The following is a 576716-nucleotide window of genomic DNA, read 5'->3' on the forward strand; positions in this document are numbered from 1 at the left end:
TTTGCTGACTGTATAGAGCTTCTCCATCTTTGACTGCAAAGAATATAAACAATCTGATTTCGGGATTGACTGTCTGGTGATGTTCATGTGTAGAGTCGTTTCTTGTGTTGTTGGAAGAGGGTGTTTGCTATGACCAGTTTGTTCTCTTGGTAAAACCCTGTTAGCCTTTGACCTGCTTCATTTTGTACTCCAAGGCCAAACTCCTGTTAATCCAGGTATCTCTTGACTTCCTACTTTTGCATTCCAGTCCCCTATAATGAAAAGGACATCATTTTGGGGCATTAGTTCTAGAAGGTCTTGTAGGTCTTCATAGAACCATTCAATTTCAGCTTCTTTGGCATTAGTTGTTGGGTCATCGACTTGGATTACTGTGATATTGAATGGTTTGCCTTGGAAATGAACAGAGATCATTCTGTCATTTCTGAGATTGCACCCAAGTACTACATATCCAACTCTTATTGACTATGAGGGTGACTCCATTTCCTCTAAGGGATTCTTGCCCACAGTAGTAGATACAATGATCATCTGAATTAAATTCGCCCATTCCAGTCCACTTTAGTTCACTGATTTCTAAAATGTCGATGTTCACTCTTGCCATCTCCTGTTGTCCACTTCCAGTTTACCTTGATTCATGGGCCTATCATTCCAGGTTCCTATGTAATATTGTTGCTTACAGCATCAGACTTTACTTCCATCACCAGTCACATCCACAACTGGGCATTGTTTTCACTTTGGCTCCATCTCTTCATTCTTTCTGGAGCTATTTCTCCACTCTTCTCCAGTAGCATATTGGGGACCTACTGACCTGGGGAGTTCATCTTTCTGTTCATATCTTTTTGCCTTTCCATAATTTTTATGGTTCTCAAGGCAAGAATACTGAAGTGGTTTGCCACTCCCTTCTCCACTGGACCACGTTTTGTCAGAACTCTCCACCATGACCCATCTGTCTTGGGTGGCCCCACACAGCATGGCTCATAGTTTCATTGAGTTAGACAAGGCTGTGGTCTATCTGATCAGTTTGGCTACTTCTCCGTGAGCGTGGTTTTCATTCTGTCTTCCCTCTGATAGATAAGGACGAGTGGCTTGTGGAAGCTCCCTGATGGGAGAGACTAGCTGTGGGGGAATCTGGGTTTGTTCTGATGTGCGTGGCCATGCTCAGTAAACCTTTAGTCTAATTTTCTCTTGATGGGTGGGGCTATGTTCCCTTCTGTTGCTTGGCCTAAGGCCAAACTGTGGTGGGGTAATGGGGACCTCCTTCAAAAGGGCTTATGCCAGCACTGTTGTATTCAGTGCCCCTGACCCAGCAGCAGGCCTCTGTCAACCCATGCCTCTGCTGGAGACTCCTGGACACTCCCGGGTAAGTGTGGGTCAGTCTCTTGTGGGGTCACTGCTCCTTTCTCCTGCGTCCTGGTGCACACAAGGTTTTGTCTGTGCCCTCCAAGAGACTGTTTCCCCAATCCTGTGTAAGTTCTGTAATCAAATCCCACTGGCCTCCAAGGTGATACTGGGGTTCTCAGTCCCTTTGCCAGGTTGGGAGATATGTTGTGGGTCCTAGAACTTTCATAACAGTGCGAGAATTTCTTTGGTGTAATTGTTCTGTGGTTTGTGGGCTGACTGCTCTGTGGCCCTATGGCGGGACTAATGTCAACCTCCTCCAAGAGGACTTAAGTCACACGCCAGGCCTCCCAGATCTGCTGCAGCCAGAGCCCCTGTCCCTGTGCAGGCCGCTGCTGACTGTGCCACTGTAGACGATACTCAAACACCCAAAGGCAGGTCTGGCTCAGTCTCTGTGGGGTCCCTGGGTCCTGGTGTGCACGAGATTTCATTTGAGCCCCCCGAGCGTCTCTGGTGGGTTTGGGGTTTTGACTCGAAATGTGATTTCACCCCTCCTGCTGTCTTGTTGTGTTTCTCTTTTGCCCTTGGATGTGGGTTGTTTTTTGTATGTGTGTGGGATCCAACGTTCTCCTATCAATGGTTGTTGAACATAGAGTTGCAGTTCTGGAGTTCTCGCAGGAGATGAGCGCACCTTCTTCTACTCCGCCGTCTTTTCTCTTTGACCTCCCTTCCATCCCCCTCAGAAGACTTTAATGAATAGAGTTATGGTAAAATCAAATATAAGGGCTTGTTTTAAGGTAAACTGCCTCTCTCTGACCTGCACCTTTAATAAATTCCACCATACACAGAGATTTCTGAGTGCTTTTGCCATGTAAATCAAAGACAATGAAATGAGTTCCATGGTTGAGCTGGCATGGAGGGGAGACAGGAGAAAATCAGGACTGATAACACATGAGACTTATCCCAGCAGCACTAATGGCAGAGGTAGCCATGAAAATAAATCCCACAAGAATCCAGGAAAACCGAAAATTGTGGGAAGAGCATCAGACTAGAAAAGATCAGGGACAAGTAGCTTGAGCCAATAAATTTCAAAGAGAGGGTCAGTTTAACTGATAATCTGGTTGTATGTAACTGTGCTAATCCATTACATGCAACACAACCATCATAAAATAAGACAGTATCTTGACAATCTTAAGATATTCCATATGTGTTTCACTTACTATGAAGCAGGCCCTGGGCTAAGGGTTTTATCTGCATTATCTTATTTAATTCTCATTGTATGGATAAGAAAACTCAAAGAACTTGCCCAGGGTTAGACAGTTAATAGCTGGCAGACAGAGAGTTGAAGGCTGGCTTAACCTGATCCCTAAATTCACATTTCTATTTTTTCTATTATCAGGTTGCAGCCAGAAGATACTGGACTTTTTTTTCTTTTTAATATAAACACTGAAAGCTATTACAAATATAAAATTATCTTTGTTTGTTATCCTATGTGATGAACTGTTTTAGTCAGAGCATGTCAAAACACGGTTATATAACAAAACAACCCCACATCTCAATGGTTTTGAGTAGCAGGCAATTATCTTCATGCTCACAACCAGCATGGTTGACTACAGCTCAGTGTATCCAGCCTGGGCTCAGATGCAATGCTCTTCTAAAGGTTCCAGGATAGTGAGATTGGCTCCAGGTTGGGACCGAGTCCAGTTCTGCTCTGTGTCTCATCAATGGCCTGGGCAGGAGAGGCAGCAGCTACCTGGAACATGTCAGTCTCATGGCAGAGATCAGAAGCTCCCAAAGGGAAAAACAGGAAATGTAAGGGCTCTTAACTCCTAGGCTCAAAACATGTAGATGACTATTTCATCTACATTTTATCAGCCAAAGCAAGTCAACTGAGTGATGGTGGTGAACAGCAAAACATTTGTTGACAATCTTTCATAGTGATCTAATGACTCCTCTGTAAATTTAGTTCCTCAGAGACAGATAGTATATCTCTTAAGGGAGAGGAACAAGATTGTTTCCAATATTATTTAAAAGGGCTCTGGAAAAATTCACATGAGTGAATTCCCTAAATGTTTGCAAAGCATAAGGACAAAATGAGCGTTTTCAAGCCTACTTCTCCCATCGTCATTCCCACCATTTTGTCCTAATAGGGATTCTATTATAGAAGTCTCATGAGGTTTTCAATCAGATTGGTTTTTTTTTAAATAATTTATTTATTTCTACTTCTGTCTGCCCTAAGTCTCCCTTGTTGCGTGCGGGTTTTCTCCAGTTGCAGTGAGCAGTGGTTATTCTTCCTTGACAGGCTTTTCATCAAGGTGGCTTCTCTAATTGCAGGATGGACTCTAGGCGTGTGGGCTTCAGCAGCTGTGGCACGAGGGCTTAGTTGCCCCGCAGCATGTGGAATCTTCCTGGGTCAGGGATCGAACTCATGTCTCCTGCATTGGCAGGTGAGTTCTTAATCACTGGACCACCAGGGAAGTCCCAATCAGATCAATTACGAGACAGAGACAGAGAGAGAGAGAGAGAAGCCCTAGTCATTGCATAGAAATGCTGTAATGTAAAAGTAGTCTCTTGACCATTTGAGAAAAACCAAGATAAAAATTATGTTGCTTTGTATTCTTCAAAGGATAAATATATATATTATTCTACCAAAGGTGGCACCTTTGTGACATCTCACATTTAAAATTCATTTATAAATAAAATTTTTAGTACTGACCCATGTTGACAAAGATCAGACGTTTTATACTAAAAGTCATCAACGATTTGAAGACTCATCTAGTGTAGCTGGGCTTCCTGGATGGCTCAGTGGTAAAAAATCCACCTCCCACTACAGGAGACACAGGTTTGATCCCTGGGTCAGGAAGATCCCATGGAGAAGGGAATGGTTACCCACTCCAGTATTGTTGCCTGGGAAATCCCATGGACAGAGGAGCCGGGAGGGCTACAGTCCATGGGGTCACAAAGAGCCGGACAGGACTGAGTAACTAACACTTTCACTTATGTTTCCTTTCAATGGTATTTTAATGAATTTTGAAATTTATATTATAAAATGTTATACAAAGTTTAATTATGAAAGTGGTTTTACCTTCTTGTTATATTTATAAATGTGTTTATATCATTCTAGATTAAAGCTCTCTTGAAACGTTCTTTTAATAGTAAGGTTAATTAATGGCAATTTGTTAATTGACGATAATGAGAATTAATCGAAATCTTCTCTGGAGAATGTATTTGATTTCCCTATTAGTTGGGTATTTTCTTGTTTGTTTCAAGAAACCATCTCACTAATAAAAGTTTCAAAAAAGGGAGCAGTGGCTTTTCAGGAAACCCATGTACTGGAACTGGCTCTGAAATACATCAGGACCTTAAGCTACTGTAGACACCAGCCACTCTCCCCATCAGGCTTGAAGGTCACACAGCACCTGTTGCTATATGTGTTCACGCAGGGGCATGTGTAGCATGTGGGCAATGAGAAACAGAAACTCAAGGATAAATTCTTTTTGCCCCTGGATGCACAGTTCTGAGATACTTATTTATTTATTTATTTATTTATTTATTTATTTTTGAGATACTTTTTAGAAGATGCCTCAGATCTTGGCTCCTGGTGGCTCAGACAGTAAAGAATCTCCTTGTAATGCAGGAGATCTGGGGTCAGTCCCAGAGTCAGGAAGATCATCTGGAGAAGGGCATGGCAATCCACTCCAGTATTTTTGCTTGGAGAATCCCATGGACAGAGGAACCTGGAAGTCCCCAGTCCATGGGGTCCCAAAGAGAGGGATACAACTGAGAGACTACCACTTCCACTTTTCAGAAGATCTTGGTCAGGTTGGGGATGTGTCATCCAAAGGACTATCTGCCTTGATAAGGCTTTTGCACTGGCATTTCCTCCTTTTCTTTTTAATGCATCTGGTCTCACTCTTTTGCTCCCTGAGATGATATTCCCCCAATAAATTGCCTGTGTGCAAGCCCTGGTTTGGTTTTCAGAGGAGTATAGAGTAAGATAGATTTCTATAAGAGTCTTATATGAGCAGGTTCTATAAAAATCATCTCATCCATCTACATTTATTTGACTGGTTGCTGCAGCTGCTGCTAAGTCACTTCAGTCGTATCCGACTCTGTGCGACCCCATAGACGGCAGCCCACCAGGCTCCCCCGTCCATGGGATTTTCCAGGCAAGAGTACTGGAGTGGGATGCCATTGCCTTCTCCGATACATAGAGTGTATATATATATATACATAAATATATATATGTATGTTGGAGAAGGAAATGGCACCCCAGTATTCTTGGCCTGAAGAATCCATGGACAGAGGAGCCTGCTAGGCTACATTCCATGGGGTTGCAAGAGTTGGACACGACTTAGTGACTAAACCATCCCTACCATCATACATGTTATATGTGTATATGTATAACTGAACCACTTTACTATACAACAGAAACTAATAAAACATTGTAAATCAACTATACTTTAATAAAAAATAAATTTTAAAAAAGTAAGCAGTTCAGGACTAACCTACATTTCATTTACTGTAACAGTAGCCACCAAAATTGCTCCTGCCCTTAACAGGAATATCTACTGATACTATCAAGATGGAAATAGGCTCCAATCTCCCTCTCTCTTTTTCCATAGATCCCAAAGCTTTAAGAGACCCTCACTCAGAACATATAGTTCTCAGTGAGATTGTGAGATGACAGTTTAGGACGAAGGACCTCCAAAAGAGAGAAGAAAAAACAACATATGAACAATAAAATTCATATTGAGTTTTATTCAAGTAGAGGAAAGGAAGGGCTTCCTTGGTTGCTCAGTGGGTAAAGAATCCGTCTGCAATGCAGGAGACCCCAGCTTGATCCCTGGGTTGGGAAGATCCACTGGAGGAGGTCATGGCAACACACTCCAGTATTCTTGCCTGGAGAATCCCCACGGAGAAGAGGAGCCTGGCGGGCTACAGTCCATGGGATCACAAAGAGTCGGACACGACTGAGTGACTAAACACACATACACACAAACACAGAGGACAGGAACATTAGAAGGTGAGGATAATAGTTGGTAAACGAGACGACGTGTGGATATTTGAAATGGAGAGAATCAGAAGGGAGGCTGAAGAGCATTTTAGGTTGAGTAGGTAAGAAAGAGGACTGGGAGACAGGACAAGAGATGATTGGATGGTCAGTTAACCACAAAATGCAGGCTGTCATGTATTTTCCAAGGTATCCTTTTCCAGTTATTAAAATGGAGACAATCATTTCATGTTTGCGCACTGATGGAGAAGGCAATGGCAACCCACTCCAGTACCCTTGCCTGGAAAATCCCATGGACGGAGCCTGGAAGGTTGCAGTCCGTGGGATCGCTGAGGGTTGGACCCAACTGAGCGACCTCACTTGCAAGTGAAATCTGCCCTCCTGAGAAGCAGTTACCTAGAAACTGTCAGATTAGCAGGGGAAAGTTTTAATTCAGACAACAGCTACACAAGGATACATGAATAGTTCTTTTGTTACTATATACTCCCTTACAAAATGTGTTAACAACCTATTTTTTTTTAATTTCCTGATTTATAGATAAATTCATGAGGCGTTTCATGGACTTGGATGTCAGCTATTTAATCTCACTTTATTTAAAATGGATTCTGTATAAATAATATTAAGAGAATGGGAGAGACACAAAAGGATACAGGTTGGCTGCTCCTTTAAAGTATCTGCTGAGAGGCCTCCAGACCTGCCTTCCTTTCCCATCCTCAGATGACCAGCAAGGTCTCTGTGACCTGAAGTTTTCTGGCAGCCCATACCTTCCCAAGGAAGCGCCAGTTAGACCTGCGGGGCTCAATGCTCGCCATACCTTTATTACATAACTGAGATTCTTGCTCCTAAACACCATGGGCCAACAGTCCCCCTGGAATATCTTCTAACCTGTCTTCTTCATTCTGAGGATTCACAATTGTAAACTTGGAAATTAACCTCATAGCTGATGCCCCAGCACCTTCTATACTCTCCTCTGATCTGGAAGATAGCTATATCCTTAGCTCACGCTCCCCAGCTCCTACCAATTTCTCTTAATCTCCCAATTGTATCTTTTATCTTCTATGGATTCTCATCTAAAACTTTAATTTTTTAATTTTTCTCTTTAAGTCACTTATTCTAATACTCCTTGATGTTATGGATAGTAGTTTTAAGCCCCAATATCATACACTCCACTTTTTGAGACCAGACCCCAAATTTCACTTGCTAGGATATAAAATCACAGCAACAGAGCACTAGTATTATTCATTGTCTCATCTAGTGCCCAGAGTGGAGGTTAACACTAATGCTTAACAAATACCTGGTAAATGATGGATTTATCCTTCAATTCCACACATGGCCCGGTTCTGAATTTTGTGCATAACTAATCCTTTATAAACATTGCTGAATCAAACTTACCCAATAAAGAGCTGCTTGGCTCTAAAACATGGGAACCTAGAATTTCATAAATTTGAATTATGTGCCACTAAGAACAAGTTTTAAGTAGTTTCCTGACCTTTTAAAAACCACATAATAAAGACATCTCTTCCTGAGATGGGATTTTTTTCTCCCATGAACTTCCCTAATGAGGTCTGACCCATACCATCTGATGCCAGGGCCAATAATTATAAACCTTAAGCCAAAAAACACCCTTCAGAAATGTAATCACCTTGTTTTTAGAAGTGAGGGCACCAAGATCAAAAAAAGCCAGGCTGCATTATAACTCAATTCTTTTGTCTTCCATTGCAGTGTCTTCTACAAAAATCTATTTTAGAGTACAGACAAGGAAAAATGTGGGAAAAAAATCATAGCATGGAATTACAGAATCTGGACCTGTTAACCAAACCTATAGATGTCTGTTTACAGAGAACAAGAACTATAAAATAGCAATAAACAGAAAAGAGGAAACCATGATTATGGGCTTATTATGCTCTATTCTAACCAGCTGAATCAATCTGACACACAGCAATGGTTAAAAAGATCCACAACCCTGAAAAAGTGAAATACAACTGAACCTTGAACAATGTGGGGAGAGGGGTGCTAACCCTCTAGACAGTCGAGAATCTGAGTATAATTTATAGTCAGCCCTTCGTATCTGTCGTTCCTCAGTATCTTCAGATCCTCCAAATCTGCCATTCTGCATCTGAAGACTCAACCAAATGCAGATTGTGTCAGTTCAGTTCAGTCGCTCAGTCGTGTCCGACTCTTTGCGACCCCATGAATCGCAGCACACCAGGCCTCCCTGTTCATCATCATCTCCCGGAGTTCACTCAGACTCACGTCCATCGAGTCCGTGATGCCATCCAGCCATCTCATCCTCTGTCATCCCCTTCTCCTCCTGTCCCCAATCTCTCCCAGCATCAGAGTCTTTTCCAATGAGTCAATTCTTTGCAGGAGGTGTCCAAAGTACTGGAGCTTCAGCTTTAGCATCATTCCTTCCAAAGAAATCCCAGGGCTGGTCTCCTTCAGAATGGACTGGTTGGATCTCCTTGCAGTCCAAAGAACTCTCAAGAATCTTCTCCAACACCACACTTCAAAAGCATCAATTCTTCAGTGCTCAGCCTTCTTCACAATCCAACTCTCACATCCATACATGACCACTGGAAAAACCATAGCCTTGACTAGACAGACTTTAGTCGGCAAAGTAATGTCTCTGCTTTTGAATATGCTATCTAGGTGGGTCATAACTTTTCTTCCAAGGAGTAAACGTCTTTTAATTTCATGGCTGCAGTCACCATCTGCAGTGATTTTGGAGCCCCAAAAAATAAAGTCTGACACTGTTTCCACTGTTTCCCCATCTATTTCCCATGAAGTGATGGGACCGGATGCCATGATCTTTGTTTTCTGAATGTTGAACTTTAAGCTAACCTTTTCACTCTCCTCTTTCACTTTCATCAAGAGGCTTTTTAGCTCCTCTTCACTTTCTGCCATAAGGGTGGTGTCATCTGCATATTTGAGGTTATTGATATTTCTCCCAGCAATCTTGATTCCAGCTTGTGCTTCTTCCAGTCCAGCGTTTCTCATGATGTACTCTGCACAGAAGTTAAATAAGCAGTGTGACAATATACAGCCTTGACGTACTCCTTTTCCTATTTGGAACCAGTCTATTGTTCCAAGTCCAGTTCTAACTGTTGCTTCCTGACCTGCATACAGATTCCTCAAGAGGCAGGTTAGGTGGTCTGGTATTCCTATTGAAAAAAATCCCCTTATAAGTGCACCTGCATAGTTCAACCCCATGTTGTTCGAGAGTCTATTATACCATGAACTATAGATTGTATTGTTACCATAACTTAGGAAATATGTTCCCTTCTCACTGCTAGTTAACAGCCAAAATTGTTTTCTCTTAAAAAATATACATATACATATATATAAAACATACACATATGTATATACATATATACACATACACTGATGTATACTAATTTTGGTCAGTTATTTGTAGTCTATTCAGATGTGATAGTATTATTTTGAGATTCTGGCACTTTATGTACCAAATCCCCTTGGAAAGATCCAATGTAAATCCTGGATTACACAAATTCATTATTGAATTTTTTATGTGACCGAGTAGAATTTTATATTTCACACATTTATATGTACACTTAAGTAAAAATCTCCCTCTTAAATGGAAACCAGTATAGAAATGAAAATGCAGGAAATTTTCTATTTAAAATATTTTGTGGTTCCATGGACAATAAAATCTTATTTCTTTTAAAAAAATATTTCTATTTATTGGTTGATATATTTGGCTGTGCTGGGTCTTAGTTGTGGCATGCAGGATCTTTAGTTGTGGCATACGAACCCTTAGTCGTGACATGTGAGATCTAGTTTCCTGACTGGGGATTGGACCTCAGCTCCTGCATTGGGAGCACAGAGACTAAGCCATTGGGTCATCACGGAACTCTCAAGACAATCCCATTTCTGATATAAACAGTTATCTATAATTTCTTTCTCATTATCTTTCTGTAGTCAAGCTTGTGTGTATATATATGTATATTTTTAATTAATCAGAGAAGGTAGTTATGTTTTCTGAAAAAATTTTTCTTTGTATCAAATCATCCAGCTAGATTTCAGTCTTTTAATGAGTTGGTGTTTACAGTGATCTAGTAACTTAAGGTAACTAGATCATCTGAGTGTCAACACTGTGATGGACACGCTTTTATTTCTTCAGTAAACACTTATTAAGCCACTAGGAATCCAGCCCTGTCCTAGGTACTGGCAAGTGGAGAGAGAAAACAGATGGTCATGCCTCTGCTATGATGGGGCTTACTTTCCATAGGCAGACAGACTGGGGACTGTGGGGTAGGGACAGTGGTAGGTTAGTGAGAGAAAGACAGATAAATAGAAGGAAGGAGGAGAGAGATAAGAGGCAAGAAAAAAAAATAGTAATTCCAGACAGTTATACATAAAAAGAAAATGAAAGTTGCTCAGTCGTGTCCAACTCTTTGCAAACCATGGACTATAGTCCATGGAATAGTCTATAGTCTATAGTCTATATTCTGGAATTCTCCAGGCCAGAATGCTGGGGTGGGTAGCCATTCCCTTCTCCAGGGAATCTTCCCAACCCAGGGATTGAACCCAAGTCTCCCGCATTGCAGGTGGATTCTCTACCCTCTGAGCCACCAGGGAAGCGAAGTGATACAGAGAGTGAAAAAAACATTCCAATGGGATAGAGTGACTGGGAATATGCACATCTTTTTTAAAGTATATTTCAGAGCAAGCACCTTGGAGTAGGAGACATCTGATTCTAGATCTGAAAGGTGAAAATAACCAAATGTACAAAGATCAACATTCTAGGCAGAGGGACCAACAGTACAATCGTTCTGAGATCTTGAGATCTCTGAAAAACATGCTTTGATACAAAACGATGTTACATTTACATTAATATGCACTCTATAAAGACCTGATACTATAAAGGAAAAAGTTACGCAAGATAACATTTTATTGAGAATACAAAATCTTCAATCAAAGTTTTATCACCAAGTTTTCAGATTGTGCAAAAACTAAACTAGATTTTGCACATCATTTCACAAATTAAAATACTCAAACATCAGTGTTTAGAATATGATTATTTGAAAAAGAATTTGTAGACATTCTATTTGTCCTATTTTCAAAATCTTCCTAGACAGGATAGACAGCTATTACATATAACATGTATGAAATGAATAAGGTACATGTGACCTTTGCAATAAAAAGGTCTGAGATTTTATATAATTACAGGCATGCTGAATAAACATATTAGAATAATGTACCACTGTCATCAAATCATATTTTCATATACATGTGTAATCCATTTTGCACGATGGTTTCAGCTCACTGTGTATGTAATTAACTCGTAAGGTGCCCTAAGGGCCGCTGCTGAGTTGAAATTTTGTTTTTGCAGTTTAAAGAATGGGATAGAAAACATAGTCTTGTGAATATCAAAGTACTTTTTGAGACAATTAAATCTCATCAAAGAGGTCTCCTGGACTACTATTTCTTAGAGTTTCTAAGGACATGTTTTCAGCTGAGCCATGATCCTTTTTCGGCATCTCAGGTAGTGGAGGATCAAGCCTAGAGTAAAAAGAAAAAAAATCAAAATAATTTTATTTTGAAAACCTACATATAGAATAAAAGAAAATTTTAAGAGACACATAAGTGAAATAAAAGTTAAACCCTGTTCCAAACTGTTGCATTAACATAAAGATAAATGAGAGGAATTTAATTTCTTTAACTGCTTTGGAATTAATCTGCCTCTTTTCTGAGCTAATGAAAATTCAAAGGCCTTACTACAATATTCATAATTAAGGTCAAGAAATAAGATATTCTCTATGCTGTATTTTTATGTCAAGATACAGAAGGTTTCTCAATCTATTTCTTTAATAATTTCAAAACAATTTATACTTTCCTTCACCTCCTTTAAATTCTAACTATGAACATGCATTTGAAGCTCAACAGCAGGAAGTTCTGATCACATAAATTTCTTTTAGGGGTCATTCAATTGTACATGTGTATATAATGCCTTGTTGTATTAGCAGCTGTTGATGAAATGCTGTGGGTCCACATTCATTTACTGAATCTACATATCTTCCTTTAGTGAGTGAATTTCTTCAGTTTCAGTACTGCAGTTACTATATCAATGGACTAACCTCTATATTTACGTAAATAGTCTCTGAGTCCTAGGGTAAAAGGCATGATCACTAACTCATAATTAGTCTTAAAAGTGGTGAACTGGAAGGTAACAGCTTAATCAAAAGAAGAGCTTAGGAATGTATATTTATGCCCTTGTATGAACCTTATCAGAATCAACCCAGTAATATGCAAAGAAATACCCATATTTCCAACCACAACGTTTGGTATAGCTAAAAAAGAACAGGATTTGAAGTCAGGACTCTTAGGTTGGAATTCAGGTCTATTTCTTATTAGCTAGGTGACTTCAGGCAAGTCAATCTAACTGGACCTCTGTTCTCTCACCTGTAAAACTGAGATAATACTACCTGCCTCAGAGGTGGTCTAAAGATTAAATGAGATATTATCAATGAAAATGGTTATAAATTCCTACAAAACATTTGGAAACCATTATTTTTAGTCCTTGATACAAAATAAACTATAACAGTGCTCCTGCTAATAGCTTCTTTAATTTAAAAGAATAATCAACTAAAAATCCCCAAATGTTGAGTATGTTTAGATGAGTATTTCCAAAAGCCTGTACTCATACTTAGTTGTACAGATTGCTAAAGCTGAATCCTCTACAGGGTCCTCCTTGGCCTCATGACTGCATACAATTTATCATGGCTGGCTGCCATTAGACCTGGGACAGCTCTGTCTTATCCTGAGCAAGCCAAGTTTGGACAACCTAACCCTCACAGGAATGCTGAAGTGCTAGGCATTAGTGCATTCTCAAGATGACAAGTACTACCCTCTGGGAGAATCAGTATTAAAATTAACAACAAATACTGACATAATTACTTTAACATGTAATTAAATTTCTGAAAATATATTCTATAGAAGGAGAAAATTATACAGTACAGAACAAAAGCATAATTATTACATGTATAAGTTCTCAATGTCAACTCAAAACACATTACACATTTTTGTCTAGCTCTAAACGTCTTAGAATTACTTTTTCTTCTAGCAAAAGAGAGAGTTGAATTATTTTAATTAAAAAGTCATACATGGAAAAACTTCTGTAATTTTATTCATAGTCTAGACACTGTACAAGCACAACACAGACAGCCATCAATTTAGTTTAAAAAAAAAAAAGCAATATAGGACAAAGGGACCACTCTGAAGTGACAAGTTTGAAGGGAATTGATCCCTGTTTCTCCATTTCAGATGTCCATCTCTTTCTAGCCATGAGGAGCCCAGGAAATAGATTTTGACACTTCTGTTCTTAGTGTCTAGTACATAGTAGGTGCTTAGTGAAAGCTGTTCCATGAATGGAGATCACTGTTCTACAGATTTCATATTTGTGGTAAGTGAAGACAATAAATTTAGAACTCTCCCACACCCAGATAAAAAGTTTAAACATTTTTATAAGTAACACATGTTTATTGAAAGACTTTATAAAAATTCTGAAAAGCATGAAAAAGAAAATGAAAATGTTCACCATCCTGCTTTGCATTATTTGTGTTTTCATGTTTTTCTTTACAAATATGAGATCATATATAATTTTGCAGCTTAATGTTTTTACTCTAAAATATATTATCAGTATTTCTGCCATGTTGAAAAATATAGATCTATTGCTGCTGTTGTTGCTGTTGAGTTGCTCGGTCATGTCTGGCTCTTTGCAGCTTCTGGACTGCAGCACATATTTCCCTGTCTTTCACCATCTCCTGGACCCTCATGTCCATTGAGTCAGTGCTGCCATCCAGCCATCTTGTCCTCTGTCATCTGCTTCTCCACCTGCCTTCAATCTTTCCCAGCATCAGGGTCTTTTCTAATGAGTTAGCTTTCTCAACAGATGGCCAAGAGACTGGAGCTTCAGCATCAGTCCTTCCAATGAATATTTAGGACTGATTTCCTTTAGGATTGACTTGTTGGATCTCCTTGCAGTCCAAGGGACTCTCAAGAGTCTTCTCCAACACCACAGCTCAAAAACATCAGTTGTTTGGCATTCAGACTTCTTCACGGTCTAACTTTCACATCTATACATGAATACTGGAAAAACCATAGCTTTGACTATATGGACCTTTGTTGACAAAGTAATGTCTCTGCTTTTTAATATGCTGTCTGGGCTTGTCATATCTTTTCTTCCAAGGAGCAAGCACCTTTTAATTTTGTGCCTGCAATCACCATCTGCAGTGATTTTAGAGCCCAAGAAAATAAAGTCTCTCACTGTTTCCATTGTTTCCCCATCTATTTGCCATGAAGTGATGGGACAGGATGCCATGATCTTAGTTTTCTGAATGCTGAGTTTTAAGTCAACATTTTCACTCTCCTCTTTCACATTCATCAAGAGGCTCTTTAGTTCTTCTTCACTTTCTGCCATAAGGGTGGTATCATCTGCATATCTGAGGTTATTGGTATTTCTCCCGGCAATCTTGATTCCAGCTTCTGCTTCATTCAGCCAGGCATTCTGCATGATGTACTCTGTATATAAGTTAAATAAGCACGGTGACAATATACAGCCTTGACGTACTCCTTTCCCAATTTGGAACCAGTCCATTGTTCCATGCCCGGTTCTAACTATTACTTCTTGACCTGCATACAGGTTTCTCAGGAGGCAGGTGAGGTGGTCTGGTATTCCCATCTCTTTAAGAATGTTCCACAGTTTGTTGTGATCCACACAGTCAAAGGCTTTGGTGTACTCAATGAAGCAGAAGTAGATGTTTTTCTGGAACCCTCTTGCTTTTTCGATGACCCAATGGATCCAATTTGATCTCTGGTTCCTCTGCCTTTTCTAAAACCAGCTTGAACATCTGGAAGTTCTTGGTTCACATACTGTTGGAGCCTCATTTGGAGAATTTTGAGCTTTACTTTGCTAGGGTGTGAGATGAGCGCAATTGTGTGGTAGTTTGAGCATTCTTTGGCAATGCCTTTCCTTGGGACTGACCTTTTCCAGTTGTGTGGCCACTGCTGAGTTTTCCATATTTGCTGGCATATTAAGTGCAGCACATCAACAGCATCATCTTTTAAGATTTGAATAGCTCAGCTGGAATTCCATCACCTCCACTATACTCACCATTAATCTTAAATTGTTTGTACTAACAATTAATCCACTGATGACTGTTTGGGTTGGTTCTATTTCTTAATGCTCTTATAAATAATACAACAATTAAAATCCTTATACCCATATCTTAGCATATTTATCATGTTATTTTTTCATGAACATGCTTATTCCAAGCACTCATGCTAAGAGGTGAAGTCTGAAAGCAAATAACTCAGAGAACCTGTATCTAAAGTCTTAATAGAAAGTGAGCTAAACAAGTATTTTTAAAATGTGAGTTCCTCTATTTCTAATTAAATTGCAACCATTAGTTATGGCCCACTTTAAGTTCTAAATCTTCCATGAAGACTTCTTTTTTTTGCTTTTACTTTCCAAATTGAGGTTAGTTTAAAGTACCTAATATCTGCATCCAATATTTCAATACATAGTTTTTCATTTAATCAATACTTAAATATGTACTATGATCAGCTCACTGTGTTAGGGAAATATATCAAATTTGATTGGAGATGCTTATTCCTTGCAAGAAAAGTTATGACCAACCTAGACAGCATATTCAAAAGCAGAGACATTACTTTGCTGACTAAGGTCCATCTAGTCAAGGCTATGGTTTTTCCAGTAGTCATGTATGGGTGAGAGAGTTGGACTGTGAAGAAAGCTGAGCGCCAAAGAATTGATGCTTTTGAACTGTGGTGTTGGAGAAGACTCTTGAGAGTCCCTTGGACTGCAAGGAGATCCAACCAGTCCATTTTGAAGGAGATCAGCCCTGGGATTTCTTTGGAAGGAATGATGCTGAAGCTGAAGCTCCAGTACTTTGGCCACCTCATGCAAAGAGTTGACTCATTGGAAAATACTTTGATGTTGGGAAGGATTGGGGGCAGGAAGAGAAGGGGACGACAGAGGATGAGATGGCTGGATGGCATCACTGACTCGATGGACGTGAACCTGAGTGAACTCCGGGAGTTGGTGATGGACAGGGAGGCCTGGCGTGCTGCTATTCATGGGGTCGCAAAGAGTCGGACACGACTGAGTGACTGAACTGAACTAAACTGAACTGACACATAATCTGCCCCTCAGGAAGCTTTCAGTTAAACTTTTTACCTTCTCCATTTATTTTCAAATATGTTTTTCATCCTCAACATTTTATAAGTAGCTTTAAGGCAAGGATTGTAATATATTTTGTTCACAAAATTCCTTTAGGAGTGTTATAAACATTATATTAAGACTTAGGATTCAAGTATATTTTTAGTTTTTATGGGCAACATGGTTCAACAGGAAGAATTCTGAATCCAGGTTGGGAGATCTTTATTTACGCTTTATCACATTAAGGTTTTGGCAAGTGATGGCACACTTCTGGATGTCAGTGTCTTAATTTAAATTGTAGAAGTTAGGGTTAATATAAAAGATCCTGGAGTTCCTTTAGTCCCTAAATTCAGAGATAGTTATGCTCAAATAGACTACTTTGCAAAATACAAGCTCTCAATAAATACCTGTGGAATAAATGAAAACTATGAATTAAAAAGGAAAGGTTAATGACAGAATGAGAAATCATCATTGCACAAAGGCTAAAGTATAAGGACTTTTCAAATAAAGTGAATAAATGAAGCTTCTCCAGAACATGACAGCCTTATTAAAAAATGGCTATAGCCTCAATATGGAGAAGGCAATGTCAACCTACTCCAGTACTTTTGCCTGGAAAATCCCATGGATGGAGGAGCCTGGTAGGCTGCAGTCCATGGGGTCACTAAGAGTCGGACACAACTGAGTGACTTCATTTTCACTTTTCACTTTGATGCATTGGAGAAGGAAATGGCAACCCACTCCAGTGTTCTTGCCTGGAGAATCCCAGGGATGGGGGAGCCTGGTGGGCTACCATCTATGGTGTTGCACAGAGTTGGACATGACTAAAGTGACTTAGCTGCAGCAGCAGCATAGCCTCAATAATATAGTTGCAGAGAGTTCTATGTTTTATGACTTGATTTCACACTGCATTAAAATACACACAAACACACACACACTAGAGCTTGAATCAAACTGCATTACCACCATCTAATTAATAGTGTAGATCAAAAGTTAGACTGGCACAAGAATTATTCATCCTGGGAAAGCTTCCCTAAAATGTTAGAATGAATAATTGACTTTCTCTTTTAAATTTCTCGGAGTTGGATTACCAACAACTTTTAAAATGATATTTCTAGTTATTGGCTCATTTTGTAAAGAAATTTTCTCAGTCAGGTTTAACACTGATATCAGCATGGCTGTAATATCAGTCTTTTCTTATCAAATGAGAACCATCAGTATTGTTTAGAGTGAACTACTTGCATTTTATAACATACTCTGAAAACAATATTTCTGAAAAAATGTCAACGAGCCAATCTGAGCAGACTGTGAGGTTCAGGAAGATGTATAATGATTAACGGCATTATGACACTTGACAAATTATTCTCCTTTGACTATGACGTGAACAACGGTTCTAAAGTCAAAAACCAAAAGTCAATTTGTATGTGGGTTAACTGGAGAAGGAAATGGCGACCCACTTCAGTATTCTTGCCTGAGAAATCCCATGGACAGAAGAGCTTGGTGGCCTATAGTCATGGTGTTGCAAAACAGTCAGACATGACTTACTGACTAAACAAGAAGAACAAACTATACACGATACACATACAATTCAATTCCAGGTGAATTAAACAATTAAATGAGAAAAGGCAAAACTTTAAAGCATTTAGAAGAAAATAAAGCAAAATATGTTTAGGATCTTAGAATAGAGATGTTCTTTTTTTTAAGGCAGAAAGTGAAACCATGAAGATAAAGATAGATAAATTCAGTTACATTAGAGGCATAAGAAATAAGTACAAACATCTTAAAGAGATGGAAGAAATCACAAATTGAGAGGAAATACTGCAACATACGCTATTAACAAAGGATTATTATCCAAAGGTACAAACAATTAAAAAAAACCCAACATAATTTAAAAGTATATGCCAAAGACTACAGAAACTTCCAAGAAGAGGGAACAGTGGGGCCAAATAAGCATATGATAATTATCTCAGCTTCATTAGAAACCAAGGAAGTTTCAACCAAGCAAATAAAAAACAGGATAAAGTATTTTACACCAGATTAGCAAAAACAAAAATGTCCAACAATAGCAAAGATCACAGAGAACATGAAATGGCAAGATGAATTACTACTGGCTGGAGTGTAAATATTTGAAACCACTTTAGATAACAATTTGGCAATAACTGTCCAGGTATATGAAGATTTATGTACTTATAACCAGGAATTCTGCTTCTAGTTACATACTCTGGCAAATATTTGCATATGTGTGTCAGGAGATAGTAAACAAATGTGCATTGTTTATAATAGTGAAAAACTGAAAACTACCCAAATGTCTCTCTACAGAAAAAATGGGCAAGTAAATTATAGATTTTTCACACAACGGCATACACACACGCATGAATCTCAAACATGAGATGTTGAGCAAAAAAGCAAGGCACAATATAATACACAATATGGTTCTATCTACTTAATGTCAAAAACATGCAAATCTATATAATGCTACTCTTTGAACAGGGGTATGTATGTATCTGTGTATACATGTAATAGTTTGGGATCTTATTTGTTCTCTCATTACAATGCTCTCAGATTCTGGAGTCTTGTGATTTTGGCTGTTGTGAAGACAGTGACACAGAAGGGGCAAGTTGAGTACTATGCATAAAGGATTCTGTTTCAGTTATAATGAGTCAGCCTGAAGTGACCACACGATACCCAAATAGAGACAGATGCTGAGTAGGTAAATGCTTATAATATATAAGCTTATAAATATAGAGCTCAGGGGAGATTGATTACTGGACTACATGTACAGAGATAGCAGTCACTGTCATATCACTGGCCGCTAAAGACAAATGAGCTGAAGAGACACCCAGAGAGAGTCTACCTGAGACAAAAAGTTTGGTATAGAATCCTGTGCACGTGTGCGTGCTCAGTCATGTCTGGCTCTTTGAGACCCCGTGGACTGTAGCGTGTCAGGCTCCTCTGTCCCTGGGATTTCCCAGGCAAGAATACTGGAGTGGGTTGCTAGTTCCTTCTTCCAGGGGATCTCCCAACCCAGGGATCAAATTCATGTCTCCTGCACTGACATGTGGGTTCTTTAGCACTGAGTCAATGTGGAAAGCCTTATAGAATCTCAGGAAATGTGAAAACTGCAGAGGCAGATGGCAAGAGAGAGAGATGAATAAAAGATTGAAATAGAATGATTCAAAAGTTATGGGGAGAATTAGGCAAGAGAGCTGTTGCAGAAGCAAGAACCTAGTGTATTTTGTATGCCCACGGCTTGTGCTACTTCCATTTCCCACCCAAAATGCTGGGTTTCTATACAACTTTGACTGCTGAATCTGTAAACACACGTTAGGTAAATTATTTCACCCACTAAGAATTATCTGGAGTTGAGAAGAATAACCTGGAAGGATGTTGTTATGCTTGTGATTCATTATAGACAAGAAGAACAGACAATGTTTTCTTTGGGGAGGAAAGATAGTCTTAAGTTCTCAGACTGCAGCCATCACAGCAAAAATCTAGCAAAATGGCCAATGGTCAATGCCTGCCTGGCCACCAGTGTAGAGCATCTGAAGTAGCTCTTTCTCTCACATTATGATGAAAGTTATATCCATATCTATCTATGTATAAACAGAGAGAGAGAGAGAGAGAGAGAGCTTTCCTTTACTACCAACTTGCCTGACACCCACTCATCTCATCTCTGACTCTCCTCTGGGACTGGGGTAAAGGTCAGATGTGCAGCAGCGATGAAGATGAGAGATGAGGTAAGGGCAATGCAATGGAGACAAACAGAACTGAGCACTGGCTGGGACATACATTACCTGGCAATAATAAAAGTCAAGTACTTAATGGCTTGTTTTTCAGAATGCAACAAATCGAACCATCATCAAAATGATGACAAAAAATAGGCAAGTTCAAGTATTAGGTACTTGCTACTATTAAATAACTAGGCAGCTATCATACTGGCCTTAACAGAGTTGCCATTATGGAACAAACTCAGAGAAACACCTTTTAAATGCAAAAGTTATAAATACTGGGCTTAAAGATTTGACATCACCAAAGTTACCACTGTATTTTCAAGTTAAATATTAGTATTTAAAAAAAATATTTGAACCTCAAATAAATGGGAAAATAGCTACACATTTCTAGCTGACCTTATAAAAACCAAAAGTGTCTCCCAAATAAATTAACAGACTGAAGTCATCAGAATTCAGTAAAACAAGTGTTGAACATTGTCTGGAATTCAACAGACCAAGACAGCATTTCAACAGTCTGAGAAAATGAAAAGAGGCTGAAGCTTTTTTTTCTGGCAACCAAAATGGCAAATAAAAGAAATTGCATTAGCTATTTTCAATTACATTCCTAAACATTTTTTTCTAATGAATATTCCTTTGCTGTTTATCAAGAACAATAAGAAAATAGAAATATGCTTTGAAATGAGTAACTTTGAATAAAACACAGAAAAGAGAATTATGAAGAGTAAACAACCAATGCTAAAATGCACTTGTATACCTTATAGATATTGGGAAAGAATAATCATACAACTTCTCTGTAAAATATTCATATTATGAGTCTGAAAATAAGATTATCTAGTTCTATCTAACTCAACATCTAAAGTCACAAGACATTAAGATAAATACATCCATAATCCACAACCATGCCAGAATTTATGCAAGAATTTCACGATAAATGGAAGGATTTCGTCCTTCTTACTTAATTTAGATAAATAACATTACTCTGATAATTCATTAGATGAGCAATATCAAAGTCCATACATACTTAAAAAAAATTAATACTTGAAAAATCCTATGTTAAACTTCCTGTATTCCTTACAAGTTTTGAAGTGGTATAGGTGACATTTGTTTCTAGTGATCTGTGCCTATAAAAGTAGAAAATTGTCATATTAATAGAAAATGATTTTCCACAACTTTAGTTTGTTTTTTGCCACTTGGTGTGCTACAAATGAAGCTTCCCTCACTAGACTAGAAGCTTCTCAAGTAGAATGACTCTGCTTTACACACCCAGGCTCATCCATGTTCCAATGAGTTCATGTTTTAATTAACAAACAAACGACCGGATGAGGTAAACAGTATTATTAAGAAGGCTCAGTAAGTTAAGCAACCTGCCCAAAGCCACACAGCCAGTAAACATGCATGTGAGCAGGCAGGCAGGTCAACAGTGGAATGAGGACATTAGTCTAGGTTTCCCTTACTCCGAAATCCATACCCTTCTTGTTACATCTGTATATGGGAGTCATTCATTCTTATTTCTATTTCAGAGGAAGGCAGCTTGGTGTTGTTCAGTGTGTCTGAAAAAGTACTCTAAATGAAAAAGATTTCACTCTAAAAAATTAAATCTGTGGTCCAAATGTTTGGAAAATATTTATTTTTCTCCATTAAGTCCTGTAAGTGTTTCATGTGCATATTATACATTTAAAGCTATTGAAGTTCTTCCATAAACTTGTTTAATTATTAAGTAAAATGAAAGCAAGGTACAGGAAAGTGTGTGTAGAAAATTAGAGTGTGTGTGTACACACACACATTTATATATGTTGTGTATGTGCATTTATACATATATATACATATATATGTATATATATATGTATATATAATATCAGAATATCTCTGGAAGGATTCACAAGAAACTAGCAATGGCTGACTCTGGAGAGAGGAGCTTGAGCTGAAGGATGGATAATTCTTGCTGGATATTCTCTTAAACTATCACGATTTAAAAAAACTATTTATACACAGATTACATTTTTAATGTTTTATGAAAAAGAAACGTAGCTTGGTTATCCTCAGTTTTACAAATGAATTTGGCAGCTGAAACCTCTTTTTCACTCTCTCTCAACTACTAATATCCCAAGAAACTAGTGTTCATGGAACAGCCTGCATTGATTTCTTTCTCTAGAATGAAACATCTACTAGCCTGAACCCAAAAATGTATTATAGTGGCCCAATGAAGGAAATTAAAAACACAGAAAACACACACACACACAGAGAACTCTACTTCAGGCTACCAAGAGAAGTGGAAAACACATGGGCAGAAAATAATGCCCTTCCATGGAGGTTAGTGACTCCTAATGAACCAGGGACCAGGAGTGATCGTTTTGCCACCATGTGGAACCAGCTGTTGGTTTCCTGCGGCTGCTGTAACTAATCACCATAACACAGTGGCTTAAAACAACACAAATTCATTATCTTACAGTTCTGGAGGTCAGCAATCTGACCCACGTCTCACTGGGCTAAAATGAAGGTGCTGGCAGAGCTGTGTTCCTCTGGAAGCCCCAGCGGAGAGTTTTCCAGAGGCTACTCCCTTTCTCCATTCTCAAAGCTAGCAATGCAGGTGGGTACCTTCTCTTAGCATCTCACTCTGGCCCTGCTTCCTTGGTCTCATTTCTTCCTCTGACTCTCCTGCCTCTCTCTTCTTAAACAGCCTTTGTGATACACTGGACCTATCTGGTTAATCCAGGATAATTTAGCCACTTTTAGGGTCAGCTAGTTAGCGACTTTAATCTATCTGCAACCTTAATTTTCTTGTCATGTGCTCTAACACAGTGTCGGTTTCCAGGAGTTAAGAGGTAGACATCCTTTTACTGGGGGTATGGAGGAGGAAGCATTAGTCTAGCCTTAACTTGGTTATGGCTCAAATATTATTCTAATCTATGAGTTTAAACGTTTCAGGATCACTTAAGAGAGAAACAGACCTGAGTAAGTGCAGGACTCCCAAGGCCCAGAGCTAAAAGAAACCTCCAAGCTGACGGGCGGAGGCATCTGCAAGGTCTGGGCAATATGAACTGAAATGAAAAAGAATCCACACTGGGGCTTCTTATCTAGAGATGAACTGAACCAGAATCAGAGTCATTGAGAGAGGCTGGCAGTCACATCATCCATCATCTACCCTATCCACTATTTACTGCTTGCTTACCATGGGTCAGAGACTGTGCGAGATGCTTGGGATACAAAGGGAACAAACAAATGCTCCAAGGCGGAGGTAACCCTGAGTGCTGAGCTCCCCTGAATCTACACTAACAACAGCCCTTGTAGGGGATAACAGCTGCTTCACTGACAGCTCTAATGAGTAAGGCTGTTAAAGAACCACAGACAATGCCACCTTCGTGGGTGTATGACGTTGCTGTCAGTCACACAAGGCCACAAGCTTAGAGGGGCTTCATCTCTGCTTTCATGTTCTGTTGTCACTATCTTGAAATTCTTAATAATTCTGAACAAAGGGGCTCTGCGTTTTCATTTTGCACTGGGCCTGCAAATTATTATAATCTGTCCAAATGTGGCACTTTCAGCGACCTTGTACACCAGACTCAAATCGAACCTAACAATTGCTCATATTTATTTTGGACCAATAAACAATGGGACTTAAAAAAAACTGGTTATGTACTGCTGTATGGACTCATTCTGTCCTCTTCAGAACCTAGTTTTGATCCTTAATTACCCTAATCACTAGTAAACCTCTTTTCTAACACTTAAAAAGCACCTGCTTTTTTTCTTCAGGGAGATACTTGAATTTTTACACTGGTAGCCTTTTTCTTTTTTCTTTACCTATAAATAAATAAGAATGAATGAGTTTCCTGGCAAATAAATACTCTGCTTCGAGAGGTTTCTCCTTCTCCTCCCTTGCCTTGCCTTCTCTTTCTCTCTTGAAGTTCTGTGATCTTTTGTTTTACAGTAAGAAAATTTGGTTTCTATTTTAATTAGATTTTCCCATTATTTTAGCACTTGCTAGTGGACTTGATTCTTAGTATTCTCAAAATTACCCACTCTAATTAATTCCTTGGCTCACCAAGCAGCAAACCTGTCCTGAGTGGCATCCTGTGCTGTGACCTACCTATCTCCTTCTCTTCTGATCTACTGAGTAGCAGTCTGCCCCAAATCATTCCTGAATATTTTCTGGGCTTTTCATGGAATGGGTGGCCAAGGATCATGTGGCAGCCAGAAGTTTTAAAGAAGACAAACTATCCTGGACAATCATCAACCTCATATACCTTTTAGATAAAATGAGTATCATATAAGTGATACAGAAAAAAGAACAAACAAAAAACATTTCTTCGCAAAGTATACACATAATGTGGTATTACTGGCAAATGTAGAGGGTCTCTGCTCAAATTCTGGGAGATGTTCTGTCTGTCTTAAGGAAATGTGCCAGAAACTGCGAGAAGGCAGATGGAAGCAATCTACAAAATTCTGAGGATTCTGATTTTGAATTAAAAAGATTAAACTTTACAGTTGACTTTAAAAATACAACCAAAGTGTAAAGTAAAACTATTGTATGGACTGTTTTTAAAACAAATCACTCTACCTCACAGCTGGTGACAAGTCACTGTGAGATAAGGCAGAACAAGCCACGGAGGGTTCAGTCCATGTGCTCAGAATGACTGCAGAATGACCCGTCTAAACTTTTTGCCCTTAAAAAGTTTATTACATGCATAGTGTCACAATTTCAAGAAAAGCTCAAAAGTCACAACTGAACTGCAATTCAGTCCTCACAGAGAGCTGTTGACTACAGTTGTGTGTTATGTTTATGTATCTTTACTAAGTACTATACACTTTCTTACTGTGAGTGATATTTTTATGATTACATAAATTACCAATTTTTTTTAAGAATTTTTTTAGTCAACTAATGTTTATTTTTAGGAAGTAGCATAAATGCAACATATGGTTCCAGTAGTGTTTTAACTGGTACAATTTGGTCTTATTTCTTTAAATGTCCCACTGCAATCAGAGTCTGTAAAAATGTAAAAATAATCGTAATTATCCAAAATTCATAGTGGAGGAAGCTTTTACATGGCATTCAGAAGTATCATTAACAAATGTAATGAGATCAATGTTTTGTAAAAGCATTGGTTGATGTGCATTTATTATTAGCTTGAACAGACACATTCAGTAAATAACTGATTAGCAATTTAAATAACCATTGTTACCTAACTGATCTTATTTTGCTCTTATAAGAAAACTATGTATGTATGTATCTTGGCTTTGATCATCTACAATCTGAACTATCTAATTACTGACTTTTCTCCTTGCCTTCTAGTGCTCTCTCCTTCAGCTCTTCCAACTGCTATGAATGAACTATCTTTCTACAACACAAGTCTGATTATTACTTTGTACTCCAGCAACGCTTTAGTTGAAACTCCCTTGGCATAGCAAAAAAAAAAATTACAAAATGTCTAGCTTCACGTCTGCCTTTTTGGCTCTAACTAGCCAGTGCACTTCCACAACAAACTTCTTGTCATCCACCAAATGCCTCATTCAGTCTTCATTGCCATACTTTTCCATACTGTTCTCTCAGTTTGAGAACTCTCTCTCCTACCTTCTTTACTTAGTAGGCTCCTATTCTTCACCAAAAGCCAAGTTCAGATGTCCTTGCTTCTGGGAAACCTTCCTAGGCAGAGGAATTAATTATCTCCTGTTCTACTGCAGCACATCTTAAATCAAGTAGGTCTTTGTTCCTGTAAACACTGCGGTGTAACAAACCACCCTAAACTTAGTGGCACAAAACAATGCCAATTTTATTATGCTCATACTTTCTGTGAATCAGAAATATGGAAAGAGCACAGTGAGGATAGTATGTTGTTGTGCCACGGTGTCTGGGCCTTAACTGGGGGGTACTGGAAAACGGGCTGACATGATGGCTGGGAGTTGGAGTCCTCTTAAAGCTCATTCACCCATATCTGGTGCTGGCTGGGAGCCGTGAAAGACTAGGACTGGTTCCTGGAGACTCTTCAGTGGCCTGGCTCCTTGTAGCCTGGCAGCCTAGGACAGTCAGACTTCTGCCATGAAAGCTTAGGGCTATAAGCATGAGGTGCCTCTGCTGACTTCTTGTTCAGTTGCTCAGTGGTGTCCAACTCTTTGAGACCTCACGGGCTGCAGCACACCAGGCTTCCTGTTCTTCACTATTTCTCCGAGTTGGCTTAACTTATGTCCACTGAGTCGATGACACCATCCAACCATCTAATCCTCTGTTGCCCCCTTTCCCTCCTACCCTCAATCTTTCCCAGCATCAGTATCTTTTCCAGTGAGTTGGCTCTTTGCATTAGGTGGCCAAAGTATCAGAGTTTCAGCTTCTGCATCAGTCCTTCCAATGAGTATTCAGGGTTGGTTTACTTTAGGATTGAGTAGTTTGATCTCCTTGCTGTCCAGGGGATTCTCAAGAGTCTTCTCCAGCACCACAGTTTGAAAGCACATTCTTTGGTGCTCAACCTTCTTTATGGTCCAGCTCTCACATCCATACATGACTACGAGAAAAACCATAGCTTTGACCTATGTGGACTTTTGTCAGCAAAGTGATGTCTCTGGTTTTTATCTTCTGATAAAGCAAAAGCATCACTTCTGCATTCTACTGTTTACAAACGCATCAAAAGCCATCTAGATTTAAAGGGAAGAGACATAGAAACCACTTTTCAAAGGAAGGAATATCAACCACAGACTTTAATTCCGCACATCTTTGGTCACTTATGTTGTAAGCAATTGGAGAACAAGGACTATGATTTAGAATTACTGTTTCTTTCAAAATTTGGCACAGTTCCTAAAAGAACAAACTGTGTGTGTTGAAATAGACTAAGAAATGTCTTGTTGAGGATGTTTGCCTTTTTTCTCTCAGAGTTGAGCATGAAAAAAGCTTTAGCTAGTTTCATACACAATTTGCACAGAATAAAAACCATTCCAGATCAGAAGGGCAACTCTAGATTTTTAGAAATTCAATCATATAAAACTTATACTTAAGGAAGGAAATTTTAATTTCTTACAGCTTTTGCTGACCACTAGTTAGCTCACTTTCCATTATGAAGTAACTTAAATTATTTTTTTCTCAAGTAGTTTTGGATGTTTACAAATTTATATGCTTACAAGTTCACACAAATACCCACTAAGTTTAGTTATACTCCACTTCACTGGAATGGTTGGGAAGGGAGATCTATGGTTAAATGAATGGTGTTTCAATCCTCATGGCTAAAACACTCACGAGCAAATGTTGGTCAACTTCTAAGTCAACACACACTCAAAAGACTCTAGTTAGTTGGATTTTCTATTAACTTAAGTTTCATTAAACTGTTGTTCTTGTTATTATTATTACTTAAGCATTACGACTGTTGATTAATCTAAATTTCTGCTATCTGCTTAAGGAAAAATAAGAAGCAATTACACTTTCATTCCTACTGCAAGTAAAAGTCAGAAGTGAAATATCTTCAGCTCCATGCATCCTTTATTCTGAGAAGAAATGTGACTCCTGTTAGCAACAGGGAATTATCACCCACAATCTCACCATCAAGACCAATGAAGAAGAGGGGTCAGATTTCAAAAATCAGAAACCATAAACAGAAATTAAAATGTTACACCAAGAAATTCTAACACTTGTTTGGAATTAGGGAAAGCTGTCATCCATAAATTCACATGTGGCCTCAAAAGACAACCATGAAAATTGAACAGGCTATAGACATGCAAGGAAAATAGTCAGTGAGATTCTACAGCCTGATCATAATGTCCCTTAAAATATATATATATATATATAACCCCCAAAGTCCTCTCAAAATGTTAGTGGGCCTCTATGGATGGAGAAACAGAGACACTTTCAAAATCTTCTTTTAAATTGCTGTCATTCTTTTTTTTTTTTTTTTGCTTTCTGTAAAAATAGGCCCCTTTATCAAACTGCAAAAGAAGAAAGATGTTTGGCATTTCCTAATCTATCACTGAACACTTTTCTATTAATGTAACTAAGAAATTTGGAAGTAACTAGAAGGAGCACTAAAAATTCCATTTGTAAGAATCTTAAATTTACAGAAGGCAGGAACCATGGTTGTCTTTGTGTAGTTTAACCACACACAGGAGATTAATGATTTAGGAAAGAGTTGTTCTTAACAAAGTGTGTTTGAACAAACTAAGGACATTTTTTAGAAATGTTATAAATAATAGATTTTTCTCAGATCACAAAGACTACTTAGCCTACAATATAAACAAACTATTAGAAAATATTAAGGAGAACTAGCGGTCAACATGGAGAAGGCAATGGCACCCCACTCCAGTACTCTTGCCTGGAAAATCCCAAGGACGGAGGAGCCTGGTAGGCTGCAGTCCATGGGGTTGCTAAGAGTTGGGCATGACTGAAGCGACTTAGCAGCAGCAGCCGCAGCAGTGGTCAACATAATTACAATAACCTGTTTTTCATACATTCCTTACTTCGATTAATATTTTATCAGTGTAAGGCACTATGCTAGCCTATGAGATGAACAAATCTCAACATAATCTCAGAATTTGAAAATATCACAGTCCAGCTGAGCAAAAATGTTTTTCAATCATTAAATATAACATGCTGTGATCAAGTATCTACAAAGTATTGATTTATAAGGTTAAAAAACATTTTAAGTTCAAAATCTAGACGTCAGGAACACATCTGTGTTTATATAAGGCTTACTTGTACTTGCAGTTGTACACATAAAAATTAACACGTTACACATAAAATGCTATTTGATGTTTACTACATGGTGATTTCCCGTAACTCCTGAAGAGATAGTTGACTGTTAAGATTAAAAATAAGCTTTACTCATAACAGTAATAACTGCTTTCTTTCTTCAAGCAACTTTTCCCATAAAGAAAATGGAATTGACTGCTATATCAGAGCACTGAATATTTAAGAGAAACATTTGTTTATATTCATGAGAGTTTCATTAAAATAATAGTAGACAATATCCAGACAAATCTAATCCAAATACCCAACATTTAGGTGGGATGAGGTTAAAAGGTTATTTCCACATCTGAATTTCCCTTCTAGGTCCAAAATTATAGTATTGCATTTTCAGGATAGAAGGGGATAGAGTAACATTTAGGTTTCATTCAAATTTATGAGTCTAGGGACTTCCCTGGTGGTCCAGTGGCTAAGACTTCATATTCCCAATGCAGGGGGTCCAGGTCTGATTCCTGGTCAGGGAACTAGATCCCACATACTACAACTAAAAATCCCACAGGCTGTGACCAAGACCTGGTACAGTCAAATAAATAAATACCTAAATAAATAAACATTAAAACAAAGCAATGAATATAAATTTTATATATTATTTTCTCTCCTTATTTTGGGTGTTGAATCATAATTTAAAAAAATATTCCTTAGGGTGAAATAGTTACTTCTTAAAATAAACATTTGGTAAAAAGAAATAATGAATTATCCTAAGTCTTCTTATGAAAACTTGAGCTTCAAATACAGAAATTTTAAAATTCTATAACATCCTAGTGGATGCAAGCAACAAAAAACTATTTGAGGTTTTTATAAAGTAATATATATGCATATTACAAATAATTTTTAAAATTCATTAAAATAGAGTAAAATAAAGATTATCCCAGGTGGTGTTAGTGGTAAAGAACCAATCTGCTAATGCAGGAGATTTAAGAGAGGAGGCTTCAGTCCCTGGATGGAGAAGATCCGCTGGAGGAGGGCATGGCAACCTATTCCAGCATGCTTGCCTGGAGAATCCCAGGGACAGAGGAGTCTGGTGGGCTACATGTAGTTCATGGCGATCACAAAGAGTCGGGTATGACTGAGCAACTAAGCACAAGTACAAATCTAACCTATTACAGAAGCTAATTGCTTTGTGTTTGCTAGCTGATGTATGCGCCAAATCCTTTTTTCTTAAACATGAAATAAATGGTTATTATTAACTTGGAGATAAGGTAAAGGTTCTTTTTTCCACAGAATTCAGGAAGAGTCAGAGTGGACAAGGCATCTGAGCCAAAAACAAAACAAAGGTGATTTACTCATTGAGAAGCTTCTTATTCACTGAAATATTGATATTTTAATTCAAGGATACATAATTATGCTCTGATGTCACTCTGCCACTCATGAAATTGAAGAGAATAATTTAAGAGGTAAAAAGATGACTTGATAAGAAGAGAATCTTGACCTTATTCGGTACAAATAAGAATCCCAACTAGAAATTTTAGATGTTCCAAGAACAACAGTTAACAGTTGTTAAATGTTCTCCTTATGCCAAGTACTGTGTTAAAATCCTTATTCATGTAATTGTCACAACAACCCTATGTCCTATATGATTTCTATTTTCCAGACAAGAAACCAAACCTTAGATATTTGAGCAACTCGCCCAAGTTCTCACTATTCATAAATGGCCAATGCAGGACTCGGACCCAGGCCTGCTGGCCTTCTCCATGCTTTTAACCAGTGCCTCTTTCCCTTTTTCTCTTTGCCTCAAAGGTTTTTTTCCTTCATTATTACATGCTTACACTCTACTAACCCTTGAATCCTCAGCTAAAATCCTATACCTTCATGAAACTTGCCTTCAACTTTGTCTCTCTGAAAATCTCATATCACACATCTTTATAAAATTATCCTAATATAAAGTAAAGTAGTTCTGTTCAAAACAAGATAGCTTTATGTGTTACCTGGCTAATTATAATGTGTGAAATTGAAAGCTGGGCCATTTACAGCAAATATTTCTTAAAGTGCAAAAAGGTGTTTACAGTCAGATTATAAACTCTAATTTTCCCTAAAGTCATTAACATCACCATCTTAATGGACATATACTTAACAAACATTTGAAGGTGAATTATGCTTTACTGGATATTGTCTGCATAATATTAAATTGACATGGTCACTGCCCTCTTTGAGCTTACAATCTAAAACAGATGTCATGGTATAAACAAGCATAGAAAGAGATAAAGGTGCCTACATACATCTGTTCAACAACTGAAATACAATGCATGAAATATTTATATCATGTTCCAGTCACAGTGCAAGTTGGGTGTGTGTGTGTCTGTCTGTGCGTGTCTGTATGTGTGTGCAGAAGATTGAAATGCTCACATTCAGGATCGAGGTAAGGATTTTTCAAATGCAGGTTTTGTCTGTATAAGAAAGAAGGCAATGGCTCACATCTGGGCAACTGGGACTTTACTAGAAGAATACAGATGTCAATCACCACAGAATAACCACTGTACACATGTGAACCAGATGCTTCCATGTAAAATAACCCAGGGTGTTTCACAGATGAATCACTGAAAACGTAATTACACATCAGTCCTAGTTTATTGGTAACAGGTCCACTTATGTGGAAGCCATATGGTACTATCCATCCTGAAGTAGTGGAAAATACAAAAATGGGTACTTTTAGATGTTAAAATATAAACTCTTCTTCTGCTGCTTTGCTGTATTATCCTTGTGGCGAGGTAAGTGATGATTACATGTGTTCAATCAAATGTTTTTGGGACAGATGTCTGTTGCTGCATTTTACCAGTAAAGATTGTGCCAATAAAGTTTACATTATATCCTCTCCATTTCAAAGGAATTAACTTCAACAGCAAATAAAATGTTTAGTGACCACACAACTCTTCTATATCTAATTAATGACCGTTAGGGTAAATATTCATTTACAGTACCTCAGAATGTGAGCTCAGTATTAAACTACTACAAAGGTTTTCTTTTGCATGTAGTTCAAATATTGACTCCATATATATGCATTCATTGCAGTTAAACAAAACCCACGGAAAAGCTGTCAGGAATCATCCATGTTCTGCAGCACTGATTCTCTGAGCTCCAAGGGTCACTAGTCTGCGTTTCAGAAAGCTGTCTACCCATTTACATAATCGACCGCTTGTGTTTCGCATGTGTCAGGGCACCGTCTGACAACTAGAGATGGTCCTCTTTAGTTAAAGCAAAGCCTTTTAATTTTATTCTTCAAAGAGGCTTTTTAAAACAAATAAAATCAGCATGCCAAAGTCTACTCCTATGGAAAACTTTGGTTAGGAAACGATATACCAGGAGGGCACACACCATCAAAGGCGTCTAGAGTATTGTTTCCACCCATCCCTGCTGTATTCGAACGCTGAGGTAGACACAGTTAGAAGTATTCTCAAATAACCTGGGCCCTTGGGACAAAATTCTGAGCACTATTTTAATGCTCTAGCCCAGGTTTTTCTTTTTCTGTTTTTTGTTTGACTACATAGTCAAAAATGCCTTGGCATATTGATTTGCTATGTCTTCCCCTTTCCATAAAAGGGAAAACTCAAATCTGTTACCTCAAATTACCCGGTGTTTTCAATAATGTAAAAAAAGTTTTATGCAATGTTTGATACATACTATATACATACATATAAGATAAAATCACCATAATAAGTCAAACTAATACATTGCTACCACTTAATTTAAAAATATAAAGTCACCAATACGGGTATATCCAACATGCTTCTTCGCAACCTTCTCCCCTTGCCTTCCTGCACAGGAATAACCTTATCCTATCATTGTGTGTTAATCATTACTTTGCCTTCAAAGGAGAGTTTTATAACATATGTCATCGTTGTCACTTAGTTGTGTCCGATTCTTTGTGACCCCATGGACTGCAGCAGTCCAGGCCTCCCTGTCTATCACCAACTCCCGGAGTTCACTCAGACTCACGTCCATCAAGTCAGCGATGCCATTCAGCCATCTCATCTTCTGTCGTCCCCTTCTCCTCCCGCCCCCAATCCCTCCCAGCATCAGAGTCTTTTCCGAGTATCCTTTCTCACCTCCTCAGTCATCTCTTGAGGTACTTTTGACAATTAAGGGCCAATTATATTGTAGAATGACTTTTTCTCGCGGTTTGATTAAAGTTACGTACCTTTGGCAGGACCATGGCAGAAGCGCTGCTATGCTCTTTTTATTGCAACTGCTCACGTGGTGTATGATTCTAATTTGTACCACACTGATGCCGTTCACTTTGATCACAAGGTGGTGTCTGCCATGCTTCTCTACTATAAAGTTTCTTGTTCTCTCTTTGTTACTAATGTGTTTTATGAAGAAATAATGAAGGTGACCATCTTTTCATGTTTGAAAGTTATTTGTATATATCTTCTCTGAAATGTCTGCTTAAGTCTTTGGCCCATTCTTCCATTGCTCCCTGCCTTTTACTTTACTGATTTAGTAAGAGAACACAAATTTTATTTCAATTATATAGGTTGCAAATATTTCATCTTTGTACCTAGTTTGTTATTTTCAAATAATACAATATTGAATTGAAGTAGTGATCATAGGATGATTAATCTGAAAAAAAATGCTTCTATTTCTCATGAGGTTTTGTTATGTACATAAGGAAATTCCTATAAAACCTCATTTTCAAGGAAATGTAGTTTGAGTGGTGAGTTTCATTAAATTTCTATGTGCCAGTTGAGTTGATCATGTATTTTTTCTTTTTATGTGTTAATATGGTATATTCTGATTATTCCTTCCTGAAATAAAACCAACTTTTTTATCATACATTTTTCATGCTTAAATTATGCATGGTTAGGTTTAGTTTTCTGATACTTTTCAGGATTTTTCTTTTCCACCTATGTTCAGGAATCAGATTGGTCTGTAATTTTGTCAAGCTGTTACTTTTTTTTTTTAGTAACTGAGGTTATGCTAGCTTTACAGAATTAGTTGGGAGTATTCTCCTATTTACTTTGCCAGAAAAGTTTGATAATATTAAAATGATTTATTCCTTGGGAAAGCTGAGGACTTTCCTCCAGAGAGGATTTGTGTTTATTTCTACTGAGGGCAGGGGGCACTATCCCAGGGTGCTCAGGGCCTAGTGTAGTCTTGCAGTGGCTGTATTCAATCAGCACTTTTATCTTAGGGCAGCTCTATTTTTCAGTTTGTTTACTGTTCATAGCAAGGTGCCTGCGTTGCTTTCAGCTTGTTGTTTCAGTCTTGAAGATCCTTACAACTTCAATCTCATTTTTTGTGTGTGTGCACTAGAAAAAATATGTGTATTTGTTATTCATGAATTTTACATTTTAGTGGAAGGGTCTCTCAGAATGTCTACTTTGCCATAATGTCAGAGGAAGACTCAGTGGTTTTAATTTAAAAATAAGTAATGTCTTGTCAGGGAAGAGGCACCTAGTTTAGAGTCAGATAAAGCTGGCTTAAAACCTTGGATCTGTCACTTCCATTATCATGTGGAAGTCTGAACTTTTCTGAGTCTGTCTCTCTTCAAATTGGGGACACTAACTCCTATGTTATGTGACTGTTCAAAAGTACATAATAAAATACAATTAATACTTACTGAACACTAAGAGCCATACACACTTGTAAGTACTTATAGGTATTAATTCATTTAAACTTTACAGCAGCCCTATGAAGTGGTATTATTATCATCTCCTTTGCATAGCTGTGTAAAATTAAACAGTGTTAGGAAATTTGTCCAAGGCCATAATACCAGTAAGTGGAGGAGATAGGATTCAAACCTACAGTCTGACTCCATTATTATAAAAACACTCTTATAATTTGCAGCATTAAATCAATTGAAATAATGTAAAAAGTTTGCAATAGTACCTAGCACATAATAAGTACTTTAAAATAATAGCCAAATATTTATAATAACAGTAACTAACAATAGAAGAAATTATAAAGTGAATAGATAAACACAAAAACCCACACATGGAGTACTACTCATTAGAAGCAACGAAATACTGACACAGAGCCACGGGGAAGATCTCAACGGCATTATGCTACCTGAAAGAAGACACAGACTCAAAAACAGCTACATGCATGATTTTATATGGCATTCCAAAAAAACAGCAAAATTACTGGGAATTAGTGTTTCCAGGGCTGGGTGTGGGAAGATAGTATTGACTACAAACAGGCGTGAAGAAACTTTGCGGGCTGATGGAAATATTTCCGAGGTTGATTGCATGTTTGTCAAAATTCATAGCATTATACAACTAAGAATCATGAATTTTACTTTATGGTAATTTTACCTCAACAAGCAAAACAAATGAAAAACAGGTAGCAATTTTTCCTCTAAAAGAGCATTTTCAAGCTATATTCACGATAAGCATTTCATTTCTGGTTAACATACAGAGCTGTTATTATTTTTAAAATCTACTGATTAAAAAATACAGTGTATTGTTAACTGTGAACTATGTATTCATGGAACAGGAATAACTGTTCTTTCCAACCCTCTGGAAATGGAGGAAAGCAATTAAGGAAAGGGCTTGTTAGTTTCAAACTGTCAAGGGATGCTTAATACGCTTCTTCTTAAGATTTTCTATTTCTTTCTGTACTTTAAGAAATAGATTATGAAATGCTTTCTGGCAAGAATTACTTGTTATAAGACCAAACAAAATGTACAGTAACTAGTAAAAACTCATGTTATGCAATGACAAAATTACACTTGTCAAAGCAAAACTTCAGGAAATAAACCATATTGTAGTTCACAATGGAAGAGCGGAAAACATGATATTAGTAGAAAACAGATTCAAAGTGGATTTTCCCATAAAAAATATTAAAGTGAAATGGCTTAAGCCTGGTTAGAAAGATTACTTATTTCAACTATACTTAAAAAATTAGAGACAGGTTCTATCATGAATAAATAAAATGAAATCTGGAGGAAAACTGCCTATTAGTAATAAGTGAATCTGGCTGAAAGTAAGTAAAGTCACAGTTTCTAAAAGTACAATAAGCTGAACTATGTGTTAGTTTTGATTATGAGGCAGAAACATTTCCAGCCTCATTGCAAAAATGGAATATTGACTTCGGAATTAGGTCATAGTAGGGAGTAAAATAGGAAACATCTACATGCCAAGAAAGACCATTCTGTTCCACATTGTTCTAGGAAGCAATTTCATAAAAAATCACTTGAAGGATCCTCATTTTATCTGTGAAATCAGCAAAAAGCAGGGAAGATCTCATTGTAGTTGATTACTCAGGACCCAGGTCAATCTTGTGAGCTCCCCCAAATTCTATTTTCAAATGATTTTTAGCCTGTTTTACAAAGTGAGCTTGGTTTTAAATTTAAATGGTGACCAAGAGGTATATTACCTTGAGTCAATCAAAATCTTTTTCCATCTAAGGTGACCATCTACTGTCAAACAGGTCCTAACTTTATATAGTTTTATGACTTATTACTAGAGCATACTCCAGTTGCACAAAAAAGCTGTAGGGATAGCAAAAGCCAACCCCATCCTGTGTGTTTTTTAAAAAAGTATTAATGCAAGCATTTTACTGTTTCTCTTTTATATCTGCTAGGTTGGGGCAAGGATAAGGCCTGTTAACTGTTCTAAATAAATTACACAGTATCCAAGAATAATTGCAACTTTTGTAAAATTCATATTAGTATCTTGGCTCATTTCAGTCTGTTGCTGTTGCTGCTGCTAAGTTGCTTCAGTCACGTCCGACTCTGTGTGACCCCATAGACAGCAATCCACAAGGCTCCCCTGTCCCTGGGATTCTCCAGGCAAGAACACTGGAGTGGGTTGCCATTTCCTTCTCCAATGCATGAAAGTGAAAAGTGAAAGTGAAGTCGCTCAGTCATGTCCAACTCCCAGCAACCCCATGGGCTGCAGCCCACCAGGCTCCTCCATCCACAGGATTTTCCAGGCAAGAGTACTGGAGTGGGGTGTCACTGCCTTCTCCACATCTCAGTCTAGTTTCCCTATTATTGTCAAATGGAGAAAAGCTGAAATAATTCATTGTCTAGAAACCAGCAGACCAAATAATTTTGGAATGAGCGGCTTCAAGACTTAGGCAGATGTAGATAGAAATCAGAGAGATAGAGACAGCATACAACTATATTTTTTAACACAGTAGTTAATGGACACAACTTATGAAAAAATCCTTGAAATTAAATGGAAAGGTATATATCTCTGTAAACAGATGCTACTACCAATATACATCAAACACTTGGGTATCACACTTCAAAACTAAGGGATAAGTATATTTTTTGGATAATCATAGAAATCTTTATTTTGCAGTAAGATGAGAAGTAAATATTGCAAAATATTTAAAATAAATTTAATATCAGTATACATATTGTTTCTATAGGTTATCATACCATTATACTATTATCTTAGTATCTAATGATAGCTAATCCAGTTTATTGGCTCTGGGAAAAGAACTAAAATCAACAGCTGCCTTTCTACTTTCACTTTTCTTGTCATCCCTGGATAATCTAATCATCCTTTGTATTATAAGAATTTATTTATCTTTCCCTTTTTCTCAGTCAAACCACTGATACCTAATGCATGTTGTAGAAAATAAGCACTTGGTCTGTAACTTCTCTTTGTTACCATTGTCTCTAAGACTTAATTCAACTTTGAAAATAGCTTTCAAAGTTCATCTAGATTCTATCTAGTTTGCAAAATTTCTGAGAGTCCCTGACACAGTATCAGGTGTTTCGTTTTAGTCATCCTCACTACTTCTATTGTTTAATTTTTGACAAAAGAATACAGAGAAATGACCTGTCTCTACTTTTTATTTGGCTGAAAATTTTCAGGCAAAATTCTTACTAATCCAAATAAAATGAAAGAATACAAGAGAAATATTTTCTAAAATTATTGTCTTATTTTTACTATGATTTGAGTAGCTGGTGACTATTTGTATAACTAGAATAAATGATCTCTCTTCCTCCAAGTGATGAAACTACAACACTGTTGAGATGACTTTAATCAAAATTTCTATGTAATAATCACTCTAAAACATAGTAATGACAGGAAATAATCATTATTCTTTACTTTTGTAACACTGGATTATTCCTTTATTTCTAGTGTATATGATATTACACTTTCTAAGAATGCTTCATATAGCTTTAAACTCTTCTTTGATAAATATGATGACTAGTTAAAATACTAAAAATAAATGAAATTTATTTTAGGGCTTAGTATTTCCTGAAATAAAATATGCATTTTAAAATATAGTTTTGTATTATAAAACTTACCGCACTTTTTTTTGTTTCGACATTTTTGCACTCCCTTCCTTGCCTGGAAAACCCTTCCAGCTTCAGCTCAGATCGTCTAAGTAGCTTATAGAATTTGATCTGCTAGATTTAGCGCTCCATGCCTGTCTCCCACTTCCTTTCCCACATAACTCCCAGAGAGCTCTCACTTCACAATGATTACTGGTTGTGTTTGTCTGTTTTACTAAATGTTGAGCATCTCAGTATATTCATTTCCGGTGACTGCTGCAATAAATTAGCACAAACTTGGTAATTAAAAACAACACATATTTACTCTTTCACAGTTCTGGAGTCCAGAAGTCCAAAATTAGCATCACTGGGCCAAAATTAAGAGGTCAGCAGGGCTCCCTCCATATACACTGGGAAAGAATCTGTTCCTTGCTTCTTTCAGTTTCTAGGGAGGCAGTATTCCCTCGCTTGGAGTCACGTCGCCTCAGTCTCTGCCTCCATCGTCACACTGCCTTCTTTTTTGTGTGTGTCAAATCATCCTGGACCTCTATCTTAAAAGAATATGTGTAACTGCATTTAGGTCCACCTCAGTATTCTAGGATAATTGTAAGATAATCCCATGATCCTTAACTTGATCACATCTACACATGCCATGCCATGCCGTATATGGTAACATTCACATGTTCTTAGGGTCAGGATATGAACATCCTAAGGGGCAATTACCCAGCCTATCACCTTCAGTAAGGGAGCGGTATCTTATTCATGTTGATATCTTCGGTCCTTAGTATTAAATATATCAGCTGGTATAAAGTAAAGGCTATATAACTGTTGAAGAAACAAACACATACATAATTTCACGGAGGTTTTACCTGTATATAAAACCATACAAAACTGAGTTTATAGCATTTAGTAGAATTCAGTATCAAAAAAAACTGACTAGAGGCCTTAACAGGCTACTAGTGCTACTAGTGTTATGCAAATTGAATAGCTGAATGTTTCATAACATAGCATAAGGTTTTAGTCAATGCCTCTGCTTAGATGCTCAGTCATGTCCAGCTCTTTCTGATCCTGGTGGGCTGCAGTCTGCCAGGCTTCTCTGTCCATGGCAAGAATACTGGAGTGAGTTGCCATTTCCTTCTCCAGAGGATCTTCCTGACCCAGGGGTCAAACTCACATATCTTGGCAGGCGAATTCTTTACAGCTAGTGCCTTAGGAAGCCCATTCAACATGTAACAATACTCAAAAATTACGCTGACATCAAATAAGGAAAAAATTCTTCACCCAGAAAGTTTATAAATAATTAAATAACTGTTAAGTGTGAAAGCACAGAACATATAATAAGAAATAGCTTATCAGTAGGAGGAGAAAACGGTAACCCACTCCAGTATTCTTTCTGGGAAAATCCCATGGACAGAGGAGCCTGGTGGGCTACAGTCCATGGTGTCACAAAAGAGTCAGACATGACTGAGCAACTAAGCACACACACGCAAGCTCATTATTTTCCTAATTAAAAAGACAATTCACATATTTGCAATTAATACCTTTAAAAGGACTGGTTTATTTATAAATCGAACATACTAGGTAATGAATTACTAACTAACTCACAGAAGTCAATTGGATCTCTTAGAGATTGAATATGAACTGCTCTGGTGAATATCTAGCTACTTTCCTAGTCTTGTGCCATTTTGGTATGACCTAGTCATGAGTAATAAGGAACAGTATCACAACACATTAAAATTTCTTTATATCTTGATCAAGGATGGTAAATTTCATGCTAGAGGAGGCAGTTTTACAGGGATCACTTCATCTCTGCAATTACATTATGTTATATTCCTACTTGTATTCCACAATTCTAGTTAATGCCATGGAATAAGCTTTCCATACCTGGGCCTGTAAGGTAGATAGATCTAACTCATCCAAATACTTTTTCTTTTTCAGATTGTTTGTATGTTTGTTCTCCAAAATGTACTAGAGATTAATAGCAAATTGAAGAATAAAAAGGTGAATATTGTTAACCTATTAACAAATACTTAGTTACTGTTAACCTTAGTAACAAATATTTGCTGTGGCTTAACAGAACATGCCATGCTGCTGTTTGTCACTAACTTGTGTACAACTCTTTCAGACCCCATGGACTGCAGCGTGCCAGGCTCCTTTGTCCTCCACTATCTCCCCAGTTTGCTCAAATTCATGTCTGTTGTGTCAATGATGCCATCCAACCATCTAATCCTTTGTCATTCCTTTTTCCTCAATCTTTCCCAGCACTGGGTTCTTTTCCAATGAATCAGCTCTTCATATCAGGTGACCAAAATAATGGAGTTTCAGCTTCAGCATGAGTCCTTGCAATGAATATTCAGGACTGATTTCCTTTAGGATTGACTGAATTGATCTTCTTGCAGTCCAAGAGACTGTCAAGCATCTTCTCCAACTCCACAGTTCAAAAGCACCAATTCTTTGGCGCTCAGCCTTTATGGTCCAACTCTCACATCAGTACATGACTACTGGAAAAAACATAGCCTTGACTATACGATCTTTGTCGGCAAAGTTTTTTCTCTTCTTTTTTATATGTTAGATCACCTGGAGGGGGAGTAGCTTACACACTCCAGTATTCTTGCCTGGAGAATTCCATGGACAGAGGAGTCTGGTGGGCTACATTCCATTGGGTAGCAAAGAGTCAGAAACAATTCTGCAACCAACACTTTCACACTTTCACACACACTAGGTTTATCTCCTTTCAAGGACCAATCGTCTTTTAATTTCATGGCTGCAGTCATCATCTACAGTGATTTTGGAGCCCAAGAAAATAAAATCTGTCACTGTTTTCACTTTTCCCCCTCTATTTGCCATGAAGTGATGGGATCGGATGCTACAATCTTAGTTTTCTGAATGTTGAGTTTCAAGCCATCTTTTTCACTCTCCTCTTTCATCCTCATCAAGAGGCTCTTACATGCCAAGCTACCAAGAATATAATTTAAGGTTTTCTATGTTAATAATACAAATGTTTCCATGGAGGAGAAGGACCTAAAATCTCTAACAGCACTTACTGTCAACAGATTTGGATATTTTCTTGATGTACCCTGCTATGTCATTTCAAAATATCTGATGAAATTTGTGGCATATTTTGCAACTCAAAAAAAAGAAGTGAAACTAATATAAATTTATAATAGTCAAAGTGCTCAAAACTATTGTTTACTGAATACTGGAACAACAGTGCCTATTGAAAGCTGTTATCATCTACATTATGTGAATTACTATCTCCTTCCATTTTGGGTACTGAGAATCCAGACTATTATATATAATAATTTTACTTACAATTAGAATACTTTTGTGCAATCAAATGATATTCTTTCACTAGACCAGGTATTACTTAAAGTGGTATTAAAGGATAATTATCAGAGTATAGGACTGTGTTGCTTTTACCCCTTTTCTGAGCAAAGAGTATGATTTATTTATCCAACAAATAGCTTTTTAAAAACTGATATCTACCATGTGCTAAGATTATGCTCTTTAAAGGAATATATATTAAAGCAACATTTACTAAAAGGAAAAGTCTAAAGTGTTAGGAGATATTTGAAAATCAAAAGAGATATCTAGAGCAAAGATGTAACTAAAGATAATTAATCTGATTGAGAATAAGATTTTATTTGGGGCCTTCCCCAGTGACTCAGTGGTAAAGAATTCACTGCAATGCAGGAGATGCAGAAGATCTGGGTTTGATCCTTGGGTCAGGAAGATCCCCTGGAAGAGAAAATGGCAACCCACTCCGGTATTCTTGCTGGGAAAATCCCATGGACAGAGAAGCCTGGCAGGCTACAGTTCATAGCGTTGCAAAGAGTCAGACAAAACTGAGCGACTGAACACAAGATTTTATTTATGACATATTCTTGTCTAGACACAATATGTCAAGCAGTTCTTAACTCTTTAAGGTATTAGTAACAATTAAATAATATACAAAAATTAGTCCACTTATGAAACTTAAATTTTAGTGAAAAAAGAGACAGGTAAATTAGCATATGGTATTATAAAGAGTGAAATGTTATATGGAGAAAATTTTAAAAAAGAAAGTAGATTGGGAGTGGGATGGAATTATAATATATAATTCATCAAAGATGAAGTTGAAATGTGAGCTACAGTGTGAAGGAGGAACAAGAGGATATGTAAAGGAAGAGCATTCAGGCTGAGGAACACTTGTGCAAAAGCAGGGCTCTAACTAATGTGTTCAAAGAATGCGAAGGAAGCTGGAGTGGCAGGAGCAAAGTGAGACTGAGGGAGAAGAATTGATGAGATCAGAGAGGTAAATGGGACAGATGGGTAAAAGCTGGGGAGGAAAAAAGCCAACATAAATATTCTGCAGCAGTAGACTGATTACATATATCATGAGAATTATGTAAAATGAGATACTTGAGGAGTCACAGAAGAATAGGTTAGATCTAAATATGCTGGTATTAAAAGACAGCAGTATGTAACACCATGATCCTATTTGTGTATATTAATATGTGGTCTTTAAGTCAGAAAAATGCTTTCTAAAAGGATACATAGGAAATGGTTGACAGTCTTCCTTTGTGGTTCAGATGGTAAAGAGTCTGCTTGCACAATGTGGGAGACACAGGGATCGACCCCTGGATTGGGAAGATCCTCTGGAGAAGGGAATGGAAACTCACTCCAGCATTCTTGTCTGGAAAATCCCATAGACAGAGGAGCCTGCAGAACCCCAATCCATGGGGTCACAAAGAGCTGGACATGACTGAGCGACTAACACACACACAGGAAATGGCTTAATAGCAGAAGCCTTTAGATAGAAGATCCAGTGGTGGAGTGAAGAATGAGAGGGGTTTTTACTTTTATTTTATACTTTTCTGTACTTAAAAATAATCTCTCTATATTACTTTTATTCTAAAAAATAAGAAAAAGAGCTATCTGTACAAATGAGGCAGGGTCATTTGTTGAGAATTGATGAATCAACTCTCATCAGCTGTTGATGTAAGAGTTTTTGCCTTTTGCCCCTTGGATGCCATCTCAGCAACCTTAGATGAATTCTGCAAGTGTTCCATTTCCTAACTTCCTTTCTCAGAGCTTATTCCAATGATTTTACCAGGTCATAATAATTTTACTAAGAAAACAATCAGTTCCTCAATTTCTTCTTGGCTACTTAGCAACTATATCAACCTTTAGCACTTTCATTTCCATAATTTCTCCATACTGACTCATGTACCAACCAACTAGAATGACATGTACGACTACATTCCCTCCTGCTTCCATCCTCCAGATAAGCTGTCCTCCATCATCCAGTGATGGATTTCTTACTCTTCTCAGGGCAAGTCTCTTCTTTCAAAACTCTCTTCCCACATGATGATTCTCTGAATTCATTCAGAACTTGCAAACATAATTTATCCTGTATTAACTATAGGTACACATCAGTTCTGTTTCATGTCAAGCATATACTCTATGAAAGATCAGGGACCAAGTCTTTGTTTAGTATCTTCCTATTTTGACCTCATTTGATACTCCTCACACTGTAGACATTCTACTCATGTTGCTGCATTAACTGGAAAGTTTATTAATTCATGTTGTTTAGAAAGTACAGTTGGCCCTGAGACCAATGTGAAGGGGCACATACCCTCTGCAGAGTCAAAATCCAGCCTCAAAAGCAGTTCGTCTGTATCTGCCAATTCAACCAACTGCAGATTGTGTAGTATTTACTATTGAACAAAAAATCCACGATGAAATGGACCCACATAGTTTAAAATCATGTTGTTCAAAAGTCAATTGAAATTTATTAAAAACATAGGGTATAATGGAGCCTTGAGAGGTTATATATATATATATATATATATATAACCTCAAAGCTTTTGTATGAATTCTGTGGATTTTTCTGCTAATCTTTTGTCCATTCTCTTTTTAGGATCACTTTTTACTACTGCAGGAGCTGGAAAGCTAAAAACAGTATCTGTCTCCTCTGTAAAACTACTGAGATCTGGAGGGTGAAAAGGCAGGAAAGGATACCTTCTTGACTTATTTGACTGTCCCTCTCCCAAAGCAAAATCTTGATAGAAAATTAAGTTTTTTTTTCTTTTTTTCCTGTAGCAGATTCCTGTGCTCATTTTTCAGCTTTCTGTGTTTCAAGAGGCACTTGCGGCTGAGGTGAGGGTCAGAATACAAGTTCCAGTGGAAATAAATTCACCAATGTTGAGGCTGTCAAGTGGAGGAGCTTCCTGCCAACTGGACCAGAGTTATGGTAGTGACTTCTTGTGTTCTGATGGCAGACTGAGGCAGACCATTACAAGAAGCCCACTAGAGCCCAGCCCAGGTTTTCCAATGACTTTATGAGCACCTAATGCCTTATGTGCATTAATTTTCTGCAGGTAAATTATGACAAACTTGGTGGCCCTCACAACAGAAATTTATTCTCCTACAGTTTTGGAGCCCACAGGTCTGAAATGAGTGTTATGGGGCTCAAATTAAGGTGTTGGCAGGACTAAGCTCCCTCAGAAGCTGTTGAATAGTCCACGTTCTTGCCTTTTCCAGCGTCTAGAAATACATTTCTTGTATTCTCTGGCTCATGTCCTCTTTCCATATGTTCAAATGCAGCACCTTAACATCTTTGACTCTGCTTCCATCACATAGCCTCTTTCTCTTCTGTCTGAAACCTCCCTCTTCCTCCTCCTAAATAAGGACATTTGTAATGGCATTAGGGCACATCTGAACAATCTGGAATAATCTCTGCACCTACTTATCCTTCATTTAATTACAGCTGCAAAATTCACTTGCCCTATAAGATGACATCCCTGGGCTCCAGGGATTAGGACTCAGATGTCTTTTGGGACTATTATTAAGCCTACCACACCATGCCTTCCTCTTTCACATGTTACCCCATGGGGTAACACAGTCACAGGCTCCAGACATAGGAAGCTGACATCTTGGGTCAGGGATGGGAGGAAGTATTATCCTACCTGCCCCAGAAAGGTATAGAATACATGTGAAAACATGATATAAAAATAATGAAACTTTAAGTGCTGCCAGGAGGATTCTTTTCTTCTATCAACTTCCCAAATCTGGCCCATCCTTTCTATTTAGCTCTGCTTCCTGCTACTCTCCTAGATAAACCTCCTGTTAGGGTCAGTAAAACTTTCTCAAGGGACCAAACGTCCTCCCCACCTCTGCTCCTCTCACTTGTCTAGGTGGAAAGGCTTCCTCTTTCCTCTCCCTGCAGCCCAGTTCTCCCCCCTCACGGCAGGAACCAACAGAAAGCCTTCCCACTCCCTCAAATCTTCCCCCATCAATTCAGCTTAGAGGGGAGTTTTGAGATCTGCAACGTTCCCTTTACCACCATAAGATTTATGTCTGTGTGTGGTTATCTTCACTTATGACCACATCTTTATCCCCAGAAGGAATGTAAGTTCCTGGACATCAGATCAGGAAGTGATCAGAAGTGGTACGTCAGTTTGCATTCACAGGTAGTTAATTATTTCTCAATTCTGGATACAGCAAAAGAAAATTCATGCTACTAATCTTAAAGATCATGTTTATGTTTTTTAAAGAGTAACTTAAAAAAAAAACAGACATAACACATATAACATTGTGAGGTGTAGCGGTTTGATACATCCATTCATTAGCATAGGTCTATTTTTATATATGTATATAGAATATGTGTATTTTTCTCTAAACTTCCTATTATACAAACAATAGTTTTAAAATTCTTATTAATTTTCTGTGCTTTCTCTTTGTACTTAGACCAATCACCAACTGCAAAGAGATGACAGTAAGTGGACTGTAAAAATTCCTTTTTTCCTAAATTCTTAATCAATCTGTAAGAAGACCTAAAACAATTTTTTCTGTTCAAAAAGCATAGATTATAGTCCTCTAAATATTAACAAAAGTACCTTAACAGAGCCCAGAGAAAATTTCGGTTTTGATATTTCAATGTTGTTTAATTTAACACCAAGAATAGCCACCTCAAAATGTTTTGGCAGAGAGTTGATTTTTACTATTCAAGAAACAGAAAGGATGTGAAGGAGAAAGACTCTCTCACTTACCACCAGTTCCCTTGGTCCACCAAGATATATTTAAAAATTTTTAGAGCTTCATGAAACACAGTCAGAAAAGGGTGGAATATATAATACGCTTCAGTGGACACAGGATATCCTACATGCTTCATAAGGACTTTCTTCACGAAAGTTAAAACATAAGGTTCAATCATTTATAATTATTTGAAAAAGAATTTTCCATCTAGAATTCTCCCTGGCTCTAACAGTCAATTCTCTATAACACTTGCCTGTAGTAAAGAGTTGAATACATAATCACAAAATGCCTCCTAGTTTTCACCCTACTTATGCAGCTCTCTCTCAATCTTCCTGCTATGCCCTATGTTTCTACTAAGAAAGAACTGCTTTCTGCCTCTCACACACATTTTTTGTTTCCCTGTTTCTGTCCTTTTGAATCGGTCATCCTCTATTGGGACTCTGCCTTGCTTCCACCATTCACAAATCCTGCTCTTTATCACTTCAGTAATAAAGCTTCTTAATAGTCATGACTTCCCAAGAGTATTCCTATGACACCCTGCTTATAATCCTCTTAATAAATAAAAATATTCTCCTATAGTTTTTCTAAGATATATAGCATATTTTGCCTTAAAATATAGATTCTGTGTATTTGTTCATCCCTCAGCTAAATTATAGGTATGTGCAGGGACTACATTAAGGAAAGCTGGCAGTTCTCAGTGCTGAATATACTGTGAAATCTTTCAGGACTGCTTTTGGAAGGACCATTGATAGAAAAATTATCTATCCTCTACAACTCCTCCTCTGTCCCTAGATCCCAAACAACTGGCAGAAACAATGTATAACCACTTTTTAGAAACACTACTAGTTTGAATTAATAAAACTTAAAACCCTATCAGAATTCCCTGAGAACTTTTCAAATTCTTCCATTAGCAAGAAAAATGTGCTGGACTGAAATACTTTGGGGAAAAGTCTATGTTCAGTATTCAACCAGGGTGAGGCTAGCATACCTAACGGGGGGACAGGGGATGAAGGAAATGGGTCTCCCTCTGGTGTGGTAAAAAACCTTGAATTCCCCAACATGAGCAATTCTGACTACTCACTCCCACAGAAATAAGGTCTGACCAAACGTTTCAACGATGAAATATTTTAGAGTTACAAAATTTCCCTTCCTCCTTTCCCCTGTTGTGTAAGTGTGTGTGTGTGTGTGTGTGTGTGTGTGTGTGTGTGTGTGTGTTCTGTTCTCTATTCTGTATTTTGTGCCTCACATGGGAAGAAAAGAAGCCACGAAGATGAGTCAGGATTTCCAGCCTCTGATAGAGAAACTGGCCAAGCTGAAGCAGTTCAGAGACGCAGATTCCTGTTGCCTAATCAGCCTTTTCACTGGAGCTGGGAAGGGATACTGTTGTGGCTTTGCTCACACCATCCACTCTCCAGGAGTGTCATGTATTGCTGGCTTAATTTGGAAATCCTAAACCATCCAAAGTCTAAAATAATGGCTGGAAACTATATGACTCCATTTTTTATGACAACTCCCTCCACTGATTATAAAATCATTTTTATTAATATAAAATCTTAAATATTCGGCACTTAAAGTCAATCTTAAGAGAAGAATCCACAATCTTAAGAGACTTACCTGATTACTTGAACATTTTTATTAAGTTTGGCTCTGCTTTAAATTGCGACTATAAAGCCTAAGATGGGAATTCAATAATCTGTGATTTCATCTACTGAAATATTTTTCATGTTTAAAATGAGATGAACATAGAATGACAGATCAATCTTAAATAAATTTTAAAGTGATGCCAAATTTCATGGTTTTTAATAACTACTCAGTTTCCTACTGCTTGGTCCTCATGAATATTTATTGATACATACAGATAAGCACTGATTATGCATCAGGGCATACAGGTATCGTAACAACTCTTGATGAGGACCACATGCTTTCCACTCACTAAGATTTTGCAATCTTCAGTAGAAAATTCATTGAACTGTACAGGGATAAAATTGGTAGGGTTAACAGTTTTGAGTTTTTCCTGGATAACTGATCACTAATGAAAAATATGTTAGCTGAAAACCAGTGAAATAACATCCTGCTTTTCTGATTTAATTAATAGAGTCTGCAGATCAAAATTTAACAGCTTCATGTGATCATCCTGAGAATCAGTTCTCACTGTTGCAATCCTGAGAGACTATTTTGAAATTCTTTGGACACATTTAAAAAATATTAATACTTAAATCCTCTTTCTCTCTTTTAAATTAATTCTGCTAGAATTTCTAATTATTATGGCTTTGTATAATTAAGCTGCAGTTATAGTCAGGAAGGATAGTAAAAAGATGTGGTACCTTGACCTCGGTCAAGAAAGTGCAATCGATGATGCTCTGAAATGTCTGAGTAATCTAGAAAAAGACCTTTTATTGCTGTGTCCATCCCGTGCTTTGTAAAGTGGCAACAACTTTATAAAGGGTGAAATAATAAAAAGGATAATAATGATACAAATATATGGGAAATAAGTAAAAGTAGGTTATAACTTATAAATCAGAATGGTATGCTAATAGTACAGAAGCCCCTCCAGGTGAATACTTTACAATTTTATTTGGATACACATTTCCCAATGAAATGGATGAGAAAGTTGCTGTTTATAGGGAGGCTAAATTATGATGAATCCCTTCTTGCAGAACATATTGCTTAAGAACTTTGATGTTCTTTGGCAAATTTGGGTTATTTTTTCCAGAATACTGAAACAAAACAAAGTGAAAGTCACTCAGTCATGTTTGACTCTTTGTGACCCCATGGACTATAGAGTCCATGCAATTCTCCAGGCCAGAATACTGAAGTGAGTAGCCTTTCCCTTCTCCAAGGGTTCTTCCCAACCCAGGGATCGAACCCACATCTCCCACATTTCAGGTGGATTCTTTGCCAGCTGAACCACAAGGGAAACCAAGAATAACCAACTTTTAAAAACATATTATATTAAACTTATAAAAAATCTTATATTAATATTAAAAACTATAATCTATAAGGTATACTTCAGTTCAGTTCAGTCCTCAGTCATGTCCGATTCTTTGCGACCCCATGGACTGCAGCACACCAGGCTTCCCTGTTCATCACCAACTTCCAAAGCATACTCAAATCCATGTCCATTGATTTGGTGATGCCATCCAACCATCTCATTCTCTGTCGTCCCCTTCTCCTCTGGCCTTTAATCTTTCCCAGCATCAGGGTCTTTTCAAATGAATCAGTTCTTTGCATCGGGTGGCCAAACTATTGGAGTTTCAGCTTCAGCAAACAGTCCTTCCAAAGAATATTCAGGACTGATGTCCTTTAGGATGGACTGGTTGGATCTCCTTGCAGTCCAAGGGACTCTCAAGAGTCTTCTCCAACACCACAGTTCAAAAGCATCAATTGTTTGGCACTCAGTTTTCTTTATAGTCCAACTCTCACATCAATACATGACCACTGGAAAAACCATACCTTTGACTAGATGGATCTTTGTTGGCAAAGTAATGTCTCTTCTTTTTAATATGCTGTCTAGGTTGGTCAAGACTTTTCTTCCAAGGAGTAAGCGTCTTTTAATTTCATGGCTGCAGTCACCATCTGCAGTGATTTTGGAGCCTCTAAAAATAAAGCCTGTCACTATTTCCATTGTTTCCTTATCTATTTGCCATGAAGTGACAGGACCAGATGCCATGATTTTAGTTTTCTGAATGTTGAATTTTAAGCCAACTTTTTCACTCTCCTGTTTCACTTTCATCAAAAGGCTCTTTAGTTCTTCACTTTCTGCCATAAGGGGGGCATCATCTGCATATCTGAGGTTACTGATATTTCTCCTGGAAATCTTGATTCCGAGCATTTCTAATGCATATAAATTATATAAGCAAGGTGACAATATACAGCCTTGATGTACTCCTTTCCCGATTTGGAACCAGTCTGTTGTTCCATGTCCAGTTCTGTTGCTTCCTGACCTGCATACAGATTTCTCAAGAGGTAGGTCAGATGGCCTGGTATTCCCATCTCTTTAACAATTTTCCACAGTTTGTTGTGATACACAAAGTCAAAGGCTTTGGCATAGTCAATAAAGCAGATGTTTTTCTGGAACTCTCTTGCTTTTTCCATGATCCAACGGATGTTGGCAATTTGATCTATGGTTTCTCTACCTTTTCTAAATCCAGCTTGAACATTTGGAAGTTCACAGTTCATGTACTGTTGAAGTCTGGTTTGAAGAATTTTGAGCACTACTTTGCTACTGTGTGAGATGAGTGCAACTATGAGGTAGATTGAACATTCTTTGGCATTGCCTTTCTTAGGGATTGTAGTTAATCTTTTCCACAAACCTTTTCCAGTTTGTGGCCACTGCTAAGTTTTCCAAATTTGCTGGCATATTAAGTGCAACACTTTCACAGCATCATCTTTTAGAATTTAAAATAGCTCAACTGGAATTCCATCACCTCCACTAGCTTTGTTCGTAGTGATCCTTTCTAAGGCCCACTTGACTTCACATTCCAGGATGTCTGGCTCTAGGTGAGTGATCACACCATCGTGATTATCTAGGTCATGAAGATCTTTTTTTGTATATTTCTTCTGTGTATTCTTGCCACCTCTTCTTAATAGCTTCTGCTTCTCTTAGGTCCATACCATTTCTGTCCTTTATTTCTGCCCTTCTTTGCATGAAATGTTTCCTTGGCATCTCTAATTTTCTTGAAGAGATCTCTAGTCTTTCCCATTCTGTTGTTTTCCTCTATTTCTTTGCATTGATCACTGAGGAGGGCTTTCTTATGTCTCCTTGCTATTCTTTGGAACTCTGCATTCAAATGGGTGTATGTTTCCTTTTCTCCTTTGTCTGTTGCTTCTCTTCTTTTTTCAGCTATTTGTAAGACCTCCTCAGACAACCATTTTGCATTTTTGCATATCTTTTTCTTCGGGATGGTCTTGATCACTGCCTCTTGTAGCAAGTCATGAACATGTGTCCATAGTTCTTCAGGCACTCTGTCTATCAGATCTAATTCCTTGAATTTATTTGTCACCTCCACTGTATAATTGTAAGGGATTTGGTTTAGGTCATACCTGAATGGTCTAGTGGTTTCCCCTACTTTCTTCAATTTAAGTCTGAATTTGGCAATAAGGGAGTTCATGATCTGAGCCACAGTCCACTCCTGGTCTTGTTTTTGCTGACTGTATAGAGCTTCTCCATCTTTGGCTGCAAAGGATATAAACAATCTGATTTCGGTATTGACCATCTGGTGATGTCCAGGTGTTGAGTCTTCTCTTGTGTTGTTGGAAGAGGGTGTTCGCTATGACCAGTGCATCCTCTTGGCAGAACTCTATTAGCCTTTGCCCTGCTTCATTCTGTACTCGAAGGCCAGATTTGCCTATTACTCCAAGTGTTCCTTGACTTCCTACTTTTGCATTCCAGTCCCCTATAATGAAAAGGTTATCTTTTTTGGGCGTTAGTTCTAGAAGGTCTTATAGGTCTTCATAGAACCATTCAGCTTCAATTTGTTCAGCATTACTTTTCAGAGCATAGACTTGGATTACTATGATATTGAATAGTTTGCCTTGGAAATGGACAGAGATCATTCTGCCATTTTTGAGACTGCATCCAAGTACTGCATTTCAAACTCATTTGTTGACTATGATAGTTACTCCATTTCTTCTAAGGGATTCTTGCCCACAATAGTAGATATAATGGTCATCTGAGTTAAATTCCCCCATTCCAGTCCTTTTGAATTCACTGGTTCCTAAAATGTCAATGTTCACTCTTGCCACCTCCTATTTGACCACTTTCAATTTGCCTTGATTCATGGACCTAACATTCCAGGTTCCTATTGGCCACCTCAGGTGAAGAGTTGACTCATTAGAAAAAAACTCTGATGCTGGGAGGGACTGGGGACAGGAGGAGAAGGGGACGACCGAGGATGAGATGGCTGGATGGCATCGCTGACTCAATGGACGTGAGTCTGAGTGAACTCCGGGAGTTGGTGATGGACAGGGAGGCCTGGCGTGCTGCAATTCATGGGGCTGCAAAGAGTCGGACACAACTGAGCAACTGAACTGAACTGAACTGATGCATTATTGCTCTTTACAGCATCGAACTTTAGTTTCATCACCAGTCACATCCACAACTGGGTATTGGTTTTGCTTTGGCTCCGTCTCTTCATTCTTCTGGAGTTATTTCTCCGCTGATCTCCAGTAGCATATTGGGCACCTACCAACCTACCAAGATGGCTAGTTCATCTTTCAGTATCTTATCTTTTTACCTTTTTATACTTTTCATGGTGTTCTCAAGGCAAGAATACTGAAATGGCTTGCCATTTCCTTCTCCAGTGGACCACGTTCTGTCACAAGCCTCCACAGTGACCCGTCTCTCTTGGGTGGCCCTACACGGCATGGCTCATAGTTTCATTGAGTTAGACAAGGCTGTGGTCCATGTGATCAGTTTGCTTAGTTTTTGATGATTTTTTTCATCTGTTTGGAGAAATATAAGAGACTTATGGAACCTTCCTTACAGGATAGACTGACTGGTGGTCATGAGTGGGGGAAGGGGGGACTGGATCTTGTTTTGATGGGCGGGGCCATGCTCAGTAAATCTTTAATCCAATTTTCCTTTGATGAGCCGGGCTGTGTTCCTCCCTCTTGTTTGACCTGAGGCCAACTCATGGTGGAGGCAATGAAGATAATGGGACCTCCTTAAAGGTCCCATGCACACATCCTGCACTCAGTGCCCTCAACTGTGCAGCAGGCCACCACCAACCCATGCCTCTGCCGGAGGCTGCTGGATGACCATGGACTAGTCTGTGTCAGTCTCCTGTGGGGTCACTACTCCTTTCCCCTGGGTCCTCGTTCACACAAGGTTTTGTTTGTGCCCTCCAAGAATCTGTTTCCCAGTCCTGTGTAAGTTCTGGTGGTTCTATGGTGAGGTAAATGGCAACCTCTTCCAAGAGGGCTTATGCTGTACCCAGGTCTGCTGCACCCAGAGCCCCTGCCCCTCCAGCAGTCCACTGCTGACCTGCACCTCTGAAGGAGACACTCAAATGCAGTTCTGTCTCGGTCTCTGTGGGGTCTCTGGCTCCTGGTGCGCACAGGTATGTTTGAGCCCTCTGAGCGTCTCTGGCGGGTATGGTGTTTGATTCTTAATGTGAAAGACAGTAGGGGAACCCTCCTACTGTCTTTCTAGGGCTTCTCCTTTGCCCTTGGATGTGGGGTATCTCCTCGAAGTCATTCTAGCACTGTGCAGCCACCACTCTAGTGCACTTACTCATTTAATTAAACTATAGATATGCATGTCTTGTGAGTGCAATTTTCTGATTTCTTTTATGACCTTATCTAAGAACATTTTGTAATGGTTATTTTCTAAAATATTCTTACACTGATTGCTTTATCTTAATTCACTATCTTATATTTGAGAGCAGGCTATATGTGTATAATTTTAGTTAGCAACAATTTTTTTTTGCTGTGGACATGTATCATGACAGTTATGGTAACAAAAGCCATATTTACACAGTAAACATTTTTTTTCCAGGATAGAATGAATTACAGAGTAATTCACTATATAGTATTTTGTTAATTTTTGAATAGGTAATATATATTTGGTACAAAATTTAAAGGTACACAATGATACACAAGAAATAGATCTTACCCCTTCAGCCAATAATTACCTCTAGGAACTAACTATTATTATCGATTTCTTAGCTCCATTTCCACAGATAATTCTAACAAAACTGAGTTTTAAATGTTTTCAGATTTGTATATTAACCTAGTCTAAGTTGATGTGGCATGCCATGATATGCTATAGGACAATTTTCCAGAGAGTGATTTTCAGACTGAGTCCTTCAAAATGTCCTATCTAAAAGAGTTCTGTTACCTAATCATTTTGGGCGACACAACATACTCTTAATTCCATTTTGAAATTTATATTATGTATCTTAAGGAGACTGAGGTTTTTAGGCAAGGAAATGGCAACCCACTCCAGTGTTCTTGCCTGGAGAATCCCAGGGATGGGGGAGCATGGTGGGCTGCAGTCTATGGGGTTGCATAGAGTCAGACACGACTGAAGCGACTTAGCAGCAGCATGTTTTCTTACTTTGTTTAACTTAGCACTTCACAAACTGACTTTACAACAGGACACTTTTTACCTCCCTTCCCCTCAAGAACACTAATAAGCAGTGTTTTAAATTAATTTATATTAGGTAGAACTGAAGAAACACAAGCTGGAATCAAGATTGCCGGGAGAAATATCAATAACCTTAGATATGCAGATGACACCACCCTTATGGCAGAAAGTGAAGAGGAGCTAAAAAGCCTCTTGATGAAAGTGAAAGAGGAGAGTGAAAAAGTTGGCTTAAAGTTCAACATTCAGAAAACGAAGATCATGGCATCTGGTCCCATCACTTCATGGGAAATAGATGGGGAAACAGTGGAAACAGTGTCAGACTGTATTTTTTTGGGGCTCCAAAATCACTGCCGATGGTGATTGCAGCCATGAAATTAAAAAACACTTACTCCTTGGAAGAAAAGTTATGACCAAACTAGACAGTATATTCAAAAGCAGAGACATTACTTTGCTGACTAAGGTCCGTCTAGTCAAGGCTATGGTTTTTCCTGTGGTCATGTATGGATGTGAGAGTTGGACTGTGAACAAGGCTGAGCACTGAAGAATTGCTGCTTTTGAACTGTGGTATTGGAGAAGACTCTTGAGAGTCCCTTGGACTGCAAGGAGATCCAACCAGTCCATTCTGAAGGAGATCAACCCTGGGATTTCTTTGGAAGGAATGATGCTAAAGCTGAAACTCCAGTACTTAGGAGTTGACTCTCATGCGAAGAGTTGACTCATTGGAAAAGACTCTGATGCTGGGAGGGATTGAGGGCAGGAGGAGAAGGGAACGACCAAGGATGAGATGGCTGGATGGCATCACAGACTCGATGGACGTGAGTCTGCGTGAACTCCGGGAGATCGTGATGGACAGGGAGGCCTTGCAAAGAGTCGGACACGACTGAGTGACTGAACTGAATTGAAACTGAAGTATGCTGAGTAAACAGTAGACAGTTGATAATAATGTATCAATATTGGTGCATTCCCTGAAACAAATGTATTACACTGAAGTATGATGTGAATCATAGGGGAAGCTGAGTGTGTTGCACATGGGAATACTTTGTACATTTGTCTCAATTTTTCTGTAAATCTAAATTAAAAGTCTTGTAAAAAATAAAGACCATCATTAAAAAAGTTAATTTGGGAACTGCATATGGGACATGAAATAACACTAAAATGAGAGTTAAGAAATCCAATTTCTAGATATCAATTCATGTGAAAACAGTTTATGTGAAATTTTTATAGCAATGAAGCAAAGGTTAATTTTCTCTAGAGATTATCTAAATGACTATATATTTGGGAGTGTACCCAACTCTTGATTATATGATAGAAGATAATCTAAAGTAATAATTAATCATAAAGAATGTATTTGTGAAGAAATGAAAATTACTATGAATAAAATATCTATATACTAAAAGATAACCTGTTTAGTAATGAACAGATGATATGGAGCTGTGGAAGATAGCCTGATAGACCAGGCCTTGTCCCTCAGCTCATACTTGTGGGGTACAGGCAGATCTCAAAGACATTGTGGACTAAGGTCAAGACTACTACAATAAAGCAAATATCCAATATGGTGAGTCAAGCAAATTCTTTTGGTTTCCCAGTGCATATAAACGTGTCTTTATTCTATATCATAGTCTATTAAGTGTGTAACAACATTATGTCTAGAAAATGCATATACCTAGGTTAAAAAAATGCTTTATTTCTAAAAAAAAAAAAGCTAAATATCATCTGAGACTTCAAGTGAGTTTTAATCTTTTTGCTGGTAGATGATCTTGCTTCAGCATTGATGGCTGCTGACTGATCAGGGTGCTGGCTGCTGAAGTCTGGGATGGATGTGGCTATTTCTTAAAATAAGACATCAATGAGGTTTGCCACATCAACTGACTCTTCCTTTTATGAATAATTTTTCTATTGTATACAATGCTGTTTGGTAGCATTTTATCCAGAGTAGAACTGCTTTCAAAATTGGAATCAACCCTCTCAAACCCTGACATAGCTTTTTAAAATAAGTTTATATAATTATTTTAAATTCTTTGTTGTCATTTCAACAATCTTCACAGCATCATAATAGGCTGAGATTTTTCTCAAGAAAACACTTTCTTTGTTCATCCATAATAAGCAACTCCTCATACATTCACGTCTTATCATAAGAATGCAACAATTCAGTCACATTTTCCACTTCTAATTCTAGCTCTCTTGCTGTTTCCATCACATCTGCAGTTGCCTCCTCCACTGTTTTTTAACTCCACAAAGTCATCAATGAGAGTTGGAATCAACCAGTTCCAACTCCTATGAATGTTGGTATTCTGACATCTTTCCATGAAATCATAAACGTGCTTAAAGACATCTAGAACGGTGAATCCCTTCTAGGTTTGCAACTTTCTTTGCCTAGATACATCAGAGGAATCACTCTTTATGGCAGCTATAGCGTTATGAAATGTGCTTCTTAAATAAGAGTCTTGAAAGTAAAAATGTCTCCTTGATCCACTGGCTGCAGAATTGGTGTTTTGTTAGCAGGCATGAAAACAACATTAATCCCATTGTACATTCCCATCAGATTTCTTGAATGACCAGAAGCACTGCCAATGAACAGTAGTATTTTAAAAGCAATCTTTTTCTGAGCAGTAGGTCTTAAGAGTGGGCTTAAAATATTCAGTAAACCATGCAGTCAATAAATATGCCATTATCCAGGCTTTGTTGTCCCATTTACAGAGCACAGAGTAGATTTAGCATAATTCTGAAGGTCCCAGGATTTTCAGAATGGTAAATGAGCATTTGTTGCAAGTTAAAGTTACCAGCTACATCAACCTCTGCCTAACAGGAGTACCTTTGAAGAATACCTTTCAAGCTTTGAAGCCAGGTATTGACTTCTCCTCTCTCGCTATGAAAGTCAAAGGAGCATATTCCTCCAGTATATGGCTGTTTTATATACAATTGAAAATCTGTTGTTTAGTGCATCTGCCTTCATTAATGATCTTAGCAAGATCTACTGTATAATTTGCTGCAACTTCTACATCAGCACCTGTGTTTCATCTTGCATGTTTATGTTATATAGATGGCTTTTCCCCTTCAACCTCATAAAGCAACCTCTGTTAGCTTCCAACTTTTCTTCCACATTTTCCTCACTCTCTCAACCTTCAAAGAATTGAAGAGAGTTAGGTCCTTGCACTGGATTAGGCTTTGGCTTAAGGGAATGTTGTGGCTTGTTTGATCTATCCAGACCATGAAAACCTTCTCTGTATCAGCAATAATGTTGTTTTGCTTTCTTATCTTTCATGTGTTTACTGGAGTAGTGATTTTAATTTCCTTCAGGAACTTAGCCTCTTTGCATTCACAACCTGGCTATTTGTTTGTTATAGGGAGCTCACCTATCAGCCTATCTCTGTTTTTCACATGCCTTCCTCACATGTCCTTCTGACATGCCTTTCCTTGAAGGGAAAAAGCTTAATCATTTCTAGCTTCTGATTTCAAGTGAGATATGTGAGACTTTCTTTCACTTGAACACTTAGAGGCCATTGTAGGGTTATTAACTGGCCTAAAATCAACATTGTATTGTGTCTCAGGAAACAAGGAGGCATAAGGAGAAGGAGAAAGATGGGAGAATGACTGGTTGGTGGAGCAGTGGGAACGCACACAATATTTATTGATTAGGTTTGCTGTCTTACATAGGAATGTTTCATGGCATAACGAAACAACTACTACAATAACATCAAAGATCACTGATCATAGATTACTGTAACAAATAGAATAAAAATGAAAAAACTTTGAAATATTCGCAGAATTACCAAAATGTGAAATGGAGTCATGACGGGAGAAAATGCTATTGAAAAATGATTTGTTTGACACATTGTTGCCATAAAATTTCAATTTATTAAAAAACAAAAATGAAATACCTGAGACGTGCAATAAATGAATCTCAATAAAACAAGGTATGCCTGTATTCTAACATTGCAGAGCAAAAATCCAAATTTTGGGTGAACCTCTAATTAAGGGTATTAATGAAAGAGAAATGAGGCATGTGTCTGCTTAATCCAAGACTCATAAATACAAGGATCTTTACTATGAAGTTGTTTAACACCCCAGTAATTTTTGGCAGATGGTCTTAAATCAAAGTACTTGTAATATTTTTACACTTTTGGGTAATATCGGTGGACTGTCAAACTACTGCATTATTAAATAAATTTTTTGTGTCATATTGTTATTGGTTTTATAGTTTTAATGGTGATTCTGAGTATTTGTGGTCTCCTTTCTATCTGTTCATCATGCCATTTATGCCAGTTAATCAAGGGTTGACTATAGTTGAGTTTAAGGTAATTAGTTTTACTATATTCTCAAGTTGTTTCTTGATTTGCCTGAGTCATCTGCAAATATTATCAAATTTTTTCCTAATTATATTTGTAACCATTTTTTAAATTGAAATTGTACTCATATGAATCATTACCTCAAATCCTTCATTCTTAAGTAGTTTATTCCACATAATATTAACTAAATATAAGTAGGCAATGTGGTATTCTTTGTCTCTCTAACTGAATTTTCTACTGTGTTATTTTTTTTTTTTTTGCTAGGTTTTTTGCTAGATTTTGCTTGACTTTTCCAAGTTATGGCAGTATACAATTAAAGTTATTTTAACCGACCCATTTTTTTAAGATTTGCCATTAAAGAAAACTCTTTTTACAATTTACAAATATAGTAAATTATTCCTGTTATTCAACATATTTTCCTTATACTTTATTATAATTCTGCTATAATTAAAATCAAAGCTTTCTTAAAAGAATATTTAGTCACTAACCAACAAACCAACATGTATGTGATATCTCCTACACTATGTAGTTGAAACCATTCCCCACACTCAAATTTTAAAAATAGCTTTAATTTTCCCTTACTGCTAGGAAATGGCAACCCACTCCAGTATTCTTGCCTGGAGAATCCCGTGGACAGAGCAGCCTGGCAGTTACAGTCCACAGGGTGGCAAAGAGTCACCTGAGATTGAGTACACACACCAGCGACATAGATAGAGCATGGACTTTAGATTGTTACTATCTAGGTTTGAGTCCCTGTTAGCCCACTTATATCTGTGATTCTCCATGTCTCAGTCTTCTCATATACAGTTAGCATTTTTATCCCCATTTTATATATGAGAGGGGTTCCCCTGGTAACTCAGACAGTGAAGAGTCCGCCTGCAATTCTGGAGATCCACGTTCGATCCCTGAATCGGCAAGGTTCCTTGAAGAATGAAATGTTGTCATTATTTCCTTCCATTATTTTTTGTTGGTAGTATTATTTTTCACCCTCCCAAGAGCTCTTATGAGCTATTTCTCCTTGAATTAGGTCTTCCATAATTTGTTTTCTATTAGAGATGAAATTTGCATGTCACAGTGAGCTGCCTTATAGCCATCTGGTTAACTTTACCCATTAAGTTATTCTACTTATACCTTTAGTAGAAATCTTGCTAAATTTTAGCTTCTGAATTTGAAAGCTTAGATCTCTTGCTTAAAAGAACTAAACATGCTTGAGAGTGTGTGTACATTATTACACGGTGGTTTGGTCACTAAGTTGTGTCCGACTCTTGTGACCCCATGGACTGTAGCCTGCCAGGCTCCTCTGTCCATGGGACTTCCCAGGCAAGAATACTGGAGTGGGTTGCCATTTCCTTCTGCAGAGACTCTTCCCAACCCAGGGATTGAACCCGGGTCTCCAGCATTGCAGGCAGATTCTTTACCAACTGAGCTACGAGGGAAGCCCCATATTTTTACATACATTTGTTTTTTACTTAATAGCATCAAAGAACTGATACAGTACTAAGGAAATTATTAGAATAAAAGCTAAAGGAAGGCAGGATCTTAGAGAGATAAAATGACTAATTTTTTTTTTTTTTTGGCCTAAGGACATTTACTGGAACTTAGTGAACTTAAACTGAAGTTTTCACACAATTGTGGGATACAGCGGGGTAGAGACAAATCTTAGGGCTTGCCCAAAGAGGAGACCTTCCCTCATAAAGGTCACGCAAGATTCATTTAGTAACCACAAACCTACTCTTGGGTATTTGCAACTCAAATTAATGTGATTTAGGTGGTTTAAAAAAAAATTCTCAATGGTGAATGCATTATATACTGCGGTAACCCTTTCACAATATCATCATGCCATACACTCTAAATACATTACGCTTTCACTTGTCAATTATATCTCAATAAAACTGAAAAATAAACAAACAAGAAAATCTCAAACCAGGTAATTTAAAATAGTTGAAGACCATTAGTGCCCCTAAGTGGCAGAAGCAATGACAAATATTTTGCAGAGAAAACACCTTTACATTAGGTCTCAAAGAACTCCTACAAGTAATTTTCTTAAAAAAAAAAAAAAAGAGTAACACACGGTAAAAAATTACTTCACTCAAAAGAAAACAAGGCTTATGAATGAGAACAGAAGAAACAACAAAAGAAATCGGTTGTGGAGATTTCAAATATTACGACAAATAGAAAACAATAAAATAACAATGCTTACTACATTTCAAAAATAAAAGATACTCAAGAATAGTAACAGGAAACTATAAACAATGATAAAGAATATCTGGAGAGAAACACACACCATTTCTAGAAATAAAAATATAATATCTGAAATTAAAAATTCAGTAACCAAGCTTAAGAGATTAGCCTTTCATATATGAAGAGAAAACTAGTAACCTAAAACATGACTAGAAGGAACTATGTGGAGTTCAGCATGGAAAGTCAAATAAAGGTAACGAGACATAGAGAATAGAGTGTGACGGCCTAACCTAAGCATGATTTGAGCATCAAAAGAAAGGGATAGAGAGAATAAAATAGAAGAGATATCTGAAGAAATAAAGATTGAGTAATTTTCAGAACCAATGAAAGTGACCAATTAGTCCCCTTAGAAATCACAAATCACAAGCAAAATGACCAAAAAGAAATTTACATCTGGATGCATAAGAGTGAAACTTTAGAATTCCAAAGACAAAGAGGTAATCTTACAAGTAGCCTGTGAGAAAAGGCAGATTCCTACCAAGGAGTGATTGTGAGAATGTCAAGAAATGTTCAGTTTCCTATGAAATCAAATCTTTAGTGTGTTGAAAGAAAATAACTACTAACCCAAAGTCTAGCTTCAGTAGAATTTTTTCAAGAGCACAAGTTAAATAAGGACATTTTTCCAACCAACTAAACTGAGAAGTTTGCCTCTAGTAGAGTATCATTGCTTGGAGAAAGAAGTGACAACCCACTCCAGTATTCTTGCCTGGAAAATCCCATGGACAGAGGAGCCTGACAGGCTACAGTCCATGGAGTCGCAAGAGTCAGACATGACTTAATGACTAAACCAACCACCAGAGTACCATTAAAGGAAATTCTGAAAAATGTATTTCAGATAAATGGAAAATAATCCCAGACAGCTGTTTTAAATGCAAGTTCTAAATCCAAGTAGGAAAAAAAAAAAAAAAAAAACCGTGAAAGTTATACATTTATAGATAAATTTAAATGATTTAAATGAGCACTGGCTATGTATACAAACTAATAATGAGAATGTCCTTTAAAAAAAAGACTTCAAGTGTCCCCAAATATGCAAAAATAACATTAACTTTGTGGGATTTCGGGATTAAAGGAATTTAAGGGAATTAAAGTTTAAAAGAATTAAAGTGTTCCAAATACTGAGTTCTCTAAAGGGAGCAAAAGTATACTTGATTGGCTTTTACAGTTTCATAAGTTAAGAAAACATGTTGGAATTGTAGCTGCTAAAAGAAGAGAAACGGTATATTTCCCACAAACAGTAAAAAGACAAAAGCTATCAGATGAGATAAAAAACAAAAGCAAAAAAGGCAGTTAAATGCAGTTCATCAGAGAGATTTCCAAAAGGTAAGGATGCAAAAAGGTAGAAAGTAGAAAAGACGGAAAAATATATATACCAGGTAAATCCTAAAAAAAATAAACCTCCTGTGGCTATATCTCTTATTGAGATGAACATTACTAGAAATAATGAGACTGATTTGATAATAAAAAATTTTCATTTTTCAGGAAGATTAAACTATTTTATCTAATAATATAGCCACAGATTATCAACTACAATGAAATATAGACAAGCTTATTATAGTTCAGTTCAGTTCAGTTCAGTTGCTCAGTTGTGTCTGACTCTTCACGATCCCATGGACTGTAGAATGCCAGGCCTCCCTGTCCATCACCAACTCCTAGTTTACTCAAACTCATGTCCAATTGGGTCGGTGATGCCATCCAACTCTCTCATCCTCTGTCATCCTCTTCTCCTCCTGCGTTCAATCTTTCCCAGCATCAGGGTCTTTTCTAAGGAGTTAGATCTTCACATCAGATGGCCAAAGTATTGTAGCTTCAGCTTCAGTATCAGTCTTTCCAATGAACGTTTAGGACTGATTTTCTTCAGGATTGACTGGTTTGATCTCCTTGCAGTCCAAGGACTCTCAAGAGTCTTCTCCAACATCACAGTTCAAAAGCATCAATTCTCCCTACTTAGCTTTCTTTATAGTCCAACTCTCACATCCATACATGACGACTGGAAAAACTGTAGCCTTGACTAGATGGATCTTTGTTGACAAAGTAATGTCTCTGTTTTTTAATATTCTAGCATATAAAAAATCCCATGGAGCCTGACAGGCTACAGTCCATGGAGTTGCAAGAGCCTAGGTTAGTCATAAGTTTTCTTCCAAGGAGAAAGCATCTTTTAATTTCAAGGCTGCAGTCACCATGAAGTCACCATGCAATCATCTGCAGTGATTTTGGAGCCCCCCCCATAATAAAGTCTGTCACTGTTTCCCCATCTACTTGCCATGAAGTGATGGGACCAGATGCCATGCTCTTAGTTTTCTGAATGTTGAGCTTTAAGCCAACTTCTTCACTCTCCTCTTTCACTTTCATCAAGAGGCTCTTTAGTTCTTCTTTGCTTTCTGCCATAAGGGTGGTGTCATCTGTGTATCTGAGGTTATAGATATTTCTCCTGGCAATCATGATTCCAGCTTGTGTTTCATCCAGCCCAGCGTTTCTCATGATGTAATCTGCATATAAGTTAAATAAGCAGAGTGACAAAATACAGCCTTGATATACTCCTTTTCCTATTTGGAACCAGTCTGTTTTTCCATGTCCAGTTATTGGAGTAGTGAAGGATTTTAATGCAGCTCTTTTTAGGAAAATGGGTGTGGCTATAGATTTTAATATGAAAATTAACAAATCTGATCTACCAGACATATAAAGAACACATTACCAAACAAATGCAAATGCAGACATATTGTTTTCTAGCACATATAGGACATTTGCGGGACCATAAGCAAATTTTCAACAAACTTCAAAGGACTGAATTCATATGGTATGTAACCTAAACTTTGCCACTTTCTAGTTCTATGACATTGTTGAAGTTCTTTAGCCTTTCTGAGCTTCAATCTCTTAACTTCAAAATGGGGCAACAATGGTATACACACAATGAGAATCTTACAAACAAACCTTACAAACCTCTTACAAATGAGAGGTTGTTTGGGTTTTAAAATAATGAATTTAAACCAGGAAAGGCATGATTAGATATGTTTTATAAAGATCATTTTGACAGCAAGACCAAGAATGGCTTTAGAGAAAGGGGCAACTAGAAGCAGACATGTTAGGAAGAAATTATAATACATCATGTAAAATGCAGGGCTGGATAAAGCACAAACTGGAATCAAGATTGATGGGAGAAATATCAATAACCTCAGATACACAGATGACACTATCCTTATGGCAGAAAGTGAGAAACAACTGAAGAGACTCTTGATGAAAGTGAAATAAAAGAGTGAAAAAGTTTGCTTAAAACTCAACATTCAAAAAATGAAGATCATGGCATCCGGTCCCATCACTTCATGGCAAATAGATGGGGAAACAGTGAGAGACGTTATTTTGGGGGGCTCCAAAATCACCTCAGATGGTGACTGCAGCCATGAAATTAAAAGATGCTTGTTCCTTGGAAGAAAAGCTATGACCAATCTAGACAGCATATTAAAAAACAGAGACGTTACTTTACCAACAAAGGTCCATCTAATCAAAGCTATGGTTCTTCCAGTAGTCATGTGAAAGCTGGACTATAAAGAAAGCTGAGTGCTGAAGAATTGATGCTTTTGAACTGTGGTGTTGGAGAAGACTCTTGAGAGTCCCTTGGACAACAAGGAGATCCAACCAGTCAATTCTGAAGGAAATCAGTCCTGAACGTTCATTGGAAGGACTGATGCTAAAGCTGAAACTCCAATACTCTGGCTACCTGATGGAAAGAACCAAATTACTGGAAAAGACCCTGATATTTGGATAGATTGAAGGCAGGAAGATAAGGGGATGACAGAGGATGAGATGGTTGGATGGCATCACCAACTTAATGGACATGAGTTTCATAGGCGCCAGGAGTTGGGATGAACAGGCAAGCCTGGCATGCTGCAGTCCATAGGGGCGCAAAGAGACACAACTGAGCAACTCAACTGAACTGAACTGATAATACATCAGATGAGAAATAATGTGGACTTGAAGAGCATATCAAAGGACATATCTTTATAAATATCTATCTTCCTATTTATAATTTCAGTTGCAAAGAGAACTAACAGAAACTAAGTCTACTAAATGTATAACTATTACTTTAAAATTCTTTGGTGAATAACAGAATGTTAAAGCACATAATTTTTCATTCACTAAAAAGAGAGAATATAAGGGGCAATCTTCAAGGCAAATGTCTTTGTGACATAAAAAAATGCAACTGAGTTATAGTATCCTCAGTTGCACACACACATATATATACTACATAGATACAGGTACAGATTTACTTTTTAATTAAGTCTACTTTCAAAGTATTCTCTTTTTTTGTTCTTTAATATTGTCTAAAGTTTAATAATTCTCACTGTTAGGTACTTCTTCACAGTCAATCCCCTAAAGCAAAGACACTGCATGTTTCTGTTACCTGCTATTAACAGATACTTAAACTACTTGCATATTAGTGTATTCATTAAACAGTCTTACAAAATTCAAAGTAAAATATTTTTACACATAGATTTTTGAGGGAGTTTGTAAATACAAATGAAGCAAGTACTAAACTCTATTTTCTTTATAATTTTTATTTACATGAAATTTGGCTAACATGAAAATAAATGTAATTTAAATTTAAACAATGAAACTAAAACTAATAAAATGAAACTAATCTGAATAATATACCCGTGTAGCATAAACATTATATATGAACAAGGTCCCTCCCTAATTTAGCTTTGCTTTTGTTTTCTATCATGGATTCAAAGGCCGTAAGTGGTAGAAAGCGTGATTTAAATTTGGGAGGAATAACACTTGGCTGGTGTAAATCATGCTTCCCAAGTGGTGCAGTGGTAAAGAATCTACCTGCCAATGTAAGAGACACAGAGACGAGGGTGCTATCCCTGTGTCGCAAAGATCCCCCAGAGCAGGAAATAGCAACCCACTCCAGTATTCTTGCCTGGAAAATTCCATGGACAGAGGAGCCTGGTAGGCTACATTCCAGAAGATCACAAAGAGTCAGACAGAACTGAGCACACACACACACACACACACACACACATATACACAGTGTAAATGATAGTGTTAATAAGGATGGTTATTGCAGAGAATGCCACAGTGGCATATCTTTGCCGAAAGAGTTCTCATTTCTCATAGAACCAAATCAATTTTCATTTTCATGTCCTATAAAATAGTATCATAATTAAAGTGAAAGGAAATGAAGTTCATTCATAGTGAAAGGATGTGCTGAAATAAAATGTCAGAATTGATCAATGGAACAGGCAAAGAGATAGATGTGACTCCAAGGGGTCTTACACATTGTGTCTACCCATCATTTTGGAACTCTTCCAAACAATACATCAAATTAAAGTCAATCCAAGGGAGAAATTTGTAATTTCGATAATTTATACTTTGGCATAGACAATGCTACATATCTCTGATGCTGCTATCTGGAAAGAAGAGCAGAGAAGAAGAGAAGAGGAGATCAAGGTCACGCTCATTTGCAACTTCTCTCTTATCCCCTGCTGCTGCTGCTGCTGCTGCTGCTGCTGCTGCTGCTGCTGCTGTGTCGCTTCTGTCGTGTCCGACTCTGTGCGACCCCATAGACGGCAGCCCACCAGGCTCCCCCATCCCTGGGATTCTCCAGGCAAGAACCCTGGAGTGGGTTGCCATTTCCTTCTCCTGCTAGAAAGCATCAAACTGTGTCCCAAGTCTGACAACACATCATCCCTTTCATCTCTCATCTGGATTAGTGCAGCTTCTCAACTGGTCTTCCAGAGTTCCACTCTGGTCCATTTTCAATCTACCATAGAGTGCAAAAAGTGATCTTACAAAGCAAATCAAATAAAATTCACTGTTTAAAACTCTGTAAGTTTCCCAAAGCACACAGAATAAAATCCACACTCCCTTACTTTGAGCTCTAAGGTCTGCATGATCTGGCCTGTCTGTGTGTGTTACTTCCTGCATATGTTGCTACCCACCCACACTGAGTTTCTTCCCACCTTAGAACTGTGGCATATACCATTCTGTCTTCAGGGAATACCTCATTCTTAAAAGCCTACTCCTTATGCTTACATGAAGCTTAAATATTACCTGCCTCGAGTCCTTCCTAACCACCCATCTCAACTCCCTGTTTTGTTTCCTTCTTAGTATACATCATAGCATACAATCACTTTTTTTTATATTTATTGATTTTTTTATAAAATTTTTCACCTAACATGTAAGCTCTGTAGTGACAGTGGTGAACGTCTTTTCTAATGGCACCTTTTTATATATAATTTCTTATTACAGGAATATAAGGTAGATTATTTTATATGCACATTATTGTTTTTTTACTCTGAAATAATAAGACTGTTTTAAAAAGTGTGTTCCATACTAATGCCTGGTGTTTGGTGAAAACATGATCCTAGGTCAAAGAATTCTTTGCAAGTCCTACAAACTACATGTTCTTCCTGAGGGTCCCTGATGCATATTAACATACTGAAAGCTTCCATAAGTAAAGAAATTGTTTTACTTTTACCCAATCCATTGATTACTGTATTTGTAGATTCTGGAAACTCCTTAATTTCCTTACTAAGTAGCATTTATTAACCTTTTGAGATATTAAGTGTTCAACATAAGAAACTTCGAGAAATGATAGTATAGAGTTCCAGGAAAGAGCAGCTTGTCCACTGTCTTTTTTTATTTACTTACCTAAATGAATTCAAGGATTTCATCACAGCACCAAACAGTTCTCCCCCAAACCCTTCTGTTCTAAAAATGTTTTTAAAAATGTTCCCCCAAATGTCTTAGGATGTCCAAAAAATTACTTTTAAAGTTCTAAAAAATGTCAAGAAGTGGAAGAAACATATTATGATTAAAGCTGTGCTTAGTTGCTCAGTTGTGTCCAGCTCTTGGCAACCCCATGGACTGTAGCCTGCCAGGTTCTTCTTCTGTCCATGGAATTCTCCAAGTAAGAATACTGGAGTGGGCTGCCATTCCTTCTCCATCACTAATGCCATGAACTAGTAATAAATCATTAAAAATTTACACATACCTAAAAAAAAAAAAAATTTACACATACCTAAAATTCAGGCCTAAATCCAGATTTTCTATTTTGTGTGTTTTATTTTTGAAACATGGTTCTTTAACCATATCTATGCTAATTTTATAGTTATTGTTATCATTATTACTTTGCAGGTTTTTTTTTTTTTTTTTGCTTATGATCTAATAAGGCAACCAGAAGTTTTCTCAGTTAATTCCTACAAGGCTGCTTAGAATTTGCTGCTAATGTTAATATCTGCGCATGGTTTTTATAGGGCACACATATTCTTTGGAGTAATGTACATATTACTTGAATGTTCACTGACAATAAAACATTTTTGTTTAGCCAGTTTACCAGAAGTTTCACTGATAGTCATAAATACTTGGAATACATGGCTTTTTATAGCAGAATATGTTGTTGTTTAGTCACTAAGTTGCGTCTAACTCTTTTGCGACCCCATGGACTTGTAGCCCACCAGGGTCGTCTGGCCATGGCATTTCCCAGGCAAGAATACTAGAGTTGCCATTTTCTTCTCCAGGGGATCTACCCAACCCAGGGACTGAAACCCACATGTCCTATACTGGCAGGTAGATTCTTTACCCCTGAACCACCAGGGAAGTTCACAGCATACTATGGTGAAGATAAATTTTAAAGATAAAGTAGTAGCTTTACTCTTTTTTTTTTCTTTATTTTTACTCTATCTTTGAACTATTTTGTTTCAAAAACCAAAAAATTTAAACCTTGACATCCAACAATATGGAGTTTCTATGGCTCCCGTTGTTTTTTGATTATTTCTTTGGCACAAAATACTTACTTGAGCAGAAAAATATTTCTAAATTTCTTTTTTGTACTTAGGAACTTTCGTAGCTATACATGCCTCTGGTTAAGGAAAAGCGTGTCTGTTCATCTGCTAGCAGATGGTGTAAACAGTTAGTCATGGTTATTTCCTTTTTGTCATATTTTATTCTTTATTCAATAGAGTATTTAAAGTACTATTTATATCTACCTGGTAGCTCAGACAGTAAAGCGTCTGCCTACAATGCGGGAGACCCGGGTTCAATCCTTGGGTCAGGAAGATCCCCTGGAGAAAGAAATGCAGCCCACTCCAGTACTCTTGCCTGGAAAATCCCATGGACAGAGGAGCCTGGTAGGCTACATTCCATGGAGTCACAAAGAGTCGGACATGACTGAGCGACTTCACTTTCACTTTTCATGATAAAAAGAGAAAAAGACAAAGTTAAACATCTTTTCCATTTTAGAAAAGAGATTTTATAAGAGGTAAAGTTAGATATTAATCACATTATTAAAATGAATAAATGACATTATTTTATAAAATTAAGCCAACTTTAAAATATCTATACATTGGTTTCTTTCAGAGTTAATTTAAAAGAAACTTTTGTAATCCACTCTGTCAAAAACTGCTTTTGTAGCTATGTATAAGATCATGGCATCCGGTCCCATCACTTCATGGCAAATCGATGGGGAAAGAGCAGAAACAGTGGCTGACTTTATTTTTCTGGGCTCCAAAATCACTGCAGATGGTGACTGCAGCCATGAACTTAAAAGATGCTTACTCCTTGGAAGGAAAGTTATGACCAACCTAGACAGTATATTCAAAAGCAGAGACATTACTTTGCTAACAAAGGTCCGTCTAGTCAAGGCTATGGTTCTTCCAGTGGTCATGTTTGGATGTGAGAGTTGGACTGTAAAGAAAGAAGAGCACAGAAGAATTGCTGCTTTTGAACTGTGGTGTTGGAAAAGACTCTTGAGAGTCCCTTGGACTGCAAGGAGATCCAACTAGTCCATCCTAAAGAGATCAGTCCTGGGTATTCATTGGAAAGACTGATGTTGAAGCTGAAACTCCAATACTTTGGCCACCTGACGTGAAGAACTGACTCATTTGAAAAGACCCTGATGCTGGGAAAGATTGAGGGTTGGAGGAGAAGGGGACAACAGAGGATGAGATGGTTGCATAGCATCACTGACTCGATGGATGTGGGTTTGGGTGGACTCTGAGAGTTGGTGATGGACAGGGAGGCCTGGTGTGCTGTGGTTCTTTGGGTCAAAAAGAGTCAGATATGACTGAGCGACTGAACTGAACTGAACTGAACTGAACTAATTCTTGTATATTCTAATCTTTTTCTGGGGTAATCTAATGTAAAATCACATTCATTCTCTCATTTATTAATTCAACAAATATTTCATGTATGTCTAACACTCAAAGTACAAGTATCTTACTAAATGGCATGTATCTTACTAAATGGAATACAGAAGTCACTGGGGTCCTATATCAGTGTTCAAGCAGTTTAAAAATTGAGTATACAGATAATTCCCATAGATAAATAATAGACAATTATCCCATAGATAATTCCCATAGATAAATACCAGGTAAGTAGTTTAAAAATTAAAGGATAATTATCACTTAATAGCCTACAAGTTCAAAGAGGAAAGGTTATACTCATAATTTCCAGGGTAAAAGAGGTGATTTTTGAAGGCTAAGATTATAAAAGAGGTAGGAAATAATAATTTCCAAGCAGAGAGAACAATTTAGGAAAAAAGTATATATATAAGTGGAGCAATGAGAAATATTTGTGGAGTTTCAGTAAATCTAACATGAGAACAGTAACTGTAAGTAAAGTATAGCATTGTATTCAGCTCAGTTCAGTTCAGTCTCTCAGTCGTGTCTGACTCTTTGCGACCCCATGAATCACAACACACCAGGCTTCCCTGTTCATCAACATCTCCCGGAGTTCACTCAGACTCACACCATCGAGTCCGTGATGCCATCCAGCCATCTCATCCTTGGTCGTCCCCTTCTCCTCCTGCCCCCAATCCCTCCCAGCATCAGAGTCTTTTGCAAGGACTCAACCCTTCGCATGAGGTGGCCAAAGTACTGGAGTTTCAGCTTTAGCATCATTCCTTCCAAAGAAATCCCAGGGTTGATCTCCTTCAGAATGGACTGGTTGGATCTCCTTGCAGTCCAAGGGACTCTCAAGAGTTTTCTCCAACACCACAGTTCAAAAGCAGCAATTCTTCAGCACTCAGCCTTCTTCACAGTCCAACTCTCACATCCATACATGACCACAGGAAAAACCATAGCCTTGACTAGACGGACCTTAGTCAGCAAAGTAATGCCTCTGCTTTTGAATACACTACCTAGGTTGGTCATAACTTTTCTTCCTAGGAGTAAGTGTTTTTTAATTTCATGGCTGCAATCACCACCTGCAGTGATTCTGGAGCCCCCAAAAATACAGTCTGACACTGTTTCCACTGTTTCCGCATCTATTTCCCATGAAGTGATGGGACCGGATGCCATGATCTTCGTTTTCTGAATGTTGAGCTTTAAGCCAACTTTTTCACTCTCCTCTTTCACTTTCATCAAGAGGCTTTTTAGTTCCTCTTCACTTTCTGCCATAAGGGTGGTGTCATCTGCATATCTGAGGTTATTGATATTTCTCCCGGCAATCTTGATTCCAGCTTGTGTTTCTTCCAGTCCAGCGTTTCTCATGATGTACACTGCATAGAAGTTAAATAAGCAGGGTGACAATATACAGCCTTGACGCACTCCTTTTCCTATTTGGAACCACTCTGTTGTTCCATGTATAGTTCTAACTGTTGCTTCCTGACCTGCATACAGATTTCTCAAGAGGCAGGTTAGGTGGTCTGGTATTCCCATCTCTCTCAGTATTTTCCACAGTTTATTGTGATCCACACAGTCAAAGGCTTTGGCATAGTCAATAAAGCAGAAATAGATGTTTTTCTGGAACTCTCTTGCTGTTTCCATGATCCAGCAGAATGGGAAAGACTAGAGATCTTTACAAGAAAATTAGAGATACCAAGGGAACATTTCATGCAAAGATGGGCTTGATAAAGGACAGCAATGGTATGGATCTAACAGAAGAAGAAGATATTAAGAAGAGGTGCCAAGAATACACAGAAGAACTGTACAAAAAAGATCATCACGACCCAGATAATCATGCTGATGTGATCACTAATCTAGAGCCAGACATCTTGGAATGTGAAGTCAAGTGGGCCTTAGAAAGCATCACTACGAACAAAGCTAGTGGAGGTGACGGAATTCCAGTTGAGCTGTTTCAAATCCTGAAATATGATGCTGTGAAAGTGCTGCACTCAATATGCCAGCACATTTGGAAAACTCAGCAGTGGCCACAGGACTGGAAAAGGTCAGTTTTCATTCCAATCCCAAAGAAAGGCAATGCCAAAGAATGCTCAAACTACCACACAATTGCACTCATCTCACATGCTAGTAAAGTAATGCTCAAAATTCTCCAAGCCAGGCTTCAGCAATACGTGAACCATGAACTCCCTGACATTCAAGCTGGTTTTAGAAAAGGTAGAGGAATCAGAGATCAAATTGCCAACATCTGCTGGATCATGGGAAAAAAGCATTGTATTAGGAGGTAAGCTTGTGAAGGTCTGGTCACAGAAAAAGGACATCATTCTCTCTGGGAGGGGAGGAAAGAAGCTACAGTGACGCATTAGGATGAATATGACTGGTGACAAAGAACAAGGAGTGGAGAACATCTACTGCGTCAATAATCAGAGACAAGTCTCCCAAGTGGTGGCCTGGGAATGTAACCACTGAAAGAATGGCCAATCAGCTGACAAAAATGGAGATCCATATCCTCATTTACATTTAAATTATAATTGTTAAATAAAATTACATTGAGCAGAAATGGGTCAATAATAAGGCTCAATACTATTTCTGTTGCTTATGACAATTGGAAATAATTCTACTCGAGTTAATATACTGAATTTTAAAAGATCACTTTATCCTGTCACGAAATCTACAATAAAGACTTAAGTTCCTCTATTTTCCTGTGAACTAAGAAAAATCCAAAATATATTTTTGTCAGTTAGTCTACAAAATAAATAAAAGACACACATTTGATGAGATTTTGATTTATGAAAAAATAACTTCATTAATATGCAATTGATCAAACAACTAAACCAAAAAAAAGAGGTGGGTGGTGAGGGGAAGTAAAGAAAGAATCACCTGTGCATTCAGTTCAGTGGGATGCTAACTGGCCTGTAAAAATGAGAATAAAGAAAGAGTCCTGCTGCATTTAACTTGCAGAACTAGAAATTACTATTATCTACAAAAAGAAATTAAATCATTTAATTAATTATAGAAATATGGTATAATTCAAAATGTCATTTATATGAAATAAAATAATGCCAGTTCATTACCATAAGGCAAACAGTGGGGAACTGAAATGTGTATTTAAAGATTTATTTCAAATTAGCTTAAGTATGTGGGTAATGAATATCATGAAACACTGAATTCTTCAGCAGAAAAACATCTAGTCAATCTCAATTATTCTGGGGGATACTTATTAGAATTAGTAATAACTGTAAACAGAAAGTGCTGTCTGCAAGTGTTTTCCAAAATTCCATGAGACACTCCAGTAAAAAGTGTTTTAAATTCAAACGCACTTGCAAAATGTTGATTTAATAAGGCTAACATGCAAAGAAAGGTTCACTTTCTTGAGGTGAACCTCAAGGAAGGGCTATAGCCTGTGGTTTTCTCAAAGCAGATGGCTAGGGAACATGTTATTTGCCAAACATTTTTTATTATTTCAAGTAGTAAACTCTGAGATGCTCCTCTTTGAGAAATGATGTGATTCATTTTCCCTACAAACTTTGGTAGTTTTACTTCACTTTTCTTTATATCTTATTCACAGAATGTCCTCTAGTCCCATATCTTGCCTCACACCTCAAATATATAACACAGACACAGACACACTCAGACACACACACACACAGACACACAGACACACACACATACACTATGAAAGTTGCTCAGTCGTGTTTGACTCTTTGCGACCCCATGGACTATACAGTCCATGGAATTCTCCAGGCCAGAATACTGGAGTGGGTAGCCTAAACCTTCTCCAGGGATCTTCTTGACCCAGGAATCGAACTGGTATCTCCTGCATTGCAGGCAGATTCTTTTCCAGCTGAGCTACACAGGGAAGTCATATATATATATACACACACACATATATATAGTCACATTTATGCAAATACAAAACTTTAAATATGTATATATCTTTCATATCCATCTACCTATAAAAATTTATACTCCCTGAGCAAAACCCAAGGATAGAGTTGTCTTCTCCTTCCCTTTAACCCAAATCAAAAATCTTAACACAAAATGCCTCCAAATCAGCTGTCATACAAAAGAACCTAATAAATTAAAATGTTTTGGCATATAAAGCTGATAATAATCAGGTATACAAAAATTTTAAAAGAACAGGGCTATTTAATCTTAATCTAGAGAAATAAATCATAAATAGTATTGTGGCAAAAGGGGAGATGAAGTTTGAAGGTGGATAAAATCAAAGGGAAGATGTTTCTATTCTGCTCATCCAATAAGTATTTTATATCAGCATCTATTTACCTTGCTTACATGTAGGTCCAGTAATGAATTTTCATCCAAGAGAAGCACTGCAATTATATTTTGAGAAAAGTATTTAAATTTTTCATTGTTTTTCTCCCACCCCTCCCAACAAAAAAGCAAAAAAAAAAAAAAGAAACAGAAAATAGAGAAAGAAAGAGAGAAAGCAAACTCAGGCAATTTTATAGGAAAATGACAAATCTTTTTAAAATACATATTTTATCAATTTTATAATTGCATAATCTAAGTGTGAACTGTGATACAGAGTTATATAATTTATGAGCTGAAACTCTTACTAATGACCTGGTCCAATATTCTCATTTTTGTGTGAAATTTTAAAGAGGGAGAAGTGATAAATGAAATCAAAGTCACACAAACCTGTGGTCTAACCGAAGCTTAAAACCCACGTCTTCCAATTCTTGTACCTTAGGCTTTGCAATTCACTAGAGCGCCTCCTACATTTTATTTTGTTTTTGAAAATCTTCACATGTTGCAGAAGAATAAGACACACTAATACATTTTGTGTTTGTGTTCCACGAACCTAATGTTTAAATATTAAAAGTTACCAGTAATGTTTAGTTTATTTTCTATCTGAATTTATTCATATTTATCTGCTGATTTTGAAATCTTGACAACACTTACAAAATCTGCCAAAGCTGAATGATTACACAACACAAAAAAGTAATGCCTGTGTACTTTCCCCCTTTAAAAGTGACTCTGTTATTATGCGTAAGGAAAAGCACATCTTTACCTTCCAGTATTCTTGTGGGGAGGCAATTTTGTAGCATTTTATAAATTTCTGAATAGTGGATACTGACAAAAGGATAAAAATTCAATTTTTTAGAGAACAGAAAATTGTGAAGAATTTAAGACTTCTTTGTGCTAATTTAGAAAATCCTGGAGCCCTCTAAATTATTATATGAGCTCTTAAATAAGAAGTCATGAATAACAAAAGATTTCCTTTTCACGTTGTGTAGATAACAACGTGAAAGATTCTTTCCAACTAGTTTTCGGTCATGAAATGACCAGCTTGAGCCTGAATAATGTGCTTTCTAAGTTTTCAAGTAATGAGGATTTGTTTTTAGCAGAGAATCCTTATAAGATACATAGTACAGAATATACAGAGTACTTGGAATGTAGCAAAATCATCATAAATATTTATAATATGAATGAAATAGACATTTAAATTTTGATTTTGTTAAACAAAATCAATAAAAGTATAGACTTTACATACCATTCTACATAACGTATACATAATCCCATTTTTATAATTTCTTCGTTGTTAAAACCAAACATAGTCAAGACTATTTCAATTCTCTGTTTTGGATTAAGTAAATTTAACGTATTATGTGAGGGAGATCTCTGGTTGCATTTTCAATTTGTAAAGAGGTTGGAAGTCATCATTCCTATCCTTACAAATAAAGTCGAAGAAACTGAAAATCAGTCACTTTTCTTGGACCAACCAGATAATCGAGTTTGCAGAGTAAACCATCGCCCTCAAATCTGGAGAGAGAGATTAATCCAGAATATCACAGCTGAGATGTGCTTCTCTGGAGTTGAGGACTCTGGAACCATGAATTGTTAAAAGGGAATTTTAGTGAATTGCTGGAAGCTGAATGTAGACTCCCTTGAGAGTAAGACACTGGGGGTGGGGCCGGGGGCTGAGTTTTGGGGAATCCCCACCCTTTCCTGGATTTTGCCTCCAGGAATCCCACCAGCTTCCCCTGGTAAAGATCCAAGAAGAATCCTCTCCTGATTCTAGCACTGGTTAGGCAATAAGCCATCTTTGTGGATATGCTGATAGAGATTCTCCATAACAAAGGCCTGCCCTCCAGGGAAATATACTTCATCTGCACTTCTCACATGCTTGCTCAGTGGCAAAATCAAGTCTTGTCTGACTGTTTCCTGAATCCATGGGCTGTAGCCTGCCAGGCTCCTCTGTCCCTGGAATTTCCCAGGCAAGAATACTGGAGTGGGTTGCCATTTCATTCTCCAGGGGATCTTCCCCACCCTGAGATCGAACATATCAGCAGGCAGATTCTTCACCACTGAGCCACCTAAGAAGCCCTCTTCCCACATGGGGTAACGATTTTCTCATGTTCCAGACCTCTCTCTCTTTATTATGTCACTTAAGGGGTGGGGGTGGGAGGGAGCTATAACACCGCAGAAACACTTGGGAAATTCACAGCCCCAAGACACAAGTCTGCTAAAAGACTGATATTAAATTATATAAAGATAAGATGCTTTTCTCCTACACCATTTCATCACATCAACAGGGTTTCAGTAAAATACCAGTAGATTAGAGTTGAAGGAGCTGGAAGACATACACTCTCTTTGAGAAGTATTCAGTTCAGTTCAGTTCAGTTCAGTAACTCAGTCGTGTCCAACTCTTTGAGACCCCATGAATTGCAGCACGCGAGGCCTCAATGTAAAGAAATAGAGGAAAACAACAGAATGGGAAGACTAGAGATCTCGTCAAGAAAATTAGAGATACCAAGGGAACATTTCAGGCAAAGACGGGCTTGATCAAAGGACAGAAATGGTATGGATCTAACAGAAGCAGAAGATATTAAGAAGAGGTGCCAAGAATACACAGAAGAACTGTACAAAAAACATCTTCACAACCAAGATAATCACGATGGTGTGATCACTCACCTAGAGCCAGACATTCTGGAATGTGAAGTCAAGCGGGCCTTAGAAAGCATCACTATGAACAAAGCTAGTGGAGGTGATGGCATTCCAGTTGAGCTGTTTCAAACCCTGAAAGATGATGCTGTGAAAGTGCTGCACTCAATATGCCAGCACATTTGGAAAACTCAGCAGTGGCCACAGGACTGGAAAAGGTCAGTTTTCATTCCAACCCCAAAGTAAGGCAATGCCAAAGAATGCTCAAACTACCGCACAATTGCACTCATCTCACATGCTAGTACAGTAATGCTCAAAATTCTCCAAGCCAGGCTTCAGCAATACATGAACCGTGAACTTCCAGATGTTCAAGCTGGTTTTAGAAAATTCAGAGGAACCAGAGATCAAATTGCCAACATCCGCTGGATCATGGAAAAAGCAAGAGAGTTCCAGAAAAACATCTATTTCTGCTTTATTGACAATGCCAAAGCCTTTGACTGTGTGGATCACAATAAACTGTGGAAAATACTGAGAGAGATGGGAATACCAGACCACCTGACCTGCCTCTTGAGAAATCTGTATGCAGGTCAGGAAGCAACAGTTAGAACTGGACATGGAACAACAGACTGGTTCCAAATAGGAAAAGGAGTACGTCAGAGCTGTATATTGTCACCCTGCTTATTTAACTTCTATGCAGAGTACATCATGAAAAACGCTGGACTGGAAGAAACACAAGCTGGAATCAAGATTGCCGGGAGAAATATCAATAACCTCAGATATACACATGACACCACCCTTATGGCAGAAAGTGAAGAGGAACTAAAAAGCCTCTTGATGAAAGTGAAAGAGGAGAGTGAAAAAGTTGGCTTAAAGCTCAACATTCAGAAAACGAAGATCATGGCATCCGGTCCCATCACTTCATGGGAAATAGATGCGGAAACAGTGGAAACAGTGGCAGACTTCATTTTGGGGGGCTCCAAAATCACTGCAGGTGGTGACTGCAGCCATGAAATTAAAAGACGCTTACTCCTTGGAAGGAAAGTTATGACCAACCTAGAAAGCATATTAAAAAGCAGAGACATTACTTTGCCAACAAAGGTCCATCTAGTCAAGGCTATGGTTTTTCCAGTAGTCATGTATGGATGTGAGAGTTGGACTGTGAAGAAAGCTGAGTGCCAAAGAATTGCTGCTTTTGAAGTGTGGTGTTGGAGAAGACTCTTGAGAGTCCCTTGGACTGCAAGGAGATCCAACCAGTCCATTCTGAAAGAGATCAGCCCTGGATGTTCTTTGGAAGGAATGATGCTAAAGCTGAAATTCCAGTACTTTGGCCATCTCATGCGAAGAGTTGACTCACTGGAAAAGACTCTGATGTCGGGAGGGATTGGGGGTAGGAGGAGAAGGGGACAACAGAGGATGGGATGGCTGGATAGCATCACTGACTCGGTGGACGTGAGTTTGAGTGAACTCTGGGAGATGGTGATTGACTGGGAGGCCTGGCGTGCTGTGATTCATGGGGTTGCAAAGTCTGTCACGACTGAGCGACAGAACTGAGGCCTGTCTGTCCAACACTGGATTCAGCACAACTTCTAGCACAGTAATATTAATCCTCACATTAGAGTCCTCTTCAGCCTCTCTCGATCAATAATTTTCAACAAAAAATTACATGACATGATAGACAGCAAGAAAAAAACAGTATTAAGAGTAAAAGCAAGCATCAGAACACGACTGAAAGATGAAACAGACGTTGGAATCATCACATAGAGAATTTAAAATAATTACAATGAATATGCTAAGGGTTCTAATGGAAAAAGTAGACAATTGCAAGAAAAGCAGTACCTAAAGGGAAAGTTATAGCCTTGAATTCATATATTTAAAAATAAACTTATAGCAAGCAGAAGAAAAGACATAGTAAATATCCAGACAGAAAACAATGAAATTGAAAACAAAATAACAACAGAGAAAATCAATTAAACCAAAGGTTGTTTCATGAAAACATGATAAAAATTATTGCATTAGACAATGTATATTGGAATACAATGTACTTTGTAAACTGTAAATATTTAATATAATACATTAAATATAATTCATTCATTCATTTAAAATATGTTCAAATAAGAAAATTTGAAGGAAAGACTGAACATAGTACTGAAGGTAAAAACACTGATAGTAGCCCACAGTTTTTTGAATATTTTATGGGTAAGTATATATCATAAGGATTTTATGATTAGACATTTGTTACTTGCCTATACTTCCATTCTGATTCATCTATACAGTTAGCAAAGAAAACTACAATTTGCACTATAAAATGGTATCATAAACTGTCAGGCTGAAATAATCAAATATCAACATTAGTAAAACTTAATTCAGCTTTATTTGTCAACCCTTTGGATAAATATCTGCAAATAAGGTCTTAGAGAGCTATGCTATCCTCTTCCTCCTGCCCCAAGGTCTTGAGATGTACACTGTTTGAAAACAAATTTCCTTGTCAGATGGATAGGCTTCTGCCAATAATTTTGCCCCAAAGATTTTTCTTTCTTTCTCATTTTGTCCCTGAACCCATATGAATGGGCAGAAAAACAAGTCCACTGACAGATATAATATGTATATCTTTCATTTCCAATCTCCTATCTAAGAATATATTGACTAGAACTGTTAATGCATGTATACATATATATTGATACACACAATGCATATATATACATACATACATATGTTCATATGTATATTATATGTGGGCTTCCCTGGTGACTCAGACAGTAAGGAACCGCCCTGCAATGCAGGACATGAATGAATGTGTATGTATGTACATGCGTACGAACACACACACACCCTTCTCTCGTTGCCTCTGTCACTCTGAAGAATGCTGACTGACACAAAATTCTCTATTGGTTCACTTCTGCCTTAAGTGTTCCAGTGATACTGACGCAAGGCTTAGGTAGGTCTTTGGCATGTAGGACCAAGAATATGGTTCATTTTACTGTTCAATAATTTTCTAAAATTTTCATCTGAATTAAGCAGCAATGGGAAAATATATTTTCACATGATAAAAGTCCCAAACAATGGATTCTGTTCTTAATTCCATTTTTACAACCAAGTAAGAAATTTTTAAAGGAACCTTTTTATAAGGTTTCAAGATATACACTATACATTAGTGTGTATTTGCACTCTAGCTAAGAACAAAAAAAAGTTCATTAAAATCTTATTCTGTTTCATGATCTACATCAATAAATTTTTACAGTATGTCGAGTGTTAAGTCACTACACTATATGACAACAGATTTTAAAGTTATTTCAAAGCAAAAATTACATTATAATGATGAGAAACAGTCATTAGCATGAGATATGCACTATGCTATGTGTTTTACATGGATTATCTCATTCAATGTCAAAACAAGAGGAAACAAACAAACAAAAAACTATCAGCTATGACCTCTTAACATGTCCTATAACAGCAGAAAAATGATGTTTAGTGATATGAAGTAACTTGCCTAAGGTCAAAAAAGCTGGTAGGTAGCAGAGATCATGATTTAAAGCTTGTGTTCTTAACTGCTATTTTTAACTAAGAAACGATTTTGAATGAACAAAACTCATCCCATTTTCTAAACCAGCGACTATGTGTTGACACTATAGTCAGTGAGAAGAGAGGCTAGTGGCACAATATTTTTCTGAACCATTTCTAAGATAGAAATGCAACCAGCAGATAATAATAAGACGAGTATAAAATACCTGAAAATAGCATTTAAAATAATCTTTGAAGTAGAAACATGCCAGGAAAAATAATAGCAACTTTCTTTCAATAATTTAGCTAATATCAGTTTAATTTATAGCAAACATCGAAATTAGCATTTCTCGATGCTTTTTTTCAAAAGCAGCAGACAGCATGCTGCTTGTCAAAACTGATTTTGATAGCAATATGTGTTCACTGGAACCTTACTGTTACCACTATAGCGTGAGACCTGCTATTCAGTTCAGTTCAGTTGCTCAGTGTGTCCAACTCTTTGCGACCCCATGAACTGCAGCATGCCTGGCTTCCCTATTCATCACCAAATCCTGAAGTTTACTCAAACTCATGTCCATTGAGTCAGTGATGCCATCCAACCATCTCATCCTCTGTCGTCCCCTTCTTCTCCTGCCCTCAATCTTTCCCAGCATCAGAGTCTTTTCAAATGAGTCACCTCTTCGCATCAGGTGGCCAAAATATTGCAGTTTCAGCTTTAAGATCAGTCCTTCCAATGAAACACCCAGGACTGGTTTCCTTTAGAATGGACTGGTTGAATCTCCTTGCCACCCAAGGGACTCTCAAGAGTCTTCTCCAACACCATAACTCAAAAGCATCAATTCTTTGGTGCTCACTTTCTTTATAGTCCAGTTCTCACATCCATACCTGACCACTGGAAAAAACATAGCCTTGACTAGACGGGTCTTTGTTGACAAAGTAATGTCTCTGCTTTTTAGTATGCTGTCTAGGTTGGTCATAACTTTCCTTCCAAGGAGTAAGTGTCTTGTAATTTCATGCCTGCAATCACCATCTGCAGTGATTTTGGAGCCCCCCAAAATAAAGTCAGCCACTGCTTCCACTCTTTATCCGTCTATTTGCCATGAAGTGATGGGACCAGATGCCATGATCTTAGTTTTCTGAATGCTGAGATTTAAGCCAACTTTTTCACTCTCCTCTTTCACTTTCATCAAGAGGCTCTTTAGTACTTCTTCACTTTCTGCCATAAGGGTGGTGTCGTCTGCATATCTGAGGTTATTGATATTTCTCCCAGCAATCTTGATTCCAGCTTGTGCTTCTTCCAGCCCAGTGTTTCTCATGATGAACTCTGCATAGAAGTTAAAAAAGCAGGGTGACAATATACAGCCTTGATGTACTCCTTTCCAATTTGGAACCAGTCTGTTGTTCCATGTCCAGTTCTAACTGTTGCTTCCTGACCTGCATATAGGTTTCTCAAGAGGCAAGTCAGGTGGTCTGGTATTCCCATCTCTCTCAGCATTTTCCACAGTTTATTGTGATCCACACAGTCAAAGGCTTTGGCATAGTCAATAAAGCAGGAATAGATGTTTTTCTGGAACTCTCTTGCTTTCTCGGTGATCCAGCGGATGTTGGCAATTTGATCCCTGGTTCCATTGCCTTTTCTAAAACCAGCTTTAACATCTGGAAGTTCATGGTTCAATGAAACTAAACCATGCTGTGTGGGGCCACCCAATGTGGTGAGAGAGACCCATGTCAGACCATGGTGGAGAGGTCTGACAGAATGTGGTCCACTGGAGAAGAGAACGGCAAACCACTTCAGTATTCTTGCCTTGAGAACCCCGTGAACAGTATGAAAAGGCAAAAAGATAAGACACTGAAAGATGAACACTCCAGGTTGGTAGGTGCTCGATATGCCACTGGAGATCAGTAGGGTAATAACTCCAGAAAGAATGAAGGGATGGTGCTAAAGCAAAAACAACACCCAGTTGTGGATGGGACTGGTGATAGAAGCAAGGTCCGATGCGGTAAAGAGCAATATTGCATAGGAATCTAGAATGTTAGGTCCATGAATCAAGCAAATTTGAAAGTGGTCAAACAGGAGGTAGCAAGAATGAACATCAATATTTTAGGAATCAGTGAACTCAAATGGACTGGAATGGGTGAATTTAACTCAGATGACCATCATATCTACTACTGTGGGCAGGAATCCCATAGAAGAAATGGAGACCTGCTATTACGCAGGCTTAATTTGGTGTATACTATTTAGATATGGGTTATGACCAACCTAGATAGCATACTGAAAAGCAGAGACATACTTTGCCAACTAAGGTCCGTCTAGTTAAGGCTATGGTTTTTCCAGTGGTCATGTATGGATGTGAGAGTTGGACTGGGAAGAAGGCTGAGCACCGAAGAATTGATGCTTTTGAACTGTGGTGTTGGAGAAGACTCTTGAGAGTCCGTTGGACTGCAAGGAGATCCAACCAGTCCATTCTGAAGGAGATCAGCCCTGGGTGTTCTTTGGAAGGAATGATGCTAAAGCTGAAACTCTAGTACTTTGGCCACCTCATGCGAAGAGTTGACTCATTGGGAAAGACTCTGATGCTGGGAGGGATTGGGGGTGGGAGCAAAAGGGGATGACCGAGGATGAGATGGCTGGATGGCATCACCGATTTGATGGACGTGAGTTTGAGTGAACTCCAGGAGATGGTGATGGACAAAGAGGCCTGGTGGGCTGCGATTCATGGGGTCGAAAGAGTCAGACACGACTGAGTGACTGAACTGAACTGAACTGAACTATATCCTTGGAGAAAGAAATGGCAACTCACTCCAGTATTTCTGCCTAGAGAATCTGTGGATAGAGGAGCCTGGTGGGCTGCCGTCCATGGGGAGGCACAGAATCAGACATGACTGAAGCGACTTAGCACGCATGCATGCATTGGAGACAGAAATGGCAACCCACTCCAGTATTCTTGCCTAGAGAATTCCAGGGACAGAGAAGCCTGGTGGGCTGCTGTCTATGGGGTCATACAGAGTGGGACACAACTGAAGCGATTTAGCAGCAGCAGCAGCTATATCCTTACCTTGTCGTGTCTCCGTTCCGTCATGAGCTGATTGAGGGTAACAGGACCTAACTTGCAGATACCTAGACCTACCTTGAAAGACTGTTATAAAATCTATGCAGTGAATGCTGAAAACATAGTAGGTGCTAAATAAATTATGGCTGTTGTTATTATTGCTATCACTATTACTGTTATCACAAATGTAGAAGGTTGCCTGTATTACAAAGTATATCTTGGAGAATTGTTTCAGAGGGCCACTAAGGGAGGGTGAGGATCACCGAGGCTGCTCTGGGCATGGAATAAAGGTGGCATGCTGTCAGACAGGAAACTACGTTTGTGAGTCAAAAAGGTTAGAGAAGAGCTGTAACAGGAAGCTCTTTTAGAGATTTTAGACATGAAGTTGATTAGTGGAGAAACACTGAAATTTACACAGGCAGACCAATTCATAATCCTTTGATCCCAAGGGTCACATTTAGATTTCAGTCAGAGATGTGCTATGCCAAATTATTCCAGAACCTCGCCCAGCTATGGATATTATCTTACTAACCAAGAATTAAGGGCTGGATATTCTGACTTTTCTAAAGGAACACAAGCCAAGGGCAGGGGATATTTTACACTAATCCTACTCTGATTCAAACAAACTTTGAGAAAAGTAATAGCAAGCTCCTGTGAAAAGTCATGGTTTTCGTTTTTGTAAATCAGACGCCACATTCCAGGAGGGTGGAGTGACAGCGGAGGTAATCATAGTCCATGCCTCCGCCCCTCTGGACAAAGCCCAAAGGAATTACCAACAGGACCAAGAAAAATGACACGATGCAGAATTACAAGGACATACTCATGGTTTTCAACTGAATTTATTACTTTTAATTTACCAAAGCTATTGTGATGAAACAAACATCCCCCCCACTTTGATTGATATTAATTTGTTGCACAATATAGCACCACAGCCAATTTCTCTTTGATGGCAGACTACTTCCCAAAACTATGAACAAACTGGAATGATTCTGAAAAGACACTTACTTTCAATATTATGTTTCTGTCAACCAGTAGGTCAAAATAAGCTACAAAAAATATTACATAGAGATTCAAAAGACAATGTAATGATATGTTTTTATTTACAAAAACCATAGCAACTCCCATTTCCAGTTCAGTTCAGCCACTCAGCGGTGTCTGACTCTTTGCGATCCCATGAACTGCAGCACGCCAGGCCTCCCTGTCCATCACCAACTCCCGGAGTTCACTCAAACTCACATCCATCGAGTCTGTGATGCCATCCTGCCATCTCATCCTCGGTCGTCTCCTTCTCCTCTTGCCCCCAATCCCTCCCAGCATCAGAGTTTTTTCCAATGAGTCAACTCTTCACATGAGGTAGCCAAAGTACTGGAGTTTCAGCTTTAGCATCATTCCTTCTAAAGAAAACCCAGAACCAATCTCCCTTAGAATGGACTGGTTGGATCTCCTTGCAGTCCAAGAGACTCTCAAGAATCTTCTCCAACACCACAGTTCAAAAGCAGCAATTCTTTGGATGCTCAGCTTTCTTCCCAGTCCAACTCTCACATCCATACATGACCACTGGAAAAACCATAGCCTTGACTAGATGGACCTTTGTTGGCAAAGTAATGTCTCTGCTTTTTAGTATGCTGTCTAGGTTGTAGATACCATATTCCTTCCAAGGAGTAAGCGTCTTTCAATTTCATGGCTGCAATCACCATCTGCAGTGATTTTGGAGGCCCCAAAAATAAAGTCTGACACTATTTCCACTGTTTCCCCATCTATTTCCCATTTACTCTCTATCTAATATCTTCTCCTTCCTAGTATAGGCCAATAACTCCCAGAATCCAACTCTATGTTCCTTATAGTTTTAAAAAACTATTTTACTTTTAATTCAGAATATATTGACACTGTACTTTACCTAAAGTTAAATTCTTCTTTGAGATACTCACCCCTGTCCCCAATTGCAATCCATACCCACATCAGAGGTAGCCATTATGAACAGTGTATATGTAACATTTCAAAACCATTTTGTACCAATAGAAAATATTTGGTATTTTATGTTTTTTTAAATTAATTGTCCTTATAATGTATGTACAAGCTGCAATTTGCTTTCATAAAGTTGTAAGAAATTCTAGGATATTCACATTTATTTATTTATTATTTTTTCCCCATTTTATGTTGTTGTCTTTATTTATTTATTTATTTACTTTATTTACAGAGGCTAAAAGATTAGTGGAAATAATGGTGGATACACAGCAGGTTCTATAAACCTCTGCACAGCCATGAAATTTTGGGTATCACACTAAACTCACTATCCTCACTTTTGAATAATCTTTCATCTCCCTCTCTCACAGGTTTTGTGTAAAAACTAAATGAAGTAATACATGTGTGTGCTCCAAAAGCTGATCTCTATCTCTATCTATATCTATATCTATATATATACATATGAATAAAATATGGCTTCTTAGATGGAAAATGAACTCAAATAGTGGCTACTACTCTAAAACTATATATAATAGGTATTTCAATAGAAATTTTAACCAAGAAGTGTCACAGTATTGCAATTTTCAGCTAGTGGCACAATGTTCTTAGCTTTGAATGCTTCATTGGTAGCACTGCACTAAAGATTTAATCATGAGATAGTAACACTGCATGTAAGTTCAAGTTATTAAGTTGTTTACAAATCTGATTTAATTTTTCAATCTGTGAGCTTCTGCGCTTGATTCTTGGAGTAAATGACTAGCAACCCTAATGTGTTAAAACAATCAGAATAACTAAATCAGAAAAGAGACTGCAAAACTATGACATTTAGAAATATTTTAAAATTTGTCCCAAATCTACTTCATATGGTATTTTATATGAGCAAACTATTTTATAACAGCAAAAACAACTGTGTGAATTATTTCATTCTAAGTTACAACTCTGTTTAACAAAATGTTTTTTATAGGATAGAAGCCTGACAGGTCTGTATTTTAAGGAAATTCAGATATTAAGATTCTTGGGGAAAATAGTTTAAAAAAAGAATGCTCTACAAAGTCCTCCTCATTTCTAGTTTGTTTTAATAACAGACAATATCATCTTCACCTAAATTGAAAACTGCCATGTATTTCTTCTGACTGTTTTTCATTATGAATTACCCACTTTTTGATGCTGAGGGCGAGGGGGGGTCGGGGCTGGGGGTTGGGACAGGGTTTTGGGGGAGTGACTGATATTTCTCAACCCAATTTCCTTTCTTTGAAACACATTACCTCACACTATTTCTTGAGCATTTCTACGTTCAAATGTCTACCTAATTTTCACCTCTCAACATTAAAGTGAAAAAGAACCATGGGAAAGTACTGACATATATACATATACATAAAAAAATATTACACAAAGCCATAACATTTTAGGGGGTGTCAATGTGATCATAGCAAGATAACTCAGCGATGAGTAAAGATCCTGAAACACAAGTAAGTCAGAGAGTTTCCCAAATACACTCATGTCTGAGAAGGAAGGTGTGGTAGATGGAACATGTCTCTAATGTCTACCTTCCAGATGCCAAGAGGGAAGGCGAACTGTAAGAATTATTTGAAGTCCATTTAATCCCACTCCAAATTATAAATCTGAGTGAACATACATATTTATTGAATTAGTGGAATAGAGTAGATTATAAAACTCTAATTGTATAAATCAGAACAATGAGTCATATGACAGTTTTAGGACCTGTTTTAATATTTTATAGTTTCTGCCAATTTTTCTAAATAGAGAAATGCTGACCACTGGTACTTCAAAAAAGCTTTTCACTCATTGGAAAAAGCAAGCAATAACACAATGGCAGATGCTCAGACTAGGTAGACAAAAATTAGACATGAAAATTTTAACTATCCACTCTATAAATTAGGTGAATGGCAGAAAAAACATGGAATCAGAAAACCACAGGCTCCTAGCTCTAGCTTCAGTATATAGAAACATTTTAGATTATAGTATCTTTAAATATAAATTGAGGGGGTTGGACCGCATCTTCAAGGTTCTCTACAAGTTATATATTTCACGGGAAAATTTTCATAATGGTATGGTTTATAAAATCTATGATTTGAAGGTCAAAAATGGGAACCTGGGAAATTTTAACAGCTCTGGACTATTTATTGCTGTTAACAAATTCTGTTTTCCCAAAACCAAAATTTTTTCTTTTTGTTTGGCTACAGAAATAATTACATGTTCAGTTCAGTTCAGTTCAGTTGCTCAGTCATGTCTGACTCTTTGCGACCCCATGAATCGCAGCACGCCAGGCCTCCCTGTCCATCACCAACTCCCGGAGTTCACTCAGACTCACGTCCATCGAGTCAGTGATGCCATCCAGCCATCTCATCCTCTGTCGTCCCCTTCTCCTCCTGCCCCCAATCCCTCCCAGCATCAGAGTCTTTTCCAATGAGTCAACTCTTCGCATGAGGTAGCCAAAGTACTGGAATTTCAGCTTTAGCATCATTCCTTCCAAAGAAATCCCAGGGCTGATCTCCTTCAGAATGGACTGGTTGGATCTCCTTGTAGTCCAACGGACTCTAAAGAGTCTTCTCCAACACCACAGTTCAAAAGCATCAATTCTTTGGCACTCAGCCTTCTTCACAGTCCAACTGTCACATCCATACATGACTACTGGAAAAACTATAGCCTTGACTAGACGGACTTTAGTCAGCAAAGTAATGTCTCTGCTTTTGAATATGCTATCTAGGTTGGTCATAGCTTTTCTTCCAAGGAGTAAGCGTCTTTTAATTTCATGGCTGCAATCACCATCTGCAGTGATTTTGGAGCCCCCAAAATAAAGCCTGCCACTGTTTCCACTGTTTCCCCATCTATTTCCCATGAAGTGATGGGACCGGATGCCATGATCTTCGTTTTCTGAATGTTGAGCTTTAAGCCAACTTTTTCACTCTCCTCTTTCACGTTCATCAAGGGGCTTTTTAGTTCCTCTTCACTTTCTGCCATAAGAGTGTTGTCATCTGCATATCTGAGGTTTTTGATATTTCTCCTGACAATCTTGATTCCAGTGTGTGTTTCTTCCAGTCCACTGTTTCTCATGATGTACTCTGCATAGAAGTTAAATAAGCAGGGTGACAATATACAGCCTTGACACACTCCTTTTCCTATTTGGAACCAGTCTGTTGTTCCATGTCCAGTTCTAAATGTTGCTTCCTGACCTGCATACAGATTTCTCAAGAGGTAGGTCAAGTGGTCTGGTATTCCCATCTCTTTCAGAATTTTCCACAGTTTATTGTGATCCACAGAGTCAAAGGCTTTGGCATTGTCAATAAAGCAGAAATAGATGTTTTTCTGGAACTCTCTTGCTTTTTCCATGATCCAGCGGATGTTGGCAATTTGATCTCTGGTTCCTTTGCCTTTTCTAAAACCAGCTTGAACATCTGGAAGTTCACGGTTCACGTATTACTGAAGCTTGGCTTGGAGAATTTTGAGCATTACTTTACTAGCATGTGAGATGAGTGCAATTGTGCGGTAGTTTGAGCATTCTTTGGCATTGCCTTTCTTTGGAACTGGAATGAAAACTGACCTTTTCCAGTCCTGTGGCCACTGCTGAGTTTTCCAAATTTGCTGGCATATTGAGTGCAGCACTTTCACAGCATCATCTTTCAGGATTTGAAATAGCTCAACTGGAATGCCATCACCTCCACTAGCTTTGTTCATAGTGATGCTTTCTAAGGCCCACTTGACTTCACATTCAGGTGGAAAATAAGAGACAAACCGAAGTAAGAAAAAGAAGGACCTAAAATCACTACCCAAAGATAACGTGACCTATTAATACAGATAGTGTGGCTCAGCCGTGTCCAACTCTTTGTGACTCCATGGAATGCAGTCTGCCAGGCTCCTCTGTCCATGGGATTCTCCAGGCAAGAATACTGGAGTGGGTAGCCATTCTCTTCTCCAGAGGATCTTTTCTGACTCAGGAATCAAACTTGGGTCTCCTGCACTGCAGGCAGATTCTTTATCATCTAAGCTACCAGGGAAGCCTTGGTTAACATATATGTTGCCTTACCTATTGTTATATCAATTACTTTAATTTATTGAATCCAGTGGTTTTCAAATTTTTTATGAGAAAAATCTTTTACTTTTGTAAAGAAAATCTCACATGTAACCTAAATATGTACAAGAAATAAAAGTTAAAATACTCTGAAATGCTAATGATGGGTCAGGGTTTTTCTGAGGTGATTATCAACATACTCCTATGGAGTCTTGTACTTTAAAAAGTACTATTTTAAAAATGTTGACTTAATTTCTTAATGTTGGGCATTTATGCTGTTTGCTAGGTGTGTGTTTGTTTCTGCTGTTGTAAATAACATTCAGATCTTTGTACACAGTAACGGTTGTTTCCTTAGGATAATTTCTGAAGGGTCAATTTCTAGATCAGATGATCTTCATTCAGTGTCATATCAACCAATTCTAAAGATCACCTTGTTCGAAACCAGTTAACACCAGCAGGGGTTACCTATTTCCTATTCTGTTTTTAACAGTAACTAACCCATCTGTTACTGGGCTTCCCTGCTGGCTCAGACAGTAAAGAATCAGCCTGCAATGCACGAGACCTGGGTTTGATCCCTGGGTTGGGAAGATCCCCTGGAGAAGGGCATAGCAACACACTCCAGTATTCTTGTTTGGAGAATCCCCACGGACAGAGGAGCCTGGTGGTCTGTAATCCACGGGGTCACAAAGAGTTGGACACAACTGAGTGACTAAGCACAGCACAATCCATCTGTAAAATTGGAATCAGATTCTATTTCTGACATATTTCATCATCTTCCCTTTCTCTTTTTCATGACTCCAAACAAGCTGCTATTAAGGTTAAATTGAAGCACCAATAATTCGTTTCTGATAAATGATACTAGACACCTACTGGATTGGTCTTTTGCTTTCTTCGGACAATGATCTGTCAAGCAGTCAGCTTCTACATAGGAATGACCAGCCAAAGCATACACCCCCCCTTTGGAGGGGAATATCTTTGTTACTTGCGGCTCATGGACACAACATGCCATACTTTAAGGCTTATTTAATGTATCTGAGCTTTGGTTAAAATCTATTCAAAGCAACCTCTGACCTCAGTTTCGAGCAGATTTTCAAATAGGAAGGGAACCTGGAGATTATCTAATCTATAGTCTTCATTTTATAGATGATGAAACCAAGGCCCACAGGGGCTTCTTCGTGCGTGAATGACACAGTGACAAATGTGTCACAAATGATACAATGCGGCTGTCCCCAGTAAGTTGATAGCCTGGCCAGAATACCAACAAACAAAGCAACAACACTACACTGTGTGATGAATGCTACGGGGGAACAAGGCAGCACAGGCACCTCAGAAGTATAGGTTGGTTGACTTTTCTGAAGAAGGCAACAGTTTTACTGCACGCTGAAGGAAATTAATGGGCTGGTGAGATAAAGAAATGGCAAGGGAGTAAGACCTCCCAAGACAGGGAAGCATAAAACTTAGGAAGAACTGGGCATCATTCAGCATTCTAAAGAATAAAACTTGAAAAGTAGCTGGAGAGGAGGCCACCAGGGAGTTAAAATTTGAATGCACACAAGTTATATAAATGGGTGAAATTTCATGGGTGAGGTCTGTGATAAATTAGTGAACTTCCTCTCTAACAAGAAAATGTCAGTACAGCCCATTGTCATCATGTGAGGGGATAATCTTATAATTTGAAGAGAAGCCAAAGATCTCTTAATTTTTAAACCAGTGTTGGTACAAAATTTTAAAGAAAACATGGTACAAACAAGACCAAACACATATGTGAGTTGAATTTTGCTAACAGCCTACCAGTTTACTACCTCAGGGCTCAAGAGCTAGGCCAGGGGCAGCTCATGAAAGGCTCTGCGTGCTAAGCTAAGGGGTTTGGACTTTATCCTGAAAACTGTAGGGACTCATTAAAAGACTTGAAGTGATTAACATCTTAGAAGGGTCACTCTGGCAGCTGTGTGAAGTCTGGAAGGTTGCTATGTAACAAGGGTTTAAACCAAGGCAGTGACAGGGACATGGAAAGGAGGAGACAGATTTGAAAGATGTTAAACAAAGCAAATGGTTTAGTAAATTACAGCTGAAATCTGAACCTGGGTCTTCTACCCCTTGCTTGATATAATCATACCAGCATTTTAGGATACCTTTTTGAGTGGAATCTTACTTAGTTTGCAGTTAATAAGGTACGGGGGAGATTCTCTGCAAACATTACCTTGAAACGCCAGAACTTTTTCCTGTAGATACTATTAGTATAGCGTAGGCAAACACGGCAACACTAAGATAAACTGCAGGATACACAGAGAAATTGTGAGGAGATAGACAGTGGGCAAGACACATGAATAAAGCCCGTCTAAGACATTTCACCGGCTAACATTCCATGCCAGTTTACAACTAAACAATGCATTATTATTAACTATTTGGTAAAGGAAAAGAAAGGACTATCTTATTCTATTTCTGCAAGCAAAACTCTATGTCTAAAAATCACTCAATTTATGAGTTTCTGGATCATCGGCATAGTGGTTAATCCTTGCATACGAAGTGCAAGTGAAGACTGAAGCTTTAATTTGGTTGGTATATTTTTTAGTTCAATGAATAACTCAGCCAGACAACACAAGCTAGTCAAATGGAAAGTGAAGTCATTAGGTGGGGTGAAGTGATGTCAAATCTCTGAGTGTTTTCTTTCTTAACCTCCTGGATGGGAACTGGACTCTGTTTGTGTGACTGACACAAGATGAACTTGTAAAAGAACATTTGTTAAATAGCTCTGTATATAATAAAATCTATCCCTACTACCTGCTTGAGAAAACGCTGAAAATGCTATAATTTTCTTTATTAAACAAGATATTAATTTGTTTGCAAAACTGCTAACTCATTTGATATTTGCTAAAGTTTCTATATTATACAATTACATTGGTAGTGAGAGAAATAAACTTCCAAATTGTAATGTCTGAAGTGAGGTTACATCTTTGTGAGTTTGTAATAATGTAGCTGAACAGTGGTTTCTCCTGATCCTCTACTCTGCTGGCCAGGGTGTAATGTTCACTTCATGGAAATGGGATTGAACTTTCAACTGATGCTGTCTTATGACTATTTTTTAAACAGTAGCGTGACAGCACAAAGAATATGCTATGTGTTGACTAGTCTCTGTATTCTATTGGTTGGTACAGGTTAAGTTGTACCATAGGAGCAAATATCTCAATAGATCAGTGGCTTGAAAAAACAAAGCTTCGATTTCTCATTAGTGCCATATATTCATCGGGAGTAGCCAGGGGGCTTCACTCTGTACTGTCTTCACTATAGGACATTGGATGGCAGGGCAGCTACCAACAGTGCCAGCCACCAAGGCAGAAGGAAAGAAAGTTCTCTGGCTCGGAAATTACACATGACACTTTTAAGCAAATCTTGCTAGTGAGAACTAGAATCACAGCCTCACTCAGTTATAGCCATGAAGTTCAATTTTACCATGTGCCCCAGATGACAGAGAGCTGGAAATATTTAGTGAACATAGCTAATGACTATCACAGTTGCCCAAATAATTGACCTATTATGGTTTCATGTATCTTTGTTTTCCCTACCTGGCTGGACTGCAAAGTTAGAACCTACAACTTTAAAGGCTCCCAACAAATTCTTTTGATCCAGTACATGAAGAGGACAGCTTGATTAAAGTGTGATTTCAATAAGGAAATTATGTCCTTTTGGAACTTTTCTCCTAATACAATATTTTAAAGTTTAGTTCTGATACAATACTAAAGTTACCAGAAATAGATAACAAAATTGTTCAGATAAACTGACAGCCCAGAAAGTAATCATCTGGCTACTAAATCCAGATATAATCATAAATGAGATAATCAAAACTGGACTCAATTCATTTTTCCACAGATGTTCTATTAAAGAATTAAGCCTGGAGCTCTGACACTACAGTATCATCTCTCTTTACCTTCACTGTATTTGGTATTTAAAGCTTCACATTAGGAACCATTCAGGCATTGTTGAAGAGAAACACTCACCCACACTGAGTGTTCTCACTTTAAGATGACAGCCATAAATCCCAAATGTTTAGGACTCTCAAATTTTATCTCCAGACCTCACTTCTTCCAGGAACTCTAGAATCATATATCTTGATATCTCTGCTTTGATGTCTTCTAAGTATTTTAAACATAAACCAGCCAAAACAGAACTTCATTTTTCTGCTCCACAAATCTGCTGTTTTCTTAGTCTTTCTTGTGTCTGAAAACAGCACCACTCACCTAGTTTCTCAAGCTAAACACATAGGGATCTTCCTGATTAACCTCTGCCCCTTATTCTTCGAAGTCAAAGCTAGAAGCAAGTCCTGGCAACTTTACTGCTAAAACACACCCATTGTCTAAGAACACCTTGCTCTTGCTCCCAGACAGCCTGAGCCATGATTGACTTTTGCCTGGACTACTGTAAAACCTCCTAATGAATCTGTTTTCACTAACCCCCACCTCTATATCCAGTTTCCACATAGTGGTCATAACAATCTTTAAAACAAACATCAAACCATGACCTTTCCCTCCTTAAAATCTACCATTTTACTCTGAATAAAAGAGAAAGAATATCCACCCTCAAAGCCCTGAGTGATCTGACTGAATCCATTTCACTGACCACATGGTTAGATTATACCTCACTCCGCCACTTTTCCACTGCCCGGACCCGCGTTCTATTCCTTCAACATGCCAGGTTTGGCTCACCTTCGGGCCTTTGCATTACTTATTTTCTCCCAGTCTCTGCAGGGATGTCTGATTATCTCTTGATTATTTTCTGATGTATCCTGGTTTATTTTTTGCTTATTTCACACCACGAGAACGGAATGTTAGCTGTTTCGTGCTGTGCCTTGTATCCTTTTTAACTAGATCGGCACCTGGCTCATGCTAGGTAGCGAGCAAACAGGTATTGAAAGGTATTTATGATTTGAGTATGTACAAAGTACATGGCATCAGCCAGCAAGATAAAAACATCACATAACATAACATTTCTAAGTTAATCTTTGGCCACTTTACAATAACTCTGGAATTCCAATGAAAAAAATTATTAGATTATAAATTATCAAGCATAATAATACATAAACTAAATGTTTTCATAGTATCATTTTATCACAAGTAATTAACTTGGAAAACCATTTGCATTCAAACCTAGACAGACACTGGAAGGAGAAAATAAAATGAACAAGAACAGAGTAGCAGTAGTAATTTATATTGAGCATTTACCACATGCCTAGCACATTATATCCGTCACTTTATTTATTTTAATGAGGTGTGTATTACTATCCCCATTCTAGAAATTAGAATATTGAGGCTCAGAGTGGTAAAGTATCTTGCCCCAAATCACATAGCAACTATCAGAGTTAGGGTATCAATCTATCTGGAACTCTTCACTCTATGGCATGACCTTAGAAGGCAGTTATGTGGTGAGTCCTGACTGAGAAGCAGCAGCAGCTGCTACCATGATAAAATTAGTGCTCGCTCTCTCTCTCTTAAAGAGCTGATGGCTGGTAGGCCTTTTAATAGAGAATCATAGTCAGGCGTGGTGTCTTCAGGTAACCATCATATTTTATTGCACTCATTAACTTTATATTGCATTACATTTTATATTTATGTTCAAGTGAAACTGGTTCTTCATCTAAGAATGTGCAACTTCTTTTTTAATAAGCTTATTTAATAAGTAAAGTGATTTAAAAGATAATTAACTCATAGTGAAAGAGCTACCAAGAAGTGGCAAAAGTCAACGAGGTAGGTGGTGAAACTCAGATACAATGTAAATCCAAACGGTGGCCCATGCACAACTGAACTTCAGAAAATTCAGGATCATAGTACTTATCTTTTCAAGTGGCTTTTCCAAAAAAAAAAAAAAAAATAGTCGCTTTGCAGAAGTGAACAGCAAGGGAACATCCCACATTAATAAGCGTGGTGTCCCATTATTCTCTGTATGAATTGCACCACATTAGAAATATAAGGGGACTCTGGGAACATGACCTAATGGAACAGTGGCAAATTATACACATTCAGTGAAAGGCAATCCCAACCAAGAGACTGCCCATGTAAAACCATGTTATTTTTGAGGAATGAAGATAACCTTTGGCTCTTCTAGTGTGCAGAGGAGAAAACTCAGAGGATGTAATGGTCTCCAAATTAAATGGAGTGATATCTTAGTTAGGGGTTGGGTTTTAATGGTAGGTCTTAATGTGAAAATCAAATTATCCTGAAAAATCCTTTGGAAAATATTATACTCCAGCATGGGATACTAATTTTAATTAACCCAGCACATAGGGTATTCCTCCTATTTTGATAAATGGTTTTTTTGTGAAGTAGTTACCTTCTGTCTAGTTGTCAGTTTTATGAAAAAGATTTCTCTTTAGGTGTGCTGTTCATATTATGGAAGGATAATGAGAAATCAGGGGATAAGAAGATATGTTTCCCACTTGACATCCACTTCTGGGCCTGATTTCGTAGAATGCCCAGAATTATTTAAGTTGTCCTTTTTCCTGTCTCTTTCTTCCTCCACTTTTTATGGTGGGAGACGGGGATTGAGAGTATACGTTGAATGTGCATAAGTTGTCTGCGCTTAGAAGACAATTCCCCTCTCTAAGAGTGACTTTAATGTAGACTATTTATCTGATATGAAACAGCAGGCAGAAAGTGAAAAGTGAAAGTGGCTCATTCATGTCCAACTCTTTGTGACCCCATGGCCTATATAGTCCATGGAATTTTCCAGGCTGCAATGCAGGAGACCTAGCTTCGATCCCTGGGTTGGGAAGATCCCCTGGAGAAGGAAAAGGCTACCCACTCCAGTATTCTGGCCTGGAGAATTCCATGGAATGTATAGTCCATAGGGTTGCAAAGAATCAGATACAACTGAGCAACAGGAGGCAGAACTAGGGCTAATAGATGGACATTAGCATGTGAAATAAACTTTCATTTAAAGCAGTAGGACTCTGACACCCAAAATATTGATATTTATGTAAAGAGTACATGGCCATATGTTTTGGGTTAGATAACTAACAAATTCAATTCTAATACTGACACAATAATTATCTGAAACAAGCGGGCAAAATAAACAGAACATAGTAGGATGAAAAGAATTATCATCTGCTACTTTATCCGCATTAGTGTTCCCTTCATTGCTTGAAATCCAATAGGAGTGTGATAAATAAATAAACTTAAGAATCTTAGCCTAAATCAGTGATCTATGATATCTCTAAAATTCAGACTGAATGAGTCATTGGATTGGGTGTCTTATCATTATAAATTATTTGAAATAACAGAATACTTATAACATTTAAAGAAAAGTTCAAAGGACAGTAGAAGATTAAGTAAAAGAATATAAATGCCAGAAGGAACAAGATTTTTAAAAAAGTGAAAAACTAGGAAAAAAAGGAACAAGATTTTTTTCTACATTTCAGGTGACTTTAATAAAAAGAAAATTAGGTTCACTGAAAAGACAAGGTACAATAGTATGACTGAAACATAATCCTGGAACATGTCAGTCAGCAGTTGATTACAAAAGGCTAAATAGAATTCCTTCAGTTTTCCTATATGTAGAGTGTGTACATTGTATTTTAAAAGCTGTTATGTAGACATTATCTTTTTAACTATATGGCTTAGGTGCCAGCTCCTTGAGAAAAAGGAATGATATGGTGCCTGGTTCTCAGTAAGTGTGGGCCTGAATTCTGAGAATATATATATATAATCTATTAGTGAAGCGCACTGACCTGATAACCTTAAGATTAAAATTAGAAGATGATTTTTTTTTAATGACAGCAAATTTAAATCATGAAAAAAATAATAATAACAAATCTCCCAAGGAGGATTTGGCAGATACTCACAAGACTCTAGACAACCAGAAAAATAGACTTTAAACTTTACATATCATCATACTGAGACTCTTTCCCCTCCCATTTTTTTCTTCCCTTTTTATTCCCTCTCCTTCTTCCTCTTATGTTTGTCTCCTTCCAAAAATCTTTCCTTTTGTTTTTTAAAACTTCCTTTTCTAAACTTTCAAAAATATAAGCTACAGGACTCTGAAAGGAATTGAACTTTGTGATGAGTTCAAGATTTCTCTTTACTGACTAAGACTTCAGCTCCACAAAAGCAGGGACTTTGTTCTGTTCACTATTAAATCACTTAAGACAGTGCCTGGCAAATATTAGGCCTCCAAATATTTGCTGAATAATTCTTTTAGTTAGAAAAACTGTCTCCTCCAAAGAGTCCTGTTTTGAATATGGGACTTCCTACTGGTTCATTACCTGAAATTATCATTGTTTATAAAAGTCTTATAGAAAATGGTAGAAGATATTTCTGTACTGTATATACTAGAGAATTGAAAGAAAAGTGATACAAATATGGAATTCACAGAGAACAACATATTAGAGAGAGGTGATAAAAATGATTATAAATGGTGCAAAACAGTTAACATGTACTGAGTGCTAATATTTGTGACAGGCACAGTGCTAAGAATTCTACATCCAATATCTCAATACCTCAAAATCTAGGTCGGTACTATTATTACCCTTTTTTTTACTGATAAGGAAACCAAGGGTATAAAGGTTGAGTGGGATATTCATAATTTGACAGGTAGAGGTTGTGAAGCTATAACACAGACTCAGGCAGTTGGATTTCAGAATCCATACTCTAAATCACTATAATATGGTGTATCACTACATATAAAGTAAATTAAGATAATTTTGTCTGGTTAAGTTCTGTCCTTTTTAGAGAGAAAAACTAAGGCAAAGAAATGTTGAATAATTCCATCAAGATCATATTTTCTACTTGACTCGGTCATTAACAAAAGCAGAACAATATATTCTCTTACTTCCTATATTAAATAAGCAATCAACAGCCCTCTCTGGCTACTTCTCTACTTGTCTGTTTACTTTCAGAGGAAACCTTCAAAGTTTTTCCCATATTCTGCATATCTAATTCTTACCTCATTCTACTCCAGTTAGTCATCTGTCTCAAAACTCCCCTGAGGGCCTAGCAGTGTCTCTGTCATTACTGATTTATCAGCAGCATTTGAGAGTTGATCTTTCTTTTTGAAACATATTTTTAGCTTTTATTAAATCATAATCACCTCATTTTCCTCCTATGTAATAGTCTTTCTTCCTCAGACCTTGTTGTCTCATAAGTGATGTGTATAGAACCTAATCTCCAAATCTTGAAACAAACAGTCTAGTGTTCAATCCTGGGTATCCTTTATTCACAATTTTCTCTGTTCCAATGGCTTTAAATACTAGTAACAGTCAGTCTTCATTATTCATGAGTTCTGTATTTCTAAATTCACCTACTTGCTAAAACTTATTTCCAACCTTCAAATCAATATATAAGTGTTTTCTCAGTCATTAGCAGATGTGCATATGAACAGAGCAGAGAAAAATTTGAGTCCCTGAAGTGCATGTACCCAGCTGAGATGCAATAAGGTTAACATCTTCCAGCTTTACTTCTCATACTTGTAAACAATTGTCCTTTTTGCAGTGTATTTAGTGCCTTTTTTTTTTTGCATTTTTTTTGTGCTTTTTATTGATGATTTTGGTTTTCGAAGTGGCTCTCAAATATACAACTGGCTTGCTACCTAATATTTCCAATCACAAGAAGGCTATGATGGTCCTTGTAGGAAAAAATGTGTTTGCTAACTTTCATTCAAGCATGAGTTACAATCCTGTTGGCCCTGAGTTCAAAGTTAATGAATCAACAATATGTATCAAATACGGAGAAGGAGAAGGCAATGGCACCCCACTCCAGTATTCTTGCCTGGAAAATCCCATGGATGGAGGAGCCTGGTAGGCTGCAGTCCATGGGGTTGCTGAAGGTTGGACACGACTGAGAGACTTCACTTTCACTTTTCACTTTCATGCATTGGAGAAGGAAATGGCAACCCGCTCCAGTGTTCTTGCCTGCAGAATCCCAGGGACGGGGGAGCCTGGTGGGCTGCTGTCTATGGGGTCACACAGAGTCGGACACAACTGAAGTGACTTAGCAGCAGTAGCAGCATGGTGTCTTTAAAGAGAAACATACTTAAAACCTGATTAAGTATCGACTGGTTGATAAAAAATGTTATGACCAGAGGCTCCAGGAATCTAACCCCATGTTTCTCCTTGGGCCAATGATACAGTCTTTGTTAATTCCACGTTCCCAGAAACTTGACAGAACATAACTACTATGAATGAGAACTGACTGTATATGCCTGTGCTCCCCAAATCTTTGTTAAACAAATGACTGAATCACACAATTAGTTTAAGAGGTAGGGCAAGGTCATTCAGAGCATGGCAATGAGTTTCAATTTTCCAAAGGGAAGCCATTGGAATAGTTTAGGGAAAGTATAGGAAGCAGGGAGAGATGGGGAAAAGTATAAAGATAAAATTTCTGTTTTCTGAAGTTCACTATGTGGAGAATGAATTAGAGGATGGAGAAGTGAAATGGGGAGGCCAAGAATGAGCCCATTGCAGTATTTAGATGAACTATGATTGGGGTTTACCCTAGCTTAGTAGTAGTAGAAGCAAGCAACAAGAGACATTTTAAATACAGAATGTATGAGATGAGTGGCTAGACTGGATGTGGGTATGAGGAAGAGGGAGGAGTTCAGGATGATACTTAATTTCAGGCTGTCATTACTGTGTACATGGTAGAAACATTTAAAAGAAGTGGAAGACTCAACCATGTGAAATCTACTTTAATATCTCTTTTATCTCATTAGAGATCTGTTTATTACTTAATTTACTTGATGATTATAGTGTACCTACTACGCACCAGGTATCATGCTAGTTGTAGAGTTTTTTGGTAATGGCTGATTTGCATTAAATCCCCAACTTTGGAGATTAATTTTTTGAACTCTACATGTAATATATTTTCTCATTTGCAGTCATCTATCTGTATGTCTATCCTGGGTTAACTGGAAAAAAGGTAATAATTTTTACTTTGTGTTATTTGTATTCAATTTAGTTAAGCATTCCAAATGTACCTGAACCTCTTATATCACATGGCTTCATTATCACAATGGATTGTAATTACTTACTGATCCATTTCTTCAACTATATCCTATCCTCTCACAGGGGGAGTACCTGGTCTGTCTTATTTGGTGCTATAGCCTCAGCACCAGGCATAGTGCTCGGCACATAGTAGATTCTCCATTACTATACTAAGGGTGAGATAAGATACAGAGGATTGTAGCCATAACTAACGATAATCTATAATGGCAAATTTTCTTTCCTAGGCTGGGTTTTTTTCCTCCTTTAGAAATTACTCATGCATGTTCCCAAGAGTCTATACGAAGACTCCAAAAGCATGCTTTAGACTGAAAGACAATGTTATTATTCAGTAAGAGTATGGAGGATTTCATTTGTCTTACTCGCACATACAGCAGTTAAGAACAAATGAAATATTTTCTTTAATAGTTTCTGTGCTTTATATGTGCCATTTATTGCTTAACCAAAAAGAAACCACAATAAATAAAGAAGTATTATTTTCATGGTTTCTGGATATATAAGTCTGTTTGCCTTTATATCATTATTTCATAACCTCATTAGTTTGCCAAATTCATTTGTGAATACAATTCCCATTTTATCCCCTATAGTCTGGAAATTCCTACAAAACTTATGTATTTTGGCCCTAGGCAAAACACTTTATAAAATCAAGACATCCATAACAGATTGTGGCAGTGAAAAAGTTGATTTTTCTCTGTAGTCCATAAGGAGAATATATCTCCAAGCGAGAAAAATCCCATAATTTCAAACTGCAATGAAAGTATATGTCCGAAAGGAATATCTCCCTGGGACTGAGGTTAACAAGAACACCAGCTACATCAAGGAAGGCTTTCAGAGGCTATATAGTACATACTCCAGAATGACAGCATTTTTCAAAATGTGATTTAGACATAGTTTACTGATTAAAATACTTTCCTATATGCTAAAAATTAAGTTAAAAACTGAATTAAAAAAGAAGCGAAATAATATAAAATTAATGTAGTGTATGTCTATATAGTTGAGTGTATAAATATGCCAGCCTGACAAAAGAAACTTTTCCAGTCTTTTGGGAAGTCAATGCCCACGGCCACCAAGTTTTGTTTATCCAGTCTTTGTGGTAGGCTGATTCCTAAAGTAAGACAGATGACTTACTTTTATAAAGACAGTGTTTAACAAATAGCTTTCAATAGCTGATGAGGCTTCCCAGTTCTTCCCTAGTGAAAGGACAGCAACCTCCAGTGTTTCTCAATCCATCCCTTTCTTTTTTTTTTAATCATGCTCATACCTACAATCATTTTTTCTTCAGATAATTTTTCTTGGCCCACTGTGGTATCCTAGCTTCATTGCCAATTTGTAAACATTCCCTCCTTCAAATGTATGGTTTCCAGAAAAAATTGCCTAAAGTGCAGTTCATTTTGCTATCCTTTAGCTCAAAATGTTTAGCAAGTCATTGTTGCATTCATAAAAGAAATTCAAGTAAATGAGCTTAGCATTGGAGTCCCAAATTCTGTCGACTTTGCTAGTTTAATCTACATTTCTATGCATCTTCCAGACTGTTTCTCCACACATTTACTTTAACATTCTGTTCCTGATAGGGAGGAACCTGCTTACCAAAACTGAACAAAATTATGAAATAATGCTTATGAATAGTTATATACTTTTAATTTATTTAGATTTTGTGTTTATTCATTTCTTATTTCTTTGTTCTCATATTTGATGTTTTTACTGTTTGCCAAGATCTCAATTACTTGTGAGTTTCTCTTTTCTTATTTTGACATGGGTAGTTTATACTTTCACACAAGCTTAGAACATGAAACAGTCTTCAATTCTATTTTGATAAAACATTTTATTTAGTTTCTTTATGTTTTAATACAAAAGAAATATCTATTTAACATCTAGTTATAGATCACGGTAGATGATTTAAGTTATACAATTTCAGTTAAAACAAATTTTGAATATAGTATGCCAAATAAAAAATAAATATATCTCTATTTCTTTCAATATTAAAGTATAAATTATGAACAAGGAGTCATTTCCTTTGATTAATAACCCCTTTGACCAGGTATAATGAATATTTACACATTATTCTGTGTTGACAGAGTACTTAAAATGTCTGAAACAATAACTACTGTCAAGTTAAATTGAGAAAAATTTTATGGGAGAAAGTCTTTCAAGTGATAGAAACGCAATATATATGAAATATGTGATAAAGTCCCTCTACCTAAAACACAGAAGGATTATAACAGCTCCCTATTAAAATTTTTTTAAAAACAGAAATCCAAGTCTGTCACTAATTTGAAATCTAAATGCTTATAATAGCCTGAGGGAATTGTAGTAAGGGTTGTTTCCAGAATGAGTTATAAACATGGAAATACTGTATTTAAACATCTATGTAATCTCCATTTAAACATATTATTTTGAAATTATGTTAAAAAAGAACTTAAAATACATGTTCTTATAAGACTAAGCTTCTCACATATTTAATAATCATGATGTAAAAGGCCACAACACTGTGGTTGATACTGTACATATTTTTAAAATATTAATATTTTGTCCTTTCTGTATAGTTAAAAAATGGCCATTTGGGCAACCTTTATCATAAAGTGTAATTGCTGATTTTATTGGCAAACCTATAATAATGCATATGATCAATCTTTACTTAATTATTTTGAGTTGCAAACACAATTAATAAATCATCTTTGAAATGTACTGACCATAATCAGTATATTCTGGAACAAGTCCAGGGGGCCATTAATCAAATCGCGCAGCAAGGAAAGTGAAAACCGCGGCCTGAACAGTTAGGTAAACACTCAGTGAAGCTAATAAAAACCTATCTCGTTTTAAAACCACCACTGTATTTACTTTTGCAACTAAGATAAACATTATGATAAAATTAAAGTTGTGTAAAAAATGAGGTTTGCTAATGATGACCAAAGTAAACATATAGCAATTGCACAAACATTTAACGTCCTTAACTTGACACTGAAGAAGTTTAAAGTTCAGTTACCGAAAATCTTCAAGAATTAGATATTTGAATCTGATGAATTATATTATCCATAAAAATTAAATATACACATGCACACACACATCAAATATACTGAGGTTTAAACTAGAAAAAAAAAGCACACAATAAATTGTTAGGTATTTTCTTAAGAATCAAGGCAGAAACATGAAAACAGATTTTTTTAAAATTAATTTATTTAATTGGAGCATAACTATTTTACATATTCTTTTTGAAAGAACAGGCTGGGCAACTACCATATTCTATATTGGCAGATGTAAATAAATAAATTGTTAAAATGAGTAAATTTTTGAATGAGTTAGAAATTAAATATATATAAAACATAAATCTTTCTTTCTACCCTTACTCCCTCTCTCCCTTCCCCCACATTTCTTTTTTTCTTCTTTCCTCCCTTCCTCTCTTCCTTTCTTCCCATTTGCTTTTAAAACCTGGTCTTCTAATTTGGTTATTGTCCTTTAATATTATCTTATTGACTGCTAAATGGGCAGAAAGGAGATTTGTTGAGTTAACACATAGAAGGTTACTGGAAATCCTCATTTCCATGAGAATTATGAGGAAAGGAAACACTAAAGGTTTAAAAACTCCATAAATACAGTTTACTTTCCAGGAACAGATTTCCAAGATTTAGACTAAAGCCCAGGGAAAACAGTGCTTTAAAAATAACAATGCATCATATTCTTAGAGCTTACTACTTAGATAGTGCTACATACATGGGATCTCATCGAACCCTCACATCCATGTTGAAAGGCAGGCAGGAGGTATTACCAAACCACTCTCTATACTCACAGACGCAGTCCTATCTCTACTGTGTACTGCAGAAACAAGCAGTCAAAAGTCACTGCATCTCACATTTACTGACCTTTTAAAATACAGAGCCCTAACTCATTGAGTTGTTGTAAGAATTAAATAAATTAAAGGAATTTAATTGCTTAACACAACTTTTGGCACACAGTATTCAAACTAAATATCAGTTATTATCATCCAGTATAACAAAGTAGCTAAAAAGTATGGTATTTGTAATAAGATGATTCTACATTCAAAATCACAGATGTAGCTTTGTCTTCAGGCAAGTTATCTAATATCTCTAGGTTTAATCTTCCTAATCTATAAAATGAGCATAGTTTAGTGAAACATATAAAAGGAATATAAAGAGTTTACCACAAGGTCTTTATCATAAGTATTCAATGAATGTTAAATATTATCATTATTATTGAGAGATGGATTTGCCTAATAACTCATATAAATACAAAATGTCATTAATAATAATTAAAAGGCAAATGATACTCTGGGTAACATAAAATTAACATTTTTAAATGAAGCAGTAGGGCACAAAGACCTCCACTGAAAATTAGCTGAGATTATAGGTAGATAATAAACAAAAGATGAAATGCCAATAATCAATAAATATCAGAGAAAAAAAGACATCTCTAAAGGTTAAGCAATGGTAAACCACTCCAGTATTCTTGCCTCAAGAACCCCATGAACAGTATGAAAAGGCAAAAGGATACAACACTGGATGATGAGCCCCGCCCTCCCCTGATGTCGGTGGATGTCCAATATGCTACTGGCGAATAGCAGAGAAATAACTCCAGAAAGAATGAAGAGGCTGGGCCAAAGCAGAAACAGCACTATGCTGTGGATGTGTCTGGTGGAGAAAGTAAAGTCCAATGTGTAAGGAACAATATAGCACAGAATGTTAGGTCCATGAATCAAGGTAAACTGGATGTGGTCAAATTTAATTAATGAACAAGAATTTAATTAATGGGCAAATTTATTTCAGATCACCATTATATCTACTTCTGTGGGCAAGAATTCCTTAGAAGAAAAGGAGTAGCCCTCATAGTCAACAAAAAGTCCAAAATGTAGTACTTGCATACAGTCTCAAAAATTACAGAATGATCTTGGTTTGATTCCAATGCAAATCATTGAACATTATAGTAATCCAAGTCTATGACCCAACTACTAATGCTGAATAAGCTGAAGTTGAACGGTTCTGTGAAGACCTATAAGAACTTCTAGAACGAACACCCAAAAAGATGTCCCTTTCATTATAGGGGATTGGAATGCAAAAGCAGGAAGTCAAGAGATACGTGGAGTAACAGAGAAGTTTGCCCTCAGAGTATAAAATGAGAACTTTGGGTCAGAGCCAGGAAAGCCTGATGTGTATAGTTATTTCTCTAAACAGAAGTACATGGATTGTACAATCTCATCCAAGATGACGCTGTTAGCTTCTAGTATAAAAAGGCAAGAACTGAGCTTCTTTGAGTAGTAGACTGTATCTTATATAAAATGTATCAGTGGTGGTGATACATTACCACATTCCACTCCAAAGAAGTGAAGAAATACCTGCTAAGATGTGCTGCATCGTTTCCTGCTCTGTGTAGCCACACGGACTATGATAATATCATGCAACCATGCATAATTAAATCATGAACTTAACCTAGGGGTGTGCATGTGTTTGCATGAATGTACACACACACATGTGATTTACAACCCACCAATCACCTAAAATATTGCAGCTACACAGCTACTAAATGGGACTACTGAAAGGTTGATTCAGAACACACAGTTAAAACTTCTTCCTTTTAGTTCAAGAAGCAACATCTGTGAAAAGTTACAAATTCACAATATGTTAAGGTTGTTTGGAAGAATGTTGTAGAACGCTTGTGTTTTCAGAAGACACCCATCACAAAGAAGACAAAATCACACCTGAGATATGTGAACATATATATTTTTACTTGCTATCATACAGGAATAAAGAGTATATAAAATTATCTAAAGACTATACAAGTATTCTATTGTACTTTTGGCCCAAACTATTTTAATGGTTTCATCTTGCAGTTGAGAATGTTGAACTCCTTCCTTTAGAGGTGTACAAATTTATTCCAATCACTAAAATTCTTTTAGAAAATAACCCTGCTGCTCCTAGATGATCGAACAGTTGGACAAGTAGTAGATTTATGGGAAGATTGGGAGGTGGGGAAGAAGGTCTCCAATATACAAACTAAAATTTCGTTCTTGAGATAAATGTAATGCCCAAAACTCTAATTAAGGTTGGAAGTTTCTTATATATTTAAAATCACTAATGTTTGAGAATTTTGAGAGTTCATATCCCAAACTATGGCCCCAAATAATGCTATCCCTTGGACTGTCACTAAGCCCTTTTTGGGAGAGAGGGAGGTGGACTGCATGAGGGCACTATGCGTCAAGTACTTTTGAACAGTGATTAAACAAGTCAAATGAATAATTTACTATGGACTTTTTAGATCCTTTAATATATAAATCTTCATTAATATATAAAGTTTTAGGGGTTGGAGCATAAGGGAGCATGGGAGCTATATCAGTTCAGTTCAGTCACTTAGTTGTGTCCGACTCTCTGCAATCCCATGGAATGCAGCATGCCAGGCTGCATCACCAACTTCTGGAGCTTGCTCAGACTCATGTCTATTGAGTCAGTGATGCCATCCAACCATTTCATCCTCCGTCATCCCCTTCTTCTCTCACCTTCAATCTTTCCCAGCATCAGGGCCTTTTCCAGTGAGTCAGTTCTTCACATCAGGTGGCCACAGTATTGGAGTTTCAGCTTCAGCATCAGTCTTTCCAATGAATATTCAGGACTGATTTCCTTCAGGATTGACTGGTTGGATCTCCTTGCAGTCCAAGAGAATCACAAACATCTTTTCCAATACCACAGTTCAAAAGCATCAATTCTTCGGCACTTAGCTTTCTTTATAGTCCAACTCTCACATCCACATATGACTACTGGAAAAACCACAGCTTTGACTAGACAGATCTTTGTTGGCAAAGTAATGCCTCTGCTTTTTAATATGCTGTCTAGGTTGGTCATAGCTTTTCTTCCAAGGAGCAAGCGTCTTTAAATTTCATGGCTGCAGTCACCATTTGCAGTGATTTTGGAGCCCCCCAAAATAAAGTCTCTCACTGTTTCCATTGTTTCCTCATCTATTTGCCATGAAGTGATGGGACCAGATGTCATGACCTTAGTTTTCTGAATGTTGAGCTTTAAGCCAACTTTTTCACTGTCCTCTTTTACTTTCATCAAGAGTCTCTTTAGTTCTTCTTTGGTTTCTGCTATAAGGGTGGCGTCATCTGAGTATCTGAGGTTATTGATATATCCCCTGGCAATCTTGATTCCAGCTTGTGCTTCATCCAGCCCGGCATTTTGTATGATGGGCTCTGCATATAAGTTAAATAAGCAGGGTGACAATATACAGCCTTGACATACTCCTTTCACAATCTGGAACCAGTCTGTTGTTCCACGTCTGGTTCTAACTGTTGCTTCTTGACCTGCATACAGATTTCTCAGGAGGCAAGTAAGGTGGTCTGGTATTCCCATCTCTTGAAGAATTTTCCTAGTTTGTTGTGATATGGTATGCAGCAATTTTAAAACTTATTTGAATATGAAATCCTTTGTGCCTGCTGGGCTACAGTCCACGGGGTCACAAAGAGTCAGACACGACTGAATGACTTCACTTTCACTTTTATTTATATAACTGTATAGAATGAAGCCTGTAAATGATACCATAAAGAATAACTTCTGTACTCAATATCAATTTAACTTCAATAAACATCTGACTTTCTTTCCTCACTTATTCAAATCTCAGAGCTAGAGGCATTCTGTTCTTACCTATATATTTAGCAGCTCTTTTGACCACAGAAGCTAATGCTTTTTCTAGTCAAGGGTCATTTAAGGAAGAGCTCAAAATTAAGTTAAAGTTGCTTGAGATTTGCAATAATCCTTGTTCCTGCTCTATTAAGAACTTTATACCCAGGTTCTGGTAACTAGGTCTGTATGGTGTAGCCTGGTGTTTGGCTCCTTGTCTTGGTCTCTAGCACAAACTTATTTGGCTGTAACTTGGGTTTGGCTCTCTTCTTAGCCACCTCTCCCAGGATCTGGAGCCCTGACTCTGAGACAAAGTTTTCATTTATAGGTCTCTTGTTCAGATACTAATTTCAGTATCTCTTAAAAGTAATTTGCTTTTGATAAACAGAATCTATAGGGAAAAGAAACAGAACAGCTATTAGAAGGTAAAGCATAATTTCTAGGTGGGAAGAAGTGGGCTGAAATAGTTGAAGAAGTTACAGACATTAAAGTGTTGATTAAATCATTTGGGCTGAGCATTTTGTTAGTTGGCTCATTTTGTTAACTGACTGCTTATTTCAATAAGATTGGGACACTGACTCAATTTAGACAAATAAGTGAATAACGACTGGGTCATTCATTTTGTTAAAATAACACAACTAGTCCACCTAGTCACAGTGATTTCATGTCATACCTACACAATGGCATTAGGAGACTTTTATTATATTAGATTTTTCGGGATGTTGAAAAAGTAAGAGACCCTAAATTTAGAAAACCTGAAATGAAAATTCTTTCTTAGTTATTACATGAAAAAGCATTAATAATTTAAACTAAGTGAATATGGTGTTAATTTAGATACATACTGTGCCATTGTATATTTATAGAAAATAATTTTGCAATGTTTTTATTTACACTCAGAATTTTATATAATGATATTAATAAAGTATGTATAAGGATGAAAATAATTTCACAGTCTCTATAGTCTTTGCCACCTGGTTTTGTTAAATATGTGAAATTAAAAGGACATATCAAACAACTCTACAAATCATAATTTCAAGTGATGTAAGATAGTAAATAGCAAGGAGTGTACAGCACATGGTTATACTGAATAATAACTCTTAGTGCTGATGCTATTCAACAGAACAGGATGAGGGCTCCCCAAGTAAAATCATATTGAATGGATTAGTCACACTCAAATTTTTAATGAATATTTATCAATATATACCAGACTCAAGGATTTCAGTCTTATTAAAAACAAGAAATCATCAAAAGATCTAAAAATATTCCTAAAAGAAAAAAAAAAAACTGTATATTTACCAAAGGAAAAAGAAAAAGGCAAAATGTCAGTACAATTCTGCACCTCAGGACTGCTAACACATGCCAAATTAAACTATTATCCCTGTGAGTACTCTACATAAGTTTCAGTATGTTTTCAATTTTCTAGTTTCCTGTGTTTCAAAAGAATGAGTTTTATTATTGGGAATCTAAAACTGTACAACATTTAGCAGTTTGAAAGCAGAGCTAAAAAATGAAAATGAAATGAAGTATAATAGCTTTATATAAGTTTAAATGACTATATGTAAGAAGACACTATAATGACTGAAATATCAGAGATATCTAGTGAATCTAATATTTCAATAACTCAAAAAGCAAAAAGCAAGGGAACCCAAGAAGAAAAGTCCTGTGTGATACGCAAAACAGAAATGCTGTCATATACATGAGAAAAAGCTTAATTCTTATCAAGGTCCCACACAGCCCAGCTTGGACTGGCCTCTGAACAGCCTCAGCCTCACTGTACTCCCCCCGTTCTGTGCCACCTCCATTCCCAAAGCCCTCACACAGTCCCCCTTATGTACGTGCTCACACGCTGCTTCCTCTGCCTAAATCTCTGCTCTCTACTCCACTACTGTACTCCTCATATCTAGGAATAATGTTTGTTTTCTCTCACATAGACTAAGCTTTACGACATCAGGGGCTGTATCTAGTTTGCTCAGCATGTAAACATAAAAGAAAGATACACAAACAGATGAATCAATGAATGTGGGCAAGTCATGTCAAAATTATTTATTCTCAACAAAAAACTGTATCTACTATGCATTTCCTTAGACGATGTGAAATCATGTGTTAGTCATACAATGAATGCAAAATCTACTGAGAGGCTACTGCAGGAGACAGAGGAAATATCATTGCGACGGTCTGACAAAAAATGTTTGAAATCCAGCAGATGCTTAAAATTGAAAACAAGTAATGAAGTCAGGCTTCCCAGCTAAGTTTAGTCAGATATAAGGGTTAATTATGCCATGGTAATGCGACCATAAACACAAAACCCAATGATAAACAGACAAACAAAACAATACTACTATTAACTGTACAACGGATACTTTTATGCAAGAAATTTGAAACGTCTCTCCTGTCAGGCTCAGTTTCTTCAAGGTATAGACTGTGCCTGCCTTGTCATCCTCTTTGTCTATATCAGAATCCTAAACTTCATGCTCTCAGGATACCTTTACACTTTCAAAAGTTCTTGAGGACTTCAACAATTTTTATTCACATGGACTATATTTGCCATATTCAAAATAAAAACTGAGAAAAAATCTGTTTGATGCAGACTTTTTGCCTCAATGAAATGTTCGTTATCCTAATATCTCAACTTATGACAACCAATTTGGGATGTTTACTGAAGGAGGACAGCCTGAACCAAAAAGTGAAAAGCAGCACAAATTCAGTGTATAATTCCAAAATCTAAGAGAAATAAGTAGATGACTAGCAAGAGACATTTTACTTGAAACAGTATCAAGCAGAATCAAATCAAGTGGCTAAGTTGAATGTTCTATGAGTCTCTTCAAAGCAGTAAATTAGATCAAAACACTTTAGTGAACACAAGCTGGATTCTAATATTTTTTAGTATCCTACATGCCATTTCTCCTAGAGAAAGGCATGGCAACCCACTCCAGTATTTTTGCCTGGAGAATCCCCTTGGACAGAGGAGCCTGGCATGCTGCAGTCCATGGGGTTGCCAAGAGTCTGACACTACTGAATGACTAAGCATGCCAGTTCTAATTAATCCATAAAAACCACAAGAAAAAAATTTGCTATATTTTTAGCACATCTGCTCTAAATTTTAATAGGAATTAACTAAACACCAGAGAAAATGTATTGATCCAAATACTTTACAATCTCCAAAATCATTTTTGTTCTAAAAATAGCCTTAAGTAAGTTCAGAAATAAAAAGATAATTTGAAGACTATGTAGATTGTTTAAATGTCACCTCACTACTTAGCAAAGAATAAGATGACTTACTTATCCTTTTCTTGAAGCTGTTGCTCCTGAGAGGCCATTTTAGGTTCTGTCCCCAGATTTTTTTGCATTCGCTGCCTCCTCTTTCTACTTGGTGCAATATCAGGGATATCAGGACTTGAAATAATGGAATCATCTCTTCTTACAGTAACTAAAATAAAATCACATAAAAATTATGCATTTTTAAGTACAGTATCAATTTGCTGCTTTAACACCTATATAAAGTGGCACAATTAAAATAGAGCAAAACTATTTTTATAAATTTATTCAGATTTCTTATCTTTGACAAAGAACATACAAATAGGGAAAAGACAGTCTCTTCAATAAGTGGTACTGGGAGAACTGGACAGCTACATGTAAAAGAATGAAATTAGAACACTTCCGAATACCATACACAAAGATAAACTCAAAAGAGATTAAAGACCTAAATGTAAGACCAGAAACTATAAAACTCTTACAGGAATACACAGGCAGACTACTCTCTGAAATAAATCATGGTGAGATCCTCTATGACACACCTCTTAGAGTAATGGAAATAAAAACAAAAATAAACAAGTGGGACCTAATTAAATTTAAAAGCTTTTGCACAACAAAGGAAACTATAAACAAGGTGAAAAGACAACTCTTAGGATGGAAGAAAATAACAGCAAATGAAACAACTGTCAAAGGATTAACTTTCAAAATATACAAGCAGCTCAAACAAGTCAATACCAGGAAAACAAACAACCCAATCAAAGAGTGGGCAAAAGACCTAAACAGAAATTTCTCCAAAGACAACAAACAGATGGCTAACAAACACATGAAAAGATGCTGAAAAGATGTTCAACATTGCTCAGTATTACAGAAATGAAAATGAAAACTACAATGAGATCACCTCACACAGGTCAGCATGGACATCATCAAAAAAACCTATGAACAATAAATGCTGAGGAGGGTGTGGGGAAAAAGGAAACCACTTGTATTACTGGTGGGAATGTAAATTGATACAACCACTATGGAAGACAATATGGGGATTCCTTAAAAAACTGGGAATAAAACTACTATATGACCCAGCAATCCCACTCCTGGGCATACACCCTGAGGAAACCAAAACTGAAAAAGACACATGTACCCCAATGTTCACTGCAGCACTGTTTACAATAGCTAGGACATGGAAGCAACCTAGATGCCTATCAAAAGATGAATGGTTAAAGAAGCTTTGGTACATGTATACAATGGAATATTACTTGGTCATAAAAAGGAACACATTTGAGTCAGTTGTAACAGGGTGAATGAACCTAGAACCTATTAGACACAGTGAAGTAAAAGTCAGATAAAAATAAGCATCATATATTAACACATATATATGGAATCTAGAAAGATGGTACTGATGAACCTATTTGCAGGGTAGCAATGGAGATGCAGACATAGAGAACAGACTGATGTACACAGAGGTGGGGAGAGGAAGGACAGGGTGGGATGAATGGAGAGAGTAACATGGAAACAGATATACTATCATATGTAAAACAGAGAGCCAATGGGAATTTTCTGTATGACTCAGGTAACTCAAATCGGAGCTCTGTAAAAACCTAGAGGGGTGGGATGCGGTGGGAGGCGGAAGGGAGGTTAAGGAGGGAGGGAACACAGGTATACCTATGGCTGATTCATGTTGAGGTATAGCGGAAACCAACACAATATTGTAAAGCAATCATTCTTCAATTAAAAATAAATAAAAAAAGATTATTCAATTTGATGAAATAAGTAGTTGGTATGTAATATTTCAATACCAATATAAAACCTAAAATATATTGTATATATGGAACAACTTGATCAAAATGGTCTTTGCCTATCTTGAGCAACAACTTCTGAAATGCATAAATAAAAGTGAATTAGAGGCACATCTAAAGAGGTTGGGGGGAGATACTGCTACAGGGATAATGAATCAAACTGATAGGAAAACAACAATTATCAGCAGGAATGGGGACTTCCATTAGTGATCTAGAGATAATTTTCATAAACTTCTCAGCCAACTATAGGGAATAAATACAAGAAAAATGGAAGAAAGTACTAACATATTGCTAATATGGCTAACCCACTAAATTACCCTAAAAAATATTTGATATACACGAAATATAAGCAACAAAAGAAATATGCTTGATTTATATTGCCTTTTTTTTTCTATGAACAACTTAATTGCAAAGAGCTTAAGGGGAATTCAGAATATTCTTTCACTCAATACATAGTATATTCTGCTATCACACATTTTTCTGTAAAATAAAAGAGCTCCTCTGTTATTGGTAAATAATGAACAATATCAACATAGTTTGGACTTTGGATTGTCCTGTTGGTTCATGTGATTTTTCTCCCAGCTTGTTAATGTTTTAAAGTGATCAGGAGCAAGCTTCCATCACAATGAAAAAGAAAATCTTAGCAATGTATAAAAGCCTTAAAAAGTAGAAATGAGGGCTAAAAATCCTATGTAAGTCCATCACTTTAGCACTAAAAAAGGCGCTGGTTTAGTGAAATCAAGAACCCTACACTTTTCAAAAGTTAAGCTCTCCGCAAAGATGCAATCAGAACTGAAGAATCTGTGAAGACATTTCTCCCTGTATCTCCACTCAGACATTTAACTTGATGAAACTAGCGTAATCAAATGTGTTCAGTAATTCCCACCTCTTTCACTTAAGAGGAACTGTGATGACCCAAAGGTTTAACTGACTGTGATGTTTGGTGAAAAGGTCAGAGATCTCCTAATAGTGTTAATATTTTTGTTAGGATTATAACTAGAGAACTAACAACAATAATGTAAAACTACATAGATTTTAAGTGCTCTGCCCAAACCTTAACTTTTTCTCCCAAAGCTCCATTAATTTTAGTGTGTTAGTTTGCAGGGTAAATAGTTGTTCAGGCATGCTTGTGTCACATTCTAGAAAACATTGCATTTTGGGTCCTCATTCTATGTAGTCCAGGCTTCTCTGAGTGGCCTGACATCACTTGGACACTACTGGTCCCTCTCTAGAAATGTTTTTTTTTTGTTCCTGGATATAACTACCATTTCTGAGAATGCAGTGCTTGACACATTACTACGGGTTTTTAAAATATTATCTTATTAATCTTTAAATCTGTGAACTTCATTTTACTTATGAGGAAACTAAGAATTTAGAGAAGTTAAGAAACTTGCCCAAATCACACAGCTTTTGCTTTTATATTTTATCATTATGACAATCAAAAAATATTTCTGCCTGGTGGGTAAATTATTTCTTGATAAAATATGCCCATCAAAGCATATTTTACTTTCCAAACATGCTTAAAGACACATAAGTTCTAGTTGATTTCTTATACATTATTTTACTTAAATGTATGGGGAGTAAAGAAAGATAAATTTAAAAAAAATGTTTCTCTGAACATATTCCAGCTGAATGATTCCTTTATTCTTATAAAGCTATGAGATGACTAAGTAAGATAATTCTGGTTTCCTGATTTCTTACCCAGTCAGCTCTCATACAGGGTTTAATCAACTGCATAAGCAATCAACAAAGTACAATCTTGTCCATGAATAAAACTAGCAAAAGTGTCAGAGATAGAGGATGTTTCAATTGTAGATAGACTTGTAAAACGGAGAAAGATTTCATTTAATTACATGTTGGACATTTATGAGGAAAGAATGTTAAGTTTAAATTAAAACGTAAGGTGATTTTTTTTTAAATAAAGTTACATAAAAGTTCTGCCATTAATTCCAAAACTCCAGATAACAACTTACACTTTGGCACTCAACAGGGTATTTTATATGTTGAATGGTTATATTATTTTTCTAATGCCAAGAATTTACTTTAAAATGCAATGTGATTAAAGGTGTGTATTAGTAAGAGTGTTGCATCTACATAAGAAGCACAGACCAGGAACAATTTTGTGGGATTCTAATAATAAAGTCCATATACTTGAGGAGGCTACTAGAGGCACCTTTGTTATTTGCATGTCAACAACTGATGACAAAAATGTGTATCTATTGGTGAAAACAAGTCATGAAAACAAGTGGATGAATACTGCATATGAGCTCTCATGAGTAAAAGCAGAGGCATTTTAGATACACAGATTGGCTAAAGATACTCCCTCCATTTTATGGACAGGTTATAAGAATTTAATGAGGTCTGTTTATTCTTAGAGATGATGTACTCTCCTAAATCATCAAGTAGTTTTCTGTCTAGTTGTGACTTCTGGATGATTACAGTTGTCTGATGCCATGAAAACCTGCCATTCCTACCTCAGGAATCTTTATATTTGTCGAAAGTGAAGGTTTGATATGAGTGGGTGACTGGGACACCTTCAAGGACATACAGCTGGGACTTCTTCAAGCTTATAGAACAGGTTAATGAATTATTTTATACTTGCCAGTAAATATTTAGTTGACCACTGTGTATGTGGGAAAACATAATCCAATAATTTACTATCATTATTTCTACAGTTTAAACTTCTTGGTGATGACCATGATGTATCACAAAGAACTTGAGTTCTGTATAACCAAGAGTTTTAGTTCAGTTCACTGCTCCATTTTTCTACATTTCTCTTCACAATTACAATGTAGACCACTGTAACTGCCATAAGGAAAAGGGGCTACATATAAACTTATTTACTGGTTAAACCAAATGTATTAAAAGACGCTTACTCCTTGGAAGAAAAGTTATGACCAACCTAGATAGCATATTCAAAAGCAGAGACATTACTTTGCCAACAAAGGTCCGTCTAGTCAAGGCTATGGTTTTTCCAGTGGTCATGTATGGATGTGAGAGTTGGACTGTGAAGAAGGCTGAGTGCCGAAGAATTGATGCTTTTGAACTGTGGTGTTGGAGAAGACTCCTGAGAGTCCCTTGGACTGCAAGGAGATCTAACCAGTCCATTCTGAAGGAGATCAGCCCTGGGATTTCTTTGGAAGGAATGATGCTAAAGCTGAAACCCCAGGACTCTGGCCACCTCTTGCGAAGAGTTGACTCACTGGAAAAGACTCTGACTCTGGGAGGGATTGGCGGCAGTAGGAGAAGGGGACCACAGAGGATGAGATGGCTGGATGGCATCACCGACTCGATGGACGTGAGTCTGAGGTGAACTCCGGGAGATGGTGATGGACAGGGAGGCCTGACGTGCTGCGAATCATGGGGTCACAAAGAGTCGGACACGACTGAGCGACTGAACTGAACTGCACTGATCCTTCTTTTGGTTTGTTTTTGTACCATGAGAAACAGCTTTCCCTTCAGTTTACTACATACACGAGTGAGTGCTCAGTCATGTCCAACTCTTTGTGAACCTTTGGACTGTGGCCCACCAGGCTGGTCTGTCCATGGAATTTTCCAGGCAAGAATACCGAAGTGAGTTGCCATTTCCTCCTCCAGGGGATCTTCCTGACCCAGGAATGCAGGAACCCGTGTCTTCTGCATTGCAGGTAAATTCTTTACAACTGAGCCATCAGGGAAGCCCTTACTACATAAATGTAATAGCAAATCATACTGAATTAGATTCACTTAATTTATATATGGCTTTAAATGAAGTTTTGATAATAATTATATAGACTTTTAAAAGGAAAAATTTCCATCCTATTCTTTCCTCTTCACCCTGCAATTTCAGAAACCAGAAAAAAAAAGAGGTGCTACTCCAATCTCTGGTACTTACATATTATTAATTGATCATTTCAAGCATTCCTCAAATTTGAAGCCATCCCACCTCTATCCACTACTTGTGCTTATGTTTGGTCCTCACATTTCATTTGGTCTCAAGGCTGGATACATTATTCTGATCCCAGATGCCTTGAACATTGATTCTGGGTCTCAAAATAAGCAAAGCTGTTTTACATACAACAGAAGGTGTCTGAACCACATCCACACAAAGTCAAACTTTATGGAGCCTCCAAAATGTCTGTATTATTCATGCTCATTGTGCTCAGTCGTGTCAGACTCTTTGGGACCTCATGGGCTGTAGCCTGCTAAGTTCCTCTGTCCATGGAATTTTCCAGGCAAGAATACTGGAGTGAGTTGCCATTTCGTTATCCAGCAGATCTTCCTGACCCAGGGATTGAACCCAAGTCTCTTGAGTCTCCTGCATTGGCAGGTGGATTCTTTACCAGTGCACCACCTGGGAAGCCCATATTATTTATAACTTCACATATTTTAAGGGTGACAAAGTCTTCACTTACAAGTTTTACATCCCATTTTTATGGGAAAAAATCAATTTACATGAAGTTTACTTAATACATACTCATTTTAGCTGCGAGGAAGAATCTGAATAGAGTTGGAAAGCATGACAAATGTTAAAAGGGAAATGAGAAGAAATGTGGGCTATATAGAGGAATGTTCACGAGAGAAAAAGATGCAGGAAACGAGATTGGTTAAGTATGGGATGCAGGGAAGGATTGGATGAAAAAAAAAGATACAGAGATACACTCAATAAATTTGCAAGCTTTCAAATCCAGGCAGAAGAATATTGAATTTGATATTGACTGAAGAGTTGTTATTGTTTTTTCCTGAGATTCCACACCCAGAATTCTCAGTTTTTAATATTATCACCAGTTTCTTTGTCACAACAATATGTCTTTCACTATTTCAAGGAAATAAAAAAAAAACTATTGCCAATTAATTTATTATGGCTGAAATAGTGAGTAGGAGAGCTGTGGGATGAATTTCAAGTTCTAATTGGGTTCACTGCATCTAGAAAATGAGGAATCTTTATACAAGCTTGGTTATTGTGAATGGTGGCTCCACAGAAAGCCACACTTCTTCTTGTCTGACAGAAGAACTGCAGGAGCTTGGCAGCAGGAGTTCAGACATGAGAATGCCTCAGAGTTGGCCATCCTGGGTACTCTCAAAGGCGAAATAAAATGGCATTGTTGGTTAAACTGCCTAAGCCCCACAAGTTCATCTACCTGGTAAACATCTATTACTGACCAGAGATTTATTAATATGTCTTTGTCACCCGAACACTATTGACTGGAGATGTTTCAATATTCACTTATATAACATATAGCTGGTCACAGGTGTTAGTTTCTGCAAAAATCCCTGGGTCAATAATGTGTTAAGTCTTTGATGGTTAAACATCTAAATCTCAATGGTTTTAAAAATAATGTTTTAGGTTTATAATTCATTTTATTAGGAATTTATTATTATCTCATAGTTATGGACATTCCCCCCTTCTTCCTAATATGCATTACTTCACATATCTATGGAACTCTAATGGAGACTGCCACCAGAGATTCCTATCCGCCTCCAAACATATACATCTCTCTAGAGCCCCTGAACCCACCTCCTCCCCTCAAAATTAATGTTAATCATGACAATGACTACTTAGCTCTTAAATTATTGAATGAAGGAGGCTCTGATCTTTAGGCCCTTCGACCATGAAAAAAAAAATGTGCTATTTTCAATATGCCATGTTCAAACAAAAAACTTTGAGTGGTTTCACATCACCTATAAAATAAAGTCCTAACATCCTAGTCCTGCATTCAAATCTCTCTACAATGAAACCCTCACCTTCCTCTCTGACCATACCTCCCACGATCTTCCGCTACAGTGTATAAAGAATCCCAAGGTCTCTAGTGTTCCCCCACCTTCCTTTTCCATTCCTTACTTTCCTTGTCTTCAATGTCCTCCTATCTTCTATTGGCTCAACGATGTGTTCCCTTCCAGCACAGCTCATTTCAGCCATTTCAGTCACTCCTAGTTTTAACAGTTTCAATCCACAGCAATCTCCCCTACTCTATAGTTTATAAACTCTATGGTTTATAGTTTGAACCACTCATTTTACACATACAATCTTGTACTGTTATTCTTTTTATGTATATTTCCACTTTCTCAAATAGATTATGAACACCCAACAACTAGAGGCCATGTCTTACAGTTAGCTATATCCCTAATGTATTATCCAATAGTGTTATACATGAGGAATATGATGACTTGAACTCTTATTCTGAAATGTGTATCTTATTTTTTAATCAAAATTCATTTACTTATGGTCCTCAGAAGTATAGAGAAAAATCCAACCAGAAGACCTGGGTCTGGATCTCTATTTCTGCCATTTACCTTGGGCATATTAAAGATCTTTAAGTTCCTCTGTGAGAAAATGGATATTAACTATGATTAATTGGGATAATATAAACTTTTTTAAATCATAGTGTCAGAAATATTTGATATCAGCAATAAGTATTACTGACAAAATGTGTGTGTCCTTACAAAAGATCTGAGATTCATTTACTTATTCAATTGAAAAGTTTACTACTATTATTTTCTATTATATAAGTTTCAGGTATACAGCATTATAGTTCAACATCTGGACTTTTATTTAGGTGAATCTGACGAACTTTCAGGCTATCTTCTTAGAGACATAAAAATTAAATTAAAAAATAAAAGGTAAGATAAATTAATGGTTTTCCAAATTCAAAATAACTCAATTGTCCTAGTATTATTATTTGTTATGAACACAGAGTAGTCAGACTCCTATGGCTGTTTCCTGCTATTTTATTCAGTTGGTCATTTCATAAATGTTTATAATCAATAAGTCATCGTGTTTTATTTCAAAAGATATAAAGTATTGAGGGGAAAAACCAAAATCCAGACCTAAAAATACTACCTTAAGTAAATCTGAAACTTCAAAAAACATACTCTTCCTCTCACCAAAGAAAATAACCAACCAGTGTGCCTCTGTAGTTTGTCTTACTGACAGGTATGAAGATAAGCAAAAAAAACTTAGATAAGGTCAATCACACCATATCTCAATAAGCGGTATCTTAAAGTGACCTATCTTGAGGTAGTAAATTTCTAATGTGACCAAGAACACATTATTTTCCCTCACCATTCATCAAATAGCCCTTTTCATATCTGTTATCATTTTCTACCCAGTTTTCATAACCTAACTTGAATAACTGATTAACATCTTACATGGAAGGTTGATGATCTAACCTATTATCAGCAATCACTTAATAAATGGATAATTAACATTGCACTAAACTCTTAGAAGTGTGTGTGTGTGCACATGCATGTGTGTATCCATGTGCAAAAGAGACTTTTCCAAAAGTCAGGCTCCTCTTTTAGCCAGCACAGCTGGGAGTCAGGTGTAATGACAAACCCTTTACTATACTGGGGTAACGCAAAAGGTCATCTTTGGAAATCTAACACTTTCAATGTCAGAGACAGGGTGGGCCACTGAAGATAAAATACAGACTCCAGAAGTATTCATAATACAGAAAAAAAAGTAAGTTGAAAATACTAAGTATTATTTCATATCTATAATACAATCTACTTAAAAATGTATTTATTCTTTCACTTATTCAGAAATATTCACTGAGTATTTTCTATGAGTCAGGCACCATCCCAAAAGTACCATCACCATGCATTCAAAAAGTTTACAACTGAGTAGGGCAGAAAGACACAACTATTTTTGCAACAAAGCCGTAAGTAATACAAACAATTATAGAGGAACAAATTTGAAAGTTCTAAGATAGGCGTGAAGAGTTGACTCATTGGAAAAGACTCTGATGCTGGGAGGGATTGGGGGCAGGAGGAGAAGGGGACGACAGAGGATGAGATGGCTGGATGGCATCGCTGACTCGATGGACAAGAGTTTGGGTGAACTCCGGGAGTTGGTGATGGACAGGGAGGCCTGGCGTGCTGCGATTCATGGGGTCACAAAGATTTCGACACGACTGAGTGACTGAACTGAACTGAAGATAGGCACAGGTTTCCAAACTTTTACTGATATTTTCAAATTAATCTGTGAATTTTTAATTTCTCTTTTTCATGATGAAACACTAAGATTTGATTTCTTATTCTGTTTTCTTTTTTTTTCTTAGATAGGTATTACTTTCAAAACCTTAACTGTTAGTATCAGGTGGCTCTAAAGTAAATTTGCCAAAAGAGAAAACTAAAAGACTAGCTTGCTCTGAGCAAACTGATAAGAAATGACTGGGTTTGAAAATTAAGTTTTAATTTCAGAGTGAACTCAAACAACATATCTGAATTAAAACTCTAAAATTACCTTCAAAGATAGTCCTTCATAAGGCCCCACAATGGGCTGGTGCATGGGGATGACCCAGAGAGATGTTGTGGGGAGGGAGGTGGGAGGGGGGTTCATGTTTGGGAATGCATGTAAGAATTAAAGATTTTAAAATTTAAAAAAAATAAAAAATTAAAAAAAAAAAAGGCCCCACAATATCTTTAACAGGCTTCATCATACTTTTAATAATTTATCTAATATTTATAAAGCTCAATGAAGGTAGAGACTGAGTTTGTTATGCATTACTGATAGTATGAGTATAGGCCGACTAGCATGGTCTCTAATACATAATGGTTCCTCAATAAATATTAGTTCATTGGTATAAATTCTAAAATACTAATAGAGTTAATGACTTCTTAAAAATATTTTAAATCTATGTAAAATACTATATTGTTGATAAGCTATGGCTGCCAGGCTAGTTAACATTAAGAAAATAAAATATTAGTGGGGAAAAGCAGTTTATGAAAAAGCAACATTCGTTTCAATTTATATTCTTTTATGATTAAAAATAATAAACATTGGAAAGCAGTTTTAATGGTTAATAAGTTTTCAGAAAACAAAACTACAATTTTTCAGCTTTCACCAGCATTATGAAAGGGTCTCTGCCTATGACCTTCGTCATGAAATGTTTGGAGACAATATAAAGCTTTCATTGTTGTACAAGAGTCAGGTATGGACTTCTGTAAACTTATGACATTTCTTTTTCAGCATTTTCTTAATATATTTAAAGCTTTTTAAATTTTTCATTGTTTTTTTTGATGTTGGTCAACTTTTAATAAAACCTGGACATTTTTTGCTCAAGGGGGTTTTCTTGAATTAGTTTAACTGAAAAATGGACCAAAATAAGTGAAATATAAAAACTTTTTAGTGAAATGGTACAGGAAATCTTTCAGTTCACTGTTATTTTAACAATGTATTACCAATACATTGTCTGCAGTGACTTTAGGTGAACTGGTTAGAAGAAAAGTTATGACCAACCTAGACAGCATATTCAAAAGCAGAAACATTACTTTGCCGACTAAGGTCCATCTAGTCAAGGCTATGGTTTTTCCTGTGGTCACGTATGGATGTGAGAGTTGGACTGTGAAGAAGGCTGAGCGCCAAAGAATTGATGCGTTTGAACTGTGGTGTTGGCGAAGACTCTTGAGAGTCCCCTGGACTACAAGGAGATCCAACCAGTCCATTCTGAAGGAGATCAACCCTGAGATTTCTTTCGAAGGAATGATGCTAAAGCTGAAACTCCAGTACTTTGGCCACCACATGAGAAGAGTTGACTCATTGGAAAAAACTCTGATGCTGGGAGGGAATGGGGGCAGGAGGAGAAGGGGACGACCGAGGATGAGATGGCTGGATGGCATCATGGACTCGATGGACGTGAGTCTGAGTGAACTCCGGGAGATGGTGATGAACAGGGAGGCCTGGTGTGCTGCTATTCATGGGGTCGCAAAGAGTTGGACACGACTGAGTGACTGAACTGAACTGAGAACAAGGTCACTAGTGCAACTAGGTCAAAATGAGAATAGGATGAAACTGAAAGTAAAGTGCTGCTTAATTACCTGGTGAACTGAGTAGGTAAAGGTCATTAATCTACAGCATAAACCCTTTCTTTGAATATACACAGGGGTGAGAAGGAGAACTTGACTAACAAGTTCTGTGACATGACACACTTTCCCATTTCATTTTGCTAGAATTTGCTTAATCTTAGAAAGAATTAGATAGACTTTGATACATTAACAAAAAGTATTTTATCTGCACTTCTTTAAACTCCTTTCAGTTCAGTTCAGTCGCTTAGTCATGTATGACTCTTTGTGACATGATGGACTGCAGCATGCCAGGCCTTCCGGAATTTACTCAAACTCATGTCCATTGAGTTGGTGACGCCATCCAACCATCTCATCCTCTGTTGTCCCCTTCTCCTCCTGTCTTCAATCTTTCCCAGTATCAGGGTCTTTTCCAATGAGTCAATTCTTCACATCAGGTGGCCAAAGTATTGGAGTTTCAGCTTCAGCATCAGTCCTTCCAATGAACGTTCAGGACTGATTTCCTTCAGGATTGACTAGTTGGATCTCCTTGCAGGACAAGAGATTTTCAAGAGTCTTCAACACCACAGTTCAAAAGTATCAATTCTTCGGTGCTCAGCTTTCTTTATAGTCCAACTCACATCCATACATGACCACTGGAAAAACCACAGCCTTGACTAGACAGATCTTTGTTGGCAAAGTAAAATCTCTGCTTTTTAATATGCTGTCTAGGTTGGTCATAACTTTTCTTCCAAGGAGTAAGTGTCTTTATTTCATGGCTGCAGTTACCATCTGCAGTGATTTTGGAGCCCAGAAAAATAAAGTTTGCCATTGTTTCCACTGTTTCTCTATTTATTTGCCATGAAGTGATGGGACTGGATACCATGATCTTTGTTTTCTGAATGTTGAGTTTTAAGCCAACTTTTTTCACTCTCCTCTTTCACTTTCATCAAGAGGCTCTTTACTACTTCTTTGCTTTCTGCCATATGGGTGGTGTCATATGCATATCTGAGGTTATTGATATTTCTCCTGGCAATCTTGATTCCAGCTTGTGCTGCATCCAGCCCAGCGTTTCTCATGATGTACTCTGCATATAAGTTAAATAAGCACAGTAACAATACACAGCCTTGATATACTCCTTTTCCATTTGGAATCAGTCCATTGTTCCATGTCCAGTTCTAACTGGCATGCTTCCTGACCTGCATACAGGTTTCTCAAGAGGCAGGTCAGGTGGTCTGGTATTCCCATCTTGAAGAATTTTCCACAGTTTTGTTGTGATCCACACAGTCAAAGGCTTTGGCATAGTCAATAAAGCAGAAATAGATGTTTTTCTGCAACTCTCCTGGTTTTTCGATGACCTAGTGGATGTTGCCAATTTGATCTCTGGCTCCTCTGCCCTTTCTAAAACCAGCTTGAACATCTGGAAGTTCACAGTTCACATATTATTGAAGCCTTGGAGAATTTTGAGCATTACTTTGCTAGCATGTGAGATGAGTGTAATTGTGTGGTAGTTTGAGCATTCTTTGGCAAACCCCTTTAAACCCCTTTATGATAAGGTCTAACTCTTTGGTGCCTCTTTGGTGTAACTTAGCCCATATGGAGTAGTTCGATGAAGAGACAAATATGAAGCTGAATTTCCAAGGTGTCCTTGAAAACTGTGGGATATTTTTTCAAAAGGGAGATTCCTAGATCTATGGTGCTAAACATGTTGTGCCAACTAGCTTTCAAATCAAATGTGATTAAAGCAATACTTTCACTAAAAAGGATTAAGCAAAAACATGTGCCAAATAGTCAAATAACTAAGATAACATTTATACTGAATTAATAAAATACTTCACAAGGATCCTAAACCTGACTCTGTTAATCACTGTCTTAATGACTTAGTGCAAATCATGTAGCAATTCTGTGAAGGATTTTATTTTTATTCCATAAACTCAGGTGGAGAAACTAGACCAAATAGTTATTCCTGGCATTAAAAAATGTCCTGACTCTAAAATTTAAGTTACTATGCTTTTAGAAAATGATTATCTTAGTAATTGATATTATCTAAATTTTTTTAAAAACAGATGTTATTTCAGACCTTTTTGAAGCACTTAGTTTTAGGTTAAATGTTCTGCCCAAATGAGAAAATTTTTCTTTAGAAATTTCATTTCCAAACATCCATACATACCTAAACATTTTACACTGTTTCATAATGCTTCTAGATTCTTAATTTTCTGATAAAAATAAAACAGTCCAAAATGCAGCACTAGGTCATTCAGGTATGAATTAAATTAACCCCCTTAAGATTATACAGTGAGGTGATGAATAGATTCAAGGAATTAGATCTGAAAGACATAGTACCTGAAGAACTATGGATAGAGGTTCATAACACTGTACAAGAGGTGGTGAACAAAACCATCCCCAAGAAAAAGAAATGCAAGAAGGCAAAGTGGTTATTTGAGGAGGCCTTACAAATAGCTGAGAAGAGAATAAAAAGGCAAAGGAGAAAGGAGAAAGATACACCCAACTGAATACAGAGTTCCAGAGAACAGCAAGGAGAGATAAGAAAGCCTTCTTAAATGAACAATGCAAAGAAATAGAGGAAAACAATAGAATAGGAAAGGCTAAAGATCTCTTTGAGAAAATTAGAGATATCAAGGGAACATTTCATGTAAGGATGAGCTCAATAAAGGACAGAAACAGTATGAACCTAACAGAAGCAGAAGAGATTAACAAGAGGTGCAAAAGTACACAAAAGAACTATACACAAAAGGTCTAATGACCCAGATAACCATGATGGTGTGGTCACCCACCTAGAGCCAGATGTCCTGGAGTATGCAGTCAAGAAACATTACTATGAACAAAGCTAGTGGAGGTGACAGAATCCCAGCTGAGCTATTTCAAATCCTAAAAGATGATGCTGTTAAAGTACTGCACTTAATATGCCAGCAAATGTGGAAAACTCAGCAGTAGCCACAGGAATGGAAGAGGTCAGTGTTCATTCAAATCCCAAAGAAGGGCAATGCCAAGCAATGTTCAAACTACCGTACAATTTCACTCATTTCACGTTAGCAAGCTGATGCTCAAAGTCCTTCAAGCTAGGCTTCAGATGTACATGAAACGAGAAGTTCTAGATGTACAAGGTGGATTTAGAAAAAGCAGAGGAATCAGAGATCAAGTTGTCAATATCCACTACATCATAGAGAAAGCAAGAGAATTCCAGAAAAACATCTACTTCTGCTTCATAACATGCTAAAGTCTTTGATTGTGGGGCTCACAGAAAATTGTGGAAAATCTGAAAGAGATGGGAATACTAGATCACCTTACTGGTCTCCTTACAAATCTGTATGCAGGTCAAGAAGAAACAGTTAGAACTGGACATAGAACAACAGACTGGTTTAAAATTAGGGAAGGAGTATATCAAGGCTGGTTATTTTCACTCTGGTTATTTAACTTAAATGCAGAGTACATCATGTGAATTTCCAGGGAGGATGAATCACGAGGAGGAATCAAGATTGCTAGGAGAAATATCAACAACTTCAGATATGCAAATGATATCACTCTAATGGCAGTAAGTGAAAAGGAACTAAAGAACCTCTTGAGGAGGTTGAAAGAGGAGAGTGAAAAAGCTGGAGTAACATTCAACATTCAAAACACTAAGTTCATGGCATCTGGTCCCATCATTTCATGGCAAGCAGATGGGGAAACAATGGAAATAATGATAGACTTTATTTTCTTGGGCTCCAAAATCACTGCAGACAGAGACTGTAGCAGTGAAACTAACAGACACTTGCTCCTTGGTAGAAAGGCTATGACAAACCTAGACAGTGTATTAAAAAGCAGAAACATTACTTTCCTGACAAAGGTCCATCTTGCCAAAGCTGTTTTCCAGTAGTCATGTACAGATGTGAGAGCCAGACCATAAAAGAGCCTGAGTGCTGAAGGACTGATACTTCCAAACTGCAGTGCTAGAGAAGACTTGAGAGTCCCCTGGACTGCAAGGAGATAGATCAGTCAGTCCTAAGGGAAATCAATCCTGAATATTCAGTGGAAGGACTGATACTTCCAAATTGCAGTGCTAGAGAAGACTTGAGAGTCCCCTTGACTGCAAGGAGATAGATCAGTCAGTCCTAAGGGAAATCAATCCTGAATATTCAGTGGAAGGACTGATACTTCCGAACTGCAGTGCTAGAGAAGACTTGAGAGTCCCCTGGACTGAAAGGAGATAGATCAGTCAGTCCTAAAGGAAATCAACCCTGAATATTCATTGGAAGGACTGATGCTAAAGCTGAACCTCCAATACTTTGGCCACCTGATGCAAAGAACCAACTCATTGGAAAATACCCTAATGGTGGGATGATTGAAGGCAAAAGGAGAAGTGGGTGACAGAGGACGAGATTGTTGGATGGCATCATCAACACAAAAGACATGAGTTTGAACAAATTCTGGGATATAGTGAAGGACAGGGAAGCCTGGCATGGTGCAGTCCATAGCGTAACAAGGAGTTAGACAGGACTTAGCAACTGAACAACAAAAACAACAATCACCAAAGTACAGAGGAGTAATTAAGGTCACAGACAGAGAAAAATAAAGTAGGGAAAAACTGTTTGGGGTTTTCCTAAAGAGTGTAGATAAACTGGTATTGAATTTTATTTTAAAGACAGTGCATAAAGCAAAAAATCACAGTTAAGCAAAACTACCCTTGAACATTCCTTAAAATGTCCACTAAGTTCAATAATACATAGTATATATATCTGTGTATAGCTGACTCATTGGAAAAGTCCCTGATGCTAAGAAAGCCTGAGGGCAGGAGAAGAGGTCATCAGAAGATGGGATGGTTAGACAGCATCACCAATGCAATGGACATGAACTTGGGCAAACTTCAGGATATGGTGAGGGACAGAGGGGCATGGCATGCTGCAGTCCATGGGGTCACAAAGAATCAGACATGACTGGGTTGCTGAAGAGCAACATGATAATATTCGTGCATAGATATTTAAGAATACCATAGTATACAGTTTCATAGAGAAATTAAATTCAGAAAGAAAATTACCCAAGATTTTCAGTAATGGAAACAAATTATCAATTTTATGAATAGAATTATGAATTCCATTGAATACATATAATTATGAATGGAATTATGAATGGAAAGATTCAACTTTTTTGTTCTTCTAGTTTAATCTTCTATAAAATATATATCAGTTCCTCTGATCTTTCCTTAGTCAGAATTCTTTACGATTCCAAATTAATTTTTCACTGTTTTCTTTCCTGGGTAACATCATCACTTTATTTGCTTGCCTACCTAAATAATGATGACTGTTTGTTTCTTTGTCAATAGTTCAAAACTTCAAAGTTAGTCTTACTTATTCCTAGATTTTTCACAATGGTATTTATTCTTACCAGGCTTAACTACATCCACACCTGTAGACATACACAGTTGGCAGAACTATTTAAAAATGTTAACTTTTTTTGTTTTTAAACCTAAATTTACCTAGAAAATTTAATTAAATAAGGTTAAATTAAGTATTTATATGATGCCACTTCACTTTAATTAAAAAATTACTAGTCTAAATTCCAATCTCTCAAGGTATTTTAACCATGCAGGGGAAGTAGTGACATGATAGCATAGCAGGCCTCACAGTTATGTATCTTCCTGTTCCTGAAATTCATAAAACAAGCTTTATGCACAGATGCATTTGATAGCTTACAGTGAATGATGTGGGATCTGTGATCTCTGAAGAAGATTTAACTTTGGGACCAGGGACCAAGCTTGAGCACTCAGAGCTTCTGCGTGGCAGAAGAGTTATTACAGTGAAAAAGGACAAGAGAAAGCTTCTAACATAGACATCAGAAGGGGGATAGAGAGTGCCCCACTCACTAGTCTTACCAAGGCCTTATATACTTTCACCAGGCCAACTCCCACAACATAGATCTTAACTTAACAAGATTAGCATTAACAATAGGAAGGTCTCACCAGACCCACTCCCACAAAATACATTTTAAAATAAAAACTATTAGTCAGAAGGTTCTTGTTAAGAAGAAACATGTCCTCGAGCAAAATACATTGTTATATATCATTAGTACAGTTCAGTTCAGTCGCTCAGTCATGTCTGACTCTTTGCAACCCCATGGACTGCACCACAACAGTCTTCCCTGTCCATCAACAACTCACAGAGCTTACTCAAACTCATGTCCATTGAGTTGCTGATGTTATCCAACCATCTCATCCACTGTCGGCCCCTTCTCCTCCTGTCTTCAATCTTTCCCAGCATCACGGTATTTTCAAATGAGCCAGTTCTTCACATCAGGTGGCCAAAGTATTGGATTTTCAGCTTCAGCATCAGTCCTTCCAATGAACAGTCAGGACTGATATCCTTTAGGATGGACTTGTTGGATCTCCTTGCTGTCCAAGGGACTTTCAAGAGTCTTCTCCAACACCACAATTTAAAAGAATCAATTCTTTGGTGCCTAGCTTTCTTTATAGTCCAACGCTCACATCCATACATGACGACGGGAAAAGCCATAGCCTTGACTAGACGCCCTTTGTCACCAAAGTAATGTCTCTGCTTTTTAATATGCTGTCTAGGTTGGTCCTAACTTTCCTTCCAAGGAGTAAGTGTCTTTTAATTTCATGGCTGCAGCCACCATCTGCAGTAATTTTGGAGCCCCCCAAAATAAAGTTTCTTACTGTTTCCAGTGTTTCCCCATCTATTTGCCATGAAATGATGGGACCAGAAGCCATGATCTTAGTTTTCTGATGTAGAGTTAAGCCAACCTTTACATTTTCCTCTTTCACTTTCATCAAGTGGCTCTTTAGTTCTCTTTCTGCCATGTGTGGTGTCACAAAATAAGCAAACTATTACTATGAAGAGCTAGAAATGTTTAGGTACTATAATTTTAATAAAATGAAAAAAGATAAGACTACCAATAAAGAAATGTCTTTCAAATGATGTAAATGCAGTGTATTCTCACATTTTTTATATTTATAATTAATCCATAATAAACTGACATTTAAGAAAATAGTTTATCATGCTCCCTGTTATGCTGTAGGTTACTGAATGAAATTATTTAAATTACTGATGTTTTCATTGCTGAATCAAAATATCACTGAGGAAAATATCAAAGATTTTCTAAATAGAATCTTAAACAGAGCAAAACAATTGTTGTTAAACATAACAAAAACAACAAAATAAGCATTAGAAGTACTGAGTAGAGTTCTCTGTTCTACATGGGAAAATAATCTAATAAGCAGTGGATATATGTATAACTGATTCACTTTGCAGTACACCCGAAACTAACACAACATTGTAAATCAACTATACTCCAATAAAAATTATTTAAAAAAATAATAAAATAAGTCTGATGAATTTGTTTACCCATAAACATAAGTTCTTTCAAAAAGCTTCTGAAAACAATTTCAGAAAAATTATTTCTAAAAAACTATTCATTATAAGAAAACAGAAAGAGAAATTAAGGAAACAATTCCATTAATCACTGCAAGGAAAAGAATAAAATACTTAGGAATAAATCTACATAAAGAAACAAAAGACCTATATATAGAAAACTATAAAACACTGATGAAAGAAATCAAAGATGATACAAATAGATGGAGAAATATACCATGCTCATGGATCAGAAGAATCAATATAGCAAAAATTAGTGTACAACCCAAAGCAATCTATAGATTCAATACAATCCCTATCAAGCTACCAACAGTATTTTTCACAGAACTAGAACAAATAATTTCACAATTTGTATGGAAAGACAAAAAACCTCGAATAGCCAAAGCAATCTTGAGAAAGAAGAATGGAACTGGAGGAATCAACCTGCCTGACTTCAGGCTCTACTACAAAGTCACAGTCATCAAGATAGTATGGTACTGGCACAAAGACAGAAATATAGATCAATGGAACAAAATAGAAAGCCCAGAGATAAATTCACACTCCTATGGACAACTTATCTTTGACAAAGAAGGCAAGAATATACAGTAGAGAAAAGACAATCTCTTTAACAAGTGTGCTGGGAAAACTGGTCAACCACTTGTAAAAGAATGAAACTAGAACACTTTCTAACACCATACACAAAAATAAACTCAAAATGGATTAAAGATCTAAATGTAAGACCAAAAACTATAAAACTCTTAGAGGAAAACATAGGCAAAACACTCTCTGACATAAATCACAGCAGAATCCTCTATGATCCACCTCCCAGGGTAATGGAAATAAAAGCAAAAAGAAACAAATGGGACCTAATTAAACTTAAAAGCTTTTGCACAATGAAGGAAACTATAAGCAAGATGAAAAGACGGCCTTTAGAATGGGAGAAAATAACAGCAAATGAAGCAACTGACACAGAATTAATCTCAAAAATATACAAGCAGCTCCTGCAGCTCAATTCCAGAAAAATAAACAATCTAATCAAAAAATGGGCCAAAGAACTAAACAGATATTTCTCCAAAGAAGACATACAGATGGCTAACAAACACATTAAAAAATGCTCAACATCAGTCATTATCAGAGAAATGCAAATCAAAACCATAATGAGGTAACATCTCACGCCAGTCAGAATGGCTGCTATCAAAAAATCTACAAACAATAAATGCTGGAGAAGGTGTGGAGAAAAGGGAACCCTCTTACACTGTTGGTGGGAATGCAAACTAGTACAGCCACTATGGAGAGCAGTGCGGAGATTCCTTAAAAAACTGGAAATAGAACTGCCATATGACCCAGTAATTCCACTGCTGGGCATACACACTGAGGAAACCAGAACTGAAAGAGACACATGTACCCCAATGTTCATCGCAGCACCGTTTACAATATCCAGGACATGGAAGCACTAGATACCCAGTGGCAGACGAATAGATACGAAAGCTGTGGTACATATACAGAATGGAATATAATTCAGCTATTAAAAAGAATGCATTTGAATCAGTTCTAATGAGGTGGATGAAACTGGATCGTTATCATACAGAGTGAAGTAAGTCAGAAAGAAAAACACCAATACAGTACATTAATACAGTACTGTACGTTAATACAGTACATTAACGCATATACGGAATTTAGGAAGATAGTAATGATGACCCTATATACGAGACAGCAGAAGAAACATAGAGATAAAGAACAGACTTTTGGACTCCGTGGGAGAAGGCGAGGGTGGGATGATTTGCGAGAACAGCATTGAAACATGTATATTATCATGTGTGAAATTTGCCAGTCCAGGTTCGATACATGAGACAGGGTGCTCGGGCCTGGTGCACTGGGATGACCCTGAGGGATGGGATGGGGAGGGAGGTGGGAGGGGGGTTCAGGATGGGGAACACATTTACACCCATGGCTGATTCATGTCAATGTATGGCAAAAACTACTACAATATTATAAAGTAATTAGTTTCCAATTGAAATAATTAATAAAAAACTATTATAAATCAAATGAATAAATTCAAAACCTAATCTATTAAATTACAGTTGGAATTTTAAATGCCCTTGTGGATAATATTCTAACCTTCTAGAAAATAGTATATTATTTGTAAATATTGGTTACCAGATATCTTAGCCAAGAAACACAGTTAAACACAGAAGATACCATAACACAGCTGGGAAAGTACAGAAGCAGAAAAAAAAAGTCTGTATTTCTGTCAGTGTATATGTATATGTCAGTGTATAAATGTATCTGTATTTATATAAATACATATAGACTATATACAAATTGGAAAATAAAAAATTATACAGGCTATAAATAAAAGTGAGAAGTATTATGTCTAACCAAGGTCAAAGACAGAAAAGAAAATAATGGGGCAGAAGCTTAGATAAATAATTCAAGAAAATAAGGAAACATGTGATAAGAGAAATGGAGACTTTTAAGAACTGAGTATTCAACAGACAATGACACGTCTTGTAAGTCACATGATTACTGTGGATGACTATACAAAGAGGTTTAAAGTTACTGTCTAAATAATTGCCATTGGATTTACCAGTGTAAACTGCAGAGGAAAAACGGGTAAATTTAATGAGCTCATATATTATTTGAGTAAAAGCTGATGCTTTTGTCTTAGAGTGGACACAGCACAAAATGTTTGTTTAAACTTCTGGTTCCGCTACTGGTTCGACAGAAGCATTAAAATGAATACCTACATTTTTAGGATATCATTTTTATGCTAATTCTAATAGTTTAATAAATGTCATCTAGAGTATTGTATAATAAAGATTTTTTAAGGATGAATACAGACTTAGTAGAAATAAGCATGGGAAAGGGAAAGGTTTTGAGTTCCATCCTGACTCATAATGACAGAGAAGAGTAAAACAATTACTTAAAAGTAGGAAATTAAGCTTGTATTAATAGAGACGAAGCAGCAACATTTTTTATTCAGTAACCTTAATGGTTCCCCTGACCGCAATATTCCCTATGGTAAGATTTCTCAGAATTAACATAGTTTTAAGCATGAAAATTCCCAAGTGTTTTGTTTCATAAATATGCTTTCTTTCAGTTCAGTTGCTCAGTCCTGTCTGACTCTTTGCGACCCCATGAATTGCAGCACACCAGGCTTCCCTGTCCATCACCATCTCCCAGAGTTCACTCAAACTCACGTCCATCGAGTCGGTGATGCCATCCAGCCATCTCATCCTCTGTCATCCCCATCTCCTCCTGCCCCCAATCCCTCCCAGCATCAGAGTCTTTTCCAATGAGTCAATTCTTCGCATGAAATGGACAAATTCAGTATCATTCCTTCCAAAAAACACCCAGGGCTGATCTCCTTTAGAATGGACTGGTTGGATCTCCTTGCAGTCCAAGGGACTCTCAAGAGTCTTCTCCAATACCACAGTTCAAAAGCATCAATTCTTCGGTGCTCAGCTTTCTTCACAGTCCAACTCTCGCATCCATACATGACCACTGGAAAAACCATAGCCTTGACTAAACAGACCTTTGTTGGCAAAGTAATGTTTCTGCTTTTCAATATGCTATCTAGGTTGGTCATAACTTTTCTTCCAAAGAGTAAGCGTCTTTTAATTTCATGGCTACAGTCACAATCTGCAGTGATTTTGGAGCCCCAAAAAATAAAGTCTGCCACTGTTTCCCCATCTATTTCCCATGAGGTGATGGGACCAGATGCCATGATCTTCGTTTTCTGAATGTTGAGCTTTAAGCCAACTTTTTCACTCTCCTCCTTCACTTTCATCAAGAGGCTCCTCTTCACTTTCTGCCATAAGGGTGGTGTCATCTGCATATCTGAGGTTATTGATATTTCTCCCGGCAATCTTGAGTCCAGCTTGTGCTTCTTCCAGCCCAGCGTTTCTCATGATGTACTCTGCATAGAAGTTAAATAAGCAGGGTGACAATATACAGCCTTGACATACTCCTTTTCCTATTTGGACCCAGTCTGTTGTTCCATGTCCAGTTCTAACTGTTGCTTCCTGACCTGCATACAGATTTCTCAAGAGGCAGGTCAGGTGGTCTGGTATTCCCATCTCTTTCAGAATTTTCCATAGTTTATTGTGATCCACAGAGTCAAAAGCTTTGGCATAGTCAATAAAGCAGAAATAGATGTTTTTCTGGAACTCTCTTGCTTTTTCGATGAGGACATACCAAAGAGTCCACCATAAAGAATCCATAAATGAACTGGGAAACAACTCTGTTTTAACATTTTGAAGATCTTATGCAGAAAAAGTTTGTGTTTTCTGAACTTGTTTACAGACTACTTCTCCAACTCCCTTATTGAAATGTATTAGCCATGAAATTATAAGACGTTTGCTCCTTGGAAGAAAAGCTATGAGAAACCTGGACAGTGTATTAAAAAGCAGAGACATCACTTTGTCAACAAAGGTTTGTATAGTCAAAGATATGTTTTTTTCCAGTAGTCATGTACAGATGTGAGAGTTGGACCATAAAGAAGGCTGAGCATCAAAGAATTGATGCTTTCAAACTGTGGCGCTGGAGAAGACTCTTGAGAGTCCCTTCGAATGCAAGGAGATTAAACCAGTCAATCCTAAAGGAAATCAATCCTGAATATTCATTGGAGGGACTGATTCTGAAGCTGAGGCTGCAGTATTTTGGCCATCTGATGCAAAGAGCCAACCTATTGGAAAATACCCTGACGTTGGGAAAGACTGAGGGCAGGAGGAAAAGCAGGTGACAGAGGATGAGACGACTGGATAGCATCATTGACTCAGTGGACATGAGTTGGAGCAAACTCCGGGAGACAGTGAAGGACAGGGAAGCCTGGCATGCTCAAGTGCACGGGGTCGAAAAGGGTTGCACGCAACTGAGTGACTGAACAACAACAGCATATTGAGGACCCGTTGTTGTTTACAACATATTTATAAATGATATTATTGGAGAGATTTCTATACATTATTGGAGAGAATTATTTATTTATTTAGTAGCAACAATACAGATGATTTTACCCAGGTACTATGCTTTTTTCAGATGGTAGGTTTTTTAAACCATTTACCATCACCACCAAAACCATCTTTTAATGTAACATATTTTAACAGGAGGTGCATTTTATAATAATCCTAAGCACTCATAAAATATAAAACCTAAGCCCCTATCTGTTAAAAATTCTGACTCAATATGTCATAGGTTGTTATTTACATTTTTGAAAAGTTTCAACAGATGTTAATCCATTTCATACACAACAGTGTAACAATAGGTAACTCAAGTACCAGTTACCAACAATAACTTCAGAGGACAAAGAAACAAAGTTCCACTTGTTTTAAATCTTCTAGCAGATTTGTTATTGTCAATTCATAAATACTTTACATCTTAAAAAGGATATATTTTCACACAGCAGAAGCAATGAAGCCTGTGTTTCTTTTCTTATAATACATAATTCTTTCTCAGATATTTGTGTTAATCTGTGAACCATCAGAAGAGCAGTGACACAGAGAATAGCTATCAGGCAGGAGAAAGACACATATCCACAAACTTTATCATCCAAATCAGATATCTTAGACAAACTGAAATACATTACTCTCTAATTACTTGGACAACCAAGACCTTCTACCCCTTTTTCTAGAGCCCTATAATATCACCACACTAGTTAAAACTACAGTAGATATGAATTAGGAGACCAGCTAGTCAGCATTGTGAAGTGTAGTTCAAAACATAACTTAACTCCACTAGTCTTAAATTTCCTAAGCTCAAAATTATTGGGTTAGACTAAATCTTTGTCTTCTAAGTGATCTAAGTTCTAAGTGTAGGTTACTTTGTGTTCTACTGAAATAGAAAATCAACTTTGAAAGGTATTTCTAAATTCTAGTAAGACTATTAAATGAAAATGCCTTAATGTTATTTAAGAAAATGGGAATGGGAATGTACGTTAGTCTTTTAGGGATGCTATAGCGAAGTGCCACAAACTGGGTAGCTTTTAATATACATATTTATCTCATACATTTCTAGAGGCTAGTCAGATTGGTAAAGACTGAATCTTGTCAGTATTTCTGAATAATTGCCTCTAAATTCTGATTTGGAAGATTGGTCAGATTCTGGTGAAGGCCCTCTTCTGGGTTGCATATTGTTGACTTTTTGCTCCTTCTTCACGTGGTGGAAGGGACAATGTACTCTTCTTGGACCTCTTTCATAAGGGCATTAATCTCATTCATGAGGATTCCACCCTCATGATCTAATCACTTCCCAAAGGCCCCACTTCCAAATACCATCACAGTGGGGCACTGGAATTTCAACATATGAATTTCAGGATGGGGTAGACAAGCATTCTGATCACAGCAGAATGCACAGCATTTGCTTCTACTGTTCACATAAGGAAGCACACAGAATATACAGTAGCTTACACAGAACACCGAAAACAGATTTTAAAAATTAGCATATGAACAAATTAGTTAATAATAATGGCAAATATCTTGCTACATTAACTTAAGAGTTTCATTTAGATTAACTTATTGAATCTCAACAACTCTGTGAGAGAGGCACTGTTATCATCTTTATATTCCATATGAGAAAACTGTCACTCAAGAGACATTAAGTACCCAAGATCACAAAGGTAATATATAGCAGAGTCAAGATACAGACTCACATGTTTGTTCTTTATAGGTAAACTATTATAGATTATTACTTAAATATCACTGTCAGGAAAACCATGCATTAAACAGCTACACGTCCTTTATAAAACTGCCCTTCAAAAAATTAACACATCCTATCTCTACCTGGGCTTCCCAGGTGGTATTATTGGCGAGGTTGTCTGTAAATGTAGGAGACTTAAGAGATGTGGGTTCGATCCCTGGGTCAGGAAAATCCCCTTGAGGAAGGCATGGCAACTCATTCCCAGTATTTTTACCTAGATCTAGAATCCCACGGAAAGAAGAGCCTGGTGGGTTACAGTCCACCAAAATACAAATAGTTGGATATGACTGAAGCAACTTAGCAGATAACTACCCATAAGTGATAATAATCCAGGGACAATAATGGAATAGAAAATACATAAGAGTTTTTTAAAAAATTACTTTTCCTTTCTTAACACTTAGAAAATTTTCAAGATGGATTAAGTTGCAACCAGAAATTTTATAAAACTTAAATTTTTCTGTTTTATTTAAAGTGGTTTCTTATTGTTTTCAAATGTTTATAATGATAACATTAAATATAATCATGCAAGATTTAGCACCTTGCCAAGAGCTGGACCTTGCCTGGCAGTGTAATGAGATATATGTCAGGCCCATCACGACATTCAAACAATCGCTTCGAATTCTGAATCTAGGGAAGTAGAAAGAACACAAATAAGGCAAAGTAGGCAATTCGACCATAAAGTATTAAGGTTGGGAAAGAGGATGGCATGAACATACCCTAATGCCCATGCCTCTACAATTAAAAGAAAATCAGAATTTAGAGGCAATTATCCAGATACACTGGCAAATACAAATACTATCTCTCAGGGAAGTAACTGGAACCTCTGCCTGAGTTACCCAGATCACTATCTCATCACTTTGGGAGATCTAGCTTCAAGGGTTTTTTTTTTTTTCCCCAGTAGATCACAATAATATACAATGATTTTAGATCCAAATTTATGTATCTATTTTTAAAATCGAGTCAGATAGTAGGGATGAAGAGAGAGAAATAGAAAGGGTGAAGGGGGGATGGAGGAGAATGAGGTGGAGGGAGAGAAGATAGACCAAGAAGCAAATATTTACTGAACCCTTACCTGAAATTAATTCGTATTTTTTCTTCACTGATCATATGAAATATTTTTTAATATCTCTCAAATAATTACTATTCTATCAGTGTATTTTTAGGTAAATAATTATTCTTTTTAAACACAGATACACAAATATTTTTGAAATTGGAGATTTAAATAAACTGGCACATTTTAACATTCACAAAAAAAAAGTTACACAATTATTCAAAAATAATTTCTAACTTCTCTTCATTTATTTTATAGTTACTAATATGTTACTTCTATGATGATAATAAAAATGCTATTCTTCAGCTTCTAGTACTTACATGTTTCTGTTCTGTGTACCTCTTTGGATAACAAATTATTTTAAAATCCACTAAGTTGTTACACCAAACATGAAAGGTGCAAAGATCAAGAAGGTGATTTCCTAGACTCCCTTCTTCAAATCTATACAGCAACAGATTAATTTCAAGATCTCTTGTTTCAGTAATTATAATAAAGAAAACAGGGAACCCTAATGATTTAAGCCATGAATCGTTTTTTATTACCAAAATACCTGCTACTATTTCCAAACCTGTTTTCATTAAATACAGAAGAATGTTGACTTTGTTACCCGAGGACATCACAAAGTAAGAAAACAAACTTCTTTTAAGGGAACCATTCTCAAAACACTTTCTCAACACAAGTGATTTTAACATGCTGCTCCTTCTCAGGATGGGGTTTTTATAAAGTGGTTTATATTAATGTTTCAAGCTGGTGTGATTTATCTTTGATAAATTGCTAACATATAGCCATGTTTTACTTCTTCAAAACAACAGTAATATGAGTATGAGTATATAAAACTGTGCTCAGCAAAAGACAACCTCTACAAAGCTGAATTTATTTTTTATTATAACCCAGAATAAAGATATTTTCACCTTCTCAAGAAGAAATGATGGGTTTCCAACATTGGACAATAGTTAGTGCAGGACTATACTTCCAGAAAAAACAGAAACACAAGAGGTGAGCCCAGGAGCACTTTGTCTTTTTGACTGGTGGCACTTCCTGGACCTCAGCACAGGGAGGTAGATAGAACTCAAGTGGAATGATTTCATTCAACTGAAGAGGCAGGAATTAAGAGTTTGGTGCCATTGAGACAGTTGGAACCAGAAGGGCTAGGTACTGAAAAAGAGATAACTGCACAAAAAATGAGCCCCCCAAAGAGTGACCTTAAGTTATTGGATAAATAATCTTGCAAGTGCAGACAGCAAGACTCTAGGACCCAGCAGAAAATGGTTGATGAGCCAGAGCTGGGAGCTAAATAGATATTCCAGATGTTATAAATACTGAGCGGTGCAGAACTTCTGACTGGTGGAGTAAAAGATCACACTGAAATCGCTGAGCATTCAATGGCACCCTAAAAGGTCTAAACCCACCCTAAGAAAGCTTGAAAAGAAAGGCAAAAGGAGCAAGCTTGCTTGCCAGTAAATTAGCTGCCCACCAGAGCAAAATTCAACACTACTTAAAGGGAGAAAACAGATTCTAGACTCCCAACAACATAAAGATCACAATGTCTAGATATAATTAAAAAAAATTATTAAACATGTAAAATAGGAAAATTTGATCCACAGTAAGGAAGAAGTTACTTATACTTCAAATACTGTACATGATAAAGAAAGTTACATTCAGTTTTCTATTATATTCACCATTGTAAAATAGCACAATCTGGAATTTTAGAAAAATAGTATTTTTAAATTACACCTCAATTCCCAAAACATTTTAATTTCACGCATTATCTCAAAAAGATATGCTTTGAGAGCCTGCCTTCATCTGCCATGTTTCTGCTATCACTTACTCCACGCTCTATTAATTTAGACCTTCTCAGTGATTGGCATGAAGCAATATGCAACCTTTGCAGAGCTGAATATCAATTTTCTGCTTTCAACTAGGGAGGCTGGTTAGGTTTAACAAATCTAGCACATTTTCCTGTCCTGTCCCTCCTTCCTCCATGTCATTAAAATGTGTTTCTAGTTTCCTAACCTATTGTCTCCTTTATCCTGCTGACATCAGTATTCAGGATCAATATGATATCTGTTAATATCTCTTGTTAATATCTCATTTTCATTAAATTGATCCACAACCCAGGTAACTATGTGCAGGAGATTACTTTTTTTTCCTGATAAGAAAATTCCTTCTTATGGACTTATATCCCCCCGCCCCAAATCATATTTTAAAAGCCCTAACCCCTAGTATATCTCAGAATGCAACTGTTTTAAAGATGAGGATTTAAAGAGATAATTAAAGTTAAATGCAGTTATATGAGTGACCCAATATGTGGAGAAGGCAATGGCACCCCACTCCAGTACTCTTGCCTGGAAAATCCCATGGACGGAGGAGCCTGGTAGGCTGCAGTCCATGGGGTCGCTAAGAGTCGGACACGACTGAGCGACTTCACTTTCACTTTTCACTTTCATGCATTGGAGAAGGAAATGGTAACCCACTCCAGCGTTCTTGCCTGGAGAATCCCGGGGACGGGGGAGCCTGGTAGGAGGCCGTCTATGGGGTCACACAGAGTCAGACACGACTGAAGCGACTTAGCAGCAGCAGCAGTAGCAATCCAATATGACTGGTGTCCTTATGAGAAGAGACACACCAGGGATAGGCACACACAGAAAAAAGCCCACATGACGTGACCCAGCAAGAAGGCAATCATCTGCAAACAAGAAAGACTAGAAATTAAACCTACTGACACCTTGATCTGGGACTTCCAGCTTTCAGAAATGTAAGAAAATAAATTTCTGTTGTTTAAGCCACCAGGATGTGGAATGTTAACACGGCAGCCCTAGCAAACCTGCAACATTCACTCGACTTCCTCATCATTGCAAAACTAACTTGATGAGACCACGTCCATTAAAACACCATTCTTATCCCTTGAAGTAAGACAAGCATATAACCCAAACATTTACCAACAACTGCTATTTCTAGGCCAGTATTCAAATATAACATCTCAGTCTTTAAACATAGCAAGTTTGATTTTGAATGGAAACAATATATAAAGGTCGGGGGCAGGGGGAGAGAGAGAAAGAGAAGACGTGTCTTGTTTGAAATTATGAACAGCAATGTTGTGCTACAGAAGTTAAGACACCTGGATTTGAATCCCAGTTTCCTTGCTGACTATCTGTGTAACCTTGGCAAACTATGTACTTTCACTGTAGGTAATAACAGTACCTATTTCATATTGCTGTTGTAAGTTAAATATGTTAACATTTGCACAGCACCTAGCCTAGAACATTAACTATTATAAAAGTCTTTAATATTATCAAGAGAACTGATTTCAGATGGTATTGCTAAGGGAGTATATGTGGGAAATTTGGAGATAAATGAAGGTTAGATTCAATAAGAATTTAAAAAATAAGCAGAGCAAAAGAGGAGTCTTAAAATTTATTTTAAGATAAGTGAGAATCAAACATCTTTACAATGTCAGAAGAAACAGTACAGGGAAAAGGTGCATCATTGAAACAAAACACTGAAAGAGACTGAGGAGATCAAATGTGTCAGGAGCAGAGTTTCCCAAAACATAGGTTCTGACCCATTAGTAAGTCATAAAATAAGTGGATGGTAATCAGATTTTCTAAAATAAAATATCTTAGAGAATATCAGAGTTCATGAGATATAACAAAGGTAAGTAATGTTTCATGAAATGTGTGTTGCCTTTACACACACATACAGACAACTGTGTTTATTCGGTTGAAATGTGAAATATATTCTTATTGTATAAGTAAAAGTTGGAAAGCTTACTTTAGAGCGTAAGGCATTTTTGACAGAGATGGACTTTTCTTCTGGAGTGAGAAGAAAAAAGGATCAGTGAACTGGCACTAGGAAAATATTATTCTATTCAACAGAATCAATTCATCTGGACATTATATTCGTTACAAAAGAAACTGATTTGTTGTGCTTTTTGGACCTTAAAATAAATAATATGAATGCAATGATTAAACAAATACATTAACTTAAGAATATTACAACTCAAATTTTTACTTTCTTATTTACTTTGTATTGCTGAATATTTAACACAGTAAATGAATCACTCTTTCAAAGTCCTGTGGGACATTAACCATATGTCAAATACAAAGATTGGTTTTCACAAGTCGGTATTAAATACTTACACTGGGTTACCTTAGAAACCCAAAATAATCTTTGTTTTTCTGATAGTGCCCTTGGAGGGTAAGTTTCACAGGTCTCAGTATCTCATGACTGGCTCTCCCTGGTGACCCTGCCCACTTTCACAGCTTTAGCAACCATCTACACACAAGGGCAAAACCATCTACTGTTGTGTGCTTTCCTAGCTCTGGATGCTAGGCTATGCTATGCTGTCAGTTCAATCATGGCCTACGCTTTGCGACCCTATGGACCACAGCCTGCCAGGCTTCTCTGTCCATGGAATTCTCCAGGCAAGAATACTGGAATGGGTTGCCATGCCCTTCCTCAAGGGATCTGCTCAACTCAGGGATCAAACTCATGTCCCAAACATCTCCTCCTTAACACTAGCGCCACCTGATAGAGGATTCGGATGGTTTCTAATACATTAAAACAAAAAAATCTGAGGTCTCCCAGACATAAATTTTGTATATGAAAATTTAAATCAACAGTTTTGATTTTCAGTCTTACCATCAGCCCACTAAATTAAAACACAAGCCTAAAAGCCATGATCCTCCCATTAGTGCGGAAGAAATCATCAAGTTCTGTCAATTTTATTTCCAATAGCTTGCTGTCTCTCCCTCCTCTAATTTGGAGGACACTGCTTTCTCTCGTTTTAATTCAATACCTTTTTACTTCATCTCTGCCTTCTGGGTTTCCTCTTTCTGCTCCATCCTCCACACTCTAACCAGAATTTTCTAAAACATTAGTCTAACTGTATTAATCTCAGACTTCCTATCCAGCAACCCACTCCAGTACTCTTGCCTGGAAAATCCCATGGACAGAGGAGTGTGGTAGGTTACAGTCCATAGGGTCGCAAAAAGTTGGACATGACTGAATGACTTCACTTTCTTGTCCAGCCGCTTCTCACCTTCTGTGAGAAGCCAGTGTGTTCTGAGCCAGTCACATACAACTAGTCTTCCTTGACTGAATTTGTCCTACTCTTTTTTTCTTCTTAAACCAAACAAACAAGGCACCTTCATGCCTTTGCGTATGCTTTTTTCTCTACCTGGAATGCCTGGTACTACCTTTTCAACTTGCTTACTCTTTAGTTCTATTTCTCAGTCTTCAAAATATACAGCTCGAACCTCACCAGCTCTGTAAAGAATCCTCTTTCTTTTCACAGCACTTTCTGCATAGCATTTTAAATGTACATTCATTAATCATTCATTCCCTTGCCATATTCTAAGTACCTTCTATGACCATACATGTATTACTTTACATTGTAATTAATTGCTTAGATATTTCTTTCCTCAAACAGAAGGTAAACTCCTAAAAAGCAGAGACAACGTCTTATTTTATGTGGCACCTCTGGAGCCAGATATCAGGCCTAACACCTAAGAGGCACTTAACAAATGTTGAAGTAAATTAATCTGATGCTTTCTAACACAATATTGTCTTCTATCTGACAAAATTTGAAATTCTGAGAACTGAATCATTAGGCAATTAATTATTAATGACATAGTCTAGTGTGAACAGGAATTAAACAACTTTTATTATACAAGCTTACTTAAGAGCTGCCTGCAACTTGGAATCATTACATCTATAGGTGGTCTCTTAGTAACTATTTCTGAAAGAAATGAATCCTATTTTGCCTAGTTTCTTAAGCTTCAAAAATTCTGTATCTTAAAAAATTTTACATTTCCTAAGAAAATTCTTTAATTTTGTTATTACTAAAGAACTGGGAACCATATAGCTAAAAGGTATGATGTAAGCTTATTTCTTTTTTGAAAAATAAACTGACTCATGGAAAAGTCAAACTTACTTCAACATCAGCAAAATCACTTAAGTAACTATAATTCATTCTTATTTGTTCATATTGACACAGATTAATGTTTTATTTCTATTAGCATTTATTAGTGTTTATTATTTCATCTCCTAGCTCATTCTTTAATATTTATCTTTATGTTATTTAAAATCAAGCTGCAAATTACAGAATTTGCTTAAAAAGGAGCTTTGTAAGTGTTTAATAACATCTACTGATCCAAATAAGCACTATAAGATTATTAGCACACAGCAGCTTTGCCCAAATTTTGAAAGGCCCACAGGGATGATGGTTCATTGTTTATTCTAACAAGTTACATTTCCCTGAAACCTGGCAGATCCTTTCCCAAAATCAAAAGTATTTGTTCACGAGGCAAATTTTCATTATCTGAATACCATCAGTACATCACTTTAAAAATCTCTTATTAACTTCCAAGAATATTTTTTATAAATATTTGAATTTCTAAAATGAATGCTACTTAGCAACATTTTCTTTAAATATTTTTTGAAGATTTAATTAAAGTAGTAGTAGTATTTTATTGCATTTAACAGTGGCACATCTTACCATGACTACCAATAGTAATAGCAATATTAATAATAATGCTAATTTCAGCTAATTTTTACTGGAACTGATGGATATTATATTAAATGCATAATTAATACTATATTAATATATAAATCATAAATATATAGAGGCTTAAAATTAAACCTTTTTAAAGTTAGGCTCCATTAATATATCCCCAACTTAACAATATAAAGCATACATTTTCCTGGTGACATTGGAGAAATGTTCTAGCTCAGAGTTATTGATTTTATAACTATATTAAGTTTTCCCTTGATTATGTTTCTAGATTATAATCTGATGGGTTGAATTATCCAATAATTTAGGACTTCGCAAAAATCAGATGAAGGAAAATAAGGCTGTGATTTCAGCAGTGAGTCACTTATATAATTCCTTTCAGAATTTTAGGGATGGCAACAGGTAAGAAGAAAACTTGAGAACAGTCTTCCAAGGCCACCATAGACTTTTCCTGATCTCATTATAGAAGAAACAGTAAACTTTAAATGCATTGGAGAATTGTACATTTAGAGTTGGTTCAATTTCAGAGATTATCTAATTTTCTCCTTAAATTTTATAGATGACAAAAATGAGAAGCAAGAGGTTAGCAACAAATGCTTCAATCGGAGAACTAAGGTACTGGTAGAACGACAGTGGAATCTTAGGCTTCCACAGTGCTGTAAATAATTGTGATATAAATCACTTGATAATTATTGTTGGTAACTAAAACTTTTTGAAACGGAAGTTACAGGAAATAAACATTTCTGGACAATATATAAATTCAAGAGAGTTCTGTCCCTTTCTGGGAATAAATTAGTTGCCCCTAATGCGTCAAAGTAAGCAAAAAAATCAACTATTAATAATATTATACTAAATTAATGCTTCAAAAGTAACATACAGTTAGTCCCATAGATTCAACCAACTTCAGATTAAAATATTTGGAAAAACAATTTCACAGAGTTCCAAAAAGCAAAACTTATTTTCTACCCCCTGGAAACTATATAGCATTTACACTGTATTGTATAACATAAGTAATCCAGAGACGATTTATAATATTTGGAAGGGTATGCATTGGTCATATGTAAATACTATGTCATTTTATAGACGGGACTTGAGCATCCTTGGATTTTGGCATCCACAAGGTTCCTAGAACCTATCCCCCACGGATACCAAGGAAGGCCTCTAGTCAATTATTAACAATAGCAATAGTGCTGAAGGATAAGGAAAAGTAAAAGAGGCATTTATTCTTTCTCTGGACTCACATCCAGAGAAAATCAGAACTAGTTGGGTACTTCCATTTGCCTGTTGCACAGACAGACACAGGAACACATGGGTATCCAAGTCAAAGTTAAAGATTTAACAAGATTTATATTGACCCTGGACTTATATAAAGGGTTCTTTACAGATTGATTTTTCATATGCATCCAAGTAAACAATAAATAATGTTTCAATAACTATTTATTTTCTAGTATAATAAACGTCAAAAGTTTTTAAATATTCTTTATATTAAATCTTATCAGCTCATGCATAGAAGTTAAGATTTAACAACCAAATCTAGGTATTAATTGACAATAAAAGAGCCTGAATAACGGAATAAGTAATTAAATAGCATGGACTATGTTGTCAGTCACAAGTGAGTTCAAATTTTGGCTGTTTATCATACTAAGTGAGTGACCTTGGACAAATTACTTAACCTCTCTTGAATTCAGAGCTCTAAGGCCTGATATTGATTGAGGGCAAGATAAAATGAGATAAATTATGTAAAGCACCTAGCATGGCATCCCAACAGAGTGGCATAAAATCAATGTTAGTTCACTTTCCCATTACTCTTTTGGCCAGAAACTTACCAGCCTCATTGACCTTGCTCTTCAGTAGGGTCTGACTACAGTAATCACAGGCATCCTAATTTAAGTATTAGGATGAAAGGGGCATAAGAGGTTATCTATGAATTTGGATAAAACTCCACATATTCAGCTTCAAACTGTATTAGCACTTTCAGATGAAAGTCCTAATGCTCTAATGCCTAGTCTCTCACCCAGCCACTTAAGAAACATGACAGCTCAGCTACTCTTTGGTTCTTCTGCTTGAGGCAATAGTTGTACTAAAAACCTCTGTGCGGCTCTTCCTAGCAAGATTTTCAATAGACTTTTTATAGAAATATTACGACAATTCAGTGTGACAAAAAATGTTGGCTACTCCTTAGGTAAAAAGCACTGTACTGATGTTGGGAAGCAAGAGTAAACTATGGTATCATCCCTTTTCTTTAGAAGCTCAAGATCAGGCAAGTAGACAACTAATTAAATTGGTCGCATTTGTCAAACATTTTAAAATTGATCAGATATACAGAAAATGTAAAAGGTGATTTTGATGCAAAGGCTAATGAAGAATATTGCAACTTTTCTGTGAACATATTTTACAGAAGCATAATCAGTTTGTACTCTGGCTTTTAAAATATTTTAAGAGAGAAAATATTTCATGGAAAGAAATGAATAATCAAGAATAAAAATCTTCTTTGGGATGATGGTCTCAAGAAAAGAGATTTAAACCAAGCTGAACCTGCAGATGAAAGAAGTGTATTTTGTAAGGAAAGCCCTTAAAAACACCTTATTACACGTTGTAAAGTCCAACAGCAGAGGGAATTGTGACTCATTTAAACTCTAACAAATGACGAATCCATATAAGTGGGTCTCACAGGCAGTTTATAATCAATCATAGTCAATGAATCTGTGAGTAAGTGGCACACCAGCCAAAGAACAGAGAATGAATGGAGTCTTTTAGGCTAATTTGGATATAACACAATGTTTAAATAAGTGTTATGAAGCTTAGAGAAAAACAACTGAATAAACCATACTTTATCCTTCTGAAATAGGTAGGAAATTGCGCCAAATAAAAGTCATAACTGCTGGGCTTTGTTTAACAATATTACGATGCTAAAATAAACTCTGAGGCAGTCCTGATGTTATGCCAGGTAATGACAATAAAAGACCAAATCTGTCCAATTTTAAACTAATGTTTAAAAACATGACAGGTAAAATGAATTAAAAATATAATCCAATGTAAACTGCATTTACTGTGTTCATGTCAACTACATTCAATTATACGGTAAAGGATCCATTCACTTCATAAACAAATTTTAAAATCCTATTGTGAGCAATGCCCTGTGCTAGGTGATGTAGAAATAACACTGAATTTACTACCTCTTAGAACACAGAACAAAAAGTATGGGAAACAAAGAAAGACGTATCTAAAAAAGTTCTTTGGCATACATACATTCCTAAATCAAAGAGTAACACTGATAAGAATACTACTAGTCTATGCTCTCTACAAAGTGCATTTTCATATATATTATTGATACATGGCTTTCAGAATCCTTGCCAGGCACAGAGGTAAGGGACATGTACCCTTATTCACAATAATAAAGGGAAGATTAGATATGAGCTCTCAGCTCACCATCTAAATCTTTTCCATTAAAATAGGCTAAGCTTCTTATGAACATGTGTTTTATTTTCATGATGCTGACATTCAAATAAAGAAGTAGCACTAGGATGAGGTACCATTAAAACATGTGGATTGTTACAATTTATATGATATTTAAACAAGCAAATAGAACAGTACACAAGCAACCTAGACAAAAAGGAATTCTTATGAGAGACTGACTTTTCCTCTTCACAATTACAAAGAACTGTTGATTCAAGAAATGTCAAAATTGTCTTCTAAGTGAGCCACACAGAATAGTTCTTAAAGCGTTTATTTTTTGGTTTTCAGTTCTCTAGTACTAAACAACCACGAAGTGAATGTTCAACAAATGCAAAGATGCTAATAAAGTGGCAGCACCTTCATCTTCTGTTTTTAAAGCAACACTCCTTATTCTGAGTTACCAAGTGATTGAGCTGCCAATCACACCCTTTGTAACATGAGCTATAAGAAACTGGCTTTGAAAATAAAGGCTTTCTGGCTGACAGCATGCCTATGGGAGGTTCTCCATTTAACTATCAGACACTATTTTTTTGTTTGTTTAGTTTATCTTTCAGTTTAAAATAAAATGTAAATAAAAGAGTGTCACTTAGAAGCAATTAATTTTTTTAAAGAAATGATTCATTATTGCTGATGTCCTTTGTAATGGAAATCACAGCAAGTATAAAATACTTTGCACACACCATGTTTTAAAGATATTATTCATGAGAATTCTGACTCTAATGGTCATGAAGTCTAATTTTATTTCATTTTGAAAAGGTATACCATAATATAGCAGAAAAAGAGCTCCTGTGAAGGCTTGATCTCCAATTGAAAAATCATGAAAAGAAGCCTTCAGAGTTTTCAAAAAGAAAGTCATATTAATTAGCTTTTGAAATTAGTCTTTTTTATTAAGGAATGTGGCAAGTGCTTTTGTCAGGCACACTAAACCTATTTAACATTTTTTAAACTCTCAAAAACTAATACCATTAAACTTTTTTATTTTAAAATGTTGTATTACCTAACTTCATAATTTTGTACTTCCAAATCAAGTATGCTACAAATGTATCTATGAAAAAATAATCAATAAAAGTAAATAAAGATAAATGTACAGAGCCTCTATTTCAGTAAACAGTTTATTAAAAACTTACTCTAATATCAATGAAATTAATTTCAATATAGGAATGCAAATTAAAACATATATCAAATATTCTTGCACACTTTACCTTTGAATAACCTCACATTCTGTTGGAAATAAATTAACTTTCTAATAATGCAAATGTTGATCTGTGGAAAATAGTGCATGCTGTATTCAAAAATGCATAGTAATTACCATATTAAAGATTGAACAATTTAAAAGTAAAGAAACATGTTTAATTTTTATTAACTTGATGTTTTCCCAACTCATTTGGTCACAAAACTCATTTTCAGCAAAAAAATTATGTTAATATTTCCTGCTAGAATAGTTTTGATAGAATGAAGATCATTTGTCAGAAGATACTTCTCTAACTCAAATTAATCTTGTTAGTACTCAATTTTAACCATTTTTTCCCAAAGAAAAATCATCAGAAATGCATTCAAAGCAAGGCATTCTGAAGAATCCATCACTGATCTTTTCAGTCAACAATAACAGAATTATCCTTGAAACCCTATCACCAACTGTTAACACTCCTGGTCTCAGCAGTTTTAACAACCTTGGAGTCACCAAGGTGATATATTGAAGAAAGAGTTCAACCTGACATGTATAATCTTAGTTAATGCATCTTGTAGTCATCACAATATTTGCCACCATAATGCCTAAGAGTATCACAGTACATGTCAAAGCATCATATCTCAAGTCCAGCTCACAATACCATAAAACCCACCTCCAACAATAAACAGTGGAGTATTATACCAAGAGACATGGAAAGGATGAAGTATAGTGTTTAAATTCTGGAGTTGTTTTTGTTGATTTTAATTATCTTTTAGTGGGATTCAGTTAAGGTGTTAATTTATATTTTACAAATTCTCTGCAAACCAAGCTGGTCTCTGTTTTTATGCACCAAGGAAGCTGTAATATTTTGTTGAAATACATAGAAAATAAAGAGCTGTTCTAGTATCAGACAGACATAACTTTAAGGAAAAAAACATTACTAGACATAGGAGAGATATTTCATAATGATAAGAAAAAGTCAATTCACCAGAAAGATAAAATAATTCTTAATTTATATCCATAAAATAACATATGAGTAGCATGCAGAGTAAGTCTATATTTAAAACTATAATTAAATCTACAAATCTATATTTTTAATGTCTATATGGACATTTCATAGTATTATTAAATATTTATTAAGCCTTTCCTTACCTGAGCCTTTTAATCAAGCATTGAGTATAAATCACCATCTCCTGCCTTATTTGCTTTGCCGTTAAATTATGGGCTTCCAACAGACACATGAACATTCCCATTCATCTTAATGGTGCATTAATGTCACCAGGCTATAGCTTTCCTAGTAGAATGTGTGCCCGTTCTCTTAAGTAAGAACAAGGCCAAATATTCCACGCTTCCTTTTTTAGGAGCCTTATTTTATAAAAATGAAGGCATTAAATATACTTGAATTGAAAAATATAAAATCATACTCAACTCTAAGATTTTAATAAGTTAGAGTGTTCTATTTATTGAATACAAATAACTTTACAGCAGGAAGGGTTCTCAGAGATGTCAGAACCTCAGCTCCATAATTTATGAGCCTTGTTACATTGGGAAAGTTCTCTAACCTTTCTGTGCTTCAATTCTCCCAGCTTACGGTGATAAGATGGGAGAACTAAGATTAAATTGGTGATAGTCATAGTACAAACTTTGTAGGATTGTTATTAGGTATAAATGAAAAAAGAAACCTAGAATAGACTCTGGTAGCCACTTGTAAGTGCTGTGAGTATGGGTCTGTAATAGTTGTGGTTGTCGTGATGATTCTACTAGTAGTAATGGTAGCGGAACCATACAGAACAATAACAGTGATAGAAAAAGTAGAAGTAGTAACGGTAGTGATCATAGTAGCGGTGGTAACAGTAGTAACAGTAACAGTATTAACGATATCATAGGAGTGGAGCTAGAAGAACTACTGTGGTCATCTTCATTGTCAGTACGATCATCAGCTTCCAGGGGGTCACACATTCAAATATTTCCAGACACCACACAAGTGACATCGATGAATGAAGTAAGCCAGATCTAAGAGAAGTATTGCAGAGTGTAGAAAAGAAGAATACTTATGCCCTGTTTAAATACCTTCAAAATTGCTTTGGCTATTCGAGGTTTTTTGTATTTCCATACAAATCTTGAAATTATTTGTTCTAGTTCTGTGAAAAATGTGGCTGGTAGCTTGACAGGGATTGCATTAAATTTGTAAATTGCTTTGGGCCTGACTTCAGGCTCTACTACAAAGCCACAGTCATCAAGACAGTATGGTACTGGCACAAAGACAGACATATAGATCAATGGAACAAAATAGAAAGCCCAGAGATAAATCCACACACATATGGACACCTTATCTTTGACAAAGGAGGCAAGAATATACAATGGAGTAAAGACAATCTCTTTAACAAGTGGTGCTGGGAAAACTGGTCAACCACTTGTAAAAGAATGAAACTAGATCACTTTCTAACACCGTACACAAAAATAAACTCAAAATGGATTAAAGATCTAAATGTAAGACCAGAAACTATAAAACTCCTAGAGGAGAACATAGGCAAAACACTCTCAGACATAAATCACAGCAGGATCCTCTATGATCCACCTCCCAGAATTCTGGAAATAAAAGCAAAAATAAACAAATGGGATCTAATTAAAATTAAAAGCTTCTGTACAACAAAGGAAAATATAAGCAAGGTGAAAAGACAGCCTTCTGAATGGGAGAAAATAATAGCAAATGAAACAACTGACAAACAACTAATCTCAAAAATATACAAGCAACTTCTGCAGCTCAATTCCAGAAAAATAAACGACCCAATCAAAAAATGGGCCAAAGAACTAAATAGACATTTCTCCAAAGAAGACATACGGATGGCTAACAAACACATGAAAAGATGCTCAACATCACTCATTATTAGAGAAATGCAAATCAAAACCACAATGAGGTACCACTTCACACCAGTCAGAATGGCTGCGATCCAAAAATCTGCAAGCAATAAATGCTGGAGAGGGTGTGGAGAAAAGGGAACCCTCCTACACTGTTGGTGGGAATGCAAACTAGTACAGCCACTATGGAGAACAGTGTGGAGATTCCTTAAAAAATTGCAAATAGAACTACCTTATGACCCAGCAATCCCACTTCTGGGCATACACACCGAGGAAACCAGAATTGAAAGAGACACATGTACCCCAATGTTCATCGCAGCACTGTTTATAATAGCCAGGACATGGAAACAACCTAGATGTCCATCAGCAGATGAATGGATAAGAAAGCTGTGGTACATATACACAATGGAGTATTACTCAGCCGTTAAAAAGAATTCATTTGAATCAGTTCTGATGAGATGGATGAAACTGGAGCCAATTATACAGAGTGAAGTAAGCCAGAAAGAAAAACACCAATACAGTATACTAACACATATATATGGAATTTAGGAAGATGGCAATGACGACCCTGTATGCAAGACAGGAAAAAAGACACAGATGTGTATAACGGACTTTTGGACTCAGAGGGAGAGGGAGAGGGTGGGATGATTTGGGAGAATGGGAATTCTAACATGTATACTGTCATGTAAGAATTGAATCGCCAGTCCATGTCTGACGTAGGGTGCAGCTTGCTTGGGGCAGGTGCATGGGGATGACCCAGAGAGATGTTGTGGGGAGGGAGGTGGGAGGGGGGTTCATGTTTGGGAACGCATGTAAGAATTAAAGATTTTAAAATTTAAAAAAAATAAAAAATTTAAAAAATAAATAAATAAATAAATACCTTCAAATTTATTACTTGAAACACTGATGTCACTAAGGAAAAACAAAGTATGTGACATAGATCTTAGCAAGAATCAGTAGTTCACAACCTCTGATTTAGTCCAAGTTATGCATTTAAATTGAAAGAAAGAAGGTTGTTAGCATACCTAGTCACTGTGCTTGAATGTACCCTAAGTTTTCTTTTTATTCTTTCATTTCTCCAAATTATAACCCCTCCACCCTCTCCACAAAATCCTGAGTGTTGATACAGATATGTTTGCAGCTACTATTTCTCAGCATTCCCAACTTAGGGTCTCACTTCAAGTCTTTTGCCCACCCTCCTTGTAACTGTTCTCTTTCACTATGTCATGCATTCAGACTACTTAGCAAGCCTGCTGATATCCATCTTTCACACATACCCAGGCCCTCATAGTTAAGTTGCAGCAAGCAACATTGTCAATGCTGGTGGGCTGGCCACGTACCAGAACCTCATCACTGGTAACCTTCTCTATCTTTTTGATCTTAAATATAGCTTATAGGTGATATTGATGAAATGACTAAAGGAACCAGATGTGCTGTTTGTGGTGGTGATCCCTGTCACAGTCAAGGAGAGATGAGAATCCTACACATTATAGTATAGACATTCAGCTGATTTACAGATTGTTGATGCATTACACCCTTTGTCTCAACAGAGTCATGGTTTGCAGTTTTAAAGTGCCAGTGAAAATGTTTAGCTTCATTTTTCTCAGTCAAATTTATAAATATAGTAAAACAGATTTCAGAAATCTGATTTTTTTTCACAATAATGTAAACATATTCTAGAACCACAGAATTAGTCTCAGATGGAACTTTTCTAAACTTTAAGATCAAATAGATCTTAAGTGTGTAAAATAGAAATATAATGTAGAAAAAGCAGAGTAAAAAAAGCTGGCTTAAAATTCAACATTTGAAAAACTATGATCATGGCATCTAGTCTCATCACTTCATGGCAAATAGAATGGGAAAAAGTAGAAGCAGTGGCAGATTTTATTTTCTTGGCTCCGAAATCACTGTGGATGATGACTGGAGCCATGAAGTTAAAAGACCCTTGCTCTTTTGGAAGGAAAGCTATGACAAACCTAGATAGCATACTAAAATGCAGATATCACTTTGCCTATGGTCAAAGGTCCATATAGTCAAAGTTATGGTTTTTCCAGTAGTCATGTACAGATGTGAGAGTTGTACCATAAAGAAGGCTGAGCACTAAAGAATTGATGCCTTTGCACTGTGGTGCTGGAGAAGACTCTTGAAAGTCCCTGGACTGCAAGGAGATCCAACCAGTCAATCCTAAAGAAAATCAGTCCTGAATATTCATTGGAAGGACTGATGCTAAAGCTGAAACTCCAATACTTTGGCCACCTGATGTGAAGAACTGACTTGTTTGAAAAGACCCTGATGCTGGGAAAGATTGAAGGCAGGAGGAGAAGGGGATGTCAGAGGTTAAGGCGGTTGGATGACATCACTGACTTGATGGACATGAAAAAATTGGATAATTATTATCCAATTATAATTCCAAAGGGCTCAAAGATCCCCCCACTAAACATTCTTTAGGAATCAGAGGTTAAAGGCTTCCCTGTTGGCTCAGTAGTAAAGAATCTGACTGCCAATGCAGCAGATATGGGTTGGATCTTTGATCCGGGAAGATTCCACATGCCGTGTGACAGCTAAGTCCATGTACCACAACTGCTGAGTCTGTGCTCTAGAGCCTGGGAGCTGTAACTACTGAGACCACATGCTGCAACTACTAAAGCCTTCTAGACCTTCTGCTCTGCAACAAGAGAAGCCATCATGAGAAGCCTGCGCATAACTAGAGAGTAGCCCTTGCTTTCCATAACTAGAGAAAAGCTCCTGCAGCAGTGAAAACCCAATACAGCCGAAAGTAAATAAATTAATGAAATTACTAAAAATGAAAAAAGAACCAGAGGTTAAGAACTCACAGGATTGAACAGACCAAGTTGAAAAGAATTTATATAGAGTTTCTGTCACAAATTAACATTAACTGTATCAACCAACACTTGTCTTAGAGTCCATTCTCAGATTTCTTACTACAACAACAGTAAGATATCATTTTTAAACCATTCTCAGAACTAGTACAAGTCACTGCATGTTCTGAAGTTTAATATATTCTCATGGGTTATGCTACATTTTGAGATTATAACCTTATTTACATGCTCCTCTGTCCACATTCAGTACACGTCCTCTTAAAACTGAGACATACAGAAATATGGCAAATATTTATTTTCTTTAGATACTTCCCCTTTTCTCACCTAATTCATATATGAATCAAATCATACAAAGCAGGGTTTCTTACTTGGGTGTCATAGAATAATAAAACCCATTTAAAGAGTTCTCAAGGTCTTATAAATTTGAGATGTGTTTTTCAATACTTTCTTGGATTCATTGTTATGAATATTAACATATTCAAGACTTTGAGAAGTTACACAGGAAAGAAAAAACTGGTTTAAGTTAAATAAGTTACCACAAATCTTTTTCTCACATATATATTACCCACTGAAGCATGATGTAGATGACCACTTATTTTAAGCTGCCATACTCAGTAAAATCCTATTTCTAGATGCTTGGAGAAAAATGGTATAAATGTAGCCACATAGCAATCTAACCTCAGTTTATTTACAACATTGGCCCAACCCACTTAGCCACTGTTGCCAAGAGAATTACTGTCACCAACAACACAACTGGATATGAGGATCACCCGTCACTGATAATTAATAATCCTATTTGGTCCAGGATTTCATGCCTGAGTTGGGAAGGTCCCCTGGAAGAGATCATAGCAACCCATTCCAGTATTCTTGCCTGGAGAATCCCATCGACAGAAGAGCCTGGTAGGCTATACTCCATTGGGTCGCACAGGGTTGGACACAACTGAAGCAACTTAGCACACACTCAGGCACTTCTCATATTGCTGTTTGCTTTTTGCTGATTTCTAGAGCAATGAAGAATGTATTTATCTCCTTTTTGGCAATTTTAGATCTGCAGTTACTTTTGGAGGAGAGAATCTGACAACCTCATTAACCTGTAGTCAGAGACAAATATTTGTAACAGAGTTTATTTTTATCTCTTCAAGAACATATAAAGATGTAGAAATAGTTACCAAATGAGAGAGTTAATTCTTAGGTAGGTTGATAAAGAGTGTGGGTCCCTCCAGGAGGAGAAAGGAACAACTTTTATTTTTTATATTTCTTTGTCTTACTCACAAAAGATGTTTTTTCTTAAGCTCTGAATTGTTATGGCAACAATCTACTTGGAACTGAGCGCAAGCGGCTGCGACGGCCGGCGCACTGAGCTCACGGCCGAGAGAGCTACCCCACTTCCGAGGTCAGGGGCAGCGGCCGAGAGTGCCAAGCTGCAACAGCGCAGGAACGGCTGGGAGGAGCCACCCCGCATCTGAGGTCAGGGGCAGCGGCTGGGAGGAGCCACCCCGCGTCCAAGGTCAGGGGCGGCGGCAGGGAGGAGCCACCCTGCGTCCGAGGTCAGGGGCGGTGGCCAGGAGGAGCCACCCCGTGTCTAAGGTCAGGGGTGACGGTCTGGAGGAGCCACCCCGTGCCGAGGCCAGGGGCAGCGGAGGGGAAGAGCAACCCACGTCCAAAGAGCAGTGGCTGCGCTGGCACAGGAGGGCCTAGAGGAGCCATCCCACACTGAAGGTCAGGAAGGGCGGCGGTGAGGAGATACCCTTCGTCCAAGGTAAGGAGCAGCGGCTGCGCTTTGCTGGAGCAGCCGTGAAGAGATACCCCATGCCCAAGGTAAGGGAAATCCGAGTAAGAGGGTAGGTGTTGCAAGACGGCATCAGAGGGCAGATACACTGAAACCATACTCACAGAAAACTAGTCAATCTAATCACACTAGGACCACAGCCTTGTCTAACTCAAAGAAACTAAGCCATGCCCGCAGGGCAACCCAAGACGGGAGGGTCATGGTGGAGAGGTCAGACAGAATGTGGTCCACTGGAGAAGGGAATGGCAAACCACTTCAGTATTCTTGCCTTGAGAATCCCATGAACAGTATGAAAAGGCAAAATGATAGGATACTGAATGAGGAACTCCCCAGGTCAGTAGGTGCCCAATATGCTACTGGAGATCAGTGGAGAAATAACTCCAGAAAGAATGAAGGGATGAAGCCAAAGCAAAAACAATACCCAGCTGTGGATGTGACTGGTGATAGAAACAAGGTCCGATGCTGTAAAGAGCAATATTGCATAGGAACCTGGAATGTCAGGTCCATGAATCAAGGCAAATAGGAAGTGGTCAAACGAGATGGCAAGAGTGAACGTTGACATTCTAGGAATCAGCGAACTAAAATGGACTGGAATGGGTGAATTTAACTCAGATGACCATTATATCTACTACTGCGGGCAGGAATCCCTCAGAAGAAATGGAGTAGCCATCATGGTCAACAAAAGAGTCTGAAATGCAGTACTTGGATGCAATCTCAAAAATGACAGAATGACCTCTGTTTGTTTCCAAAGCAAACCATTCAATATCACAGTAATATAAATCTATGCCCCAACCAGTAATGCTGAAGAAGCTGAAGTTGAATGGTTCTGTGAAGACCTACAAGACCTTTTAAAACTAACACCGAAAAAAGATGTCCTTTTCATTATAGGGGACTGGAATGCAAAAGTAGGAAGTCAAGAAACAACTGGAGTGACAGGCAAATTTGGCCTTGGAATGCAGAATGAAGCAGGGCAAAGACTAATAGAGTTTTGCCAAGAAAATGCACTGGTCATAGCAAACACCCTCTTCCAACAACACAAGAGAAGACTCTACACATGGACATCACCAGATGGTCAACACCGAAATCAGACTGATTATATTCTATGTAGCCAAAGATGGAGAAGCTCTATACAGTCAACAAAAACAAGACCGGGAACTGACTGTGGCTCAGATCATGAAACCTTATTGCCAAATTCAGACTTAAATTGAAGAAAGTATGGAAAACCGCTACACCATTCAGGTATGACCTAAATCAAATCCCTTATGATTATACAGTAGAAGTGAGAAATAGATTTAAGGGCCTAGATCTGCTAGATAGAGTGCCTGATGAACTATGGAATGAGGTTCGTAACATTGTACAGGAGACAGGGATCAAGATCATCCCCATGGAAAAGAAATGCAAAAAAGCAAAATAGCTGTCTGCGGAGGCCTTACAAATAGCTGTGAAAAGAAGAGAAGCGAAAAGCAAAGGAGAAAAGGAAGGATATAAGCATTTGAATGCAGAGTTCCAAAGAATAGCAAGAAAAGATAAAAAAGCCTTCTTCAGTGATCAATGTAAAGAATTAGAGGAAAACAACAGAATGGTAAAGACTAGAGATCTCTTCAAGAAAATTAGAGATACCAAGGGAAACATTTCATGCAAAGATGGTCTCGATAAAGGACAGAAATGGTATGGACCTAACAGAAGCAGAAGATGTTAAGAAGAGGTGGCAAGAATACACAGAAGAACTATACAAAAAAGATCTTCATGACCCGGATAATCACGATGGTGTGATCACTCATCTAGAGCCAGACATCCTGGAATGTGAAGTCAAGTGGGCCTTAGGAAGCATCACTACGAACAAAGCTAGTGGGGGTGATGGGATTCCAGTCGAGCTATTTCAAATCCTGAAAAATGATGCTGTGAAAGTGCTGCACTCAATAGGCCAGCAAATTTGGAAAACTCAGCAGTGGCCACAGGACTGGAAAAGGTCAGTTTTCATTCCAATCCCAAAGTAAGGCAATGCCAAAGAATGCTCAAACTACCACACAATTGCACTCATCTCACACACTAGTAAAGTACTGCTCAAAATTCTCCAAGCCAGCCTTCAACAATACGTGAACCATGAACTTCCTGATGTTAAAGCTTGTTTTAGAAAAGGCAGTGAAACCAGAGATCAAATTGCCAACATCTGCTGGATCATGGAAAAAGCAAGAGAGTTCCAGAAAAACATCTATTTCTGCTTGATTGACTATGCCAAAGCCTTTGACTGTGTGGATCACAATAAACTGGCAAATTCTGAGAGAGATGGGAATACCAGACCACCAGACCTGCCTCTTGAGAAATCTGTATGCAGGTCAGGAAGCAATAGTTAGAACTGGACATGGAACAACAGACTGGTTTCAAATAGGAAAAGGAGTGCATCAAGGCTGTATATTGTCACCCTGCTTATTTAACTTCTATGCAGAGTACATCATGAGAAACGCTGGACTGGAAGAAACACAAGCTGGAATCAAGATTGCCAGGAGAAATATCAATAACCTCAGATATGCAGATGACACCACCCTTATGGCAGAAAGTGAAGAGGAACTAAAAAGCCTCTTGATGAACGTGAAAGAGGAGAGTGAAAAGGTTGGCTTAAAGCTCAACATTCAGAAAACGAAGATCATGGCATCTGGTCCCATCACTTTATGGCAAATAGACAGATAAACAGTGGAAACAGTGGCTGACTTTATTTTTCTGGGCTCCAAAATCACTACAGATGGTGACTGCAGCGATGAAATTAAAAGACGCTTACTCCTTGGACGGAAAGTTATGACCATCCTAGACAGCATATTAAAAAAGCAGAGACTTTACTTTGCCAACAAAGGTCCATCTATCAAGGCTATGGTTTTTCCAGTAGTCATGTATGGTTGTGACAGTTGGACTGTGAAGAAGGCGAGTGCCGAAGAATTGATGCTTTTGAACTGTGGTGTTGGAGAAGACTCTTGAGAGTCCTTTGGACTGCAAGGAAATCCAACCAGTCATCCTAAAGGAGATCAGTCTTGAATGTTCATTGGAAAGACTGATGTTGAAGCTGAAACTCCAATAATTTGGCCACCTAATGTGAAGAACTGACTCATCTGAAAAGACCCTGATGCTGGGAAAGATTGAGGGCAGAAGGAAAAGGGGTCGATAGAGGATGAGATGGTTGGATGACATCACTGACTCAATGGACGTGGGTTTCGGTGGACTCTGGGAGTTGGTCATGGACAGGGAGGCTTGGCGTGCTGCAGTCTATGGCGTCGCAAAGAGTCGGACATGACTGGGCAATTGATCTGAACTGAACTGAGCTTTCTTTAAGCCGAGAGCTAATGATTACACACACAAAAAAACAACTCACCTTGCTCAAGGATATGTATGTTGTGGGAGTGGGTCTGGTAAGACCTTTCTATCGTCAGTAACTAATCGAAAAAGTACATAAGGACCTGATTAGCCTAGCAGATGGGGCTCTCTATACCCCTCCGATGTCCATATCAGAAGCTTTCTCCATCCCTTTCCATTAATAAAAATGCCACACAAAACTCCGAGTGACTGAAGCTGTGTCTTTGGTCCCAAAGTGAAATTCTCTGCTCCAGAGATCACAAATCTGATGCTGTTCACCATAAGCTATCACTAGGAAGTTATATCAAAGGTACATTTTAATAGTGGGATACAGAGAAGTTATCATAGATTTACTAAAAACCTTTGGTACATTTGAGACTTCTCAAATAAATAATATACCAAGTCAAAGTCTAAAGCAATTAAAATACACAGAGTGAGGTAAGTCAGACAGAAAAAGACAAACACTGTATGATTGTACCTATATATGGAATCTAAAACACCCAAACTCATAAAACAGAATAGAATGACAGCTACTAGGCGATGGGGGTTGGAAATTGGGGAAATATTGCTTGAGGGTACAAACTTAGAACTAGGAGATCAGTAGTCTTGGAGATCTAATGCACAGCATAATAATAGGGTCAATAATACCGAATTAAAAACTTCAAAGTTTCGATGGAACTAGATTTTAATTGTTCTTACCAGAAAAAAAAAAAGATATTTAGATATGTCATATGATAGAGGTGTTATCTAATGCTTCAGTGCTAGTCCCATTGTAATTATAAATGTACCAAATCTACACATTGTGTACTTTACACAAGGTCACATGTCAACTGTATCTGAATTTAAAAATATATATACAAAGGATGACCTCAATAGAAATATGTACATTCTGGAATTTTCTCCAAAAGGTTTATGTCATAAAGTCTTCCTTATTTAATAATACTGATTATCTCTATGGAAAATTTATGCTTAAATAGGATTTCTCTTCTCTTTAGAAGAAAAACATGTTATCATTATTGTATTGTATCAATGACAGTTTCCTTAGTGCTAGCACATACCTCAGGGTTTTTATAATATCTCAAAAAGAAATGTGCAAAGGTAGGCAATCAATCATTACAGAGGGCAAACACTTTCTCATTATTTACTCCTGTGTGACCAACAGTAATGTACTCAACCTTTCTAGGCTTCTGTCTCTTCTGACAAATGATGGGCTTGTATTAATAATAGAAATCTATAACTATATTAGATCTAGATTCCTGAAATTATGTCATCATTCTTCCACAAGGTTGTTTATGAATAAGAGCCCATGATTGCTAGGAAATACACTCAAATTGATTTTCCAGTTTTGTGATAGGTTCTTCTAAATCAAGCTTTTTATTTAGAGTTTAGAAACAAATGTGTCTATGATAAACAAGCTGGAGAATATTAAGGGCATAATCTACGATTCTAAAGCTGAATTCTGAGTAATCTCTTTGGCAGGACATGTTGTTATCCCTTCTGTGAGTGGACATTCAGTGTTCAAAGCAACGAGCTCTTTGATAGTTGGAAATTTTGGATTCTGTTCTATTTTTAAAAGCTACTATATCAGTATTCATCAACTGTTTGACATAGCCATTCATTTATTTTCAAAAAGGCCATTCTATAATCACACTTCCTTTCAGGAAGCCCACCAACTAAGCAAAAGCCTGAATTACTGATAGCAGTTATACAGGGACCTTCCTGTTGGATACGAATGAAGACTAATTAAACTAATGTGCTAAATCTCAGGCTAATAATTATAGAGAAAGTGGTAAGAAAGCTTATTTTCATGGTTGTGGACCTTTAGTACAAAGTGTAGCAAGCAAAAACATTTTAGAATAAGTATATTTCTTATTTTTATTTTTAGTAAGGTTGATTTAACTAATCTCTAAATGTAAGAAATTTGTTAATTTTATTAGAAATAATTATAATTTTAAAATATTGACTATCCAATAAAGTAAGTTTTAAGTTATATTAAACATAATTAATGAGACATTAAAATAATTCATCTTGTGGTGGTTAAGTAGGAGCCAGTTAACAATATTTTCAAAATACTTAACATAAAGATCCTATTTCTATAAAATAAATCCAGTTTTTTCCACTAAATATTCACACATAATTTGAATTATGTTAAGACTGATAAATGCTTTATGATAATTTTTAAATTGTTAGAACATTCATATACATTTAAAAACTGTTTTCACATTATTCTACTTTTAATATAGTATAAAATGATTAGGAAACAATATAAAAATCTGCATAATTCTAAATTATTTCTTAGGTTAGATCAGATATTGGTGGGGTAATTGAAAGGCCACTTGGATAAACTGTTGCTTAGTAATGTTTTGTCACTAAGATGCTATATCAATTATGCTTATATCATTGGATATTTTGGTGAGAATCTGTTATTCACTGGACCTAATTCAACTTGAAGTTTCTCCACAGCAATGGACATCAGGTGTTACCTTGAGTAGTAACTAAAGAAAGAGGGTTTCCTGTAGAGAAGATTGTTTAATAATACCTATAATAACCCAGTATGTTTCCACTGAATTAAAAAACAGAAACAATCCTGGAGGTAGGAAAAATCCAGACTAACCAGGAGTCTTAATGCCACACCCTGACTTATCCTCCTTTGTAATCCAAGAACTGAGTTATAAATAGGGAACATAGCACCTAGCTTATCTATCATAATCTTAACCTGAAATAAAGTGAAATACCTACAAACCCTAGGACTTAGTATGCAGTCACAGTGTAGGAAATAATAAAGTCTATAAAAACACTGCTCTCTAGAAATTTTGGAAATTAGAACATAGAGAAAGCAAATTTTACTACAGAAAAATATAAAATGTAGTCATGGGGTGGTATCAACTGTGATGTTCAAATTTCAGAATACTTCAGAGATTTCCTGTTAAGTTAATAAATTGTTGATGAACACTTTAAAGGCTTTTCTTAAACCTTTAAATGTGGCATAGTACATATAAACATGATGTCATTTATTAGATTGGACTACTTGTCACTAGTTATTTCCTCAACAATCCTAACAATGAGGAAAATTTAAGAATGTTGGAGGAAAAAAGTAATAAAACTGCTTATTGATAAAAATGTTACCTATCAGTTTCCTACAAACTATGACACTCCTACCTTACTTCTGAGTATACACATAAAGAAATATTTTACTTGAATCAATGTTGTGGAATCACTAAATGATTCTGGTCTCACTAAACCTCTGTAGGAATGAGGTAATAATGTAAACAACTCATGAGGAAATCTGGTGATTTTAATAATTAATGATGAAAATATATTACATAATAAAAACTATTATCAAGTTACACATTTAGCCATTGAAAGAAATGGTTTTCTGAAAGATAAATGTATTAAATTCCATTGATTTGTTTTCCTCTTGTTTTTATAGTATAGAAAGCATACATGAACCTGCAATATCTAAAATAAATTCATGTAGATCAGTCCTGGGTGTTCTTTGGAGGGAACGATGCTGAAGCTGAAACTCCAGTACTTTGGCCACCTCATGCAAAGAGTTGACTCATTGGAAAATACTCTGATGCTGGGAAAGATTGGGGGCAGGAGAAAAAGGGGACGACAGAGGATGAGATGGCTGGATGACATCACTGACTTGATGGACGTGAGTTTGAGTAAACTCCAGGAGTTGGTGATGGACAGGGAGGCCTGGCGTGTTGCAATTCATGGGGTCACAAAGAGTCGGGCACGACTGAGTGACTGAACTGAACTGAACTGATTTACTTATACTCTAAGAAGTTATTGTCAAGATGGCAGAATTAGTTAAGGAAGAAATTCTCACTGCTCTCCCCCAATACTCAATAATAATATATAAAAAGCCAAAGGACTAAGCTAGATAAAAGAAAATCCCATAGACTAAGAATATATTTTGTCACCAAAGAAGAATAGTTTATGGAAATCTGATATATGAGATTGATTTTATTGTTTAACATATAAAATGTTTCTCCTCTTATCTGTTTAGTCTAGTACTTAATGACATATCAAGCACTTTCTATCTAAGATTCACTTTTCTTTAAAGTAAACTTTAGTTTCATGAATACTTCTTAAAGAAGCAGAGAGAAAAGAACAGTTAAAATTTCTAATAAAAATGCTCTTAATTAAAACTTGTCAAAAGCAAGTTAAATGCAAAAAAAAAGAGAGAATCAGAGACCTACGGTCAAATATGTAGTGAACTAGATCTGAGTTAAAGAAAAAATAATGTAAAATATATAAAAAATAAGCAATGATCTAAACATTTTTGAAGAGGAGAAATTTTGCCAAATTTAAAATAGTACAATTATAGCTTAAAGGTTTGCTTAAAAGAGACTGAACACATAAAGGACCCTATATTTAACTGTATATTTTCTCTTCAAAAATAATTTTCATCTGCATCAAAGGTTTGTGAAATACTTTGAATAGAGAACAAAATCAAAGGCCATTGTGTTTAATAGAAGTTCAGAATGTTCAAATGGAAAGAGGATTGATTCTCTTTCCTTGCGAACTTTCAATTACATTTGATTATTTTTAAAACAGAGATTTCATTTTAAATGGGCCACTAATGTAAACCAAGCACAGCCTCCAAATTAAGAGAAATTTTACTCTCATGTGAAAATGAGAATTTGTGTGTGATTGTGTGATCTAATTTAAATTAATCAATCAACTAAATTAATCAACACCAGTATACTTCCATGAATACAAGTAGACACTTTTTCTTTGTCTTTATCCATTTATCTACCTTCTTCCCTGTCATTGGGAGAAGCAACCAAGCTCCCAGCTAAATAAATCCTGCCATTTGTGTATCTGATCTCATCTCATCTACTTAGAGACAATATTCCAGCATTTCTTACTTCTGTCTACTGCCTGGATACTTTTCCCCCCTCTATCCTTTCTTACCCCATCAGTATTCAAACATGACATTATTTCTCTCATCTAAGAAAAAAAAATACCCTCTTGATCTCACGCCCCTCTTCAGCTACTGACCTGGGTCTTTCCTCTTTTTTAATGGTAAAACTTGTTAAAAGTATTGCTGATACTTGCTATCTCTTCTCCCATTCTCTCTTCTCATTCCTTTTGAATCTCCTGTTCTCTTCTATTTCCCACCAGTCCACTGAAAATGTTTTTATTAAGATCCCTAATAACATCTGTGTTGCTAAATATGGCAGTCAGTACTCAATCCTCATCATCCTTGCTCAGTTTGAAGCATTTAACTCAGCTAATCACTGTCAAACGAAGATCATGGCATCTGGTCCTATCACTTCATGGGAAATAGATGGGGAAACAGTGGAAACAGTGGCAGACTATTTTTTTGGGCTCCAAAATCACTGCAGATGGTGACTGCAGCCATGAAATTAAAAGACGCTTACTCCTTGGAAGGAAAGTTATGACCAACCTAGACAGCATAGTCAAAAGCAGAGACATTGCTCTGCCAACTAAGGTCCGTCTAGTCAAGGCTATGGTTTTTCCAGTGGTCATGTATGGATATGAGAGTTGGACTGTGAAGAAGGCTGAGCGCCAAAGAATTGATGCTTTTGAACTGTGGTGTTAGAGAGTTCCTTGGACTGCAAAGATATCCAACCAGTCCATTCTGAAGGAGATCAACCCTGGGACTCCTTTGGAAGGAATGATGCTAAAGCTGAAACTCCAGTACTTTGGCCACCTCATGCAAAGAGTTGACTCATTGGAAAAGACTGATGCTGGGAGGGACTGGGGGCAGGAGGAGAAGGGGACGACAGAGGATGAGATGGCTGGATGGTATCACTGACTCGATGGACGTGAGTCTGAGTGAACTCCAGGAGTTGGTGATGGACAGGGAGGCCTGGCGTGCTGCGATTCATGGGGTCGCAAAGAGTCGGACATGACTGAGCAACTGAACTGAACTGAACTGAACTGAATTACTGTCTCCTCCTTGAAATACTTTCTTGACTTGGCTTCCAAGATACCACACCTATAATATTTGTGGCCCCCTCATTCTACTTTGTTGGTCTCCTCATCTTTCCCACCTCTGTACACTCAAGTGTGTTAGTATGGCATTCTTGAACCACTGATCTTTTGTCTTCTCTAACTCCCTTGACATCTCAGCAAGCTCTAAATACCATTTTCACTTATATGTCAGCAGGGAGCCCTCCCTCAAAGTACAAATTTTTATGTCCAGCTCCCTGCTGAATATCTCAGAATTAATGTTTCTGAAATTGAGGTGCAGACCTTCCTCTTACAATCTCTCCCAAATTGGTAGTTCCCTCAATTGCTTGCCTTCAGTATTTCATTCCAAAAAGCTTACCATCATTGCTGTCTTTCCCTTCTAATTCACTTTTTCAGCAAATCTTGCTGCCTCTAAACATTTCTAGAATCTTCCCTTTGTTTATCACCTTCACTGCTTTCACTCAGGTCTAATCCCCTCTAATCCTTCACTCATTGTTAAACTAGCTTTCTGTCTGTTATATCTTCTTCCATATTGATCCTCCTATAGTGAGGACCCTATTCTCAACACAACAGATTAATCCTATTAAAACAAGTCAGATCATGTCACTTGACTGTTTAAAACTCTGCAACAGTTTCCAGTATCACTGAGTGCAAACTGAAATCCTTACAATGACCTATGAGACCCTATACACAATCTGGCCTCCCTCATCTCCTAATCCTTCCTATCTTTATCTTTTCACTTTATGCATACTGCTTTCCATGCTATTGCTTGAACACATCAGGCAAACTCACAGATCAAGGCCTCTGGGCTTAACTGCTTTTTCTGCCTGGCATGTTCTTCCCAAAGGTAGACTTATTACCTTTTTACCATGGTCTTTTCTGGTACCTTAGCTAAAATCACAACCCTCACTGTTATTTCCTCCCTGACATCTTTTGTTATCCTTCCCTGGTTTATTTTTCTCTTCAGCATTTATCACTACCCAACAAACTTAAATTTATTTACCTTGTTATTATCTGTTTCCCTGTCTAGAATTTGAACTCCATGAAAGAGGAACTTTCTGTGTTTTGCACCCTTACTGCATAGAAAAGTTCTCAGTATATAATAAACACTCAAAAATATATTTGTTAAATAAATGAATCAGAACATTTATACCAGAACCTTGTATGTATAAGGTGAGTTCAAGGGATCCTACCTCTAGGAAATTTGTAAAACTCTAGAAAAATAATCCATGAGTTTAAAAAGCTTCTGGTCTGTTGGATTAAGTAAGGCTTAAGTACTTTGCCATTTCTCATCTTTTTTCTTAACCCGCCTCCCTCTATTCTAGCACTTTTCTGAATAGTAAGATAAATCAACAGCCATACCACCCTGAAAGTGCCCGATCTCGTCTGAATAGTGAGAGGACTTAATCTCAGGATAATCTAAACCATTCTAGATCACCCTGCTCCTTCACATAGCTCTAGCCGGATAAGACCTCAAATGTTAAAGGCAGCCAGCTTTCAGCTGGAGATATTTAGCATGCAGTCATATCTTGCTTACCACTTACCCATCTATGCTTAATAAGAAACATTATACCTTGGCATACACGTGTATGTATATGTGTGTACATGCTTGCTTGTTTTGTTGTTGCCAGTGAGTTGCTGCATTTTATAATAATATTAATTTTTAACATTAAGTAGCTGTGGTTTTAGAGTAAAAACCCTGAAAAATGTTTGTAGAAAAAATTATTTTCGAAACATTTTTCTTTATGGTTTGTTACCATAATAAGATATAAGCCCAAGTGAGGTATTCATCAAAAGAAATAGATGTATTTACTTTACCTGGAGTTAACACAGGATTAGATGGAATTTCACTGTCCTCATCAGTACTTTCATCATAGACTGCATCTCTGTCAGTAGTCATTTCAGAACATGTTGGAGTTTCCCTAGAAAGAGAGAAAGGTGGAATTATAAAGTATTGGTTCATTCTTGGCCAGGTCTCAAATTCACCAGTAAGTATTTATAGAAAATATCCTTAGAAAAACATTATAATTAACAAATATATATTCAAATTATGTAATTAAGAAAGCACTTTAAAGACCATTTGTTAACTCTCTTAAGAACAAGTGTGTTTTACCTAATGTAAATGTTGTTTAGTGCTCACTGTAATTAATTCTTGAATCAGTTTATTATCATTTATTATTCATCTGTCAAATCACAATACTACTCTCCTAAATTATCTTCTGTGTGTCACAGAGTGGTCAGCACTTTACTGATTTCAAAGCAGTTCTGCCTTTGAGCAGAACTCATTTGGTCTTCCCCAAATTCTGAGATGGCTACCTTTACTCTTATTATGAAGATAGTCAAGTGAGGCACAGAAAGTTTAAAGGACAAAGCCAAGTATCATTAGATATCGGTACCAGATCAACACTTGAACTAGGATCATCTGATACTAAATGTTACATTCTTTATATTATGCCATTAGTAAATTTGTGCTTTCTCTCAGATTCAGGAATAATAGACCCAAACCTACATCAGTTAATGCCTAAAGTAATTATAATTGTACAAGTCATATCAGCCATAAGTCACCTATGATTCTTCCTTAAAAATCAAGTACATGTTCATGCTCAGAGCCATTTGATCCTAAAATTAACAACTACTTTGATCAGGATTACAAATGTGTGCCCAACCTCTGTGGATCTGCAGAAGATGAAAGTTTTTAATTAATATATTCCTTAGTGATGCCAAAGAATTAAACTACTATTATTTAGCAGTCTCATGGCAGTTTTATGATTTAAGTGTAGGTGTGACTGTTGGGCAGATAATGGAGAGATTATGTTGTGTATTCTCCAGTCCACTGTAACTGACAACCACAGCATCCAACCCCAGCCTATGATATGTCACTAAAAAGTTTGCATCTAACTTTCATTAAGTTTGGGAAGAAATTCCACTAAAATGTATGCTTCTGCCATCCCAAAACAGAAAGGTCAAAAATACATCTTATGTTCGATGTTCTTTTCCAGTTCTTGAACTTCATTTAACAATTTATGTAAGCTTCTGATCTTTGCTTTCTTCTCATTCAGCACCAGAATGAACCGTTTATAAAGATCAGTCTCTACAGCTTCCTTAGCACTCACACATTTTTCAAACCTAAAATGTAAATAAAAAAAAACAATTAATATATGGTGTGGGGTTTTCTTAGCATTATTCAATCTAATACTGAAGATGATTTAAAATTTTTTTTCAAGAAAAATACAATTAAAATCATTTTAAGTAAAAATTAATTAAAAATGAACAATTCCAACTTAAAAAATCACTTTAAAATGTTTTCATTGATTTAAAGTTTTATATTGGTAAACAAATAATTAGAACTTACTGTTTATTAGCATTTGTACTTTACACATTGAGAAAAGGATCAAAATTGAAAATTCATAGCAAAAAAGCTTTTAAAACACCTAAATGCCTAAATGTAATAACTTATGGAGGAGCCTGGTAGGTTACAGTCCATGGGGTCGCAAAGAGTCGGACACGACTGAACGACTTCACTTCACTCCCTTCACTCACTTCATACTTTATCGCTGGAGAAGGGAATGGCAACCCACTCCAGTGTTCTTGCCTGGAGAATCCCATGGACAGAGAAGCCTGGCGGGCCATGGTCCATGGGGTGGCAGAGAGTCGGACACGACTGAAGTGACTGAGCACACATTCACATCTTTGGCTTATTTCCAAAAGAACATATTTGTGAGAAATTTGAAACAAGGGTAACTGTAGCCTGTTTCTGTACTTTGTTAATATTACTATAATAGCAACCATGATCTTATTTTGGGATTAAGTGATTTACCTAATCTGTTCTCCCAAAACTGCTCCATAGCAAGAACATCATATACCAAGTTGTATTTTATAATCCAGCATACACACACACACTTAAATGTATGTACTTATAAAATAAATAAAAGCATCCAACTTGAAATTTCCAAGGAGATATGTAAAACACTATATACTTTAAATTTAGGTATATAGGACAAAACATAAAATTCTTTATCATTTATAATTTTTTCTACAATATTCAGATGAGCTAATAAGAAACAGTACTAACTTTAATACTTCATATATATATAAAGAACGCAGACTAGCAGAAATTGAATATACTTGATATGTGCCTACACACAGACAATGAATAAACCTCTATTTTAAAGACTAAAACATAAATTATTTCATGCAATATATTCATTTAAAAGTAGTTGAGGACTTCTTGAAGGAAAGTAACTCAGCTCTGTGCTCTGTGATAACCAGAGGGGTTGGACTGGAGGGTGGGGTGGGAGGGAGGCTAACTAGGGAGGGGATATATGTATATATTATGTATACATATAGCTGCTTGTTGTCAACAGAAACCAATACAACATAGTAAAATAATTATCCTCCAGTTAAAAAAAAACTAAAAGGGTAAAAGCTAAATACAAAAAACACTGAATATTCAAAATAAAATATTTCTGGATGGGAAAACAAGGAATTTAAGAATAAATGTCAAAAACACAACAAAAATGAGAGCAAAAACAAGGCGATTTCCTAGAAAATAACACCTCAAATAATACAGATTAAATGATAACCCAAAATAAAACGATACACAAATGTTAACATGTGGTACTTAGTGCAGTAATCCTTGTATTTTCAGCTCTGACCAAGTTTATACCCAGGTCAGGGTTGTTCAGCAAAAGAATATCTGCACAGAGTTCAGAAGACAAAGAATGCTAAAAAGAAATGGAAAAGAAAGCAGTGGTAAAGAGATTTAATAAGCCTTTAAGTACTGAAGAAGATGGTAAACAGCTGTTCCTCATCCTTTCTGATGACAGATCAAGAGGAAATGGCCTTCAAGTATACCATAAAGGACCCAGATTACCAATAGATGGAAGGAGGAATTTTCTGCCTGTGACTGTTCTTAAACAATGCAATGGGGGACCAACAGGAGTTGAAGATATCTCTTGAGTCTTTAAATATCAGACTGAATTCATCTGGCTATAACGTGATCCTAGCTTGAAGGCAGAGAAGAGCTTTCAAGGTCTCTTCTATTCTAATGATTCCATGAGTGTCAACCCAATTCAATCTGCTGAAAACTGCCTCCAATTATAGGTTTAATAACTATAACTCAGAGTAAAGCTAGAGAGTTTCTAACTTGATGTTTGAGTACAAACAAAAGACCTGTTCACTAACACGGAACTTGAGAATTGTTATTTGAAACTAAGAAAGAAAAACCAGTGAAATAAATATAGCTAATGACCTAAGGATTTACATACAATAATTCTAATGCTTTCTCTTTCATATAAATTATACAAAAGTAAGTGAATCCAGTAATATCACTTGTTTAAAATGGAGCTAAGATTGTAATTATTAAATAGCAAATAAAAAATAACAGCAAATATATGTTAAAAGTATACATGTTAAAGCTCATCCTTTCCACTCTTATTGAAATTCTTCATTCCTTACTCAAACTGTATTCATTCTCCCCTATCATCCCAAATGGAAATAGCTTTAGATTTGGCTCTGATTATAATGATACATGTTTAAATACAAAAATATATGCAAAAAATACTCTCAAGAAGTAAGAAAATTTAATGCACAGTTCCAGACACACACTTCAGTTCAGTCAGTTCAGTTGCTCCATCATGTCTGACTCTTTGCGACCCCATGAACCGCAGCACACCAGGCCTCCCGGTCCATCACCAACTCCCGGAGTCCACCTAAACCCATGTCCATTGTGTCCATGATACCATCCAACCATCTCATCCTCTGTCGTCCCCTTCTCCTCCTGCCCTCAGTCTTTCCCAGCATCAGGGTCTTTTCAAATGAGTTAGCTCTTTGCATCAGGTGGCCAAAGTATTGGAGTTTCAGCTTCAACATCAGTCCTTCCAATGAACACTCAGGACTGATCTCCTTTAGGATGGACTGGCTGGATCTCCTTGCAGTCCAAAGGACTCTCAAGAGTCTTCTCCAACACCACAGTTCAAAAGCATGAATTCTTCGGCACTCAGCTTTCTTTATAGTCCAACTCTCACAACCATACATGATCACTGGAAAAACCATAGCCTTGACTAAACAGACATTTGTTGACAAAGTGATGTCTCTGCTTTTTAATATGCTGTCTAGGTTGGTCATAACTTTCCTTCCATGGAGTAAGCGTCTTTTAATTTCATGGCTGCAATCACCATCTGCAGTGATTTTGGAGCCCAGAAAAATAAAAGTCAGCCACTGTTTCCACTGTTTCCCCATCTATTTCCCATGAAGTTATGGGACCAGATGCCATGATTTTAGTTTTCTGAATGTTGAGCTTTAAGCCAACCTTTTCACTATCCTCTTTCACTTTCATCAAGAGGCTCTTTAGTTCTTCTTCACTTTCTGCCATAAGGGTGGTGTCATGTGCATATCTGAGGTTATTGATATTTCTCCTAGCAATCTTGATTCCAGCTTGTGCTTCATACAGCCCAGATTTTCTCATGATGTACTCTGCATATAAGTTAAATAAGCACAGTGACAATATACAGCCTTGACGTACTCCTTTTCCTTTTTGGAACCAGTTTGTTTTTCCATGTCCAGTTCTAACTGTTGCTTCTTGACCTGCTTGAGAACCATACAGGTTTCTCAAGAGGCAAGTCAGGTGGTCTGGTATTCCCATCTCTTTCAGAATTTTCCACAGTTTATTGTGATCCACACAGACACACACTAGTATCATTTAATTTTCTCCTTCTAGGTATCCTTTATCTAAAGATGTATTTTACAAAAAATGAGATACCATCCATATTTTTGGTAATTCACACTTCTCTTAACATAAACATTTCCCATGATATGCTTTTTGCTCATATAATATCCTATTTTCTATTAAATATATTTCAGACCTATCTACCATAGCTTCTAAGTGAATTCTCAGCAACTATTTTGTACCCCTCCTCACTCTCCAGGCACATGTAGCCTGGAAAAAAAATCTGATAAAGAAATGTTGAATCATGAATGGACACTGATATAAGACTAATCAGGAGCAGCCCAGGAAAATGAACTGTGACTAGGCCTAAAGAGAGGGCCTCAACTCTATTTTCTATGTGGATAGATACCTAACTCAGAATGTCCATGTCCTATTTCTAATCTCTCTGAAGACTCTTGACCAGTACTACTGCCTTATGGAAGCAGTAGTTGTAAGTCCTTCACTCATTTTCCAGTGAACTAAGGCTCTGGACGGGGAACAGTTCAGGAAATACAGTTTGGCTGTGACCAAGGTATATTTACAACTCTTTAAAACAGCCACTTTCTGTGTGATAGGAAAGAAAACCAAATTTGGAAAATAGGTAAAGCTACTAATCTAACATCTGGAATTCATCCAGAGCCTAGAATTCTCTGGAGTAGATTTTGTTTCCTCTGTTTGGAGGGCTATTCTAAGAACACACATCTTCAATTTCTGAAAAAGATATGTGATCCAGTATTCAGAAAAAAAAAAAAAAGAATAGATGGAGCATAAGACTGGTGACAAGCTACATGGCTGTGCATTTGATCAAATAGGTAACTTTTTGTCACAATAACACAAGAGAATTTTCTGGATAATTCAGAAATAGCAAATTGAGCATCGGTGCGACACATATTATATGTACCCTCACTCACTGTCTTACAGCACAGGGTGTGTTTGTCTCTACTGTCTCATCTTTGTTCCCTGCTGATTTCCCTCCTATGGCAGTGGTGTTGAATACTGATGAGACAATACCTCTTTCAACCTCTGGCAGACATTTTAAAGCAATTTGCTCAAGTACCAAGTACCCAGTCTGCATTTTTGTGGGCAATTTGTGGATCAAATTTCCTATCATCCTGAGGGTATTTTGAGTTTTTAAAATAATGGCTTATCACAACCAGAGTACATCTCCTTTCATTTGATTTATTTTGAATATAAAATAGAAAAATACATCCAGAGTACTGGTATAAGTCCCAAAACATGCTTTCTAGAACATTTTATATTAGTTCACAGCAACATGAATTTCAAAGAGAAAGTTAAAAAGAAATAATAACGTATTTTTCTGTATGGTTTCTTAACATTTACATAATTTTCATTTGGTCTAACTATAGAATTGGAGATAAAAATTAATTCAGAACTAAAAGAAAATAAGATACTTTATTAATATAAAAATGAGAGTCAAACATAACCAAGTTTTAGGTGATAGATGTTAGGTTCATGCCTTACATTAATTAATAAATATAAATGAATGTATAGAAATTATTTCTTCCAGTAGACCTCATTTACACATAGATATATTAATAAAAACCCTTCATATTTTTCATACACTTCCCCATATACTTACTGATGTACATATAGAACAATATTAGTGAGCACTCTAAAAAGACCCTAATTTGATAAATGTTCAAATGTTCTTATGTTTATGGATTGAATAAAAGATAAAAAATATTTATATACTGGATGTAATAATGAGCATTATTACTATTTTATATATTTTGCACAATTCTTTCATGTTACAATGTATATGCTAACAAATACATGCATATTATATTAATATGTCTTTGCAGAGATTTAAATATTCACAACATACATTTCTTTCAAATATCTTTTATATAATAGAGTAATACAGCTATTCCCTGGACCAGCCTAGATCATGATATAATTGAGAAAACTGCATAATTGAGAAGATAGGTCACTTTCTTCTTCATTGTTTAAAGAGGCAAAACCAGGAAAATAAAGGCTTCCAAATGTCTTATCCAGCAGTAACAACTACTTCTTTTTAAAATGCTGAGAATATGAACTTTCAATCAATCTGCAAAAACTAAGTTTCTCTCAGGAGCCAAAACATACTTCACCTGAAATAGATGTCATTCATAAAAATATTTCAAATAAGGAATCAACTATGCTTATTTATATTTCATTTCTCTTCATTCATTATTAATCTCAGAGGTTAAAGCATCTGCCTGCAATGCAGGAGACCCGCTTTCGATCCCTGGTTGGGGAAGATCCCCTGGAGAAGGAAATGGCAACCCACTCCAGTATTCTTGCCTGGAGAATCCCATGGACGGAAGAGCCTGGTGGGCTACAGTCCACAGGGTCGCAAAGAGTCGGACACGACTGAGTGACTTCACTTTCACTTTAATCCTTATAAATATCAAACTTCCTAAACTTTGCTTGCTATTAATGGGTTCTGATCCCCACTGTCCAATTACTTCTTACTGTTATTAGTTTTCTGGTACCACCAAATACTAATGACCTAAAAGTGTTGCTGTTCTCCTATATTGTACAATAATGACCAATAATTTAGTTTAATCACATTAAGTAGAGCTATAATCAATGACATATTTTGTTTTAAATATATGATAGTCTACATATAGCATAAGAGTATAAATCATTAACTTAGAGCTACAATAATATAAAGAGCTTAGTGTTCTTAAGATACAAGCACATTATGTACACACCGTCCTTGAACATCATTCCAATCTCTCAGAAGCCTTTCATTTTCTTTCTGCAGGTGCTCATTTTTGGCTTGGCTTTCTGCAATGGTGTCCAGGCAGTGACAAATAAGTTCTCTAATGACCTCAGCTGGGCTTGCAATTTTCTCTAGGTTGAAGGAACCAAGCCTGAACTAGGATCAAAAGAAAACATGATTAGTTTTGGGAGAAAATCAAGATTGAGTGGCCCAGTTTTAAATATATATATTTCCTTCTGAGAGGGAAAAAAAAGGTGTAAGATTTAAATATAGTGCATTTACCAGATATAAATACAGTGAACAAAACTACTGGGCAACCTCCTACTTTCTTACTAAAGTTTATCATATAAATCAACATAAAACCTAAGAAAAAAAATTAAGTGTAAGTCACTCTCTCACATTTTAACAGAAATGAAAACAACATAAATACCATAAAAACATGCTACCATCTGTTTCTACTGTCTAGTACATATTTTAAATCACTATACATCTTCCCTGGTGGCTCAGATGGTAAAGCATCTGCCTACAATGCAGGAGACCCAGGTTCTATCCCTGGGTTGGGAAGATCTCCTGGAGAAGGAAATGGCAACCCACTCTGGTACTCTTGCCTGGAAAATCCCACGGACAGAGGAACATTGTAGGCTACAGTCCATGGGGTCGCAGAGTCAGACACGACTGAGCGACTCTACTTTCACTTTCATACTCAGAATAATAAAATAAATTTCACATGAAAACTCTTTTTTCGGGGGGCCACACTGCACGGCATGCCTACAGGATCTTAGTTCCCTGACAAGGAATGGAAACCATGCCTCCTGCTGTACAAGCACAGAGTCTTAGCCACTAGACCACAAGGGAAGTCCGACACATGAAGATTCTAAACTTGAGTTTCTGTTAATACTGATCGGAAAAGCTATCTCTGAAGAAAGAGCAAAAATTTTGTAATATCTGAGGGAAATATAGGGTTTTAAATTTATAAACCTGGGAACAGTAATTACTTCTCTGTCAAAAACCAATAATTTATTACTATAAATTATAAATGATAATGTCATATGTCAAACAAGTACTTTTGTGTGGAGATAAGATATAAAAATATCTTAAATCTTCTACTAGAGGTCACTACAAAATAAAATAGTTTAATACATCTTTCTTATAGTTAAGGAATTCTAAAAGAGACAGAGGCTCTCCTCATTTTGGTAGATACAGATACTAAAACACAATGATTTAATAATAATGACTATAATTATCCTTGGGCTTCCCTGGTGGCTCAGATGGTAAAGAATCTGCCTGCAGTGCGGGAGACCTGGGTTCAATCCCTGGGGGCACGATCACCACAGGAGGGCATGGCAACCCACTCAAGTATTCTGGCTTGGAGTATATTCATGGACAGAGGAGCCTGGTGGGCTATAGTCCATGGGGTTGCAGTGAGTTGGATATGACTGAGCAACTAAGCACACAGCACATAATTATCCTTACTTATTAGAATTATAACTAAAATAAGATTTTAAATGACAATTAAAATTATATAGCTATCATATCTTATAGTTGAAATATAACTCAAGCATAGCACAAATATAAACTCATTTAATCATCACCAAAATGGAACTATTATTATATCCATTTTAACTGAAGTTCAGAGTGGTTATCTAACATATCAAAGGAATAAAATCAAGATCCCACTATGCTATCCTGTTAAACTATTTGCTGACATAAGTGAGTACGCTAAACAAACAACAAGTAAGAGGAAGAACTAGCTTCAGAATCTACACATGATTCTAAACAGAGATTCTAAAGGCACTGAGAAGGTGGCAATATTGAGAATACAGAATTTTTTTTTTTTTTTGGTTTGTGTTGTTATTTAGCCTCCTGGATAAATAGTTTCTATTATGGCATTCACTGATAGGAATATTTCTAAAGTATCTTGTTTGTGAAGGAGCATTCCTATAAATATGTTATATATAGATTAAGAAATACTTAACAATGACTGATAATTCTGAGACTAATCATATCCGTCAATCTACAAATAAAACTAAAAGTCCTAAAGTAAAACTCCAGTGTTTGCAATCTGAGTGGTATTTTATAAAATAGTTGTTTAACCCCACAGAGTAAACTTTTCTGGATGAATTACATTTACCAATTTACTTTTAAATTTTCAGATCAAAACCACGGATAGATGTTTTACTTAATATCATAGAAACTTGGTAAAAAGATTTAAATGCTGAGAATTCCTAGATGTTGAAAAATATTTACATATACTTGCTTAAAATATAAAGGAAATCAAAGGATTTTTATATTCTTGTATTAGTTCAGTTCAGTTACTCAGTCATGTCCAACTCTTTGTAAACTCATGGACTGTAGCACACCAGGCTTCCCTGTCCATCAACAACTCCTGGAGCTTACTAAAACTCATGTCTATCGAGTCGGTGATGCCATCCAACTATCTCATCCTCTCTCATCCCCTTCTCCTCCAGCCTTCAGTCTTTCCCAGCATCAGGGTCTTTTCCAGTGAGTCAGTTCTTCGCATCAGGTGGCCAAAGTATTGGAGTTTCAGCTTCAACATCAGTCCTACCAATGAACAGTCAGGACTGATTTCCCTTAGGATGGACTGGTTGGATCTCCTTGCAGGCCAAGGGACTCCCAAGAGTCTTCTCCAACAGCACAGCTCAAAAGCATCAATTCTTTGGCACGCAGCTTTCTTTATAGTCCAACTCTCACATCCATACATGACTACTGGAAAAACCATAGCTTTGACTAGACAGACTTTTGTTGGCAAAATAATGTCTCTGCTTTTTAATACGCTGCCTAGTTTGGTCACAGCTTTTCTTCCAAGGAGCAATCATCTTTTAATTTCATGGCTCCAGTAAGCATCTGCAGTGATTTTTGGAGGCCCCCCAAATAAAGTATCTCACTGTTTCCAGTGTTTCCCCATCTATTTGCCATGGAGTGATAGGATCAGATGCCATGATCTTAGTTTTCTGAATGTTGAGTTTTAAGTCAACTTTTTCACTCTCCTCTTTCATTTTCATGGGCACATAATAATAATGTATTATGGGCACAAATGTTATACAAGGACTGAAGAGTACTGGTTTAGCCACAAAGAAATTTTGTATGTATTTATGCATTTTGTTTTTGAATTCTAAGCAGGTCATAATGTCTGCTCATTTGTTTTAAAATGCTTTAATTTGTTTTATCTCACCTCTTTCTGTTTCTTAAAAGAATGGAGACAGACTAAGAAAAATTGTGCTTTATTTCAATGAGTACATACAGTTGTGTATATACATATATATAAAACCTAAATTCAGCAATTTGAGCTTAACTCTAATTAGAATAGTAAAATTATAATTTTTAAATTATAAATTTAAGCTGAATTCTAATTTTAACAGTAAAATTATTATTAAATTATCATTTTTAAATAGCATAATTATTATTATTAAACCTTTACCCAAAAAAGACTTGGAAAACTTACAAGAAGTTTGAAATTATCTCAGAGTATTTGTCACATCTGATTTATTTCTCGTAAACTTAAAATCAAATGGCCAAAAACTTGCTTTGAAGTACGTATAATGAGTCCATTTAACAAGTATTTAAGTTTAAATAGGAAAGTTTTATCTATGCAAATTATATAATAATTGAAAGTAAATTGGAGTATTTAACCTTTAAAGCTTCTCTTATGCAAACAAACACACATAAGATAAAGATCATATATAGAATATTACTTGTTTGAGTCAATACAGAAGAAAAATGAAGCTTATTTTATTTTTAGACAATAGATTATCAGTAAAACATAAACCCAAATCATGATTTTATATTCTTACATTTCACAATTATTCGGCAGCTTTGACTAAGATGGACATTTGGAAAGGAAAGAATTCTTTATCACTTGGAAGTTGCAACAGTGTCAATGGATAATGCATCATTATCCATTGAGTGTTAAATTCAGGCTCACATTTTGATCCTGAATGAAGTAAAATACAAATGGACAGGTAAACACAACCCCCTAACCTATTTTAGATGGCAGAAGATAAAGGTAACAGTTTTAAACCACTAATAACAAACAACTTCTTTCAAAATATCATTCAAATGCTTATATTAAAAATTCCAAAAGAGAATTCTTCAGTTTTTTTCTTGGCTACTCAGTGTAGAACAAGCTTAAAATGTCATTTCTTCTTAAGAGCAGGCAAGCATTTTTCAGTTTCTATTTTTCTAATTATATTGAATAGTTTTGGGTCCTTTAACAGGTGTGAACATCTGTTATTCGAAACTGAAAATAATCAAGAAGTATTTAAAACTCAATCCAAGAAAAATATTTTACTTGAAATATTCCACTTATTTTGTAGAAAAATTCTGGAATGTATGAGAAAATGAGTCATCTGGACCATCCTACCTGTATTCACATAGTTCAGAACCAAGGCAGGAAACGCCCTTTCACTCTCACTACCTCTGTTCCTGCCTGTCCACCTTATTACACATTTTAACGGATCACATGCCAATTGCACTGGACTTATCAGAGGTCCTCAAATCAGGCCTAATGAATTGAGAAGCATAAAATATTTCTGTGCTCTAACTCTACATCCAACCCATCTTTATACCATCCTTCAAATAAAAAGTAGAAACTTTAAAAAAGCGTTAGCAAATTCCCACAAAAGTAACATTGGATGGTTGTGTCGATTTAAAAGTCCTTTACTTTCGTTTTTTGTTGAATATGTAAGGCTATTAACACAGCTGTTCTTTATTAGTTCTGTAATTTCAAAATAATCTGCAATATAAAATTAGGACTTCAAATAGTAAAACCAGAGTCAGAAACCACAATTAAAGACATTTCGAAAACATGTCTCTTCTTTAGAGGCATGGGCAAAAATAAATTTTTTTTGTAGTTAGTTCTTGAGACCTTATGGTGAATTTTGTGTGCACAGATCTATACTAAGCACCTCACTCAGTCTATAATCTATGATTTTAAGGTATGTTTTTATTTTTCTTTGTCAAAAAAGTTCAAAACAATTAATTTTTTGAATACTGGTAATCATATTAGGTTGCACTAGTTGACTGTCACTTATTTTAACAAGCAACACAAACAAAGCATTTTCTATCTGAAGCATTAAAAATTCACAATTTCAGAAAACATATCCATTTTCTTTAGCTGATGTTTTATTCTGGACATCTTTAAATGCAAGATTAAATGCCATACCCTTTTACCCATCACTTCAAAGCCCAGATCAAATTCTCTTTATCTACTTTAGCCTGTATTAGCTTCTCTACTCTTAATAATTCAGATTTGTCTCACACAATTTTTCACTCAGTTTCATCCTCTGTGTATCTCTCTTGTTGCTTCAGAAATGCAGTGTTTTCCTTTAAATTTTTAGTTCTTTGAGATCAGAGACCATATCTTATATGTCTTCCTTAACTTACACAGTGTCTTATAGAGCTCTGGACATATACTGCTCAATAAAAGACTTAAATTTTTTAAAACTACTATGATATTTATTAATAAGTGAATAAAATTATAATATTTCAGGTAAAATAAATAACTGGGACAGTGATACTCTAAATACAAATTAAGAAATCTTGAAGATATTTGAGATAACAGTTTTAATGTTATTGAATAGTATAATTTCAGCAAAAGGGCATGGTTAAAAGACTGTGTAATAGCTCTTGATACTGTGATAATACATAGGTTTAATAAAACCTAAAAAGATTTGCTTTTTGAAAAATGTAAGAATTGTATATGTACTGTTTTCAGGTTCTCTGGAATGGCCACACAGATAAAAGAGAATATATAGTATCAGTAAAATACACAAAATAAACAGTAATTTCAGGGAAATTATTTATTGTCACTCCAAATATTTCTGGGGACAGGAGGATTCTCAAGGTGTAAGCTGAACTCTGCTTAGAATATATCAACTAAAGAGACTGATACATTATCAAAGTAGTCTAAATAACCTTGCAGAATTAATCTCTGTTACTGTCTTGGGAACCAAGATGTAAACCTAAAGGAAAAGGAGGAATAAAGATATCTTGAGATGATTCCTAGGCAAACAGATGGAATTCCTTTTTTTCAGTTTGTGCTTTTTAATTTATTAACATGTTTAAAAAGTTTAGCTGTGGCTAGATATATGCACACTAAAAAGCAAACCCAATTCATATAGTTTGTAATACAGGATATTTTTATATTATAGAAAAACATATAGCTGTAAATACACAGTTGTTATAATACACAGTTGCAAAATTCTAGTAATAAAGGAAACAAGTCAAGTTACATAGTAAAAAGGAAACTAAACTGTCTTATTTTGGACTAGTTACATTAATCATCAACAGTATTTTTACTCAAGAATAATATTTTTTACTAAGTATTTTTTACTAAGATGTTTGTACCATTAACTCTTTGGTTTTGTGACCTGCTTGAAACATTATTATAGATTTAAATTTAAAATATTACAAATGAATATTCTAAACCAGTGACGTACCTAGGTTGACAACTGGGTATATTTATCTTCCACAGTAGCTGGAACTGAGAAAAGAATGCTGATAGGACTTTCTAAACAGATTAAGAGAACTTTATTGTGAGACTATTAATCTCAACTTTCCAATTATTTTCTTGCTCACATTTCTTAAAGTGTATTTAAAATGTTTAAATATCTTAAGATGATTATATGATCAAGTAAGACTCGCATATGCAGGGCTTCAGATGTGTAGACCCTGTACGTCCTTACAATCAGAATGCAATAAGCCAAAAATGAAAAAAAAAATACACTGAGTTCTAGTACAGATCTACAAATTATTAGCATTTTAAGGGTATGCTGTATGCTGTAATATATTAAGCATCATCTAAGAATTATTTGGTATTCATAATTACAAAATCCATTAGTAGGTATCAGAGAAATGAAATGAAAAGCCCAAATGTCTTGGCAATAAGAGAATTTCAGAAGTTACTGTTACTTTAAATGACTACAAATGTTTATTCCATTATGTCCTTGAAATAGAGATGGCGAACCTTTTGGTTCACGAAAAATATAGTAAAGAGCAGATTTATCTTAGTCTAATTAGGAGTTATAATAAACAATGAAAAATACACTATACATGGATTTAGAATCAACAGGTGACACTAGTGGTAAAGAATCTGCTTGCCAATACAGGGCACGTAAGACGCACAGGATCGAACTCTGGGTTGGGAAGATCCCCTGGAGAAGGGCATGGCAACCCACTCCAGTGTTCTTGCCTAGAGAATCCCCATGGGCAGAGGAGCCCAGTGGGCTACAGTCCATAGGGCCACAAAGAGTCAGACATGACTGAAGCTACTTAGCATGAAAGGCTTTAGCAACAGTAAATTGGATTGGGGGTAGCAGGGGAGGTAGACGTCAGGGGTTGCCTATTATTTACCTGTTACTTTAAGTTTGATATTAGGTGCTGAAAAAGAAACAGTACCTTGGATCTCCTGGCACTCTACTAAATCTCATAACACTTATCTAATCATATCTTCATAGTATGCTTCTCTGTCTTTCATTTACAGCGTAACTGGTAATATTTCTTAGATAGGACCCTTGATCTAATTCTCTTTTTTCTCTGTAGAGTTATATGGTTATCCACAATATCAGCTCCCATTATTACAGATAAGTTGAAAAATTGCCAAATGTGTATCGATAGGTGGTATGTTTTCTCAAGTCAGGACTTCTATAAACAATTAACATAGCATTACAATATCTACTTGCTTTTTTCTTCAGTTCAATTCATTTCAGTCACTCAGTCATGTCCAACTCTTTGCACCCCATGGACTGCAGCATGCCAGGCTTCCATGTTCATCACTAACTCCCAGAGCTTGCTCAAACTCATGTCCATCGAGTTGGTGATGCCATCCAACCATCTCATCCTCTCTCATTCCTTTCTCCTCCTGCTTTCAATCTTTCCCAGCATCAGGGTCTTTCCCAAGGAGTCGGTTCTTTGCGTAAGGTGGCCAAAGTATTGGAGTTTCAGCTTCAGCATCAGTCCTTCCAATGAATATTTAGGAATGATTTCCTTTAGGATTGACTCGTTTGGTCTCCTTGCAATCCAAAGGACTTTCAAGAATCTTCTCCAACACCACAGTTCAAAAGCATCAATTCTTCAGTGCTCAGCTTTATTTATGGTCCAACTCTCACATCCATACATGTCTACTGGAAAAATCATAGCTTTGACTAGACAGATCTTTGTGGGTTAAATAATGTCTCTGCTTTTTAATAAGCTGTGTAGGTTGGTCATAGCTTTTCTTCCAAGGAGTAAGGGCCTCTTAAATTCATGGCTGCAGTCACCATCTGCAGTGATGAAGTGATGGGACTGGATGCCGTGATCTTCATTTTTTGATGTTGAGCTTTAAGCTTTTACACTCTCTTCTTTCACTTTCATCAAGAGGCTCTTTAGTTCCTCTTTGTTTTCTGCCATAAGTGTGTTGTCATCTGCATATCTGAGGTTATTGATATTTCTTGCAACAATCTTGATTCCAGCTTGTCCTTCATCCAGTCTGGTATTTCAAATGGCATACTCCGCATATAAGTTAAATAAGCAGGGTGACAATATACAGCTCTGACGTACTCCTTTCCCAATTTGGAACCAGTTCATTTTTCCATGTTCAGGTCTAACTGTTGCTTCTTAACCTGCATAGAGGTTTCTCAGGAGGCAGGTAAGGTGGTCTGGTATTCCCATCTCTTTAAGAATTTTCCACAGTTTGTTGTGATCCTCACAGTCAAAGGCTTTGGGGTAGTCAATAAAACAGAAGTAGATGTTATTCTGGAAATCTCTTGCTTTTTCGATGATCCAACGGATGTTGGCAATTTGATCTCTGGTTCCTCTGCCTTTTCTAAAACCAGCTTGAACATCTGGAAGTTCACGGTTCACGTATTGCTGAAGCCTGGCTTGAAGAATTTTGAGCATTACTTTATTAGTGTGTGAGATGAGTGCAAGTGTGCGGTAGTTTGAGCATTCTTTGCTATTGCCTTTCTTTGGGGTTGGAATGAAAACTGACCTTTTCCAGTCCTGTGGCCACTGCTGAGTTTTCCAAATTGCTGGCATATTGAGTGCAGCACTTCAACAGCAACATTCTTAGCATTTGAAACAGCTCAAGGAATTCCATCACCTCCACTAGCTTTGTTCATAGTGATGCTTCCTAAGGCCCACATGACTTTGCTTCCAGCAAATCTGGCTCTAGGTGAATGGCCACACTATTGTGGTTATCTGGATCATTAAGATCTTTTGTGTATAGTTCTTCTGTGTATTCTTGCCACCTCTTCTTAATATCTTCTGTTGGTACATACTGTGTCTGTCCTTTATTGTGCACATCTTTGTATGAAATATTTCCTTGGTATCTCTAATTTTCTAGAAGAGATCTCTAGTCTTTCCCATTTTATTGTTTTCCTCTATTTTTGCATTGATCACTGAGGAAGGCTTTCTTATCTCTCCTTGCTATTTGGGAACTCTGCATTCAGTTGGGTATGTCTTTCCCTTTCTCCTTTGCCTTTAGTTTCTCTTCTTTTATCAGTTATGTGTAAGGCCTCCTCAGACAACCATTTTGCCTTTTTGCACTTCTTCTTCTTAAGAAGGGATGATTTTGATCCCTGCCTCCTGTACAGTGTTACGAACCTCCATCCTTAGTTCTTTAGGAACTCTATCAGATATAATCTCTTCAATCTATTTGTCACCTCCACTGTATAATAATAAGGGATTTAATTTAGGTCATATTTGGATGGTCCAGTCATTTTCCCTACTTTCTTCAATTTAAATCTGAATTTTACAATAAGGAATTCATGATCTAGACCACAGTCATCTCCTGGTCTTGTTTTTGCTGACTATATAGAGCTTCTCCATCTTCAGCTGCAAAGAATACAATCAGTCTGATTTCAGTACTGACCATCTGGTGATGTCCATGTGTAGAGACATTTCTTGTGTTGTGGGAAGAGAGTGTTTGCTATGACCCTCAGTGTGTTCTTTTGGCAAAACTCAGTTAGCCTTTGCCTTGCTCCATTGTGTATTCCAAGGCCAAACTTGCCTGTTATTCCAGTTATCTCTTGACTTCCTACTTTTGCATTCCAGTCCCCTATGATGGAAAGGCCATCTTTTTTTGGTGTTAGTTCTAGAAAGTCTTGTAGATCTTCATAGAACTGTTCAACTTCAACTTCTTTGGTATTAGTGATGGGGGCATTAACTTGGATTACTATATTAAATGGTTTTCTTTGGAGACAAACAGAGATCATTCTGTCACTTTTGAGACTGCACACAAGTACTGCATTTTGGACTCTTTTGTTGACTATGTGCGCTACTCCATTTCTTCTTAGTGATTCTTGCCTACAGTAGTAGATACTGTTTTTTTTTTTTTTCTTGTACTAGTCCAAATGCCACAAAAAGATAGGAGCTATATATGACTCAAATTAGCATTCCCTTTTTTACATGGTTAAATATAAAATGTATTCATTCATTCATTTTTCAGACTTTTTGAGTATGTACTATGTGCTAGGCATTGGAGACACTCTTTTGAACAAGAAAAACAATTTGTCTACTCACTTGGTCTTTATATTTCAGTAGAGGACTGACAACATCAATGAGCAAATAATAATTTCACCCAGTTGTAGATTTAAGGAAGAAAATAAAATGGTAGTAAGATCGTGACTAGAGAGCAGAGTATGCTTAGATACAGTGGTCACAGAACAAGTCCTTCTGAAAACTGAGATGGAGAACAGAGATGAGATTGGAAAGGCAGACAGGGAACTAGACCACGTAGGATTTTGTGGACTACAGTAACACGCTCAGAACTCACTCTAACAAAAAGCCCTCAGAAGATTGCAGACAGAAAAATGAGTGCTTACAAAGTACTCAGCATTTCCTCTAAGACTGTCCCCAGTCTGCCCACCCTCCAATTATTCAGGCCATGTGTAATCCCCTCCCCTGAAGTGCAGGTAGATCTGTGACTTGCTTCTAATTCTAACCAAGAGAACATGGGAAAGATGACACATATCAGAACTTCAGATAAACCAAAAGCAAAAAGCAAAATATATAAATATATACATATATATATGTATATATATAATATATGAGGAATTTGGTTTGGAATCATGCTCATTTTAAAGTTATTTTAGAAGAAATTCATATTTCTAATATAAAAGTAGTGAAAGTGAAGTTGCTCAGTCGTGTCCGACTCTTTGTGACCCCATGGACTGTAGCCTACCAGGCTCCTCCATTCATGGGATTTTCCAGGCAACAGTACTGGAGTGGGTTGCCATTTCCTTCTCCGAGAGCTCTTCCCAACCCAGGGATTGAACCCAGGTCTCCTGCATTGTAGGCAGACACTTTACCATCTAAGCCACCAGGGAAGTCCCAGGCAAGTTCTAATATGAATTACAGAGCAATCTCTCCATTCAGGATCACTACACTTCTTTAATCAAGAGTTATTTTTATGTCCTTTGGTTGTTTCTCATTGTTAATTTTTTGTTTCCATTTTCTTTTTTTAAACTTTTTTTTTAATTGAAGTATAGTTGATTAACAATGTTATACTAATTTCCAGTGTACATCATAGTGATATGATATTTTTATAGATTATACTCCAATTACCACTATAATAAAATATGGATTATATACCCTGTGCTGTCCATTATATCCTTGCATCTTATTCATTTTATACCTAGTAGTCTATGTCTCTTAATCCCCTTTCTCTATTTTGCTCTTTCTCTCAACCCTTCTCCTCACTGGTAAGCACTAATTTGTTATCTGTATTTATGAGTCTGTTTCTGTTTTGTTACATTCATTCATTAGCTTTATTTTTCAGATTCCATATTTAAGTGAACACATACAGTATTTGTTTTTCTCTGTCTGATTTATTTCACTAAGCATAACACCCTTCAAGGCCATCCATGTTGTTGCAAGTGGCAAAAAATTCATTTTTTTAATGGCTGAGTAATATTTCATTGCGTGTGTGCCAGATATCCTTTATCTACTCATCTCTAGATGGAAACTTAAATTCATATCCTAGCTATTGCAAACAATGCTGCTGGGGTGCATATGACACTGGAGTGAATATACCTTTTCAAATTAGTGTTTTCATTTTCTTTGGATATACTGTCAGGAGTACCACTCTTAGATGGTAGTTCTATTTTTAGTTTATTGAGGAACTTCCATACTCTTATCCATAGTGTCTGCTTATTTTTTAATCAGACTCCCTACATTGTAGCTAATAAGACTACCAAATGATCTGTAGGTTGAAATATGAATGCAACCACCTACTTAGTCTTGTTTTTTGTTATCTTGAATTCCTTGGTCATATAAAAAGCATTATATGGTATATGGGAACCTAAGCAATCTCTGTTTTAGAATCCTAATTCTGACATTTATTTTTTAAGTGGTGTCCTGCACAGGCAATTGTAACCACTGCATTCTAAATGATAACTTATCCTATAAAAAATTCATGAACAAAATATAAGGGCTGGCCATGAAGAATTTTACAAATAAACCACAATGGACATAACACCAAACGGCACAAAAAATTCTACTCTCTAGAGACAGTTTGAATTGGATATGTCTTCTAAAAGTGGTTGATTACTTTAACACACAGTAGCATTCCAGTGTGGCTATGACAGAGAAAAATCTCACTGGGGAGATCACTGTTGCTGTTGCTTAGTTCCTAAGGCCTCATGGAAACAACAGGAAGCAAACACTGAGGGCGGCGGGGAAACTTACAAAATGATAAACTATCTTACTACAAGATACTTACGAAATATATCTTAATAGGACATAGTATGAAATATAATGGAATGATTTATTTCTGTATTTAAACCAGGTTACCCTGTTTAGTAAGAACTGCTCAGGCTCCTCATAACATTCTCTTAAGAAAATTTAACTGAAACAATAGAATCTTGTATTTTTTTCTGATTATAAATCCTGGACTTTGGCCATTTTAAAAATTGCGTAAACTTAAAGCCAACCTCCGTTCTTCCACTCCTGAAGCACCGAACTATATATATTTGTTTTTTTTTTTTTTAATTTTTTATTTTTTTTTTAAATTTTAAAATCTTTAATTCTTACATGCGTTCCCAAACATGAACCCCCCTCCCACCTCCCTCCCCACAGCATCTCTCTGGGTCATCCCCATGCACCAGCCCCAAGCAAGCTGCACCCTACGTCAGACATGGACTGGCGATTCAATTCTTACATGACAGTATACATGTTAGAATTCCCATTCTCCCAAATCATCCCACCCTCTCCCTCTCCCTCTGAGTCCAAAAGTCTGGTATACACATCTGTGTCTTTTTTCCTGTCTTGCATACAGGGTCGTCATTGCCATCTTCCTAAATTCCATATATATGTGTTAGTATACTGTATTGGTGTTTTTCTTTCTGGCTTACTTCACTCTGTATAATTGGCTCCAGTTTCACCCATCTCATCAGAACTGATTCAAATGAATTCTTTTTAATGGCTGAGTAATACTCCATTGTGTATATGTACCACAGCTTTCTTATCCATTCATCTGCTGATGGACATCTAGGTTGTTTCCATGTCCTGGCTATTATAAACAGTGCTGCGATGAACATTGGGGTACATGTGTCTCTTTCAATTCTGGTTTCCTCGGTGTGTATGCCCAGAAGTGGGATTGCTGGGTCATAAGGTAGTTCTATTTGCAATTTTTTAAGGAATCTCCACACTGTTCTCCATAGTGGCTGTACTAGTTTGCATTCCCACCAACAGTGTAGGAGGGTTCCCTTTTCTCCACACCCTCTCCAGCATTTATTGCTTGCAGATTTTTGGATCGCAGCCATTCTGACTGGTGTGAAGTGGTACCTCATTGTGGTTTTGATTTGCATTTCTCTAATAATGAGTGATGTTGAGCATCTTTTCATGTGTTTGTTAGCCATCCATATGTCTTCTTTGGAGAAATGTCTATTTAGTTCTTTGGCCCATTTTTTGATTGGGTCGTTTATTTTTCTGGAATTGAGCTGCAGTAAGTTGCTTGTATATTTTTGAGATTAGTTGTTTGTCAGTTGCTTCATTTGCTATTATTTTCTCCCATTCAGAAGGCTGTCTTTTCACCTTGCTTATATTTTCCTTTGTTGTACAGAAGCTTTTAATTTTAATTAGATCCCATTTGTTTATTTTTGCTTTTATTTCCAGAATTCTGGGAGGTGGATCATAGAGGATACCTCAACATAATAAAAGCTATATATGACAAACCCACAGCAAACATTATCCTCAATGGTGAAAAATTGAAAGCATTTCCCCTAAAGTCAGGAACAAGACAAGGGTGTCCACTTTCACCGCTACTATTCAACATAGTTCTGGAAGTTTTGGCCACAGCAATCAGAGCAGAAAAAGAAATAAAAGGAATCCAAATTGGAAAAGAAGAAGTAAAACTCTCACTGTTTGCAGATGACATGATCCTCTACATGGAAAACCCTAAAGACTCCACCAGAAAATTACTAGAGCTCATCAATGAATATAGTAAAGTTGCAGGATATAAAATCAACACACAGAAATCCCTTGCATTCCTATACACGAATAATGAGAAAGTAGAAAAAGAAATTAAGGAAACAATTCCATTCACCATTGCAACGAAAAGAATAAAATACTTAGGAATATATCTACCTAAAGAAACTAAAGACCTATATATAGAAAACTATAAAACACTGATGAAAGAAATCAAAGAGGACACTAATAGATGGAGAAATATACCATGTTCATGGATCGGAAGAATCAATATAGTGAAAATGAGTATACTACCCAAAGCAATTTACAAATTCAATGCAATCCCTATCAAGCTACCAGCCACATTTTTCACAGAACTAGAACAAATAATTTCATTTGTATGGAAATACAAAAAACCTCGAATAGCCAAAGCAATCTTGAGAAAGAAGAATGGAACTGGAGGAATCAACTTGCCTGACTTCAGGCTCTACTACAAAGCCACAGTCATCAAGACAGTATGGTACTGGCACAAAGACAGACATATAGATCAATGGAACAAAATAGAAAGCCCAGAGATAAATCCACACACATATGGACACCTTATCTTTGACAAAGGAGGCAAGAATATACAATGGAGTAAAGACAATCTCTTTAACAAGTGGTGCTGGGAAAACTGGTCAACCACTTGTAAAAGAATGAAACTAGATCACTTTCTATCACCGTACACAAAAATAAACTCAAAATGGATTAAAGATCTAAATGTAAGATCAGAAACTATAAAACTCCTAGAGGAGAACATAGGCAAAACACTCTCCGAACTATATATATTTGATGAAATAGCCTGACTAGTTAAAGGCGTTGTATTGACATTAGAACTTTCTGGAAACAGCAACAACAAAAAATCATAAACACTTGTGTTAACTATAACTTCATTTCCTTAAAATCAATTATTATAAACCAGTAAACTCAAAACATGTGATCTTTAACAAGCCACAGAGGTATCAAGTATTTTTAAATCCAAGTTTAAATGAAGTGATAAAGTATAGGAATCCAGAAAAAGATATGTTCATTTTTTGTTTGGCTTATGAGTTTCTATCAAAAATTCTTCACAAAGCTTAATAACTGTCTTTTTAAACTATGAATTAAAAATGCTTCTGTCAGATTTTCCATCCCAAAATATTCACTACGAATCCTAAAAAAAGCGCCTCTAATAATGTAGTGGCAGATCTCTAACAACCAAATCCCAATCAAAAATATTTATATAGAAGACTAGTAATACTTTGATTTATTTTGTTATTGACCTAGAGACAAGATAAAAAGAAATTACTTGTCTAAAAAACATTTCAAATTTTTCAAGGAGTTTTATTTTAGGTGATAATTACCTAATAGAAAATCTACTTATAAAGTATAAAAATTAGCAACTATTTTTAATGAGATTGAGAAGAACTGGAGAGCACAATGGATGGTAACCATTCATTTAATTGAATTTTCTTGCAAAGAAAAATGTAATTAAAAGTTAACACTGAGATAGTTCCAGTTTAGATAATAGCAGGGTAAGCTGTATTAGATTAACGCTCCTAAAGATAACAATAATAAACTCTGATGGTTCTCTCCTATTTGGAAAAAAAACAAAAACAAAAAACAAAACCCTATTTCAAGGACTGGAGAAAGACAGAAAGCAGGCAGCAAGGTGAGAGTACTCAAACCAGGTAAGAGCCATGTTTATGTGACTTGTGCCTCACATGAAATCTCCAGTCCTAGAGCTCATGCAGAACAAGTCTCACCAGTAGTCATGCATCCAATTCATTGCGACCCCATGACTGTAGCCTGCAAGGCTCCTCTATCCATGGCGATTCTCCAAGCAAGAATACTGGAGTGGGTTGCCATGCCCTCCTCCAGGAGATCTTCCAACCCAGGGATTGAACCTAAGTCTCTTAAGTCTCCTGCATTGGCAGGCGGGTTCTTTACCACAGCATGTGAAGTGAAGTCATTCAGTCATGTCCGACTCTTTGAGACCCCATGGACTGTAGCCTACCAGGTTCCACCATCCATGGGATTTTCCAGGCAAGAGTACTGGAGTGGGTTGCCATTTCCACATGATACAATTAGCCAAAAGAGACAAAAAAGAGAAGGAATTTAAAAAGCAGAAGAAATGCATGAACTGAAAGATTTAAATTTCCAAATGGAAAGGTCCCAGCACACTTGATTTAACAGGGATCTCATAGCAAGGTACAGCATCATCAAACTTCATAGCATTTGGAACAAAATGAGAATCCTAAAAGATTCCAGAGCAATAAAATATATTATATGTAAATTAATTACAAGGATTAGAATAGCACTGGATTTCTATAACAAAATTGGATACCATAAGTCAATGAATTACTATCCACAAAATAAGACATATTCAGAGAATATGATTCACTATCCAATGTGATGAAATAAATCAAATTATACCACAATATTTTTCTAATAATAATAACACTTATTGAGTACTTACTATGTTTCAAGTGTTATGTCAATTAATGACTGAATACATTCAGATTTTGAGCTCTGCATCTACAGCTAAAGTCATATAAGGAATACATGGTATATAGTCAATAAGTTTTTGTAGAATCCTACATAAAAATTTAAACTTTGATTAAATATTCTTTAGTTCCTACCAGGTATACTACAAGGCAATCTACATCACAGAAAGATGCATCAGGTAGAATATTTGCTTTACATAAATGTAAAGAGAGCAGTAGTATTTTATGAGGTCTACAATGTTAATAGATTAATTTTAGAAAAAATTGATACAAACTATAACCTGAATCTTTAGCCTTTAAAAGTTCAAACTGGGATGACCCAGAGAGATGTTATGGGGAGGGAGGTGGGAGGGGGGTTCATGTTTGGGAACGCATGTAAGAATTAAAGATTTTAAAATTTAAAAAATAAAAAAATAAATAGAATTTAAAAAATAAATAAATAAATAAATAAATGTCAAAATAGTAGAGCATTAAAATTGCTGTTTTCAATGAAATAATGTCATTACTAGATGAAATACCAAGTGTTTTGTGGTAACTATGTAAATAAGTCATGTTACATGGAATAACACCTTGCTATTAGCAAATATTAAAACCAGAAATCTAGTCAGTTAAAGTCCAAAAGAAATCAACTCTTTTGGCATACAGCAGTTCCACTTCTGTGAACTGTTTCTTATGAAGCAATCTCAAATGAGAACACTTACTCATTGCCAAAAAATGTCCAAATGGTATAGCAGTTATTGTGTTTTGACAATGTAGTAATCTCCATTCATTCAATGGGGTGCTAAAGGATGAATCTGTAACTCATGTAAGGGAGTAGTAGAAAGGAGGGTGGCATTCTGAAAATACAGTATATACTGAGAAATAAGATTACATGAAAATTCACAGCCATTAGGGAAATAAAGTCAGACATAGAATGAACATTTCATAAAATTTTTTTAAAAATACTTTTTCTTTGTATGACTCAAAAGGTTGGATCAAAAATGTATGTTTAACCACTGGAAACACTTTAGTACCTATTGTCATGGTTACAACATGCTGGGTGGGGGAAGCATTCCCTTTAATAAGTCAGTTCAAAAAACTACAGAATGTAGACTCTCTAAAAATCATCATGATTTAAGTTTATAAATCAGTGCTTGGCTATAAATTGAAGCAGGCCATGCTGTCTGGTGTGCACATACAGAGTTCCTTTTAGAAAGGTAGCATCAACAGGTTTATTTAACTTTTAAACTAGGCAAGTAAATTTCTCAAGATCATGACAAGTTTTGACAAGTTCATGCTTCAGATAAACTCAAATTTGCCACCAAAATATTGCTACCTGGGCCAGTGCATAAACCAAAGAAAGTTATATGGAGATAGCCAACTGCTTTTGAAATGACTGGACCTAAAGTCTTCCCAAAGGGAGTCCATATATTAAGTGAGAGAAACGGTCACAGTCCATGTGCCATTAGAATAACTATGGAAGTAGTAATTTTAAGTGAATAAACAGAAGATAGTGCCCATAAGGTTAGGTTGTTTTCCTAAAATGGACAGAGCTAATATTCCAGTTTACTGAACATTAGTCTCACAGGAAACAGAAGCCAGGCATTTAGTTCAGTTCAGTTCAGTTGCTCACTCGTGTCCAATTCTTTGCGACCCCATGAATTGCAACACACTAGGCCTCCCTGTCCATCACCAACTCCCAGAGTTCACTCAGACTCACGTCCATCGAGTCGGTGATGCCATCCAGCCATCTCATCCTCTGTCGTCCCCTTCTTCTCTTGCCCCCAATCCCTCCCAGCATCAGAGTCTTTTCCAATGAGTCAACACTTCACATGAGGTGGCCAAACACTGGAGCTTCAGCTTTAGCATCATTCCTTCCAGAGAAATCCCAGGGCTGATTTCCTTCAGAATGGACTGGTTAGATCTCCTTGCAGTCCAAGGGACTCTAAAGAGTCTTCTCCAACACCACAGTTCAAAAGCATCAATTCTTTGGTGCTCAGCCTTCTTCACAGTCCAACTCGCACATTCATACATGACTACTGGAAAAACCATAGCCTTGACTAGACGGACCTTAGTCGGCAAAGTAATGTCTCTGCCAGGCATTCAGTTCAGTTCAGCTCAGTTCAATCGCTCAGTCATGTCCAACTCTTTGTGACCCCATGAATCACAACACATCAGGCCTCCCTGTCCACCACCAACTCCCGGAGTTCACTCAGACTCGCGTCCATCAAGTCAGTGATGCCATCCAGCCATCTCATCCTCAGTCGTCCCCTTCTCCTCCTGCCCCCAATCCCTCCCAGCATCAAAGTCTTTTTGAATGAGTCAACCCTTCGCATGAGGTAGCCAAAGTACTGGAGCTTCCGCTTTAGCATCATTCCTTTCAAAGAAATCCCAGGGTTGAACACCTTCAGAATGGACTGGTTGGATCTCCTTGCAGTCCAAGGGACTCTCAAGAGTCTTCAACACCACAGTTCAAACGCATCAATTCTTCGGCGCTCAGCATTCTTCACAGTCCAACTCTTACATCCATACATGACTACTGGAAAAACCATAGCCTTGACTAGATGGACCTTAGTCAGCAAAGTAATGTCTCTGCTTTTGAATATGCTACCTAGGTTGGTCATAACTTTTCTTCCAAGGAGTAAGCGTCTGTTAATTTCATGGCTGCAGTCACCATCTGCAGTGATTTTGGAGCCCCAAAAAATAAAGTCTGACACTGTTTCCACTGTTTCCCCATCTATTTCCCATGAAGTGATGGGACCGGATGCCATGATCTTCGTTTTCTGATGTTGAGCTTTAAGCCAACTTTTTCACTCTCCTCTTTCACTTTCATCAAGAGGCTTTTTAGCTCCTCTTCACTTTCTGCCATAAGGGTGGTGTCATCTGCATATCTGAGGTGATCGATATTTCTCCCGGCAATCTTGATTCCAGCTTGTGTTTCTTCCAGTCCAGCGTTTCTCATGATGTACTCTGAATAGAAGTTAAATAAGCAGGGTGACAATATACAGCCTTGACGTACTCCTTTTCCTATTTGGAACCAGTCTGTTGTTCCATGTCCAGTTCTAACTGTTGCTTCCTGGCCTGCATACAGATTTCTCACGAGGCAGGTCAGGTGGTCTGGTATTCCCATCTCTCTCAGAATTTTCCACAGTTTATTGTGATCCATACAGTCAAAGGCTTTGGCATAGTCAATAAAGCAGAAATAGATGTTTTTCTGGAACTCTCTTGCTTTTTCCATGATCCAGCGGATGTTGGCAATTTGATCCCTGGTTCCTCTGCCTTTTCTAAAACCAGCTTGAACATCAGGAAGTGGGGCCAAAAGTGGCTTTTCTCATTCTGTCTGTATCTTCCCCTTAACCAAATTATTCTCATCCATAGGGATATTCTTAATATACTTTTGCCCTCAAAGGTCATCTCTATAGATCTCCTCTGAATGATTTTAAGAAATCTGACCACCTTGACTCTACAATCTAGAAAAATGTTCTGGACTTGAATAGCTACTGGTATATATCTATCTCAAATGCAAATTCTTTGTTTAACTGAGTTTTTTACTTTTAACAATCCTATATATTAGCAACAACTCTAATAAACATATATTCAAAGTCTACTTTAAATTTTGAGGTTATCAACTGTAACAATTAAATTGTTGTTAATAGCTGTTTCCTAAGACCTAAATGTGATATCAAAGACTGACACTTAAATTTGAATTCTGGTTATTCTTAACACACTTCTTTCTTCCAACATGTTTTCCTTTTGGCTGAAACTAAAAACATGAAGAAAACAGGATATGTACAAAATACTCTAAAATTTGAAACTTCCTTATGTTATCCACATTCTTGGTACTTAAATTCCAGAACAAAATATATCAAATATAAATATTACAGTCTAGATGAGGTTGCTTTGCCAATAAGCTGTGTTTTTGATCTCTGAACTTCAAAAACTTAGAGTAATACTACTGTCCAACCTGTTTACCCTACGCGAATGACATTCAAAAACAAACAAACAAAAAACTACCATATAACGTCAAAGAATTGTTCACTCTTACACCTTCCAGTAAACAGTTTAAGGGAATTTTTTTAACCAAATACTAGCGGTCATGTATGGATGTGAGACTTGGATTGTGAAGAAAGCTGAGCGCCAAAGAATTGATACTTTTGAACTGTGGTTTTGGAGAAGACTCTTGAGAGTCCCTTGGACTGTAAGGAGATCCAACCAGTCTATCCTAAAGGAGAGATCAGTCCTGGGTGTTCATTGGAAGGACTGATGCTGAAGCTGAAACCCCAATATTTTGGCCACCTCATGCGAGGAGTTGACTCATTGGAAAAGACTCTGATGCTGGGAGGGATTGAGGGCAGGAGGAGAAAGAGACGACAGAGGATGAGATGGCTGGATGGCATCACCAACTCGATGGACATGAGTTTGGGTAAACTTCGGGAGTTGTTGATGGACAGGGAGGCCTGGCGTGCTGCAATTCATGGGGTCACAAAGAGTCGGACACGACTGAGTGACTGAACTGAACTGAACCAAATATATATATCAAAAGTACAAAGAAATAAAACACTGTCTCTGCCCACAAAGAGACTCTTATAACAAAAAAAATACCCATTATATAGTATGAAAAGTATTATTAAAAATGCTCATTAACATGTAAACTATTATATATAAAATGGGTAAACAACAACAAAGTCCTACTATAAAGAACTGGAAACTATATAGTGATAAGCCATAATGGAAAAGAGTATTAAAAAAGTGTGTGCGTGTATATATATATAGATGAATCACTTTGCTGTAAAGCAGAAACTAACATAACACTGTAAATCAACTATACTTCCATTTTTTTTTAATGCTTATTAAATTTTTCACAAGTACATCAATTTCAGAATAGAGAAGCACATTTGGGGGATTATAGTAGCCACATGAAATTTTAAGCATGATATCAATATACAGGACCATAATCAGACCCTCACTATCAACACCATCAATACCTAGTGTGAGGCTTTATTTTATATGTCAGTTTTATCTGGATGCCCAGAGAGCTGGTTAAACATTATTTCTGGGTCTGCCTGTAAAGATGTTTATGGAAGAGATTAGCATTTGAATTAGTGGACTGAATAGAACAGATTGCCCTCCCTGTTGTGGCCAGGCACTAACCATACACCTGAGGGCCAGACTAGAACAAAAAGGCAGAGCAAAGTTAAATTCTCTCTCTGTCTGACAACTTCACTGCCACATGGATCTTTTCCTGCCCCTAATTCTCCTTGGTTCTTAGGGCTTCAGACCTGAATTGGAAATTCAATATCAGCTCTTCAGCTCTCAAGCCTTTGAATTATACCACCAGCTTTCTTGGGTCTCCAGATTGTGAGAGTTCTCAGCATCTACACTTGTGTGACCAAATATCTTATAATTTATCTATACAGATAGATATTTTATATAGGAGATACTTTTTTTTTTTCCTTCTGAAAACTCTAATACAGGTAGTAGTTCTGTCTTAAACAGCTTACGGTTATGTCCTAAAGAAAACTCGTTTCCCAAAATTTCCTCACTGTACTCTGCCATCCTATAGTCAACTCAATAAAAAAATGTGAAGAGGGTAAGAACTACATTTATTGAAGTTTTTTTTTCTATGAGTGTGGATTGAACATTATAAATAACAAAATAAAAAAACACTGGAACAATATCTAAAAATAAAATCAGAGAATATCAGAAATAATGACTGTTGTTGGAACATATGCAGAAATAATTTCCTGTAGACAATTCATATCATCACTATGACCTATCATTGAAAAAGGGAATAGTCCAGAATTATTTGAACCTATGAGATCAACACAAAAAGAGAATCACAAAAAGAATTTGTTCATAATTTTACCAACAGAGAGAAAAGGAGCAATGATGTAAATTTTTCCATTGTATCTGTCTCATCAGTGAGTAACTGAGAGGAACCACCCTGTCCTGGATTAAATATGACTTCCCTCTCATTGCCAACAACAATCTATGACTCCTTTTAACATGAGTATCTACCTCTCATTCCATGAAAAAATGATTCTGTGGGATACTGGAAACAGATATTTTTTTAATAGTTCAACATGGTATTTCTGAAGAACAATTAAAATCTATAGAGATAAACCCTAACAAAACAATTTAAGGACACAAAGTACTATCAACTCAATCTTCTGGATATCTCCATGTTCAATAACTCACTTACATTTTCATGTTTTTATGCAACAATAAAGATGTATAGCAGAAATTCCACTAATCACCTGTATTTAATTCTCCAATAACCCAAATCTTCATTCTCAAAAATACTTTAGAGAGCTATAGTTCAAAATGCTCTGTAGTGAACAGCAATGGTTAGGAAACCAATTTAGAAAAGTTGCATTAAGAAATATTTTTGATTGATGGATGTCAACAAACAGAAAGTCTTTAAGTATCTCACAGAGAAAGGGATTAACATCAACTGAAAGCCCTATTTTCTCTATGTTCTGAACATATAACATCATAAGAGGAGACCAAATTTCTAAACTCCAATGAAAAAATAAAAGGAATGGATGGGGAACACGTGTATACCTATGGCGGATTCATGTTGATGTATGGCAAAACCAATACAATATTGTAAAGTAATTAACCTCCGATTAAAATAAATAAATTTATTTTTAAAAAAACAAAAAAAATAAATAAATAAAAGGAATAAGACATTGATAGTGCTGAAGGGTTTCAACCACCACTGTCACTAAAACAGTATTACAGTGATTATCCTCTGCCACTCACAATGACTCTATTGATTCACTTTTGGTAATCATAAAGTTATGCTTTAAGATTTTTTCCAATAATGCTAGAGAACTGATGCCTACTTTTGCCTGCACTGCCTTTTCAGCAAACATATGAACACATAAAATCAGCATGTAAGTGTGAAAGTACAATCAGCACCAATGAAATCAATTTCACTGAGTTCCTGGTATGTGTTAGAAATTGTTAGGGGCTGAGAATGAAAGCATAAACAAAGCATACTTTCTGTCCTTATGGAAATGATAATCTTGCAGGAGACACTGAAATGCAATCTGTCAACTAAGATGCAAAATAATTTGAAAATTATGAATGGGACTGACTTCCCTGGTGGCAAAGCATCTGCCTACTATGCTGAAGACCCAGGTTCGATCCCTGGGTTGGGAAGATCCTCTGGAGAAGGAAATGGCAACCCACTCCAGTACTCTTGCCTGTAAAATCCCATGGATGGAGGAGCGTGGTAGGCTACAGTTCACGGGGTCGCAAAGAGTCAGACACGAAGGAGTGACTTCACTTTCTGTCTTTCTATGAATGAGATGAAGGTAGGAAAATGATAAATGCCATGCTAAGACATTTATTCCTTATTCTCTAGGTTAGGGTTTGTAAAGTTACTGTCTTCAGGGGCTATGCAGGTAAAATAAATGAATAAAGTTAATGGGCTGGCAAAGTACACAGAGCAATTCCCATCCACAGGGACAGCTACTAGTAGTAACAGTAGAAGTAGTTGCCTTGTGAAGATGTGGACCAGACTACTAAGATTTTTAATTTCTCAAGAAAGATCAGAAATCTAGATTTCTAGGTATAAGCTTCTGATTTAAGCTATCGGAAACTTGTCTAAAGTGTCTTCTGCATGTAAGGGTCAAACATAACATGTCTATAGTCCATATTTGGTCTTCTGGCAAAGGCAACAAGGTGGAACTTCAGATGATTTGTAAGCAGAATAGTGTGATTAGATTTGCATTTTAGAAATGTCCCTCTGGTAGTAGATGAGAGTAGGGAGGACCAGAGACAGGAAGATCAGTTTTTTGGAACAGTTCCTGCAAAGAAGATGGTGGACTTAAACCCGAGCTACAGAAAAGTGCAGACAAATCTAGAGTGGAAAGAACTTGAATGAAAAGCACCGAAAACCAGGCAACATATAAGCTGAAGGGAAGGAGCAAGTAATAAATAGGGGGGAAATGAAAATATAAGAGTAAGGCTGAATGTGAGAGGGGAAACACATTGGAGACCTAATAGAGTGAATTCAAGGAGCGGTGGGAAAGACCAGGACAGAAGAATTTAGACTTAGAATAAAAATTCTTTCTTTTCTGAAACTAAAGGAAGAAAAGAATATACACACATATGAAGACGGACAAAAGAAACTGAAGAAATACATGCCTAATAGCATCTATTATCTTAATGATAGGCAGAATGCTAAGATGGCTGTCAAGATTCTAGTCCTCTGAAGTATGTGCCCTGTACAATCCTCTCCTTTTGTGGAATAAGAATTTGTGAATTTAATGAGATATTCACATCCATGATTAGGTTAGATTATACAGTACAGCTGACTTTTAACAAGAGAGATTTATTCTGGTGGGCCTGATCAAATCAAATCTTCAAAACGGAGTGGGATCTTTGTACAGAGAAAGGAGTTAACTTGAAGGAAATTCTCTGTTGCTGGATTCGAAGATGGATAGAGCCATAAAAGTGGCTTCTAGGAGCTGAGAATGACGCTTGGCTAACAGCCAGCAAGGAAATATACACTGCTATTTTATTTTTTTTTCCAACCATTTGAACTTGGAAGAGGAACCTGAGCTCCAGGTGAGAATGCAGTCTGGCTAACACTTTGATTTCACACTTGTGAGATCCTGAGCAGAGAATCTAGTGGTGCCAAGGCTAGACTTCTGACCTATAGAAACTGTGAGATAATGAATGGTCCTTAACTGCTAAATTTGTGACAATCTGTTATATAACAATAGAAAACTAATAGATTTAGCTTAGAAAACACAATTTCTTGAATGAAACAAGAACTCATTCAAGATAAGGTTGGTTGAACCACCACAAATCAGAGTCAAGCTGGATTCATTTTCCAGAAACTTTGGTCTCATTAAGCTTTACCCAAATGTCCTACCGGGCACTAAATGAGAAATTTGTTGCTGGTGTTTAGCCACTAAGTTGAATGAAAAATAACTTGTGTTATATCAAATCTTAAGTCTATATCAAAGAGTTAGACAGTCACAACAAGGTTCTCAGAATATACTTCCATGCCAGGACAGGAGAAGAAAGCAGATGGATGCAGCAAACTTACAAAGTCACTATTTCATTGGTGGTTAACAAATATGAAAAATATTATGAAGCAATTTCTGAGAATTTAACAATTTCAGAAGGTTCTAGCATCATGATAGAGGAAAACAAGTACAACTACAAGTTTCTCCAGTCAGCAAAATAAATGACTGTATTTCTACTAAAATTCTTTAAATGTAAGTATGGCAAAAGATTAACCTAAGAATTATAAAATTATTTCAGAAAGCATTTCAATAATTATGGTAGATATAAAAGTTATGAAAGAATGATAGTATTATTACAGTTCTCTTGGCATTTAATTACTTAAGTCTTTTGAAATCATTCTGTTTACAGTCATACTTACTGTCTGGTTTCCACAGTAATAAACACACAGCCTGTTTATTTTAAATATTTCATCCCGAAATGAGGATTTTTTTTTCCCCTCAAACTTATCCTGCACACTAACCAAGATTGCAAGCCAAAAAGAACACAGGAGACCAAAAGTGTAAAAGACAAGTAAGATCCAACATGAACATTTTCCAGTCTTTAGATTGAGAGAAGAAAAATGTTAAACTCCAGCTGTTCTAACTTAATATAGAAGGATAGTACAGATTGGTCTAGTCTTTGTCTCTTGAGGGAGACAAGCAGCCTGTGACACAATTTGTCCATTTTATGTTAGTAAGTATAGCACTTGCTGTGTATTTCATCATTCTTTTGTAAACAATCAGTTCTCCTTAAAGAGAATAGTTCTCTTTAGATAAACCAATACAATATTGTAAAGTAATTAACCTCCAATTAAATACATTTATATTTTTAAAAAATAAGGTAAAAAAAAATGAAAGTCTACTCCAAATCAACAAATATATTAAAATCTCTGAGAAAAGTGTGTTTAAAATTAAGAGCTGTCCTCAGATGAACACTTTCAAGGGGGTAGTCTTTGTTATCCAATCAGCATTCATTCTAAATCAAACAAAAGTACTTCCCTTTAAACTTAGCCAAACAATAAAAATAATCATCCATAATTTTTAAAAGGAAATGAACTATAAAAATGGCTACTTTCCAAAAAATTAGAAAATAAATCTGACACATATTCTTTTTAAAATGAAAGCATAAAATAGATGTTAAATAATAATGGGGAAATAGTAAAAACAATTCACATTTGGCAACTTTCACCTCTAACTCAAGACAATCCAAAACATCAAATAATCACACCTACCACCATCCCCCTCAAATTTATCCCTTGTAGCTCTCTGACCAACTCCTGCTCCAAAATGGACCAATGCTCTCTAAGTCAACTGTAGTGCCATCATTCTGGATCTCCCTTCAGCATCACCTTAAGGATTCTTTTTGCTGTATTCCTTGTTTCTTAATCTTAGATTGCATGACATGAGTTGAAAGCTTGGCTCATTAATCTTCAATCATTGCTAAAATATACATTAAAAACTATGCCAACTCTTTAGCTTCAAGTTTCAATACACAGTTTTTTCTAGATGCTGTTCAATTCTAAATAGTTCATAACCTTTCTTTAAATTTCTTCTCTAGCCCATGAATTTTCTTATGTCTATGTTTTATATTTGCGGAAAAGACAATAATTAAGTATTTTTGTAATTAAGTATTTACAGAAAATTAGAACTCTATGTTGATCCTCTAGAGCCTTTTGTGGCACAGTATATAGTTAAATGGGCTTCCCTGGTGACGCTAGTGGTAAAGAACCCACCTGCCAATGCAGGAGACATAAGTGACATGGATTCAATCCCTGGGTCAGGAAGATCCCCTGGGGGAAGGCATGGCAATCCACTCCAATATTCTTGACTGGAGAATCCCATGGACAGAGGAGCTGGTGGCTAGGGTCCATAGTATCGCAAAGAGTAGGACATGACTGAAGCAACTTAGTACAGCACAGCACAGCACATATAGTTAAATATTGTCATCCTTTAGTAAGTTTGAGGAAAAAGTACATTCTCTAATTGTTAGATAAAGGGGTCTACTTATCCATCTACCTACTAATCTATCTACCTATCTATTTATCCATCCGAGTAACCTTGTTAAAATACATGGTTCACATCTTCTAATTTCTGTTTTCTCATATGCTTAATAGATCTAGTTTTGAGAGAAATGTTTTACAAACTTTCAACATGATATCTGATCTTTAAATTTCAACTGAAATTGAATTTTCAACTCAGTTAGTTGAATCAGTTAATTGTTGCTTTAGGTGAACACAGGTTCTCAGAATTGTAATATTTTCCTAGTCATTTGGTTTTCCCCATTCCTATCAACACTTATTGGCTTAAAGTATAGATGCTGGGAAAGATTGAGGGCAGGAGGAGAAGGGGATGACAGAGGATGAGATGGTTGGATGGCATCACCGACTCAACGGACATGGGTTGGGTGGATTTCAGGAGATGGTGATAGACAGGGAGACCTGGAGTGCTGCAACTCATGGGGTTGCAAAGAGTTGGACACGACTGAGCGACTGAACTGAACTGAACTGAACTGATAGTGAAGTAAAAGTCACTCAGTCATGTCTGACTCTTTGTGACTCCATAGACTATACAGTTCATAGAATTCTCTAGGCCAGAATACTGGAGTGGGTAGCCTTTCCCTTCTCGGGGGATCTTCCCAACCCAGCGATTGAACCCAGGTCTCCTGCATTGCAGGCAGGTTCTTTACCAGCTAAGCCACAAGGGAAGCCACAAGGGAAACATATACACCAAATAAAATTGGGCTGACTCCCAACCTCTTGTTAGTTTTAACCAAACTATAGCTCTTTTAACCTCGTTTCTTGGTGAACTTTGTTAGATTACTCCCCACCTCCATTTTGACTCTCCTCTGTGCTGACTGTCTATTTTAGTTTATCTTTATGTGGGCCAATGGCAGCTCATGTGCACCCTCATGGATATGTGCATGAGACGCTTACCATGTATAAGGCTTGCAACTTGAATCTGATTGGCTGGCCCTCTACAGACCACAGCTGGTGTCCAGGGTAATGAAGTGGCGGTCCCCTTTAATGTCTTCCCCCCCCCCTTGCCTTAATTGGGCAGTAAAACTCAGAGTCTTAAGGAGAGTTGCTAGAATTTATAATCAGAAATAGATAATGAAACGAATAGCTATTTAAATGTTCATTTCATGAGTGGCTAGAAAAAGCTATTCTTGCACAGTCTTACTGAATGTATTGGTAGGTGGCAGCTGCAGTTCTCAAATAAACTATAGGGTTAATCCATACTCCTTCAGAATGAGATAACAGGCAAATGAAGTATCAACTGTTTTATGATCCAGTAAAACTACAGTTGACCCTTGAACAACATGGGTTTGAACTGCTCACTGCCACTTAGATGCAGGTATGTTTCAGTAGTAAAATACTACAATACTGGCTGCTTCTGTGTTGGTTGAATTGTTAGATGCAGATGAAAACTGCAGATACAAGGACCAACTATAAAGTATAGGTGGATTAACTCCTGTGTTGGTCAAAGGTCCACTGTATATCTCTACCATATTTTATAATGTGGAAAATTAGAGACTGTGTTGGAGAAGGTAATGGCAACCCACTCCAGTATTCTTGCCTGGAGAATTCCATGGACAGAGGAGCCTGGCGGGCTACAGTCCATGAGTTGCAAAGAGTCAGATACGACTGAGCAACTAACACACACACATACACACCCCCCAAGCAGTGATAGACACAAAACATGCTTAAAGTAATAGCTTTGTATAATAATAAAATTCCATTATAAATTATATTTTGATTAATATTTATCTGATACATTACTTTTATCTTTGTTTTCAACTATTTTGATCCTTATGTTTTAGATATGTTTCTTATAAACATGTTTCTTATAAACATATCTAAAGTTGGATTTTGCATTTCATAGAATCTGTCTTATAATAGGAGAATTTATATTCACATAATTGATCTACCAATTTATTTCTACATATTACTTTGTTTCTCTATTTTCCAAGTATTTACTTTTCCTTTGCTCCATTTTGTAATGTTTCATATTCCTTTAAACTATGCATAATCACTTAAAGTATGCTGGTTTTATGTTACTGTATTTTTTATATTATTTCATATTTGTGGTAATAACTATCTTTTTAACATGATTGCTACTATGTCAAGTTAGATAATTCATGTGAGCTGGAGCTTTTAATTTTAAATTTACCCTTATAAAGAATATTCTCTCCAAAAGATTCCCATTTGCATGGGCTTTGTACTAGCTTCTAAATAGCTCACCATTGCTTTTCCAAGAGTTCGAGAAATTATTTATGACAACCTTTTGGCTTGAGATCCCTGTGCTGTGGGGACAGTGTAAAGTCTAACTCTATTCAAACATGTGCATGGGACGCTCCCTCCCTCTTCACCCTTGCCCTGCCTCCCACAACGAATCCCTAATATCCCATCACTGTGTAGACATTAAATTCAATCCCCTAGAATTATACTGGCCAAATGACCTCTCAGGCCAATGCAGCATAACTCCAGCTTCAAGTTATCTTTTAATTTTCATCCCCTGAGATTTACCCCACTTTTCATGCCTCAGCATTTTTATGTACATGGAATGAGATGGAAGCTTATAGAACTCGTCAGTCCTAGAAATCCATACAACACTTTTCTAATCACTCACATTACTTCCATGAATATCATTAAATATCTACTGAGTGCTCAGCTCAGTAAAAATGTGAATGACAAGAAGGTCATGTTTTCTGTCCACCTGGATTTACAAAAGGCCTGAGGATTATTCATCAGTGTTCTCAGCAATTTCAACATGCAGTATTTCCACTAGTACAGATTTCTACCTAGGACATAAAATACTCCAATTCTACAGTGTCTTCTTTATAATATTTTAAGTTAAATTTAATAAAATCAATTATGTCCAGTGATTATCCTAATCATAGACATGTTTATCACCTCAAGACATGCTAAGAGATTTTTCAGAAAGAATATCTCCTTACACAAACTAATTTTATTAATACTTTCATAGGTTATACTTATTTAGAAAAGAGGGTTTTTTTCACTATGCTCTGGATCAGGAAACTTTCACATTTGTTTTCATTTTGAATTGAAAAGTTGTAACTAACTCTGCATGTTTGTTCAGTTTTAAAACTCAAGGATGTTATTTTATAATGGGATTATTTTAAACATTATCGTATCAAATTATAGGTTCTTTAACATTTCACATTATTTAGAGCACTGAGAGAAAAAATAATTTTAGTTATTTAAAATTAAAATAAACACATCAAATGGAATACAATCATAACTTATATGTCCTCCATAAAGAAAGTTTATATTCTTAACAACTTTTACATTGTAATTATCAATTTACTCTGAATAATTTCTTACAGTCTTTAATACAATAAAATCATGTGATGTGCAGTTGCAGTCTTATTTAGCTTAGGAGAAGATATGAGAGATTGAAAGTTTTTTTTAACCAGAAAAACATCAAAACAATATATCAGATGTCCAAAATATATATCAAACTGTTAAATTTTTAAATTTCCTGTCCTTGATCTTAGTACTAAAAAAGTAATAATTTTTTACTTTTAAAAAGAATAATTTATTAAAAATATTACTGTAAAATATTAACAAAAGCTTATCTGAAAGGCAACTTAAATATCTGAAATTCACTCCTAGGCTCTGCTGATAAAATAAAGTTGCTGCTGCTGCTGCTAAGTCGCTTCAGTCATGTCCGACTCTGTGCGACCCCATAGACAGCAGCCCACCAGGCTCTGCCGTCCCTGGGATTCTCCAGGCAAGAACACTGGAGTGAGTTGCCATTTCCTTCTCCAATGCATGAAGGTGAAAAGAGAAAGTGAAGTCGCTCAGTTGTGTCTGACTCTTAGAGACCCCATGGACTGTAGCCTACCAGGCTCCTCCGTCCATGGGATTTTCCAGGCAAGAGTACTGGAGCGGGGTGCCATTGCCCTTTTCGAAAATAAAGTTAAGTATTATATATTCTACAGTTTCAAATTTCATGATAATTTAAATCGTATAAAACTGAGATTTCTTTTCTGTTTAGTAAAATATTATATAGTTAGCAAAGGTCATTAAGAATGGATAAGACTTCCTAATAGTTCAAATTTCTTTCTAAGACTCAGGTAATTTTTAAAAATTATCATTTAAGTTAACAACTAATAATTTTTGGTTTTGTCTATTTGCTTCATTTTGGTTTAAGAACCTTAATGCCCTGTATTGTAATATTTATAGACAAACTTCATACAGGAAGACCTTTGACATACTAGATAGATTTTATAATATCTTAGGGCTTCCCTGGTAGCTCAGCTGGTAAAGAATCTGCCTGCAGTGCAGGAGACCCTGTTTTGAATCCTGGGTCAGGAAGACCCCCTGGAGAACAGATAGGCTACCACTCCAGTATTCTGGGGCTTCCCTGGTGGTTCAGGCAGTAAAGAATCCTCCTGCAATGCTGGAAACCTGGATTCTATCCCTGGGTTGGGAAGATTCCCTGGAGAAGGGAACAGCTACCCACTCCAGTATTTTGGCCTGAGAGAATTACATGGACAGAGGAGCCTGGCAGGCCCCAGTCCATGGGGTCACAAAGAGTCGGACACAATTGTATGACTTTTACTTTCACTTTCTAGGAATTCACATTTACAAAACATAAACCTTTCTACTAGCTCCTAACATTATCAAAGTCACATTGCTCTCAGAAGACATGTTTCAGATATCCTTTGTACAAATTAAGAGTATTTTCCATATTCATTAAAATTTTCCTTCTGACCTGATAACCATTTTCTCTTAAAGATGCGTTTTGAGTACTTCAAAGGTTACTGTAACAAAACATCATATTATATGTGGATAAGTAGGCAACTCTCCCACCTAAGAATCTGTGACTCAGAAATTAAAACTCATGATTACAGAGAATGAATGATCATTTTGGTCACAGACCTTAGAGTTTGATCGTGACTTGGATACCAAAGTCATAAATATTGGAAGCTTACTGATATAACTCATGATTTAACTTTTTACTTTTGGTCTTCTCCCTGAATTAAATTGCAGTGTTTTGCTTTACAGTGCTCTGTCCACAGGCATACAAGTACAGAAACACCTCCATTAAGATCATTTCACTAATGAAATTCAATTCCCAAATTTGGCAGTGCTGATGAGTAATGAGATTTCAATCAACATTAATGAATCAGTTCATACAACTTCAGACAATCCAGAAGAAGAACAGCTTTATTTAGGACACTTTATAAATCTTATTTATTCAGAATTATCTTTTTCTTTTTTTCCAGACTAATAAATAACTGAGAACTCCAGTTGGTTAAAAATAAGCTACTGGGAAAAGGACTGACACCAGACCTGAGAGACTCCACAACAGTAGCAAGGACTATTTCAAAAAGCCACAGATGTCTGCCACATGACAGTTAGCATGCTGACCATGATATGATGAAAGTCCTCTCTCCCCACTGTATTCGTCACAAGGAGTGGTAGCCATCTGTTCTTTATTTATGTTTCTAGAAACCAAGTAACTTTTGCATGGGAAAATAATGTGTATTAAAAACAAAAAGGAGACACAGCTATAAATACCTCAGTGGCAAAATGTGTGATACATTTTAGTAGGTATATAACTTAAGATTTAATCAAAAGCCTTCCAGGTACAGGTTAAGAGATAGTTGGGAGTTAACAGAAATTGGCGAACTCCATAAATTCCACTATTACAAAATGACTGTCATTAAAATAGGAATCCAAAGATAAGAAAGGAAATAAAATGCAGTTAATTTTAATCCCCACTCCCAGATCAACTAGTGAATAGCCAAGTGAAGTTCAGATAGTTCACAGTTAATTTAGTTGAAAATGACAAGATCAAGCAGGTTAACCTTACATAAGAGAATTAGCATCCTCACTGCAGAAAATAAATGAACGTAAATTTTACATCAGTCTTGGGTTTCAATACCTACTCAAAGAGACTAAATAAGGTATATGGCTAACCAGACTTTAGGGTAACAGTACTGAACAGTTGCTGGTATAAGTAAGCCCCAAGTAGCAAGTTCACAGGAAATTATGAGTCCAGGCTCAAGGACAAGATGGAAAATGTAGTCTACTTGTTAAAGTTCTTTATATTTCTAATAGAAAAGACAAATGAACAAATACGGTGAGTCAAGGAAAGAATAGTACTTCATGAGTAAACCTGGAGCAAATCAGTGCTCTTTTAGCACCTAATTCTATTGAGATTTTAAAAACTGCAACTGATTTGAATTGAAATAAAATATATAAGTGGAGTTGAATATAATAATAAGTATTACAAAGATTCCCTAGACCTCTTTCACCAGATATTATTTCTATTCTTATCTATTAAAAGGTATTATTTGTAATCATGGAGTGAAAAGTTTCTTATTATTCATCCAATAAAAGTAAAAAGAACTGAGAACAAAATTGTCACTTAAAGGCCATGTGTCTCTCTTTTTATTGGCTTCCTCATCTGTAAAATGCGGATGATAGTATCAACTGCTCACAGTTGCTTTATTATTAAACTGGCTTATATTTGCAAAGCACTTATAACAATCTTGGCTCATATAAATGCTATATTAAGTGCCTGAAAAATGACAAATTTAGAATACCATATGACAAATTTAAATACAAATGTTTCAAAGTGGTCAAGTTTAAATCTAGTCTTCTTTAATTGTGGTGGGTGGGGAGAGGGAAGGAAGGCATAGAGGTCTGCATTTTCTCTTCTGGCCCTAGGTGATAGCAGTCTATAAACAACAAAAAAATAAGTCCTAAAGAGATACTGAATTAAATGGTTATTAAATGGTTCTCTGAGGAGGCCTTATAAATAGCTGAGAAAAGAAGAGAAGCAAAAGGCAAAGGAGAAAAGGAAAGATATACCCATTTGAATGTAGAATTCCAAAGAATAGCAAGGAGAGATAAGAAAGCCTTACTCAGTGATTAATGCAAAGAAATAGAGGAAAACAATAGAATGGAACAGACTAGAGATCTCTTCAAGAAAATTAGAGATACCAAGGGAACATGTCATGCAAAGATGGCCACAATAAAGGATAGAAATGGTTTGGACCTAACAGAAGCAGAAGATATTAAGAGGTGGCAAGAATACACAGAAGAACTATACACAAAAGAACTTCATGACCCAGATAGCCACGATGGTGTGATCACTCACCTAGAGCCAGACATCCTAGACAGTCAAGTGTTCCTTAAGAAGCATCACTATGAACAAAGCTAGTGGAGGTGATGGAATTCCAGTTGAGCTATTTCAAATCCTAAAAAATGATGCTGTGAAAGTGCTCAATATGCCAACAAATTTGGAAAACTCAGCAGTGGCCACAGAACTGGAAAAAGTCAGTTTTCATTCCAATCCCTAAGAAAGGCGATGCCAAAGAATGTTCAAACTACCACACAATTGCACTCATCTCACATGCTAGCAAAGTAATGCTCAAAATTCAACAAGCAAGGCTTCATCAGAACTGAACCATGAACTTCCAGAAGTTCAGGCTGGATTTAGAAAAGGCAGATGAACCAAAGATCAAATTGCCAACAACTGTTGGATCATAGAAAAAGAGATTTCCAGAAAAAAATCTACTTCTGTTTTATTGACTGTGCCAAAGCATCAGACTGCGTGAAAGTGAAGTCACTCAGTCATGTCCGACTCTTTGCGACCCCATGGACTGTAGCTCGCCAGGCTCCTCCGTCCATGGGATTTTCCAGGCAAGAGTACTGAAGCAGGTTGCCATTTCCTTCTCCAGAGGATATTCCTGACCCACGGATCAAACCTTTGTCTCCCACATTATAGGCAGATACTTTACCATCTGAGCCATGAGGGAAGTCTTAATCACAACAGACTGTGGAAAATTCTTCAAGAGATGGGAATATCAGATCACCTGAGCTACCTCCTGAGAAATCTGAATGCAGGTCAAAAAGCAACAGTTGGAACTGGACATGGAACAACAGACTGTTTTAAATCAGGAAAGGTGTACGTCAAGGCTGTATACTGTCACCCTGCTTATTTAATTTATATGCAGAGTACATCATGCGAAATGCCAGGCTGGATGAAGTACAAGCTGGAATCAACATTGCTGGGAGAAATATCAATAACCTCAGATATGCAGATTACACCACCCTTATGGCAGAAAGCGAAGAGGAACTAAAGAGCCTCTTGATGAAAGTAAGACAGTGAAAAAGTTGGCTTACAACTCAACATTTAGAAAACTAAGATCACAACATCTGGTACCATCACTTCAAGGCAAATAGATGGGGTAACAATGGAAACAGTGAGAGACTTTATTTTTGGGGGGCTCCAAAATCACTGCAGATGGTGACTGCAGCCATGAAATTAAAAGATGCTTGCTCCTTGGAAGAAAAGCTGTGACCAACCTTGGCAGCATATTAAAAAGCAGAGACATTCCTTTGCCAACAAAGGTCTGTCTAGTCAAAGCTATGGTTTTTCCAGTGGTCATGTATGGATGTGAGAGTTGGACTATAAAGAAACCTGAGTGCTGAAGAATTGATGCTTTTGAACTGTGGTGTTGGAGAAGACTCTTGAGAGTCTTCAGGACAGCAAGGGGATCCAACCAGTCCATCCTAAAGGAAATCAGTCCTAAATATTTATTGGAAGGACTGATGCTGAAGCTGAAACTCCAATACTTTGGCCGCCCGATGCAAAGAAGTGACCTGGATACTGGGAAAGATTGGAAGCAGGAGGAGAAGGGGACAACAGAGAATGAGATGGCTGGATGGCATCACCGACACAACGGACATGAGTATGAGTAAGCTCTGTGAATTGGTGATGGACAGGGAAGCCTGGCATGCTACCGTCCTTCAGGTCGCAAGGAGTTGGACACAACTGAGTGACTGAACTGAAAGAGATATTGAGAAGAAAAGCAGGAAAACTCTAATCATAGGCAATATGACTTCCTACATAAACATGCCATCTGATTAGAATTTTGAAAGAATACTATCTGAAGAATAAATATAAGAACTTCACAAAATAATACTAATATAAACAAAAGATTATCAATCATCCTATATGGTATACTGGTAACATCTGAATGCACATACATAATATCTCACTTTGTTTATAAAAATTTGCTACCTTGAATAAAAGGACCTATTATTAGAACATTTCAAGAAAAATACAAGTAAATGAAATAGAACTGATTAGACTACTTTCCAAGCACATATTGAACATACATAATTATAATTAATAATAAAGTGTCAAAGATGTATAGAATATAATTTATGTATTCAATGATGAACTTGAAAGCTGATAATTGTATAATCACAAACATAGGCTACTTGAGGTTTCATCCTTTGTGTTCTCTGAAATAATTTAATATTCTCTGATTGATACAATTCAAAAGGTATACCCTGTCAATCAAAATTAGCTTTTACAGAGCTCTGTAATTACAGAAATATAATTATTTAATAGATTTAATTTTTCCTTAATTTTAGAAATAGGATATAATTTGGAAAATAAGATTCAGAGCCACTTACACGTCTTTCCTATTTTTAAAATTTTAGCTCATGACATATTGAAAACGAGACAAGAAACTAAAGTCACTCAGTCGTGTCCAACTCTTTACGACCCCATGGACTGTAGTCTACTAGGCTTCTGTGTCCATGGGATTTTCTGGGCAAGGGTACTGGAGCGGGTTGCCATTTCCTTCTCCAGGGGAACTTCCCAACCCAGGTATCAAACCCAGGTGTCCCACATTGCAGGCAGACGCATTACTATGTGAGCCACTAGGGAAGCCCCATGAGAAATATCAGAGTCTTATTTCTGAGGAACTCTCCTAAATGTTTACTGTTAACAAATTATGTATTTAACATAAAAATATGTACCTCTACAACTGATTAATGTATTTTATGTATTTCTATATAAAATTATCCATAATTTAATATAATATTAAATTATATTAATTTATATATTATATAAATTATATAATATACTATATTATATATTATATATTGTAATATAGAAATTATATATATTATAATTTATATTACATATTAATTTATATTATATAAATATAATAAAATTATCCAAAATAACAGAAGCTCTGACAATATTCATAGTGTAGTACAGCTGATAAAATCTAATAATGAAACTCAAATTTCGAGAGGTAAGATAAAAGAATATATTTCTTCATCTTGTCATAGTGTCTCTGGAACTGTAGGTAAATGTTTACTTGAAAATAACATCAAAAAGTCTAACTTTCTGATAAATACACACTATTATACAGAAAATAAAGCTCAACATTCAGAAAACAAAGATCATGGCATCTGGTCCTATCACTTCATGGGAAACAGATGGGGAAACAGTGGAAACAGCCAAAATCACTGCAGATGGTGACTGCAGCCATGAAATTAAAAGACGCTTACTCCTTGGAAGGAAACTTATGACCAACCTAGACAGCATATTCAAAAGCAGAGACATTACTTCGCCATCAAAGGTCCATCTAGTCAAGGCTATGGTTTTTCCAGTGGTCATGTATGGATGTGAGAGTTGGACTGTGAAGAAGGCTGAGTGCCGAAGAATTGATGCTTTTGAACTGTGGTCTTGGAGAAGACTCTTGAGAGTCCCTTGGACTGCAAGGAGATCCAACCAGTCCATTCTAAAGGAGATCAGTCCTGGGTATTCTTTGGAAGGACTGATGCTAAAGCTGAAACTCCAATATTTTGGCCACCTCATGTGAAGAGTTGACATTGGAAAAGACTCTGATGCTGGGAGGGATTGGAGGCAGGAGGAGAAAGGGACAACAGAGGATGAGATGGCTGGATGGCATCACCGACTCGATGGACATGAGTTCGGGTGAACTCTGGGAGTTAGAGATGGACAGGGAGGCCTGGCGTGCTGTGATTCATGGGGTCACAAAGAGTCGTACACGACTGAGCGACTGAACTGAACTGAACTGATACATAAAATAGATAAGTAATATGGACCTACTGTATAGCACAGAAAACTCTACTTAACCCTCTGTAAGGACCTATAATGGGAAAGTGAACGTGAAGTCGCTCAGTCATGTCCGACTCTTTGTGACCCCATGAACTGTAGCCTATCAGGCTCCTCCATCCATGGGTTTTTCCAGGCAAGAGTGCTGGAGTGGATTGCCATTTCCTTCTCCAGGGGATCTTCCCGACCCAGGAATCGAACCCGGGTCTCCCACATTGCAGGCAGACGCTTTACCGCTGAGCCATCAGGGATATAGAACTGATTCACTATGGTATACACCTAAAAGTACACAACACTGCTACATACCTGAAACTAATACAACATTGTAAACACTGTAAATCGACTATACTTCAATAATTTTTTCTCTTAAAGCCTAAGTTTGAAGCCCTTCACAAAGTGAATATTGCTACCAAGAATGTTTCAATGAATTGTTCCGGGAGATTTTATTCTATTATCATACATTTTTTTCACTCTTCTGGGATTTTTTTCACTCTTTCCGGGATTTTCTACTTTTTCTCCTCAAGTTTTCATTACTAGAGACTAATTCCCAGGAAGACATGAGTGAAACAGAGTAGTGATTAAACTTTGTGAAACAAGGTCACAAAGGTCCCTTGGTCCTTTACTTTCATGAAACCAAAAAGTCCTGCCTTACACATAACTTGGTCATGCTGGAACTATATTACAGTTTTGTCTTCACTAAATTTCCTAAATATATCTTCTTCACCGTGCCTGTCTTTCTCAGCCACATAGCAGTGTTCTGGAACATTCATGAATGCCTCTCAAACTGAAAGCACCATCACTCTGTGTCAAACATTTCCATGCTATTCTCAAACTTCACTATATTCTCCAACTACCCTATCTAAATGACTGACAGTCCCATTAGGTTATAAATTCTTTAAAGAAAGAGAATTACCCTCCTTGAAAATAGATCAAAATATGATTTGGAAATAAAAGCAACACTGAAATGACCAACCACTATTTTTTCAAATAATGAAAGTATAGAAAGTTTTCAATAATTTTGAGGAGTTTCAAGATATTTTATAATATTATATTTAAATTTATTATTTTCATATTTCTATGTAATCCTCAAACATATTGACTATTGTATCCTCCTTCTGTTTACTAATCTCAAAATTTTGCATTAACAAAAATTCTGTAAAACTTAACAAGTTATAGAAATTTAATTCCCAATATATCCCTTCTCTTAATTTGGATGTCTGTGTTATAGTGACATATATTACTTGGAGAAGTAAAGTATTTTGGTGAGCAGTGTTAGAAACTGTAAAAGGGATGAATAACTATGCCAATTAAAAATTACTTTATACTTTTGCTCAATTTTGTACATACAAGATTAGATCATTTTTATTACAATATTTGCTATTTTATAACTAAAAAGAAAAGCAGTTTCTTATGAAAAACTAAGTAACATTCCCTTTTGTCTCATACAATTAAAACTGATTACAGTTCTCCAGTATAACATGCAACTGTCTTATACAAATTTTGATATTCATTATGAGTCATAATAGACAAACATTAAATTATCTTCGTCCGTTCATAAATTATTTCCCCCTACTTTACTCTTTTGTTTCTCAAAATTCATGATAACTTTACAGTATTGACATTACTATCATCTTTGCATGAAATAACTTATTTTGTATATATTAGAAGAATTTTTGCTTTCTTTAAATATATTTCAAATAAAATCTCTTTCATAGGTTGACAATAATTTTACATTAATCATCAATATGATATCCTTTCACATTATTTCTGGAATATGGACAATAATTCTTTCACAATCTAGAACTCCAATCTAATCCTTGTGTAAAATGGCATATGTGGGATGGCTGTTTTTCTTCATGTATTTAAAAGAAAATGAGAATTCTTTTAAAATGGAAAAATAATCTATTAGATCACCTAGTTCATCTTATGTCATGGATTTATTCCTAGCCCAGAAGGATAAGACATCATGACAGAAGATGATGTCTTAGACCTTTATTTGATAGAAATCCCATGGTTTCACAAACTTAAAGTAATTAAATATGGTCAGCTTTTCTCAATTTGTTTTCAACAGATAAAAATCCCACAGAAGCATTTAGATTTAGGGTGTGCTTCCTCAATATGAGGTTATTAGAGAGCAGTAATATGTTTATATGCAAAAACTTCCAAATTGCATTTGAATAAGCAACTTCAGCTCAGTCGCTCAGTCGTGTCCGACTCTTTGCACCCCATGAATTGCAGCATGGGGCCTCCATGTTGCAGGCCTCCCTGTCCATCAACAACTTCCAGAGTTCACTCACACTCACGTTCATTGAGTCGGTGATACCATCCAGCCATCTCATCCTCTGCCATCCCCTTCTTCTCCTGCCCCCAATCCCTCCCAGCATCAGAGTCTTTTCCAATGAGTCAACTCTTCACATGAGGTAGCCAAAGTACTGGAGTTTCAGCTTTAGCATCATTCCGTCCAAAGAACACCCAGGACTGATCTCCTTTAGAATGGACTGGTTGGATCTCCTTCCAGTCCAAGGGACTCTCAAGAGTCTTCTCCAACACCACAGTTCAAAAGCATCAATTCTTCGGTGCTCAGCCTTCTTCACAAACTCTCACATCCATACATGACCACTGGAAAAACCATAGCCTTGACTAGACGGACCTTTGTTGGCAAAGTAATGTCTCTGCTTTTGAATATGCTGTCTAGGTTGCGTAACTTTCCTTCCAAGGAGTAAGCGTCTTTTAATTTCATGGCTGCAGTCACCATCTGTAGTGATTTTGGAGCCAAAAATAATAAAGTCTGACAGTTTCCACTGTTTCCCCATCTATTTCCCATGAAGTGATAGGACCAGATGCCATGATCTTTGTTTTCTGAATGTTGAGCTTTAAGCCAACTTTTTCACTCTCCTCTTTCACTTTCATCAAGAGGCTTTTTAGTTCCTCTTCACTTTCTGCCATGAGGGTGGTGTCATCTGCATATCTGACGTTACTGATATTTCTCCCAGCAATCTTGAGTCCAGCTTGTGTTTCTTCCAGTCCAGTGTTTCTCGTGAGGTACTCTGCATAGAAGTTAAATAAGCAGGGTGACAATATACAGCCTTGACGTACTCCTTTTCCTATTTGGAACCAGTCTGTTGTTCCATATCCAGTTCTAACTGTTGCTTCCTGACGTGTTTATAGGTTTCTCAAGAGGCCGGTCAAGTGGTCTGGTATTCCCATCTCTTTCAGAATTTTCCACAGATTATTGTGATCCACAAATTCAAAGGCTTTGGCATAGTCAATAAAGCAGAAATAGATGTTTTTCTGGAACTCTCTTGCTTTTTCCATGATCCAGAAGATGTTGGCTCTGGTTTTGATCTCTGGTTCCTCTGCCTTTTCTAAAACCAGCTTGAACATCAGGAATTTTATGGTTCACATGTTGCTGAAGCAAACTCTTCACCATATAATGTACTATTCACCTAAATATAGGTTCTTGATAAATAGCCAACTGGATGGACAATAAATTTCAAAATTTATATTTTCAATTTCAAGATTTGTGTTTTCAATTCCAGATCACCAAAGCTTGGGTATGTTGTGTTTTTCTTAACAGTTTTCATTAATGCACTATATCATAACTTTCTCTTTTAAAGAGAAAGTTGTATAAGACTGTTGCATGTTATACTGGAGAACTGTAATCAATTTTAATTGTATGAGACAGAAAGGAATGTTACTCAGTTTTTTTTTCTCTATTAAAAATGCATTCATGCTCTTAAATGCTCACAGCACTATTTTATGTAACAAAAAAAAAATTTTAATCCATACTTCTCAAAGTAGGTTTTATGTCATATTAGAAGTATGTGGCTATGAACCAAGGAAGTAGACACAGCAATCCACATTATCAACTGGCACACTTAACTCAGGCATGTTTAGAGGTAGACATTTTTCTTAACATTTAAACTATCACAAGTATATTATGGAAAAGAATATTGAAGTCATGGGTATATTCTAATTCCATTTTTAACAAAAATAACACACATGTTATTTAAAAAGTCAAGGAGTTCTACAAGATTTAACTTGAAAAAGCCCCATTCCATTCCTCCACATAGATTCCATCTTACCTAAAGCAACCCTTTTCATGCTTTTAGATACTTTTCATGACTTGTCAATTTTAGCCATTCACTAATTATTTCCTTTATAGACTTTCTTCAATCTCCTCACTACTATAAGATGTGGATTTAACTCTTACTACTCCTCACCCCTAGTTCATTTTCCCTGCTTCCACTCATTCACCAAAATTACGTTTTAATAAATCATTTCAGTGTTTACATAATGACATTATGTGTAAAACTGTTCACAGCTGAACTATGTAATATACTACATTTTATTATTTTTTTCCTTGTACAACTACAGTTGACATGAGGAACACAGGTTTGAACTGCATGGGTCCACTTATATAAAATGATACAATTCAAGACTGGTTAAATCAGGGGGTGTATACAGAGATGCAGATACAGAGGCACTGCCAATACAGAGGAACTGCAGGTATAAAAGGCCAACTTTAAAATTACAGGCAGATTTTTGGCTGGACAGAAGGTCAGTGCCCCTAACTCCCGTATGGTTCAAGAATCACTTTTATTTGTTTTTTTCCTGAATGAATTATTGCCTCATTTTTTTCATTTGTTTTGTATTTTATATACTTATCACTAATTCACCCCTAAAGTCCCCAGTAGAGTTATGAATGTCTCTCAAAATGTATGTGTGCGTAGTTGCTCAGTTATGTCCAAGTCTTCGTGACTTTTTGGACCAGAGCCCACCAGGCTCCTCTGTCCATGAAATTTTTCAGGCAAAACAACATTTTATATTACAGGATTTCCCCCAGTGTCTGGCAATCTTTGCTGGCCATCTGTATTTGAGTGAAAAACTAAAACTTGATTCTCCATATGGGGAGGCCTCAATATGTTGTCATCATGCAGAGACGTTGTATTCAAAGACCTCCCACCTTCACCTGCCAATATCTGAGAGTCTTTACTCTTGATCAGCTCATTTTTACATGCTGGAGTTCAAGACTGGCTGCTTGTATTCTTAAAATTAAGCAACGGAAGGGAGCTTGTTTCTAGTTTCATTATGGAAACTTTCATTTAATCCTCATGTTTTTACTAAAGTCACTCAATCTTTCTTCAGCTTTGTTTGGTATCTGTGAACCCAGATTTTTTTTCCTGCCCTGTGAATGAGAAGTGGGAAAATTAGGTGCATGGCTATCTGGGTGGTCTAAGTGCCCCTTATTATCCTTAAGCAAATTGTCATGGTTTTCACACTGTACTACACCCTCAGCTTTGGAGGTAACTGGTACCTCCAGTTCCTGAGGCTTTCTGTTTAGGAATCAGTTTGCCTCTGTAGCAACCTCTCCTGAAAGAACTAGACTCTTTTACCATTCCATTTACTAAGTTACAAATCATTTGTCTCCCATCTTCAAAACTTGTATAGATACTTCTTAGATATTCTCTACTATTCTTCTTGACTTTAGGAATTTATACTGCATTTCTGCCATGTTAACAGAAAGTCTCATATGTAATAGTTAAAGCAATATATGAAGACACTTCAAAGAAATTTTACATTTATGCTAGCTAATATGCCAAACAATCAGTTCACTCCACTTAGCCAAAACGAATGGAGTGGTAATGTTTGAAGAACAGTGTTTAAATAAACATAGTCTCTGACATATAAAAACTAATGAAAAACATCTCTGAAAAAATAACAAAGGTAAAACAATGAAGCAAAGACAGTTTGTTTCAACAAATGATGCTAGAACAATAGAACATCCATATGCAAAAAAAAAGTCTAGACACAAACCTTATACACTTCACAAAAATTAACTCAAAATGGGGAGCATAGAACTATATATATAGTACAAACTATAAAACTCCTAAAATATAACAGAGGAAAAAATTTAATTACCTTGATTAAGGCAGGGTGTTTTTAGATACAACACCAAAGACACAATCCACCAAAGAAATAACTGATAAACTGAAATTAATTTAAAAAATTCTGTTCTGCAAAAGATAATTTCAAGAGAATGAGAAACAAGCCACCAACTGGGAGACAATATTTGCAAAAACAAACATGATGAAAGACTTATCCAAAATATACCATGAATCCTTAAAACTCAACAATAAGAAAACAAACAAACTCATTTAAAAATGTAAAGACCGGCTTGAATTCTTGGGCTCCTTAGAGGAAGAATTCAACCCGGGGCCAGTGATGAGGCTTGATCAGTCAGAGCTTTTGTGTCCCAACGTTTTATTAAAGTATAAAAGAGAGAAAGCTTCTGACATAGACATCAGAAGGGGGCAGAAAGAGTGCCCCCCTACTCATCTTTGGCTGGATGTTATCTAGCTACTAGCAGTCTACTCATTAGAGAAAGGAATGGCAGCAGACCCCTCACCCACAAGATATATGGAGATGACCGTGGCACCAGGTGAGTCATCCTGGGCCATAAAACGATTGATATGAGCAAATGGATAGCTTCATTCACATAGATCAGGAGAACCATGTATGAGTAAAGCATATTGGTTTGTCAAGTCAGTTCTGAGCCTTTAGGCAGAACCTACTTGAAGATAGAGTCTAGGGTAAATACATAGTACATTCACATAGCTTAGGGCAAACCTTTACATGAGAAAAATGCCTTGGTCAGCTCAAAGTATGAGAAAAGTGAAGTTCAGGTGGAACCAGGTGTCATTATAGCAACACAGAATTGTAAGAGAAAACCTCTTTTTAAATTTGTATCAAGAAGGGGAAAAAAGATAACAGCTTGTTTCCTCCTGCCTCGGAAGTGACAGATAACAACTGTCTGACACTTGTACCCCATTTCCTCCCTTTGGAGACCCCTGGCCTTCCTGGCTGTTACCCTCTCAGTTTCATTCATTGAGTGTTTTCTGCCTTGGGAAACATTGGGCATAGAAGTATGTGTTTATTTAGGGGTATTTCATCCAATTTCATTTAAATGCATATGTGAATTAGAAAGTTTGACATGCTGTTGCTTTGTATACCGATTGGGAAATGTGAGCCTCCAAGCTTAATTTAGTTTTTCATGTTCATTTTTCTTTTTAGGGGTACAAAGAAAAATAATATGACTGTTAAGATCAGCTTTCGTATTTTTTGCCAAATATGAATTGGGATCACATCCATCAGAGATGAGTCTGTGCATGAAAGCCCTAATAACTAATGCTAATTGACTTCACTACCATGGGATGTTTTCATATCTATTGAGGATTTACTTCATGTATTTCGATTTTAACTTTCTGTCTTACAGCCTTGTTTGCAGATCAAAGCTATTTGAAATTGTCATCTGGTTTTAAATGGCTTGTGAGGTTATTCATGAGTGGTTTATAAAACCGAATGGATTGTACGCAGCCATACTTTGTTGTCATTCTATGAATTTGAAGAATGTCTGAAGAGTGTCTGCAGTTATGCCTTAAAGATTCATATAATTGATGTCCAATATTTATCTCAATAGACTTGCTTTCAATTTGTAGTTTCCTATGCGTATGTCTTTCTTTATGGATTTGGGTAGAACTTGTATTGGAACACTGAAAAATCTGTGATATCAACCGTGCTGACCTTCTTTCTGGTGGTCATCATTAAGATTTTCACGCTCACTGTCACCTTGTGCAATGCTATGGATCCTAGTGGAAACAGGTGCTGTTCATCCTACTTTTGTGAAGATTGAACTCATCGTAGAAAGTGGAATTTGTTGAAATATTTATGGTATAAATAAATCTTGTCTATATAATTAAAAAATAAATAAATAAATAAATAAATAATAAAAATGTAAAGACCTTAACAGATGCCTCACCAAAGAAGATATACAGATGGCAAATAAGCATATTAAAAAATGCTCCACACCATATGTCATTGGGGAAATGAAAAGTAAAACAATGAGGTCTCACCACACACCTACCAGAATGGCTAAAATCTGGAACACTGACAACACCAAAATCTGACAAAGTTATAGAACAACAGAAACTTTTTTATTGCGGGTAGGATTGCAGAATGGTACACTCACAATATAGCATGCTTGGGGCTGGTGCACGGGGATGACCCAGAGGGATGTTATGGGGAGGGAGGTGGGAGGGGGGTTCATGTTTGGGAACACATGTACACCCGTGGTGGATTCAAGTCAATGTATGGCAAAACCAATACAGTATTGTAAAGTAAAATAAGGTAAAAATAAAAATTTAAAAAAAAAAATGGTACACTCACTTTGGGAGAGTGTTTGGCAGGTTCTTATAAAACTTAATATACTCTTACCATACAATCTTGCAATTATACTTTTTAGTATTTATTCAAAGGAATCAAAAACATATCTATACAAAAAAATCTATACATGGATATGTACAGCAGCTTTATTCATAATTGCCAAAACTTTGAAACAACTGAGATGTCCTTCAGTAGGTGAACAAAAAACTGTAGTACATCCAGACAATGGAGTATTATTTGGCACTAAAAAGGAAATGGGCTATCAAGCTATTCAAGACACTAAGAAATCTTAAATGTATATTATTTATTTGAATACCAAGGGTACACTCAGGGCTATAAGCCTTAGTCATATAATCTTCATCGAGAATTTTAATTTATCATTTAGTTTTAATGTCTTTAATAAGTTTTTTCCAATTACACTAAAAACACTAAAAAATAGAATATACTCTTTGTTTTTAAAAATATTATCTATGAAAGGAACAATGTTTAGAAAGATGAGACAAAAAGAAATCAAAGAACATAAAACCCAAAAATCTAAATTCAGTCCCTAAGACTCATTCGTACTATGTGACTCATTCCATAAAAAACTTTTTGCTTTCTATACAATGAATATATAACCTTGAAACAAACGTAAATACAGCAGGAGGGGCAAGAAAGAGGATGAGCCATGCCAAAAAAGGGCATGACTGCAATAACAAAATAAATCTAAACAAAGTAAAATATTTTCATAAAGTGAAGTCTATCAAATGACTCAATAATCTCCCTAGGTATGTGATAAATGTCCTTTCACTTAAGCCCCATCACATCTGAGAACCAGCCCAGACAAAGCACCTGAGAAAACCCCATCTGGCCAGACCACTACTGACCAGGGAATATGCTTTGATGAATGTCTTAAATTTTAAACTGTGTTTGTCATTCAAAAGGCAAAGAAGATAGGTTACATTCCCTGAAGAATATACTTGTAAATAAATGATGCTTAAAGACCTCATTTCAAAATGAAAGGTTATATCCTTTTCAGTTTGTCCTTCTAAAAGTTTTGAAATAAAATAGCTAACAGTTTTCTGGCACTGAACATATTTCAATCAAAACTGACATCAGTTATAATAGCTTGGTTAATTTACTCTTTCATTTTAAAGCTACCAATTTCCAGAAAGCATGTAACTAACGAGAGTAAAATTAACATGTAAAAAAGACATGAATATTACAGATATTGTCTGTATAAAGCTAGAGAAAAAAAGCTAAAATAACAAAAGCTTTAAATAAAATATACTAGTAGTTCTTAGTTTTAAAATGATTTTTGAAAGAAATCATTGTTTTAAGACTTTTCAAGTTTTTCTTGGTACCAAATGAATATTGATATTCAAACTGTGTAAATGATTTTAAAGTATTCTACATGCTAAACTACTATCATTACTCATATTTCTAGGTAATTTTTTTGAGATATTGAAAAATGCCTAAACTATTATCATCTAAGAGCTTCTTCCTGATTTTAACTCTAATTCTAGAATAGGCCCATTTCAAATGAATCTTCACATGTTGGAATGAAATCTACTGAGGACAGAGTTAGAGACTCAGTAAACATTTATTTTGTACTTTTCATTTCATATCATGTAAGAACACATGAAATTAATGCTTGAAAGCCCTTCTAGGCTAGTGAACACAACTGGCAGGTGACTGGTATGTATGGAGCAATTAATAGTTTTCTATACTCTTGCTTGGATATAGGAGCTGAGGGAATTGCTCTCTAAAGGTGACAAAAGTTATATTTTGTTAGAGTACTTTAATCCTTTCGCTCTTTAGAAATATATTCAAGTTCTCTTCAGCGTTTGATGAGGACTCTCCCATGGAAGTCTGATCAAGAACTTAATCTTCAGCATACTTTTAGCAAGCAAGATCTGACAAGCTTTGATTGTAGTAAATACATTTTTACGATGTTCTTTTTTAGGGAAGTTTTAGGTTCACAGCAAAATTGAGAGAAAGATGGAGAAATTCCCCATATACCCGCCTCACTCATATGCATCAGCTTTCCCCATTATCAACATATTCTATTATCTGATGTACCACAGCTTATTTATCAGTTCATCTACTGAGGGACAACTTGGTTACTTCTAGTTTTGGGCCATTATGGATCAAGCTGCTATAAACATCCTTATGCATATCTCTGTGTGTACATAAGTTTACAGCAGCTTTATTTATAGTTGCCAAAACTTGGAAGCAACCAAGATGTCCTTCAGTAGGTGACTGAATAAATAAACTGTGATAATTTAAATTTAAATTACATGAAACAAATTGTTACTTTTCTAAATGTATGATTATTATCATACCAGATATGCCTGCTTAAATTATATCCATTTTCTTCCTCATTTCTCAGCCCTAAAGCTAAAAATTATTTGTTTTAAAGGATGCATGAAGGGTGAAAAGAGAGAATTCTGGATAAAAACTGATAACAGCAAGAGTACAGAAAAAAAAAAAAAGTGGTTTCTGAGTAGATCACATGCCTCTGTATGGATATATAAGAATCCATGACTGGGAATGATTAGAGATGAAAAGGGATGAAGACAGAAGTCAATTAATAGGCACCTTAAAAGCTGTGTGAAGAAGTCTGAGCCATATTCTGAAGGGGACCAAGAGGCACTGTATATTTACCTCTTGACTTGTCCAGTTGATTTATAAACTTGATAGTTAAATCACTTACATAAAATAATCCTACAAATAACTCCATATTTTGTCTATGATTAAATATTTAATGAATGGCTACTGTCACAGGCTTAAATAATTCAAATTATTCACTTCCCAATCCCTGGAACCTGTAAATATTACGTTACATGGCAAAAGATGGGATTAAGTTAAATGTCTTGAGAGACAGAGCTTGTCCTCTTTATAAGAGAGAATCAGAAGGAGTTTACACACATAAACACACATACACACATACACGCAAAGAAGGTGATGTGAAGATGAGGCAAAAATTGTAGTGACATGGCCATAAACCAAGGAACAGTAGCAATAAAAGTGAAAAAAGGCAAATAAAGTAATGTGAATGTCATTTTTATGTCACACTTTAAAATGGGTAAGATAGTAAGTTCTTTGTTACATGTATTTCACCACCTTTTGGCTGTTTTTATTAACTCTTGCAATGTGATAATTCAGAACAGACATATTTAGCATCCAGTGGTTTTTTCTGTGTAATTCCTTGTAAAGAACATTGGTTATCACATAGGGAACTAAGACAGGGGATTATGCCAATGCTGAGAAACTTTCCCTGGGAAGCCACAGTGGGAAAAGCTAGTGGGATTAAGACTTCCTGTGGTCAAGCAGGATACTTGAGAAGGGAAATACTGGCTAGAGAGAGAGTCATCTGATTTAAACTGAGTTATTCTCAACTGCAGCAATTTTGACCCTCAGGAACATTTGGCAATGTCTGGAGACATTTTTGGTTGACACAACTGGGAAGTTGCTACTGGAATCTAATGAGTAGAGGTCAAAGATACTGCTAAATATCCTACACAACAGCTACACTGAACCTCACAGCAAGGAACTGTCTAGCCCAAAATCTCAATGGTGCTTAGGATGAGAAACTCTGACACAGATGGAGATTGTAAATGCATTTAGATGTTTATATGTAGATATAATAAAAAGCTAAATATCAAAAATATTAATGCTGGTTTTTAAATAAAGGGTTATCTGACAAAAGACAAGATAAAAAGGCATACTTATTAAGGGTCTAAAGTGTGTCACGTTTTGTTCTAGCTTCTGAAGTCCCAGCATCCAATGTAACAGATTTCCCGTCCTCATGGAATTTATGTTCTATCACTTCATGGGAAATAGATGGGGAAACAGTGGAAACAGTGTCAGACTCTATTTTTGGGGGCTCCAAAATCACTGCAGATGGTGACTGCAGCCATGAAATTAAAAGATGCTTACTCCTTGGAAGAAAAGTTATGACCAACCTAGATAGCATATTCAAAAGCAGAGACATTACTTTGCCGACTAAGGTCCATCTAGTCAAGGCTATGGTTTTTCCAGTAGTCATGTATGGATGTGAGAGTTGGACTGTGAAGAAGGCTGGGCACCGAAGAATTGATGCTTTTGAACTGTGGTGATGGAGAAGACTCTTGAGAGTCCCTTGGACTGCAAGGAGATCCAACCAGTCCATTCTGAAGGAGATCAGCCCTGGGATTTCTTTGGAAGGAATGATGCTAAAGCTGAAGCTCCAGTACTTTGGCCACCTCATGTGAAGAGTTGACTCACTGGAAAAGACTGATGCTGGGAGGGATTGGGGGCAGGAGGAGAAGGGGACGACAGAGGATGAGATGGCTGGATGGCATCACTGACTTGATGGACGTGAGTCTGAGTGAACTCCGGGAGTTGGTGATGGACAGGGAGGCCTGGCGTGCTGCAATTCATGGGGTTGCAAAGAGTCGGACACAACTGAGTGACTGAACTGAACTGAACTGAACTGGGAGTGTAGACCTCTAAGAAGCATGTTCATTTCAAATAATAATTATAACTCTTATGAATTGACTCATTTAATTCTCTCTACTAGCCTAAAATATATGTGTTACTATAAATCCCCACTTTGTAAGACACTGAGGCATATAGATAGAGGTAAGTAGTTTATCCAAGGCCCTAGAGGTAACAGACCCGATCTGACTTCTTCGTAGCATTTAAAATTTCTCTTACAGTCAAACAGACTTTAGAGTGTAACTAGTACATGATTTTTTCACCACAACTTTTTTTAAACTGGAAAATACAAAACAAAACCCCTGGAAGAGAAAAGGAACATATCTTTCCCCAGAGTACCTAGAAGGATCATGGCCCTGTCTAACTGGAAACCTTGATTTAGGGTCCTTGGCCTCCAGAACTGTAAAAGAATAAATTTTTATTTTAAGCCATCCAGCTTGTGGTAGTTTGTTACAGCAGCCATAAGAAACTAATACTTACTATATGCAAAAACTTTATTGTAAAATAGCAAGGAGATATCAATATATATCAATATATATATAGACCTATCTATAAATTTTATACTCAGGAAGAATGGAAAAGATAACAAACACCTTCATAAAATTAAAACACAATCATTATATATATTTTACTTTTAAGAATTAAGGTAATATCTTGAAATTAGATTCAGAACTCTATGGAAAACATAAATATGCAGGACTGATTTCCTTTAGGATGGACTGGGTTGATCTCCTTGCTGTCCAAGGGATTCTGAAGAGTCATCACCAACACCACAGTTCAAAAGTATCAATTCTTTGGCGTTCAGCTTTCTTTATAGTCTAACTCTCACATCCATTAATAACTACTGGAAAAACCATAGCTTTGACGAGACAGACTTTTGTGGGCAAAGTAATGTCTCTGCGTTTTAGTAACCTGTCTAAGTTGGTCATAACACTGCTTTCAAGGAGCAAGTCTTTTAATTTCATGGCTGCAGTCACCATCTGCAGTGATTTTGGAGCCCCCAAAATAAAGTTTGTCACTCTTTCCACTGTTTCCCCATCTATTTGCCATGAGGTAATGGAACCAGATGCCATGATCTTCGTTTTCTGAATGTTGAACTTTAAGCCAACTTTTCACTCTCCTCTTTCACTTTCATCAAGAGGCTCTTTAGTTTTTCTACGCTTTCTGCCAAAAGGGTGGTGTCATCTGCATATCTGAAGTAACTGATATTTCTCTCAGAAATCTTGATTCCAGCCTGTGCTTCATCCAGTCCAGCCTTTCGATTGATGTACTCTGCATATAAGTTAAATAAGCAGGGTGACAATACACACACTTGACATATTCCATTCCTGATTAGGAACAAGTGTGTTGTTCAAAACTAGTTCTAACTGTTGCTTCTTGACCAGAATACAGATTTCTCAGGAGGCAGGTCAGGTGGTCTGGTATTCCCATCTCTTGAAGAATTTCCCACAGTTTGCTGTGATCCACACAGTCAAAGGCTTTGGCATAGCCAATGAAGCAGAAACAGATGTTTTTATGGAACTCTCTTGCTTTTTTACTGATCCAATGGAACTCCGCAATTTGATCTCTGGTTCCTCTACCTTTTCTAAACACAGCTTGTGCATCTGCAAGTTCACAGTTCACATGTTTTTGAAGCCTGGCTTGGAGAATTTTGAGCATTACTTTGCTAGCATGTGAGATGAGTGCAATTGAGCAGTAGTTTGAGAATTCTTTGGCATCGCCTTTCCTAGGGATTGGAATGAAAACTGATCTTTTCCAGTCCTGTGGCCACTGCTGAGTTTTCCAAATTTGTTGGCATACTGAGTGTAACACTTTCACAGCAACATCTTTTAGGATTTGAAATAGCTCAACTGGAATCCCATCACCTCCTCTAGCTTTGTTTGTAGTGATGCTTCCTAAGGCCCACTTGACTTCACATCTAGGATGTCTGGCTCTACGTGAGTGATCACACCATCGTGATCATCTGTGTCATGAAGGTCTTTTTTATATAGTTCTTCTGTGAATTCTTGTCACCTCTTCTTAATATCTTCTGCTTCTGTTAGATCTATACCATTTCTGTCCTGTATTGTGCACATTTTGCACAAAATGTTCCCTTGGTATCTCTAATTTTCTTGAAGAGATCTCTAGTCTTTCCCATTCTATTGTTTTCCTCTATTTCTTTGCATTGATCACTGAGGAAGCCTTTCTTATCTCTCCTTTCTATTTTTAGGAATTCTGCATTCAAATGGGTATATCTTTCCTTTTCTCCCTTGCCTTTAGCTACTCTTCTTTTCATAACTGTTTGTAAAACTATGGTTATCCTCAGACAACCATTTGGCCTTTTTACATTTCTTTTTCTTGAGGATGGTCTTGATCACTGCCTCCTATACAATATGACAAACCTCCATCCATAGTTCTTCAGGCATTCTATCAGATCTAATCCCTTGAATCTATTTGTTGCTTCCACTGTATAGTTGTAATGGATTTGATTTAGGTCATATCTGAATCATCACTTCATGGGAAATAGATGGGGAAACAGTGGAAACAGTTTCAGACTTGGGCTCCAAAATCACTGCAGATGGTGACTGCAGCCATGAAATTAAAAGACGCTTACTCCTTGGAAGAAAAGTTATGACCAACCTAGATAGCATATTCAAAAGCAGAGACATTACTTTGCCAACAAAGGTCCGTCTAGTCAAGGCTATGGTTTTTCCTGTGGTCGTGTATGGATGTGAGACTTGGACTGTGAAGAAGGCTGAGTGCCGAAGAATTGATGCTTTTGAACTGTGGTCTTGGAGAAGACTCTTGAGAGTCCCTTGGACTGCAAGGAGATCCAACCAGTCCATTCTGAAGGAGATCAGCCCTGGGATTTCTTTGGAAGGAATGATGCTAAAGCTGAAACTCCAGTACTCTGGCCGCCTCATGCGAAGAGTTGACTCATTGGAAAAGACTTTGATACTGGGAGGGATTGGGGGCAGGAGGAGAAGGGGACGACAGAGGATGAGATGGCTGGATGGCATCACTGATTTGATGGACACGAATCTGAGTAAACTCAGGGAGTTGGTGATGGACAGGGAGGCCTGGCGTGCTGCGATTCATGGGGTCGCAAAGAGTCGGACATGACTGAGCGACTGAACTGAACTGAACTGAATGGTCTATTGGTTTTCCCTATTTTCTTCAATTAAGTCTGAATTTGGCAATAAGACTTCATGATCTGAGCCACAGTAACCTCCTGCTCTTGTTTTTGCTGACTGTACAGAGCTTTTCCATCTTTGGCTGCAAGGAATATAGTCAATCTGATTTTGGTATTAACGGTCTGGTGATGTTCATGTGTAGAGTCTTCTCTTGTGTTGTTGGAAGAGTGTGTTTGATATGACCTGTGCATTCCCTTGGCAAAATTCTGTTAGCCTTTGCCCTGCTTCATTCTGTACTCCAAGGTCAAATTTGGCCATTACTCCAGGTATCTTGACTTCCTACTTTTGCATTCCAGTCCCCTATAATGAAAAGGACATCTTTTTTGGGGCATTAGTTCTAGAAGGTCTCATAGGTCTTCATAGAACCATTCAACTTCAGCTTCTTCAGCATTATTAGTCAGGGCATAGACTTGGATTACTGTGATACTGAATGGCTTGCCTTGGAAACAAACAGAGGTCATTCTGTCATTTCTGAGACTGCATCCAACTACTGCATTTCAGACTCTTTTATTGACTATGATGGCTACTCCATTTCTTCTAAGGGATTCTTGCCCACAGTAGTAGATATTATGGTCATCTGAGTTAAATTCATCCATTCCAGTCCATTTTAGTTCACTGATTCCTAAAATGTCGAATTCACTCTTGCCATCTCCTCTTTGACCATTTCCAATTTGCCTTGATTCATGGACCTAACTTTCCAAGTTCCTATTCAATATTGCTCTTTATAGCATTGGACTTTACTTCCATCAACAGTCACATCAACAACTGGATACAACTAATCTATTCTCAATTTCTATACTTTCTCACTTCAATAATTTTTTAATATTAGTGGATTTATTTTGCAGTTGACTTTTTCAATCTGTATAACTTCCTTTAGATTTATCCAAGTCACTTTCTATAGGAATAGTTAATATGCTTTTATTGTTCAGTAGTATTTCGTGTTAAATGTACCACAACTTATACAATCATTCACCAGCTGAAAGACACATGGATTGTTTCCAACCTCTGGCTAAGAACAAAGCTACTGCAATCATTATGAAGTATTTGTGTAAAGATATATTTTCATCTCTCTAGGATAAATGTCCAGGAGTATGACTACTAAATCATGTGATAAGTATATGGTTTTTTTTAATATAATAACCAGCCAAACAGTTTTCCCAGAGTAACTATGACAATTTATATTCCCACCAGCAATGCACCTAACAGTTCCATATCCTCTCCAGAACCTGCTATTGTCACTATTTTTGAGTCATTCTGATAAATGTGCAGTGTTATCTCACTGTGGTTTTAATTTGCATTTCCCTAATAGCTAATGACTACTTTATTAACTATGCCAAAGCCTTTGACTGTGTGGATCACAATAAATAGGTTTCTCAAGACCTGCCTCTTGAGAAATCCATATGCAGGTCAGGAAGCAACACTTAGACCTGGACATGGAGACCTGGACATGGAACAATAAATAGACTGGTTCCAAATAGGAAAAGGAGTATGTCAAGGCTGTATATTGTCACACTGCTTATTTAACTTACATGCAGAGTACATCATGAGAAACGCTGGGCTGGAAGAAGCACAAGCTGGAATCAAGATTGCCAGGAGAAATATCAGTAACCTCAGATATGCAGATGACACGACCCTTATGGCAGAAAGTGAAGAGCAACTAAAAAGCCTCTTGATGAAAGTGAAAGAGGAGAGTGAAAAAGTTGGCTTAAAGCTCAACATTCAGAAAACGAAGATCATGGCATCCGGTCCCATCACTTCATGGGAAGTAGATGGGGAAACAGTGGAAACAATGTCAGACTTTATTTTTGGGGGTTCCAAAATCACTGCAGATGGTGATTGTAGCCATGAAATTAAAAGATGCTTACTCCTTGGAAGAAAAGTTATGACGAACCTAGACAGCATATTCAAAAGCAGAGACATTACTTTGCCGACTAAGGTCCGTCTAGTCAAGGCTATGGTTTTTCCAGTAGTCATGTATGGACGTGAGAGTTGGACTGTGAAGAAGGCTGAGCACCGAAGAATTGTGCTTTTGAACTGTGGTGTTGGAGAAGACTCTTGAGAGTCCCTTGGACTGCAAGGCAATCTAACCATTCCATTTTGAAGGAGATCAGCCCTGGGATTTCTTTGGAGGGAATAATGCTAAAGCTGAAACTCCAGTACTTTGGCCACCTCATGTGAAGAGTTGACTCATTGGAAAAGACTCTGATGCTGGGAGGGGTTGGGGGCAGGAGTAGAAGGGGACGACAGATGATGAGATGGCTGGATGGCATCACTCTCTCGATGGACGTGAGTCTCAGTGAACTCCAGGAGTTGGTGATGGACAGGGAGGCCTGGCGTGCTGCGATTCATGAGGTCGCAAGGAGTCGGACACGACTGAGTGACTGAACTGAACTGAATGGCTAATGATGCTGAATATCTATCAGTTCAGTTCAGCTGCTCAGTCATGTCTGACTCTTTGCGACCCCATGGACTGCAGCATGCTACGCTTCCCTGTCCATCACCAACTCATGGAGATTGCTCAAACTCATACCCATTCAGTCGCTGATGCCATCCAACCATCTCATCCTATCTTGTCCCTTTCTCCTCCCTTCAGTGTTTCTCAGCCTCGGGGTCTTTTTCAATGAGTCAACTATTAGCATTAGGTAGCCAATGTATTCAGATTCAGCTTCAGCCTCAGCATCAGTCCTTCCAATATATCCAGGACAGATTTCCTTTAGGATTGATTGTTTTGATCTCCTTGAAGGTTGATCTCCTTCACTCTTAACAGAAAACTTTGGAGAATTGTGGAAATAGTTTAATCAGGAAGGGGATACAGAATGTGTTATGACTAATGACAAATTATTTGACTTTAATAACTCTTTATCTATAAGTTAGATGCAATTTTTAATTAACCAATGTAATTCTAGTTACATTTCAAAAATGTTTATAATTATATTCAATGAGGCAGAAAAGGAAAACAGAAATACAGTTGCTGTCAACTTATTGCTAGACCACTTTGACATACTATCAGAGAAATATTACTGTTCCCATTGTAAGCAGTCTGAGGCACAGAAACGCCCGGGACCATGCACTGAGTGAAAGGAATGGATTTGAACCAGGAGTTATTTATCACCAAAGTCCATGCTATTCTCATCACATATTGGTAACATTTTATAGTTCTAGGCTCTCATTTCTGTTTCATTTATCTATGTGTATTTTTTTTTGTATCAGTACCACACTGTTTTGATTACTGTACTTTTGTAGTATAGTTTGAAATCTTCAGAATTATTTGTTCTAGCTCTATGAAAAAGGTTATGTGTATTTTAATAGGAGCTGTATTAAATGTGCTGACTGCTTTGGGTAGTACTAACATTTTAACAATACTGATTCATCCAATCCATGATCACATGTATCTTTCCTTTATCTCTGTCATCCCCTGTTCTTTTCATCAGTGTCTTGTATTGATGAAAGACCAAAAACATCTTTCATCTTTCAGTTTAAGTTTTTTCCTACATATTTTGTTCATTTGCATACATTGATATATGGGATTTCTTTTAGCATTGCTCATTCTAATAATTATTTGTATATAGAAATGCAAGTTTTCTGAATCTTAAGTTTGTATCTTAAAATTTTACTAAACAATTTATTAGTTTGAATTGTATCTTGGTAGAATCTTGAGTCTTTAGCATATACATTATCATGCTACCTGTTTATAGTTATAGCTTCCTTTTCAGTTTCGATGACTTTTACTTGTTCAACTACTAGGGCTAGGACTTTCAATACTTGGTTGAATAAATGTGGCAAGAGTGAACATTTTTTGTCTTGTTACTGATGTTAGAGGAAAATCATAAAGCATTTCACCACTGAGTATATTAACTATGGGCTTGTAATGTATGCCCTTTACATTGAGAGTTTTTACCATGAAAAATAAAGATCTTTCCATTCTTTATTTTATATTTTTAGTTTCTATTTCATTTATTCCATTCTGATTGTTATTATTTCTTTGCTTCTCCTAAATCTGGGCTTTGTCTGTTCTTCTTTTTCTAGTTTCTACAAACATATAGCTAGATTATTTCAGATTTTTCTTGATCCTTGGGGTAGGTATAAGCTTCCTTCTTAGCACTGGTTTTACTGTGTCTCATAGATTTAGCACTTCCATTTTCATTTGTCTCAAGGTAACTCTGATTGCTTTTATTTCTTTGTTTACCCACTGACTGTTTAGTAGCATGTTGTTTAGTCTCCATATGTTGTTTTTTTCCAGTTTTCTTCTTGTAATTAATCTCTAGTTTCAAACTGTTACAGCTGGGAAAAATTTAATATGATTTCAATCTTTTTAAATGTATTGAGCCTTTTTTTGTGGCCTAATGTTTGATCTATCTTGGAGATTGCTCCATGTGCATTTGAAAAAATATGTGTATTCTGTTGCTTTAGAATAGAATGTCCTGCAAACATCTATTAAATTAATTTGCTATAATGTGTTATTGATGATTAGGGTTTTCATACTGATTTTCTGTCTGGATGATCTATCCACTGATGTAAGATGGGCATATAAAGTTTTATATTACTATCATTAATACATTATCTATTTCTTTATTTCGGTTCATACTTGCTGTATATATTTCACTGCTCCTATGTTGGGTGTATAAATGCTTACAAATGTTATATTCTCCTGTTGGATTGACCTCTTCATCATTATGCTGCTCTTCTATGTCTCACAGTTTTTGTTTCAAAGTCTATTTTGTCTGACATAATTATCAGTAATGCAACTCTCTTTTTATTTCCATTTTTATGGAACATCTCTTTCTATCCCTTCACTTTCAGTCTATTAGTGTCTTTAGGTTTGAAGTAAGTTCCTTATAGATAGCAAATAGAAGAGTCGCTTTTTATGTATACCATTCAACCACCCTATGTCCTTTGATTGGAAAGTTTGGTATTTAGGATAATTAGCGACAGGTTTGTACTTATTCCCAGTTGTTAAACTGTTTTCTGGCTGTTTGTAGTAGTTCCACTATGTTCCTTTTTTCTAGGAAACTTTTTATAAACACCTGCTTTAGACTGTGACCACAAGCAATACAGTGAAGTTACATTATACACATACTTAAGATAAGCAAAATCAACTTTTGTACTTACAAAAAAAAAAAAAAAAAGGCAAATATTTTTGGTATATAGCACCTAAATTAAAGTAGCTTTTATTTTTTTACCTGGTGGCCAGTGAAAGAAGTTTACCAATAGAGGAAAAAATTGCCTATGCTGGACTTACAGTGTCATGGATATTAAAAACATGGATACTTAAGAAAAATTTAAAGGATTTCAAGGGTAATTTTCACTACATTCAACTATTACCTTAGGTCCTGACTTTAAAACTTAGCCCTCCTTCAAGATTCCACTAAAACTGTAACATAAATCACCATAATTTACACTAACTCATTTTCACTTAACCTACCACTCTCTATGTTCAAGGCCATAGGCAAACAAACCACTTAAAAGTTCTATATGTTTATGTTTACACAAGAATGTGTATGTTAGGAATTTTGTTTTTATTTTAAACAAATCTTATTTTAAAAGTTTCTATATTAAAAAAACACACAAACTTTATTTATATAATGACATATATTCCAACATAAAAAAATTCTTGATTAAGCAGACTATGAATTATACATACAGTTCTCTGAATAATTAGGTTTATGTTTATCATGAAAGTGACAATTTCAGCCACACTAAATCCTAGAAATCCTTCACACTAGTTTATAGCTGTGTGACAGAACACAGAATAATATTTGGAATAAATCCATAGCCCACAAGTCCAATAATCTTCTCACTGTTCATATACCATCAGTGCAAGGACTTTGTGTGTCTGTGTATGTATTTATGTTAAACCCTTGGTGAGCAGTTAATACAGAAATATTCATTGCATTTATATTTTCTGTGACCAATGAAAATATAACTTCATCTTAGAGCATGCCTTTTTCCCTTAATTGAGCAGTTAGTTAAATTACCTGAGAAACACTCTGAACTTCAAGTGACCTCTGCTATTCCAAACATTATATTCTCAAACCAAACAGTTATACTACCACTAAAGCCCTGATCTACCATATCATACTTAGGAAGATTTAACACCAAGAGACTTCCCCTGAAAAGTAAAACACTTACTTCATTATGATAGATTGCTATGAATGTGTATGATTCAAGCATCAAATAAAATTGGTATCAGAGTGATAACTGCTTTTTCAATATTCTTAAAAATCTCACAGAGGCAAAATTCTCTCTGTGGCAAAGCACAGAGAAAGACAATACAAATATAATATTTAATAAAGAATGACAGCATTTCATAGCTCACTATTATGTAGACATTATTTAAAATAATGTTTGTCATGCTAACATTTTAGAGAATAATTGAGCTATTATTTGAAGATTCAATTTAATTATATGATTTTAGAGTTACCAAAGAAAATTCCTCCCATATTTTTTAATATGGAATGTCAGTAGATCAAGCATTTGGAAGGATACACTTCTAAGTAATCACTATCTTTGATCAAGCACTAAATCACAGAACTGGCAATACCATTAGTGTAAGTAGCAGCAGTTTAAGCAGCCAATCCTCAATAAACACTCTCTGGACTCTCTGTGGGTGGCCCATTTTGACACTGAAGCCAGTTTAGCCACAATATATCAAACAAATTGTTATTTTTAATAGAAATAAACATCTTCTGCTCTCTCTACTTGAAACTGGAGGAGAAAAAAGTGCTCAGATACAGAACATTTACAAACTGTCAGATAACAGAGGATTAGTGTATCAGCGCCTTTTATAAATCAGTTCTAATGACACCATCTCTTTTAATGAAATATTACTTTGGTTGGAACTTAATGTTTCAAAATACTGAATCACAAAGAAATGACACTTCTTCGGTCATTCTTCAAAATACAAATAAGAGAATAATTATAATTAAGAATACTAAAATATTTGGAGTTTCCTGTTTTGTTGAATAAATTATTCATTTTTCTTTAAAATTGCTTTTAAGCATTATGCTACTATTTAAGTATAACATGTAACACAATATAACATGTAATGAAACATTCATTATATGTATTTCTTATATCTCAAAAAAAATAAAAATATTGTAGACCAAGAGCAAGATAATATAATACATTTCAATATAGTTCAGTCAATAATAATAAATGTTGTGTTTCATATAGGGCTATTCAGTGTATAATGCTGCAAAAATAAACTATCACAAACTCTTGTTTTTGCTGGTAGGAACTAAAGTTCTTATACCTTGTTAAATATTCAGCTAAAAACATATTTGTTTAGAATACACTTAATACAATTTCTTTGACATTTTCTTATGTCTTTACTATAATTTCTTTATTATTATCAGAGCTATCTATTCTAGGAAAAGGCATTTATTCACTTATATCTTCACCCCTCACAGACCTAAAGGAAGCACCTAACACAATGCATTATATAAAGCAGGCACTCAATAGGTATTTGTTTCAAAAAATGTAAAGTTACATAAACATGACTTTAAGGGGATTCTTTTTTACGTTCCCTCTACAGGAAGTTGAAGATTGACACTGAATAGGTGCTGGCATGCCTGCTAAGTTGCTTCATTCATGTCCAACTCACTGTAACCCTATGGACCACAGCCCACCAGGCTCCTCTGTCTGTGGGATTCTGCAGGCAAGAATACTAGTTTGTCGTGCCCTCTTCCACGTGATCTTCCCAACCCAGGGATCAAACCCACATCTCTTACATCTCCTGCATTGGCAGGTGGATTCTTTACCACTAGCGCCACCTGGGAAATCCTATGAATGGATAAGAGAAATCAAATTTGGTTCCCAGACTCATTATCAGCGTAGGATGTCTTCTAGTGAACCATGAGAGTAGCTGCAGAGTATTCTGAACAATAGAGCTCCAAGAAGCTCTCATCAGTCAGAGATGGTACAAGGGAGAAACTCTGAGTTAGTCCAAGTCCTCATTTCATAAACATTTTAACTGAAGATCAAAAATTAAGCCAAAAAGGTTCAAGGTCACAGACATAGTAAGTAGTCTGATGTTAAATATAAAATCATCTACAAAGCAAGAAAGAAGAAATTACAAAGATTAAGATGAATAGAACAATCACCATAAAGTAGCAGCTATATTTTATTAAGTACCTATTGTGTATCTGGTATGATACTAAGTAATTTTATATACCAATCTCATTTTAAACTCACATGTGCCACATGAAATAGGTACTAATTATGCACACTTTTCAAAAATGATGAAACTGAGATTCAGAGAAGTTAAGGAAGTTTTCAAAGGTCACAAGTGAGTATAGCATGTAGCCAGAATTTAAACTGAAACCTATTTGAGTTCAGATCTGGTATCATTAACCACTTTGTTTAATATTCTTTTCCAGCACATAAATTTGATTTTCTGTTCTTCTGCAGTGCATTTCAGTTGCAACAAAATTTACTTTTTGCTTTTTCCTGTGACAAAAACTATAAAGAACACCTAAACATCTGAAATTCAGGCTCCTGAACTTAAGGGGAAACAGAAACAAAGAAGAGTAAGAGAAATAATAGGAAACTCAATGTTAATTTTCACTTTCAATAACTGACATTCATTTAAGACTGTGTCATTTTTTATCAAACATAATAAAAGGACAAAGGATACTAATACTTATTGAATTCCTTCTATCAGTAGGGCACTATCCTGGGTGTTGAGAATATAATAATAAACAAGAGAAAGTCCTTGCAATCAAGAATTTTTTAAAGAATTTATAAAATGAATATCATACTATTGCTTCCCTTCTATAAGTTTTACTATCAATTTTAAACTTTTTAGAGGAATTCATTTTCTTACTTCAATGCACAGATGCATAATAATAAAATGAAACCTAACAGGCTTTCTTGCTAATAACCACACAGTCAAATAGCCACTAGGAAAGGTAACTATGAGATCATATAAACTGTCCATCAGCCAATACAAGACCTGGGCTTATTACTTGTTTTTTTCTCTGACTTTTCCAATTCAGTTTGAAACAGCTCAGAGAAGGTCCCCTTGCCAGACTGTTTAGTCTCACAAATCTCACCATTAGATATTTTTTCCTGAGGTTCAGTTGAACTGGCCCTTTGCTTACTTTCATTTCATAAAACTCTTTTGAGTGTCAATACCAGCTGCTCACTTTCCTTGGAAATTGTCCACTTTTCAAATACAAGCATGACTTTAATTAGACAAGGCATAAACTAGGACGGCAGAGAGACTGATTTTAAGGAATTAGGCCTAAGCACCAATTTCTGAACAAGCAGAAAGTTCAACAATATAAACATACGTTTTTGAAAAATGGAGAAAAGCCACAAGACCATAAGGGACTGGAGAACTCAAAAGCTAAGTACAGATTTCTGCTTCTAGTCATAGTCAAATAGTTGCCATTAAAACAAACCCTACCCTAGATAATAATTATAAACTCTGAATAAAATAGGTTTTAAAAAAGATCTGAAGGCACAGTAAAAAAAAAACAAAAGCAGGCCAAATTTGGCGGGGAGGGGGAGAGATTTGCACTGAAAAAGATTCTCATCTTTATGTCCTGAGTGAGGACCCCAATCCTTGCCATGAAAAGCAGTTAAAATTTAGTCAAAACCAGTAGTCTTCCTCTCCTATAGGACTGGAAGAGAGGCTCCAGGGAAACCATAGCAAGAAAGTAAGAGGGAGAATTCCATAAAGAACCAGAGAAAGGAGCTCTAAATTCTATGGCTAAACTATTCAAGTCTCTTGCTAATCCTCAAAACAATTATGTAAGAGACAGACTCCAAGTAGCCCTCCTAAGGTTAAAAGAACTGATCTGAAATTTCAGCTAATACTCACCACATGGGAAACAATCTGAAGTTGGAGTACAGCCAAGCTAACTGACTTGAAAAACAGACAGAAAAAAATTAATATTCTTCAAATGAGTCCAACAGAATCTACTTTCTATAATATCATTCGCAATGTCCAGGACAAAATCTGAAAGTTCTCAACAAATGAAGAAACAAAAACATTAAAAAGACAATGCATACAATCAATGGAGATTGACATGAATTTATCCAGATGTTGCAGTTAGCAAAGATTTCAAATCAGCCAATATAACTACAATCAAAGATTTAAAGCAAAATATTATGACAATAAATGAAAAAGTAGAGAATCTTAGTGGAGAAATAAATGTTAAAAAGAAGAACCAAAAGGAAATATTACAAACAAAAAATATTAACCTCAGAAACTATTGGATTGAGATGAAAAAAGAGATAATGAACTTGGAGATCAATATCAATAATCAAATCTGAAGGACAGAGAGCAAAAGGATTTTTAAAATAAATAGAGCCTCAGAGCCCTTTAACTGAAGTCTCAGAAGTAAAGAAAAAATAAATGTCACTTAAAAAAAATCTTTTTGAGAAATAACATCCAAGAATTTCTCAGTTTTAGTGAAAGACATAAATTTACAGATTCAAGGAACTCCTATAAAATATTTTTAAAGTCCACTCCTTGGCATATCATGGTCAGATTGCTTAAAACCAAATATTAATATAAAGAGAAACTATTAAAAGCAACCAGGAAATAAACACACTATATACAGGAGAACAATGATGCAGATGAGTACTAATGCCTCATAAGAAATAAGACTGAAAAACAGCTGCCACCCACCAAAATTAAGTAACAGTTGTTTTACATTACATTTCTATATTTTCATTCAATTTAAATGTTCAACAGACTTTACCTAAGTATTTTTGGCATAATGGTAAGTTAAAATAACAACACTAATAAAAGTGATTCTCCAAATATCAAAAGAGCACTGGAATAGGTAAATCATTTAATCCCTGAATCACCTTAAGAAATAATAATACCTATTCCAGAGTGATAAGGAAGCTGTAAAATAACATGGAAAAATGTTGTCTCTTTTCATCTAAAAGTACTCTGTCGTTGGTAACTATTTGAAGCTTTATGTTAAAGTGGTAGGAAGTATAAAAGATCACACGATAAAAATGAAGCTGTATCACATGTAATATATCCCAAATTGACAAGCAAAAAAAACAATTGGGGAAAAAAAAAGAAAAAACTGCTAAACAGGATTGGTAAAAATTATGAGAACAAGTAATATATCTGAAGGAAATTTTTAATCATGTCTAACATTCAACACTTAGAAATAAAAATAAAATCATAGCTTGGGATCTCTGAATAACAATTGTAAAAACATATACAAAGGAAACAGACATCTCAGTAACATCATCTACCCAGTAGCTATGTACAGAATGACATACTTTTACAAGTACAATCAAAATTAATGCTAATTTATTTAAAAATAAGGAAGCTTACCCTGATAAAATTTCAAAGATCCTCACAAACTTAGCCACATTAGCTCAGTATATACTGGCTGCAAGTAGATGTGCAATTTGTCTTCCATGAGTCTTTCCATTTACTGCTGCTGCTTTGCTGAGGCCCTCCCAAATTTACACCTGGAGTATTATGAATGCCTTAGGACTTTAACAAATTAACTCAATAAAAATCTGAGCACAAAAACTACATCCAAAATTAAAAGACATTTTATATAGCATGGTAATTAACCCACATGCTTCTGAAGTCACTAGCTCTGCCACTCACTAACTGCTGCTGCTGCTGCTAAGTTGCTTCAGTCGTGTCCGACTCTGTGAGACTTCATAGACTGCAGCCCACCAGGCTCCTCTGTCCCTGGGATTCTCCAGGCAAGAACACTGGAGTGGGATGCCATTCCCTTTTCCAATGCATGCATATGTGCTAAGTCGCTTCAGTCGTGTCCGACTCTGTGCGACCCCACGGACAGCAGCCCACCAGGCTCCTCCATCCACAGGATTCTCCAGGCAAGAATACTGGAGTGAGTTGTCATTTCCTTCTCCAACTCACTATTTGCTTCTAATAAGTTATATACCACCAAATGTTAGTTTCCTCATCCATAATACTGTGAGGATAACAGGACTTATTCCATAAAATCATCATGGTTACATGTAGCACAACATATGGTATACAGTTGGTATACAGTGGTCACTCTCATTATTAAGCACAGTAAAAGGACTGAAATATGACAATTACAAAGCCCCAGACCTTAAGCAGCTATCATAGCTGAACACAACTCAGTGTAAATCAAATTATGGCATACTGTAGAATATCTATAGGAATAACAAGAAAGATGACACTAGTTTTAAATAAAAGGAGTAGGTAACTGAAAACTTCTTGATGAATAAGGCATTTCTACACACCCACAAAAATATGTGCTTTTCATAAGACTGAATACGGAAAAGCTATTTAGGAAATAACATGGACCTTACAGAGATGCTCAAATGTATGTGCCTCATTTCTGTCACAAAGAGATTTAAATAGTATTATTTTTTCAGTATAAGGCTATTTATATATTAATAGAATATCTGAAGTTGGCCTATTTCAGTTTACTATTTTGGGAAGTTTAACAACAAAGAAGCATGCTGACTGAATAAATTTCACTGTTGTAGTTCAGTTGCAAAGTCCTGTCCAACTCTTTGAGACCCCATGAACTATAGCACATCAGGCTTTCTTGTTCTTCAATATCTCCTGGAGCTTGCTCAAACTCATGTCCCTTGAGTCGGTGATGCCATCCAACCATCTTATCCTCTGTGGCATCCTTCTCCTCATGCCTTCAATCCTTCCCACCATCAGGGTCTTTTCCAGTGAGTCAGTTCTTTGCATCAGGCAGCCAAAAGAACAGAGCCTCAGTATCAGTTCTTGTAATGAATGTTCAGGGTTGAATTCCTTTAGGATTAACTGGTTTGTTCTCCTTGCTGTCCAAGGGACTCTCAAGGAGTTTTCTCCAGCACAATTCAATTCTTTCATGCTCAACCTTCATGGTTCAACTCTTACATTCCTATACGACACTGGAAAAACCATAGCTTTAACTATATGAATCTTCATTGGCACAGTGATGTCTTTGCTTTTTGTTATGCTGTCTGGGTTTGTCATAGTTTTTCTTCCAAGGAGCAAGCATCTTGTAATTTTGTAGCTATAGTCACCGTCCAGTAATTTTGTAGCTTTAGGCACAGTCCAGTAATTTTGGAGCCCAAGAAAATAAAACCTATCATTGTTTCCACTTTTTCCCATCCATTTGCCATGGTCTATTTGCCCCATCTATTTGCCACCTATTTGGGCTTCTCTTGTGGCTCAGCTGGTAAAGAATCTGTCTGCAATGTGGGAGACCTGGATTTGATCCCCAGGTTGGGAAGATCCCCTGGAAAAGGGAAACACTACCTACTCCAGTATTCCGGCCTGGAGAATTGCATAGACAGTATAGTCCACAGGGTCTCAAAGAGTTGGACACAACTAAGTGGCTTTCACTTTCATTTGCCATGGAGTGATGGGATCAGATACCATGATCTTAGTTTTTTGAATATCACTGCAACATTTTAAAAGAAATAATACCCAGACAAAGGGCTAGTGTTTCTAATATACAAAGGAAATGGGCAACACAAGGATGTCATCAACTTAATTTTTAATGTATAAATAGTAAAATTTTAAGTACAAAGGACCAAAATCCAGGAAAAAATGAAAAGTATATGAACAGACCATATAAGAAAGAAAAAATGATTCATAAACATAAAAAAGGTGTTCAAATTGATTCAAAATTAGACAAATGAAAACTAACACTGAGATACTCTGTCAGACTAAAATAAATTCAAAAGTGTAACAACGCATTCTGTTAGTGAATTAGACAATTTTCTATGTTGCTGATGGTAATGCAAACTGGACCAGTTCTTATAGAGGGGAATGTGGCAATATCGAAGAAAACAATATCTGCATTTTCTAGCAATTAAACGTCTAGGAATTTACCCTGAAGACAAATGTCCAACAATACAAAAATACACACATAATTCACTGCAGCACTGTCTGAACTGCAAAATACTAGAAATAACTTAAATGTTCATACACAGGATGGAAGTTGAAAAATTTATATTTCTATACAATGGAATGTGAAATATTTCTAAAAATGAAAGAGGGAAACTATGAATTGACATGGAGTGATTTCCAGGAAACACTGCTATGTGAAAAAAATAAAAATGTAAAGAAATAGTATTGATGGTGTACTATGCTTCATATAAGAAAAAACAGAATATAAGAAAATACACAGGTTCATTTGTAAAAAAGCAGTATGGGACATATAAACCAGAAACAAATGAGTTTAGTTACCTAGAGGTGCTGCTAGGAATGTAATGAAAAAAGTATAGGAATGGGAAGAGGTTAGCAGGAATGAAAGAGAAGTGGCTCTTTTTTGAATATACCTTCTATATAGCTCTGATTCTTGGCAATCATTCAGATCCCAAAAACTAAATAATTAACAGAAACCAGAAAGTGATTTGAACCCAAAAATAGAACAGGAACACTGAAAGGATGGGAAGAAATATAATTAATCTAAGACATTTTAGGAAGCCATATTTTAATTGCATATTGGAAGGATAAAGACAAAAGGCAAATCATTCAATATCATAGTAATCCAAGTCTATGATCAATCGCTAATGCTGAAGAAGCTGAAGTTGAATGGTTCTATGAAGACCTACAAGACCTTCTAGAACTAACACCAAAAAAAGATGTCCATTTCATCATAGGAGACTAGAATGCAAAAACAGGAGATCAAGAGAAACGTGGAGTAACAGGCAACTTTGGCCTTGGTGTACAAAATGAAGCAGGCCAAAGATTAACATAGTTTTACCAAGAGAATGCACTGGACATAGCAAACACCCTCTCCAACAACACAAGAGATGACTCTACACATGGACATCACCAGATGGTCAATACCAAAATCAGATCGATTATATTCTTTGCAGCCAAAGACAGAGAAGCTCTACACAGTCAGCAAAAACAAGACCAGGAGCTGACTGTGGCTCAGATCATGAACTCCTTACTGTCAAATACAGACTTAAAAGAAAGTAAAGAAAGTGAAGAAAACCACTAGACTATTCAGGTATAATCTAAATGAAATCCCATACGATTATACAGTACTACTATCATAGTGTACTAAGTTGCTCAGTTGTGTCCAACTCTTTGTGACCCCATGGACTGTAGATAACTAGGCTCCTCTGTCTGTGGGGATTCTCCATGCAAGAATACTGGAGTGAGCTGCCATGCCCTTCTCCAGGGGATCTTTCAAACCCAGGTTTCCCACACTGCAGATGGATTCTTTACCATCTGAGCCACCAGGGAAGCCAGAAGTGACAAACAGATCCACGGGATTAGATCTGATAGAGAGAGTACCTGAAGAACTAGGGACAGAAGTTTGTGACATTGTACAGGAGGTGGTGATCAAAACCATCCCCAAGAAAAAGAAATTTAAAACATCAAAATGGTTGGCTGTGGAGGTCTTACAAAAAGCTGAGAAGAGAAGCTAAAGGAAAAGGAGAAAAGGAAAGATACCTATCAGAATGCAGAGTTCCAAAGAATAGCAAGGAAAGATAAGAAAACTTTCCTCAGTGATCAATGCAAAGAAATAGAAGAAAATAACAGAAGGGGAAAGACTAGAGCTCTCTTTAAGAATATTAGCAATACCAAGGGAACACTGCATGCAAAGATGGGCTCAATAAAGGACAGAAATGGTATGGATCTAACAGAAGCAGAAGATATTAAGAAGAGGTGGTAAAAATACACAAAGAACTATACAAAAAAGATCTTAAGGACCCAGACAACCTCAGTGGTGTGATCACTCACCTAGCCAAACATCCTGGAATATAACTTCAGACATGCAGATGACATCATCCTTATGGCAGAAAGCAAAGAAGAACTAAAGAGCCTCTTGATGAAATTGAAAGAGGAGAGTTAATAAGCCTGCCTAAAACTCAACATTCAAAAAACTAAGATCATGGCATCTAGTCCCATCACTTCATAGCAAATAGATGGGGAAACAGTGGAAACAGTGACAGATTTTATTTTGAGGGGCTCCAAAATCACTGCAGATATGAAATTAAAAGATGCTTGCTCCTTGGAAGAAAAGCTATGACCAACCTAGACAGCATATTGAAAATCAGAGACATTACTTTACCAGCAAAGGTTCATCTAGTCAAAGTTATGGTTTTTCCAATAATAGTGTATAGATGTGAGAGTTGGACCATAAAGAAGGCTGTGTATCGAAGAATTGATGCTTTTGAACTGTGGTGTTGGAGAAGACTCTTGAGAGTCCCTTGGGCTGCAACAAGATCAAATCAGTCAATCCTGAAGGAAATCAACCCTGAGTATTCACTGGAAGGACTGATGCTGAAGCTGAAACTCCAATACTTTGGCCACCTGATACAGAAAGCTGACTCAATAGAAAAGGCCCTGATGTAGGGAAAGATTGAACACAGTAGAAGAAAGGGACAACAGAGGACGAGATAGTTGGGATGGCATCACTGACTCAATGGACATGAGTTTGAGTAGGCTCCAGGAGGTGGTAAAGGATAGGGAGGCCTGGCGTGCCTCACGCTACGGAGTCACAAAGAATCGGACATGAATGAGTGACTGAACAACAGCAAAAGACAAACAGAACTACATACAAATAATGTACTATATTTAGAAAATTTATTTTTCACTGGGATATGAGTAAACAATTCCAAAAACATGTGTATACTAGGACTGAGTAAATAACTAACATATTGTGGATAATGAAAGCCAGAATTTTCACTGTCAGAGGAAGCTGAAAATTAAGAAGAAGGGAAAGGCTAGAATAAACTCTGTGACACTGGGCTGAACTAATGGCTTTTAACATATATACAAATGGAGAAATACAGATGTGTGTACATATATTTATAAGTACGCACATGTATTTGCTAGCTCTGTGAGTTAGCAGAAAGGACCTAAAAGAAATAGCACCTCAGTAGCTAGAAGCACATCTAGTACCCAGATGTTGATTACAATATTTAATTTTAAATTTAAAAAACTACTGATCTTTGGATAAATGGTTGATTGCACAGCCAGGTCAAGAAAGACAAGATGGGTCTTGTGGTGCTGGAAAGTCAGGAAGGGCTAGAAGTAATGGAGACATATCTAAAAGACACAAAAGTTGAGTAAGCTCCCAATGGCAAAATCAAGGACAATTTAAGCAACAAAATAAATGAGAACAATTTAACCCATAGAATAAAATAAATATACACATGACAGTACATATGCATATAAATAAATAACTGAAAAAATAAATGGAAGAGCATAAACAGCTTTCAGTTCAGTTCAGTTGCTCAATCATGTCCGACTCTTTGTGACCCCATGAACTGCAGCACGCCAGGCCTCCCTGTCCATCACCAACTCCCAGAGGCCACCCAAACCCATGTCCATCAAGTTGGTGATACCATTCAACCATCTCATCCTCTGTTGCCCCCTTCTCCTCCTGCCCTCAATCTTTCCCAGCTTCAGGGTCTTTCCAAATGAGTCAGCTCTTTGCATCAGGTGGCCAAAGTATTGGAGTTTATCAGGTGGACAAAGTATTGGAGTTTCACCTTCAACATCAGTCCTTCCAAAGAACACCAGGACTGATCTCCTTTAGAATGGATTGGTTGGATCTCCTTGCAGTCTAAGGGACTCTCAAGAGTCTTCTCCAACATCACAGTTCAAAAGTATCAATTCTTCAGTGCTCAGCTTTCTTTCTAGTCCAATTCTCACATCCATACATGACCACTAGAAAAACCATAGCCTTGACTAGATGGACCTTTGCTGACAAAGTAATGTCTCTGCTTTTGAATATGCTATCTAGGTTGCTCATAATTTTCCTTCCAAGGAGTAAGCGTCTTTTAATTTCATGGCTGAAATCACCATCTGCAGTGATTTTGGAGCCCCCCAAAATAAAGTCAGCCACTGTTTCCACTGTTTCCCCATCTATTTTCCATGAAGTAACAGGACTGGATGCCATGATCTTAGTTTTCTGGATGTTGAGCTTCAAGCCAACTTTTTCACTCTCCTCTTTCAATTTCATCAAGAGGCTCTTTAGTTCTTCACTTTCTGCCATAAGGGTGGTGTCATCTGCATACACCTTATAGTAGAATTCCAATTAATAAAGTAAAGGAATGAAGAAACAAGAAATTCACAGCTAGATATATCAGAGTAATAGGTACTGGAGTCAAAACTCATCAAAGCAATGAGAGCCTCCTGTATAGCTTGAGGAGTTCTATTCCTCTATTCAGTGCTCTGTGGTGACCTGATGGGAAAGATATCGATAAAAGTAGATATATGTGTGTATACATACACAACATATACATACAGCTGATTTACTTTGCTGTACAGTATAAACTAAAACAACATTGTAAAGCATCTATACTCTAGTAAAAATTAAATTTAAAATGTCATCAATGTGTGCTAAAATTAGTGGGTAAAAGTATGATTAAAATAGGGCATTTGTGTACTCTCAAAATTATCTACCCACAAGATACTTAACCACAAAAGGAAAAAATAGCAGTTAACAGTTGAAAGAAACCTGGCAGACACTCCTTTAATCAAGTATTCAAAGTTAAGATCACTAGTAATAATGCAGATGGGCTCCCAGGTGGTGCAGTGGTAAAGAATCTGTCTTTTGATGCAGGAGATTCAGGAGATACAAGTCAATCTCTGGGTTGGGAAGATCCCCTAGAAAGGAAATGGCAACCCTCTCCAGTATTCTTTCCTGGAAAGTTCCATGGACAGAGGAGCCTAGCAGGCTACAGTCCACAGGGTTGCAGAAGGACGGAAACGACTGAACACACACACACACACAATAATCCAGACAGATAACATGCACCTCCTAACATGTTGCACTGAGTAGGATAAATCATCATTTCTTTGAAAAATTCCATAAATTCAATCTGACCATAAGAAACAGATTAAATAACCAGTGTTCTTCAAAGTCAGGAAAAACAAAGACTGAAGAACTTTCACAGACTAAAAGATAATAGAGAACATTAAAAGCAATGTGAGACACTTATATTCCGGACCAGGAAAAAACCTGTATGAGCTTTATGAACTGAACATTGTTTCTCCCTAAAATTCATATGTTGAAGCCCTAAACCATTCTGCTATGGCAGTATCAGAGGTGGGGCTTTGGGGAAGTGATCTGTTTAGATGAATTCACAAAGGCAGGACCTCTATGACATGATTAGTAACTTTATATGAAGAAGAAGAAATTACACCTCGCTTCTGTCCACCACAAGAGAATACACAAGAAGGCAGTCAACTGAAAGCCAGGTAGCAGGTGCTCACCAAGAAGTGAACAGGATGGTTCCATGACCTTGGACTTCATAGTCACAGAACTGTAAGAAATAAATTCCTCTCATATAAACCATCCAGTCTTTGGTATTTTGTTACAGAAGCCTGGGAAGACTAAGATAGTAGTAAAACTGGAAAACATCAAATAAGATCCGTAGACTATCAAGTCAGTGTTAACATTCTAATCGTTAATAATTGTACCATGATTATGTGTTGGGTCTTAGTTGATTAGGTGGCTCAGAGGATAAAGAGTCTGGTGGCAATGTGGGAGACCAGGGTTCTAACACTGGGTTGGGAAGATCTCCTGGAGAAGGCAATAGCAACCCACTCCAGTATTCTTGCCTGGAAAATCCCATGGACAGAGGAGCATGGCAGGCTACAGTCCATGGGGTCACAAAGAGTCAGACACAACTGAGCGACTTCACTTTCTTTTCTAAGCTTCCTGAATATTAGAGAATACAGAGTAAAGGATATGCAGGAATTCTTCTTAATATTTTTGCCACTTTCTCTGTAAGTCTAAAATTAAAGAGTTAAAAAAAAATAGCTCTCAAAAGATATAACATGACCAAGAAGCATAACAAATTAGTGAAAATACCACTATAATCCACTGTTATGGTTCTAGTCACAATGGGCATATGTCCACTATTGCACTGGTTTGGATCATTTGTACCCACAAATATCACATTCTCTCCAGAAGTTGCACAAAAAAAGCAATTAACCTTTAATTGTTGTAACAGTATATCTTTTTCAAAAATTATTTTTTGCATACTTTCAGTTTTGAATAAAGATTATACTATGTGGCCAGTTTTCATCAACATATGTTAGTATACTAGAAAATTCAACAAAGAAGACAAAGCTGGGATCCTCCAATAAACTTTATCTGAAAGAGTAAACAGTATAACAAAGACATCTGTTTAACAAGGCTCTCTGAGGTCAAGGAAATTCTAAGTCACTCCTACTTTTTAATTTCTACATACACTGAGAGAAATCAAGATTACAAAAATTGCACTGACAATTGATGTTATTTACAGTATGTTTTAAATGGTATAACTTGAGATGGGATACAATTTGATACTAGCATAAAAAAATGTCTGCTAAAACAATGTGTATAAACTCATTTACCGATAATATCAGAAGTATATGCTGGAGGCCCTTCTGAATACAAGGCATCAACTCAGTGATCTCTCAGGACAGGCCTCACACTATACCAATTCACAATTTACAAGGAATTTGTACACACACATCAATCATAATTTCTGGGAGTTCTCATTATAAGTCTATTTGAACTATTTTTCATCATTAAAGACAAATGACTTGCTGAATCCAAAATAAATAGAAATAGATACAAAACTAAAGACAAGATTTAAAGTTCTTTCCATTATGCCACACTTCCTCTCAACAGAAGGCCACCCCTAAATATTCAGATTTGCTGGAATTTCAAACTCAGCTAAGACACGGTCACTGCCTTCAAGGAGTTTAATGTATAATAGAAGAGACAGCCAAGTAAATAATTACTAACAATGAATATTTATAAACTACCTATTAAGAGAAGTGTCCTAGAAAAGGTATACACACATACCTATATGCTAATTCATTAAATCAGGTATTAGCACATCTAAGATTCAAATCAGGTAGTCAGGCATTGTGACAGTAACATGTCCGGAATGGGTTGTATAGGTGCAGCAGGCTATAAACTGTTTTAGTAGTGAAATTTTAAAGTATAAAAGTATAGTCATTAGCTTAGCAGCATCAAAACAAACAGGTCACTCAAAAATTGGGCTAAAGACCTGAATAGACATTTCTCCAAAGAGGACATACAAATGGCCAACAGGCACATGAAAAGATCTGTGTCCTAAACACTCTAAAATACTGATGAAAGATATCAAGGAAAACCTAAAAAAAAAAAAACAAAAATACAAAAAACTGTTAATGGACTAGAAGACTCAATTGTAGCTTTTTGTAAATAGAATGCCTTTAAAATTAATTTTCAAAGGCACAATAACTAAATCATCTAAACCAATATTGAAAAAAAGAATAAAGTTGGAGGAATCACAAAACCCAGTCTTAAGGTTTATAATGTAGCTACTGTATTTAAGATAGTGTGATACTGGTGGAAGAATATACACATAGGTTCATGAAACAGAATACAGAGTCAAAAATCAGACCCACACAAGTACAGTCAATTATTTTTAATAAAGGTGCAAAAGCAATTCAATAGAGAAAGCAGAGTCTCTTCAACTAATGGTATTAGTTCAACTGGACATTCATATCCAAGAAAATGAAGCTCAAACTGAATGAAAATGAACTCAAAATAGATCACAGATCTAAATGTAGAACATGAAACTATAAAACTGTTTTTAAAGAAAATCTTCATGACCTAGGGTTACATGAAGTGTCCTTAGACATAGCACCAAAAGAATAATTCATAAAAGGAAAAAAAAATCCATAAACTGGACTTTATCAGAAATAAAAACTTTAGCTCTACAAAAGTGAAACTTGCTCAGTCATGTCCAACTTTTTGCAATCCCATGGACTAGACAGCCCATGGAATTCTCCAGGCCAGAATACTGGAGTGGGCAGCCCTTCCCTTCTCCAGGGGATCAAACTCATGTCTCCTGCATTTCAGGCGGATTCTTTACCAGCTGAGCCACAAGGGAAACCCAAGAATACTAGAGTGGGTAGCCTATCCCTTCTCCAGGGGATCTTCCCAACCCAGGAATAGAACTCAAGTCTCCTGCATTGCAGGTGGATTCTTTACCAACTGAGCTCTCAGGGAAGCCCTGATAAGACCCCATTAATAAAATGAACAGACCAGTGATAGACTAGAAGAAGATATTTTCAAATCACATATCTGATACATAAAAACAATCCAACTAAAAACATGGGTAAAATCTGAAAAGACATTTCACCAAGAACAATTTATAGATGTTAAATAAACACATGAAGTCAACATCCTTAGCCATTAAGGACACAGAAACTAAAGCCACAATAAGATACAATAATATGCCTATTAAATGGCTAAAATAAAAAATACTGACAACACCAAGTGTAGAAAGAATATGGATCTTTCATACATTTCAGGTATGAAGGTAAAATGGTTCACCCACTTTGGAAAACAGGTTAGCAGTTTCTTTGTAAAGGTAAACACATATTTATCATACAATCCTGTATTCACAATCTTATAGATCTACCTTAGAGCAGAGATCAGCAAACTCTTTCTAACAAGACAAAAGTAAACTTCTTAGTCATTACATACCATAATAACTCTGTTGCAGCCATTCAGCATTACAGCACAAAAGCAGTCACAGACAATGCACAAACAAATGGGCGTTTTTATGTCCCAGTAAAAGTTCATTTACCAAAATGGGCAGCTTATTTACAGGATATAGTTGCCAGTCTCTGTTCTAGAGAAACGAAGGCTGATATCCACACAGAAACCTATGCATGCATGTTTAAAGCAGCTTTGTAATTGCCAAAAAGTGGAAATGACACAAATGTTCTTCAGTCATTAAATGGATAAACAAACCAGTACAGTCATACAATGGACTACTCAGTAGTAAATAAAAATAAATCAGTGATATTTACAATAACTTGAATGTATCGCAAGGGCATTATACTCACTGGGGTGAAACAAGCTAATCTCAAAAGGCTACCTACTGTATGATTTTATTAATTAATATTCTCAAAATGTCAAAAGCTCAGTGATGAAGAATAGAAAATAAGATGCCGAGGGTTACACTGGAGAGCGGAGTATGACTATAAAGGGGTAGTATAAAGGAATGAAGAGGTTTCTTTGTGATAATAGAACAGTTTTGTATCCTGACTATGGTAGTGGTTATATGAATCCATACATGTAATAAAATTCATTTAACTATAAACACACAAAAACAAAAAACAAAAACACAGAAACATAAAACAAACAAAAACAAAACAAATTACTTGTAAAAACTAACAAAATCTGTGTAAGGTCTGTAGTTTGGTTAATAATATTGTGCCAATGTCAATTTCCTGCTTTAAATAATATACTATGGCTATATGGTTATCACTGGGGAACCCGGAAGCAAGGCATACTGAATCCTATGTATTATTTTTGAAACTTTTCGTGAGTCTAAAATTATTCCAAAATAAATTTTAAAAGTTAATTGACTGGTAAAAACAAAAATAATTACAATATATTGCAAAGTTTATCACATATACGGAAGTGAAATCACATGATCAAAATAACATAAAGCCCAGGAGAGGAAAAATGGATGTATGGTGTGTGTGTATGTGTGTGGGTATAAAATATATGTTGCTATTAGGAGTCTTAAACTATCTGTAAAGCAGTATATCACTTCAAGGTAGACAGTGATAAGGTAAAGATATATGCTATAAACTCTAAGTGAAAGTTGCTCAGTTGTGTCCGACACTTTGTGACCCCACCGACTATATGGTCCATGGAATTCTCTAGGCCAGAATACTGGAGTGAGTAGCCTTACCCTTCTCCAGGGGATCTTCCCAACCCAGGGATCGAACCCAGGTCTCCTGCCTAGCAGGCAGATTCTTTACCAGCTGAGCCACAAGGGAAGCCCTATAAAGTCTAAAGCAAGCACTAAAATAGCATGAAAATGAGTTATAATCCAACCAAAAAGAAGAAACTGTATTATAAAAATATATGTAAGTAGTCTAAAAAAAGACCCATAAGTGAAATAAGGAAATAAAGGTGGAACAAAAAGAGACAGCATATTTTAAAACCATCATTAATAAACATATGAAATATAAATACCTTAAACACCCCAATTAAAATCACAGATTTCCAGACTGGATTAAAAAAGCAAAATCCAACCATAAATTTCTTAAAAGAAATACAATTTAAATAAAGACAAAACAGGCAAAAGAAGAAGGATGGAAAAAGATATGTCATGCTGCTGCTAAGTCGCTTCAGTCGTGTCTGACTCTGTGTGACCCCATAGATGGCAGCCCACCAGGCTCCCCCATCCCTGGGATTCTCCAGGCAAGAACACTGGAGTGGGTTGCCATTTCCTTCTCCAATGCATGAAAGTGAAGTCGCTCAGTCGTGTCTAACTCCTAGCGAACCCATGGACTGCAGCCCACCAGGCTCCTCCGTCCATGGGATTTGCCAGGCAAGAGTACTGGAATGGGTTGCCATATGTCATGCTAACTCCTATCAAAAGAAAGCTGGAAGTAGATTTTAGATCAAATAATTTTAACAGCTACAGGGTCATTTCAAAATGATTAAAGGGTCAAATCATCACAGGGACATGACAAACCTTAATGTTTTGCACTTTATAATGAAGATTCAAAATACATGAAGCAAGACCTGATTATGCTTCAAGGTACCTACTATAGGGCTGCTGCTGCTGTTGCTGCTGCTAAGTCGCTTCAGTAGTGTCCGACTCTGTGTGACCCCATAGACGGTAGCCCACCAGGCTCCCCTGTCCCTGGGATTCTCCAGGCAAGAACACTGGAGTGGGTTGCCATTTCCTTCTCCAATGCATGAAAGTGAAAAGTGAAAGTGAAGTCGCTCAGTTGTGTCCGACTCTTTGCGTTACATTTACACAAAACTCTAGAAAATGTAAAAATAGCCTATAGTGATAGAAAACTATAAGTGGTTGTCTGAGAACTAAATCAGGAGATGTGGAGGGGGAAAAAACTATAGAAACTTATAGAAAACTCTAAGTGTTGTCTGAGGACTAAATCAGGAGATAGGGAGGGGAAGATAACAAAGGTATACAAAAAAACTGTGGGACAAATGAGGATGTGTTCACTATCTTGATTGTGATGACTGTTTCTGGGTACATACATATTTCAAAATTTCTCAAAATGTCCACTTTCAATATGTACATTATATCTTAATACAGCCATTTAAAAAATATAACCACAAAAAGAATTATATACGAATGTATATATGTGCTTTATTCACAATAATCCACAACTGGAAACCACCCACAAACTATTCATCAAAGGGTGGATATGGTATATCCATTCAATGGAATATTATCAAGTAATCAAAAGAAATGAATTGATGAAACACAACACATAATGATGAATCTCAAAAACATTATACTATGTAAATAAAGTTATATGAAAGAGTACATACTGTCCAGTTCCATCTACATGAAATTCTAAAACAAGTAAAGCTAATCTAAAGTGACAAAGAATAGTTTAGTGGCTGTTTGGAGCCTAGAGAATAAGCAGGATTGAGGAGGAAAGATGGTAGGTTGGGGGTTTGACTTTAAAGAGGCAAAAAGGAACTGCCTAGAGTGGTGAAAACTTTGCATCCTACACAGGTACACTATATTATATGTACATTACAACTAAATAAAAAAAAATTTTAATTGACTTTGATAGAGTCCTGGATTCCACCCTACCTAACTTACTACCTCCATTTTCCTTAGGAACTTGCTATGCTTTTAGCAACTGTTTCCTCACATACAAACAGTGACAATGCCAAGGTCACATGATGAAGTGAGAGTCCATGTTAACTGAAAAGTAATAAGCAAATATTAACATTATTAATACTCAAAAGTTCTCTTTGAGCACAGTTTTCACATGCTACTTTAGACTCTTGTTTTTACTAAGCTGTTGTTTTTTTTCTGAAAAATCCTGGAATAATTGAAAAAATTAAAATATAATGACTTTGAGATGTTTCTTATAAAAGAAGAAAACATTTTAAATGGAAGCAGAGCAATATGAAACAAAAAGAGAATGAGTTCTCAAAGACATAACTGTATAACTAAAAATTAATAACTTTTAAAGTAATAATTTGAAGTCTTTTGTATGGTTTAACTACAAAACATATACTTTGAACAGGCTTCTGTACCACTTACATAACTCATTTAGTTCCCACATTCCAAAAGGTCAAGAATTATAAAGTGTTTAATTTAAAAAATGGCAGATGTATACAAATATTTTATCATGGAAATAAATACTACAATTTATTTTTGAGGCATTCAAGCAACACATTTGCAACCCATACTCCCACAAACCTGAAAATCATTACTATTTTTGACAAAGTCCTTGGCAGAGTACCATAACAAATGCTCCAATTCTGATATTTCATCTGGAAATATCCATTTGATTTCAAAGTTCCCCAAACCACAGGGACACATGGCAATAATACATGATTTGGGGCTGCTGTCTTTAAAAAAAAACTTTGACTACTTTGGGATAACTTATTTTACTTCATTTTTATATACCTGAGAAATGTAAGTTAAATAAATGTAGGGAGGTCCTTTGAACTTAGAATGTATTTTCCACTTAAAAAAGAAAAGTTATGACATATAGGAAGATACAAACTAACCTTATTGTACACACATACCTTACTGTATGTTGCAACATTTTTTAAACAACTGAAACATTATTTGCAATGAAAATACTAGAGAAAGACTCCTGTAACAATAAAAGTGAATCCTTCTAAATGACAGTTCAATCTCTCCTAAACATTAACATGCGGAGATTAACATCCACCTTCCCTTTTTTTACACAGTAATGAAAACTTCTGGGCATGGGACACAGCTGAAGAACACACTTCACAGATTCCTTTGCAGCTAGGTGAAGCCACGTGATTTAGTTTTGGACAATGGGATGCTAGCTAAAGCAGTGCATGCAACGCTAGTGTGACGGTCATAAAGAAAATGCACATGTGCTTCACTTTCTCTTTTGAGGCACCTTTCCTGCTGCCTGAAAGGTGAGCATAACCATGACCATGAGATTGAAAATTTCTTTGTAAAAAGGGAAAAGCAACATGATTACAGAAGCTTGAGCTTCCACATCCTAAAACTAATATATTAATCCAGATCTGCCTATTTGGATCATAACATCAGAGAAAAGAATCTGCCATGCTATTTAAGTCATCAAATTTTCAGTCTAACTGTATCCAAGGCCAGTATCTGATAATGGAGGCAAGGGAGAGAAAAGGAAAGAAAATGCAATTTGACTTTATTAAGTTCTTTTTTTAAATTTCAAAGTTTTAGTCTATATACAAAATTTAAGCTTTTTCTTCTTTTCTAAAAGAGACCTAAAGCCAATTTTCATGTTTATGTTTGTAATGTGTGTATGTTGATCACGTTTACTGTTCCTTCAAATTTCATGGCTTTCCTTTATTAGGACTATTTTTAGAAATATAAAACTATGGTATGATAGATGACCTGCCATGAATCAAAGAAATCACTTCAAAATTTTATAGTTGAGAACAAAAGATATATGAACAATCTAAATTATGAGACAAGGTTATTCTTATCAAAAATAATTAGGTCTTTTTCTAAATAGCTCATGAATGAAAACGGTTTCTGAGGAACAAATTATGAAATAGAAAAAAGAAGATATTTTTAATTAAGACGCAGTATTTTCAAGATAAAGTATATATTGCAAAATCAATATGAACTGGGAAAAGCAGAGGGAAAACAATGACACGAAGTACATGAATAATCTCCTGAGTGGGCAACAGTACTTATAGTAAGAGATAATGAATTCTGAATGCTTGTACTAGATTATATTTCATCCAGAACAATCTACAGCCAACTGAAGTGTCCTGGTAATGGGGTAGGGAGAGTCCCAAAAGTTTGCACTGTATAGAAAAAAAGCATTCAACTGTCCGTACAACATTTATCCCAATGAGAATTAAGCTAAAATTAAAAATCTATGTCATCTGTAAGGAAAAGTCAATGAGAGCAAAGCAACCTTGTAAAAATAATGGACCCATTCCTTCCCACAAAACTGTATATAAACATCAACTTACACATTATACATATTAAATATTTCATTGGTTTGGAAACTGACAATTCTTTCACTGATAAAACACAAGGCAATATTTCAAAAAGAACCAGTTCTTCTTTAATATAAAAACTAGTAGTTACTTCCTTTTTAAAAATAGAAAAACAAAGAAAATTTGATACAAAGGTAAATTCAAATAAGTCTTATGTGACTTGAATACCCAAAATGTTCAAATTATGCAGTGATCTTCAACACAGAATTACACACATAAAACTTCCTGAATTTATGGCAACAAATGCCCCCAGATCCTGACTCTACTAGGTATGAAACTGGTAGCAAATGTACTAAGAACTCATGGAATATTCTTTGGGAGAGTAACCTTATGTCAACAACAGAATTCATTATAAGGTTTTGAGTTGAATCTATGTTCATTCTTATCTTGTAAGTATAGGAGGTTATTTTTGGCAACAATCAGATGTCTGTGTCATCAAGGAAAGGATTACGAATACCTTTTACATATTTAGGTCATCTAAAGCAAAATTAGCTTTAAAAAGTATTCTTCCATGTTTCCAACTGTCTGCATATTTTTGCCACCAAATGAATTTACAAGATACTGTCACTCTGAAATTCAATCTGCAGAAGCACATCGTAAAGCACTACAAGATTCCCACGGAAGTTTGGCCAAATAAACTTGTGATTTTCATCTGCATCCATGAAGCTGACTGTAGAACCTCATACTGAAAGTTCTACCTCATTCAGATATATCCAAATATATCTCTCAAGTAAGTCAAGTCAAAAACTCCTCCTTGTCAAACTGTTCTGAAGAGAGTAGCCTTTTTTTTTTTCCTCATAGGCAAATTAATAAATAACAAGGTAGCTATCTAAGCTGCACCACAGTGCTTCAGAGCATGAGCCTTCGGCAACCTACACTCTTCAGCATTACTAAGAATTTCTTACTCTGTTTCTACTTTTTTAAGAAAACCTGTTGAAAAGTTAAGTGTTTCAAGGCTTTGGCTCTGATGAAGTTGATTAATTTTGGGGTAGTAAGCAAACTATCTTTCAGGATTATTGTCACAATTTTTGAGTCTGACACAGGCTAAGCCAGTTGTACAGGACTTAAGTCATGATGACTTTCCTCACATAGGCACCAAGATCAGATGTATCGCCAAGCACGGCAAATACTCCATCCACGCCCAATGGACCAAATCCTCCTTTTCATCATGTCAAAGATACTAAAATCCTTTCAATTTCCCAAAAGGTACCTCTCACACTCTTAGTTTGTTATGCATCAGTGAACACAAAACAGTTGAAAACCAGAAACTGCATGATATAATGTTAATCATTACATACAATGTTTGTTGAGTGGGAAAAGGCATTACTCCCAATTTGACAATGATCTGCTTCAAAATATTAGAAGAAACAGTCAGCAGTCCTATAGTATATAACATCACTTGATACACACAGGAAAGAATATTTTGTGACAAATAATGAAACTTTACTAGCCATTTCAAACATTACTTACCTATTTTAAATTACCATTTTTTAAGGACCTCAACATATTGAAATTTACATAAATTGGCAGTTGAGTACAATAAGTATATATTTTCTAAATAGAAATAATTACTAAAGCCAGCCTCTCTGCATTATTCTATATAGGATAATATATATTTCAAAGTAATGATTCCATCTGTTGCTTCAAATGTTTCTCTAATTGGTGAAATCCCTTTAATCATTCTGAATTAAAGAGTTTTTTAAAAAGAATTTTTTAAACTCAACTTAGTTCCAGTACAAACTGTCAATAACTGTCTTTAAACTTAATGTAGTAAAGATGTCCCTCTTTTTCTTCTACTATAGATCTAATATCTGATTGAGAAATGACTGACAAAAAACAAATAATTCAACCTCTACTTATACTAACATGAATTAAGATATACAAACGATTAAGTAGTACACTTCTCATAAATAAACCTTGATTTGAACTGATGTATAAATCAAAGAGAACAAATAGCAGATTCCTTGTCTGTACAGCTTGCAAGCTTTGAAAAGGTTGGGTTGAAAGTTATTTCCTTCTATTTTAATACTTCTAATTTTGAAAATGTAAATAAAATACCTTAATTTATAAACATATATCTTACTCTACCTAACTATATCATTTTGTAATTGCAAGTACATTTTAATAAAGAAGAAAACAGGTCATAATTGTTAAATATTCAAAGAAAAATATATTATTTTCTTTCTCTAAAATTAGTATTTCCCCAAATTCAATAAGCCTGTCTCATGATCTAAAACTTCTGATGTCATTTTTCAGAACTGCTCATTCATGTAATTATCTTAATACAACTTAGTTTTAAAACACTAAAAATGAAATATACCTTACAAGAATTATTTTTCACAATTCATTAATGTAAAGTATTTAATGACTAACTTTGAAGCATTTTTCCAAGTACTTTTCAAACTTTTGTTTCTGAGGTGTTTTGGGAATAATAAGACTTCCCTGGTGGCTCAGACAGTAAAGCGTCTGTCTACAGTGCAGGAGACCCGGGTTCAATCCCTGGGTCGAGAAGATCCCCTGGAGAAGGAAATGGCAATCCACGCCAGGACTACTGCCTGGAAAATCTCATGGACAGAGGATCCTGGTAGGCTACAGTCCATGGGGTAGCAAAGAGTCGGACACGACTGAGCGACTTCATTTGGGAATAATATGCTAGTTACTTAAATAATTTCTCCATAAGTACTCTTTGACATTTTAGCACTTACAACATTATGGAAAGATTTACTTACTGAAACATCTTTCAAGTTTTTCTCAAAGGAGAAGTGATGAGATTCTTTAGAAAAATTAAACTTGTATGTGTCAGTTGGTCCTGCTCCTGACACCAATGCTTTTCTCAGTTCATCAACATATTTCTCTTTTTCCATTGCCATGTCATCAGCTTCTTGGGAAATGTCTGATTCACAAACTGTGAGAAAGAGTAGTAAAAAGTCTTATTTGAAAATAAATTTCTAAACATAAGAAAAGAAATATTTACCTGTTGCTACTAATTCATTATTAAGCAACAGAAATTTAAACAAAAATAAAATCAATGCCCACACCACACATCTTTAAGTCAAATTATACCTCTTAACTGAACTAGCAATTTTTGATAAATATATTTAGTCTCAAATCTCATTAGACTCTTTGCATTCTTTCTCTGTCCTCAGATGAAGTCACAGATTATAAATTACCACAGAAACAACCATCTTGTGTACCTGCTCCAAGGTCATAGCAGAAGAAAGCATTTGCTATAATGATAAATAAACTCAGTATTTTAAAACATCCTTCTTCCTTGACTCAATTATTAAAGAGATTAAATAGTCTATAGTCTATTTCTCACTCACATAGGTAGAGTCAAATGAAAGCAAAAACGGAGTTCATTCTCATCTCATTATGTGCCAACAATAAAAACAGTAGATAAAGAGAGTCTTACTACTTAGAGGAAGGAAAGGAAAGGGAATTAATATTTATTGTCTCCTCTATGGTATACATTATATTACATATCTGGCTATCAATTATCTCATCTAGGTATATTTAAAGCTGATGGTTTACTCATCCATAGTGATTTTTACTTCAATGATTATATGTCCAAATTTCAGATCATTTTTTCTTTTTCATAATATCTTGTTCTGGCCTTCTTTTCAATATTTGAAGGATATATATATATATATATATATATATGACATCTTATAGATCTCATTCAGATCAGTCTCTCTGCATGGTTCCTAAAGTGTTAATTTCATTTCTTCTAGCTGCTGACACATTCTCATTCTGCTTTTTTTTCCCTTCTGTGCTTTGTGAAGTCTGAACATGGCTTTCCTCTAGCCAAAGTATCAAGTGATCGGGCAAACAGAGGGAGCCATAAACAAAGGTTGCTGGTTGGTCTTTCCTGGAGTCCTTACAGGTTTCACCAGTTCTGCATCAGTTTTGGAAGTTAATTTCTTCACTTGGTTTTTACACTTGTGGAAAATTTAAGAGAGTTCAAATTCTAGCCCCTACCCCTCACACATACATAACACAGACAGGATTCTGATTTCTGCTGGGACTTTTAATTTACTCATTGCAATTAAATGAGCTAATGAGCCCTTACTGACTACTGTGAGTCTATGCTACATCTCTAAGCCAGGGTAGTTTTTTGTTTGTTATTTATTGCTTAAAGATTTTATTAATAGGATCAATTCCAGGTTACTTTATCTTTCAGCTCCAATTCCTAAAAGGCCTAAAGTCTCAAAAAGCCATTCCTCTCAGGTATTACAACCACAGTCATTAGATGCGTATCTATTCAGAAGTCCATGAGCTTAGTTCTTTAGCTCCCATCAACTCTTTTGGTTTTCAGATAAGTCTTCACACTCGACACCTGGGAATTCTCTTTCTTATATTCAAAGACTGCGATGTGTCTGTTTATTGCCTTTTAAAATTACAAGATATAATCTAATATTTATTCGGAATGTATGTGTGGTTGGGTTCCCATGTCAACTCGAGATCACAATGATTAAAGTCCCATATAGTTCTATAGGTTTTTTTTTTTTTTTAAGGTTACATTTATCTATTTTGGGGCTTCCCTGGTGGCTCAGCTGGTAAAGAATCCACCTGCAATGCAGGAGACCTGGGTTTGATCCCTGGGTTGGGAAGATCCCCTGGAGAATGGAAAGGCTATCCACTCCAGTATTTTGGCTTGGAGAATTCCATGGACTGAAGAGTCCACAGGGTCGAAAGAGTCAGCCATGACTGAGCAACTTTCACTTTATCTATTTTATTCCTTACAACAATGAAAGACAGATATTCTCATTTTACAAATGATAAAAGTAAGACTCAGAGAGATCAGGTAATGGTCAAGGACCATGAAGAAGGTGAGTGATAAAACTGGGATTTATACTTTTATCTCTCTGGTTGTTCTGGTTTGAGGTGAAACATATGGGACATTAAACTATTTACTTCCATAATATTAAAAATTAACACATTAGTATGAAATAGTATATAAACAATAAAATCTTGATTAAAGAATCCTTTAAAATATAACAGCTTTCCATAACTTTGGTCCATGTGCCAGCAACTGTCTGGAAGCCCCATGGTGGGCAATGAGGAAGAGAGTCTGGGAATGCATCCATGCATCTTTTATAATGAGTTTTTAATAAGTTCTGATATTGAAATATAAGTCTCAACACATTCTCTGAAAAAAGGTAAAAATAAAAATATTCTTGTGCAATTTTACAGCTTCTAAAATACTTCCACATATTTTTTTCTCCCTCTGAAGCATTGCACATTTAAGAAGATCACCAATATCAAATCTATTGATTTTTCAAATACTCTACTAGCTCTTCTGAAAAAACATGTAAGAAGACAAATGCTTTTTATCTGAGGAATAATTTAATATTTTCTGTTTGGGTTGTTTTGAAGAGTATAAGTACCTACAGAAAGATATTATTGATATTTCACAGAGAAATAGGAAATAATCTATAGAAACTATCTTGAATGTAACTATAGAAAACCTTAAGAACACACACACACACACACACACACATACACACACACACAAAGATAAAATGAACATATTTAGAAAACAGAAAGAGACTCAACAGACTTCAAAAACAAATTTATAGTTACCAAACAGGAAAGGTGCAGAATTGGGGAGGGATAAAATAGGAGTTTGAGATTAACATATACACACTGCTGCTGCTGCTGCTAAGTCACTTCAGTCGTTTTTGACTCTGTGCTACCCCAAAGATGGAAGCCCACCAGGCTCCCATCCCTGGGATTCTCCAGGCAAGAACACTGGAGTGGGATGCCATTTCCTTCTCCAATGCATGAAAGTGAAAAGTGAAAGTGAAATCACTCAGTTGTGTCCGACTCTTAGCAACCCCATGGACTGCAGCCTACCAGGCTCCTCCGTCCATGGGATTTTCCAGGCAAGAGTACTGGAGTGGGGTGCCATTGCCTTCTCCGACATATACACACTACTACATATAAAATAGCTAACCAACAAGGCTCTACTGTATAATACTTGGAACTCTACTCAATATCCTGTAATAACCTACATGGGAAAAGAATCTTAAAAAAAAAATGGATATATGTATACACATAACAATCACTTTTCTGTATAACTGAAACTAATACAACATTGTAAATCAACTATATTCCAATATAAAACAAAAATTAAATTAAAAATAATAAAGTATGTCTACTGATACACCATCTAATAAAAAGTATTTTAAATTTCATTACAATGAAAAGATAGTTTCCTGAAAATATTTAATGGAATATATTGATTCAATCCATTTATTGAACCCGCCTGCATTGTAGGAGACGCAGGAGACAAAGGTTCAATCCCTGGGTTGGGAAGATTCCCTGGAGAAAGAAATGGCAACCCATTCCAGTGTTCTTGCCTGGAAAATCCAATGGTTAGAGGCGCCTGGCAGGCTACAGTTCATAGGGTCGCAAAGAGTGGGATACAACTTAGCGACTAAACAACAAGCAAATTCTGAAACTGCTTAATGAGCATCTATTATGTGCCAGGCACTATTCTAGGCACCAGGGATAACAACCATTAGACAGAGAAAAATGCCAGCCTTATGGAGCCTTGATTCAAGTGCTGACATCTTACATATCTTTTCAGATATCCTTTTAGATACTATCTTAGATATGCCCATATGTTACTCCATCTGTGAATCCTGCATTGGTTAGTGTTATGAAATATTTCCTGAGAAGAAGAAAACAAATGAAAGAAAATTATTTATATCTGCACCTCTCCTTTAAAAGATATGTTTTTAAAACAAGGTACCAGTTTAAGAAAAAAATTTACTTGAACATTTCCTGTAATAGTCCATGTGAAATTCTGACTGCCTATTTAGAACTTCAATCCTAGAAAAACAATTTGGTCACCAGTTTTGAATTTTGTGCTGGAGGAAGCACAGCTGTAAGCACTCAATGCTCCTTTTAAAAACTTCAGCGACTGGGGATAAAAGCCATGGAAATAATAAAATTCAGTAAGGATACAGATGAATGACGTAATATGGCAAAAAAAGTCAGCAAACCAACAAAAACTAAGGAATTGTTTTCAGGCAGGTAGGATAAAAGAAAGAATCATTTCGAAAATATTTGCAGGTAGGTGAAGATGAACGTAAGGAAAGAGGGTTCTTTATTTTGGATTTTGATGTAGAATGAACCGAAAGATTATATATTCTAAGTTTGTGTCAGAGCTGAGAAGATACACAGACTTAATAAGTCATCACATCATGGACCCACTTCACTACTCTTCATTCATTAAAAATCCTTTTTCTACTGACTCTGTAACATAATTTCCACTGAGGTCACCAAAAATACCAGTGTTTAGAACAAATATAAGCAGATATAATTATTTGATAATAAAGGTATTGACAAAGTTCAGTTTATTCTTCAGTAAATTTTTCTCCAAGATGAGTGATATAAGCTTCTTACTGCTGACTAATTCTTATGAAAGTCAAACAACAATCATCGATCATTAACCCACTTTGTGATTTAACCCTGTGATATAACCTTCTATAATGTTGAAGTGATGATAGACCACATGATAATTAGACCCCAAAACATTCATTAGATAAAACATTGCTAATGGAAAAGAAATCACGGAGTTTAGTGTGTGGGAGATTAAAAGAAACCCCACTTCCTTTTAATTTCACTCAAATGAAAAGAGAAAAAAAAATTACCCAAATTGAAGGTTACAGAAATCAAAAAGTTGTACAAAAACAGGATGAGGTATAGGAAGGAAATTCATTTTCATGTTTCAATTATTTAATTGTTTCAATGTTCTTATTCATCTTATTGTCTATCTATAAAGTGCCAAACCAAATTACATTTATGTATAAGCTTTAACTAAACATGGAAACAATGTTATGCTACATAGTTACATATTTTATAATTAAAATTTACTCAAGAAAATAAAAGTGAATAATAAAGGGTATTAAACATTTGTGAAACGGAAAACTTAAACATCTTTGAAAACAAAAGGCCATCTTCCAGTGCACTGTAAAATTTTCTGTTTGAAAGTTTGTTCAGTACAGGAAGCCAAAATCTTAACAATCTATTTGTCATGAAGTGATGGGACCAGATGCCTTGACCTTACTTTTCTGAATGTTGAGTTTTAAGCTTACTTTTTCACTCTCCTCTTTTACTTTCATCAAGAGGATCTTTAGTTCTTCTTCACTTTCTGCCATAAGGGTGGTGTCACCTGCATATCTGAGGTTATTGATATTTCCCCCAGCAGTCTTGATTCCAGCTTGTGCTTCATCCAGCCCAGCAGTTAGCATGATGTACTCTGCATATAAGTTAAATAAGCAGGGTGACAATATACAGCCCTGATGTAACCTTTCCCAATTTGGAACCAGTCTGTCGTTCCATGTCCAGTTCTAACTGTTGCTTCTTGACCTGCACACAGATTTCTCAGGAAGCAGATAGGGTGGTCTGCTATTCCCATCTCTTTCAGAATTCTCCACAGTTTGTTGTGATCCACATAGTCAAAGGCTTTGGTATGGAAAATAAAGCAGAAGCACATGTTTTTCTGAAAATTGCTTGCTTTTCTGATGATCTAACTGATGTTGGCAATTTGATCTGTGGCTCCTCTGACTTCTCAAAATCCAGCTTGAACATCTGGAAGTTCACGGTTCATGTATTGTTGAAGCCTGGCGTGAAGAATTTTGAGCATTACTTTGCAAGCATGTGAGACAAGTGCAATTGAGAAGTAGTTTGAACATTCTTTGGCATTGTCTTTCTTTGGAATTGGAATGAAAACTGACCTTTTCCAGTCCTGTGGCCACTGCTGAGTTTTCCAAATTTGCCGGCATATTGCGTGCAGCACTTTCACAGCATCATCTTTTAGGATTTGAAATAGCTCAACTGGAATTCCATCACCTTCACTAGCTTTGTTCGTAGTAATGCTTCTAAGGCCCACTTGACTTCACATTCTAGGATGTCTGGCTCTAGGTGAGTTATCACACCATCATGGCTATCTGGGTCATGAAGATCTCTTTTGGACAGTTCTGTGTATTCTTGCCACCTCTTCTTAATATCTTCTTCTTCTGTTAGGTTCATACCATTTCTGTCCTTTATTGTGTCCATCTTTGCACAAAATGTTCCCTTGGTATATCTAATTTTCTTGAAGAGATCTCTAGTCTTTTCGATTCTGTTGCCTTTCTCTATTTCTTTGAACTGATTACTGAGGATGAGGAAAGCTTTCTTATCTCTCCTTGCTATTCTCTGGAACTCTGCATTCAAATGGGTATATCTTTCCCTTTCTCCTTGGCTTTCACTTCTCTTCTTTTCACAGCTGTTTGTAAGGCCTGCTCAGACAACCATTTTGCCTTTTTGCATTTCTTCTTCTTGGGGATGGTCTTGTTCACTGCCTCCTGTACAATGTCATGAACCTCCATTCATATTTCTTCAGGTTCTCTATCAGATCTAATCCCTTGAATCTATTTGTCATTTCCACTGTACAGTCGTAAAGGATTTGATTTAGGTCATACCTGAATGGTCTAATGGTTTTCCCCACTTTCTTCAATTTAAGTCTAAATTTGGCAATAAGGAGTTCATGATCTGAGGCACAGTCAGCTCCCAGTCTTGTTTTTGCTGACTGTATAGAGCTTCTCCATCTTTGGCTCCAAAGAATATAAACAATCTGATTTGGGTATTGACCATCTGGTGATGTCCATGTGTAGAGTCTTCTCTTGTGTTGTTGGAACAGGATGTTTGCTACGACCAGTGTGTTCTCTTGGCAAAACTCTGTTAGCCTTTGTCCTGCTTCATTTTGTACTCCAAGGCCAACTTTGCCTGTTACTCCAGGTATCTCTTGACTTCCTACTTTTGCATTCCAGTCCCCTATAAAGAAAAGGATATCTTTTTCGGTTGTTAGTTCTAGAAGGTCTTGTAGGTCTTCATAGAACTGTTCAACTTACAGCTTCTTCAGCTTTAGTGGTTGAGAATAGACTTGGATTACTGTGTTACTGAATGGTTTGCCTTGGAAACAGAGATCATTCTTTCATTTTTGCGATTGCATCCAAGTACTGCATTTCACACTCTTTTATTTACTATGAGGGCTACTCCATTTCTTCTAAGGGATTCTTGACCACAGTAGTAGGTATAATGTCATCTGAGTTAAATTCACCCATTCAGTTTTATTTCACTGATTCCTAAAACGTCGACATTCACTCTTGACATTTCCTGTTTGACCACTTCTAATTTACTTTCTTGGACCTAACATTCCAGGTTCCTATGCAATATTGTTTTTTACAGCATCGTACTTTACTTCCATCACCAGTTGCATCCACGACTGGGTGTTCTTTTTGCTTTGGCTCCATTTCTTTATTCTTTCTGGAGTTATTTCTCCATTCTTCTCCAGTAGCATATTGGGCATCTACCAACCTGGGGAGTTAGTTCATCTTTTGGTGTCATATCTTTTTGCCTTTTCATACTGTTCGTGGGATTCTCAAAGCAAGAATGCCGAAGTGGTTTGCTATTCCCTTTTCCTGAGGACCACGTTTTGTCAGAACTCTCCACCATGACCTGTCCATCCTGGATGGCCCTAAATGGCATGGCTCATAGTTTCAATGAGTTAGACAAGGCTGTGGTCCATGTGATCAGTTTGATTAGTTTTCTGTGATTGTGGCTTCCATTCTGTCTGCCTCTCCTCTGAGAGATAAGGATAGAGGCTTATGGAATCTTCCTGATAGGAGAGACTGACTGTGGAGAAAACTGAGTCTTGCTTTAATGGGCAGGGCCAAGATCAGTAAATCTTTAATCCAGTTATTACCAAAGACAAAAAAATCAAAAGTTGATTTCATAAAATAATAGCCAAAAACCCACATATGGGTTTGAAACATGGTTTACAAAATTTTAAGCTATTATTAACAGTTCTCTTTCATTTTGTTACAAATGTAGTTTACGTTCACTGGAAAATAATTCAAACAATAATATGAAATAAAAAGAAAACAAATACCACTTCACTTTCCTAAGCTTTGGCCTAGCCAATTCACCCTCCTGTTCCTTTCAGTATTTCCCTGGGGTGCTAAGAAATGATACATATAAAAAATACTATTTTATATGTTTTATATATAAGAGATAATTTTTAAAACTCTGATCAAGTACTATGACTCAAAAGGGTATTTTTCCTCATTTCTATTAATGTCACTTATAGAAAACAGCATTAATATTACAAACCTATGTGTAAATTTGACAGCAGTAACAAGTAAATGTTAATTTTAACCAATATCAATTAAATATTTAATTTGAAGTAGCACTGAGGACTGAAATATAGCACATTACATTAATTTTTATTAAAAAATTCACTTTTAATATTACCTGTCCCAGTCCATGCTGACTGCCCATCAGTAAGTGTAATAACAAAACCAGATCCTAGTGTTTTCTCCCAAGCAACTTGTAGAAAATGAATTATATCAGGTTCAGAAGCAAGATAGATTCTGCTTACTTTTCTTTCCATTTCTGATCACCTGTCATAAAAGAAAAAATAAATATTTTTGCAAGAAACTGTGACTATCAAATAGTGACTTTTCTGTATTGGTCTCTTGAGTTATACAAAGCACTAAGGAAATAAGTAAAACAAAAAGCTGTTTAATAGCCAACCATAAACTCAGTAAATCACAGTTCTATTCAATATTGATTTACAATTTTAACCAATAAGAAGAGCAGAGACTCATAAATGGGAAATGATTTGCCCAAGTTGTATAGCTGAATAAAAATTACTATCTTCAACATTTTAAAAACTTAACATTGAACTATTTATATCCAGGCAGAAGCACATATCTAAAATCCAACTTGGAAGCTTTTCAACTGAACAAATCCATATAAGCAGTACCTAGATCAAGAAGCAGCACATGATGGCCCCAGAACTCATTCTTACAACACCCCTCTTCCAGTCACTATGTTCCCCAAAACTACTTTCTTTGACTGAGATTTGCATTTTATTTTTGCACTTTCACATAAATGTAATACAGCACTTTATTTGTGTCTGGCTTCCTTTGTTCAGCATTATGTCTAAGAAATGTTTCTTAGAGTTGTAGATCATGCTCGCAATTGTACAATATTCAATAATATGGGACAATTATTTATCCACTTATCCACTACTGACAGGCATTTGAGTACATTCCAGGTTTTGACTATCACAAATAGTGCTGCCACAGACATGCTAGCAAATACCTAAGTTTTTCTGTTGGGTATGTACCTATGAGTATATGCGTGTAATCTGTGGATCAAAGGATAAGCATATGCTCAGGTTTAGTACCACACAGCCAAAAATTGTCAAAAAGGTTTGTACCAATTTACACACTTGGTATATGAGAGTTCTGATCACTCCATGTTCTTAGACACATTTCCCATCTTTATAATTTTAGCCATTTTGGTGGGTATGTGATACCACATTGTGGTTTATTCACATTTCCCTAATTACTAAAGATATGAATTCTTTTCATATCTTGATTGCACTTTGAACATCCTACTTTAAGGAATATCTGTTAAATCTTGCCAATGCTTAAGTTGTATTTTTCATATTGATGTTCTTACTGAAATCCTCTGCCATCCTCTTCTTTTGCCTTCAATCTTTCCAGCATCAGTGTCTTTTCCAATGATTCAGTTCTTTACATCAGGTGGCCAAAGTACTGGAGCTTCAGCTTCAGCATCAGTCCTTACAATGAATATTCAGGTTTGATTTCCTTTACAATTGACAGGTTTGATCTCCTTGCAGTCCAAGGAACTCTCAAGAGTCTTCTCTAGCACCACAGTTTGAAAGCATTGATTCTTTGGCACTCAGCCTTCTGTATGGTCCAACTCTTATATCATATATGACTACTAGAAAGGCCATAGCTTTGACTATATGGACCATACGGATGTTCTTCTATGTTTATCTAAAAGTTTTATAACTCTATGTATCATATTTAGATCCACAATTCATCTGGAACTGAATTTTGTACTTCAATTGTCAAGAAGAGATCAAACTAGATTTTTTCCATGTGGATATCTAATTGACCCAGCACTATGTATTAAAGACTATCCTTTCTTATTGCAATGCTAGGTTACCTTAGTCATAAATCATGTGACTGAATATGTGTACAAGGTTCAATTTTTGTTTTGTTTGTTCTTTGCAGGTGTGCAATTTCATATTATATACTTGGCTTGTCAAGGTTCATTGAATAGTGATTCTGTTACTGTGATCCAACACATTTATAATCTCTCTATGGTTTTGCCATTTGAAAGTTTGATAACCTCTTAGTATTAAAATCACTTATGTAAAATGTTGAGTAGAACAAGCTGAAGCATTGGACTTCTGTGGCTTGCCATTAGAAACAAGATTCTCAGACATCAATTGCTATTATTAGGTGGCTGTATTGCTCGTACCTCCATTTAAGTCATAAGGGTACCAAGAGAGTCCTTGTAAAACCTTAAGCTATAGAAGGGCTTTTCTGGTAGCTCAGCTGGTAAAGAATCCACTTGCAATGCAGGAGATCCTGGTTCAATCCGTATGTTGGAAAGATCCCCTGGAGAAGAGATAGGCTACTCACTCCAGTCTTTTTGGGCTTCCCTAGTGGCTCAGGCAGTAAAGAATTCGCCCGCAATGTGGGAGACCTGGGTTCAGTCCCTAGGTTGGGAAGAGCCCCTGGAGAAGGACATGGCAATCCACTCCAGTTTTCCTGCCTGGAGAATCCCCATGAACAGAGGCACTGAACAGGCTCCCCATGTGTCCATGGGGTGACAAAGAGTTGGACATGACTGCGCAACGAAGCATGGCACAGCACAACAAGCTATAGAAGCTAACAAACAAAACTAAAGAAATACCATAAAAATTACAAATATGCCAAAAAAAACATAAAAAGTCAAAACCAGGAACAATGCACACACTTCAAAGATGAAAAACTAGAGAGAGTTATTCTTTAATCACATAGCATGAATCTCTTACCAGATGATCCTAAGAAAGGTAAAAGAGTACTCCAATCTTTTATTTGGGGGAACAGCATAAAATTGCCTCAAATTATTATGACCAATTTAAATAATATGATACTCCAAAGGTAAATTATTAATTGCTATTTCATTAATAACTGATAAGTTTTCATCAAAGCCAAACTGTTAAGCTATTTTAATCTGCTTTCTCAATTTAAAACTATTATGTTCTCATAAATAAAGCATCATATTTTTCTCAACAAGTGAATATGAAAATAAAAACAACTCATTCTGTCAGCTCTTCACAAAACTAAGCTGATTTCTCTGTCTGCTGGTAGGCTGAGAGGCATGCTTAATTATAGAATACTAGAGCTGTACATAAAAAGTACAAGGAAGCAGAGAAATGGCCAGAATGAAAGAAAAAAATATCTAAAATTAAGAGTGTAATATACCTCTAAATAGATGAATTAGCAATAATATCTAACCTAAAGTTTACTCAGAAAATTATTCTTCTTCCCAGTGAAAAAAACAGTTATAAGATAACCATACTTGCAGTCACATCAATTAAGTATGCTAACATATTTTAAATATGCAAATTTGTAGGTTTGACTACAACATAATCACTGAAAAAAATATAATTATGTTTAAATATTTCATTTAGTCAATAATTTTTCCTACATTGAGGTCTTCTTTGCCTAGAGGTACTTAATTCTGAAATGCTTCATCCACTTGTAAATATTCTCTTTTAAATCAATAAGTCAATACACTAAACATGCAGTAAATTACCCCACTTGCTCTGTAATTCCCAAATTTGAAAATGACTGGAAAACCTGTTACTGCTTTTCTATGCCAATCATTGAAAAAGACATACTTAGAGGCTTACATAATTCTAATGGACCCAAATCCCACAATTCTGGGAGGGCAGAAGGTAATACAAACTACTGATATAGGCCTTTTTTTTTTTTTGCCTCTACAGAATGTACATACACACACACTTATATAGACCATTTCTTCTTAAAATGTGCCTGAAGAACCCTGGCTATTGTTACCATTAGTGTAACTCAGAAATACCCTAAAACAGCAATTGGTATCACTGCTATTTCTTAGCTTGTTTGAAACAAGTAACACATATCTAATTATAGAAAAAATAATTTAAAATTCAATATTTCAGATGCTTATCAGTAAATCCTGCTTTCCACAATAATATAAAAGGCTTTAATCTCAATAATGTTAAAAAGACATTCAGGGGTCATATATTAGTTTTGAGATCTTTGAATTATTTATGTTTGAGATATTTTCCAATTTTCTGATTAACTCTAGATACTTACCACAGAAAATAAATCGAATGATCAAACTAAATAAACTAAATGAAAGCAAAATAAATGATTTTATTTTAAAGATTCTGTTATTCTAGTGAACTCATATTTGAAATTTTGGATGTTACCACACTTAAGGACTTGATATATTAAATGTCCAAATTTGACAACTCAGTATCCTATAAGTATTTTATGGCTCAATAGCCTTATAAATGTTTTCCTTATATCAACTGAGTCTTAATTTCCTTATAATATACTATTTGAACCAATTTTGAAAGCACTTCATTCATTTACTTACTGAGGTCACCACCTCATTAACTATCAAATACAAAATTTCTAAGACTCAACCACAGAAACAGAAAAAAAGATGACTTGGAATGTCTTTTAAGATTCAGTAAGAGCGAATCAAGGATCTCTTTGCTTTCACCAGCACTTAACAGAAATATAGCCGTGGGGTTTTTTGCCTCAAGACTAGTACTTGAAGAAAGGGGGTGGAATCCTCCTTGGAAGGACTGATTGATCAGGGCCATAAGAAAGCCTGTGTTTTGTTTTCTAAGGGCACTAAAGGTCAGACTAGTATCAGCACCTCTCCCAGCCAGAGCCAAGGATCTGAGACAAGCTTGCAGGTGGGAACAGCTGGGTCCCGCCCCAATTTGTACATCAGTAGCTTTATTGAGAGCTCAGAACAGTTGAGAATTGAGAAGCTTATCTTTAGTACTTTGTATCTTTGATACTTGGCTTCTCTCTTAGAAGAGAAATAAGTTGTTGGCTGGTATGCAATTGATGTGATCTAGACTCTGAACAAATATCATTCACAGTTGCTTCTGAATAAACAAGACGCTTTTTAAATTAGTTCACAAAGAATTTTGTATGCCCTTTTGGATGCTGATAAGAAGCCATGCAGAAGCCAAGTCTCTTAGGTCAGCTCAAGTTAGTGACTACACTGTATCATTGATAACACCATTTTGAACTTGAGCTTCTTTCATTTTCCTTTATAGTAAGTTATGGCTTCCTTTCAGGCTGCTTGGGCTGCAGGTGTTCAAACTTCTGCAGCTATGCCAAGGAGTTGTACTTACAGATCAGAAAAGGCTAAATGCATGTTTCTAATGAAGCAATTAACTTAAGTGCCCCCTTGTTGAGAAAAGTAGGCTGATACCTAAAGTGAGTTCAGAATAAAGATTAGCACACAGCACATGCTGTTAATAGTCTGTAATTAGATGCCTGATCACACTATTTTGTTTGACCTTCCTTTTAAAAAAAAAGAGGAAAAGAAAAATATATACCAAAAGTGTGGTGATAAATTTTTTAAAGTTCTATCATACTACAAGCATTCAAGGACAGGACTATATATTATTGCTAGATAAAAAGGAAAGAAAGGTTTATGCAACAGTCATTGGGCTAATTACTTCAAAAACAAACATCACACAATAATTTCAGAAAAGAAGAGGACTGTTTTCTTATTTGTTTAGTACTTTTCTAAAAGCACTGATTATCCATGTTTATCTTTTCGGAATTCCCACACTGAGTATTTTTAATTAGTTTATTTCTACCATTTTCATTATTAATAGCATATCACCTTGCTGGTTGTTGTTATCTTCTTAACCAAAGGATAAATTAAGGTCTTTTTGAAAAATGACCAAGAAATCAATTTACATTTAAAATGCCAAAGCAATTAAAACAAAACTAACCTTCCATAGAAGAAATGCTTTCCTGAAATAACATTTTCAAGTTAAAATTTTATAAACTTTAAATGTAAAGAATTTACAGGGTGATTAAATAACTTTATCATATCGAGATTTTCTCCACTCAGTTAATTTTGAAAGAAAGGAAGGTGACCATCTGTCCAAGATTCCCTGAAATTTTCCCAGTTTTAACACTGAAAGTCCAACGTCCTAGAAAATCAACAACCCCAGGCAATCTAAAATGGCTGGTTACCCTAAGTAAGAGTAGAATTTAATTAAGACTGTTGGTATAATCGATCAAAAATCTGTAATATACAGCTGACTTTAAAGGAAGACATTAAATAAACAATCTGATGCTTTAGGAATAAAGCACTAGAACTACAAAATAAGTCTAAAATCTAAGGCATCTTTGCCATGAATATAGACTATTCTCAATTATCCCTTATGAGTCTGGAATGCCAGCTGCTAGCATTCCAGATTATCATATTACTGCTCATTTCCTCTGCTTATCTTTTGCAAACACCATTAATAATCATTAGTTTCAGTGATTTGTTCAAATTCTACTTCCTCTACTTTCCTTTCTCTTACCCAATGGAGTATTAAAAAACAGTAAAATGGCCTAAATAAATTCCCCACATATAATCTAAGGCCTAGATCCAAAACACCCATAAAATTGGACTCAAAGTTCCAAGACTATGACTTTTTTTAATTTATTACATGGATACTCTTGATTACCAGTAACCTTGGTGGAAAGAACAAGAGCATACTTAACATTGTGGAAACTTTCTAAATGTTCACAAGAATACTTCAGTTCTAATGGCAGAGTTCATATGAGAATGACACACAGAAATGAAGAGATAAGACAGTTTGTGAAATACAATATTATCTTAAGCAACAGTACTTTCTCACTAAAAATTTAGCAATTACGATCTCTTAGGGCTCAAAGTTTTGACACCTTGATCATATTTAAATTCCAGAAAGAGTGAAGAGACTCCTATATGCAATACCATCTGTTAAGGAGGAAACTGAAAAAGTTGTCTTAAAGCTCAACATTCAGAAAACTAAGATCATGGCATCTGGTCCCATCACTTCATGGGAAATAGATGGGGAAACAGTGGAAACTGTGAGAGACTTTGTTTTTGGGGGCTCAACAATCACTGCAGATGGTGACTGCAGCCATCAAATTAAAAGACAGTTAATCCTTGGAAGGAAAGTTATGATCAACCTAGACATCATATTAAAAAGCAGAGACATTAGTTTGTCTACAAAGGTCCGTCTAGTCAAGGCTATGGTTTTTCCAGTGGTCATGTATGGATGTGAGAGCTGGACTATAAAGAAAGCTGAGTGCCGAAGAATTGATGCTTTTGAACTGTAGTGTTGGAGAAGACTCTTGAGAGTCCCTTGGACTGCAAGGAGATGCAACCAGTCCATCCTAAAGGAGATCAGTCCTGGGTGTTCATTGGAAGGACTGATGCTGAGGCTGAAACTCCAATACTTTGGCCACCTGATGTGAAGAGCTTACTCACTGGAAAAGACCCTGATGCTGGGAAAGATTGAGGGCAGGAGGAGAAGGGGCCAACAGAGGATGAGATCGTTGGATGGTATCATCGACTCGATGGACATGGGTTTGGGTGGACTCTGGCAGTTGGTGATGGACAGGGAGGCCTGGCGTGTTGTGGTTCACGAGGTCACAAAGAGTCAGACATGACTGAGAGACTGAACTGAACTGAACTGAACCCTGCATAGAAGTTAAATAAGCAAGGTGACAATATACAGCCTTGACGTGCTCCTTTCCCAATTTGAAATCAGTCTGTTGTTCCATGTCAGGTTCTCACTGTTGCTTCTTGACCTGCATACAGATTTCTCAGGAGACAGGTAAGGTGGTCTGCTATTCCTATCTCTTTAAGAATTTTCCACAAATTGTTGTGATCCACACAGTCAAAGGTTTTGGCGTAGTCAATAAAGCAGAAGTAGATGTTTTTCTGGAAATCTCCTTGCTTTTTCGAGGATCCAACAGATGTTGGCAATTTGATGTCTGGTTCCTCTGCCTTTTCTAAATCCAGCTTGAACATCTGGAAGTTCATCATTCATGTGAATTTGCTGAAGCTTGGCTTGGAGAATTTGAGCATTACTTTGCTAGCATGTAAGATGAGTGCAATTGTGGAGTAATTTAAACATTTTTTAGCACTGCCTTTCTTTGGAATTGAAATGAAAATTGACCTTTTCCAGTCCTGTGGCCACTGCTGAGTTTTCCAAATTTGCTGGCATATTGAGTGCAGCACTTGCACAGCATCATTTTTTAGGATTTGAAATCGCTCAGCTGGAATTCCATCACCTCCACTAGCTTTGTTTGTAGTAATGCTTCCTAAGGCCAACTTGACTTCACATTCCAGGATGTCTGGCTCTTGGTGAGTGATCACACCATTGTGGCTATCTGGGTCATGAAGATCTTTTGTGTGTAGTTCTTCTGTGTATTCTTGCCACCTCTTCTTAATATCTTCTGCTTCTGTTAGGTCCATACCATTTCTGTCCTTTATTGTGCGCACCTTTGTATGAAATGTTTCCTTGCTTGGTATCTCTAATTCTCTTAAAGAGATCTCTAGTCTTTCCCATTCTATTGTTTTCTTCTATTTGCACTGGTCACAGAGGAAAGCTTTCTTATCTCTCCTTGCTATTCTTTGGAACTCTGCATTCAGTGGGTATATCTTTGGGGAAACTGACATCAGATGGGTTCCTCAGGAAAAGTAGCAGAAAAGCGTGCCCCCTTACCATCACTTTGATAAGAACAGTCACTACCTGGGGCTTGGGGCAAGTATGTTAGAAGGTCAGTCAAGTGAAGCAGGCCCTGGTTTAGCAGGAGACGTACAAAGCAAGAGAACAGCCATTTTGGGTGGTCTGATCACACAACAGTTCTTTCTACTTGAAAAATGTGCTGCTCAAAACTGAAATGTAACTAAAAGCACTTGTATGAAAACAAGACAAGACTTGTACTGTACTTTTCCCCAATTACAAATCCACCATTTACTTACAACTATACTCATTTATTGGCCTATTTTCTAATGGCAAACAACAGGATGAATGATAAGACTGGGGTACAAATGAGAATTAACTCCCCTCAAAAGAATCCCTATGACATATCCTCAACTGGTGATACTACTTAATTCAGCCACACAAAAATATTTAGGAACCACATGAAATTGCCAATATGTAACAATTTTTAAGCTACAAAGATGAGAATGTCATGTGCTTCAAATAATACTGTTATTAATATAAACAGGACATCATGACTTAGTTGGATAATTACATACATATCTGCCTTGCCATAACTGCTGAGTCTAAGACATTTTCAATCACATCTCTGAACATAGTTTGGATAATTCTAGTAGAAAGAGGTTTCAAGGTAAAAGAAAAGATTCAGTTCTGAGTCCCCCTAGGTGAAGCATTTTCAAATTGAATGGATATTTGTATTCCTAAATTTTAAACCAAGACTCGTACATTTTACTTAGAGTGTGAGTCTTAATGTCTGCAAGGGCTCTGCAGGTCAGGTGTAAGCCCATGCACGTTCATTGCATGAAGAGTGGGGACGATGGCAAATGGGAAACTTACAAGTGACCCCATAAAGATGCAGCCCTGAAATTAAAAAACGCTTGCTTCTTGGAAGAAAGTTATGACGAATCTAGACATCACTTTGTCAACGAAGGTCCAAATAGTCAAAGCTATGGTTTTCCCAGTAGTCATGGACTCGGTGTTTATGGTAATAAGCTGACTTAGGGTGGGTCACTAGCCTCAGGATATGGCTGGTCACCAGGAAGGCCAAAAGATTAAAGGGTTGGCACTTTTAACCTCAATCCCAACCCTCCTCCAGAGAGGAGTGTGGAGCTGGAGATTGAGCTCTACAAAACCTTTGGAACAAAGAAATGGGGAGGGGGGAATGCCACTGGGCTAATAAACAACTCAAAATACTGGGGAGCAGCTCACTCAGTCAATGCACAGAAGATCTGCACTCTAACCTTCCAAATCTTGCCCTATGCATTTCTTCCATTTGGTCATTCCTCAGCTGTATCCTTTTTACTGAACCAGTAAATGAAAACAAAGTATTTTCCTGAGTTCTGTAAGCCATTCTAACAAATTATCAATCCTGAAAAGATAATCAATGGGAACCACCAATTTATTGCACATCAGAAGTATGGGTGACTCAGAACTTGCAACTCGCATCTAAAGTGAGGGCAGTCTTTTAACCTATATAACTGACACTAACTCCAGGTAGACAGTGTCAGAACTGAACTGAATTGCTGGATACTCAGTTGGTGCAAGAGAATTGAGGAACTGATAAATGGTGGTGGAAAACACACCAATGCTCCAAACAAAACAGCCTTAGACCAGCTTTATGTAAGGCTATTGGTGTATAACCTCTACTAATTCAGAAATTAATTATTTTATCCCCACATTCTTGGAATAGGGAATCTTTACCTAAGAAATATGATCTTTCCTAATGTCACTGGATAAAAAGGTCCAAGTTGGCCTCTCACAAATAGTGACTTTTGAAACATGGCAAGTCAAACATGAGCATTTATTTAGATCCTGTCTGACAACAGGTAGTATGATAGGTGTTGGGAATAGATCTGTGAATAAAATAGACATATCCTCTGAACTCAGAACATTTATAATCTCATGAAGAGAGAATCAAACAAACACATGTTACAAACATTGTGGTAAGAGCCATAAAGAAGTAGAAGAGTTAACTAGGGAACCCTGATTAGACACACTCAGACTGACAGAGTCATAGGAAGCTTTCTGGAAGAAATGAGGTCTAAGAGCTAAAGTTAAGTAGGAATTCTGTATCCACCCTTGCAACTGCACTTTTGCTTAAGCTATTTACTCTCCTAAAATAAACACCTCGAGTCTATACCTATGAATATCTATCAATTGTTTGAAGGTCCAGGGGCACTGAAAGCAGTTATGATCAACCTCCAAGGATCTTACTGTCAATCATCTCATTCCCCAACTGGAGGAAAAAGAAAGAAGACATAATATGGGGAGGATATCAGGATCATCGTATTCAGAGAGATTCTGCCAGCTCTTCCTCCTGAGTAAAGAGGCTCAGAGCTGAATTATGCCCAATGAATTGCTCAACAGTGAGTTTAGAGTATATATCTATTGACTTTTTGAAATGGAACTTTGGCAGCTTCAGAATTCTAGTACCACTGTGTTGACTTCCTATGTTTGGACCTCTACATTTGAATAAAGTAAGCAATGAAGTTAACCTAGATTAGAGTCATTTGTTATTAAGGTATAAGGATTTTGGAGTCTGTGCTTCTACACTGTGTAATGGCAGTGTCTGGGAGCCAATACCTGTAGCAGGCAGCAAAAAAATAAGGTTGCACAGCTAAGAAATTAGGCCTTCCTGGTGGCTCAGATGGTAAAGAATCTACCTGCAAGGCAGGAGACCTGGGTTCTATCCCTGGGTTGGGAAGATCCCCTGAAGGAGGGCATGGCAACCCACTCCACTATTCTTGCTTGGAGAACTCCCATGGATAGAGGAGCCTTGCAGGCTACAGTCATGGGGTCGCAAAGAGTTGGATGCAACTGAATGAGTAAGAACAGTACAGCTAAAAAATTAACCATATTAATCAGAAAAATATTCAATCCATTGTTATCTCCTGACTACAACAGAACATCAATTTTGAAGCTAAATCCTTAAAAAGATTCTGACATAGAAATGAATCAGAAATGTTCATGCCTATAAAATACAATGAAAGTCATCAATAATATTCAAACTACATAGAATTATCAGTGATGATTTTTCTCACTAGGAAGAAGTCAGAAATATCACATTGCTTAGAAAAAAAAAAGACTTCTTTTTTTTACACACTTTCTCAAAAGAATCAATAGAATGCTGCTGCTGCCAAGTCGCTTCAGTCGTGTCCGACTCTGTGCAACCCCATAGACAGCAGCCCACCAGGCTCCCCCATCCCTGGGATTCAGCAGGCGAGAACGCTGGAGTGGGGTGCCATGCCCTCCTCCGGGTGGTGGTCCAGGCCCAGGGATCGCCCCTCTATCTCCTGCATCTCCTGCACTGGAAGGCAGGGCTTTTTACCACTAGGGTCACCTGGGAAGCTTTCAGAGTCACTACATAGAAGAAAACCAAGCTTTCCATTAGGTTGAAATAATGAACTGACATCTATTTGAAGGAACCTAATTACAAAAAGTCCACTCTGTTACCAGGCAAACATTCACTGAGGAAGCACTATGTGCAAACTAGGCTCAACAAGAAACACAGTAGGTCTAAAAAAAAAAAAAGGAGCAATGTTGTCTTCCCTCAGAAGCTTTTAATCCAGTTACAAACACATGACAAAATAGAGTTCTACAAAATTATAACTAAAATACAAGATGGGATATAATTTTGCTAGATAGGAGCTAAAGTACTAATTAAAAACTAAGGAAGAGATATGTTAATACATGGTAGATAATATATGAAGTTTCTACATTTTCTTATGTTTAAAAAATATTACAGGCCCAAAATAAAAACAAGAGATACTAAGAATATGTTCACATGAAGAATCCTGTGTTCATAAAATGAAATACCTAAAATAAACTGGTAGATTCACTAAAAACAATGATAATGTTCCAATGCCTTGAAAATTACCTTTAATTAACAAGTGAAATGCATATTAGTAAATTCAATTCTGCCTGCATGAATACTTCTCTTTGGCCAAGGTACAAGAATGTCCAACAAATTAAAGAAACACAGATATCCAAAAAGATACCCACTGATGTAAATGTTTTTCATTATTAAAAGGGATTTAACTCCAAACTAAAGCCAGACACTAAAATAATCAATCTTTCAAAAATAATGTTGTATAAAATATTTTGTATCTTTTAGTAGGATACATTGTTTGCTCAGAAAACATGGACAAATGATGGCCATAATCAACTTTGGAGAACTGCTGTTATTTGAAAATGCCGCTCTATAGAGTCAGCAAAAACAAGACCAGGAGCCGACTGTGGTTCAGATCATGAACTCCTTCTTGCCAAATTCAGAATTAAATAGAACAAACTAGGGAAAACCACCAGACCATTCAGGTATGACCTAAATCAAATCCCTTATGATTATACAGTGGAAGTGACAAATAGATTTAAGGGACTAGATCTGATAGAGTACCTGATGAACTATGGACGGAGGTTCGTGACATTGTACAGGAGACAGGGATGAAGATCATCCCCATGGAAAAGAAAGGTAAAAAAGCAAAATGGCCATCTGAGGAGGCCTCACAAATAGCTGTGAAAAGAAGAGAAGAAAGCAAAGGAGAAAAGGAAAGATACAGCATCTGAATGCAGAGTTCCAAAGAATAGCAAGGAGAGATAAGAAAGCCTTCTTCAGGGAACAATGCAAAGAAATAGACGAAAACAACAGAATCAGAAAGACTAGAGATCTCTTCAAGAAAATCAGAGATATCAAGGGAATATTTCATGCAAAGATGGGCTTGATAAAGGACAGAAATGGTATGGACCTAACAGAAGCAGAGGATATTAAGAAGAGGTGCCAAGAATACAAAGGAGTACTGTACAAAAAGGAGCTTCACAACCCAGATAATCACGATGGTGTGGTCACTCACCTAGAGCCAGACATCCTGGAATGTGAAGTCAAGTGGGCCTTAGGAAGCATCACTACGAACAAAGCTCGTGGAGGTGATGGAATTCCAGGTGAGCTATTTCAACTCCTTAAAGATGATGCTGTGAAAGTGCTGCACTCAATATGCCAGCAAATTTGGAAAACTCAGCAGTGGCCACAGGACTGGAAAAGGTCAGTTTTCATTCCAATCCCAAAGAAAGGCAATGGCAAAGAATGCTTAAAAGTGAAGTCTCTCAGTCGTATCCGACTCTTTGCGACCCCATGGACTGTAGCCTACCAGGCTTCTCCATCCATGGGATATTCCAGGCAAGAATACTGGAGTGGGTTACCACTTCCTTCTCCAGGAGATCTTCCCAACCCAGGGATTGAACCCAGGTCTCCCACATCATACCACACTTTACCCTCTGAGCCACCAGGGAAGTTCAAGAATGCTCAAACTACCGCACAATTGCACTCATCTCACATGCTGGTAAAGTAATGCTCAAAATTCTTCCAAGCCAGGCTTCAGCAATATGTGAACCGTGAACTTCCACATGTTCAAGCTGGTTTTAGAAAAGGCAGAGGAACCAGAGATCAAATTGCCAACATCCGCTGGATCATCGAAAAAGCAAGAGAGTTCCAGAAAAACATATATTTATGCTTTATTGACCATGCCAAAGCCTTTGACTGCGTGGATCACAATAAACTGTGGAAGATTCTGAAAGAGGTGGGAATACCAGACCCCTTGAACTGCCCCTTGAGAAACCTATATGCAGGTCAGGAAGCAACAGTTGGAACTGGACATGGAACAACAGACTGGTTCCAAATAGGAAAAGGAGCACATCAAGTCTGTATATTGTCACCCTGCTTATTTAACTTCTATGCCGAGTACATCATGAGAAACACTGGGCTGGAAGAAGCACAAGCTGGACTCAAGATTGCTGGGAGAAATATCAATAACCTCAGATATGCAGATGACACCACCCTTATGACAGAAAGTGAAGAGGAACTAAAAAGCCTCTTGATGAAAGTCAAAGAGGAGAGTGAAAGAGTTGGCTTAAAACCCAACATTCAGAAAACTAAGATCATGGCATCCAGTCCCATCATTTCATGGGAAATAGATGGAGAAACAGTGGAAACAGTGTCAGACTTTATTTTTGGGGGCTCCAAAATCACTGCAGATGGTGACTGCAACCATGATATTAAAAGACAGTTAATCCTTGGAAGGAAAGTTATGACCACCTAGATAGCATATTAAAAAGCACAGATATTACTTTGCCAACAAAAGTCCGTCTAGTCAAGGCTATGGTTTTCCCAGTGGTCATGTATGGATGTGAGAGTTGGACTATAAAGAAAGCTAAGTGCCAAAGAATTGATGCTTTTGAACTGTGGTGTTGGAGACGACTCTTGAGAGTCCCTTGGACCACAAGGAGGTCCAACCAGTTCATCCTAAAGGAGATCAGTCTTGGGTGTTTATTGGTAGGACTAATGCTAAAGCTGAAACTCCAATACTTTGGCCACCTCATGTGAAGAGTTTACTCATTGGAAAAGACCCTGATGCTGGGAAAGATTGAGGGCAGGAGGAGAAGGGGATGGCAGAGGATGAGATGGCTGGATGGCATCACGGACTCGATGGACATGAGTCTGAGTGAACTCTGGGAGATGGTGATGGACAGGGAGGCCTGGCATGCTGAGATTCATGGGGTCGCAAAGAGTCGGACACAACTGAGCGACTGAACTGAACTGAACTGAATTTTTGGTTAAAGCTTGATTGGAAATTTTCTGTAATAGAGGTATCTATTTAACTGATGGCAATAAGATTCAATCAAATTAGGATATTTTAGGACATGAAGATCATAGAGAGTTAAGTGAAAACATTCAGTTCAGGTATATCTGGTTTAATATCTAATAATTTCTTCAACTCAGGAAAAAATAAAAGAGACTAGTAATAATCTGGGAACAAAAATTATTAGATAAACACAGAAAAATAAAGGTACATGTATAACTAATTATAATGTATGATACAGATAGAGCTTTACTAAATCATTCATTTCTCCTAAAAGCTAAAGCTATGGCACTGTCAGTGAGGGAACAAAATGAATTATGCTATATTGCTGAAATCTTCAGAACCATTCTAAAATAAGAAAACGGAAATTCAGCAAGGAGTAGTAAAGATAGAAGTGCATTCAAAAACAAATCTATCCAACATACTGCCTAAAGGTTGTCTCCACCCTAGACAGCCTTTTTATAAGTCTCATACTTAACTTACTTCGTGGCTCTCAGCCTCTCTGAATTTTCTCCCTTTATAACTATCAAGGTACTGAATTGTTTTTTCTTAACCTATGAACAAGTTATCACAATATATTAACACAACTCTAAATCGTCAGCTGATATGTAACCCAAAATATCCCACGTACAGACTTCAAAAGTAGAGGCAAAGTTTTTTATACAACCTTATTATAACTTCTCCACAAATAACTGCTTTATTTCAGATTATTCTAACAACAAAGCATTTTCACAGACAGCCAATCCTTCTACTAATGAGAACTCATGAAATTCTAAAGGAAAACATTCCTTGGGAAAACATGCATGACTCAAAACAAGAACTCCTAACATAATTTCTTTTAAAATTAAAGAAATGACGAGTTACTAAGTAATGACAAATGTATGGCCAGTAAACAGGTCTGTGTATGTGTGTGTATTCCCCACATTCTGACTTCTTTTACTTCCTAATACAAGTTCTGTCCTAAAGCCAAACTTACTGTATACTGAGACATAAACAAAAAGAACTCATAACCCACTGGCTTAACCAAAACAAAAAATAATTCATAACCCATTGATTTCCTTGGTAAAAGCTTTTAATATCTACACAGCATTACCAATGATATACCCATGCTAAAATTAAAAAAAAAAAACACTTACAACATAAATAAAATCAAACCTCCAATTTACACGAAACACAAAGGTTGAACAAACATGTAAAATGTCACTCAAGCAATGCAATCAGCAAAATCTACATTGTGGGGCATTTCATGGGGAAACCAACCCACATTTTTTCAACAAACTTCAATGCAAGGGCAGGGTAGTGTTGGACGATTTAAAAAAGACTTAAAAGCCATAAGTAAGTACAATTTAAAGACCTTATTTAAATCATGACTCAACCAACAAACTATCAAAATTTATGAAGCAGTAATCTGAGGAATTTAAGGACACATTAGGCACCTGATAACAATAGGGAACAATTGTTAATTTTCTACGGTATATTAAAAGAATTGTGGTTATGTTTTCTCTAGTTTCTTTACTTTTTAAAGATACATGTTAGAATATTTACAGATGAAATGATATGATGTGTGGGGTTTGTTTAAAAATAATTTAGAAGAGTAAAATTTGAGTAAGTTATAAATGAAATAAGATGGGCTTTGAGCTGATAACTGTTATCAGTTCAGTTCCATTGCTCAGTCGCGTCTGACTCTTTGCAACCCCATGAACTGTAGAACGCCTGGTCACCCTGCCGAACACCAACTCCCGGAGTCCACTCAAACTCATGTTCATTGAGTCAGTGATGTAATCCACCATCTCATCTTGTCAGCCCCTTCTCCTCCTGCCTTCAATCTTTCCCAGCATCAGGGTCTTTTCCAATGAGTCAGCTCTTCCCATCAGGTGGCCAAAGTATTGGAATTTCAGCTTCAACATCAGTCCTTCCAATGAACACCCAGGACTGACCTCCCTTAGGATGGACTGATTGGATCTCCTTGCAATTCAAGAGACCCTCAAGAGTCTTCTCCAACACCACAGTTCAAAAGCATCAATTCTACAGCACTCAGCTTTCTTTATAGTCCAGCTCTCACATCCATACATGACTACTGGAAAAACCACAGCCATGACTAGATGGAGCTTTGCTGGTGAAGTAATGTCTCTGCTTTTCAATATGATGTCTAGGTTGGTCATAACTCCATCCAAGGAGTAAATATCTTTTAATTTCATGGCTGCAATCACCATCTGCAGTGATTTTGGAGTCCAAAAAAATAAAGTCTCTCACAATTTCCACTGTTTCCCCACCTACTTGCCATGAAGTGATGGGACCAGATGCCATGATTTTAGTTTTCTGAATGTTGAGCTTTAAATCAACTTTTTCACTCTCTTCTTTCACTTTCATCAAGAGGCTCTTTATTTCTTCTTCACTTTCTGCCATAAGGATGGTGTCATGTGCATATCTGAGGTTATTGGTATTTCTCCCAGGAAACCTGACTCCAGCTTGTGCTTCTTCCAGCCCAGCGTTTCTCATGATGTAGTCTACATAGAAGTTAAATAAGCAGGGTGACAATATACAGCCTTGACGTACTCCATTTCCTATTTGGAACCAGTCTGTTGTTCCATGTCCTATTCTTAACTGTAGCTTCCTGACCTGCATACGGGTTTCTCAAGAGGCCGGTCAGGTGGTCTGGTATTCCCATCTCTTTAAGAATGTTCCACAGTTTATTGTGATCCACACAGTCAAAGGCTTTGGCATAGTCAATAAAGCAGAAATAGATGTTTTTTGGAACTCTCTTGCTTTTTCAATGGTCCAGCGGATGTTGGCAATTTGATCTCTGGTTCCTCTGCCTTTTCTAAAACCAGCTTGAACATCTGGAAGTTCACAGTTCACATATTCCTGAAGCCTGCCTTGGAGAATTTTGAGCATTACTTTACTAGCGTGTGAGATGAGTGCAATTGTGCGGTAGTTTGAGCATTCCTTGGCATTGCCTTTCATTGGGATTGGAATGAAAACTGACCTTTTTCAATTCTGTGGCCACTGCTGAGTTTTCCAAATTCGCTTGCATATTGAGTGCAGCACTTTCCCAGCATCACCTTTTAGGATTTGAAATAGCTCAACTGGAATTCCATCATCTCCAATAGCGTTGTTTGTAGTGATGCTTCCTAACTCCCACTTGACTTCACATTAAAGGATGTCTGGCTCTAGGTGAGTGACCACACTATTGTCACTAAAAGGGTCATGAAGACCTTTTTTGTACAGTTCTTCTGTGTATTCTTGGCACCTCTTCTTAATATCATCTGCTTCTGTCAGGTCCATACAATTTCTGTCCTTTATTAAGCCCATCTTTGCATGAAATGTTCCCTTGGTATCTCTAATTTTCTTGAAGAGATCTCAAGTCTTTCCCATTCTATTGTTTTCCTCTATATTTTTGCATTGATCCTTGCTATTCTTTGGAACTCTGCATTCAAATGGGTATATCTTTCCTTTAGTCCTTTGCTTTTCACTTCTCTTCTTTTCACAGCTATTTGTAAGCCCTCCTCAGACAGCCATTTTGCCTTTTTGCATTGCTTTTTCCTGGGGATGGCTTGCTCCCTGTCTCCTGTACAATGTCATGAACCTCTGTCCATAGTTCATCAGGCACTCTGTCTATCAGATCTAGCCCCTTAAATCTATCACTTCCACTGTATAATCATAAGGGATTTGATTTAGGTCACAACTGAATGGTTTAGTAGGTTTCCCCACTTTCTTCAGTTTAAGTCTGAATTTGGCAATAAGGAGTTAATCATCTGAGCCACAGTTGGCTCCCGGTTTTGTTTTTGCTGACTGTATAGAGCTTGTCCATCTTTGGCTGCAAAGAATATAATCAATCTGATTTCAGTGTTGACCATCTGGTGACGTCCATGGATATAGAGTCTTCTCTTGTTTTGTTGGAAAAGGGTGTTTGCCATGACCAGTGTGCTCTCTTGGCAAAACTCTATTAGCCTTTGTCCTGCTTCATTTTGTACTCCAAGGCCAAATTTGCCTGTTACTCCAGGTTTTTCCTGACTTCCTAGCTTAGCATTCCAGTCCCCTACAATGAAAAGGACATCTTTATTGGCTGTTAGTTCTAAAAGGTCTGGTATGATATAATACTGGAGATCAGTGGAGAATAACTTTAATATGGAGAAATAACTCCCAATATGATACTGGAGATCAGTGGAGAAATAACTTCAGAAAGAATGAAGGGATGGTGCCAAAGCAAAAACAACACATGGTTGTGGATGTGACTGATGATGGAAGCAAGGTCTGATGCTGTAAAGAGCAATATTGCATAGGAACCTGGAATGTAAGGACCATGAATCAAGGCAAACTGGAAGTGGTTAAACAGGAGATGGCAAGAGTGAACGTTGACATTCTAGGAATCAGCGAACTAAAATGGACTGGAATCGGTGAATTTAACTCAGATGGCCATTTTATGTACTACTGTGGGCAGGAATCCCTTAGAAGAAATGGAATAGCCATCATAGTCAACAAAAGAGTCCGAAGTGCAGTACTTGAATGCAATCTCAAAAACGACAGAATGATCTCTGTGCGTTTCCAAGGCAAACCATTCAACATCACGGTAACCCAAGTCTATGCCCCATGCAGCTGAAAAAGCTGAAGTTGAATGATTCTATGAAGACCTACAACAACTTTTAGAACTAACACCCAAAAAAGATGTCCTTTTCATTATAGGGGACTGGAATGCAAAAAAACTCTTGTGCTAATGTGAAATCATTATTCTCTCTTCTTTTACATATGTTTGATATTTCCCATAATAAAATGTGTAAAAAGAAAAAATGGTTTCAATAAGTGTTCTTTGACCATCAGGATAATTATTTGTTACAGGATACTTTCGTAAAAGGAAATATCATCTATTAGAAATACATTCTTATATATATAATTAATACTTCAAAATTTAGGAATCTAACTAAATAAGTATTAATTCACTACTAGTCACAGCATATACTTCTATCTGATAAATATTATGCCAGGGACACTGGTGCATAATGCATTGGTAAATTTATTTTACAACAATGAATCAAATATATTAATACTAAGGATAAAATTTGTTTTGAATAATTGATTGAGAAGCTGGTAATCAAAATAGCTAAAATTATTTCAATATTTATTAGCTATACACTAAGAATTTGGTCTTAAGGCCAAAATGTGAAAAAATTAATTGAAAAAATATTCAATATATGAGCCAATTTATATGTATATTCAAAGACTGCACAGAATATCCACAATAAAGAAACCAGAAGTAATAATCATACTGAAACTTTCCAAAATTTTTCATCCTATGACACATCATTAGACTTATGACATCAGAATTTTTTTATCTAACCAATATGAGTCAAATACCTATTATACAAATCAATAAGCAATTCTAGCTCAAATGGCTGAATTCACTTAATCTGTACCAATTTGAATGATGTTAGTTTACACTGATAGTTTTCCTTCTCCGTTTCCAACTGAAGAGTTCTGTATTGTTAGGTATAACTAAACATTTGTCAGAAAATGCCATCAGTGCCTGGTCCATGCCCTACCCAATTCAGGTTAAAAGTGTTCAGTTATCCAACATTTAGAGAGAATTTGGTGGTTTGCATTACTCAATACAGACGCCCTACTCATAGCAACAAAACCTTGAGTGCCACACACCCCCTCCTCCACTGTTCTCATCCACAGGGTATGAGCAAGTTGACTTTAATCCCAAATTGCAGTAGAATACATATCTGGACTAAACCAACATTACATTTTAATCTCCAGGAAATGATTCAAAGATGAGTACATGATTCAAGTTAGGAAAACTAAAACTTGTAAGGCTCAATATCAAGACTTTTATTTGCATCTAAGGCATAGAGATTTGATGTTATGAGGCTGTACAACTGGAGCTGTTTAGAACAAAACAAAGAAAGCAGAAAGCAGAACTGAGGGGTGGCCAGCAGCTCAGATCTGATTACGGCAGCTACAGAATCTAGATCTAATTGTGAATGTTTTAGGTATGAGGCCAAGAAATTCCTTTTTGCTTAAGCTATCTTGTGTCAGGCTTTGGAATCAGAGATTTCAAGATGAATCCTCACTGTTGCTCATTGCTTATGTGGATCTCAATTATCTTAAAGTATCTGCAACATAAGCTGTAAGTAAGCAAACGTATATATTCCATCAATAGTGTGTGTACCATACTTCAGGAAGCACTCTATTGAACTCACAATACTCAACATCAAACAGGAAGTTTTACATTTTCAACTTAATATGCTTCCATTCTTATCAAATCCAAAACACATGTCATTTCGAAAACACTGGGACTTCGTTGTCACCACATAATAAATAACCAGTAACAGGTGGTTCAAAACGACAATTGGTAAATATTTTGTATAAGGCACTAAGATTCTAAAAAAAAAACAATCAAAATGTGTCTATTCAAACCAAAAGTACAAGTCTTGGTTACAGGGCAAAAAATGTTTCCCAAGTTTTAAAAATACTAATTAACAATTCTAATGTTTTCTCCAAAAAACTCAACATCTTACTCAAAATAATGGCAATGCCTCGCTGAAAGAGATATTCAGTCAATTTAAATTTTAAAATGTGTTTTTCACTTCTATCTTTAATATACTGAACACATTAAGTTTTTTATGTGAACCTCTAAGCTAATTTGTTTTTCCATGTTTATCAAGTTGTTTACAGAAACAAATATATGATTTCAATCATACTCATCATTCCCTGTTCACAATATAAACATTCAGTTCAGTTCAGTCACTCCATCGTGTCCAACTCTTTGCAACCCCATGGACCACAGCACACCAGGGCTCCCTGTCCATCACCAACATCCGGAGTTTAACCAAACCCATGTCCATTGAGTCAGTGATGCTATCCAACCATCTCATCCTCTGTCGTCCCCTTCTCCTCCTCCCTTCAATCTTTCCCAACATCAAGGTCTTTTCAAATGAGTCAGGTCTTTGCATCAGGTGGCCAAAGTATTGGAGTTTAGGCTTCAACATCAGTCCTTCCAAAGAACAACCAGGACTGATCTCCTTTAGGATGGACTGGTTGCATCTCCTTGCAGGCCAAGGGGCTCTCAAGAGTCTTCTCCAACACCACAGTTCAAAAGCATCAATTCTTCAGCACTCAGCTTTCGTTATAGTCCAACTCTCACATCCATACATGACTACTGGAAAAACCATATCCTTGACTAGACAGACCTTTCTTGGTAAAGTAATATCCCTGCTTTTTAATATGCTGTCTAGTTTGGTCATAACTTTTCTTTCAAAGAGTAAGCATCTTTTAATTTGATGGCTGCAGTCACCATCTACAGTGATTTTAGAGCCCCCAAAAATAAAGTCAGCCATGGTTTCCACTGTTTCTCCATCTGTTTGCCATGAAGTGATGGGACTGGATGCCATGATCTTCGTTTTCTGAATGTTGAGCTTTAAGCCAAGTTTTTCACTCTCCTCTTTGACTTTCATCAAGAGGCTCTTTAGTTCTTCACTTTCTGCCATAAGGATGGTGTCATCTGCATACCTGAGGTTACTGATATTTCTCCCAGCATTCTTGATTCCAGCTTGTGCTTCAACCAGCTCAGCGTTTCTCCTGATGTACTCTGCATAGAAGTTAAATAAGCCGGGTGACAATATACAGCCTTGACGTACTCCTTTTCCTATTTGGAACCAGTCTGTTGTTCCATGTCCAGTTCTAACTGTTGCTTCCTGACCTGCATACAGGTTTCTCAAGAGGCAGGTCAGGTGGTCTGGTATTCCCATCTCTCTCAGAATTTTCCACAGTTCATTGTGATCCACACAGTCAAAGGCTTTGGCATAGTCAATAAAGCAGAAATAGATGTTTTTTGCAATTCTCTTTTTTTTCAATGATCCAGCAGATGTTGGCAATTTGATCTCTGGTTTCTCTGCCTTTCTAAATCCAGCTTGAACATCTGAAAGTTCACAGTTCATGTATTGTTGAAGCCTGGCTTGGAGAATTTTGAGCGTTACTTTACTAGTGTGTGAGATGAGTGCAATTGCGGGGTAGTTGGAGCATTCTTTGGCATTGCCTTTTGTTGGGATTGGAATGAAAACTCCTTTTCCAATCCTGTGGCCACTGCTGAGTTTTCCAAATTTGCTGGCATATTGAGTGCAGCACTTTCATAGCATCTTTTAAGATTTGAAATAGCTCAACTGGAATCCCATCACCTCCACTAGCTTTGTTCGTAGTGATGCTTCCTAAGGCCCACTTGACTTCACATTCTAGGATGTCTGGCTCTAGGTGAGTGACCACACCATTGTGATTATCTGGCTCGTGAAGATCTTTTTGTACAGTTCTGTTTATTCTTGCCACCTCTTCTTAATATCTTCTGCTTCTGTTAGGTCCATACCATTTCTGTCCTTTATTGAGCCCATCTTTGCATGAAATGTTCCCTTGGTATTTCTAATTTTCTTGAAGAGATCTCTAGTCTTTCTCATTCTATTGCTTTCCTCTATTTCTTTGCACTGATCATTGAGGAAGGTTTTCTTATCTCTCCTTGCTATTCATTGGAACTCTGCATTCAAATGGGTTTATCTGTCTTTTTCTCCTTTGCTTTTCACTTTTCTTATTTTCACAGCTATTTGTAAGGCCTCCTCAGACAGCCATTTTGCTTTTTTGCATTGCTTTTTCTTGGGGATGGTCTTGCTCCCTGTCTCCTGCACAATGTCACAAACCTCCATGACATTATATTGTAATGTAACATAAACATTACAATATGGTAACATAATTAGATTACTGTATAAAAGCTATCAATCTTCACTATCAGAAATGAGAAATGATGAGAGGACCTGTCCCAATAGCCATGGTTCATGCTTTTCCAGGACTGTTTGGACTATTATTACTCTAAGAATGCTAAATTTAACCTTCTAGAAATCTGTAAAACAGATGCAAGGTTGTTTGTGTGGTTCTAGCGACCTGATATAAAGGTTTCAAACAACTATTTTTCATTAAATATTCTTGTTAAGTTACAGTGATTCTCACATGGGAATTAACAGTGGTGATCTGTGATACTTAAGCAAACATATTTACCTTAGTCACTCATTACCCTATACATTTTCTTCTGAGACATAGTTGCCATATAATAATCAGGATAAATTTCCTCATTACAGTTAAACTTCAAAAACGTATATTTTCTCTACTGCTAAATTCTCAAAGCACAAACTTTTGGTTCCCAAAAGTAATGTTATGATTTGAGCCAACTTCTGTAAGAAAAATGCTCTAAATGAAGAAGTCAGTTCCTAAGCACAATATTAAGGCAAGATTTTTTAAATTCAAGTTAGAGATGAGTATCATAGCACAACTAATTTACAAAATTATAAATTTCAACCAAGCATGCTGTAATTTAGAAAAAAATACTTAAGTCAAACCCATATACGGAACTATATTAATACACTATATTATATAAGCATCCACCTACAAATTACCAAAAAAGAATCAATAAATTTTTTAAATTTAACTTTTAAAGTGCCCTAAAGTTTAGACAGATGTTATCACATGTTCTCTGAGATTTTCTCTGAGCAGCTGTTCATTTGGGCACGATCCTTATTTATTGATATACTGTGTCCAATGCTAGGGTCATATTTCTTAAACAGGAACTTGGCAACTTCCAGATTCTATGGTAAATATTGACATGTCTCAGCACGTCAATATTTATACTATCAGGACACTTTGATCAGACTCTCTTCAACAATGGCTGCATCTTATGTCTTGGCAGCCACTTGTTTCTGCCAATTGAGAAAGATTTTTCTGTATTCAATAAAATTCTCATTAACTCTTCTTACAAAATTACAATTAAGCTAATAGCATCCTCTCACACAAAGACCAGATTGAGGTCCCTGCTTATTTCAACATTTTGGTCACTGTTGCAGGGTTAGCAAAGCTCAGAGAAACAAGGCACAAATTCAGAAGTGTACTCCAAGTAATGCTTGTTTTGACTCTTAATTCTAAGCCTAATCATTATTTTCAATCCCATTGCTAAGGGTGAAAGCTGCTGAAGTGTTTTAAGAATTTACAGAATTAAATTATTTCCCTTTTCGTTAGTCCTAAAAGCTAGACAAATTTACAAAAGACTGGTTTACAGACTGTAAAAATGATGACAATATTCAGAGAGCAGTTAAAATCCAGAATGCCTGCCATAAAAGGTAGTTGGAAAGTCTGGCTCATTATCTAGAATTAAACAGTGTTTTATATGCAAAATTAGTGCACCTAATTTTTGTGCCAAGTATCAGAAATCATGTTAACAAACCAACCATTATTAACTCAACCTTAAGAGCAAACTCCCATATCTCTGGGAGAAAATCTTTGTAAAATGTTGTAAATACCCTGGGATTTCCCAGTGGCACAAAGGCTAAAGTTTAATTTAAAGCTATTGGCAATACTGGTATCTAGCAAAAGCATGAATGCCTCATCAACCATTTGGAATTCTAACATGGTTTTTTCTTTTGGGCAACAAAAGTCTCAATGGTGTTTTTCTTCTATAAAGAGCCCAATTTCATCAATATTAAAAGTTTGCTGACTATAACAACCCTCTGTTCACTAATTTCAGCCCATGTTTTAGAAAAAGTCACAACTAACTTTCTCATCAGTACTGGCAGCTTCACAAAGGACAAGGAGCACACTGCCCAGAGGTATACAATGCATTAACTAAAACCCTCCTACTAATATAAGAAGAACTGTCTTGAAGACAGTCACCTTTTTCCTTGAAAATGAGGTATTGCAAATAAAGCATTGACTTATATTGAAATCAGATTGAAATCAAAACTCCTAGCTGAGTAACTTTGGTCACGCCATTAATGCATTAAAATATTCACTGACTACATCCTTTGTACCAGGCTTTAAACATCTCAAAGATGAGTAAGACATATTCCCAGCTATCTGGTGAAACAGAAACACCCAAAGAGGATTATTATGCAAGCTTGTAAAGTACAGAGGCAAGATGGGAGCTCCTCTGAAATGTAGCACATTAACCAGTCTGAAATTTCAGAAGCAGCTTCCTTGAGTTATATCTGATATACAATTTAGAAGGTGGAAAAGGTTTAGGAGTGGAAGGAAAAAAGATAAGTAAACACATTCCAGGAAGAAGAAACTGCATGAGCAAAGGCTTGGAGGCAAGACATTGCATGATAAACAGAAGTGAAAATTCAGTTTCAGACTGACTGACACTAACAAGAGCATTTGGGGGAATCACAGGCACTGTGTTGAAGGGATCTCAAGAAAGAAGAGTAAAAGAGAAATTGGAACATGGAGGACAGAAAACTCTTGAAGGGATTCTTGCTCAGAAGAACAAATAAATGGCATTGGAATCAGAGAAAGATTAAGAGAAGCAGTTCTTAAGGTGAAAAAAATAACATGCAGGTCAACCAAAAGTTTTGTGGGTCTTAATCTAAGAACCATGGGGAAAGAGAATTTTTTAAAAAGGAGAAAAAACAGGACAATGATGAACACTAAATAACAAAGAACTTCAATCTCTGACTACGAAGACTAGTTGAGGATCAAAGAAAACAACAAATTAAGTAAAACTATTATTTTTTTACTATATGTGAATAGTATTGAATGAGAAAAAAGTCAGATAAAAGGAAATTACCAACACCATCAATACTAGAGACAAGTAAAAGGAGATGGGAGAAAGCGGTCTGGTACTAAAAGCAGTATCAATTCAATTTTTTAAACTTTTAATTTAAAAAACCATTCACTGAATGCCTAACATTCAGGTCAACTGGCCCTCCTTCATTATCCCTCCCTTTAAAAGGTTTTTATTTTACTGAACAAAAAAAGCCAGGTACAAAACACGCAAGCCTTTTAGAGTGCTTGACAGTGAAAGTTGCTCAGTCCTGTCCAGCTCATTGCCACCCCATGGACTAAACAGTCCATGGAATTCTCCAGGCCAGAATACTGGAGTAGTGGGAGCTGTCCCCCTCTCCACGGTATCTTACCAACCCAGGGATCAAACCCAGGTCTCCCACATTGCAGGCAGATTCTTTACCAGATGAGCTACCAGGGAAGCCCACTGAGTGCTTGCTGCTGCTGCTGCTGCTGCTAAGTCGCTTCAGTCGTGTCTGACTCTATGCGATCCCATAGATGGGAGCCTACCAGGCTCCTCTGTCCCTGGGGTTCTCCAGGCAAGAACACTGGAGTGGGTTGCCATTTTCTCTCCAACGCATGAAAGTGAAAAGTGAAAGTGAAGTCGCTCAGTCCTGTCCAACTCTTTGGGACCCCATGGACTGCAGCCTACCAGGCTCCTCTGTCCATGGGATTTTCCAGGCAAGAGTACTGGAGTGGGGTGCCATTGCCTTCTCCATTGAGTGCTTGAAATGAAGTGAAGAAGTGAAGTGAAGTTGCTCAGTTGTGTCCGACTCTGCGACCCCATGGACTGTAGCCTACCAGGCTTCTCCAGGCAAAAATACTGGAGTGGGTTACCATTTCCTTCTCCAGGGGATCTTCCCGACCCAGGGATCGAACCCAGGTCTCCCGCATTGGAGGCAGACGCTTTAACCTCTGAGCCACCAGGGAAGCCCCATTGAGCGCTTTGTGCAGGTCAAATACCTGACAATACTAGGGAGGTCCATGCCTTCTTTGCACAGAAAAACATAAATATGTACTATTTTTACATATAACAGTATGTAAAGTATATAAAGTATAATAGTATTTCTTACTGAACCTAAGAAATCAAAGTTGAAAATACTCTTCTAGATGCAGGAGAGGCAATAATTTTTGAAGAAGGAAATTATAAGAATCAGATTTCACTTTTAGTGTGTATGAAAGTGATCCAAGATAGTCTGAAATAAGATTCCATACCAGAGCTGCTAGAAAAGAGATTTTTGATATAGCAATGTAAGACAGTGCTTAAATTAGTTCACTGGCAGTGAAGCCAAGAGTAGGGAGTTCATGTGCTTAATGACCATATATCTCAATTACCACCTCCTTAGAGATCTTGCCAAGAGATCGTGTCAGATTAACTTTGTTGTGTTACATGAAAAACTTTATATATAAATGTATGTTCAGTCTTATCTATTGCTATTTGGCTTCCTCTATGGGTAACTTTAAAATAACTGGCATTGTTCTTCCCTATTTTGAAGCTGAAGTACATAAGAGCCCATGGTCTAAAATTAATTAAAATTCATAAATACAGTAAATCAACTGTGATTTTTAACAACTTCAATTTCCTGGTGCACTTCAGCTATCACATATAACCCTCAAGTGTCCATGTAAATGAAGACAATCTACATGACAGCAAGATGTTTGCAGGCACATTTACTACTTTGGAAACCAAGCTTGATGAGTTGCACAACATAATTTCCATAACCAAGCCAAGATTATTTAATTTGAATGGTTAAGACTTAAAAAATATATTGTAAAGCAATCACAAGACAAAGCATTACAGCTTGTTTTTTTGATAGGACAAGGTTACAGTATATTTTTATATATTTCTTATTCCCCTCTTCCCCATGCCCATAAAATTTCTGGAAGGAACAGGCCATCTTTATCCCTCTGCAGCAGTCTCATGATGGTATGAATAAAAGCTCAGTTAAGTACTTGCTAAATTTGTGTACTTAACCAATTCTTGACAATTCAGTAGATTCAAACAAAAAGTTAGTAACGGTTTAAAAAAAAAGAAAAAAGAAAAGAAAAAAACTTGGTGGGCAGTAGCCAACAATACAATCACAGATAGTAGAAACCCAAATATTGTAATCACTGTGTTGCCCTAAATATAGAAAGGTCTCATAGTTTGGCCAAGAACAGCACATAAATCAATGCATTATATGAACTTCCTTTCCTGTTTCTCTCAATCCACTTTGAGTCAAAGTATTAAAAAACTGATAATATTCTAAAAAGAATCTGGGGAGAAGGAATAGAACCTATCTAATGGGATTGTTAAAATTAGAGAAAGCTAAATAATAATACTGATTAAGAGAAAAAGTTGGTATATGTCTTGCAGGTGGACCATTTCTCTAAAGCACCTAATCAATTACTGAACTCAGGAAAGGCAGCTCCTTTCCATTTGTTCCGACAGAAAGTTCTTTCCTGACTGCAACGGGCACCTTTCAGCCTCAGATCGAACCCACTGACAATCTACAAAACGCTGAGAATTAAAAGCGAGAATGCCAATGTTAGAAAAATGATCAAACACCTTCTCAACACAACCCCCTGAATTCAAGTGTCCTAATCCCACAGCTTTACAGGGCATTTCAAAGGCGCTTTACACAAAGAATCCCGCAGGTGCAAAGGGAGAAACTGAAAAGGGAGCCCAGGCGATGCACGACAGGAGGGTAACGCCAGAGAACTCAGGTGCTCCCGAGTGTTTACAAACAGAAGGGCCAGAAGCTTACACATCGAGGGGAGTCTAAGCCGGAAAAAAACTGAGCGCGGAGGAGTTCTAGAGAAGTAAAGAAAAATAAAAATAATAATAACTGGATCACCGACTACTATTAAAACAGTCGCCACTTCCGGACCCTACCTGTTAGTAATTCCACTTCCGGCCTCCTCCAAAAGGCCCGCTCCCACAGGCGGACATCCAGCACCCAATGAGAGTGTTACCTACTTCCGCGGGGACTGAATGACGTCATTTAAGTCCCGTCCTTTCCGGTAGAGAGGAGCCTATCGTAGAGCCCGAGACCCGCGCCTCAGGAGGAGGTACCCTGACAGGCCCAACCAAACCGCGGGAAGGGGAGAGAAAGGCAAGCCGGCCGTGCACGCCTCTTCCGCCCTGGGCCCGGAAGGGTGATGTGGCTGGGGCTTCGCCGGCCTCACTATGGTAAGAACCGGGGCTTTGGGGTCGCAACTGAGCTTTGTGCAGGGGCTGCGAACCAGTACTAGGGGTGGAGGGTTGAGTGGCAGTCCCCGGCCGGGGAGCCCTGTCGCTAACTTGACTCTCCTGGGGCTCAGAGGGAGAGATGGGCCCGGGAGCCATGTGGCCCCTGCACGTCCAAACTGGGACAACCGGAGCCGACAGCCCAAGAAAGATCCTCAGGGCCGCAGAGCCCCTCCTCACACGCAGAGGCTACTTTAATGACTTGTTTCAAAGAAATGCGCTGGTTTGGCTTAACCCGTCGTTACTTATTCTTTGTGGTTATTTTCAGGCTTTAGAGCTGCCGGGTTTGCGCGCTTGTTGTTTTGCGGTTTGTTATCTCATTGCCGACCTAAGCCAGGTGTTTAATTGTTTTCAAACAAACTCGAGACATCCCACCTTAATTTTGACTTGTTGAATTAATTGGCCTTTTAGGTCTCTCCAGCTCCATTCTCTCAACTGTAAAGATGCTACTTTATAAGCTGTGATATAATGACTGGAGTTGTCTGTAGAGGTGGCTTTTCTAGAAGCTTACTGTGCTTGGAGTGGTGTCTGGCCTCGGGTCTTCCCTTCCATACATTATTAAGGTTTCCTGTGTTATTTTGTCTTATTGCAGATTCCTTTAATAGTTTGGGCCTCTTAGAGAAGCTTGAAATAAGCTTGAATAAGTTCACAAGAGAAATGTTTACTTCTCCAAGCTGCGAAAAATACATAAAACCAACGTGGACAAAGGACAGATGAAATAATCAGTAGTAATAGCAAAGATCTCCCAAGCTATGTCTGCAGGCATTTCACCTTTGTCACGGTAAATGCTAACAACCTCTACACCGGGCCCTCGCCATGAATTTAAGAGGTCTATATGCCAGATGTTGTGTTTATGAGGAAAAGATTCGTGCCTTTTATTATAGTATCAAAAGCAGCCATGACAAAAGCTTTTCTGCAGTGAAAAGTTGTTGAGCTTGTGTTCCCAGAAGTTCCTGCAGAATCCCATACAGCATAAAACCCTTAGACTTTGAATCGAAAACTCATTAATTGTTGTTTACTTTGTGCCAGCTACTTTGGTTATAGCTGGAGCATAACTCACAGTCTTTTCCCTGGAGAAGTTAACAATGTATAGAGGGGATGACATTTTATTGGTAAATTATTCCTTCCTTGGCGGAAGATACTCTCCAGTTCCAAAATCGAACTATCACATGAAAGGACACAAGTGGATAGACTTGTGTCCTGAATGAGCCATTATTTAACTTAGAAAATGTGGTTCATTTTGCAATCCAAAAAGAGTAACGAGACTGTTACTCTTAATTCTTGCATATATCCTCCTTGAGGCTGAAATGGATTATTTTACTCATAGTACAGGCAGAGATAGATTCTTCTTTTTGTCTTATGTTCTATTTAGAAGCAAGACATATACCACTTAAGATTAGCAGTATTTGAGCCATCTGGCCATACTGGTTTATTCAGAGAAACAATAATAACTCATTTATTAGCTATTGCTGTGTGCCAGGGTGCATTTGAAAAATCAACTTGAAAGTATTGTCTCATTCGAAACTTCTGAATAGATGTTTACAGGCGAAGGAAGTCAGGCATGTCAGAAGACTTCATGCTGTTGTTAATGAAAAGAACATAACTGAAAATCAAATATGTCATAGTGGTTTGTTGCTCTCAAATATAATATGCCAATCAGATGGGGGTGGAAAATAGAAATAACTGCCAAGTAATTAATGTTTTCATTCCTGCTCTGTTCCTGTGAGCTTGAGATGTCAGCATTTCAGGAGAAGTACATTGTAGTTGGAGGAGTTACACAGTGAGGTTTCTTTTTGAGTTTGTACCTAAACTTGGTTTATTTGCAAGGTAGCCAAGTGATAATGAGATGGTTAAGTAGCACCACTGATTCAATGGACATGAATTTGAGCCAACTGGGAGATAGCGAAGGACGAGGAAGCCTGGCCTGCTGCAGCTCAGAGACATGGCTTAGAGACTGAACAACAACCAGTGATTATGACTTATAGCTGAATTACTGTATTTTAATGAATCCGTTTTTCTTTTTAGAAAGAACCATTCAGTTTTTAATATCCTCCTTTTAGTGCATTCTCCCCACCCGCCCCCCAATAATTCTATTTATTTATTTTTGCCAGTACTGGGTTTTTGTTGCTGCAAGTGAGGGCTACCGTCTAGTTAAGATGTGCGAGCTTCTCATTGCAGTAACTTCTGTCATGGCAGGGCATGAGCTCTAGGTACACAGACTTCAGTAGTTGCGGCTCCTGGGCTCTAAAGCACAGGTTCAGTGGTTGCGGCACAGACTTTTACAGTTGTTTGGTGGCAGGTGGGATATTCTCAGATCACGGATTGAGAACCTGTGTCTCCTGCATTAGCAGGCAGATTCTTTACCATTGAGCCACCAGGGAAGCCCCCAGTGAATCCATGTTTTAAAATGCATTTCAAGGACATTAAATGTTTATCAGCAATAATAATTTACAACTATCAGAGCATAAGCAGTATAATAACTATATCATTTATGAATTAATACTTTTAAAAACTCCAGAAAACCTAGTTCTCCCTAACTTAAAGTTCTTCAAGATTCATCTCCAGTTTCATCTCTTCCAAAGAAGGTTTCCCTGTACCTTAAGTTTTCTTCTACTCCTTTTAGGTGTTTATTTGGACGTCTGTAGTCCAGTCCATGTATATTCTACCAGTGTCCCTCTTGCGTAGAAAACAGCACTAAGATATTTCTTATATTTCTCCCTTCTCTAGGCAAAGTTGTTAAAAGTAGAGACTAGGTCTTTTAATCTCTGCATCACAGTGTCAGAGTTAGTACTTAAATGAATGAGTGTCTGGATTTACAGAGTCATGTAAAACATGCTCATTGTATTCAAGGACTTTACAGTCCATTGGGGAAGAGTATTAAATAAGTAAATTTTACATGTCATCTGCTAGGACATAGACAATGTGTGTGTTAGAAAGAACATAAGCTTTAGACTAAACCAAACAGGGTCAGAATCATTGCCAGCTACCATCCTTTACTTGATTAACCTGAGGAAGTTTATCTTCGTTTCTTCCTATGTTGGTGTGTTAAGTGACTTACGGATATTCTCATTTAATGTTCATAAACCCTGCAAAGTAGAACCAATTTATTGCCCATATTTTATAATTAAATTGAGTACCAGGGAAAGAGTGTAATATAGTTTATTAAATAGTTTTTTTCCTCCTGTAGCTGAAAATTGTTTCAGTTCAGTCGCTCAGTCGTGTCCGACTCTTTGCGGCCCCATGAATTGCAGCATGCCAGGATTCCCTGTCCATCACCAACTCCCGGAGTTCACCCAAACTCATGTCCAGCGAGTCGGTGATGCCATCCAGCCATCTCATCCTCGGTCGTCCCCTCCTCCTCCTGCCCCCAATCCCTCCCAGCATGAGAGTCTTTTCCAATGAGTCAACTCTTCGCATGAGGTGGCTAAAATACTGGAGTTTCAGCGTTAGCACCATTCCGTCCAAAGAACACCCAGGACTGATCTCCTTTAGACGGGACTGGTTGGGTCTCCTCGCAGTCCAAGGGACTCTCAAGAGTCTTCTCCAACACCACAGTTCAAAAGCATCAATTCTTCAGCGCTCAGCTTTCTTTATAGTCCAACTCTCACATCAATACATGACCACTAGAAAAACCATAGGCTTGACTAGACCGACCTTAGTTGGCACAGTAATGTCTCTGCTTTTGGATATGCTATCTAGGTTGGTCATAACTTTCCTTCTGTTGTCACTGGGAACTGCTGGAGGGCATCGTCAAGGAGATAACACTCTGACCTGTGTATTAAGGAGTGACTAAGGATTAGAGGAGTCATTAGCTCAGTTCAATCGCTCAGTCATGTCCCACTCTCTGCGACCCCATGAATCGCAGCATGCCAGGCCTCCCTGTCCATCACCAACTCCTAGAGTTCACCCAGACTCGCGTCCATCGAGTCAGTGATGCCACCCAGCCATCTCATCCTCTGTCATCCCCTTCTCCTCCTGCCCCCAAATGCCCCCGGGAACAGAGTGTTGTTCACCCAGCCCAGCATTTCACATTGTACTCTGCATATAAGTTAAATAGGCAGGATGACAATATACATACTTGTCATACTCCTTTCCCAATTTTGAACAAGCCCTTTGTTCCATTTCTAGTTCTAACTGTTGCTTCTTGATGTGCATACAGATTTCTCAGGAGGCAGGTAAGGTGGTCTGGTATTCCCATTTTTTAAAGATTTTTCCAGTTTGTCGTGATCCACACAAAGGCTTTAGCATAGGCAATGAAACAGAATTAGATTTTTTTTTTAATTCCCTTGCTTTCTCTTTGAGCCATAGATGTTGGCAGTTTAATCTCTGGTTCCTCTGCCTTTTCTAAATCCAGCTTGTACATCTGGAAATTCTTGGTTCATGTACCGCTGAAGCCTGTCTTGAAGGATTTTGAACATTACCTTGCTAGCATGTGAAGTGAATGCAATTATCTGGTAGTTTGAACATTCTTTGCCATTGTCTTTCTTTGAGATTGGAATGAAAACTTTTTTCCTGTCCTCTGGCCACCTCTGAGTTTTCCAAATTTGCTGACATATCAAGTGCAGCATTTAACAGCATCATCTTTCAGGATTTTGAAATAGCTCACCTGGAATTCCATCACCTCCACTAGCTTTGTTCACATTAATGTTTCCTAAGGCCCACTTGACTTCACACTCCAGGATGTCTGGCTCTAGGTGAGTGACCACACCATCATGGTTATCTGAGTCATTAAGATCTTTTTTGTATAGTTTTTCTGTGTGTTCTTGCCTCCTCTTCTTAATCTCTTCTGCTTCTGTTAGGTCCTTGTCGTTTCTGTCCTTTATTATGCCCATCTTTGCATGAAATGTTTCCTTAATATCTCCTATTTTCTTGAAGAGATCTGTAGTCTTTCCCATTCTACTGTTTTCTTCTATTTCTTTCCACTGTTCACTTAAGACGGCTTTCTTCTCTCTCCTTGTTATTCTCTGAAACTTTGTGTTCATTTGTGTATATCTTTCCCTATATTTTTCTCAGCTATTTTTAAGGCCTTCTCAGACAACCACTTTGCCCTTTTGAATTTCTTTTTCCTGGGGATGGTTTTGGCCACCACCTCCTGTGCAGTGTTACAAACCTCCATCCATGGTGCTTTGGCACTCTGTCTACCAGATCTAACCCCTTGAATCTATTCATCACCTCCATTGTATAATCATAAGGGATTTTATTTAAGTCATACCTGAATGGTCTGATGGTTTTCCCTACTTTTTAAAATTTAATCCTGAATTTTGCCGTAAGGAGCTCATGATCTGAGCCACAGTCAGCTCCGGGTTTTAATTTTACTATCTGTAAAGAAAGTTAAAATCTGAGAAACTTGAAACAAATACAGTGATCATACATGATTGAATGACTGCCCTCTTGACAAGTGTAAGTAGGTTGAAGGACTAAAAATAAGAAAATCATTATAAGGTGCTTAGTAAGGAAGTCCAGTTTAGATGATTGGAAGAAAACATTGTTTAAGTGCCAACTCTGCCATGTGCTTTACATATGATGTTTTTTTAAAATCTTACATTATTGGCCACAGTGTACATGAGAAGAAAAAGGTGCAGAATTGTTAAGTGTCTTCCCCAAGACCACACTGCTTATAAGTAGTGAAGCTCAGATTTAAACTTAACAGCTCCACTTGTCATCAAATCTTGGGCCCTTTTTATTATGCAACAATGCCATTAATCCCACAGGGAATTCAAGAGGAAAGCAACATTTGTATGCCTCAGTGTGGGTTGTTTGTCAGAATCTTAATTCTGAGGCTACTATTACTTGTGCACCTTCAATACAAATGACATCACAGTAGAAAGGTTATTTTCTTAGTATTATAATAATAGTTTTGACTGCATAAATATATGAGGAATTTCCATGAGCTACACTTTGAAAACCTCTGCATTAGGTTAATAGGTAGGTATCTGAAGTGGATGCTGGTTTTCTGTGGCATAGTGGTTTGTAACTCTAACTGCAAGTAAAAATCCCAGGGAGTTTTGACAAATTCTGAGCCCACAGTAAGGGAGTGAGTGAAAGTCGCTCAGCTGTGTGTTACTCTTTGTGACCCCATGGACTGGAGCCCACCAGGCTCTCCTCTGTTCATGGGATTCTCCAGGCAAGAATACTGGAGTGGGTTGCCATTCCCTTCTCCAGGGGATCTTCCCATACCAGGGATTGAACCTAGCTCTCTTGTTTTATCTTCTTTTAGTTTTGCTTCCTTTAGGTCTTTACCCTACTGAAGTCTTTGGGAGCTGTGCATATGTGTTAACAGCATCTACCATACCTCTTCATTTTAACTTAGGCTGGAATTGAAGAGCCAAAACAGGAAAACACTGAAGGAGACCTGAGACTCTCACAGAAAAATAAATTAGAGCTGCTGTTTCTTTTAGCTTTGCTTTCCTGTTCTTAATTATTTATTTATTTTTTAAATGTTATCTCTCCTTTTATCAACCTTCATCATTTCATACTGTAAGAAAGTGAAGTCACTAAAGGCAAATAACCTTATGAATCTGCTGAGTGTGAAGAGAAAAGGCCATGGTACAGATGAATGGATTAGGAGGGAGACACCTAACACTAGGTTTACAGTTGGCAAAAGCTCAGGCTTTGTTGTACAACAAGTATCATTATGTGTCACACAGTGACTGGGTACTGATTGCTTGCAGTGACATAAGCATAAGCAATCCTTCAAAATCAAGTGTAAATATAACAGAAAAGCAATATGGAAAAATTCAGAAATGTCCAACTGTTGCTATTTCTTGGGTGAAACTATTGATCAATAGTTGGGTCCCCCAACAAAATGTGAGAACAAGAGAATTTCAGAAAGCAGCAATTTTAAAGAAATGAAAGCTATGCAAAATGCATTGCAGTCCTTCATTATGTAGTTCATAAGTATAAAAAAAGACTTCTAGGCTGTTAATTATTTTATAATTCTGGAAAATATTTTTCCATGCAGTGAATCTATAACAATAGCTGTTACACAGTCTCTCTCCCTCACTCTTTATGAGAGACCCTTATCACCAAGTCTTCCCTGGATACTCTATGTGCCACCATTTGCTTCCGGCTGCCTCACAAGCCACTCTTAACCCATCTCTGGAAACTATATATAAAATCATGTAATTTGTGCTAATATGAGCATTTGCCCATCAAACCAATATATATTTAACCAAGATAATCCTTTAAACCATGATCATGATTAGAAAGTGACATTACATCAATATTACAGACAACTGTTTTTCCCGTAAACTATGGAATATTTTTTCCTTGGACAAATTCACCTCTTCCCAGAAATAGGCAAAGTTCAGTGGCAAAAGAGTAACAGTAAAGTGTGCATTAAGCCATCAGGACAAATCACCTTGTTTTCAAGATAATAACTCCGCCTTAGTTTCAAATGCATCAATGTGCTAACCTAAAGGATTGTTACCTGTAAACAGTTTACACAGCAAAAGTGCTGGGAGGAAGTCTTACAAGCAAAACCAGATGCCAGCTATTTAAAAGATCCATTAAAAATGACTTAGTGATTTTAAATGATAACTGATCAAAAATCACATTAGCTCTTTAGAATGGGAATTTAAGTTTAGAGTAAATACAGTGTCTTCTGAATATAGTCAACAAGCAACAAAGCCAGAGCCCATAGTTAAAGGTTTCCAGACCCTGCAGAAGGAATCTACTGTACTGCATGGATATCTGCCCATGCCACCGAGTTTAGTCCAAATTTCTGGGCGTTGATTATTTTTTTAAAGCTCCAGGTAAAGTGAGTAGCCAGGGTTCATACCCTGCTTGCCTTCACTTATTTGCAAGTTTTTCCATTTTGTCAGTCTTATTTATTTGCATGATCAGAATATTTTTTTCATAACAGAATTTGCACTTTTCCTTCAGACTACTTTCTGTTATCATTTATCAAGGACATGAAGCATTAACATCAATTTTCTTAAGTCTACTACTTGTCATAGTTACATGCATGCTTCCTCTTTCTAATAGCTGTGACACTTTCGTTGCTTCATATTTAGATGTGAGATGTCTATAAAATAGCTCAAAATAAGCAGCACAAATAGAACAAATGCACTCTAGGTCCTGTTGACAATGATATGAAAATAGGCGCAGATGACCACCAGTGTTGCCAGTGGCGAACAGAGTTGAAGTGAAAATGTTAATATCCCTGTATGTTATTAGAAACATTTTCTATCATAGAATACTTAATCTTGAGGAAATGGGGTGTTGTATGTGTTTGCACATTCACATCCTGTCTTACATTTATCCCTATATTTTAAGAGATAATAGTGGTGCATATGAATTTACAGTAGAAACTAGTTAGGAAATGCTGACCTGACCTAGATTTGTAAATGATAAAATGCTGACCTACTTTTCCAGTGCTGTATAATTTCTATCACAATTAGGTCAGAAATATCATTTCTGGGTTTCATTTCACTTCCAGAGAGGGATCAAGAACTTTAGTTTTGCATGAAAACAATAGATATTGAAATTAGTAAAATAGTGTTTAGAGTTTTAAAAATTTAAGTTTGATTCTCAGTTAAACTGTAAGAATTAATATGTCAATAAAAATGTATTCCCCATGTAGGAGGCAGTCAACATTTGAAGCTCCCAGACAGTGTTATGCATAAAGAAGGCCCTTAATCAATAGACTAGCTAAATAATTTGTGTTGATAATCCTAAAAATAAATAAGCTGCATGGAACTCAAGAAATCCAGGGCTAATGAATATACTGGAGGCTTAGCCAAAGTCTTTTCTGCAAAATAAGTAGTTAGCAAGCAACCAGTCATTTAGCAGTCTTGGACAGAGCACTGTTTAGCATATTAATACGTGTATTTTTTTTAGCGCTTTTCATTGTTTCTTTCTTTGTACTATTCTAACGCCTGAATCTTTCCCCCCTTTTTACTTCTGTTCCCAATGTTTTGGGGTATTTTTTAACTTAGAAGTATTTTTAATTATGTATCTAAAAACAAAACTCTTATGTTGAAGTCTTGCCCTTATATCCTCCGTCCATGGGATTCTCTAGGCAAGAATACTGGAGTGGGTTGCCATTTCCTTCTCCAGGGGATCTTCCCTACCCAGGGATCGAACCCAGGTCTCCCACATTGGAGGCAGACGCTTTAACCTCTGAGCCACCAGGGAAGCCCCATATCCATACTTAGTATAACATTCAGGAATGACTCTGAAAATAACAAATTATATCTTTATGGATACAATGATAGAAATTGAACATGAAATAAATACTCCTAACTTTTCAAATCAACTTGAGAATAGAGAGTTTTAAAGCGACATGTCAACATTAGAGCTAATTTCATTTTGGACGTTAACCTTTGCATTGACTAGTCTCTATCCTTTATTGATAAACAGTTCAATCTAATGTGACCAAATGAAAGTCTGGGTTATTTTTATTATTTCAGTGGCCTAATAAATTACCATCTACTTCAGAGTAATTATGCAGAGTGACTGATTCATCAAGTTGATTTCCTTCTAGTTTGATAAATTAATTTAGTGCAGTGATTTGAAGCACATCAGAAGCTCTGATTAGCTGTTAAGTAGTATGATGGGTCTGGAATATGAAGGGATAGTAAAAAGGGGCCTTTGAGGGAAAAAAAAAAAGGTTGAGATATTCATTGCCAGTTTTAGAAGAACAAGCACAACTCTGATAATAATGGACAGGGTGGGACTCCTATATTCCAGGACCCCAAAGGTTACCATTCAGATTGTATCTGAGGTTGTGCTCCAGAAGTTGCTTCAGGCAGCCCTGAGTCTAGGGAATGTTACTGGATACCTCTTTATAAAAAGGAGTTGTTTGCAATTCTCCCCAACCCCCTTTAAAAAAAAACACAAAACTGAATATGTTATCTTATTTGACACAAGGGACTTTGCATGTGTGATTAAGAGTTTTGGAATGGGAAGATTATTTCTTGAATTACGGGGAGACAGGGCAGTTTAATCACAAGAATCCTTGTGAGAGGGAGGCAAAAGGGTCATGATCACAAAAGAAGTTGTCAAGGTCAGAGTGATGAGTGGCTCACTAAACCAAGGAATCAGGTAGCCTTGAAAAGGCAAGAAAACAGATTATTTCCTCAAGCCTCCGTAACTCCTTAGTTCCACTGTGTGTTGTTTAATAGTGAGCTAAATTTATTAGACTGAATAGTGTGCCATTGTATAACTCCCTGGCATCGTCACAAGGTGTCTTTGATGAAAATTAGATACACATTAGATCTGAGGGTCTAGAACTTCCTGCCAGCCAATTTGCCTGCTGCCTCAGGCATCCAGAACTCATGAGGATATATCTCTTACAAATTAAGTGGACTCAGAAGAACACACACTGTGCAAGCACCTCAAGGATGACTGCTCAATAGAACTTCTCTGAATTCTGGTTAGTGATACAAGATTTGGATGCTGAGAAGAAATTACCTCAGACCTTTATTTTACCCTATAGCCCTGGCCCTTAGCACAAACGTATGTTTCTTCATTCTGAATTTTGCAAAATATCATTGATCAGTTCAGTTCAGTCGCTCAGTCGTGTCCAGCTCTTTGCGACCCCATGAATCGCAGCACGCCAGGCCTCCCTGTCCATCACCATCTCCCAGAGTTCACTCAGACTCACGTCCATCGAGCCCGTGATGCCATCCAGCCATCTAATCCTCTGTCAGCTCCTTCTCCTGCCCCCAATCCCTCCCAGCATCAGGGTCTTTCCCAATGAGTTAACTCTTCGCATGAGGTGGCCAAAGTACTGGAGTTTCAGCTTCAGCATCATTCCTTCCAAAGAAATCCCAGGGCTGATCTCCTTCAGAATGGACTGGTTGGCTCTCCTTGTAGTCCAAGGGACTCTCAAAAGTCTTCTCCAACACCGCAGTTCAAACGCATCAATTCTTCGGCGCTCAGCCTTGTTCACAGTCCAACTCTCACATCCATATATGACCACAGGAAAAACCATAACCTTGACTAGACGGACCTTAGTCGGCAAAGTAATATCCCTGCCTTTGAATATGCTATCTAGGTTGGTTATAACTTTTCTTCCAAGGAGTAAGTGTCTTTAAATTTCATGGCTATAGTCACCATCTGCAGTGATTTTGGAGCCCAAAAAAATAAAGTCTGACACTGTTTCCACTGTTTCCCCATCTATTTCCCATGAAGTGATGGGACCGGATGCCATGATCTTCGTTTTCTGAATGTTGAGCTTTAAGCCAGCTTTTTCACTCTCCTCTTTCACTTTCATCAAGAGGCTTCTTAGTTCCTCTTCACTTTCTTCCATAAGGGTGATGTCATCTGCATATCTGAGGTTATTGATATTTCTCCCAGCAATCTTGATAAGTAAATATAAATGCAAAGCTGTGTGTGGAGGTTTCTCTTAAACAGTTAAGAAAACATTCAGCAGACTAACCTACATTTTTTTAATAACATGCATTGTTAATTTGGAATCTAAGTGTGCTCTTGAATTTGTTAAAATGTCTATTTGCAGTTGTGTTCGCGTTCCTGTTCATTCAGTATTTTCTCAGTGACTGCTGTGTACTGTTTTATTTAATAAGCACAGGAGATTGATAAGAACCTCCATAAAATAGAGGAAACAGTTATAGAGCAATCTGGCAGGTGACAGGTATGTGTGTAGCATGTAAATGTACAAAGATCCAGCCTCTGCTTGGTGTGGAGAGTGGGGTAGGGACAGGGAGGACTTCACAGAGGAGATGACTCACGAGACCAGAAGGTTGAACAAAACTGGATAGCATGTACAAAAACATAGGGTACCTTGAAAAATGCATGATTTAAAGGATCTGAAAAAAAAACACAGTAAGTGAATTATATTTCCCTTTTCACCTTTTTTTTAATCATCTTTCCCTCTATTTTGTGATTAAATATGCTTGCTTGCTTCTTAGCATCCTCCCTTCCCTTCAATAACACTTTCCTATTGAAAACCTCAATTACTTATCTACAGAACAGTAACATCTGTTTCCTTTAACTCTGAGACTAAAATTTTGTATCAGCTGACAACAGATGCTAAGCATTAAGAGGAGTGCTTAGGTAGGCTAGGCAGTGGTATACTAACGTCTGTGATTTTGAAACACTCTTGACCAGAGTCTAAGTACATCTAAAAGACTTTACCACCTAAGATTATTTGTTTAAATTTTAGGGCCTATAAATCCCAAGAACAAAGTTGTATGTATCATATAGTACATACGACTAAATGGTTTTCATTTGTAAATGATTTCACACACTAAAATATGTTTACACACCCCACTTCTTTAATAATGGTATGTTTTTAAGTGCCTCTTTAAAATCTTTTATGATAAAAAATTTAAACATGTAAGGTAGAAAGAAGAGTATAGTGAAGCCACCAGCATTTCATCAACTCCACACCTCCCCCTACACACACACTGGGTTATTTAGAAATCAATCCCAGACATATCATTTAAGTACATTTCTTTAACAAGACATTCAGGGAATAAAGTATAGATTGCAAAATCATGAATTTAGACACTCTATTAGGAAGATAATAAACAAATTTGCAGATTTCTTTTCCATCCACTCTACTAAGTAAATCCTTTGCTTGGTCCAGTAAGTCTGCTCATTATTCCCTGAATATGCAAATTCCTGATTCTTTGGGGATGTTTCCCATGCTTTTGTCTCTTGTGGAGCCGGCTCTGTATTCTTTGCCATTTGATTGTGCCCTTTCAGGCTTGAGTCAGTTCCTTGAAGCCTCTCCTGAATTTTTTTTGTGAAAATGGCTTTTTTTTTTTTGGTCAGTATTGCTCAGTTGTTATTTACATATATTAGAAGTTGCTATTTCATTTTTTAAATGTATGTCCTATTCTCCTTCATTTATAACCACTGTATGCCTTACTTATCTAATGTATAAGATTAGGATATTAATAACATCCGCATCAAATATGAGGATGAATAAGATCATCCAAAACAAGAATTTAGTAAATATCAGCGAATTCTTGTTGTTAGCTATTAACAGGAAAGGAACCATGCTATGTACTTTCTTTTTAATTTTTATTTTATATTGGGGTGTAGTTGGTTTACAGTGTTGTGTTAATTTCAGGTGTACAGCAAAGTGATTCAGTTATACATGTACATTTTCCATTCTTTTGCAGATACTTTTTTATGTAGGTTATTATAGGATAACCTACGTACTTTTTTATGTAGGTTATTATAGGATACTGGGTAGAGTTCCTTGTACTAAACAGTAGGTCCTTGTTGATTATTTTATGTTTATATTAATCCTAAGCTCCTAAATTATCCCTTGCCCCAATCTTTCCCCTTTGGTAGCCATGTTTGTTCTCAAAGTCTGTGAATCTTCCTCTGGTTTGTAAGTTCCTTTGTATCATTTTTTTAGATTCCACATACAAGTGATATCATACAGTGTTTGACTTTCTCTGGTTTCATTTACTATGACAATCTGTAAGTCCATCCAAGTTGCTACAAATGGCATTATTTCATTCTTTTTATGGCTGAGTAATATTCCATTGTGCATATGTACTCACCATCTTTATTCATTTCTTTGTCAGTGGACATTTAGGTTGTTTCCCTGTCTTGGCTATTATGAATAGTGTGGTGATGAACATTGGGATGTATAGGTTTTCTCCAGATATGTGCTCAGGAATGGGATTACTGCATTGTATGATGGTTCTATTTTAAGTTTTTTAAGGAAACTCCTCACTATTCTCCTAGTGCCTGTTCAAGTTTACACTCCCACCAATAGTGTAGGAAGGTTCCATTTTCTCCACATCCTCTCCAGTATTTATTGTTTGTAGACTTTTTTATAATGGCCATTTTGACCATGTGAGGAGACCTCACTAGCTTTGATTTACATTTTTCAAATAATTAGTAATGTTGGGTATCCTTCGTGTGCTTTTTGGCCATCTATATGTCTTCATTGGAGAAACGTCTGTTTAGATCTTCTGCCCATTTTTTGATTGCATTGTTTGTTTTTTTCTAATACTGAACTGTGTGAGCTGTTTGTATATTTTGGAGATTAAGCTCTTGTTGGTCACTTTGTTTGCAAATATTTTCTCCCACTCTGCATTGTTTTTTTGGTTGTTGTTGTTGTTTTTCCTTTGCTATGAAAAGCTTTTAGTTTAATTAGGTCCCATTTGTTTGTTTTTCATTACATTACTATAGGAGAGGGATCCAAAAAGACACTGGTGCAATTTATGTCAGAGTGTTCTGCTTGTGTTTTCCTCTAGGAGTTTGATTGTATCCAGTCTTAAATTTAGATCTTTAAACCATTTGAGTTTATTTTTGTTTATGGTACTCTAATATCATTCTTTTACTTGTAGCTCTCCATCTTTTCCAGCACCACTTATTGAAAGACTGTCTTTTCTGCATTGTGTATTCTTGGTTCCTTTGTCATAGATTTAATTGACCATAGGTGCACTGGTATATTTCTTGGCTTTCTACCCTCTTCCTTTGATCTATATTTCTGTTTTTGTGCCAGTAACAAGTTTTGATTTCTACAGATTTGTAGTATAATCTGAAGTCACAGAATGTGATTCGTCCACTTCTATTTCTCTTTCCATGATTGCTTTTGGCTATTCAGGATCCTTTGAGTTTCCGTGAAAGTGAAGTCGCTCATTCCTGTCAGACTCTTGGACTGTAGTCTACCAGACTTTTCCCTCCATGGAATTTTCCAGGCAAGAGTACTGGAGTGGGTTGCCATTTCCTTCTCCAGGGGATCTTCCCGACCCAGGGATCGAACCCAGGTCTCCCACATTCCAGGCAGACGCTTTAACCTCTGAGCCACTGCGGGGGGGTGGGTGGTGGGGGTGGAGTTTCCATACAAATTATAAAATTTTGTGTTCTAGTTCTTTGAAAAATGCCATTCATAAGTTGATAGGGATTGTGTTGAATATGTAGATTGACTTGCGTAGGATAGTCAGAGTGCATATCTTTTGTATCCTTAAGTTGGTTTATTGCTAAGTATTTTATTCTTTTTGATGCAATGGTAAAGGGAACTGTTTGTTTATTTCCCTTTCTGATATTTCACTGTTGGTGTATCGAAATGAAAGAAATTGTTGTGTATTAATTCTTTATCCTGCAACCTTATTGAATTCATTGATGATCTCTAGTACTTATAGCCTCTTTGTGATTTTCTTTGTATAATACTATGCCATCTGCAAACAGTGACACATCACATATTTTCCAGTTTGGATTCCTTTTATTTCTTTTTTCTCTCTGATTGTCATGGATAGGACTTCCAAAACTATGTTTATAAAAGTGGTGAGACTGGACTTCTTGTCTTGTTCCTGATCTTGGAGGAAATGCTTTCAGCATTTCACCATTGAATATATTGTTACCTGTAGGTTTGACATATATGTCCTTTATTATGTTGAGGTATTTTCCCTCTATGTCCACTTTCTGGAGAGTTTTTATCAGAAATAGATGTATAATTTGTTGAAAGCTTTTTGTGCACCTAATACATGACCATATGGTTCTTATTCTTCAGCTTGTTAGTGTCACACTAATTTGGGAATATTTAAAATTCCTTGCATCCTTGAAATCCATCTGATCACAGTGTATGATCCTTTTAATGTGTTGTTGAATTTGGTTTACCAGTATTTTGTTGAGGATTTTTGAACCTCTGCATGAATGATAATGGCCTATAATTGTATGCGTGTGTGTGTTTTGGTATCAGAGTGAGTGAAGTGAAGGTCGCTGTCCGACTCTTTGAGACCCCATGGACTATACAGTTCATGGAATTCTCCAGGCCAGAATACTGGAGTGGGTAGCCTTTCCCTTCTCCAGGGGATCTTCCCAACCCAGGCATCAAACCCAGGTCTCCCACATTGCAGGTGGATTCTTTAGCAGCTGAGCCACAAGGGAACCCCAAAAATACTGGAGTGGGTAGCCTTATCTCTTCTCCAGTGGATCTTCCCAGCCCAGGAGCTGAACTGGGGTCTCCTGCATTGCAGATGGATTCTTTACCAACTAAGCTATCAGGGAAGCCCATCGGAGTGATGGTGACCTCATAGAATGAGTTTGGGAGGATACTTTCCTCTGCAATATTTCACAATAGTTTCAGAAGGATAGGTGTTAATGCTTCTGTAAATATTTGATAGAATTTGCCTATGAAGCCATCTGGTCCTGGACTTTTGTTTATTGGGAGTTTTTTAATCACAGTTTCAATTTCATTACTTGTGTTTGGTGTGTTCATATTTTCTATTACGTTTCTTCCTAGTTCAGTCTTGGAAAAGTGAAAGTGAGGTCGCTCAGTCGTGTCCGACTCTTTGCAACCCCATGGACTGTAGCCTATCAGGCTCCTCCATCCATGGGATTTTCCAGGCAAGAGTGCTGGAGTGGATTGCCATTTCCTTCTCCAGGGGATCTTCCCGACCCAGGAATCCCTGGTCTCCCGCATTGCAGGCAGACGCTTTACGTCTGAGCCACCAGGGAAGCCTTAAAGTCTTAGAAGGTTGTATCTTTTTTAAGTTTTTGTCCTTTTCTTCCAGGCTGTCCATTTTATTGGTATATAGATGCTCATAGTAGTCTCTTATGATCCCTTGTATTCAGCCTTCTTTATGGTCCATCTCTCACATCTGTACGTGACTACTGGAAAAACAAAGTGATGTCTCTGCTTTTTAATAAGCCTTCTAGGTTTGTCAGACCTAGGTAGAAGCAGTGACAGATTTCCTCTTCTTGGGCTCTAAAGTCACTGTGGATGGTGACTGCAGCCATGAAATCAGAAGATGATTGCTTCTTGGCAGGAAAGTTACGACAAACCTAGACGGTGTGTTGAAAAGCATCAGAGGATGAGATGGCTGGATGGCATCATCGATGCAGTAGACGTGAACTTGGACAAACTCTGGGAGATGGTGAAGGACACGGAGGCCTGGGGTGCTGCAGCCCATGAGGTCGCGAAGAGTTGGACACGACTGGGCAACTGAATAAAAACAACTAGGTTTGTCATAGCTTTTCTTCCAAGGAGCAAGTGTCTTTTTAATTTTGTGGCTGCAGTCACCGTACACAGTGGTTTTGGAGCCCAAGAAAATGAAATCTGCCACTGTTCCCACTTTTTCCCCTTCTATTTGCCATTAAATGATGGGACTGTATGCCATGATCTTAGTTTTTTGGATGTTGAGTTTTAAGCCAGCTTTTTCCGTCTCTTTCACCTTCATCAAGAGGCTCTAGTTCTTCTTCACTTTCTACCATTAGTGTGACATCATTTGCAAATCTGATGTTGTGTTCTCACGGCAGTTTTGATTCCAGCTTGTGCTTCATCTGCCCTGAATTTCACATGATGTGAACATTTCACATTTCCCTGTCTTTCACTGTCTTCCAGAGTTTGCTTTAATTCTTGTCCATTGAGTCAGTGAGGCTATCTTACCATCTCATTCTCTGATGCCCTCTTCCCTTTTTGCCTTCAGTCTTTCCCAGCATCAGGGTCTTTTCCAATGAGTCAGCTCAAGAAAAAGAAAAAACAAAAGCATAAATTCTTTGGCATTCAGCTTTCTTTATGGCCCAACTCTCACATCCTTACATGACTACTGGAAAAATCATAGCTTTGACTATACAAGCCTTTGTTTGCAAAATGATGTCTCTGCTTTTTAATACAATATCTAGGTTTGTAATAGCTTTCCTTCCAAGGAGCAAGTGTCTTTTAATTTCTCGGCTGCAATCACCATCAGCAGTGATTTTGGAACCCAAGAAGATAAAATCTGTTGCTGCTTCCACTTTTTCCCCTTCTATTTGCCGTTAAGTGATAGGACTGGATGCCATAACCATACTTTTTTTGAATACTGAGTTTTAAGCTAGCTTTTTTACTCTCCTCAAGAGGCTTTTTAGTTCCTCTTCACTTTTTGCCATTAGAGGGATATCATCTGAATATCTGAGGTTGTTGATATTTCTCCTGGCAGTCTTGATTCCAGCTTGTCATTCATCCAGCCTGGTATGTCACATGATGTACTCTGCATATAAGTTAAAGGAACAGAGTGATATTGTATAGCTTTTTCGTACTCCTTTCTCAGTTTTGAACCAGTCAGTTGTTCCGTGTAGGATTCTACCTGTTGCTTCTTGTGCTACATATAGGTGTTTCAGGAGACAGCTAAGGTGGTCTGGTATTCTCACCTCCTTAAGAATTTTCCAGTTTGTTGTGATCCACACAGTCAAAGACTTTAACATAGTCAATGAAATAGAAGTAGATGATTTTCTGGAATTCCCTTACTTTTTTTATGATTCAACAAATTTTGGCAGTTTGATTTCTGGTTCCTCTGCCTTTTCTAAACCCAGCTTGTGCATCTGGAAATTCTTGGTTCACATACTGCTGAACCCTAGCTTGAAGAATTTTGAGCATTACCTTGCTAGCATGTGAAATGAGTGCAATTATATAAAATTTGGACATTCTTTGGCATTATCTTTCTTTGGAATTGGAATGAAAACTGACCTTTTCCAGTCCTGTGGCCAGTGCTGACTTTCCAAATGTGCTGACACATTGAATGCAGCACTTTAACAGCATCATCTTTTAGGATTTGAAATGGCTCAGCTGGAATTCCATCACCTCCACTAGCTTTGTTTGTAGTTAGGTTTTCTGAGGCCCACTTGACTTTACTCTCTAGAATGTCTGGCTCTAGGTCAGTGACCATACCATTGTGGTTATCTGGGTTATTAAGACCTTCTTAATATAGTTCTTCTGTACATTCTTGCCACCTCTTAATCTCTTCTGCTTCTTTTTTTATCCTTACCATTTCTTTCCTTTGTTGTGCCCATCCTTGCATGAAATGTTCCCTTGGTATTTCTAATATTCTTGAAGAGGTCTCCAGTCTTTCCTATTCTATTGCTTGCCTCTATTTCTTTGCATTGTTCACTTAAGACTTTCATATCTCTCCTTGCTGTTTTAGAACTCTGCATTCAGTTGGGTATATCTTTCCCTTTCTCCTTTGCCTTTTGCTTCTCTTCTTTTCTCAGCTACTTGTAAGGCCTCCTCAGACAATCACTTTGTCTTGCGCTTCTCTTTATTGGGGATACTTTTAATCATCACCTTCTGTACAATGTTATGAACCTCCATCCATAGCTCTTCAGGCACTGTGTCTGCCATATCTAATGCCTTGGATGTATTTGTCAACTCCACTGTATAATCGTAAGGGATTTGATTTAGGTCATACCTGAATGGTCTGCGATTCATGGGGTCGTAAAGAGTCGGACACAACTGAGCGACTGAACTGAACTAAACTGAATGGTCTAGTGGTCTTCCCTACTTACTTCAATTTGAGCTTGAATTTTGCAATAAGGAGCTGATGATCTGAGCCACGGTCAGCTTCAGGTCTTAATTTTGCTGACTATGTAGAGCTTCTCCATCTTCAGCCACAAAGAATATAATCAGTCTAATTTTGGTATTGACCATCTGGTGATGTCCATGTGTAGAATTGTCTCTTATGTTGTTGGGAGACAGTGTTTGCTATCAACAGTGTGTTTTCTTGGCAAAACTCTGTTAACCTTTGCACTGCTTCATTTTGTATTCCAAGGCCAAACTTGCATCTTACTGCAGGTATCTCTTGACTTCCTACTTTTGCATTCCAGTCCTCTATCATGAAAAGGACATCTTTCATTGGTGTTAGTTCTAGGAGGTCTTCTAGATCATCATAGAATCGTTCAAGTGGGGTGAATATGTGCCCATAGTTTCCTGTATGAAAATAACTATTAAAACAGTAATTACAAATCAATTTTACTTTATTCAGCCCATAATAGTAACACTTCGAAAGTTTGAGAAATTCAGGAAAGTTGAGAATTAGGTTAAAAACGTTTGAGAGAGAGCACTGCATTATCTCCTCTTCCTTGCATAAAGTCTTAACCTAGTACAGATATACTTATTGCGAGTCTTGTTTCCTTTTTTTCCCATCCCTTAGCATTGTACAGGAGGATTTTTTGTCCTTAAAATATTGGCAAATAACATGTATAGTTTTCTTAATGTTTTGAATAGTTTGTAAATTAAATCATTAAAAATGTGTAAAAATTTTCACAAATATTATGACAGCTTCTGAAAGATGTAATTCTTTTTTTAGGATTCTCCTGGTTATTCTTCCTATTCTTCTGTATGTACTTCAAAATCCGTTGTCAACTTCAAAAATAACTTGTTGCTGTTGGGTTCACTTTAAATTTACAGATTAGTGCTGCTATAAAAACCTGGTATCCCACCCATTCGACTTTTGTGTGCTTTAATGCTTTACGGCTTTGTCAATTTTGGTCTTTAATGCCAATATTACAGATATCTTAAGATTGTTCCTATATGTTGAATATTTTAGCTTTTTGTTCTAGTTGCTATTATAAGTGGAGTCCTTTTTCTACTGGTTGATATTATAATTATACAGTCTATCAATTTAAATATTATGTTCCTATCCACCTTACTCAGTTTTAATTCCCTTATGATCTATAATCATTTTTCTCTACATTCTTTTGGGCTTTTTAGGGTAGCACTTATTTTCAAGCAACTTTTTAATAGGAGAAGGCGATGGCACCCCACTCCAGGACTCCTGCCTGGAAAATCCCATGGACAGAGGAGCCTGGTAGGCTGCAGTCCATGGGGTCACACAGAGTCGGACACGACTGAAGTGACTTAGCAGCAGCAAATAGTATATCATGTCATCTGCAAACAGAGATAGTTTTACTTCTTCCCTTCCATTTTGGATGCTCTTTCTTCCTTTTCTTTGTCTGATTGCTGTAAGTAGGGTTTTCAGCACTGTTGAATAGAATTGGTAATGGATTAAAGACAATCTGTTTAACAAGTGGTGCTGGGAAAACTGGCCAACCTCTTGTAAAAGAATGAAACTAGAACACTTTCTAATGCCATACACAAAAATAAACTCAAAATGGATTAAAGATCTAACCGTAAGACCAGAAACTATAAAACTCCTAGAGAAAAACATAGGCAAAACACTCTCTGACATAAATCACAGCAGGATCCTCTATGACCCACCTCCCAGAATATTGGAAATAAAAGCAAAAGTAAACAAATGGGACCTATTAACTTAAGAACTTTTGCACAACAGAGGAAACTATAAGCAAGGTGAAAAGACAGCCTTCAAAATGGGAGAAAATAATAGCAAACGAAGCAACTGACAAAGAATCTCAAAAATATACAAGCAACTCCTACAGCTCAATTCCAGAAAAATAAATAACCCAATCAAAAAAGGGGCCAAAGAACTAAACAGACATTTCTCCAAAGAAGACATACAGATGGGTAATAAATAAATGAAAAGATGCTCAACATCACTCATTATCAAAGAAATGCAAATCAAAACCACAATGAGGTACCATTTCACGCCAGTCAGAATGGCTGCGATCCAAAAGTCTACAAGCAATAAATGCTGGAGAGCGTGTGGAGAAAAGGGAACCCTCTTACACTGTTGGTCAGAATGGAAACTAGTACAGCCGCTATGGAGAACAAAGTGGAGATTCCTTAAAAAACTGGAAATAGAACTGCCATATGACCTAGCAATTCCACTACTGGGCATACACACCGAGGAAACCAGAATTTAAAGAGACACGTATTCCCCAGTGTTCATTGCAGCACTGTTTATATTAGCCGGGACATGGAATCAACCTAGGTGTCCGTCAGCAGATGAATGGATAAGAAAGCTGTGGTACATATACACAATGGAGTATTACTCAGCCATTAAAAAGAATGCATTTGAATCAGTTCTAATGAGGTGGATGATAGTGGAACCTATTGTAAAGAGGGAAGTAAGCCAGAAAGAAAAACACCAATACAGTATACTAATACATATATATGGAATTTAGAAAAATGGTAACGATAACCCTGTATGTGAGACAGCAAAAGAGACACGGATGTATAGAACCGTCTTTTAAACTCTGTAGGAGAGGGTGAGGGTGGGATGATTTGGGAGAATGGCATTGAAACATGTATATTATCATATGTGAAATGAATCGCCAGTCCAGGTTCAATGCATGAGACAGGGTGCTCCGAGCTGGTGCACAGAGATGATCCAGAGGGATGGGATGGGGAAGGAGGTGGGAGGGGGGTTTAGGATGAGGAACACATGTACACCCAGGGCAGAATCATGTCAATGTATGGCAATATTGTAAGGTAATTAGCCTCCAATTAAAATAAATTTATAGTAAAAAAAAAAAAAAAGAATTGGTAAGAGTGAGCATTCTTCCCTTGTTCCTGAATTTAGTAGGAAGGCTTTCAGCTTCTCAGCCTTGAGAATTGTTGCCTGTGAGTTTGTCCTAAATATCTTTTATTATGTTGAGATGTTTCCTCTATATCTAGTTTTATAGTTTTTAGTATGGAAGGATGTTGCATTTTGTTTGAATTCATTTTCTGTGTTTATTGAGATGGTCATGTGATTTTTATTCTTCAGTTTGCTCACATTGAGTGATTGTGGATATTGAGAAACCTTTGCATCCTTGGGATAAATCCCACTTGATCATGGTGTTCAGTCCTTTTAATGTATTATTTGATTCAGTTTGCTAATATTTTGTGTATTTTCTTATCTATATTCATCAAAGATATTGGCTTGTTGTTTTCTTTTTTGGTAGTGTCTTTGTTTGGCTTTGGTATCAAGGTGATAGTGGTGTTGTGGAATGAATTTGGTAGCATTCTGTCCTTTTCAACTTTTGGACTAATTTGAGAAATGTAGATTTAAGTGCTTCCTTGTATGTTTGGTAGAATTCCGCAGTGAAGCTGCCCAGTCCTGGACTTTTGTTTGCAAAGAGTATTTTTATTACAGGTTTTCTTTCACTTGATCAATCTGTTCAAGTTATGTTCACTTAATTTTGGCCGGCTTTGTGTTTCTATAAACTAGTCCATTTCTTCTGGGTTGTCCAATTTGTGGGCATATGATTGTTTATATTTTTATGATTTTCTTATATTTCTGTGGTATCATTTGTTATTTCTTCTTTTTCACTTCTTATTTTATTTAGGCCCTCTCTCTTGTCTTGATGAACCTGGCTAGATTTTGTAGATTCTGTTTCACTTTTCAAAGTCCTTGCTCTTTATTTTACTGATCTTTTCTATTGTATTGTTTTTAATCTCTATTTTATTGCCTTCTGATCTTTATTATTTCCTTCCTTTAGGTGACATAGGGGTTGGTTTGTTCTGTTTCTGATTGTTTTAGGGAGTAATTAGGATGTTTGTTAGAGATTTTTCCTGTTTCTTGAGGAAGACCTGTGCTTCTGTGCACTTTCTTCCCAGAACTGTTTTTGCTACATCCCATTGGTTTTGTAAGGGTGTGTTTTCATTTCGGGGCTCCCCTGGTGGCTCAGTGGTAAAGAATCCACATGCCAGGGCAGAAGACACTAGTTTGATCGTGAATTGGGACGATCCTCTGGAGAAGAAAGTGGCAACCCACTCCAGTATTCTTGCCTGGAAAATCCCATGGACAGAGGTACCTGTCAGACTAAAGTCCATGGGGTTGCAAAGAGTCAGACCCAGCTTAGTGACTGAGCATGCACGTTTTCGTTGTCATTTGTTTCACGGTATTTTTTTTCTTTTATTTCATCATTGTCCCATTTATATTTTTATAGCATGCTGTTTAGTCTCCATATGTTTGTTCTTTTCCTGTTTTTTTCACCCCCTGTGGTTGATGTCTACTTTCATACCATTGTGGTCAGAAAAGATGCTTAAGATAATTTTTGTGCTCTTAAATTTGTTAAGGCTTGTTTTGTGATCTTGTATGTGGTCCATCCTAGAGAATGTTCCATGTGTGCTTATTTAAAAGAGAAAAAACATGTATTCTGATTTTTGGAGATGTAGTGTCTTATTGATATCAAGTCCAACTGGTCTGATGTATCATTTAGGATATCTGTTTCTTTACTGATTTTCTGTCTAAAAGATCTGGCCATTGATGCATATATGTAATTAGTATAAGACCCTCTGGCTGTTTTTAACCGTTTATTATATAAGGTGCTTCCTGCCCTTCTTTATGGACTTTAAGTCTCCTTTGTCTAATATGAATATTGCTACCACCAATTTCTTATCATTTCCAATTCCATGAAATATCTTTTCCCATCTGCTAACTTTCAATCTGTGTGTTCTTAACCCTGAAGTGAGTCTTTTGTAGGTGGCATATTGTAGTGTCTTATTTTTCGTCCAATCTGCCTCCCTGTGTCTTTTGACCAGGTAATTTAGTCCATTGACATTTAAAGTAGTTATTGATGAATATGTACTTATTGCCATTTTCAACCTTGTTTTCCAGTTACTTTTGTACTTCTTTGTTGATTTCTTCTTTTTGTTTTTTTCTTTTGTGGTTTGTTGGTTTTCTTTTATATTATGCTTGAGTTCCCTTCTGTTTGATTTTTGTCAGTCTGTTGTATATTTTTGATTTGTGGTGAACCAGAAACTCCAATACTTTGGCCACCTGATGCAAAGAGCTGACTCATTTGAAAAGACCCTGATGCTGGGAAGGATTGAGGGCAGGAGGAGAAGGGGCCAACAGGATGAGATGGTTGGATGGCATCACCAACTCGATGGATGTGGGTTTGTGTGGACTCTGGGAGTTGGTGATGGACAGGGCGGCCTGGCATCCTGCGGTTCATGGGGTCGCAAAGAGTCGGACACGACTAAGCGACTGAACTGAACCAGGTTCTTAAGTATATTGACATATAACTATGTCTACTTGCATTTTGTCATTTTTTTCTTGTTTTTCAATCACTGTACTGGCTTATTTAAATGATAAAACTTCCCTGGTGGCTCAGATGCTAAAGCATCTGCCTACAACGTGGGAGACCCGGGTTCGATCCCTAGGTCGGAAAGATCCCCTGGAGAAGGAAGTGGCAACCCACTCCAGTACTCTTGCCTGGAAAATCCCATGGACAGAGGAGCCTGGTAGGCTACAGTCCATGGGGCCACAGATAGTTGGACATAGAGTAAAGTTGAGTGACTTTACTTACTTAATCCTTTTATATGCTTGCCTTTCCTATTGTAATTTCCCCTTTTCCTATTAAGTCTTGCTTCTTTTCTCTTTAGAGAAAACCTTTCAATATTTCTTCTAGGGTAGGTTTAGAATTGCTGTATTCTTTTAATTTTTGCTTGTCTTAGAAATTCTCTATCTTTCTAGTCTAAATGATAATCTTGCAGGGTTTAGTATGTTGTAGGTTTTTCTCTTTCAGAACTTTTTGAGTATATCATGCCATTCCCTTCTGAGTTTCTGCCTACAGAGTTTCTGCAGAGAATTCATCTGATAGCTTTATGGTGATTCTCTTGAATATGACTCTTTGGTTTTCTCTTGCTGCTTTTAGACTTCCGTCTTTGTCTTTAATTTTTGCCATTTTAACTGTGATATGTGTTGATGTGGGTCTGCTTGCTTTCATCTTTAAGGGGACCCTCTGTGCTTCCTGTACCTGAATATCTGTTTCTTTTGGTTTGGGAAGTTTTTAGCCTTGACTTCCTCAGATACATTTTCAGTCCCCTTTTATTTCTCTTCTTCTTGGACCCCTGAATTGTGAATTTTATTACAGTTAATGATACACCAGATGGACTTCTCTGAAGGCTCAGTGGTAAAGAATCCACCTACTGGTGCAGGAGATGCAGGTTTGATCCCTGGATCAGGAACATTCACTGGAGAAAGAATTGGCAGCCCGGTATTGTTACATGGGGAATCCCACGGACAGAGGAGCCTAGTGGGCTACAGTCCATGGGGATCAAAAGAGTTGGACATCACTTAGTGACTAAATGACAACAAAATGATACATCAGAGATCTCTTGTTTATATTTTTAGAGTTTTTTCTTTAGCTGTTCTGACTGATTGCCATCATTCTGTTCTCCAGATCACTTATTTGTTCTCTGTAATTTAGTCTGCTGTTGATTGCATCTGTATTGGCTCTTATCTTAGCAACTGTATTGTCTGCCTTTGATTGGTTCGTGTTTATAGTTGCTAGTTCCTTGTTACAAGGATCTGAATTTCTATCAGTTACCTTTTTTAGTTCCTATAACATTTTTCTTCCTTTTTGAACCCAGGGTCTGGAAGACTGGTGAGGGCTGTTTCATTTCTTTCAGGGGAATTTCTCTTGTTCTTTTAAATCTGAGTAGTTCCTCTGCTTTTTCATCTTTCTTAACTTCATTCTGTCTCTATGAATTTAAGAGAAACAGTTCTCTACTATGGATTTGAAGGTGTGTTTTTAATATGGGAGCATCCCTGTATAGTCTGTGTGAGTGCAATATTTTTGACAGCCACAGTTCTGCCCATAAGCAGCCCAAAATTGCTTCTGTTTTTCCATTGTGTTTGTCCCAGATACAGTGCTAAGCTGTAGGCTGTGGTGCAGAGTAGACTGGTTCTGGGGGCCAGGGCACTGTGGCTGCATGAATCAAGATGGTTGTGCTGTTTCCTGGGACCTTAACTGCCTCTGTGGCAGGCCTCTCCCAGGACCTGTCCACCTCAGATCCAGCTCCAAGCAGAAGTAGGAAGAGGGTGGACCTGGAGCACTGAGTACTCCTCCACAGGGGCTCTCTACTGGAGACATGCCTTTCTGTGCATCTCAAAGTCCACCCAGTACCACTGCCAAAACCCGGACCCACCTTGCAACTCCTTCCCCCTTTACCCCCACCTCCACTTTAGGGGTGCTTCAGCCTGTAGCAGCTTAAAGCAGGGCTTGAGTCCCCACCCAGAGACTGAGGCCAGGTTGTGGCAGTGAGAACACCAATCCTAGCCATTAGACCAGTGGTCAGTGACAAGGCCCTGGCCCTTCAACTTTGCAGAAAAGAATACCCACACAGTTGGAAAATAGTGAAACAAGTAAAGTATGTGTTAAAAGGGGGGAAAAAAGAATACAGTATGTGTGGATAGACACATGGGCAGACTCAGAGAGTTGCTGAGTCACACCCTCATGGCAGTTTGAATTACTTTTATGGGGTAAGTTCTTCCAGGTTTCTTTTGGCCAGTCATTTTGATTTGCCTGGTTCACAGTCCATATTTGGTATATCTCAGGATTCTCCCATGTGTGAGCACACATCTCTTAGCCAAGATGACTTCTACCAAAAAGGCATATGGGTAGAATATCTCTTGACATCACTCCTGCTTTGACCTCCAGGGAGCCTTTCTGCAGGAATGTGGTCGAGGAGGTTTCATGACTCCCTAAATGAGAAATGAATGAGAAGCTGAATGAGAAATGTGTGGTCTGGGCAGGGCCCAGCCTCCTCCCTTATTTGTGTTGCTATTTTCGTCTTGGAGTTTCAGTCCATAGGGAATGAATCTCTAGTTGCTTTACTCTGGTGGGTGCCCATCTTCCTCCTGCCTCAAGACTGTGGGCTCTGTGGCTAGACCTGGAACACCAGACCCCGAGAGCTGGCTTCTTGCAGCCATTAATAGATGGCGTCCTCCTGCAGAGCGTATCTGCGAAGATGCACTGCTTAGCTGCTGTACATATTTGTATCCCAACCTGATTCACACTTTGACTGGGAAGTGTGGTGAGGTGCAGCCGTCCGCAGCAGTCTCTCTCCACCCTGATTGTTAGCAAGCCAGCGTGCATACATTCCTATCAAGTCTAAGCCCCTGAAACTGCTCTGTCTGTTCCAGCAGGCAAGGATGCTTCCCAAGCCTAACTGTGTAGACCCTTTCTCTTTTACACATGCCTACCAGAGGCATCTTGATGTCCCATCTTGATGCCTTTTTTCTTCCCTATCCTACCTGGTTACGTGGAGATCTTTCTTGCAGCTTTGGTTATATAGGAGATCTTCTGCCCATTTCCAGTTGGTTTTCTGTGAGAATTATTCCACATGTAGATGTATTTTTGATGTGTTTTGTTGGTGGAGGTGAGTTTCACATCCTACTCCACCATCTTGATCCCCCCTCAGGAAGTACTTCTGAGTCTACTATAAATATAGTGTTAGCTACTGTGTGAGATTGATATATTTTAGCTACCTGTATATAATAGAAAAGTTGTTCTTTTGTATGTACAGTAGTATTCCTGTACTTTTTAAAAATTGTTTTATTTACTCCATCATCTCTCATTGGGCTCCCACTGTGTGGCTGACGGGTAGTTAGGTTCTGGAGATTCCGTTTGTCCCCTCTTTAGGGATGAGTATTATGATAAATGTGTAATAGTTTTATTTAAGAACAGATTCTTGTGTTAAATTTTTTATCTTAATAACTTTTAAAGTATCAGCAGTGAATGAGCAAGTACTTTTTTTCACCAAAATCTAATTGACAACTATTAGTCAATGCATGGAACATAACTACTTAAAGCATTCTTATTCTAAGAGAATTTCAGAATTGAAAAATCTTGAGCCAGCTCTCTGTCTTCTCTGCACTGGGAGCAGCTCTCCTGCCGCAGCCCTTCATCCCCTGAAAATGTACACTTGCGCCAAGTTCATCTCCACCCCCTCCTTGATCAGGAGAACCTCTACACTGTTGAGCCGATCACTGTCTGCAGTGGTGGTAAGACGACCGGAGACACTGACAGATGAGAGCCACAGCAGCTTGGCAGTAGTCCCCCGTCCCCTGACCACCTCACTGACTCCTAGCCGCAGTTTCCAAACCAGTGCCATTTCAAGGGACATTGACACAGCAGCCAAGTTCATTGGAGCTGGGGCTGCCACAGTAGGGGTGGCTGGCTCTGGAGCTGGAATTGGGACCGTGTTTGGGAGTCTCATCGTTGGTTATGCCAGGAACCCTTCTCTGAAGCAGCAGCTCTTCTCCTACGCCATTCTGGGCTTTGCCCTCTCAGAGGCCATGGGGCTCTTTTGCCTGATGGTGGCCTTTCTCATCCTCTTCGCCATGTGAAGGAGCCGTTTCCACCTCCCATAGTTCTTCTCCCGTGTCTCGTCTGCCCTGTATGTTTCTTTTTCCATACCTCCCCAGGCAACCTGGGGAAGGTGGTTGGCTCAGGGCCTGACAGAAGGAAGACAAATAAATACTGTATTAATAAGAAAAACAAAAAAAAAATCTTGAGGCAGCATTGAATCTGTCTCCCCATTCTCCACCTGGTTTTGCTGATGTGAAACAGAGATTTAGAGAGGGCAGTATTCAACTGAGGTTACATAGCCAGCTTACTTGCAGAGCTTGAAGACCATATGTTCTGCCTAGTAGTCTGGAATCCTAGGACATCTGTATTAATTATTGGTTTGGCTTTGGTGAGCTGGTTTGGATTTGTAACATTTTTGGTGGTATTTTTAAGTTCTTGAATTTAGAATTTTTGTTGCATCTTCTGAATTCCTTAGCCCAAAGAATGGAGAAGAAGGTATGGTCTCAAAATACCTTGTGATTTTGCTTTTAAGGCTTCCCTGGTGGCTCAGATGGTAAAGCGTCTGCCTGCAGTGCAGGAGACCTGGGTTCGATCCCTGAGTTGGAAAGATCCCCTGGAGAAGGAAATGGCAACCCACTCCAGTATTCTTGCCTGGAAGATTCCACGGACAGAGGAGCCTCGTAGGCTACAGTCCAAGGGGTTGGAAAGAGTTGGACATGACTGAGCAACTTCACTTTCTGCTTTTAAAACGTGTTCTCAGACATGTCATTCTGTTTGCCTTTTTGAAGAAAAAAAATGTGATTCTTAATATGGAATTGTCTGACTGTTTTTGTTACCTATGCAGTTTATCTTGTGACATTAATTTTTCTTTTTCTCTTTTTAGTCTGCCATTTTCAATTTTCAGAGTCTGTTGACTGTAATCTTGCTGCTTATATGTACCTGTGCTTATATCCGATCCTTGGCACCCAGCCTCCTGGACAGAAATAAAACTGGGTATGTTACTAATAATGTTTAATCACCCAAGTTAGTTCTTAGAGATATTAAATGCCAACTATTGAAAGTCATTAAGTAATTTAATTTCTATATATAATTTAGTTTGTATAACTAAATTATGTAAAAATAACTTTTTACATTGTTTTTTCTTGTTTTTAAAAAAATCCAGATCTTTATATTCATAGATTCTTACCAAAAAGATAAATAGCAGAAGTTACCTGAAGTGTGCTGGACTGAAAAAAAAAAAGTGTGTTTTAAAAGATGAGATAGTTTTTCTTTCTGAAAATATAGCTACAGTTTAGTAGTTTCAGAGACAGGGTTTGGCCTTCATTTTTAATAGTAAAATCCATTATCTTATCTTGAAAGCATTAAACAGTTTATAAGCACTGTGTCCACTACAGTACTAATATAGACATCCCACCTCCACTCCAGGACCACTCTAATCATATAGGCTTCCCAGCTGTATCATAAAGCAAACATCTTTGGAGAGATTTAGCTTTCTTAAAGCAATAGTAAAAGTTAAGCTTTGGGCATGTCACATCCCTTTTAATTGTATGTTAACACTCCTGCCAAAATTGAGCTTAATGGAATACAACATAGACTTAAAATTTTTAAGTGCCATGTTCCTCACACAGAAATACATGTTGAGTTCAACCAGAAGGACAACTATATTAAAAAAAAAAAAAAACAGAGACCATATGGTGAATACTGTCTAAACTTTTTTTGCCTTACAGATTAATTCTGTGAATAATTGTCTTAATCCTTTCATGGTAAGGTCCTTAATCATCTTAAGAAATAGTAGGATGAAATAGAACACTTCACATAGGAATAATTAATTATCTCCACCTTTTTTGTTTTTGATGGAAAGGAAAAGTTCTAATTAGGATACTGCAAAGTCAGGCTCTGTTTTTCCACTAAGAAAATCTCCTACAAGAAGCAAGGTAGTAGATATTCAACTATGAGAGAAATAATTATCTTTCCTTCAACTGCATTATATCTTTGGGGTCATAATTAACATTTATTCAAACATTCCATTATCTAAATCACTTGGCTTTTGTTACCATTTCTTTTTATTATGTAGGTTTGTTTGAACATCTATAAAGGCATAGAGAACCGCTACCCGGTTTTGAATAATGAAAATCTATAATCTTGTTCCAATAAACTGATGATCTGTCTCTATTGTCCTAAGGCATTTTATTTAACCTACTGAAGGTGAAAACAGATGTTATTTGTCCATGGGTTTTTCTGACAACATCTCACTTCCTTTGTAGAGATTATGTTCTTATCATTCCACCTTTTCTCTGAACTCTTATTGCACTGAGTCTTCAGTCCCTTTGTTGAAATTATATAATTTTATTTGTTGCTTAGTTGTACGAGAAGCCTTTCTACTCAGCTAAATAATTTTATTTCCTCCTTCCCTTTCTCTGCAATCCCCTGTGGGTTTCTCTGGTGGCTCAGCAGTGAAGAATCCACCTGGCAATGCAGAAGGCACAGATTCAATTGCTGGGTTGGGAAGATCCCCTGGAAAAGGAAATGGCAACCCACTCCAATATTCTGCCTGGGAAATCCCATGAACAGAGGAGCCTGGCAGGCTACAGTCCATGGGGTCACAAAGAGTCAGACCCAACTTAGCAACTAAACAACAACAACAAAGCCTATGGTAGAATCCAGTAAACAATCTCATCGATTGTTATTTTAGATTTCTAATACATAATGTTTAATAAAGAATTTATTTCATTCATGAATAATCCCATAGTGGTAGAACAGAGTATTTGTACATTTCTGGTGCTGCGACAAAGTAGGCTGCATGTGGAAATGTCTGCTTCTCATTCCTTTGGAAGCAGGAATACATCCACAACATGCTACATTAAAAAAGGAGTTCTCAGGGCTGCCAACCTTACAGTAGAGGTTGAGTAGTAGTATATTTCTCCTACATAAAACCAAAGGAATAGCATGCCTATTTTTACATTTTTAAGTATATATGATACAGTTAGCTGTTTGAAAGCTTTTTTGAAAAACTTTTTGTTTTGTTTGCTTCTGGCTGTGCTGGGTCTTCGCTGCTTGCTACATGGGCTTTTCTCTGTTTGCAGCGCGTGGGAGCTACTCTCTAGTTGCGGTGTGCAGGCGTCTCATTGCGGTGGCTTCTCTTATTGAGGAGCATGGGCTCTCAGGCCAGGCAAGCTTCAGTAGTTGCAGCACGTGGGCTCAATTCCTGTGGCTCATGGGCTTAGTTGCTCCTCAGCATGTGGGATCTTCCCAGATCAGGGGTCAAACCTGCGTCTCCTGCATTGGCAGGCAGATTGTTTACCACTGAGCCACAATGGAAGCCCTAAAAACATTGTCTCTATACAAATGTTAAGCTCCTTTTATTTTGACTTGGACAAATGAAATAATTTCTGTGGAAGACATTTTTACTGGTCCTTGTTCTTTTCTGTTAAAAATATATATTTATGAAAGTCATAGTAAACTTTCCTTTGATTGTACTGAGTGTTCCACTCTTAAGTGAGCCAATTAGATAAAATGGACCAATTAGATAAAATGAGTTCTTAATAACTTCACTGTTGAAAATAGCAACTTCATTCTTTGCTGCTTCAAATAGTATAGAACTTAAAAGCAGCAGCGAAGAGTTGCTATTTTGTCTAGTTTCCTATTTTCATAGACTTTATAATTTTATCAGCATATATGCTTACTGGTTTATGTCTTTAAAAACTAAGCAGCATATTTGTATTGGTGCTTACCAGCCTAAGTTCCTTTTAACATTTAGGATATCGTGTAAATGTCTAGGTAGGGAAATATGTGAAAAAGACCAAAGCAGTACCAATTAATCTCTTATGTTGCCAAATTAGGAATTTTTTTCACTTAAGTAGCTTTTAATATGCTCTGTTGTACCAATTTCCTACTGATGCTTTGATGCTAATTTCTAGACTATAAGACCTGCAAAGACCTTGACTGTGATGATATGGTTTCAGACTGTTCTGAAGGGCCCTAAGCTTCCCATAGAGGAACTTCAAGTGTCCTACTTCTGAATACCTCAACCAGAGCAGCTTTGAGTCAGTAATTCATTTTATAATCAGTAGATTTTTAGAATCAAGTTTGCAGGGCATTGCAGATCACCAACAAGTTGTCTTCCATTTTTTTGATGAAGTGTAAGCCAATGTTAGTGATACCTGGAGTTATTGTCCATACCTTTAGCCTATGTAATATTGAACATAGCACATGTTAGTCACTATTCTAAAGACTTTCTGTGTAATAACTCATTTAACCCTTATAGCAACCCTATTAAAATGAGGTAAAACAGCCTGCTCACAGTTATGCAGCCAATTGAGTAGAATTGAACTTAGGCACAGTTTAGCCCTGATCCTTTGCTTTCAAGAGTATACATTTGTCCTTTTTATTCTTATAGTGAAGTTGTTTCACCTGTCAGAATTTCTGTCCTTCACAATATTTATATTTTTGCCCATTTCATTTAATCTGAACTAATGGACTTTTTGCTTTGATGTCAGGAAATTACTGTATACTTCAGAGGAGGAACATGTTTGGAACTTAATTAACTCAGCATTTTTTTTTAGTCTTAACCATTCCAGTATAATGATTTATTGCAGGCCATCTCTTTGGGCAAAGAAAATATAATTTATCTCAAATATAAACATGATTTTCTTCCTGTAACAATTCTAATTCACTGCAGTAATTTTAATGTCAATTTATCTTGATTTGTAACCCTGTGTAATACTATTTATATTTCTGTTCTTTTGTCACATCAAAATAATTGTCTATATTTTTTTTCAAATATCTCTGTTCATTGAATGTCATTTTTTTTAAGCTGTTAGTACTTTTTTAGTACTGTTAGTACATTTTTTAGTACTTGCAAAATAAGTGATATATCCATATAATATGTATTTATATCTTTATTCATGGAACTGAAATAGAAATATTAGTCTAATTTTTATTATTTCCAGAATATATGTATTTTAAATATATATTTTAAATTTTATATGAAATTATAGTTTCATATACAATATCCCTAAACTAGGGTTTTCTTATGTTGAGATATGTTATATTGAATATATTACATTGAAATATAGGCTCGTATTTTTGTATTCCTCCTCATTTAATGTTATGGTCATGTAAATACTGTCATTGGAATTCATGATTATAGATCATTTAAATATAGAACTATATTCAGTAAAAAGTTTTTTCAGTTAATGTCAAAGTTTATCCAAAACCAACTGTGTCCATGTACTGTTTTTGCAAAATTAATGTTTATTTAAATCAGCATTATGTGTTTTTTGCTTTTGAAGATAAAGCACTTGAAGTTGACTGAATTAATCTTTTAATAGTAAGCTCTTGTACAAATTTTTGCCATTCTTACATTAATTTACTTTGGGCCCAACCTGTGACACCATGTATGTTCCAATTTCTAATAGTTTCTGTACATTGATGGTTGGCAAGCTATTGTGTCCTACTTTTCTATGTAAGTAGTGGCTCAATATCAAATGAATTTCAGTTTAAAGCAATGCATCAGCAGTTAAAATGCTAATATGTAATAAATTACCTATATGATACTGAATAATTTGTCTTTCCCAGTAATCGGTAGCTGCTTTTTTATTTTCTGCAGGTTGTTGGGTATATTTTGGAAGTGTGCTAGAATTGGTGAGTATCTCTCTACTTTCTTATGCTGTAAACTGTTGGCCAGTTATAGTCAAACAACTCAAAATGTCAGTTTTTAAAGTGCAGACTTCCCAGTTGTGTACCTTTTTGCAGTACTTTATAGAGGTCCATGTAACTCTTTTCTTGACACTATTTAAAATGATTTCACAGATACCTCCTAATATTCACTAATAGGGAGATGGAAAGCAGGTCAAAGGTCTCTGTAATTTAGATAGTAAACAGTATGCATTCCTTATTTTGAGATTACAGGCAAGTATGTATATGCATACATTGTATAGAGCATGCTGTTCCATATAATATGTACCATTTCGATAACTGAGGTGGATTTTTGCATTTAATGAAAGGCTTGCTGAGCAACTATCTAATTGCCCCCTGGTAAGTCATAGAATCTTACTAGTTGCTTTTAGAAAACATGAACTATTTCATCTTTTGAATCCATGTTATCTTCTAACTTTTCATAATAAAGTTAGTAGCATCTTAAGTGTGTAAATGGTTAGATAACAATATATATTAATATTCATTGTCCCATAACATTATGTATAGTATTTAATACAATGCCCAGCACATACTAGATTCTCAAATAATTGGTAAGTAAATGAATTAAAATGTGCTTTATTCACCAATAATTTTTTTATTAAAGTGTAATTGATGCAAAATATTATGTAACAGGGCTTCTCAACCTCTGGGCCACAGACCAGTTCTGTGGTCTTACTGCTGGGTCATATTGTAGTTCTGTTTTTACTGAGAAACCTCTATCCTGTTCTCCATAGAGGCTGCATTAATTTACATTTCCACCAATAACCACATCCTCAGCAACATTTGTTGTGTCTCTTCTAATGATAGCCATTCTCATAGGTGTGAGATGACATCTCATTTTGGTTTTAATTTGCATTTCTGTGATGATTAATAGTATTGATCATCTTTTCATCTGCCTGTTGGTCATCTGTATGTCTTCTTTGAAAAACTTTCTCTTCAGGCCTTCTGCCCAGGTTTAATTGGGTTGTTTTTTTGATGTTGAGTTGTATGAGCTGTTCATAGGTTTTGGATATTAATCCCTTATCAATCATGACATTAGCAAATATTCTGTCTCATTCCATAGGTTGTCTTTTCATTTTGTTGATGGTTTCTTCTGCTATGGAAAAGCTTTTAATATTTATTAGATCCAGTTAGTTTACTTTTGCTTTTGTTTCCTTTAGATAGATATCCAAAAATATGATTTATGTCAAAGTATTCCACTCTATTTTCTTCTAGGAGTTTATGGTTTCCAGTCCTACATTTAGGTCCTTAATCCATTTTGAGATTATTTTTATATATAGTGTGAGGAACTAGCTGTTCTGATTTCATTTTTTTAGTGTAGCTGTCTAGTTTTCCCAACACCACTGGTGGGGGTGGGGAGAGGTTCCTGACACAGTTTGGTACGGTGTCTAGGGTGTTCTGAAACTTGGCCTGCTAGTGGGCCAGACCATGTCCGAACTGGACCCAGGGCAGGGCCTGGCCTGCTGGGATGGGAGCTTAGGGGGCAGTCTGAGTCTGTAGGTTGCAGGATTGTGGTTTTCTAGCGTTTATTGTCTGCCGCCTGTTGGAGTGAGGCTGATCCAGAGGCTAGAGCAGGCTTCTCTGAGGGCAGGGCTGGGCTCCATGGGTTTCTGGGGCTGGTGCTTGCCTGCTGGTAAGTAGAATGGAGCACTGAACCCTCTGGTGGATAGGGCCATGTTCAGAGGCAGCTGTGGGCTCTTAAGGCAGCATGTCTGCTGATGGATGTGGCTCTGTCCTCACCAGATGGGCTGCTTATCTTGGGGTGTCTCAGCACTCACCTATAGGCTGTTGGGCAAGGACGCAGTTGGGTCCTAGCACTCATAAGCTAGAGGAGAGATTCTACAGTGGTTCCTGCTAGTGTCCATATGACATAAGTAATTCAGAATGGCTCCCGTTAGTGTCTGTGTCCCCAAGGTAAGATGCAGTCACCTTCTGCTTCTCCAGGAGATTCTCCAAGACCAGAAGGTAGGTCTGACCGAGGCTCCTATCAAGTCACTGCTTTGGCCCTGGGTCCTGAAACTTGTGAAATTTTGTGGGTGTCCTTTAAGAGAAAGGACAAGAATAAACCTCATGCATTAAACAAATAACCCAGTCAAAAATTGGGTAGATCTAAATAGACATTTCTTCATAGAAGACATACATGAATAGGCACATGAAATGATGCTTAACATTACTAATTATTAGAGAAATGCAAATCAAAACTACAGTGAGGTATCACCTCACCCCTGGTCAGAATGGCCATCATCAATGGCCATTGAATAATGAATGGTGGAGAGGGCGTGGAGAAAAAGGAACCATCCTGCACTGTTGCTGTAAATTGGCACAGCCACTGTGGAGAACAGTTTGGAGGTCCCTTAAACAAAAAATGAGTTACCATATGATTCAGTAATCACATTCCTTGGCATATATCCAGAGAAAACCATCATTTGAAAAGGAAAAGATATATGCACCCCAATGTTCATTGCAGCTGTAGAATATCACTCAGCCATAAAAAAAAAAAAAAAAAAGAATGAAATAATGCCATTTGCAGCAGCCTGGATAGACCTAGAGATATCATACTAAGTGAAGTAAGTCAGACAGAGAAGACAAGTATACTGTACCACTTGCAAGTAGAATCTTGAATTTATTTACAGAAGAGAAATAGACTTGCAGACATTGAAAACAAAGGGGGGCGATAAATTAGGAAATTAGGATCAACAAATACTATTACATACAAAATAGATAAATAACAAGTATCTACTATGGTGGCGCAGAAGACAAAGAATCTGCTTGCAATGCAGGAGACCTGGGGCGATCCCTGGGTTGGAAAGATCCCCTGGAGGAGGACATGGCAACCCACTCCAGTATTGTTGACAGGAGAATCCCCATGGACAGAGGAGCCTGGCAGGCTACATTTCATGGGGTCGCAAAGAGTCGGACACGACTGAGTATCTAAGCACAGCACAGCACAATATAGCACAAGGAACTATATTCACTATATTGTAATGTCGTTAATGGAAATCTGAAAAAGAATGTATAAATATATATATGGATGTGGATGTATAACTGAACACTTTGCTGTATACCTAAAACATTGTAAATCAGCTATTTATTTAAAAAAAAAGAACATTATGGACAGTTTGAGGGAATAGAGAATATCACTGGATTCATTCATCAGTTCACTCACTCAGTCCTGTCAGACTCTCCAACCCCATGGACTGCTGCAGCACGCCAGGCTTCACTATCCATCACCAACTCCCAGAGCTTACTCAAACTCATGTCCATTGAGTCAGTGATGCCATCCAACCATCTCATCCTTCTCCTGCCTTCAATCTTTCTCAGCATCAGGATCTTTTCCAATGAATCGGTTGTTCGCATCAGGTGGCCAAAGTATTGGAGTTTCAGCTTCAGCTTCAGTCCTTCCAATAAATATTCAGGATTAGAGTCATGAACATTAAAGTTATTGGCTTATGGTGAATAAAATGTTAAGGCATTTTAAATCCATTTTTATGTAATAAATTAGAAAACATTGTACAACTCCATTAGTAACTAATCCAGGTGATTTTGTTCACAATTGTTGCTTGGAAGTGTAGGTAAAGGTTTCAGGCATCTAGTTTATAGCTTTCTTAAAGATAGCCTGTTAGTATTATCTGTTTTTACGTCTAATTATAAACTATGCCTTTTCCTTTTTTGCTTGCCCATGTATTTTCATTTTCCTCTCTTGACTGCATGAATATCATAGGTTAAATAATTCGGTTATTCACTTTTGCCAATTATGTGAAAACCGTTAGCTTTTCATTTTGGCAAAGTGTTTTAGAAAATGTTGGTACTGATATGCAGCTTTCTCAACCACATGTTCCTCTCTTATCTTGACACAGAATATATCCCCAAAGAAAGGATGCAATTTTAATGGGAAAAGGCCCAGCCAGACCATCTTATCATGTTACACATCACATTACAGCAACTGTTTCACATTCACTTACAGAGACCTAAGACCAGACAAGAAGTAACGTTCTTACCCTAGTTCAACTAAAGATGTTTAGCTCTACCACATGGCAATCTCTTTTAAGAAAATTAAAAACAGGAAAATGAAACCCATATGTAAATCATAGTATTCTAAGTTGGAGGATGAGGAAGAGAAGAACTTCCTCAAAAAATAATTTTTAGCAGATGGCAAATTTAGGACAGTATTAATCTCTTCTTTTAGTATTTAAGAAGGCTATATTTGACAATAAGAGTATCTAGCCCTATGGAAAGAGGGACAGGCTTCCTTATAAGATCTACCTGATTGATTTTTGTTCTTGTTTTGTTGGATAACTTTAGTTTTTTACTCTGAAAGAATCAGCATTGCTAAAAAAAAAAAAGGAACAACACTATTTCCTAGTTTCTTTTTTCTTTTTTCAATTGAGATAATATTGTGAAAACTGTATTTTCTCACTTTCTGAATTTTCGTTTATTTGGAACACAGTTCATTAAATGTCTGTGGATAGAACACTCTGGAAAACACCAAATGTTTATTTTGTTTGCATGTGTGTAAAATGTGTCATGAATATTGCCATTGAATGGATAAAAAGGTAAAAAACTTACCAGTTGTATCCCTATGATCTCAGTGAGGGAGCTCTGAAAATAATGACCTTCAAGGTTTTAGTTGATAAGAGTGATCAAGATTGACATTTTCCAGAAGTAATTAACTAACCTAGCTAAGTGAATTAAGGAGCTTAGTTACTAAAAGACAATGGCAACCCACTCCAGTACTCTTGCCTGGAAATTCCCATGGATGGAGAAGCCTGGTAGGCTGCAGTTCATGGGGTCGCTAAGGGTCGGGCACGACTGAGTGACTTCACTTTCACTTTTCACTTTCATGCATTGGAGAAGGAAATGGCAACCCACTCCAGTGTTCTTGCCTGGAGAATCCCAGGGACAGAGGAACCTAACGGGCTGCCGTCTCTGGGGTCCCACAGTCGGACATGACTGAAGCGACTTAGCAGCAGCAGCAGGAGCAGTTACTAGAAAAGAAATTATTTTAAACACCATAAAAAAACACAGGTGAGGGGAGTATAAACCATCTCTATAAAGGAAGGTGAAAGTGAAGTCGCTCAGTTGTGTCCGACTCTTTGCGACCCCATGGACTGTAGCCTACCAGGCTCCTCCATCCATGGGATTTTCTAGGCAAGAGTCCTGGAATGGGTTGCCATTTCCTTCTCCAGGGGATCTTCCCAACTCAGGGATCGAACCCTGGTGCCCCACATTGCAGGCAGACACTTTAACCTCTGAGCTACCAGGGAAGCCCTTCTATAAAGGAACAGGTACATACTCAGGATTTTTCCTAGAAGTAGCATGTCCTCACTCTGTCCTTACTCTTTCTCCTTCCTTCCTTCTTCCTTTCGTGTGTGCCCTCAAGGCAGCACAAAAATGCCCACTGCCTTGTACAGTCTTGGAATTATTGAAGAAACAGGAATGAACAAGATAAGTTTGATTTAGCTCACAATCACAAGATATCTGTTTGCAAGACAATTGCACAAGCCAACTCCAGATCTACTTCATGCAAAGGAAATTCTCCAGCTATAAACAGACACTCCTTAAACAAACGGGAAAACTAATTCAGAAGTGATTGTTCTAAGTTCCGTGTCTCTAACCCAGAGTAATTATACTATAAAAGATTTGATACAAAATCCATCTCAGAAATAGTTTAGTCTTCTCTAATGTGTGTGTGTGTGTTTTTTAACATTCTATGTGATGTTGATTTTTTAAATGCAGTTTTATTGAATACTTGTTTATTTTCATTCAGGAATGCTATTTTTTCCCCCTTACAAGTTTTTTGAGATAATTTCTCTTGGGTCTCTATCCTGCATTCTTTGCTATATTTTTTAATATGTAGGTGTATGCAGTGACACTAAAACGGCTAATCCAGTGTTTTCTAAAGACATGACAGAGGTGGTCTTAGATCGGTATCATTTAGTCGATTCTGGTGTGTACTTCCTTTTATGTTGCATGTAGTTCATTTTGCCCCTGCCCTTAAGTGTATGGACTTCATAGGCAAGAATCTTGTCTTGGTTTAACTACCTTTTTTCCACCAGGTGAACGGAAGAGTCCTTATGTTGCAGTGTGCTGTATCGTGATGGCCTTCAGCATCCTTTTCATACAGTAGCTTGGAAAAATGCCAGAATTCTTCAGTCGCCATCAGATTTAAATATGACAAAAAGGGACTGATCTGCCGAAAATAATGGAAAGAATGGTTGACCCCTGAACATTGAATGAGCTACACTTTCAGCTGCTGTTCTCTATTTTTGTTATTGGACCAATGTTCTATATAAATAATTAGGATGTAACATTTACTACATAGAGTTGAAATATGTCTGTAACAATCAACCTCAGTACTGTCGCTACAATATTACAGTCTGCATCTGTCATTCTGTTGTGCCAGATACCAGTTTTTAGTGAGGTATCTTTAAGGCACATAGTAGAAAACAAAACTGGTGAATTATTCAAGTTCCTTTCACTGTGATTTGGAAATGATAAATGTTTATAGAGTGAGACCTTTTTTTTTGGACTAGCTTTTTGATTGGGGGGGGTGGGTTTCAGTTTGTGCTGGTAAGGATTGCATTCATATTTAATAATGCTGGCTTTCCCTCTGGCCATTTTGAGCATTAACCAGAGTACCTCTGCTCCTAGCAATATGGGGTTTACTACAGGTGTTTGAACTATTTAAAACAAGCCTCTGTAGTTCTTGAGGAGGAGGACAGATGTGACTTTAGAGGAAATGTTAAGACTATTGAGAAAATGTTCCTATTTAACATAAAATAATTCAGAATACCTGACTGGTGTTATTATCTCTGAAACCTCTGGTTAAGTATGGATAAATGTCTTAGCAAAAATTTGACCAGCTGTCATTCTGCAAATAAGACTACATGCTTAGAGTAAAAAGAGCTAAACAGAACAATTACAGAATGATAATCTTGGATGTGTTTTTCATTCTTTTTAGTGTTAGGTCTGTACATTTTAATTACCCCAAAATACAAACTGTGTTTTTGTTTTTTTAATACATTGCTCTCAATCTAGTTTATGTTTTCTATATCAACTTGAACTGGAATCTTGTATAACTTAGTAAGTGATGATAAACAGCTTTCAAATCTACTTACCATATGCCATGGCAAAAATGTCTTTGAGTTTTATTGATAAAGGAAAACCTTCAGTAATTTTTATCCAGGCAACAGGATTTTTGGAAATGTGACCTACAGATTTTGTAGTAGAGCAGTTATTACACATTTATGGTTAACATTTAAGGTTCAACCAAAATTCAGTTAAAATTTCAAAACTAAGGAGAGCTTCTTAGCTAAAAATTGCCTGTTACAGTTTTAATTAGATACTGTTGTCAGCTATTACTTGCCATAAAGATAAGACTAAACCTTTTTTTTTTTTTTTTTTTTTTTTAAGAAAAAACTGTTTGGAATTATTATAAAATGAGCCTGCCAGTAGCTCTTTCTGCAGAAACAGAGTACGGACCTAAAAGTCACTTATTTTTATGACTACTTTAAGGTGCTTAGTAAGAATTCTAGGAAACATCTAAGAAAGTCTTGTTACATGTTGCTGGTTTGTTTTTTGTTTGTTTGTTTGTTTGTTTGCAAAAGATGAAAGCTTCTGTAGGCTATCAGTATCTTTGTTTATTGTACATTTCTGGCTTATATAGCTGATTTTAAATGGTATATTTTGCCTTAGACAGGTAATCAGGTTATGATAATTGTTCCTACCTGCACTGTCTCTTGGGCTGTTGCATTAGGTCAAGGATTTTCAGGGTATTCCCCAAAATAGAACTCTTATCAGCATACAGAGAATAAGTAACCTTCCTGAGTCTAGTTTCTGAGTGACCATCTGTTGTCCAACTCTGCTGCCAGCTAGATTTTCCTAAAGCTATGTCACCTAACTTTTTTAGTTGTTTACTAACACAAATCTAATATGAAGAGGGCAAGAATATTCTAGGTAATCAGTTCTAGTATATCTTTTTAAAATATAAATTTATTTTAATTGGCAGTTAATTACTTTACAATATTGTATTGGTTTTGCCATACATATCTCTTTAAGTTGGCATTTCAGAGGAGGTAGGTGGAAGTAGAGGTAGAAATAATTTCTTTGGAAAATTTATGGCAGCATATAAGCATTTTTTTTTTACTGTGTATAGGTGCTGAACAAAGTGGGAAGCAGCTTATTTCTGACTCCATTCTGACTTTTTGAAACATAAAATCTGTGGGAGGTGGGGAAAAAATCACAGGATTCTGTGGGGGGGGCGGGAAAGGCAGTCAGCATATTCTTTTTTTTTTTTTTTTTTTCAAAGAGTTACCACTGAATCCTGTTTTCTAACCTAAAGGGCAGAGTAGATAGTTAAGTAGTCCACAGAATATTCAGATACTCCTTTTGTGGTCTTAGCAGGTTGCAGAAGAGGATTAAGGATCAATTTAAACATCAGAGGTTCTGCCTGTATCACACAGTCTTGGTGCAAGACCGGATGGGATGATGGGCAGTAAAGTCCACAGTTTACTAGGTTTGAATACTCTCCCTAATCTCCTTCCTGGCTCCAGAATCTTGATTCCAGCCTGCCTGGAATGTTTGTGTTGATGTTTAATTCCTGATTGGCCTCAGCTGTATCAATGGCAGGAGCATGTCTTCTTTCCAGGCAATCATAAAAAGATGATCAGTCAAAAGAACACATAGTCTGTTGAAGTCCATCTGTGGCTTAAAAAAGTTTAGATACAAGTCCAGTATCCTGTTAATGCTTACGCTGCTGTGCCAGGCACTACTATCCTGAATGTTCTTTGCATCATCAAATTCAAAATAGCCCTTTTATAAAGCTGGGGAAAGTAGAATGTAATTTGTAATAGACACCATAATCTTAGTAAAATGCAGATCGATCTAGTTCTAACCTAGGACAAAATAGAGGTTTGAATGAATTAACTTCTCTAAGTTCACAAAGTCAAAAATGAACAGATGTCTGGCTAGTTTTGTGAAAAAACCTAGCACTTGTAAATAGAATATTTATATTTCAACATTTTTAAGAGGCATTAGTAGAATGCCTTCAGTCTATTATCGGTGAAGACAGAAAGACAAGTACAGTTTCTTCACTCTAGTGGTTCATAATGTAGCGGGTGAGAGAGAAATGAGGTTATTTATATGAAGTACAATATGATAGCATTTATTACCAAGATAGTACTAGGATTCTAGAAGAAAACAAAAAGGTGATAGTTCAATCAGAGATATGAACTTCCTTCCAGAGAAGCATGCTTAAACTGAATTTAAGAGCAATATGCAGATGCACCAGGGATATATATATTATGGACTATCAGTACCTTGATTGTTGTGAAAGCCACTTGGGAAGTGGAGTTGAGCCGTGAACAACACAGGTTGTAACTGTGTAGCTCCACTTACATATTGGGTTTTTTTCAGTAGTAAATGCTTTAGTAATAAACGATCCCAAGTTGGTTGAATCTGCAGATATGGAACCGGAGTTACGGAGGGCAGACTGTAGGATATGCATAGATTTTGGACTGCATAGAGGGTCAGCACCCCTTACCCCCTCACTGTTCAAGGATCAACTACATTAAGACATAAGCCTAGAAAGGTGGAGAGGTTAGATCCTAGAGGGTCTTGTATTTTTCTCATTACCACCTATTACCTACCTCAAAATTGAAGTGGAATGTGTTTCCTCCTGCCTGACAAAAAAGAAAAAATTCAGGAAAAAAATAAAATTGCTCGCTTGATGTATGTGTAAAAAAGATTGAATATATCCATGCCGACCTTATTTTGGACCAAGAATACAATAGTATCCTCTTCGGAGACACATGCATAGCATATAAAGGCAAGGTGACTTACAAGTGAGGTCAGATAGTCTTAGGAACTTTGTAGCTCATACTGTATCAATGCCAAGAGTAGTCAGGATTATTAAAGCACAGGTGCACAAGTGAAGGTAGTTGTAATTTCTGCGTTTCCTGGGTGCACAGAAGAGATTTCCAATCTTTTCGGTCTAAACAAGGAGATGTGCTCCTTTCAAAGCCTTTGAGAAGATACTGTATCACAGGAAATTGAAAACAAGAATGAAAGATTCTTACGGACCCCCTTTTTTTACTTTCCCTGTTATCTAATGAGAGTAGATGAACAAAAGAAGTGGCGTCCCTAGTGGCTCAGTGGTAAAGAATCTGCCTGCAGTGCATTAGACGCAGGTTCGATCCCTCAGTTGGGAAGATCCCTTAGGGAAGGAAATGGCAACCCACTCCAGTATTCTTGCCTGGGAAGTCCCATGGACAGAGAAGCCTAACAGGGTTCAGTCCATGGGGTCTCAAAAGAGTCGGAAACGACTTAGCAACTAAACAACAAAATTAATACCCGAGTAATAGCATTTTTAATACTGCACCCTGTTATTCTCAGTCTGCTACTATAGAAGTAATAGATAGTACTAGCTTCCAAAAATAGCTCATGATTATGCTATATATATTGCCTTTCATGGTTTCCTTTACTTTGCCCTAAACCAGTTCCAAGATGGTAATCTGAAATGCCACTCCAGTATTGCAAAAAAGAGGGTAGGTAGAAATACATCTCCTGTGGTTTTTGAGAGTACAAAGAAGCATCCTACTCTCTGGTTAGTGTACATGTCTGTGGTGTGTAATAAAAATCAACATGAACTCGCAAGAGCCTCCTACTTTTGTCTTTTGTCAGATGAATAAAGATTGTTTTAGAAGTTAAAAGTATTGAAATTGCCAGCTTTTGAGTAGGATACAAATAGATATGTTTCTGTTTTGCCTGCATTTTAATTTGTGGCTGGTCAGGTTTGGCTTCGGGGAGTTTTTATATTGTTTTGCATCTTAAAGCCATTCAGTCTATAGTATTATATTGCTGTTTCTTTGAGTGAGCCTTCAAGAGTCTAAATGACTAAACACGAAGTCATGAATTCCCTCCAGAGATTGGACATCTGATTCTTAGTGAAAGTGACAGTTAATTGTTGAAAGTTACTTTCAACCTGTCCTCAACTAAGAGCCTTCAGATGCCCAAATATTCTGGCAAGCAGCTATCAAAATCTGAGCAGTATCCATCAGAGCGAGACTATTTAGCCAATTTATACCATTTGTTGAAAAATATGAAAAAACATACATGTACTATGTGCCTTGCTTTGGATAGCATGGTCTTTCTACTGTTATCTTCCCAGCCCTCGATTTACACAAACAAATCTTTGTTAGACCTGTTGCTGGAAAGAATTGACTTAACCAAGTGAAATTGCAACAACTATATTTTTAGTTGAGTTTAGAACTCTAAAAGTACTTCAGATACAAATAGAAAAACAATATCCTAGTTGTATCTTCAATGTATACTTTAAATCACCCTCACTGCTTCATTGTAACTACCAGTTGATATAAGACTAAAGAAAAATCACTAAATTTCTGATTTTCAACTTACGTCACAAGAATTCAAAATGGCTTTGCTTGAGACTATTGAGTTTAACATAGTAGGAAAGCAAAATCTGTTTTCTGTTCAAAGGGTTTGCATTAATATCCTCAACCATAACAGAATTGCTGGGAGGGAAAAAAAGAGAAACATAATATTGGAAATAAGGGTAAGTCACTTCACACATACTTTGTAGAGAATGAGAACACACAGAAACTGCAAAATAGCCAGACACCACTATTGTTAAAGCTTTATTTGGCAAAGGAAGTAGCCTAGGAGCAAATGTGTCGTGATTGAGGTTTTGTACCCAAATTGCCAAAATGTACAATTTATAAGCCACTTCAGTATTTTTGATCAAGTAGTATGCTGGAAAAATAATTTACAAAGATACTAAGCTGCTTTAAAAGGAATAAAGATACATTTAAGGCATAAGGTGTTTCAAGAAGGAATCAAAAAAGGAATGTTTGCAGTAGTGAAGTTTTAAAGAGATCTGCAAACTTAAGGTTTAACACCAAAGATTTGACATTGGAGACAAAGTTCAAAAGACAGAACACTGTAACATTTCATTAGGGCCTTTGCAAAAGAGGATAGGATTTTCCTTTTGATTTTATTTAATAAAAGTATTGTTTATTCTTTGGTCGCTTTGTAGCTAACGTTATTCCCAAATGGAGGAAACTCTTATTAAATCTTGGAAAGTGATGAGAATACTTTGACTCACAAAATATGTTTAAGAAGTTTACAGTATGAAATTAAGAGAGCTGTAGAATGCAAAATATAGGATAATAAAGTTGGATGAGTTTTTAGAAAGTTTAGTTTTACGAGTATGTAATCTAAACCTCATTCAGATCTCTAATGGGTCACTCTTCTGAGCTTTGACTGAATCAAAGCCAAAATAACATAGTAACAGTAGTTCTAAACCCATAACTTAAAACTGCAGTCATACTCAACTGGCAACTCCAATACTAGTTTTTATATTTAAGAATTGCCCTGCACAAGCATCCCTTGAAAGAGGTGTAATTGAATCTGTTAACATTTGGAAACGACAGAAAACTATTGAGATGGCTCCTGAATCGCTGGGCAATTAATTTGACTTGCAATGAAGAACAGAAATAAGGGTAGAATTGAGGATAATCTTTATAAGCCCAAGAAATAGAAAAGTAATCCCTCTTACATGTCTGCCACACAAGGTAGATTCCTTCATAACTCCTTTTCTGTTTCTAGAAGAATCCTTTGAGAATTGGCTGTGTGCCAGGGTCAGTGTATCCAATGTGGAACAAGACAAAGCTGCTATCACAGAACCTAGAATCTAGTGAAGACCAGCTAACCAAAATAATTAGGTAAGCATACACAACCTCTAGTAAGGACCTTGAAGACACCAATGAGTGATTTAGATGGAGTAGTCAGAGAAAGCCAGTCCATAAAGTTGATGACTGGGCTAAAACTTGCAGATGAAAAGAGCATCAGCCAGGAGTCAGAAGGAACAGCATACTTGACTGAGAGATGGGAAAGAACTTGGGACTTGAGGTGAAGAAATTGATAAGAAACTAGCATGAACTGAGACAAAGGCTGGTGTAAGTTAAACAGAAAAACAGAGCAAATTATGCAGTTGCTTTAAGCCATAGAAAAGGCTGGGAGACTCATATAAAGGATGAATCAATACCTGATTATGAAATTAGAGGTATAGGGTCTATAAGGCTGTCCTTGGATCTCATATTGCAACCAAAATGCACAGGGTAGGTAATATGGAAGGACAGGCAAGAAGCTTCAGGATGGGCTGCAACCCATGTAAGTTATTACTGCTCTAATCTTGGTGCTGTGGATGTTGCAGAAGGAAACCAGTGCCCATCACTTCGGAGCTAAACACAATTTTCAGTTTCAGAAAAACTGGAGGAGAAAGTGGAATAGTTATAGGTCAAGCCGTTGCCTCATGCTAACAAGGTTAGTGCATCTGTGACAACCTGTGTGAACTAACAAAATGGTGGTAGCTTCACCTTTGCCCCCAAATTTCACATGAGACTGTCACTTAGCCCACTCAAACCAAACTGTATAAGAAACTGAGAAACAGAATTCTAGAAAATGTAGGATGGCCAAGCTTGCAATGTATCAACCAGGCTGACACATTACAAGGGCATCACACCCTCTTAAGACCCACTTGGATTGCCTCCCAGCAATTCAAAACATTTTTGAAACAAAGCTGTTTATCCCTTCTAAATCTGCTTCTCTGAGTTTATTTTTGTAAATAGTACAACATGCCTTCTATTATTGAAACTTTCTAACCCCCTAAACTCCTCTTTGACTCACATGCTTCCCTTGCTCCTACCAATCCATAGTAGTAGTTGTTTTTTACCTCTGCAGTGCCTACCCCAGGCATATGAGTTCAGACTCAACAGGTGACTATACAATCCCCCACATTGGTTTCAGATTCAGTTTTATATAAGCCTCCTTCTGGAACCCCTGAAGTGCAACACAGGCATTCTCCCCCTCCAAAGACATGTACAGGAGAGTGAGTTATGGCAGAGAAGCTAGCATACTGTTTTTATATTTAAACCAAGAAAAACACACTGTAGACAAGATGAAAGATCTAATAAAAATATGTTCTTATTCCTGATTCTAAAACTTTAACAGCTGGGCTTTCCCATGTGGAATAATGTTACATAAATAGCTCAGCCATGAAGCAGAGGGACTGAAGAAGTCCAACAAAATGATAGATGATCTTGGACACTCTGAATCACACCCAATGGAGTTACAAGGAAATAAGTGGTCTTTGGAAGGTACTGGTGAGCTAGCGCTGGTACACCAGCAGACTTTACAGAACCTTAGTCATGTATCACTAATTCTACAGATGGTTTCTTTCTACTTAAGCATATTAACACTGTCTATTTCATAGGGACTTTTTCTATCCATCCAAAAATGTTGTCTTTTAGTTCTAGACATCTAGAGAAACTGGCTCTCAGAAAATAAACTTGTTGATATTTAAAACTGAAATGAACTGGATTCTTTTGCTTAATTTTTTTTGAAAGGGGACACATCCCTGTGAGTAGGAAATGGCAACCCACTCCAGTGTTCTTGCCTGGAGAATCCCATGGACAGAGAAGCCTGTTGGGCTACAGCCCATGGGGTCACAGAGTCAGACACAACTGAGTGACTAAGCATACATATCATTGAGTATTTAATATTAATAAATAAATTTTTATTTATTAAAAAATAAAATATTTAATAAAGTGAAGTCACTCAGTTGTGTCCAACTCTTTGCGACCCCATGGACTGTAGCCTATCAGGCTCCTCCACCCATGGGATTTTCCAGGCAAGAGTGCTGGAGTGGATTGCCATTTCCTTCTCCAGGGGATCTTCCCGACCCAGGAATCAAACCCTGGTCTCCCACATTGCAGGCAGACGCTTTACCATCTGAGCCACCAGGGAAGCCAGATTTAATATTCTCATTCACATAATCTAGGTATAGCTCATATTACAAAACCTACTCCACTTTTTCCTGCCACTGAGGTATATCATAGTTGCAGTTGTAGCATAAATACCAAAAGGCATAATGAGAGATAGAGTGAGGTAATAGAACTTCAGCTTAAGAAAATGAACTCCGTTCTCCTTCACTTATATAGTGGGAAAATGGTGATAAGGGAGCCTCCATCTGTACAATAGATACAGAACTTTGGGGAAAGTCTTATCTTTCTCAGATTGGAGTTTGATGATCTTTAAAAGCTTGACCAACTCTAAAAACTAATGACTAGCCTGTATTTATAGAACAGGTTGTTCTTCACTGGCTCCCACTTATATTTCTCAGCAGTTGGTTAAACAGAGACAGAGCTCGTAGAGAGTGAAGATTCATTTGATTTTTTCCAGGCATATTCTTGGAAACCCCACTGTGCTTGGAAGTTGTACTTTGTGAAATGTACACAGGAATTCACCTTGCCAGAAACTCTGTGAGGGCTCACTTTGATCATTTTAAAGAGTTATGGGAGACAGAATGTGATTACAACAGTGGTTATTTCAGTAGAAAATATTCAGGAAGCATGTGCTTGTTACCTTTTTTTGTAGCCTAATCATGAGATTAACTTACTCTGAATATCAGCAAGAATCAGCTCATCTATTAGCTACACCATGCCAAGGGAAATGTCCACATCAACTTGAAAGAAAAGAAGGAGTAAAAAAATATAAAGAAAATAACTTTTAGGGCTTTAATTGCTAATCATTCCCCCCTACTCTCTGCCATCCAAATGTTTTTACTTGCAAAAATCCAAGGCAATATGCTTATAATGTAGCCGCCCCTTACCCCTCATCATCCTAGAATAGTATGAGTCACTCAGTGGGAGATATTTCTAATTTCTGCTATTGAAATTATTGAAATTTCTGCCTTTTAAGAGAATGGTAACCTCTAAATGATAAGTCTTCTGGTTGAGAGATGGTGCAATGAGGCCCTTCAGTTTTTTTTCTCACTACAAAAGTTAAATCTATGGATTACAGAAAACTTAAAAATACAAATACACAAAAAGAAAGAAAAAAGTTTCCAGTAATCCTAACAGTCTAAAAACAACTACCATTAACAATTCATATAAAGATAGTCATGTAAAGACATGCATGTAGAGGTAAAGCATACAATTTATTTTTACAAACTAGGACAAAATACTTGTTTTTGTACCCTCCTCATTTAACAATACATCATGGAAGATTCCTGAACAAGATAGCAGAGTAAAAGGATTTGGCCTAACCTCCTTTCATGAAAACAAAATCACAACTCCTGAACAACCATTGACAAAAAAGACTTGAACCTACCAAAAATGATAGTGTATACCCAAAGACAAAGAAAAAGCCAAAATGAGATGGGATGAGGGGCGCTTTAGCAGTATAAGCAAATTCCATACCCACTGAGTGGGTGACCCACACATTGGAAAATAATTGTATCACAGGTTCCCCAACATGAGTGAGAGCTCTGAGCCCCATGTCAGGTTTCCCAGCCTGAGGGTCTGGTATCTGGAGGAGGGATCCCCAAAGCACTTGACTTTGAAGGCAGTAGGGCTGAGTGAAAGAGCTCCATAAGACTGAGGGAAATAGCGACTCCACTCTTGGAAGGGTGCACACAAGGATATATATGCACTGGGACCAAGTCCAAAGCAGAAATTCCACAGGAGCCTGGGCCAAACCTACCTACAAGGCTTGGGAGGGTTGCCTAGGGAAGCGGGGACAGGCTGTAGCTCGCCAGGGGGCTGTGAGGTGGGGGAACACTGGTGGCAGAGGCCTCAGAATATTGATTAGAGTAAGCGTTCCCAAAGGTCACAATTTTGGCATCAAGACCTGGTCCTACCCAACAGCTACAGGCTCCTGATGCTTCAGACCAAACAATCAGCAGAATAGGAATACAGCACCATCCATCATCAGACAGTCTGAAACTAGTGATTGCACAGCCACCTCTAAACATACTATTTGATAGCCCTTCCCACCTGAAGGACAAGACCTAACCCCCATCAGTGAGCAGGCATCAGTCCCTCCCACCAGGAAGTCTGAACAAACTCCGGGACAAAACTCACCCACCCAGGGGCAGGCACAGAAACAAGAGGAGATACCATCCTGCAGTCAGCAGAAAGGAGACCAGAAAATGAGACAGAATAAGATGGCAGAAGAGTGTATTTGAGATGAAGGAACAAGATCAAAATCCCCAAGAACAACTAAATGAAGTAGAGGCAGGCAAGCTACCTGAAAAAAGAATTTAGAGTAATGATAGTGAAGATGACTCAAGATCTTGGAAAAAGAATGGAGGCACAGATTTAAAAGACACAAGAGTTGTTTAATAAAAAAGATTTAACAGACAAACAGAGATGAACAATAGAATAACTAAAATGAAAAATACACCAAAAGGAATGGGAAAGCTCACTAGTAAAGGCATGTAGGAAATCATTCACACATGAATGATACCTAAACCAGCAATTGAGAAGCTAGGAAAGTACAAATGCAGGATATTGGAAATGCATTTGAAATTAAGAGGCCAACAACTTAACACAACCTTGTATACATAGAGACTGGTATATCAAAGCATAATGGGAATCACAAGCCAAAAAGCTACAATAGATACACACACAAAACAGAAAAGGCAATCCAAACACAATAGATACACGCACCAAAAAAAGGCAATCCAAACACGACACTAAAGTTAGTCATCAATGCACAAGAGAAGAGAACAGAAGAGGAAGGGTAGAAACAAACATTTAAAAATCTGCATAATTAACAAAATAGAAATTGCTTCCCTGGTGGCTCAGAGGTTAAAGCGTCTGCCTCCAACACAGGAGACCCGGGTTCAATCCCTGGGTCAGGAAGATCCCCTGGAGAAGGAAATGGTAACCCACTCCAGTATTCTTGCCTGGAGAATCCCATGGACGGAGAAGCCTGGTAGGCTACAGTCCACAGGGTCACAAAGAGTCAGATACGACTGAGCGACTTCACTCACTCACTCAGTTAACAAAATGGCATTCCAGTTGAGCTATTGCAAATCCTAAAAGATGAAGCTGTGAAAGGGCTGCATGCAGTATGCCAGCAAATTGGAAAACAGCACTGGCCACGTGACTGGAAAAGGTCTGTTTTCATTCCAATCCCAAAGAAAGGCAATGACAAAGACTCTTCAAATTACTGCACAATTTGCACTCATTTCACACACTAGCAAAGAAATGCTCAAGATTCTCCAAGCCAGACTTCAACAGTACATGAACCATGAACTTCCAGCTGTTCAAACTGGATTTAGAAAAGGCAGAGGAACCAGAGATCAAATTGCCAACATCTGATGGATCATAGAAAAAAGCAAGAGATTTCCAGAAAAACGTACTTCTGCTTAATTGACTACACCAAAGCCTTTGACGGTGTGGATCACAATAAACTGTGGAAAATTCTTAAAGAGATGGGAATACCAGACCACCCTATCTGCCCACTGAGAAATCTGTATGCAGGTCAAGAAGCAACAGTTAGAACTGGACATGGAACAACAGACTGGTTCCAAATTGGGAAAGGTTACATCAAGGCTGTACATTGCCATCCGGCTTATTTAACTTATATGCAGAATACATTATGAGAAATGACTGGCTGGATGAAGCACAAGCTGGAATCAAGATTGCCGGGAGAAATATCAATAACCTCAGATAAGCAGATGACCCCACCCTTATGGCAGAAAGCAAAGAAGAACTAAAGAGCCTCTTGAAAGTGAAAGAGAGTGACAAAATTGGCTTAAAATTCAAAATTCAGAAAACTAATATCATGGCATCTGGTCACGTCACTTCATGGCAAATAGATGGGTAAACAATGGAAACAGTGACAGACTTATATTTCTTGGGCTTCAAAATCCCTGCAGATGGTGACTGCAGCCATGAAATTAAAAGACGCTTGCTCCTTGGAAGAAAAGTTATGACCAACCTAGATGGCATCAAAAGCAGAGAGATTACTTTGCCAACAGAGGTCCGTCTAGTCAAGACCATGATTTTTCCAGTAGTCATGTATCGATGTGAGAGTTGAACTATAAAAAAAGCTGAGTAACGAAGAATTGATGCTTTTTCACTATGTTGTTGGAGAAGACTCTTGAGAGTCCCTTGGGCTGCAAGGAGTTCCAACCAGTCCATCCGAAAGGAAATCAGTCCTGAATATTCATTGAAAGGACTGGTGCTGAAGCTGCAACTCCAATACTTTGGCCACCTGATGCGAAGAACTGACTCATTTGAAAAGACCCTGATGATGGGAAAGATTCAAAGCAGGAGGAGAAGGTGATGACAGAGGATAAGATGGTTGGATGGCATCACCGACTCAATGGACATAAGAGTTTGAGTAAACTCAGGGAGTTGGTGATGGACAGGGAGGCCTGGTGTGCTGCAGTCTGTGGGGTCTCAAAGAGTCGAACACAACTGAGTGACTGAACTGAACTGAACTGAACAAAATGGCAATAAGAACATACATTTTAATAATTACCATAAATGTAACTGAATTAAATGCTCAAACCAAAAGACATAGACAGGCTGAATAGATACACAACAAAACCTGTATATATGCCCTCTACAATAGACCCACTTCAGATCTATGAACACACACAGACTAAAAATGAGCAGATGGAAAAAGACATCCCAGGCAAATAGAAATCGAAAGCTGGAGGAGAAACACTCATAGACTTTAAAATAAAGACTGTTACAAGAGAAAGAAGGATACTACATAATGATCAAGGGATCAACCCAAGAAAATATATGCCCCCAACATAGGAGCACCACATATGTAAGGCAAATGCTACCAACCATAAAAGGAGAAATCTACAGCGACACAATAATAGTAGGGGACTTTAACATCCCACTTTCACCAGTGGACAGATCATACAGACAGAAAATCAATGAGGAGACACAGATCTTAAATGACACATTAGGCCAGATGAACATAATTGATATTTTTTAAACACTCTATCTGGAAGCAGCAGAATATACATTTTTTTTTTCATCCTCCAGGATAGATCACATGCTGGGCCCCTAAGCAAACCTTAGTAAATTTAAGAAAATTAAAATCATAACTAGCATCTTTTCCAACCACAACACTACGATATTAGAAGTAAATTATAAGAAAAGAAAACTATAAAAAACACAAACGTGGAGGCTAAACAATATTTATTAGATAACCAGTGATCACTAGAGAAATCAAAGAGAAAACAAAATACACCTAGAGACAAATGACAATAAAAACATCATGACCCCAAACTTATGGGATACAGCAAAAGCCATTCTAAGAGGGAAGTTTATAGCAATACAGTCTTACCTGGAAACAAGAAAAATCTCAAATAAACATCCTAACTTACACATAAAGCAACTAGAGAAAGAAGAACAAAACCGGTTAGTAGAAGGAAAACGATTATAAAGATCAGGGAAGACGTAAAAGAAGTAGAGACAAAACAATAGCAAAATATTACAAGCCAGTATCACTGATGAACACTGATGAAACTAAAAGCTAGTTCTTAGAAAAGATAAAATTGACAAAATTCTAGCCATACTCATCAACAAAAAAGAGGGAGAGCATTCAAATCAATAAAATTAGAAATGTAACATATATACACATATATACAATGGAGTATTACTCAGCCATCAAAAAGAATACATTTGAATCAGTTCTAATGAGGTGGATGAAACTGGAGCCGATTATACAGAGTGAAGTAAGCCAGAAAGAAAAACACCAATACAGTATACTAACACATATATATGGAATTTAGAAAGATGGTAACGATACCCTGTATGCAAGACAGCAAAAGAGACGCAGATGTACAGAACAGACTTTTTGACTCTGTGGGAGAGGGAGAGGGTGGGATGATTTGGGAGAATGGCATTGAAACATGTATAATATCATATAAGAAATGAATCGCCCGTCTAGGTTCGATGCAGGATACAGGATGCTTGGGGCTGGTGCACTGGGATGACCCAGAGAGATGGTATGGGGAGGGAGGTGGGAGGGGGGTTCAGGAGTGGGGAAAAAAAAAAAGTGGGAGAAGAAAAAAAAAGAAATGAAAAAAGTTACAACCAACACCACAGAAATACAAAGGGTTATAAGAGACTACTACAAGCAACTATATGTCAATAAAATGAACAACCTAGAAGAAATAGAAAAATTCTTAGAAAGGTACAACCTTCTAAGACTGAACCAGGAAGAAACATAATAAGAAATATGAACAGACCAATCATGTGTACTGAAATTGAAACAGTAATTTAAAAACTCCCCAAAAGTGAAAGTGTAGGACCAGATAGCTTCATAGTTCAATTCTATCAAACATTTAGAGAAAAGATAACACCTATCTTTCTGAAACTCTTCCAAAATTTTGCAGAAGAACAAACACTCCCAAGTTTATTCCATGAGGCATCACTCTAATACCAAAATCAGACAAAAGATACCACACACACACACACAAATACAGGCCAGTATCACTGATGAACATGGACACAGATTCTCCACAAAAAAAACTGCCAAACCAAATATAGCAATATACTAAAAGGATTGTACACCATGATCAAGTGGGATTTATCCCAAGGATCCAAGGATTCATCAATATTTGCAAATCAATCATTGTGATACAATAATAAACTGAAGAATAAAAGCCATGTGATTATCTCAATAGATACAGCTTTTAATTTAATTAAAAGCTTTTAATAACATTCAACATCCTTTTATGAAAAACTCTTCAGAAAGTGGGCATGGGGAAACTTATCTCAATATAGTAAAGACCGTATATGGCAAACTCACATCTAACATCATTCGCAGCTAACATCATTCACAGTAGTGAAAAGCTGAAAGCATTTCATCTAGTATCAGGAATAGGACAATGATATGATTGTATCGATTTGCCAAATATTTACAGTAAATTCATATACTAATTTGATAAAGATTTCATATTTATAACACTGTGATATCAGGGTATATACCTCCATTTATGCAAGTCCATCTTAGAAACCCTCAATCAAATTCTATGCTTTCTTTTAACTAGGTCTAGTACCTTCCATGTTTATTTTTAGAATAAAATTTAATAATAAATAAAATTTATAATAATTAGAAATGGAAAAAAAAGAGTGGACTCTCTCCACTCTTGCCACTTTGTTCAACATAATTTGGGAAGTCTTAGCCATAGGAATCAGAGAAGAAATAAAATCCAAATTAGAAAAGAAGTAAGCTGTCTCTGCAGATGACATGATACTATACATAGAAAATCCTTAAAAAGCTACCAGAAAACTACTAGAGATCATTAATAAATTCGGTAAAGTTGCAGGATACAAAATTAATACACAGAAATCTCTTGCATTCCTATACACTAACAACAAAAGATCAGAAAGAGAAATTAAGGAAACAATTCCATTTACCATCATATCAAAAAGAATAAGATAGCTAGGAATAAACATACCTGCTGCTGCTAAGTTGCTTCAGTCATGTCCGACTCTGTGCAACCCCATAGTTGGCAGCCCACCAGGCTCCCCTGTCCCTGGGATTCTCCAGGCAAGAACACTGGAGTGGGTTACCATTTCCTTCTCCAATGCATGAAAGTGAAAAGTGAAAGTGAAGTCAGTCAGTCGTGTCTGACTCTTAGCAACCTCATGGACTGCAGCCTACCAGGCTCCTCTGTCCATGGGATTTTCCAGGCAAGAGTACTGGAGTGGGGTGCCATTGCCTTCTCCGAAACATACCTAAGGAGACAAAATATATAAGGTAGTGGTTTAGTTGATAAGTTGTGTCTTACTCTTGCGACCCCATGTACTATAGCCCACCAGGCTCTCTGTCCATGGGAGTCTCCAGGCAAGAATCCTGGAGTGCATTGCCATTTCCTTCTCCAGGGGATCTTCCCGACCCAGAGACCAAACCCGTGTCTCCTGCATTGCAGGTGGATTCTTTACCACTGAGTCCTAGGCAAGTCAACAAATAAATGATACCATTCATTAGTGGAATCTAATTTTAAAAGACAACAGAACTTATTTACAAAACAGAAATAGATTTACAGATGTCAAAACAACTTATGGTTATCAAAGAGAAAATGTTGGGGGGAGGAATAAATCAGGAGCTTAGGATTAACATTCACACACTACATAAGATAGATAACGAACAAGGACCTGCTTCAGAGCACAGGGAGCTCTATTCCATTTTCTGTGATAGCGTATATAAGAAAAGAATCTGAAAAAGAGTGAATACATGTATACGTACGGTTCAGTCACTCTGCTATACACCTGAAACTAACACAATTCTGTGGGTCAACTATACTTCAATAAAATTTTAAAAAGAAACTAAAAATAGAACTACTGTGTGATCCAGTAATTCCCCTCCTGGGCATATATCCAAAGGAAATCATAATTCAAAAATATACATGCACCAATGTTCACTGCAGCACTATTTACAATAGCCAAGACAGGGAAGCAATCTAAATGTCCACTGATGGAGAAATGGATTAAAAAAATGTTGTACTTCTGTATGATGGACTATTACTCAGTCATAAAAACAATGACGTAATACCATTTGCAGCAACAGGGATGGACTTGGAGATTATGATGCTAAGTGAAGTAAGTCAGAGAGAGACAAATATCATATGATGTCATTTACATGTGGAATCTAAAAAAATGATACAAAGGAATTTATTTACAAAATCAAAATAGACTTACAGACTTGGAAAGCAAATTTATGGTTACCAAAAGGGAAAGGTTGGGGGAGAGATAAATTAGGAGTTTGGGGTTAAAATACACACACTACTGTATTTAAAAGAGATAAACAACAAGGATCTACTGTATAGCACAGGGAAATTAATATTACGTATACTCAATATATCTGAAATCTATATAGCAATATGAATATCCTATATGGGAAAAGAATCTAAAAAGGAATAAATATACATATATGAACAATTGAATTGCTTTACTGCACACCTGAAACTAATATAACATTGTAAATCAACTATGAAATATAATGAAAATTAAATTAAAAAAATTTTTAATTGTAATAATAATAAAAAAATAAAACCTGAAAAAATAATACATCCTGAACATCTCTATACAAATTATAGATTTTTGCTATTATGCCATTTTAAATAATTGGAGAGTATTCTGCTATATGGTATAACAATTTGTATATAATTTATACAGCCTATAGACTGTTACTGGATAATTATATTGTTTCCACTTTGCAAATGACATATTTATAAAGGGACAGCATGACACAAATCACATCACTGTCCTCTAAGATTAATTTATATTGCACAGATACGTAACAAGTGCATCTTCTTTTTCACTTAGGTCTGCATGAACAGGTAGGTATCCTTTTCAAAATAAGAGACACAGGCTTCCTGCGTGGCTCAATAATTAAGAATCCAACTGTCAGTGCAGAAGACATGGGTTTGATCCCTGATCCAAGAATCTCTCACATGCCATGGAGCAACGAAGCCTGGGCACAACTCTAGAGCCTGGGGGCCACAACTACTGAAACCCACATGCTGTGACTGCTGAAGCCCACATGCCCTAGAGCCCATGCTCTGCAACAAGAGAAGCACCGCAATAAGAAGCCCAAGTACTGCAGCTAGAAAGTAGCTCCTGCTTGTCACAACTAGAGAAAAGCCCAAGCAGCAGCAAAGCCTCAGCATAGCCGAAAATGAATAATAAATAAAAATTTTAGAAAGAGTGAGAGGCACGTGTACACAAAAGAATTGACTGCTCACTTCTGATTATTTCACAGGCACTTGGAAATATCACCCCACTTCACGTCTAACTGAAAGTCACACCCTTAAAAAGCTTAACATTCATATTTTATCCATTGGCAGCAAAGTCAGGCACAATGCATTTTAAATCACTCCCTCCCCCAAGACCATGTGTCTTCAGTGAAGTACCTGTGTGCGTTAGACGTGGAAATCAGCCACTGAAGCACCGTGTCTGGATCCAGTTCCATCAAACTTTGCAGGACACCAGATAAAATAGAGATGTTTCCCCACATTGGGCAAAAGGAATTAGGCATCTGGGAAGTGAGAGAGACAGAATAAAATCAGAATAGGAACCTGGGAAATGAGCCGAAGCTGGGGAGCGCTGTAGATCTTCAGGCTAAGCAAAGCACCCCCAGAAGCAACCGCCCTCTAGCCTACTGATGCCTCTGCTTCTACAGTTTTTCACTGACTCAAGGGGCAGTGGGTCTGTAGCTCCATTTTAATAATGGAAGCTGTGAGGGATCCATTTACAGGAAATTTTGATAACATTCATTTATTTGTTTATTCTACCAAATGGAATATTTATGCACCCTTTAAATGTATATTGAAGTCAGTTTTTGGCATGAAAAGATGTATGTAATACATTAAGTGATGAAATCACGTTACAAAACACTTTATAGAATCCAGTCCCTTGGTGTAAAAAAAATCCTCTGGATGTATATGGGCACGCATACACACACACATTTATAGGAAAAGACTATAAAAATATATACCAACATGCAAAAAATGACTTTTTCTAGGGGGTAGGAATAACAGTGGTTTTTCTTCCCTTTTATTTTTTAAATCTGCATTTTTATGGTAAACATAATGATAAACAGCAACAAATGTACCGTTGAATTTCATGCTCTACTTTTTTTCTTCATGCTTATGTTTTCAGGCCATCAGACTCCTTTTTCAGCTTGCTTTATTGATTTTTTTTTCCCTCTCTTTGTTTCATTCCCATGAGAATATTAAAGGTCTTTGTCATTTTATCTCTAGATCTATTGCTCTAATCTTCCCTTTTTCCCACTTTATCCCACACTCGTTTTCTCAAACTAGATGTTTCATATGAATTTAATGTATTTCAGGATAGGCACTCCTTATTTGCCTCTCTAAATCCAGAATGTGAACAGTATTTAGTAAACTTTCATCTATCATGTAAATTCTAAATTCTTTGAAGAAGCACAAATGGACTGAATTTAGCCCCTAATGCCCCAACTTCAAGCATTTTCAACCATCAAGAAAAGTAAATCATTTAAATTTACAACTGACAAGAAACAGACTTGGTTATCTTGAACATATATGCATTAAGACTAGTCTGCCAAGGGTTTTGTGTAAAGGCAAAAGATAATAAACTTAAAATGTATATACTAGTCAATGAAGGTTTTACATATACAACACAGTGAGTGTGATCCAAGTTACAAAAATAAGTGCCTTACACTGAATGTAAAATTAATGCTAAGTAAATGAGTTTATTTTTTTTTTTGAGCAATGAAACTTGATTCTTTTCTATCTTAAATGAAATAAAATATATCTCTCCTCAATAACATGGCACAAAGATGTCAACTTTATAAAATATCCTGATTCTCTGGTTAATGCAATAAGGGCAAACATATCTCCATTCACATTATATCCCTAATACAATACTTAGGGAATTTAGTATTTATTACACCATTCAATTATGTATACTTTGAAGCTTTTGAAAAAATGAAATACTTGACAGGTCTTAGTAAGAAAATCTGAGCATGAATGATTTTCTAGCAGTTATGTATAGCTTCAGACATTTAAAACTTTTTTTCATAAACTCTGTTAATTACTGAACCTAGGTTAATGAATACCATTTGAAGAAACTTATTATATAGAAGTTGTGGCTAATGACTGAAGTCTTCTTTCTGACCTAATGGTCCTTGCTCACTAGGAATTCTGAACATATCAAAAAAGTATCTAAGTATTAACAATTAGATAAGGAATAGAAGTGTTAGTGAGACATAACTGATTAGTTTTAGGATTGTTGATGAACAGAATTTACGGACTGAAATACTTTGGTCAATCTTTTTGAAAGATAACCTACTCACTAACCCCATTACTCACACGCTCAATGTGAAAGTAGGAATCACCGAAAGTTGGTCAGAAACATAAAATGAAAATCCCGCCTTACACTACACAGAAATTCTCCACACCCTGCCATCAGAACTATAGACCCACGAACTCATGTTCCTACTTCTTCCACTGCTGGCCTCTTTCACCCTCTGCTTTTCCAAATCCTCCACTTTCCAGTGACATATAAGGGCAAAAAAATCAGACAAAGTTGCAAACAACACATACTGACCCAGACCAAACTAAACAGAAAACAAATCACTGGAAGGATATTAGTTAGCTCATAGAATAATCCAGAAGACCAGCAAACCAGGGAAGGAAATCAAACAAGAACAGAGGGAAGCTAGGCAGCCAAACTCTCAGCCAAGTTAATACCCCGGCTGCACACTGAGCTTTGTCATCAGCACCCCATCACTTGTTCCTGAATGCAGTCTCTCTGTGAATGAAATAAGTTCTTCACTGTCACTGTCTCGATGCATCATGGGCTACAACATCCCAAGACTGAGTGTATTGGTCAACTGTTGTCACACAGGAGCTGCATAACACTAAAATTCAGTGGCTTTGGTTCAGTTCAGTCACTCAGTTGTGGCCGACTCTTCGCAACACCATGGACCACAGCACTCCAGGTCTCCCTGTCCATCACCAACTCCCAGAGTCTACTCAAACTCATTTCCATTGAGTTGGTGATGCCATTCAACCATCTCATCCTCCATCATCCCCTTCTTCTCCTGCCTTCATCTTTCCCAGCATCACGGGCTTTTCAAATGAGTCAGTTCTTTGCTTCAGGTGGCCAAAGTATTGGAGCTTCAGCTTCAACATCCAATGAACACCCAGGACTGGTCTCCTTTAGGATGGACTGGTTGGATCTCTTTGCAGTCCAAGGGACTCTCAAGACTCTTCTCCAACAACACAGTGAAAAACCATCAATTCTTTGGTGCTCAGCTTTCTTTATAGTTCAACTCTCACATCCATACATGACTACTGGAAAAAACCATAGCCTTGACGAGATGGACATTTGTTGGTAAAGTAACGTCTCTGCTTTTTAATATGCTGTCTAGGTTGGTCATAACTTTCCTTCCAACGAGTAAGTGTCTTTTAATTTCATGGCTGCAATCACCATCTGTTGTGATTTTGGAGACCAAAAAAATAAAGTCAGCCACTGTTTCCACTGTTTCCTCATCTATTTGCCATAAAGTGATAGGACCAGATGCCATGATCTTCGTTTTCTGAATATTGAGCTTTAAGCCAACTTTTTCACTCTCCTCTTTTACTTTCATCAAGAGGATCTTTAGTTCTTCTTCACTTTCTGCCACAAGGGTGGTGTCATCTGCATATCTGAGGTTATTGATATTTCTCCTAGCAATCTTGACTCCAGCTTGTGCTTCCTCCAGCCCAGCGTTTCTCATGATGTACTCTGCATATAAGTTAAATAAGCAGGGTGACAATATACAACCTTGACGTACTCGTTTTCCTATTTGGAACCAATCTGTTGTCCCATGTTCAGTTCTAACTGTTGCTTCCTGACCTGCATACAGATTTCTCAAGAGGCAGGTCAGTGGCTTAATATAACATTTTACTTTTGTTCATTTGTGAGTAAGTTGGGGGTTAGCTGATCTAAGCTATACTTGGCTCCAAACCTGAACTTGGGTTCAATTTAAACTTCTTGCCTCTCATTTTTCTTGCATCTGTCGACTGCTTGACACGCCTTCTCATGATGATGGTAGAAATTCAAGAGGGCAAGTCAAGTTGTGTAGGTAGTTTTTCAATTTCCACAGAGCAAATCTACTAATATTCCACTGGCAAATCCAAGTCACATGGCAAACCCAAAGTCAAGGGGACAATGAAAAACATTTCACCTCTAAAGAGCAGAGCTGTGAAGTCACATAGCAAAAGTCACAGATACAGGGTAGGATAAAGAATTGGGTCTAATATTTCAATTTATTCCAGCTACAATTACTACTGGTCAAGTTTAGGCCTTCTGATAATGCTCTGGCTGCCATGGGAGTAAGTAGAGAAAGTACCTGGTCCTTTCTATTTATGTAGGAGCGAAAGGACCCTATCAGAAAAGGCTCAAATGCTAAGCGTGCATCAGAGCAACAAATATCTATCAAAAGCATCCAATCATTATGCTTTCCCATTCCCTTCAGTGGTGTTTCACTAGATATTAAAAAACAAAAGGGGGGTGCATACCTGGAAAGTGGAGATTAAATCAGAGGATTAATTTGGAGACTAGGGCTACATAGTAGGAAAAGAGGAGAAAACATCATTTTCTCGGGAATAATAACAATGAGATGATTATACTTGCCCTGGTTTTATACAGAACCTGGAACCAACATGCTGTTCTTCTTTCATCCTCACACCCCAAGGGATTTACCAGAAGTAAATATACATGAAATGGAAAGAAAGGAACACCCTCATTTATGAAGATGTTCAATCCTGTGCCACATACATCCCAGGCACAAGGGTTCAAGTCCTTCAAAAAAAAAAGGGAAATCTGCCACCAAAGTGCTGTTAGTCTGATGGAATTTGACAAGAAATAGGTTTCTTCCCTCCAGGTATTTGAAATCTGGTTTGGAGAGACAATGAGGCTTGGAGTGAGTGGAGCTGAAGTGCATTAATGGCAGTGTTCTGGTGAGATACTTATGAGAACCCTCAAAACCTTTCTAGTAACTTTCCTACTCTATTATTTTAATTTATTGGCTGAAGTTAGCTAAGTTTTGTTTCTATTGTTTGAAACTGAAATAACTATTCCAACACACCCCTTTTAGGGGCAGATTGGGGTTCAAGGACATGTAAGTTACCCAGAGATTCACAATTGCATAGTATTATTTTATACCCACTAAAGAATCCAGGAAGAGCTTATTGTCAAGTGCCCCTTCTAATAACATCCTTCAGAATAGGTGGTTGGTTAAATGCTTCCCATCTCTTAACCAGGACAGGGACAACTATATGAAGTCAAGCAACAGCTAGGTGATCCTTTTAAACACTGCAAAGCATAAGACATGACTGAAGTAGTATCTACTCCACTTATAATTCTAGTCATAATTATGCTACTTACTTCCCAAGCACTTGTATATATTTGAGTCTTTAATAAGGAGAGAGTTCTTAGAAGATGCCTCAAGATATCCAGATGTTTCTAAATAAGTCATAGGTCATCTTTCTATAATGAAAAACAAATGTGAAAGGGAATCAAAGGATACTTATAATTCTTGCCAGCTTGCCTTGACAATCCTTCCATTCCCTCAAACAGCCTTTTGACATAAAGGACTGAAGAAACAATCTGATTCTGCCACACCAAGGGTTCATTCAATTAGTGGTAATTAAGATTATAGCAATGGTTTAATTACTTGTTCTTTTATCCCTTACTCTTGGGTATAATGCTTAATTGAAGTATATCCCATAAGAGAAAAGAGGAGGGGAAAATTTGATGAAGTTTTTCAATGGCTGCTTAAATCAAAGAATCTTACAAAGAACCTTAATCACAGTTAACAAGGAATCCTATTGATTCAGATGTGGCTTGGTCCAGAAGTAAGATCTAGAACGGTGAATAAGACTCTGATTGTTTATATATAGTTTTCTCAGCACTAACCTCCATATTGTTGCTTTTGCCTCACTCTTATTTCTTTCATAATAGCATTAATGGCTACAGCAATTTCAGAATGTGCCTCCTTACCATGTGGTCCAGCACTTCCTAGGTGATGCAGGGTAAAGAATCTGCCTGACAATGCAAGAGACACAGGTTCCAACCCTGGGTTGGGAAGATCCCCTGGAGGAGGAAATGGCAACTCACGCTGGTATTCTTGCTTGCAGTATTCTTTTCATGGGATTGCTTGGAAATATCCCATGGACAGAGGAGCGTGGCAGGTTACAGTCCATGAGATTGCAGAGTCAGATACAACTGAGTGACTGAGCATGCATGCAGTCCACAAAGAAGGATCTCTTCCTTAGCTCCTGACAAAGAGCAAGTAAACTCCTTTCCCCTATTCCCCCAGCAAAAATCCTTTCATGTTTCATTGGCCAGAATGACATCCTAAACCAATGACTATGACCAGGAGAAATCACATGCTCTGATTGGCCTGACCTACCCAAATCACTGGGCCATCACCAGTGGAGGAAATTAGGCGTACACCATAAAGGAAATTAGTGTAAACTTGTTAGAAAACAGAGGGACATCAATGCTGGAGAGAAAACTTTCCTTTAAACATATTCAAGAATATGCTCTGAGAGGCTGTAGCTGCAGCAAATTAGCTAGAGAATAGGAGTAGCACTTTCTAGGAATGGCAGTAGTAAGCAGGCTCAATCACCAGTAATTCATCCAGCCTCACGGGGAGACTCCATTTGGTAGTGAGCAAACCACCAGGCAGGGACTTCCCAGGTGGCACAGTGGTAAAGAATCTGTCTGCCAGTGCAGGAAAGGCAAGAGATGCAAGCTTGATCCATGGGTCTGGAAGATGCCCTGGAGGAGGTAATGGCAACCTACTCCAGTTTTTGCCTGAGGAAATGCTGCGGACAGGGGAACCTGGCAAGTTACAGTCCATGGGGTTGCAAAGAGTCAGACGTTGACTTAGTGACTAAACAACAACAAACCACCAGGCTCAGGCTCAGCCAGGGAGGAAGGTAGAGGACACTGCCTCAGACTGGGCAAGTGAAGGCATTTGGGTCTCTCTAGAACAAGGATTGAAAACTATGACCCGCAGTCCAAAAATGACCCCGAGTCTATTTCCATATGACCCACAAGAGTGGTTATTAATTTTTAATCACGCATAATTTTTTAAAGAATGATTTTTCATAAAGTAAAAATTATATAAAATTCAGATATAGTCATCCCTTGTGTCCATGGGGGACATTAGTTTCAGGACACCCCCCAGCCATGATACCTAAGTCCAAGGATGCTCAAGTTCCTTATGTAAAATGCAGGGTATCACTGTGCTGAAATAAAATTTGACCAAAGCACAGCCACACTCATTTATCTACATATTGTCCAAGGGTGCGTTTGAAATATTTACTGTCTGGTGCTGTATAGAAAAAGTTTGCCAACCCTGATATAGAAGCATTGGTGCTTAAAGTATGATTCCTGACTAGCAGCAGCATCACCATCTGGAAACTTGTTAGAAATGCTAAGTCTTGGGCTCACCCAGACTTTCTGAATCAGAGACGATGGGAATGGAGCCCAGCAATTGGTGTTTTTAAACTAGTCATCTAGGTGACTTTGATGCAGGCTAAAGTTTAAGAACCATTGGTATAGAAGGATGTGAAGATGAAAATGATCTCAAGTTGGAATCTAAAGAGACAGGCACTGTGGCTTGTTTTCTGAAACAAAAGCACAAGGCACAGAACTTAATAAAAATAACAGTGCTAATAATGGTAATGTTTATGGCAAACTTGAGTGTGTCAGACAGTTTGCTTTACATTTACGATATTATTAAAACCTCAGAAAAAGTCTGTGAAGTACGTACTATTATTATCCCCATTTTGTAGTTAAATACACGAAGGCTCCAGGAGATTGAGATGAGTTAAACAGTGTTAGTAAACGGTGGCGCTAGGCTGAAACTTAGATGGTTTGACACCAGGTCAGCCCTCTTCATGTCACGTGCCTCTGAATTCTGTAAGCTAGATAAATGAAAGTGTTACCGAAAAAAGAAAGTGACACACGAATACCGTCAGTTTTGAAATCAGTGGTATACATTTATACAGAGTAAGAGGCACTTATAATTCCATTCTCTTCTTGCCAGGGAAACTAGTTTCAACAAAACCAGCCCCATAGCCTTTCCTTGAATAAATCTAGAGGAAATTACCACCATTTGTGACTACCTATTAAAATATATTTCTCTGTCTTTATACATTTCACATAAAGTTTGAAAAGTAAGATTTTCGCTTCCTTTCATTTTCAGATGCCTGAGAGTCTGTCTTTTGCTTTACTATATAGATGATAATGACTTTTGATTTTGTTTTTTTCCACATAATTGTCAGGACAGTTTATTTCGGTCTACTTTTACATGACATTACAAGTTCAATTTTTTTTTCTGGTTGGTAGGCTGAGCAGGAAGGAGAGAATACATGAAGTGCTGGAGATGGGGAAGAGATGAGGATTAAACTAACACCAGGAAAAGAAGTAGAAAAACAAAACAAGCAAAGATTCTTGGTGCTGCAGGATGTCAAATCTAAGCAAAAGACACCTAATACCAGTGATTTGACCTTTTTATATTAGAAAAACAAAACCATGTTGAGATGTGAGAGACACTTGAAAGGTACAACTTGAATTTTGAACAATGTTTTCCATATGGTGCACATGTCACCCATAATCTTTACAGATTTCCAGCTCACTCCTCAATGAAATTCACATTTCCAGTCTCAGTCCATCAAGACTAAAAATTATAGCTCAGCATACCTTTAAAAGGCTTTGAAAATTATGAAAAATGCACAAAATTTATTTATATTATTTTTTATAGAGAGATCAAATAAGAACCAACAATTTCTGAAAAGTGAAGATTATCAGATTAATCTATGTGGCTATAATAAAGCAGTTGACCTAGGAGACCAAGATAGAGAACATATTGCTTTGTGTTGCAAAGTTTCTGATTATGTTCATTAAATACCCTGAACTAACAACTATATGTGGAGAATGCCACACAATGCTAGCTGACTGTATGCAAACTGATCAATTAATGGAAGAGCCTAGAACATTAGAAAAAATGCAGCCTTTTTATATAGCAAATACTTGCAAAGATGGAGAATGAGTTTTACATTTCCTTGCTCATATATCTTTTATAAAAGCTGATAAAACCTAAGGATCCTCTTCCAAAAAGTATGCACAAATCTATAAACAATTAAGCTTAAACACTCAGGAGGTGATAAACTCCAGGTTAACAATTTCCAAACCATATGGGTTTTGAGGGTTTCTTCTGATTAAAAAAATTCTAGGATGATACGATTTCATTTTTAAATCATATGAATTAATATCATTTAGGAAGAGCTGGTGGTTCATCTCATAACTCACAGAATTCCGGGGAATCCGAATATGGATGACCTTGGTGGAAAGCAATTGATATCCACTTCCCTATGGACCTAAAGCTGATGATTTTCAGGATATTTTGCTCTTTCAATTAATTGCAACTGTTTCTTAAACAAAAGACAGTTGATTAGAAGTAATTAATTAATTGATGTTGATTTTCATGTGCAATATTGGATTTCTGACTGTACCTTCAGAAGATGCATTTTATAATGTTTATTGGTCTTATCTGCAGTCCACAGAGACTTGTAGCCCTTTACAGTTATCAAATTTAAACCCCTTTTATTCTGTGCCACAGAGAAAACTTGGCTCATCAAATACACTTCACCTTAGTTGAGGGTAAAAGACAATAAGTAAAGTGACAATGATTTCAGAGGGGATTTAGTTTATTTAGGAATGAATAGCATCCTGGCACTTACTGAGTGCTAATTGCCTTGCACTAGAACTACTCTGGTTTCTGAAGGAGTGTTTTTCGCTCTTGTTGTTGTTACTGCTTAGTCTTTGTTTTCTACGTGATGAACTTTCCATCAGAAATATTCTGAAAGTTAAAAAAAAAAAAAGGTAGTGGAAAAGCAGAGCCCATTGGGGAAGTAAATGGTGTAATTATATATGACACTGAAAAAAAAAAAAAGAAGGCTTTCCTTCTTCCACTCCTGCTTCCTCCTAATGACTCTGATAACTGAAGTGTTAGGTTTTATTAAATAGAGCAGAATTGAGCTCTCAGGAGATGAAAGCAGCTATTGAGATTCATACCTACTGAAATAGAAGGAGTCTCCTCCCTTTTGTAGCTGGCAGATAGGACTGTAATGAGCACATTTTGTAGCTGGAGAGAAAGAAAAAGAAGATGAAAGGAAAATCTTTTGAAGACTAGGAAAAAAAGGGAAAATCCCACTAATATAGTGAAGCCCCTTAAATTGTTTTCTAAGAGACAGAAAAGAAAATGCCATTTCAATGTTGGTTGTTGAAATTAGTCTGGCTTTGAGAAGATACATATTGTGTATGGGAATATTAAGAATATCTCCTCTAAGCTACTTTCATACAAGGAACAAAGGAATCATCCCTAATATGTGATTAACTGATGGTCCCCATTCACCACAAATGTTGGCTTTTAAATACTTCAGGTGAGGGGGCTCTTTATTAATTGGCTTAAGCAACCCTTAGGACTTCTAAAGATTAAGACTACAGGATGCTTCAAAGTTTTTTCTTTCTTGAAAAATTGTGCATACAGATGTTAAAAATGTGGTGACTGCAATAACACTGTCATCTATTTTAAATCGTAGAATTAACCTATCATTAGCATTCAAAAACTTTTCTGCAACATGCCTAGGTTAGCTCACTGTCGATTAACCAAAGATTTTATTTTTCCTTGTACCTTAAAAAAAAAAAAATGCTTAATTGTAATACAATTTGCTTTTAAACCCAAAAAAGGTTCTGTGACTTTAAATGCAAATTACCAAATGGTTCCTATGGCAAGTGAAAAGCAGGATTGCATCCATCATGCTGTTATTTAAAATGAATTTTAACCCCTTAGGCTGACAACAAACACAAATCCAGACTGCCACAAACAGAAGCCATGGGGTCTGTTGGAATAAGGGCTGCCGTTTCGAATAAAAACAGAGGGCCTCAATAAAGCCACAGCAAACAGAACTTGCTGTTGAAATATCAGATCTGATCTAGATGAGATTGAGGGTGAAAAACTAGGGAAGATATGAATGAGATTTTCTACTGGGCAGTGGTAATTCAAGGAGCCTTTTACACACTGCTGAGGAGACCAAGGTTTTATAAACCCTACCTCCCACACACACACTCCAATCCATTGATTATCTTATGTTTGGAATGAATGATGCCCCTTTGGCTCCAGGGAAGCACCTAGGGATCTTGGGATCTGACAGGAAATGGTGGATTGTTTATTTATTTTTTTAATTAGATTTTGGAGCTCCAAAATCCATGTAAACAAAACTGGATCTTAGGTTAGAAACATGCCCATCACTCCCGCCTCCCATGTCCTGCTTATTAGAATGTGTTTATTTAGAACTTTCTTATTTTTTTCTTTTTACTGGCTATACAATTATTTAAGTAAATCATTCTCTGTATTCTCTTAATTACAAGCTAATGGCTCAATTCTTCAGCTCTGTTAATGGTGCAAGCTGGTTCATATTGGTGGCTTGTCCAGGGGACTGGGTGTCTGTGCTGACCCCAGCCATCAGCTGTCCTGCTTTCTCTGAAATGTGGCTGGGTGCCCAGGGAATGAACTAGCTACTGCCTGTAGAGAAGAGAATCAAAGACTGGCACTTGGCAGGGACCCCTGCTCTTGCAGCTGCCGAGTGCTAAATTATTACTGATGTGCTTCTGCAGCCGCCCACAGCAGGGCTGGCCGAGCTGAGCACAGAGCCCCCTCCTCTGGGCCTCAACACAGGACTTGGGTTTCAGAGCTGGAGACACGGGGGCATACTGTGCTGGCTCTGCCTGAGGCAGAGCAGTGAGCATGTCGGTCCTGCACAGATGCTGAGATGCGCGGCACATGTCTCCTGATCTTAATGTGCATCCGAACACGTCTAGACTCCCACCGCGAGCCTCGAGTGATTACTTCACAAGCTTGGTGTGCTTTGCACACGTGTCTGAGTCCATCAGATCGAACTTGTGTGGCCAAGTGACACCGTTCAGACAGAGCTTTCCTGACTCTGAGGTCTCTGCTGGAGACAATGAAAGGGTAGAAGCATCTTTCCTTCCTTCTGCTTCAAGAAAAGAATTGGGATCAATCCACCTGATTTCACTAATGGACTATTTTTAACCAGGCGTTGAAGTGTCTGTAGTCTCCCAGCACACTAGTTAGGTGTCTCTACTGAGGTTAATATTTGTAAAAGAGGCAGGGATGGACAGAGCCCCAGTTCAGGACCCCCTGCATGACGGTAAGGTTGCAGATTTCTGGGGCTTTCTGTGCATCTGTTTTCTCATCTGTCTCCTGCTTGTGTAGCTTCATAGATTTTTTTTTTTTTTTTTTTTTTGCCACACCATGCAGCATGCAAGATCTTAGTTTCTTAGTTCCCCAAGGATCGAACCCATGTCCCCTGCAGTAGAAGCACACAGTTTTAACCATTAGACCGCCGGTGAGTTTCTGTAGATACATAGATTAGTAGTCCCAGTTATCACCTACCATTTCAGGATGAATCTCCTGCAAGGCCAGTATAGATGTCATTCCTTGAAGAGTCAGGTTATACATTGTAATATAAATTATATTTTTATGATGTTCCCTTCCACATCTCATACTCAGTTCTACCCATCAGAGTAAGGCAAACTCTTCACTGAAACCCCCTTTCCCAAGGCTTTTGCGCAAAAAGACAGGGCTTTGTCTCCTTTTGGATAATTTGCTTCTAAGATCTACTCAAAGCAGAGGGTGATCATATTTATTGGCAATTGATTTATCTTAAAGTGCTAAACTTTAATTAAAATTAGAAATTTTATGATCAGACACACCTACCTTGCTATGTAAAACTGAAGCATTTTGCATGGCTTTTATTTTTTTTCAAGATAACTCATTCAAGAAAGTATAATTTAAAAGCCAAAATTTTGAACAAAATAAAAAAAGCACACACATTTGCTTTCCATACCAAGTGAAGCCCATTCTTCACTCATCTTTCAGAGGAAATTTACATTTAGCAAACTGAGCTGGCTCGTGTTAATTGTTCACCCTTTTTGTCTGATAGCTTCTACAGTCTAAACAACCAACATGTTAACATTTCATTTTCAACTAGCTACTTTGCTATAATGTGGATGCTGCTGCTGCTGCTAAGTCATTTCAGTCGTGTCCGAATCTGTGCGACTCCATTGATGGCAGCCCACCAGGCTCCCCCGTCTCTGGGATTCTCCAGGCAAGAACACTGGAGTGGGTTGCCATTTCTTTCTCCAATGCATGAAAGTGAAAGTGAAGTCGCTCAGTCGTGTCCGACCCTCAACGACCCCATGGACTGCAGCCCACCAGGCTCCTCCATCCATGGGGATTTTCCAGGCAAGAGTACTGGAGTGGGGTGCCATTGCCTAACTACTGCCTTAAAATATATGTATTTCAAATGTTGTTGCAAATAGATTTTGAAAGAAGCTAATCTCCACTTCAGAGGTAAATGCATAAAAGAGCTGGTATAAATACTCTATACAGTGGCACATATTTCATTATACATTTTAATTTTCTCACAGAAAAAGCCTTCAAGAAGTGTGTATCCAGCATTCCTTTTTACAAGTAATCTTCAAGCTAATAATGGAGAAAAATTAAGAAAGCTTCTTATCTCTGTAGGCTGTTTTCCTTAGCAGCAAAAATGATATCAGAGAAATTTCTTAGTGTAGTACAATTCTACATAGCTGAGAAAAGTAGAGAAGCAAAAACCAAAGGAGAAAAGGAAAAATATATCCAATAGAATTCAGAGTTCCAGAGAATAACAAGGAGAGGCAAGAAAGCCTTAAGTGAACAATGCAAACAAATAAAGGGAAACAATAGAATGGGAAAGACTAGTTCAGTTCACTCATTCAATCATGTGCAACTCTTTGCAATCCCATGGACTGTAGCATGCCAGGCTTTCCTGTCCATCACCAACTCCTGGAGCTTACTCAAACTCATGTCTATCGGAGTGATACCATCAAACCATCTCATTCTCTGTCATCCCCTTCTCCTCCAGCCTTCAATCTTTCCCAGCATCAGGGTCTTTTCAGATGAGTCAGTTTTTTGCATCAGGTGGCAAAAGTATTGGAGCTTCAGCTTCAGCGTCAGTCCTTCCAATGAATATTCAGGACTGATTTCCTTTAGGATGGACTGGTTGTATCTCCTTGCAGTCCAAGGGACTCTCAAGAGTCTTCTTCAACACCACAATTCAAAAGCATCAATTCTTTAGTGCTCAGCTTTCTTTATAATCCAACTCTCACATCCATACATGACTACTGGAAAAACCATAGCTTTGACTAGAAGGACCTTTGTTGGCAAAGTAATATCTCTGCTTTTTAGCATACTGTGTAGGCTTGTCATAGCTTCTCTTCCAAGGAGCAAGCGTTGTTTAATTTAATGACTGCAGTGACCATCTGCAGTGATTTTGGAGAGCCCCGCAAAAAGTCTCTGTTCCCACTGTTTTGCCATATATTTGCCATGAAGTGATGGGACTGGATGTCATGATCTTAGTTTTCTGAATGTTGAGGTTTAAGCCAACTTTTTCACTCTCCTCTTTCACTTTCATCAAGAGGCTCTTTAGTTCTTTTTCGCTTTCTGCCATAAGGGTGGTATCATGTGCATATGTAAGGTTACTGATATTTCTCCTGGCAATCTTGATTCCAGCTTGTGCTTCCTCCAGTTTGGCATTTCACATGACATATTCCGCATAAAACTTAATAAGCAGGATGACAATATACAGTCTTGATGTACTCCTTTCCCGATTTGGAACCAGTCTATTGTTATATGTCCAGTTCTAACTGTTGCTTCTTGACCAGCATACAGATTTCTCAGGAGACAGGTCAGGTGGTCTGGTATTCCCATCTCTTTAAGAATTTTCCACAGTTTTTTGTCATCCACACGTTCAAAGGCTTTTATGTAGCCAATAAGGCAGAAGTACATGTTTTTCTAGAGCTCTCTTGCTTTTTCGATGATCCAGCGGATGTTAGCAATTTGATCTCTGGTTCCTCTGCCTTTTCTAAATCCAGCTTGAACATCTGGAAGTTCATGGTTCACCTACTGTTGAAGCCTGGCTTGGAGAATTTTGAGCATTACTTTGCTAGTGTGTGAGATGAGTGCAATTATGTGGTAGTTTGAGCATTCTTTGGCATTGCCTTTCTTTGGGATTGGAATGAAAACTGACCTTTTCCCAGTCCTGTGGCCACTGCTGAGTTTTCCAAATTTCCTGGCACATTGCGTGCAGCACTTTCACAGCATCATCTTAAAGAATTTGAAATAGGCTCAACTGGAATTCCATCACCTCCACTAGCTCTGTTCATGGTGATCCTTTCTAAGGGCCACTTGACTTCGCATTCTAAGATGTCTGGCTCTAGGTGAGTGATCGATCAACCATCATGGTTATCTGGGTCATGAAGAGCTTTTTTATGTAGTTCTTCTGTGTATTCTTGCCACCTCTTCTTAATATCTTCTGCTCCTCTTAGTTCCATACCATTTCTGTCCTTTATTTTGCCCATCTTTGCATGAAATATTCCCTTGGTATCTTTAGTTTTCTTGAAGAGATCTCGAGTCTTTCCCATTCTATTGTTTTCCTCTATTTCTTCGCATTGATCACTGAGGAAGGTTTTCTTATCTCTCATTGCTATTCTTTGGAACTCTGCATTCAGATGGGTATATCTTTCCTTTTCTCCTTTGCCTTTAGCTTCTCTTCTTTTCTCAGCTATTTTTAAGGCCTCCTCAGGCAATCATTTTGCCTTTTTGCATTTCTTTTTCTTGGAGGTGATCTTGATCACTGCCTCCTGTATGTTACAAATCTCTATCCATAGTTCTTCAGGCACTCTATCAGATCTAATCCCTTGAATCTATTTCTCACTTCCACTGTATAATCATAAGGAATTTAATTTAGGTCATACCTGAATGGTCTAGTGGTTTTCCCTACTTTCTTCAATTTAAGTCTGAATTTTTGCAATAAGGAGTTCATAATCTGAGTCACAGAAAGACTAGAGATCTCTTCAAGAACATTGAAGATACCAAGGGAACATTTCATGCAGATAGGTGCGATAAAACACAGAAACAGAAAGGACCTAACAGAAGAAGAAGAGATTAAGAAGAGGTGTCAAGAATATACAGAAGAACTGAACAAAACAGGTTTTAAAGACCCATATAACCACGATGGTCGATCAGTCACCTACAGCCAGACATCCTGGAGTGTGAAGTCAAGTGGGCCTTAGGAAGCATCACTATGAACAAAGCTAGTGGAGTTGATGGAATTCCATCCAAGCTATTTCAAATCATAAAAGATGACACTATTAAAGTACTGTACTCAGTATGGCAGCAAATCTGGAAAACAGCAATGGCATAGGACTGGAAAATGTCAGTTTTCATTCCAATCCCAAAGAAGGGCAATGTCAAAGAATGTTCAAACTACCGGACAATTGTGCTCATTTCACGTACTAGCAGGTGCTTCCCGACTGGTGCTAGTGGTAAAAAACCTGCATGCCAATGTAGGAGATGAGGGTTCCATCCCTGGTTTGGGAAGATCCCCTGGAGGAGGGTATGGCAACCCACTCCAGTATTCTTGCCTGGAGAATCTCATGGATAGAGGAGTTTGGTGGGTTACAGTCCGTAGGGTCACAAAGAGTCGGACATGACTAAAGTGACTTAGCATGCACGCATGGACATACTAACAAGGTAATGCTCAAAATCCTTCAAGCAATCTATCCTTCAACAGTACGTGAACCAAGAAATTCCAGATGTACAAGTTTAATTTAGAAAAGGCAGAGGAATCAGAGATCAAATTGCCAACATCTGTTTGATCATGAAAAGCAAGGGAATTCCAGAAAAATATCTACTTCTGCTTCATTGATTATGCTAAAGCCTTTGACTGTGTGTATCATAACCAACTGTGGAAAATTATTAAAGAGATGGGAATACCTGCCTCCTGAGAAACCTATATGCAGGTCAAGAAGCAACAGTTAGAACAATGGACTGGTTCCAAATTGGGAAAGGAGTTCATCAAGGCTGTATATTGTCACTCTGCTTATTTAACTTATATGCAGAGTACATCATGCAAAATGCTGGGCTAGATGAAGCACAAACTGGAATCAAGATTTCTGGGAGAAATATCAACAGCCTCAGATATGCAGATGATACCACCCTGATGTCAGAAAGTAAAGAGGAACTAAAAAGCCTCTAGATGAAGCTAAATTGCCCTTCTCATCACATGCTATGCATATGACTTATAACTGTGATACTAACCTTGACCACTTTGTTCAGATGGTATTTGTCAAATTTCTACACTCTAAAGCTACTCTTTTTTTCACCTTTTCCATACAGCACTCTTGGGCAGGAAGTTAATTCCGATGTGCAATCCAAACTAACAGAGTAGGGAGTTATGTTCTATTTCCTTGAGGACAGAATATCTACATAAATTATGTGAAATTCTTTTTAGATGAACAATTTGTCTTTTTATCCAATTTATTTATTTTAACCAATCCTATTTTCTCATAGCCATTTGCAGTCATGAATATTTATTTTATAGTTTGGGTTATTATAAATACAACTGTATTTACTTTGTTGCTCAAATAATTTCAGCTTTGGCTGGGCCATTGGGAGATTTTTCAGTTGGCTCCTGTATTTCTTTGACATTCTCCATCATTGTGACCTTTTTAGGGTCTTGTTTTGTTGTTTTGATTTTTTTTTTTTTTTTGAGAGCTTCCTTACTTTCTGGCACTGTAAGATGCTCCAGGGTCATTTTATATATTTCTTGCTCTAGTCCTAGAAGTAAATGTTCCTCCAAGGAGTGCTGGTTTTTTTTATTGCAGAATGGTAAAACACAAAACAGCAAGATCTGAATGCTAGGCGCTTAACATTTTACAAAGCCCTGTTGGTAATTTATAATCAGTTTTTCCTGAAAAAAAATGAGCAACTTTCCTGAACATTTTCCAGGTGACACATTTACACATGGTAAAATCTGAAGAACATCTGGGATTTTTAGCCTGGCATTCCTGTCAATGGCAATCCAGGTGTACAATAGAAAATGTACCGAAGCTTTATAAAAAGAACACTTTTTATAACCTTTTTTTGTGTATGTGATGTGAGTCAGATATGAAAGACAGCAACTGACTTGAATATAATGTTATTTGTTACATTATAAACAATGGATGGCATCACCAACTCATGAATTTGAGCAAGCTCTGAGAGATGGTGAAAGACAGGGAGGCCTGGCGTGCTGCAGTGCATGGGGTCACAGAGTATTGGACGTGACTGAGTGACCGAACAACAACATGTTACTTATATTATATCACACGTTCCGAAAGTCACGTTGGTAAAACAGAAAGGAAAATGTGTCAGTCCCCTGCCCTACCTGCCTGCCTCAGAACCCTAAAATCATGAAAAAATTTCTTCTAAAAACTTTAAAAATGATTTTTTTAAGGTAAAGTTGGACTAGGCCAAGAGGATATTTTACTAAAACATTCCACTGGAGTCTTGGAGGATAAAAGGGAGGTACTTCTTCCAGTTGTGGGAGCACTAATGCAAACCAGTTTGGTATTTGGTTGATTCTAGTTTAATACAGCAGTGACCTCATTCTAGCCCCGCCCTATGCTGGGTTGGTAATTCTGCTCCCTTAATTTGGGCCATTCCAGTGTTTTCCACATCTGCCGTCCCCACTCCATCCTTCTTTTTATACTTGGGGCGTATCTTCAGCCTTCATATGCATCTTGCTCCCACTTATACTTAACTCTCCCCTTAACTCTTTAGTTTTTGGTCAGTTCTTGAGACCATGATTTAAGCCTATACTATTTCAGACTCTTATTGAGCTTTTGGAACACAACCTAAGAAATGATGAATTACTCAACTACATGTGGTATATTAAACCTACATTTAGGAGTTCTATAATCTTGCCAAAGATTTTAAGAAAACTGTAACCTATGTTCTCATCTTTTCCTCTCTCCTGAGACAATATATTTGAATTAACATATATCTCTTCTCATTTTCCCTCTTTCTTTTTCTCATCATAGTATCATTTAATCCAAGACTGCACCCAAACCAAGGATGTTTATACAAAATCCCCGAGAGGGGATTGTTTACCTACACAAACATTGTCATTGCTTGGAACTCATTTCTTTGTGAAGTTTGCTGTTTCATTTTTGGACAGATCAGTTTATGGAAAACTGTCCTTCATACTGAACTGAAATGTATCTTATCATCTGTACCCATCATTCCTAGAATCAAATGAGGCACTCTATGTAGAAACTTTTTAAGAAAGCAAAACCCTGAATAAATAAAAAGTATATTAATATCAATTCTACTATGTAGTGTTCGAAACTCTGACAACCATTAATGTCTTACCCAAGCATGGGAATAGGTACATGTGAGGATATGGCAAAGGATGCTCTGCACAGGTTTCTATAAAGCTCCATCCAATTTCACACTAATCCATTAATCACTGTTTTTTAAACTGTTCTATTTCAGCAATAAAAGACAATGGCCAAGCTAAGCCAAGAGCTAGAAAATAGAAACAAAGTCAAAACAAGAACAAAACGAACAAAACAGAACAGAACCCAAGACTGAAGCTGATCAGAGGCCAGAAAAAGTAGGAGGCAGTTGATATGACTGAATCATCTCTGCTGGCTAGGACACTTTGGTCTTTGAGATCAGTGGAGGCAGTGGTTTCTCTGCTCTCTGCTTCAGAAATATTTCTGCTTCTCTCCTCATGGTCAGAGAGATCTTCAGAGTATTTGAGAAATTGTTCCAATTTGAGCCCATCAAATAAGCAGCAACACTGGTTTGGAAAAGAGTCCCAATTGAAGGCTTGAGAAGATTCCCGAATTTACTCTCCAAAGGTCATTTTGAAAGCTATCCTTAAGGCTTGGTTGGGCGTGCTCTGCTTCCAAGCTGAGCTATGGATGAACTATCCGGCCAGCAGTCTTGGATTTGGGAGTAAAGAGAGGGCAAGAACAGAGCAGGGCAGGGCACAACTCCATGTCTGCTGGTGTCCACGAGACACATTTGGCAAGCACTCCCAAATCCAAACTTTCACAGAGCATCAGAAATCACTGGAAGCCATGGGGTATGTCAAAGACTGTAAAAAGATCACCTTGATCCAAGTAACGCAGAATCCTTTGATACACACGAGATGGCCTATGAGGGAATTTCAGGCTCATAAAACTTCCCAGGCACTTCTCACAGAGAGTGAGAAATTGGTTCAATATACAACATAAATGACTAAATATGAGTAACTTCTAGATCCTTTGGAATTGAAATTAGTAGTATATATCATTTAGAACATAAACTCAGAGTTCATGATAAAGTCTAGAATATGGCACATGACTTTCTACCATGATAATTGGACCCTTATATCCAGAGATCTTATTTATTTTTATAAAGACAAAATCTCAATGTTTTCTTAATCTCATCATGATCTTTCCATAAATGTTAGCTTTGATAGCAGTTTCCTAAACTAGCTAGAAAATTTCTGAGATATTTATTGTACACACTACTGTTCAATGGAATGAATATAAATCTATAAAATGGTCTTGGCCAAAACAAAAGATCATGATAAAATTTCTGTAAAGATTAATAATACAATAAATAGTAAAACCTCACTTGGAATATTTAGCCAATGTGAGGAATTAAATCTTACATTGTGCCCTCCTCCTCAAACTGGAATATAATACAACAAGCCAAATTCCAAGTGGAAGCATATTAGTCATTCTTTTATTTTTTTTCAACCTTATGTAGGTATAATTGACAAATTGAAATTGTCACTGTATATTTAAGGTATATAGTGTGCTATTTGGATAAATGTATACATTATAAAATGATTACCATAATCAATCAAGCTAATTAACATACCTATTATCTCATACTATTTTTTTTTTTCCTCCCCTTTTGGTGAGAAAGATTAAGTCTACTCTTTTAGCTAATTTTAAGTGTACAATACAGTATTATTAACAATAGTTTCCATGCTGTACATTCAGTCTGCAGAGTGTATTCATCCTAAATAACGAAAGCTTTGTATCCTTTCATCATTTCCTCATTTTTCCCCATCCTCCATCCTCTGGTAACTACCAAACTACTCTCTGCTTCGGAGAGGTTGATTTTATAAAATTCCACATATAAGTGAGATCATGCAGTATTTATTTTTCTGTATCTGTCTTATTTCACTTAGCATAATGTCCGCCAGGTTTATCCATATTATTGCAAACAGTAAGGATTTTCTTCCTTTTAAGAGTATATGGTATGTCCAGTTTATGGAAGATTTTTATCCTAAAAGGGTGTTGAATCTTATCATCTTATCGAATGCTTTTCTGCATCTGTTGAGTGAATCATACAATTTTTTACTTAGGCATTATTGAATGCTAACTAAATGATGCCATTTAGTACGCAGAAAAATCGACTCTGTGTACAATTCAGAATAAAAATTAAGATTAGCCCTTCATTTGACCATTATACTGAAGTGGCATTCTGTATATCATGTCCCAAGTCCATTTTAACTATCTCTATTTTGTGTTTTAAACAGAATATAGCGTGCTTAGTGATACTCTTCTTAGAGGAATTAAAACAAAGTCCTAGAATCAGCTTTATCTCTGCCTGTTACTGCTGCTCAAGCATTGTAGTATGGATTTTGTCCAAGAAGATGAACTCCCTCTTTTCTCATAATACAGAGCATAATAGGCACTCACCATTTAACTAGCTACTTAAAAATATTTTCCATGGAAGATGATGTAAAGAAAAAACCTTTCATCATATCCACCTACTTGCAGCCTCACTTTTCTTTTTCTTTCAAATAAACCTCCCAAGAAGATTGCCCTGAACGCCAAAAACTCCTGAAGTACATTCATTGACTCCTGAAGACAGAATTGGAGGGCAGACCTTAAAGGTCACATAGTTCAGCCACCCCCACAAACACTCTCACTTCCGAGCTTCTTCTGGGTTATGTCACCTCCCTTAGTTCCCAATGGAATCAGACATTTAAATTACAACAACTCATTCAGAAACACAAAGCAGCTGCTGATTTGACTTGGCCTCAGCATTTGTGTTTGAGAGAGGGTCCTGGTTGTCTGGTTCACTCCCCAAAATTATTATAGATGATTCAGTTGGGTCACATGACATGGGGTTTAAAAAATAACAACCCTCTTATTGACACATGACCTGGAACTAAGACAGAGGACTTTAGTTCTTGTGATGAAATATTTGGCTCTGTGGAAATGTCACTAGCTTTGTTTCTTTTCACGTGGGAAGCCAATTTATATTTTCATATTAGGCTGATTTTCAACTGTGTCATCCTTGTGGTATCTCAATAAATTGGACCACTCAAAAGGTGCTTTCTGCTCAGCAAAAATAAGCTACAAAATCTATTTCAAATAAGAGACTGTAAGAGTCATTGTCTCCCCTTTCCATGCCATCCCTGGCTGCTGGCTTGGTGACCTGGGGCTTTTACCTGGTGGTCTGATGAGTCATGGCATTAAAAAAAAATGATGATAACAAGGATGTTTGGGTGGTGAGATGGAGAGGCAATTAAAAACCTGCTGGGTGGGCTTTTTCCTGTAGGGCCTGGATGCTGATTTGGATGATGTTAGTGGATTCTCTTTGTAGTGCCTACGACTATTCTAGAAAATGGAGTAGGAAGGGAATGTGAAGCCAGACCCATCAGAACAGACTGTCCAGATTCTTAGTCTCCGTGGATTTTACCCTCTTTGAAAGATCTCCAAAAAAGTTACTTGAAAAAAAAAAATCAGTTATAAAGTTGACTTGGAAGAACAATCTGAACACAGGCAAGCTTGACCACAGAGGGAAGTGTGTCTGGTGGTGGGCTGTCATATAACTCCCTATCTTGTCTCTTAAACCATTTCCTTCTGCGTTTTCTCTCTTTGCTGATACTGTTTGCAACCTCCAAGAGCCAGCTAGACCAGAGACTTTGGAATCCTCTCCCATCCCCCTTCCTCATCCATTCACACATGGTAAGTTCTCAAATATTTCTTGTCATTTCCTTGCCAATGGCTACCACACAAGTTGAGGGCCTCATCTCATCACCACAGGGTCCCGCAGTGGTCTTTGAACTCTGTCCATTCTCTTCAACTCATCCTATGTCCCCAGAATGATTTTTCCAAAATTCAAGTCCAAATACATCCATGCTTAAAAACCTTCAGTGGCTCATCTCATTAGGATCAGATTCATGGGATGAATGAATTTGAACCTAATGAAGCATGGAATGCAGATTTACAAGCCAACGTGACCTATATTTGGGAGGCATATAGCTTAAGAGTGTGGATTCTGGAGTGTGAGTGGGAGCCTGACTGGTCTCTTTACCATCTGTCTGATCTTCAGGAAGTACTGAGCCTCTCTGAATTTCAGTTACTTCATTTGTAAAATAGGGAAAGTAAGAGGATCTACCTCATGAATTGTTGTGAGGATTAAACTGTTGCTGTTGTTTAGCTTTTAAGTCATGTCTGACTCTTCTGAGACCCCATGGGTTGTAGCCCACCAGGCTCCTCTGTCCATGTGATTTCCCAGGCAAGAATATTGATATGGGTTGCCATTTCCTTCTCCAGGGGGTCTTCCTGACCCAGGGATCAAACTCACATCTTCTGCTTGGCAGGCAGATTCTTCAGCAGTGAGCCACCTGGGAAGTTGGAGGATTAAATTAGATAATGCAAAACACACTTGACATGATGCGTGGCAGCTAATTGCTGCTCAGTGCTCAAAAAGTTTTACTACTTTGTTGTTTTCACCTTTCTAGCTCTAGTATTTGCTTTTTCTCAAACATTCTTAGCCATATTCAACTTTTGTCTGTCCCCAGGGGATATTTTGATTTTCCACCATTTTTCAGGTCAATCCCAGGAAGAAGAGGAAGACTTGATAGAAAAATGCTTAAAGGAGCTATGGATCCTTGAAAGTTACTAGACTTTGGGTTGAATGAGTGTGGTGCAATCTATAGTTGTTTCCCTACAATTATGCTGAGATATAAACTGTTGCTAGGATCAAAGTGTAAGACAGTCTCCTTTATCGAGCAGAGTGGGTGGAGGCCAAGTTATAGTAGCAGATGAGTCATACAAAGCTGGTGAAAACTGGTGTTTCAGGAAGACAAGTTTAGTAAAAATGGGCATGCAGGGGGGAAATTCTGTGGAACACCATCCTATAATGCCAGTAAGGGGCAAATTCTTAAAAGTGCCACATCAGGTTGGGCAACTCTGCCTGGACTGACCTTCTTTGCTGATTTCTTTACATTTCAATGGTTATTTCAATTGTCCCTTGCCTATTTCCCTTCCCTAACTCCCGCAGTGTTACATACCTACTCTTGGAAGCTCTCTAATTTGTTGCTTCTACTAGAGCACATACCACGGTACGTTAGTCATCTCTGGCCTAATAGGCAATTAAAAACCTATGTCTTCCTTGTTAGGCTTTGACTCTGTCAGTCATATTCAGATACAGGGCAGTGTCAATCAAGTGACTCTTTTGCTAAATGACAGTATGCAAAGCACATTTCTTTCTAAGATAATAGGTTTTTGATGTGGCTGAATTTTTTTTCTGCTCTTCTGATTTCTCTCAGGTACACAGTACTTTAAAAGGAAGAAAAATTTATAAGACCTTTGACTGACAACCTACAAAAGTAAAAGCTGAGTAAGGATGCCAACACTTAAATCCAAGGATAATGGAAAATAACATCTGACTGGAATAAATGGATCACATATAGAAGACATGCTACTGTGTGAGTAGAGTAGAAACAAATTAGGTTGATCCACAGAAAAGCAAATAAGGGTTCTTGGAAGAATATAGGAAATGTAGAACTGGTAGTTCTGGCTGACCTGAGTGTAAAATGCTTCATTAACTTTGCTGGTAAATTCTTTTCCTGGTGATCTGGTTCTCTGGGTCTGCTATTTACCAACTGTGTGGTCTTGAGGAACTTAGACTCTTTGAGTCTCAAATTTCTCATATGTAAAATGGAGCGAGAATGCTATTCTACCTACTTTATCAGTTTTGATTTTCAAAAAAGGGAATATTTGAATAGCGTAGCTTTAGTTTGGTCATAGCATTTCCAAGAATAAGTGAGGGTAAAAAAGAAATGCTGATTTGTGGTTGCTTGTCATGTTTTAACTAATGCAACATTTTGGAACCTACAATTAAGCTTGAATTCATCCTCATTGAGGTAATGCTTTGTGTTTTCACCTTAAAAATTAATGATTACCTAAAATATTGAGTGAATGCTTTCCTTATCAAAATTCTGAAACTGTTTCAGTGCATTAGTCCAAGTCCGTAGTGTAATTATGCAGGCCTTTGTAGTTTGTTTTTGAAGATTAGAATTCATCGTATGAGTAGTTTGCTAGAATTCATATCACACACAAAGTAGAACATTTTAAGGTAAAATAAGTGTTTGAACTAAATGAATTTGTTTATACTCTTAACTTTTTGGTACCTGACATTGTAAAATTGTAGTTTAATTGACAATGTGATGTTAATATGCTTTATGTGGCTTTATAGGAATTTGATGTCTATTACAACTGCAATTATAAACAGTAACAAGCCAGATAACAGAGAGCTTCTGGGGCTATCTTTTTAAGTAAATAAGAACTGGTCACTCATTGGGTGTAATTTGATATATGTAGCAATGTTAACTTTCATATAACTGAATTTAAATAGCTTTTGCCTATACTTGCTTCACTTAATATTAGTGATTGAGAAATATTTCCTGGCTAAGTAATTGATATATGAATGATATTTACTAGATTTGTAGAAGGTATTTGAAATATCTTAAACTCTTTGTTATTTCATTTATACTTATCATTTTTTCATAACCAGGTAGATAAAATTTATTATATATGGTAAACTTTCCCTTTCACTTCTAATGAAATCATACTTGGGAAGAATCTATTTAAAGTCATTTGTGAAAAGAAGTGTGAATAGTTGGTTCTATAAATAAAGGTTTTACATATTTTGAAATAGGATATGATACCATCAAAAATCATAAGAACTGTCTGGAAATGCAAGGAATTTTAAACAAGCAGTTACTTGTTTTACAAAGTTCATTCAAATATGTATCCATCTTCCTTCATCCCAGGCAATTTTCTGCAGATCTCTTCCAACTAATATTAAGTTGTAAGTGCTGAGCTAAATGAATTTATTTATGCTGTCATCTTTGGGTACCTGATGTTATAAACCTGGAAATCTAATTGGAAATATGATATCAATATGCTATCTTTAGGAGTTTGATTATATGACTTATTTTATGAAGCAAGAACTAATAAAATTGCTAGTTATTTTAATCAAGAACCATTTGAATGCTTATAAATTAAAGATATTTAGATGTCAAGGCAATAAAGCCTGTGAAATGAAATGGACCAGATAACTATTTAAAAGAATTCCCATCTGTCAAGTTGCATAAATAACACAGCCTAGAAGTGAGGATTAATTTTCGCTCAGATAACATGCTATCTTGTTTTAATGTGATTAAAAATCCCCACTGGGTCTGATGCTAATCTCTCCTCCAAAGGCGTGGATCTTATCAAGGTTGGAGCTATTCTGGAAATAAGAGAGTACTCTACAGAAGAACTCTCAAGAGCCAGTATCAGTTTTTATAATCTGTTTCTGGGCTAATGAGAGAGTGGTTGAGTTTACACAGATTATCACTTGTGGCTGTCTCATCAACTTGACATTGAACAGGAAGAGAACTCAAAGCTCAAGGAGGCTCAGACAAGGTCAGACAGGTAGAAACTGGGAGACCATTTTTTTAGTGGTTTACCTTAAGATGCTTTAGGTGTTTGGTTTTTTAAAAAATCTTCTCATCTCCTGATGTCCCTAAAACTTCCTTCTCTAGCTTAGAGGCTTACATTATATAAAGAGTCTTTGCTTTTAAAAATTCAATATGTTATTCATTCACAAAAACATTTATTGAGTATCTGTTACGGGCCATTTACTGTGCTGAAGGGGCTGGGGATGTAACTTTGAGGACCAGGAGGTGCTTTTCCTTCTGAGGCTCACATGGGGGTGAAGTGAGCATTAACTTGACAGGACACAAAGGCAGGGAAGACCTTGAAAGTGTCCTTCCTCCTTAAATGCTTTTTGTCACTGCAGCCTTCTGTTCTGATACTGCCTATGTTTATGTCCTCCTGTCACTTTATATTTGAATGAATATCCATCTATCCATTCATTATTCTTACAACGAATGTCTTTTGAGTGACTCCATCATCTTTCTAACAATTGAGTGATAGTCTTGCCCTCAGGCATCTTATGATCTAGTGAGGGAGATAATATATACGAGATGATGATGCCGTGCCATTCAGAGTTTCGGGCGTTCAGATAAAGGGGGGATGATTTCCAGTTGATAGGGTCAAGCAAGGCTTCATGGATGAAGAGCTTGTAAATGGAGCCTTATGATTAGTGAGATTATGAACATATGGCAAAAAAAGAAAAGTAGCTCAGGTAAAGGACAAGAGAACAAAGGCATAAGATTGAAAACCCGGAGAATCAACAAAGCAAGGGTAAGCGTTCAGTTTGGACTTCTTATCTCGGTTTTGATGGATTAGTTGGGAAGGAAAAATAAAGAACATTAAAAGCAACACATAGATACTTGTTGCTAAGGGCCACTGCAAACTCCTCACATACTTGGAAGCTTCCTTTAATGAGACACACTTTGAAACTGTAGATGTTCTTCAACCACGCCCTCCATGGTGCTGGTCCTCTAAGTTCCAGGTCTCTTACACTACCTAGAAATTTAGGAATGTACAGCATTAGACATGACAGCTATTGGGGCCAAATAATCAACAATAGTTGGAAACATGTAACTTGGAAAGACATGTCTTCATTTTGAAATTGAATTCCAGACAGAACTTCTGGGATTTCAGGTCTGGTTACAAAGGTTGAACTTCTACGAAGTTCAGCAAAGTTTACTTCTAGAGATCCTGGAGAGAATTAGGTGTAAATCAGAACCAGTCGAGGTGGCAGTCTGCACACACACATTCATCGGTACAGACAGACTTGCCCCAGCCTTCTGTAGCTTTAGATGGAAACCATGTGAAATGCCTTGACAAAGCACAGCTTTGGCTGGAAGCCTGGCCAGTTCAGTGCCTTCCATTTGAACCTGAACTTACTGCAGGGTCCATATCCTGCCCACAGAAAATAAGAAGCTTGAAGCAGTAGGTGGGCCCAAACTATTGATTGTCCTTACTGCCCTGACCTACATTCTGTAAAATTTATGACAATGTGATCACCTCACATTTCCATGTAAATTAGAACATGAAAGGGGAAGCTGAACCTGCTGGGGCTTCCATGATTGGATTTTTCCAGTTGGCATCAATTTCTGTTCCTAGATAGAATTATGACAAAAAGAAAAGAATGGTAGGGAGCCAATATTGTCTTACTGTAACAGGATCTGTTTCATTGAAGGTCATCAATTATGTTAGCATTTTGATCCACCTGTAAAATGCATACTTTTTGAATTTTGAATTGTTTGGTGAGTGGTATTTAACTTAAAAAAGAATCAGGGCTGTGCCTACTAATGCCTTCAGTGCACTTTTCCTGGTTAAAGAAATCTAAAAACTTCAGCATTGCTTTACTGGGACTTTTCTCCTGTATACAAGTCAAAGGTGCAAATTTTAGACACAGAGGGATGCTGATGTTTCCTATTAGAATGTGCTTGAATTACTGAGGTGATGTTTTGGTACGTTGTTTAAGAATATTAGACAGAAAGCTGTGTGCAGTATGGTTTAATGTATATTTATCATAGGAACTGAAAATATATCTGAGCTTCATATCTTCACTCCCTATACAATACAAAAAAAAGTTACTGAGTTCTAAATGGTGTGAAAAAATTTTAAAAAGGGCTCCATTGTCACATGAGTGAAATGTACAAATGAGGGCAATGTGTTTCGATGTTGTAAAGCAAGCTTGAAAGGTGGGCATCAAAATGAACCTATTTTTAAAAGTCCGCATTTCATATGGAGTGATAGTGTGAATTTTATTGCTTATTTGCAAGGTCTGGTACAAAGGAGTACAATCTCCCTCTCCCACTAGGCTGTAGCCATCAAGTACTTTTCAGACATGTTGGCTCCAATAGGAAAGAGGAAAGCATCTGTGTACTAATAGATATTATTTCCATATTTAAGATGTCTATCACCATAACAACCAAGTTTACTTATTTTTTTCCAAGTGACTTGCCTTCTTAGTTTAAACCATCAGGTTAAAATGAAAAAAGAAAAAAAAAGGACAAAAGATCACACTTCCTTTCAGCAAAAGGTGTAATCATTGATTTTTCTTGCAATGTTCCAGAAGAAAGTGGCACTGCTGAGTGATACGTGCGCCCCAGGGCTAGCGGCTGGAGGGCAAAAACCACTTTTTATCCTTGATTGACAAATAATACATAATGAGAAGAGAGAGGCAATTCAAGTTTTAAATTTCACTCTCTCTGGCTGTTCGGGGCAGCTGGGCACTCTTGTTCTCACTTGGTAAGCTTTGAGGTGCTGCCAGGGAAGGGGACCTGAGTGACAATTGTTTTGCTCTCCCTACGATCCCCTAAAGCTCTATAAATATGTGTGGCTTGCTCTTTCAAAGAGGATCCAGCTGCTAACAATTCCCCCTTTTCTCCTCGGAATGAAAATCTTGGGGGTCTGGAAATGTCTTGCATGCTTATAATGACCACAGTAGAGTAAGGCTAAGATTTTAAATCCTGACAAGTGGCCTTGCTAGCGGGGAGTCCATTGCTAACTGATGAGTAAGCAGTTGGAGGCAGAGGGGCCAAGTCCACAGAAAAGCAAAATCGAAGCAGATCTTGGTTGCTTTCATAAATAAGCTGTATGAAGTAGTGTTGCAGATATTCAAAGGTTTTACATTTCACAAAATCAAGACATGCTTAATGTAATTAATCTAGGAAATGTGTAAAAGAAAAACCTGCAGATTAAATTAAACAAAACTAGAGATAGCTGGTGTTAACATTTTTTATCTCTTTTAGATTTCTTTCTATGTCTCTATCTCTATATTTTGTCTGTCAGTTCTCATATCTGTATCTTTATCTCTCTGTAACTGTATCTATATACAATACATACTCTTATATGCTTGCATTCATCCATCAGTCTAAGCAGCTATGTCACATGGCCTTCTTCCTAATACTTCACTTCCAACTAAATTGTTCTCCATCACAACTACAAATGACGGTTCTATCCTTCCAAATGATAGATTCTTATCACATCTAAAATCATGGACTCATCCTCTTCTCCTCTTTCTCTCTCATACCACTTCTATTGCATCATCAGTACCTGTCAATCTTAAATATTTACTCAGAATCCAACCAGCTGTCATCTCCTCCTTCCTACCTCCCTGGTCCAGCATCATCATCTTTTACATGGATTATTGTGACAATCTCTGAACTGATATCTGTGCTTCTGCGGTGGTCTCCTTCATCTTCAACAGGATGGGTAGACTGAGCCTTGATAAACGCATCAGACCATTCATTCTTCTTCACTGAGATCTCTAATGGCTTCCCATCTCATTCAGAGTAAAGTCCAGAGTTTGTACAATGGCTAAAATTACTCAGGGTCTCTCAATGGGATGATGTTAGCATTGGAGGCAAGACAGTTTTCCAGCATACAAAACAACTCTACAGAGTGTCTCTGCTCCCCTTAAGTGTCAGTAGGGCCCCAGAGTCATTGTAGCAACTAAAAACACCTCTCCTCCACATTTCCAAATGTACCCGAGGGGGAACCCCTCACCCCCAACCTATGTTGGAGAACCATTCTGGCTTCCCCACACACAATCCTCTCCCAAATCATCTCCACTATTTCCCCTGGCTTACTCTGTTGCAGCTTTGCTGCTCATGGGTAGACTAAGAGTCTGGTCTAACAGGGTGCCTTGCATTTGCTGCTGTGTTAACACAAATGTCATCTCATTTGTGAGATGAGAGGGAGCCTTCTTGCTCAACACTTCATATCCACTACATTATTTTTGTTCCTTGGCCTTTATCAGTATTAAACATACTACTGGCTTCCTTATTACTCTTGGTCATTACGGTCTAGCATTCTGCCTCACTAGAATGTAAACGTCATGAAGGCAGGGGATTGGTCTGTTGTGTTCTAAAAATCTCAATAGTTAGAGCTCTCCTGGCACACAGTAGGCACCCAATAAATAATGATCGTTAGAGGTTTAAAAAATAGATATTTTAATATATTGGGTGTTCAGAGAATTTACAAAGTTAATGTTTCTTAATGTTTTTTATGTCAGGAAACTCTCTGAAGATCTGGTGGAAGCTATGAATTCTCTCCCAAGGAAAGTGTATATTTATGTGTATGCATGTGCACTTGAACATTCTTTTCCCAGAGGATTCTTAAAGACAGGTAGAAAGCTGACAACAGAGTTGAGTAGGCCATTGACAGGCAAATGGCTGTTCTCAAAAAAACTGAGGGACCAGCTTGAATCTGGAAACCAGGAAGGAGTCCCTGAAGCAAAGTCTTTTCCTACTCTGCTTACTTTTTACTGACTTGGAGGGAAGAATTGACTACATACACATCAAATTTGCAGAGATAGAAATAAAGAAGAGAGAATTCTCGAATCAAATCCAACCTTCACAGGTTGCAATAATGGGCCAGCATAAACATGGTGAGACTTAATAGGGATAGATATGAAGTCCAAATGTCCAATTGTGGAAGTACACGATGGTAAAGATGAACTTTAACAGAAGCTGGGGGTTCCAGTCGAGTGCAACCACATATGAGTCAACAGAGATTTGCAGCTGCCAAAATAACTAATTAAGCTTTAAGACTGCATAGATAAAGCCATTATAGTGAAATGATTCAGTATCCTCTGCTATGCTCTGTTGGACATGATAATACCTGTAATGCTCTGGCCAGTTTGGGCTGCCAAGAATTTGGTGGAATATAATGAGAGAAGAAACAACCAGGGGATGAAGAGAGTCTTACTAACCAGAAGCCATAGGTGTTTCACCTGAAGAATGGGAGGCTTTGAGGCAACATGATGAAGAAATTAAAAGTGTTAGTTGCTCCGTTGTATCTGACTCTTTGTGACCCCATGGACTAATAATAACTGCCGGCTAAGTCATGTCTGAATCTTTTTTTGAGACTCCATGGACTGTAGCCTGCCAGGCTCCTATGTGCATGGGATTTTCCAGGCAAGAATACTGGAGTGGGCTGCCATTTCCCTTTCCAGGAGATCTTCCTGACCAGGGATGAAACACAGGCCTCCCCTATTGTGGGCACCATCTTTACCATTTGAGTCATCAGGGAGGTCATGATTATCATCTTTAAATATAAAAAAAGTCTGTCATGTGATTACCATTACCCCAGAGGGAAAATGAAGGACTACTGGGGGGAAAGTTACAATAAATCATTCTTTTCCTACAGGCAAAAAAGAATTCTTTTGAAGTACAAATTGTGAAAATTTAAGTGGGGGCTTACCCTCATTGGAGAATTGAAGATTTAAAAAATCAATTTGGTAGGAATGTCATAAAAATAATAAAATCATTGGATTGCTTTTCTTCAGATCCCTCCTTGCTATGGAATTCTGTCACCTGAATAGTATTCTACTCCCTGCTTATGGGCCACTAGTAGGTAGCTCCCCTAGCAGTGTCTCAGTGTGACATTCTGTAGTTCAAATGACAGTTTTGTTTCTTTGTATAGAATTTTTCTCTATTTCCATTAATACACTCAAATGTAACAACTGACCTAACTGCTTTTTAAAAAAAATATTGAGAGGGTGAGATGATTTGAGAAAATAGCATTAAAACATATCCATTACCATATGTAAAATAAATAGCCAGCAGGAGTTTGAGGTATGAAGCAGGGAACCCAAAACTGGTGCTCTGTGACAACCTTGAGGGATAGTGTGAGGAGAAAAGTGGGAGGGGGGTTCAGGAGGGATGGAACACACGTAGGCCTATGGCCAATTCAGTTGATGTATGGCAGAGGCCATCACAATATTATAAAGTAATTATCCTCCAATTTCAATAAATAAATTTTTAACAAATTCATTTATTTGGCTGTGCCAGGTCTTACTTGCAGCATGCAAGATCTTTAGTTATGGCATGCAAACTCTTAGTTGCGGCGTATAGGGTCTAGTTCCCTAACCAGGGATCAAACTTGGGCCCTCAGCATTGGGAGAACAGAGTCTTAGCCACTGGACCATCAGGAAAGTCCCCTGACTTAACTTCTAATTGAGGATTTCCTATATGAGGAGGGTAAGTTACTCTTTCAAAGATGGCTGAGAAAATAGCTTTCACCAGGCCATTCTTGAAACAGGTACAGAGCTCTCTGTAAGAGTTAATGAGACTTAGGGACTCTTTTCTGAAAGGAAAAGGATCACCATTTCAAGTAGGAATTGAAAATGTGAATATGTAGCATCCAACAGGTATCACAGATCAGTATAGCTCCCTCAGTGTAAGACAACCTTGAATGGTGGGCTGTGGTGCACCAGAGAGCCTGTACCATCATGAAAACGGGCAGGTTTTACTAATTCTAGCCAATTGTGTCATGTGGTAGGACAGACTGTCTTGCTAGATTTTCCCATTTTTAAAAAAACTAGAAATTTAGATTTTCACATGAGATGCTCTGCTTTTAATGCTGGAAAATAATTCAAATTAAAAATTAAACCCTCAAAAGCAATGACCCTGTGCTAACAACATGCACGTCTTTCAGAGTGTCACAGATCACCAGTTCACAATCTCTACTGTAAAATCAGTTTCTGGGTTCTCTCCAAAGTCTGCTTCATCTTACAATGCACCCCTGGTGTTCCAGAATATCAGTTATCAAACTGAATTCAACAAATGTTTCTGAGGCTCTAATAAGTGAAAATAGTTTCCTAGATATTTGGGAAAATGAACATGGAGAGCCATGATCTTTCTTCTCAATGTTTACAGTTTTTAGCTAGTTTACGACAAACATCAAGTTAATTATAATTTAATACTAACGTAGTTTTGTGAGTGATACATACAATAAAGTATGGAGAAGAGAATAGTTGAGAACTGGGGGAATTCAGGAAAGGTGCACTTGTGGTTAACCGTGGAAGATTTTCATTAGTGACAAATGAAGTGGGGAGACATTCTAAAGGACCAGAAAGAAAAAAAGGAAAGGTACAGTGATAGTCGAGTGAGGGATATTTGAGGAACCCGTGTTTAAGTACCAGTTTCCCTGGAGCAAAGGATAGATGTTAGGGATTTGCATGAGAAAACTTCTCAGGAAGGTTGGAAATCAATGGTAGGCTAAAGGGTTTTGATTTAATTTAATATATTGTATGTAAGAAACTGTATGATATTATACAAAGAGGCGTGTATTCCAGGGCCAAGTCTCAGCAGTATGACCAGTTAGCTGTGTAGCCTTGAATAAATTTTTCAAATTCACTACATGCCATATTACTACTTGTCATATGAGGCATCAGTTCAGTTCAGTTCAGTCGTTCAGTTGTGTCCGACTCTTTGCCACCCCATGAATCGCAGCACGCCAGGCCTCCTTGTCCATCACCAACTCCCGGAGTTCACTCAGACTCGCGTCCATCGAGTCAGTGATACCATCCAGCCATCTCATCCTCTTTCCTCCCCTTCTCCTCCTGCCCCCAATCTCTCCCAGCATCAAAGTCTTTTCCAATGAGTCAGCTCTTCGCATGAGGTGGCCAAAGTACTGGAGTTTCAGCTTTAGTATCATTCCTTCCAAAGAAATCCCAGGGTTGATCATAACCTACTTCAAAATGTGGTGTGAAACATAAATTATATCAGGAAATCAGTTCTTGTGAACCTTGGGAACTCATTATTAGTGGTGGGCATGCATTGAAGGTTTGTGACTAGGGGCCGAGTATGATAAGAGCTGTGCCTTGGGGAATTGGCTGGCAATGATGTTTTGAGTGCATTGCGGGACAGGCAAAAAAGCCGCTAAAAATTAATTCATTTGCAATAAACATATTTTCAAATACACAATAATACATGTACAGCCTTCAAAGAGAAGTCAAGGGGTGGGTAGGGAGATGCAAAGGAACTTTCTTTGAATGTTTCCCAACTACCCAACTATCTTTCCCTGAGGCAATCACAATGGCCAGTTTTTGTGTTTTCTCCCAGAGACTAACCACATGTTTATAAACATGCATGTATAAGCTGTTCCAGGGTTGGAACTATTTCCACTTCAGTGTAGGAAAACCTCTGTTCTGACAGGGTGTGACACTGCATTCCATTTCAGACTGACAGGGCGAGACCAGACTGCCAATTGTGTGGAATGTGGAGAAGTACCCCTGGGAGGTCACTTGGGGGGGGGCCTGTGGGATTTCCAGGTCACCAGGATGTCTCTTGTCATCTCCTTAGGGTCGGCTGATCTAGGATTGAAAAGCATTAACCTTTTGGCTATTAAGAACACTTCTATGCTTTTGAGTTTAATCTAAAGGTCTGAAAGATGTTGGGTGGTCTCCCGTGATTCATTTCAAGTCTTATGGAATTTGAAGATGCAGCTGAGGATGAGACAGAGAGGAGATGAAAGAGTTCAGTTATTTTACATTGAAAAAATAAAAAAAAACTGAAAAATTGTTTCGTAAAACTCTTCAGTGCCTTTGTTAATCTCTGTAACCCAACACCACTGAATTTGTCCAATTTTGTCTTCATGTTCAATGTTGTTCAAACTTTGGATTCAGTTTGGGCAGTTTCTTTTAAGGGCCTTAAAATGTACCATGGACACTCCAGAGATTATGCCCTCACTGGTTTTGGTCCTCCTTCTTAAAATACCTCTCTCCATCCTCCATTTAGAAAGAAGGACCACAAGTCTTCAAAATGCTCATTGAGTTTGTCTTATTCCATGAAGGCAGAGTACCTTAGTAGCTAAGCAATCACATGGTAGGATTTGACTATGTGAGTTCATTTCCCAGTTCTGCTTTTTACTAACTTTTCAACGTGGGCAAGTTAATCTCTCTAAGCCTCAATTCATTTGTCTGTAAAATATTGATGCTAATGACTGCAATGTATAGAGTTGTAGTGGGATTAAATGGTAAGCTATTAAACACATTTGGTACATGGTGAATATTCCTAGAGATGTTAGTATGATGTTAGTAAAGCTTCTGTAGTTTTGGTATGATTTTCTTCATCCAGTCTTTTCTATATCACTATGCCCTGATGCACAATTTAGTAATTAATTAAATGCTATATTTTCTTGGCTATTGCTTCTTATATTTTAGATTGATGTCTTCAAATAGGTTTTAAGCTCTTTGAGGGAGGAACTATGTATTTTAATTCTTTCTGGATATACTATCCATTTTATAAATACTTAAATAATCAGTTAATATAAAGTAGTTTTCAAAGTTAAATTAGTTTTAGACAAGAGCACAATTTCTTCTTTGGAAAGAGATCTGTAATTGTTTTAAGAACAATTATAAGGCATGAGTAAAAAGAAATTCTAAAATTAAAAATATACATTTTGTACTTTGATGCAGTCAACACTCCAAAACAGCATTTCCAGAAAATCTTTGTTTTCCTCTTGGTTTTATTAGACCTCTGAAAATCTTTATTTTTCATTAAAAAAATTCATGGTAAATATTAAGTCATATATAAATCTCTTTGTAAATAAAACCTCATTTCCAAGGAAGTATTTTTTATTACTGGGTTCTGAACAGATCACTAGTTATAATTAATCTTGGACCATAGTAGTATCTGGCATTATATGAGTCTTAATACCATCCCATTGTTGGGTGCCTATCCCAAAGCTGAGTGCTTTCCATGAGAAAACTTGTTTTTCCTCTTTAATGCTAGCTTGCATGAAATCTTCTGGTTTACATTTTTAAGAGGCGATATGCATCCTTATATGAGCATGAAACATATTTGCAGAGGCCTCCTTTCCTTTACTTGGACTTATCCCAGTCATCCATTAAAGTTTAATCTTGTCCATGCCTTGTGACATGGTTGCTTGCCAGCAGTATAAGAATTTCATAGCTCAAGCCAATTTATTTAATACTTAAAACATTTGTAGTTTTCTTCCAAGTGTATATCAGAAGGAATATTTATGTTTCAGGATCTTAACTATCTCAGTTAATACCTCTTAAAAAATGAATGGGTAGATATTGGAAGAGTCTCCCTGGTGGCTCAGATGGTAAAGAATCTGCCTGTAAGAGGTAGAAGACACTGATGGTTGCCTATGTAGAAGTACACGTTCTCCACTTATTTCTTCCCAAGAGAATCCCAATTTTGTGTATTCATTACCCTTTTATTATGCAGCCAAGAACCTCAGGGGCAGTTTATACTGCATGGCCACAATTCCATTACTCTACCACCTCAAACATTGGTATACAAATGAGCATGCAACTCAGTTTTAACCAAACACATTTGAAGGGAGATTAGGAAAGAAGTTCCCTGTCTTTTATGGAAGAGTTCTAAAAGCTATGTTTTCTTCTCTAGACTGTGGTCATTTGCTGTTATGGGGCTTGTATCTTCTGATGCTATTCTGCTCCGTCCTGAGGATCATGTTATGTAGGGAGTGGGACACAGCTGAGAGTGAAAATGGAAGTTGCTCAGTCATGTCCGATTCTTTGCGACTCCATGGACTGTATAGTCCATGGACTTCTCCAGGCCAGAATACTGGAGTGGGCAGTCTTTCCCTTCTCTAGGGGGTCTCCCCAACCCAGGGATTGAACCCAGGTCTCCCACATTGCAGGCGGATTCTTTACCAGCTGAACCACCAGGGAGGTGGAACCCAACCAGAACCACTGGACAAAGCCTCCTCCAAGGTTCATCATAACCCCTGAACTTCCAGCTATGAAAGCCAGTATTTTCCTTAATGTATAATCCATTTTGAACCTGTATTCCTTGTTGCTGCTGCTGCTGCTAAGTCGCTTCAGTCGTGTCCGACTATGCAACCCCATAGATGGCAGCCCACCAGGCTCCCCCATCCCTGGGATTCTCCAGGCAAGAACACTGGAGTGGGTTGCCATTTCCTTCTCCAATGCATGAAAGTGAAAAGAGAAAGTGAAGTCACTCAGTTGTATCCAACTTTTAGCGACCCCATGGACTGTAGCCTACCAGGCTCCTCTGTCCATGGGATTTTCCAGGTAAGAGTACTGGAGTGGGGTGCCATTGCCTTCTCCAATTCCTTGTTACTGAAAACATGGTAAATGATACAGAAATACTCTGAATTTATATACACAAGTATATTAATGCAATCACCACCACCTAATATTCTTACAAAGATCTTGAGGTATCTTTGAATTAATCCCTTGAAATTATACTTGAGTTTCTCTCCATCACATTATTGCTACTGTTTTTCAACCCTATGTTTTTGGAATGACAACAAAATTAAAAAGAGCAAGGGAAAAACAGGGTATTCATTGTTAAATATGATTATTCTACCAAACCTGATCCATACTTAGTTGTTAGGATACATTTAAGGAAATGAATCTGATCCATAAATGAAATGGAATCCTCTAGCCTCGAGGAATCAATATCAAATTGGACTATCTGATTTTAGAAATACTTATAAATTCAGGTTGACTGAAATTTGAAAGCCAATGTTGATTCCCATTCCTTTTGAATAATGTTAAGTAATTTTTTACAAAGCAGTGCTTTCCAATCCCATCTATAATTATGGTGATACTCTATTTGTTCATCAGGAAAATCTATACTGGAATTCAGTAAAGCCTTTTAGTAAAATTTCAGTTTATTTATTGTGAGATTTAAAAACCTAGAGATAAAAGAAATGGTCACATAGGTCTGTAAGACATATTACTTTTTCAGTTCAAAGAAATTATTCATGTACATCTACATTCGAGAACCTTTGCAATAATTCCAAGGTGTCTAAGAGGTAAAATGTAAGTGCCTAGGGGAGGGCTGTCTGTGTGTGGTCAGCATTTGTGCACAATGAAACCTATATGGGTTTTCACTTTCCTCCAAAAGTATGTATGTATATACATATATATATATATATTTGGGAAAAGAGAAATCAGCATAAAGAGAAGTGCTAGTAGCAATGATTTATGCAACACTTATTGTGGCCAAGACTTTTACATTTGTTATTGTATTTAAGTTTCATAACAATCTTTGTTTTACAGATGAGGAACTTAAGGCTTGGGGAAACTAATTTGTGAGGCTTCCTTGAGATGGTAATGGAGGAATGGGAATGTAAAGTTAGGTCTAGGTGCCTCTGGAGCCCATGCCCTTAATTGTGATGTCATGTTTCCTGAGAGTTCCAAGTTAAGGCGGAGACAGGAATTCAGAGCTTCTGAATTTCTGACTGGTTTGCACTTGTCTTATCTGGCTATTCAAAGTGAATGTAGCTTCAGAATTAGAGAATTTGATTGTGTAAACATTGCAAACCAGTAGCAGAGTAGAGATGCTTGGATTCTTAATCCACTCTGCCATTTACTGGCCATATCAGCTTGCACATTTATCTTCTCTGAGCCCCTACTTTTATTTCTTTAGGATGGAAAGAATACAGATTTCACTGTCTCTGTCATGGGTTTTGAGGAGTCAGTCCAATTGTATTTACTATAAAGTTTAGAAAAGCATGCATTATCATTATCTCACAAATTTCTCATTCCTTCTTACTATGTTTCCACATCCAGAAACACTCAATTATAATAATGGAGGACATCTATTATTGTTATTATTGTTGTTATTAATTAGTGAGGGAGTAAGAAAAAGGTAAAATGTCCCTGGGTTTATGCTGATTTTGGAAAACTTGATAATCTAGTACTGGAATAAGACTGTGGACCAGACTTTGACAGAATGGCCAAGAGCTGTACGACCAGGAAAAACACTATTTTAGAAAAGGAAAACATTCTATTTCAATTTTTTCCTTTGTAAGATGTTGAGCAGAATTGAAAAGATGGCTTTTCACCTCCCCCCTGCAAAAGAAAAATAAATCAGACTCATGTAGCATATGCATTAGACACTCTAAATCTCTTTCTACATTTGAATGAACAAAGGACATATTTTTATAATGTATAATTGCTTGAAATGGAAAGATTATGGACAAACTTACATGTAAAACAACTGAAAAAGTAGAGAGTAAAATCATATTTAAAAACATCTACAAGAATGAATGCTAGAGAGGGTGTGGAGAAAAGGGAATTCTCCAACACTGTTGGTGGAAATGGAAATTGGTATAGATACTATGGAGAACAGTATGGAGATAAATTTAGAGATTAACAGTAAAGCTAGCATACGATCCAGCAATCTTACTCTTGGGCATGTAACTGGAGAAACCATAATTCAAAAGGATACATGCACCCCAGTGTCCACTGTAGCACTATTTGCAATAGCCTGACGGACCGTCTTCACTTTTACTTTTCACTTTCATGCACTGGAGAAGGCAATGGCAACTCACTCCAGTGTTCTTGCCTGGAGAATCCCAGGGACAGGGGAGCCTGGTGGGCTGCCGTTTATGGGGTTGCACAGAGTTGGACACGACTGAAGCGACGCAGCAGCAGCAGCAGCAGCAGCAGCAGCACTATTCACAGTTTACGTGGAAGCTACCTAAATGTCTATCGATGGAAGAATGAAGAAAAAAGGTGTGGCACGTATATACCATGGAGTGCTACTCAGTCATAAAGAAAGAATGCCATAACGCCGTTCGCAGCAACACGGATGAACGTAGATTGTCATACTGAGTGAAGTCAGACAGAAAAAGACAAATATCATATGATATCATTTATGTGAAATCCAAAGAACTAGTACAAATGAAGCTATTTACAAGACAGAAGTTGAGTTACAGATGAAGGAAACAAACCCATGGTTACCAACATGGAAAGGGAGAAGAGGGATAAATTGGGAGATTGAAACTGACATATACACACTACTTTATATAGAATAAAATAGATATAGATAGACTAGGTAACTAAGAAGAACTTACTGAATAGCACAGGGAACTTTATATTCAATACTGTGTAATGACTTGTATGGAAATAGAATCTAAAAAAGAGTGGATATGTGTATAACGGACTCACCTTGCTATACAGCACAAACTAACACAACATTGTAAATCAACTATACACCATTTAAAAATTTAAAATTATGCTAATAAAAATCATATTAAAAAATCAATTGGAAAAATCCATTAATAAAAATATCCTGTCAAAGCAATGAGTTTCAGATCTAACGAATTCCTTACCACACAGATATTCCAAGTGCAGTGTTAATATGTTTCTTTTTTTAATGCTGATGTTTCACTCACGTTGATTTTTCTAGAATTGAGTGCAGTTAAAACCTAGCTTTCCAATGCCAACCAATTAGGGATACAGTTTGCTGGTTTTTCATCATGCAGAAAGATAATATGAAATAGAAAAAGCTCTATGGTAGACATGTTCTAGGTTCTGGTACTTATAGGCTCTACAAAAGTAACTGTAACACATTGTATTTGAAGATTTCAGTTTTAACATCTGTTAAATGGAAATAATATGTACTTCTTTACTTTAAGCTTACTATAAATGTAAAATAAAATAAACTCCATAGTGCTTGGAAAACTGTAAACACCAGTTTAAAATTCTATTAATATCTTTCCCAATGTTTCTGTGCATATCTATAATTATTCTTTTAATAATAATGATTATTGTTGAAGTTTTAGAAAACAAAAATTCTAGCTGTTCTTTTATGATGGTATTCTGAATGGGGTGTATACTAATGCTCAAAAAATAATGAAATCAAATAGTTATTTGCTTTCTCAGTTTTTATTTGGGAATCTGTATACCATAAATTGTTTGAAAAACTGCTTTTAAAGCAGTCTATGAGCCCTTTATACTGTTTGGCTCTTGTGATTTAGAGGAATCCCTTGGTAAATCCTTTGAATGTGAATTATTATAATGCTATGATCTAAAATTTATATTAATTCTAATATTTTTAATGTATATTCAGGGATGGTCTATATACTTTTTTTAAAAAAGACCCATAACTACTTTGAGCATTAAAATATTTCTATTATTTTTCAAAAACAAGACAAAAATCAAATTAATAAACCTTTTTCTTTTCACCATTCTGGCAGGCTACTTATGTGAACTGAAATACGGATAAGGAAGCATATCTGGTTCTAATTTCTGAACTCAACACCAGATGTTTTCAAGGTTCGCTTTTTTTTAAAAAAATTGACTTTCATGAAGCCATCTCAGCCCAAGGGGTGGGGGTGGGAGGGAAATCACTGAAGATTGAAAATTCGAATTTATATTTTACTATTAAACCATACTTATGAGGAACATCTCTAGTGAATCATCCAAATGGCCAAAGAGACCCTTTCAGTATAAATATATTATATACACTGTTCATATACTGTCAAATCTTTTAAAGTAGGATGTGCAGTTTTTCTGAAATAGAAACATCGTGTTCCTTATAAAGCCCCTCACACACTGCAGGAGCGAGAGAAGACCTTGGGAAAAGTTTACATCCCAGGAGCCTTGTAAGACAGTCAGTTTTGTGATCCTTATTTGCTCTTGCCAGGCAGCACAGTGGTAAAGAATCTGCCTCCAGTATAGGAGATGCAGAAGATGTGGGTTCTACCCCGGGTCAGGAAGATCTCCTGGAGTAGGAAATGGCAACACACCCTGGTATTCTTTACCTGGAAAATTCCATAGAGGAGCCTGGTGGGACTACAGTCCTTGGGGTCCAAAGAATCGGACACAACTGAACCTGCACACACTTTGCTCTACAAATTTGTGCCGTGGGGTCACGTGAGTCATGTATTAACTGCTGAGTATGGGAAAGCTCTAGCCACTTATGAAATTAAAACATATTTACCTTTTCAACAATCATTTCCAAGTTGTTGCCCAAAGGTCATTTTCAGGTTCCTTGTGGTTGGAAAGAAATGTAATTTTTGACAACTTCAGGTAAGCTATTAACCAAATAGGATAACCAAATGTTGAAATGACTATAGTTATTAATACCTGGGCTTCCCTAGTGGCTCAGACAGTAAAGAATCTGCCTGCAACACAGGAGATAGAGGTTCAATCCCTGGGTTGGAAAGATCCCCCAAGAAGGAAATGGCAACCCACTCCAGTGTTCTTGCCCGGCAAATCCCATGGACAGAGGAGCCTGGTGGGCTACAGTCCATGGGTCCACAAAGTGAGACACAACTAAGCAACTAACAGTTTCACTTTCACCTGTAGTTACTTATATGTGTTGCTTTTTCCTTAAAATAAGTACTATGGATATGTATATTTATCTGTTTTCATTAATATTGCATTTAGTGAGTTTTCCCTTCTTTGAATATACTAACGGGAGATTAGAATTGCGAATGGGGTTGTGTCTAAACTAAAAGAGCATCTACTAACATTAATTCAGCAAATAAGTATTGAGGGCACTCTGGAAATGGAGATCTAAGATGCATATGTATAAAGCCGAATCTGTAAATAAAGAGAAATAAGCATGAGAAAACTGCAGTCAAGTATCATAAGAACTCAGAGTACTGGTAGACTTTCATTCAGTCTTCATTTATTCAGCAATGTTTATTGGTCACCTGCTGTATTCTGGGCTTGAGATACCTTGGGGAAAGTTGGGGGACAGCTACAGGCTTTTCTTCACGGAGCTTACATTTACAGTTGTCCGGGAGACATTCTCACCCAGATACGTATCAAAAACAATGCATGTAAAATTGAGCTAATTATTTCTACCCTGAAGTCAGCTTTTCCTTCTGGTATCCTCATTTCTGTTAATGGCACTTCTATTCCTTCAGTTCCTAGGGCCTCAAACATCAAATTGTTATGTCTTTTACTTTGCCTCTCATAATGGTACTGTTTGCCTTCCAAATACCTTGCCATCTTTTCTTTTCTATCCCCCCTCTTCCCTTTTACTCCTCACTATCCTTAACCTGGCATATTGCAAAGTCTCCTATCAGATTTCACTTGTCTTCATTATTTTTCCTCTCTCATTTATGTGGATAAAGCTGCTAAATAATTCTTCCTAAAGAAGAATACTAATCACATCACTGCCTTGTTCAGGAGCCCTCAATGTCCCCCTAATCTTTGTCTAATTAAGCAAAATCTCCCAGTCTGTTATTTATAACTACCATAATAGCCCCAATCCCACTAACCAATGAATATAAATAATATTTATGTCCAAATTATAATGGTGCTGAGCTACCCCCTGCAGACAATGTTCCTTAACCTTCTGGTTCTGATTACCTAACTGCGCTTAGAATTAAAAAAAAAAAAAAAGAGGAAGGAAAAAAAAGCTGTTTTCAGCTTGTGTACTGGGTTTTCCTGAAGATTGTTGTCTTCCTTTATTTTCCAATAACAATGGCATGGGCCCTCTTCTGCCTCTCTGATTTTGTACTCTTGTCAATTTTCCATTCTAGATGGTGAGAATCTAAAGAATGGAACTGACAAGGCAGGGCTCTCCTCTGTGGGTGGAGGACATAAAAAAGTAAGATTCCTCTTGAGCCAGTCAGTGGATGGGAAAGGCTGGCAATAGTCATATGTTAATAATTTTGGTCCCAATCACACCCATTTGCCAGCTGTAGTCAACACTTGGCATCTTCCAGCTTCTTCCTTTCTGCTTTCCTCTTGTCAACGCCTGCTGCATGAAAAACTCATTGAAGGAGCCTGACTGCTGCTTCATCATGAGAACATCTGCACTGGTGCCAAGAGCTGGCTCCCAAGGCTGACTCTTGTACCTCACTCTCCAGATGAAGGGGACCATGGGCTCTCCGCCCCCAGCACATCTGATTTCTTGTCTCCGTGACGTCCCTCTTTCTGTATGATACCTCTTCATTTCTGCTTGTTGTAGTCCTGTCACTTAAGTTCCATATCGTATGCCAGCTACTCTCTGAAGCTTTTTCCAATTTCTTTAACATCAGGACAACCTTACTCGATGCCAAAGAAGCATTCCCAACTACCTGGAATAATCTGCATAAGTCAAGATAAATTTCCCCATATAAATAAAACAGAGTGACAAGCACTTCTATTTATCAGCTAGCCTGTGGGGGCTGCAACATGGTAACAGCATAAAGAGAATTCATAATTTACTTTATCCTCATACTTTGAAAATATGTAATTCCTGATAAATGTTAAACATTTTGAGAGATGTACATTATTTTGAAATCTTTACATAAAAGGACACTTGACATTAATGAATCTATCTTCAGGGCAGCAGTGGAGATGCAGATATAGAGAACACGTTTGGACACAGTGAGGGAGGGAGAAGGTGGAATGATTTGAGAGGGTAAACATATAAATTACCATATGTAAAACAGGTAGCTGCTGGGAATTTGCTGTATAACACAGGGTACTGAAAGCCAGTGCTTTGTGACAACCTAGAGGGGTGGGATGGAGATTTAAGAGGGGGGGACATATGTATACACATGGTTGATTCATGCTGATGTAGGCAGAAACCATTACAATATTGTATAGTAATTATCCTCCAATTAAAAATAAAGTAGTTTTAAAAAAAGATACCTGAAATGGCTCTATTTGTCTGTAACTATCTCAGCTAAAATCCAACTGAAGAATATTCAGGATTATAGACATAAAAGGTAAGTCTGTATAATATCAGAATATTCAATTTTTAAAAAAAGGTTCATATGAATCTAGGGCAAACAGCAGTGAGCACTGTCCTTCAGGAGATAATTTTCTATAGATGAGACTAATCTCACTGTACGGTGTTTTAAAAGGTCTGGAAAAACTGTATGCAACCATACTCCATTTGAAGCCTATTTTCCCCTTGAGGTATTAATAAAATTTGACTCAAAGTTCCTAAAAGTTAACGCTTAGCTCCTCTTTCTTTGTCTATTTCACTTCTCTGTTAAAATGTGTAGCCCCAGCTGCCCCCCTATCTGTTTTAAAAACTAAGTTAAAAAGTGAATAAATTTACGGATTGATCTATGCGAAGTGAAGCAGGTTGAAGTCCTGCACCTTTATGGGAGATATTAGGGGGATGGGGTCTCACTGTGTAGTAGCAGCCTTTTGTCAGCACTCTTTTTTTTCTCCTCTCCTCCCATTTTCCTTTAATTTCCACTCCTGTCCATTCTTCTCTGTTATAACCAGGAAATTCTTCCACTTTGTCCAGCAGAACAGCTTAAAGAACAGCCTACTTGCATCTTTAATCCCAAGTGTTTATGAAATTTTTTTTCTGAAGCATGTCAGTGTCTTCCCTGCAAAGAATTCTGGTAAACACATTTTCCTCCCATATTTTCTTTTACTAAGACAGACTAGAAATCTGAACTTAGATCACACTGATGGATGGAATGAACATACATTATATGTGAAAACATAAAGACAGAGTCATTTTATTTTGGGGATTTGTTGCAGGAATAGATTGTGTCTATTGGGCTTAATTGTGTGGTGCCTAATCTAGTATCAACTAATGAAGGTTTTGTTTTTTCCTTTATAATTTAAGTCCTAAATTGAGGTGGGCTGTGAAGAGGATATGGAAACCCTCTCCAGTATTCTTTCCTGGGAAATCCCATGGACAGAGGAGCTTAGCGGGCTACAGTCTACAGGGTCACAAAGAATTGGACATGACTTGAAACTTAGCTTAAATGCATAGTTAATTTATAAGGTATGTTTGTCTCAAGGGTACAACAAAGTAATTTAGTTATGCATATCCATGTATCTATCCTTTTTCAGATTCTTTTCCATTATAGGTTATGGCAAGATATTGAGTATAGCTTAGGGAACTATACTCAATATCTTGTAATAGTAGGTCCTTATTGCTTACCTATCTTATACAGAGTAATGTGTATATTAGTCCCAAATTCCTAGTTTAGCTCCCCCTGCCCTATCTCCTTTGGTAACTATAAGTCTGTTTTCTATGTCTGTGAGTCTATTTCTGTTTTGTAAATACGTTTATTTGCATGCTACTGGTAGAAGTTAACTTAGATATCAGACAATTACAGCAGTTACTTCTGTGACTGTGGCTCACACTCTAGAGATGGTCCACTGCAATGACCAGGTAAGTCTGTTTCATAGGATACTTTTTAAAACATGAGGGAAGTACATGTTAAACATTTTCAGAAGAGTGAGCAAATAATTCAAAAGTACTTAGATTACCTCCCTAGGTTGATATAAAAATATTATTTATCACTATTTTCTTAGGAAAACTGTAGGGAAACAGATCTATTGGCAAGTTCTTCCCCTGAAAGGAAAGGTGTTAGGTGTTAGGTGTCCAATATGCCAGAGAATTTCAAAGACTCCCATATATACTGCCAACACTTTGAGGGGAAATGGCTCTAAAATGGTATCCAATTACTGTTTAATAAGTAAGGTTTTCTAATTACATTTCAGAATTGGAAAAGAAAATTCTTCTGAGTCTAAACTTTATGTCATTCTTTAAAAATCAAGAAAAGTGAGGCATTATAGAGAAAAAAAAAAAACAAACTAAAAAGGAGTCTCCATAGATTTCAAGAAATTTAAAATTTCTGTCTTTATTGAATGTTCATCTTTAAGAATTTACCAAGAAAGAACACACCAAGTTTATTAGTGGTGCCATAGAAAGAAGACACTGTATTAACTTTGAAGGCATGAAATAAATAAAATAATGGCAGTTTTCTACTTTGAACAAATGACTTGTTATCTTTGTGGCAAGAGTAAGTTCATGAATAGAAAAACAAATCTGATGTAAACAGTAAGAAGCCTTTTGAAGTGATTATTTTTGGAGCGCTTATTGATCCAAATGCTATCTGCTTACTGAGGCTATCTTACCTAATGTCTCTAAATACTCCATTCTTCCACAGGAGTCTTGTAGCTGAGGGTTTCTGAGGCTTTCTGCCTGTGGGAAGACTTGGGTTGGTGATGTTTACCAAGACATTTTTCTTTGTTTATACATTTGTTTTGACTTGAAAAACCTACAGTTTGGGATTTAGCCCTGAGCTTATAGGCTGAACACATCTGTTTACTTCTGTCTCATTCTTGGTGTTTGCACCTAAATTCTGCTTTAAGAACAAGGAAACGACTATCACAGAGAAGCAGAGATTCAAAGAGCATGGAGATATATAATAAATTGCAACAGATTAAAGTCAGGAGATCAAGAAGGCTGTTCTAATTTCCTCATGGACTGCCTTCACACTATTTTCTTAGCTTTGTTGAAATCGCCATGGCATCTATAATTTTTATTCACCAAGGTGAAATGAACATATTATTGTGATTTCTGAGACCTCTAGTTCCTTTCCTTAAGATGAATTAGACTGTACATTTCCTAATATTTATATTACATTGATCCTTTGAGAAGGGCATACTTGTATTTAGACCTGCTTAATCAAACAACCTGGCTTCCCAGGTAGTTCAAGCGGTAAAGAATCTGCCTGCCAAAGCAGGAGATGCAGGTTTGATCCCTGGGTCAGGAAGATCTCCTGCAGGAGGAAATGGCAACCCACCTCAGTATTCTTGCCTGAAAAATACAACGGACAAAGGAGCCTGGCAGGCTACCGTCCATGGGGTCACAAAGAGTAGGATACAACTGAGCCACTGAACAGGCATACAATTAGATAACCTAAAATGTTATCAATCACTGTGTTTTCTTTAGAGAGTCAAAATGTGAGTGGCTTTTATTAATTTAAAAATTGCCAAATGAAAACTACCAAATACACCATATGTACACATTTATGGGCATGCAGGCATGTATGTTTAAACAGATGCATTTGATTTTAGCAGCGCCTATGTTATTGTTTATCTTTGCAAGAAACAGAATTCACTGGGAGCAACTGAGTGTCTGCATGCTGTGCCCTGTTTGTAAGGCAATTATTAATCTGTGTGAGAATGTAGCAGATTCTAGGTTTGCCTTTACTTCTTAATGAAGAGGTCTGTTTAAAGAGTAATTTTAACTTTCTGGTAAACAGTTCTTCACACCTATGCCCCTTCTTTAAAATTTCACCCATTAACTACAAAATGGAAAATTTCATTCCAGGCCAAGGTGTGAGACATATCTGGTGTAAGTGGTTGAGCTTTATGGCAAGTTTCACGCCATTATATAAGGAACTAGTCTAAAGATTCTCTGAAAGAATCACTAAACATCACATCAGTGATAGTTTTAGAGGACAAGCACAGGAACCTGCTGGCCGATACCTGTCTTGTAAGGTGCAGAGGAGGGGGAGAAAGGGATCGACATCAAACAGACCAGGGTTGGAACCTGGCTTTACAAGCTTCAGCATGTGACTGTGTCCTGACAGCTCCTTTCCCTTAAAAACTGCTTTCAAGATTAAAAATAGTACACAAAAAGTGCCTAACAAAAGGTGCTTCGCATATGGTATATATGATTGCTTTATAGGTTCAAAGATTACATCTTTCAATGGTTTTATAGGTTCAAAGCCACTCAGGAGCTGATAACACTTAGAGGGAAAAGACTGGAAGAACTCACTACACAGAGTTGGACTATAGTTCTCTACCTGCTTTTATTTATGGTCATTTTGTAGCTAGTGATCCTGTGACTATTAGAATTCCATTCTTAATACGGACCTTTATCGGGGAAAACAAATAGAGCCGTCTTTAACAACTGGTGCCCCTTTCTCCCTAGGATACTAGACAAGTTACAATTCTCAACATTTGCTCACATTTTGAAAAGAAAGAAAGATGCTAGACATTAATTATTCATAGTTACAAAATAGACTTCTCCTTGATGGAAAAGTTTTTAAAAAATGAATTAGAAGGGGGAGGAAATGAACAGCAGAAAGGAAACTGTATTTTGGCAAGCTCTGAAACATGGAAACATTATTCTTTCATGGTTTTCCATGAATTTGAATCTCTTGACAGTTTCTCAATTATAGCTTGTAACTGTGGGCTTCAAAGCAATTCTGCAGTTCAGTTCACCTCAGCCAGTCGGTCAATAATGTTTATTGAATTCCCATGGAGGGAATACTGAATGAGGCCCCATTTCCTCAGCATGGATGCCCGTGGTCTGCCATTTACCCAGTCAGACCTGCTAATGGTCTCTCCCTTTGAATCCAGAGAGCTCTTCCCATCTGCCACCCTACACAGTTCTCTTCCTGCCTGTTCCAGAGGAAAACCCTTTAGGCGGAAGCATTCCTAGATTAATTCCAGACCCTAATTTCATACCAACTCCTCCCCAACGCCACCCAAATTTATTTTATAAATATGTGTATTGTCTCTACAAGTTTAAGGCTTAGAATCACAGGGTATCCGAGTTCAAAGGGGTTTTTAAGGTTTAATCCAATTTTCATCTTATTTTTTTTCAGATTAAAATAAATCAAAACTAAAACCCAGGAAAGGAAAATTACTTGTCATTGTATAGCAAAACGGCAGGAGGCTTTGGAGTCTGAAAAATCAAACCCAGGGCCTAGTTCCCCGCTCTGCAAATTGCTAGCTAGCTATTAGTACGTGAGTAGGTCACTGAATCTGTCTGTGCCTTAGTGCATTTTGATCTGTAAAGTGGGGGGTTGATGATTATTGTAGCATTATTGACATTTTTAGAAATGAATGGAAAATGCCTGGCAAATTGGAGCTGGTCAGTAAATGATGGCTGTTCTTCTCCACCGTCACAACTGATATAAACGGCAAACCAGAACCAGAACCCAGAACCTCCAAACTCAGTGCTTGCTCTTTCCTAACCAGTTGCTTCTTTCCGGAGGAGTACCACCCCCTGAAGGATTTAGTAAAAGCCGTCTTGCAGGGATGGTTGTCTTCCAGACAGATTAGAATTTTCTTGAGACAGGCAGGTAGGAGGGATTTTGTTATTATTTCTGCCCTGGGAGAAAGATTCCATCAGTAAAGTAGCAACAAAAAGTTCTCTTTTAATGAAAATGATTAACACTCCTTTAGTTAGGCAATATGTTCCCACCCATCTCTAAATCTGGCCTCACACAGACCAGGTCACACAGATGGGGATCAGAAACCTAAGAAAACAGCAACAAATTGGTTTGGTGAGTGGATGTGGTTAAAATCTTTCATCTGGTTTGTCTCAACTTGTTGTGGAAGTTATACGAGTTCTGAATAAAGTTGAAAATCCAAGGAAACTGTTACAAGTATTAAGCCACAGGTATCAAAGCTTGGAGGATCTGATGAAAAATGAACCAGTATAAACCCAAACATAAGGATATTACACACCTCCTTTCCAGAAAGTCAATTTCTGACAGGAAGAGATTCTTAACTTGCTGTAGGAGAGGAATATGCAGCCTTGCTAATTAGTTATCACCTCCGTGTTTATTTTTCAATGAACCAGTGGGCTGGAATGATTAAAGCAAATGTGGCTCAGAAACTCAGGCAGGAAGGAGTGAGCTGGGACTAAAAGCCAATGCTAACTGTGCCCACATTGACTGTCCCAGGGGAACCCAACCTTGCCTTGAATAAAGGTTTCTGAGGCAAAAGTACTTACAAACCTGCCAATTTGGCCCTCCACGTATTTGGGATAATTGCTTGAAAATGGTACTTCCAGATGGAAAGTTGGGGAAGGGTGAGTCAATCAGTATAAAAGTGATATACATTGCCTATTTCCTTTGTAGAGTGTCTTAGTCGTAAAGGCAATGATATTCCACAGTGCCTTGCTTTAGCTTGTTTGAGAAGTAAGCCATTGGCCACCAGAGCAAATATCTGAGATATAGTATATGACTTACTTTGCCTCAGTCAGACCAGTGGCTGAAACTTTCAGTGGGCGAGATTGTGCAAAACGAAAAAGGAGCTATTCTAAGTTCCAGAGGAAATGAGGACTTTATGTTCTTGATTTGTAGCTGTTCTTCAGTTATCTTCAAAAGACATACCTTTGTGAAATACTTTAGACTGAGTAAACCAACAAGGTTTTTTTGTTTTTATTTTTCTGATTTTGTGATTTAACAAAGAAATGACGGTCCTCTTAAAAACTCTAGTGAAACTGTGTTTGGAATCTGCTTTGTCAGAGGCTACTTTTCAAAAGCTGTTATGTGTTTTCAAAAGCTGTTAAATGGTAATCAAACTGCACTTTCTCAGGCCCTATTAAAAAAAATCTGAGTTGCTTTAGAAATTTAGAAAAGGAAGATCTAAACTGAAATTTTAATTGTCCTATTTAATTATAATAGACATTTATAATTCATGTGCAAGATGTGTCCACATATGGCAGGTCACTTTAAAATAGATCGGCTTAATTACAACTACCTGTGAACGAACCATCACACGGATGACTTAAAGCTCTTCTGTTTAGTTCAGAGGTATAAACATTCAAGAGAAGAAAATAAGCTTGGCCTTCAAAAATCTCTAGCTGAAACATATGCTGAACTAGTAACTGGGTAATCTTAAATCATTCTATATAAAATAATATATCATTACCAATTTACACATAACATTTCAGTTGAAAGCAAGGTGTAAATTGGGAGAAGAGTCAGTAGTGATTCTTGAGAAGAAAAGGACCTTGGAGAAATATTAGTTGCATACAGGGGCTCCTTGGTAGTTTTCTCTTCCTCACTTGCCATGAGACAAGGACATTATAAGGAGAAAATTCTCCTTGGACAAAGAAAATACAACAATTTTGATTTCTTGGGTGAACTAGGCATAGTGCTTGCCAAAGAAATCAAAATATGCAATTAAAGGCTTCTGGTGACTGAAGCAATGTCTTTCATGCCAAGCATGGCAGCACCAAACTGCCATGAGTTGGCATCAACTGGCCAGGGTTGCCATTAAAATTCTTCCGAAGGTAAAACACGTACAGTGCATGTTGAAAACAGGTTTTTTTCAGGTTGCAAATATAAAAATGGAAATAAATAGTATTAGATAAATAATAATGATTGTCACTAAAGCACAATTGCAGGTATGCTGGGAAATGGAGGACTATATAAGGACCAGAATGGTCCCAAGTGCTCTATGAAATTACTCAGCTATGGAGTTACAGACTTGGAATAGAAAATAGGTTCATTGTTTCCTAGGTGATTTGCAATAGCACTTCAACTGTGCTCTTAAAATATTACTAATATTTCCAAATGTTTAAGATGGTAGGTTGACAACATGGACTAGCTATGTTGAAAACTTACTATTCTAGGTAATAGTTTGTTCTAGAAAACAAACTATTCTAGGAATTTTAAATGAAAGGAATTTAGTACAGGGGATTGGTTACCACACATTAAAAATGCAGAGAAGGGAAAGAGGAGATGATGAGAGAAATAAAAGGCATACATTGCAGGAAGCTAATATTTATAAGCTCTGGGAACAAAGGTTAGAGGTTAGAACATACAGCTATTGGTTTAGCCTTCATCTGGGATCCTAAAACATGGGGGTAAATGGGTGTTGAAGCCGCAGAGAAAGCAGAGCTATTGTAAAAATGCCAAAAGAAACAACGAGAAGAAGGAAAAGTACCCAGGCTTTCCCCTCTTCCAATCTTTGGCCAGTGTCATTAGCAAAATGACACAGAAGTAAACAAGGGCACCTAGGAACCATAGTTTCCTGCAGTATGAAGCAGAGAGATGAAAAGAGCCAACTGACATTCAACCCTCCTTCACGGAACCTCTCAAACTACCCATTCAACATGCATAAATGTATAACTGCTCATAGCAGTATAACAGAAAACTTACAAGACTGAAACCGATGATGGACCCATGAATGTTGGAAAGCAGATGACTTCAAGTCAAATAGAGAAGTTGTGGGCCAGAGTGTGTGCAGGGGAACACTAGTGGTGAGCCACAGAGTTAGAGGAAGCCAAGCATAGCTGGGACATGGGATAGGATCACTGGGGTAGAAATGAATGTTGAGCTCTGTTCATGTTCCTACCTTGGACCCCAAAACCTAAACAGGAAGTCTGCCTCCCATTAGAAACAATGAAAATGGGCAGGGAAGCCTGGTTAAAAGAGGGATCACCTGAGATCATGAAAACAGCCACTGCCGAGGGGTGTATCTTGCCCTGCCCCCTTTCTCACTGAAAACTGTGGCAAGCTGTGGCAGCAGTATTCATGTTCTCCCAAAGACACTACATGAATAGCTGCATCAAGACAATCCAGTGACTCCCAATGGTAAAGATGAACGTACCATCCAAAAGTCTCATACTCTTCAGGAAAGCCAACAGCATAAAGGGAGGCAGTATCCTCAGTACCAAAGGAAACCCTGTTAGCAGGGCAGCCAGAGAGAATGCTAAAATATATAATAAGAATATTATAAATCAGGAAGGAAGGATATGATGTACACAAAATTAGTACAGGTAGTTTTGAAACAAAGAAGACAGGATAAACCCAGATGCATTGTTATTTACAATGAATAGCAAGGAGGAAGAATGGATAAGAGGTTTACTGGAAAATCCCATGCATGGAGGAGCCTGGTGGGCTACAGTCCATGGGGTCGCAAAGAGCCGGACACTACTGAGCGACTTCACTTTCTTTACTTTGTTTAGAATTGTAAGTTTAGTCCATATTTTTAAATAACTATTCACCTATTCCCTGGTGGCTCAGCTGGAAAGAATCTGCCTGCAATGTGGGAGACCTGGGTTCAGTCCCTGGGTTGGGAAGATCCCCTGGAGAAGGGAAAGGCCACCCACTCCAGTGTTCTGGCCTGGAGAATTCCATGGACTGTAGAGTCCATGGGGTCGCAAAGAGTTGGTCACGACTGAGCGACTTTCACTTCACCTCACATTCACCTATTAAAACCCAAAACTTTCCATTTAAATCATGGCTTTCTTTTGTGAGAAAAACTAAAAGCATTTCTCTAGTTGGCTTTAGGAACCAAGTTGAGCAGCCAAACAGGAAATACAACTAGGATTCTGGTCCAAGCAACAATAATATGAAACCCTTTAAAATTAGATTCTCTCATCTCCATGCATAATAACAATTGAATGCCACTCTTATGAACAGTCACTTTTGTTTTTTTCCTTTTGCATGTTCTGCTTTCTATGCTTTGCTTCTCTGTGACCTCCCTGAGAAATGTGTGAAGGGTGGGGTGGGAGTAGGGATGATGTGTATCAAAGTCAGATCTGTAGATGAAAGCCCCATCTAGCCATAAGTTTTAACCCAAACTCCCTAATATGTCATGGGAGCTCATACCTCAGCAGGATAGATTTCTGGTTATCAGAAAAGCCTTAAAAGTTGATGCATATAAGATCCACGAAGATATCTTAGTAGCCTTGCTAGGAGCACTGATATGATTTCCCCTTATCCTAGTAGCCTAGAAGCTAATCTCTCTTATTCACTTTCAACCTGGCAGGCACCATTATGACTCCAATGACAAGAGCAGGACTTACTGTACTTCATCAGTCTTAAGATGCATGTTTTTATCATCCCTGAAATCACAAGGCATCTTAAAGTGACGGCATGTCAGTTTAACTTTCTTTTCCCTCTGCTGCTGCTGCTGCTGCTACTGCTAAGTCGCTTCAGTCGTGTCTGACCCTGTGCGATCCCATAGATGGTAGCCTACGAGGCTCCCCCATCCCTGGGATTCTCCAAGCAAGAACACTGGAGTGCGTTGCCATTTCCTTCTCCAATGCATGAAAGTGAAAAGTGAAAGTAAAGTCGCTCAGTCGTGTCTGGCTCTTAGCGACCCCATGGACTGCAGCCTACCAGGCTCCTCCGTCAATGGGAGTTTCCAGGCAAGAGTGCTGGAGTGGGTTGCCATTCCTTCTCTGCTCAGTGGTACATAAATAATGGTGCTTCTGAGTCAATGGTGTCTTAGAGTCAATGAAACTTGCCCCTTTTTGCCCACTTATTTTCACCAACATGGAAGATGTGACTATTTATCATGTTAGGTATTGTAGTCATCATCCATTGTTCACAGAATAAATGTGTTTGTATGCTGAAGTATTTTTGTTTCTTCTTACAGTAAGACATTTCTAAACATGTATTGCATAGAATGCTATAGAGTTACACTTCCTAAATTTGTCTGACTAGCAGAATCACCAGAGGAGCTATTAAAACAATACAGATATCTGAACTCTCCTGAGTTTCTGGTTCTAGATGCAGCTGAGAATCTGCAGTTTTAGAAATCTCCCAGACTGATTCTGGTGATTAGAGAGATTTTGAGAGCCACACCACAGAAGAGGAGGAAAAAGATGAGCGTCTATCTGTGCTATAGAAGTACATGAAAAATAATTTTAATATATAAATATCACTGTCTTAAAGCAGGGAAAGAAGAGTCCACCCAGAATCATATTCTTTCGTACTTAAAATTTCTCTTGTTTTATAAAAAACAATCTATATTGTATCTTCAGTGAAAAATTTTTAGCATTAAAAAGTCAACTTTATGATCCAAAATGTATTAAAAATTAATTTTCAGTGATTGTCAAAGTTCAAACAGAGTTTAAACCACAGAAAATTATATTAATTTCCACTGAGACTTGAAAATCAATTCAGTCAGGGCCCTTTTTATGTTACTTCCATGGTTTATGGCATACTGGTTACACCAGACATTACAGAATTATACTAGCCTCCCAAAATACTGGGTTGTATTTAATTCTGGTAGGCCTCACTGCACACTAGGAGGCATAATTTAATGGCAAGAACCAGGAATCACAGGAGACCTGTTATTAACTGTGTGACCTTAGGCAGGTCATTTAATTCCTTTTGGCTCCAATTTTCCAATCTGTAAAATAATTAAGCAAGATTACTGTGCTGTGCTAAGTTGCTTCAGTCTTGTCCGACTCTTTGTGACCCTATGGACTATAGCCTGCCAGGCTCCTCTGTCCGTGGGATTCTCCTGGAAAGAACGCTGGAGTGAGTTGCTATGCCCACCTTCAGGGGATCTTCCCGACCCAGGGCTCGAGCCTGCATCTCTGAAGTCTCCTGCATTGACCGTTAGGCTCTTTACCACTAGCACCACTTTGGAAGCCCTAAGCAAGATTAAATAACCTCTAAGTTTCCTTTCTGGCTTCCCAGGTGGCTCAGTGGTAAAAAATCTGCTTAACAGTGCAGGGGATGTGGGTTCGATCCCTGCTGGATCAGGAAGATCCCCTGGAGAAGGAAATGGCAATCCACTCCAGTGTTCTTGCCTGGGAAATTCCATGGACAGAGGAGCCTGGCAGGCTATAGTCCATGGGGCTGCAAAAACTCAGACACGACTTAGCAACTAAACAACAATAAAATTTCCTTTTGCTCTAAGGCTATGTGGTTTTTGTGAACTGAATGGATGCAAAGCCATATTATATTCACAGATTACTGACAGGAATATGTATATTATATTTACATCTTATTGGCAGGAACTAATTAGTTTGCAATGTGAAATTAAGAGGCAACTTTGCCATGATGACCTTGAACTGTGATAATTCAGTACACTAATAAACAGGCTTCAGGGGAAGAATTTCAAGTGGATAATTCACCAAAAAAGGAAACAACTAGGATATTAGAGAACTCTAGAAACTAATTTAAATAAGGTTTTAAATCTTATGTTATTCCCAGGACAAAGTTAAACCTAGAATGTATCCTTTAAAAGAAGCAATTTGAGAGAAACTTCTTGGTAAAGTAAAAGAGAAGGAAAATGTAAAAGAAATAGAAACAAGAGTTGGTCTATCAGTTTGGATGATGTCAGTTCTAAGGAATGAAAGTCAGAAAAAATTTACTGGCATATGTCATATAACTATTAGTTCATCTCTACTGAGTGGTTCTCAGTCATGGTTCGACCAGGAAACTGGCTGAAATTCCTATCAGTTCACCTGACTCTGTCTCACTTTATGCATTCGGTTTGTCTAGACTGGACTCAATCATAATAACCAAACATTTGCAGCAATTCCAGGTTTCATTTGTATACACAACACTACCCAGAGACAGAGAGGGCCTTTCTTCCCTTCACCATGTCATAAACACTTGAATTTCACCCTGGACCAAATTAAACCAGTCTCTGAGATCAAATGAGTGTCATGTCCTGATTATAATCTAAATGACTGTTCCTTCCTCCGCCACCAGGAATTACATTAATAGATGAATTGATGTCACTCAGAGTGCACACCTAAAGCAGGAAGTGGGGTCAATTTTGTTCAAATCATATGCCTGCTGCACAATGGGAGATTAATCCCCAAAAGGAAAATCTTGTTGCTCTTAGGAAAGGGAAAGAGAAATGGATACCTGGTATGCCACCAACAAACCTCTGCTTCCAAAGTGAATGTGTATTACTCTACCAAGCACGGAGAAAATTAGGTTCTAAGATTTTGTCCTTTAGATATAGAACAACAATAAGCACAGAAGTTTAAACATTAAATCACAAGTAGTCAAGGAAAGGCAGTGTAAATAAACTCAGTCTAATGTGTGGTAACAAGAGCAAAATGGTTACAGGTTTGAGTCACAACAAACAGGTTCAAATCTCAGCTGCAGCTGTATGATCCTGTCCTCTCTCTACATCGTGGCCACAATAGTAGTATTTATGTCATAGAGATTTTATTTTGTGAGAATTGCATGAGATAATGTAGATAAAATGACTCTCCAAGTTAGTTGTAGAAGTTGTTTAGATATTAGCTTATGTAACATACTGAAGAAAACTCAAAAGACAGTCATCCTGAAAAAGCCCCAAATGAAGGTAAAAAGAAGAGGTAATTCTCATTAGCAATTATGTCAGTGAAAAATATAAAAACTCAATGCAACAAAAACTAGAACTAATTATTGTGCTTAATCCAGAGAACTGATAACATCCTTGCAAAAATGACTCAAGAGTTCACAGCTGGAATGTCATGCTTTATTCAGCCCAAGTCATATAGTGCAGAAAAGATACTGCACGCAGTAAAGATCAACTGAGAAGGAAACTAAAGAATTGAGTAGTGTGGAAGAATAAAAAGAAAAATGAAACATTTGATTGTCAGGGAAAGCTTCTTAACTAGAAGAGCTGTAAATCTCATCAAGAAAGTGATACAAGTTTCAATATTTGGGGAACTTAAAAATAAAATTGGATAAACTGAAAGTCTAATTCACATGGAAATAGCCATACATAAAATAATAATAAATGTGTGTTGGATAAATATGAAGTTCTATAAATTATTAGATGTAAATTAATTTTTCCAAAGTGGACTGAGTTCCTGCTAGATGCTGTTCAGGAATTTGCAATACTTCAGTGAACAAAAGTTTCTGTCTTCCTGGAGTTTATATCACTAACTTTCTAAGTAAATAATTTTGTAATCTCAGAGTTCTCTTCTTTCAGAAATACAGATAGTTTGAGGGAATCTTGATTTCCTATAGGCCAGAAAATCACATTCTTTGTCTTAGTAACAATCTCCAGAGTTTAATGAAATAAATACAAATTATACAAAATATCAGCATTGAAAACAGATAAAAGTTGGTCAACTGTAAACACATATAATCATGATAATTTTCAGTTTTAAATATATTAATATTTCATTTTAAAATTCTTACAGATTCATATACTCTTGGTATTCATTGTCGATACAATGAGATGGAATGTTATTTCATTTGCAGTAGCATCTCTGCTCAAGGTCTCACTTCTGGGAATTCCCTGGTGGTCCAATAGTTAGGACTCTGCACTCTACTGCAGGAAACACAGTTTTGACTCCTGGTTCGGCAATGGAGATAGATCCCACATGCTGTGCATTTTGGTGAGGGGGCAGGGAACTCTCACTCCTGCACTATAACTTTTATAAAGAAAGGGTACAATTTCTACCTACCAAATGGGAGTATATAATGAAGACTAACAGAAAATCCTTCCTCAGCGATCAACGCAAAGAAATAGAGGAAAACAACAGGATGGGAAAGACTAGAGATCTCGTCAAGAAAATTAGATACCAAGGGAACATTTCATGCAAAGATGGGCTCGATAAAGGACAGAAATGGTATGGACCTAACAGAAGCAGAAGATAGTAAGAAGAGGTGGCAAGAATACACAGAAGAACTATACAAAAAAGATCTTCACGACCAAGATAATCATGATGGTGTGATCACTCACCTAGAGCCAGACATTCTGGAAGGTGAAGTCAAGTGGGCCTTAGAAAGCATCACTACGAACAAAGCTAGGCGAGGTGATGGAATCCAGTTGAGCTATTTCAGATCCTAGAAGATGATGCTGTGAATGTGCTGCACTCAATATGCCAGCAAATTTGGAAAACTCAGCAGTGGCCACAGGACTGGAAAAGGTCAGTTTTCATTCCAATCCCAAAGAAAGGCAATGCCAAAGAATGCTCAAACTACTGCACAATTGCACTCATCTCACACGCTAGTAAAGTAATGCTCAAAATTCTCCAAGCCAGGCTTCAGCAGTACGTGAATTATGAACTTCCAGATGTTCAAGCTGGTTTTAGAAAAGGCAGAGGAACCAGAGATCAAATTGCCAACATCCGCTGAATCATGGAAAAAGCAAGAGAGTTCCAGAAAAAGATCTATTTCTGGTTTATTGACTGTGTGGATCACAATAAACTGTGGAAAATTCTGAAAGAGATGGGAATACCAGACCACCTGACCTGCCTCTTGAGAAATCTGTATGCAGGTCAGGAAGCAACAGTTAGAACTGGACATGGAGCAACAGACTGTTTCCAAACAGGAAAAGGAGTACGTCAAGGCTGTATATTGTCACCCTGCTTATTTAACTTCTATGCAGAGTACATCATGAGAAATGCTGGGCTGGAAGGAGCACAAGCTCGAATCAAGATTGCCAGGAGAAATATCAATAACCTCAGATATGCAGATGACACCACCCTTATGGCAGAAAGTGAAGAGGAACTAAAAAGCCTCTTGATGAAAGTGAAAGAGGAGAGTGAAAAAGTTGGCTTAACACTCAACATTCAGAAAACGAAGATCATGGCATCTGGTCCCATCACTTCATGGGAAATAGATGGGGAAACAGTGGAAACAGTGGCAGACTTTTATTTTTGGGGGCTCCAAAATCACTGCAGATGGTGACTGCAGCCATGAAATTAAAGACGCTTATTCCCTGGAAGGAAAGTTATGACCAACCTAGATAGCATATTAAAAAGCAGAGACATTACTTTGCCAACAAAGGTCCATCTAGTCAAGGCTATGGTTTTTCCTGTGGTCGTGTATGGATGTGAGTTGGACTGTAAAGAAAGCTGAGTGCCGAAGAATTGATGCTTTTGAAGTGTGGTGTTGGAGAAGACTCTTGAGAGTCCCTTGGACTGCAAGGAGATCCAACCAGTCCATTCTAAAGGAGATCAACCCTGGATGTTCTTTGGAAGGAATGATGCTAAAGCTGAAACTCCAGTAGTTTGGCCACCTCATGAGAAGAGTTGACTCATTGGAAAAGACTCTGATGCTGAGAGGGATTGGGGGCAGGAGGAGAAGGGGACAACAGAGGATGAGATGGCTAGATGGCATCACTGCCTCAATGTACATGAGTCTGAGTGAACTCCAGGTGTTGGTGATGGACAGGGAGGCCTGGCGTGCTGCAATTCATGGGGTCGGAAAGAGTTGAACATGACTGAGTGACTGAACTGCACTGAACACAAAATCATGGACTTAAAAGCATTATTTTTCTAATATTTGTGACAGAATTCCTCATAAGAAACCTATATTTATTTGGAAAATATATCTTGATAATTGTACTTGAAAGTAAAAAGTTCATTCCAAGAGGTATGATTAAGGATTGTTTATTACTCTAGAGAGGATGGAGAAAAGAAAGAAAAAAGTGAATAGGATGGGCTTAGCAAGATAGTACAAGGGGATGTGACCTCTTCCCATGACCTTATGAAACTTTAGGAATGCTTTAGAATGCATGAAATTGTGTCACAAATTGATCTTTTGTGGAAATCAGCTAAGAAACTGAATTTTGGATCTAGGTCAGCAGAGCCTGAAACAAGGCATCCTACACAATTTCAGGGAAAATATCAGAGTTCAAATTGCTAGAAACTGGTAGAGAGCTTGGGCAGGGCACTGAACCCTTCTAGGTCAGGAAGATTAGGAGTTTATGCCAAGTATTCCTAAATCTCATCATCTAGATGAGAGCATCTAGGTGAGTGCCAGAAGACTTCTTGACTGGTTTATGGCTACAGGTGGAGGTAGGAAGGCTCCCAGTTGAAAACTGGGTTACAAATACAAATAAAATTAGTCATATTCCTCTTTTGCACTGCTTGGCAGATTTGTCCTTCCATAATTCAGCTAATTGTACCTTTTGGTCTTTTGGCTAAGCATTTGTCATTGATGTATGAAATATGGTGATGGATATACTCCGACCTTCACATACTTTCTTGGGGATTAATAGTAGGAGCTGACATTAAAGAGCAGTTACTTCATGTCAAGCGTATTAACACATTATGAGGAGTAGCATTTTTAAGCTTATATCAACTTGTGAAGTAGGTACTGTTGTTCTCATCATTTTACAGATGAGGAACTGAGAGTTATAAAGGTCAATGAGAACCGCCCAACAAAAGATCAATAAGGAAATAGAGAAGGTAAGCAACAGGAAAGACCGATTAGACCTAACAGACATGTACAGAATCGTTGCCTGAATAATATGGGTGGTCACATAAATCTGAGTTATCCAATACCAAGCACCTAACATACTAGGCTGATGGGAAATTCTGTCATAATCATCACTGGCTTTATTTTTCCTTGGCTGTACCAGGGTCCTCCGTCTGTCTGTAGCACATAAGCATGAGGAGGCCCCTGCATTTCCTAGTGGTTCCCTTGCAAGGCTTACTGCTCTCTGGATCCAGGCTGCCTGGATCCATATGGTTCAAGATCTGTCAGAATGTGATCTTCAAGCAACATCTGCTTTCATCTGTATAAAAATTCCTGAGACGAGGAGATTTGAACATATTTGCTTTTTTCTGCCCAGTAACTTTTCCTTATTTTGGTAACAGCACCTTGGTTTCCTTGGGACGTACACCTCTTCCCTACTGTAAATTTGTTTAGTTTATATGGGAAGAGTCTTTGCTGGGCTGGGCACATAACCCAATCCCAATGAACAAGAGCATTTTATCCCTGTGACCATAGTGATCGGTAAGAGATGCACAGAAGACCCAAGCTAGGTCAGTAAGACCCAGTATAGGAAAGATGAAACTATAGGGATAGAGGCTTTCTTTCTGGAGTTGCCGGGAGCTGGTGTGGGAGCCCACAAGACAGTGGAAACAGTCCAAAGAAAAGCAGAGATGGGCAGAGATACAACATTTGAACTTCGGTTCTAGCCATGTTTGCACTCTCTAGGGAAGCCAGTCAAGAAGCTTTTGTGGCAATTTCACTTTGTACTGTGACTAAGAGATTCCTAGGGCTTCCCTGATAGCTCAGTTGGTGAAGAATCTACCTGCAATGCGGAAGAACTGGGTTTGATCCCTGGGTTGGGAAGATCCCCTGGAGAAGGGAATGGCTACCCACTCCAGGATTCTGGCCTGGAGAATGTCATGGACTGTATAGTCCATAGGGTCGCAAAGAGTCGAACACGACTGAGTGACTTTCACTTTGAGAGAGTTCTTACTTTTGTTCTCCACTGATATGATGTGTTTCATGATCACAGTGCAGGGGAGGGAAAGATCAAAAAGAGGACGAAATAGACAGTAAGGTCTCAAAAACTTATCCTTCCACATACATCTTCCACAGTAGAACAGTGTTTATTCAGACCAGATGGAAATAATCTCCTTCAAATTAATTCCAAAATTTCGATAGGTCAATTTGAAAAAAGCATACCCCAAATTTTCTGGATGTATTCTTTTGGGTTTTCTATTATATAGATTAAGAAAGAAAGCAGATGTATAAAAATAGGCACGTTAGCTGTTGCCATTTAAATCTTTAAAACATTTGTTACTTGCCAAAATATACGAATAGCAAGAGCAACGTGTGGGCATTTCAGTAGCGTGAAATGCCATGTAGTTGGCAAATGTCATGTTTGTCCATGTTGCTGATTTGCTCCTACAATATGACGTCTTCCTTTCATATCATACATTATATCAAATTGCCCTTCAATTGTTATAAAGCAGATTTTTAAAAATGTATGGTCATAGAGAAAAATTGGAAATTTCCATTATTGATGTTTTCATTGTCTAGAAAGAAAGTTGAAAGTTACGCTCAGTCGTGTCCGACTCTTTGCGAACCTATAGACTGTAGCCCACCAGGCTCCTCTGTCCATGGGATACTCCAGGCAAGAATACTGGAGTGGCTTGCCGTTTCCTTCTCCAGGGGATCTTCCTGACCTAGGAATCAAACTCAGGTCTCCTTTAACCTCTGAGCCCCCAGGGAAGACCCTTCATGGTCTAGACTCTCAGGTAAATGACTTACATTTTCAAATGTATGTTGATGTTGATGAAATTTTCCAAAATAAAACCTTTATTTCAAAGACATAATGAATTTTGCTTTCTGTCAAATAGCTTTCTGACATTGCATATTTCCATAATCAGCAACTATCAATATTACACAGAGTTCTATCTTTTTTCCATTTTTGGTACAGTGAGTTCTTAGCCTTGAGGAATTAAAAACCACTGATAGGAGAGGTTTGTTGTCCTGTACAGTAAGCCAGAAAGACTCTTACTGCTCTCAGAGTTTGTCCAACATCAAATCTTTAGCAGGGTTCAAAGCCGCGTCTTTGAAGACACAAGTTATCTCTTGTAAATTAAAGCCTTTAGATGAAGAGTTTTTCTTATGCTCGATTTTATAGACTCCAAACTCTCAAAACAGAAAATATGTCAGGTTTTTATTAGAGAAAATCAACTAACTTCTTCTGAACTCATTCAACATTCAGCATTTCAAAGGATAGCATTCAAGTTGACACATCTTTTAGCCTGAAGAAATGGAATTAAGAAAACAAAAAACAAAACAAATACAACCATCACCTTCTGAGGAGAATACCTCTGATTCAGAATTGGGTAGTTTTAGGATTAAGTTTTGTCAGTTTCCCCTGACACTTCTCCTTAAAGAGGAAAATTAATCCCCAGTTGATGCCCCAGATATTTACAATAAAGACTAATACATTTTAATCCGCCAACAGTAAAAGCTGCCTTAGTGCGCAGTTTTCCTGTCTTGATCTATTTGTACTAAGCCAGCAAGGAGACATTCCTGCACCACATTTATCTCCACCTGCAGATAACTGCTTTGGAACAAAATCCCATTTATCTGGGCTTCAGATAGAAGAACTGACAACATAAGAAGAGAAGATGTTTTAAGCAGCCAACAATTTATGGAGGAAATATTTTTTCCATAATTCAATTTAGGCTAAACTCTTCTATAGATTTTATATTCATTCTAAGAGGAAAACATCAGTTCAGTTCAGTTCAGTTCAGTTCAGTCACTCAGTTGTGTCCAACTCTTTGCAACCCCATGAATTGCAGCATGCCAGGCCTCCCTATCCATCACCATCTCCCAGATTTCACTCAAACTCACATCCATCCAGTCAGTGATGCCATCCAGCCATCTCATCCTCTGTCGTCCCCTTCTCCTCCTGCCCCCAATCCCTCCCAGCATCAGAGTCTTTTCCAATGAGTCAACTCTTCACATGAGGTGGCCAAAGTACTGGAGTTTCAGCTTTAGCATCATTCCTTCCAAAGAAATCCCAGGACTGATCTCCTTCAGAATGGACTGGTTAGATCTCCTTGCAGTCCAAGGGACTCTCAAGAGTCTTCTCCGACACCACAGTTCAAAAGCATCAATTCTTTGGTGCTCAGCCTTCTTCACAGTCCAACTCTCACATCCATACATGACCACTGGAAAAACCATAGCCTTGACTAGATGGACCTTTGTTGGCAAAGTAATGCCTCTGCTTTTGACTATGCTATCTAGGTTGGTTATAACTTTTATTCCAAGGAATAAGCGTCTTTTAATTTCATGGCTGCAGTCACCATCTGCAGTGATTTTGGAGCCCCTCAAAATAAAGTCTGACACTGTTTCCCCATCTATTTGCCATAAAGTGATGGGGCCAGATGCCATGATAGTCGTTTTCTGAATGTTGAGCTTTAGGCCAACTTTTACACCCTCCACTTTCACTTTCATCAAGAGGCTTTTTAGTTCCTCTTCACTTTCTGCCATAAGGGTGGTGTCATCTGCATATCTGAGGTTATTGATATTTCTCCCGGCAATCTTGATTCCAGCTTGTGCTTCTTCCAGCCCAGCATTTCTCATGATGTACTCTGCATAGAAGTTAAATAAGCAGGGTGATGATATACAGCCTTGACGTACTCCTTTTCCTATTTGGAACCAGTCTGTTGTTCCATGTCCAGTTCTAACTGTTGCTTCCTGACCTGCATACAGATTTCTCAAGAGGCAGGTCAGGTGGTCTGGTATTCCCATCTCTTTCAGAATTTTCCACAGTTTATTGTGATCCACACAGTCAAAGGCTTTGGCATAGTCAATAAAGCAGAAATAGATGTTTTTCTGGAACTCTCTTGCTTTTTCCATGATCCAGCAGATGTTGGCAATTTGATCTCTGGTTCCTCTGCCTTTTCTAAAACCAGCTTGAACATCTGGAATTTCATAATTCACGTACTGCTGAAGCCTGGCTTGGAGAATTTTGAGCATTACTTTACTAGCATGTGAGATGAGTGCAATTTTGTGGTAGATCTTCACAGCCAAGATAAGCATAATGGTATGATCAATCACCTAGAGCCAGACATCCTGGAATGTGAAGTCAAGTGGGCCCTAGAAAGCATCACTATGAACAAAGCTAGTGGAGGTGATGGAATTCCAGTTGAGCTATTTCAAATCCTAAAAGATGATGTTCTGAAAGTGCTGCACTCAATATGCCAGCAAATTTGGAAAACTCAGCTGTGGCCACAGGACTAGAAAAGATCAGTTTTCATTCCAATCCCAAAGAAAGAGAAAGACATACCCTTCCCATAAATCTCAGAAAATACATAAAGAATATTTTTGAAAACTAAAAATTTCCAGCCATCCTAATGATTGCCCCTGTTATGTTGGTATATGTTTTTCCAAACTTTTTAAATGCACACACACACACACACACACACACATACACATTCGGAGGATTGCAGCACATACTTTCATGAAGTAAGTGAATAACATTGAAAAATTATTTCACGATGGTATTTTAGATCATTTTGTGATTGACCAAATAGGAGGATAAACTCCCTGGACAGCTGGCATTCTATTTTGTAAAGCATGCTCAGGAAAATACATAGAGATACCTACTGTGAACTGCGTTTTTCAGCTTGAGGCTATAGGAAGGCACAATTAGAAACGAATCTGCTAGCCACTGGATGAAGTCCTGGAATCATCCGTTTGTTCATGTGCTGGAGTCTGTAACACAATGAAACCAAATATATGTTCTGCCAAGTACACTGGTTCCCCTTCCTGTATTGTTCTGACTTTCCGTTAGTCTTTCACGTTGGGCATCTTGGAAGGCAGCACTGACCCAGGTGGAAAATGGTAGAAATTCCCTTCTTGGCCTCCATGACTATCTTCTTCTGGTTTCCTTACCTCTCTATTTTTTCTCTCTTTTGTTAGGTATTTTTCCTCTGTCCCTTGTTGATGTTGTTCTTCCCTATGGTTCTGTCTGTAGCCCTTCTTTCTTTCCAGGATTCTCCCTCTTCTGTCTTTATCTTCCACCATGTACTCCTAAGGCTTTAAGTTGCACAGCTTGTGGAATCTTATTTGCCTGAACAGGGATTGAATTCAGGCCCTTATCAGTAAAAGTGCAGAGTCCTAACCACTGGACCACTCGGGAATTCCCTACATACTACTTTAAAACAATTATTATGTATCTCAAATGTTTACTTCTCTCTTGAGGTCCAAACCTGTATTATTTCCAATGACCTACTCTGACTTTTAATTTAGGTGTCCATTTTTAACTTTAATTCTCTCTAGAATGTAGAGTCTGAGATAGGGCAGTTTATCTGGGGATGTGAACAGAAGTTGGGAACCAGGCAGAGGGGACATGGAAGGAGCAAGTGCTGTTTTAAGGGTGTTAGAGAATGCCATGTTGCCAATGGCCTTCTCAGAAGTCTTATAAAGGCTCACAAAAGCTCCACCTAAAAGACTTCTCAAGGGCACAAAAGGAAGAGGCTTTATCCATTGTCTACCTTCTCCCATTTTTTTGAAGATTGCTCCACTTGGTGTTTATTTTCTCACACTTCTGGTGGCTCAACTCTGGATGCTGAGTGGGCTCCCTTGAAACCAGCATCCCCTACAAGAGTCACAGAAACCTATGGAAGGAAGCTATCATTCAGTAGCTTATATCTGAGGATGGTCACCAGCAGCAGGAAGTGCGTCAACATCGATAGTCAAGTATTCAGTGTGACTTAGCTGGAATCAGAGGCATAGCTGAGAGTTGCATAAACCTGGACAAGTTACCTAACTATTTTGGGCATCAGTCTCCCAATATACAAAATGATGACTTATGTTGCCCACCTTATGAAGCTACTATGGAGATAGAAAAGGTAATAAATATGAAAGTGTTTTGCAAACTCAAAAAACACTACAGAAGGTTAATATATTCTTATGACACCCAATTTCTCAAATAAAACTTTCTTTTTAAACTTTAAGGAGTTAAACTTGTTTTGTGTTGACTTAATTTCCCAAGATAATATGATTATTCCTTTGGTTTCTACTATGGCTAGAAATATTTGCTGTTGAGACAAGGTCATTCCAACTACTTTATATTTTTATATAAATTGCTTTTAGTAGGATAATTTGTTTAAGATCTTCTTTTGTAGCATTTGGTGGTGCTTAGAATAGCTCAGTAATTAAAAAACAAAACTCTCAGGCCTATAATATATACATATATATATATATGTGTGTGTGTATATATATGTACATATCCACACTAAGCTACCACAGATAGACATTTCATGAATAGCACTGATGCTCATTTATACTAATGAGTGTAAATTTGAAAAGCATTGCAGAAAGGACAGGTGGAAGATAGGATAGAACTCCACATGATATGTTAGTTGAAGACATGAAGAGTATCTAGGATTTCCAAAGTTCTGATATACAGGATCTGGGCTCCTATATAGGAATTACTCTCTTATAGCCTAAAATTATCAAGTTCCTGGAAACTTTAACAGAGATTTTTTTTTTTTACTTGTTTTCTTCATTACACATGATACAGTATTTTTTTTTTATTAAAGTCTATATTTTTACAAAACCCTTACTTTGTTGAAGAATTTTCTTCTTCCCCAACCAAACAGTAATAATTTTTTAAACGAGGAGCTACGGTTGCTTTGTAAGGTTAAAAACAATCACCCATCTTTGCAAAAGAAAATACATTTTCCAATGTCTTTGTGGGCTAATTTTATGTTAATTGTGTCGACAAAAAGCAAGAAAGCTCATGGGCTTCTATTTCTTTGAAGACTCACAGTTTATCACTCTTCCTTTGACATGTAGTTATTATGTTGTACATGAAAGTCAACTGTAGCTCGATGGGAGGTGTCCAGGAGATTTCATCCTTAGGTATAAAAGCTTCTTCCTTAGGAAATTACCTCAAAAGCATGCAATTTACTAACCCCTAGAGACATTTCATTCTGTAAATAGCTTCAAGAGAGCTCTCCTTATGTTAATTACAACAGAAATTGGACTTGAGAATATCTGGAAGATAGTGTAAAATTACTCTAAAGTCCTCTTTCTTACAAAGGCATATATATTCGATCAATTTACCACACTTACAATATACAGTGTAATAAGATTACCTTCAAATTCCCAATGAAACCCAGTAAATTCACATTATGTTACAGACACAGTGCCAGTTGAGAATAATGGGCAGATAACAATAAGAGAAACATTTTTCCCTCTAAATTGGCATAGGCCTTGGTAAGACCTACTTGATTGATTTCATATATAGGTTTATTATGCTGAAACAAAATTAAAAGTCCAAAGTTAAAATATTTTTGGCTTTCACTGTCCACACTTTATCAACAGAGACTTTGACCTATGGTCGATCTAATAAAACTGAGACCTTTTACCAACCCCTTATTCTAAGAAATAATTACGAATACCACAGGAGACCAGAAGGAAGCTGATGACAAAGTGGTGACAAAGGAGGGGTCTACCCAAGTTGACAGACGCTCAGAGTCTCCATCTTAGACCCAGCATCTGTGGATTCATTGCAGTGACAAAGACAGGAAGTGTATTCTTTTCATCTCTCTTACCCTTTATCCTACAAGAAAACAAATACATAACCCTGAAGACAGAGCTTGTTCCAAACGATATCTAATTCTAGGTGACAACTGAAAAGCTGGGGTGACAGGCTCTCCTGCCAGAACTAGGCAGTTTGCTGCGTCGTTAATCTTTTGCTCCAAGACAACTTTTCCTTAGTTGATTTTTTTTTTCTCTTAGTTTTTGCAGATTTTATAAATGCTTTCAGATCAGATGCAAATACAGATGTATTACTGCTTGACAGGCCTGTCAGTCTTCTGTTTAAAATGCTTTTTGGCACTTATGGTCTTAAGACTCATAATCATGAATTTTCGCTTTAAATTATTAAGTCCTTTCATAGCTGTGCAATGCAGGAGACCCGAGTTTGATCCTTTGGTCAGGAAGATCCCCTGGAGAAGGGAATGGCTACCCACTCCAGAATTCTTGCCTTGAAAATCCCATGGACAGAGGAGCCTGGCAGGCCGTAGTCCATGGGGTCGCAAAGAGTTGAATACGACTGAGTGACAAACACTTTCACTAACTCTTTCACAGCTGTTAACTGGCCTTTCAGGGGGTGCTGGATGGCAGCGAAGCCTGAAATTCCTGCTTATGTTTCAGAACGTAGAGTGTCTGTAACAAAAGGCACTCAGACCCACTGCAAAACAGATTACTTCCATTCAGGAAATAGTCCAGGAAGAATGCCTATTCATCCAGACCACACCGAAGTAGACCTAGCATTTCTCAAGTTAGGCTGTGCTTATCTGCGCCCCGAACAGCCTCCATGGATCTCAAACAGTTGTCTGGTGCAATAAATCTCAGCAAGCTGTGTTGTTGAAGCTGCCTCTGTCACAGAGGAGGCAAATGAGCATGATTTATATTTACCATTCTGATCTCTTTTAATGGAAGAAAAACTGGGACTATTTCTATTGTGCATAAAAACTGCAGTAATGTTACAAGTAGGTATAAGGTAATTATTTATGGAAGTCTTTCCGCATTGTTTCCTTCTTCTCTTGTCTTGCTAATGTTTATTTTGACTACTTGGCAAAGAGACTGACTTTGTTACAGGATGAGAGCAAGGCTGAATGAAGGGTGCCACCCAGGTAGTTGCTAATAACCAAACTGTTGAGTGCTGCTTTTTTTTTTTTCAGTATTTCTTATTTGCACTTTATGAACATTAGGCAGTATTTACATAAATGAGCTATGAACTGCTCTTTTCTAAGGACACTTGTTATATATTTACAAGATCAATTGCATTTACAAACATATTGTATTTTCCAAATATCCTAGGATTTGGAATTAGATTTGACAATCAATCTGGGAGTCACTTGAGGCTCACCTGGATCAAGAGACTTTGTTGAAAAGAGGCAAACTGAAATTGTCCACAATAACTTTCTCCAGACACTTGAAAAATCCAAATCTGATTCTTTGCCAAATGGTCTGTGTCAGAGGTTGCTTATGTGTTAAGATGGCTCTTTACACCAACAGAAAGAAAGAATTCAGACTAGTATTAGCATAAATCAGTGGTTTTCAAAATATGCAGGACTAGCCTTTTTTTGGGGGGCGGGGCGAGGCTTCTCTGGTGGCTCAGACAGTAAAGAATCCAACTGTAATACAGGAGACCTGGGTTTGATCCCTGAGTCGAGAAGATCCCCTGGAGAATGGAATGACAATCCACTCAAGGGAATGGCTGCCTGGAGAATTCCATGGACAGAGAAGCCTGGTGGGCTACATAGTCCATGGGATTGCAAAGAGTCAGACGTGACTGAGCGACTAACACTTTCACTATTTACTTCACTTTCAGCCTTTCTAAGGGAGCTTCTTAACAAATGAAAATTCTCAGATACTACACAGTGCTACTGAATCAGAAAATCTGGGGATGGGGACCCAGCAATCTGTGTTTAACAAAGCCTCTCGGTGACCCTGATACCCAGTACGTTTGAGAGCAGCTGGTCTAAATAAATCACAAAAAAATTCCATCATAGTTGTTTTAAGCTTATGAGTAACATTAAGCATACGATGTCATAATTCTGAAAAAAAATCTATGCAACTACTTGATTCACAGCTCTCATTAGGTATCATGGAAATGTGAAGTCAAACTTAGAAAGTGTAATTTGAAAGTGTGATGGTGATTTAAACAAAAGACTTTGTTAAATGTGTTATACCATCACATCACTTTCTTCTCTTTTGATTTCAACTATTTCAAGGAAAAAAAAAGTTGACTCTAACTGGCAGAAAACAAGGTGAGTCATATACATACTAAATATTTATATTCCTATTTTACTTTGTTTTGTTTTTCTTTCTATATAATTTCCTGGTCTCCATGTTTGTTATTATTGTCAACATCCTGCCAAGTTACACAATTTAAAGGTGGAAAGAGAATTTATCTATACAGAGAGACATATGCTAGAAGTCCCTATTCCTATGAAAGTCACTCTCTCTCTAGAAAATTCCTACTATATTTTTTGTGACCAGAGAGAAGAAATCTGCAGGGAATGGGCCCTGTTCTTGAAGTGCCCACAGACTTGAGGACAGGCTGGTTGGTGTTTTATCTGTGAAAGACAACCTTGGGGTCATTGTTCACAGAGAATGGTGTGGTTTAGGATTCTGAGAGGAAGAAAGGGGAATCAATGAGGCAAAGAGAGAAAAAATTGAAATGTAAATTTCGTTAAACTTAAGGGGAAAGTAAAGACTTACAATGGAAATTAAAAAAAAAAAAAAAGTTCAGATATGGCCATTTCCAAAGGGAAACAACACATCCCATTCTCTCTTTACATCTGCAAACAGGTTAGTTATGTGTTCCTCAAGTTCAGGAGGTGCCCAGAAAATAATTCCTCTCAGGCTCAGACTGGGGCTACAGTATACTCTCTCCATAGTTTGGTAGAAAGAACCATAAACCAAGAGTCAGAAAAATCAGGTTCTACCTCTGGTTTAGAGACATTGGGGAAATAATCCAGCAATCTCTGCCTCTGTGCCTACTCTTGACTTTTAATTTGTTTTTTATCTGTCCAATGAAGGGTTTGTACCAGAGAGATCTGATGAGAATATCCAGCTCAACCATTCTATGATTTTGCCACTGTCTGGCTATTAGAGTGAGAACTATCGCTATTGGTGACTTCCTAGCTTAAATGTAACTTACTGTTGTGTTTGGAGAAAAGATGATGATTTTGGCTAGTTATCAGGAAACATGTTTTATGAGTACTGCTTTCTGCATTTGTGATGGATTTATGCTAAGCCACCCACTCTTTCACTCTATCCTCATTGTGAACAACAGAATGCGTCGACTGTCTGGGGTTAAATATTGAACTTTCAGTTATGAATCAGAGGAAAGCCCTCACTTAAACTTCATGTTTATGACATTGACCTCATTAGCACTGAACTTCAACCTCCAATCAGCTGAGTTAACCAGCCACAAATACTTTGGGGACACAAGATAAAAGAAAGTTCTCTGATTGGTCAGTCCAATTGTATTTATCAGATGCAAAAATTTGGATAAGCCACTTAAAGCCTCAGTTTCCTCAAATTTAAAAGGTCCACCATGATTTGACCTTGCAGGGTACTTATGAGTTTCGTCATGTAAACCCTATAAATCAGATTCTAGTTCTTAGCAAGTGCTCAATAATTGATAGTTAGAAGTGGTGTAGGAGATTGAATTGAAAAAATGGAGTTTGCTTTTTGATATATAAGAAACTTAAAATAACAAGACACATTAAATTAAAACACAAACGTAGAGACAGATACCTTTTCATGTTTGCAGCTGGAAGAAAGTGAAAGTGAAAGTCACTCAGCCCTGTCCAACTCTTTGGGACCCCCTTGGAATTCTCCAGGCCAGAATACTGGAGTGGGTAGCCTTTGCCTTCTCCAGGGGATCTTCCCAACCCAGGGATCGAACCCAGTTCTCCTGCATTGCAGGCGGGTTCTTTACCAGCTGAACCAGGAGGGAAGCCCAAGAATACTGGAGTGGGTAGCCTATCCCTTTTCCACCTAATCTTCCTGACCCAGGAATCGAACCAGGGTCTCCTTCACTGCAGGCAGATTCTTTACCAACTGAGCTATGAGGGAAACCTCAGCTGGAAGTAGGGAACCTAAAAGGCAGATTGACACTGCTCCTTCCTCTCCTGGCCTCATATGAAGGCAAATGTAAAATAGAATGCAAATAATGAGAGTAAGGTAGTCAGGATTCTCAAATCAGTTCCATCTCCTTCTGGACTGAATCTTAATTTGTGAATGCAGACATATAAACTAATTTTTAAAATCTGTTTTAAAAGAGAAGGAATCTCTTACCTATCTCCTTCTCTCCATTTTCTTTAGAATATTCATCATAACAGTGATCTTTAGATAAAGAGGAAATGAATGCAAAAGTGTACTTTGTCCACACACACAAGGAAAAGCTGGGTAGAATGTTCTCCAGGGATATTTAAATTCTATACTTGCAGAATAACTCCTTTGCATGTATATTATTTGTTAATGTATAGTAAGTACCAAGTCTCTGTGTTTGCACAAAAAAATGGAAACTTCGGCTCCCACTGCTGTTTGGGTGCAGGTGGCTGGAGCAGAGTGAATGAAAGGGAAGAAGGAAAGGACTCTGGGCAGATAAGCAGGGCCTAGAATAGGAAGAACTTCTGAAGCTAGAGTAGGGAGTTTGGGTTTTATTGTGAATGTGATGGAAACCCATTGGAGGGTCTTGAGTAGAAGTAAGACAGGAATTGCTTACATTTAGAAAAGATCAATCTGACTGTTTTTGTTTGGAGAATAGATTGTCAGGGAGCAGTGGTAGAAACTGAGAAATGAGGGATGAGCTACTAGTTCAAGGGTCAGTACACCACAGTTGCTGCTCAGTAAATTCATCATGATTTGGCAGGTCTACAAAGTTGATAACAGAAAGCCTTCCTTTTAACACAATTACAGAGTCACACAAAGAGTGTTCCATCTAAACCTAGTAATATGCACAAAATTCATAGTAGTAAGGAAAAATTCACAGAACATTGCTGGTAGAATTAAGTCTTTGCCATTTCAACATGTTCATATCTATTATAATCTTTTATTTAACAAGCAACTATGAAGCCATTAAACTCCTCTTTAAGAAAAAAAATTCAAAAAATTTTTGAAGACTTGTATCTTTCAATAAATTTTGGACTTTGCCATTTTTCTTACATAAGGTTACAGGAAACTTCTCATTCTTTTGAACTGTGATAAATTAGCCTCATGAATGAAATTGCAGCAGAATGAAAATAACAGCAGAATCTACAATAAATTGATATTACATGCATCCAGATTCCTTAGAGATGTTCTGATTTCTCTGACAATCTGCCTGCACCATGGTCCTAGACCTAACCTGGCAGAGGAAGTAAATCCTCTTCTTTCAAGTTGCAACTACTGAAGGGATTGAGTTTTTGGTTTCGAAAGGAAAGTTATTCTTCTGAGCTTCTTGTACCATGAAAGACATAAGTCCTTCCACGGAAGCCTAGGTCTTCAAGGGTATAGCATCTGGAACTCATTCCTGAACAACTGCCCAGCTTCCCTGTATAAACATTGCCTTTCTTCCCTTCATCTTTCTTTCTGATGTTAAATGCAAAATGCTGGTGAGAAATCTAATTTTGATAATCAAGGAATATTTACTTGAGAAATTTACATCACAAGCTTCTTCCATCCTCATAAAGCCCCAAAGATGGAAATAAGCCCTAAACAGAATGCCTGTTATTTAACTAATCTCAGAGGATTTCCTCCCCCGCCTGCCACACCTTTTTTTTTTTTTTTTTTTAAAGCAATCAAGTATAGATAGAAATGTTTAGAGCGCAGTGAGAAGATGTACAGGTCAATCTTCAAGACCAGTGGAAAATGTGGACATGTTTTTATACTTGAGGTTGAGCACTTAAAGGCTTTCTTCAATTCACAGTAACATGTCTTAGGTTTTTGAGGTAAAACATACATGCATTCAAAGGAAAATCAAGTTTTCAACTACTGTCACTTGATGAAGAACAATTGTTTTTTGAAATGATGGTGGTCATAAGCAGTTTCATTTTCAGACATAATCTCCTGGTGCTGGGAGATCTCAGTTTCTTTGATAAGACAATCTGTTATACATTTTAAGTGTTTTTCATATACACAAACCTAAAGGCATTTCTGTTTTTAACAAGACGCAAGAAGTCCCAAGTAAAAAATACATGTGTTCAAAGATCATTTAGCATTTAATATCAAGTAAGAAGTTTCCGTTTCACTTGGGAAAAAAAAGCAAAGTTTGTCAGAAAACTGGTAATAACAGCACTGGTAATATTAACATTTTACTTTTTTTCCTTAATCAGTCTGGATAGAAGTTTGTCACTTTTGTTGATTTTCCTAAAAACACAAACAAAGCCCAACAACTTGCTTTTGGTTTTCATTGATTTCTTGTCTCCTATTCTCATATTTAGTATTTTCTTCTCTCTGCTTACTTTCAGTTTCATTTGCTTTTTTTCCCCCAAAGGTGGAACTTTCTTCTTTACTAATACAGGCATTTATGGAATATGTTTTCCTTAGCAGCATCTCACATATATTAATTAAGTCAAGTTGGTGTTTGGTGTTAGACACTTTTATATTCTTATGAATATTTTTGAAGTTTGTCCTTGGGTGCTGTTAGGTTACTTAGGAAAAAAAATAGTATGATCCTTTTGGGTTTTGATTTTAAGATTTGTTAGTGGGACTAGACCCATATTTAACTGAGGACTAATTTTTCACTCTTGAAGTAAGACCAGTCTAAGTATTCTGTGATGGCATCTGAGTTGTGAGGGTTTTTTTCTGTCTGACTGGTGAGACAGATAATATTTCTTGCCCTGTGTGAGTGCCATATATTATTCTTTTTCATTTTGGGGTGAAAATGAAAGCTAGCTTTCCCTAGCTTTAAGTGGTTTCCTCAGTTGCATGCAATTATCAATACTCCACTGAATACTCACAGGAGACCCTCTGAGGAACCTCTGGAGTTCCTTTCTCCTTTGTTTTTCTGTCCTGCAAGCTCTTGCTGCTTTTATTTCCCCAGAGTCTCATCATTATTTCCTCAACTCAGGGAATCTACAATACACTGTCCAAGTTCTCTCTTTATGCCAGCAGCAAACTGGGGCATTTTGCTCACTTTGTTTCTCTCTCATCTCTCAGGGATCATTATATTTTATTGATAAATGTTCAGTGCCTTGAACACCATTGTTTAAGCTATTTTTGGATTTTTTGGTTGTTTCAGGCAGGAGAGTAGATCTGATCCCCCTTACTCCATTTTGACCAAAAGCAAAAATACCCCACTCCTAACTTTTAAAATAAAGAACAGATATACTCTAATTTTCAAATAAAACAATTTACTGTTTGTGAAATCTTTATGATTGCAAGGACTGTTTCTTTTGAATCTGTCATAGTCTTCATCCCCATGAAGCCGTCCAAAACTTATCCATATTTCAATTTTTATCTCAGATGCTCTGACATTTTCTGCAGCCAGAAGATTCTCCTCTGACTTGCCATCTTTTTACTTCATCTATGTGTTTATTGTATTCCTTCTACTAAAGTTTGAACGGCTAGATAGGAGGTTCTAATTTTTTTTTTCTTTCTGCCACAGTAACATACACAAAGCTTAGTACATTGTAGTTACTCATTTTCAAGGGGGAAGAATGATGTTTGATGTGAAATAAAACAGTTAATTGAAACAGTAGATAGTTATGGTACTCCTCCTTTACAAATTTGATGTTTTAATTGTTTCAAGTTGTTGATTAGAGAACCGTGTTATCTCCTAAAATATGAACATGATTAATAGATGCCCTATTAATAAATGACTAATATATTTCTCAACATCTTCTATTATTAGAAGGGGGGAAATATTTAACTTTAGAGACCAAGACATGTAAAACAAAAGTGAGATCATTGTCTTTGGCCTTTGACTCTTGGTTTTGCTCAATATGTTTTTATAGATCAGTCTCCTAATTCAGTGATCCCTGTAACATAGCATATGTTCTATAAGCAAAAAGATTCAACTGTCAGTCAGAAAGAATTTCCCTGGAGTTCCTTGAACTTCAATCACAGAGATTACTAAAATTTCTTCTTAGCCTAAATCTGCTTTATATTTGCTAGCATATCTACATTATAATAGATTATGCTACAAATAGAATGATGCACCTATACATCACATGTGCACGTGTGTGCTAAGTTGCGTCCGACTCTTTGTAACCCCATGGACTGTAGACCACCAGGCCCTTCTGTCCATGGGATTCTCCACACAAGAATACTGGACTGGGTTGCCATGTCCTCCTCCAGGGGATCTTCCTAACCCAGAGATTGAACCCATGTCTCTTATATCTCTTGCACTGGCAGGCAAGTTCTTTACAACTAGCACCATCATCATATACCAACACACAAATGTGCCTTTCTTAGCATCTAAGACTTTGGACATATTTGGAGCCAATAAACATACCTTCTTATTCTTTTTCCTTCAATTATTTTGTGTGATGGTAGTGAAACAGATGTCAACATTATTTTTATTGAAATGGAGAATAATTTGAGGGCAGAAATCAAATCTCTTTTTTACTAATTGAATTAATTTTCTCTATATTATTTTTTCAATGCTAATTGAAAGACAAGCTGATTTCCATTTTTTCCCCAGCTAATAAGCATTCATTGAGTAACATGAGATCTTCTTTTTTTCCTCTTGTTTGGGGTTAAGCCATGAATAAGTATGCCCTTCTTGCCCACAAGGAACTTGTATCTCTAGCAGGAGAATATGGACATGAAATACTGTATGGTGTTATAAGTGTTACAACAGAGATGCATGCAAGTAACAATGAGGGCAAGAAAGGGCAAAGAATTATGATACAACAACAGGCTCCACAAAGGAGATGATTAAGCTGAATCTTCAAGAATGAGTAGGACTTTATGAAAGTATTCTAGGCAGAGTAAATAATCTAAACCAAATGAAAGCCAAGAAGCATAATACTTCTTGGTAGTCCATGAGAATCGCCAGCAATTTGATACAGTTAACTCATGGGGCAGAGGAAAAAGTAGTTAAAAGTGGGACAGAGCAGGGTGTAAAATAGGAAGGGAAACAGGGAGAGATGAGATTCAAAAGATAGGCAGGAATTAGGGAGTGAAGGTCCTGGATTTCATCCAGTGAAGTTTAGTTTAGCAGGGTTTCTCAGGGGAGGGTGCAGTTGACATTTGAGCAGGACACGTCTTTCTTGTTTGGGATTTTCCAAGGCTTGCAAAGTAGCCAACCTCTCTTCCCTCAACTCAGTAAATGTCAGTAACGCTCATTAGTCCCTGGACAACCAAAAATATCCTCCACCCAATATTCCCAAACAGCCCCCTGGAGCGGTACCAGCCCTGCTGGGGCACCGCTGAAGGATGGAGAGCTGACGAAGGTGTTAGAGAGAGCAGTTGTGTACTTAGATCTCGGTTCACGTTTTCCTTAGTCTTACCCTCCTTCTCTCATTTTCTAGTACTATGCAATTAATATAGAGAGGGCTATATAGCCCAATCTCTATGAGAGCTGTTCTTCTGTTTTTTGAAAGAAGGATGTACAAACATTTATTTCTAATGCTGGGATAAGCTTTATGTACTGAAAAAAACTTGTATCACCAGAGTGGTTTCTCAAAAGCTTAAAAAATACTATACAAGTGACCTATGATTATTGAAAACAAATTAGAAAACATAAACTAACCTGGAGAAAATGGAAATCAACCATGCTTGCTCAACCAGGAATGACCATTTAACATTGTGCTGCATGGTCTTTCCTGTTTCATGTCTATTATTGTACGTAACCATCTTTCCAGGTCAGTAAATGTTCACACCATATGTTTAGATGGATGTCATAGTCCGTGATATGAATGTGCTATAATTTACCCAACTACCATAACACTTTAACATTATATCAATTTTCCACTATAAACAATTTTCATTTTTGTAATAAACCTCTACGTGCATCTGTCTGTTTTCTTAGATAAATTCCCTGAAGTGGGTCAAAAGGTCTTTGCATCTTAAGGCTTTTAAATACCTATTTCCAAATTTTCTCCCAGAAGACTTTTTTCACCAATCAGCAATACCAAAGGTGACAGTTGGTCACATCTTCAGTAGACACTGCTTTCATTTTAAAAAAATAAAGTTTTTTTTTTTTTTTTCTTTTGAAACTGCTTAGCAATTGGATCGTATGCATGGTGGCTCAGACAGTAAAGAATCTACAATTGGGTTAAATGAGCACTTTAGAGTAGAGTTCTGCCTGAGTGCAGCAGCTCAGTCTGGGGTCATGGGGCAAGGTGGCCATACCCCCGAGGGCAGTCACTTCTCTGCAACGCTCTCCTCTGCTATCAGCCTAGCTCTGCTCATCCCCTTTTCTGGGAACTACTCTCCCATCCACCTAGCCACCATGCCATTCCAAGGCCACTTGTCTTTGTCACCATTGGCACAGGGGGCTGGAGCAAACAAAGGGAGGGGGGTGCTCTCCTCAGGCTGTGACTATCAGTGATCAGTCCCTTCCCCAGAAATTCAGAATTGGGATCCAGAAATCCTTTCCAGGATCTCTCCGGGTAGCTGAACCTGCATCGTATAAGCCTGGGAGCTCTCAGTTGTGTTTATTTTCTGTTTCTGAATTGGATCCACAGCAGATGCTGAGAGAAAGAGTCGTGTGGGGAGAGAATGATGCAGCAAGAAGCAGAGATGAGGGAACACCCTCATGACACTGGACTCTCTGGTTCCAGTCTTTTCTGAGGCAAGGGTGCATCCCTGCCCTTAGGTTCTACAGGTCATTAATGCTTGTCATAAATTTGTTTTTCTTTGCTTAAACTAACACAGTTGGTTTCTTCTACTTAAAAATCAATGAATGTAAACACATGTGATTCCCCCCTGGCCCAAGGGGCATGCAGAAATGCTTGGAGCAAAGGGTCTTCTCTGAAGTGGGTTGAGACCCATTGAGCCAGTAGTACTGGGATACTAAATTTAATGTGACTCACTTGTGCCCCTAGGATGGTGGGGTCTAGGGACATCTAGGGTACACATTTTCAAACACATAAAAACCAGACACAGGCCTTATTGCAAAATTCACGTTGTCTGTAATGTAAAAACAAATCAATTGCTCGGTTACTTTCAACTGTTCTTGAGACCAGAAAGAAATGTTTCCCTGGAGTCATTATAGAGGAGACTCTGTGCAATGTACTGGAAAAAAGCACAATGCCAAGAAATCATACTTTTTAGTATATTTGTCCTCACATGTAGGTCCCCAGCTGAGACCTTTGCTTTAAGTGAGTTCTTGGTAAGATCAAAGAATGAAATAAACAAAGATTTCCCTCCACTGAGTCCAGGCATTACCTCAGAATAAAAAAGAACTCAAAAGTAGGCTGTAGAAATCAAACTTCTCAGGGAATTTACTGGGTCTTCTCTTCTCTTCTCTTCGAGTCATTAGTTTGATTGCCAGCAATCAAAAAATCCCCTTTAGATTAGAATTCTCTCTCCCAGTCATGGAGGATACATGCATAAAGCAAACAAGATAGGACAGCTCACAATGAAAACACATCTTAGAGGACCAGAGGGGTGTCTTCCTGGTTCATACCAAAGCTAACGATCTGTCTTGGGAGTTTGGATAAAATTTTACTGCTTATGGATTTTTCTAGAAATAGCCAAAGATTTAATAGATTAAGTATTTGATCTTTTATTATTTTTTTAAGTACAAAAATTACAGCCAAGCAACTTGAATTGTTTTTCTACTTAAGCCTTTTAAGACTGTTGTATAGTCACTAAATTGTGTCTGACTTTATGCGACCCCATGAACTGGAGCCCTCCAGGCTCCTCTGTCCATGGAATTTCCTAGGCAAGAATACTGAGGAACATTGCCATTTCTTTCTCCAGGGGAACCTTCCTAATCCAAAGATCCAACCATTGTCTCCTGCATTGGCAGGCAGATTCTTAACTACTGCGTCATCAGGGAAGCCCTCTTTTAAGTTTAGCCTCCCTTCTTTTTCTTGCATATTTGCTACTCTAGCTTTCTATGATAAAAATAATTCATGTCTACACATAAAATTTTAATCATTTAAAAGAAAACAAAATGGAGAATTAAAAGTCTGGTGATCACTGTCTTCATCTGTGTTTTCATTTTGTAGAGCAAAGCAGTTTATAGTTTCTCATGTTTGAGCCAGAAACTGTCAATGTATTTATTAGCACATGTGTGATTTATACCTTTCTCCCTCATCAAATGACATAGAAAGTCACCCACGGTATGTTTGGCAACAAAGTGTTGCAGCAAAGCAACATATACTATATATACACCCATTTGTATGGCAATAGTAACATGATAGTATATACTTCCAGATGTACAAGATGGGTTTACAAAAGGCAGAGGAATAAGAGATCAAATAGCCAACATCCATTAGATCATAGAAAAAGCAAGAGAATTCCAGAAAGACATCTGCTTCATTGACTATGCTAAAGCCTTTGACCTTGTGGATCACAAAAAAACCGTGAAAGATTCTGAAAGAGAAACCAGACCATCTTACCTGCTTCCTGAGAAACCTGTATGCAGTTCAAGAAGCAACAATTAGAACTGTACATGGAACAATGGACTGGTTCAAAATTGGGAAAGGAGTATGTCAAGACTGTATATTGTCACCCTGGTTATTTAACTTACATGCAGTGTTCATCACGTGAAATGCAGGGCTGGATGAATCACAAGCTGGAATCAAGATTGCTGAGAGAAATATCAATAACCTCAGATTTGCAGATGACACCACCCTAATGGCAGAAATCGAAGAGGAACTAAAGTGCTTCATAGTGAAGCTGAAAGAGGAGAGTGAAAAGACTGGCTTAAAACTCAGCATTCAAAAAACTAAGATCATGACATCTGGTCCCATTATTTCATGGCAAATAGATGGAAAAACAATGGAAACAGTGACAGACTTCATTTTCTTGGGTTCCAAAATCACCACAGACAGTGACTGTAGCCACAAAATTAAAAGATGCTTGTGCCTTGGAACTATGACAAACCTAGACAACATATTAAAAAGCAGAGACATCATATTGCCGGCAAAGGTCCATATAGTCAAAGCTATGGTTTTTTCTTGTAGTTGTGTATGGATGTGAGATAATAAAGAAGGCTGAGTGCTAAAGAATTGATGCTTTTGAACTTTGGTGCTGGAAAAGACTCTTGAGAGTCCCTTGGACAGCAAGGAGATCCAACCAGTCCATCCTAGAGGAAATCAGTCCTGAATGGCAATTCATTCCAGTACTCTTGCCTGGCAAATCCCATGGATGGAGGAGCCGGATAGGCTGCAGTCCATGGGGTTGCTAGGAGTCGGACATGACTGAGCGACTTCACTTTCACTTTTCACTTTTATGCACTGGAGAAGGAAATGGCAACCCACTCCAGCGTTCTTACCTGGAGAATCCCAGGGATGGGGGAGCCTGGTAGGCTGCCATCTATGGGGTCGCACAGAGTCGGACACGACTGAAGCGAGTTAGCAGCATCAGCATTCATTGGAAGGACTGATGCTGAAACTGAAGATCCAATAGTTTGACTACCTGATATGAAGAGCCTCATTGGAAAAGACCCTGATGCAGGAGGAGAAGGGGGTGACAGACGATGAGATGGTTGGATGGCATCACCAACTCAATGGACATGACTCTGAGCAAACTCAGGGAGATGGTGAAGGACAGGGAAGCCTGGCATGCTGCAGTCCATGGGGTCACAAAGAGTCAGACATGACTTAGTGACTGAACAACAAATACATAAAATAAATTTGAAAAAATACTGTACCGCACTGTTAGTAGTGCTTACCTCTCAGAGACTGAGATCACAGACTCTCCCCTAACTTTGTTGTATATTAATATCACAATGTGTATATTTTATTTTTTAAAAGGTAAGGACAAAAGTGAAGTGTACCATCAATTTGGGGAAAATATAACAGGCCACACCTATTCTTCTTTTCAAAACAAATGTTGATTAATTTGCACTGACTTTGCTCCTCGTGACTCTAATTTCTAATTTGATTCTTTGTGACTCTTGTTCATTGATCATAATAATCCTCTCCATCATCTAATGAACATATACAACAGCACTTTGCCATTGGTGTTAATTCATCCAAACATCTGCAGATGAAGATGAGAGCAATCATGCTGATATCTGTCAGAATCATGCTTCATGACAATCGAACTTTAGTCCTCATCTTCTGCCATACATCTGCCGATACATCTTTACAGCAGCACTTCTACATCCTTCCTTTTTCAGAAAAAGAATGAGCTGCTCAAACACTTGTAAAAGTAATGAGCTCTTACAACTGATCCATCACTGGAGTACCTCTCATCCTGTAGCAGAGATTTTGAGACCTGTGAATGTGAAGTGTACACTCCCCTTAAAGAAAGAAAATCTTAAATATCTCCTGCTTAGGAAGTGAAGCTCATAATTTTCTACTTGAATATGGGTCTTGGGCAAGTTCCTTAAGACCCTGCATTTCCTTTAAGGAAGCAGTGAAAGGCTAACAAATTGGCAATCCCAAAATTAAAATTAGAGCCCTCACAAGTACTCCCTGTCCCTCCCATTGTTCCAAATTGTTCAGTGTAACAGCTAAATAGCAGTTTTAGCATCCGCATCATGTTATTTAGGGTCCCACCATAATTCTATTCCTAATTTCAATTACCATAATAATCCTCTGGTAGAACAACTTTCTAAAAGTCAAAAATCAAAGCAGTTTCTACTGAGAGTTCTCAGGGCTGCCTAATTACACCAAATCAGCATTCACCCTATTGGTCTGTGTGACTTCATCTGCACTCATGGTCTCGTGTGTCTCCTTTCTGATTCAGAGAAGTGAGGAGGGAATCAGGCTGAGATCTGAAGGGTAACTGACAATTGTGAAATTGTTTTGGGTGAGGTTCCTTTTCTCTTCTACTTCAAAATGAAACTCAGGTGTTTAATAAAGAGGAACTGAAGCCTTGCCTTTGTTCTCTTCTGCTTTCCTTGACCTGGTCTGTCCACTGTGCATCTTTCAGTGGGGACTTTGATAAGGGACAGAAAGAGCCTACAGCATTTACATTGTTTTGGTACTAAGAAAAATTTTTTATTTCAGAGCCCAGATTTCTTCTCCTGACTTCAGTCAGGCTACTGAGTGATTTCATCCTTGTCTTCATGTTTTACCCAGTCCCTTCTCTCTAGTGAAGTGAAGCCGCTCAGTCATGTCCAACTCTTTACGACCCCATGGACTGTAGCCTACCAGGTTCCACCGTCCATGGAATTTTCCAGGCAAGAGTACTGGAATGGGTTGCCATTTCCTTCTCCAATAGAACAAGTGGATTAACTCTACCATGTTATGAAAATTTAATAATCCCAGCAAACTTTCCATTTTCACAGGAGGAGTCTTTCTGGCTCTGATGTAAAAGATACTTGTTGGGACAGTGAAATCATAAAACCATCATTAGAGATGCTCTGATGGTTTGCTTGAGGATTCCTTTCATCAGAGATCATACTGTCAAAGTGGTCTATGGCCTCTAACCTGAATACTTTCAAACTTCTTTGTTTATTTGTGTTTCATGAGGCCATATTTTAATTTTTGGTTAGACAAAAAGATACCAATTGAAATCACTTTAGCCATTTATACAGTGATCCAGTTGGAACACAGAATAGAATTATTTATCCAAACTCTGGCATGAAATGGGCTCATGAAGCCAGCTCTAGGCTGATTCAGCCAGCCGTGAACACCAGGAGGTGTTTGTGTCCATTGTAACAGTGGTTGGAAAGACACGTGGCATGATGTGGTACTTTGGGGTTAAGATTACACATATCATAAAAAGATCTGGAGATCCTAGAGGAGAAACGTGATGCTGTTTTCTATTGCTGAGACACCTGCCTATTATTTCCTTAAGGTTATAAACTGTTATGAACTCAATTTATGCCCCCAACAATTCATATATTGAAGTCCTAACCCTATCAATAACCTCAGATATGCAGATGACACCACCCTTATGGCAGAAAGTGAAGAGGAACTAAAAAGCCTCTTGATGAAAGTGAAAGAGGGGAGTGAAAAAGTTGGCTTAAAGCTCAACATTCAGAAAACGAAGATCATGGCATCTGGTCCCATCACTTCATGGGAAATAGATGGGGAAACAGTGGAAACAGTGGCAGACTTTATTTTTTGGGCTCCAAAATCACTGCACATGGTGACTGCAGCCATGAAATTAAAAGATGCTTACTCCTTGGAAGAAAAGTTATGACCAACCTATATAGCATATTCAAAAGCAGAGACATTACTTTTCCAACAAAGGTACATCTAGTCAAGGCTATGGTTTTTCCAGTAGTCATGTATGGATGTGAGAGCTGGACTGTGAAGAAAGCTGAGCACTGAAGAACTGATGCTTTTGAACTGTGATGTTGGAGAAGACTCTTGAGAGTCCCCTGGACTGTAAGGAGATCCAGCCAGTCCATTCTGAAGGAGATCAACCCTGGGATTTCTTTGGAAGGAATGATGCTAAAGCTGAAACTCCAGTACTTTGGCCACCCCATGCGAAGAGTTGACTCATTGGAAAAGATTTTGATGCTGGGAGGGATTAGGGGCAGGAGGAGAAGGGGACGACAGAGGATGAGATGGTTGGATGGCATCACTGACTCGATGGACGTGAGTCTGAGTGAACTCCGGGAGTTGGTGCTGGACAGGGAGGCCTGGCATGCTGCGATTCATGGGGTCGCAGAGTCGGACACGACTGAGCGACTGAACTGAACTGAACTGAACTGAACCCTCAGGGTGACTGTATCTGGGGTAAGGCCTTTAAAGAAGCGGTGGTGGTTTAGTTGTTACATTGTGTCTAACTCTTGTGATTCCATGGACTGTATCCTGCCAGGCTCCTCTGTCCATGGGATTTCCCAGGCAAGGATACTAGAGGGGGTTTGTCATTTCCTTCTCTAGAGGATCTTCGCAACCCAGAGATCTAACCTGGGTCTCTTGCATTGCAGGCAGATTATTTATTGACTGAGCAACCAGGGAAGCCCCAAAAGAACACACCAATGACCCTCAGATTAAGAATATCATCCACTACTGACTGAGCTAGCCAGGCTATAAACAGGCAATTAAGGCTAAATGAGGTCATAAGGGTGAGGTCCTTATCCAACAGGACTGGTGTCATAGAAAAAGGAAAAGACGCCAGACATGCATGGAGAAGACCACTCAGGGACACAGCAGTAGGATGGCCAGCCAAGGGAAAGGGTCAAGGGATAACCCAGTACTGCAGAAACCTTGATCTGAAACACCCAGCCCCTGGAACTGTGAAAAAGTCAATTTTTGTTGTTTAAGCCACCTAGTCTGTATATTTTATTCTACAATTAGTCTGAGCAGACTAACACATAAACCAAAGCTACCTGCTTAGCTATTAAGGACCACTTCTGAGAGGAAAGTATGGGGCAGTGTACCATTCAGACATTTAAAATAGCAGTGAGGAAGTATATGTGTGTAGTTATGCATCTGAAAATGCCTGTGTCATACAATATCTCCACATTCAGAACAGGAAAAGAAGAAAACTTGCAGTTCATCATAAAATTTCTTGGGGCATCATGATGAAAGAACCTAAAATAGAACAAAATGTAAGAGGACAATATTTGCTCCCATGTGTGATCCATAACTGTTCAACATGCATGGTGTTAAGTTGCTACACTGCTTCAAGGACACAGAAAATAGAACTCCCCAGGATATTAGTACATTGCATGTTATTGCTGGTATATTATAGGCTAGGAATAGCTCTGAACTAAATACCATAACTTGGAAATAAAACCCAAGGGGAGTAAATCTATCTTTGACACACCATTAAAAAGAAACTAAGTTAGTATGGCAACTTTAAGCAAATGTAGGGATAAACCCTCATTCCTGTTAGTTATACTGTAATATGACTAGGAAACCTAGATTCTTGATTTAGACATTTTATTTTTGTTGACATTTTCTTTCAATAAGCCAGACTTAGATGATAATAATAATAATTTGCATAATTATTTCACTCTTACTGCACTGGCTCAGTTTTTACCATATATTTATGATAAAAACAATGTGGTTTGGGGGGTCAGTATTTTCATTTGTTCACATTGCTTTGAAGTGCTCGCCCTGACAAAACATTGAAAGCAATGACCAACCAGTTCCTGGAACCCTTAACCTGAGCATTCTTTTTTTTTTATAGTCAGTTACAAGTTTCCCTGGTGGCTTAGACAGTAAAGCGTCTGCCTACAATGAGGGAGACCTGGGTTCGATCCCTGGTTTGGAAAGATCGCCTGGAGAAGAAAATGGCAACCCACTCCAGTATTCTTGCCTGAAAAATCCCATAGACGGAGGGGCCTGGTAAGCTACAGACTAGAGTCGGACACAACTGAGCGACTTCCCTTTCACTTTTTTCACTTTACAAGTTTATGCAAAATATGGTCAAGAACTAGTTGATTCTGCCTATAGCTCTTAGTCATGTTTTAAATGTTAACTTAATTCTATTTTTGAAGAGAGACCTGGGATATTTCCCATCTATTCTCATGGAGTAAACACCTCTCAAGCACCTGCTGCCATCCACCATTTTCCTTCAGAAAAGACAGTACCTTGAAGAGCCCTGTATAACAGGTGCTACCAGAACAAGTGAACAGAGAAAGGATGGGAGGTAGAAAAGAGAGCATGATATTTCTCATCGAGCAACTCTGCAAACTCAGTGGTGACCAGCAAGTGATTTGTGAGCGCCCATATCCAAGGAAACCATCTACCTAAAGGGCACCTGGTGAGAGCCTAGAATTTCAATATCCTCGACGCTTGGAGAGGAGACTGGAGGAATCTCAAACATATTTTGGGGGGGGATGACTCTGAGTCTATCTCTGATTATTTGTATATCTCCCCTTCTACATCTATAGTATGTAATATATTCTGAAGATAACACTTTATGTCTTTATAGTTCTTAATGTTCTCATTCTTTCTCAGCTTTAACATTCTCCATCTGTCCACTAGAGTTCAGACTCTGACCCCCAACTATACATTCTAGAGTCTTGAAGTCTTCTAATTGACTGCCTTTAAATCTACAGAATCATACCTTGAGTTTTTCCTTTTTTAAAGTCTTTATTATTCTCAGAAAAGGTGAAACATTTTCTTAGTTCCTGAGATTTCCACACCAATGTAAATCTTAAAACAAGGCTGCAAAAATAGTACTCTTGTGTGCAATGTGGGACTCAAAGACCAAGAGTTCTGGGATGTTATAAAATCAGATGTGGCTTCCAGGAACATACCAAGAATGGTTGTCTAGAGATGGTTAAAGGAATTTTTAGATTTCTAAAAATTTAGAATAAAGGAATTGGAAAAAACACTGAAAAAATTTTTCAAAATTCTGATTTGCATTCACCAAAAACCTAAAATAAAATTAGTAGAAGCTTTAGTTTGCTATTCTGAATGATCACAGCTGAATAATACCATCTGATTTCAATGCTGACAGTTGCATTTTTTCAGCTTTCTTATTGGCACCAAAACGTACCATGTCATTCTTGTGTGCTAGTTAGAAAAAGAACAAAAGATAACTTAATTTGGAAATAATGGCTTCCCACTAAGCAAAGAACAAATTACATCATTAGGCATAATTTGAAACTGAAAAGAACTTGGAAGGAACTTTGAATCTTCCAAAACGTCTGCAGAGGTGTTGGCATGTGAACTCTCTATTGGTCTATGAATACTGACTTCATTTCTATAAAATATAATTTGTCACATAATCTGTTAATTTCAATTTTTACTTTTTCATTTTTGTAATTTTGTTTGCATTGATTTGCCTACTTTGATTTTTTAGTTGTAGCACAATTGTGACACAACAAAGCTTGCACTGAATTTTTGGTATATGTACAATTTTTAAAAATAACGAAAATTATAGTAAACATTAATGGCTCATGAAATTTTCTCTTCATTTAAAATGTTTTGGTACTGAAACTTAAGAAACACTGACCTAGGTGTACTGAGTTCCTCAAAGTGATGGTACTGCTGTGCTGTGTGTGCTCGGTTATGCCTGACTCTTTGCAGCTCCATGGACTGTAGCCTGACAAGCTCCTCTGTGCATGGGATTTCCAGGGCAAGAATACTGGAGTGGACAGCCATTCCCTTCTCCAGGCGGTCTTCCAGACCCAGGGATCAAACCTAGGTTTTCTGCAATGCAGATCTTTACCACTGAGCCACTGGGGAAGCCCAAAGTGATAGGAAATCAAACAGAAGTATTAACTATTTAAAAATAATTCTCTTTGTTGGAAAACTAAATAATCTAATGAATTAAAAATGTTTGAAAAAATGTTTACATAATGTAAAAGAAAGATTAGTCATTTGTTTATCATTGTCAGAAATTTCTTCTTGCATAGCAATTTATTGGTTGATTTGATAAAGACATATATATATATATATCAGTTCAGTTCAGTTCAGTCACTCAGTCGTGTCCGACTCTTTGCGATCCCATGAATCGCAGCATGCCAGGCCTCCCTGTCCATCACCAACTCCTGGAGTTCACTCAGACTCACGTCCATCGAGTCCGTGATGCCATCCAGCCATCTCATCCTTGGTCGGCCCCTTCTCCTCCTGCCCCCAATCCCTCCCAGCATCAGAGTCTTTTCCAATGAGTCAACTCTTCGCATGAGGTGGCCAAAGTACTGGAGTTTCAGCTTTAGCATCATTCCTTCCAAAGAAATCCCAGGGTTGATCTCCTTCAGAATGGACTGGTTGGATCTCCTTGCAGTCCAGGGGACTCTCAAGAGTCTTCTCCAACACCACAGTTCAAAAGCATCAATTCTTTGGTGCTCAGCCTTCTTCAGAGTCCAACTCTCACATCCATATATGACCACAGGAAAAACCATAGCCTTGACTAGATGTACCTTTGTTGGAAAAGTAATGTCTCTGCTTTTGAATATGCTATCTAGGTTGGTCATAACTTTTCTTCCAAGGAGTAAGTGTCTTTTAATTTCATGGCTGCAGTCACCATCTGCAGTGATTTTGGAGCCCCTCAAAATAAAGTCTGCCACTGTTTCCACTGTTTCCCCATCTATTTCCCATGAAGTGATGGGACCAGATGCCGTGATCTTCGTTTTCTGAATGTATATGACTTAGAAAATAAATTACCCTAAACTATGAAACCATGGAGTTCTCAACAATCTAAAAGCAATGACAACAGAAATAAGCAAACCCATGAGATTATTTAGAGCTAAATTTTCTAAGTACATACTGTGAACGAAGAGAACGTATGTAACAATCAGAGGAGTCTTATTTATCATGCTACTTCAGTCTTCCACATCTTTGTTATTTGCTTATTTATTTCTGCTGCTTTCACTGAGAAAACTAATTTATTAAAATTTTAGATTCACAATGGAGCCTTCAGCTCCAACTTTATTTGCTTTGTGGTAACACTTTCTGGTGAACATTCCTCATATTTGAAGGTTTTAGAGCTATTTTCCATATCTTCTCTTATATAATCTTTGGATCAATACTGTATCAATTCCCTTTATTAATGTACAATTTGAACTTTCCTGAGCAACTTTTCCTAGAAAGCTCCTATAGGAGAAGAAACACAACCGTAGCCTTTCGGGCTTCCTAACACACTGCTCTCTCTTACTCTGCTTCCTCAGATTCACACTTCTTTCTTCTAATGTGGCTTAGCAGGGTGGTTTTTATGTAACCCCGCTTTCTCTGCTTCTCTCAGATTTACTGTGTTCATGAAGACTTCCCCTGCCAGCCCTGCTCACACAGGCCTATGTCCATTGTTGCCCCCATGGATACAGTTTCCTCACCTCTCAACTGAATCTCTCGCCTGCAGGAAGTGTGTGTGTGGGGTGGGGGTGGGGGGGCTCTTTTGAAATCTGCCACTATTGGATCATCTTGAGACTCTCTCTGCTATTTTCCTCACATTTTATGTGTGGCTTCTGCCTGATCTTGGCTGCTTTTTGCAGCCCTTGCATTTATTTTTGAGATTATAATTTAAATCTGCCACCTAGTTTTGCCAAAATGGAGTTCGCAGGTTCTTTTTATATTTCTCGTCTCTTTGGTTTCCAAGAGAAGAAGAGGGAAAATATGACTAACACTTCCATGTTAATACTGACGTGCTTCTAATTCGAATTTAATGTGCTTCAATTTGTCCTTTTGCAGTGCTTTTTTTTTTTTCTCTTGGACACTGAGACCAAACTGAAATATTCATGGCCAGGAGGATGTTGTCCATAGGGGAAGTGTCTATAATATTGCATGGATGGATTTGCAGAGGAAAAAAGTTTAAAATAACCTTGGAAAATGATTGTTTGGAAATGACCCCATCAAGTGTAAAAATAGAGAATTTGATTATTTAAAATAATTTTATCTGATGGCACTAATGATCAGGAACCATTTTAGCGAGCGCAAAAGTGATGTTCCTGTGAAAACCAGAAGAAAGTAGGCAGAGACCACTGTCTTTGAATTTTCTTAAAGGATAAGACAAAGTTGTTACTGTTCTGTTTTTAATAAAGTTAGCTGTAGGTTAATTTGGTCATACGTAAAATTCTAGCCAAAGTTTGTGGCTTTCAGATGCAGTCTCACTAAACTTATACACTAAAGTATTTCATTTTAGAAAAGTTTATTTTGATGAGATCTGTATTTTCTCATAAGGAAGGGAGACCATATGCTTATAAAAATTCTAAGGATGCCTAAGTCTTCTCCATGTAATACATAATGTAATGAAAACATCCAAAGGGCTTTGAGTATAATGTACATAGCAGACGGTGGTGATTCTGACTCCTAAAACAGAGACTGCAAGGAATGAGACTTTCCAATATTTTGACAAAGCCAGTTTTCGCTAGGTATTTTCTCTCTGACTGGAAGGGAGAATTAAAAAAATGATTCGAAGAAATGTTTCCTCTGGGTTTATGCTATGGTGTGAATGCGTGTGTCCCCCCAAACTTCATATGTTGAAATCCTAATCCCCAAAAAGTGATGTGATGATATTACCAGATGGGGCCTTTGGGAGATGCTTCAGTCATGAGGGTGGAATCCTCATGAATGGGATTAGTGTCTTATAAAGAGGCTCCAGAGAATCTCCAGCCTCTTCTGCCTGTGAGGATACAATGATAAATCAGCCACTCAGAAGGGGGCCCTCACCCAACCATGCTGGCTCCTTAGATCTCAGACTTCTAGCTTCCACGATGGAAAGAAGTAAATTTATGTTGTTTATAAGCCACCCATTCTGTGGCATTTTATTAGAATAACTTGAATGTTCTAGGACAGTTTAAAGGTGTCAATCATCAGATAAACAGAAAACAATATTTATTCCTCTTCCAGCCATTTTCAGGTATTTTTGAAAGGATGTGTATTAGGATACAGTTTGTTGTTGTTCAGTCGTGAGTTGTGTCCGACTCTTTGCGACCGCGTGGACTGCAGCATGCCAGGTTTCCCTGTCTTTCACTATCTCCTGAAGTTTGCTCAGATTCATGTCCATTGAGTCAGTGATGCTATCTAACCATCTCATCCTCTGCCTCCTTCTTCTCGTTTTGCCTGGGAAAGATTGAAAGCAAAAGGAGAGGCCAAAGGATACAGTTATTTTATAAATAATGCAAAGTATAATGAATAAATACAAAATGCATAATTTAGATTGCTATGAACTGAATGTTTGTGTCCCCCCCTCAAATTCATAATTTCAAATCTGAACCCCTAATGTGATAATATTAGGAGGAGATGCCTTTGAGAGCTAATTAGGTCATGAAGGCAGAGGCTTCATGATAGGATTAGTGCCCTTATTAAAGAGAACCCAGGGAGCTCGCTCATCTCTCTTACCACTGTGTGAGCAGACAATGAGAAGATGGACAGTCTACAACCTGGAGGATGGTTCTCACAAACTCAGCCACACTGGTACCCTGACCTCAGACTTCCAGTTTCTAGAAAGGTGAGAAATAATCCAGTTGTTTATAAACCACCCAGACTATGATATTTTTGTTATAGCAGTCTGAAAGACTAAAACATATATGTGCTAAGTTGCTACAGTCATCTCCAGTTCTTTGTGACCCCATGGACTGTAGCCCTTCAAGCTCCCCTGTCCATGGGATTTTCCAGGCAAGAATATTGGAGTGAGTTGCCATGCCCTCTTACAGGGCATCTTCCCAACCCAGAGATAGAACCCACGTCTCAGTTTTTTAACACTAGCGCCACCTGAGAAGCCGACAGACAAATGTGTACGTGTTATTATTTATATTAAATGACACAATTCAGAAATTTTACCATGTCAGTATATTTGAGATATATTTTACCCCCCCCCCCCACACACAGGCACACACAATTAAATTAGTTGTCACATCATATTTTGTTTTATGAGCATACATCAATTTATTTAACCAAGTCTCTACTTAGGGGGCTTCCCCGCTGGCTCAGCAGGAAAGAATCCACCTGCAATGCAGAGGCTGCAGGAGACATGGATTCAGTCCATGTCTGACTGATCAGGAGGATCCCCTGGAGGAGGAAATGGCAGCCCACTCCAGTATTCTTGCCTGGAGAATCCCATGGACAGAGGAGTCTGGCAGGCTAGAGTCCATAGGGTTGAAAAGAGTCGGACATGACTAAGTGACTTAGCGCGCATTACTTAGGAACAGTTAGGTTGCTTCCAAGTTGTTCTAATTACATTTTTGTAATATAATCTCATTGCTATATATACTTCATTTCGTAAATATTTATGAAAGTTAGATTTCTTTAAGTGCATTGGTAGGTCAAATGGCATATAGATTTGAGTTTTAGTAGATATTTTAAGGTCGTTCTATTACAGGATGAAAAAGGCATTTTTCTTTTTTTTTTTGGATGGAGCAAACAAGTGAGGTTGAGATCAGATCAGATCAGAGAGGGACAGAGAAGGATCAGAGAGAGAGTAGAGGCGGACCGTGCAGGACTTGCAGGCCATTGTAAAGACCATTCTCACCTGTCTTTTTAATCTTGCCAACCTGAGAAGAAGATTTTTTTTATTATATGTGCATTTTTCTGTTTATATGTTTTATTATGTAAAGTGCTCATTTTACTCATTTTTTTTCTATCCTGTTGTTCATTCCATTCTTTCTGATTGGTAAGACCATGTTTTAAAATGTTGGTATAATGAGCTCTTTGTCTCACATATCAGCAGTTTTAGTCTTAATATTTTTTCTTTCTAAAGGACCTTAAGAAGGCTTCTCTACTTGTGAATTACATTTAAAGTATATTTTTGCAAATTAATTAAAGAGAATATCGGGCCTCTTATTTGCTTTGCCATATTTGTTAATCACAGTATCCTGTGAGGGTTTTTTAAACAAAATTAACACATGTCTTTGCTAGAGCCTTAGTTACTAATGAAGTTTAGAGTTTTTGACTGTTATCTGTGGTAGGTACAATAATATGCCACCTCTCTCCTTCCCTACCCCACTCCATATACTCAAAATCTATGAATATACTATCTTACACAGTAAAAGAAACTTTGCATTCATGATTAAGTTAAAGATCTTGAGTTGGGAGATTATTAATCATGAGGGTGATTGTAAGAGGATGACTCAGAGAATGGGATGTGACAACAGATGCCGAGAGAAGTCAGAAAGGAAAGATCCTTGATGATGTTATGCTGCTGGTTTTGAAGATGGACAGTGGGGCTATAAGCCAAGGAATGCCAGTAGCCTCTAAAAGCTGCTGTAGAGATTCCAGGAGCACAACCCTGCCAGCTTAATTTAGACTTCTCCCCTCCAGAACTCTAAGAAAATAAATTTGTATATTAAACCCATGGTGATAGGAAGCTAACATATTATTCCACCACTGACCTACATTGATCACTTTGCTAACGTCTTGGTTTGCCAGTTTCTTCATTCATAGGGTAGAACTTTTATGATATTTCATCAGTCCTTAGATTCCTTTCAGGTAAAGCCCTGGGGGACTGTATATTTTACATAATGAAGGAAAACTCAGATTTGTCGCTCTCCCAACTTGACTTTATCTCTCAGAGGGAGGGGTCAGCCTGTTCACTTGAATCCCTCAGGGAATTTCTACCACATGTTAGTTTGGCTCTAATATAAATTGCTTTCTCTGCTTTATTCAGTTAATAAAACCTCTGTAGAAAAGTGATCACAGGGCATGAGAAATTGTTATCCCCACCCTCGTTCCGAAAAGGGTACTCAGTGCAGGCCAGGGCAGGGAGTGGTACAGCCAGTGAAGGTGGCTCTTGTGGACGTTCTGGACCCACACGGATTGCCTGGTCCTCCGAAGGCTTTCCTTGTGAGGTTACTGTCTGTGTGAAACAGGTAAGTATTTCAAGGACTACACAAATAGATTAGGAGGTTGCAGATGAAGACAATGGAACAGAACCCACATTTAGTGGATCCCAAGGGCTCATTTTTCATTGGCAGGCAATAGGTCTCGGTCTGAACCATCTACAAATGCCCAGTGCCCTTTGCAGCCTGTTCAAGGATGACCAAACAGCAGTCTGTCACTGCGTAAAATTCAAGATTCCTTAGAGGAACCAAATATGCGTCCTGGCCTAATTTCCACCATGAATTTAAGACAAATGAATGCTTTGATACACTGTGTAGACAGAGTATAACTACTGAAAGTCAAAGAAGTTACTCAGTCGTGTCTGACTCTTTGTGACCACATGGACTGTAGCCCACCAGGCACCTTTGCCCAAGTTTTCCAGACTAGGATAGTGGAGTGGGTAGCCATTCCCTTCTCTGGGAAACTTCCCAACCCAGGGATCAAACCTGGGTATCCTACTTTGCAGGCAGATTCTTTACTGTCTGAGTCACCAGGGAAAGCCCATAACTACTGAGGCCCTGAGCAAATAAGACTGAATATTCTTCTCCATATGATATGGAGAATGTAAGGCTACAAACCACCCTAAATACCCATCATCTCATGATCACGTTTTTAAGCCTATAATAATCAGAACACATAAAGAATATTTGTATAGAATGAGGAATATCACTAAGAGAAGTTGTATTCCTAGGACCAAGAATAAATATTTGAGTAAAATGACCAAACTATGAAGTCAAATTAAAAAAAAAAAAATTCTCCCCTTTTCTATGGACAACTCATGAGATTTAGAATGAGCTCTCTATTCTATTATTGCTCACAGTTATATTTCCATGGTTGGGTCCAATATGTCTAACACTGTTCTTTCTGACTGGTCAGGAAGATTTGGCCCTGGCCACCTGTATGACTGCCCTGTGGAGCAGGGACCAGAGGTATGTGTCTTGGTCTTTACTGGTGGTTTCATATAGTCTGACTGACTTGTACAAGTCAAATGTTTCCATGTTCCTGTAAGAGTATTGAATGAATAAACTGAGCACACTCAGCCAGCCATTAATTTATATTGGGGAGCATCACAAAATATGGTTAAAGAAACCTGAAAAGTGATACTATGCAATGTGATTTAATGGAAGCTGACTTATGAGAAATTTCACTGTATAATTTACTCACTTACTAGTTTTGACACAACTATGGTTCTCCACTTCCTCTTATCTGTTACACAGACTACATATTTCTCAAATGAACAGTTACCAGTTTCTTTGGTGCTTGGGCTTGGAGGCCACATTTGTGGTTGGCTAACATTTTGCCAAAAGCTTTGTTAAAATAAAATGAACCATTCTCTGATCTGTGTGGAAGCTCTGGGAGTGGGAAGAAGGAGTCCTTTTACTGAGAGGAAAAAAAAAACCCTAATTTTGCCTTGGTTTCAAGACAGTATTCAGCTCTTATTTGACTGATGAACAATTCAAAGTACATAGCTCATTCTCATGGGGATAATGTTTGGTTTTAGGGTATTGTGAACAGGAAATAATATTAATAATTCTTTGAATATGTTCTTTTATACGATTAAAGGTCGCATGTATTTAAAGAACTTGTCTTTTTTTCTGTTCAGGGTTTATTTACCAAGGCACATAACAACAGTTAAGAGATCTTCATCCAACCCTAAACCAGAGTTAAAGATGTTTTCTGAGGGTAATCAGTTATTTGGGGGTGTCTACAAACTACCATTCAATGTGCCAATGAAACAGCTTCCTCCTCCTTGACATTACCTCCCTTTAGTGTTTATGGAGCATGCTCTTTGTATAGGTTGGGCTTGGGTACAGGTAATTTTTAGCTAATTAGGCAGTATGCTGTTCCTTACAGAAGAATCTTAACAAAATGCTCACTGATACCTGCCCTCACAGGAAAGACTGAATGGTATGGAGCAAAGACCACCAAAGTAGGAGGCAAAATGGCAAAGGGATTTCCTAATTTTTCTCCCGGTCATGTGATCATGCGTGCATCTCTTTTCCAGTAGACTGGTGATAATACAAGTGGCCTGCTAACCTCATAGGGTGATGTGTGACATAAATCACGAATGTAGGGGACTTCCCTGGTAGTCCAGTGGTTAAAAATCTGCTTTCCAATGCAGGCGATGTGGGTTCGATCCCTGGTCTGGGAACCAATATCCCACATGCCATGGGGGCAACTAAGCCAGCAAGCTGCAACTACTGGGCCCAAGCACTCCGGAGCCCATGCACCACTAGAGAGAAGCCTGTGCTCAGCAACAAAAGATTCCACTTGATGCAGCTAAGATAGCCAAAAATAAATAAATAAATAAATAAATACATACATACATACATACATACATTTTAAAGGAAGAATGTGGAAGTGTTTTGTGGGCCATACCATGCTGGGCAAAACCAAGGTGGTACTGGTACAGGATTCCACAGAGGTTGGCCCTGACTGACCTGAGTCTCCCCACTCCACTAACATCAGCACCTGCTCTCACCCCATCAGAGCAGCAGAGCCCTCTACTTGGCAGCCGGAAGACAGACTCATGCTCAGAACTGGTGTTTTCCATTCAAATGGCTCATTCATCCCACCTCCTCCAGCTCCCATCTGCTGTGCGCAGACGCTGTCACCCCAGGGAGGTGACCCAGTTGCCTCACCACACACAGAGCTTTCCTCCCCAAGGACACACAGCCAGGACACGGGCGTGTAGTTTTGCTCCCCCTTTCAGCAGAGCCTCACCCAACACAGCTCACTGTCCTTGCTCTACACCCACGGTTTGCTCTTTCCTGCTGCCCAGGTCCGCGTTGCCCCTTAATCATGTTTGCATGTCCTGGAGGCATCAGTATAATTTCTCTTTCATTATCAGTGTTCTTAGGATGTAACTTACTCACTATGACTCAGTATGAATTTAGCACTTCTGGCAGCATTGTTTACAAATTAGAAACTGCTGTTGATAATGTTGAAAAAGGATTGAGTTAATTTTTTGGCCTTGCTTAACTCCTAGAGAGGCCCTAAAAGTGAGAAGAAACTGCAGAGAAGATAGAAGGGGGATTCAGAAGAGATATAGGAAAATGGAATCAAGGGCTAGAGAGAACAGACTTCTAGAAAGGGTTAAAACAATTGGCATTATTTTGGCCTAAAGGCTAAATACACAAAATGCTGGCCAGCTGTTCTCCATCTCCACCAAAGAAGGAAACAGGGAAATGTTTAAAAATGTAACGAGAGGGATTTAGGTTAGATATAAAGAAGAATTTCTTAATAATGTGGGTTGTTAAATATTGCAGAGGTTTACAAAGGAAATTTGTGGAATTTCCTTCTGTAGCAATCTTTCCATATTAGGATAGATTCCACTTGTGTACAATGGTTTAAATAAAGTACTTCATAATTTTTCTAAAATGTCTACACATTCACTTTGGAAGTTGGGCAAATAGATGAGAGCTCTAGCATCTCTCGCTCATGACTACCTCTATATCTTTAAACAACTTTTGGGGAGATCCTTTAAAATATTGCATTCTATTCTTACTACACACACATACTGTCTTCTCACAAAATGGTAAGATGTTAATTAGAATTGGCTGACTGATTAAGAGAGCACACTCTGGAGCCAGGCTCCCTGGCCTGGTATTAGAACCACGCCTCCATCACTTACCAGCTGTGAGCCTTGGGGAACTTGTTATACTTCTTTGTGCCTCAGTTTCCTTATCCATAAAATGAGGATGGTGATGACACATACTTGGTAAGGTAGTTGTGAGGAATATGTAAGTTAATATCTATCAAGTCCTTAAAACAATGCCTGACATCAAATAAGTGCTATATAAATGCTATTATTAAACTCTCTTCTGTTTTCTTCAGTTGATTTTTCTGTTTTATTATTTTGGCCTTTTTCTTTCTTGCTTACAGTTGTATATTTTTTGTTATTCAACTTTAAGAATAAAGAATGAGGCTCTTTAAGTGACTGGTATAAGTTTCACCTGTTGGTGTGTGACTAGGTTTTTTCCCCTATAACTACCATGGCATCAGGTCCCATCACTTTATGGCAACCAGAAGGGGAAAAAGTGGAAACAGGGGTAGATTTTATTTTCTTGGGTTCCAAAATCACTGTTGATGGTAACTGCAGCCATGAAATTAAAAGATGCTTGCTCCTTGGAAGGAAAGCTATGACAAACATAGACAGCATATTAAAAAGCAGAGACAACACTTTGCCAACAAAAGTTCCTATAGTCAAAGCTATGGTCTTTCCAGTGGTCATGTATGGATGTGAGAGCTGGACCATAAAGAAGTCTGAGAGCCGAAGAATGGATGCTTTTGAACTGTGGTGCTGGAGAAGACTCTTGAGAGTCCCTTGAACTGCAAGGAGATCAAACCAGTCAATCCTAAAGGAAATCAACCCTAAATATTCATTGAAAGGACTGATGCTGAAGCTGAAGCTCCAATATTTTGGCCACCTGATGCGAAGAGCTGACTCATTTGAAAAAACCCTGATGCTGGGAAAGAGTGAGAGCAGGAGGAGAAGGGAACCACAGAGGGTGAGATGGTTGGATGGCATCACCAACTCAATGGACATGAATTTGAGCAAACTCCGGAAGATAGTGAAGGACGCAGAAGTCTGGCATGCTGCAGTAAATGGGGTCGCAAAGAGTTGGACAAGACTTGGCAACTGAACAGTGGCAATACCACCCTCTACTGTATTGAAACTTGACTGATAGTTTTATATATGTGGGGAAGCGCATGTCAAATAAGATGATTTGCTTACAGGTGAGTGATCTAGACATCTGCGGGATAGGTCACAGTTTCTCTAAAGGCTAAAACAAAGAGCTTTCAAACTTGTATACCACAACATAAGCCTTAGCAGTCTAACCAGTTTAGGCTGCTTGACTTTCTTCTTCTGGTGTGAGGAAGGAGAGGTGAGAAGTACATTGGGCAGTGATTTGGTTCACAGACCTATTTGCTCTGCTTCTGTCTCCCACATTCTTCCTTATCTCCCACCTTCACCCTGGGACTTCCAATGGGAAGACTGGCTCCCACTTCCATCTCCGTGCAGCCTGCAGTTAGTGGATTTGAATCTGCATTTTGCTGTGTTCTATTTCATATGTCAATTACCTCATATACCCGTTCAGATTTTCAAACATTTGTTAGTGTCTCCGTTCTGATAATACCACCCCCATTCCCCCACTACCTTCTTTGTTAAAAGATTAAATTTTTTTATGCTGCTGAAATGACAACCCACTCCCGTGTTTTTGCCTGGGAAATCCCATGGACAGAGGAGCCTGGTGGGCTACAGTCCATGGAGTCACAAAGAGTTGGACATGCCTATGACTAAACAAAAACAACTTGATATCTTAAAATTACTAGGATTTCCATCAAGTGCTAAGACTGATGGGAAATTTGTTACCACTTCTGTCTTCCTGATCCACAAATAACATCACAAGTGGATCACTGGAGATTGCCAGTTAATTATGTATCCCATTGTCTTGATTCTCAAACAATTGAAAACCAAGATAATAGTCTTCCACCTTGAAAAAAACAACATTTAAGTGGAAAAAAAAATGTATTATCCCTTCCAAAAAAGGAACTAAGACTAATAGATATTAGACTCTCCAGGAAGAGTAAATGCAGAGAAAATAGTTGCGTTGGGCCTCAAAGAACTGCCTCTGAGGTGAGAAGTATTGATCAATTTCCCTCTTACAAGCTGAGATTGGAATATAGGGAGTAGAAAGATACAGATACCTTTAAAAATTATTTTATAGATGAAGTACCTGAAACTTTGGGGGGATTAAATGACTTGCTCAAGGTCATTTATAAATAATAAAACCAGACTCTAGCATTTCTTACTGGGAGCACTTTAATCCTTCGGTACTATATTCCTTCTCCATATATGCTATGGAGATGTCAAATGTCAAAACATTAAGTCTTCAAAGGGATATATTCAGAGAAATTAGTAACATTTATTTAGAATGACACTTTCACTGAGTGTCAATGAAATTCAATGACAATTTCACTGTATTGTAATTCCCTAGCAAAAAAGAAAATTAATAGCTTAGAAATTTCAAAAATATACTGGAAACAAAAGGATCTTCAGACTCTCATTAGTCTACATTTTATTAAGCAGTTATTGCTTTTTTGATTTGAAAAGCTTTCTGATATATATATTTTTTAACATAGAAAATATTTTCATTTTCTGAATTTCTCATTTCAATTTTCAGATTTCCTAGGAAATAGTTGACTTCACGCCTATAACTGCCCTGTAGTAAATCACAAATGTCTGATTTCTTAGCATCAGAAAAAGCACAAAACTGAAAAGGCTCCCTCAGGAGAGGTATGTGTGAGTCTTCATGGGCCTGCAGATGGCTGGTTTGTAGCAGAAGTCCATTTTACATGGGGATGGCTCCTGACACAGCTCCTCTCACAAAATAGCTGTTGATAACATTTGGCCATTTTCATTAAGTATCTCATTTTTTCCTCTGCTCAGCTTGAAATCCATTCCTGAATTGCAATCCTTGGCAGGACAGCTGAAGCAGGAAAATACTATGTTGCTGGCACACAGAAACTCCTTTCCTTTCCTTCATCCTGGGATTCCATTAAAGCATCTATGGCCCTTTTCTGACACTTTTTATAATAGGCATTTCCATGTTACTTGAGGATAAAGGATAACTAGCTGAAATAAAGCTTTCTAGTGTTTTCTCCTTGGTAGCATAAAAATTATAAAGTCAAGGAGAATGTGCTATACAGGTCATTCAGCCAAAACAACACACTTGTGACCTGACTGAATAGTTCAGAAACAGTGTATCTTCCTTCATTCCAGTATTTATGGAGCACCTACAATGTGTTATTCAGTATGCTTATCATTGCTGTATAAAGATGACCAGAGCAAAGACCCTGCTTTTAAGGAGCTCCTGGTCTAGCGAGCGTGCATGCTAAGTTGCTTCAGGTGTGTCCAACTCTTTGCAACCCCATGGATTGCAGCCTGCAGGCTCCTCTGTCTGTGGGATTCTCCAGGCAAGAATACTGGAGTGGGTTGCTATGCTCTCCTCCTAGGGATCTTCCCAAAAGGAGTCGAACCCACGTTTCCTATGTCTCCTGTGTTGGCAGGCAGGTTCTTTACCACTAGTGCCACCTGGGTCTAGTGAGGGAGACAGAAAAATGAATGATTTCAATGTTCTGTGGATGTGATTTACGTGAGCATATGAACCAGTCTGGGGGAGAACAGCAGCTTATCTACATGGTACAAAGAGTAGGGGAGATGCAGGGGATGATCTTTGAGTGAACCTAAAAAACAAAGATCTTCCAGAAAGACAAGATAAGGAAGGGCCATCTAGGCAGAGGAGAGAGGATCTTTAGGTGGGGAGGTACGAAGGAGGAATGTGTGCTTAGACATAAGCTGGAGCAGAGTTTGGGGTGAAGGGAGAAGTGGGGTGATGACAGATGGGGCCAGAGAATAGACAGGAGGCATTATCGACGTGAGGACTTTGAACTTCGTCCTCTAGACTTGTTTTCCCTAACATGTCTGAGAGCCTCGTATCTGGCTGTATACTGGATTGCTGGGGGCACACGAGAGAAGTGGACTTGCATATGTATTTATTGCAGATCTTCTTTGCTGAGTAGAATTGCATCCTGCCTGGATTATACAAAGATGGAAAAGTTTCCTCATGTTCCATGCACATATGCTTTCCTTGGCCCAACGTGAAATTTCTCCGGGCTTCTTAGCAACCTGCCCCCCATTCTGTCATCTCACGGTCACCTCAATTCAGTGTTCCGTGCGATAGATGTCACTGCCACAGTATTAGCCCTGGTGAACCGATAAGACAGAACACGTGCGTGTTGCCTTCAATCTGGCAACACATCTGTGAGAGTAACCAGTTAATGATTAAGTGAGAAAGGATCAATCAGAGAATGATTGAGAATCATATGTAAGAATTAATTGAAATTAGGCAGGAGTGTGACACATTTGTGTTTTAGGGACTTAATTCTGGAGGAGGGATCGTTCAGATACATTATGATCAGTTTTATCTAAATAGTGAGGATGAAGGGCAAGGTGTATACATATGTATAAAATAGATAATTTGAGAAGGCAGAACAACCCTGGGATTGAGAGCATACGTTCTGTCATCACCCAGCTTGGGTCTGAGCCCTTAGTCCTTTAGTTACCTGTTGTGAGATGTTACATGCGCTTCCTAGGTGATGCTAGTGATAAAGAACCCACCTGCCAATGCAGGAGACATAAGAGACACGGGTCCCATCGCTGGGTCAGGAAGATCCCCTAGAGGAGGGCATGGCAACACTCCAGTATTCTTGCCTGGAGAATCCCATGGACAGAGGAGCCTGGTGAGCTAGGATGGTCCAGAGTCGCAAAGAGTCAGACACAACTGAAGCGACTTAGCACACACGCACATGACGTCATGTAACATCTTTGTACCTCACTTTCCTCAACTATAAAATGCGGATTATGACAGTACTTGCCTCTTAGTGTCACTGTGAGGGTGAAATGAAATAATACGTATGAAGCAATTAGAATAGTATCTGGCACAACACAAGCACTAAATAAGTATCAGTATTATTATACAAGAAAGTATGACTTTACCAGAAAGAGAAAGCTGGTGGGATATAGGAAAATACAGGATAAAGAGAAATGAAAAAAGAAGGATAACTTGAACAACTGGATTATTGGTTGTTTGCATGATAAATGAGAGAAGAATCGAGAAGGAGGTAAGGATTTGGGGAAGGTCATGAAAGAATTTCAGTAACTCAGCTGCTGAGTTTGAGGAAGACATGATATATTTATATATTGAGATGACAAGCAGTCAGAGATATGTGAGTTGAGGTTCATGTAAAAGACTGGGCTAAGGATATAAATTTAGGGAACCACGAGCCTACACATGAACTTCGGGGCCATGAGGGTAGAGGAGGTTGCCAACAAGAGAATGAGGAGAAAAGAGGAATTTATCTTTCAGACAATTACTGAAAAGATTCAGATCATTTTCTCTTTTTGCCTCTTTTAAATTAATACTGTGTTACTCTTTTGATAATGCAAGTAATACACACTTTCTGTACAAAATTCTGACTATTTTCTTAATGTTCCTTTCTGAGAAGGAAATTTTATGAGATTTTTCACTAACAGCCTTTGCTCTGAGAAGAAAATGTTCTTGAGTCATCCCGCACTGGGGCTTCGAATACAGGCAAATGCAAAATGCCTCCTGCCCTGTTGTCTTCGGTGAAGGCCAAACAAAAGTAATCAGCTTGAATCCACCCCTCATTAGATGAAAGCCCAGCTGTGTTCCTGTCCAGACAGGGAGCTGAGAGCCAAGCAGCAGGGGGATGCGCCGCGTACTCTGTGATGGAGGAAGAATACTGGGGCCTTTGTGCTGCTGACACTCTGGCAGGGCAGGCTGGTATTAGAGGAGAAAGCCTATGATTACTTCAAGTACAGACATTTTCCCTTTAGTGGCTTGACTGTGAAGCCTGGAAGTTCAACTGCTAAGTGACCACCATGGCATCATCAGGGCTCCACTCTGCCTATCCCACCTCAGACACAGCAGCCCAGCTCAGGTGGGGAAGAGGGGAGCTTCACACCCTCCTCACTGGCCAGGAGCACTGAGGCCTGGGACCTGCAGTCACTTCTGAAGGAAGACAATCCTGGAAGGCTTTCTACAGTCATCTGTTTCTGTGCCCTGGCCCATCTCCCTCTGCCTTCTCCAGCCCCTGTTCGGATCTGGAAGTGTTGCAGGAAGGGGGACCCCTTCCAAGGCCTGAAACTGGGCTCTTGTCTAACACTTGGAAATGAATTGTCCGAGGAGACATATGTGCTGACAAAGCAAGAGATTTTTATTGGGAAAGAGCACCCTGGTGGAGAGCAGTAGGATAAGGGAACCCAGGAGAACAACTCTGCCATGTTGGATTAGTTTCTGGGTTGTCTTTAGCCAATCATTCTAACTCAGAGTCCTTCCTGGTGGTGCAGGCCTTGTTCAGCCAACTTGGATGCCAGAGAGGATTCTGGGAGGTATTCAGACATGTGGTTCTCCTTTCGACTTTTCCTGAACTCTTCCGGTTGGTGGTGGCTTATTAGTTCTGTGCTCCTTACCAGGACCTCCTGTCATAAAACAGCTCATGCAGATGGTTACTATGGTGCCTGGCCAGGGTGGGTGGTTTCAGTCAGTATGCTTCCCCTAATAGAAGGAGTCTGGAGGTGGATCAACCAACAGGCAGCCTCAGTGTGGGTCCAGGGCATTAAAAAAAAAAAACAAAAAAAAACTGAGCCACCAAATCCGCACCAATAAGAGAAGTCAAGGTCCAATGAACTCAGCCATGTTCTATAATCAAAACATCTAGAAAGAAGTGATTTAACTTCAGCATTCCTGCAACTGTGTTTCACTCTTTAGGTATCGTTCTAAATTGCCAGTGGGGAGGGCCTCATAATATTTTCACTGCAAAGAGCCTCTAAAGATGTTCATCTGACCCTGAGTCAGTACTACAGGGTGGTACGTGGGGAGCTGGAAATCTCTATTCCTCTTATTTCTAAAGCTGTGTCCTTTTCCCTTGCATGTAAGGAGAAGGAAAGGACCTGCTGCTCTCTTTCCAAAGCCTTGGTTGTTCTTTTATACATCTGGTTGACCTCCTCTGCTGAGCCAAGGGATAGAGGGCTATGACCTGCTTCTTTTGACTTATCCCCTGCTGCCTGCCTTACATCCAATGTTCGGTTTAGCCACTTATCTTCTGTAACTGTTTTTCTGCTGCTCTGCCAATGCTCACAGACCAAGAATTTCGTGGAATTTTATGTTGACGACTTCTCAATACTATGTGAAGTTACCCTGTATTCTTTGGAGTGTGCTTTGTCCCATTGTTGTTTACCCCTTCAGAAGGTGACTGTTTATCACAAATCATACCAGGCACAGCCAAATTGTTGTGAAATCTCTTCTTGAACTTCCTGAAAATCTACATGAGTGTAAAGTTAAAATAAACAAAAACCATGGCCAGTCTGAAAATGACTGCAAAACCCTCAAAGATTCTGGCCCTTGGCCAGAATTTATTATATAGGAAACCTCAAATTTCCCCACCCACTGTTTTCCCTTGCCTTTCCTGGGTTTCAGATTTCAGGACCATTATAATGTCACCACATGGAGCTCATGACAGTTTAGTTAGAAGAAGCTACTTAAATCCTGCCAATTTCACCTTACACTTACTATCCTCAGTCTTAGATCCTCCTCTTCCCACCCTTCCCCTTCTCTTTCCTATTTTTTCTATAATTCCTCCCCTACCAACACATTCCCCTTAGGGAGACCAAGAAGGAAATAAACAACAGCAAATACTGACCTCTAAGAAACAAAGACATAGAGTTTTCTTAATCATTGACATTGAGGGAAAAAGGGAAATCAACAGAACACCTCCTCCATCCCTTTAAATCCTCCCTTACTACTGGGATTGGACTGGTTTCCAACTGAAAAGGCTTCAGAGGATACTAAGAAACTCTGCGAACATGAGTAGGAGAATTCTGATAGATTAAGAACAAATGTTAACAGTCAATCTGTTCCAAGATTGTTCTGCTCTCTGTCTCCAGGAGAATTTCAGTTGAGCTGCCTTTAAAAGACACAATTGGATGTGTGACATTTCTGACCCTTGGCCTCTGGGATTTGGGGTGTTGTTTAGGTGGGAGAGCAGTACAAAGGCTTTTACAGTCACTTGCCAGAATGAGACTCTTCATTAACCAGAAAGGGGTGCCTTCTGCAGCTAACATGGGAAAACTAATCTTTGGAAAGCAAATACTTTGGAAAGAAAAGCTTTAATACATGTAATTAATTCATGTCGTTTGTTGCAATCTAAGAGGGAGCTGACTGACTGTTTCGTCTGTGCGTGTGTGTATGTGTCTATTAGAGAAGGATTGAATAGCATGTAGCCCCCTCCTTTTTAAAGAATTTGAATTACAGGAAGAATTGTGTTACTCCCAGAAAAGATTAAATGGGGAAACATTTCTTCTGACACATTGCTCATAATTAAAGTCAGTGTTCATTTTCTGTTTTAAGTAAAAACTTGGGGCTTTACTTACCCTTCCATCAATTAACTTTCTTAAAAGAAAATAACATTGAGTCCCATAAACACACACTTAATTCTTTATTGACAGAGAAGAGAGAAGCAATATCTGTCCTTTTACTCAGGAACCCAGCATTACTAGAGCTTCAAATTCCGCTGCCCTGTGTGCACAGCCTCCAGTTTCAGCTCTCAGGATAGAGGTTTTGACTTTGAACTTTTCTTCCATGTTTTACCAATGCCCACAGCCATGTAATTCTACTAAAACCACACTGTTAGAAATATTTGCAACAGAACAGTCTTCACTCAACAAACAGGTCTTGAACTCCTTCATGCTAGGAAATGAGGGCACAATAGTGAGCAAAATAAGCATGATTGTTTCTTTCATGGGCTTTATAAACAGGTGGGGAAGAGAAATTAACCAAGTAATCCATATAATGATGAAGAGTCAAAAAAATTACGAAGAAAAATATCAAGTTCTATGAGAGTGCCTCATTGGGGTTCCTGATCAATCTATTCTCCTATCTATCAGTATCTCTATATATTTACAGGTAGTGATACACTGGGGAAGTTTATCAGATCAGAACAGTCCTTCCTGAAGAAATGTGTGAACTAAGATCCAAAAGATGATTATTATGTTCATACAATGGGATGTAATATAGCAGCTAAAAATAAAAGAGCAATGGTAACATGTATCAGAATGGATGGCCCTCTAAATCATATTGCTTAGGAGAAAAAAATCTCCTTGCATGTGACTGGGTCAGATCTAATCAGATGATCCTTAGTAATAGCTGTTCTAGAAGACAGAGAAACAAATCAGACAGATTTTCCTGGTGGCTTTGAAAACACACACTGTGGCTTTGAAGAGGTCATGTGTCAGACAAGTATAGGTGGCCTCTGAAAGATAAACATGATCCCTGACCACAAGACAGCAAGAAAACAGGGACTTTACAATCGCAAAGAACTGAATTCTGCCAACAACTAGTGAGCTTGGGAGAGGACCCTGAGCCTCAGATGAGCTCACAGACCCAAGTGACTCTTGATTTCAGCCTTGTAAGGCCCTAAACAGAGCATCCTGTCACATTGTACCAGAATTCCTGACCCACAGAAACTGGGATGATAATTTTGTGTTGTATTAAAACAAGTTTATAGTAATTTGTTACACAGCTGTTGAAAACAAGTACAACTACAGAAATAAATGTTAAGCAAATGCACAGGCTCACAAGTTGAGGGTCAGGAAGGGGCATAGAGGCCAAGATGGCCTCACAGAGTAGAAGGAGACATTGAGGTCTTCAAGGCTGACATGAATCGCCCGGCCATGAACATCCAGTTAGTGACATGGGCTCACCAGCATCCAGGAGGAAGACTGAGGACAGAGTGACATGTGAGCAAGATGCTGTAGAAGGGAAAAGAAGCAGCATAAAGTAATGATTCTAGATTATTCTACATTGTGGGTGTGTTAGTTGCTCAGTGATGTCTGACCCTTTGAGACCCCATGGGCTATAGCCCACCAGGCTCCTCTGTCCATGGAATTCTTCAGGCAAGAATACTGGAGTGGGTAGCCATTCCTTTCTCCAGGAGATCTTCCCAACCCAGGGATCAAACCCAGGTCTCCCACATTGTGGGCAGACTTTTTATGCTACCCAGGAAGCTTGTTATTCTACAGTAGTGTCCAAGTTAAAATACAAAGAGTAAGTGGAGTGGTAAAGCAGATCTAGTTGCCAGCACCACGTCATCACTTAGCTGTGCAGTTTTAGATCATTTGTTTCACCTTTATATGTTTTGGTTTCTTCATCTCTAAAATAAAGCTGTATGTATCGCCTGAGAAACCTGTATGCAGGTCAAGATGCAACAGTTGGAACTGTACATGGAACAACAGACGGGTTCAAAATTGGGAAAGGAGTACATCAAAGCTATATATTGTCACCCTGCTTGTTTAACATATGCAGAGTAAAACGCCAGGCTGGATGAAGCACAAGCTGGAGTCAAGATTGTGGAGAGAAATATCAACAACCTCAGGTATGACCACTCTAATGGCAGAAAGCAAAGAGGAACTAAAGAGTCTCTTGATGAGGGTGAAAGAGGAGAGTGAAAAAGCTGACTTAGAACTCAGCATCCAAAAATGTAAGATCATGGTATCTGGTCCCATCACTTCACAGCTAATGCTCCTCTGTCCATGGGATTCTCCAGGCAAGAATACTGGAGTGGGTTGCCCTCCTCCAAGGGATCTTCCCAATCCAGGGATCAAACCCCTTCTCTTAGGTCTCCTGCATTGGCAGGCAGGTTCTTTACCACTAGCGCCACCTGGGAAGCCCTCATGACTAATAGACAGGGGAAAAAGTGGAAACAGATTCTAAAATCTGTCACAGCTTTTCTTTTCTCAGGCTCTAAAATCAGTGTGGATGGTGACCACAGCCACAAAATTAAAAGATGTTTGCTCCTTGGAAGAAAAGCTATGACAAGCCTAGAGAGTATATTAAAAAGCAGAGACATTTTTCCAGCAGTCATGTCCAGATGTGGGAACTGGACCATAAAGAAAGCTGAGCACTGAAGAATGGCTGCTTTCAATTTATGGTGCTGGAGACAACTCTTGAGAGTCCCTTGGACAATAAGGAGATCAAACCAGTCAGTCCTAAAGGAAATCAACCCTGAATATTCATTGGAAGGACTGATGCTGAGCTGAAACTCCAATACTTTGGCCACTGGATGCGAAGAGCCCACTTATTGGAAAAGACCCTGATGCTGGAAAGATTGAGGGCAGAAGGAGAAGGGGGCAACAGTGGATGAGATGTTTGGATGGCATCATTGACTCAATGGACACAAGTTTGAACAAACTCTGGGAGATAGTGAAGGACAGGGAAGCCTGGCATGCTGTAGTCCATGTGTTGCAAAGAGTCAGATGTGACTTACCAACTAAACAACAACAGCAAACTAAAGCTAACCGGTGTGCTTGTACGGGCTTCCCAGGTGGCACTAGTGGTCAAGAATCTACCTACCAGTGCAGCAGACACAGGAGATGCTGTTTCGCTCCCTGGGTCGGGAAGATCCCCTGGAGGAGGGCATGGCAACTCACTCCAGTATTCTTGTCTGGAAAATTCCATGGGCAGAGGAGTCTGGCAGGCTACAATTCATGGGGCCGCAAAGAGTTGGACATGACTGAGCATTCCATTCCAATTCAGCCCAATATACTTATAATTACTGTAAAGTTTAAATGGAGTAATACACATGGAGTACTTAAAAGAGCCTGACACAAAGTGCTTGCTATTGTTACCTGTTAATATCACTATTACTACCAATGTCTTCATCATTATCACTATTACTATTATTTATTTTTATCATCTGAATTATCCTTAAGAACAAAGCTTAACCTTAAGCATATCCTAAGAAAATGGGATGTTGTGTATGACTAAAACTCCCATTGCTTTATTAATGCCCTGTGAATGAGTTAAGCATTTTGGACAAAATTCACTAATGTTTTTAACTGACCAGAGATTACATATAATCATTCAGATAAGTCAATCAGAAATCCTCAATTTTACCTCTGACCATGACCTTGTGTACTTCCAGCTCACCTATTGTATTTGTAAGGCTTCTTCAGAGAATCCAGGGTTCTTCAACAGAACCTAGGTGGACAGATAGGTATGACTTTAAGGACCTGGCTAATGTAATTACAGAGAAATGGCAAGTCCAAAATCTTCAGGGCAGGCTGGCAGATTTGAGACCCAGGGCAGAACTAATGTTGCAAGTCAAGTCCAAAGGTCTCCAGCTGCTTGGATGAGGCCTAGCCACCTTACAGAAGGCAAGCTGCTTCACTCAAAGGACACCAATTTAAATGTTAATCTCATCCAAAAACACTATGACAGAAACATCTAGAGTAATATTTGACCAACTATCTGGGCCTTATCGGCCAGTCAAATAGACACATAAAATTAACCATCAAATCTACTCTGTCTGCCCACTCTAACTGTTTTGACCTTGTCAAGAAGTCCAATCCATTGATTTTACTGTTTTCAAACTCTCATCACCCCTCTTTTGTCCATCCTTCTCTCCTTGCTCAGATTAATCACTCACTGAAAAATCCTGAGCTCCTTTATCTCTTACGTTCTTTAAATTCCAGAATCTACCTACTTGGTGCTAGATCAATACATTCTATTGACTTTCCATCAGCAACACTGAATGAAAAAAAATAGTGAAACAATTTCTTTGAGATTTCTGTGGGAAAATAATTTTGAACCAAGAAAGCAGACTAATATTAAGGCCTAAAAAAAGTCATGAAGTTTACCACTCAGATTTTCTCAGAAAGACTGTAGAGGATAGGTTACAGGAAAAAAAAAAAAAAAAATATATATATATATATATATATGGAAAAGCTATGAATTAAAAAATAATAATTGAGCAAGGAAAACTGTAAAACTTATAGTTAAGTCTAAACAGCATTTGATTGCTTTAAAAAAGAATAATTGGCAATCAAAATATTAGATATTCTCAAGAAAGAAGTCAGAAAAAGAAAGGGAATATGGTGGGGATTTCTGTGTTTGTATAGATTATACTTATCAGTTCACTCTAGCTGTTGTTCAGCAAACATGCTTCTAAATAGTGGCCTTTTATCTCTTATTTTAAAGACCCCTGGAAACATAATAACTGAAATGGAGAAATTTATAGCAATTATATTTAGATAATTCAAGTCAAAACAAACCCCAAATCTTTACATATATTATTTGAATACCTCAAATCAAAGGCAATTTTGGATTTCTCTTTAGTTTCTTTTAATTATCTCCAAAGAATTTCCTCAGTTTCCCACATCATTTGGCAAAAACAAAAGACAACATTTTAAGCATATTTATAACAAGATGCTCTGGCTTTGGTTCAAATTTAACTTTACCCTTTGGCCCGCATTGTTTTGCATTTCAATCGTCACCCAGTACACCCTTGCCAATTTAATTTCAAATTATTTTTAATTGAGACTGAACACTACAAATTTGGGGTGTAGTAGAATATAATTTATGGGGACCAGCTGGAGAGCCAAAACTTTGATCAGATTGTCAATGTTAATGGGAATACCTAGATGTAAATGACTGATAGCCTAATCTGACCCATCTAATTGATTGTTTTTCACAGAATTACCTCCACTTCTTGAAGTTCTGAGACTATCATCCATCACTTTCAGAAAAAAAGAAAAATGTGGTAAGTAGCACTTACTTTCTTTGTGTAGTGTGATTTCTATCATTAACTGTAAAACCTCAATTTCTGAACTTCCTATTGCATAATTAGTTTTATCAACTAATTATTGATGTGTTTTTATAATATCTAAAAGCAGTTTTAAAAGTTGTGTTTAAATTGTGTTAGATCTCGTCATGAGATTTCTCAAATGAGTGTTAGAAAATGACAGGAAAAAAAAAAAGGAAAAAAAAAGGAGAAAAAAAAAGGAAAAAAAAAAAAAAAGAAAATGACAGGAAAATAGTTGATTAGCTTAGCGTCCTATGTGCAACTTTCTAAACCCTGTCATTGAATCCAGAGGTCAAATATTACAATGACTTGGGTTTTCAGATTGGATGGGTACTGAAAAGAAGAGCAGTGCTTTTGTGAGTATTCGGCCAGTCTACAAGTGCTGCCTGTGACTTCATCACTGAAATGAGAGTCATGGGAACATTTTGGCCTCAGGCAGGACAGGAGAGAAGAGAGAGACAATGCTTACTCCCTCCACCTCTGCTCACCCCTGTGTTCATGCCCTTGTTGCTGCTGAGAACTTGCTCTTTATTACAGCTGCTAACACTTGAATCTTGAAGACGAAAGCTAAAGGATTCCACTGGGCATTCCAGAATAGATCATTATTTGCCTTTATGTCCTATAAGAAAGTACCTTTCAGCAAAATATCTCTTGCTGAAGATCAGGCTATTGTATATGGTTGTGAAAAAACATTTTGACCTAGGAGTCAAAATCCTAGGTATTAGTCTCAGACCTTTTATGGCTAAACTAATCCCTGAGGTACGTTTTTAAAAGTCTAGACAGGCAACAGAAATTTTTAATGCTGCACATGTACTTTATGGGTACTAGAAGGAGACAGCCCCAAACCCCCCTTTCCTCTAGATTTTTAAATATTAATGAAAACAGCTTGAGTTAAATTATTTACTTGACATTACTTTATTCATTCTCACAGGCCTAATTATCTCCTCTATGACCCTTCTCAGCTTCCTTTGCTTGGTGCTCTCACCTGTCTGCACAGAGCAGCCCATTTCTACTCCCGGGCGCAAAAAACTTAATCATAGAGTCAAGAAAATCACCTGCTTTCATTCATTAGATGTACTATAATTTAAAGTATTGTAATATGAAGAAAGCTAAACTCACATTCTATTATAATTAAAAGAAAAAAAGAAAAATCTGATGGAGGGACTTCCTTAGTGGTCCAATGGCTAAGACTCTATGAACCCAGTGCATGGGGCCCAGGTTCGACCCCTAGTCATGGAAATAGGTCCCATGTGCCGCAACTAGAAGTTCATATACCACGGTTCAAGATCCTGTGTGCCACAATGATGATCAATGATCTTACAGGCTGCAACTAAGACCCGGTGCAGACCAATAAATAAATAAAAATAAATATTTTAAAAAGATCTAATGGAAATGTTTTTATTTTGAATGTTTTCAGTTACTATACTAATATAGTATCTCTCTAAAGTTGACCATCAGTATCCAGGGAAAGAGGAAATAATTATTGTTATTAGGTAAGAAGCTCAACATAGGATCACAAACATGGTTATAATGTTAGATCATCATATTCTGATTAACATATTTTGACAATTAAACTCTAAGTCCCTGTATGGCAGTTCCATCCCAGCATGAACCAACCATAGTTTGAGAAATGATGACATATGAACCATCATAGAAGATTTTAAAAACATAGAAAATCTTCTTTTGTGATACTAAAGGGCAAGAAATGACAAACTGTTTTGTTTTTTTAATTACAATAAATAAACTCAAGTGGCAGGTAGATATTAAGACTACATTTTTCAAGTTTGGTTGATATGTATATAATAGTGGGGTCTCTGTCTCTCTGTTCTTTTTTTAATACAGAATGCTTTATAAGTTTGCATGCCATCCTTGCACAGTGGCCATGCTTATCTTCTTTGTTTCATTCCAATTTTATTATCTGTGCTGCCAAAGTGAGTACAGTGGGACCTTTATTTCAACTCAGTGCCAGGCATAGAATAGGCCATCAGTACATGCATTCTGAATGGATGAAGCTGGTTGATACACTGATACTTACTTGGCATAAGGTGTTGTATATTCTCATCACCCTACATAATGTAGGTGAACTAGCACTTCTCTTGATTTTAGTTTTATTTTTGGCCACAATATGTTATAAGTAAACTGATCCATTAAAAAAAAATGAAGTCTGAATCATAAGATAAATAATGGAATGAAAAGACTTGTACCCATTCCCATCCCTATTGAAGGAAGAAGGTGGAGGGTTCAAATGCAGAACCAGGGCTGACTCACAGCAGACATCCAGGGACTCCTTTATTTCCCTTCACCACCTCTATTTTCTCCTCCCTCTTGTGTGACAGGCCTAATAATTGAGGACATTTATACCTACTGAATATAAAAAGAAGCTAATCGTTTTGGGATCAAAATATCTTTAAAATGGCAAGGTGAGCAGATCTGAGCTTTGCTAAGTCAGTCCACAGGTCAGCCAGTAAAAAGTAGCCACAGATTGATAGCAAGGTGAGAAATGCAGGTCAGAAGGGACAATTTAAAGAATCAAGGGCAGTTGGTTAAGGGCTTTTGCTATAACCAGTAGAAAGATGGGGTGGGTGGTGAACAGATTTGAAGCCACCCTTCTCTGGGATTGTGGAAATAGGCAAGACAGTCATGTTTAGGGGAAATTTCACTTGGCATCTGGCCGAGGTTACTTGGGGCTCCATCATGCTAGGCTTCTCAATCAGAGTGAGTAACTTTCCAGCAGAATTTAATATCTGTAAAGCAATCATAACTGCTTGTCAGTGGATGCACACAAGAGGAAGAAGGGGGGCAAGCTACTTAAGGAACTAACAAAGGCTTCTGTCACTTACTTCCCTCACAGTCTGAGTCTGCAGGTTTCTACCTGTTTACTTTTATGATAACATATTGAAAAATAGCTCAAGTTCTTTATAAAATGAATAGTTTGAATGTTATACTGACTTTATTTGAATACTTATCTTCAACCAGATAGCTCCCTTTGGTGATCTTTCCTCTGAGTGAAACAGTTGACAGCTAAGAAGCGCTTCTAGTTTCAACGTGTTTACCTGTTCACTTCTGTCTTTGAGACTGCGGTTTGCCCTGACACAATGAACAAATATACAGAGGTTCAGAGACTAAGAGATTTTCTTGGGAAGAGACATATATTGTTATTGTTGGTCAGTCTCTTAAGTCATGTCCGACTTTTGCGACCCCATGGACTGCAGGACGACAGGCTTCCCTGTCCTTCACTATCTCCTGGAGTTTGCTCAAACTCATGTCCATTGAGTCGGTGATGCCATCCAAACATCTCATCCTCTGTTGCCCCCTTCTCCTCCTACCCTTGGACTGCAAGGAGATCGAACCAGTCAGTCCTAAAGGAAATCAACCCGGAATATTTGTTGGAAGGACTGATGCTAAAACTGAAGCTGCCATACTTTGCCCACCTGATGTGAAGAGCTGACTCATTGGAAAAGACCCTGATGCTGGGAAAGACTGAGGGCAAGAGACAAGTGCGAAAACTTCTATTTATTTTAAAAGGGCAGGTTGAGTTTGTGTGTCTTTTGTGTTTGGTGAGACATGTCAATCCAGTATGCAGAAGAAACAAAATTCTGTAGAATTAGTATTTCACAAAGAGAATGAAAATACTGTCATTTATATAAGTAAATGAGTTTTTCTTTAAAAAATGAAATTATCCTGAGAATGACTTTCATATCTTTTTGGTTATACATTTACAAGTATAATGTGAAGAATTACCATCTATTTAGCTCTAGTGGGACTCAAGTCCTTTAGAGACCTCTGCATACTGATTTTCTCTGCCCTGTTTTCTCCTATTTATCAAAAGACACTGGCTTCTTAATTAATCTGCCTCTTTCTCCTGTACGCCTTAGAGTGAGATTCTTAAAGGAAGATCCAAACACGTCCTGCATTGGAATCATCTGAACAATTTTTTCCATGCAGATTCCTGGGCCATAGTCCACCTTTACTAAATCAATTTTTCTGAGCTCGAGGCCCAGGATTTTGCATTTTTAATAAAGTCATCAACTGATACACACAGAATTTCAAAATTCTTTCAAAATGGGAAAACGTATCTTCCAGGGAGTGGAAGCTTTAATGTAAAAGTGGGGCATGGGCAGAGGACTTAGAACTTTTATGCCAAGGGAACACAATCACACTTCAAGAAGAAGTTTTATAAACTTACACATTAAAAATGCACATTTCCAATAGTATTTTGCGGATACTTATCATACTGGTAATTTACTGGCAGGCTTCCCAGGTGGCTCAGTGAGTACACAATCTGCCTGCAACGCAAGAGACTTGAGTTCGATCACTGGGTCTGGAAAATCCCCTGGGGAAGAACATGGCAGCCCACTCCAGTATTCTTGGTTGGAGAATCCCATGGACAGAGGAGCCTCGTGGGTGACAGTCCATGGGTCTCAAAGAGTTGGGCCAGACTGAAACGACTGAGCACATGCACAATTTCCTGGCAGGATTAATTGAACTGGAATAAATACTTAATGTAGGAATACACACCTCTTCTTATGGACGTTTAAAAGTGACATAACATGACTTTATTGCTTTAGTGGCCACAGAGACCTGCGTTCCTGTGGCTGAGCATCACAGGAGGATTTTCTGTCCCATTGCACCATGGAAAAGCAGAAGTTGGCAACATCCTGACCCTATAACTATTACGCACACAGTTACTTGTATGTGATAAGCAGCAGAACTTGATGATAACACTTCAGTTGCTTGATATGACAGTTTCTCAACTTTAGCTAGTGAGTTAATATATTACCAAGTAAGTCTTTCAAAAATGTCTACCAAAGCAGAAAATTTTGAAATAGGTCATGCAGAGACACCTATCAACACTGAGATGGACTACAGCTTTCCTCCCCAGTCCTTCCAGCACTGGCTTCATATTCTAATCACTCAGAGCTTCCTAAAAAAAACCCATAACTGAGCTTCATTTCATCAGTTCAGTTCAGTTCAGTTCAGTCACTCAGTCGTGTCCGACTCTTTGCGACCCCATGAATCGCAGCACGCCAGGCCTCCCTGTTCATCACCATCTCCCGGAGTTCACTCAGACTCATGTCCATCGAGTCCGTGATGCTGATGCCATCCAGCCATCTCATCCTCAGTCATCCCCTTCTTCTCCTGCCCCCAATCCCTTCCAGCATAGTGGGGGGAAAATCAGAAGACCTGGAAAGGGATATCTTCAGTACTGAAAGGCTGAAGAGAGGTATATTTTGGAGAAAAATGGGCCTACATAAAGTGTCCAATAGCCAGATCACAACATTTAGCACATTCTCTTAGTGAAGATTGTAGGATCGGAACCCTAATAGTGAAAGTATAAACTCTCAACATTGGAGAGAATGAGAAGGGAACCATCATTGGACTAGACATTTCAATACTTTCCTAGAAGTACAAGGATGATTGGGACTGGTTGATTTGGAGGAGAGGGTGCTGAAGCCTGAAAGGGGAGGGGAGAGCTACAGGAAAGGTGGAAAACCGCTAATATTGCACAGCACTGGAGAATGTTGTTCGTTGGATCACAGGGACAGGGGAAAGTAGGGGTGAAGCGGGGACACAGAATGGGGGTTAATTGAAGTACAGTACATTGACCACCCTGCCATAGCCCTTGCTTCCCCTGCACACAGAGGTCCTAGAAGCCAGGCAGCACTCCTCAAACAATCAAACCAAGGGAAAAAGGGAGAAGATATTTTCTCATTGCACTGAATGAACGATCTAAGGAGAACCAAGACAGCCAGGAAAAGCCCTGGGGCAAATGCCCCGGTTCTGTCATTTTAAAGTCCCCGGTGTGAGAGCTGGCTGGTTGACCAGCCCCACTACCACCAGAGAGCTCACAGACTACCTTCTGTGGCCTCATGCTTAACTCTAATTGAAAAACAAGGGACATTGAATATGAGAAAAGCTTGCAACAACAAAAAAAGTGAAAGATAAAAATTAACAAACAGGAAAAAATAAATGATCCTAGAGGAGATAGCTCGGAGAAAGCAATGGCACCCCACTCCAGTACTCTTGCCTGGAAAATCCCATGGATGGAAGAGCCTGGTAGGCTGTAGTCCATGGGGTTGCTAAGAGTCAGACATGACTGAGTGACTTCACTTTCACTTTTCACTTTCATGCATTGGAGAAGGAAATGGCAACCCACTCCAGTGTTCTTGCCTGGAGAATCCCAGGGACGCAGGAGCCTGGTGGGCTGCCGTCTATGGGGTCGCACAGAGTCGGACACGACTGAAGCGACTTAGCAGCAGCAGCAGAGGAGATAGTTAATTCAGAATTCAGGAAAAAACTCTTCTAATCTGTATTAGAGAAATCAGAGAAGACTCTGCACCCATAAACAAAACAGGATGCAATGAAAAGGAAAATGAGAGAACAAAAAGAGGTCTGCTGCTGCTGCTGCTGCTAAGCTGCTTCAGTCATGTCCGACCCTGTGCGACCCCATAGACGGCAGCCGACCAGGCTCCCCCGTCCCTGAGATTCTCTAGGCAAGAACACTGGAGTGGGTTGCTATTTCCTTCTCCAATGCATGAAAGTGAAAAGTCAAAGTGAAGTCGTTCAGTCATGTCCCACTCTTCGCGACCCCATGGACTGCAGCCTACCAGGCTCCTCTGTCCATGGGATTTTCCAGGCAAGAGTACTGGAGTGGGGTGCCATTGCCTTCTCCACAAAAAGAGGTCTAGGTACTTTAAAATATGTTTCAGTTTCAGTTTCAATTTCAGTTCAGTCGCTCAGTTGTGTCCGACTCTTTGTGACCCCATGAATTGCAACACGCCAGGCCTCCCTGTCCATCACCAACTCCCCGAGTTCACTCAGACTCATGTCCATCGAGTCAGTGATGCCATCCAGCCGTCTCATCCTCTGTCAGCCCCTTATCCTCCTGCCCCCAATCCCTCCCAGCATCAGAGTCTTTTCCAATGAGTCAACTCTCCTCATGAGGTGGCCAAAGTATTGGAGTTTCAGCTTTAGCATCATTCCTTCCAAAGAAATCCCAGGGCTGATCTCCTTCAGAATAGACTGGTTGGATCTCCTTGCAGTCCAAGGGACTCTCAGGAGTCTTCTCCAACACCACAGTTCAAACGCATCAATTCTTCGGCGCTCAGCTTTCTTCACAGTCCAACTCTCACATCCATACATGACCACAGGGAAAACCATAGCCTTGACTAGATGGACCTTTGTTGGAAAAGTAATGTCTCTGCTTTTGAATATGCTATCTAGGTTGGTCATAACTTTTCTTCCAAGGAGTAAGCGTCTTTTAATTTCATGGCTGCAATCACCATCTGCACTGATTTTGGAGCCCCCCAAAATAAAGTCTGACACTGTTTCCACTGTTTCCCCATCTATTTCCCATGAAGTGATGGGACTGGATGCCATGATCTTCGTTTTCTGAATGTTGAGCTTTAAGCCAACTTTTTCACTCTCCACTTTCACTTTCATCAAGAGGCTTTTTAGTTCCTAAAATATGTTTAGGTACTTTAAAATATGAAACTAAAACATAGAAAGTAAAAAAATGAGTGGTTAGAAGATTGTTGAGTGAACTTTCTAGAATAAAAACCCAAATGCTAAAAAGACAGAAAATATGAGAGAAACGTTGTAAGACATATATTCACATATATACTTATTCAAAAGCTCAACATCCTGTTCATAGGCATTTTAGAAACAGAACAGGGAAGACAGAAGGGAGGAAACAAGAAAGGAGATTTCCTAGAGTAGAAGACAAAAGTCTTCAGACTAAATAAGTCCAGGGAGTCCCCAGTACATCAAATATTAGAGCCCACACAGTTATACTGTCATAGATTTTCAGAATATCATGGGGGAAGATTATCCTAGCAATTCCCAAGGAGAAGAAACAGCACATCAACAAAATAACAAGAGTAAGTTTGGCACTGGTTATCCAGTCAACCATTTTGAACGCTAGAAGATAACGGAGAAATGCCTTCAAAGATTTAAGCAGAAATTATGTTCAACCTAAAATGCTAAAAACAGTCAAGCCCACTGTCCAAAGAAAGACACATTTTTAAAAAACCTGAAAAAATGTAGCTCCCTGAAAGGTACTATCCTATGTCTTAGGATATTGCTTGAGGATACATTATAGCACAATGAGACAGTAAACCAAGAAAAGAACAAAATGTAAGGCTAACAAACAGATGATCCAGTCTAGGAGAGGACTGTGACGATCCATCCTAGAGAGAAATCAGAAAAACTTGGAGCAGGATAATGGAAGGCTTGGGAAAAGGTATTAAAGGAAAAAATATTTAATACTATTCTTGAGATACTAAAACAATCTAGGAGACAGAAAGGGCAGACAAAGTAAGAAACAAAACAAACTAAAGCAAAACACATAGGAACTCTAAGAAAACAAACCAGATAAGACACCAAGTATAGGACTTGCCAGTGGTCCAGTGGTTAAGACTCCACCTTACCAATGCAAGGGGTGCGAGTTCGATCCCTGGTCAGGGAACTAAGATTCCACATGTTGCAAGGTGCAGCCAAGAAAAAGAAGCTAAGTATAACCATAGCACACTACTTAGTATTGTATGGATTTTATTTATATTCTTTTTTTTAAATTTAATTAATTTATTTATTTTACATTATTTTACTTTACAATACTATATTGGTTTTGCCATACATTGACATGAATCCACCACGGGTGTACATGAGTTCCCAATCCTGAACCCCCCTCCCCATTTGTATTCTTATTAGAATGTGAAAAGTGGTTAATGACTGAATAGACTACCTAAAAAGATAGTATTACATACTTGTTAGCAGCACTATCTCTAAAATTCTTACCGGCTGTATGAATCTAGACATTTTCTTGATTGCTATTTTATTCAATTTCCTTTCTATAAGATAGAAATAATAATAATTATGTATTTTATAGTTTTGTGAGGCTTAAATGAGTTACTTTACACAAAGTACTTGTAACAGTGCTTAACCCACAGAAAGTCCTCAATAGGTGTTAGCTAAACAATAACAAACCACATATTAAAAAAATAGAAGTATTTCTTGACACAGAACAAAATAAGCTAAAAGCAGATTATGACTGTAATGAATAAAACAAAAGCTGATAGATAAATTCATAATATAGAGATATAGGAAGAAACAACAGAAGAACCAAAAAATAAATAAGAGTGTTGCTATTGAGGAATCAAGAAAGGTTAATATTTTTATCTTTAAATATCCTAAAATTTTATTCATCCATTAAAATGGAAAACAATAAAACAAATGAGAAAAAAAAAAGGAACATAAAGGGGATCTGGAATGGATAGTAGAAGCAAAAAATTTTAATAAGAAGTAAAATTAACACTATGATATCTAGAATTCTTTTTTTTTTTTTAGTTTGTAAATTATTTATTTATTTATTTTTAAATACTTTTATTTTATTTTTTGGGGGCGTGGTGTTTTTTTTTTTTTACTTACAATACTGTATTGGTTTTGCCATACACTGACATGAATCCACCCCGGATGTACATGAGTTCCCAATCCTGAACCCCTGTCCCACCACCCTGGAATTTCAGGAAACTCCTAGAGTTTGAGAAATATAGAATCATAGAAAAAGAATGCCAGTTTCTGGACAAAATTTGATCAGTTTAAAATAATCTAGTAATTCACCGTAAAATAAAAAAGGTAAAGTGTACTTCTACTGATGAAATAAAGCAAAAAATCACAATATATCTGAAAAACAAGTGAGGATCAACATCAGTCACTGTTTTAGTTCCCCACGCCTTGAAATCGTCAAGCCCAGTTTAAGGAGGTGTTTGATTACTGACTTCCATCAAGCTCTTTGGGTGTAACTTTTGCCATCCAGTCTGGGCTTCTCCAATTCCCTTTCTTTCCTGGCTGCTCTATGAGTATTTCTGCATCATTAGATTTCCTTTTCTGTGTTCCCAAAGGATGAGCATATTTGCAGTCAGTCTTGGAAATCAGATCTTTATCCTGAATCTGCTCAAAACCCACTAGAGATGAATTATGTGGACAGTCTTGTTTTATTAAGAAAATGTATAATACATACTTAAAATAGCAAGGCTTGCTTTGGTGAATTTCATCAGTGCTTCCTAATCTGGACCTCATAGAACATGCATTTTGGGGGGCTGTTTGGTTTCTTTTATTTTTTGGTCAGTGTCTAAGACCTTAAAATTCATAATCTTAAATCAGTTGTTTGCTTAGGCTAGAGATATAAATGATGAAATATTTCTGTCTGCCAAAGCTGACCAGTATTTCCCAAAATCTGGAAGAGAACTCACTCTAAGAGCTTTAGTTGGGTGCCTAGGAACTATGGTCTTTAAACATGTATATATACACATGTTTCTCTTCTACTCTTTGAAACCATATGGACTGTAGCCCACTAGCCTCTTCTGTCCATTGAATTTTCCAGCCAAGAATACTGGAATGGGTTGCTATTTCCTTCTCCAGGGGGTCTTCCCAACTCAGGGATCGAAACCGTGTCTCTTGTGTCTCCTGCATTGGCAGGCAGATTCTTTACCACTGTGCCACCTGGGAAGCATCTCTTCTAAATGGTACAGAAAGGTTCATATGAAATTTCTAGCTTTAATGAAACTTAAGAATATAAAGTAACATGAAGTACTATTGGAATTAATGTCATCAGTAGCTAAGGCTTTGTTCTCATAACTTTTTAGTTCCACTAGGTCTCCCCATCTTCCCTTTTCTTTCAAACATCACATATGATTCAGCTGTTTGTCATGCTTAGAGGAAACATGTGACTTTGATAGAAGAATTTAAAGGAGGATGGTTGGAACTGTTTTCTCCTGATGACTGTCCACTGCTAGCTTCAAGGTTGGCAGTTCTGATGCTGGGGATGGAGCTTCTAGGGGGTCAGGAACAGAAAACTCAGGTTGGAGAGAAGAGTCACAGAGGTTACCACTAGTATGTGGAGAATAGAGAAGAGTGAGGAAGGCAATGTGCCTATAGCTCAGCAGGGGAGAGAGCTCCTGGAGGTGTAGTCACAGAGGTAAATGAGATGATGAGATCGGAGGTAGATTTCACAGGTAGATTTCGCAGAAGCTGGGAGGCTTTGAAAAATGTTGAAGGACCTTTACTTTGGGAGAAGTGGGAGAATACTGAAAAGTTTTAAGTAGAAGAATACGAGATTTTAAAGGACAACTCTGAACTGAATTGGCTACTCTTTTGAGAGTAGATTATATGGAGGAAGAGTGAAGCAGGAAGGCCAAAGAAGGATAAGGCTACTGTAATGAACAGGCCATAGATGATGCTTGCTTGGACCGGGAAGCTGGTGATGAAGGATCTGAAAGGTGATTGGTTGGATTCTGTCTCTATTGTGAAGATGCAATCAATAGGATACGCTGACCATTTGAATGTTGGACATGCAAAAGAGAGAAGTCAGGGCTGACTCCATGCTCATGGCCTGAACAACTGGAAGGATGGAGTCATCATTTACTGAGCTGGATGTGTATGTCTTCAGGTAAAGCAGGCTGGTGGAAGAAGATCAGGAGATCAGTGTAAGAAATGTCAAATTTGAGAATCTGTCACAAATATTAATACAAAGTTGATATGAATAACCAGAAAGTAAAATTCTAACTTTCTGTATTCATTTTCAAAGTTGAGTTGGCACAGACTGAATATCATGAGATAAATTTATATCTTGATGATAATTTTAGATCTTTCATTTAAAAATTCTATGGAAGATCTATTTTTTGTTGCTCTTATGAATGATAAATTATGATCACTTCTAAAAAGACTTCCAAAATAAAGCATAACAGCAAAGCTTGAAAATACAATCCTTTACCCTTCTTCCCCAAATTGACACCAATGAGCCTCAAAAGCCCGAGGGCCCTTTACTATCAGATCATTCATTATTATAATAAAGCATGTCATGTCAAAATTCACCAGGCATTTTCACAAAGCATATTTTACACTTGACTTGCCCCTGAGCATTTAGGTATTTATTTCTCCCTGAAGCCACCTGTAAAGTTAGATTAGATAATGCTTAGGAGTTTGGTTTTACTCAGGTGTGCTGACAAGCACAAAAAAATAAATCCTTGGGAATTTTCCAGATTTCAGTTGTCCTTTGTCTGTGCAAGTTAAATGAACCACACAAACAAAGAAGGGTAGAATTTAATATATTCATCTTTTTCTTTATTGAAATTGGTGTAGCCAGTTTATGTGATTCAGAGGAGGCTTTATTAGCTCTCAGATCTCAGGCAAATCCACAGTGGAGATAGATATGAGTCTACTGGGAGAGACTCGGAAGGACTTGAGGCTTGAGAATTTTCCAGAGCAGCTCTCATGTGTCCTCTGTCACTGCAGCTGTTCTTCCCCTCACCCCATCCCCTCTTGCAAATGACTTTATCTCCTAACTTATCCTCCCACGACTCTTGACATCAAAACTCCAGATTGTCTAAACATCCAGACTCCAACCTCAGATCCTCTATTCCCACTTCTTTTTCTTTTTTGAGATTCTCTATTTTTATTTATTTTAAAAAATTTTATCAATTTTTGATGGGAGGATAATTGCTTTACAATATTGTGTTGGTTTCTGCCATACATCAACATTATTCCCACTTTTGAAAGTACTCACTGGCGTCCTACTGCTCACGTTCCATAAAACTTTTTGCCTGCCCCTCCCCCTAAATTAGAATACTTCTTCATAGCCTTTTCATGCCTGACACTTGCAAACAAAGATTTATATTAACTAGTCCCTGAAGCCACAGTTATCCTATGCCCCGTGGAATTCCATTACTCCCACACTTAGGGCCTCTCCTCTTGGCAGAATTCAAGTGTTAGTCTCAAGGAGAGAGACATGGAAGGATGGATTGGAAGATAGGTGTTCCAGGACAAAGCAAAGCATGAGTGAGGAGGCTCTTCACTGAGGCTATGAAAGAACAGTGAACAATTTCAGTTGTCCAGTGCATAGAAAGTGCAAAAGCAAATAAGTGAAAAATACACAAGGGGTGAATCTTATAGTGTCTCAAATGCCCAGTCCAAGAGTTTATAATTTATTTGAGAAGTATAGGTACTATATATCACAGGGAACTAGATTCAATATCCTGTAATAAATTATTAATATAATGGAAAAGAATATGAAAAAGAATATGTATATATGCATATATATGTATGTATAACTGAATCATACACCTGAAAACTAATACAACATTGAAAATCAACTATACTTCAATTTTTTAAAAAAAAGCCTTTGTTTAAAAAAAAGTGCAGGTAGTCATTGAAAACTCCTCGGCTGGGTAGTAACATAATAATGAACATGGAAAAGAACTAACATAGTACAATTTTATAACTTACTAAGTTCATTCCTACATGTGATCTGAATTATTGATTGGTTTTCATTATGAATTTTTCCTTTGACACCAACATTTAATCAGGATCAAAGAGAGAGGAAATACTGGGAGCAAAAGGACCTGTTAAAGCCATTGCAATGATGTTTGAGATTTTAAGTCTGAGTGATGGACTAGGGATAATGGGACTGAAATTATCAAAAGTGAGGAAAGGAGGACAGTGAAGGTAGACGATGGTGATTCATTTTGGGGGACATACTGAATTTGACGTGGCAACCAGAAATGCAGGCATGTTTTACATGCCATCAGATCCGTGGGACTCTAAAACACAAAGCTATAGATGAGGAAGGTATGCACATGGAACACTGTGTTATGATCAGAGGAGATCAAGTAAAAAGAGAAATTCAAGGACAAAATTTCTACAACAGGAGGAGGGAAAGAAGCTAGAGAATATCATGAGCTTTATGAAGACTGGTCCTTGTCCTGACTGTTCAGCACTGTAATCCAGCATCTAGTACTGTCACTGGTACCAAGCAGGCTTTCAGTAAATGTCTGTAGACTGCATGGCTGAAACATTGCCAAATTGCCCTCTGGTGGAAAATGTCCCTCTGCCTATCTGAAGGTATGAATTTAACAGTGGATGCTGCGGAAAGGAAAGCAAGAAGCTTGTGCAGAGATAACTGGTTTGTTCCATTTCCAACAGTGTGTTTTGGTCTAAAGCCATCTAAATAAGAGCAAAAGGGGATGAAAATGGGGAAAAAAATTCTTGCTAGTGAGGCCAATTCTCAAAGCCAGGGTGGCTTTGGCTTTTTCTTGTTTATGTTTTTAATGAGTAATCATTTGTTAAATTTATCCATTGACTGTCAAAAATTCCATCCTTTCTATTAATTTACAACCAGAGGAAATTCCTAGGAGATTTCTGAAGTTTTCCTTTGTCCAATATTTGGATGAGCCATGGGCTGCACGATGCTTACATAACCTTTAAAGTCAGAAAAAATAAAAAGTAACCCAAATGGCAGTTTTATGAGACTTCTGAAGGGTGGGTTTCAAGAATGATTCTGCGATTGAGATCACAGTTTATTTTCAGCATTGGCTATGTGGAAAATTTGTTTTACTTTTGTAATATCACATACAATTTAAGGAGCCTTGAATGTGTTTCCTTTAAACCACTTCAAACTCCTTTGTGGGTACAGGATCAACCAATCAACTGAAAAATTCATGAAGTAAAAACGGTTAATTTATTTGAATAACTTATCCCACAGTACAAAAAAGATCTTAATTATCATAGAATACACAGAAGAACTATACAAAAAAGATCTTCATGGCCCAGAAAACCATGATGGTGTGATCACTCACCTAAAGCCAGACATCCTGGAATGTGAAGTCAAATGGGCCTTAGGAAGTATCACTGTGAAATCCCAGTTGAGCTATTTCAAATCCTAAAAGATGATGCTGTGAAAGTGCTGCTCTCAATATGCCAGCAAATTTGGAAAACTCAGCAGTGGTCACAGGACTGGAAAAGATCAGTTTTCATTCCAATCCCAAAGAAAGGCAATGCCAAAGAAAGGCAGTGTCAAAGAATGTTCAAACTACTGCACAACTGCACTCATCTCACATGCTAGCAAAGTAATATTCAAAATTCTCTAAGCCAGGCTTCAACAGTACATGAACTGTGAACTTCTAGATGTTCAAGCTGGATTTAGAAAAGGCAGAGGAACTGGAGATCAAATTGCCAACATCCGCTGGATCATCGAAAAAGCAGGAGATACAGAAAAACATCTACTTTTGCTTTATTGACTATGCCAAAGACTTTGATTGTGTGGATCACAACAAACTGTGGAAAATTCCTAAAGAGATGGGCATACCAGACCACCTGACCTGCCTCGTGAGAAATCTGTATGCAGGTCAAGAAGCAACAGTTAGAACTGGACATGGAACAACAGACTGGTTCCAAATAGGAAAAGGAGTACGTCAAGGCTGTATATTGTCACTCTGCTTATTTAACTTATATGCAGAGTATATCATGCCAGGCTGGATGAAGCACAAGCTGGAATCAAGATTGCCGGGAGAAATATCAATACCCTCAGATATGCAGATGACACCACCCTTATGACAGAAAGTAAAGAAGAACTAAAGAGACTCCTGATGAAAGTGAAAGAGGAGAGTGAAAAAGTTGGCTTAAAACTCAACATTCAGAAAACTAAGATAAAGGCATCCAGTCCCATCACTTCATGGGAAATAGATATGGAAACAGTGGGAGACTTTATTTTTTGCGCTCCAAAATCACTGCAGATGGTGATTGCAGCCATGAAATTAAAAGATGCTTGCTCCTTGGAAGAAAAGACCAACCTAGACAACATATTAAAAAGCAGAGGCATTACTTTGCCAACAAAGGCCCATCTAGTCAAAACTATGGTTTTTCTGGTAGTCATGTATAGATGTAAGAGTTGGACTATAAAGAAAGCTGAGCACCAAAGAATTGATGCTTTTGAACTGTGGTGTTGGAGAAGACTCTTGAGAGTCTCTTGGACAGCAAGGAAATCCAAGCAGTCAATCCTAAAAGAAGTCAGTCCTGAATATTCATTGGAAGGACTGATGTTGAAGCTGAAACTCCAATACTTTGGCCACCTGTTGTGAAGAACCAACTCATTGGAAAAGACCCTGATGCTGGGAAAGATTGAAGGTGGGAGGAAAAGGGGACGACAGAGGATGAGATGGTTGGATGGCATCACTGATGCGATGGACATGAGTTTGAGTAGGTTCTGGGAGTTGGTGATGGACAGGAAAGCCTGGCATGCTTAAGTCCATAGGGTCGCAGAGTCAGGCACTGAGTGACTGCACTGAACTGAACAGAGAAGTAAGCCTATTTTTTCCCCCACATGCCTCAAAGGGGAAAATCCAGTCTTGGGAGTGAATGTGGGGCAGTGACAAACATGTCAGCTACCTCATTCAAATAAGGAAAAGGAATACACTTGTGCACCTATAGCTGTGCCACAGCCTCAAACAGGCATACATTGTTTCTTTTCTGAGGATGCCAAGCACCCATACTCCCCGCCCTTTTGGGGGACTTGTTCCTCCTCCTTCTTTCCCTCCTCATCCAACCCATGGTTCCCATAGAAACCACCACATTCTTACAAGGCAGCACTGCTGATTAGTACTTTGATTAGTCCAGAGATGGGTACCTTCCCAGCCGAGCCATTCCAAACTCTGCCCTGAGCAGTTTTAACCACCAAGCAGAGACTCAGTACCCCTCTGGTACACAGGAATCCCACAGTGGGAAATGAAAAGCCATCATGGTGTCTTGCCCCATGGAGAAGTTAAGGCTTCAGTGAAAGAGAATGAAGGCAATCCCCAAGAGGAACCTAGCAGAGTCATGGCTAGGAAAAGGGGGAGAAGGAGATTGAGAGTGAGAGAGGCCTGGCAAAACCCAGGTGGACTGGACATTTCCTGTTGACTTCCGGCCCAGATGCATTCATATCCTTTCTGTTTCTTCAATTCTTAGTCTCGACGAACCAGTAACTCCCCTTCCCTATTTTGGTTGCCTGGCTTAGTTCTAGATCATTTTCTGTTAGTTGCAACCAAAAACTGAAAACAAAACAAAACAAAACAACCAGACCTCTCAGCCCTCCAAAACAAAACAAAAATAAAAGCTGCGCATGTTTGAGTTAAATTCAATAATCGTAACTTGATGTAGACATCTGAAAGGCAAATTAACTGTACCTCTGAAGAGTCTGAGTGTAGAAGTCACAGCCAGGATAAGCTGAGAGCAGTTTAAGAAACTGACAAAGGCTACTGTTTCCCTGTGCGAGACTGCAGAGCAACACACCCATTGAGAAGAATAAACAACTCAGCTCTAGATTCTTCTTGCAAAGTAGGTTTATATTTGACTCATGCAAAGAAAATGAATTGAAACTGATTTTCTCCACAGCATTGAGCCAATCAGCCTCCCTAAGATGCATCCTAAATTAAAAAGAGAATAGAACCTCTTCTGGGACAGGAGGAGGGCAACCAGATAACTACTGTGTTGCAGAAAAGCTACAGACATTTCAAGGCCAATCCCCAGCCTGACCCAAGTCATGCTCCTTTTACATGACTTGACTTGAAAACTGTGCAGCTCTGAAATGGACAGGAATTCTTCCCAACTATCAATCTGTGTAGAGTTTGTTGGGGAGTTTATATGCTCTTTATCTGCTCTATAGACAAAAACAAAAATATACCAAAAAAAAAAACAAAACAAAAACCCTTCAAAATTCAAGTATAAGCAAGAATGGAAGCGGGGAAGCAAATTCTAGCTGCAAACCACCAAACCCATAATTTTACACTCTACAAGCATCTAAATAAACAAAATCATGCTGTATAAACACTTCTGATAAAGGACTAGCACACAGTGTTTAATAGCCCTAGGGGAAATAAAAAGACAGCATAAATATATTTTTTTCACAAAAGGCACATTCTCTGTAGTTTTAGAAAAATTATTATTTTCAAAGAAACAGTGATGTCTCTCTAATTTCCCACTTAAAGTAAGTATCATATACAAAAATGTGAATTTAGGGAGATAACGATGTTTATGAATTGAGAGTGCCCATAATTCCCAGTAAAGAGTTTACTTTGAGTAACTTTATGAAACTTTAAAGTAGGATATAGTCAGTAAATATAGTGTGCGTTTACTCAATATTATACAGAGAACTATTTCTGTGTCCAACCCTAAAGATGAGGACAGATTCCCCTGCAGTGTCCCCAGTTTATTAATGTCCCAAATAAATGCATTTAATAATCCACAAGAATGTTTTGGTGAGCATAACAATAGAGCAAGTACATGAATAATCTTGGGGAAGTATTTTACTCAGGCTATGGTGAAGGGCTTCCCTGGTGGCTCAGTGGTAATGCCAACATGGGAGACACGATTTCGATCCCTGGGTCGGGAAGATCCCCTGGAGATAGAAATGGCAATCCACTCCAGTATCCTTGCCTGGGAAATCCCATAGACAGAGGAGCCTAGCAGGCTACAGTCCATGGGGTCACAAAAGAGCCAGACATGACTTAGCGACTGAACAATGAAAAACCTGGTGAAGAAGGAGGAGCTATGTTTTATACTAATACAGACAATTCATTGGAAATGATTGGGATATCTTTGTCTGCCAGATTCAGCATCTTCTTGCTCTGGATGATGTTGAGTACATGTAAACATCTCTGCATCTTGGTCTTTCCATTTCTGTAATCCAGGAAGACCACCTACCTTCTCTTTCTTTCTTTAGGCTGGAAAGAATACAACTGATGGAATTTGAATTCTTGTTCAATCATATATATTAAGATATCCCTAATCTCCTTAAACACATACTTATAGCCTGTATCTTTTAATCTGGGTGACCTCTAAAAATTACTTAATCACATAACAAGGTATAGCTAATTCCTCAGAAGTGGCTAATTACTCTGCAGTTGGTAGGATTCTTGAGGCCTTATTCCTATACATAGGAGGTACCAAGACGTTTGCGACAAAGAACTCATTCCAAAGCCATGAGGAGATGGAGAAGAGCCAGTGAACTGATATTGGAAAGGAAGGATGACTCTGGACACAATTTGTCACCTAGATTACACTCTGGCTCGGCTCCTATAGCCTCATGGCCAAGTTTATGGAGGATAAAATTTGAGTGGAAGAGCAAATAGATGTTAAAAAGCTAGTCTTTCTAAAGTCTCTCTGGGGCATTAGGTGCGCAAAGCAGCTGGCCCATAGGCACCAGGAGTGGCACTAATTGTGGCGACATTACTGACCGTGAAAGCAGCCACATTAGTGGATGCGGGGTTTGCTGCAGCTGTGGCTGTTTGTCATGTCCTACTTGGGCAGAGTTACATTTGGGGTAGATCTTGTGACATCTTTTTCTGTAGGCAGCGGCAGCGGCAGAAGCAGCTGTGGTGGTGTTTTTGGTGGGAGGCACAGCTGCCACCAGGATCTTCATCACCAGGAATCAAAACAAAAGAGGGAGAGAATTCAGACACGCCATGGTAGTCAAGAGGGTTAGTTCTCCAAGCACAAGGGAGAATCCCCTTGGGACATGCAAGCTCCATCAGTGAAAAAAACAAAAATGGTTCCTTCTGGGCACACAATGATGAACTTTGACAAATGCTATTTGGCTATTGATGTTGATGTCCTATCTCCAGGCTGAAATGATTTGGGAAATCTAGGTCACATACGATATGCCCCACCAGCTACGCCTCTCTGGCTGGAGTCACTCACTGTTGTATTTGAGTGTAAAGGCCAAGAAATCTTTGCTGCCAATGCATGCTACTTTGAGCTGCATTCGTGGTGCTCTGTCATTTCAATGACCAATGTCAAGACCTGTATTTGTGGCAATACAAGTGTTGACCCCGTTAGTGAGCATGAATAAAAATCTAAAACTTTCCCATACTAACTAGGCCCTTCCACTCTGAAGGTCTGTCATATGCATGATGTCTTTCTGAGAAAAGCAGCTGCAGGGGGATTCCCTGGGCATGGAGACTCATGCTTTCTGCCAGGTGACCCTGCCCTGGTCACAGTTAACTGGTCCAAGGACTGATGCTTGATACAAAAGCAGTCCATTTAGAGGCTACTACAAAAGCTTTTGAGCACGGATGGTGACAGGCTGAACTAATCAGATTCTCTCTCTGGGTGAATTTGAATGCCAGATATCCAAAGAGATTTGGCAGAGCAGTGGCATGGGATGAGGGAGACAGAGAAAGGAGGCAATAGGGAGATGTCACGTATCAGGAGTAAGGAGATGCTCAGAAGCAAAGAGGATAAGAGCAGAGAGTGCTGGTCAGAAGTGGCGAAGTAGTCTCAGAAGAAGGGAAAGCAGAGATAACTTGGGATCCTTTAGGAGGATGTGTAACAGTAGGAAGCATTATATTCTGATGTCATTCCACTGGCTTGGCCAAAAAGTTCATTTGAATTTTTCCATCAGATGTTACAAAAAAAGCTAAACAAACTTTTTGGCCAGCCCAGCAGATTCTGTTCTAGTTCCTTGAGGCCTGAATTGGCAGCTGCTGTTAGTAAACATTCAAACAACTTATTATAAATTATTATTTAGTATAAATGGTAAACTCAAGAGAGAAATCAAAGTATTTGAAAGGCAGATCTTTTAATATATAGAAAAAATGCATGCTTTTGTTTGCTTGTGTAGAAAAGTATTCATATGTGGGACAGTCAATCCAGGCTTCAAAATATGCCATATAGGCCAATATAAAACTCATTTTTTCCCCCATTACTACTATTTCAGTGGACATCTTGTGTTTCACTGTCATTGCAAGGTTCTCTGCTCCTTGTAACCTGAAAGAGCTTAGAGTCCTCATTTTGCTATATATCTTTAAAATAAAATCCCCAGGCCTGAATACCTTGAGTAGGTCTCTGCTCATCCCAACCTCCAAGAACATGAGAGAAAGAATGGGTGGCAAGTTTGTGCTGACACCTGGAAACTGTGTGTATAGATACCTTTGGATAAATTTGCTGAAGTTACAAAGAGCAGCCTGCAGGAAAAACAAAATTAGTCTTCAAGAGCCAACTTCCTAGTTTGTAATTGTAATATGAAGTTTCTTCCTCTTTCTCACAACTACTTGTCTCCTCTTTTCCTAACCATCACTTAAACCGTACCATTCCCGTTAAGAGAGGTGCACTTGACTTATGTTCCAATAAGGTACTAATAGATCAGCAAACACATTCACGCCTTTCAGACTGCCCCCCACCAACAACTGGGAAAAAAGTGTAAAAATAGAATGAACCAAGTGTGTTCACAAATGCTAATTTACCACGAGGACAAATGTTAAGCACTGAGGGTCAACATAGTTTCTGGTGCTCTTTGCAGAAACAAAACACAACAGCGTGTAACAGAGTTGCATCGAAAGATCATTCCTTTGAACATTGTCGTTTCTCTTAGCTGCTAAAACTGCTGCTTCAGTGAAGTCAAAGTTTAATTCATTCTTGGCTAAATGAACAATAAACAACAAAGAGTCATCAATTAAATTTGGAGGGAGGGAAAAAAATAATCAGTGGGCCTTTGACTTGGCACATATAGAATTGTCTTATAAAGCTATAGCAATGAAAACTGTGGTTTTTGTGTAGACCTCTAATCTGAGATATTTTTTGCATAATCACACCAAAATGATTGTACAAAAGTATAAAATACATTTTTTAAAAACTTCCAAGAAATTTGTACCAAAGACATCCTTGACATTTATTCTATTTCTAAACCTGACACCAAAAATGAACTTTTATTTTACACAGTGCTATTCTGTTGGGATTTTTAAATCACATGTTAATTAATTAATCACTGCATTAATTTTGCAGTCATATCAATTCAATAAAATACTTCAATAGTCTGTTATAAGCAAGCCAGCCTCCTCAAATAAATTTATCCTATTCTACTAATTACATTTATGTTTCATATAACCAACATGTATCATTGAGAACATTATATAAATGTTAGTGTTAAGTCTGAACATCCCCACCTTCTCATACCTACTCTCCTGTAATGTCCACTTTACATAGGTTTATGAATAAGGCCATACTAAACAGACAAATGAAAGTATTGAAAGGCAGATCATTTAATATATAGATGAATTATCAGAAAATGCACAAACTTTTTGCTTACTTTGCTTACATGATGAAGTAGTCATGGGTAGGACAGATAATCCATGTTTTAAATATATATTGTATACTAATGTAAAACGTTTGTGTTATTTTCCTTCTTGGTCATGAAGCCAGGCCACATCCTGATTAATAGAAGTGGGGTTTTTCCTACTCTCAGCAGTCCTGGGAAATGGTTACTCCTGGAGCAGATGTGAGTCATGGAGAGCTTTCATTAGTGAGTGTGGGAATGTGGGGGGAGGGTTTGACGAGGGTGGTGAGCTCTCCCTGGCCCATAAAGGCAGACGAGCAATGCGGGCACTGTGGCTCCATCTTTGCATGGAAGCAGCTACTGTGGCAAGAATTCCAGCATATTAGGTGGGCAGTCCCCTGGTAGAAAGTCAGGTTCAGCCATCTGGAGGTCTCTAGTCCTAGAGAGCACGTCTAGCTTTCACACCACCGTGAATGGGAGGAGAGTGCAGCCAGGAATGAATAGAGACCTCGTGAGAACCCTGTTCTCTCCCTGGGACGGAGTGAGGCACCACCAGGGAATATCAGAATGACCACAGATGGCTCAGGAATTTGGTGAGGATGTATATTTCACACAGTACTTACTGATGAAATGATTGCTTACCCATGAAATGATTGCTTTTTAGGTCATATGGAAACACCTTCACTTCAAAACAGTCATATAAGTACAGTCACACTAAAATGACGGCTGCTAAAGCACAGTACCAGAATCTTCTATCCTGACAGGGAAACAGAACAGAATATGTGAAGTTTGAATTGGATCTTGTTTTTGCCACATAATTCTTTATTCTAACAAAATTTCACACAGAAGCCGAAATTTCTGGGAAAAAAATAAAAAATGGCCTGGTAAAAGGAGAATTGGGAGACCCAGAATCTCTATCTCTCAGCAGAGACACCTGCTTCCTGCCCACTGCACACTCTCTTTCTTAAACCCCATCTCAAAGGCTCTGAAGAACCCTCAGAACTGTGAGTCAATACATAAAGATATCCTGGGACTGAGTCTAGAAAACACACTGACAAATCTCTGGGAATTTACAATGTACTATAATTGGCATTGGGCTTCCCTGGTGGCTCAGCTAGTAAAGAATCTGCCTGCAATGTGGGAAACCTGGGTTGAGAAGATCCCCTGGAGAAGGGAAAGCCTACCCACTCTAGTATTCTGGCCTGAAGAATTCCATGGACTGTATGGCGTTGCAAAGAGTCAGATATAACCAAGCGACTTTCACACACACACATAATCAAATAAGCAGGGGAAGAAAATGGATAGAAAATAAATAAATGAGGGGGAAGCTGGGAAAAATCTGAAAGAAGTCACATCAAAATGTTACTTGTGGTTATTTTTTGATGATGAGAGTATCAGTGATTTTTTTTTCATTTTTTGCTTTGCTTTTCATCTTTCTGTATTAGAGGAGCTTATAGCACATAGATTGTCTTTGTAATGAAAATAAATAATAAAGGAACTTGAATTGAAAATCTAAACAAGCAAATGAGGAACACAGCAGCATCTTGTAGGGCATTTTGTTTCTACTGCACACCAAAGGAAAAAGTAGAAAGACAAGCCAGGGTGTAAAATGAGTCAGATTGATGCAAATCTGAGAGCTCCTTAATGACTCAGAAGTGAGAGAGAGATAGTTTTGAGTGAGAATGAAATCAGCAGCTAACATTTATCTCACATTTGCTCATTCTCTGCTCACAGAGCCTTCAGCGTCCAGAGCAGACAAAGGGTGATAACTGTTGGTGATGGGCTGTTTGTCAGCCTGATCTCCGAGGAAACAAGGTGAAATGGGAATAAGCATATTTTACCATTTAGGCTACAAATGCATCAGAAGTGAGAAGCCCTGTGTTGTGTCTAGATATTATTTTTTGTCAAGACCTTCCTTGTGTAAGCACTTTCTTTTGATGACTAAATTTTTTTCAATGTTGAATAGTTTGCTTGTTTTAATTTTCCCCCTCTCTGCGAACAACCCAGGGAATGAAAAGTCAAAGTACCTATTTATTTTCCTTCTTAAGCTGAAAGTAACACACAGCAAAATTACCCTGGAGTTGTTCTGCTAGACACCACATTATAGAATAGGTGGGGGTAGTTTGAGGCAGTCGATGTGTTAATTTTTCAGTGTTTGTTGACTTTAACTGTATACTGGTGCTTTCACTGTGCTTGCCACCAAATTCCCCCAGAATATACTCTCAGAGGCAGAGGTGAGCGATGTTTCACGTCAGTTTATTTTCCGCAGGTCTCACAATATTGGAAGTGATGATGTTTGACCGGAGAGCTGCTGAGTTGCTGTTTCTACCGCTCAGCGTTGCTAACAGGGAAGGTTTAGGGGCAGACTCCCAGCAAGAAGCTGTTCTTCCTGCCAAAGGGGGATTGAAAACCCCCAGCTCTGTCCACTGAGATCCAACATTGGGCTACAGAGAAGAGTTCTAGCTGAAGAGACAGAAACCCTAAAACACAGCCAAGCAGGCTGGTGGCACTGTGCTCCACACGAAGGATAGAAGCGGAGCTTTTTACAGAAGTCTGTTGGTAAACGCGGCTTCCCTGGTGGCTCAGATGGTAAAAAATCTGCCTCCAATGCAGGAGACCTGGGTTTGATCCCTTGGTCGGGAAGATCCCCTGGAGAAGGGAATGGCAACCCACTCCAGTATTCTTGCCTGGAGGATCCCGTGGACAGAGGAGACTGGTGGGCTATGTCCACAGGGCTGCAAAGAGCTGAGCATGACTGAGTGACTAACACTACTGGTAAACTTAGTGCTTAAGACTCTTTTGGCTGCAGACAAAGACGGAGAGCTCTCTGAGTGTAATCATTAGGGTGTCAAGGGACAGGTGAGATCCACAAGGGACTCCCCAGAACCGAAGAGAAATTCTAGGTGGGCCAGCACCCTTCTCTTGCACATTCTGATCAAGGATTATCACTTCCTTGATAAGCAGGATCTGGGGGTTGATTAGAACTCACTATCTTTTCAACCTGTTAACAAGCCACAAGTTGTCATACTACTGCTTTAGTAGTGTGTGTCCAGCCAGCGTGTCCTGTGATATCTACAGATTCTCTGCAGGTCTTGTAAAAATACGATTGCAATGGCTACCCTTTAAGTATTAGTTTTGTGAAGGTACTTTATAATCTTCACTACTAATTATAATAGTCCTTCAAAGTCCCTATTTTCAGGACCAGGGTGAGGCAAGTGATATACTCACTATAGGAGCAAAATTTAAGGGGGCATCAAAAAACTCAGTACTTGACAAAATATTTTAATGTGATATTAAAAAAATCCAAATTAATACCAAAACTCCATGAAGAATAAAATGTAATTTGAAGTAAAAATGAGCTGTGTGTCTCACAACCGTGTGCTATTATACAACAGAAAAACAGTTACTCCTGGTCAGCCTGTCCACATCAGCCACTTGATTAGAGTTGGTGATGGTGTGTGAGCAGATTGAGAAACACAGAATTTTTACAACAATTTTTTTTTTTTGCTGGAGAGCTTCTATTGCTTTTTTTCACATGATTCAAAATATGAAATTGTGTTTTTATAAGTGTATGTAGGAGGGTATACTCTTCCTCTACTTTCAGGCCCCAACATGGCCCAACAAAGCACTACATATTATTTTCCTAAATTTAGAGATGTGAGCTACCTTCATGGAAACTAGTGAGTGTTCAGGCTGGGGTTCTATCACAGCTCTGTTTGTCCAGCCAAGTGCATTACATCCCACAGACTGTAGTTAGTTCTGTAGGGGCAACATTCCTTCATGTTATGAAGAAAATTTTAGCTCCCCAGCGGGCAAAGCCATGTAAACAGCATGTCTTAGATGCACGGCGCTTCCCATGGGTATATCTGGCTCCAGAGGTGACTTAGAAGCATCTAGACAAGACCTGGGTCACTGATGTTTCAATCTTCTCCAACGTAAGTCCTTCTGTCTGATGCTTTGTAAAAATGAAATTATAGTTTTTTTGTTTGTTTCACAGAATATACCACGATGTGGAAAAGGTCAGAAGGTACAGCCAGGTACAGCCTGTTGTCAGACCCAGGCTCACTTCCACTTGGGAGTTTTAATTCTTTCCCACCTTCTCTGTGCTGCTCCCTTGCCCTATCCTGGGAAAGGTTACAACAGTGATGCTATAACTTGACTCTTTGAAGCCAGTAATTTCAATTATTATGACATAAATAAGAGCTTTCTCATTCCTCTTTCCATCAACTCTTGTATACAAAACTGGCCAATTTATTTGCTAAGACTTATTCAACTGATAGTCGCTTTTCATTCAGGCACCCAATTGAGAGACAGGCATACAATATAATTCACTATAAGAAGTTCTACTATAAAAGGTTCCACTATGAAGTAAAATTTATTAGCAGTAATTTAGAATAGTGCTTGAAGTTACTTTACAAATTGCAGCTTGCTTTCTATTTCTGGGAGGTTGTGCTATTTAGTAAAGGTACAATACCTTGAGGCTTAAGGAGAAAGAGGGTGGTGGGTGGGTGGGTATGTGTGTGTGTGTGTGTTTAGGTCTGCTCAGCAGGGCTTTTTGGTTTTCTTTTGTTTTTAAAATCAAGACTTTGTTTCCTCAAATACCTCAGTGGGAAATGAGTTGCTTGGTAACCTTGCACTGACTGGAGGCTGTTGAGCTACAACCCCAAGGAAGCTGCCTGGAAGAGGACACCTTCAGCAATGCTGCACTCGGAGGATTTCCTGTGCAGAAAGCTGCAAGCAAACAGACCAGAACTCCAGAGCCTGGCTTACTTGAATCTGTCCTCCAGCTTATTACATATTTTTGTCACACATATAATCATTTGTTTGCAGTCTGGTAACATAAACCACTCGAGAAATGGAGGCCAAACTATTGGTAAGAAGCTTCTAATCCACGTTTAATATCTCACAACGTGTGTGGTAGGCAACTGAATGATTTATCTCGTTCTCCTCTGTCTGCTTCTCAAGTTCTGTGTACTTTCCTTCGGATGGAAGTCATCTGTTGTCCTGCTCGCAGTGAGTTACGAGCATTTGAAATTCAATGGGAAGAGAGTGGAAACACCTTTTCCCTGGTTTCTCTTTTCCTTGTGTTTTTCTGCTGATTTTTTGTCCAGATATAGGTTTAAAATATCAAACATTAATAATCCAGGGAAAACAAGTTGAACAGTGGAGGCAAACACTGTGGGTTTGCTGTGGAAGAGGCAAAGTATTAAATATATTGTTTCATATGGTGGTCACAACAATCCACTACAGTTTGTGTGTATGTGTGTGTGGTGTATATATATGTGTGTGTGGTGTATATATATGTGTGTGTGTGTATGTGTTTTGGGAGTGGGGTCCTATTATTATCTCAGTTTTACAGATTAGTACCTGCAGCTTAGTGATGTAAAGTAACCTTCAAGGTCACACCGCTGGCGATTTGCAGGGCTGGGAATGAAGCCAGGCAACCTTATTCACTATGCTACACTATATTGCTGAAATGGATTTAAATTACTCAGTTCAGGGACAGAGAAGTTGACTACATTGTTAAGACATAATGCTCAGATATTAAAATAACTCAATTGGTCCCTTGGAAAGATGCTCAGCATAAAAGAGCCTCTGCCTGGTGTTCATCTCCAAAAGAGTGTGATTCACTGAGGTTAAAACATCCCTGCTTTGCTGCTGCAACAGTACAACATGACTTTATGGCAGAATTTTGGGCCATCAGAATCTTCCCTGGATAATTATAAAGCTCTGCTTACCCAGACAACCTGAGTTTATTGGCCTCTGGGAGGGACAAAAGAAAAAGGCGGGGGAAAGGTCGAGGAGATGGTGTGAAAGAGGACCCTGGGGAAAGGGACTGAATCAGGGCTTCTCTCTGTGCTGGTGGAAATGAGCCCTACTCCTCTTTTGTTCCTGCTCCAAGTTATTTGGCATCCTTTTCTTCTCTTTTCTTGATCCTATTAAACTCCCTCGGGGCAGAATGATAGTCACAACAGCCAATTAGGGGGACACTGAAGGGAGAAGGGCCTCCAGTGACAGCTCCTCCTCTGTCCACAGAGAAACAATCACTTCCCTGGAAGTGGTTGTAATTGGCCTTCTCCTTTCTTCCCGTCTCCATCCTCCCCATCCCTGCCCTCTCAATCAAGCTCCTTGGCCTGAAGCTAGCAAATTACAGGGACCAGAACAGCACGCATAGGCTCCCACGCAAGTGGTTTGAATTAACGTGCAGGCAAACCCAAATCTTCTTCTGGGATCAGCCAGTGCTTGTCCCCAATCCCCACTTGCACCAGAGTGTTTTTCAAGGTGTGCGCTTAGACCACCTGCATCAGGCTCACGTGGGAGCTTGTTAAAAAGGCAGATTCCTGGGAGCCTCCCAGATCCTCTAAGTCAGAAGCTTTTAGGGTGATGCTGGGAAATCAGCATTTTTAACAAGCTCCCCTGGTAATTCTTGAATATGATCTCGTTTGAAAAGCACAGCCCTGTCATTTGCCAAGTGCTTTTCCATAGATGGCCAGGCTCAAACCCCAGGTTCTTGAGAGATTTGTTTCCTTATGTCCTTTTCTGTGCTGAGCTGTTGTCTAGCATCTAAACCAGTAAGTTCTCTGTTAAGAAGACCCAAGACACCAGAGTCAATTTCCCTGCCAAAGGTGACAATGAAAAGAAAATCACACATGCTTAAAAAAAAAAAAAAGTTAAGACCAGAAGTGAGATATATGTAGTGGAGGATGGAGAGACTTAGTCTTAGCTGAATCTTTGTCACAAGGCCTGGAACAAGACTGGGCTCAAATTTGGTTTTGTCATTTTTGCCTCAGTCTTTCCATCTGTCAAATAGGAGTAATAAATTTACCTCATAGGGTTGTTGTGATGATTAAATGAGTTAATACAAGTTAAGTGCTTAAAACAGCACCTGGGTCAATGATAGCAGCTAATTAACCAAGGTGGCAGAGGGTGGCACGTTGATTAGCCACAATTCAATAAATCCATTGTGAGTCTCCAAGTTATAGTTTGTAGAACTGAAGTACTGCTATCATCCTTTTTGTCTTCAATAAAGATGTAAGAAAAAATTAACAGAACCAAATGTTAAGAAATGTCACAGTGTACTTTACACAGGGATTTCTCAGTTTTAGCACTAGTGATATTGAGGGTCTGGTAATTGTTTCTTGGGGCTTTCCAGGTGCCACTGTGGTAAAGAATCTGCCTGCCAATTCAGGAAATTCAAGAAATGTGAGTTTGATCTCTGGGTCTGGAAGATCCCCTGGAGAAGGAAATGGTAACCCACTCCAGTATTCTTGCATGGAAAATTCCATGGACAGAGGAACCTGGCAGGCTACAGTCCATGGCGTTGCAAAGAGTCAGACATGACTGAGCGACTGAACACACAGTTATTTCTTGAAAGTCTGGGAACTGTCCTGTGAATTGTAGATTTTTTTACCAGCATCAGTGACCACTACCAGTAACAGCCACCCCCGCGCCACTGGCAACAACTAGTGATGTCTCCACAAATTCCCCAAGATCTCCTGAGGGGCAGGGATGAAGCAAAGTCACTCCCTGCTGGGAATTGCCGTATATTCATTAGTTTACATTTTCAGAAATGTCCACAAAAATTATATTCTCTCATTTTCTAAAACCTCTCTAAGGTAGGGAATGCAAATAATCTATCATTGCTCCCAGTTTACAAATTAAATGATACTGAAATTAAGCAGTTTGCCCATGGCCATCCAGCTGGTTCTCAGAATGGTTATGCTCCCAGTTTAGTCCTCAACTAATTGATGCCTTCCACATCCATGTCCATGAAGGGCAAAACTGTTGTATGCCAACTAAAGTCTAATAATTTCTAGTGACCTTTCATCATTTTACTTTGGCACAGATTGAGTAAGCAAGCAATGTAAACTCAGTCTTGCCCTTCACAGCATATTCCTCAACCATCTTCTTCCTAGAAACTACTCAATAATAATGAAAGAGGGTCGATAGGCTCCTATATCTCAGGAATACGGTTCCTTATTCTTTCATTAGATGTTCATAGAATAGCGGCATGTTACTGTGCTACCCAGTAAGGAGAACAAGATCATTAGGAGGGAGGAGCATCCCTACAGAGCTCCCCAGCTAGATGAGGATCAATCCCATACAAACACATGGTGATAACGTGGGCAAGATGAACAAGGCTGGTAAAGCAGGCAGGTATGAAAATGCTCTGAGTTGGAGACACTGCAAGAGTCTAAATTTGATGGAATATTATATGTGACAAGTGGCAGGACATAAAGCTATATAGGAAGGACTGATCAGATCATAAAGGGGATCTGAAGTCCCCCTGGGAAGCTGGATCTTAACCTGTGGGTGATGGAGAGATTCTGGAAAGAGAGGCCTGACCACACTGTTTTAAGATAATGAGTCTGGCTCAGGCCAAAAAGGAGGAAAGAACAGAAAAGAGGGACACTTTTGTTCTGTATGAAATTAAAACCTCCAATATTTACTGCCAATTTCTCCCCCCTCCAAAGATCCTAAGAAAAAGAATAAATCTTTAACAGCAGAAAAGATACAGCTGCTTTGGCCTACGTGTAGAATCCTTTAATACTATCTTCTGGATGATATACATGTGTGTTTATTCAAGCCTCAGATTTAATTGGAGTTAAATAAGAATCTGAGCACAATCACCCAAAAGGCCTGACAGAAATAGGAGAGTAGCAAGAGGTCAGAGAAGACACATCCCGTCTGTTCCTATGGAAAGTAGATTCAAGCCGTCCCCACCTGCCTCTTCCTCTCCTTGTAGTAAAAAGCCACTTTTTATATTCCTAAGCAGCAAATACGCATTTGGAGAGCCTGCACTCGGCGACTACCATACTCCCCTTCACCCCCAAAACTGGCAACCGAATGCTATAGTTTGGATTTATTTCTTTTGTTATCTACATCAAGCACGACGAAAAAAAAAAAAAAAAGTTTTGTTCTGCTCTTGGCTTTCACAAAGAACTGCTTCATTCTCAATCCAACTATAAAGCTAAAGTACAGTTGGGATGCCGGCCATCATTTTGCAGCTTTAGTTTGGCATGCCCACTTGTAGAGCTTGATTCTTTTCTTGTACTTACAGTTGGCTGCCTGCTCTTTGAGGAAGCTCTTAGCAGGTAATGGTCACTCAGGTATTATGGCCTCATGTTCTGAGTATACAGCCTTCATATGCACACGGTTAACTAGATCTCTTTTAATCTTGGAAATGAATTATGTTTTTTGGGGAAAAAAAAAACAGGGTTGCAGAGGAGAGACCAGGAGAGCCAGGGTGGCAAGAAAGGCATCTGGGGGTTTGAGGCTATGGTTGCTTACCGATTACCATGCAAGTATCCAGTACTGTAGCTTGTGCTACGGCCTGTGATATATTCTGCACAAAAGGAATGTCAGCTCTGGGTGTAGCTGACTCTAAGGTAGAAGGCAGTTCTGCCCCACGTGCACTCCTTGAATGAAGAGAGAAGGGAACTTATTCTCAAAGGAAGAGTCTTCACTTTATGACTGAGAACCTCGGCTATAAAATTTGTTGAGAATTCACCATGATTTTTCTTTGCCAGTTTCTAAAGTCCTCCTGATCACTCTACAAATCCTTTTGAATCCTTGTCCTTGGAAGAGTTGTGCAAATAGCTGTCAGAGAGACAAGGATAACCTCATAATGAGTGTGGAAAAGAACTCTTTTCCTATGAGTGTGAGAGAGCAAACAGAAGGGGAGAAACTGAAACAGTGCCCAGAAGAAATGCAGGAAGCAATACTTTCAACAGAGTTCCTGTCCCCACAGCCTTTCAATCAGCTTTATGCATTTGGGGCTGCCAGGGCATAGTGCTCTAATAATAATAATAAATGCTGCAGAGAAATAAAGTAAAATTGTTTAGGACTGAGCAGTGGAAGAGAACTCAAGCCTGAGATCAATCTAGCTTTCATCCCAGTGTAAGTGGCTTTGCAGGGAAATGAGGAAGAGTATTGGAAATTTCTGCTCTCTCAGAACTTTCAGGCAACGCAGTGGCTGTTTTTTCTGTGATGCTTAGAGAAAACTGTATTGTCCAAAGCAAAGCCCACCTATAGCTATCGATTTTCCTATATCCCCTAGCCACTAATTAAAAATTAGAATCAAAATAGCAAGAGAGCAATGAAAAAATAGTTCTCCAGATGTAGTAGGCCATACTATACCAATTCTGAACACCAATTCTCTCTCTTTCTAAAAAACCCTTGAATTTTGTTTGAATGTGTATATGCCCCTTACCCCTCTAGCAGGAACCCAGATCAGTTAGCACTATCCAATAGAAATACAAAGTCATGTATGTAATTAAAAATGTTCTAGTAGTCAGAAATTTTTAGAAAGGATAAACAGATAAAATTCACTTTAATATTTTAATCTAACATATTATATTAATATATAATAAATATACAAATTATTAATGAGATGCTATGTAATTCTGATACTAAATCTTTGATATCCAGCGTATCTTTTTCACTTGCAGCACATTTCACCTTAGACGAGCCACGTTTCAAAGTGCCCAGCAGCCTTATGTGGCTAGCAGCCACCACATCGATCACTGACGGTCTAAGTTGACTGTATTCCCTTGGTAACTGTAACTCATCTGTTGCCTAAGGTTCCCAGCCAGGCTGACAGCAGAGTGGGCAGAATTTCTCTTTTTTCTCTCCTCCTGGATAAGAAGAAGAAAGAATAAAGGCCTGGTTATCACTCTCAGCCTTCTTGGTATTACAAGGGGAACTAGCCTTTGGATGACATTGACCGTGAATTCAGCAGAGAGGAGAGAAAGGAAGTTTTGGTGACATTACTGGGCACCTTATCAAAGCTGGAGTTTGCCCTGACTCTGGGTTTTTAAATTTATTGAGACAATATTTGTCCTAATGGTTTAAACTGTCATGTGTTACTTACAGCCTAAAGAATCCTAACTATATACAACTTGAAGCTGGTATGTGGTCATTCTTTGGCTTATTAACACATACCTCCATTTTATGAAGGGCTTTTCTGATGGCTCAGTGGGTAAAGAATCCCCCTGCAATGCAGGAGACTCAGATTCGATCCCTGGGTTGGGTCCCTGGAGGAGGAAATGGCAACCTACTCCAGCATTCTTGCCTGAAAAATTTCATGGATAGAGAAGCCTGGCGGGCTGCAGTCCATGGGGTCACAGGGAATTGGACATGACTGAGCACACGGCACATAGCACGCAGGGTTATGAAGTGGTAGAAGGAGAACTAACTCACATGGAAAGCACTTGAATTCACTGCATTAAATATATTTAAAATGTACAACATAATAGCCATATGTGTAAGTAAGAATCATCAGCAAAGCAGTCATGTTCACTTTCTGTTCCAGAGTTGGGCATCTGAATTCTGAGAGTGAACAAATCCTAAGGGGGCGGGGGTGGGTGGGCGGTGGAAACCAACCTTACACCAGATTTACAAGAAAAGTTATCTTTATAAAATCTATGTGAACTACAAAGTCACGAAGATGAAGGGAGAACTGTTCGATAAAACTAAAGCCAACCTTTCTCAAAGAGATACCTTTAGAAGTGTAGTTCTATTTTAAGTTTCCCACAAAGTGCTAATTAGAACATTCATTTCAATTAGAATTAGATTGCACTTCGGGAAGTGAATTATTAAATGACCTAGCACATTTTTATGTTTCCAAATGCTGAAACTCCCAGCTTTGGAGGACAACGAGACTTTAATGATAATTTATTCCTCTCTCGTCCCCATTATTGCTATATAGCTGGGAGCCCGAGATACTTACTGGTCTCTGGGGACCCCAGTGTGGGAGTTTTTTGAAGAGGATGCCAATTAGCCAGTTTGGTTTCACAGAAGCAAAGATTGCCCTGAGGTGGAAAACTCTGCCTCCTAGGGCACACCCTGGAACTTAAACTGTCTTTACTGCTAATCACTAGAAGCCAGCAAAGAATTCGGCCTGTCCTTCATCATTTCATTACCTCCACTCTTCAGCCTGAAAGAGTACGCCTTCTCTTATTCTGAAAGCAACAATAAAGGCAGCAAATTTACCATATACATAAAAGAGAACAACTGCTTTCTACTAGTTTTAGTAGCTACTGCCTCCAAAAATTCCCTTAGGTCACCTAAAGTTGACTGCCCCTAGAAATAAACATCGGAAGGTTTTACATAAGTAATGGGCATTTTCAGGACAGCGTAATTACCTGAGGCTCCAGGAAAGTGATAAGCAGCAGCCTCAAGGTTACTGAATAATATGTGGTTGCACGTTTGACTCATACATAGGTAGAAAGAGGAACAAAAAGTCAACCATCATGTAAATAACAATTTTATTCCCCCCTACCCATTCATTTAATTGCTTCATTCGGCATGATTTGGAGACACCGTTATGTGCCAGGCACCATACTAGGCACCTAGGATCTTATGAGTGAAACAGAAGATATCTACCTAGAGGTAGATGCCCCCTTCTGGTTATGGCACGTGCAGAAGGGCATGGAGAATGGTGAATGAGCGTGTTAGTTAACACTGACTGCAACTGCCTGGTCTAGCCAGGTAAGTAGCCACTGGCATGAATTCTTTTAAAACAGGAGGTACCGATAAAGAACGTGGAACCAATGAGCTGCCACCAACTGGTAGCATTCGAGAACGGTAAAAAGGAAAGAGAAACTGCCAGTACATATGTCCTACCAACCTCCCAGAATTCTTCTTATTGAAATCCATCTTGGTCGAGCAATGCCCACGCCACCAGGAAGGATCCTGAATAACGATGACAAGCCAGAGACAACCCGGAAGCTAATGGCATCACCATAAAGCCTGAGACTGCAAGCCATGTGACAGAGCAGTCCTCTGAGTCCCCTTACCTTCCTGCAACAGGCAAATTATTAATTCCCAGAAAGTGCTAACTCTGTGTACCTGAGAAGGCCGGGCAAGGTTTGTCTATCGTGTTAAAGAGTGTCTCATGTTTGTCAACATCAGGGGTCTGTATATTCGACCTTTCTTTTGGATCTCTCAACACTTAACCACTTTTTTGGCTATATAGTGATGCAGTGACTTCAAATCAAGAGGTAGAAGGTGAGAAGAAAATTTCCTTTGCTTGGAAGAAAGTAACTATCTTTGAGTCTGCAAATGTCAGTATTTAATCATAAAACATTCAGAGAGTAGTATCCTAGTCTTGTGGGAGTTCAGACTCTGGAGCAGGACTCCCTGAGTTTGAAACCCAAGCTCTGCTATTACCAAATGTATAACTCTGGTAAGTTGCTAAACCCCTCTGTTCCTCAGGTCTTTCATATGTAAAATGAAAAATTTTATATAATTTTTATGCATGTGTATAGGGATGCAAGTATATAAGTTTATAGAGTTATTATGAGTATTAAGTAAATTAACTTTTTAAATTTTGTTTTAGTTGCTAAATCGTGTCTGACTCTTTTGTGACCCCATGGACTGTAGCCACCAGATTCCCCTGTCCATGGGATTCTCAGGCAGGAATACGGTAGTGGGTTGCCATTCCCTTTTCCAGGGGATCTTGCTGGACCAGTGATCAAACCCATGTCTCCTGCGTTGGCAGGTGAGTTCTTTACCACTGAGCCACCGGGGAAGCCCAGTAGCATTACGCCTGTATACAAATGGAATTGTGTGTTACTTGATGATATGATTCGAACATCAGTAAGTAAAGTGATATTTGAATATAATCAAATTTTCCTTGAAATTCCTCAGGAAGGCATCTTTTGGGAGACCACAGCCCATTTCTCAGTACATCTAGCACTGTCAATTTTTCTTTCATATTGGAACAAAAATTCCTTTTTCCCTGATCAAATACCAAGGACGATATAGTAACTTTATGTGTAAGGGCTACACCATTAAAAAGGTCATGTTTTTAAACACTAACTTCACGCTGAGAAAGCAGTCAGGAACTGATCTAGGGAAGAGTGAAGTCCTCTTTCATCCCTTCTTACAACTGTATCCAGTTATTTGCTTGACCAACTTTTCAGCCTTCTTGTCTCTGCTCAAATGTCATCTTCTGAATGGGTTCTGCTCTGTCCAACTGTCTACTACCCAATACTGTACACCTATCAATTCCTTAGCATTTCGGAGATTAAAAAGACCAAGCTCAATTGTTTTGCTTTCTATGGTCAGAGAGAGAGAGCTATGCAGCTCACACACAGACTCTCCAAGCCAAGAAGAGAGCAGACTCTTAGATTAATCTTGTATAGTGTGGGGCAACATGAAGTTTAAGGATTGGCAGAATTTCAGAGGCATGAATTCACTAATAGATACAAGATTACTCCAAGAGACTGCTGTCTTTTTCTAACAGTGTGTGACTTTTCTCTCACCCTATACTCTCAATCTGACTTATCCTGCTCTGACCTTCCCCTCCCCCATTCTTATCACCTTCTAAGGTAATCGATATTTACTTATCATGCTTACTGTTTATTATCTGTTCCCCTCTTGCTAGATCATAAGCTCCACAAGTCGAGTAATATTAGTTGTTTTGTTTCCTGATAAATCCCAGTTTTCTAGAACACTATTGGCACAGATTGAGCATACAGTAACTAATTCAGTTGAATTACTGAATGTTTAAACAATGTCCACTCCAAGCAAAAGTGAAAAAGACCAGTAAAGATTATTTATATACTTTTCCCTTCTTCCCTGGACAGTCTTGTCCTACAAACAAATATGTCTTGTACTGTGATGCCATGATGATATACTAGGAACATATTTTAGTTAACTTTTTTATTCTCATGGGTATATAGTTTTTTAGTTTAAATCTCTTTTGAGGGTGGTTCCAGCTTGGGGGACCCCGTCTTCAAGAAAAAAGAATACATAATTATAAATCCAAAAAGTTGCTTGAAAAGAACCCATGCAAATGGAGTCTTGACTCTTCAGCTTCATTCATTCCAGCTCTGCTGATAGAGATACAAGGCATCACTCCCTTCTCATATCATTTTGGAAGGAATTTCAGAGAGTAGAAAATTGGAGAAATAGTGATGTGTTCTAGCATAAGCTATGATGTCAACAATAGATAAGATTAAACCCAGGGACTGAACCCACATCTCCTACATTTAGCAGATGGATTCTTTACCACTGACCCACTATGGAAACCAGGGTCAAGAAGCAACAGTTAGAACCAGACAAGGAACAACGAGCTGGTTCAAAATTGGGAAAGGAGTAGACAAGGCTGTATATTGTGACCCTGCTTATTTAACCTGTATGCAGGATTCCTCATGTGAGATGCCAGCTGGTTGGATCACAAGCTGGAATTACGACTGCTGGGAGAATTATCAACAACCTCAGATATGCAGATGATACCACCCTTACGGCAGAAAGCAAAAAGGAACTAAAGAGCCTCTTGTTGACGGTGAAAGAGGAGAGTAAAAAAGCTGGCTCAAAACTCGACATTCCAAAAACTAAGATCATGGCATCCAGTCCCACCACTTCATAGCAAATAGAAAGGGAAAAAGTGGAAACAGTGACAGATTTTACTTTCTTAGTTTCCAAAATCACTGTGAATGGTGCCTGCAGCCATGAAATTAAAAGACATTTGCTCCTTGGAAGGAAAGCTATTACAAACCTAGACAGTGCATTAAAACGCAGAGACATCACTTTGCTGACAAAGGTGTGTATAGTCAAAGCTATGGTTTTTCCGGTAGTCATGTGCAGATATGAGACTTGGACCATAAGGAAGGCTGAGCACTGAAAAACTGATACCTTCAAACTGTGATGCTGGAGAAGACTCTTGAGAGTCTCTTGGACAGCAAGGAGATCAGACCAGTCAATCCTAAAGGAAATCAGCTCTGAATACTCATTGGAAGGACTGTTGCTGAAGCTGAAGCTCCAATACTTTGGTCAGCTCATACGAAGAGCCAATTCATTAGAAAAGACCCTGATGCTAGGAAATATTGAAGGCAAAAGGAGAAGAGGCAGCAGAAGATGAAATAATTAGATAGCATCATTGACTCAATGGACATGAATTTGTGCAAACTTCGAGACAGTGGAGGACAGAGGAGCCTGGCATGCTACAGTCCAAGGGGTCTCAGAATCAAACATAACTCAGCAACTGAGCAACAACAACAAAGAGAAAAGCAAAGAAAAAAACGTAATTTGATTCTTTCAATATAATACAAATTAAAGTGATTTACCTGAACCATTTAGGTTAATTACCATGAAGCACAATATGGATTACACATGTCATTAGTTTGATGGGTTAACTTTGGCTGCCATGGAACTTGCACTTGATTCTATGCTGAGTCAAGGAGCTTCTTCAGTTTCTGACAATCAACTCAAACCTTTCCATATTTTTCTTAAACCGAAGGAAGGCTGGAATAGGATCACAGTGTATGGGGCATATGGGCTTCCCTAGTGGTTCAGACGGAGAAGGCAATGGCACCTCACTCCAGCACCCTTGCCTGGAAAATCCCATGGATGGAGGAGCCTGGTAGGCTGCAGTCCATGGGGTTGCTAAGAGTCGGACTCGATTGAGCGACTTCACTTTCACTTTTCACTTTCATGCATTGGTGAAGGAAATGGCACCCCACTCCAGTGGTCTTGCCTGGAGAATCCCAGGGATGCGGGAGCCTGGTGGGCTGCCGTATGGGGTTGCACAGAGTCGGACACAACTGAAGCGACTTGGCAGCAGCAGTGGCTCAGATGGTAAAGAATCTGTAATACAGGAAATCAGGTTCGATCCCTGGGTTGGGAAGATCCCCTGGAGGAGAGCATGACAACTCACTTCAGTATTCTTACCTGGAGAATCCTATGGACAGAGGAGCCTGGTGGGCTATAGTCCACAGAGTCGCAAAGAGTCAGTCAGACAAGACTGAAGCAACTTAGAATGCACATATGTGTGAGATAAGTAGTAATCAGAGCGAAAGGAGACGCTAAATACACTAACAGTATTTATAGGCTCAAATGACCTTTCATTCATCTCCATCCAACACTGCATTGTCTGTTCAATCAGGTGATGCTTTGTTTAATAACTTGATTGATCTAAGCCTTCCCAACTATACTATGAGCTTCATAAAAGCAGGGGCCCCTTCCAAAGTGCTTCCTGCTCTCTCCCCTGCTTTGGAACCATGTCTGGAACATAAAAGGGCTCAGTTAATAATTGCAGTGTGGATTTGTTTTATGAATGAATACATGATTTCAAGAAAAGTTGGCTCTGCTTAGAATCTTTCACTTGGCAGAGCATTTCCCTATTCTTCTTTTATTTATTTCTACATCAATAATTCCTTGTCTTCTTATGCCCAGGGCTGGAAGATTTAAATCCCTTTATGGGAAATTCCCTAATAGCAGCTGCCTTAGTCGGAACTAATTTGACCATCAAGACATGTAGTCTATATTTTGTCCTACTTATCACTTTCATTTTTGTTGTAATAAATTAATAATGAATGTAAAGCAACAGAAATGAAAAATATTACAACATACTCTCTTTACCTAACTTGAGCATACATTTGGCCCATTAAGTCTAAAACATTTGATAGTCTTCAAGGGGAAATTGGCAACTTATGTTGTCTGAAGTTGGTGCTTTTGTTTATTTGACACGTTTTCCACAGTCAGGTTACCAAGAGGTCCCAGGGTGAGAAATGTTTCTCCTTCCTGAGTTCAGTAATTCTGTCATCCAAAGGTCTGAGTGTTGTAACACTCGCTTTTGATTGCTTGGCTAGAAGTTTTTTGAAATGTCCTTTCTATTTTCGGAATGTATATTTAACACTAGAAAACCTGCTGGTAATTGTGCCAACAGTTAAGCTATTATTTCTTTTAAAGGGCCTATTCTATTGCATGCGCAGATTAAATGTAACTTCTTTGTAACTTAAGTTCAAAGGGCCACCTCTCCTTTCACCAGATTGCAGTGACTTTGGAATGCAGTGAATTCATGACCAGTTCTATTTCCATTAAGCCTGGCCCAGGACAAGTTTCCTCTTCAACAGCCCCTGTCCTTTGTTGTCATCCATCTCCTGATGCCCAGCTTTGTATTTCCTGCCATGGACTTTTCCTGGGATCAGCCAAGCATACATTCCATCACTGAGAGGAGCTGATGAGAATTAATTATCTATAAATGTGATTATGGATGATAATAAACTCTTCTCCGTCACGATGCTGCAGCTTAGCAGGAGACCTTTAAAATATTATCACTTTGCAGACATAGCATTTTAATAAGCGCACATATGGTTTCATTCAATACCAACAACCCTGTGAAGGAGAAGACGTGGCTAGAAATAGTATCCTGCTTTTTGTAGATGACAACATTATGGTTTTGAGGGGCTACAGAATTTGCTGGTGGTAACATGATAAGAAGAACATCTGAACCAAAACTAAGCTGAGTCAAGATACTCTTGCCTATTTCCACAACCAGGTTGCCATCATATGGGGTGATCAGATGAAACTTTAAGCAACTGAGACAGCCAATAGGAAGACCTAGGGGGTACATTAATTTCTTGGTGCTTCCTGGATAGCCCTTCCCAGTCCTTAGAGTTCTCTGCTCTTAGAGTTGCTCCTCTGACTGCAATCCTGTTCTCCCCCTCCCTGTCAAACAGAGTCTTATTGTTTCCTAAGCACATTCCTCTTTCTCTGTCTGTACCTTGGAGCCCCCACGATTTTTGATCCTCTTCTTTATTCACCTCTATTCTTTATGCATAGCATCTTAGTATTTCCTTGACTTTAACAACCACCTTGAGGTTGATGACTTTATAAACCAAATCTTGAGCCTACATGAGTCTCTGCAAAGAACGGGGCTGGTGCAGCAGTTGCCTGCTGGGCAGTTTTGGATATACAATTATTACTCTAACAAGATATGGCCAATTCATTCGCTATGTTATGGAATGAATGTTTAGAGCAGCGTTTGTGCCCCACCTCTGTTCACATGTTAAAGTCCTAACCGCCCCCAGTGTGATGGTATTAGGAGGCAGGGCCATTGCGAGATGAGATAATGAGGATGGAACACCCCCTCCACCTAAAGGGATTAGTGCTTCTGCAAGGAAAGGAAGGGACACCAAAGCTTCTTCTCTCTGCCATGTAAAGACACAGTGAGAAAGCTGCTGTAAACGAGGAAGAGGGCTGTTACCAAGAAGCAAATCTGCCAGCAACCTGATCTTGGACTTCCTAGCCTCTAGAACTAGGAGAAATAAGTGCCTGTTGTTTAACCCATCCAGCCTATGGTAGCCCAAGCAGAGTAAAACAAGCTACATTCCCTACCTGTAACCTCTCCCATTGCCTGCCCTATGAAATTCAGACTGCTATAAGGTGGTTTCTCAATTTCATCTTTGTAATCCCCCTCACCCCCAGCCCAGTACCCATATAAACCATGTTGAGCTACTTGCTGTCTGATGACACTCTGCCTTGACCTAAGCAGTCCTTTCTTGTAATGCCTTCCTTTCCTTGCCTGTCTGACAAATCTGTTTATCTTTGAGGTTTCTCCTCTAGAATCATCCCTTCTGGGAGGTTTACCCTGACACTCCAGGGAAAGTTTAGTTATAAGGCACCCCATATCTTTGAGAACAGAACTTCTCAATGTATCAGGGGTGAGGGACTAGTATTTTATTTCACTCTAACCTATCATGGACTAAGAATTTTATGAAATGCAATACAAATAAATTAATTAAAAAATGCTAGCAATAAAAGATATAAAACACAATCTCAATTTTTAATAATTAGATTCAACAGACAGTAGGTTACTCTGTCAATGTACTATGAAAGATTTAAATACTTTCAATTTCTGTACATATCTTACCACAATAAACAACTTGTGGACTAGCAGCAGTGCACAGACCATGCTTTGAGTAGTACAGTATTGAGGACTATTAATACTACACATGCATTTTAAACAGATATCAACTGTTTCCTTCAGAGCAGAGACCATCCCTTACTGATCTTTAGGCCAGAACACATATCAAGGTCCTCTAACACTCTGTATTTGCCCAGTGAATAGGGGAAGATGATCAGGCCACAGTGAACCAGCTTAAGTCTGTCTTTTGCAAGGACTTATGTCATTCCCTCTATGGGACATTCTGCACAGTGAATTCTTACAAGTCTTTACTCAAGATGAGACCAGAAATAATCACAATCATCCAAAGGGTAAGAAACACATAAGCTTAATATTTTGTTTTATTCTCCATTGGCTCCGAGGAGGGCCTGTTACAGTCTCTTCTGGAAAGAATAAAGAGATGGGCATAACACAGAGTGGGAAATGCAGGGGCTCCTTCTGACATGGGCAAAGGTATTCCCTCACCATGCTTATCCCCTGCTTTCTACACAACTCCAGTCTCTCACCTCACTGTTTGAGGGGTTCCTTTGCAAGCACACAGCATCACCTCACCCTGTACACTGGAGTCCCTTCCTGAGCCCTGGCATTTACCCACCTTCCAGAGGACTACAGGCACAAGGCTGTGTGCATTCGACAAGGGAGAACAAGTGGTATTTATTATAGCACCACGCAGAAAGTGACTTTCAATTGTGTTAGGTAATCCTGTTCTTAAAAAGTCCCTCTGCCCTCTCATTGGCTAATCCCTATTGTGGAATTGGCCATTTTACCAGGAACCTGTCTTTTCAATAGATTCTTCCATCCTTCCTTAGGCCATTTCTAATTGCTCGTCTCTCACCCATGAGTTTCCTGTTTCTTTCTTATGCAAGGCAGTTTTCTCTTTGGCTTTGTAGTCTCCTTCCAAACTATTGGCTATGTAACTCAACAGCTACAAGTGGATATTGCAAACTATGTTATGGAATGCAGCCGAAATGCCTAATCTCAAGAAGGTGTTGGAGAAAACCAGTAGCAGCTTCAAAGTCCTAAGGCGGAAACCTTAATTTCCGGGATGAGCAGTAATGACTCTCTCCTCTCCTCTCCTTTTTCCATCTCTTTTCCTTCTCCCTCTCCTTACTTCTCCTCCTTCCCCACCTCCTCCCTCTCTCCCCTTCTCCTGGATAAAAAGTTTCAGAGAAGCACAGGTAAGATAAGCTATGCACCTGAGAGAATGTGTGTCTGTCTGGTAACATTTTACAGAAAAGGTTTATTCACTACATATTAGTTCCTTGTATCTTTTTTATTGATTATTTAGGGATGATGAATCCTTAAAAGCTTAATGCAAGTTGAGCTATAGTGCCTAGGAAAAGAGAAGTGATTTTAATGATGTACTTATTTGAAATATAAACATTCCGTATTTCTATTTTGGTCCCTTAATTAATATTGACTTTCAACAGACCCACACACCACACAAACACACATAAAGCAAGTTCATTTAGAAGATGATTCTTTTCACTGCTTTTTTTCTGCTTACTTAAAAAAAAACTATTTTTAATTGGAGGATATTGTTTTAATTGTTTTAAAACATTGTGTTGATTTCTGCCATACATCAACATGAATCAGACACAGGTATACAAAGTTCCTTTCCTCCTGAATTTTCCTCCTCATATGCTTCAAAGAAATTGAAATGTAACCCATACAATGTAAAGTTCACATTCTAAAAGCATAAGATTCTGTGGCCTTTAGTATATTCACAACATTGCGCAACCATTGACACTATCTAATTCCAGAACATTGACATTATTCTGAAAAGAAATCTCATACCTATTAGCAGTCAATTCCTGAGGGAGGAGGGGATTGGGAATTGACTGCTAATAGGTATGAGATTTTTTTTCAGGATAATGTCAGTGTCCTGGAATTAGATAGTATCAGTGATTGCTGACAAAGGTCCATCTAGTCAAAGCTATGGCTTTTCCAGTAGTCATGTATGGATTTGAAAGTTGGACCATAAAGAAAGCTGGCTTTTGAACTGTGGTGTTGGAGAAGACTCTTGAGAGTCCCTTGGACTGCAAGGAGATCCAACCAGTCAGTCCTTAAGGAAATCAGTCCTGAATATTCATTGGGAGGACTGATGCTAAAGCTGAAGCTCCAACACTTTGGCCAACTGATGCGAAGAACTGACTCACTGGACAAGACCCTGATGCTGGGAAAGATTGAAGGCAGGAGGAGAAGGGGATGATAGAGGATGAGATGGTTGGATGGCATCACCGACTCGATGAACATGAGTTTGAGCAAATTCTGAGAGTTGGTGATGGACAGAGAGGCCTGGTGTGCTGAAGTTCATGGGGTCACAAAGAGTTGGACATGACTCAGTAACTGAACTGAACTGAAGTCTTATGGATTCTTCTGGATATTCATATAAATGGAATTAAATGACACATAGCCTTTTGTGTCTGACTTCTTTTACTAAATATAATGTTCTCATATCATCTATGTTTTAACACCTATTAGTACTTCATTTCTTTCTATGGATGATCAATGCTCCATTGTAAGGATATGCTACATTTAGTTTTTTCATTCATCAGCTGAATCAGAGTTGTTTCTACTTTTTGGCTGTTATAAATATGCTATGAACATCTGTGTACAAATCATTTTTGTGAAAATATCATTTCAGTACTCTTGGGTATATACATAGAAATGGATTTGCTGGGTAACTAACTTTGAGGAACTGTGAAACTATTTTCAAAACAGCTGTACCATTTTACATTTTCACCACTTTATATAAAAGATTCTTTATTATCTAAGCCACCAGGGAAGCCCCCAAAATTGTACTGGATGGAGTTAAATAGGCAAGGAAAACTTATTCAAGATTATTGTAAAGGAGAAAGAGACTAAACTCAACTCCAGAAAGGTTGAGAATTTATAGCTAGAGGGTAGGTGGATGGAAAATCACTAAGAGGATGGGGCCTGGGTATCAAGGTGAGTAATTCTTGGTAAACTGTCTTGTCAGGATTCTTGCTAAATCAGGCTAATCAATTCTAAGAACATATAGGCCAAGGATGATGTCTAGTTGAGGTGAGGGATCAGAGGAGTATGACTTAAGTCTGATCAAGGAGGGAGTCTTTGTCACCCACAAGATATAAGGGTTCTAATCGCTTCATGTCCTGACCGACACTTGTTATTGTCCAAGTTTTTTATTATAATACCCTAACTTGTGTAAAGTAGTATCTCATTGAGGTTTCGATTTGCATTTTCCTTATGACTGAGGATGTTTCCTTATGACTTCGTGTTCTTATTGAAAACCTTATTTTCTTTGAAGAAATGTCTATTCAAATTTTCTACTCCTTTTAAATTGCATTGTTTGTCTTCTTGAGTTGTAAGAATTTTTAATTGTAAGAATATATTCTGGAAAGTAGATCCTTATTAGATACATGATTCATTTTGTGAGTTGTCTTTTCATTTTTTTCAAGGCATCCTTTGAAGCACAGAAGTTTTTATTTCAGTGAAGTCCAACTTATTTTTTCCCTGGTATCCTCATTGCCCTTTAAAGGTTACTTTTTCACAATTAACATAGAATAATAAAGTCCCCAAATATTAATATGCATTAGAATCACCTGGGAAATTGTAAAAAATGAAGATTCCCTCAGCCTGTGCCAAGACACTCTGATTCAGCAGGTATGGCTGTGGATTCCGTCATCTGCATTTTTAAATAAGCTCCTTGGGAGATTCTCAGGTATGAGGTTTTGGGACCACATTTCAAGCCACATTGTTTTCTAAGTAAAGTAAGGAGCTTAATCTAGAAATCATCTGGTTGAGATGCCTGAATTGGACCTACTCATGTGCGCATGCGTGCTGAGTCACTTCAGTCAGGTCTCTTAGTGATCCTACAGACTGTAGCCCATCAGGCCCCTCTGTCCATGGATTCTCCAGGAAAGAATCCTGGAGTGGGTTGTCATGCCCTCCTCCAGGGATCTTCCTGAAGCCAAGATTGAGCCTATGTTTCTTAATGTCTCCTGCATCAGCAAGTGGGCTCTTAACCACTAGTGCCATCTGGGATGCCCCCTGGCTATATAGTCCTTTCCCCTTGAGCAGATGAAGCCTATGGTTTGCTTCTATAGAATATAGGAAAGGTGATGGATGTCACTCCTGTGATTGTTTTCTTAATTCCATCTTAGTGAGCTGGAGAGAGAGATTCTCCTGCTGATCTTGAAAAAGCAAATAGCCATGGTATGAACCACCGATGGAGAAGCCTGGGAACTGTGAGTGGCCTTCAGCTGATGACCAATAAAAAGAAGTGGCCCTTAGTCCTACAACCACAGGGAAATAAGTCCTCCCAGCAACATGAATGAGCTTAGAAGAAGATTCTTCCCTATTCAAACCTCCAGCATTATAGCCTGATGAGATCCTGGGCAGAAGAGTCCACTAAGAAAAACCTGGACTTGTGAACCACAGACAGAAGCCATGACATAAAATGTGTTTTTCGAAGCTCCCAAATTTGTGATAATTTGTTACGCAGCAATAGAAAACAAATGCACTGCCCAAACCTGTACTTCTTAACCTGTTTTAATCCATGTCCCTCATTTGATAAAAGTAAAGTTACACATTAATCATTCCTTTAATGTTACCTAAAATACAAAGTAAAAAAAATGCTTTGACCAGATAAAATAAAAGCAGTGATGTTACAGCCACTTTATTATCAAAGTATATGCATCTCTAATTTTGATATTTGCCTTAATGTCCAAATAAATTTCAAATAGATGAAGTGACAAATCCCAAGTTACACAGTGAGTTTGTGACTGTCAACATCATACTATGGCCCCTGTCTAAGTAGCACCTTTAATCTTCTTGAAGGAAGAGACCATGGTTAATCTTATTCTGATCACTCTTCCAGAGGAAAAATTGAGACAAACAGTCTGACAAAGAAACTTTTCTAGTTCATAAAGTATTAATAGGAAAGCTCTTATGATACAATATAGATACTAGATCACATATAATTGTACATTTAAAATGTAATCTTCATTAAAAAGATTAAAATGACCCCAAATGGCCTTTTGAGAAGCTCTGTTTCATAACAGCATAATTAACCAGCACAGTGTGTGTTGGGGCCCAGATTGTCAAGAATCACTCTGGAGCACTATTTAAACATACACGTTCCTCAGCTTCTGAAGAGAGACTGGAGATTCAATACATAAAGTAAGTGCTCAGGTAAATTCTACAATGAAGCATGTTTGGGAGACTGGATAATACGAAATATTTGTTAACTGATTAATTATCAGAAAGACATATAGCTATTCAATGGCTTAATTATTGCTAATATGCACACTTCTTTGCTGGGTTTTAGGGTAACTTTAAGTGGAGAACATCTAGATTGAACCACACCATCAGTTAAGTTATGGAAGAAACTCAAAGCAAATGTGCTGAATTTATTATACAGCTGACTTCAAGTAACTTTTCTCTTTGAAAATAAGAACCAAGGGGGGATGAAAGCACTCATATTCATAATTTGGGGATTCAATTCACATTTTGGATTTATTATTGCTAGTATTGTTAATGGACATGTCCCACCTATCCTGAGAGCAAGGCAAACAAAGGAGAATTGGGGACCTTGAGAATGGCAAAGGAGATGAGACAGAAAAAATAAAGTGAAAGAAACATTTAATGGTTTCTCAACTTTTAATAAACTCTCATAATCGGAGTTTGAATCCCCTCTGGATTAACTGAGTCCAAAAGGAAGACGTTAAGACATTCTCCATCCCCCTCCTCCCCCTTCTGCTGACACACACAGACTCCCTAGACCTTGTGGTTAGCAAATAGGTCTTGCTCATTTTGATAAATTAGTTGCAAATAAATCAGAAACATGTATATTATATTTATTCATATTTATTATAGGGGAAAGGTGGAAATGTGGAAAGCACATTTGGTTAATGACAGAGTTTAAAGGTTTTATAAATCGTCTGTGATGTTTTCAGAAAACAAAATGTTTTCACTCTGTCAACAGTCTAATGTCAACAAATTTGTGTGCTGTGTGCTCAGTCACTTCACACTCTTTGAGGCTCTACAGATTATAGCCCATCAGACTCCTCTGTTCATGCGATTCTCCAGGCAAGAAAACTGGAGCAAGTTGCTGTGCCCTGCTCTAGGGATCTTCCTTTCCCAGGGATCAAACTTGGGTGGCTTACATCTCCTGCACTGGCAGGCAGTTTCTTTACCACTCAGGCCACCTGGGAAGCCCCTTCAAAATATAATACCTGCTGCTGCTAAGTCACTTCAGTTGTGTCTGACTCTGTGCGACCCCATAGATGGCAGCCCACCAGGTTCCCTCATCCCTGGGATTCTCCAGGCAAGAACACTGGAGTGGGGTGCCATTTCCTTCACCAATGCATGAAAGTGAAAAGTGAAAGTGAAGTTGCTCAGTCGTGTCCGACTAGTAGCGACCCCATGGACTGCAGCCTACCAGGCTCCTCCGTCCATCTGATTTTCCAGGCAAGAGTACTGGAGTGGGGTGCCATTGCCTTCTCCAATATAATACCTATTTAGCCTTAAACCCAAATTAACAGAAAGGTTCATATTGCAAAATAAGTAGCATTTTCCCCAACCTGTGAACACCGACTTGGCTAGTCTCTACTGTTATCAGTGACCCCACACTCTTTAATGTTCAGTCCTTTCTTCCCCCACATAGTACATACAGGAATAACACAAAGGTAAGTTGTTCCAAGGTCAGTACATAACCCATTCTCACATCTTCCCAAAGGTGCGTGAATCTTTAAGAGACTCAAACACATATAGAATCTTGTATATATTCTCCAATGTATGTTCTTAAAAGAACAATTGGTAACACACAAAGTTAATACAATACTGAAATATAATATGCAACTCAAATCTTAGTTGTAGTTGGACAGCTAAGGTGACATTCTATAAAGAAGAACAATATTTTATGTGGTGACTATAAGACTCAGTTTTTCCATTTTTAATTTGTTATGTAATATTATTTTTATACCCTGCCCAATCAATTAGTAACATTAGAGTTATTTCCCCGAATTATCAGTTATTTTACCTATATAACATGAGTTTTTAAAAATTGAATTAATGCCAAAATAATCTACTAATTCTGAATATTTAATCATGATACAAACACTTCAGGAATTTCAGTTATTGAGGTTTAAAAAAGTAAAGTGCAGCCCCCTTTTATATGGAGACTAGGTTTTAAATGACTATATAACATAAAAAGTTCATGAAGTCAGACCCACCCATGGCCATCAAGGCCAAGATGCATTTCATCGCACACGACTGCCGTATGGTAATTCTTCAGCACATTAGCATTTGTGAACTGCTGCGCTACACTCGGAGCAAAGCAGAGTTATTGTGCAGAGACTGCAGTAACCAGATCTTTCCGCCTATAAGATACCTTTGAAATTCCCGTGGACCAAAGAGGGAATGAGTAGAATATTCTAGCATGCTCCTCAGGCCTGCAGGCACTTTTTCCTTGACCTGCTTTTGCTGTTTGGCTTTTCTAAGTTTAACATCTTTTAACAGACGTGAGCTTTGAGGTAAGTTTGGGTTGAATTTTGAGTTCATAGGCTACATCTTAGAGAAGGTCTGTTTCTAAAAGAACTTCAGGAAAAGAGCATTTAAATGGGACTCTTGGGAGGGAAAACCAATGTAAGTGCTTGTTGTGTTACCACTTAGAGTGGAAAAGAAGTCCGGGGAAATAAGAAGTATTGCTGGCGGGGTTATACTCATTTTCATTAAGCAACGAACAACAGATAATTCACCCCAGAAATTGAATTCTTGTTAAGAACATGGTGAGAGGAGGGAAGTCAGAAGATCATGAGAAGAGCATGCCTCAAACTGTCAAGTGCAGGTAATTATCTGAAGACTCTATTCAAGTGCACATTGGTGGGGTGGGTGAGCGGGCCTGAGACTCTGCACGTCTGACATCAGCAGATGCTGATGCTGCTGATCCCAAGACCACATTGAGTAGCAGGGGTGTGGAACCAATACCCAGTGATTCCCCAACCACACTGTACTGCACGTGAAGATTCAAGGATGACAGCAATTACAAAACAAAAATCTACCAAACAAACCAACAAGTTGATCTATTATCTTAATACACCATAGGCAGCACTTAGGTTCTGCTTTCAAGCAGTTATTATCTTTCTATTCACATTATCAAATCCTTTGCTCCACTGAAATCATATAGGTTTTCTTTAGGAATGGAGGCCAATAGTGTGCTGATTGATTGAGGAGCTTGTACACTGTGATATTTTTTATGTCAGAGATGCTAATTGACAAGACAAAAACATCTGTGTGCATGGGAGATTTATAAACTGTTTACATGAAGAAGCAACTTTGATTTATCAAGTTGAAATTATTATTTAATTTTAAGCTTTACTTTTATGTTCAATGTAGTTATTTTTTGATTATGGAATTAGAGTGAGGCAAAACTTCTGTTTTGGTAAAATGGTAAGTGAAGGCAGTCACTCAATATATGAAAAGAACAACAAAACAATAGTCCTCAAACTTATCAGAATTCTGTGCTTATGTGACTGAATTTACCAACTAGTTCGACCAGAACCGTTCATCCTCTGCAACGTTCTAACTTTTTAGAAGCTTTTCAAACGAAGTGATTCACAAACCCCAACTAACATGATAGAAAATTGTCAGAAAGATTTTGCCGATTCAGTTTTTCTGAAAATAGAATTACAGAGCTACTTTAATAAAGCTTTAAAAATTGGAGAAAACTCAACAGACCTTAAAAAAAAAACAAATTGCAAGACAAAAAGGAAATAATACAAAGAGAAAACAATAGAAGGATTTATGTATAACAGATATTAAATGCATACTGTCATAAAAATTAGGGGGAAGAAAATCTATTCTGACAACTTCCAAAGTTAGATTGATTAGAAAAGTTTTGGAACACTACCAAGACCCATGAAAGGCATGGGAAATCATTTCAAACAAAAGAGGAGAAAAAAAATTTTTTTTTAAGTTTTCCTCTATATTGAAGAATATTACAACATAATAGCAGACCAAGAGTTTCTGGAGAGTTGCCATGTACTCCATGTAAGAAGAAATAACATACATCAGCATGCATAATTATAATAGCTACCAGTTCAGCTAATCTTTTATTGCCAGTGTCGAGAGATGTGAAGAAATACCAAACACATTTCTTAGATCTGCTTTTTATTCTTGGGTGAAAAGGACTTGTAAATTGGTTTTGTACTATCTGATTAATAAACCTGATTTTTTCCCTTTTCCACCTTGCCTGCTATGAAAGTAAGTTTAAAAAAAAGGTGATGGTTTTTGCTGCAACTCTTTTGTTGGCATCCTTTCCCGGCAAAATGGGTATTGCTGCTCTGTGTGCTCGTGCATAAATGGCTTGCGTGTCTTAGGTTTGGCCTTAAGCACCATTGTTTTAAGAGACATCCTTGTTGCCGTGTGCCTATTGAATCCATTGCTTCTGACAGTTTAAACTCCCAGTGATAGACTCCCATGTTGCTCCAACTTTCTGCCCCCGCATATAACGCTGTGGTAGACGTCCTTGTACAAGCGCTCTTGGATCTGTGAGAGCAACCCTTTGGGATATATACCAAGAATGGAATAGCTGGAGGTTTCTAATGTAAGAGGTTTCTCCAGATCGCCTAAGACCATTCCAGTTGTATCTGCCACTAAGGTTTTATTTCTACAGCTTTAAAGAAGAGCCTAGTCTATCCTGGCTGGAACAGGGATGTTTAGGAATTTATTTACTGGTTCTTTCATACAGTCAACAGTTTATTGAATTCCTCCTATATATAGATTTGATGGTGTAAAGTTACAAGTCCTATCTTTTACCATAAGCCATTTTTAAGGGGTAGAACTTGAATAAAGCCAATCTCATTTCAAATCCCCTAGAGAGAATGAAAATAGAGGGAATATTGTCCCTGTAGGAAAAATACTACCTTGCTCTTTTGAGAATGGAAAATGAGGGAAAACAGATGTTATTCCTCAGAGAATTCACACACATGCTTCTTGATTTGTCAGTGGAAAATAGTTCCTTGGCAAGATGAGTCTCCAACTCAAGATCCTAACCAAGCACTTTCGGGTCCAGAGAGAACAGGGGAGACTCTGAGGCTCAGGACAGAAAGAGTAGGAGCTGAGCAGAAGGATCTGGAAGCAGAAGTTTATAAAAGGGCAGGGCTCTCCTTCCAGACACCATCTCTCCCTTTCCTTAGTACTTTCTTTAATACATCCTCCAACAGAAAATGCACAGGACAGATCAGCAGGACAAGAATGAAGTAGCCTGAATGACCCCCATAGGAAGCCAAGGAAGGCGTACTGGGAGGAGGATGATAAAAGAACTAAGAACTCCTAAATCAGGGGTCTCAGCCTTTTCCAGTTTGGTATCTTATAAACATGAAAAGTATTTCAAGGATGTGTTATGAGAATGTTTGTTCACTTAATATCAGTTTTGAGGAAAATATGGGGCTTCCCTTGTGGCTCGGTGGGTAAAGAATCTGCCTGCAATGCAGGGGACCTGGGTTTGATCCCTGGGTCGGGAAGATCCCCTGGAGAAGGAAATGGCAACCCACTCCAGTATCCTTGCCTGGAGAATCTCATGGACAGAGGAGCCTGGTGGGCTATACAGTCCCTGGGGTTGTAGAGAGTCAGAGACAAATGAGTGACTAACATTGAGGGAAATACTTAAAAGCAAAAAGCTACCATGAATGTAGTAATACCTTAATTTGTATCTAACATTTTACAAATACTAGCAGATAGTGTTTTTGTTTTATTATTTTAGGTCTGCTGGTTGCATAAGGAAAGCTCAGGTGTGTCTTGGGTAGTAACAGTGGGGTACTCTTGACTTCCTTTTTGGTGTTTTGATGCCAAAAGAAACCCAACTGCTTCTGTGTTCGTTGCAGCCTGCCTAGTCTAAGACTCTGAGGCCTCCGGCATGGAGCCTAGTGACTGCAGTTATGCTCTGCCAGCCACCTGATGCTTCCTCTAGGCCTCTCCAGCAAGGTCACTGGGGATCAGGCCACTAGAGGCCTGTGGAGAGTCTGAGAGCTTTGGGGACTCCAGCACCGGGGCCATGAGGGAAGAGTGGACTTTTCAAAGACAAGCTCACTCACCAGGGCTTGCCTTGCAGGGAACTGGGTGGTGACCAATGGCTTCCCCGGGTACTTGGCACTTTTGCAGGACCTCTTACAGGAAGGGGATCTGGGCAGCACAAGTGGGCATGGCTAGGAGCCAGCCACCAGTGGGCATGGCTGCCATGTTCTGCTCATGGTTAACAGAAACCCTGGTGTGTTATTGTGTATGCTAGTTGGAGGTGCTAGACCACACAGCCTATTTGTAGGGAGACTGCTGAAGGATGCTTTACCGGCAAGAAACATGAGTGCACTCAGAGTGTATATTTATTTTCTCATCAGAAATAGCCTAAACCCTAGGGTTAATGCTTCATGAGCATTTGGATTGCAAATTCTTGTAATGATTTCTACCTGTCTACAAGGGACCGTGTCTTGGAAACCACCATTCTAAACAACCCAAATCTGTGCCCCTAGTTGAGCATTTAATATACTACCTTGTATTGACATTCTAGGTCATATATATATATATATATATATATATATATATATATATATATATATATTTATGTTCATATTCCTCCTCTCCTCTGTGTGGATTAAAAGATAAATATATTACATTCTAATGCCCAGGATGTTTAGAAGCAAGAAAAATGCATGGCAGAGAACCTTGCTCAACAGGAAGAAAAAAAAAAAATTATTAAGCCCCCAATAAGTGCCAAGAATTGTGGGGCTTTTCATCTATAGTAGACACTGAGGTTAACACTCTGACCTCCATTTCAGCCCCTTCCTTTGGGCAGCAAAAAGGCATAGTTTCTAAGCAGTCTAATCCCATCATAGTTATCCCATTCCCTCTCCTGTGGGGGCCTCTGGAAACCAGGTTTAAGTCAATCAGAACATTGCTGTTGATATATATATATATTATCTCACCTAATGGCTCTTTGGATTTAAGCTGGGCATGAGACCTAAACTGGGCAATCCAACTGAAGGGAAAGATTTTTTCCACTTTTTGGGGGATGGAGCCAAAGCTCTGAGCAGTAGACTAATGGAAGGATCTAGATCCTTGATTCCATAGACCCATTAAATCAATCAACCAAACCTAAACTGCATGGGGCAGATAGCCTTCGTTTGCCCCACATAGCCATCATCTACCTTTCTCATCCTGCTCTTTGCTCTGGAAGGCTGACTTGTCTGGACCTGTGTGGATGGGCTGTCTTGTCCTATGGTTTCCAGTTGACTATAACCAATGGGGATGTAGGTGGGACATGAAGAGAGGGAGTAGGTGTGAGGTCAGCATATTTATCCTGAGACAATATCCTGCTTGGGAATACCTTCTTCTGCAAGATAATAAATTCCTTTATTATTTAAACTAGTTTGAGTTATGTTTTTAGTTATAGTAAAACATGTGTACTGATATATATGTTATCTCACGTAAACCTTAGAGGAAGTCTGCTACTGCTGCTAAGTAGCTTCAGTCGTGTCCGACTCTGTGCGACCCTATAGACTCCGCCCACAAGGCTCCCCCATCCCTCAGATTCTCCAGGCAAGAGCACTGGAACGGGTTGCCATTTCCTTCTCCCACGCATGAAAGTGAAAAGTGAAAGTGAAGTTGCTCAGTTGTGTCCGACTCTTAGCAACCCCATGGACTGCAGCCTACCAGGCTCCTCCGTCCATGGGATTTTCCAGGCAAGAGTACTGGAGTGGGGTGCCATTCCCTTCTCTGTCTTTAATATTAAGGAGAAATAAAAGGAAAACAACTTATAGTAACATAATATAGGTTTCAATTTATAAATGCTTATACATGGTACAATAGAAGACACAATGAAGAAGTCGGTTATTAATCTACATTTATAATGTTAATAATATTATTGACAATAGTCAACATACAGACAAACGGGTAAAGAAACTGTGGCTTCTTTATATATATGTGTGTGTAAAATATAATTCCATGTATATTATAGACTATTGTTGTTTTGTCGCTAAGTCACATCTGACTCTTAAGCCATGTCTGACTCTTTTGAAACCCCATGGACTGGAAGTCAAGTTAGTATTATTATTTCCATGTTACTCTCAGGAAACCAAGGCCCAGAGAAGTTGAGTATCTTGGACAAGAAGCTGAAGAGGCACCTTTTCTATTTGTTTCAGTTTAGAAACTCATTGTTTACTAAATGCTCTATTATAGTATTATTGATTTGTTTTTTAAAACTATTAAATGTTTCAAATATTTTCTGAACTGAATATCATAATCAGAAAATAGACTCATCTAACCTATCAGATGGGTTTTTGATCATCCCTGGACGCCATGTATATTTTCCTGCATGATTTAATCACCTTAGGCAGAGAAGATTCTGAAATAAGCTAGAGTGCATAAACAGAGGAATCAATTTGCCTTCTCTTAAAGGACATCCTGGGATACATCTTAAAAGCTTAAAAAAAAACCCTCTTTATTTAGAACTAATCTCAACTTATAGAATAGGTGCATGAATAGTACAAAAAGCATCTCTATATGCTCCATCAAGTTTATCCTGTTGTTCATATTCTGCCCCAGTTACTTTTTCCCTTTTTCCCATCGTCCTATCTTTCCATCCTTCCTTCCTCTCATCCTTCCACTCCCTTTATCCTTCCTTCCTTCCTTTATCCTCTGTTTCTCCCCTTTTATCTCCCATCTTACTCTCTCACATATATATGTATATATATATATTTCCTGAAATATTTGAGAATATATTACATATATTATGCCCCTTTACTTTTAAATACTTCAGTATGTACCTCCTGAAAACAAGGACATTCTCTGACATAATCACAGTACAGTTACCAACATCAGGGCATTTAATATCAGATTATTTAATCTCTAACCGTTCAATGTTTTCAATTAGCCCAAAAAAGTTCTTCATGGTATACCCCCCCTCTATACAGGATCCATTCTAAGATCACATGTTATTCTTTCATTGATTTTTATTACCTTGTCATTCGTGAAGCCTCCAGCCTCACTTCTCCCTTTTAAATAAAATGCTCCAAAATTATCTTTCTGATGTTTCCTCATGATTAAATTCAATTTTATGTATGTCCTGTCAGACACCTACTCAGGTGAGGTCAGGATATGGCACCCAGTGGCACCATAGACTGTCTGCCCTTCCTTGATATTTTAATTGTGACCCCCAGTCAATGGGCTTCCCTGGTGGCTCAGCAGTAAAGAATTTGCCTGTAATGCTGGAACCGCAGGAGATGCAGTTTTGATCCCTGGGTTGGGAAGATCCCCTGGAGAAGGGCATGCCAACCTACTCTGGTATTCTTGCCTGAAGAATCCCATGAACAGAGGAGCCTGGCAGGCTACAGTCCACAGGGTCACAAAGAGTTGGATTCAACTGAAGTGACTTAGCATTCACTCACGCACTCGGTCAATATGCTGTCCAACTTCTCCACTGTGTAGGAGAGGCCTGATTTCTAAAACCAGGGTTTGTTAGACTGCAAAACACTGCTACTGGCTGCCTCCTGTTAACTTTGATTCATCTGCCCTAAATGAGAAACTTCGTGGAGCCATTATTTGCTTGGTCTAATTGAGGAGAGTTTTCTTTCTCATGAGACCAAAGTCTGGGCAAGAGAGGTTACCATCAAAGGATTTCTACAGCTTCTGAATTGTTTTCAGATCCTAACAATTGGCCTCTTACTATTCAATCAAATAACTCTTAAGGGAAAACGATTCAATCAATTTTCCAAACCTCTTCCCTTGCTGGCTCACAGAGCTTTTAAGGTATCTCACCTTCTCTGTGAAAGAAATGTTTGTGCTGTCTGTTTAGACCTGGGGTGATTTGTTTCTAAGTAGCAGGCAAATTGCTTTGTTCTCAGAAGCAGCTTTGGGAGGAGGAAGCTTGGGGGTGGGACGGCAATCGGAGGGGTTTTATACAATGGTTGGCTCCTCTTCCTCATCACTGGGACCCCAGGGGCCTTAATAATTTGGTTCTGTTCCACCCTGACAGTGCTAAAGGTCACATCTCCGGTATTCCCTGTTAGAATGTAGTTTGGAAAACAATAAGCTCTGGGTAGGCTCTGCAGCTGGGTCTCCTGGCTGGTGTAAAATCTGGGCATAATGGATTTAAGTAAACAACTGATCTTAAAACTGGTTGAATTGGTGTTGAGTCAAAATTTATCCCAGGCCTCAAAGATCTTTCCAAGGAGTAAAGCCCAACTCTTTGCCTGTAATTACATGCTGTTAATCTGCCTGAACTCACTCCTTTTTGTCACTTCAGGTCTGGACAAGGCTCCCTGGAGACAATGATGGGCATTGTTGGGGTGCCTAGTGCTGGTGGAACTGTGGGTACACAGGAAAGAACTTGTGGTCTGTGTGTTTCACTATAGGATGCAAATCCTGCAGCAGAATCTGGCAGCTATTATGAGGCTGAAATAAGCACATATAGTCACAGAACAAAGCCACCAAATTATGTGTTTAACATAATAATAATTAGAAAAGCTTTATAGGCATCATTTTGAACTCTCTGCTGCCATGAGTCCTGAGGGCTTCCTTGAACCATGGGGAGCACTGAAAAATGAACAGTGACAGGAAGCTGGGGTGGAGGGCAGGCTCAGCCTTTTGTTTTTTTTCATGTGTGAGCAATTGTTTTAAAGTTCAAATGCAATACTCGGTGTATCATTTGTCCCCACAAATTACCCCTTGGATGGTTTATTCTGACTGCCAGCTTCTCTGGGGTACCTTCTGGATTTTTACAAGTGGTCCCATCAAACAATGATTCCTCTTCTTCAAGAAATGATCCAGAGTGGCTTGTTACATGGCAGACATGTGGTTCGAGTTTTGTTGTAAATGCAGAACAAAGGATCTGAGAGTGTTTCTTTTCATTATCTGAGCTGCGTGGCTCAGAGGAAACACTAGCTAGTTCGTTATTCAAATGAGAATTTTTCTTGCCTTTCATTTTCAGTTTTATTTCTGTATATCCATGACATTTCAGCAAGCAAGCTGCCTCCTCCAGAAGCACCATCTGCTTTTCTCTTCAACTGTGACACCATCTGAAAGAATACCTTCTCACTCTTAGAAATACATGTGGAATGAGGGAATAGTGTTGTTAATCACATATGATTATGTATGAATATATACATATATAGGTATGTATCTCTCTCTGTGAGTGTGTACTTTCTGATTTAACACCAGAGCATGGATGTACAATAAGAAATTTGGTCTCCAGCAAGCACATTTCCAACCAAACTTTCTCTCATGTTCCAAATTACTTTTCAGCACAATAGGATGTCAGTTCCATGAGTGTGGAGGATTTTTGTCTGTTTATTGGTGTATCCCTGGCATCTAGAAGAGAGTCTTGTATATAGTACTTGCTAAATTAATAGATGGTGAATGAAGTGGTGTGAATAAGTATTCTGCCTGAGTAATTTTTGTGTGCTTGGCATATAATAGTCAGATTTCTCTTTCTGGCTGTGGATGCTCCATGCTATCCACACCTGGTGTGGCTGGGATCCTCTTTTGTCCTGCTTTGTGCTAGGTGATGGTCTTAAATGGGGATGCCTTCTCTGACTTGTTGCATTTTCTTACTAGATAAAGTGAAGAGGAATTGCCACCCTCTTCTATGAGTTGTCTGGCTGTCCCGCTAACTATCTAGAGTTGTTTGCTGTTCACTCGATCAATCATGTCTGACTTTTTGAGACCCCATGGACTATAGCATGCCAGGCTCCTCTGTCCTTCACTATTTCCTGCATTTTGCTCAAATCCATGTTCACTGAGTTGGTGATGCTATTTTACATCTCATCCACTGCCACCCTCTTGTTTTGCCTTCAATCTTTCCCAGTATCAGTGTCTTTTCCAATGAATCGGCTCTTTGTATCATGTGGCCAAAGTATTGGAGTTTCAGCTTCTGCATCAGTCCTTCCAGTGAATATTCAGGGTTGAGATCCTTTAGGATGGACTGGTTTGATCCCCCTGCAGTCCAGGGGACTCTCCGGAGTCTTCTCCAACACCACAGTTCAAAAGCACGGATTCTTTGGTGCTCAGCCTTCTTTTACGGTCTCTCACATCCACACATGACTATATAACTATCTAGAGAGTTAGCCTGAATTATCACCAGTGAGCATCCAGTTTGGCCCCTGGCCTTTTGACTTTTGCTGCATGAATGATAGAATAAATCAGAATCTACCATCTATTGAAATATCTAGTATTAAACTCTTACCACAACTCAGAAAATCTGTGAAAAATACTCCTTCAGGTACAAGCTAAAATAGTTCAGCTTAAGCCATGAAACAACAGCTGTCAGAGTGGAATGACACTCTGCAACTAGAACTGGATTATCTCATTTCAGCAGAGATTTCAGAAGGAGGCAGGGAGCCAGATCAGTTGGTCTTCAGATTTCCACGGTGGAAAGGATTCATGTTCCAATATTGGACCTTTTCAGCTCATTCAGAGAAAATATGACAGCAGCAGGCTCTTTGACTTTTCTTCACAGAAAAATAGACTGAGGTCTATTGACAAAGAAATAAACAATGAAATAGACTGAGATCACCCATGACATCATTAGAGTCTACTAGCTAATTGTTATGGGAGCTAGAAACATGCAATCATGTTTTTTAGGAGCTGCTCTAATCAGAAATTTCCAATGATTCTCCATTCCCTATAGAATGGGATCCAGAATTATAAGGTTTACAGAAATCTGAGCCAAGCCTATCTTCTTAGATTGAAGACTCTTGGCTTATCCACAGCCACCCTGTGCTGGAACTGAGCCGGAGAACAGCCATTCACTAAACACCCCCACCTTGGTATCCCTATCATGTTGCTTTGAATGTGACGCCCTCGTTTCTGGTGGTTTAAGTCCTGTGAAGGGGCTGATGCATTACTCTGTGGACATATTAAATTTGAGGAACTGATGGTACAAACAAAGGGACTGGTGCAGTAAGGAGATAGATATCTTGGGGCTTCAGAAGTCTGACCGGTGACAGATTGAAGGGGTTTTCACAGTTTGATTGTATGTAAAGATACAGGGTGAGTAAGATCATGTAAGGTGAAGGCATAGAGCAGGAAAGACAAAGATATTGATTTAATCTCAAAAGAGAAGGAATTAGTATTCCTGAAGGAGACCGTGAAACAATGATGAAAATAGGAAGAAAACTAAGAAAATAGTGTTGTAAATAATGAAATTAATATTTACTGGATCTGCTAGGTGAGAGAGTTCTTTATAAGGATTGTCCTTAACTCAATGAATACAAAAACCTTTTAAAGTAAGTTCTACTATTTCCGTTTTTAACATGGGAACACTGATGCACAGAGAGGACAAGTAATTTGCCTGAGAGTACCAGCTAGTAGGTAGTGACACTGGCATCTGATTCCAGACTCAGTACATTTGTCTCTTCTATAATATCACTCCAACATAAAAAGAAAACAGTCCAGGTGAAGAGGATAGTCCATGTTTTCACAATGCCTCAAGCTCCAGAGAGGTCACTTAAGATAATAAATGAGAATAGCTTGGTTTCTACTGGATTTGATCATTAGGAAGGTTCTGGTCTTAGCACAAGTCATTTTAGTGAACTTGGGCAGTAGAAGTTTGAAACAAATGGGCTCCAAAGTATTACCTATATTCCACCTACCAGGGCTTAGTTCCAGGGCACTTAAACAGCTATTCAAAAGATAGTCATTCTCTGAGTGTTGCAGGAGTGAAATTGGGCATGAGAATTTAATTCTCCTTGTTACTTTCAATTCTTTCATTTTGGCTATGTAGAAATAGTCTATGTTGAAAATATAAAGCTGTAGAGCTTGGGTAACAAACAGGATTGATATTTTTGTGTGGGTTGGGAAGACAAGGAAACTGAGGCAGAAAGAGATTGAGTAACTTGCTATGATGGGAAGGGATAATTGCCTAGTAATTCATTCTAGGAGATTTGAAAAGCTTTCATTCTAACTAAAACTAAAAATTCAATTCAGATTGAATTCTATACTTTAAAAAAATTAATTTACTTATTTTAATTAGAGGCTAATTACAATATTGTGGTGGTTTTCGCCATACATTGACATGAATCAGCCATGGGTGTACATGTGTCCCCCATCTTGAACCCCCCTCCCGCCTCCCTCCCCATCCCATCCCTCTAGGTTGTCCCAGGGTACTGACTTTGAGTGCCCTGTTTCATACATCAAACTTGGACTGGTCATCTACTTCACATATGGTAATATACATGTTTCAATGCTCTTCTCTCAGATCATCCCACCTTCACCTTCTCCCACAGAGTCCAAAAGTCTTTTCTTTATATCTGTGTCTCTTTTGCTGTCTCATGTATACAGTCATTGTTATCACCTTTCTAAATTCTATATGTATGCGTTAATATACTGTATTGGTGTTTTTCATTCTGACTTACTTCACTCTGTAAAATAGGCTCCAGTTCCATCCACCTCATTAGAACTGATTCAAGTGCATTCTTTTTAATAGCTGAGTAATACTCCATTGTGTATATGTACCATTTGTCTGCCAATGGACATCTAGGTTGCTCTCATGTCCTAGCTCTTGCAAATAGTGCTGCAATTGGGGTACACGTGTGTGTCTCTTTAAATTCTGGTTTCCTTGGTGTGTATGCCAGTCCCACTGCTGGGTCATAAGGCAGTTCTGTTTCCAGTTTTTTAAGGAATCTCCACACTGTTCTCCATAGTGGCTATACTAGTTTGCATTCCCACCAACAGTGTAAGAGGGTTCCCTTTTCTCCACACCCTCTCCAGCATTTATTGTTTGTAGACTATTTGATAGCAGCCATTCTGACAGGCGAGAGATGGTTTTGATTTGCATTTCTCTGATAAGGAGTGATGTTGAGCAACTTTTCATGTGTTTGTTAGCCATCTGTATGTCTTCTTTGGAGAAATGTCTGTTTAGTTCTTTGGCCCAGTTTTTGACTGGGTCGTTTATTTTTCTGGTATTGAGCTGTAGGAGCTGCTTATATATTTTTGAGATTAATTCTTTGTCAGTTACCTCATTTGCTATTATTTTCTCCCATCCTGAAGGCTGTCTTTTCACCTTGCTTATAGTTTCCTTCATTGTGCAAAAGCTTTTAATTGGATCCCATTTGTTTATTTTTGCTTTTATTTCCATTACTCTGGGAGGTGGGTCATAGAAGATCTTGTTGTGACTTATGTCAGAGAAGGTTTTGCCTATGTTTTCCTTTAGGAGTTTTATAGTTTCTGGTCTTACATTTAGATCTTTAATCCACTTTGAGTTTATTTTTGTGTATAGCATTAGAAAGTGTTCTAGTTTTATTCTTTTACAGGTGGTTGACCAGTTTCCCCAGCACCACTTGTTAAAGAGATTGTCTTTTCTCCTTTGTATATTTTTGCCTCCTTTGTTAAAGATAAGTTGTCTACAGATACGTGGATTTATCTCTGGGGTATTTTGTTCCATTGATCTATATTTCTGTCTTTGTGCCAGTACCATACTTTCTTGATGACTGTAACTTCATAGTATAGCCTGAAGTCAGGCAGGTTGATTCCTCCAGTTCCATTCTTCTTTCTCAAGATTGCTTTGGCTATTTGACATTTTTTAAAAAATATCCATACAAATTGTGAAATTGTTTGTTCTAGTTCTATGAAAAATACCGTTGGTAGCTTGATAGGGATTGCATTGAATCTGTAGATTGCCTTGGGTAGTATACTCATTTTCTTTTTTTTTTTTTTTTCTAAATAACTTTATTTATTTATTGCTTCACCAGCTTTAGCTGCAGCATGGGACTCTTAGTTGTGGCATGTGGGATCTAGTTCCCTGACCAGGGACTGACCAGGTCTCCTGAATTGGAGCACGAGTCTTAGCACCAGACACAGGGAAGCCACTCATTTTCACTATATTCATTCTTCTGATCCATGAACATGGTATATTTTTCCATCTATTTGTGTCATCTTTGATTTCTTTCATCAGTGTTTTATACTTTTCTATATATAGGTCTTTTGTTTCACTAGTTAGATTTATTCCCAAGTATTTTATTCTTTTCATCATTATGGTGAATGGGATTGCTTCCTTAATTTCTCTTTCTGTTTTCTCATTGTTAGGGTATAGGAATACAAGGGATTTCTGTGTGTTAATTTTATATCCTGCAACTTTACTATATTCATTGATTAACTCTAGTAGTTTTCTGGTGGTGTCTTTAAGGTTTTCTATGTAGAGGATCATGTCATCTGCAAACAGTAAGAGTTTTACTTCTTTTCTAATCTGGATTCCTTTTATTTCTTTTTCTCCTCTGGTTTCTATGGCTAAAACTTCTAAAACTATGTTGAATAGTAGTGGTGAGAGTGGGTACCCTTGTCTTGTTCCTGACTTTAGGGGAAATGCTTTTAATTTTTCACCATTGATGATAATGTTTGCTGTGGGTTTATCATATATGGCTATTAAGTTGAGGTATGTTGCTTCTATGCCTGCTTTCTGGAGAGTTTTTATTATAAATGGGTGTTGAATTTTGTCATAGGCTTTCTCTGCATCTATTGAGATAATCATATTGTTTTTGTCTTTCAATTTGTTAATATGGTGTATGCTGCTGCTGCTGCTGCTGCTGCTGCTAAGTTGCTTCAGTCGTGTCCGACTCTGTGCGACCCCGCAGACGGCAGCCCACCAGGCTCCCCCCCTTCCCTGGGATTCTCCAGGCAAGAATACTGGAGTGGGTTGCCATTTCCTTCTCCAATGCACGAAAGTGAACAGTGAAAGTGAAATCACTCAGTCGTATCCGACTCTTCGCGACCCCATGGACTGCAGCCTACCAGGCTCCTCCGTCCATGGGATTTTCCAGGCAAGAGTACTGGAGTGGGGTGCCATTGCCTTCTCTGAATATGGTGTATAACATTGATTTATTTGCAAATATTGAAGAATCCTTGCATCCCTGGGATAAAGCTCACTTGGTCATGATGTATGATCTTTTTAATATGTTGTTGGATTCTGTTTGCTAGAATTTTGTTGAGTATTTTTGCATTGATGTTTATCAGTGATATTGGCCTGTAGTTTTCTTTTTTTGTGGCATCTTTGTCTGGTTTTGGTATTAGGGTGATGGTGGCCTCATGGAATGAGTTTGAGAGTTTACCTTCCTCTGCAATTTTCTGGAAGAGTTTGAGTAGGATAGGTGTTAGCTCTTCTCTAAATTTTTGTTAGAATTCACCTGTGAAGCCATCCGGTCCTGGGCTTTTGTTTGTTGGAAGATTTTTTTAATTATAATTTTGATTTCTGTGCTTGTGATGGGTCTGTTAACATTTTCTATTTCTTCCTGGTTTAGTTTTGGAAGGTTATACTTTTCTAAGAATTCATCTGCTTCTTCCAAGTTGTCCATTTTATTGGTATATAGTTGCTGATAGCAGTCTCTTATGATCCATTGTATTTCTGTGTTGTCTGTTGTGATTTCTCCATTTCATTTCTAATTGTGTGATTTGACCCTTCTCCCCTTTTTTCTTGATGAGTCTGGCTAATGGTTGGTCTATTTTATTTATCTTCTCAAAGAACCAGCTTTTAGTTTTGTTGATTTTTGCTATAGTCTCCTTTGTTTCTTTTTCATTTATTTCTGCTCTAATTTTTATGATTTCTTTTCTTCTACTAACCCTGGGGTTCTTCATTTCTTCTTTTTCTAGTTGGTTTAGGTGTAAATTAGTTTATTTATTTGATTTTCCTCTTGTTTCTTGAAGTAAGCTTGAATTGCTATGAACCTTCCCCTTAGCACTGCTTTTACTGAATCCTATAGGTTTTGGGTTGTCATGTTTTCATTTTCATTTGTTCCATGCAAATTTTGATTTCCTTTTTGATTTTTTCCACGATTTGTTGGTTATTCAGAAATGTGTTGTTTAGCCTCCATGTTTGTATTTTTAATAGTTTTTTTTTCCCTATCAGTTCAGTTCAGTCACTCAGTCGTGTCTGACTCTTTGCGACCCCATGAATCTCAGCACGCCATGCCTCCCTGTCCATCACCATCTCCCAGACTCACATCCATCAAGTCAGTGATGCCATCCAGCCATCTCATCCTCTTTTGTCCCCTTCTCCTCCTGCCCCCAATCCCTCCCAGCATCAGAGTCTTTTCCAATGAGTCAACTCTTCACATGAGGTGGCCAAACTACTGGAGTTTCAGCTTTAACATCATTCCCTCCTAAGAAATCCCAGGGCTGATCTCCTTCAGAATGGACTGGTTGGATCTCCTTGCAGTCCAAGGGACTCTCAAGAGTCTTCTCCAACACCACACTTCAAAAGCATCAATTCTTTGGTGCTCAGCTTTCTTCACAGTCCAACTCTCACATCCATACATGACCACAGGAAAAACCATAGCCTTGACTAGATGGACCTTAGTCGGCAAAGTAATGTCTCTGCTTTTGAATATGCTACCTAGGTTGGTCATAACTTTTCTTCCAAGGAATAAGCGTCTTTTAATTTCATGGCTGCAGTCACCATCTGCAGTGATTTTGGAGCTCAAAAAGATAAAGTCTGACACTGTTTCCACTGTTTCCCCATCTATTTCCCATGAAGTGATGGGACTGGATGCCATGATCTTCATTTTCTGAATGTTGAGCTTTAAGCCAACTTTTTCACTCTCCACTTTCACTTTTATCAAGAGGCTTTTTAGTTCCTCTTCACTTTCTGCCATAAAGGTGGTGTCATCTGCATATCTGAGGTTATTGATATTTCTCCCAGCAGTCTTGATTCGAGCTTGTGCTTCTTCCAGCCCAGCATTTCTCATGATGTACTCTGCATAGAAGTTAAATAAGCAGGGTGACAGTATACAGCCTTGACGTACTCCTTTTCCTGTTTGGAACCAGTCTGTTGTTCCATGTCCAGTTCTAACTGTTGCTTCCTGACCTGCATATAATCTTACTGCATTGTGATCAGAAAAGATGCTTGAAATGATTCCAACTGTTTTGAATTTATCAAGGCTAGATTTATGGCCCAGGATGTGATCTATCCTGGAGAATGTTCAGTGTGCACTTGAGAAAAAGGTGAAATTAATTGTTTTGGGATGAAATGTCCTATAGATATCAATTAGGTCTAACTGGTCCATTATATCATTTAAAGTTTGTGTTTCCTTGCTAATTTTCTGTTTGGTTGATCTATCCTTAGGTGTGAGTGAAGTATTAAAGTCTCCCACTATTATTGTGTTGCTGTTAATTTCCCCTTTCATACTTGTTAGCATTTGCCTTATGTATTGAGATGCTCCTATGTTGCATATATAATTGTTTTATCTTCTTGGATTGATTCTTTTATCATTATGTAGTGTCCTTCTTTCTCTCTTTTCATGGCCTTTATTTCAAAGTCTATTTTATTTGATATGAGTATTGCTACTCCTGCTTTCTTTTGGCCTCCATTTGCATGAAATATCTTTTTCCAGCCCTTTACTTTCAGTGTGTATGTGTCCCTTGGTTTGAGGTGGGTCTCGTAGACAGCATATATAGGAGTCTTGTTTTTGTATCCATTCAGCCAATCTGTGTCTTTTGGTTGGGGCATTCAACCCTTTTACATTGAAGGTAATTACTGAGAAGTATGATCCCATTGCTATTTACGATTAATATGTGTCTTGGGGTGTTTTGGAAGAAAAGTTATGACCAACCTAGATAGCATATTCAAAAGCAGAGACATTACTTTGCCAACAAAGGTCTGCCTAGGCAAGGCTATGGTTTTTCCAGTGGTCATGTATGGATGTGAGAGTTGGACTGTGAAGAAAGCTGAATGCTGAAGAATTGATGCTTTTGAACTGTGGTGTTGGAGAAGACTCTTGAGAGTCCCTTGGACTGCAAGGAGATCCAACCAGTCCATTCTGAAGGAGATCAGTCCTGGGTGTCCTTTGGAAGGAATGATGCTAAAGCTGAAACTCCAGTACGTTGGCCACCTCATGTGAAGAGTTGACTCATTGGAAAAGACTCTGATGCTGGGAGAGATTGGGGGCAGGAGGAGAAGGGGATGACAGAGGATGAGATGGCTGGATGGTATCACCGACTCGATGGACGTGAGTTTGAGTGAACTGACTTGGATGGTTATTTCCTTCCCCATTTTAAAGAAGTTTTTGACTATTATCTCAAGTATTTTCTCATGTCCTTTCTTTCTGTCTTCTTCTTCTGGGACTTCTATGATTCAAATGTTGGGGCATTTAACATTGTCCCAGAGGTCTCTAGGTTGTCCTCATTTATTTCTTTTTTCTTTTTTTCCCTCTGCTTCATATACTTCCACCGTTCTATCTTCTACCTCACTTATCCTATCTTCTGCCTCAGTTTTTCTGCTGTTGGTTCCCTCCAGAGCGCTTTTGATCTCAGTTATTGCATTATCCATTATTGATTGACTCTTCTTTATTTTTTCCAGGTCTTTGTTAAACATTTCTTGCATTTTCTCAATCCTTGTCTCTAGTCTATTTATCTGTAACTCCATTTTGTTTTCAAGATTTGGATTATCTGTACTATCATTATTCTGAACTCTTTTTCAGGTAGACTCCCTATTACCTCCTCTTTTGCTTGGTTTGTTGGGAATTTATCATGTTCCTTTACTTGCTGAATTTTTCTGTGCCTTTCATTTTGTTTAGATTGTTGGGTTTGGGCTGCCATTTTTGTAGGCTCGAAGTTCATAGTTTCTCTTTTTGTGGAACCTGTTTCCTGTGGGTGGGGTTGGATTAGTGGCTTGTCAAGGTTTTCTGGTTAGGGGAGTTTGCATCTGTGTTCTAGTGGGTAGAGTTGGATCTCTACTCTGTGGAGTGCAATGAAATGTCCAGCAGTGAGTTTGGGGGTGTCTATGGGTTTGGTATGGCTTTGGGCAACCTGTTTTTCAGTGCTCAGGGCTGAGTTTTGGCTTTGTTGGAGAATTTGCATGGTATGTCTTGCTCTGGAACTTGTTGGCTCTTGGGTGGAGCTTGGTTTCAGTGTAGGTATGGAGGCTTTTGGGTGAACTCTTGTCTATTAATGTTCCCTGGAATCAGGAGTTCTCTGATGTTCTCAAGTTTTGGAGTTAAGCCTCCTGCCCCTGGCTTTCATTCTTATTCTTACAGTAGCCTCAAGATTTCTCCATCCATATAGCACAGAAAATAAAACATTTAGGTTAATGGTGAAGCAATTCTCCACTGTGAGGGAACACCCAGAGAGGTTCACAGAATTACATGGAAAAGAAGAGAGGGAGGAGGAAGACAGAGGTGCCCAGGAAGACAACAGGGGGAGTGAAAAGGGGAGACAGCAATCAAGCCAGTAATCAATTTCTTAAGTGTTCTCCACAGCCCAGAACACCCAGAGAGATTCACAGAGTTAAGCAGAGAAGAGAAGGAGGAGGGAGGAGGTAGAGGTGACCTGGGGGAGAGCCAAAAGGAAAGAGAGCAGTCAAGCCAGTAATCACATCCCTAAATGAAAATGGATACTGAAGATTAGATTCTTAAAGGCACAAAACTGATAACAAATACCAAAAAGCAAAGATTAAAAATCTAGAGTAGAGGTTAGACTCTCACAAAAAAATATTAAAAATACAGAACAAAATCAATCACAAAAATTAAAAAGAATATATATGTGAAATTTGCTTTAAAAATAGGGTCTTTTTCTGCAAGGTAATAGTAGGTTATAAAAATGAAACTTAAAGGAGTAATAAAGAACATAAATTTAAAAAGTTAAAAAGTGATAATAATATCTAGGAATTTGTCTGGAGCTGTTGTGGGCAGTGTGGGGTCAGTTCAGTTTCAGATAGTTCCTTGTTCCAGCTTGTACTTGTTCTCAAGTTCTATAGGCCCTCTCCAATGCTTAGTTAATGTTAGCTACAGAGTTTTAGTCTGCTGCACCCGTCACTGCCAGAGCGGTTCCCTCTTCTTCGTTTATTTTGGCTTCCTCTGTTTTCAAGTCTCGTCAGTGTCTAATTTCTGCCCTGACACAAAGGGGCGAAGGTGGTCACTTATTTAGGCTCACTTGTTCAATTGTGTTTTGAGGAGGGAGGAACACTGTAAACAAATATTGCTGGCATGTGTGGGGAGTGCTCGCAGTGAATGGACCACACTGGGTTTGCCCCAGCTTAAGGCAGTGTGTGCTTTCCTGGTCTACACTGCTCAGGCTCTGGGGTGCTCTGCAGGGCACTGTTCAAAGCGGGCCATGCATTTCTTGTGCTTCCCAGGTCTAAGTTGCTCAGGTTCTTGGATACTCTGCAAGGGTACAGACTCGGTTGGGCGTGTGTTTTGTGCCCTTCCCAGGTCCGTGTAGCTCAGGCGACTAGGTGTTTGGCGAGCGCACTGTCCCGGGTGGACCATGCATCTTAAGCACCTCCCTGGTCTCTCTCGGTTTCCCAGTGCGCTGCTGAGAGCACTGTCTCAGGTGTGCCGTGTCTCCTCTGGGGAGCTGATCTCAGGCTGCGACCCTTCTGGCAGATGTCAACCGTTCAGGATCCTAGGAAGACGTGGTTAGCAACTGCAAGCCTGCTCACAGTTTGGTGGAGGATGCTGGTCTCTGGGCTTCCTTAGCAGTTTGGTTGGTAAAGAATCTGCCTGCAATTGCAAGAGACCTGGGTTCAATCCCTGGGTCAGGAAGATCCCCTGGAGAAGGAAATGGCAACCCACTCTAGTACTCTTGCCTGGAGAATATTATGGACAGAGGAGCCTGGTAGGCTATAGTCCATGGCCAGTCTCTGGGGCTGAGATCAGAGCAGCCCCTTGCCTTCTGGCTCTGGCTGTCGCACGCCTACCTCTCTGCATCTCTGCCTCTCTGCCTCTGGTGCGGGGAGGGGCCTGTATGCAGCCGGCTAGCTCTCCTTTGGTATTTGCTCAATCCTTTGTTCTGTGAACTTTCGTGGGAAAGTTCTATCTCTCTCTCTCTCTCTTTTTTTTTTTTGGTGATCCCACAATTTGGGTTGCTATCTCATGTTAGCCCTCTCAGATTGTCCTCAGGGCATTCAGGCCTGGTCCTTACCCTAAGCACGGACGATGCAGGCCTCACCTCCCTGTCCAGCCCCTGCTTGCTGGTGGCGAATGCGAGCCTCTGGGCTACTTCTCTGCTGGTAGTTGTGGTTCGGTGCCTATTCTGTGTTTGTTTATTTGTTTGTTTTTCTCCTGGTTATGTTGAGAAACTCCCCACAGACCCACCTGTGAGAGGGTTTCCTACTATTTGGAAACTTCTCCTTCCTGACTCCCTCCCCAGGACAGGTCTCCATCCCTAATTCTTTTGTCTCTCTTTTTGTCTTTTATGTTTTGTCCTACCTCCTTTTGAAGAGAATGGACTGCCTTTCTGTGTGCCTGGTGTCCTCTGCCAGCATTCAGAAGTTGTTTTGTTGGAAGTTGCTCAGCGTTCAAATGATCTTTTCATGTATTTGTGGGGGAGAAAGTGGTCTCCCCATCCTATTCCTCTGCCATCTTGGGACCACCCTAAATGCTATACTTTTTAATTCCCTCTTGTTGATTCTGGTGGGAAAGAGAGAACTTGTAGAATGGGAAAGAATAATCTTGTCCCTGCCTTCAGGAACCTTCTTTCCTGATTTCTCTTGGGTTCTGGAAAGTAAGGAGCTTCTGTTTCCTGCAACTGTCTCTTCCCTCATCCCACATCATGAAGGATCTTCCTGATCTCTCTGACAGCCACCACAGAAAGTGGCTGGAAACATGACCGTCCCTCCTCTGGTGTTCAGACCAATTTGAATGGAAGATGGTTTCCTTATTTGATACATCCTTAGTAATTCATGCAGAGAAAGCAATGGCAACCCACTCCAGTACTCTTGCCTAGAAAATCCCATGGGCGGAGGAACCTGGTAGGCTGCAGTCCATGGGGTCACTAAGAGTCAGGCACAACTGAGTGACTTCACTTTCATGCATTGGAGAAGGAAATGGCAACCCACTCCAGTGTTCTTGCCTAGAGAATCCCAGGGATGGGGGAGCCTGGTGGGCTGCCATCTGTGGGGTCGCACAGAGTCAGACACGACTGAAGCGACTTAGCAGCAGCAGCAGTAATTCATGCTGGACAATAGCATGAAATTCTTCTCACTATAGAGCAAATTAAGTCACTAACTAATAAAGAAGTAATTCTGATTTTATTTTATGTATTTAAAAATATGTAATGTGCTAAATGGTGATTGCAGCCATGAAATTAAAAGACACTTACTCCTTGGAAGAAAAGTTGTGACCAACCTAGATAGCGTATTGCAAAGCAGAGACATTACTTGGTCAACAAAGGTCTGTCTAGTCAAGGCTATGGTTTTTCCAGTGGTCATGTATGGATGTGAGAGTTGGACTGTGAAGAAGGCTGAGCACTGAAGAATTGATGCTTTTGAAGTGTGGTGTTGGAGAAGACTCTTGAGAGTCCCTTGGACTGGGAGGAGATCCAACCAGTCCATTCTAAAGGAGATCAGTCCTCGGTGTTCTTTGGAAGGAATGATGCTAAAGCTGAAACTCCAGTAGTTTGGCTACCTGATGTGAAGAGTTGACTCATTGGAAAAGACTCTGATGCTGGGAGCGATTGGGGGCAGGAGGAGAAGGGGATGACAGAGGATGAGAAGGCTGGATGGCATCACCGACTAAATGGACGTGAGTTCGAATGAATTCCAGGAGTTGGTGATGGACAGGGAGGCCAGGCATGCTGCAATTCATGGGGTCACAAAGAGTCAGACACGACTGAGCAACTGAATTGAACTGAACTGAACTGAATGCGCTAAATGGTAATAGTTGACATCTTTTTAACTGTACAGTTCAAATGCCTTCTGTTAAGGCTAAACAACATCCAGGGTTTAGAAAAGCATTAAAAACAGAAAAATTCAAAAGCAAATAATGTTAAAGCCCTTCACTCAAAAAATCCATTTGTTTACAAATTTAAGTCCCAAGTTCACAGTGCTCCTGGTTCAAAAACAATTGAGTTCACCTTATAATGTGAGGGGTATAGAATGAGTAGGCAGAGAAACAAAGGAAAAAAGACAACATGTGTAAGTGATCACCAAAGAACCCAGCTCATTTTCAACTTAAAAAAAAGAAACAACGCCTTGTACACAGGTCACAGAACAGATCAGATGAAACCAAAGTACCAGGAAAAGTCACAACTTAAAGAAAATGAAAATACAAGAGAGATCTTTTGCCAGTAGATGGAAAGAAAGGGTATATTTCATTCTCATGGACTATAGAGTAGGTTGTCTGAAATAGCATGTTAATAACATTAATAATAATCACAAGATAACACTGGAAGCTAAAATAAGGGGATTGGGTAAATGGGGAGATAAGGGACTAAATAAGGGAAGGGACTTTCCGAAGAGTTCATGAAAAAAAAGAAAAAACACAGCTGATAGACTGGGGATTGGGCTTCCCCAGTGGCTCAGTGGACAGGAGATAGGGGTTTGATCTCTGGGTTGGGAAGATCCCCTGAAGGAGGAAATGGCAACCCACTCCAGTATTCTTGCATAGGAAATCCCATGGACAGAGAAGCCTAACGGGCTACAGTTCAAAAGGTTGCGAAGAGTCAGATGCAATTGAGCACGCATGCACAGTTTGAGGGTTGATTCTTCCCACTGGAGTGAAATTCTGCTACAAAGATTTTCTTTTGTGGCTGCATTTTATTAGCACTGGAAACAGTTTCTTTTGGAGAGAAGGAAGTCAGTTCACTGTTGCATATTTGTATTCAAAAGTGCAGTGAATGGGTGAGAAAACAAGTGTTTGGTACTTGGACCACATAAGGACATGTGGAAAGGAGCTTATCCCAGTGACTTTGAATTTTTCACCCATTATCTTCATTCACACGGTGGAGCATTTTTCATTAAACACACTTTTGTGGACTGTCTCGGCCACTGATGTAAACAAAGTTGCTACCATCAAAATCAATATTTCTCACACTGGCTTCAGTTGATGTTTTGTGAGAATTTTGAATTGCCTTCCAATGTTATCAGCATGCCAGCCCATAAGTAACCCACCAGCAGCCCACAGATGACATGACCCAGGACACAAATCTGTCCAAAAAATCTCTGCCCTTTCTTCCATCTAAACAGCAAGGGTTCTGGCAAGGCTCACATATTTGGTTACTGATGTGTTAAGCCCCCCATTGCTTTATGCTTCACAGGCTCTGTAACCCCTCACAGATCAAAACACATGGTGTGGAAGAAGATGAAAAGTGGAACACTGCCATAATCAGCCTTGGACAACGGGAGAGGAAGAAACAGAAAAAAATTAACTGTAAAAATAAATATGGAGCTCTTACTCTGTGTGACATACTGTGTTAGACACGGTGGGCAATACAAAGAAATTTAGGGTAGAGTTCATGTCCTTAGGAATCTCTCAATCTAAGCTATAATCTGGTGATTATAGAAATACAGAGTCATCACTTGAAGCCTGTAATTTGAACAAGTATGTAATAAAAGGTCAAGGACTCAGCACTAAGAATCCCAAATTAAGAGGCATCCTTCCACTCCTCTCAGCTGGTATGGGATAAAATTTGCTGGAACACATGAAAACATCTGAAAATCTGGAAGAAAAAAATGGAACGATTACTTGATGAGTACACATCAAGTGTCAGGGATTAAGTGTTTTACATATATTAACTCAATTAATCCTCCCAAGAGGCTTTTGGACTAGTACTATTGCTGTTTCCATTTCACAGATTTGGAAACTGAGGCATCAAAGTTAAATAATGTGACCACGGTGCAGCTGGAATTATCCTAGTGATGTCTGAGTGCACAGAGACACCAAATAAGTCATCAGCAGTTCTGCAGTGAGGAGGAACTGGTGGTTAGCATTCAAACTCACTGTAGAGCCTGTCCATTTTATACAAATAAATGCATCCTTAATACTTGAATACGTAAAGAAAGTAAGATTCTTTGTGCCTCCTGAATAAGGAGGCCAGATAATCACTATAAATACTCCTCTAGAGATGACCCACTAGGGTTCTGGAAGACTGCTTCCCTTTTCTTCTTATATGCAAAGTACTACTAGATAAGTGGATGCTGTGCTTTCGGTCTGATGTTCTTTCCCATCCATGAAAACTTATACATTAAGAATTTTTAAGTAGCAAATTTTGTGCCCAGGGAAATTTAGAGTAGGGAACCATTAGATGGAAAGGGTTGAAAGGAAAGCCTAGATCAAAAGAAAGGGAAGGCAGTGTTTACCTAAGTGACTGGGGTATTCCCGTTTCCAAATAAAAATTTTGTTTAGGTGAGGAGCCACAAATAGACCAGTGGAGACTCATTTTTCAAGAACCAATTATCCATCTAAGCACTGTTTTAGATGCTGTGGGGGAAATGTCATCATCTTGCCTTTGTGTAGTCTACGTTACTATTGAGGAAAGAAAACTAAAGCACTTGAAATGATGAGCAAGAAGCTCTGACCGCAAGTCTGAAAGTTCAAGAAGAGTGGAAGAGAATAAGCACCTTCCTGCCCCGAGTTTCCTGAAAAAGCAGAGCTGACATCTTGAGCTTGGAAACACCCCCTCAGGAGCCTGAAGATGGTCTGTTGGGACTTGGCCTGTAGAGAAAATCAGGCCCTGGTCTACGGGGCTTCCTCTCAACCAGTTTCACTGCCTGCCCCCCATGCATATGCAGAAGGCAAATAGCTCTGTGGCCTACTTGATTAAATGCTTCATCAGGCAAGCCTTCCCCTGGGAATGGTACGCAGCATTTTATTGCCTTTCAAGGCAGTTGTTTCTCATTGTATAGATGTGCCTGAGTGGATAAATAATCCAGAGTTCCAATGCCAAAGGCTAATTTGCCCTGGCTTGGGAAATATCCGTGTTTTTGAACCCCTAAGCGGCATGAATTATATTGATAGCTTTGCATATTTCTGGCTGACCACCAAGAGCCCCCCTTCCAGAAGGATGGGAAAGTTGCCGGATGAAGTTTTCTCACAGAATTTACCACTGACTGTAAAGTGAAATGGCTACAGTGAACACTCATCTCTCCCCACGCAATCTTAATTGGGTTGGCAATGTGTGTAATTACCATGATGGCAGAAGAACCCTGTGATGCTGAGTGAAGGACCGGCTCTTTGGGCAATTTGCAGACAGCCTCAAAAAATGTCACTTTGTGAAAGCTCCGACCACCAGTGAACGCATCTTACATGGCTTTCAAAATGCAGTGCTTTCATGCCCTTGGAAAGAGAAACTTTTAAAAAGTGAATGCTTGCTGGTTAAGGGGATTTTAATCTCTCTTTCAAATGCTGTTACTAAAGTTCAAAGCACATGAGCCTCTATCAATGGGTTGAAAACCACTGTAATGCCACACTTATCCAATTTGCAAGGATGTTAGCTTAAAACATTTTTTTTTCTCTCAAGGGAAAAAAAAGAGAAGCTTCATAGAGAGCCTACTCAGGAGTAAATTATAAAGAGCTCCCACGAACATTAGAGCTACATAAACTTAAGTATAATTACCACCTTGGTAGGAAAAAGGAGTCTTTATTTTTTTACCTTTTCACCAAAAAAATATCCACTCTAAAAAGTTCATGAAAGGTCATTGGAAGAATCTAACCTCTACTTTATGTAAACTACTAAAGCTAAATTATATACATTTCCAAAGCTTCTTCACAAATGTCAATTTCCAGTCCAATCATCAGTGAAACCCCAAGTCAGTGTCAAATGCTTGTAAATAATATTGAAGTTCTTTAGTTGGACACCTTTTACCTGAGATAGATTTTATTATTTTCTCCTCTGATTATTCACAAGTAGAGAGGAGCTAAAGGAGAAACTGATCCTGCAAAAATAAGCCTTGAAAAATGCTTTGGTTTTTCTAAAAATTAATGAACTAGATTCTTTCCGAGAGTGCAGTCCCTTAGGAGAGTATGTTACATGTTTGAAATCTCTACAAATTTTACTCAGAATCCTGAGTATCATTTAGTAAGTATGGGCTTTTAAGGACTCTTGGTCTATATTTTCTTTTATCTACATTATTAGGAAATGGTGATATTGCTCAAGGTAGTGGGAGAGAGCTAAATGTTCTTGAACAGCGAAGGTCAACATTGTGCAACAGAGGAATTTGTTTGTAAAACCCTTTCTGAGACTGCTCTTTTTTTCAGCTAGTTCTCTTGCTAACATGTAATTCAATACCTTCTAGGAACAATTTTATGCTAAAAGAAGCATGTTTTGTAAGTATTCATCCTTGTTTTCTCATTTGCTTAGAAAGACTTTTGCTTGTTAGTTGAAAGTAGCCAGGGAGACTAGGACTATTATTCAATCAGTTCCCTCCTTAAGGCTAGACCTCTAGGTAGAGCCTCTGGGTTTAGGGGCTCTCATGTGCTTCAAGTTACAAACTTCAGGGCAGCTTCTATTTCGCTTATGACTGAGATGTGATAAGTCTGATGAGACCTGCGATATTGCTGGGTTGATTGACATAGTGAGGTCTCCACCCTAAGGAGACAGTTTCCCTGAAGCAGTATAAGGAGATAATTTGTGTAAAAAGAGAATCAGGCTTGTTTTTCATGGTAGGAAATGAAACGATATTTCAAAGCTTATGCTATATGTCTGATAAACGTAAACTGCTAAGAATTCCTTGTCCTTCACATTTTGGATAAATGCTGGATCTGGGTGAGCAGGAAATGGTTTTACTTTTTCTCCTCTCTTCTATAACATAGCACTTGGAAGTGTTAATGTGATTTAAAAAAATGGTTTTTTGTTTTTCTATTTTAATGCCAGGAGACAATTTCCCTGGAAGCAATAAGAACAGAATGCGAAAAGGCTTTTCAGAGGTTTCTTGTCTTAGCTAGGGCAACAGTGATCATAGTAATAATCATGATCATTATCATTTATATAGAATTTCATAGTTTATAAAGCACTTTCATGTATATTATCTCATTTTTAAAATATTACCAAAACGTTGCATGATATGAAATTAGCTGTTGTTTGTGTCCAGACATCCTGTGTGTTATTAAAACTGTGGGCCAGATGTTATAAATGGTGTAGAGAGTGTTTCTTGGCAGAGCAATGAACGGCCCAAACTTTTGTGTAGACTCAAATGCTAAGACAGAGCAGAAAATGTGCCGTAGCTTGCTTTGCTGAATAAAGGCTCCAGGCAGGGTCAGGACCAACAGAGGCATGAAAACCTGCTTTGGGTTCATAATGCCTTAGTCCAGAAATAGCAAGGATCCATTGGAAGTGGTAGCCTAGGGATCTATGTGAGATGGGTATGGAGGCCACACTCAAGAGAAATAGGAAGAATCTACCTAGGACCTCCCTACTTATGAACTACCATAAATTGTTGAAAAAAAGCTATTTGGAAAATGAAAGCATTCTGTTCTATCACCATCAGATCCACCCATTCATTCATTATCCTTTTCAAACATAGGTATTAGAAACACAGTGAACAAGACAGACAAGTCCCTGCCCTTGTGTAGTTTGTATGGTGTAGACAAAGAACAGGGAAACAGATAACAAGATAATTACAGATTTAGAGAAGTACTATGTGAAAATAAACAGGGCCATAGATACAGAAAATCTTTAAACTTATTTTTGAAAGAATGGATTCCAAGATCAAGCTCTATTATGAAAGTCTTAAAGATTGTCCTATGAAAAATAGCCCACCAGACTCCCCTGTCCATGGGATTTTCCAGGCATCTATTATGAAAGTCTTAAAGATCGTCTTATGAAGAAAGGATATATAATACCGCTTTGACAAAGTCTGGATTTACTTCTTCGAAAGTGTCATAGATAGATAAGATCAAACTTTCATGGAAAATAAATGGTTAGTGGAAAAGCAATAAACATGGAAGTAAGAGTATTCTAGGAGTACATTAAATCAAATCAGATATCCTCTTCCAGAATAAACCAAGCACATCAGGGTTAGAAACTTGCACTGGTAGCTATCCCTCCTCTTTAAAAAGCTTCCTTAATTTTTCAGAAAGAAATTGCTGCTATAGATAATCTCATATATGAGACATATATAATGTTTTGTGATATAATTCTGTACCACTTTTAAAATATCTTGAGCAAGCCCATACTGGCTTAAAATAAAACATATTTTGATCTTTATTCCTTCTCTTTTCTCTTTCTTTCTGTCTCAGCCAAATGGTCTGTTACTGCTAAATGTTCTCACAAAGCATATGATGAGTCAATGCAAAGTTTTTATCTTCAATCCATTTATTATAAGACTGTTGTTGTTCAGTTCCTAAGTTGTGTCTGACTCTTTGTGACCCCATGAACCGTAGCACACCAGGCTTCCCTGTCCTACATGATCTCCTGGAGTTTGCTTAAACTCATGTTGATTGAGACAGTGATGCTATCCAACCATCTCATCTTATGTCATCCTCTCCTCCTTTTGCTTTCATTCTTTCCCAGCATCAGGGTCTTTTCCAATGAGTCAGCTGTTTGCATCAGGTGGTCAAAGTATTGGAGCTTTAGCTTCAGCATTAGTCCTTCCAATGAATATTCAGGGTTAATTTCCTTTAGTATTGATTGGTATGATCTCCTTGCTGTAAAGACTGAGGTCAGAGCAAATCTCCCTTCTCTGCACTAGCCAAATAGCCTGACTACATGGTTGACAGGAGGGAACACCTATGCTTTTTGACACATTTCTTATTTAATCAAACTGAACTGAATTTTAATGTGTTAAAAATAGATATAAAATATTTTAGAGGGCAAGTTGATATATTAAGGAAGAGGTGAATCTTCAAAGGAAAATGAAGATTATGTTGGCTAAAACAACAGGGTCAGGAAATACTCGGCTTACTTGTAGCACAATTTTTCTCCTGTGCTCATAGTAGACATTGCTAATCAAAAACAGAACTCTTTTCTGCTCAGTTTGGAGGTGGTCAGCACATTATAGACAGCCTCTGCCATTTGATTGAGGAAGGCATGGCAACCCACTCCAGTATTCTTGGCCTGGAGAACCTCATGGATGGAGAAACCTGGCGGGCTACAGTCCATAGGGTCGCAAAGAGTCAGACATGACTGAAGTGACTTAGCACACTGCCATTTGATCAGAGATATCAAATAGAGTCAAATCTATTTGCCAAAGTATTGCACACCCAAGTGTTTTCATTTTAGCAGTCTTCCAAGTCTTTTCGTGAAGCAATAATACAGGGATTGAGGGCACCCATTTGAGAAATGTGGAAGGATGAAATTTGAGGACCAGGAGCATCTTTCCTCTTGCTTCTCAAATCTAGATCATCGCCATGTTCCAGTCACCCAGTGTGGCAGTCCTGTCCTAGCACAAAGTAGGGATGTGTAGGAAAGTGCATGATTAGCACAGACTTCTTGCTCTGTCCCAAGTATACAGAAAATGTCTGTGATTTCCCCCCTGGGAAGAATTTGCTAGCATTTAAAAGGAATAGCAGGTAGAAGATTCATTGGATAGCAACATGTTCTCTGTGGCTGGGACACGTTCACTCTGTTATTCTGCTGCCCTAGAAGAAAGTTCATTTCCTATTTTGTTCTAAAGTTTTTTTTTTTGAAACTTTTCAGCCCATAGTTTAGTTTCGGCAACATTTGAGTGATGGAGCTTGTAGGTGTTACATATATCAAATTGTTACTTATTAGCTGATGTTCTTTCAATCCAACAAGCATTTGGAATCTCCTACTATGTACCTAGAATGCATTGCTGGAACCTTTCAAGTAACATTTTCAGTCTTTTTTTCTTTGCAGAATGGGAACAAGACATATACAACTGGCAGTTATTTTATGTTTGAAGAAGTTCAGATATATTATTACTTCTTAAAATTAATTTCTTCCCTTTTTTGCTTATTTATTTACATACAAAAAGCTATGAATAACTAATGTATAGTTTGATGAGTTTCAAGGTAAGTATATGCCTGTGAAACCACAATAGCAATCCAAGCCATAAACCTATCCATCACCTCCAGAAGTCTCCTCTTGTCCTCTTATTACTTATTATTATTATTGTATGTGATAGGATCACTTGACATAAGGTTGATCCTTTTATGACATTTGTAAGTATACAATACAGCATTGTTAACTGTGGGTAATATGCCAAATAGTCCCTCTCAGACTTATCCATCTTATATAACCAAAATCTAATATATTATTTAAAGGTCTTTTGTAAATATCTGAAGTGAAAGGAATTACACAAAAAAATCTAAAGACCAATATAATTTTACTATCTCATGATATTTTTACTATTGACATTAGGGTCAAGAATTGATGCTGCTGTCTTAAAGGATAATGGTATTCTCTAGATTTGACTCCATGTTAACAATATCAAACTAAACATAGAAATATTATAATTATGAAGATTCTTTACCATTTGAACCATGAGGGAAGCAAAAATTTGTTATTTACTTGCTTATAGATAACCACTGGTCTAATATACAGGAGAACACAATATCTACTTGTGTTTTCCTCCTTTCTTCTATATTGTAAAGAAGACAACAATTTTATTTTCAAGTAAAGGACCAGTGAGGTCATTTTTGAAAGTTTGCCTTGGAGGGGCCACAAACTTTTGTTATCCTTCTGTTTCCAATTGTGTATAGCATAATTTTATTTTCTGCAACTCTGACTGAAGACTTCATATTTTCCTCATTGCATTTGTTCAACTTCTTTCCAAGAAAATTGTGCCATTAATTTAATTACCAAGATTTTTATTTATATTTAACTTATAAAAAATATATGTTGGGAATTGCTTAATAATGTATCATTTCTGGTAACATAAGAAAAACAACCACTGTATCTAATAAATAAAATTAGGAAAGAGAGAACACTGCTGGGGTTCATCATATACTGCATGTAGTCAAGCTATTGTAAAAGCAGTCATTTATTATATGTGACCATATTTACATTTTCTGTATTTGTGTTATCCAGAAGGATTTCATTGCAAAAGGATGGTAAAGGAGGCCAGTAACCATTAATAACTAGATAAGTTCCTCATAGAAAGGCAGAGAGACCACAGGAACATCATATGCTAAGTTTTCTAGCAATTGTGGATAAATGCGGATAATTGGGTTTCAGCCAACTTTTGACAGCATATAAATAATCTAACATATACCAAAAGAACTTCAGAAAAGTCAAGATGAGCTTTTTCTCAGAAGCATGACTGCTGAAAGCTCAGTTGTTGATTAGAGTGTGGAAAAACAGCCTACTGCTTTTTCTGGTTCATTCAGTTCAAAAAGATTCCCCCATTGCCAGCTTTGCACCCCAACAGTAGGTACACAGATTCCCAGAATGGAGCTAAAAATGAGGTCTCTTCTGTACTATAACTTGGCTTTTAAAATTGTTAGAGAGGAGAGAGAAAACAGTTGATTCAAGTTTGTAACAAAGTTCATACTTTTCTTAGGCCTAAATTGTTTTTATTTTCCAATAGAATTTGCTTTTACTCTGCTCATGCTTGTGTGTGTTAACCATTCAGTCATGTCCAACTCTTTGCAGCCCCATGGACTGTCACCTACCAGGCTTCTCGGTCCATGGAATTCACCAGGCAAGAATACAGGAGTGGGTTGCCATTCCCTTCTCCAGGGGATCTTCTGTACTATTCTCTTATTTCTGCTTGCCTCTGCCTGCTTTCTACAAGGAACTCACTCAAAAGATGCTAGAGCAAACCTGAAATATATGTGTATGATGAATAGATTGAACACGTCTGTGCCTACACATGCAACATGAAGTATGGTTCTATTTGTTCCTTGTTACAAATTTGTTATAACAACCAATTAATGATTTCATTTAGCTTCATTCTATTTAATCTTAAGTGTTAAGATGAAATTGTTGGTTGAGAAACTGATCAGAACAATTGCCAAGAAAACAGGGTTTGGTAAGTGTCTCCCAGAGTTTATATACTACATGCTGGAGTGGAGAGGATAAAGGGTTTGATAGTTAAATGTGTTTATGGAATGTTGCACACATTTATATGTAGGCTAAAAAGCCAGGAGAAGTCCAGCACGAAACAAACCTATTTGACTTTTTTGGGGGGAGGGGGTAACCCTTAATTCTTAAAATTATTTGACAAAGGAAACCCACCTCCACACTTTTTTTAACACAAAAACTACAACCATGCTAAAGAACTGAAGAAGTAGCATTTTGCCAAACACACTTCAAGAAATGCTAATCTGGATAAGCCCTTCATTTTACAGATGATGAACTGAGTTTTTAGAGATTAAATTGCACCCCCAAGAGCTCACAGATAATTAGTGGTGTGGCTAGGCCTAAAATCCAGGGCTCATGGTGTTCTAAACTTCAGTATACTATGCCCAACTTGTTCTGTTTAGCTAGAGTCCCTCATTTAGCTGATACTTCTGTAACATTTACTTGTCCTTTGTCTTTTTAAAGCTTTTTAAAATTTGAAGTATAACTGACATGAAGAATATTTCACCCTTTTAGTGTGCAGTTCTATGAAATTTGAAAAACCACCACCACAGTTCTGCTTATTTCTTATAAAATAAAATTTAAAAACTTTAAAAAGACGTGTACCAGAATGCACTGAAATAATTTCAATTGGAAATATGTTCAAATGAGTTTAAAATCTGCTTAAGATGAAAATCCTAGTCAGTCTTAATCAATGCAACTGACTGTATAGGCATCAAGGATGACAGGGCGTACAGGAACTATATTGGGAAAAAGAAATGACAAGCCAAACAAAGAGGAAACAGTATTGCGAGAGGAGCATGCAGCCTAGGAAGTTGCTAGCTGACTGCCTCTGGGAAGAATCTTGAGACTTCTTGGGGAAGAAGCCTACAGAGAACTCTGAACTCAAAGCATGGGCATTCCTTGTTAAACACACAGTTGTTTCAATCCGCTGCATATGTCCTTCAGTCCGTCCTTTCTCCACTCTACCCTTGTTCTTTTCAGTTTCCATTCCTGAATTGAACCTGAAAGTCCTCTCTCCTTTTCTTTTTTCTTCTGCTTCCCTGTGGTGGACTAAAAATTATCATGTTTTAGTTAAATACCACTCATTGGAAGCCCCTTGGAATTGTTCAGTCTTCAGAATGGAACTCTTCGTTTCAGTTCCATATCTCAAGTACATTGCATGACTTGATTACAGCTTCCAAATGAACTGTCTTTAAACCCCCGGGACCAGTTTTGTTTCTGAGACAAGAAAGGACAGGCATCAAAACCAACCAATCCCACTTGCATGAACTTTACTCCTTTTGTCCAGATTTGCCTTGCTCTTCTTGACCATGTCAAACCGAGTTGTTGGGTGAGAGAGCAGTACCGCAGGTGGGACTTTCCTTTACAGAGGCCACCCCCTGAGTGGGAACACAGCCTGTTTGCCCTCTCTCTGCCCTTGCCTGTTTGTTTCCCCAAACAGCCAGCTTTATCCATGTGGGATGGAAACGAGAAGCAGATACTTGTCAGGAGGGGAGAGCCCGCCTGCTGTGGAGGTGCATCTTGCCCAGCTTCAACATGAAAAGGACTTGGTAAGAAAGAAAACATGAAGCCCTAGAAAAGAACAACAATTGCCATGTGGAGGCAGGATGAAACTGGGTTGTGTATCCGGACTCTCTGTAGGGATCACTCTGGGGAGAGGAGGCTGCTGGGTCTCTTCCGGCCCCTAAGATGCTGAGTAGAGAAAGCACAAGCCTAGTGCAAGCCTTCTGTTCCCCAGGTGCTGCTGAGCATGGATGTCTGTCCCTCTCCTCCATCAGGGGTGGAGGCCACATGGCAACCAAATGCAAACACTGTCTAAGAGTGCAGCCACCAGCTCCCTGTCTGCAGGAAGGCACTGTCCTAGAACAACAAGCATGACAGAGCTCTTTAAATCAGGAGGATCGTTCCGTCACCCAATGGGACACACTACTGTAAGAAGCACTCACTATCTGTCAGGTACTGTCAGCTGATCTATATTTACCTCATTTAATATTCATAGCAACTCTATGAAATCGAGACCATTCAAAATATCCCCATTTTATGGTGCTAGACACTGAGGTTCAAAGAGGTTATGTAATTTTCTTAGGGCTATCCGGGTGGCACAGTGGTAAAGAATCCACCTGCCAAAGCAAGAGCTGCAGGAGACTCAGGTCAGGAAGATTCTCCTGAAGGAGGATATGCAACCCATTCTAGTGTTCTTGCCTGTAAAAATCCACGGACAGAGGAGCCTGGCAGGTTACAATCCACGGGGTTGCAAAGAGTCAGACACGACTGAGCGACTGAACACGAGCACACACAACTTTCTTAAGCTAAATGTAATCCGCAGCAAAGATGAACCTTGAACTGAAGTCCGATTGATTCCAACCACATGCCCTCAACTTCCTTACTGTGCTGCTGGCTAATGAGGCAAAAGGAAACAACTTTTGCTCTGTGATTTTTCTTCGGTCATATAAACTCAAAGGGGAGCAGTTGTTTTGGCTACTTGTAGGATACTGGACAACTTGTTCTTATCTGTAGGATGGGAATTGCTTTAGTCTCAGCACAAGTCAATTTTCACTGTTTTTACAAAGCACACTGCTTCTCACATATGCATATATCTTATTCCCTAGATGGCAATGACTAATTTTTTGGGGGCGGGGAGGGGGTTAGGCAGTTAATCCATAAGCAAGAACAAACTTGAGAAGTTTATGCGAAAAATTTAGCTCTCACCCCTTTCCCAACAGTCAGGGAAGGGTGCTTTGAATTGCTCTGTTGGTTTCAATTCATTAATGAATCCCCCTATAAAGACATAACTTTAGTCAAAACTCATGAAGAAAGCATCAATGTCTTGTCAACTATAGCACATTAGACAAGGCATGATCAATTAGTCTAATGTCCTGGAGGAAACCAAAAGATTTGGGCATGACTTAGCAAGTAAACGACAATGACAGCATGGAGGAAACACCAGAGGACTGAGCTCCCTTTCAGTGTAGGCTACAGAAGCTTTCTGTGTTCCTACTCTTCTCACAGACATCATGGGCCATCGGCATATTTGTTTTGAACATTTCATGTAGGAAGCAAAATTCTGATTTCTCTGCTGAACCATTGCTATTTTGTAAGGTAGATATTAACACATTAGTGAGTAATAAGTAACACAAAACCCCTGACAATCACAGGGACATCAGGTCTTTTCCTGGCTCCATACTTGCCAGGCAGCTAAAAGAATGTCTGTAAGAGATACTCAGAAGGTAATAGAAAACAGAATCTCCACTCAGATATATATATATATATATATATATATATAATATATATATATATATATATGGAATTTACATATGCTATTATTTACCAAAGCCTATTAGATATGGTGAAATAGACATGGCCATCATATTTGGAAGACAAAGCTTTATTTATGTGTCATACATATGGAAATAAGACGAAATTCCAAGAAGTCCTAAGAAGAGGGCATTACTTAGTTTTTGCTTGTTTTTCTCGCGTATAATCTGGGAACACCCATACCACATGGAAAACAAATTCACAGTTACAAGCATTCGAACATATTCGCTGATATGGGAGGCTTGTAGTGTCACTGTTAGCGTTAAGTCTTGGAGCCCAGAGTGACCTGTGGGTCTTGATGCACAGATTTTCAGCTCAAAATCTGGGTTTGTTCATGGCTACCAGCATTGTTATAAAAGAAACAGGAAAAACAAGGCCAAAATATCTATTACTGGAGATTTTTATGTGAATCAAATAAAATAATTTACATAAAAATGCTTTTTATAATATAGGACATTTTATAAAGAATAATCTACTCAACATAGATGAAACTTAGGATAATGTGAACTGGAAAAAGCAAATGATAGAATATTTTATGTAGCCATTTTAATACAACTCAAAAGCGAGCAAAACTAAACAATCTACTGTTTAGCCAACCTGTATATGTTTGATCAAACTCTACCAAAAAAGGACGGAAATGATGAGCACAAAATTCATGTAGCTGTTACTTCTTCCTAGGCAAATGAGATGAACTGGGTTGTTAACACATAGGCAGTTTCTATAACACATATTCTAATTTCTGAATGAGTGCTAGCCTCATGGATATTCATTGTATTTTGCTTTAGATTTTAAATAAATTTTTAAAATTTAAACAATTAAAATAAATGTTGCCTATACTTTTTAGTTATCAAAATATACTAAAAAGATAAATTTATTCTAGCTAGTGCTACATAATAAGAAGGAAATTCAGATACAAACTTTATCCCTGAATCATTAATGACATTTTTAGATTCTTTTTGGCTACATGGCATGCGGCATCTTAACTGCCCAACCATGGGCAGAACCCACGCCTCCTGTGGTGGGAGCACTGAGTCTTAACCACTAGACCACTAGGGAAGTCCCAGATTCACGTACATTTTAAACTGCTTCCTTCTCCCCTTCCCTTCTTTCCTCCTTTTCTCTTTTCTACTTGTTCTCTCATCCAGACTTGTATTGAGTATGGACTGGACTGGACTGTGTTAGTCGCTCAGTTGTGTCCGACTCTTTGCGACCCCATGGACTATAGCCACCCGGCTTCTCTGTCCATGGAATTCTCCAGGCAGGAATACTGGAGTGCATTGCCATTCTCTTCTCCCGAGGAACTTCCCAACCCAGGGATGGAACCCTGGTCTCCTGCCGAGCAGGCAGATTCTTTACCATTTGAGCCGCAGAAAGTATTGAGTAGGTAGAGCGCCAAGAGCAGTAGAGAAGAGATGTACAAACTACCATCGTAATTGTGGGGACTTGGAGCCCACTTGCTCCAAGTGGACTGCCACTTGCTGTGGTGACCTTGAGTACGGCCACTGAACATCTTTGTGCCTTAGCTTCCTCAGCTTTAAAACAGGGATGAAAGTCAAAGAGATAGCCTTATTTCCCAGGACTCTTGCAGAGATGAAAGGAGTTAATGTTTGCAGCGTGCTACGCTGTGTCGTTAAATTAGATAAACCCTATGCTGGCAGTGAGAAAGATGTGGTTCCAGTCGGGTCAGCTTACTTGATCAGTCTTTCAGAAGAATAAAAAAAAAGGGGATACTAAATGCTCCATATCGTTACAAACAACTGAACTTGAACAAACAAAAAATTCTTCTGAAAACACATTCTGAGAAAGAATAAATGACTCAGGTCTGTTATCAGGACTGGACTAGACTCCTGAGGTTGAAAGGACCATGTTCCTTCACCTAGCCCCTAAAACAATCCTATACATTCATTCTTCCATGGAGAGACAGCTACAAGACCTCACAGATGGAAATGGTGGTCCCAGGAGACAGGACTGTCAGACTGCTCATTCATTACTTTGATGAACTGTTGACAAAATATTAGATCAATGAAAGTTCATCAACAGAGACAAAGAGGAGCTGAACATATACAGTGACTTTTCTTGTTATTCCAAGAACTTTACAAACTGTGACCCCTAGGAGTAGTTTGTAGACTCTGTAGACTCAAGAAAAACTCAGGAATAAATCTAAGTTTTATTTCAGTCAAAATAATTGCAACCATGGGAGGAGAATTTTGTTTGCAAGAATTAATTATTCACATATTTTTCAGAGTCTCAGAGGGTACATATGAATTTTCTGTTCACTTTGGTAAAAATGTTTTTTGTTTATGTGGGGTTTTCTTGGAAATAACCCATAATTATTTACTGACCTATTAACTCTTGGGATTTTATGAAATACTATGATTTTTTGGATTCATTTCAGAAATTGTGGTTTAGTATGAGAGTGAGTTTATGTTGTTTTATTTTGTTAAAGACATCCAAGTTATGATGAAGTTGTTACAAGATGAGAAAACAGCTCGCAAAGAACTATGAAAACTGCAATCACCAGAAGTTGTAAGAACAAATATACAAACATGTGGTTTGGGGTAAAAACCAAATGAAAAGGTTATTATGAATGTCAGGCTAGATGCAGGAGAAAGAAAATTAGGACAGAGATGAGAACAGAATGAGGAAGATAAAATAGAAGGCAAAAGTATATATTAACAAAAAGAAATGAAAGAGTTCATGTATCTATTCCATTTCACTCCCTCTTTAGGAAGGAAATCTGATGAAAGGCAACGGAGGAGATGGGAAAAGATAATCTTTGTTTTGACTTCAGCACAGCTACAGTCTTTCATATTCTACCTCCCTATATATCTGAGGCCATTTTCCTAGGTGGAAATATTAGGAAATTCCCACCATACTAGGAAATACTAGGAATACTAGGAAAATTATACCCTCCTTCTACTAGGAGGTTAGAATCTGATGATTTGTTCCAAACCTCAGTGGCTTTCTGCTACATTATTGTTTTGTGTCATTGTCTGAACAGGAGAGCCCTGGGTTAATGTCTCCCATGTGGCGTGTGCGTGCGTACGCGTGCACACACACACACACACACACACACTCTTACATTGGGCCTTGCTTCTGAAGACCATGTGCTATTTCCCAACATTATAAAAGGGATGTCTGCATCAAGCCTATCACCTGGATGATAGTGCTCTCTCATCACTCATCCAAGTAGAGAGCTGCTGCTGCTAAGTCCGACCCTCAGCGACCCCATGGACTGCAGCCTTCCAGGCTCCTCCGTCCATGGGATTTTCCAGGCAAGAGTACTGGAGTGGGGTGCCATTGCCTTCTTCGAAGTAGAGAGCTAGGTCTTGTTTTGCCAGCCTGAAATGAAGGAAGCAGAGATTCTAGAGATTTTTGACCAAGTTTATTTTCAGAGATGCTACCAAGTGTATTTGGAGTCTTTCTGTTGCTTTCTTAACGAAATACAGATAATAGCCCCCCTCAAATGCTGAGGGTTTGCAGTGCTCAGAGGCTCCATTTACCTCTTCTTACTGCTGCACCCCAAAGGCACTGCTGGCAGGCTTTGGCTGTGCAGCGGAAGGTATCTTTGTGGTGTCACGCATATGGGACAGCTCTACGGCACATTTCACATGTTGTTCTCTGTGAGAGAGAACACGCTAAGTGCCAACTGAAGATGGTAAAATATGGTTATCGTATTAAAAGAAACTTTCTCAGAATTGAAGAGATACAGGTCACTCTGTCTAGGACAATACTGTAACAACAACAACAACAACAAAAAGACAGAAAATAAAATTGGAAGGGAGGGAAAAAATACCAACCTCAAGTATTTAGAAAAGTTTTTCATTTGGAAAGAATCCACTGTAACCAATAAGGAGTAGATTGTTGTGCAGCTCCTTATTGCCTTCAGTAGTTGGATATAGTCATAACTACAGTGCCTGTTTCCTACAGCCTAACTTCAAATATAATGTAAAAAAAGAAACAACTGTCTGATTTGGGCTCTATAAACTGTATTATTACAAGAGAGCTTTTGTGTATACGTGGCATCTAATAATGCATTCACCCTACTAAGCCAAGCTACTACTACAAAAAGCTTTACATTGTAAGTGGAAACTATGATTTTTCAAAAGTCAAGGGAAGGAATACAGCTAATCTTCATTGTGTGCACTAAAAACAGGAGCATATAGTGATATGTGTTTATCCCCTTTTAACAGCAGTTGAAGGTAAATCTTTGCCAGAGAGCCAGTTGGGTAGCACAATGTCCACTTAATACCACAGAGGTTCAAACTCTCAATTCCTTTGACTGATGGCTGTGTTCACATTGGCTTAAATTATTAATTTATTTTAAGGCAGTTTTGAAATAGCTGCAACATTCCATTCTTGCATTATTACTAATAACACAGAACATACCATCATTTTTATTTTTGAATGATCAACTACTTTAAACATGCTGACAGCTATGGAAAATAATACAGCAAAACACAAAGTAACCACCATCCGGAGTTAGCAAATTTTAACAATCCGCTGTATTTGCTTTCATTTTATTTTTGTTTCAGAGATAAAGTATCACTTATTTATTTGTTTCCTGGAGGTTTATCCTAGATCCTATATCATTTCCTTCCTTTCCAGCGGTAACTACTTTCCTGAATTTGGAGTTATCAAACCAACATATATTTTATATATTATTACTATGGAATTAGTTGTTCATAACTATGATACCATTTAATTGTGCTTATTTTTAAGCCTTATATAAGCTATGTGTAAATTACATTTCTCCCTTTATTCTGCAACTTGCTTTCTTTCAACACAAAATTATAGCTTTGGGATATAGTCTCATTGATGTATGAAGCTCTCATTCAAATTTCTGGCATGTTTTTTGTTTGCGCGGATTTATTTATCCTCGTCCTAAATGTTAACAAACATTTAGATCATTTCCCACCCACCCCTCACCTTTTTTTTTTTTTTTTTTTTTTGGCAATAAGTAACAGCAATCTTGTGTGTATATTCCCATGTATAGGTGAAAAAGTTTCTCTGGGGTAAGTATGCCTTACCCCATGGAGTCATGGAGTATGCCTGTCCTCACATTTATTAGATATGACCAATTGTTCCTTAAAGTCAATGGATCAATTTATATTCCCAGTATTCCACATCCCTGCAAAACTGGATAATGTCAGATTTTAAATTTTCATGGTTTTTATTTTTTTAACCATTTATGCAGAAACAATCTATATCCTTTAAATTGGCAGTCAGGTTTAGAATCTTGATAAGATTGTTTTGGTAATATACTGCATGTGTGCTGGTTTATATACTTTAGGTTCAATTCAGGGGCAATAATATTTCATTTGTGGCAGTGCATACTGTAGAAACTATCTTTTCTTACTTTCAATATTCCTGATGCTCTGATGTTTGTGGCTTTGCTGACTGGGGAGAGACTGCCCCTCATAGGGTCAGCCAGTCCTTAGTGATAGCAAAGGACTTTCATAGGCGCACCAGCCAGTCGAGAGCCCAGACTCTGAGCCACCTCCTTTATCTGGCTCTTACACTCCAGGAGGCCAGATCCCTGCTTACCCAGGGTCAGGTACCAGGCTCCTAAAGATGATCCCGAGAAACCAGAGCCTGCCAACAGTATTCAAGCTAGTCAGTCCTAACTGCTCCTCTCGCTCTTCTTTGCGTTTCTTCCTGAAAACACAATAAAGCCCATGGGTCATTCTTCCCCCTTGCTCCTCTGTCTCCTGACCAAATCTGGTGCTCCCCAACATGAGACCAAGTAGGTGGCATGCCCCTTCCTCTTGGGACTTGTAAGTAGTATAATCTTCCTTCAATGCCGTAAGCCCCTCCATGTCCTTCCTCAGTCACCTCTGTGTGTAAAAATCCCACAGGTACATTTTTGAGACATGTACTTCTATTAGAAAGCCAGCAATATCGTTTATTTATTTGGCGATGTTAATAATCATTACCTAGATTACTTCCCCAAGGGATATACAGAGTGATGACATTCTAATTCTGTCATTCTTTCTTCATTTATTAGCTGAAGACTTTTTATAAAAAGAAACTCTCATCACCTATTTGGATCACTTGAATTAATTGTTTTTATTGGAAAGTCAGGATAAATTCTTGACTCTTTACTTTTATATACTATTTGGCAAAATAAGTTGCTTCTGTAACAACCTCTAAAAATGATGAGTGAGGTATGTTGCAGTGGTTATTGTTGCATAGTACCATTGTGATCTTAAGGACAGAGGCATATTTACTTACGTCATTTTTGTTGTCATTCTTATGGATACTCTGATCTTCTTCGGTCTGTGGGAGCATCTTTAAGTGGATTCCTAAATCCTTCTCTTATTACATTAGTAGCTTTGAGAGTTTCCTTGCTTTGAGGATAATAAGATATTCTAGATCATCTTATAAATCTAGAATCAGCTATTTCTCTAAGGAGCCATAGTTCATTTTAGTAGGAAATGATATTTGGAGACCACAATAGGGACACTAGGAATGTGCATGTATCAGTTTATGTATTACTTTTTCATTCTTGTTTCAGTAGCTTATCATCTTAACTTCCATCGCTTAAAGTCCTGAAATCCTTAGGGCGAGTCCTTCTATCTTTTGCTTTTTGAAAATTGTTTTAAAAGAGTTGGACCTTACAAACTTATATGTAAATTTTAGAATCATCTTATTAAGTTTCATCAAAAAATATTAAGTTTAGGGAGGAATTTTATTGACTTTATAGATGAATTTGGGGATAAATGATATTTTGTATTATTGAATCTTATTCATGAATATGGCATATTGTTCCTTATACTTAAATACTTTATATCTTTCAGAAACATTTTGTCATCTTCTATATGAAGTTCTTGTTTATATTTTCTTACGCTTACCTTAGAGTATTTGTGTCTATTTGTAAAACTTTTTTCTACCACATACATATATATGCGCACTTTTGTGTACAAATAATATACTTGGTTAAATGGGATTTAAAGGAAAGAAAATAATCTAGTAATCAATGTGAGAGTATGTGAATATAAGTAACAGTAAAAATTGGTCAAACCAATAGTTCTCAAAGGGACAAAGCTGAAAAAAATCAATATTGGACTGGCCAGCATGTCAAATAAGATGACACACTGGTGATAAACGGCTGAAACAGGGTAGGTGTAAAAAGCATGGTCTATCCTTAGTCTATCCAATGCCTACCTTTGATAGAACTAGGATATAGAGAAATGTTTCTTCACTAGAAGAGAAAAAGAGCAATGCAAAGTGATAAACATTATGCAAGTCACGGGAGGTGGCAGGGCTGTGGACAGCGGGGAGGCAGGAGGTTCAGCCACATCTCAGCTACAGTTGATGACTGTTCTGCAGGACTGTGAGCCTGGTGTAGCCTGAGCATCTGAATTTCCAAAAGAAACCAGAAATTCAGATTTCTTTCTGAATTCTCCTGAATCCCAAGTTTTGGCAACTAATTCAAATGTCTTAAGAACCCTGGATGTTTAAATATAAATATAGGCTCTTATAGGTTGAGAGCCACTCCATTTTGACCCCTGAATTAGGGGTTTTATAAATAATATAAGTTTTAAAATTTAATATTTGGAGGGTTGGAATAAGTCAGCTGGTGGAGAAGGAGGTACAGTATTAAATGATTACGTTGGGGTGGAGGGGTTTCTTCTAACCATAAATTCCCCTTTCCTACCCCACGAGCAGTTCTGATACCCTCCAGTAGGTGGCAGCCGTCCTATCAATATTTGAGGGTCTCTCCCACTGCTGATGATGGGAATGCGCTGCTCGCCTTAAATTATGTTGAGAGAAAGAAGATGGAGCAGGTGATAACAAAAGCACAGACTCTGAAATCTAGAAGAAGTCTCGGAAGGAACTGGTCCTACCCCAGTCTCTGTAGATGAGGAAGCTAAGTCTCACAGAAACTGAGTAACTTGTCCAAGGGCAAAAGTGAATAAGCGGCATTTGCTGATTTTTATTTTTATTTTTATTTTGTCTCACCACACGACTTGTGGGACCTTAGTTCCTCAACCGGAGATTGAACCCTAGGCCCTTGGCAGTGAGAGTGTAGAGTCCCAACCACTGGATCGCCAGGGAGTTCTTGATATCTGCTGGTTTTTCATCAAGTCTCCAGTTTTCTGCTGCCGTGTACAGTCAGCCAAGCTAGTCAGGAGACTGCATGAACATCTCAAGACCCAGGGAAATGCTTGGCTTTTCTCTATGCATAATGAGGGTTTAATTAGATTTAATTATTTGTAATTACCCCACTAGAGATTGAACACACTATATTCTCTTCACCATGCTTGAATAAGAATTAGAAAGGTCACTGAAGTCAGTAATTGAATAAGAGTGCGGGGCCTTGAATGTGTAGTAATTACACTGTAGTCTTTTGCCATAGTTTCCAAAATTGCTGATGAAGTTTGTAGGGAGATAATTCTCTCATCATTGTAACTTTAGGTAAAATTTTTTTACCTAAGATTTTTTACAATAATCTTATTATAAAAACTACTATATGTGTGTTGTGTGTGTGTGTATAAGACACAGATGTTGAAGCTTTTAAACAATCAGCATAAGGAATAGTAGAAAGCAAGCTTATTTATGATCAAAAACTAATTAGATGCCATTGAATTTCTTGCCTTAATTTCAGACAAACATTAACAGTAGGGATATGTTATCATTTATTGAGTCCTACTATGTGTCAGGATTGAGACTAAATCTTTTGCAAATTCTCTCATTTGATCTTTTTAACAAGCCTATGAGCCAGCTAGTTTTACAGATGAAGAACCTGAGTCTTAAGTGATTAAGTGTGACCTTCGACTTGACCCAAGACCTCTGACTTCAGAGCCTGTACTATTAATCTCACCGTACTGCCTACCTAAGCAGATGCTTCAAATTACATTAGCATCATCTAAAATTCTAACAAAGTTCACTCATCATAGTCTTCTCTGGGGTTAAAGAGAGTTTACGAGCACTGTTTGTTCTTCACATTTCCTTTGGAAGTCCTGAGGCTTGATTTCCTCAGAGCAACATCTGACTGGTGGCATTGCTCAAACTTCTGGCTTGTATTTCTCTTAGCACGTACTCCATCAAATGTAGCTTGAAGTGAGACCCCTAACAAAGAGAGTGAAAACACCAGGAAAGTAATGTTGTCAAAATGAATAAATCCTATAAAAGACTTGCTGTGAGTATTAGTGAGGAGATTATCTGACAACGAGCCACAAGTTTAGATCCCAATTAGACACACGATGTGCCATGGTTGCCCATAAAATGTGAACACGTTGTTGATATTTTAACATTCCAAACTTAAGCCTGTTGCTTAATGAGAAAGAGCTGTTGTGTGATGTCAAGCAGAGTCATATAGCATTTATGAGGAATCATATCTTCACTTGACTTTCTCTATGGAAGTAAAATTAATCTGTGAGCAATTAGGTATTGGGATGAAAATTGTTTCCTGTTTTCTCAGATAATACTTAGAAATTTAAGGGAGGGCAATTAACTGTGGTTTACTCTCCCAGGCAGCAGAGCAGATTACTAGACAGGGAACCAGGAAACTCCCTGACGTGCAAACTCTCCTAAACCTTGGCCAGTCACAGGTATCTGCCCGCCTCCACCTCGAGGAAGACGTATCTACTTTAGTGGCTTACACATGAAAAGAACAGTGTTGCAAGCTTTTGGCGCCATAGTTTTGAGGGGGGTGGATTTTGTTTTAGTTCTTCTAGAAAGTTCATTTGCACAACTTCTCTGGTGGTCCAGTGGACAAGACTGCTGCTGCTGCTGAGTCGCTTCAGTCATGTCCGACTCTGTGCGATCCCATAGACGACAGCCCACCAGGGTCCCCCATCCCTGAGATTCTCCAGGCAAGAGCACTGGAGTGGGTTGCCATTTCCTTCTCCAATGCATGAAAGTGAAAAGTGAAAGTGAAGCCTGCTCAGTCATGTCCGACTGTTAGCGACCCCATGGACTGCAGCCCACCAGGCTCCTCCCATGGGATTTTCTAGGCAAGAGTACTGGAGTGGGGTGCCACTGCCTTCTCCCGTGGACAAGACTAAACGCTCCCAACTCAGGGCCTGGGTTTGATTTCTGGTCAGGGAACTAGATCCCACATGCTACAGCTAAGAGTTCATGTGCCTCAACTAAAGATCCTGTGCGCCTAGCATAGCCAAATTAAAAAAAAAAAAAAAAGTTCATTTGCATTCTCTAGATGGTGGTATAAGCTTTCCAGTTTTCTACACTCCCTGTCATTCCTTATATTAATCTTAGCTGCTTCACTCATTCACTCCTTCACTGGCCATTGAGACATTTAAGTTTGCAACTCTATTTCCTGATCTAATGGAGAGTGACGCATATGTAAAGAAATGGAATAACGGGTTTGTGTTTCATCAGTGTACAGTTCATTTAGGGTTGGCGACACACCATTGTATTTTCAGAACACTAGAATAAATATGAGTTATCTGACTGCACATTCAGTCCAATCCTAGAGAGAAACCCAAAAGGATGGACGTTTTTACAGAAGAAGGATTAGATATCCTTTTGTATGTTTTACATACATATCAATGCTGGGCAAAATGCAGTGGAATGATGGTGACTGAGCAAAGTCTGTTAGCACTAAAGGGCACACATGGCAGGATTCTTGTTAAAAAATCAAAAAGCTGTTATAAATCGACACAAACACTATCATTAATTCCATGTCTTCCTCATATCCCCAGTGCATCATGCTGCATAATCCATCTCTCTCACCATAATGCAGAAACCTTGTACCAGCACGATTATCTGTGACCCTTGGTGCTTAGTATTACAATGGATGAGTACTACACTTAATATTTATGGAGTAAAGGTATCATTCTTAACTGGTTTTAAAATCGTCCACACGACATAAAACAATGCCAGATCATGACCAAACGAGGAATTTGGTAAAATATTTCTGTATTCTTTAGTTTCTGCCTGAATAAGAAATTCTGAACATGATAAAGTTTCAAAAAATTATCCATGCAAAATGTACTGGATAGGCAGTGTATTAGGACGGCAGAAGGATTCAGAAGACTGTTCATCCATACCCTTTGAATCCAGAGTTCTAAGTGATTGTGGCTGGAACTGCAAGCTGGCAAGCCTCCCAGGTTTTCTCAGCCAACCCCTCTGTATTATAGGTGTGAAGACACGGTTCTACAGAGGCTGTACTCTCTTAGCCAGGTCAAATAATTCTTAGAGCCATAAGCCTGATGAGAAGGCCAGAGTCCAGTTCTTTCCACAACATTAATTTTGTATCTTTCTAAATTTTATGGACTTGAAGTCAAAGGAATCACTATATTTACATCACCTTTTCATCTCATATCCAGACTACCATCTATTAATATAAACACATTTACTTAAATAAGATCACAATTTGCTATTAAACTCCAGGTCTCTCTTCTGCACTGCTCTTCCTTGCCAGCAAGTCTGTCCTAGATAGGATTTCTCTCAAGGGTTCTCCAAAGAGGTGATTTGGAAAGCCAACTGACAGAGGGCCAGAGCCCCGAGGTCATCGGCTCCCATCCATATACAGTTACATATATGTTTTTATTGAAACAAATGGTTTGAGGCCCAGCCTGAGTATTGGCTTTTCCACTGACCTCATTTAGAGTGAGAAGAAAATGAATAATTGCTAAGATTAAGAAGTTGCCACATCTCATGTCCTGTAATCCTACTCTGGTGACAATAACTGATTGGATCATGGCTTTCCACCCTAGGAAGGCCTCTTTAAAAGTGCTCCATAGAGGTGTTCTAGACCAGATGGTAACTGATCAGACTTGATCAGATTACTTTTGTTTTAGGAATTCAAGAGAAAAAAAATAGAGCATGAGAGGAAGACTTTGGGGCTAAATCATGAGAATGACACCAAGGCAGGGAGTAAAAGGCTTATGCTTCTTCATTTCAGTTGCTTGGTCGTCTCCAACTCTTTGCAACCCCATGGACTGCAGCACGCCAGGCTTCTCTGTCCATCACCAACTCCTGGAGCTTACTCAAACTCATGTCCATCGAGTTAGTGATGCTATCCAACCATCTCATCCTCTGTCGTCCCCTTCTCCTCCTGCCCTCAATCTTTCCCAGCATCAGGGTCTTTTCCAATGAGTCAGTTCTTCGTATCAGGTGGCCAAAGTATTGGAATTTCAGCTTCAGCATCAGTCCTTTCAATGAATATTCAGGACTGATTTCTTTTAGGATGGACTGGTTGGATCTCCTTGCAGTCCAAGGAATTCTCAAGAGTATTCTCCAATCACAGTTCAAAGGCATCATTCTTCAGCACTTAGCTTTCTTTATAGTCCAGCTCTCACATCCATACACAACTACTGGAGAAACCATAGCTTTGACCAAATGGACCTTTGTTGGTAAAATAATGTCGGCAAAGTAATGTCTCTGCTTTTGAATATGCTGTCTAGGTTGGTCATAGCTTTTATTCCAAGGAGCAAGTGTCTTTTAATTTTTGGCTGCAGTCACCATCTGCAGCGATTTTGGAGCCCAAGAAAATAAAGTTTGTCACTGTTTCTATTGTTTCCCCATCTATTTGCCATGAAGTGATGGGGCCAAATGCCATGATCTTAGTTTTCTGAATGTTAAGTTTTAAGCCAACTTTTTCACTTTCCTCTTTCACTGTCACCAAGAGGCTGTTAGTTCTTCGCTTTCTGCTGTAAGGGTAGTCATCTGCATATCTGAAGTTATTGATATTTCTCCTGGCAACCTTGATTCCAGCTTGTGCTTCATGCAGCCTGGCATCTCACATGATGTACTCTTAAATAAGGTGACTCTTATGATGTCACCTTAAATAAGCAAGGTGACAATATACAGCCTTGATGTACTCCTTTCCTGATTTGGAACCAGTCTGTTGTTCCATGTCCAGTTCTAACTGTTACTTCTTGACCTGCATACCTGATTTCTCAGGAGGCAGGCCAGGTGGTCTGGTATTTCTATCTCATGCTTCTTGGAGAACAACAGTTTATCTGGGTCCCTTGCACTGTAGAATTGCTGAGGCAGTAAAGATTTATTGGGCATCTACTATGTCCTGGGTACTGTTCTAGGTGCTTGGGGGCATGCTGATGTATAAAGTAAATAAAGCTCTAACTTCATTTTAGTTGGGGAGGGGAAAAGACAATAAGCTATTGTATCTATTAAGATACATGTGTGTGTTTGTGTGTGTATGTTAGTTGCTCAGTTGTGTCCAACTCTTTGCTACCCTATGGACTGTAGCCCACCAAGATCCTCTGCCCATAGAATTCTCCAGGCAAGAATACTGGAGTGGGTAGCCATTCCCTTCTCTAGGACCTCTTCCCAAGCCAGGGATCAAACCTGCCTTTCTGGCATTGCAGGCAGATTCTTTACCACCTGAGCCACCAGGAAAGTCCAATAGATAGATAGTATATGGTAAATGCACTATGGAATAAAAAGGTAATGCCTGGTAAGGAAGATTTAGAGAGTTGATAGTGGTAGTTTATTCTTGTAGTAGACGAGGTTTGCTTCTTGATTTTCCTCCCAAATTAATTTTTTATTGTGTTAAAAAGCTCATAACAAAATTTAAACCAGTATTCAGAGGAGCTCTTACTAATAAGATATTTGAGCAAACAAAGGAGATAAAGAAGGTAGCATATGTGGTGTAGAAGCTAATATTCAATAGTTATTAGCTATGTTACCTACTGCTCCAGTTCATGTTTGAGCTTGCAATACTGAGGTGGATTAAGAGAGACTCATTGGAAGTCATCCATGGCACCAATCTGTAAGTGTTCCTAAAACAGCGCTGGAAATAAAACAAGAGGTGCTTTCCCAGAACTTCTTTCAGAAGGAGGATTATAATGTGGTTGGAAGGAAATCTTGGAAAAGGTGTTTGAGGTGAGACCCATCTCAAGAGGCATACAATGTATGATTTCTGAATTGCCTTCTAAGAAGAATAAGTTCCATTTGTTGTAGGTTTTAATTTGAGGATTTCTCTTACCTGAGTGAATTTTGGATTTTAGGAAAGATGCCTTGAAAGAAGAGCTATGACCAACCTAGACAGCATATTAAAAAGCAGAGACATTACCTTGCCAACAAAGATTCATCTAGTCAAAGCTATGGTTTTGCAGTAGTCATGTATGGATGTGAGAGTTGGACCATAAGAAAAGCTGAGCACTGAAGAATGGATGCTTTTGAACTATGGAGTTGGAGAAGACTCTTGAGAGTCCCTTGGACAGTAAGGAGATCCAGCCAGTCCGTCCTAAAGGAAATCAGTCCTGAGTGTTCATTGAAAGGACTGACGCTGAAGCTGAAGCTCCAATACTTTGGCCACCTGATGAGAAGAACTGACTCATCTGAAAAGACCCTGATGCTGGGAAAGATTGAAGGCAGGAGGAGAAGGGGATGACAGAGAGTAAGATGGTTGGATGACATCGCTGACTTGACGGACATGAGTTTGAGTAAGCTCTGAGAGTTGGTAATGGACCGGGAAGCTTGATGTACTACAGTCCACGGGGTCTCAAAGAGTCAGACATGACTGAGCAATTGAACTGAACCAAACTGATAAATTTCTTGGGAAAATAATAGAGATATTAAGCCCTGTCCCAAAGTCTGTCCTTCCTACCTTTCTCAAGTTAATTATTGGCATCTCTGCTAACAGGGGAAATATTGGGTTGAAGCCGTGAGGCTGCCCAGGTGGTTGTCACACCACACAGATCCCCTTGATTTTATTTCAGTAACTCTGTGAGCCCATCCTCCAGCTTCTGTGCTTTGCTCCTAACAACCACACTTATACCACCCTTGGACACTGGAGCCATAGGAGCTGCCTTGCCTGAAAGGAAGAAAACGAAATTTTCCATTCTCCCTTCCCAGCCCAACACACATAGTCCTTTAATTGCTGTTGAGGAGTAACGGGTGGAAGCCCTGTTCCTTCACCTCAGGGAACTATAAACTCTGAGGAGTAATTTATATTCCAGAGATGCCCTTGAGATTAGGCTGAAATCACACTCTTACTTAGCTTCTCCTCCCCTATCCTCCCCTCAGTTCCTTGCTGGTCTCTCCTAAGAACAGTTCTTTCTTACTTAAAGTCCACCATGTGTATTCTACTTTTTCATGGAATAACGTTAGTTATTCTATGTCCTTTACATTTCCTTTTATATATCATATTACACTAGGCAGAGCAATCATGAATTCATTTGGCTTTCTATGATTCAACATTTTATTAATGTTTTTCCTTAAGTATGTGGTTTTCTTAACTACAGAGACTTTTCCCTACTTGGCAAACACTTGGGCTGTTGGATTTCCTAATTAAATTTTCTAATTGCTTTGTTTTATATTACAGAAAATGTTTCTTTTTATAAATATGTATAAAAAGTATCTCATGAGCTGCAATTAACTCATGACTATTCAAATCCACTCAAATTATACTTTACCACGAGGACAAATAGTATTTTTATTTCAGAAAATCACACAACCTCTATTAGAAAAGGCCAATCACTTATTTTATGTAAAGAGGAAAACTACAATTTAATTCTTTAAAAGTCATAATCTTCCAGATATTTTTCAACTATAGATATACCTCCGTTTGAGTTGAAAAATGACATGTAACTATATCATTCTGGATATTTTTATTGGCCTCAAATTCCCTACAAAATAGATAACAGTGATGACAGTTTCAGAAAGATGAAAGAGTATGTTTCAGGATTTAAAGTATGTCACAATAGAAGGATGAGCCAGTTTAAGACAATAGCCTCACAGATACCCAACAGGAGTTGTAAATTTATATTTTGGAAAGGTAATAGTGTAGACATGGTTTAAATATATAGCACTATATTCATAGTAACAGTCATAGGGATTTTCGTTTCTTAGCTAACTTGTCATGCTTCAGAGTTACCAGTGAGATAGGTCTCAACTGTGAATTGTTCTATATTGTATATTCTATATTCAATACACTCAAAACTGTACCAGCATGATAACACACTGTTCCTTTGTTCCTTTCTATATAAACACATTCAAGTTTTACATAGAAAGTGATCGCTGGATTTGCTTCTATTCTAGAGTAGAATGGCAATGTTTATAAATGTGACAATGATGGGCTGGAAAAGACCCTGATGCTGGGAAAGATTGAAGGCAAAAGGAGAAGGGAGCAGCAGAGGATGAGATGGTTAGAGAGCATCACTGACTCAATGGACATGAGTGTGAGCAAACTCTGGGAGATAGTGGAGGACAGGGAAGCTTGGCGTGCTGCAGTCCATGGCATCACAAAGAGTCCGATTCAGCTTAACGACTGAACGACAAGAGCTGGTAAGAGTCATTCAGTTGGCCTGCACCAAAATGCCGCTCTCGATGTTCATGTTCAGCCAGTTTCTTTAGGGCAACATGTAAATCAGGCAGGGTTTCAGTCAGAACTCTTCAGTAGAAAGAAACAGAAACCCACCTACGCTGGCTCAAGAACTTAGGCTTTTACAAAGAGAGAATGAAGCTCATGGAAATCCCAGAACTGTATCCTCCGGATAACCAGGCCTGGGAGCCAAAGTTGTAAAGCTGTTAGGGATCAAGGCTGTTCTCTCTCTCTCCGGGGGCTGCAGGGTTGTGGGGTCTCTCCTACTCTCTGTGAATATGATCCATCTTCTTTTCTGCCTATCTCTTCTTGAACTTATATGCAATTCAGAGGTGCTGATCCAGCTCCAGCTATATCATGGGAACACTTGATACATTTCCAACACCCATTTGCTAACTAGCTAAGTGTCTTAGTCTCCACATTCCCAGAGGAAGTTGGCCCCACCTATGATTTTTAGCCAACATAAATTTTTGAAAGCATATGTAGGAATTGACTAACTTTGAGTTAACTGTCACACTTAGTCCAATAAGCGGTGGTCAAGGAGAGGACATGGAAACACTCAGTAGAGGATACGGTTATCAGGACAGCGTGGCCTGACCCAGAGGGAATGTGGCCTGTTTGCTGAATAAATACATGAGGTGTGACGTATCTGAAGAAAAGGATAAAGCACAGGGCTTTGAATGTGAACATTGGTGATGTTCTAGGATTAAAGACAGCAAAAACCAGAAGAGGGGGCATTAAATTTATACACAGGTATTTTATATTGAATAGAAGCAAGCTATAGTGAAGGATGTGATGCCATCTGTTCACCATATAATTACGTGGTTTAGGAGCCTTGCCTGCTTAGGGGAAGAAAACTGCACGAGAAGATCACCAACATGAGGCTATCGGCCTAATTTCCAGTATTATTTTCCTCTGCTTTTAGGTTTTTGCTGATTATTTTGAGGGTTTGAGAATATTTCCTATTTCCCATGTTGCAGTAGTTTCTTATGTACTCTTCTGGAGGAAGAATATAGCTGGCATGTTAGTGGGATTTTTATTTCTTAATCCATATGTTTGTTATCTTAATCTGAAAAATCTCCTTAGAAAATTACAGACTGTGATAGTTTCATTCAACTGTTTACAGCATACTTCTGCACTCCCAGGATGCTTGTCTTTGGAGCTATCCCATTTTTCTTCTGGACAAGAGGCATTTTAGGATGGTTCTACCTTTTATAAATAACTTTGTTCCTTTCTCTTAGACTGCGTCTCATAATGCAGCATGTACTTTCTTGTACATCTCTTACCAGACCTGGAGTTATGCCATTCTTAATGCATAAAGAAAATGGTTTCTTACAAACTCTTCTCTTCTTCCCTTGATGTCCTCACAAAGCGCTGCTGCATTAGATTCTTTGCTTCTCAAATATAACCCAGGAATCATGAGGTGTTGTAAGGGCTGAATCTGTACCCATCCACAGCTCCCTCAGGGGCTCAGATGGTGAAGAATCTGCCTGCAATGCAGGAGACCTGGGTTCGATCCGTGGGTCAGGAAGATCCCCTGGATGAGGGCATGGCAACCCGCTCCAGTATTCTTGCCTGGAGAATTCCATGGACAGAGGAGTCTGGTGGGCTACAGTCCATGGGACCACATGAGTAGGACATGACTGAATGACTTCACAGTTCCCTCAAAGCCCTTCAAAGCCCCAAAATGTCTGTTTTCAGAAATCATTCTGGTGAGGCCTACACCCAAGCAGCCTACAAAGGCAGCAGATGAGCCTTGACCTTATTTACCTTGCATTCCTCTCTGCCTGCCTCCACTTTGTCCCTCACAGATTGTATTCACACTAAGCAGATTAAGAAGTAGTGCTGGCCCCCTGCAGGCACAGAGGGCCCACAACCCACAACCCCACGCCACAGAGCTATTTGTCAGGGAGAGTTTCCCACTGTGCTTTGCAAATTCATGTACAAGAGCACTTCTGAAATGCCCTCTCTGTTGGTAACACAATCATCCTGTATTTGGGGTGTTCACGCTTATCCTGGATCGCCAAGCATTTCCGAGTGTAATAATCAGTTTTCCCCTCTCATCTCCTCTATTATACTCGCAGTCTCTGGAGGTAGGTTTTATTCTTGACAGCTTGTGCAAACATCATCTGGCTGAACAGATACTTGTGTTAGTAGTTTGGCACAGATCTGCAGGTTTAGCAGCACTTAGGGGAGAAAGTGTTAATAAATGGGTTTTGTTTCTGTTTTTTTTTTTTTTTGAGTGTCAGTTTTAGAGTAGCAGGAAATTTTAACTAAAATCTTGCTACAGCAGCTTATAAGTCCCATTGCCTATACCCCAGTGTCCTGGTGACATTCAGAGACTCTTCTCTTTAGTTACAAGCAGATGTAAAGATTGGAATATCATGGTTGATAAAGTAAGTAATGTGGCATATAATTCAGAGAATTATACCTCATTTTCAAAGACAAGACAAAGATAGAAAATCACTCTGAGAGAGACAGAGATAGCCCTCATTTTTTTTTTCCCTTGGGATGTTCACTGTGGATATATTTCTTATTTAGTGTATTGGAGTGACCTTGCCCTAATGCTTTATCTTTCTGATTGCTCTTTAGCAATAAACCAGAAATAGGAAACCACCAGTAGGTTCCAGTGGGAGCTGGATGTCAAATCCACAGAGCTGAACTTCAAAGTGTTTTAACAGATTAAAAAATAGAAGACTACAGAGACCACATGGGCCACAGAAGGGACAGAAGCTTGTTTACAAGGTCAGCTCAGAAGTACAGTCAAGCGAATGACCTGTATCTGGGACAGAACTGTCCTGTAAGCAGCCAGGGACACTTCTGGCAGGAAGACCAGGGCAGGTTGACCGATTCAGCTACACATATCATTTAAAAAGCCTCTCTATCAGCAGCTTTCCCAGCCATGTATTAGTGTATGTGGATGAGTGTGCACAGGTGTGTGTATGTGAATCTGTATGTATACGTGTGCATATACATGTGGGTGAGAGGAGTGAGAGTGTGTTCGTATGGGCATATGATGTACGTGTGAGCAGTCTATTTCACTATTGAAGATAATATTATTTGGATCATTTTCTGTTCTCTATCACTGTAATCTTTAAAGCATTTTCTTTCGCTGCTTTCATGGGCACACCAAGCTTGCCTATTTCCCACACAGATTTCTTCCCCACCACCTGCTCTGTGCTGTCCTCTGCGCGAGGGGCATTGAATTGGCATCCTCATTGTCACTTTCACTTATGGATTTTTTTTTTCCATATGTTGATTGTTCTCCCAAAAGCTGGACACCATTACTTTATGCAATCGTTACAACATAGATAGTAAGTATTATTATCTCAGTTCTTAAAGATGAGGAAACTGATTCTTAGAGAGGTGAAGTACTTTGTTTGAAGTCATACAGCAAGGACTTGAAACCAAACAAGCCTTATTTAAAACTGTGTTCATGTGTCATTTACTCAGTTGTATCTGACTGTTTGCCACCCCATGAACTACAGCCCACCAGACTTCTCTGTCCATGGGATTTTTCAGGCCAGTTTCCCTCTGAAGGAGATCTTCCCACCCCAGGGATCAAACTTATGTCTCCTGTGTCTTCTGCATTGCAGGCAGATTCTTCACTTGCTGAGTGATCAAAGAAGCCCTTTATTTTAAATTAAAGATGTCTATTGTTAATAAAAATTTTTGTGGACATTTTTAGAATATTTAATAATTATTCTGATGAAAAATGGTGACAAAAAAAGCCATCAGAAACTCTGCCTTCCTTACTATGAAATAAAATGAGTATTATTAATCAGTCATGAACAGATTTTAAATAAAATTTAAGAATGATAAAACTTTAAATTTTTTGAAAGAAACAACTAAACAAAGAGACACAACCAACCTAGCTAAACTTCAAAAAGTGACCAACTGGGAAAGTAACAAAGATTCCTGTCCTGATGTGACTTTCCATGGCACCCTTGTCCTGCCCTGCCTCCCAGAGCATTAATGGGCATTATCAGAAAGCGAACAAATACTAATATCCCTGATACAGACAGAGGCAAATAGGGCTGTCATGTCTTTCCTGACTGAGAGGTGGTTGGAACCATGGCTGACAAGAGAAAGGGGAAACAGGAAATGGGAGCACCTGGGGCTGGCTCTGAAGGCTGGTCCCAGAGTCCCAGCTGAATTAGGGACATCACACAAAGGTGGCCATGGAAATGGGACACACCCCTGACTGCCTCCTCCTGGGTGGACTACATCCTGGCATGGCACCCTTAACAGTTAAAGGATGACCTCTTATGACCCACGAGCTTGGCTGGGGACCAGCAGGCAGGGTGTTGGATGCGTGACTAGGAAGAAGTGGAATGGTTCAAGGCCTTACCTGGGCTAGCCCCTCCCTTAAGAAAAACTGCAGCCAGGAATGAGAGTGCTGGGCAGCCTTCTTTGATTTTATTCTTAGAGCTATCTCTGATCTCAGTAATGCTTTTAAGGGATTACTAAGTAAATTTCCCCAAGGCCCATGGAGAAAGGTTGCTGAGAATACTCAGCAGAAAGCTCCAAATCTGAAAGCCAGCCCCAGGAAGGGAGCTACCTGACACCTGCAGGGAAGCCATCACTTCAAAGGATAAGCAGAGGGTCTCTCCCAGGGATCAGGATGTAATTCTCTCTTTGGGCAGAATGTTCCAGCTTTTGGTGGGCAGCTTCCCAAATTCCCAAGAGGACGGATCTCATTAAGTCAAGTGGCTCTCCTATTACTTACTGCAAGGGACTTCTAAGCCTCAGGTGAGATGATTGCCTTGCTTGTAGTTTTCATCCTTGCTAAAGGCTGAAAGCTTAGCACTTTGTCTCCAGTAGCAGCATCTCCTTGGTGGGGGCAGGATGCAGCCGGATCTGCAGGTGCTGTGTTTTCCCAAACACAGATCTAAACTGTATAGCAGGTTTTAAATAATGATCAGATTTTATAGCCATGCTACTAATACTGAGAAAAAGCCTAAGGGTTCTAGAACCTTGCCTAGAAGGTCTGACATAGAAGGAGAAAGGAAAAGGTACAAGTTCCCACCTTCCTTAAAACAATGCTGTGGCCTCCGTTAGTAACACAGGGTCCTGCAAAT

At 37.9% G+C, this 576716-nt stretch overlaps 2 protein-coding genes and 1 pseudogene across 3 annotated transcripts; 2 read left to right on the top strand and 1 right to left on the bottom strand.

Annotated features, from left to right (window-relative positions):
* On the bottom strand, positions 11239–298812 carry XRCC4 (X-ray repair cross complementing 4). The gene is made up of 8 exons (XM_005683394.3): positions 298650–298812; positions 269204–269352; positions 260629–260804; positions 175222–175388; positions 168772–168924; positions 167617–167720; positions 111246–111393; positions 11239–11872 (listed from the first exon to the last, which is right to left on the bottom strand). The coding sequence occupies exons 2-8, from the start codon at positions 269340–269342 to the stop codon at positions 11761–11763; spliced, it is 999 nt and encodes a 332-aa protein (XP_005683451.1). The 5' UTR covers positions 269343–269352; positions 298650–298812; the 3' UTR covers positions 11239–11760.
* TMEM167A (transmembrane protein 167A) lies at positions 298857–343984 on the top strand. Its single transcript, XM_005683393.3, has 4 exons — positions 298857–298946; positions 328522–328631; positions 333247–333281; positions 339392–343984. Exons 1-4 carry the CDS (start codon positions 298944–298946, stop codon positions 339460–339462), a joined length of 219 nt encoding a protein of 72 aa, XP_005683450.2. The 5' UTR covers positions 298857–298943; the 3' UTR covers positions 339463–343984.
* LOC102191425 lies at positions 327104–327827 on the top strand (annotated as a pseudogene). The gene has a single exon (XR_001295929.2). The product of XR_001295929.2 is annotated as an ATP synthase F(0) complex subunit C2, mitochondrial pseudogene (transcript).

The sequence above is a fragment of the Capra hircus genome, chromosome 7 (assembly GCF_001704415.2).
Source record: "Capra hircus breed San Clemente chromosome 7, ASM170441v1, whole genome shotgun sequence".
Lineage (NCBI taxonomy): Eukaryota > Metazoa > Chordata > Mammalia > Artiodactyla > Bovidae > Capra > Capra hircus.

Bases quoted from the DNA above. Each gene is read 5' to 3' on its own strand.
- XRCC4 (XM_005683394.3), bottom strand. From the start codon at position 269,342: ATGGAAAGAAAAGTAAGCAGAATCTATCTTGCTTCTGAACCTGATATA. The intron at 175,389-260,628 runs GTAAGTAAATCT...TTTTGATCCTAG, and splicing joins AAAACTTGAAAGATGTTTCA to TTCAGGCTTGGTTCCTTCAA. The intron at 111,394-167,616 runs GTAAAGTAAATA...ATTTTATTTTAG, and splicing joins TAATCCTGTGTTAACTCCAG to TTACTGTAAGAAGAGATGAT.
- TMEM167A (XM_005683393.3), top strand. The intron at 328,632-333,246 runs GTATGTTACTAA...TATTTTCTGCAG, and splicing joins CTGGACAGAAATAAAACTGG to GTTGTTGGGTATATTTTGGA. The intron at 333,282-339,391 runs GTGAGTATCTCT...TTTTTCCACCAG, and splicing joins TTGGAAGTGTGCTAGAATTG to GTGAACGGAAGAGTCCTTAT.